This window comes from Mustela putorius, unplaced genomic scaffold (genome assembly GCF_011764305.1).
Source record: "Mustela putorius furo isolate JIRA1106 unplaced genomic scaffold, ASM1176430v1.1 tig00003845_pilon_pilon_pilon, whole genome shotgun sequence".
NCBI classification, from domain to species: domain Eukaryota; kingdom Metazoa; phylum Chordata; class Mammalia; order Carnivora; family Mustelidae; genus Mustela; species Mustela putorius.
The window spans coordinates 11,611,894-12,092,857 of record NW_025421998.1 but is presented as its reverse complement, the minus strand read 5'-3'; the positions used below and the strand labels follow the sequence as shown (position 1 = coordinate 12,092,857).

Sequence of the window (480,964 nt, the reverse complement as noted above, 5' to 3'; positions counted from 1 at the left end):
CCCCTAGGAATTCATATTCAGGATTTCAGGATTTTTTAGTACAAGATCACAGGAACAGCTTTGATTATAATTTCTGTAAAAATTCCTATAATCAAAAATATTGGGTTGAAGGGCACGCAAGCCTTTCAGGGCTTCCCAACATAGTCAATAATCGACCGGACCCCAGGGTGTCTGTGGGGTTAATGCCCCCCTCATCTCCGGACAGAGACTGCTCGCCTCCTGGCTCAAGGACGATACCGAGAAGCTAAAAAATGCCAGGGGCTGAGGCTTTCTTTCCGACCCCGCGCTGGACTCCAGAGTCAAGGACACGACTGTGTCTCTTCAAATGCAGCTCTGCCCACTGGACGGGGTATCCACGGATAACACGAGAGCCACTCCGTGCCTCCGCTGCCTGGACAGAGCCACGCTTCCCACCCAGGAAAATGCAGACTGAGTGGGTCCTCTGCCAGGCCCAGGGGCACCTGCGAGGAGGATGATGAGGCACCGGAGAGTCACAAGCTGCGGGGTCGAGGATTCTTAAACATACCTGAGCCCGAGCACCAGGGAAGCCCCACACAGCTGCAGCCAGCAGAACGTGTCCCCGAAGTGCAGGACGCGGGTGAGAGACCTCGGCACTGGGGGTGTCAGTCTGGAAACACGCTGCCTGTTCAAACCATACGCACGTTCCTCGTGTTCCTCCGCTGAGTCGGCAGAACTCCCCGTGGCGCACTGCTCAGTAAAGCAGCTCGGTGGGTCTCTAAGCCCACGGGAGCCATCCTTGGCCAAGGCTCCGAGAGGCTGAGGCCCAGCCAGTGCGAAGCAGGGAGTGCTGCCAAGAAGCAGGAAGAGCGCCTAGGGACAGCCTAGCCCCCCTAGGGACAGCCTGCAGGGCCACACGCACAGACTCGGGCAATCGCTAAAACCATCACAATCCGGGAGCGCTTAAACCAACGCTGTAGAAACCCGAGGGCAGTTACACATGGTTGCAGCACACTGTAGAAACTGCACGTGAAGCCGCTTTACCACAGGAGCTACCCGAACATCCTCTTCCCAGACGAAGGAAGCCACGGGTGGACCCCGACTGCCATGCAGGACTCAGGCTCTGGCTGCGCGGTGGCGCCCTGAGTAGAGGGTTACTGACCCCAAGTCAGATGTGCGGGTCCTAGTCCCACCCCACCCCCAGCCGTGTGACCACGGGCAGGCCACACAATCCACTCTGGCAAATAAAGGATCCATGGTGCAGAACCCCACGTGTCTGGGCAGCTCTGACATGGACGGGCCCTGCCCGTGACAACAGACGCCCAAGGGCGGGATGCCCGCAGACGTGCGCTCCACGCCAGGGCAGAGACCCGAGGCACGCTGAGCCCGACAGGCGAGGAGATGCGCCGTCTTACCACTAACTTATCCTAGGACCTGTATTTTTTTACTTCATTACATGTTAAACATCATTTAAATATTCAGAAAAAAACAATTTCCTCATCTAGTAACTGACTATGCCCTTTCTTTAACAAGAACAAAAAAAGTTTTATCAACTATCTTCAGACATTGCTTTGTTGAACATCAGGAATTTCTAAGTTTTACCGCTGGCCAGAGCTGAAGGAGGAGAGAGGCTTGAAAAGCAAAATGAGGAGCTGGCTTTAAAGCGTTACGTGACCAAGTATTAGGCACCACGTGAACTCCCACTGATAATATTAGCATCCAGAGAGGCTCTCAAATACTGGCTTTCACCCCAGACTCAGAAAAGGCCGCAGTAGAGTTTTTCACTTGTGCAGATGTCCCCCTTCCTCCTCTACCCCAGGCCATGGCCTCACTGCTCGGCTGTCGCGGGAGTTAAGACACTGCTCACATCCCGTCCACAGGGCAGAGGGAACTCCCCCACCATGGGATGCGATGGGGCAGGCCCTGGCAGATGAGAAAGCAGACCCTGCCGGGCCCAGGCCGGCTCGCCTGTGTAGAGACAACCAGACATGGTCTCAGCCCTGAACACAGGCCCCCGGAGCTCCTCTTTGTCCAAATACCCGTGTGCTTTCCAGACGGCCAAGTGCTGCACATGAAGACAGGATGGTGAGGACTGTCATCGAGGATCCCCGTGGGCCTCAGGGGCCCTGGAGGACCAGCAGCTGAGACCAGGGACTTGGCCTTCATGGGCGTGGACCCCAGGCTCCACAAGCTGCAGCCGGACACCCCGCGACACCCCTGTTGCCCTGTGTGACCTCTGCGTGCCCCAGTTATCAGGCTCCAAGGAGCAGAGTCAGAGCTGGGCAGCATCTGGGAGCCCCACATACCTGAAGTTTGGATAAGCACGTGCTTTTGTTCCCATATCCCATGTCTTAACGACAAAACAGACACGAGATCAAAACGTCACATAAAGAAGTATGTTTATCCAGCTGTCTTCCATGAACTCAGTTTTTAGCTAGACTATCACGGTGGGGCAGACACGCGTGGCCGGAGGTGGGCTACGAGAAGGCCGGGATGAAGTACTGCAGGGACACATCTTCATGGAGCAAATCAAAATGGACGAGCTTGTTGCTGACAATGTCTGCGGAGAGAGGAAACCTGTCACCACAAAGACCCTGCCCAGCGAGCCACTATGTCTTCTCTTGGAGCCTGGCCTCCTTATGCTCCATCCCCCACTGTGGGACCGGCCCACAGGACTGTGGCAAAGAGCCCCCGTTGACCAAAATCACGGTTCTTCCAGGAAAATGCATGACCTAAGTGCATGAAGGCCCACTGCTGCGGCCCACCTCCCCCCAGGGACAGGCTATGGTGCGCGCAGGGACAGGCTGTGGTGCGCACCAGGGCGCAGGAGGGCCGCACATTGCACCGAGGCCCAGGTTGGGCACCGCATGGAGTGGAGGGCAAACTCTATGGGAGGCCTGCTCGGTTCAGCAGCAGTGAGGCACAGGACAACAGCAGTGGCCAGGGCCCATGGCCACCAAGGGTAAAGAGGGGGGAGCAGTGCAGGGGAGCCAAGGGCAGGTCGCTTGCTCTCCAGACCTCTGAGGCCAGCAGCAGAGACCACGTGGAGCCCATCAGGGTGGCTCTGGCCAAGTGCCAGGCTGAAGAGGGACTGGTCCCAGGGGACAGGGGTGGGGAAGGGGCACAGCACCAGCAAAAATACCCTACAGGAGAGGTGGCGGGTGGAGACAGAGGGCATGGGGCAGAGTGCGCCGGGGCGGGGGGGAGGTAGCATGGGGCAGTAGATTGGACACTTGGAGGACACCACCCCAGAGGCAAAAATTACAGGCAGAAGAGCTGGTTTGAAGCATGAAGGAGAGGGTAGGAGAAATCCACATTTTGTCACAATCTCCTGGTACATCTCTGACACTCCTGGGGACCCCAAAGTCCCGTTTCCGAGGGCACCAGCAGCTCAGCTGGCTGCCTGGCCCAGAACCAACGTGGCCCAAGAGGGCGCACTCAAGGGCAATGCCACCCCACCGCTGGGCTTCCGCTCTGCACCCGGCACAGCTGGGTTACACTGGAGCCACCTGCCGGCTTGCCAGGACCACAGCAGCACAGCCAGCAGCCTGTCCGGGTTCGTCAGCACATGGGAGGCCGTCTTAAGCCCACACAGACCCCATGCTAAGGCACATCTCCCACAGTCCTCAGACCCAGGAACACACAACAGGCCACCCCAGGGGTTCTCAGGATGCAGCGCACAGGGACACTGGCACCTGCCCCAGGACCCAGCCATTCTATAGTCTCCGTCCCTAACCCAGGCCCTCTGTCCTCTGCACACCACCTCCTGTACCCCATCACCCCATCTAGTGCCTTCCACATGTGCTAACTGCCCTGTCGTGATCTGCTTCACTGCATGTCTCTCCTTCTGGAGGGCTGTCGTCCTTGGCACAGGCCCCCAGAGTTCTCTATTCCTCATCTAGAGCACTGGCAATGTGCCAGCTGCCAGGTTCATTCCTGGACCGTCCTCAGCTCCGCCCCCGGGGCTCAACTCTTCCACGAGAGGTGGTGCTCCCTCTCCACTGCCGTGTCAGCACAGTGGCAAGGAGACAGAAAAGTCCTTGAAAAATTCGGGGTGGGTAAGCCCTTCGTCATGTGCAGCCAGTAACTGATGGGAGCTGAGAGGCAGGTGCACAGAGGAAGGCAGGGCTGACCCCGACCAAGGTACCACTGTGGAAAACCGGGAGTTAAGAGGAAGCCAGATGCCCAGATACGGGACGACTACAGGAACAAGAGCAGAGGACCTTCAGCCCAAGCCCAGTTTATGGGGTCAGAGCATCCTCGCATCAGTTCAGACGAACATGGCAAGACGGGACGATCAGCACCCATCCTCTGGAAGCTTCTCCCCAGGACACGAGCGAGCCTACGTGACGGCCAGGTGAGGTGGCCACAGCCCCTGCCAAGCCAGCACGGCTGAGTACAGGAAAACCCAAGCTCCCACCCACCCTAGAGCACGGGGCCCCTGTGGCTGTGCTGTGTCTGCGTTCCAGGGCTGCGCACTGCCGCGAGCCGGCCTCTGGTTACGGGATCGGAGACGCGCACGAGGCCCCCGCACACTCACTGCACACGGCCCGCGTGGGATTCACTTGCTGCCCAGCGAGGAACTGCAGGAGCTTCCGGATGTCTATGCGCACTTCAGCCATCTGCTCTGGGTCTCGATCCTGGGAGGCGTCCTCAGAGGCTGCAAAGACAGGAACAGCTCGTGATGAAACAGGGAAGCCAGGCCGGCGTGATGACAGCTGAAATCAATGATTTACGGTTGCACTGGCTGGCGCAGCCAGGAGACGCCATCGAGGTGCACACGCTGTAGCCGGCTGAGCGAGCAGGTGCCAAGCGCTTCTCTCAATACTGCAAATTCCCAGTGAATCTTCCTTTACGGTGACCTGAGATACGACCCGCTCTCCCCATTCTGGTCCAAGGAAACGATCCCTATTAGTCCCCAGACATGTAGTGAGGAGCAGACCACACAGAGCTTGCGCAAGACCGCCCCTTCCAAAGGGGAATGAAAAGAAAGAAAAGGTCCTTTCGACTCTGAGCAAGCATCAGAGACAAGATCCTTACTATAATTTACCAAAATAAAGAGCACAGTATCACCGAAGGCAGGCACTTCACAGAACAGCTAGCAAAGCCTCGGTTGTGTGGACTGCACCTGGCTGGAGTGGGATATGCTTCTCTACAAGGTAAAAAGCCTTTCTGGCCACACTGACGGGACTTCCATACGCCAGCTGGAAACTTGCACATTTTTACTATAAAGGCGACGGGCCTCTCAGGTGGGAAAGAACATGTGTGGGGGCGCCTGGGTGGCTCAGTTGGTTAAGCCCCTGACTTCAGCTCCGGTCATGATCACAGGGTCCTGGGTTCGAGCCCTCCATTGTTAGGCTCTGCACTCAGCGGGGAGTCTGCTTCTCCCACTCCCTCTGCCCTTCCCCCGACTCTATAATATATAAATGAAATATTGGGGAGGGGGGAGAACATGTGTGGGACTTATCCAGCTTCCACGTCATGTGTGGAGTTCCCCGGGCCCTGCCTGCTGCCTACCCCAGCACTTAGCACCCACTAAGTGCATGGTCCATGGCCACGAGCTCTGTGGGCACCACTCCGGTCCCCCCGCTCCCCTATCCAGTCAGTTACCCTGTCATTCACCGCTACTAAACTGGTCCCATGGTCTTTGCTGCTGTGTAAGGAATGAAAAATCTGGTCAGGTGAGGAAAGCTGCCATCTGCTAGTCTAATTTCATAAATACGAGGGACTAAAGTGGGAGGAAACAAAACCTTGTCTACCTTGTGACGCCATTCCAGGTGAGAAATGGGCAGAAACAGGTCACCAGGGGCCCTCAGGGGACCAGTGGGGCAGGCGCCACTCCTTAGGCCGGGGAGGCCAACCTTCCCTGCTTGGACCTCAGCTGCCTGTTCCCTCCCCAAGTGTGAAACTGAGATCTCTCCCGTGTTCCAGGTAGAGATCTCAGCAAGATGTGACACCTCCAACAATGTATTACATACAGAACGCAAAGCACTGGAACACTTACCCAGTGGAGGGTTCCCCAGGTCTTTAAAGTGAGTCGTAACACACACGAGTTCTGTTTCTATTTTCAAGTTCAAGTCTCCACTTAGGTTTGCTTCGATAATCTGCAAATTGAGTATTTTATAGTCTTAAGAAAAGGAAAGCAAAAGGGGGCAGCTTCTGCCAAACCAGGTGACAAGGTAGCCCCACAGCCCCAGACCACTCCCGACGGCAGCGAGACCCACCCAGCATCCCCGACAGGGGGTACTTGGAAATCCCTAGAGAAGAGGCCCCTCAGAGTGAAGACCCCACTCCAGCGTGACTATCTCTTACAGGTCTAAGACCTTAGCTCTACCCATGGTTTCCTTAGCGATCATCACCGATCACTTCTGAAGACTGACCCAGAGTGCTGGAAAACCAACAGGAAGTGCCTCCCCACGCCCAGAGCACAGCAAGCTCTGGTGAAGGCGCGCGCCACCCTGCCCGCTTCCAGTGACACCTGGCACAGGCCACACGTGCTACCCAGTGTAGCTGGGAGGGGCCCCAGGTCTGTGTGGCCAAGGACTCCCCCTCTGCCACCATGTCACGATAGTCACTACTGCATTAACCAAGAAGCTCATGTGTACAGGTATGCAAAGGTGCTAGGCTAAAAGGTGAGGCAGAGCAGGACAGAGCTCCCACCACCACCACCAACGAGGCACCTGGACATGCAGCCGGACTGGGTCCCAGACCCAGCCCACGACTCTGGAACCAGAACCCCAGCTGGCCTCACAAGACCCTGGGGCTGGAGCGGGAGGGGAGCCACAGGAAACCTGGTGTGGACTCCTGGCTATCGGCGCCGGTCTCCCTTGCTCCTGCACAGGACCCCCCCTACTGCCGCATCCCTCCCTGCAGGAGGTGGGGGAAGGGCGGGAGTCTCAGCGAGGGTGTCCGGGGGTCTCAGCGAGGGTGTCCGAGCAACTCCAGGGTAACCCCCCTTCTTTCCGCTCTCTTTCCTACGACCCTCAGAGGCAGAACTCTGGTCACCAAGCCACGCTCCCTGTGCACCTGGCCCCTCCGGAAGCTTTCCACCAAGTACTCTAGACCCTAGCAGCTATGCCATGACATCTCTCTATACACATTCCAGAGGAGAGAAAAACACCCCTGATGACTCTGTCTAGGCCACTTTGCTGAGTCATTTCCACTGGACCGCAAGAACAAACAAGCAGAGCCTGGGATTAATTTGCCCTGCCTACCCACACCCCCGCCCCGGCGCTGCTCTGAGCGTCTCCGAGGTACCGGAGTGGGCCCAGAGGGAGCTCCCAGCATGACGACTGGATCAACAGGAGAGCAGCCACTGGAGATCACGACGTTCTGGGGCAGCCTTGTCCCAGGCTAAGCGGACAGGACACTCAACCCCCAGCCAACTCCAGTGATTCACTCAAGAGATACTGTTAGATGAAATACGGAATGTGCTCTCCGAGACATAAGGAAACAAGGCCTGACCCTTGAACACACTCTTAATGGGCCACAGAGATAAATGCGAGGGGTGAGGGCAAACACGAAACTCCCCGTTCCGGGGAGGCAGAGGAGAAGCACCGAGAACAGGGCTTCCACAGGCGGCCGTGGATTGGTGAACTCTCCACACAGGCCGGGTCCCCAGGCCCCCCGGGACACCGCGGCGGTGAGCATGAAGGCACCCATGCCTCCACCCAGCCGGGCCTCCTCCCAGGGCCCAGGACCCGAATCGAACAGTCCTGAAAGTCGCAGACTATTGCTCTCCGAAGAAGTGATCACTTACAAGGTGATTGCTGAGGTTCCTCATTTTTTCCACGATGCTCTTCATGGTCTTCAAGACCGGAAGATAAATGCTGACCTACAAAACCAACGACACACGTCGGGAGGACTGAAAACACGAGCACAGCCAAGTGCTGACGGGCTTGCCACCTGGGCTCGGACTGTGTGTCGGCTGAACAGTTCTGAAAGCCTGTCGTAAAGTTGTCTCAATAAGCTCCTCTCAAAATATAAAAAGAAAACAACTTTATAACCTGCCAGCCTCTGGTTACTGGGGCGACTGTGTCCCCATGGACACCCAGGGGTGGCACTCAGCACCCCGGGGCCCATCTTCTGTGGGCCCAGAGCCACGTGCTGGGCCTCCTCCCACCCTGACAGGCGCCGCAAGCCAGTCTGGCTCCGGAGCTTGAATCCTAACAATGCCCGAGATGGGGTTGTCAGCACAGGTGCCCTCGGCAGGAGTCAATAAGGTCTCTCCAATCTCCCTGCAGCGTGTCTTCCAGAATGTGGGAGAGAGAGGCAGGGCACCCTTTGGGATGGGCGATCCTCTCAGGGGCTCTGGGACTCCTGCCAGCAGGACTGGAGGAGCCCCCCTCTTGGCTCTTGCCCGTGTTCCGGGCACCACTCCTGCCCCCCAAGTGCTAAGTTAGGTTAATTAATCAAGCACAATGATCCAAGCACTTTGCTCTCCCGTGTGCGGAGTGTGGCTTTTCTACTACACGCAGTGCTGTTTTAAGATGTTTTACGTAATTAACGAAAGGCAAATACTGCAAGCTTCTTCCTTCTTTAAAAACAACTAGCATTTCCTCTCAAGTTTCTAAACGATTTCTAAATGAGGTATGCCGTGAGCCCAGAACTGACAGCAGGGAATTCTCATCACTCCACACAACACGTCATGAGCAGAAGACGACGGGCATCACTCACGTCGGAGTCCGGGACTGTAGGTTCTTGCAAATCCTTCCACAATTTTCTAGGAATAACCTTAACGGGGATGTCGTGTGTCACAATGCGGCTACTGCTCGACACAGATAACTGCCAAGAGAAAAATTGGAACATATTTTCAGTGTTGATGTTAAAAAAGCAAACAGAGTCGCCGAAGGACAAACAGAAACTGATACCAAATCTATCTGGAATGTTCTGTGTTCATCGAAGCCCATTCACCAAGCACTTATGGCGGGCCTGTCCTGCTCGAGTCCCGTAAGGAGTTGGAAGTGTGGTGAATAAGACATGTCCCTGCTCTCCAGGGCCCACATGGTTCAATAAGCAAGAAACCAACACACAGGGGCATCTGCCTTCAGCTCAGGTCAGGATTTCAGGGTCCTGTTATCGACCTGCTTGGCAAGAAGCCTGCTTCTCCCTCTCCCTCTGCTGCTCCCCATGCTTGGGCACACGTTCTCTCTCTCTCTCCCAAATAAATAATCTTTTTAAAAAGTGGGGGAAGGCTCCAGTGTGAGGGCAGGTAGGGAGAAGAGGCACCAGGGTGCAGGTTTCAGGGAGCCAGAAGGGGAGACATTCCAAGCAGGATCCCTAGGGTCTCCAAAGTCTGGGAGCTGGGCAAGAAGGGGACACTGTGGGAACCATTTGGATGGTGGCAGTTGGTGATCTGGCTCCAAGACAGGTGTGGCCAGAAGTGCAGGGCTCTGGCCATCATGGTAAGACATATGAGCCAGGAGAGCCCCGTGGGGTGTGTGTCTCAAGGAAAGCTGGGCAATAGAGCCTTCTGGAAGCAGCACGAAAAATGTGTGCATTCTGGGAGAATCAGAGGTCACGGGAAAGTGTCACAGAGGAGGGGGGGAACCCTTCCACGGCGGAACTGGACGGAAAGCGTGATTCCATGTGGGGGTATGCAGATAGGAAAGGACACGGGAGTGCTCTGGCCCGGGAAAAGGCAGGGCCCTGGCCGAATGCAGTGTGAGCACAGTAGCACTGAGGCGCGAGAAGGCCTGACTAACAGAAAGCAGGCATTTGTAGGCACGTCCCTCCTTTTTATAAAACCAACCGGCCTTCTCCAGGCCGCTGGAAAGCCTATATTTGCAGGCACTGGCCTCGCTCCCCAGAAGCGTCTGGAATGCCCGCTCCTGCTCACCAGCTCTATGGACACGGTGAGGCAGGGGAAGTGTTTGTTCGTCAGCTTGACCTTCAGGGCTCTGGCATTCTGGGCTGTCTTCAACGCCCGAGACAGATTTTCTGAGGTCAGCTCTAGGTAGATGGCGTTGTTTTCTGCAGAGACACCCTCCATCTGGAATTCACTGAAGAAGTTCTCCTGTGGGAAGGAAGACACGGGGCCAGTGGGGCCTCTGGAGACCTCGGGGTGCGGCTCCGGCCTCGGGCTGCCCGCGGGCGCACCTGCTCCAGCTCACACCACATGCTCACACCCCCGCCAGCCACTTTGTCGGAGAGGATGAAGTTCATCGTCTGCGGGCTGATGCGCAGCGCACAGATCTTGGCGAGCTTGGCTACCATGGCACTGACCCCTGCGGGGGAGCAAAGCCGGGAATCAGCAGGAGGCACACGGAGGGTAGGAGCATAACCTGGCTGGGCCCTCGCTGCAACCTGAGGACGCTGCCCGCGGGGAAGAGGCCCTGTCTGTCCCCTCCCCGCAGGAAAGCACTCTGACCTCCTGAGGCCCCGCCAGGTGTGGCAGGATGAGGACAGCCAGCTGGGGGGCTACTGGCCCCTAGCTGGGGGGTCCCCCACTCATCCTGCACCGAGGCCCGCAGGGGGCTACAGCCCCGAGGCCAGTGCAAGGCTCGGCACCCACATGGCGCAGGGACCCCTGCGGCCCCGCTTCCAAGGCAGGTGTGCGCAGGCAGAAGCCACCTGGTCCCAGTCAAGTGGGGGACATCAGCCTGGGTACCTCGGCACCCGCTCTGCCGCCTGCCAGTGCCCACCCCTGACTACCCCTGCCACCCCGGGGAGGCCCCGTGCACCTCCGCGCCCTATCCTGAGCCGCAGCAACGCCCTCTGGTCCCCCACCCCCATGCCCACCTCCGCGCCCCCTGACCCTCCCGGGCCCCATTTCCGGCGCCCCAGGCCCGCGCCCCCCGACCCTCCCGCGCCCCCATCCTCTATCCTCGCCCAGCGGGCGGCCGCACACGCCCCCACAGGGGCCCGGCCGCGCGCGCTGCCTCTTCCGGCCCGCCCGCCCCTCTCCCGCCCCTCTCCCGCCCCTCTCCCGCCCTCGCGGCCGGCGCGGCCCCCGCTCACGCGTGAAGTGGTTCAGACACGCCGCGTCCACGATCTTGGCCCGAAACTTCATGGCCGGACGCGGGCCCGCGCGGGGCGTCCGTGGCGGTGACTCGGGTCCCCTTCTCAGCTTCCCGCCGGAAACGCCGCCGCGCGCGCATTGGTTCCGCCGCCCGGCCCGCCCCGGGGGAGGCGGGGCCCCATGGTCACGCCCCCGTGGAGGCGGGGCCTGGGGCCAGGAGTCCGGGAGAGGGCTTCCGGGGTCACCCTCGACGCGGGTCACCGGGGAGGCGAGTCCGGGTCACAGTCGGGGGTCGCACCCCGGGGAAGGCGAGGTCCGGGGCCACGTCCTCGGGTGCGGTCGGGCTCCAGGTCGCATCCCGAGGCGTCGGGGCCGGGGCCGTGACCGCGGGAGGGGGCGTACGCGGGACCCGTTCCGGTCCCCTCTGTGGGGACCTGGGGTCTCCGGTCCTCTCCCGGCGCGCTGGCGTCGGACATGCCCGGGGCGGCCTCTGCTCGTGGTGACGTGCGGGCCGGCCCCCGGGAGCGGGCGCTGCCTCGGCGGGTTCGCGGTCGGGGAGAGCGCGGGGCCGCCGCCCTCGGCTGCCGGGACGCGCCCCCCGGGACCCGCAGCTGCTCCCCGGGACCGAGCGACGCGGTCGCCGAGCGCACCCCTCGGGCCGCGGGCGCTCCGCACCCTCCCGCTCGGACGGCCGCACCGAGGCTCGCGTCCGACCCGGGAGCTTGGACCGTCGGCGTCCGGTGAAAGCGGGCTGCGCACCCACAGACGTGGGGGCCGCGGGCGGCGCAGGAGCCGCTTTGCTGGGGGGCCGGGAGGGTCCGTCCGCGCGACCGTGGGCGGCGAGGGTCCCGGAGGCCCCGGTGCGGGCAGCTGCGGGTCTGTGCTGGGGACGCAGACCGCACCCCCGCCCCCCACACCCGGCCCGGGCCTGCAGGTGTCCGCGTGGACGGCTCTGCGCCCCGGGTCGGTCCCGGCGGGTATCCTGGAGCCAAGGACCGCACCCCTGCGCCTCCCCGCCCCCGCCCCCCGCCTCGCTGAGACGCTCCCCTTACTCTGCGGCCTGGAGACCTAAGGGGTGACTGGGTGAGCTCCTCTCCAGACGAACTCCGCCGATCCGAGTGAAATTCTGACGGCGCAGATGATGTACACGACGTCGCAGAATTTCAAAGAACAAAACAGGAAATGGAGCATCCGCCGAATTGATTTGGGGGCACTGGGGTGGTTCCGCCGGCGGCTCTTGATGGAGGGTCGTCAGTACCATCCCCACGATGGGCATAGAGCCTACTTTTAAAAAATTGTAAAATAAAAAGTGTTCATTTTAATATGCTTCACAAATAAGGACCCACAAACGTGCTTTTAACTTGACAGGTAGAATCAAGATGTGAATACGAATACAAAGTATTCGAAAGGCGTAAAATACAAAAATTACAAACAATTCTCCCTATTTTAAGACTATAATGTGAAACTAAATTGCAGTCTACATTGTAATATAGAAGTGTTTACCAAACCAAATGTGATTTAATGTCACTTTTCATTTTTTTGTGAATAAAACATGCTTTCTTTATGATGACATAGATTACGTTTTTTAAGATTTTATTGATTTGCGAGAGAGAGAGAGAGAGAGAGAGAGCAGGAAAGGGGGGAGGGTCAGAGGGAGAAGCAGACTCCCCACCAAGCCTGATGGGGGACTCGATTCAGGGACTCCAGGATCTGACCCGAGCTGAAGGCAGTCACCCAACCAGCTGAGCCACCTGGGCACCCCAGCATAAATTAATTTTAAAATAGATAAGTTACTACATGAGGCAGTTGCTTTGGAGATCACATAAATATAAAGAATGTCTCTAAATAAACTTTGTAAACAATGTTTCACAGAATATTGAACTTCGTTTTTATTTTTTTAAAGATTTTATTTTTAAGCAACCTCTACATCCAATGTGAGGCTCAAACTCACGACTCCCAAGACCAAGAGTTACCTGCTCCAGCGTCTAAGCCACCCAAGCACCCCTGATCTTCACTTTATGTGACTTAATTTTATGCCATAAAAAATAACTTTTTAAACTTGCTAAGAAGACTTCCATGATAATGCACTCTGTGTAGACAAAGGCCCAAATAATATTGGGAATTTTGACCCAACAGTTAAAAAATGAGGCTGTAATGATCTTTTCCTGAAAGAGAAAAAGGATCTTACTTATGAAGTCTTGCAGTTTCCTTAAACTAAATTAAATAGGTTTAGCAACCTGATAATTTCAGTTCTGATAATTAAATATACTGCACTACTTCCCTACATTCTCTCCCCAAATGATCGTGCAGTAAGGAACGAGATCACCAGAGATCTCTAGAAACATGTGTGTGCCACTGAGTTTTCTTTTCTTTTTCTTTCTTTCTTTCTTTTTTTTTTTTTTTTAGAGATTTTATTTATTTACTTGCCAGAGACGTCACAGGGAGAGAGGGAAGACAAGCAGGGGGAGTGGGAGAGGGAGAAGCAGGCTTCCTGCTAGGCAGGGAGCCCGATGCAAGGCTTGATCCCAGGACCCTGGAACCCATGAGCCAAAGGCAGATGATTAATGACAGAACCACCCAGGTGCCCCAGGTTTTCTAACAGCATGTAGATTCATGTTGCTGTCAGTCCAGCTGGTAAACAGCCTTCTGATGTAAAACATGGCCACACTTCAGGGTTAGGAAATGAGACACGGAATGATCTAGGGACAGGTGTTGATGGTGTTTATTATGTCTGTGTCCTGTTCGAGGAAATGCCCTAATTTTGTCCTCAAATGGAAATACAACCAGAGGGTAGCGGATGAAAGTGTTTGCTGGCTGTTGCCCGGTGGGTCAGGTGCTCGCTCATCTCCTCTAGCCCCTAGGGGAGGACTGACTTCAATCCCAGTGCTACCACTTAGTGTCAGAAATCTTACCCCAGAGGAAAGAGACTGGCACGGCTCAGAGCTTCTGCATTGGATTTCACAGGCAGTATTTATCTTTCTTTTTTTTTTTTTTTACATGAAAACACATAAAATGAAGGAAAGCGTACTGTAGAGGCAGTGTGAGGGCATGTCTTTTGAGAATTGTCCCGGTTTTAAGGCATGGTTTTTGCTTAAACGGCTTTTCAGAGACTTCTCATCTTTTAGATGCTGACAGAAAAATACTTCCATAAATTTCATAAACATTTTTAGAATTAACGTTCACGGAGCCCATGGTAACTGTCAGGCACAGTGCTCAGAGTTGGGGTTCTATTTTTTTTTTTAAGATTTTATTTAATTAATTTATTTGTTTATTATTTATATTTATTTATTTTTTATTAAATTTATTTATTTATTTATTTATTTATTTATTTATTTGACAGAGAGAGAGGGAGAGCACAAGCAGGGGAAGCAGCCAAGGCAGAGGGAGAAGCAGACCCCATACTGAGCAGGGAGCCTGATACAGGGCTCCATCCCAGGACCCTGAGATCACGACCTGAGCCGAAGGCAGATGCTTCATGACTGAGCCCCCCAGGCACCCCAGGGTTGGCGTTTGAAGAAGGGGACCCCACCTCCCAGGACAAGGGAGACCAGCATTTGTTGGCTCTCTCCTGTCTTTCAGGCATGGGCACGGTTAAATATGATCCCAGCAGGCTGAGTTAGGGACCCATCACTTACGTATCACTTTGATGACAAACCCCAGAAGTCAGTTGCTGATTCCCCTAGTTGAAAGGTGGGGAACTACGGAGAAGAGCAACAGGAGCCATGGCATCAGGGTAGGTGGGTAGGTGGGTACGTGGATTGGCTTCCTGGCCGGTTTCCCTGGGCTGGTTGCTGCAGATCGTGGGTCAGAGTTCTGCCCCGCGTGTGTGCTCTGGCCATCGTCTGTGTGTGTATCCAGCCTCTCGTTACATTGCCAGCACCAACGAACATAGGGAGCTCTGCCATTCTGAAGTCTTCCTACAGGAACTGGGACCGGGATCCCCAGAAATGAGAACAGGCAGGAAATGGGCAGTGTCTTGGTCACTGATAGATGTGTAAGGAACTCTCCCCAAACTGGTGGCTTTGACAACAAGGGTCTGTGGTGTCTTCATGAGTCTGGCCTCTTCCACTTATACCTGCACGTCCCTATGAGGCCGCATTCAGCTGGGGGCTGGTCTAGGGGGTCTCCCCTACACACTGGGTACTGGGTATGGTCCCGGGGCACCTCCTTCTGCTCCTTGCGGTCCCCCATCCTCCTGGCAGGGTGATTCTGGACGGTGGCCCAAGGAGCCGGCAGAAGCAGCAGGGTCTCCAGAATTCCTACAACATCCCTTCTGTCTCCTTCCATCAGTCCGTGCAAGTCCCGGGCCAGCCTAGAGACGAGGAGGCCAAGGAACCGACTGCCGCTCTGGTTAGGAGGATCGGCCAGGTGGAACAGTCAAGGGGCATGCATAGGGGATGCAGAGAGAGGACTCTGGGCCCCTAGAACAGCCCCCGACCCAGCCACAGCCAAAGGTGAGGCTTGAAAGGGGGCGGGGTGTACATGTTTCCTATCCTCATGTTCCGAGAGCTCCAGGTAACTCCATAAGAGCTCCCTTCACTCATACTGGGCTTGCCACAGGGCATTTCTCTGACAACGGAAACCACCTGTCCTAGAATGCTACCCAAGGTCACAGTCCTTGTTAGCTTTGAAACTGATCAGGACCCTGCATCTCCACATTCATGCCACCCCAGATAGTCATGCTCACCGGCTGAAATAGAGTTCTATCCTCAATTCCCCAACCTGAGGAGGGTCTCGGGGCACCAAGGTATGCCGTGGAGACGGGCGTCATTCCCACCCAGTGAGGGTGCGTGCCTGGCTAACTGTTGGCTCACCTGCCCTAGGATGCCCTGGTGAACCAACTCCCATGCTGGTCTCTGGGAAGTGATTGTATCATTCACTACTGAGAGGAGTGGCCGCTTGGGGACCAACCCCGCCCCCGCCCCGGGGCTTGAGGGACCAACTTAGCCCTTCCTCCGAGGCTTCAGTTCCCCTGACTCCCCCTCCATCCCCCCACCTCCCTCCGTCACACTGTTCCCACCGGACAATTGCCACAACTCCCTGTCTGGCTTCCGTGTATCCACTGTTGGGCCGACTCCTCCATTCTCCAGCAGCAGCTAGGCGGACACGTCTATACTCACGTTTATCCCTGGTGGCCACAAAAGCATCACTCCTCAGTTAGAACCAAAATCTGTACTCTCTGGCCCATCCTCATCACATGTCACTTTTGCAAAGCTCTTCGACTTCTTTTGAAACAAAACACTACACACGGGGTGCCTGGGTGGTCAGTGGGTTAAGCCTCTGCCTTCGGCTCAGGTCATGATCTCAGGGTCCTGGGATGGAGCCCTGCATCAGGCTCTCTGCTCAGCGGGGAGCCCGCTCCCCCCCCCCTCTGCCTGCCTCTCTGCCTACTTGTGATCTCTCTCTCTGTCAAATAAATAATCTTAAAAACAAAACACCACACATGTATGTCTCCTTAGAGCAACACGACTAACTACCCCATATGCTGTCCCCCTCGCCGCAAGTCCCTATGCGGCGGGTCCTGTGTGGCTTTGTGGTTTCACTGAAGAGCCACCTTCTCCAAGGAAGCCCTGTGTGTCTGGTGGGGCACCTAATGGCTGGCGGGAAGCGCACATCCTTAGGGCTTTGTCCCCTGGAGTAGACCGAAGCTTCCCATGGCCCTGAGGCTTGCTTAGTGGCCCCTGTGCTCAGGGGAGGCTCCAAAAGGGCTGAAGGTCTGAATCACGTGCTGCAGCCTTCCTCTCCTGTGACACAGTGGAGGGCACCCTGCCACCATGCCATGTCTGTGTCCCCACACTCAGGAATGTCTGGGCCAGCATCCTGGCAGCAGCCTTCTGTATTTCCTCCTGGGGGCCTCCCGGCTTTCAGAACAGCCGAGGACTTCCCTCGGTGCCCGGGCTGTGTGGAGATGGGTCAGCCTGTGGACCCCTGGCCTGGGTCTCTCATTTGCCAGGAGCTGCCCCACTTTGCATTTCCGCATTTCCTTCTTGTTCAAATTCCTTCCTTCCATTTCTGTTGCTCATTCTCCCTCCACAGGGCATCCACCTGTAGATCTCAGCTCAGGTCGGATCTCAGGGCCCTGAGATCAAGCCCCGGGTTGGGCTCCACGCTCAGTTTAAGATCTCATCTCCCTCTCTCCCTCTTCCCTGTCCTGCTAAGGCACGTGCACGCTCTCTCTCTCTTAAATAAATCTTCTTAAAAATAATAAATAAAAGATAACTCAGAAACAGCCAGAAGGAAGAGCCCCGCGGGGTGAGTCTGGGGAAAGGGTATGCAGCTTCTACGCCTGCCCAGGGCACCACTTAACCCCCAAATCTCCGCATTCACCAACTTGGCTGCTCTTTGAACCCCATCTTTTTGGGTTTTTACACAAGCTTCATCATGTAAGTGTGACTGATGTAATCATTCCACAGATGAATGAACTCCATCTCCAGACTCTGTCTCTGAAGGTCAGGGGTGGGGGCTGGAAGTTCCAAACCTTCAATCCCAAATCCTGGTGTTCCCTGGAGTGGTCCCAAGGTCCTCTCATTAGCATAACAAGAGGCACCCTTCTGCTCCTGTCACTTAGTAAATTACTAGGGTTTTAGGAGCTCAAGCCAGGAAGGGGACAAAGGCCAGATATACTCCTTGTATTATAAATCACAGTATCATAGCACTATTTCTGTAGATTCTCTTCCTTTGGAAGGTTTCCTGGCTTCCTACCAAGTTTCTGTTTTCATATGAACTTGTTCAAAACACAATTCTTTTACTTTCTTGGGTATATATGTGTTTTAATCTTTTTAAAAAATATTTTCTTTGGGGCGCCTGGGTGGCTCAGTGGTTTAAGGCCTCTGCCTTCGACTCAGGTCATGATCCCAGGGTCCTGGGATCATGGGGCTCTCTCTCAGCAGGGAGCCTGCTTCCTCCTCTCTCTCTGCCTGCCTCTCTGCCTACTTGTGATCTCTCTGTCAAATAAATAAATAAATCTTTTTAAAAAAATGATTTTATTTATTTGCGAGAGAGAGAGAGAGAGAGAACAAGCAGAGGAGCGGCAGGCAGAGAGAGAGGAGGAAGCAGGCTCCCTGCCGAGCAGAGAGCCAGATGTAGGGCTCCATCCCAGGACCCTGGGATCATGACCTGAGCCGAAGGCAGAGGCTTTAACCCACCGAGCCAGCCAGGCACCCCTGAAATACCATTTTTTTTTTAAAGATTTTATTTATTTATTTGACAGACAGAGATCACAAGTAGGCAGAGAGGCAGGCAGAGAGAGAGAGGAGGAAGCAGGCTCCCTGCTGAGCAGAGAGCCTGATGCGGGACTTGATCCCAGGACCCTGAGATCATGACCTGAGCCGAAGGCAGCGGCTTAACCCACTGAGCCACCCAGGCGCCCTGAAATACCATTTTAAACAATCATCCCAAATAATCCTCTCACAAGTACTGTGAATTTTTTTCAGGCTTTTAATTTACATCTTTTTCAGGATTTTAAATGGGATCAAATTCACTGTGTAGATTAGCGTGCAGAGAACTGACATCTAGATAGCGGAGTTTCCACATCCACAGAGTAAGCAGGTCTCCCCAGTTCCTGGAGTTTTAGTTTAATGATCCACCAGTGTTTGTGGGGTCTTCATGGCAGGCTCCCCCGACCCACAATTCCAGGTCCTCATGGTCAACTGTGGTCGCAAAGCAGGTGACCCCGTTATGATCTACTTTCACGAGGTCAGTACAATCCAACCCTAGGTCACAAGCCTGGGTCACTCGCCCCCATCATCTCCTCGCCTGGCTTCCTCCTCCTCAATCTTCCCAGGAAGGTAAGTGCAGGACAGTAAGGAGGTATGAGAGACAGAGCACATGCACGTAACTTTTATCACCGTATATTGTTACACTTGTTCTGTTTTATTGTTATTGTTAATCTCTTCCTGTCCTAATTTGTAAATTAGACCTTATGATATGTGTATGTGTATAGGGGAAAACGTGGTATATACACGGTTCCCTACTATCCACGGATTTAGGCACGCACGTATCCCCCCAAGGCAAAGGGGGACAACTGTACGGGTAGCTTAACTGTTTATTTTAAGATTTATTTCTTTATTTGAGGGGGGAAGGAGGAGGGGCAGAGGGAGAGATGGAGACTCTCAAGACGACCCCCACTGACTGGGGCTCCATCCCCTGACCCTGACATCATGACCTGAGCGGAAATCAAGAGTCAGATGCTTAACAGACAGGACCACGAGGCGCTTCTTTTTCTTTCAATCGTGGTGGTCGAAGCTTTTGTAAATTGCATCCCCCCCACTGGCCGTTATTCATATGAATGAATGAAATCGATTTCTGTGTAAGGATTTTGTATCCGCTAACTGCCTACAGTTTCTCCTTGTCCGTATCTCTTCATTGACTTTCCTGAAGTACAAGGAATTCACCAAGCCATCTGCAGGTAGTCAGGGGCCGGCGGGCTGACGTCCCTTCCAATTTTTACATCGAAGTTCTTTGGCTTACCTGCTCACATTGACCGGTGAAAGCAATCACATCACTGTGATATATAGGTATACGTCATTGCGGTAACAGGAGCGGGGGCATCTGAGCCCAGTGTGGTTAGGGCTACGTGAGTAATGAAGGCAGATACTAGTAGGAGAGACTAGAATAAAAGCCACTTCTTCCAAATACGTACATTTCAGCCTTCCACAGATTCATCCTCAAGAGCTAAACCACCACCAGACCACTGCACCTATTTTCATATATTTTTACTAGGAAAAGTCATTCACTTTTGATTGACTGGGACACTTGGACACTTGGAGATTTCCCTCTCACTCCCCCGTCTGGATTCCTCCGGGTGCAGTGATATCTAAGCGAATGAGCGTGGTCCCATATTCTGGATCTGTGGTCGCGGCCATGTGCTTGGGTCCATCTCTAGCGTTACTCTCCTGGAGTTCCGTGGACCCTGAATCTATATAAACACGTGTACTTCGGGTGTCCCCAGTTGCTGAGAATTTTCAGTTTCACACATAGTAAGGATTCAGAAACGTTACGCTGAAAATAAAGAAAAGATACAAATGAATGCCTTATACAGAAATCCATCTCCAAGTGTCCCAAGGGATGCTGATATAATGGGAAATCAGAACTCTCTTTCCTTCCTAACCAGTATTTTATTAGACGTCCAGTCTCAGGGATGGGAAAACAGGTCCTGACAAGCACAGGTCTTCCCAGTCCTTCATGAGAAGGACTGTGGCTCCAGTGGGTAAATGATCACAGGTGAGAAGCTTCACAGGTTCATTCATTTCTAACACACATATTGTTTCCAGCTCAGATGATCTCAGCATTGGCCAGGAAGGATCATCTACAACACATTTCTTTTTACATGGTAGGCAACACCTTCTAAGTCTTCCTGTATCTAATGACAAATAACGAAAATATATTTATTTCATCTACCTTAATGGCTTTCAGGGGTTTTTATGTTACCAGTTGGTATTTTTTTCCATTTCCTCTTCCTAACACTCCTCAGTGTCAGGAAGAGAGGTTTGAGTCACATTGTCTGGCCTTTACTTTCTGTTCCCGAGTTCCTGTCTGCCTGCAGCCATCTCTGTAGGAGACAACACAGTGACCGCCAAACCTAACAGCATCAAGGGAACCCAACAGGTAAGAGAAGGACCGAGAAAATGAATATAGTAAAAATATATATATTTTACTATAGTTTTAATATAGTTTATTTTATTTATATTATACTTATAATATAGTATTATATATAGTATTATGTATGTATTATAATATAATACAGGTTGCTATAGTTTACTATATTTAAAATATAGTAAATATATTTACTAAAGTTTACTATATTCGTTTATATATGTGTATGTATATACATATATATATATGAGAAATGCGAAAATGAAAAAGAATCTGGCTTAGAACCTGCTCTGGTATTTGTTTTTTGGGGACATTAAAATTCATGTTGCTCTTGGAGCTAAAAATGGAAGTCGCACTTAGCCTTCTGTAGCTCACACTTTTGTCAAAATTATCCTCACACAACACGGTATCAGCAACACCCACAGACCCCCAACCCGGGGATGGAGTTCCTCATACCCCACGTTTTCTGGGCCCTCGGTACCTGGAGCTCGAATGTTTGAACAGTGCTTCCCGTTTTGTCATAGATGAACTGACCTAGGAAAATTTCTTCCCCATCACACTGTTTGGAGATGCCCTGTGAAGGAGAGCGACAGACAAGGGGGTTTTCATGAATAGATGCTCGGCTACATAAATGGAGAAGTTTGTCCATCCACGTAGCAACAACTCTCAAGACATCTTTGGCCGCCCGCCAGGAGCAAGGTGCTGCCCCGTACACCCAAGAGGTGTTTAGCTCAGCTTGTGAGGCAAGAGGAGGCTGACCGCAGGTCTGACTGGATAGACAGACGATAGGGAGATAGATAGAGCAATCGATCAATAGATACACAGACAGACAGACAGACAGACAGATAGAGACAGGGAACTAGAACATATCCCAGCACAGACCCTGGTTCAGTAACTGAATTACAGTTGGCATACTTTGAATAAAATAAGCACAAAGTGAGGGGCGCCTGGGTGGCTCCGTCGGTGAAGCATCCCTCTCTCGATTTGGGCTCAGGGTCACACTCTGTGCTCAGCACGGAATTTGCCTGTCCCTCTCCCTCCACCGCTCCCCACCCCACTCACGCCCTCAAATAAATAAATAAATAAATAAATAGAATCTTTAAAACATGCACACACAAAATGCATCCCCATGCTGACCCATAGTTTTTCAAAATGATGTAAGTGTAATCCAATCGCCAGACTTCAAGAACACAAATAACTCTATCCAAAAAGTAAGGTTTTTGACTGAAAGAACTTCATGATATTTGTATGCTCTTTCTCTTGGGCTCCTTCCTTCTCTACCTTCAAAATGGAAGATTTTTGAGAGGGGACAGACCTGGAAATGAATTTATTTTGTGACTCTGAACTTTATCATTAGCTTCCTTGAATCATGGCAACACAATAAACAAAGAGTTCATTGGTTCAACTGTTTGATAATGAAAATATTAACATGTAACCTTTATCATAAGGTTTTTTTTTTTTTTTTTTAAGTAAGCTCTATGCCCAACTTAGGGCTTGAACTCATGACCCTAAGATCAAGAGTTGTAAGCTCTACCTACTGAGCCAGCCAGGTGCCCCCATTACAAATTTATTAAAAGAACTGGCTGCAACATGATTACATAATGCGGCCATAATTATAGATACAACATACAGCTCAGACCTCATACACAGCAGACCCTTGAACAACCTGGCTTCAACTGTGTGCGTGGGTCTGCAAAAATGTGGATTTTTTTGGATAAACACATGCTTTTCTTTCCTTTTTAAAAAACATTTTATTTATTTGAGAGAGAGAATGAGTTAGAGCGAGCATGGGGGTAGGGGGTCAGAGGAAGAAAGAGACTCCGTGCTGAGCAGGGAGCCTGATGTAGGACTCGATCCTGGAACTCCAGGATCATGACTTGAGCCAAAGGCAGACACTTAACTGACTGAGCCACCCAGGTGCCCTTCCTCCAGCTTACTTTAAGAATACAGCATCTAATATATATGACATGCAAAATATTATCAGTAAGATTTAGGGGTCAACAGTAAGATGTTGGTAGTTAAGTTTTTGGGGGGTCAAGTGTAGGGGAGGGGTTTCAACGGAATAGGAGGGAGTGACTGCTCTAATTCCTCTAACTTCAATTTTACTAGTTCATGAATTTGCTAATATAAGAGAAAAATGATGAGAATGGTTTTTATTGCCTGAAGGGTGACCCATAATTCCCCTATAATGAGCAACTGATACGTCTCTCTGAGATGGGGTTCAAGTGGCTCAAATCCAACTTTGTCTGTCTGTCAGCAGACACCCACTGTGTCTCAAAGGTTTGCCTCAAAGGGTAGGCGGTTCCTTTCTGTCTTGTGACCCAGGATCATGCCATTTACAGGCACTCGAAGGGTGCACAAAGCAGACGGAATGCTCATGCTTTAACCCCAAACCCCCCTCCAGATCAGGCCACCAAGGCAGAGAGCAATAGGGAACACCCGGGAACAAACACTAAGACGAAAAGGTCCGGAGAGAGCCGGTCGGTGACTGGTAGAGTGGCCTGGAGCAAGAATAGATTATCCTGGTTGTAGGGGGACCAGCAGCATGCTGACACTGTCATTGCAAGTCCCAGAAGGGCAGACACGGGGCCACAGGCTGGGGGCTGGGCTTGGGGTTGCCAGGGGAGCCCATGTACCTATTTTCTCCGCAGATGGTCGACCAAGCTAAAATCTGGGCACAAGTTTGCAGGATTCCTCAAGAGTCAACCTGCCCCCATTACACTCTGAGGGTTCCGGAGGAATCTGCCCAACCAGACCACCCACCTAGTGGCCACCACCTTGCACGCACAGAGTTTGGCTGGCTTTCTACCCTTTGGCTCTTAAATGCAACAGATGAGCATCACCAGACACCAGAGAAAAGCACCTTTCCACAAACAGGAGAAGTGGTCTTTGGGAATAGGACACGGGAGGGAGCTGGAGAACATGCAGCACAGCTCTCATTAGTGTCCATTACCATCTTCGAAATCTTGAGAGAAGATACTGCATCCATGGAGGAAGAAATTCAGACTCTAAAAAGAGGAGTTATTTGCAGAAAAAAATAAATCTTAGAATAATCATGACAGCAGAAATGAAAAATTCAACATATGGGTCAGGATATAAGTTGGTAAAAATCTTTCAGAAGGTGGAACAAACAAAGAAGGAAGATTAGAGAGAAAAAGGTTGTTTAAATCATAGATTAGGTGGTTAAGTCGCATCCTCAGGGTGAGGATGTGAAGTCCGGCCAGAGCGGAGCACGAGGGCAGAGTGGGCCGGAGCGGACGTTTTAAAAAATAAAATCAAGGAGAAACTTGGAAATGACCTGACAGGAAGGAACACAATGGCAGGACTTTAACCCTCCCGAAAACGAGGTGGGGGATGGTTTTGGGCTAGGAATGTAGAAAAGTAAGCAAATTCAATTGAAATGAGGCATTCGTTTTAACAAGAGGAACATCAATGTCTCACCCAAAGAAAATATTATTCCCGTTTGCCGCAGGGTTCGATGAGAACCCCTCCATGCACACAGTGACCGTGAAAACACGCATATTGACCGAGAGGAAGATACGCTGTCCAGCAGTGTCCCAAACGTGACACTGGATTTACCCCATGACTTCATAATTCCACTCCAGGTATAGATCCAAGAGAAATGAGCATCAGGGTCCGCACAAAGACACGTACATGAATGTTCCCGGCAGCATTATTCCTAATAGTTAAGAAAGGAGAAACAGCTCAAACGCCCGTCTGCTGATAAGTGGGCATAGAAGACGTATTCTAGCCACACCATGAAATTTTTATTATTCAGCAATTTCTTTAAATGTTTAAGACTTTAAAAAAGATTACTTGAGAGAATGAGAGACGGGGGGAGGGAGAGGCAGAGCGTCGTAAGCAGACTCAATGCTGAACCCAGAGCCCGACGTGGGTCTCGATCTCATGACCCTGAGATGACGACGTGAGCCGAAACCAAGAGCAGACGCTCAACGGACAGAGCCACACAGGTGCCCCCATTAGTCAGCAATTTAAAAATAAAGTACAGAGCCATGTTATAGAGCACAGAGGAACCTCAAAGACATGATGCTAAGTGGAAGGAGCCTTGCACAGAAGGCCACATATATGATTCCACTTAAATGACATGTCTGGAGTAGGCAGCATTGCAGAGACAAAATAGGTCAGTGGTGTGTGTCGGGGGGCGTGTGGGGCAGGCAGCAGGCTTGGTGATGAGAGCTGACAGCTCAGGAGGGCAAGTCTTCTTTGGGGAGCAACACAAACGTCCTAAGGTCGATCGTGGTAACGGATACACAACTCTGTGAATATACTAAGAGCCATGGATGGGAACACTTTAAGCGAATTGCTGGTGTGTGAGTAATAGCTCAGTAAACTCGTCTTTTAAAGACCTAACCCTGGGGGAGGATGGGAGAGCCGTGGACGAGGACTCCTCTTCATTTTTCATCAGAGGATGTCAGTAGACGATAAGCAAAACTGAAAAAAAAATTCAGGAAATAAATATAGGGACACTTGGTTAGCTTAGGTGGTAGAGCACATGACTCACGATTTTGGGGATAATGAGTTCGAGTCCCACATCTGGCACGGAGATTATTTTCAAAAGAAGAAGTAACAGTAAAAGCAAATATGAAGGGAAGTGTACCCAAATGAGCAGCTAAAACTGGCGAGCAGAAGCTTCCAGAGAGTAGAAACCTGGGTGGGAGCCCTGGCACAAGAAAAAAGTGTTTAGTTATAAGCATATGAGAATGCTGATTTTTAAATTGTGCACCAAAAAAAAAAAAAAGTAAGTCATAGAAATCCTCCGGTCCAACCCTCTCTCTTTTGTAGATGACAAAGCAGAGGTCCCGGAAAGAAGGAAATTTCTTGCAGTGATAAAAATGGTTAGCTGCCCAGTGGTGGTGCCAGCCCAGCATCTGATTCCTAGCCAACCCCCTCCTAGCCTAATCCACTCTGAGGTGATTCCAACTCCCTCTCACATGGACGGAAAACTCCTTGGGTGCGCTGGAGATGTTTCCTGATGGAGACACCTTCTCCGAGATGTGCTCCATGGTGATAGCAGTTGGCATGATCCTCCCGGCAAGCTTGATTAGGACGTGGCCCTGGGAACCCGGGAAGGCCCAGCACTTCCCAGGGTGGACATCCGGCTGGAGAGAAAACACCGAGTTCACCATTACCACAGATCTTGCTTATGCCTGTAATACGAAAGCATTGAGTGGGGTACATACCACATGGGAAAACTGCCAAGGTACCCAGGGGTTTGGTTGTTCTCCCAGAGCACATTATGCTTCTATCACTCAAAGCCCTTCCTAATAGGATTATCTATTATAGGATTATATGATTTATTTACTATGCATCTTCTTTTATCATTCTACTTAGACTGTATGTTGCTACTTAGCCGGTTGGCATGAGTGTTGATGGTGTGTTGGTGATAAAGACAGTGATGGAGGTGATGATAGTGATGATGGTGGTGGTGGAGATGGTGGTGGTAATGATGGTGGTGGTGGTGGAGGTATTGGTAGCAGTGATGGTGGTGATGGTGGAGGTGATGGTGGTGATGATGATGATGGGGGAGGTGATGGTGGTGATAGAGGTGGTGATGATGGTAGTGAAGGTGATGGTGGTTGTGATGGTGGTGGTGGTGGAGATGGTGGTGATGATGATGGTGGTTGTCATGATGGTGGTGGAGATGATGGTGGTGGTGGTGGTGACGACAGTGGTGGTGGTCAAAGCAATGGTGGTGGTAAGGAAGAAAATGTACCATGTTCTAGATCTAGAGTCTGCAATGAGATCTGCACGATTGTTCCTGAAGGTATTCCTCCCTTGGAAAAGGACATCAGGTTTGTAGACGGTAGTTAAGAGCAGCCCTACCATCTGCTGGTGTCTACTTAGAGTCTTCTGAATTGCACTCACATGTTGGTGGAAATCTCCTGTTACACTTGGACTTTGGAGGAATGTGTCGGTCTGGAAAGAGTGGGGCACAGTGCTGACACTTAGGGGTGAGGATCTGGAACTAATATTTGCTGAAAGACTGAAGTTTTCAAAAGAAAAGGGGCAGGGCACAGGCCCAGCTTCAGGAAGAGATATGGAACACAAATGTCCTATTTAAGAAATAAACTAGCTTACTGATTTTAAAATAATAAAAACAATCAATAATTCATCAATTGTAGTTTACTGCTCATAAAATAAGAGATAATTTATATAGTTTGATGACTATTAAAATGCAAGTACAGGGGAGCCTGGGTGGCTCAGCTGGTTAAGCATCTGACTCTTGATTTCAGCTCAGGTCAGGATCTCAGGGTCGTGAGATTGATCCCGTCGGGCTCTGTCCTCAGCATGGAGTCTGCTTGGGATTCTCAATCTCTCTCTGTCTCTCCCTTCCCCTCCCCGCAAAATGAAATAATAAAATAAAATAAAATGCAAGGTGAGGGTTTAAATTCAGATGGTGCTGTGATAAATTCAGATGGTCTCGATTTTGAGTGTTAGTATCTTCATGATAAATAGGAACAGAATCCTCTGATACAAACGGATTCCTCTGAGTCTCACTTTTACCTGGAGAATAATATCTGGGGGCATTTCATAAGTTAAGAACCCGATCCTATGCCAGTAAAGTTTCGCTTTATTATTTTTGTAACTTTCCGACGTCCCAGCTTCAATGACAGAGGCCCCTGCAAAGACAAAAGAATTTGAAAAATAAAGAAGTACACGTCTCAAAACGCATCACTTCTGTTTTCACAGTGCTGTTGGACAAGCATTCCCAGGTGAACTGCAAATGAGGTGAGACTCACACTCGGGACTCGGCCGGGAGAGCACGGTGTCCCGCTCTCCCTGCGGCAGAGGATTTATCACTTCGGGACAACATTCTTGCTCCGTGTGGTTTCACAGCATTTCTGAAACCGGCATGGAGTGAATTCCAGAACTGATTCAGGGGTGCAAATAGGATGTGGGCTGTTTACTACCTAAACAGATGCACGGACGCCCACTTCTTAACAGCCCAACCTACTTAAAAGCAAAACAAAAAAAGCATAAAAAACACTATCAAGGGCGCCTGAGTGTCTCGGGCAGTGAAGCAGCCGACTGTTGGTTTTGGCTCAGGTCCCGATCTCTGCTTTTTGTATTTTGTCCAAATCTTTCAGCTGCGTGTACGCGGTGGGGCTCTCTCCATCTTGGCTCAGCCAGAAGATGGCCCCATGTTTCATGCTCACATTTATTGAGAAACCATCACGTATCCTGCTCGTCCTTGTTCTACACAATCTCTGGATTTACCTTCGTCATCATGGATTTTTCGAGATGGAAGCCGCACGTGCATTCAATACAGAAGAGGAAAGAAAGCACAAGAAGGGTGTGTCCGAATGCCAGTACTTAAAAAGGAAAGAAAGAAAGAAAGAAAGAAAGAAAGAAAGAAAGAAAGAAAAAAGAAGATTCTCTGGTTCACTTCCCCATGTCATTTTTACTTAGATTTTGTTTATTTATCTGAGAGAGAGAGAGAGACAGCATGAGTGGGAGGGAAAAAGGAAGAGGGAGAAAGAGAATCTCCAGCAGGCTCCCCACTGAGCAGGGAGCCTGACGTCAGACTCGATCTCAGGACCCTGGGATCATGATCTGAGCTGAAGGCAGACGCTTTACTGGCTGAGCCACCCAGGTGCCGCAATAAGTATGTTTTCTGAATACTAAATAAATAAATAAATAGAAAGAGGGCCATCTGGCCGGCTCAGTCAGTCGAACATGCAACTCTTGATGTCTAGGTTGCGAGTTTAAGCCCCCCATTGGGTGTAGAGATGACTTAAAAATTAAATCTTAAAAAAAAAAAAAACTTTAAAAAATAGAAAATAAAATAAAGAGGCATGGACGGTTTAGAAGCATGAACTCTTCAGTTTGTACTCACCTGCTGATTTAAGGGCATAGTCGGCCATCTGTACTTGGTCCTCTCTCAACTTTTTAAGGACATAGTTGACCAAGTTTGACATTTCCTGTGCAAATATCAAAAACAGTTCTGCGTTAACAGTCTCCCCCAACTGCTCAAGTTCTGACCATTCACTGTGTTACCTGGACCTGAAGGCCGTAATCTGCAAATTACCGACGGTGAACATTGAGGGAGCTGCGCTGAGCCAGTTGCTGAAGGAGGATTTCTAGTGCCCTCCATGGCGCTGCGGCATTGCCGATCTCCGGAACGCTGCAATGTGTCAGACACCCCCCAACCCAAGTCCCAGCAAGGTTGGACACAAGGCCCCTTCGGAATCCCTAACAACCTCCCGTCATGCTCTGCAGCGAGGCAGTCACACAGGGTTCTGTGTGCCACCTGCTGGGTCCCCCCTTCATTCGCGACTGGATCATTCTGTAGGTAGTTGGGCATCAGGCCGTTTACATGGACTTCACCACTGCTTGTTCGGAATGCCTGAGGGGCTCAGTCGATGAAGTGTCTGCCTTCGGCTCTGGTCATGATCCTGGGGTCCTGGGATCCAGCAGGCTCCCTGCTCAGTGGGAGGCCTGCTTCCTCCTCTCCCACTCCCCCTGCTTGTGTTCCCTCTCTCACTGTGTGTGTGTGTCTCTCTCTCTGACAAATGAATGAATAAATAAAAGTCTTAGAAAAAAAAAAAGGGGGGGAAGGGGAGAAGAAGAGGAGTGCGGGAGACGGGCAAGTGCAGCCAAGCTGACTGAATTCCAGCATCACCTTCCCTAATCGGGAGCTGATGAGGTCAAGGGCACTAGCTTCGGCTCCGTGAATAAAACTATTCTGCTCCGTAAGTATTTACAGGCTGCATTTCTGAATGTTTGTTTTACTGGAAAGTAAGATGGAATTGGCTATTGACTTGGGGGAGAGGGGACATCCATCATACAGCAATGGTCATCTGTGTGACACTGCAGTGATAGAGAAGGGGTTCCCAGGCAAGCCTTGTCAAGGTAAGCTCCTGTCGGGGAGAATGGTCAGGAGGACACAGACACACAGCTGCCAGGACCTGAGTTTTCTGCTCCCAGAGCCGTGTGGTGCAACCCTTCCAGGCGACCTTACCTCGTCCGTGGCCTCCGGGGGCTCCTGGTCCCAGTCTCCATCCACGTTCCAGCTGTGGCTGTGTAGACCATCCTGCGTATCTCTAAGCAATGCCTTCAGAACATCTATTTGTTCAATTAAAAATAGAATTTCACGGAAGTTGTTCTCCAAAGTCTGGCTTTCCTTCCTGTAAAAGGAGACCCCCGATGTGAAGGGAGGGGAGTGGGCATCCTGCCATGCCCTGGGCTTCAGGAGTGGAGGAGGAAGAGGGAAGGGGCTTTATGCTGGAGCAGAGAGATAGGGAGCTCAGAAAAGCCCCCTTGTCCAAAGAATCGCCTTTCACTCCCCCTGAAAAGCAAGGACATTCAGGGAAAGGAGCTTCCAGACAGTGTCCCAACTCTAGGGGTGCGTTCTAGGCAGGGAAGTAGGGATCCTCTGACCTTACACGTCCCTCATCCTTCCCTGGGGGCTCTGCTACCCTGACCAGAGGCTGCATGACTTCACAGCGTGAAGCCTAAATCTCTAAGGGCCACCTTGTTCTCTTGCTTGGATTGGGGAACACCCTATATTTCCAGTGGGGTATGGAGCAGGGGTTTCTTCCTGAGCCCTGAGGTCTTAACGGATGAGGCTCAGGAAGGAGGGTGACTGCAGGCGGTGTGGCTGGAGATTACAGATGGGGACCGTCATCTGTCATGCTGACAGCAGGAGGGTGACAGCTGACTGCAGAACAGGTTGAAAATTACTGGTGGACCCAATGAGAAGATGTCAAGTCAGCAGGTGTTTCTTTAGGTTGAAAAATGGTCGCACTATGCATCTAGTACTCCCCCCTGCTGCCCAATTTGTAAAACAGTACATGTTCAAGGTTTGGTGAATACAAAAATCCTCAGGAGATAAACACTGTTGCATTTCAGTGTGTTTGTAACAGTTTTTATCCCATGTGAAAAATGAGTAACAAAATAGAGATCCTGTTTGTGATCTGGTGTCCTGCTCTGCTTCCCAGGCACTAGATACATGTTATTATATATTAAATCATTAAATACATGCATTAGTCATATTATAGTTACTTTGAAGGCTCCCTAATTCCCCATTACACGGATATTTTCCAATGTATTTAGCCATTGGTTTGTTTTTCTTCTCTAGGCAGTTTTCATTTTTTTAATTGTAACTAACCTTGAAAGCAGTGTGTATTTCCTTAAGGAAGTGGGAGTGGTTTTCATTTTATGGTTTTTAGAGAAGGATTCTGTTGCTGGAGTCCCAGCAGCAGCGCCCCACAGATCAGAGCGTGTCACTCACTTTAGAAGTTCTAGCTGCTCCTTGGGCATCCGGAGTCTGGCCTGGAAGAAACCAAGGGACTCAAATCATCCCGCATCCTGCCTGTCAAGCAGAGTTAGCGTTCTTATTTGTAGAGGGGAAAGAAATCCCGTTTGCTCCCTGACAGACATGCATGACGGGGGAAGCCAAGCATCCTCTAAGACACCTGTACGTTTGTCCTGGTTAGTTTGTGGGGACTGAGCCACCCCCAAAGGTGAAACTGACAGCTGGAGCATAAGAGGGGCTGCTTCTCGAGGTAGTGCAAGTGCTCAGTGCCCCTGAGACACAGAGGTGGTGGGGGTTTAGGTGGGAGAGAGGGAGGGAAGGGACAGAGCCAGGAGGAGAAGGGAGAGTGGGGGGGGAGATGATAGGGGGATTGTGGGGGAGGGGACAGAGGGGATGAGGAGGAGGGAGGGAGGGGCCAGAGGGCCTTGCTGAGGCCTTAGGCTGTCCTTGTAAATACGGAGGACCATCCTCTTTCTGCTTAACTGATGCATCTATGGCGGGATTCCATTAGCAGAAGAGCAGACACTGACCTAGGCTGACAGGTGTCTGACCTTGACCATCTCCGTGGGCAGGGGTGGTGCCCCGACCAGGCCCAGAATGAGCAGGGGATGAGGCTGCTGCTGAGGGTGGAGGTGTCAGCGCAGAGGGGGTTAACAGGGACCGGGACGGCAGGCTTGGATTCGGGCTGCAGCCCACGCGGCCTCTCTGCCTGGGCGCCAGCTCCTCTGCGTCCCCAGGTCCTCGGCCACGTGGCCTCCAGGCTCTCCCACAAATGTCTACAACGGGAGAAAGGTACCCCCTTGGTCTCGGAGGCTGTGCTTTCCTCTGAAGCTGGGAGAGAGGGACCTTGTGCCTCCTGTTTCTTCTGGCGTCTGGTGGCTCCTGGCTCCCCACGAGGGGCTGCCTGTGCCTGGCCTCCAGGCCTTTCTCTCTGGGCCCTTCAGGGACCCCTGTCACTGGCTCTGGGGCCCACCTGGGACATGCAGGACGATCTCCTCTCAGGACCCCTCATTGCATCTGATGAGACTCTCTTTCCACATCAAGGTGACATGGGTTCTCAGGCAGGGACCTGGCTAGCTTTGGGGGGTCCCCTTCCAAACCAGTGACCATCCAAGTGCTGCCTGAGAAACAGTTTGCTGTCCTCCTCTGCTGACCAGTCTGCCCTTCTGTTTCAAAGACCTGCTCTCCTCCCTGTTTGTCCCGCGGAAATTAGCTCTGTGCTTGCCTGAGGACCTTGGGCCTTAAGGAGCACAGTGTGGTGTGCAGTGAAGTGACACTGCTGGGCTTTTTTCTTTTCTTTTCTTTTCTTTTCTTTTCTTTTCTTTTTTTTTTAAAAAAGAGAGACAGTGGGTGTGTGTGAGTTGCGGGAGTAGAGAGGAAGAGAATCTCAAGCAGGCTCCCCTCTGAGTAGGGAGCCCAACATGGGGCTCAATCCCAGGACCCTGAGATCATGACCTGAGCTGAAGGCAGACACTTCACCGACAGCCACCCCGGCATCCCTAAAAATCTCAGGATGTAAAAAAATTATATTTTCTTCTGGCTTCTCCCGAATGGGTTTCAGGGGGCTTCCACCATTGGAACAAAGATAGCACGAAAAGACCTAGGACAATACACCGGCAAGGAAATAAAAGGGAGAAGATAAAGGGGATTGGGAGGTGAGATTGCCCTGCAGGTCGGGAGTCTTCCCTGCCGGGAGCTGTCAGCTGTGGACCCCATGCTGGGTTCCAGCACCAGAGCCACGGAAGTGGGGGTTGACATGGGAAGCGGGGGTGACCAAAACTCACACCACGCACAGTGCCAAAAAAGCCAAAAATCAAAGGTGTAGGAGAAGCTGCATCGCACCACGCCTGTTGACGCCACTGGCACGGGGTCTCCTGAGAACTTTCTAGAGTCCCTCCCTGCAGGCGGTGTCCTCCCCAAGAGCTCTCAGGGGCTAATCTTCTTGGGCTGGTCCCAAGTTTCGAGCACAGGCTTTGAGCCCAAGTGGGCACACTGTGCTCTGCTTTTTCAGGCAACGTGGATGAGGTCCGGGGTTTCATGCCCTGCAACGTGGCTCCAGGAAGGTGCACCGGGACCAACCGATGCCCATGTTCACATGCACTGTGCGCAGTTGTGACTTCTTTTTTCCCTTAACAAAGCTCCTGGTAGACGTCCTTGTCCTGTGTCCTTGTCCTGTGTCTTGCCCTGTGTCCCTGTACACACCCCGCAAGAGGATGGTTGAAGGTGTACTAGTTGCCGACTGTGTTCCGGGTTAGTAATCAAGCTCGCTGCTTCCTAGAGGGGCTCGATGTCAACCAACTGAGTGTTTGGAGCAGCTACTTTGCAGTCACTGGCCCAATGCTCTTGACAGTGACCATATGGGGGGTGGGGCCGTGTGGCGCGGGTCTGTAAACCCGCGTCCCCAGCAGTGGCCAGAGTAGTTCAGATGGGCAGGCCCAGTCTCGGCACAACTTGGCACAACCCAGGTTTGAACTCAAGCCCCAGGCATATGAGTAATCTCTCTAATTGTCCTAAGCAGCTTCCTAGGATTTATTAAGTAGGATTTAGTAATACTCTTGTGAAATCCTCATTTTGAGGAGAAACTGAAATGTGTATTTAATGTGCTTTGGATGTGGGGTGATTGCCCCATCCCCCCCACCCACAGTGAGGTGGAGGAGGCACAGCTAACTTCTTGAAAAGCAGGATTAACTTATTAAGGTTCAATATACAAAGGTCACCTAAAATCTGGGGATTGTTAATCTTTCTTGTAGGAGTTTATCCTAAGCAAAAAATATGGTTTCTTCTAGAAGGGGACTCCACTCATCCCAGGCACGAGGTTCCATCCCGTGACCTCATCACTTCCCAAAACCCCTCCTCCACACCCCGGGAACGATTTCCACTGCGAGGACACCAACACTCAGTCTGTGGCATTCTGACCCTAGCCCCCCAAACTAAGGTCCTCTGCAAAATGCACTCATTCTATCCCAATAGCCTCCGAAGTCTTGGCTCATTCCAGCACGAACTGAAAACTCTAAAGTCCAGGGCCTCGGCTAAATAGCACCAAAGTCCATATGGGTTAAGATCCCAGATAAAATTCATCCCAAAGCAAATTCCCCCCCAGCTGTGAGGCTAGGAAATCAAACAGGTGATGTGCTAAGTACAAGCATGACCTCCTCACTGCAAAAGAAAGAAAGAAACAGAGAAGACGAAAGTTTACCAAACGTTCAGTCTATGGCAGGAGCTTGCCGGGATCAGAGGCTGGAGAGAGTTTGTAGGTCAAATTGTCGCTTCATCATAAATCCACTTAACAGGACTCTGGTCCCTGAACTATTTCTGTCAGACATTCACATGCAAAACGAAGGTAACACACTACAAGTTGGAGCATATTAAATCTTAAACAAGTGACATACAAAACGGTTTAACAAAAGCCACCTGGTAATTATAAAGCCTCGAACCGTATTCTGCAATTAGAGCGTAAAATTGTCTGGATTTGTGAGGAAACTCTGTTTCTTGAAGCCACATGTGATTGCCAAGTCCTGTGAAAGAAAAGGCCAACTCTGATGAGAGATTCTGTCTGCAAACATCTGTGATTTCCTACTCGTATTTCTTCTAAAGACTTTTAAGTCATCTCTACACCCAGTGTGGGCTCGAACTCACAACACCGAGAGCAAGAGTTGCGAGCTCCACTGATGAAGCCAGCCGCCTGCCCTGACGTGCTACACGCACTGGTAAGAATTTCTCTAAGCACGAAGGATACATATCCGCTTTAGAAGGATATCAGACCATTGGACGACAAGATGGAAAATGGCAATATTGGGTGCTTAACAAAATCAGTTCTCCGTTGAAATGTTCATATGCTGGCAAAGACCAGTAGGATCTACCTTCATTGGACTCTTAAATCTAATCCCAACCTTACAGCAACCAGAGGACTGAAGGACTGAAGGAAAGAGCAGATTATTGTTGTTAAGATTGTGATATTCCTGCTCCCTGCTTGCCATCCCTCCACAATCCCACCATGGGGAGCATGGGGGGATGGGAGTGCACAGTGTTGGTGTAACTTGCTGGCTCCAGGGGGCTAATGCAGACTTGTTCTTAATCTACAGGACCTGGGAGTTTTGACCTGCCCGGCGTTCCCACTCCTTTGGGCTAGAAGGGTTTTCTGGGAGGCTGTGATATCTGTTGAAAGATTTAAGGACAGGGGTGCCTGGGTGGCTCCGTGGGTTAAGCGGCTGCCTTTGGCTCAGGTCATGATCTCAGGGTCCCTGGGATAGAGCTCAGCAGAAGTCTGCTTCTCCTCTCCCTCTGCTCCTTGCTCTGCTCTCTCTCTCTCTCTGTGTGTCAAATAAGTAAATAAAGCCCTTAAAAAAAAGATTTAAGGACATATATTGGCCTTCCTGACCTGGGCAAGGAATAGTAAACAGGGCAAGTGGCAGACTGCCCCACAGCATGGGAAGGAGAAGTCAGAAGAAGTCCTTTGTGGGAACAGGGCTTGGAAGGGAAAGGGGGGTGCATCATGCATGGCAGGAGCTGGGTGCATGCTCAGAAGAGATCACAGAGAAGATCCTGGGCTTGGTCTCAGGTGGCTCTTCGGGGTCTGTGTGAGCCAGGGGTGAAGGTTAAGGCAGAATCAAGACTCGGAGAGTCCTCATTCTCTCTCTCTCGATGACTCCAGGAAATCTGTCTGGTCCATAGCAGACCACTTAGAGAGCAAACAGTGATCATCAGTAAAAAATGACTACAGCCCTCAACAAGGAGGAACAGCGATCCCTGAGAAAGGGGAAAAAACCTGATTTCCTGAGTTACCATATTAAAATATTGAAATGCCCCATTTCCAACACAAAATTATAAGACACACAAAGAAACAAGCAAATATGACCCATTTAAAGAAAAACAAATGGATCAAAACCATCCTTGGGGAAGTCCAAACAATGGACAATGGACATAACAGACAGAATCTTCTTTTTTTTTTTTTTTAAGTTTTATTTATTTATTGAGAGAAAGCATGCGTGTATGCATGCAGGGAGAGGGGAGAGGGAGGGGAGAAGCAGGCTCTCCATGAGCACAGAGCCCAATGTGGAGCACCATCCCATGACCCTGAGATCATGACCTGAGCCAAAGCCAAGAGTCGGATGCTTAACGGACTGAGCGCCCCAAGTTGGAGCCTTGATTTTGCTGGGCACTCTGTGCTTCAAGTCATTAATATATTAGAGCAATTTACCATGTGCTAGGGGGTGCGATGTGGGATGTTGGCAGTCAGAGGCCTGCAAACGGCACGTTGAGCCATTTCTCCAGCCCCCTGGGGACAAGTGAGTCTTTCTTGCCATCTCCCTGTGACATTTTTGACTTCTAGAGTTTGCTCAGGAATTTCATCCCACGGAGATCCCCCTCCCCACACAGAAATGTCCTGCGACATGGCTTTGAGGACCTTACCTATAAGAAGAAGAGTCAGTATAGACACTGCACTTATGACAATCTTCCAAGACTGGGTTAACCTACAGAGAAGAAAAGCAAAAACAACGTAAGGGTCCAGCGCCAAGAACCTGTACTTTGGACGTGAAACTGACCGCCTCAACCAAGTCCACAAACATGCTCCTTCTGGGCTGAGTGTGAGAATAAATTCACTTCCCAAGGGAGCTTTGGAATTGAGAGAAAACACTTTTGGGGGTGGTGTATTTACACACTCAAATGTCCTGTCCCTGTCACACATGTTACATGGTTATGCTGGTGTTTATGTCTTGTGTATGCACTGGTGTTTTCATGTGTGCATAGATGCTTACGAAGGATAAAATGGAAAGGGTTATCTTTGGAGGTAGAAAGAGAAGAGGTTAGAGTCTGATTTTTGTGGAAATTAGGTATTAAAGGGCACCTGGGGGGCTCGGTTAAGTGTCCAACTCTTGGTTTTGGCTCAGGTCTTACTATTTTTTTTAAGATTTTATTTATTACACACACACACACACACAGAGCACAAGCAGGGGGAGGGGCAGAGGGAGACAGAGAAGCAGGCTCCTCGCTGAGCAGGGAGCCGGATTGGAGGCTCCATCCCAGACCCTGAGATCATGACCTGAGCTGGAGGCAGACAATGGACTGAGCCATCTGGGAGCCCCATGGCTTAGGTCTTCATCTCAGGGTCGTGAGATTAAGTCCTGCGATGGTTAAGTCCCTCGTAGAAAGAAACAAAGAAAGAAAGAAAGAAAGATATTCAGCCAAGGAACTAAGGATGATTGACAACTATCTGATGAAGTTCTTTAAAAAATCCTAACGCTTCCCTTCACCCTTTCCTTGCTGTCTACCATCGACACAGAAAAGGACACAAATTCTACCGCCAGATTCCGCGACCTTCGTCGCAGGATGAACTTCACAGGATGAACACACCCGCGTCAGCTCCGCAGGAATGAGCAAAAGCCCCGCGCAGCCACTCTTGTGCCCCCATCAGACTGTTTCCTTTCCACCCCAAAGGTCACCTCTGTCCTGACCCAAAAGTTTTTCTTGATTCTTTGCCCTCAGAGGGAGGTGTATCTTGAAGCCACATCCTCTGCAAATACTATTTAGGATCATGTGGGGGGTCCACTGCCTAAAGAGAATTGTTGGAGGCGGATCTACAGCGCAGGTGAGCCCTCGCCACGGGCTGCAGGAACTGAAAATGACCACATGCCCGTGTCAGGCAAAGGTTACATCTGTTTTTCCGGAAAACCCTGGCTGTCAGCCTCTGCTTTTCCAAGCCCCTTGGATGCCTTTGCCCTGCCTGTGGGCCCCTGTCTTCAGCGGGGACCACCCTTTGCTACTTCTGCTCTGTCAGTCCAAAACCGTCTTCCTGTATCATGACAAATGACACAAAATGTTGTAGCCCTCGCTCCTTTGGGCAGTTTTGTTTCTGTGCAAGGGCTGTGCTGTCACTCCCATGGCTCTTCCGTGACTTTTCATTTCTGCTTTCCCAGCAGGCAGCAGGGGTGGGGTAAGGGGGGGCTGGGGTCTTTGCCCTGCCCCCTCTCTGGATGGGGGGGTGGCTGCCCTGCCACCTCCTTGAAGCCAGTCCACACCCACTCAGACCACAGGACGCAGTTATTGGCTCCAAATGGGTGCCTACAAACCATGCATCATTTGTCCCTCAAGGATGCCCTCAGCACTCCGTGTCCAGGCTCCTAGACCAGGTAAGTCACAGAGAACCGACAGCTGGTCACAACGGGAATGATCTATAAACCCAGAGGGCACAGCAGTCACCTTGCCACTGCTGTGGTTCTGGTTCACCGTCCTTGTGGACCCTGGGCTGGAAGGAATCAAAGTGCCCCCCCCACCCCCCACCACTGCGTGGAAGGGAGACCCCGTGCCCTGTGGTCAAGAGACACCTGCCAGGAGACTGTTAGGAAATGACTTTGTCTTCAAAAGGAAAAAGCGTTCACTGGGTCCGTTCCCAAGTGAGCATCGCACCTCTGGCTCGCGGCACTGCGAGGTGCACGGCCGTCCCTCCCCGGAGCGGCGTACCGGCTGGCCTCGCGGCTCCCGTCCTCCGCCAGCGGGATGTGAAGACTGGCGCTGCCGCCGGCTTCCTCCGAATGACCTGTCAAAGTCCTGGCGCCCCTCCTCGGCTTCGGCCTCCCGCTCATGTTCCCACACAAGGTAGCACAGAGCTGGAAGGAGGAAGAAGGGCGTCGCTGCGCTCTTCGCTATTTTAGGAAAAGCATGACGCCCTCCGCAGAGGGCCTGCGTTGGCTTCTTGTCTTCTCCCGTGCTCCTCCTTAGAGGGGGGAACTATCTGTGGGCGAGCAGATCTGGACCTGCTGAGGACCCTTCTGTTGCATCACCCGCTGTGACACATCATAATGGGACCCCCCCGCCCGCCCCGGGTCAGGCGGTGCACCTGTGGCCGCCTCTCCGCCCCCACAAACTCATCCCGAGCACGTGTTCAAGCTTTACCCTAACCCGTCTGAGGTCCCCTGTACCTAGCTCCCCGCCGTCACCAGCCGGGGGGTTGCTAAAACACCACGGAGACCACGGGAGACCCCAAACCATCGCTCCCCAATGTCCCTTCCTTCCCACAGGGAACTATGATCCGGAAACCGACGGAATTCCCACGAATTTTTGAATGTTCGATCACGATACATGTGCCCTTACAGAACACAACAGTGTGTGTTTGCTTTCCACCGAGATGCCTTCCTCCGTTTTCTCGCGTCGTCTTGGGCCGTCTTCACTTGGGCGCGATCGCTTTCATGCCCACGCAGTCTCCGATGCTCGATTCCGTCACGTACACGTCGCGGTCGTCCACCTGCTCCCGCACGGATGCGTGCTCAGGCTGCTTTCAGGTCTCCAGCAACAGATGATAGCCGGCGCCCGTCCTTGTGCGTGTCTGGGGTCCACCCTTCGCCAGCCCACACCTGTCTACGTCCCGGGTGACAGCTTCGGAGCACGACCTCAGGGTGCTTGGAGCAGGCGCCTGCCGGCGGGGTGATGCGGTTTCCTCCTTGTTGGTTCCTCTTCATTCCTGCACGTAGGCGTGCACATGTCTGCGAGTGTCTGTGCGCACACGTCCCTCTGTGTGTGTCTGTGTGTATGCATATGTGTGTCTTCGTGTGTGTCCCTCTGTGTGCGTGTCTGTGTGCATGTGTGTCTGTGTGTCCGCACACGTGTGTCTGTGCACGTGGGTGTGGTGGTTTGATCATTTTCCTCTTAGGGTCTTTAACATTTTCTCTCTCTCTTTGCTGTTCTTCAGTTTCTCTTTGATACACCGAAGTGGGACATTAGTTCCCATTGTTCCGATAGATGCGGCTACTTTAAAGGTCCATGTGGGTGCTCGTGGATCGCCTCATTTCTGGAATATTTCTCCCCCATCCGCTCTTCAAATGCTGCTTCTCTGCAGTCCCTCTGGTTTCTGGTGATGCTCACTTAGCGACACTGTGAATTCCTTTGGCTCCACTCTCCCCACAGCTCACAGCCCTGTCATAGTTAGGATTTTCATGTTTTATTTCCCTCTTTTTTATCTACGCTGGTTTCAGGGTGGTTCATAAGTGCTACTTTACAGTTCGTTGATCTACTCTTTGACCCTGTGAGGTCTTGGGATTTCCTCCCAAGAAATCCCAGCATGTCTCCTTCTCTGCCTTGCTGTCCCAAGCTCAACAGGGACAGAATGCAGCAGAGGGACAGGCTATCTCTCTGCCATGCTCTGACCCCCGCTGCGGGCTGTCCTTCCTCAAACTTTCTTGTTTTTGTTCAAGGATATGAATGTGCATACAATGACATATTTATGTAAAATGTGATTAGGAACAAATACCTGTGTATGTGTGTATCTATAGATACATGCATTGCTTCACACTGTGGAATTGTGAGCTGACCGTAACCCATGTTCTGCATTTTGCATTTCTTCCTTTAAAATGTCTATATTTAAGTCTTCCCAACTCACTTGGAGGTGACCTTCCCCAGTGTTTCACGGCTGCAGGCAGTTTTCTGAGCGCCAAAGTCCATCCAACCTGTCCCATACTGACGGGAGGATTTTACATTTGTTATTGTTTTTTATTTTTTAAAAGATGTTATTTATTTATTTGTCAGAGAGAGAGAGAGAGAGAGCATGCAAATAGGGGGAGCAGCAGAGGAAGAGGGAGAAGCAGGCTCCCCGCTGAGCAAGAAGTCAGATGTGGGACTGGATCCCAGGACCCTGAGATCATGACCTGAGCCAAAGTCAGACTCTTAATGGTCTGAGCCACCCAGGCATCTCAGTGAGCATTAAAAATTTTTTTAAATTTATTTGTTTTTAAATTTATTTATTTAGAGTGATTGGGGGAGGGGCAGAGGGAGAGAGAATCGGAGCCAACTCCATGCTGAGCATAGAGCGCCACGCTGGGCTCGATCTCACGACTGACCTGAGCTGAGATCAAGAGTCACACTTAACCAATTGAGCCACCCAGGCATCCCTCCAAAATGACATCCTTATCAAACCATTTTTTAACAGCAATGTTGTGACAAGGACCACTCGGCCTCCTACCTGCAATTGTGTTTCGTGTCTTCTAATTCCTGTCTTCTAATTCTAATTCTGATCGACACCATCTTTACTAATGATTCCCTTCCCCGCTGTGCAACACCCCCCCGCCCACCAGTACTTTGAGACCCTTCCTCTGCAGGGCCTTCCCAGCCCCGTGATCACCTCTTCCCGGCAGAGCCAGGAACAAGAGAAGTATGTCCTGGGCTGGGTCACTGCAAGACTCCAGTGCAACCTGCCTCTTTTCTCGCATTTTCCGGCAAGCAGTCAGGAGGAGTCAGGCTGTGTCTTCAACACTTTGCTTGGAAATAGTTGCAGCTGAGTATTCAAGGTCATGACTCTCAAGCCCACCTTTCCTAAAACACCAGGTCACAAACACAATGCAGCCAGGATCTTTGCCACTTTTTAGCTGGGGTGGCCTTTGCCCGTGTCCTGTAAGGTGCTCCCCATTTCCATCCAGGACCTTGTCACCATGGCCTTTGCCAGTGTACTGATAGTCTGTCTGTGAGTACGCTGGCCTTCCCCAGGCTTTCTCTGGAACCCCTTTCTCTGGAACAAGGCTTTCTCTGGAACCCCTCTTTGCTTCCTGAGCTGTTGCCAGAATCGTCCTGGGTTGTCTGTGCACGGCAATGTGGTCTGTTTCTAGTTCCTTAGAACTGCTCCAGCCTCTACCTGCTACCCACATCCAATGCCGCTTCCACATTTTCACATATTTGTTATAGCAACACCCCACTTCCGGTACCCATTCCTGTTGTAATCTGTTCAGGGGATGCTTTACCAAGAACTACAGACAGGGTGGGCTTGTGAGCAAGAGAAATTCATTTCTCGCAGTCTGGAGCTGGGAGTCGGAGATCCGGGTGCTGGCAGAATCGGTGTCTGGCGAGGGCTCACTCCTGGTTCACAGATGGCCTTCCGGCTGTGTCCTCACAGAGGGAAAGGGACAAGTGCCTCTGTGGGGCTCTTTCATAAGGGCACTAATCCCATCATGACCCAATCTCCTCCCATGGGCCCCACCTCCAAATACCATTACACTGGGGGTTAGACTTCAACCTATGCACTGGGGATGGGGGTGTGGGGGGGACACACCTCTCCCATCTATAGCCGTCTTCACTGTCATCTTCATGGATGACATTATCCTTCTCATCCTCAGTTATGACCCTTCCCAACTGGGAACTACCTACCAGGCAGGTCCCTCGAAAAGCTTGCATGCAAAGAAGGCAGACTGATGTATTTTTAAAAAAATGACCAGGACCCATTCTACCTCTAGGAATGAAGAAAGGCAGCAGAATACTATATATATATAATATATATATTATATATATTATATATAATATATATATATATATAATCATCATCTCAGGGCGCCTAGGTGGCTCAGTTGGTTAGGTGTCTACTTTCAGCTCAGGTCATGATCTCGGAGTCCTGAGATGGAGTCCCGCATTGGGCTCCCTGCTCAGTGGGGAGTCTGCTTTTCCCTCTGCCTCTGCTTTTCCCCCTGCTCTCTCTCTCTCTGTCAGATAAATAAATAAAATCTTTAAAAACAACGCATCACATTTTGGTATATAAAACAAAAATCCTACAACTCTGTTCTAAGCAGTGGTTTCTGATAGAGTGTATAACAATAAACTTACAATAATAAATCATGGATTATTATTTCTCAAATATAAGTTTTGACTTTGTATTTCTCCCAAACAATACAATTACCTTGGCCTTGTATAGAAATTATTGCATTACAGGGATTTAATTGAACTGATCTAAACCCTCTGTCCCTTAAGTATATTTTGTGTTCACTCTGTTACTTTTCCAAAATTTTTCCTGTTTCATCTCAATCTTGAGCAAGGGGTCTTGCTTAAATCCATTTTAAAATGTGAAATTTGTCTATCGATAAAAGAAAGAAAGAAAGAGCGGGCCATTATCACTTTAACACATACTACAGGGCACAGTAGGAGGTGTTGATGGGGACGCAAGGTAATCCTGTGTCCCTCTGTGGCGGCAGAGAGGATGGTCTTGTTTTCCCAACTAGACTGAAAGCCCAAACTGCTATGTAATATTGAGATACTGAAATCTTTGTCACAAAGGAAGAGCTTGTCATTAAATCATTTTATATTATTTTAAAAATATATTTATTTATCTTTTGGGGGGGGGATGCAGAAGGAGAGGGAGAGATTTCCAAGGAGACTCCAAGCTGGGCATGGAGCCTGACCTAGGGCTGGATCCCAGGACCCTGAGTTCATGACCTGAGCATGACCCCTGATGGAGAGGGGACAGATGGAGTCCCGGGGCAGGATGTCTAGGGAAGGGAATTGTCCAGACCTTTTAGCTGCTCTGGGTTGGATACATAACAAGGATGGGCAAAAGCAGAAGTGAACCTGTGTCCTGGGAGTCGAAATAAACAGCTTCAGTCAATCACAGGGGTAAACTAGGAGAGAGGAAAAATAGGACAGGTTCAAGGGCTTTGAGAAATCAGAGTTTGTACTCAAATGCATTTTTTTCCTTTTCTCAAAATGCTGCTGAGCAGGAGCTCTCTACATAAGATGTATGTAGAATAAGATGTCTGTATACATGATATAGAGTATATAAAATCATATATAATGGGATATATGTAATAAATAAGGATATCAATGTATAGATAGGCAGATAAGATATGTGTAGGAAGGGCACCTGGGTGGCTCAGTCAGTGAAGCGTCTGCCTTCGACTCAGGTCACTGCTCTCAGGGTCCTGGGATGGAGCCCCATGTGCGGCTCCCTGCTCACTGGGGAGGCTGCTTCTCCCTCTCTCTGCCTCTCCCCCTGCTCATGCACTCGCTTGCTCTGTCTCTCTCAAATGAATAAATTAAAAAATATATATTTTGAAAAAAGATGTAGGTGCGATCTACATTTCATCCAAACATCTGCAAATAAAATCACATAACGTGCAGTGGGATTGGGTGTTTGGACATCTGGATCCCTCTAAGCGCTGGGGACTGTTAGGGCACCGAGTCCTCCGTGCGGAAGGGTGAGAAACGAGATCTGCTCGTCCTTCTCGGGCCCTACCCAGATTCTTACTCGACCCGAGACTGCCAACTCTGCTTTCCAGCTCCAGAAGCGGCCCCTGTCTCCCGGGGGACCGAGCGGTCCTCGGGGCTGGGATCGGAGCCAGAGGCACCCAGTTTCGGAGCGAGGACCGCGGGTGTAAGGAGGGTCGCGCCCGGTGTCGGGGGACGTCTGGGCGCCGCTCCCGTGCAGGCCGGGTCCGCCCGGAGTCAGGCGCTCCCCGGAAACCCTCGCAGCCGCGTCTGTCCGTTCGCGATCCCGGAAACACCCCGAGAGCGCAGGGTCTGAGGAGGCCCTTTGCGGGACCGGTCCACCGCCGGACATCGTTGGCAGACCCGCTTTGGCTGTGCTACCTCCTCTGTCTATTTTCAAAGTTGATTTATTCTCAAGATTTTTTTTTCTTTTTTCTTTTTTTTTTAGTAACCTCGGACACCCGGTGTGGGGCTCAAGCTCGCCACCCACACCGAGCCTCAGGCTCCTCCCCGAGAGTCGGGAGCCCCCATTCGTCCTCTTTAAAAAATGCATGAATTAAACGGGAGACGGACAGGCCAAGCCATCTAATTTGTTGTCCTTTGTGGAAACTCCCCGGGGTGGAGCACCCGAGGGAGCCCGAGGCCGGCCCCGCCCCGCCGATCGCGCGGGCCAGGCCCCTGCCCCGCCCCGCCCCGCCCCCTGCCGTTGACGGGTGCTATCGCTCCGCCCCTGGCTCTGTGATTGGTCTGCCGCTTCCCCGCAAGCTTTCCCAACTGGCTGGGGGCGCTCCCGCCCCGCCCACTGGACGGCCGTTGCCCGGGCGACGCAGGCTGCGGCGTTTCCGCATCCACTGGGAGTGCGAGGTGGGCTTGGGCCCTAGCCGCGGCGAGTGAAGTCTTCTCGGGCCGTGCGGGTCGCACTCAACGGAGACCCTCGGCGGGCGGGTGAGCTGGGCAGGGGGCGGCAGGGGGCGCCAGCGGGCGGCAGGGGGCGGGGCCGAGGGGGAGGGCGGGGCCATCTGTCACCACGGACCCGGAGGGGCCCCCGCGCCCCGCCGTGATCCCGCGTGGACGTGCCCCTGCGGTGGACCTGGTGTGGACGGGCGCCCGCGGTATACCGGGTGCAGGCGTCCCCGCTGTGTCCCCGCGGACTCCGCTGCCCCGCAGCGTGCGCGCGTGTCGTGCCCCGTCTGTGCACTGGCGAGCGTGCGCCCCCCGTGCCCCGCCGCACACCAGCTCGCACGCGCCCGGCTGCGATCCCGCGCGGTCGGGGACGCTCTTGCTGAACGACGGGACGCCTGCGCGCCTGCAGGTGGAGGAGGCCTGGACAGGAGGTCCCGGCACTTATCCTCGGCTGCGTGGCCCCGTGGCGTCCCCGGCCCACCCGACAGCACCCGGTCCGCGTGGCGCCCCCGGCATGAGGAACACGAGCAAGGAGTTGCAGGGCGCGGCCGGCCGCCACGCCCCCTGCGGTGAGTGACCCGCAGCCTCCGCCCCGCTGAGCCCCGCTCTGCTCCGGGGCAGGGGCCCGCAGGTAGTGCTGCTCCTGCGCCTCAGGGTCAAAGCAGCTTAAAGGGAAACAGGGAGAGTAAAGTGGGAGGGGCACCCAGAACCCAGCTAGTCTCCATGTTCCCCGCAAGAACGCCGGCCTCCTACTGTTGCCTCCGCTGGTGGAGGGTGGAGGGTCTCCGTCCTGTGATGGTCGGACCCGGGGTGAGCCTCAACTGTCTCCGGGAATGTAAGCACTTCCATTTACATCCCATTTCCTGGATGCTCTGCATCCCAGAGCATCTCGTGAACTCTCTTCTGCTGGTGATTTATGCCCCCGCCCAGTTAACCACGTCTTGGGATTTTCGTGGCTGGGCGCAGAGAAGGATTGGGTGGAGGGTTCTGGGGGCCAGCTGGGCAGAAGGGAGGGAAGGAGAGCTGGGTGCTGTGGTCTGTCTGTGCCTCTTGTCTTGATTCCTCCCCTTCTTGGAAAGGTGGAAAGAAAGGCTGGAGAAGGGGGGCTCAGGTGCCCTCCGGGGAGCCTCGGGGTGGGAGCTGGTGGGCACCTGCAGTGCCCGCATCTGCTCAGAAGTGGCCTTCTCATTCCTAAAGGAGCTGGTGACCTAGTCCAGAGCTCTGTCATTGCCATTGGTGACACCGTGGGTGTGCTGGGGGCTGGGTGTGTAGTGGGTGGGGGTGGGGCAGCTGACCGGGTCTCCTTCTCCACTGTGGGCTCTCAGCCTCTTTGTGACTTCCCCCAGCCTTAGTGGACTCTTCTGTATACAGGACATCAGAGGACACTGACAAGGGCCAGGCACTTCTGTACACTAACATTTAACCTCAAAACAACTCGACATTGTATCATTAACCCCGGTTTTTAGACGTGGGCACTAAAGCACAGAGAGTTTTAGGAAGCTGTCCAAGGTCACACATCTCATGGGGGCTCCTCTGTCCAGGCCTTGCAAGGCTGCAGCTGTCCAAAGGCAGGAGAATGGCCATCAGCCACCAGAGCTCCAGCGTAAGTGGGCATTAAACACTGCCTTGGACTAGAGTTCCGGGTGGCTCACTTGGTTAAGCCTCCAGCTGCTGGTTTCTGCTTGGGGCATGATCTCAAAGTCCTGGGATCGAGTCCTACACCTGCTCCTGTGTTCAGCCGGGAGTCTGCTTGACATTCTCTCTCACTCTCCCTGCCCCGCTCCTCCACCCAACACCCTGCTCTCTCTTTCTCTGTCAAATAAATACACAGATCTTTAAAAAGGAAATCTACATGATACCCAGCACTGCTGGTAAAAATAAAACAAACAAAAAGAAATCTACACGGGTGGTAATTGATCACAGTAGTACTGGTAGTAATTGCTGTACAAGTACCAGTAATTTCTAAGTGATAGAAGCTACCAGACAGTTCTCATTCCTTTCACCGCGTGTGTGTGTGTGTGTGTGTGTGTGTGTGTGCATGCGCGCAAGCATGCCTGTGTGTGAACTCCTTTGCATGCAGTTATGAATGCCTGGAGTAGAGCTCAGTGCCTGCCCAAAGCTTCCAGTAATGAGAAGTGCAAGATACACCATTCTCTGTGGATTAATTAGTAATGAAAACACAGAGGACAAATAAAGCAAGAAGTGCATGCCTTCCCTCTAAAAGGGAAAATATTTGATGAGAGTAGGAAGCTGCTTAGTTCTTTCTCCTAAGTCTTAAATTACCTGTGAGCTTCTGCTCCATTCTTAAACCTTTCTTAATGCTTTTTTTCATTCTCAATAGTAAGATGTTGATTCAGCTAATTGCTGTCCTTTGATATTCAAATATTTTGTTATGTTAATTATATTCGTTTTCAGGCAGTGAACACAGTTTTTAGTTAGAGGTAGAAACTGGTTGTTTAAGCTTTACCTTTAGAGAACAGATGTTCATGAGATACCTGTGTGTTACATAAATTAATTTTTTAAAAATATTTTGTTTATTTATTTGAGAGAGAGAGTGAGCAAAGGGAGGGGCAAAGAGAGAGAATTTCAAGCAAACTCTGAGCTGAGTGCAGAGCCAGATGCGGGGCTCGATCCCAGGACCCCAAGATCAGGACCTGAGCAGAAACCAAGAGTCAGACACTTAACCAACTGAGCCAGCCAGGGGCCCTCTACATAATTTAATTTATTCAGCACAGTTTTCCTGTGATCCTACCGTATTAGAGTTCTCCAGATCAATGGATCCAACAGTGCATCTCTCTGTCATTAATCGGCTATCTATCATCTGTCTATGGACCATCTATCTATCTAAAGGTTTATTTTAAGGACCCGGCTCACACAGTCGTGTGGCTGGAGGCTGAGCCCAGAGAAGAGCTTATGTTGCATTTGGAGTCTAAAAGCTGCTTAGAGGCAGAACTGCACCCCTACCCCGGGAACCTCAGTCTTTTTCTCGCAAGACCTTCAACTGATTTGATGAGGCCCACCACATGATGGAGGGTGATCTGCTTTAATCAGAGTCCACTGCTGTAAATGTTAATTTCACCTAAAAATGCCTTCAGAGAAGTCTGCGTGTCCCCGATCTCTTTCTTCTGTGGGATCACAGTGGGCACCGATAACTGCAGGTCTGGGGTTCTGTTTTCACCTCTCCCTCCCAGCAGGGGCAGGTGTTCCCAAAGCAGCCTGTAGGGCTGTTTCCTGGATGCCCCTACCTCCTGTGCCCACTTCGGGGCTCCATGGCTCTGCTGATGCCATGTTCACTGCACTGCCCGTGGCCCCCCTGTCCGTGGGGCACAGAGCAGGAGGGGAAGAAGGACAGACAGCAGGCTGCCTTCCTCTCCCTTCCTTCTTCCTTCCCATGTTGCCCCTCCTCCTGCTCATGGCCCCCACCCACAGGAGTGGCACCCCTTCCGTCTATGCTCATCATGCTGCTGCTCTGTGGGACTCACTTGACGTTCCCGGGGAGCCAGACTCAGCCTTGTCCCCTGCCTGGGACCTGCGGTGGCTTTCTGTTACACCTGGCTGCCAGGCTGAGGTCTTGGCCTCCTTCGGTCTCCTTGCTCTTGGGACCTCTCACTCGGTCCCACTGTGGCCTCTGGCATAGGCCTTGGGAGCAGCGCGGTGGGCCAATGGAGGTGTGGGGGCATCACGTAGGGAGGTCCCCAGAGGAGGCTTCCCCGAGGGCCGGCCTGCCTCTTCCTGCCCGGGTCAGATCTGGGCAGTGCCACTTCTGGCCTGGGCTATGTGTCTCAGCGTCATTCATCTGCTGAGCTCAGCAGATCTGGCCCAGCCTTGGTCCCATGCCCCCCACGCTAACCTGTGGTGTTGTGTCTTAGGATTCTTCGAGAATGTGCACTCTCCAATATATCCAGAAATGCCGGTTACTCCCAGTTCCCCGGAGGAGAGAGACCCAGGACGCACAGACACAGGGGGATTGGGACACATTGGAGGAGGCCCTCGTACCACTGCTTTGGAGCAGAGGTGCAGCCTGGGGCAGAGGAACACAGGGTCTCATATAAGGAACTCTTCCTTCTGGCGGGACCAACAGCTGGCATGCCAGTGGGCTCCGGAGACTGGTGCCTACAAGCTCACTGCAGGTGTTCCCAAGGGGGTGGTGATGTCTCACATGCTGATGTGCCATGCCGTGGGAGTTTCTCCTGTGCTAATGTCCTGTGGTGATGTCTCTTATGCTTATGTCCTGTGGAGGCTGAGATGCTCTCCATGGCGTGGCTGTGTTGTAGGCAGTGCAGCAAGCCAACCTGAACTTGGTGTAATTAATTGGCCCTCGGCCACCTCTTTTCTAGACTGGTATTACCACCTTCCCGTGAAGCGGTCTGACAAGCCCGTGGATGTCCCACCGGCCTCCCAGATCCCGGGCCTCAGTGATCTGAAGGAGCCTCCCAATGGACACCTGCCTGGGCCCCGGAGGTACTGGGTAAAAGAAACAGACTCCGAGTACGTAAAGCTTGCGAAGCAAGGCGGCCGGCCCGGTAAGCAGCCCACGCGCGCCCCAGGGTCTCCGCTGCGTGGGCCAAGATTATTGGCTAGTTTTGGTCCTCATGGTTCCATGTGAAAATACCTGTAATGTCTCTGAGTTCTGCCCCAGGCCAGTGGACATTGAGGGTCAGGCCACAGCCTGGGGTGGGTGTGGCCCGTAGGATGTCTCCTCTTTAAAGGTAAAGACTAAAAAGACCGAAATTGCGGAATTGGCTTGCGAGCGACCCTGTGTTAGAGTCTCCGCCCCCATCCTGGTGGTCCAGGTGTAGAGGGTCCCCAGAAGCAGTCCACCTCCCCAGAGAGCCTCTGCCTGCAGTTCTGTAGCCTTGCTGGGGAAACCAGTTCTCGAGCTGCTGGAGCGTGGGCTCCTGTGGTTTATGATCACAGCCCTTACCCGGTGTGTTGGTGCATCTCAACACCAAGGTCACAGATGCGTTTCAGCGGCGGTGCTGGTGAGCATCCACCTCGGTCTTCGGTTTAGCTGAGAACATGCTGCCTATTGAGCTCATACAGATCGCTAGTGAGGGGCAGGGCTCAGGCCCTGTGGTAAGGGATGCTAAGAGTCACCGCCTTTCCTGTCCTGTTTCCTGGCCACCATACTTCCCCAGGAGGTTGTCACAGGTGGTGGGAAACAGCCCTGCAACACCCAGGCTTGGATGTTCAGGAACCCAAAACTCACCATCCCGCATCCGTCCAAGTCAGGCCAGGCCAGGACAGGACCTGCAGTGCTCCTCTACCCTCTTTCCCACTCCCCGGCCTCGGGGTAAGAGAAAGTTCCAGGGATAGCCGGAAAAATCTAGATGGGACCTCCGAGTTAGATGACAGGACGGCATCAGCACTGACTTCCCAGTGCAGATCTGGGTGCTGTCATTATATAACACCAGTCTTCCAGAACCTTCCACCCAAGTTCATGGGGGCAGAGGAGGCCACAGGTCTGCGAGGGGCTTCCAAATTGCTCCCCAAACAGCAGTGATGGTGATGACACTAATGAAGGAGGGGAGGGGGAGAAATGCAGCAGATGTGAGCCTCTGGGGAGGCTGGGAAAAGGGTTGGGGGTTCCGGCTGTTCTGGCAACTTTATGGGAAGCTGCCTGCTACTCGTGTGACATGCTCACCCCCGCGGCTTTTTGGCTTTGAGATTTGTTGAAGCACTTCGTCCCCGGGACCAGGAAAGGCTCCCCGGTGGCCTACTCCTTGCCAGACTGGTACATCCACCACAGCAAGCCACCCACGGCCGAGCAGAGACAGTGAGTATCACGGGCTGCCTCCCTCGTCGTTACAGGGAAACTAGCCTGCTCTGCATTTTAGAGATTCTATTTATTTATTTGTCAGAGAGAGTGCGAGCGCATAAGCAGTGGGGGCAGCAGGCAGTGGGAGAAGCAGATTCCCTGCCGAGCAAGGAGCCAGAAACAGGACTCGATCCCAGGACCCTGGGATCATGACCCGAGCTGAAGGCAGATGCTGAACTGAGCCCCCCAGGCGCCCCATTAAGCCAACAGGTCTTGAGTAGGGGCACTGAGAGTGTGAAATGACAGCCCCAGGTGGTACAGCAGCCAGGATGGAATGGGTCAGGGTGCCGCAAAATGGATGACTGCGCAGGGGTCCCAGGGCTGGACCTCCGGGGCTGCTTAGGGGACACGGCTTCAGACCTTGCCTTGTTCCCAGGGCCGGTGACAGTGGCTGGTGAAGCGTTCTTCACACTGAAGGACGCTGGTGCCCTGCGAGGCCAGAAATGCAGACAGTCCCAACCCATGGTGGTCACAGAGCTGTGGGGAGCCCTGTCCCCCAGAGTGTCTGCAGTGTCTACAGAATTCCTGTGTGTGGGCGTGCACACTGTAGCCTCCATGCCCCCTCTCTTGGACTGGGAGGCTCTGGGAGAAACCACTTCCCTTGGCTTTCCTGTGGGGCTTGGGACACAGGAGTACAGATGGCCTAAGTTGTCATCCCATGTCCCTGGAAGGCTCTGCCTGTGGTCACATGCACTTTCATCTTGGGGGCTCCTGTCCCCCGTAATTTAAAGCTCACCCTTGGCCAACGCAGCTGAGCTCTGATTGGAGCAAAGCAGAGAGGAGAGAGAAGGAGGCAGGAGAGGGCCTGACCCCACTGCCAGGGAGTGACCGGTGGGGCTGGGTTTCTGCACTGTCCATCCATCCTGTGACCTGTCCCTTGTTTGGACACGTGACCAAGGGGGCACCTAGCTGTCCCGTGGCTGTGAGGAAACTGAGCATCCTTGAGGCCTTCTGCAGCCCAGGGGGCAGCTGCTCTAGCTGGGGCCCGAGCCCACGGACGGGGTGTTCTGGGAGGGTAGCAGGCAGGTCCTCCTCCCTTCTCCTGGGCCACGTGCACTGCCCCTGCCACTGTATTCCTGGCTGTCCTCGTCCCAGGTGGGGAAGCAGGAAGCATGGCTGTCCCTCCCATCCTGTGTGCCCTTGCCAATCTTCCAAGCTTCCTAATGGCATTCCCAGCCTGTAGGGGTGAGAGGTAGAGAGGAGAAAGGTTGGAAGCCCAGGAACTGCAGTGGAAATTGTCCCTTTCTCGGACATTCCAGCGCTCCCTTCTGGGCCCTGGGGCTTCTCCTTGTCTGCAGAGAGCCCTAAACATGGGAGGGCTCGCTCTGCCATCCCTGCAGTGAAGCAGGGGGTGCCACACCTGTGGGCTTCTCTTCCTGGGAATTGGGGTCCTGTCTGTAGCCTGCATTCCCAGCCTCTGCCCTCTGCTCCCTGCCCTCTGTACCAGCTTTCCTGGGGGCCTCCAGCCTGCCTCCTTCCTCCCTTTGTGTCAGGGGCAGCGGGAACCCCTTTTTCTCTGTACTTCTTGGTGCTCTGCTGACTTTGTCTGTGTCCCTCCATTCCCCTGCTCGGAGCAGCCCGGGCTCAGCCAGGCGATGCATCCTGGAGGACCGGCCCTCCCCTCCATTCTCCCTTTTCTCCCCTCCTTTCCTCCCCCAGCTGCCGTCCCTGCCCTCTCCATGCCCCTCACTGCTGCCAGGATAAAGTCCCAGCCCTTAGCCCTTAGCCCCCAGCAGTGTGTGGGGGGTGATGACAGAGGACAGTGCTGGCAGGTGCATGTCCCACCCCCCAGCCTCCAGCCGGCCTGAGTGCTGGCCAGTGGAGACAGCACACCAGGCTGGGAGTTTAAGTACTACATTACAAACGACCATGGGGGCGCCTGGGGGCTCAGTCGGTTGAGCTTCCGACTCTTGGATTCAGCTCAGGTCAGGGTCCTCGGATCGAGTCCCGTGTCGGGCTCTGCAATCATTGCAGAGTCTGCTTGGGATTCTCTCTCTCCATCTGCCCCTTCCCCTGCTGGCGTGCTCCCCCCACCTCATCTCTCTCTCTCTCTCAATATAAATAAATAAGGTCTTTTTAAAAATGACCATCAAACAGAAAAATGATATTATTGTTGTGAAATGGCAGATATTGAAGGGGGTCTAGAGAGTTTGAGTGGACAAAGTAGTAGATGATACCGTAACAGAAATAATTAGTTTCTAATTCATCTACTTCAAGAATTCTTAATGTAAGATGCTCTCATTTTGCTTATTATGTCACCTTGTGACCTCTGACTTGGCCTCCGATTCTGGGAAGTAGCCCTGGAAGCGTTAGTCATTCCTTCAGTGGAACCGGGAGGGATGGTCTGCGTGAGCTGGTGTGGGAGGAGGGAAAGGGGTGGTGTTTGCTGTGTGACCCCAGAGAGGGAGGGGGAGGGGAGCAGGGAGGAAAATAGGAAGGATGGAGGAGGGGGAAGTGGTGGAGGGGAAGGAGGGAGGAGGGAGGGGAAGAAGGGTGAAGGAGGGGTGGCCGGGTGGGGAGGAGGGGGAGATGAGGGGGGCCTCAGGTCAGAGCTCTTGTCGCTGCAGGATCCCCACCATCTCCATGCCCGATTACATGGTTTACGAAGAGTTTAACCCCCAGCAGAGCAACGGAAGCTATGAGTCCAGGAGGGGGCCTTTCGACTTCGACGTGAAAACGGTTTGGCAGAGGGAAGCCGAGGACCGTGAGAAAGAGAAGAAAAAGGTGAGGGCCAGGCGCCCGCGGGGCTGTGTCATTGCGCTTGCCGCTCCCTGAAGAAGCTGACACTGGGTCTCTTGTCGCCACAACACTGATAGCTCTGTGTTTCCTTGTTTAAAAGACTTACTTATTTTAGAGAGGGAACGTGTGTGGGAGGGGAGGGGCAGAGACAGAGTCTCAGGCAGACTCTCTGCTGAGCGGGACCCTGACACGGGCTGGATCCCAGGACGCTGAGATCAGGACCTGAGCCGAAAGCAGGAATCGGCGCTCAAACCACTGAGCCACCCCCGCTCGCCCTCCGTTTTGTATTTTAAATTTGAATTGACTAAAAGACAAGAGGCCATGGTAATTTTTTTTTCTTTTTATGAATATTGACTCTATGGGGTAAGATTACCTTGTACCAGGTGAGTTTTAATTAGCGAATGCTTGTCTGGGTGGCCTCGACATGCCTCTTCCCATTTAGCGTGTATAAAAATGACATTTTGTATTTATTCGTATCCAGTCTCTAAAGGTGTCTATTGTGTTCAAGTCGTTAAGTGAAGATTTTCCTGGAATGCTCTTTTTTTTTTAATTAAGTTCTTTTTTATTTTTATTTTTTAAAGAGTTTATTTATTTATACATTAAAAGAGCAGCTACAAAGTCAAGGGCCATCTCTGGTTTGTGGCGTTGTGGTTGGGGTGTCTCAATTCAGAGGCCTTCTGACCCCCAGGCTGGAGCCCCACTGTCAGGACCAAGCACTGGCCACCGATGCTCCAGCACCAAGGTCTTGATTCTCGGTACATGGGGTAGGGAGAGTGGGGTTCCTGGCCTGGACCATCTGTGCCTGACTCCCAGGCTTGGCTTCTCCATGTCCTGATTTGAGGAGAACTGCTGACTTTGGGGACTCAAGCAGTTGAACCCCGCATAGAATGTCAGGTGTCTGCCATGGGCTGTCTGGTCCTCCTCAGAACACCCCCACCCTCCGGCCATGGTTCTGGCTTCTGCTCTGCTGCACAATCAATGAAGCGGACAGTTTTTAGGACCAGGTCCATGTCTTGGTGATACACAAGCAGCTACACCGTTGATTGATAAAGGACATCTTTGGGAGTTAACCACAGCCACCGTGTGCATCTAGAGGACCTTGAAATGCTAAATGCTGTACTGGCCCCAAATCCCGTAGGGTTTCCAAGCCATGGACCAAAGCCATGTGGGGCTGAACCCAGGGCAGGAAGCAAGCCCGTGTGGGCCGCCATACTTAAGGAGGCGGGGTGCCTGTGGGCTGTGGTTGAAGACACCAACATGGCAGACCAACATGGTGGACAGTTGGGTTCCAGAAAGGAGGTGTGGGGTGCCAGCTGGGGGTATGGGCGCCCTGTCAGGGGGCTTAGAGAGCCCAGATGTATCTTCATCACCCATTTCTGTGCATAGCAGACTGCACGGAACCAGGGGACTTCTTGTGTTTTTTTTCTCCCTGTGTCCCACTGGACCTTTGGCACAGCTAGAGTGTGACCTTGAATGTAGATGGAAGTGTGCGCCATATTAAGCTAGGATTTGATGGGTGTCCATCCCCAGCCTCTCTTGAGGGCCTGGCTGTCCTGCCCCTTGTACCCCAGACCCCCCATGACTGGGCCTCAGGGAGTGAGCTGGGACATGGAGCTTTCCCGGCTGTGGCCCCTAACTTGCTACATGGCAGACCCAGGAGCATATTTAGGGTAAAATGCTCCCCATGGGCGACCAGCATTGTGGGGTCTCACTTACCTCTGGGGTAATTGGGCTAGAGCAGGTCTCCCTTTCTGAAAGGCCCCCTTCTCCCCTGTAAATGCTGGCGGTACCTTTGTAGGCTCTGTTTTTTGCTTTTTGTTGTTTTTCTTTTGTTTTCCTATAGCATTTCCCCCTATTTTGTGATGCTGTAATTGAGATGCAGGAAATCCACACTCTTCCCGGGTACTGTTCTGTGGGTTCAATAAGCATGTAGCCACCACAGCTAGGAAGGCACTGAGCTCTTCCGTCACCCCCAAAGGTCCCAGCCCCTTCACAGCCAGGCTGAGCTGCTGCCGTGGAATCGTGGGTCCTGGCTGAGGTGTGACTGTCACATGGGACGCTTGCTGAGCTGTGTTTTCCTGGGGTTTTGGCCTGAGGAGTCATGACCTCACCCCAGGATTGTACTATCCTGTGTGTCCTCTTGCCTTTCTGGAACTGTCCTCCTTCAGTGTCTGAGCATCTGTCCTGCAACCATGGTTCTGTGTGTTTCTTCACACAGGTGAGGCTCCCAGCCATTAACTCAAAGTACCCGAGCAAAGTGGGGACCCCGCTCGGCCCCAGAGACCCTGCAGGAGGCAAACTCTCCTTTCCTCCCATGTAAGTGCACGGGCAGTGCCGACGCGTCTGGGGCAGGCTCGGGTTTGGGCTCTTTGGTCCTCCATCTAGAGGACAAAGGGACAGTAATGACAACAAGGCACTGGGCAGTCGGTGGCCTGACGATGCCCACTTCCTGGGAACACCTTTCAGTGATACGGCTTTGATGTCACATCCCCATGGACTGGCCTCATCCCCTGGCATCTGTCAGGCCCTTGTGGAGTGCAGCTGCCCTCCTCCATGTCTGGACCGTGTGGGTGCCCAACTTTTCCAACCAGCTGCTTTGCCTCCATGAGCCCGTGTCCTACCCAAGGCACCCCCCAGGGACCCTGTCCTCACTGAGGCTTGCCATTTATTTATTTAGTTTTATTTTTAAATTTTTTAAAAAAGATCTTATCCATTTATTTTTTGAGAGGGGGTTGGAGAGGGAGCACAAGCAGGGGGAGGGGCAGAAGGAGAGGGAGAAGCAGACTCCACACTGAGCAGGGAGCCCAATGTGGGACTCATCCCCAGACCCAGGATCATGACCTGTGCCAAAGGCAGATGCTTAATGACTGAGCCACCCAGGTGCCCCAGATAACCTTCTTTCAAAAATTTACTTATTGAAGTCATCTCTACACCCAGCATCGGGCTCGAACTTGACCCTGAGATCAAGAGTCATGTGCTCCACTGACTGAGCCCACTGGACGCCCCCACAGTGCATCATCTTTAAGGTCAAGGAAGAGCTGATGCAGAAAGTGACAGTTTGGTAAAGAAATGGTAGAGTCCAAGCATCGATTAGCCCCTGGGGGAGGCTGGTGTTTGTGAGGGTGATGTCCCTGAGAAACGTGGCATCATCCTCTAATTGGCTGTCATGGGTACAGGTTTTAGAAATGACTAAGCAAGAGTTGACTGGAAGTATGTTTCTGTGCCAGATGGCTCTGTCTGCGACTCTTGATCTTGGGGTTGTGAGTTCAAGTCCCACCTTGGGTGCAGGGATGATTTCAAAACATAAATGAATAAAATAGACTTGTAAAAATGGAGAGAGGGAAATCAAGATAGAGAGAGGAGTATCTGTGTTATGGTTTAAGGGGCAGTAACGCATCTCATTATCCACACGCCCACTGAGACCTGACCTTGACCATTATGACCCTTTGTGCGGAGGTTTGACATTCATTTCTCTCTTTTTGAGGCCTGGTCAAAAAGCCAGTTCACCCACAAACTTTTCCAAACTTATCAGCAATGGCTATAAGGATGAGTGGCTACAGCGAGCTGACTCAGAGAAGAGGAGCCCGCAGACTCCCAGGGCGGTGCCCCCATCTCCATCCACGCAAGAGCCTGAAGGGAGCCAGGATGCAGGGTCGGAGCCGGACCCGGAGGTGCCCGGGGACGCGGAGGACGTCCAAGGTGAGCGCGCCCTGCAGCCCATGTTTGCGGAGGCCTCTGTTCCTTGAGATTTCTTCTCATTGGGTCTTTCACACAGAGTGATTTAAAGACCATGGAAGATCCTACAGAAGGGTGGTGCTCACAGACACACAGGAGGGTCGTATATGTCTCACGCTTCTCTTTATTCCCAGGAACAGCAAAAGTCATGATATCTGTGCCCTTCCATTTTCTTTCAGTTGTCAAAACCTACAGGATCCTCGCCCCACACGTGCACTTCTGGAACCAAAACTCACGGTTCACCCTTGAAATTCCTCCATCTCCCATGTCCCTTACGTTTTGTTATTAAACTCTGAATAGTTTGGAGTAAGTGTCCCTGTCATTAGGTGGTCCAAATCCTGTATTCATTCTGATTTTTCCTGGTCCTGGTAACAGGCAGACTTAATCTTATTTTTGGCCACATCCATTGTAAAGCCCGTCAACCCTGGTGTTGACTTTCCGTGGCTCAGTGATCATTGACCTTTTGTCTGTAGGCAACTAGTTTTTTCTCTCCAGGCTTCATGTCCTTGGTTAAGGAGGAAGGAGCTGTCCAGAGTGCTGCACGTTGACGTCTGTCAGCAGAGTCTCTGCCCACCGTCCCGCCCAGCCCCCGAATGACCCCCATGAGGGCAACGGTGCCTGTGCACCTGCTCAGTGCCCACCCCACGCTCAGCGGCCTGGCTGCCCTGTCAGTGACGTGTCCTGTCTCCACTGTCCTGCTGGATGTGTGACAAGGTCATGCTCAGTGTCGCTAGGAAGTGAACTTGTGAACATTTCCACACTAGCTGTGTTCTGCGGCTTCTTGTTTTAAGTGATGCAGCCTTTTAGTCATTGTAAGTAATTGTTAAAAGTATGATTCTTCTAGGACCAACTCTGTTTTATTAAACTGAACAACTCGCATGCTTGTTCCATATTATAGATGCTCCTTCTCCGAGTGAGTGTTTGCGGAGAAACTGGCTGCATCTGAGTATGAAAAGTGTCTCACACGCACCATTGTTGATGAACATAGTGAAATATGAAGCCGAAGGTGCTGGGCGGCCCTAGATGTTCTTCCCCAGCTGCATGTGCTCCAGCCGCAGCCGAGCCCGCTGTGGCTGTGCTCAGTCGCTTGAGCATCTGAGTCTTGGTTTCGACTCTGGTCGTGATCTCAGGGTTGTGGGATCAAGTCCTGAATTGAGCTCCACGCTCAGTGCGGAGTCTGCCTGACATTCTCTCTCTCCTTCTCCCTCTGTCCCTTCCCTTGCTCTCTCTCTTTCTAAAATAAAGAAATCTTTGAAAATAAATAAATGAGCGAAACCGGCATGACCTGAGAGCGCCAGGAAGGCTGGGGAAGCAGCAGCGCCCCATAACCCAGTGGGATCTGCACGGGGCTGGGTGCACCTGCTTCCACGCTCTGGGTACCTGAGGGTCCCCATGGAGGCTCCTGGCTCCCGCCCTCCCCGGGATTTCTCAGAGGCCACATGTTCTTCCCTTCTGTTTCCTGTTCCTTCTCCTCCCTGTCTTGGCTTTTAACTTGATCCACGACGACAGCCACCCAGAGCTTGCCTTCCCCTTCCGGCTGCCCCTTTCTCAGCCAGGCTGTGGGTTGCTGTTTCCCTCCTTGAGATACAGGACTGTGCTTTTCTTTCTTCCCCTCACTGCAAGTTTTGCTGCCTGTCTCCACGTTTCTGGTGATCTGGGAAGCTGGCCTGTGGCCACTGGCCCAGATTTCTAGTTTGCAAGAGCCAATATGGAGGATGGTGCCCAGGACCTGGTGCAGAGCCAGTAGCCATGCCTTGTCCCCTGGGGCTGGGGAAGCGCCCCCTCCCCCTCCCGCTCAGCGCATCCTTAAGGGGTAGGGAAGCTTGCCAGCAGGTGTAGGCAGAGCGCAGAATGTGGTCAGGGCCCCCGCCTTGTCTAGCCACGCTCAGGGTGGAGATGGAGGTTTCCCAGGTAAGCACTGGGCAGGCAGGTAGGACCCTGCATTTCATTTTCATGTAGACTTCTGGAGTAGTCCTGAAAAATCAGGACTGACACCGGCACTTTTCCGTTCCTTAAAATTAATAGGTTAAAATTCTTAATTCGTAAAAAAATGTCATCTTCACGTCTCTTTCCCCATCAACCATCTTTTCCCTTTGCGTTACAGGAGGAGCCCCACCTCCATCGGCGTCCACGCCTGGAGAGCTCAAGTAAACCCCCACCTGCTCCGCTCCCAGGATCTCCTTCTGATGGCGGATGGGTCTAACTGCATGCCGGCTCTGTTTCTGAGGCTCCTGCTTTATTTGGTGAACATAGGTTCTTAGGAGATCGGCTCTTAGAGCCAACTTGACACCACTGTCGAGACGGTGCAAGTGTTGGGCGCTGCTTCCTGCATCTCTCCAGGATGTGAAGCAGCACACCTCGCTGGCCTGGGATGTTCCAGTGTCTTGGAATCAGCCACTTCCTCCCCGGCCCACCATCATCTGACCTCACCCACTCCCGTGCGAGTTTCCGCTGGCGACATTTCTATTCAAATCAACCATTTAGACTCTACCTAGAAGAAACCCAAAGTCTTTTCCTTTCTTTGGTCCTGCAATATTTGTAGAAATAATTTTTTTCCATTTCAGAAAAATTTAACTCCAGAATATTATGACATAGTTTATACTAAGAAAAGGATTGATTTATTATGCCTTAAGGGTGTAAGCATTTAATGTAGAAGCATGGTAGCATTTGCTGGTTTAAAATGTTTGCTAATATTTTTTGCATAAACTGAAATTTGTAACATTCCACATTTACTATTTTGTATCATTTAGGTAAAACTATGTTTAATTTTAACATTTAATTTAGTAGTCTTAACAAAAATTTTTAAATAATCAGACTGAATTTTCTTATTTTGTAAATTTTGCTACTGTTTATATGCAGGCAATTAGCACGACAGTGTAGTTTTATATTTTGTACATTTAATTCATGAATAAAATAATTTTTCTGGAAGATTTTCAGAAAGCCAAATAATGTCTCAAGCATTTTTTTTTTTTTTTTTTGAGAGAGAGGGAGAGAAAGAGACAGAGTGAGCAGGAACAGGGGGAGGGACAGAGAGAGAGTCTCCAGCAGACTCCCCACTGAGTGCAGAGCCCAAACACGGGGCTTGATCCCATGACCCTGAGATCCTGACTGAAGTGGAAACCAGGAGTCAATACTGAACAGACTGAGCCACCCAGGCACCCCAAGTTCTCAGGTATTTTAACATCTCTCCCAGAATAAACTTGGGATGCACTTACCAACACTTGAAGGAGGGGGAATCCTGCTTCCTACTGGGGCAGCAAACCAGTAGCTAAAGTAGCATCTGGTGCCAGTGCCAGTGCCTCTCCTCCCACTGGGTGGGTGATGATAACCAGCGGTGGGGTGTGAGAGCTCCCCCTGCTGGGCATCTCTCTCCATGCAGAATGATGTTTCCTTTCACCGGTCTTCACAGAACCGACTCCGGATTCTCTCTCTCTCTCTCTCTATCTATATTTATATCTACAATCAAAACTATATCTATGTGGACGAATGTCCAGGGAATTCTGTTGAATAGTAAAAGCCAGTTTGGAAAGGTAAGAGACTCTGTGTGTGTGTGTGTGTGTGTGTGTGTATTTTAATGACACATTTTAGAAATTGAGGACCAATGAGTGGATGCTAGGGTTTAGGGGATGAGGGGTAGGCGCGTGGATAGGGCACCATGGGGGTTCTTTTGGTAAAGAACCCAGGCCCCCGTCAACTTCTGCTACTCTAGTTCTGCAAAATGTTCGCATTGGGGGAAACGGGGTAAAGGGCACAAGACATCCTTCTGTTTTACTCCTTACAGCTCTATCTTAGTCATTCGAGCTGCTGTAGCAAAAACATCACAGCCTAAGAGACTAATACGCAACAGAAACTTGTTGGGGGTATCATTCCCAACTGATAGACCTAGATCGAGCTCAGGTGGGCTCCAGTGACTTACAGAAAGCCAGGGGCTGGCAGGCGTCATGGCCCCAACAGTGGAGTGATTTTCCAGGAGGCAAAGGTCACTATGGGCTGGGCACCAGTTAATAAAGGAAATTTCGGGATTCCTGGATGGACTGGGGGAGAATTCCTAGGTGAGGTAACCGCTCAGAGCCAAACAGTCAGGTGGGAGGGTGTGTGGAACACTGAGACCCTGCAGAGCTGTGTGACAGCAGAGGGGCAGGCGACAGTGTGGGCATGTGGTTATATCTGCCTCTGGGGCCCCAGGCGGGACAATTCCCAGACGTCCTGGCTTTCCTGCCGAGAAGGTCCCTTCCCAGCGTGAGAGACTGCAGATGCTTTTCCTTCTCCATTCCTCCTCACCGACAACCTAAACAACGGCTGTGACCCACGACACAGTTTCACGGCCTGCTGGCAGTCTGGAAACCACCGTTCTCCGATCTTTGACATTTCTGCCTGCTGTCTGAATGCAGGAGAGCAGCTGAGATGGAAAGGGAGAGGTGGCTGGCCCCTAGCCAGGGGTGTGGCCAAGCCAGGAGGAGCCTCAGTTAACAGCTCCGCACTACTCTCAGCTCCTTCTGGGAGCGTTTGAATCAAGCGAACTTAGTCCTCCGTGCTGGTCAGCCAGACAGGAGTGGTCATCCTTCTCCAGTGGCTCTCGTGGCGTCACTTGCTTGTGTGTGAGGCCACTCGGAGCACTTGTCCGCAGATGTCCCAGGCCCTTGGGGCTGGCCCTGCGGGGGTGAGGGCCTGTGTGTCCTTGGCATCTCCGCCTGGAGCCGTGCCTGGAGCGGTTCCTGGAGGTGGCCCGCTGGTGGGCGGGGCTTTCAGGTAGGGTTTAGAAATGGCCACAGTGGCCTTTCCAGTCTGTCCCATTCCTGAGGGGTCAGTTTGACAAACATGTCTTTGGTATTCGATTTGCCAGTTCATGGGCTGCCTCTTAGAAATGGAAGGCAAAGTCCTGAGTGCAGGAGGTCATGGGGTCCCGGGTGGGCACATCTCAGGAGGTGCTCAGGTGCCAAGCTCCCGGGTGGGGTGCTGGGTGCCTGTCCCAGGCACCTGCCCAGTGGCGCGGGTTCGCCTGCAGTATTGGCCTGCTGCCAGGTCCTGCAGTCTCAGCCGGCGACTGACTGACTGAGTCATTTCCCTCTCTGCGCCAGCATCTCCTGGCTTTCTCGTTACTAGCGAGCTCCCGGTATCCAGAGGGTCCCAGAAAAAAGCCCCAGAGAAGGGGCTGGAGAGATCAAGGGACCGCAGCAGACATGGCCCAGCCCCCTTTCCCTGACACCCCCGCTCCCCACCTGGCCCAGGGCTGGTTCCACCTGTTTTTTCTTTCCAGTGGCTCTGGAGCTGGGGGTGCGGCCCCCGCAGGCCCTCAAAACCACCTGCTGCATCCCCCTCTAGTCCAGCGGTGGGGGGGGGGCTACTTGGCACCAGCCTGCATCCAATGGGAGGCCACCTCCGTCTCCGTCTCCCTCACCTGCAGCCAATGAGAGGCCACCTCCACCATCACCTGCGGCCAATGAGAGACCACCTCCGGCTCATTTTTCCTCCAAAGAACATTCGTTCAAAGCTCCTCCCGACCCCCCCCCCTTCCTCCCGGAGAGGGTACTCTCTACTCTGTTCGCGCCGCAGTTTGCCTATGGTGCGCAGACTTGGCTTGCCACGATGGCAGTTTGCCTGCGCTTTCCAGGAGAAGCCCATCCGCGGCTGGATAACCTCGGCTGTTTACTGTATTAAGGCTGACAAGAGGTTTTCTGCGTGGTGGAGCGGCTTAATGAGTAACAGGGATGTCTCCGCTGACGCACCACCCCACCCGCCACAAGAGGAAGGAACTTTGGGCGGAGTTGGGGTCAGCCTTCCCGGAACGGGGCAGGGAGGGGACAGCAGCGGGCCGGACTCAGAGCGCAGACCCAGATCCGAAATTGACCTCGCGGGTACCTAGCGCAGGTGAGTGGTCCACGCCGGGCTTGGGGTTCCGCTTTCGGGAACCATGCTTTCGTGTCACCTGCTGGGGAGGTGACTCAGCCTTTGGCTGGGAAGGACGTGCGGGTAGCAGGGTGCGCGGGGAGTTCCAGCAGGGTGCGGGGAGGATGAACAGGGTGCGGGGAGAGGTAGGGAAAAGATGGGACGAGGGGAATATACCGCGAAGGCGCGCGCGGAGGGTGCCGCCGAAGCACCGCGCGCGGGGAGGATGAGCAGGGCGCGCAAGAGGACGAGCCGAGCGCAGGGAGGACGAGCAGCGTGCGGGGAGGGTGGGGGGGTGGTGCAGGGAGGGGAGTATAAGGCGAGGCGGTTCGGGGAAGGTGCGCCGGGAGCAGCGCGCGCGGGGAGAGGAGTACAGGGAGAGGGTGCGCAGGACGTATGAGCTGGGCGCTTGTGGAGCTGGGTGCGGGGTTGGTGAAGAGCAGATTCAAGGAGCGGCGTACTTGGAGAGGGCTGGGGGGGGGGGGGGGATGCGCCGGGAGCAGGGCGCCCAGAGGGTGCGTGGGGAGAATGTTCTGGGAGAGGGATGGGGGTGCGTTTGGGATTAGCGCAGGGAGAGCGCTTACGGTGTGCTGCGCGGGGCCGAGAAAGATGCGCTTCCTGACCCCACCACAGCCGTCCGGCTCCCGGACCGCCAGCCTGCGCAGAGCGCAGCCGATGTAGCCTCTGGTGGTGGTGGACAGAGTGGGGACTGGCTTCTCCGAAGACCAAACCAGAGAACACCTAGAACTACCCCCTTTTCTTTGGGGGTGGTAAGTAAAGTTACTATTTGGAGAATGGTTTTTGCTCTTTAAAATTTTTTTTTAAATTTTGGGGTAGGTTTGAGGAGCCCATTGGCTTTATTTGGTCACTCACCAGTGCGGCCGTGTCCCGTCCAGCAAGCAGAAAGGAGGTGCGGGGAGCTGGGAAGGGAAGACTTTTACAGGCAGCACGGGGAGGAGTTGGGGGCCTGAGGGTGGGGGCAGAGGGACCTGACCAGACCAGATGAAAGGGTTTTTAGGCAAGGTCATCTTTCTCTGGGGGAGGGGCAGGAGTCTGTCACTGTTGTGACCAGGTGATCGCAGGTGGACTGGTTAAAGGTCACATTTCTGAGAGGCGGATGGGTTAAAACTGTCAAAAGTTCAGGAAGAACAGCGTGAAGCCGCTGATTCACCAGAGTAGCAGTTAGTAAGTTTATCCTGCGCGCCAGGAGGAGACAGTCTGCAAATGGGGGCGCTCAAAGGAGCAGGGACCCCGGGGGGCTTAAAGGTAGGTTGGGTTCTAGCGCAGCTGGGAGTCAGCCGCTTTTCTTCACGGGGCGTCGCGGCAAAGTTAGCATCTTAACCCGTAGGGAATTGGTCCCGGTTACATCACTGAGGACCAGTCATCATCAGTCATCTCTGGGGAAGCTCACTTTCCCTCTCGATTTCCAGAGGCTTAAGGAAGAAGTGGTTGGGGTCGAGGGTCAAGCTAGTCTTGCAAAAGAAAACTTGGTATGACTAACCCTTTCTTCTGCTTGGATTTTTTTTTTTTTTTTTTTTTTTTTTTTTTTTTTTTGAGGCTGGTCTCCCATTTGGTTTCAATTTAACCGATATTAGGTCTTGGTTTGCTGCCCTGGGGCAAGTGAGTTCATTTTGGACTCCTTTTCTTCCCTCTCCTCTCTTCTCCTCTCCCCTCCCCTCCCCTCCCCTCCTCCCTCCCTTTCCCTCTTGGTCTCTCCTTCCTCTCCCCTCCCTCTCTCCCTCCCTTCCTTTCCTCTTTCTTTTCTTTCTTTCCCAAACCTGGGGAGCACCAGTGGATGGCAGCACGCATTGGGCCAGCGCTGAACCAGTGTTAGAGTATGACACTGTGATCCGTCTGTCCGGCAGGTGTGAAGAGAAACCACAGTCAAAAATGACAGGGTAGAGATGGAACTGGCACAGGGAGTGTGTCCTTTCACAGTTTGTATCTCTGATAAACCGTCCAGTGGCCTGGGAGCGCCCATTGGAGAGACATTGCGCAGCCTCACAGGCTGTCCATAGATCTGTCTCCCTTCCAGGGCAGGGCTTGGCTGGGTGACCTGCCTGATGACTCAGGTCTCTGGCAGCAGTCTCCCTGGCTGGCTTGGAACGGGCATCCAGGCCAGAGCTCAGCCCGGCACCCGCACCCTGCACCCTGAACCCCTCACCCAGCTGCCCTCTTCAATGGGGAGTGACCTAGAAATGCAAAAATCTGGAGAGCTGGGCTGCTTGGAAGGCCACTGAGGGAAGCAGTCTTCAGGTTGCCAGATCCTCCCCCTCCTAGCACTCCCGCTCCTCCTCTACCCTGCCCAGCCCTGCTCAGCTAGGCTCAGCCAATCTGCCCTTTTCCTCCCGCTTTTGGAGGCCAGGTTTCTAGCTCTTTCCACATAAACTTCATGATCCCACAAATCACATTCTTAGCTCCAGGGCTTTCCACACCTCTGGGCACTGCATAATGTTTTAGTTATAAATAATAATAAATTAGCTTTTTACCTGGGCTTTTGTCCAAGAGGACTTTGTTTTCTTTGGTGATCATAAAATTAATACAAACTCATTATTAAGAAAATGAAACTAGGGGTGTCTGGCTGGTTCTGTCCATGGACAGTGTGACTTTTTTTTTTTTTTTAAGATTTTATTTATTTATTTGCCAGAGAGAAACACAGCGAGAGAGGGAACACAAGCAGGGGCAGAGGGAGAGGGAGAAGCAGGCTCCTCGCCAAACAGGCAGCCAGATGTGGGTCTCTATTCCACTGGCGTCATGACCTGAGCTGAAGGCAGACACTTAATGAATGAGTCGCCCAGATGCCCCGAGAGTGTGACTCTTGATCGGCCCTGTGTGTGAGCCCTGAGCTGGGTGTAGAGATTACTTAAATAAAAACTTAATAAAAAGATATAACAGATTTATATATAAGATATGTATATTTTATATATATGATATATATAAATCTTATATATAAGATATATAAGAATATATATAAGAAATACATATTTATATATATAAGCACAAATATAAAACAGGAAGTGAAACTTTCAGCTTTTCCTACTCTTAAAGATAAACACTGACCGTTTTCCCCCCTCTCTCACTCCCATATGTACAGACGGACATACTCATTTGCTTTTGAACTGTGTTCATTCAAAAACGTTTTATAGGGGCGCCTGGGTGGCTTAGTCGGTTAAGCATCTGCCTTGGGCTCAGGTCAGGGTCCCAGCATGCTGCGATCGAACCCATGTCGAGGTCCCCAGCTCCCTGGTCAAGGGGGAGTGTGCTCCTCCCCCTGCTCCTTGCTCTCTTTCTCTCTCAAATAAATAAAATCTTTAAAAAAATGTTTTATAAACATTTATATACACTGAGTGTTTTTTACACCGAGTGTAAACTATCTGATTTTTAGTTTTATGGGTTACAACTTAAAACAACCCCAAGGAAACCAACATCAGCTACAGGGTTTGTATTTTTACAAGTTGTATGGGGCAGCAGTTGGATGGGGAACCCCAGAGGCTCACAGCGGAGGCTCTTCCCCAGGGACCCTGAGAGCCAGACCCAAGTCTGGATTTCTCTGAGCGGCTGCACCCCCATGGCAGGTTGTAGGGACACCTTCCCATTGTGTAGAGAAGCACATGGGGTCCTGGGGAGGAAGGAGGGGACTGTTCTTGGGGAAGTGGATGCGTTCTGCCCTGGGGGAGAAGGTGGAGAACCCCGGGGCAGTGTTGGAAGCAGTGCTGCCTCTACTGGCCTCTGGGCTGGTACCATCCTGGTGTGCCGGTCCCATGTCACTCACGCTGGGCTGTGGAAGAGCTGTCTGCTCTCCATGGAAGCTCCCTCCCTCAGGACAGAGGGACACCAGGGACAGCCCTCATCTAGGGCCGATGATGCTCAAAGATTAGACTTTTGAAACACAGCTTTGGGTCAGTGTGTCCTTCTGCACTGACGGGATATTTCCCTGGTCACCCTCTTGCTCCCTTGCTTGCTGGCCCTCTCATGTCCTTGGCTCCCCTCAATTGTTGGTTCTGGCAATTTGCCTTTGACCCTGAATTCCCACCCACCCTGTTTCTCCCCAGCGAACTTTATCTCTCACTTTTCAAACCTGCTTCTTGAAGACATGTCAAGCTTTATTTCCCCCATGGGGTGACTCCCACAACTGCCTTGTGCTAAACCATGGTGTCTCGAGTGAAACAGCCTGCCTTAGCCCCATGCCTAGTCGGGGACAGTGTCATCTCGGCTAGACACAGGCATCCCCGCCAACCTCATCCCAGTACCACCTTCCAGTCAATCCTTCAGATTTCATCTTTGGGATCCAGAATGTACCCCACTTTTCTGTTCTTAGCACATCTCTGCTCAGGCTCTGTGTCCCTCCAGCTGTCCTGGAATCATGTGTTGAGGAGAAAAACTTCTATCCTCTTAGATGAAGTTCTTGGGGGCTGCAAATTAAAATGACAAAAGTCAGAGTAGCAAGAGAAAAGATGGATTTTTATTTGTGTCTACAAAGGGAGTTAAAAAAATTGTGGCTTGGTGAGATGGTTAGAATGTGGGGGCTTCTTTACCATCTGAATAGGGCGTGGGGGGTGCAGAGGGACACTTCTGGGAGAACAAATGGCTTCTAGGGGAGTGCAGAAAAGCAACTTAGGGAAACAAAGTACTTTGGAAAGATTTTTTTTTTTTTCCTCAGGAAAATAGGATAGTGACAGTGTCTGTTCAGGTTTTTCTCAGAGAAGAGATTATGGTTGCTCTCTGGGAGCTAATTCTTAACAATTGTGTTCTTTCAGGAGGCTCTACCTGTAGGAAGATAAGGGATTTCAGGAGCTCAAATCTCTGTCCTTCCCCAGCTCTTACCTTTCAGAGCCACCCCCCTGCCCCCACCTTGGGACATACTGTCTGAGCACTTCGCCTTTGACCTTTCCCCAAGGTCAGTGACTGAGTCACTCACTGACTCAGGTCAGTGTCAGGCCAAGCTTAGCCCTTTCTGGCATCTTAGGGAGAGTTAATGCCTTTTCTAGGGATGTTGGTAAATGCATGAAGCTTATCCCCAGTGAGCTAAAAGCACCGTGTAGTGTAAGCACGTCTGTCTATGCACCTTGCTTTGCACTAGCAGCCTTGTTGGTGGGGGATGAGGAGGGAGCAGGTCACCCAAGCCTTTCACGGACGGACAGTGTGGCAGCGGACTAACTCAGGGACTGCGTTTTGCCAAGTTGGCATCTCTGGGCTGCACGGGAAACAGGAAGTGGAATGGGCACCAGGGTTCTTTCTGAGATGCCCAGACTGGAAGTCCTGTTTTCTACCAATGTTTTCTACCAAGCACATATTGTTGGGGAAGGCGTTATTTGTATCATCTGTGCAAGGGGAAATGTCTGGGGTGTGTGATAATTTTAAATCAGCTGAACCATTGAAACAAATCTGCCCTAAATCCTACCCATGACCTCTCTTGGTTAGATTGCCCTGGAGGGGTGTTTGGAAGCCCCCATCACCCATTTCCTCTGAGCACCTGGCCCTCCCACAGAAGCTCCCTCCTCTGGCCCAACACCTTTTGTCTGTGATCTAAGTTGTAAGGGGGAGCTAAGTGGGCCTTGGCTGATGCTGGGGGCAGTGGATCCTGCAAACGGGGCTCCTCCTCTTTTTCTACACTAAACCCCAGCGGGGCAAACAGGACTACAGGGCTGACAAGCCGAGTTCCTGAATCCTCTGAAGGTTGGAAGAACACAATGTAACTTTGCTCATTTTTTGCCAAGCCGGAAACCTGTTTGGAAATACATTATTACCTCTTTTCCAAGAACCAACACCTGCTTCACCACTGCCAGTTCACCCGTGGCTGCTGGAAGACGCTAGGTGAGTGGGCAGCTACCCACAAGGGCCGATGGGCTCCGAGTTTCCACCCCTGCTCATCCTGAAAAGTGAGGCACCTCCTTTACCTCCTAGCTTCGACCTTTCTGCAGGTGGGGGTGGTGGGGGGCACTGGTAGAATGTGCCCCTTGGAGAGGGAAATGCATCTTTGGTCCTTAAGCCCGGACTGGCCATGCCGGCATTGTCTGTGCATTAGCAGGGATCTTTCTGTTTATAACATTGCTGAAGTCTGGGGTTTTCTCAGTCCCAAGCTGGTTCAATCTTTTACTGAGTGCAGGACGGGGTCAGTTTTGGGGAGGCTCACAGCCTAGAAGGGATGCCAAGGGAAGCAGGCCAGGCAGACTCAGGAAGCACTGAGCCCGGGGGCTGTGCAGGGCAGGGACTGGGCAGGGAGATGTTTCCTCTGCTTTAGAGACAAGAAGAGCAAGCACGTGTGGGCTGCGGCACTTTCTCCCCATGCCAGACAGGATGCTTTCTCTGAAGCTTCGTTTACTTTTTTGGATTCTGTCTGCTGCCCCCTGGGAAGGCACGGTCTAATTTGGTCTAACTCTTCCTCTTTCGCTCCCGGTGCCCTGCAGAAGAAAAATTAGCCTCCTGGAGGGTACTCGTTGTTTAGGAGGAAGGGGCTTCTGTGAGCAGTACTGCTCTCACGGGGGCGTGCTGCTTGCCGGCCAGCTGTGGCCCTGCTGATGCTGCTGTGACACCCCAAGGCCCCCTCAGATCTCTTTGGAGAGGTGAGAGCCCACGGAGAGGGATGGCAGGAGGGGTGGGCCCCAGTGGGCAGCCCAGGGCCAGTCCCTGCAGGGCCCTGCTGACGGTTGTACTTCCTGGAAGCCAGACTTGGACAGAAGCCTGGCTGTCTGTGTGAATTTGTGTGATGAGTGCTGTGCTTGCTTGCCTGGAATCAGGGCCCAAGATTCTGATCACCCATGACAATTTGGACACACATCTGGGTTTCCTACTGCTAATTCTGCAACGTCCCAGTGCAGCTCATGTTGGACACCATTTGCCTGGAGGCACAGTCAGACCCACAGGTCCTGGGCCGGTCCCCCAGCACAGCCCTCCCTGATGCCAGCTCCATGTCCAGGCTGTCACCTGGGTTCTGAGTAACCAGCCACAGACCAGACGTTCCCACGGCTCCTCCCTGTCTTGATGAAGTTGTTGGAGTGGCTCACAGAACTCAGGGACACAGTTTACTCCCTGCATCATTGGTTTGTTATCAAAGAACAGAAGAGCTGCCCTGACAGGGTCTGGGAAGAGGGCTCGGGGCTCCCATGTCCCCCCAGGGCCCACGGTCCCCTCATCTCCAGCTGCTCACCAACCAGGGAGATCTCCAGACCCTGTCCTTTTGGGTTTTCATGGGGGTTTTGTTACATGGGCGTGTTTGATGAGTCATTGGTCATTAGTGATTGATTCAATCTGCAGCCCACCCCAGAGGGGGGGTGTGGGGCTGAAACTGCCAACCTCCAACCACATGATCTTCGGTTTCCCTGGCAACCAGCCCCCATCCTTAGGCAGTTTCTCACTATCACATCATTAACAAGAGACATCTTCCAGCTCTCAACTCCTAGGAAATGCCAAAGGTGTTAGGAGCTCCAGGCAGGAGAGAGGATGGGGACCCAGAGCTGTTGACCCTGGAACAGCCAGGATCTGAGCTGGGCAGATCCGCTCATATGCAGATTTCTTTTGATAAATACACAAAGTGCTATCGATGTATTTTCTCTTGCTTATGATACTTTAACATTTTCTTTTCTCCAGCTGCGTCGTAAGAGTATGGTATAAAATATATATAACAGGGTGCCTGGGTGGCTCAGTGGGTTAAGCCTCTGCCTTCAGCTCAGATCATGATTTCAGGGTCCTGGGATCGAGTCCCGCATCGGGCTCTCTGCTCAATGGGGAGCCTGCTTCCTCCTCTCTCTCTCTCTCTGCCTGCCTCTCTGCCTCCTTGTGATCTCTCTCTGTCAAATAAATAAATAAAATCTTTAAAAAAAAATAAAATACATATAACATACAAAATAATTCACTCACCATGCGCTTCTGTTTCCCGGAAGGCTTTCCGTCAGCGACATGCTGTTAGTAGTAGTCACGTTTTTGAGGAGTCAAACGTCAGAAGCACCAGGCGGATTCCCACTGGAGGGGGGTGTCCGCTCTCCCAACCCTCCGACTCTTGGCTTCAGCTTGGTCATGATCTTAGGGTCCTGAGATCCAGCCCCGTGTGGGACTCCACGCTCAGCAGGGAGTCTGTTTGACTCCTCCTTCTGCCCCTCCTCCCCCTCAGATAAATTAATGAATACATCTAAAAAAAAAAAAAAAAAAAAGAAGAAGAAGGTAAACCTGACAGTTACTTTACCAGTAACAGGTGGAGGTGTATTAGGGAGCAAAAGAAAATTAGTACCCTGGGCCAGTCCCCGAGGACAGAGGACAAGCATGCCTTTCAGGGAGAACAGGGTCAGGGGATGAGGAAAGCTTCTCTTTCTCAGGCTGGGGCAGTAGAGCAGCGTCACAGGCAAGGTCATGTCCATGTCAGCTCCCATCTGCCTTGTCCTGCTGGGTCTTCAATGGATCTCGAGCGTTGCGCTTCCCAGGACCATCTCAGAGAGAGAGTCCGGGGGTTCCCAAGCAGGCAGATCTGAGATGCAGAACGAGTAAGGACTGTGCCTTTGACAGATGTGTTTGCAGGGTCTCCGCACAAGTTGCCACTTGTCTCCATAACACCCTTAGTGTGTTGGAGCGCCTCTGAGGTTTGAGGGTGGTGTGCACAGCAGAAGTGTTGTAAAACCAGCCAGACTTGCTGAAGCACCTGACTGGTAAGATGGTCTTCCCCGGGCACAGTGTAGGCTCGTCTGTCCTCACAGCGTCGTAGCCACAGAAGAGGTGTTGGCCTGTCCACAGTGCAAGGCTTCGATCCAGTAGGGAAACGTACAAACCATGACTGAAACAGGTTTGTATCCGTGACATGGAGGGATCTGGGTGCAGTCAGTTGGCAAAACCTCATGTGGTCCATTAGGCAGGACGGGTATGTTTCCCGGGATTGTATTTTGGAGAAGTGGGATAAACAGGGTCCCCGTCAATATTGGTTCATGAACACTGTCCTTTTCACAGTAAACCAGTGCTTTAACATGTATGGTTGTAAGTACTGGGAATTTAAAATTTCTGGTAAGTCCTGCTTGTTACTTGGTCTAAACCCCAGTTCTCTGTTTTATCAAACCAATAGTTATTAGATTTCCAATACTGATTTAACATTTCTGGGGCCAATTGTTGGGGATCTCTGGTCCATTTTTCCTAATTGTCATTTGGAAAAGCATCTCTTTGGAATATGACAGAGGTCTGGCTGTTGGACTCCTTCTGGGCAACATTGGGGTGGAAATATCAATGGGGTGGTGTCCTTGGGCCTCCAGGGAGTTGACTCTAGAATGCCCCAAAACCTTAGCAGTAGCTCGAGCCTCAGCAAAAACATGGCGCCTAATAAATGTTGGACCTAGGAGTCATTTTTAATCTTATCCCCAATGAAGGTAAGAAAACCTGTTGCCCCATTACCAAGTCCAGAGCTTCCTTCCCAAAAGGCATAGTGACTGTCAGCATGAATGTTTGTGGTTTTGCCCATGACTAAAACACAGCTCAGGTAAGGGCGTATAAGTCACCGTTTGGGTGGGAGAAGCCAGAGTTAAAGGTCCTGCCTCAGCGACTCCCAGGGATTTGCAACAGCAAACCCAGCACGATATCTCATCCCTTAAATAAGAAACCATCAGGAAACCGTGAAAAGTCTGCACTGGTTAGAGCAGGTCCCTGGAAATGGTTATCAGGAGTCACCAGGTGATCTGACCACGTGAAGCTGTCCTGGTGGGGGGCGGGGGGTAATCCTGGAAGGAGGGGAGAAAGACGAGACTCCCGGGACCAGAAAGAGTTATTGTAAGAAGAATGGTTACCAGGAGGGTGTCGTAGGAGGTGAGGTGACTGGCTGAAAAGTCTTTAAAAAAAATAGATAAAAGATTTTATTTATTTGAGAGAGAGAAAGAGAGATGAGATAGTGACAGCATGAGTGAGGATGAGAGGGAGAGGGAGAAACAGACTCCCCACTGAGCAGGGAGCCTGACGCGGAGCTCCATCCCAGGGCCTTGGATCATGACCTGAGCCCCCCCAGGAGTGCCCTGGCTAAAAAGGCTTGAATGTCAGGAGAATTTATCAGGGCTTCTGTGTGGGGTACAGGTAGGGTGATGATTTCTGCAGTGGCCTTAACTAAGAGGGCAGTAACAGGAATGGCCGTGAGGCCAGGGGTATGGCCCCTACCCACAGGGCCTAATTTTTGGCTTTGGTGCCATGGTGGCCCCTTTGTTTTTGGAGGTGAGCACTCCAAGGGTACCCCCTTCCTGGAGGGAAAAAGGCTGTTGATAAACAGGATGTCTGAGGGCAGAGCATTTGGTTAGACTTTCTTTAAAGTCTCCAAGACCATGTCGTCTACCTCTTTCCAAATAATAGGGTCAAGTCTGTCCTTTTTTTAGTAAAGATTATGCAGACTGAGCCATGAGGGACAAGTGTGGAATCCAGTGTGGAAAATAGCCAGCCAGCCCTGGGAAGCCTCCTGATTGGCGCTTGGTTTTCGGTTTTGGGAAATTCAGGAAGCCTTCGAGTCTGCCTGGGTCCCCATCAAGTCATCTTTCGGAGACCAGGTACCATAAATACTGAGCCTGGCTTGGTGGAAACTGCAACTTTTCTTTGGAGACCGTAGGTCCCTTTCAGGTCAGAAGTTTGACGGGATACACCGCCTCCCTGTGAACATGTCTGGGAAGGGAGCGGAAGAGCAAATTCTCTACACATTGTAACCAAGTCCAGCCTGTCGAAAACTTTGTGTCATCCAAGTCAGCCTTTGAAGGACCCTCGGGGTCACCCTGGGTCATGGCTACCGGGGTGTCCTGCTGTTCTTCCCAAGTGAAGGCAGAAAGACATGGGCTATCCTTACCGACTGGAGTTCTAACCAAGCACACACCAGGCCAGTTACCGTGGAAACTTTGTTTGCAGTGGGAGTGGGTGCCAGCAGCACGTAGGGGTTAGGAATAGCAGGGGCCTGAGGGGTCCCGCTGAGGGTCCTGGACAAAGGTCCGTCCCTGGCCATTGGGTTTCCTCCCAGGTAAAGTGGGGTTGTGACAGGGACTGGTACAGGGGATCGTGAGGCCCTGAGCCTCGAAATTCTCTGTTACGGGCTTGAGGCCCTGAAGGACTTCTGTATTTTTAGGGCATTGATAATTCTAGGGAGAGGTTTTGAGCGATCTAGCTGAATCTTGGGAGCTGCGCTGTGGATTTTACCAATATCAGCTGAGGATTTTGCCCAAAAAGAGGGTGTTAGTTGATCCAGTATAAATAAATGATGGGTATTCCCAGACTCTGCGATGGTCCCACCAGAGGCAGAGCAGATAAAAGACATCAGAGCATCATCTAACCCCCTGGTTGGTTACTTTGATCGCTGCTGTCAGATTCTAGAATTATCTTCCCCTTCAGCGAGAAAGGAAATCTGGCATGACACTTTTGTAAGGAATCCCAGCCTAGGGAGTAGAGGCGGAGGGACTGAGGAGAAAAGAGTGGGTACCCCTCCGAGGGAGTGGGTTCAGAGGCGGGAACCTGCTGAGGTCGGTGGGAGATCCCCACCGTTTGAAGCATTTGTCCCTCGGAGGGGCTGCTCTGCTGCGGTGGGGCTGGGCATTGAGCATGTAGGTCCTGAGTCACTAAGGAGGGAGATGCATTCTGAATCTGGAGAGTGGTTTCCCTGAGTTCCTTAAAGAGCCCCAGCCCTGGGGATGAATCGGAGGTTGAAGAGCTTAAATCTTGAAGGGTCCTTCCTCCGTTGTCCCCGTCCCAGGCAAGTGACAGCAGAAACCAGGCTTTTTGCCAGGGGCCTTCTCCGGATGGATGTGAACATTGGGCATTTCGTGGCCTTTCCTGCAGGTGACTCAGCTAGGGTGTGAGCAAGCTGGCTTGCCAGGGTCATCGAATCTGTTTCCCATCTATCCTGGGCCTTTTAACGAAAAGTAAAAGATCCCACATCAGCCCACTCATGAACACAGAGTTAAAAGGAAGACCGGAATTTTCGTTAAAATCAGTTTGGAGTTGGTCGTAACTTCGGGAACGGATCCTTCGGGCGTCTGTGTGCAAGCCTGAGGTCTGCGCCAAGCCATTGTGAGGGCTCGGGGATGATGTCCAGCGAGCGTTCCAGCATCTCGCCAAGATTCGCGGTCTGTTTGTCTAAAATCCCACTCAGGATGTTCCCACTGGGCTGGTTTCATCCAAGGCTTGGGCTGGCCCTCAGCCAGAAGCCAGTGGACCATGTGCTACCAAGCCCAGAAACCCGGTGGGTCAGGCTGAGTTGCTGTTAAAATTTTCAGCCAACCCATGGGGGGCCTCGGGCACTTCAGGGAACCTCTTTACCTCAAAGAGGTTCAGCCTTAGTCCAGGGAACTTAGAAAAGTGGGGGGTATGTGTACATCCCCAGAAGACCTAGCTTCGAAGGAACGGGGGTTTTGATAGGTTCGGGAGAGGAGGGACCAGAGGGAGTGTCAGAGGAAAAGAGGGTTTGACAGAAGGATGACAAGGCTAGGGCGAAGGTAGGGCAGAAGGCTCCAGGGCCTGAGGGCAGGACGGCGGCCTTGCCTCTGTGGACAGAGAAATGGGGGAGGGACAGGTCTCAGAAGACCCCCCTTTCTCCTTTTTATTTTTATTATTTTTTTTTATATTTTAAGATTTATTTGAGAGAGAGAGAGAGAGACACTAGGGGCAGGAACAGAGGGACAAGCAGATTCCAGGCTGAGTGCAGAGCCCGACTTCGGGGCTCGATCTCACGACCCTGAGATCATGACCTGAGCCGAAATCAAGAGTCAGTCCCTCAACTAACCCAGCTACCCAGGCGTCCCCCTTTCCCCCTTTTTAATTGTTTGTTTGCCTCATTTAGTTTACAGACTGTATTTTAGAGAGAGGCAATTCTAGATTCTGATAGCTCTTGGAAGCTTCAAAGTACAAATTGTAGAAGGAATCTCATTTCGTTTTGTCAATTTTAGGACCGTGGTTGTCCAATTCAGCTTTGAGAAAATTAAACTTGGGGAGATGGGAACTTCTCCATGGTGGCCATTGGGAGTCTGAATTACTACTGGTTAAGGCAGTCTGATTTTTAATAAAACTGTGTGCTGAGGGACCATCATTTCTAAACCTAATGCTGGCCGCAGTTCCAGTGGTGGGGGGAAGGGGGAGCCTCCGCAAAGCATTTTGATGACTGGGATCCCATTTCTTTGAGGCTTTTCAGGAACAGCCTGGTTCCAGAAGCAACAGCCGCACCGTTTCAAGGAAGGGCGGCCCAATCCCAAACAGAACTCAGACCCAAGGTCAATGTGCTTCCATCAGACACTGTCAGAATCAGACTGAAGGCCAAATGAATGTTCTCAGACCTGCTTAAAAAAACAAAACAAAACAAAACAAAAAAAAAACAATGCCAAGGCCTTGGTAAATCCGGAACAGAGCCTGAAGGGCTTGAGCACAAAGCATGGGGCTCCAAATGCAGGAGAACACTCATCTCCAACCCCAGCGTCGGTGAGAAAGCAGTGGGCCCAGCAGCCCCGTGGCTCAGGGACCTGTCTGCTCACCAGTCCCCAAGTCTCCTCCAGCTCCCACCTCTGATCACCAAGTCACATTAACCCTAGAAAGAGCCGCGGCCACATACTTTACCAGCAGCTGATGGCTTTATTGGGAATGAAAGCGAATTCTAATTCAGGACACAGCGGCCGTTGAAACCAAGGAGAGGCATGATTTGTAAGGAGGAGAAGGGGTCCGTTGGGAGGCTGTTAGGGACTGAAGCCCATCAGAGTAAGCTGGGGGTTGGAAGCGTTGCGGCTTCTCATTTTCTCTGGGTTTCAGAATTTGCTAAAAATGGTCAGTGACCACCTGTGGGGCACCAGGGGGGCTCAGTCGGTGAAGCATCTGCCTTGGGCTCAGGTCACCATCCCGGAGTCCTGGGATCGAGTCCCGCATCAGGCTCCCTGCTCAGCGGGGAGCCTGCTTGTCCGTCTGCCTCTCTCCACTGTGCACTCTCTCTCTCTCTTACATATATAAATAAAATCTTGAACAAATAAAAGGAAAAGTCTCTCCAGATCCTGAAGATGCATTCCTACTTTCAGTTCGACGCTGCCCCGTTCCAGTAGTTTTGCCAAAGGAACTGTGAGATTTGTATGTGCCTGGGTGTATTCTGAAATAGTACTCCGTGTTGTTTTCTCCTAGGCTCCTGCCTCCGTTGAGACAATGGCTTCCTCGGGGTCCCAGACAAAGAAAGGCAACAATCACAGGTGAGGCTCTAGCCGGCAGTGGACCAGGTTGCATTTTGGGGGTTATTGCAATTACTTGGTGACACACATTTTCCCAGGGGGAACCATACAGGAACATACTTGATTCTCCAGATGGTGACTGGGGCCCAGCAGGAGAGGTCCTGAGGCCCCGACACTGCGAGGTCTCTACGGGGCAGGACTCTCTTGTGCAACACAGCCCTGCTGTCTCCCAGCTCTGTCGGGGTTCTGAATCTTAAATTCTTTCTTCGCGGTTTTCCAGAACTCCGCCCCTGGATGCTGCGGCCCAGCTCACAGGTGTACCTGTGGTATTTGTGCGAGGTGGGCCACGGGAGAATTCCTGCCTTCATTCTGATTCCAACATGGGTTTTGAATCCAGTGAAATTTTGGTTCCCTCACTCCCCACCCCTCGTGTCCCCCACCTGTGCTGCAGGGGATTGGCTGGCCCTGTTGGCTTCCTCCTCGACAACCCCGGGGTTGTATGTGGCCCTCACGGAACCCTGGGCTCCTGGGCCGTCTCTTGGGGAAGGATGTTCAGGCATTCCCCATGTCCTCCTTGGGCCTCCCTGGACTCCCACGTGGTGGAGATCCCGCACGGACCCCTATCCCTCCCTGGAGGCTGGGACGGCCATTCTCACATTTCGGGCTGCCCGGGCTGCCCCGTGGACCGGGCAATGGAGAGTTTTAACCGTTCACTGCAACCCAAACTTCCCTGTCCCCTTTCCAGGCCCCTCGGATGCTGGTAGAGGGGTGGGGTTGAAATGAGGCTGAGAAGGGAGGGTGAAGCATCAGGGGCATGGACGGGACTCAGCTGCACTCCCCCTGCCCTGCGCTCCCTCACCGCTGCCATCACCAACCCCTGGCTTCTTGCCGTCCCCCCTGGCTAAGAGGCAGGTGTGGTGTTGGGAGCTCAAAGGCCAGCTCAGGGGTGCAGCCTCTTGTGAAAAAGTCTAAGTTTTTCAAGATTTCATTTAATTTTAGAAAGAGAAAGTGTTGGGGGAGGGGCAGAGAGAGAATGAATCTTGGGCTGACTCCCTGCTGAACGTGGAGCCTAACCCAGGGCTCTGCCGCCCAACCCTGAGATCATGACCAGAGCAGAACCCAAGAGTCAGACACTCAACCGACTGAGCCCCCAGGAACCCCTCCTTTTTTCTTTTTGGAAAGATACTAATCTTGAAAGTGAGCCTCTAGGGTGGGGATAGTGCCAGCTCCCAGCTTCTGGCTGCTTGTGACCTTTCAGTGCAGAAGTACTCGCTGGCCCGGAATTAGTAACATTGTGTCTGTGGCGAGGTCAGCGCCTCCTGCCCCCCCAGGTGCCACTCTGTCCTCCTTGTGCCCAGCGCAGGGCCCCCTGTGGGTCCCTGCCTCCCTCCCTGCCCCAGACTCCCGCCCTCCTCTCTTCCAGTCCTGGAGCTCCTGTTCCCATCCTGCACCAATTGTCATTTCCTTTCCAAAGTAGGTATTCCAGGAGTATTTGTGAAATGAATACAGTGACAGCATCAAGCAAGCTAAAGTCACTGGAAACTGTATCTAGAATAGAGAACCAGGTTTTCAAATAAGGTCTTTGATGTGTTACTTTAGAACCTTTCCAGAAGTCCACTGAAAGCTGTTCTGGTTCCTTGGGCTATGTGCCCAGTTACTGTGTTTGAAAACCAGTGCTGTTCATCAGTTCGAGCCTGTTTGCTTCCCCTTCTCTACCTGGAATCAGAGAGCGAAAGGAAGTTGAAATATGTTGAAATACGTGGCAGAGTTGTCGCAATCATGTCCTGTTTTGTCAGCTCTGACTCCTGCCTGTCCACCCGCGCTCAGTCCCCGCTGTGCTCACGACATCCGGAAAGGGTGTAGGACCCACCCATGTCAGCAATACTGTCACTAGAGGATCTTACAACATAAGGTGTGAGGTCAGAGCTTTCCTTGCAGCTGCGGGGAGTATGGGAGTGGATGAAGAGGCTGAGAGCCACCAAGACCCCAAACCCAAAACCCCAGACCGACTCTGGGCTGCTGGTGAGCAAGCCAGATCCTGTCCTTCCCCGGCCCCCTAGCTTGCAGAAGTCACCGGTGCTCACTTGGGTGGCATGTATACTGCTCTGACTACAGCTTACTGCTGTTTTCCCTGCCACAACTCCAGCACCTCGGAGCAGACCTGGTCTTGAGGGTCTGGGGCAGGGCTGGTACTCTCAGTGGGTGGGGACTCGTGACTGACTTGCCAGCAGTTTACTGGGAAATCACCCCTGTTGTCGCCTCTGTGGCAAAAATTAAAAAGAAAGAAAGAAAGAAAGAAAGAAAGAAAGAAAGAAAAGGAAAGGAAATTGGTATTATGGCTATCCAGAGCACCTGTTTGGTTGGGGAATATGTGTTTCCAGTTAGATTTTGAAATATTAGACATACCTGCTGAACACTCCCCCAACTCCCCCCTGCAAAGGAAGTGGTTGCTGCCCTGGGGGCCTGAGTCACAGGAACGTCATGCCGAGGAGGCCTGCCGTGTCCTTGCTTCCAAGTCACAGGCAGCTGCGAGCTGCTTCTCTTGTATCTTTTCTTTCTTTTTGTACAGAGTTAGATCGAGGAGAAAACAGATCCATGGGTTCTGGACAGAAAGTCAGGCTCAGAAAGAAGAACGAGAAGGTCCAGAGTACCCTGACTCAGGGATCCATGTGTGTCGCTGCACCCCTGGGGCCCGGCGGGCCAGGGTTTTGGGGAGCACTGCTGCCCATGGGAGTCAGGCAGGCGTAGATGTCAAAGGAGGTGTGTGTAAGGTTGGCAAGCTGGGTATGCAGTGTAGACCAGTACACCTGCTTGTGCAAATAACGTTTTATTGGAACACAACCCCACTTGCTCTCATGTGAAAACAGCTGCGTTGAATCATGACAAGACCCCTTGTGACCTGCAAAACTAAAAATATTTACTATCTGGCATTTTATAAAAAATGTTTGCTGACCCCTGTTCTAGGCCAGCAGTGTGCTGTCCGGTAGAAATAATAACAGGAGTCGCACACCTTTTCAAGTGGAAAGTAAAAACCACTGAAAAGATAACCAAAGTGGAAAGATGTCTTATCTCATTTTGCATTTCCTTTCTAAAGTAGGTGCTTCACTAGACATCACTCAGAAGCACTGGCTAATGCAATAAGGCAAGAAAAATTAAATACAAGGTGTACAGATAGGAAACGTTATCTCTGGAAGGGAAAACTAGAGGCACTTCTTTTTCCATCCGTATTTCCTATGTGAATGTATTATTTTCAAAATAAAGCCAGGGTCATGTGTTGAATGAACTGAGGTTGAGCAGCAACTGGCTGTACTCTTTCTCTGGGGTGATTTAACATCTTGATCTTTGTACTTTCCTGTGCTCTTTTGAGCTCTTTCTGATGAGCCTCCAAGCAGGGGCCCCGGGTGTGAGGGAAGGGATATGGGGGAGGAGGAGGGGGCAGAATGGAGACAGGGAAGGGAGAGCATTTGTGGTTCATGGCAGCCCAGCTCACCCCACTACATGCTACATGCGTCTCGCTGACACAGGGCACTTCTGTTATGGTAGCCGCTGGGCGCTTGTGCTCCATCAACCTTTCACCTTCCTGTTTTATATAGTGACCACCTCGTACAGCCCACCAACCCAAATATAGCAGCAATGAAAGAAGACGTCCTCTACCATTTCAGTCTCAGCACCAGCACACATGACTTCCCCGCAATGTTCGGAGATGTGAAGGTAAAAAGCAAGGCTTTGATCTTGGGGTTTGCCTGAAGGTCAGCCTCCTCGTGGATGACATGGGTGGACTTGGTGACAGAGGACTGGATCATCAAGTTATACCTTCACCAAGGGGTCCCTTGGCTGGCTTGTGACTCTTGATCTCAGGGTCATGAGTTCGAGCCCCAGGTTGGGTGTGGAAATAATGTAAAAATAAAATCTTAAAAAAAAAAAAAGTTTTATCTTCACCAGATTTTTGCAAATTGTTACTTTTAAAATATATAAACTCATGAGTGAAAGGTAGAAGTTCTGCATATTGGTCCCTAAGTAATATCTTACAAGTTCAGTGTATAATGGAAACCACACACAACACATTTCCTAATGCTCCACTGAGAGAAGAGGGAAAAGGGGACACAGAACATTCTGTAGAGGAGCAAGGGATATTGAGTATTACATGTGTCTTCTTGTGATTTGCTGTGCACACTTATCCTTCTAGTCCTTCCCCTGCCCCTTCCCCAGAGTCCTGAGTTCCTCGGGGCTGGTTTATCCTGGCCCAGGATGTTTGGAATGTCTGATCCCTGTGGGTACAGATGGACTCATGTTTAGATTCAAAATCAAAACAACCGATGGCTCAGAAATTCCTTGCTGCTCCTTGGGGTCTGTCCCAGCAGCGGCCGTGTTCATTTCAAACCATGAGACAACTCCCCATGTGTTCTTCTTTTATAAGAAGGATTTGATCTGATGACTTATGCTAGTAGTATTCTGCAAATTGAAGTATTAATATACAGTCTGATATTAGATTCAGGCCCATAATATAGCGATTCAGCAGTTGTGTGCTCCTTTCTTACTAGGATAATGTGATCATCTGTGACCAAACAATGTTATCACCGTCCTGTTGAGCACCTTCCCTACACTGTACTTTTATCTTCTTTTGCAACTGAAAATTTATGTCTCTTAATCCCCTTATCTCTTTCACTTTTCCACAGACCCTTTCCCCTTTCCCCTCGGGCAACCACCGGTTTGGTGGGGGGAGGGAGAAAGAGAGAGCAGGACTAAATCCCAGGACCCTGAGATCAGGACTCGAGTGGAAGGCAGATTCTGCTTAAGGTCTGAGCGACCCAGGCAGCCCTGCATATAACTTCCTGTTTAGTGTTTTCATTTTCCTTGGGTAAATGCCCAGTAGTAGAATTACTAGATCATATGGTATTTCTAGTTTTAATTTTTTCAGGATCCTCCATAGTGTTTTCCAGAACGACTGCACTAGTGTGCATTCCCAGCAACAGTACGCGGGCTCCCTTTCTCCCCATCCTCACCAACACCTGCTGTTTCATCTGTTGTTGATTTTGGCCATTCTGACGGGTGTGAGGTGGCATCTAACTGTGATGTGTTTGTAGTTCCCCAATTCCAAGTCATGTGGAGCATCTTTTCATGTGCCTGTTCCCATTGGAATGTCTTCTTTGGAGAAATGTCTCTTCAGGTCATTTTAAAAAATCAGATTATTTGGTTTATTTTGCTGTTGAGTTGTGTAGGTCTGTTGTACATTTTGGATAGTGACTTGCACATGTCATATGCAGACATCGTCTCCCACTCAGTAGCTTTGTCATTATGTCGATGGTTTCCTTGGCTGTGATTGTGGTCTTAATTTATATGATTTCCATGCATTAGAATTTAACCTATAATTTTTTCTAGGCTATGGAAACATTGTTTGTCATGTTTAGAGATGAGTCATTCTTTCATCATCAAACTCCTTGAAACTGGCTTATATACCTTTCCCCCGTGGGCAAAACACAATGAAAAATAAGTTTTTGTACGTAGTGCTTTGCATAAGAAAGGTTTTCTGTCCCTGAGAGCCGACCACCCATGTGAGAGCTCCCAATTCCCCAGCCCCCACCGGGCTCCTGGCTGTTTCTATGCCATAGCTGTCTGGTTCTTGGATGGCTGGGGAGGTGTTGGTTAGAAGCCCATTTTGCAGAGGGGCTGTAGGGTCCTGATCGCACAGTGAGGAGCCTGCGTCATTTTATTCCAGACCTAGGCTTCCTCCAGGATGCCGACCGAGCTGTGCACAGGATGGACAGGGACTGGGCACGCATGGGTCTGGTTTTCCTGGATTGTGTGGGACGGATTCCACAGGGGGTTGTGCATGGAGCCGTGATCCCATGAGCCGGTCAGTACCTCTCAGACTGGGTGAACATCGAAATCACCAGCGTCTGAGTCACTCACAGAAGCACCCACCATGGGGATCTCCAGACACGGTAGCTCTGGCCTGGGGCCAGGGACCTTCCTTTCCAGCAACATCTAGGTGACATTGATGTTAGCCGGGGGCCCTTGTTGGAGGGAGCCCTGCTTTGAAGACGTGCACTGTGCCTGGACTAATGGGGCTCTGTTTTCTGGCTGCAGTTCGTGTGTATTGGGGGAAGCCCTACCCGGATGGAGGCCTTCGCCAAATACATGGCCAAGGAGCTGGGCCTCGACCACCCAGGTGCAGAGTATCCCAACATCTGCGGGGGGACGGACCGCTATGCCATGTTCAAAGTGGGCCCTGTGCTGTCTGTCAGCGTGAGTACCTGACCTGGTGCGGGGCTTGGGCCTCAGGCTTGGCCAGCCCCCCCACTGCCCTCTGCACCCATGGGCCGGGTCCCCTCAACGTCTGTGTCCTCTGTCAGAGTGGGCACAGCAAGCAGCCGTCCAGAGCACTCCGGGGTGCAGAGACGGTGTTCGGTTCCAGGTGACGGGAGCAGGCTGTTGCTTCCCCACTGAGCCTTACCGGGCGGCGGCCTGAGTCACCACCATGTGACCTGTGTGCAGGCTTTGGCATGTCCCAAAGTCACATTTGGAAGTCTGTCTTCTCTGACTGCCAGTTGGACGGGCCAAGAGGCGCCCCTACCCTGATGTAACATGGCGTCTCTCCCCGGTTCCAGCACGGTATCGGCATCCCGTCCACCTCCGTCATGCTGCACGAGCTCATCAAGCTGCTGTACCACGCCCGCTGCTCCAACGTCACCATCATCCGCATCGGCACATCTGGCGGCATCGGTAAGTGTGCCGAGGGCCTCCCCCTGGGGCCAGCATCCCGCACGCACGCGAGGAACCGAAACCCTCCTGCGGGAGGCCCCATGCAGGGCGGGCTTAGGGACTCGGCGTACGATCAGGAAGCAGGAAAAGAAGCTTGTTCTGTTATTTTCGCCCAGCCGCTTCTCCCAACCCTCCCCCAGAAACAGGTCACGGAATGTTGCTGGGCCCACCTTGCAGGGCCTCGTCCTCCTGGGGTGATGTGCTCGGAGCCTCCTTGTCTGCCTGCCTCGCTCCCTTCTAACCGCTTCTCTGCCTTTCTCCTGTCCTCTGCGCTTCCCTATTCCTGCAAGGATTCGAACCACCGTAGGAGAAAACCAGCAGGAAAATCACAGAGAGAGATGGAACACAAAGTTAAGTGTCCTTCAGTTGCCTAAAGGGTCCCCAGGCTGATCTCTGAGCATGCTTTGTTTGTCACTGAAAGCCACAGAGAGAGGTACAGAGGACGGGATGTGGGGCACGTTTGCTTTCAGTAAGCTGCGGGCTCTCTGACTTTGACATTCCCGCCCTGGGGTTGGAGCTGCCCGAGAGAGGAGCCTGCAGTAGCCTCCCTGTCACCCGTTCCCCCTTGGAGGGGCTCGCACGCCCCAGCTTGAGGGCGATGCAGACAGCAGAAGGGGCGAGAACTCCCCGGGCTTATGAGGGAAGGAGGGCCAGCAGCCGAGCGCTTTGCAGGGTCAGCCTCGGGGTGGGAGCAGAACACTGACCAGAACAGGGATCAGAACAGCACAGGAAAGAAAGTCCAGATAAATACTCAGGGAGCACAACATGCTTTGTAACATTTCATGGAAACAGCCGAGGTGGGGGCTCCAGAATGATCCCCCGGCTTCCTCCTCCCTCCTTCCTCCGTGTTGAAGAAACCCAACTTCCCATTCAGGTAAGTATCCAGAAAGCCTCACAGTCAATCCCAAACAACGGTATCACAGGATCAAAGACTAGGAGTAGAGCGATGTCCCTACAAACGCGAAAATGCCCTGGGAGGGGCATTTGCCCGGCAAACTTGGGAAGCGGAACCCTAGCATGGCCGGGATCAGAGAGAGAGGGGATGGGCTGGAGTCAGGAGGTGCTGGAGCTGGGTTTGGGGTGCACAGGGGTTCCTTTTCTAAAAAAAAAAAATATTTTATTTATTTACTTGGCAGAGAGAAAGAACAGGAGCAGGAGGGTGAGGGACAGAGAGAGGGGGAGAAGCAGATTTCCCACTGAGCAGGGAGCCTGACACAGGATTCAATCCCAGGACCCTGGGATCAGGACCTGAACCCAAGGCAGACACTTAACCACAGAGCCACGCAGGTGCCCCTGGACAGGGTTTCCTTGGACTATTCGACCTCTGTAGTTATTTGAAATCTTAAATAATGAAAAAACACTAAGCGGGGACCAGGTGAGGGCACGGCGGTCAGCTGAGTGGTGGCGTGCCAGTTACAATCCGCAAGGACTGGAGGACTCGGAACATGTAACGGGGACGGGCCCCGGCAGTCTCGTTCTCGCCCTTTTCTCTTCCGTATTCTCCACGGCCCTCACGCGTGACTTCCATCATCAGAAAACAAGAATTTGATATAGAATGTGCATCCCGAGCGGTTTCCTTTTACAACCTGACTGGGTGTCCCGCGTTGTGGGGTATAGACGGGTCATTTTCCTTTCTGCGCGCTCTGCCGTGCCCTCCCCGTCTGCTCTGTGTGCCCACGACACTGCTTCTCTCTTCAGGTCTGAAGCCTGGCTCCGTGGTCATCACCCAGCAGGCGTTGGACGCCTCCTTCAAGCCGGTGTTCGAGCAGATGGTGCTGGGGAAGCCTGTGGTTCAGAGGACGCGTCTGGACGAGAAGGTGGCACAGGAGCTCATGCAGTGCGCTTTAGAACTGCTTACGTTCCCCACGGTCCTGGGGAACACCATGTGCACCTCAGATTTCTATGAAGGTGAGGGGGGGTGGTCTCCGTCCTGCCCAGGGCTCCCGTCTCTTCCGCGTTTCCTCGGTGCCTAGAGGGCGCTGTGTAGGAGTGTGCAGGGCCGGGAGGGGTCCGAAGTGGGTAGCACCATCTTGGCATGCAGTAGGTGCATACTACGTGCCAGTGGTGAGCATTGGCGCATCTCCACATGTCTTCAGGGCAAGGCCGTCTGGACGGCGCTCTCTGCTCCTACACGGAGCAGGACAAGCAGAAGTACTTGAAGGAGGCCCAGGCGGCGGGCGTCTGCAACATCGAGATGGAGTCCTCGGTCGTGGCCGCCATATGTGGCGCGTGTAACATCCCAGGTAGGCCAGCGTGCTGTCACCGGGGTCCCTCGTGCATGGCGCAGCCCCCAGGCCCCCGTCCAAGTCCTCCTCCCACCCCCTCACCCACCGCCCCCCGCCCGACGGCAGCACCTGCTTTCCTTGAGGCAAAAGAAAGACCCACCTGGGCTCCGGTCAGGGACGTGGCCGTGAACCTGCTCTCAGAGCGCCTGAAGTTTCTGACTTGGGGTTAGTCCGCCCCCACATTCCCGGGCTCCCCTGCAGCATCCAGCACGGCCTTCCAGAATTCCAGGACGCTGGGCTTTCGAGGGCCTTGCTTGGGAGCTGCTTTAGGAGGTGGCGGCTGGGAGGGATTGGGGCGGGGGGGGGGCAGCAGGGCAGACATGCGGGACGGCCGAGCGGACACCGCGTCTGCCCTAGGGAATGGGGTGAGGAAGCCGGAGCTTGGCCATGACGCGGGGTTTGCTTCTGCAGTGGCCGTGGTGTGTGTCACTCTGCTCGACCGCCTGGAGGGCGACCAGGTCAGCAGCCCCCACGAGGTGCTGGTTGAGTACCAGGAGCGACCACAACGCCTGGTGAGCCACTTCATCAAGAAGCGCCTGGCCGCCGCCCAGAGCCCCTGAGGCTCGGAAGGTGCAGGTCGTCGTGGCCGCAAACAGTCACCATCGAGCACCGGGCTGGCTCAGTCCTGAGAGCCGGGGACATGGGAGAGCTGCGGGGTCCCGAGTTTGAGCCCTGCACTGGGCCTAGATGTTACTTAAATAAATAAACTTAAAAAGAAATCACCATTGAAATCTCCTTTTGTGGGGCACCTGGGTGGCTCAGTGGGTTAAAGTTCTGCCTTCAGCTCAGATCATGATCCCAGGATCCTGGGATCGAGCCCCATATCGGGCTCTCTGCTCAGTGGGGAGCCGGCTTCCCTTCCTCTCTCTGTCTGCCTCTCTGCCTACTTGTGATCTCTGTCAAATAAATAAATCTTAAAAAAAAAAAAGGAAATCTCCTTTTGCATATCTTTGTGCATACTTGACACAAGGATGTGGGAACTGGGTTGCATTTCAGAGGCAAAGAATCCTGCATTAGCAGCACAGATTTTTCTAAAAGCTTCCTTGGGCTGTTTTTGACCACATCAGCTTCGGGTGGGTTTTGTTTAAGGACGTTCCTCTGAATATTTAAAATAGTTCTGGAGAAGATTTTCAGAGTCTTGAAACCTCGTGGTTGTCAGATGCCCTTATGCATATGACTTTCTGGAATATTCTGTGCCTGCGTCATCACACGGTGATGGTGCCCTCTCTGTTTCCACACTGCTGGGGAGATGGGTCTGGGTCCAAGTCCCTGCGGATGGGAAGGACACGTCCTGGCTCTGAGACCCCTTGCTCTGCATGTCCTCGCCGGTGTGTTGGGCTCAGACTTTCCTGCAAGGTCAGCAACAGCCTCCGCATTCCTTAGCATCCTTCTGGAGTCGGTCACAGAGTGGTCCTGACTGGAAGGCTGAGGGTACCGGGTGGGAGAACCCCAGGTGTCCTCTCCTGTCCCAGGTGAGTGGCAGCACCCACTTCTGGGGTATCCCAGGGATGCTTGGGTCTTGGGACATCCCTGGCTTCTGTTTGTCCTAGGTGACTTCTCCACACTTTTGAATCAATGTGGCTAATCTTTCTTTCTTTTCTTTTTTTTTAAAAGAGAGATTTATTTATTTGAGAGGCAGAGGGAGTGGGAAAATCAGGCTCCCTACTGAGCAGGGAGCCCAAAACCACACGGGACTCGATCCCAGGACCCCGAGATCATGATGTGACTGAAGGCAGAGGCTTAACCCTCTGAGCCACCCAGGAGCCCCTCAATGTTGCAAATTGCTGGTTTTCGGTTCTGTTGTAAATACTCGAGGTTTGGAGTGCACGAACTCCCGTGGGCAGCACAGGTCCCTGCAGTCCACAGCTGGTATGGACTTGTCCAGGTGCCACGGGACATCGGTTCAACAAATCCGCCGGGACCCTTCACGGAAGCTACTGCCGTTCCAGCCCACGGATGCCCCGAGCACTCCACCTAGGAGGAGCAGACATTTCATTGGTAAACTGAGGACAACCAGAAACCCAGGCTTTGGAGGCGCGGAAGACATTTCCCAAACTCAGCTCCCTGAACCGGCATCTCTCCGTGCCAGGATGACACAGCACCCGCCCCCCAGGAAAACTCCCTCTCATAGGTTCCTGCCAAATCCCCTTCCACATGTAACAAAGACAAGAAGTCCCAAACCCCAGGGGCCCTGGGGGGCTTGGTCAGTGAAGCCAGAAATCTCAGGCTTTTGTCCAGGAAGCCCCGCCCACGCCCCCTCTCCCACCCTGCCCAGAGGGCGGCACCCTCTTTGTACGCCAGGCCGTGACGAAGAGAATTTTCAGAAAAACAGAAAATCATGACTCTCCCACAAGCATAAAAATAAGCCTGTGGTACAGAGAGCATTTCACTCATGTGAGGGAACAGGTCAGATATTCTCAAGGGTTCAGAGAATGGGGGCGTCCAGCTGGCTCTGTTGGTGTAGCTCGTGACTCTGGATCTCGGGGTCATGAGTTCGAGCCCCACGTTGGGTGTAGAGATCACTTAAATAAATTAATTTAAAAAAATAAATAGAGGGTTCAGAGAATGGGAAAAGCACTCTCCATACCAGGAGAGCCCAGGGAGTGTTGAAACAGGTGCACTGCAGGCTGGGGAGTGGCTGTCCTCCAGGAGCCCCAGGGGGAGAATTCACTCAGATCTCTCCCAGGGGCCAGGCTGTGGATCCCGGCTGGGTCGCAGAGCAGATGGTCGGGAAGGGTGTCTGCAGACAACACACAGTTTTCTACGGAAACACAGTTTATTATTTTTTTTCCTGAAGAAGGAAATCTGTTTACTGCTCATCAAGTAAGAAACGTGGCAGAGAGAGAAGGTGGCTCTGGATTGGGACAAGGGTTTGGGATTTTGCTCTTCTCGCCTCTTCCTTGTGATGGGATCTCGGCTGTCGGGTCCCTCTGACCCCTGTCAGGGGCGGGACATGGGGGTTCAGAGGGCAGGTGCACGTCCGTGCTCTGGACTGGCTTTTTTTCTTTTCCTTTCTTTTTTATTGCGCTGAAATACACCTCAGGTAGTAGCTGCCATTGCAGTCGTCCGTACGCATATTTCAGTGCCTTAGTTTCGCAACGCTGAGCATCATCCGTGCATCAACAAGAACGTGTCGTATACAACTTAGAAATAGTAACAAAATGCACAACGATCTCTGCTATAAATTTCTGGTTCTCACAGAGCGCTGTCTGGTGGTCTTAGCCAGCGCTGCGGGTTTCGGATGTGGCCCTGGCTTGACAGACAGAGAGGGGTCCCACCTGTGAACTCCTTAACACATTTACTATTGTTGACTCTAACGGGCACCCTGCTGGCAAGCGATTTCGAATCCTGACTTCCACGGATTAAGCGGAAACCTCCGTCATCTTAATGTATCAAACACTTGATCGTCCTCGAAGACCCCAGGGGCATTTTCTCAAGTTTTTCTGTAATTGGTGCGTTAGTTCAGCTTTTCAGAACATGGTGAACGGCGGGCTGGTAAAATTCTCGACAATGTCACCATCAGCTCCCTAGACCCGGCACAGACTGCCCGGCACATCCTTACAGGAGGGCTGGCGGGGAGCTGGAGCAGGAGAGTGGCCCGGAGGAGGGAACGAGGGCTCAGGCAGGTGCGAGGCCAGGGTGGGGGCAGTGGGAGAGCAGGGGAGGGCAGAGACCTGGCTCACCGGTATGATCTGTTGAGATTTGCAGGTGAGGACCAGACGGGGCAGAGCTTGCCCAAACACGGAGCCCTCTGTGGGTACCAGACAGGTGAGGAGTCAGGAGGACCCCCTAGCTCTCCAGAAGCACCATGAGAATAGCCAGGAGACTGGGAGGCCGCTGCACGGGCCCCAGTCTTCTATCGAACCTCCCCAAGTTAGGTACCGCTATGAAACATCATGCGGATCATGGAAAGGAGGTCCCAAGGTGGGTGCTGTGACCTGTCCACGTCACTGAGGGTACAGGCGACACAAGGTCTGTCAAGGGAAGGGGCTGGGTTGACTCAGGGTTATTCTGAGGTAGGTGTCCCAGACGTGGTGAAGCCCCAGGCTCACCGGGGAACGGTTTCTGGTAGAGCTGCAAAGCGTTTCTGTCCGGGGGAGAGCTGCCACGGAACGTGGGCCCGCTAGGACACCAGCCGGGAACCCTGACCTCCTGAAAGCTCTCTGGAGCTGATGCGACCCTTTGCCCTTTCCTCCTGAATTATTGGATTCAGGTCCTTGACATGTGTCCGCTCTACGTATGCAGGAGAGTCAGGACGTTACCTTCTTGATGGGAAAGTATTCTGGGACGACATGCTTTGGAGTGGAGCCATGGTTGCATTTTGGAAAGATCACATGGTAGGTACACAGCAGACACGGCGAGGTCTGGGGCAGCAAACCCTACGACAGGGATGAATCAAGACCACGCAGCCTCGTGTAACTCGGGTCAGCGCTGCGGGCAGGTTGTCATAGGTTTTTTTGTTAGAAACTTGTTTTTCAGGGCGCCTGGGTGGCTCAGTCATTGAAGCGTCTGTCTTCGGCTCAGGTCGTGATCTCGGGGTCCTGGGATCGAGCCCCGCATCGGGCTCTCTGCTCGGTGGGGAGCCTGCTTCTCCCTGAGCCTGCTGCTCCCCTTGTTTGAGCTCTCTCTCCCATAAATAAATAAATAAACCCTTAAAAAACCACCAACAACTTGTTTTTCCTCGATGTGACTTTCCGAATTTTACATAGTAACAGCGCTTCCGTACCTATTCTGGGATTCTAAGAGTGCCTGGCGCAGAGGCAGTCCCTGCTCTCACGTAACTCTGCCACCAGCAGGGGTGGGGGGTGGGGGGGACCAGGGGGTGTCCTACGATTCGCCTCGAATCCAACATGAACTACCTGGAGTCAGGTCAGAGCCCACGAGTTCAAGGATAAGGTCTTGACTTGACAACGTGGTCCTTATTTAGGATGCCAGCGGCAAGGCGGGGGGGGGGCGGTTCTGGGATGTCTACACTTCACATCTGGGGCTTCCTACAACCCCTTTCAGGTTTGCTGATTTGTTAGAATGACTCGCACAACTCGGGGAAAGACTACACCTCTGGATACCGTCTTGTTAGAAAGGATACAAGAGAACAGCCGGAAAGGCAGGTGCACAGGCTGAGCCGAACGGTCCCAGGTGGAGGAACTTCTGTACATGGGGCCAGTGTGAGCCTCCCTCCGGGCATGTTCACCGCACAGATGATATATTCCCTCGAATCTGGCTGTTCCGAGTTTTTTTTTAATCCAGTTTTCATCAGCTAGATGTGGCGGAATAGACCACTGGCCCTACGATTGAGTGTCTGCAGCTCCCCGGCCCTTCCCGGAGGTCAGTATCGGGGAGCTGAGTGTCCAGACCTCTAATCACGTGGTTGGTTTCCCCAAACAACAGGAATTTACTTCTGGAAGTTCTGGAGGGCAGACGTTCATGATCAGGACGCCTGCGGATCTGGTGCCGGTGAGGACCCTCTTCCTAGCTTAGAGCCCGCTGCCTTCCCCTGTGTCCTGGCGGGGGGGTGGGGGCCCTGGTCTGCCCATGGTACAAGGGCACTAACCCCGTCACGAGCCCCGCCCTCATGACCTCATCTACCCCTGATCGCCTTCCAGGGGCCCCACCTCCTAAACCATCCCATGGTGGGTGGGTTTCAATGTACAGATTTGGGAGGGACACAAACGTTCAGTCCCCAAAGGGGGTAAACAGCAGGAACCCGTGCTGTCGCTCAGCACTTTTGGGGGCTCTGTGCAGAGCCGGCCTGAGATACAGACCAGATAAGAGGGCTAGAGTACCACATCGGTTCATAATGTTGCTATGGCGGGAATCTCCTTAAGGCAGCGGCCTGTGAATTTTTGGCATGCATTTCTGAGAATAATTTTGAAAATCTGCATACCCCTGGTGAAATTTTAAAGTTATGTCAACTTTTATCATAAGTTTAACAGAGGCAAAGGATGAAATTTCAGGGATTCTTTTTTTTTTTTTTTTGGTACCTTTGCCTAATTTCCTTTTTTTACTATTATTTTTTATATTTCTGTTTAAAAAATTTTATTGTGTTAACTTAGTCACCATACAATACATCATTAGTTTTTGATGTAGCATTCCTTTTTTTTTTTTTTTAAGTAATCTCTACACCCAATGTGGGGCTCGAACTCATGACTCCAAGATCAACCTCCACCGACTGAGCTGGCCAGGAGCCCCTACTGTAACATTGCTTCATTTTTAAGTTTTTTAAAAAGATTTATTTATTTATTTTAGAGAAAGAGAGAGTGAGTGTGCAAGCAGGGGGAGGGCCAGAGGGGGAGAGAGAGAGAGTCTCAAGCAGACTCCTAGCGGAGCAGGGAGCCTCACGCAGGGCTCGATCCCACAACCCTGAGATCAGTACCTGAGCTGAAGCCAAGAGCCAGAGGCCCAACCAACTGAGCCAACCAGGAGGCCCTATTGTACCTTTGCTTTGAAGCCTCAGAGCTGAAGACACAGTCCAGTCAGTTTCAGGCACGTGTCACGTACTTTGAATGAAAAAACAGCCTTATTGCCGGTCAGTCACCATAGACTTCCTGTCAGAAAAAAAGAAGACTCTTTCCAAATCTACTCACACTTCTACACGGGTAGAAATCTATTGGGAATCCGATTCCCATAACCGGTTGATGTCACTGGCACGGAATCCCTCCCTTCTGAAGACCTCCGTGGGGTGGCGTGGGCAGACGGCCAGACAGGCCAGTGCGTGGGGCACCGAGGCTTGCCAGCCTTCGTCACCCCGAGAGAACGACATGGTCAGCTTCCCATTTCCCACTCAGACCCTCTTGACTTGGATGTCTCTGGATTGTCCCCAGGAGCTGTCATGCCTCCTCACGACGCCACCAGGTTTGGGTCTGGAAGCTTTTACACCAAAGGACCGGCCACCGTATAACCCTGGGACTGCTGGGCGGCGTGCTTTCCCCTCCAGCTGAGTGACAAAAGCGTCATCGTCTTCCTGAGCCCCAGAGACACATGCCCCCGGGGGTGGATGATCAGGGCTCTGAGGGCGTGGGCCCCACATGATGTCGTCAGACCTGCTGCCCTCTCTCTTGTTCTTAGTGGATGGCTGTGGCTCCCATGGCCCCAGGGATGGCAGGGAAGGTGTGTGGTGCCGCCACAGACTTGTAGCTCCCAGTCCTCTCTGCAGAGAGGCTACCCTTATCTGCAGGGAAAGGAGCCTAGGCTCATGCTGCAGGTCTACCATCCTAGCACAGGTCAGGGGCCGGGTATAACCCACCACCTGAGAGGAGCCCAGGGACGCTCCCTGGTGCAGGTGGGAGAGCTCATGCGTGCGTCTGAGAGCACGAAGACACCTGCCTTCCCTGTTCTGCTGCTTTGCTACCTAATGGCTGTGTTGTCCCTCTTTCTTTCCTTCCCTCCCCTCCCCCTCCCCTCCCCCTCCCTCCCCTCCCCCTCCTTCCCTCCCCCTTTTCACCCCCCCTTCCTTTCCTCCCTCCTCCCTTCCTGCCTCCCTTCATTTTCCTACTGGACCGTAACGTACCTCTGTGACGTACATTTAAAAGTTACGAATGAATAAGCTGTGCGTGTAAAATGCCTCTGGAATGAGTCGCCTGTCTGAAGAGTGTCTAAAAATCCTTTAGCACGCAGTCTAGCACACGTTTGCAAAGCCGGAAGGGCTCCTCTCATTGTGTACTAGAAAGCAAAGCCGGAAGAATTCACGTTGCATCTAACGAGCAGACAGGTTACGACGTACTGCACAGCCAGAGCACGGAACGGGATATTTTCGCAGTCTGCTTGCTGAGCTGTGGAGACAACTGTCCCTGACCAAGCCACCTTTAGGGACCCAGTGTGAAGGTGGGAAAGTGCCCCTAGTTTCTCCTTTGACAACTGAGGAAATCAAGGAAAATCTTGCTTTAAGAGACAGTGAGCCTAATCTGTGCCTTCAGAGATGGGCTCCAGCCTTCCTTGTTGTATCGGAAAGTCAGGGCACCTGGGGTGGGGTCGGGGGGCTCAGTCAGTTGAGCTTCCAACTCTTGGTTTTGGCTCAGGTCACGATCTCAGGGTCCTGGGGTCGAGTCCCGCATCGGGCTTCACACTCTGCGCCCCGTCTGCTTGAAGATTCTCTCTCTCTCCTCTCTCTCTGCTCCTCCCGGCTCTCTCTCTAAAAAGTCAAACAAAAATCTTTAAAAAATAATAAAACCTCTGAAAGAAAATCAGAAAACCACCCTGGAAACTCAGGTTGGGGGTTAATCTGCTGTTCCCCCAGGATAGCTCGTGGGGTTGACTCCACCAACCCTCCGTGACTGCGAGCCAGTCCCTGCCTGTCCCTTGATGTCTGCTTCCATCCTTGGCCATGGGAGTGACCTGGGGTGTGGGGGTCCTGAGTTCCAAGGGCTTGCCCGGAGTGACTGGGGTGAGCTGGGCAATGTCCAGGTCACGTTACTGTCTTCCCCTCTCTGGAGAGCAGGCGCAGAGCTGGGGCTCCCCTGACCTCTCGTGTACTGAGCCGCACATGGCCCCACTCTCTGAGCGGCGGGACACACTAAAGTGACAGGGGCACCTGGGCAGTCTGGAGCTGGCTGGAGGGGAGGCTTCCCCCGGCTTCCGTGGAGGGGTACTAGCTGGCTCCCTGCTCCTCCATCGGGGACGGCCACATTGCTCTGTCATTGTTTAGATCCCCTCTCAAAGGGGCCCAACACCCCTTCATAATCAGTGTTCAACAGAGCTCGTGGGCTTTCCCAAGTGGCAGCACGCAATCCCTGGGGTTCAGCTGTAGGACGCAAAGTGAATTCAGTTACTGCTACTCCCTAGATCACCCCACGTGGATGGCGTGCTCAGTGACCACCGTCTGTCTAAGACCTGTTTATTGTTCTGCACCCAGGGAGGGCGTTGTCCTGGGGGAAGTCCAGTCCCCTGAGGACTTGGGTAAGTTCCCTTCCAGCAGCACCAGCAGCCTGACAGGTGAGCTCAGAGCAGATTAGGAAACAGTAAACAGCGGCTCTCCACGGGAGGTCCTCAACTACCAACAGTAGCCACACTTAAAAATGTGTTAAAAATGCAAATCCTCAATGGGGCGACTGGGTGGTTTAGTGGGCTAAAGCCTCTGCCTTAGGCTCCAGTCATGATCCCCACATCCGATCTCTGCTCAGCGGGAAGCCTGCTTCCTCCTGGCTCTCTCTGCCTAATTGTGATCTCTGTTTGTCAAATAAATAAATAAAATCTTAAAAAAAATGCAAATCCTCAGGCCTTGGACTTCCTGAATTAAAAAAGTCTGTGTGTGAGACCCACAGTCTACATCTAACAGCCCCATGGCCACTGGGACACTCACTCAAGGGTCAGAACAACGTGTCTCTGACGTCCCTAACCAAGGAAGATCCAGCTGGTTCCCTGCTCAGGAAGAGACCCTTGTCTCTCCCTGCAGATGCCACAGAACAGCCCTCCCTAAATATCTCCTCTGTGAGCCCGGAGTCACAGGAGACCCCCTCCCAATCCTGTCCCAGTCCCTGGGCTGCACAGACAGCCCTTTGCTTTTGAAGGCAGAGGACAGGTTCCTCTCTTCCAGTCCCAGTGGGCAGGATTGGGGCCACCCAAGCAATCAGACCACAGCCCTGCCAGCTGGTGGCTGTTCTGGTGTCTTTTGTTTGGCATACAGTGCCATGAAATTTAGAAGATAGATGCTTCCATGACTTTTTTTTTTTTTTTTTACCATTTTCTCTTTCTTTCTTTCTCTCATTTTTAGGATTTTATTTATTCATTTGAGACACAGAGAGAGCATGAGTAGGGGGGAAAGGCAGAGGGAGAAGGAGAACACCCTGCTGAGCAGGGAGCCCCATTCCGGGCTTGATCCCAGGACCTTGAGATCCTAACCTGAGCTGCAGCAGACGCTTCACCGGCTGAGTTCCCCAGGTGCCCCTGTTTTGTTTCAGCAGACTGCCAGCCTAGCTAGCTTCACTCTGTAGGTCCCGACCCATCTTCTGTGAGCTCTGCATCCAATGTTAATTCAACTTCCAGAGCCTTTGCTGGGCTATTCTGGTCCGCCTCATATCCGTGCCCCCAGGGACTAATCAGGGTACTGGGTAGTGTCTGCTTCATGGGTTAGTTCTTAAAGTCTCTGCTATGAGGGTTCTGTTCATTCCCTGCATGCACAGCCCAGCGGGACCCCCGGATTTCTCACACAGAGCCAAAGGATCTTCTCTGGCCCCATCTGCTCTGGGATGTTGCCCACAAAGCAGTTCCCAGCTCACCGGTTCTTGGTGTGCCCTCCCTGCCCCCCCCACCGGCCCCACCAGGAAGAAGGAAGCTGGGCTGTGGTGTGTCCCGAGCAAGTACACACTTTTTGCAGCAGACAACCAAGCCTTGGGGGTGTTGCCACCCCCACTAACCTTCGGGAACCCCAAAGTGGGGTGTGGAGAGGGAGCCGAACATCTCTTTGCATGTTCTCTGGCTAGAGGCCCCCCTTTTTGGAGTTCTGCCGGTCTGTGTTTGCCCACACTTCCAGGATTTGGGCTTCCCTAAACTCTTAGTCAGGCAACATGGAAGGAAGCACCCTGCACCCCAGCAAAAAAGAAACTCACCACCATACGTTGTTGTTGGCGTGTGAGGTCTCTACCCATCCATCTGTTCTTATTTACTTTTCAGAGTTCTCCAAGAGCTGGTGTTTTTAGTCTGTCCCAAGATTTTAGTTGCAATCAGTGGAAGAGAGGATGAACGTGCTTAATCCATCCTAATTAGAGCCAGAACCCTAAGTCCTGCCTGGAGGCTGAAAGCTTCCAGAGTACGGGTGAGGGTAGCAGAGACCACAGCCGGGCCCTGGGGCAGCGAACCCAAGGAGTAACCCAGGGGGGCCCACCCTGCTGAGAGCAGAGGCGGTCCCTGCACTCCTGGAAGGAGCGTGGCAGCGAGGGACAGAGGGGCCCGGGGCCAGAACGTGAGGACACAGCCCCCAAGGGGCAACAGAGGTCGTGGGGGTGGGCACCAGAAGTCCCGTGGGGATGCAGGCACCATGGCAGAGTGTGATAGAGTCGCAGGGGTGCTGAGGCCTGCGGGCAGTCCTCATCGGGAATGCGGTGGGGGAAGAGAGCGCTGCGGAGCCCGGGTCCGGGAGGTACCGAGGCTCGAGGCGGGGCCGGGATCGCCCAGAGAGCAGGTGCACCCGCACAGGTGGAGCGCAGCGAGCAGGTGCATCGCACAGGCGGAGCGCAGGGAGCCGGCGCGGGGCACCCGGACGTCCAGGACCGGCGAGACGAGCGGGACGGGCTGGGAAGGACGGCCAGGGCGGCGCGAGGAGAGGAGAAGGAGCGCGGGGCCGCTAGGCAGGGCCTGGCTCCGTGTGGCCTTAGATCCGGAAGAGCGCGGGCTTGCGGGGGACTGTGGTTGGAGTGTGAGGACCCGGCCCGACCGCTGGGGGTCTGGCACCGAAGCGGGCGGAGCTGAGAGGCTGTGGGAAACCTTTGCAAGGGTCTGAACCCCCTCAAACAAAGTCCTGCGCCGTGGCTGAGGCCTTCGTGGTGGCGGCAGCTACGCTCGCTCGGCCAGTGCGCGCGTGTGCGCGCTCATGTACGTGTGCGCGCTCCCGGTACGACCCCTTCGCGGGCGGCGGGACCGGGAGGCGCGGGGGGCACGCGGGAGTCCGAACAGAGCCGGGGGGCGGGGAGGGGGAGCTGCGCGCGAGCTGCCCTCCGGCTGCCCCACCCTCCCGGGCCAGCGCCGAGCCTCAGCGCGCACACTGGGAAATGACACCCGTCGCCAGCCTGTTACCGCCCTCACCCGGACACCTCGAGGACGGCGATCCTGAGTCCGCCGCTACCCTGGGGTTTGGATTTTGCTCCCGAGTTAGAGTTAGACTCTCTGGCCTCGGTGTAAACGGAACTTAGCTTTCCTGGTTTCACCCGGAGAAATGCAGCTGCTGGCAACGGGCAGGTGCCAGGGGCTGATGGAGGTGGGTACCCCCCCGCCCCGAGGACACCGAGAAGAGCTCTACTCACTGCCCGGAGAGTCCGCAGCAGGTCTGTGGATATTTCTTCTCAATATCTTCTCGATTTCGGAGTTCTGGTTAATTTTCTTAGCTCAGTGGGCACCAGATTACACTAGAAGGTGAAAACCATGTTTTCCAATGAACTTCTTTTGAACCAGCATCCTTCAGAGACAAGTTGGAAAGATGGTTTTCTATCACAACAAGAAGAGAAACTACTTCAGATTCATGAGAAATAATTGAAATTAGCAAGATAGCATTTTAGGACCAGAGAAAAGTAAATCACCGGCAAGTTGTTTTGTTTTCTTTTTTAAAGAGACAATTGGGTGACTGAAGTTCTTTAAACGATGGAACTTTTAATCTCCAATCGTCTGTAATTTTAATAAAACTTTTTAATGGAGACAAAGAGGCGATTTTGCCTGAATATCCGGAATAATTTACATTCTAACTCAACCTGCATTACCATAACCTTTCAAAGGGTCCAGCAGAGTGTGTGTCTCATAATCTCCCACATTCAATTTCAGGCATGTTTATTTGAGGCTGTGGTTGGCTCTTTGGGGGGGGACCGCTGGCCCCCGCTAGAGGAAACCACGCTGGAAAGGGTTCATTCAAGCAGCGCTGGCCTGGGCAAGAGGTGGGGCTGGTTTTCAGCCCTCGGAGTGCCTTGTTCTTCTTGCCCTGCTGTTTTGGATTCAGTCCCCTTCCCTGCTGTATGTGTGCCGTGTTCCCAATCCACCTCTCCAGGAAAGCAAACCTCAGTGCACAGGAGCACGGGGTGGGGTGAAGGTAGGACAAGGGTGGCAAAGAGCAGGCAGTGGGGCAAGTCTAACAACCAGAAGGCCAAGCATCATTTCCAGAAGCCAGTAGGAGACACGTCACAACAAAGGGCCGGTAGCTACTGCGTTGGGGTCTGCAGTGGCCGTGTGTCCTGTGCACATCATTCTGCACAGGGCGTCTGAGAGGGGACCAGGCAGTTTCCTTGTCAGGATGCTGTTACACTGAGAGCTTTCTGGCAATTCTGTGGCTTCCTGTGTGTCCTCCAGAGTCAAAGAATCTCCCCAATCCAGGTCATGGGCAAGCATGGGCCGTGAAGGGCTCGGCCAGCCTCACCAGCAGGTACACAGGTGAATTCAGCCCTCAGCCCCCAATTGCACCTGCTTTTGTAAACCCTCCATAGGAGCTTCCTGCCGTGGGCCGGACAGCTTAGCAACACACTCCTTCTGTGTCACAGTGGGGGAGGCTGGGAGTCCGAGATCAAGGTGTGGGCAGGTCAGGTTCTTCCCGGCTTGTACATGGCTGCCTTCTCGCTGTGTCCACACTCACTTTCCTCTGGGCACACATGGAAAGAGACCCTCCTGGGTGTCCCTGCCTCTCCTGAGGACATCAGTCCTATGGATTAGGGGCCCTCTGAGGACCGTATTTCAACCAATTCAGTCACAGGGCAGGGGGTGGGGGTTAGGGCTTCAACATGGGAATTTTGAGGGCACGATTCAGTCCAAGACTCCCTCTTTTCTTCCTCCACTTTCCTTATGATGTGGCTTTCTTTCTTTCTTTCTTTCATTCTTTCTTTCTTTCTTTCTTATTTGAGAGAGGGAGGCAGAGAGGGAGAGAGCACAAGCGGGGGAATGGGCAGAGGGAGAGGGAGAAGCAGACTCCCCACTGAGCAGGGAGCCTGATACGGGGCTCAATCCCAGGACCCTGGGATCATGACCTGAGCTGAAATCAGACACTTAACTGACTGAGCTACCCGGGCGCCCCATTATGTAGGTTTCATGGGAAAGTTTCCATTTCCTAATTCCTGTTGGAGCAGTTTTTGTGTGTTATATAATGAGGTGAAGGTGACTGTAGGTCATTCCAGAGGGGACTCAGGGTAGTGCGAGTCAGGATGGTCCAGGGCGGGGGTGAGGGAGGGGGTCTCATCAGGTTTGGGTTTTCCTTGGCCCGAGTTAGGAGGAAAGCCGGAAAGAAGAGCTTGGGGGGAGACGTAAGACAGAGGTGGGCGGTCAAGGCCAGCTCCTGGGGTCAAGCAGGTGACATCCTTATACGTCTTCCCTCACCAGGCGTGGCTTCTCCCCCTTCTCTCTTTCTGTAAGGATGTTGCCATTCCTTCCTTTCTGGCCTGGTGGCAGCAGGAGGCCACCATGATCCAGGCTGCTAGAGTGCCGCGGACAGGGGTCATCGAAGGGACCTGTGGCCCCAGCAGGGGATGGGGAGGCAGGAAGGGAAGGAGGGGGAGCATGCTTCCAGAGAGAATGCCGCACACCGACCACTTAACTAGCAGAAGTCCCACCTCCATGGCTCGGCTCAGGGACATTTGGGTCCCGATCATGGAGCATCCATGGAATGGTCCTTGCTCAGGGGGCTTCATCACATGTGGGGATCCCAGGATCCAGGCTCCTTCCATCTTTTTGTCCCACTGTCCCCTAGGGCCCCGGCTGGAGAGTGGGGAGGTGCACCTGCTTTGGGGAACCTGGACTGGAACAGAGAAACGCCTAGCACCCCACTGTGGAAGTGCCATGGGGTGCCCACCTCTCAGTGGTGCTCTGTCTGTCCCTGCCTCACGGGGCCCCAGAAGCCTGACTGTCTCACTCACCCCGCTACAGCCCACTCTGTCTCCCTTTCATCCCCCAAGCAGCCCTCTTTTATTGTTCAAAAGGGCTCCTGGGGATCCTAGGGAAAGGGGAAGGGGTCAGGAGGGGACAGAGGTGGTGACAGGCAGAGCTGTGCTAGTTCACAGCCTCAGGCTTCGGGGGTGAGAGCTGACACCTGCTCGCGGAGCTCAGCGCCAGGCAGCACTGCAGAAGGGTGGGCGCGGGTGTCCACAACATGGAGAACAAAGGCAAAAGAAAAAAAAAATTAAACTTCCTTGTAACTTAGAGCCCATTGACAAATTTTCAGGACAGGCAGAGTGACCTTCCTCCAGAAGCTCAGCTGCCTCGATGTTAATACTCTGCTAGAGGCAAAAGGCAGCCTTTGCCTGACCTCAGCCCAATCTCCAAGATCCTGTAAAAATCCCTTTGGAAACTTCCTTTATCTCTACGAAACATGTTAACAATCCTCCCCCACCAAGCATATGGCCCCCGATATACATCTGAAGGTTCTGATGACTTAGGGTTTACTGGACTGTAGTAAATGACTTTGTCCTAGCCACAGGTAGCCCCTCCAGGTCCTGGAAATCTTGCTTCCAAATCCCTTAGAGACTTACACTCATTCCAAACCCCTCCCAAGTTGAAAGTATAGAATCGGTCACCCCTCATGCTCCCCGGGGAGCTCTTTCTGCCCACAGGTCCTGTCCCGTGCTTGAATAAAAACATCTTTCTTGGATTGAAGATGCCTCCAGAATTCTTTCTTGACCCTTTGCTCCCGAGCCCAGCACTTCACATCGTAAGGAGCAGGGGAACTTACACTCGAGGCTTGTTCTGGGCTCCCCAAGATGAGATCTCCACCCCACCCCCAAACCTTAGAGTTTCTAAAGCAGCCTTGATGGGGTTCAGTCATGTGTATTCTATGGATGGTCTCAACACCCTGTCCCTCTCCCAGGGCCGTGTCCTTGGGGCAACCTCTGAGAGCAGGGGAGGCATATGGGATACATATTCCCAAATAGGGAGGGAGTCAGGAGTCTCCCATGGCCGGGGTCCCTCTGATCCGTCAGCTGGCGGTCACGTCCTCCAGATGACCTCCTCCAGTCAGTGGTGCTCAGGTCGTAACCTCTGAGCACCTGGAGTGCCAGTCCTGTGTGTGGGGTTGAGGGGGCACCTTCGATGCTGTGGTGAGAGCAGGAATGGGCCGGGGCCCAGAGTCCATGGAGTGGACCATGTCCGCCTCCCCCAGAAGATACGCTCAGCAGTGGCCACTGGGGAGGAGACCTTGGCTTTGACTCCTCCAAGGAGGGCTTGAGCAGCCACTGCCTGAAGTCACGCTGTGACAGTTTACAAAGCGGGGGGCACACATGAAGAAGGAGCGTGGTCAGGAGCCAGGCTCATGGTGCAGACCCGTCCAGGGTACCCTGTGTTTAGGGGAGCCTGGCTCGTGGCTGGGAAGAGATGGGTGGTGAAATGCACTTTAGAAAATCATGTATTGAGGAGAAAGTCACCTAACTCAGAATCTGCCCTTTGGAGCGAACAATCAGTACATTCCCATCGTTGTGCAACCCTCCCTTCTCCCTCGTTCCCAAAACACTGTCTTCACCCCGCAGGCAAACTCGCAGGGCGCCTGGCTGGCGTGCGACTCCTGATCTCTGGGTCACGAGTTCCAGCCCCACGTTGGGTGCAGAGATGACTAAAAGTAATTATCTTTGAAGGGGCCCACACCTACTTACAGTTCTTCCTCGGGTCTCTCCCTCCTCAGGCCCTGGCACCTGCCGTCTGCTTTCTGCGCATGGATTTATCTATCCTGGACGTTTCCATCCCTGGGTAGCACCTAGTGCCGGTGGTTTCCAACGTTTGGCTGTTGTGAATAGTGTTGTGCACGTGCTCTCGTTTGAGTCCCTGCTTTCAACGATTTGGGGTACATACCTAGAGTAGAGATGCTCAAGTGTCCTTTTTGAGGGGCAGCTGAGGGCTCAGTCAGTTAAGTATCTGACTCTTAGTTTCAGCTCAGGTGTGATCTCAGGGTCATGGGATCGAGCCCCACGTCAGGCGCGTCTCTCAGCACAGAGTCTGCTTGGGATTCTCACTCCTTCCCCCTAGCCTCCGCACCCCACTCCACGCACACACGCGCTCTCTCCCTCTAAAATGAAATGAAATGAAACAAAATGAAACATATTTCTGGTATCATGGGAAACTGTTATGTGTCGCAGCCCATCCTCATGGGAACAATGGTGCTGGGAAGACTATGGTCACGGCATATTCCCCCACCAGAGCAGGGCACAGAGTCGTGCAGGTCTGTGGAAAAAAAAAAAAAAAAAAAAAGAAAAGAAAAAAAAAAGGCTGTTGCAAACATAAAATGGAAAACGAAAACAAAAACAAAAACCATAGTTAGGGCTTTTCATTGTCCTGGAGTTTTAAAAACAAGTGGCGACGGTCCTGGTGCTGTGAAGTGTGTTGTCTGCAGAGGGAGCCTGGGTATCCACCCGTGGGGAACAGGACGTGGCTGGAGGGGTGAGAGCCAAGGGCGGCGTGGTGCGCGGGCTTCCTGCGCTGGGCCCCACGCGGCCAGTCCGGCCCTCCCTCTGGTGCTGCGAAATACAGAACCGATAACAGAATGCAATTTTTAAACTGTGTTCTTTTAAAAAATGTGATGGGGTCGTTGAGTCAATCCCTTTGCTGAAGCCTGTGCCCCTGTTTCCTGTTGCCAAAGCCACTGATGGAGCGTTTTTGGCTTGTGGAAATTGCTTTATGGCATGGAAGACCACAGGGTTCTGGTTGCCTGACATCCCTCTGACCACAGCTGGGGGAAACAGGAACCTGGGAGCCTCGGCCTCTGGGCGGGTGGAGCAAGCCCTTCCCAGCTCACTCCCGCAGGCTGGCTGAGGAGGTGGCGTGTGCAAGACTCAGCCGGGGGAGGGACCCTCAGGCCTGCTGAGTCCTGCCCGCTCCGGGAAGGTGCCAGAGAGCCCCCTCCGCCGGGATCAGGGGCAGACGGGAGAGTGGCTGACCGCTCCTGTCTCAGCCAGTCATCTGAGGTTTGCTCGTAGGCCCCCAGCAAAGGCTGATGGGACCCTCCTTGCGGAGCCTCCTCCTGGAAGCACGGACCCTGGGGGGACAGGGGTGCGAGTGTGCACGCGCTGGGCTGTCCTTGACCTGAGCCATCCTGCCCTGTTGCCGGGGACACCCACGGGGCTTCCATCTCTTTTCCCTCTGATTGGTTCCCTGCCGGGGGCCTCCGAAATGGAAAAGGCTCTGGTTGACGGCTCCTGTGATAGCTGAAAAGTCACGGGAGGAGAGGAAGATTCCAGGCAATTCACATCAGGACCGAGGGGTCGGCGCGACGGTGGGCGCCGGGGTTTCCCGCCCCTCGCCCCCAGCGGTGTGCGCTCTTGGAAACGCGCGCACGACGGAAATGGCCCCTGGGGCTGCCCCCAGTAACCCAACCCTCCCAACAGCGGCGGGCAGCCCGTGAAAAGGCAAGATTTCTCAACAGAACAAGAGGGACATTCGATGCCCGCCGCGCTCAGCCACCAGTAATCTGTCTTGCATCACTCACTTTTGTTGGGATTGACTAATGCGCGCCCGGCCTTCTCCCGGATCTGAAGATATAAGCCCGCGCTTCTCTGGCTTCCTGACCCAGCGCAGGAGGGCGGGCATGGGGCCGGTGAGGCGCCAGTTCGTAGCCCTGCTCTGGAAGAACTGGCTCTGCAGACTCAGGCACCCGGTGAGTGCAGCTTGCCTGCCTGGGGTCCGGGAGGTGAGGAATAGGGGTGGGGGCAGGATCGGAGGAGATGAGGGGGTGCTGGTCTGGCCTGTCTGCCCCACCCTGCGGGGATCTGGGGGGAGGCTGGGTCATCCAGGGCCCAAGTAGCCAAACTGTCACAACCAGGCTGCCGCCTTGTCAGAAAGGGGCTAGATGAGAAAAACTCTTAAAAAAAAAAAAATGAATGTGGATTTTGAACCACAGCCCGTGTTTTCTGAGCCTCTGCAGATCCCTCCAGTGGAAGGTATGATTCCTAATAGTAGGTTACAGGTCCCCACACTGCAGCCCCAGGACAGGAGGCTGTGGTGGCTGTCTCCAGAGCTGGCGCGAGCCGTCCCCTCCTGTTAATTCTCAGCTTTTTGGAGCTGTATCCAAAGGACAGGGAGGCGCTCCAGAGTGGATGGGAATGGCTCAGACCAGCCTTGTGCTAACTGTTACATAAACACCTGTAAGTTCACATTTTAAGATGCAGAAATCGCCTGCCTATCTGGCCAGCGACCTCTCCTTTACTTCTCATTCCGCCAGACTGACACGGACGCGTGTCCCCGTCACTCCAGCAGGGACAGGTCCTTCTCGAACTCTAAGGTCCACACAGCCTATGGGGTTGCCCTGCTGACCCACTCTGCTGTTGGAAGATGTTCAGTAACCGACCCTGGGTTTCATTCTGCCAACTTCTCATTATCTAGAACGTTCTTGCCCCCAAATAAGGCGAATGTCAGGAAAGGTGTTTTCTTTCTTCAGCGTTCGCACAACTTGGGTGGGGAATTTGCACAAAAGTTTGAGGATCAGGAACCAACAAGAGAGCGTTCTGTCCTTTATTGCTCCTGGCTTGGGGTCTGTGTAGGTGTTTTTCAGTTAATGAATCTGTTCTACGGACATAGGTTTTGAGGGCTGAGCCTCTCGTTTCTACTATAGAACGTGTTGGATGAAATTAACTGGCCAGGTACCACAATTTCTGCTTTCTGTGTATTAGCCCGAGGGGGTGGGTATGGGTGCAGAGGGACCATCTACCTCGCAGCCTCAGGTGCTTTGGGGGTTAAACACAGTCTTGGTTTGATGCTGCCGAGATGAGTGTGCGCATCAGATAGAAACACTCAACGCGTTGATTATCCAACCATGCGTCCATCCTCTCCTTTGCCATGTTTCTCTCTGTAGTATTTTTCCCCTTACGGCATAGCACCGGCTCACTTACTTGTTACCCTGCGATGGAGACCTCCTCGTATCTCAGATCCCCGGGAGTGGGGTGTTTCATTCTGATGTGTTCGCCAGGGTAGTCCCTAGTGCCCAGACGGTGCCTGGAGCACAACAGGTGTTTAGTAGATATTGGCTGAGAGAGGGAAGAAGAAAGCGGTGTGGGACTTCTGGCATCTCTGCTGGGTGCTCGGTGCTTGGTGAAGCAGACGAAGGTGTGCCCTGCCTAGAGCTCGGGACCCAGGAAAGCAGTGGGGAAAATTACCTATTTGATGAGCTCCTTCTGGGGATAGATCCCACAGATGTCCCTGCGCAAATGGGAAATGACACTTGCACAAAGTTGTTCAGACGTTGACCAAGACGGGCAACGTCACAGGGTCTGGAGACAATGTTCCCGTAGTGAATAAGGAGCGGGCCCTGTGTGCAGGACAAACACACCGGAAGGAACCATGATCAGGGAAATGCAGATCAGAACCTCGGGTGGCTTTGACACTTTCTGTAAAAACTTGAATTTTTTTTTATACACATGAATTTATAGAGGCGCTTTTACATTTCATCTTCATTTCGTTATGTTTTATTATTGTAGTCTTTTATTTTTGATTTTTAAAAAAGATTTTATTTATTTATTTGAGAGAGAGAGGGACAGAGAGAGCAAGAGAGAGCAAGAGTCGGGAGCAGAGGGAGAAGCCGGCACGACGCTGAACAGGGAGCCCGATGCGGACTCGATCTCAGGACCCTGCTATCAGGACCTGGGCCCGAGGCAGACGCTTACCCGACCAAGCCACCAGGCGTCCCTATTATAGTTCTTTTAGAAAGCACCTTATTACGGACATTTGAGGCCAGGAAAAGTAGAATAGTGTAGAACGCATGAATAATAGCCTCCTCTCTGTCTTCACACTTCGCTTCAGAGATTGCTGATTTCCTACTCTTCTTGCGAAAGAAAATGCCTTGAAAAAGATGACTGTTTCTGTAATTATTTTAATATCACTTATTTTTTCTCTCCTGATTTTTATCTATTGCACAAAGGACGCTGTAGCAATAAGAAACACTTTGAAAACCCTCTAAAAATGTCATTATCCGAATGCGCCTGCTACTACTTTTGCCTTTTCTTGTCATTAGGCGTCGGTAGTGTGATATTTTTAAATAATGAAAATCACAGCCTTTTGCTTTTTGCTTTCACTTCGCATGGAAACCCAACAGTTCCAAAGTTTCTGTTTGGTCTTCATATTTATTGCATTTATTGAAAGATAGTTCACCAGTTGGATACACCTGATTTTTAAAAAAGATTTTATTTATTTGACAGAGAGAGAGAGAGAGAGAGAGTGCACAAGCAGGGGTTGCTGCAGAAGGAGAGGGAGAAGCAGACTCCGTGCTGAGCAGGGAGCCCGATGTGGGACTCGATCCCAGGACCCCGGGATCATGACCTGATCTGAAGGCAGACACTGAGTTCACTGAGCCACCCAGGTGCCCAGAATACACATAATTTATTCAAGCGTTTCCTTACTCTGGGCAGTAAGGTTCCTCCTGGTTCCTACTGTTGGGGCTGACATCTTCATTCTGCATGACAGACACATCTTTGTTAGGGTATTTCCCTTGAATGAATTTCTTGCAGCTGGTTTCCGGGTCAGAGGCAAAGGCACTGGGCTGGACACGTCCAGAACAGGGACCCTCAGGAGCACCCACCTGGGCCGTTTCCAAGCAACCTGGGCAACACTGGCAGACAGCCACTGGCCACTGGCCGGGAGCCTTGCCCTGTGACTTTATAGGTGTACTTTTGCATTTCGTATTAATGTAAATGAGTCTGATGCTTTGCTTCTCACTTTAACAATTTAATAACAACCGTGAAAAGAAAGAACAGGATGTATCCTTGTTCTGCAGCTTCTGGGGGGGTTTCCTGTGTTTTATTAAGAGGGGGTCTGACCCTTCACTTGTGCAAGTGGATGGCACAGCTTCCCCAGTCTGCCCCTCAGTCACAGAGTGGGGATGGTTCTCGGAGTCTCCCGTATGTCTTAAAGTCATACTCTGCTCTGCGTTTCTGGTTCCCCCCTCCTTTAATGAAAACTGCGAAGCTTGGTTTGGTGAACTTTTGCTGAGGACTTGGGCTAGTGGAGGGGGGACCGGAGTATACTTTGATGCAAGGACAGCATTGTCCTAAAACAGTGTGGTCCACCCCCCACTGGGGGTGAGAGGGAGATGATGGAAATCACGAAACTCCCCGTACCACCTAGTCAAACAGGAGCCACTTTCCCCTGCGGAGAGACCCGCCCCCACCCCAGAACCCTCCGTGCCCACGAAGCCCTGTACTCTTGCTTTCAAGGACCAAGTATCTGGCAGAAAACACACTCGCTCTTAGACACAGAAAAGGGTGATGGGGTCTTCACCAGAGCTGCTCCTTCTGGCCCGGCCCCCAGGAAGCCCCGAGGCTGGGTTGGCTGCATACGGGCAGGCTCCCCACTCAGCACAAAGCCAGGCTCCAACTCCTTCCTCCCTGCTCCCATGGGAGAGCTCCTAGTGAGCCCACCCAACGGGGTCAAGTCTGTTAGGGCAGGTCCTTGAAACCACCGGCCATTTGGGAAACCACTGTTTTGGTTCCACATATGAAGAACCAATTCTCCAGCCAAGTTTCAGCGACTGTAGACCTCCGAACTGTTGTGTGTGTGTGTGTGTGTGTGTCTTCCTTTCCTGAGATCTTTGAGTTTTGTCCACCCCAACAAGTGCTACCAACCTAACCTAGTGTCCCAACACAATTTCACTTTGGAAACAGCATGCTAGCTGTGAGTCTGTATTTTTCTGACTTTGGAGGAAGTCACAGCCGTAAAGTCCTTGGAGTAAAGTAGCTCTTACTTCTTTTGCAGACTGTTCAGGTCTTAGAGATGGATGCTGGCTGGTTTTTGTGTAATTATAGTGTACCGGTTACTTGTTGTCAGGTTCGCTATAAAGGCCTATAAGAGTGTTTGTTGGAACCGGAGGCCCAAAGGGTAAGAGCTGACCTCTTTGCTAGGCAGGTTGGAAAAAAGACTGAAGGCTGGCTCCTGATAACATGCCACAGTCATATATTTAAAAAAAAAAAAAAATAGCAGAAAGGCGCCCTTGGCTGGCTTGGTTGGTGGGACACATGACTCTTGATCTTGGGTTCTGAGTCCAAGCCTGTTGGGTGTAGAGATTATGTAAAGATAAAATCTTTTACAAAATAGGATAGATTTATATTAGGGGAGATGAGACAGTTCAAAAGTGTTCTTCTGCTTTGCATCGAGGTCCAAGTTTAAAAACCCAAAGATATCCAGTCTGTCTGTCTGTCTTTCTTTTTTTTTTTTTTAAGATTTTATTTATGTATTTGACACACACACACACACACACACACACACAGAGTGAGCGAGCAGGGGAAGGAACAGAGGGAAAATGACAAACTTCTTGAGTGCAGATCTTATGACCCTGAGATCATGACTTGAGTAGAAATCAACAGTGGGAAGCTTAAACGACTGAGGCACGCAGGCGCCTGAGAAAACCCAGACTTTCAAATGTGTAGAAAACAAACTGGGTTTCAGGAAAAAGGCATGCGATTTCTTTCTTCCCAATGTGGTTGTTTGTCAGGGTGGAGAGGAAAAAAAAACTCTGTTTCTATTGCTTTTCTGCTGAAAATATGACCTACATAAGGGCAGGAAAATGGCGAGATCCTCAAAAAGCTAGTTCTGGAAGATTTTTTTTTTTTTTTTAAGATTTTATTGATTTATTTGAGAGAGGGAGAGAGCGAGCACAAGCAGGGGGAGCAGCAGAGGGAGCTGTGGAGGGAGAGAGAGAAGCAGGCTCCCTGCTAATCAGGGAGCCCAATGTGGGGCTCGATCGCAGGACTCTGGGATCACAACCCCAGCAGAAGGCAGACACTTAATGGGCCGAGCCAGCCAGGGGCCCCTAGATTTTGTTTAGAATGGGGGTCTGTGTGACTTCCACGAAAAACAAAAACAAAACAAAAGCAGCTACAAGCAAATGACCGAAACTCCAAAACCAGGGTCCTCCTCCTTTCCACACAGGGGTTTCCTCCTTACCCAGGAATGTCGGTCTTGGTTGGGAAACCTGGAGTTTCCCTGCTTTATTCTCTTTGATCTCAGATAAGCCCAGGTTTTCAGTTACAAGAAAGGTTCACAAACACGAGCCAAACCAACTTCCTGATAACAATCCCTCCAGAGACCAGGGCCAAGGGCACCTCAGCTTGTTATGAGAGACTGTACTGGAGGCCCAGGTAGTATCCTGGGAAGCATGTTCGTTTTATCACCCTGGGCCTCCGAGGTCAGCTCTGCATTTGCCACTCAGCTGTGCCTACCTACCCCCCAACCCACCACCTCTTCCCCTGGGCTGAATCAGCCAACACGCACCCGAGGGAGGGACCCCACTGTGCCCAGCCCTACCCTGGTCACTGGTGGCCTGGACCAGGCAGCCAGGGCTTGTCTCAGGTGGCCCTCACAGGTTCCTCTCACCCTGCGGGCTCGAAGCTGGACCTTCTGGCAGAGTCTAACCTGTGCACCCGAGAGCTTCCGTTTGGAAAACACTCCTTAGGGACGAGGGGAAAGAGGCAGGGAGGTGTGTCCCCGCCACCCATCCTGTCCTCTGTCCCAGACTTAGGGATCCTGGCTGTGTGTGGGACACGAGGCTGCTAGGAGGGACCCACATGGAAGGTCAGACAGTGCTGTGTATGCCCTCAGGGGGCTTCTGAGTTCGGGGCCTTTCTTTGGCCCCAAACACAGTGACGTTAGAATAAATTCCACACAATGATACGTCTGAGCCAAAAGCCCTCACACTACCTTCCATCGCTGTGGGTCATGCTACCCGCCGACCGACTTCCTCTCAGAAGGGATGTGCAGGTCACATGGTGCCAGCTGGTGTGTCCGGTGCTGTGTCCTGCCGGCCCGCGGTGGCCCTACGACGTAGGTACCTGTGGTCTCTGCCGGCCCACTTCATCCATGTCCAGGGGCATATGAAGGTTTTTTTTTTTTTAATCCAATCTTCTCTTTTGAAAGGTTACTGTAAGAAGGAACATATTTTCTGTATTTTCTCTTATATAAAATGGCCAAGGGGCACCCGGCTGGCTCAGTCGGTGGATCGTGTGGCTCTTGATCTCGGGGTGGTGAGTTCAAGCCCCACGTAGGGTGTAGAGATGACTTAAAAATAAAATATTAAAGAAAATAATAAATTGCTCATCCAATTCTTTTCCAATTCCATAATTGGGAGGAGGTCGTGGAGACCTCGCTGCCTTTCTCGTTGGTTGGTTTCTGTATTTCCATCGCTCAGATTCCGTTTGTGTATCTTGCCACCTCACCTTTCCTTTTTCCTTCAAACACGTCTTTTAGAGTTTCAAAACTGCAGGAAGTACTTTTTGAAATTTTAACAGATTTTACTTATTTATTTGAGAAAGAACGAGTGAGGAGGGGTGGAGGCAGAGGGAGAAGCAGACTCCTCACTGAGCAGGGGGCCCACGCAGGACTCGATCCCAGGACCCTGGGGTCATGACCTGAGCTGAAGGCAGCCCCTTAACGACGGAGCCCCCCAGGCGCCCCTGCAAGAAGCATGTTTTATTCACCCACAGGTCGGATCGACAGTCCCCTCGCTACTGGTTTCATTAGATTTGAGTTTTCTCTGTTTTGGACTTCTACCTACTTAAGGTACACTTGGGGGTATTCTGCAAAGCTTTAGTTTATCTTTATAAAAATTACATCCTAGAATTCAGGTGGCCAGACTCCCCCCCCCCCGCCCCGCCACCGCCATGCAATGGTCTTCTCTGCCTCAGGTTACTTTGTCATATATTTAAAACGTGGTCAAGTCTGTTTTTGGACAGCCATGGTAGGCACCATATGAATGTTTGATGCAAGAGTGTGAAAGGAAAAGCAAGTGTTTTTCAGTATAAAGCTTAAAAAGCCATAACAGTAAAAAGCAAAGCAAAACAAACAGACAAAACCCCCAAACAAGGGAAGTGAGAGAGAGGGCGCATCTTGTTCCGTCCTGGCTAACTCAGTGGCTAGCTCAAAGATTTGCAGGGACTCCCTTAGGGGGGGATTTTGGACACCGACGGAGAGGTCTGGGGAGTCACAGCTCCCAGTGGCAATGGGCTGCTCTTGTGACACTGTTTTATAGCTGGGACCTCATAATACCTCTGGGAAAGTCTCCTCTCCTGAAAGGCTGGCATCCGGAGGCCCTCCGTGCACCCCAAAGAGACACAATAGAATTTCACGCTCTCTGCAAAGCCCTTTGTCTGCACAGACCAGGGAGCAGACTAATTACACGCTTTGCTCCAGCTTCCGTGATATTCTAAACTTGTGATGCCTCCTCCTTGCCCGGCCAGTAGGTCTCGTGACCACGTTCTCCTTCTGGAAAGCCCTCTTTCCTCCTTGATTCACTGCTAATTCTCATTTTTGTACTGGGGGTGTTTTATTTTTTGTGGCTTTCGGTTAGAAACGATACCCCTTGCTGCCGGAGCAACCAGGAGGATTTAAGGATGAGCTTCATGGAACCGCACCTGCCAGATGTTCCATTCCTGGAAGACGGAGGAGCATCTATTTCATGCTGAGGCCTGCGGTTCAGTCCACCATCTACTTCAGACTAGGTCCAGGATGTAGGGCAAAATACTGATGATTTCAATCTCCGATGCGGAAAACTGGCAAAAAATTACCTACCTCACTGGCTGTTGTATGGCTGAAATAATGGAAGAGCACAAGCTTGTAGACGGTACAGGGCTCTGGATAGGATAGGAGGGCAGGGCCTGGTCATCCTGATGCATGTGTCCCCAGAAGAGTCCCACGCACGGGATGAGCACACTTCCTGATGAATGAATGCATGAACAAACGGACAAATGAATGAATGAAAAATACACTCACTTTAAGGGCGCCTACGTGGCTCATTCGGTGAAGCATCTGCCTTCGGCTCAGGTCATGATTCCAAGTTCCTGGGATCGTGTCCTGCATCCGTCTCCCTGCTCAGAGGGGAGCTTGCTTCCTCCCTCCACCCCACCTCCACTCCCAGTAGTGCTCTCTCTCTCTCTCTCTCTCAAATAAATAAAATCTTTGAAAAAAATACACTGACTTTTATTCCTCCAGTGCACAGCAACTTAATGATCCATCGTCCTGTTTATTTTTTGCATAACTTAGGTTTTTTCTATTCACAGATAAGAGAAGCGTTGTTGAGCACACCTCTCTCTCTTTTTTAAATTGTGTTGTGTCGGTCACCTCACAGTACATCATTAGCTTTTGATGCAGTGTTCCCGACTCATTGGTTATGCACAACCCCCAGTTGAGCACACCTCTTGACTCATGTATGTAATTATCTTCTCAAAAACAATTAGCCTGAACGTTTTCGAAAATTATTTATTTATTTATTTAGATTTTATTTATTTATTTGAGAGAGGGAGAGAATGTGCACAAGAGAACTAAAGTAAGAGAGAGTCAGAGAGAGAGGGTGAAGCAGGTTCCCCACTAAGCAGGAAGTCCAATGCGGGACTCAATCTCAGGACCCTGGGATCTAGACCCGAGCCGAAGGCAGATGCTTAATGGACTAAGCCAACCAGGCACCCCCATTTTTATTTTTATTTAAAGATTTTATTTATTTTAAACGGAAAGAGACAATGTGCACACAAATGGGGGAGAGGGAGAGAGAGAATCCCAAGCAGACTCCCCGATCGGCACGGAGCCGACACGGGGCTCGATCCCACAACTCTGAGATCATGACCTGAGCTGAAATCAAGAGTTGGACAGTCCACTGACAAGAGCCAGCCAGGTGCCCCTGTAATTCTCTCTCTGTATTTCTATCACTTGTTTTTCGTATTTCTTGAGGATACTTAATAGGCTTATAAATGCTTACAATTATTTCATCTTCCTATTCTAAAACTTCCATTATTATATAGTGATTTTTTCTAGACCTAAGAACATTGTCTTAAAGCCTCCTGTATGATTTCACCAGCCAGTTTTAATATTTACCTTGCATGTCTTTTTCATCTCTTGCTTTTTTAAAAAAGAAATAGTTCTATTTATTTATTTATTTAATTTACTTTCTAACTGGGCTCCACCCCCAACACAGGGCTCAAACTCATGGCCCTGTGACAAGAGTCAGTGAAGAGCCACATGCTGCACTGAATGAGCCGGGCAAACACCCCTCTTTTTTGTCTTTGTAGTTCAACCGGTCGGTGTCCTTATAGTCTAATTTTATTTGTTCCGAATAACAGATAGTTTTAAAAAAATGAAACCTGAAAATACTTGTCTTTCAAACAGTGAGCTTAATCCAAGCATTTTTTGAAATCTAAGCCTATTATTTGCAAAGCTCTTTAGCGTTGGTCTCTGGTTGGATAACTCGGTTTCTAATTCACTGAAAATTTTCTTTTACCGTCACTCTTGAGAGGTCATTTCTCTGGGTACGTAATTCTAAATTGATCGAGTTTCTCTAAGCCACCTACAGATATTTAACTTCTTCTCGTTTCTTGCTATTGATGAGTTCTTGGCAAGTCCAACCATTTCTCTGAGGTAGTGTGGCTTTATATCTTGAATTGCTATTGAAATCTTTCCTCGGACTTAGGCGTGGTGAATTTTACAGTGGGTTTGTGTTTCCTGGCAAGTGTTATGTTTCCTTTACCAATGGATTTGTGTCTTTTGTATGTTCTGGAAAGTTCTCAGCCATCTGTTATTTGAATATCGCCTTGCCTGCCTCCCCTCCATTCCCCTTGAAGGGACTCTCCTCTCTCACTATATCTTAACACTTAAAGATTCAAGTAAGGACTTCAATCTTCTTCTTCTTTTATTTTTTTACCAAAGATTTTATTTATTTACTTGACAGACAGAGATCACAAGTAGGCAGAGAGGCAGGCAGAGAAAGGGGGAAGCAAACTCCCCACTGAGCAGAGAGCCCGATGCGGGGCTCGATCCCAGGACCCTGAGATCATGACCTGAGCTGAAGGCAGAGGCTTTAACCCACTGAGCTGCCCAGGCGCCCCTTCAATCTTCTTTTTTATTTATTTATTTATTTATTTATTTATGGTCCCTCTCCTTGTCCCTGTTCTCTGGAGATCACTCTGGAAGACCAACAATGCGACAAAAACCGTGTTCTCGTGGCAGGAGTCCTGATGTTTCTAGTCAGTGTGCTTTTGGAAACAGAAGTGACATTATTGGATTTTAATATTTGTCCCACTTTTATTTTGGTTGGGTGTCATTGCCAAGATTTTCCCCCGTGGGGTTCATGATTAATGAATGATCGGTGTTTTTTCTTTTTATGATAGAGAATATATGTATGTTGGTTCACACTTAAGGGCCAATTTCGTTGGTTATCATATTTTTATCACACTTTCTCTTTGAACTTTGCCCATTTTGATGCGCTGGCATCTACCACTGAATGCTATTGGGATGTATTTGAGGCTGGACTGATTTTTTCCCTACTTGTTAATGAGTTGTTTGTTTTTTTTTTTTTTTCTCCCCCTCTGGATTCCTGTGGTATCCTTCTTTTGTCTTTGGAGTTCAAGAGCCATGGTTCAGTTATCGCTTCAATTTCCCCCCCGAAATACAGCATAGTCTTCTCGTCTTCAGATAAACTCTTCTCTATTTCCAAAAAGTTCTCCTGTATTCTATCTCTGGGAGTATTTTTTGTCACATTTTGCTGGATTCTCTACTTCAGGGATGCTCTTCTGTGTTTACAGTCCTACCTTTAAAAATGATTTAAAGAAAATCACTGTTGCTATCTCAAACTGATCCTCTAATGCAGAAATCAAAATTTAACCGGCGTCTCTTCTTTTTGTGTGGTTTCTGAATCATTTAGAATTACGCAGCGATGATTCAGTCATTGTTATGTGTTCATTAGCTCTGCAACCTCTCTTTTCATTTACTGTCTTTTTATTTTTTTTTTTTGGAGCTCTTGTTTTCTGAATGTTCTTATTAAATTGTTTTTCTTTATGAAGTGGTTGTAAAGAACTTCTTCATTTTCTTTGCATTGTTTACTTCCCGGTCATGCTTTATGACTTTGGTTTGCTTATTTGTTTCTTTCTCTCCGGAATATTTAGACAGCTGTTTCGTTCTTCCTTTTAATCTGTTTCATTCTTGGAGAGCTCAGCCGGGTGTTATATCTGTTCTCAACTCTCTTTTCCGTAAATCTGAGGCTGGTTTGATTTCTCCCTCAAACTCTAGCGCAGTCTCTGAAGACACCCTATATGGGCCGATTTTCTGTGCAGGAGGGATGGTTGGGATGAGAGTGGAGACGGGCAGGAGGCCAGGCTGCCAGTGAGAGGATATGCAGACACTATTGCACCAGATGGGCTCTGTGCTCTGGTTTGGGATTTTGTCCAGTGTTTTAGCCACGTTCATTGCATCCAGTTGGGGAAATGGTTCTCCAGCTCTGGATTCTTTCCACCTGATTATGTGAAGCCGTGGAAGCTTCTCCAATGGAGTCAAGCTCGTTGCTCATTTCTCTTTTGCATTTCTCGTGCCCAGCCACATTTCCCTGACTCCTGCCAGAGGGAGAGAGGCGACGCCTTGAGAGTGCTCACCCCACAGATGCGGGTGTCGGGGCCGGGGTCCTGGGATTGCAGGTTGCAACATTACAGCTTTGGAGGTGTGGGGCTGAGTCAGGACTGACCTGTCATGGGCTTGCTTGATCTGCTCCAGACTTGTTCCTTGGCATTTTTGTACTTTTTGTATTATGGAAAGACATGTCATCTGTCTTTCTCCTCTACCTTCTTTTCTTTTTCTCCCCTCCTTTTGTCTGGGAGGAGAGAACGTTTGTAAGGAAGTGTCCATATTTTATGCATACGTGTCTGTGTATGGAATGCTAAGGTCTCAGCAAATGCCACTGCCCTTCAGCCGTGCTTTTAGGAACCAAGGAGGGCCATCCATGGAAGTCGTGGTAAGGGCCACTTCGGATGTGGAGGTCGGGGCACAGAACCGGGCACTTCTTCTATCTCCTGGTGGGAGTTTCTGGCCCAGGACTCTAATGTGAGGTTACGTGACTGGGGGGCTGCTGGTTTACGAGCATAGACGGGTTCCCCATCTGATTGCTCTTGAGAGCCTTGGACAACACGAATGTGCTCTGTTCTCGGCCCTTCCTAGTGCAGGGAAACCACTCCTGGTGGACCTGAGGTGTGGGCCACGGTGGGAAGCCTTCCCATTTAGCAGGAATGGGATGAGAAATGTCAGACAAGGGGCGCCAGTGTGGCTCAGTGGGTTAAAGACTGCCTTCAACTCAGGTCATGATCTCAGGGTCCTGGGATCGAGCCCCGCATCGGGCTCTCTCTCAGCAGGGAGCCTGCTTCTCCCTCTCTCTCTGCCTGCCTCTCTGCCTGCTTGTGATCTCTGTCTGTCAAATAAATAAATAAAATCTTAAAAAAAAAAAGAAAAAGAAATGTCAGACAAGACTCCGGGATGATGAGGACAGACCAGATGAAGAGCGTGATACAAAGCTGTGATGAGCGAGAGCAGGCAGCCTCTGCAAGCTTTCAGAGAAACAGTCTCATGAAAGGCGGCGATTCACGCGCTCACAATGGGCAGTGACACAGCAGAACCCGCTGTTCAGAGACTTTGCTTCTGAGCGGAGTTATTTCAAATTCCGAACAATGGGAGGTTTTTTCCACCTGGGCTTTTCCGAGCAGCCGGGGATGGGCTTGTAATCAGAGACCCAATACAGTTTTTTGAAGTTAACCAGGGTTCTGTTTTATTTCAAGATCGCCAAGAAACTTCTCAAGTATACGATGTGGAGTTTTATATTTTTTGACAATGTTATTTCCATTTGAAACTGGAGATCCCCCTTTGACTTGAGCGTGGGAGGGGTAAGTAGCTTCATGGCTGCTTACCGCCTATTTTAATTCTTCTGTGACAAGGCCCCTTAAATGATGGTGGTCTTCCCGTGTAGGAGAAAGAAAATCCAGGTGCTAGAAATGAAAAGATTGATACATGGATTGCATCAGAGATTTTGATAATAAGAAGGCAAATAAGACACTGGAGAAAATATTTGCAATACTTTAAGCCAACAAAGGACCAATTAAGGAATTCTTCAATTCAAAAAGAAAATAGGGAAAAAAAAAGAAGAAGAAACAATGATGCACAAATGAGTTTAAAAAAAAAAAAGGCCGGGAGTGCCAGGGTGGCTCAGCCGGTTAAGCATCTGCCTTTGTCTCAGGCCATGATCCAGGGTGCTGGGATCCAGCCCCAAATTCGGCTCCCTGCTCAGTGGGAAGCCTGCTTCTTCCTCTCCCTCTGTCGCTCCCCCTGCTTGTGTTCTCTCTCTGTCAAATACATAAATAAAATCTTAAAAAAAAGGCAGAAAGAAAAAATGCATTGAATGGGCTCTGAAACAGTAAGACTCTCTCTTTAGTGTTAGACTGAGTGTCCTCAAGTTCTTGACCTGTATAGAGTCCTGTTCGTGCGTTACTGACTGTCTAGCCTGTTTTGTGTCTGACTGTAAACTTTCGTTCTATATAGGTGTGTGTGTGTGTGTGTGTGTGTGTGTATGAATATAATAGAAACATGGATACAGGGAAGAATGAGAATTAATGGACAAGGAATTATTATATACTAATCCATGAAATGCTTGACCTAAATACTTAAAGAAAAATTCTTTTTGCATCTTGGTTTGATAAAACATGGACAGACATTTAAAAGCCTGTTAATCTCGGGTGCTACTGAGTGTGGGATCAGAGGAAAGGTGGCTGGTTTAGCTTTTACTGAGGGCATGTTGGTTGTGGCTATGCAAATTAAACATCATACACACTTTGACTCAGTGGTCTCACTTGGTAGTGGTACTCCATAAAGAGACTTACAGAAGTCAGCCAAACGTGTGCAGAAATTCATGACAGTGATGTCCCCACACAGAAGACTGTGTAAGTTTCCATAAATAGGTGGTAGGTTGAATAAGTTAAATTCTATAGTAGGTTATTGGGCACTTTTTAAAAACAATGAGGTGGGGACACCTGGGTGGCTCAGTCAATTAAGTGCGTTGACTTGGGTCGTGATCCTGAGGTCCTGGGATTGAGCCCTGAGTCAGGCTCCCTGCTCAGTGGGGGACCTGCTTCTCCCTCTGCCTGCTGCTCCCCCCGTTTGTGCACACACTTTCTCTCTCTGACAAATAATTAAATAAAATCTTAAAAAAATAAATGAGTAAAGTAAAAACAATGAGGTAGATCTATAAGGGCTGATATGAAAAATTGTTCCCCAAAACATTACCTATGTGTATGCATTTTTAAAGATGCGTTTATTTATTTGAGAGGGAGAGCATGCAAGGGGGAGGGGCAGAGGGAGACGGAGAGAGAATCCCAAGCAGACTCTGCACTGAGTGTGGAGCCCGATGTGGGGCTCGATCTCACCACCCCACAATCACCACCTGAGCCAAAAACCAAGAGTTGGATGGTTAGATGACTGCACCCCCAGGTGTGCCCTGCTGATATAGGTTTTTAAAAAAGAATTCAGGAAACTGTTCAGAGAATTTATCCTTTGGGAGAATGGTTGTATTCTCTCTGTACTTTTTGAATTTCCTAACCAAGCATGTATGTAATTATGTATAACATCAGAAGTTATTATATGGATGTTGGGTCCAAACCATTTTGTTTTCTTTCTACCTCTCTGTCTAAAAAAAATGGCTGCCATATGTCATTTAAAAATTTTTAACTACCCCCCCCCCAAATTCATTATGTATTTATCCTTCTTAATTCTGTCCAGTCATTGTTGAATTTGGGGACGTTTTCTGCTTTGCACACCTGTGTTCAGAATTAATCAGGAAATCCCCCCCACTACAGCTCTACTCCCAGACTTCAGGAAAGGATTATTTGTTAGCAGAGAATGAACAAGGTGACCTTAACGATCTGGTGTCTTCTGAATGCTCTGACCTCTCTTCTGGTGTAATTACCATCCTTTGAGTCAGAGGGTGGCCTCCTGCAGACGATTTCCCTCTTCTTGGGACTATGATACTGAAATCAGTAATTGGTCAGAAACTTTGCGTAATGACACACTTGCTGGCATGAGGAGTATTACTCCAGGAACTGTTTCAAAGACGGTGATCTCTTTTCTTCTTTTTCATTTATTTATTTTTTATTTTAAAGATTTTATTTAGTTATTTGAGAGAGTGAGTGAGAGTGAGGGAGCACAAGTAGGGGGGAGGGGCAAAGAGGTGGGGAGAAGCAGACTCTGTGCTCAGCAGGGAGCCCGATGTGGGACTCGATCCCAGGACATTGGGATCATGACCTGAGCCAAAGTCAAGACGCCTAACCAACTGAGCTAAGCAGGGAGCCTGATGCGGGACTCGATCTCAGGTCTCCAGGATCATGACCTGAGCCGAAGGCAGTTGCTTAACCAACTGAGCCACCCAGGCAGCCTGAGGATTTTCTCTTAATTAGTTTTTCACTGGTTTATACCTTGGGTGTTTCTTTCTTAAATAAATTCCATGTATCCTTGTGTGGGTTTTTGTTGTTGTTGTTGTTTGTTTGTTTTTTGTTTTTTGTTTCTTTTTTACTTTAAAGATTCAAGGCTATGCAAGTTATTGCAATCCTTTTCCGTAGCTCCTTTTTTTTTTTTTTTAAAGACTTTATTTATTTACTAGACAGAGAAAGAGAGTACAAGCAGGGGGAATGGCAGGTGGTGGGAGAGGGAGAAGCAGACTTTTTCTCTGAGCAGGGAGCCCAACACAGAACTTGATCCTAGGACCCTGGGATCATGACCTGAACCAAAGGCAGATGCCCAACTGACTGAGCCACCCAGGTGGCCCCTTATCTATAGATCTTTTGTTATCTATGTGAAAAGATTTGACTCCAATTATCTGAATTTTAGGAATTTGTTCCAATCTTGAGAAAACAATTCAAAAGAAAAATTACTGATAAAAAATATTCACTGGTGGGAGAATGTGACTTACAGTATGCCCATTTGGTAAGAAGGTTACGCAACCAGTAAAATGTTAGTTATGAACCTTGTGTGGCAACACTAGAAAACACTCAGAAGGGGCACCTGAGTGGCACAGTAGGTTGGTGTCTGACTCTTTATTTCGGCTCAGGTAATGATCTTGGGGTCATGAGATTGAGTCCTGTGCTGGGCTCCCTGCTCAGGGTGGAGTCTGCTTCTCCCTCTCCTGCTGCTCCTCCCTCTGCTTGTGCTTTTTCTGTCTCTCTTTCAAATAAATAAATGAACAAGAATCTTAAAAAAAAAAAAAGGAAAATACTTAGACAATGTGTGTGCCACTGCCATCTTTAGGAAAATGTCTATTGGATGGAAAAGTCAGGAATGTTCAAGAAATTAGAAAAATGTTGAGTACTTCAGTGGCTCAGTCAGTTGTGTGTCTGCTTCTTGATCTCAGTTCAGGTCTTGATCTCAAGGTTGTGAGCTCAAGCCCCATGTTGGGCCCAGCGTGGAGCCCACTTAAAAAAAAAAAAAGAAAAGAAAAAAAGTAAATTTGTTGGAATATGAGTAGTATGATTGAAGTTACTTATTTAATTTCTTTAATGCCATGAGATCTTGTCATAAAATAGGAATGTAGAGAAAGAAGAAAGACTTGGAAGACGTGCTTTTTGGGAGAACTCTAAGGAGGTCACTGTCATGGGGCTGGATGTGGTGATGAATGAACTGGGCCTCTTCAGTGGGCTCCTGTCTCAAATGACTGTTCTCAGAGATGCACCGTTGGGATGATGATGGCCTCCTTTAAAGGAGGCCTGACCTGGCCAGCGTGCCGTCCTGCAGGAACGGAGGATACCACCATAATTAGGAATTTACTCAAGCTCTGATTTTTTTTTTTAAATATCTTCTGCAGGTCCTTTCTCTTGCTGAATTCTTTTGGCCATGTATCCTGTTCATGATTCTGACAGTGCTACGCTTTCAAGAACCTCCCAGACACAGAGACAACTGTAAGTCTCACGTTCGCTGTGCTTTTTGAACTATGGAGCTCTGGAGAAAAGAAGTGCAGCTCTCTTTCTCTGTTCTTTATAGACTCTGAAGAGTTTATAGACTTTATAGACTCAGAAGAGTGGAATGAGTGAATATTCATTGTAATGTCATCATAGCTGTATCTCTGGGGTCATGCCAGTTTACCATCATTTTATTTATTTTTTCTCTTAAGAATAAAATTCACACATGTCTGCTTCATCTGGCAGAGAGATTTATTCCTCTAACTAAACTGCCTTTTGGGCCATAGGTTTCTATGCTCTCATGAACATGCAAAGAGGAGAAGACACCGTAAAAGTGGGAGATACAGGGGTGCCTGCGTGGCTCAGTCAGTTTGTGTCTGCCTTCAGCTCAGGTTGTGATCCTGGAGTCCTGGGTTCGAGCCCTACATTGGGCTCCCTGCTTGGTGGGAAATCTGCTTCTCCCTACATCCCTCCCCCTGCTCATGCTCTCTCTCCCTCTCAAACAAATAAAATCTCTTTGAAAAGTGGGAGATACATTTCATAGTTTGCCAGCATGATACTGATGGCAATGGTGATTATATGGAGGTGGGGATGATAGTGATGACGAAGATGACGGAGATGATAAAGATGATGGTGATGATGGTGATGATGGTGATGATGATGGTGATAATGGTGGTGGATGATGTGTGATGGTGATGATGTGATGGTGGTGATGATGGTGATGATGATGGTGATGGCAATAATAGTGATGATGTGTGATGATACTGGTGATGATGAAGACAGTGATGGTGATGATGATGATGGTGATGGATGATGTGTGATGGTGATGATGGTGATGGTGGTGATGATGATGATGATGGTGATGGCGATAATAGTGATGATGTGTGATGATACTGGTGATGATGATGACGGTGATGGTGATGATGATGATAGTGATGGTGATGCAGGTGATGATGATGGTGATGATGGTGGTGGATGATGTGTGATGGTGATGATGATGGTGATGGTGATGGTGATAATAGTGATGATGTGTGATGATGATGATGGTGACGGTGATGATGATGACGGTGATGGTGATGGTGAGATGGTGGTGATGGTGATGGTGATGGTTATGATGGTGATGGTGATGATGATGATGGTGTTGAAGGTGTTGATGGTGATGAAGGTGTTGATGGTGATGAAGGTGGTGATGATGGAGGTGAAAATGATGGTGGTGACACACTGATAACCCATTACTGACTAACTTCCTCTGATTCAGGAACTTTATCAAAAAGACCCTTTGTTTGTCTGGTTTGAAATCTTAACAGCATTGCCGCTTGAGAAATGACGGCCTGTTTTCTTTCTACTGGATTTATGCCACTGGAAATATGGATATTGTGGTTAATTCTGAAAATGTTACAGGAACTGGCTTGGCTGGTTTAGCGTCTGCCTTTAGCTCAGGTCATGATCCCGGGGTCCTGGGACCGAGCCCCAAGTCGGGCTCCCTGCTCAGCTGGATGCTGCTTCTGCCGGCTTCTCTGCCTCCTTGTGTTCTCTCTCTCTGTCAAAGAAATAAAATATTGAAAAAAAAAAAAAAAGGAATGGGCTTTATGTAAAATAGCATGTCACTATCCAAAATAATTTATTTACTCATTGGGCAACCACGCGTTGCGGCCCGGTCATGTCCAAGGCCTTGCTGAGGATAGCGTAGTGGACAAGCCATTCTCCCTGTCCTTCTGGAACTTGCTTTTGGGCCAGACGAGTACAGTACAGTGGCAAAAGTGTCACGTGAGTCCAGAGGGCGGGTGGCCAAGCCATGTGGGGAAAGGCTACCGGGGAACTGGCCCGTGAAACTTTGCTGGACTAAGGTGTGCAGGAGAGGAAAGAGCCAGGCAGGGCAAGCAGCCTGGGGAGAAGTGGGACTAAAAGGAGTCCCAACGCCCAAGAAGCAGGACGGGGCTGGAGGAGTACACATGCAGGTCACATCCTTCAAAGGCTTTGTTTGCTGCCGAGGATGGTCAACCCCTAAGGGCATGTGGGAGCCCGAGACCCTGGAGCGTGAAGACCTGAGGGATGGGCCTGAGGAAACAGTGGAAAAATGTTTTTGAGTGTTTTAATGTCAGTAACAGCACTGAAAGGACAGTACAACGTCCGCTAGTCAGTCCCGGTGGCCCCACGGGAGGAGCCGCCTGTGATGTTCCTTATCTGACTACTCGCTGACACCCGGTCCGGCCGTGGTCATCAGGAACACTGTCCCTGCCAGAAAGTGGCGAGGAGACCCCTGAAGATGCTTCTGAGACGTGGGTGCCGGTGAGCGACGGCAGGGAGGAGAAGGCTTTGTCAGAGCCTCGAGGGGGCCCGGGAGCCACAGTCCCGGAAGGACCACGCCTGGAAGCCTCACCTTGCCACCCCCAGGCTGTGCGGACGTGGGCACGTGAGCTCGCTTCGGGGAGTCTCTTCTCCGTGACAAGAAGCGAATTTTACCGGCTTCCGGAACTGTCCGGAGGACTCAGTGAGAAAGCCAGTTGTGAGGGTCCCAGCACAGGGCTTGACCTACAAGAGGGGACCGACATATTCGTAACCCCTCCCCCACTCTTCCCACAGTCCCCACGCCAGGTTGCTAGTCTTGGAGACAAAGTACGTCCAGGACTAGAGTCGTCTATCGCTGACCCGCTGAGCACCCGCTGTGGGGGCCACCGTTCCTGACACATGTCCCTGAGGCAGGGAGGACCCAGAAATCACAGTCGGGAAACATGCTTCTTCCTACTAGCTGGGGCTGTGACCCCACATCTCTGTCTGGTCTCCTTAGCGCACTGAGCCTTGTGTTAGCTAAGATCTCCATTTGCCTGTCTAGCTTAAAAGCCTGATCATTCATTTTTGTTCATTCATTCATTCGTTTGCTTGTTCATTCGTTCATGGATTCACACATCCAATGATTACTGACTGTCCTCTGCACGTCAAACATCATGTTGAGTGAACCCTGGGCATCGTGCGTCTCCCTGTCTTGGAGAGCATGATCCTTTCCCGGACCAAACTGGATTCACGGTGAAAGCCTTCCCCCGGTTCTACGAGCTGCTCCTGTTAGATCAGGAACTTCCAAGCTGCCCGCACTCCTCAGCATCCCCACCATTGCCGTCCAACCATCGGGGGCCTGGAGGGTGGGCAGGGCGGGGGGACACGGATGGCCCACGCATGATCAAGCCAGGTGCCTTGTGGCAGCATTTGTCCCGAAAACCCTTGCATCCTATCCACTTTTCTTAAACTTCTTTGCGTTATATGATCTTTAACAACTAGATATGATCTTTAACAACCTCCGTCCCGTGCGTGTCTAGGGAGCACTGTATCTGGAGGCAGGGCTGGAGAGGGGGCAGAGCAGGGAATACAGCGACCTGATGAATCTTGGTGTTCTAAGGCCACGGCCTTGCAGCGTGAGCGCGGACCCCGGGAGAGCTGCTCCGTAGGAAGGCTTCCTTCCTTTCCTGTCTCCCTCCCTCTCACTTCTTTGAGCTCTCTGACTTTTATTTTTGTATTTTCTTAAAGATTTAATGTCTTTGTTTGAGAGAGAGCAAGAGAGAGCATGAACGGGGCAGGGAAAGGACAGAGGGAGAGGGAGAAGCAGGCTCCCCACTGAGCAGGGAGCCTGATGCGGGACTCGATCTCAGGAACCCAGGATCATGATCTGAGCCCAAGGCAGACGCTTCACGGAGGGAGCCATGCAGGCATCCCCAATCCTTTAAATTAATTACAAGATTAATAACAGAATAACACTGTCTAAGACACTACCCTTCTGACGAATGCGCATTGATGTCTGGTCCCGGTTGTGTGAACTAGTTTCTTCCTTGCCTCGACTCTCAGGTTTTTTGCAAGCCCGGGACCTGCCCAGCCGAGGCGTGTTCCCCTTTGTTCAGGCCCTTCTCTGCAACACAGGCTCAGCCTGCAGGAACAAGAGCTATGTGGGCCCGACGGAGCGCCATTTGCGGTAAGAGAAACACACGCGCCGCCTTTGGAACTCACGGGAGCGGGCGGGATGCTTTGCGGAAAGCCTCATGGTTCGGGGGAGGTCGGAGAGCCTGCACAGGCCATGGTTCGGGGGAGGTCAGAGAGCCCGCACAGGCCATGGTTCGGGGGAGGTCGGAGAGCCCGCACAGGCCAGGATTCACGGTTACAAGATGATCAGTGGTGGTAAGTGCAGATTCCCATGAGAACGTCTGCGGTAACGACTGGTTTCGGGAGGTCTTCTCACGGCTGTCGCTGGGACCACAAAGCGACCGCTGATTCACAAATGTCACTTGCGGGTAAGTTTGTTTTCTGTAGCTGAGACATCCGGCTTCGGAATTACTCTTTTGGCCAACAGTGCATTTTGGTGCCGGATGCCGTCAAGCCAGCATCTGTGAGGGGTTCCCACTGGGGTTTTCCTGCTGTGCTCTTTCGGACTTGGCTCCTGTGTGGCTATGATCAGGTGAACACAGTGGTGTTTACCGCCTTCTAGTTGACCTACCTGGGACAGGTGGCAATTCCTCGAGCCAAGGCACCCTGTGGCAGCCTGGCGGGGGGGGGGGTCTTTTGGCATCAAAGACCATATAGAGAAAGGGCTTATGTGTGTCCTGGGAGAAGAGTCAGGAAAAGGGGGGTTTGGCTTTGAGGATCCTGAGTGCTCTCGAAGCTTCTTTCAGCAGAGGTAGAGACCAAGGGAAGGGGCTGATGGGTCGACTGGGCCAGGCATGAAATCTGGGTTTGGTTTCGTCTGCGCTTCCCGGCGTTGGCTGCTCTACCACCTCTCCCATCTTCATCTCTCCACTTGCAGTTACAAGCAGAAAAAGGGAAGTTTCCAGGTCATTTTGGACACATCTGGTACGGTGTTTATCCGGGGTGCTTAGAGATGTTTTTGCGACAGGTGATCTAAAAGTATGACAGAGAGAAAATCATTCAGGAGCCGTCTGAAGTCTTAACCCCGGAGCAGTGAGGCGTCTTCTTGCGTGCGAAGCGAGGGTAGGAGTATACAAGTGTAAAGGCCTCTTGCTGGTTTAGGTTTAGGAGGCCTCGAGCTTGCCGGCCTCTCTGCCCCAGGGCCCCGCATCGCTTCCTCCCTCAGAATGGACACCGAGGTGCTGTTGAAGTAGGAGACGTGGGCTTTGCCCCCAAACAATGGCCCCGTTCTTGCTTACTTCTGGGCATCTGTGCACGTTCCTCGACCTCTCTGAATCTCGGGTCTCGCTTCCCTGCCTCCAGCGCCATGAGTTTGGAGGACAAAGTCCAAGAGACCCCTGGCACCATGCGTGGCCCGGTAGTGATAGCGAGTTCTTGTTGCTCGGCTGTAACCGTGAGAGACTGTGGGTCCTCACCACGAAAGAGCTACCCTCTTTCCCCCACCGTGCTCACCACTTCCCTACCCCCTCCTTCACTTCCCTGAAATGCAGGGACTGTCCCAAACCTGCTGCCAGGGTTTCGCACCTCATCCAGGGGGCCCCCTGTGCCTGGAGGGGGCAGCAGGGAGCAGGAATGAAATGCCTCTGGGCATCTACAGGTGCCTGAGGCAGTGGTCTGACAGGTGCAAGATGAGGCAGAAAAAGACACCCGCAGACAGTGCTGGGGACAGACGCAGGGGAGTGAGAACACCGCCTCTTGCAGCTCCCAGCTGGGACCTGCCACCTGGCCGTACTGCGGGCTTGTCCCCCTCTTGGTTCAGCTGTGAACGGCCTTGACCTCCAAAGCTGTGCCAAGACTCCCTTCCGATCGCCCTGCGGTGGGAACTGGCTCAGCTTCCACGTGTCAGAGAGCCCAAGTGTCCGTTTCAAGTCTCTTTAAACGTTATCACGGTGAGTTTTGTGTGTGGATTTTCACGCCCTTTGTCATGCCCCTGGGAAAGTTCATCCTGGGCACAAGTCCCCTGTTTCACCTGCTGGAGGAAGTGAGTATGAAAATCGACTTCTGCATTTGTGACTTTGTGGGGAGCTTGGCCTTGGCCCTGACAGGAGGGTCCCAGGGCTCCCGCGTGAGTCATCCCGGGATGCAGGTTAAGCGGACGTTCTCACTCGGTGTCCAGCATCATTCCTGTGCTTTTAAGGCAAAGCCATGGCACAAAAGCACATCTCATGCCCACATACCCATCGCCCCCTTTCTATGTGGTCAGCTCCGTGGCAGACAGCACGCACCCCGGGACTGTCTTCTCTCTAGTGTGGGGCGCCCTGCTCTCCCGCGGTCCTCATGCCCTCCTGTTGGCTCTGTCCTGTTTCTTCCTTCTCAGGTCCACCCCGAGCCCTGGAGGATCCCCTCCAGTCCCTCCTGCCCTGCGGTCTGACTCCTGCCGCTCCTCCCGGTTTCTGGGCTTCCTGAGCACGCTTTGCACCCTGCCCTGCGTGTCGGCCCCGTTTCTGCCTTTCCACTTCTGTCCATTCCAGGCTCCTTTACAACGAGCCGAAGCCTCGATCTCCTTCCAAGGCAGCTAAGAGTTCCATCCTTGTCCCTTCAAAGGATGGAGGATGCGGGGGACGTCCAGGAGTCCAGGTGCTTAGTGGGAGTCCAGGAGGATTCTGTCCATGCTCATGGCCCCGTCGGTCCTTCTGCGATTACACATTTCTGTCCCCTCCCCGTTACGTTCTCCCTCCTCTAGCCCTCACACTGTCAGGCTTTACCCCTCCGTGGTCACAGGTCCCCTTCCACAGGAAACCCTGGCCCTGGAGTAGTTTTCTTTGTGGCCTCTCTGTGGCATCGTTGTTAGGAGTGTTTCCTTCCGGACTCTGTACCCCTGGACTTGTTCCACCAGACCAGAGGCCCCTGGGGTTGATCTTGTTCCAGACGTTTTGGGTCCCCTCTCCATTCGTGACCTCGGAAATGAAGGGGAATCATCAGGGTGTTGGGAGACGGGAACATCAGGATGCCCTTGTCTGTGACACTGACGGACCTGCATGGTTTCTATGGGGCTGCAACCATGGAACTAATTTCAACTTCTTTGTCGCCTTCAGGCCCTTTCCTTCTCCTTTACAGTTTCCTCTCTAAGGAGCCACAGAGGAAAGTCAAGTTCACAGCATCCTGGGGGTTATGTCCAGGCCCCTTCCCGGAGCTTAGCCAAGAGCCCGCCCAGCACCAGTACTGGCTCAGCCCCTCGGCTCTGCTGGTCCTCTGCTCTGGGGGTGTCATCGGCTGGATCGGGCCAGGGCCTTGTCTCATGGCTGCTGGCGCCATGGTTCAGTGCAAGGGTCTCTATCTTGCTCTCTCCACGCTGCACGGTGTAGAGGCCCTCCATCGTGTTGATCTGTTCCTTGCTCAAGGATGGGTGTGCCGCTCATCTCCCCTGGGATGGGGGTTTCATGGGCGTTTAGTTGCATAACACACCCCTGCACTGGTTCCTAGAGCACGTGTACAATGTTCTGCTCCTCACGGCCGTGTAAGAGGGGCCCAGACGCCCCACTTCTTGCTGTTACTTTCAGCCATTCTCAGGGTCAACTTGCATTATCCGAGTGTAGTTTTGACATTTTTCTAATCATGAACGATGCAGTCATACCGTGATTTCTAAGAAACAGGTCTGTGGTCATCTGACTGATGGTTTTCATCCCTGATTTCTGGCTCTGGACCCCCAGTCTGGGGGGATTTCCTAAATTTAGCTCAGGATTTGTCTTTGTTTTGCTAATCATGGTGATTTGGGGTCCCTCCTCGGGTGGGGGTAGGGTGGGGGTGGGTACTGGTTGCCGGGGGAGCCAACCTGGTGATTAGAGGGATGGATCTTTCAGGCTCCACTCCCCACCCCTCCCCCTCCCTTCCCAGGAGGGGTGAGGGGTTGAAGGTTCAATCTGCCAATGGCCCATGATTTAATCAATCCTGTGCATGTAAGGGGGCCCTCATGAAAACCCAAAAGGACAAAGTTCGGAGAGCTTCTGTGTTGGTGACCACAGGGAGTTTGGGGATAGTGCTTCCTGGGGAGGCAGGGGAGCCCTGCACCACCTCCCCAGACCTCTTCTGGGGCAGCTGTTCCCTCTGACTGTTGGCTGGTATCTTTCGTTATATCCTTTAATAAACTGGTAAACCTAAGTGTTTCCCTGGTTCTATGAGTCATCCCAGCAAATTAATCAAGCCTTTGGAGGGGACCGTTGGAGCCTCCAGTGTGTAGCAGGTGGTGAGAAGCACCATTGACAACAATGACAACGGCTGGCGTCTGGAGAGGAGTTGGGACGGTGCTAGGGAACCGAGCCCTTCACCTGTGGGGTCTGATGCTGTCTCTGGGTAGATGGTGTCAGAAGTGCACGGAATCCTTGGACACTCTGCTGGTGTCTGACGATTGTTTGGTGTTGTGAAGAGGGCGGGGACCCTCCACATGTTGGATTTGGGTCTGGGAGCCATAAGAGAGATGGTGAATTCTCTTTTCATGTATTTACTGGCCATGTGAACTTTGTATGTGTGAAGTGTTTGGTCAAATCTTTTTACAATTAATCGCTGCATTTTAGTCTTGGTTTTTATTGAATCCTTAGGGTTCTTTACATATTGTGGATACAAGTCATTGATGTGAAAGATGTATCATGACTATTTTGTTCCCAGCTGTGACCCGTCTTTTGAAGAGCAGCAGATTTCTTGTTTGTTTTGGTGCTTTTTGTGTTGCTTCCTAACGGGATAATTTACCTCAGTTAAGGTCTTGAAGATGTCCTCCTAGAGGAAAGAGGATTTTTCTCTTTCTTTTAGAGGTTTTACAGTTTTAACTTTTTGTTTAGGTGCACGATCCATTTGGAGTTAATTTTTATCTACGAGGTGGAGCACGTGTTGGACTTTACCTTGTATTTTAACTTATGGGAGCTCAGCTGTGCTAGTACCATTCTTCGAAAAGGCTATCCTCTGCCCACTAAACCATGTTGGTGCTTTGGTTAAGAGCTGGCTAATCCAATAATAATATGGTAGTTGTGTTGCTGCACTCTCCTATTTTAGTGATCCTATGACAAATATTCTTAGTAACCATCACTGTAGTGAAGGTCTCGAAATGAGGTCTCAAAATAAGACCTTCATCTTCATTATGTTTTTCAAAATTATTTTAGTTCTTCTAGCTCTTGAATTTCCATGTAAACTTTATTTTATTTTTAAATATTTTATTTATTTATTTATCAGACAGAGAGAGAGCGAGAGCAAGAGCAAAAGCAGGGGGAGCAGCAGACAGAGGGAGAAGCAGGCTCCCAGCCGATCCGGGAGCCTGATGCAGGGACTCGATCCCAGGACTCCAGGATCATGACCCGAGCTGAAGGCAGCTGCTTAACCAACTGGGCCACCCAGGCATCCCCATGTAAACTTTAAAATCCTCTTGTTTATTCTTACAAAAAAGCCTGCTGGGATTTTTATTGGAATTACATTGAAAATAAATAAAGCCTTATAGAGAATTAATTCACATACCATAACATTGACCCTTAATTAAGGTGTGGAAGTTGATAGTTTGTGGTGTATTCACAGAGCTGTGCCTCCACCACCATAATTTTAGGACATTTTTCATCACTCCCCCCAACCAAAATAAATCCAAAGCACTTGTATTCATTAGCATTTCCTCCCCAACTCCCCAGCTCCTAGCCTACCCATCCACTCACCTGTTTTCTGGGGCTAGAGATTGGACTGCTCTGGAAGTCTCAGAGACGGAAAGACACCACTTACGGGTATTTTTGTAATTGGCTTCTTCCACTTAGCGGGACGTCTCGAAGGTTCCTCGCAGTGGGAAGTGTCGGCCCCTTCATTCCCTTTCATTGCTGCCAAGTTCTGTTGTGCAGCTGACTGAGGGGTTCCTACGTTTTGGCTATTGTGAATTACACTGCTCTGACTATGCATTTTAAGTTAGTGTAAGTATGAACTTAGGTTTTCGTTTGTCTTGGGTGTATGGGAGGTCAGATGACGACACTGTGTTTAATGTTTCAAGAAACTCATTGTTTACAGGATGGCTCTCTCCCTCTCCCCTTCCCAGCTGCGGTGCATAAGGGCTCAGTTGATCCATACCCTGCCCTGTCCTTCGGGTGTTGCCATCCGGGTCTCTTTGTGGTTTTGATTTACATTTCCCCGATGATTTATGATCTTGATGAACTTGGGCATCTTTTTTTTTTTTTAAAGTAGGCTCCATGCCCAACAAGGGGCTTGAACTCACAACCCTGAGCTCAAGACTCGCAAGCTTCACTGACTGAGCCACCCATGTGACCCTGTTCGAAAAACTCATAATGTGGACACTAACTGCTAGTGCCTTTGTAATATATCCCTTAGGACTTTCTGCATCCACGTGTTCTCGTTTACCCACTTTCTCTTCTGGGCACTGTGTTAAACCATCATAAATTCTGACATGATGTCTTTTCATTGGCAGTAAGTTCAAAATATTAACTGAATGCCACTTGTGGGTTATTTGTAGATCAGATGCTTTCTTTCTAAACATTTGAAGATTTTCCTTAAGTCTTTTTGTTACAAATTTATATGTAATTCCACTGTGGTCAGAGAACACTATGTGATTTCAGTCTTCTTAACTTTGTGAGGTTTTTGTTTTATTTTTTAACCGTCCTAGCCTATGCGCTCCTTTGATGAATATTTAATGTGAACCTGAACAAACAATTTGCCTTCCGCTGGTGGGTAGGATGTTGTGCAAGTCTTCAAGTCTTTAGTGATTTTCTGTCCACTTGTTCTATAAATTAACAAGAAAGGAACCGAAATCACAATTGTAGATTTTTCTTTTTCTTTTCAGTGCTTTTGGTTCTTGCTCTGTTTCCTTCAAAGCTCTGGTGTTAGCAGACACACATTCAAATTGTTAGGTTTTCCTCAAGGACTCATTTCATGTGACCGAGGGATGCTGTACTACTTATATGATGCACAGAATGTGGTTTCTTATGTATGCAACAAATAACATGCCTACTACACGATGTATCATAGAAGGATACGTAATCTCTTTCTCCCTGGTTATAGCCCGTGTTTTGAAGACGGCTTTGTTGGATATTTATGTAGATGTTGTAGTTTTCTTTGGCTTAGTGTCTCATGATAGATCTTTTCCCATCTCTTAACCTTTTGGCTGTCTGTGTCTTTACAGATTTGCAGTTTAGACAGCATATAGTTAATTCTCTTTATTATCCACTCTGACAGTCTTTGCCGTTTAATGTATGGACTATTTATACTTGATATATTGGATTTGTGTATTGGCACTTGCTTTCTCCTTTTATTGTCTCTACTATACTCTGGTTTTCCTCTTTGTTGCTTTTCTATGTAAATGGTGTAATTTTTATTTCACTTTCTACACTATTGACTTACTAACTCCAGTGTTTTGCTGTATTTTCCTAATGGACTTGGCCGCTTCATACTTGCGTATGTGTATCTGTAGGAGTGATTTCTAGAAGCAGAATTGTAAGTGAAGGGATGAATAAATTTTTAATTTTGATGGTGTTTTCCAAAGGCTCCTTTATGGAGATTGTAATATTCTGCATTCTGTCTCCCAAGATGTGAGGATAGTTTTGTTCCCCCTGTGGTGAAACCAGGAAAGATGTGGTTGAACTTCTACATTTCTGTCAGGAAACTGATGAGAAATGAGACATCAGTGCCGTTTTATTTGCTTTTTTCTTATTATGGGAATGTTGAACCTATTTCTGTATCTCCATGTACAGCTTCTACTTATTTTCCTAGGAAATATTTATTCATGTCCTTTGTCCATTTTTTCTCTTGATTCACGATTTTTTTCTTCTTTACATATTAAGGAGGTAAACCTTTTGTCGTATAAGTTGTAAATTTTGTTGCCTGAGTTTGACACTTATTTTTGACTTTATTTTTTAATCCATCTTAAAGTGATTATAGATATAAAGAGTTGTAAAACAGTTCATTGAGTTCGGTTTCCTCATATAGTGACATCCTCTGTAACTCTAGTATGATATCAAAACCAGGAAGTTGACATGGGTACCACACTGTTAAGTAGACTATGGGTCTTATTCTATTCTCATCACTTTTACATCCACTCATTTGTGTGTGTGTGTGTGTGTGTGTTGCTATACAATTTGATCTCTCATATAGGTTCATGTAACCACCATCACAATCAATATCTTGTATTGGTTTGATCAATGCATAGAAAATCCCCATGTTCTTCCTGTATAGCCGTGCTCACCCCCTATCCTCATCTTGTCCCCAGCAAGTGCTAGCATGTTCTGTGCCTCCCTACTCTTCTCCTTTGAGATATAATTACATATAAATTATATTATGTATCATACAGAATTTAGATACATTTATATAAGGTTACATAAGTTGAATTATATAGATTATATCTTCAGGAGATTGCTTTATCCTTTTCTGAAGATCATAATGCTCTTAAGGTCTGTTGTCTTATTGGGTGTGCCAACTGTTTATTCTTTTTTTTTGTTTGTTTCCAAAGATTTCATTTATTTGAGAGATTGAGAGAGAGAGATCATGAGTCAGGGGGAGGGCAGAGAGAGAAGCAGGCTCCCTGCTGAGTGAGAAGTCCGATGTGGGACTCGATCCCAAGACCCTGAATTCATGACCTGAGTTGAAGACAGAGGCTTTAACCCACTGAGCCACCCAGGCGCCCTTGACTCTGATGTCTTAAGAAATCATTCTAATTCTGTAGGAAATGGTCTTGTCCTAACTAACAGGGAAAAATAGCAGAGATGGTGAAAGAAAAATTTATTGCTTTATCTTGCTTGCTTGTCCCTGCAGCTCTTAGGCTAAAAATGAGTCCTATCCCGGGGTCAGGGGTGTTAGCTTTGCCCATCATTCTTATTTACAGACAGCTGGGTGCTGGATTCTGGGCTGAGGTCTTACGCACCTTCCCTCTGCTGACCCTCCACCAACCCTGTTAGGTACGTAATATTAGGGTCCTGTTTCAAAGAAGATTTTCTGGGGCTCCTGCATGGCTCAGTCGGTCGAGCATCTCACTTTTGACCTCAGCTCAGGTCTTGATCTCAGGGTTGTGAGTTCAAGCCCCACGTTCCACACTGGATGTGGACCCTACTATGTAATTCAGAGGACTTTTCAAGGGACACACCATTTGAGAAACACTATGACCCCACGGGAACCTTTCGTTGGGAACCTGAGGGGTGGACCTGAGCAATTTTCCTGCTTCTGAGATCCTTAGACCGTTTTCCGGAAACGTGTGAGTGAGTGTTGCTAGAGCTGATCCTTGGCTCCTGGTCCTCTGAAAGGATGGTTTCATTAGTGGTCTGAGGGTGGAGAAGGAAGTTCCGTCACCTGGCAAGTGACTTTTCCTTTTCCTTTTCTTCCTGATTCTTTTGCAAGTGGCCTTTTTACGGGTCCTGATCCCACCACCCCCTACAGCGTTCTATACCTTGCGAGATATTCCTTGGTAACAGACCAAAGACACATCTGGACTCAGGAACGTGGAAATTGCTATCCACCCCAATCCTATTACAGTTCTGGGATTTCCCCGGAGCACCATGAGCACACACACACACCAATATTTAATCTGGGATTTTCTTTGTATTTTTTTCTGCTATAAACATTTCTCATGTTAGTAATAGTTCGTAATCTGGTTTTCCAGACAATCGAGGTAGTTTTGAAATAACAATTAGAAAAAAAAGTATGGGATGCCTGGCCAGCTCAGTCGGTGGAGCGTGTGACTCTTGACCTTGGGGTTGTGCGTTTGAGCCCCATGTTGGGTGCAGAGATTACTCAGAAATAAAATCTTAGGGGTACCTGGGTGGCTCAGTGGGTTAAGCCTCTGTCTTTGGCTCAGGTCATGATCTCAGGGTCCTGGGATCAAGTCCCACATCGGGCTCTCTGCTCAGCGAGGAGTCTGCTTCTCCCTCTCCCTCTGCCCCTCCCCTGCTTGTGCTCCCTTGCGTTCTCCAATAAATGAATAAAATATTTTTAAAAAATCTTTAAAAAAAGAAAGAAAGGAAAAAAAAACCCCACACAACCAGTTATTCACAGGGAAATTTGTCTTGAATTACAGTATTTTCTATTGTGTGCTAATTCTCTGGGTTCCCAGGAGAGCTTCCTTTTAATCCTTTATTCAGGAATGATAAGTGTTTTCTTGGGCTTTTAGAATTCTGACCCACTGGAGGTGAAGTGCGCCCTTTAACAGGTGAGGTTCCTGTGGGGTGTCAGTGATAGGTGACAGGTGACGGCGAGTGCATGGCTGGGAGGGTCTGGTCCTGGCTCAGCTGTGTCACTGTGCTCGCTTTCAGCAAACCCACTTTGACTCTCTGGGCCTCATTTCTTTGTGTCTAAGTGGACCTTGACCCTAAAGACCTTGAATTGGTTTTATCCACCGGTCAGTGTTGGTTGGATCTGTTCTGACCTTATTAAGGTTACATGACCGTGGCTGGGGTCATGCAAGCCCAGTCATGATCTAACGAGCTCTGCCACTTCCTGGTCAGGAAACATGTCCCCCAGTTTTAATTTTTCTTTGCCTTGGACACACTGCCTGTGATTGGACACCTGGTCACAACACACACCTAGCAGTTTGTGAAATGATTTCTTATTTTAAATCTGCTGTGTCTTATTGATTAAAAATAAGTTTCCACTGAATTGGAGACTCTCTGTAGACCGGATGGTCAGTGCAGATTCCAAAGATGGTGAGAAGAATTCTCTTTTATTTACTAGTTAATAAGTTAGTCAGAAAACCCTCTTTCCTGCCGTAGGTGAGATACGTAAGGTTAAGAAGAGGATAGGATAGCAATTTGCTCTCATTTTCCAAGAAGAATTGCATGGTGTGCGTTTTCCCAGCACGACATTAGTCCATGCACATCTGTGTCTGGAACTTCTGGGGGCCTCCACTCTGACCGTCCCCGCGGGACTCGCCTTCCAGGGCCCCGCTGTTGAGGTCAAGGGGACCCTCCTTCAAAGCACGTGTGGTTATGCGTGTGACTCTTCTGAGATGTGTCCTGGCGTTTTCCGCTGAGGTCACTGCTCTGACGGATGGTATTGCTTATGTATTTTACGTCTGTTGTCTGCTAGCGGTGAGATTACTCAAAGCGAAAATAAACTCAGAGGTAACTAAAAACACCCAAGGGCTTATTTCTCCCAAATGTGACAAAGGGAAGTGATACTGTGTTTAAAACCTCAGGAGAGAAGACTGTGAACATCCTAACCGAAAATGGGTCAGAGGCTTAAATATCCAGCTCCCTGCAGACCTCCTCCTCACGGCAGACCATTACCCCCTCCCCCAACACCACCCCCTGGGGAAAGGGTTCTCTGGCCTCGGTCCTGGTGTCCACGGGGCCTCAGAGACACCCCATGTCCCTGCACAGGTGTCTTGCTGTCCTGGGTGGAGACCCCCTTCCCACTGCTACCGTAGATGTCTTGCATTATTCCCTCGCCCCAAAGCTCCTGTCTTCACACCTGAGATTTGTCCTATCAGGTGTGCAAGATGTGCCGACGTGGAAATCCCTCCCTGGTGAGCCCTTTGCTGTCTCTAAGAATTGGGTCACCCTTGGAGGGAGTTGGCAGCAGTCAGCAAGGCCCCGGGGGTCAATGCCTCAGAGATACAGAGAATAAAAGGGGTGTGGCATCGCACTCCCCAGGGGGTTCTTTCCATATCCTCTCAGTCCCCTTCCAGGGGGATGTGCGTCTCCACCTCTCTATCTCCAAAGCCTGGTAGTCCGCTTCCACTCCATGCTCCTGAACCCCGCCTACACCCCACAGCCATTCTTCTGGAATTGAAAAGAGGCTCTGTCATCCCCAGCGATGCTTGTCCCAGGATGTGCTGGTTTACGTGGCAAGTGCCACGTAAACCAGACACGGGGAACCGCTAATATACAGACACAGGGTTGAGCATCACGGATGATGGACTGTCTCATCTCCTGCTGCTGGAGATTTTTGTAAAATGATCATTTCCCTTTGGGACGAAGGTCTCGGAGAGAGAGCTCTGCAGGGTAGGTGGTGGAGGCCTAAACGCGTGCCAGGTTGGTCAAGAGCGCATTTGTGCTAGGTCTCAAGAATCTGAAAAATGCCCAAGAATTGGGACCGTGTGTGAAGCAATCTTGTGATATTCATTCCACTTATTTAAAGTTCGTCTAGGTTCCAGGCTGCAAATGGCCATCGCGAGAAGGTCAACGACCTGGCCTTCCTGGAGGAGATACAGGACCTTGCCGAGGAAATTTGTGAAATCCTGGACAAGGCAAAAACCCTACAGGAACTGTGGGCAGGAAGATCCAAGTCTCCAGGCAAGTCAGTCTCTACCCAGACACGGGCTCACGGAGGCCGAGCACCCAGAAGGTCCTTCACGTCCTGTTTACGCCTGAGTTTGCCTCATGGCATCAGGTTGTGGGGTTGTGGGAAAGAGGTCCGCTCTCTGTGTGGGAGGCCCAGCCCCCGGGGCTCGTTGAGAGGCCACGTGTCTACCACTTCCTGCCTGGGAAGGCGCCCTGAGCGGGTGCAACCTTTGGAGAGGTTACAAGCCGTCCTTGCTGTGCTGTCTCCCTGCATGTCCCCTGCACACAAGCACGCGCGCACGTTCTCCAGATTCATCCCCTCCCCCGGGCTGAGCTGGATGGGTCTTCAACACAGTGATGCTTTAAGGTCCTGGAGGGTTATCTTGCTTGACAGATCTTTCGGGTTATGGGGCCAGATAGGTCTGTGCCTTATGAAGTGTGTCTACATCCTAGGAGGCCCTGACTCTTATTTATGAATCAGTGACAGAGACGGAGAATCAGATACAGAGCCGCTGGAGCCTGGATCACCAGCAGGGAGGTGTGGGCCGTGAGAGGCCACCCGTCTCCTGGCCCTAAGCCCGCCGTGGTTGTCAGCTTGAACAGCAAGCTGGAGCCCCAGCCCACCTACCCAACCCCGCTCCCTTAAATAGTATCCCGCCCTCCGCTATTAAATTTTAGCTAAACTAAATTTGAATTTCAGGGAAACCATGAACAGGTTTTTAGGATAAGCCTGTCTCCAAGATTATGTACTTAGAGTGAAAAGTATCCGTTGTTTACCTGAAATTCAAGTTGACCACTTCCCCCACCCGGGGTTTTCCCTGGTGAAGTCTGGAGACCCTCAGAACCCGCCTCCAGGGCTTCTCTTTATAGAGTTGGTGTCTTCTCACGGATTATATACAAGGGGGCAGGATCAAGAGCATGACTGGAAAACGGACAGCGAGGTGACACCAGGTGCTATTTCTGAGAGAGAAAGCAGCCCTCGTCCAGGGCCGGGCAAGGCCAGGCTGGTTTCACAACGGACCCAAACGCGTCAGCAGGAGACCAGAGCCCTTCAGAGACCAAGCGTTCTTCTATTAGGAACTGTCGCGAGATCATTCTGCTTTTATAAAATGTGGTGTTCAAATGAGGTTTTCTGTATTCTGGAAACAGAGAACTGTCTTTTTGTTTTGTTTTGTTTTTGTTTTTTTAAAGTAGGCTCCACGCCCAGCGTGGAACCCAGTGCAGGCCTTGAACTCACCACCCCCTGAGCTCAAGACCTGAGGCAAGATCAAGAGTCCGATGCTCGACCGACTGAGCCACCCAAGCGCCCCAAGAACTAGTTTTTTCTTTTTAACAAGAATTTCTATCTCCACTTTGTTTCCAGTTCCTTGCTGTTTGAGCCACTTTTCATAAAGGCCGACGCACCCGCCAGAGAAAACCTGTGTCTTCATAGGTGATACTTCCCGACACGGGCGTATGGGCCTGTCACTCCAGGGGGATTCCAGGGGCATCCTATCATTTAATTCAGTTCTGACACAACCACCTGGCGTGACTCATACCCCACGGGTAGGGGCTCCGTCCGCCAACCGCCCCACTTCAGACCCCCAATTCCAAGTCGTGGGTCCCAGGTACCCAGTTTTGTTCGATGTGACTACAAACCCCTTCTGGGGTTTGATTCATTTGCTAGAACAGCCCATAGAACTCTAGCTGGTTTACTACTTTTTTCTTTTCTTTTTTTTTTTTAAAGATTTTATTTATTTGTCAGAGAGAGGGAGAGAGCACAAGTGGGAAGTGGGGGTACAAACAGACTCCCCACTGAGCAGGGAGCCTGATGCAGGACTCGATCCCAGGACCCTGGGATCATAACTTGAGCCAAAGGCAGAGACTTTACCGGCTGAGCCACCCAGGTGCCCCTTTACTGTTTTTTTATATTATACAGGGTTCAGAGGGACCCCTGAATTAAGTATATAGGCAGAGACCCAGAAGGGTCTTCTGTCCCCGTTGAACTGGGCCGGGCCACCTCCCAGCCTGTCAATATGTTTACGAACCAGAAGCATTCCGAACCCCATCTTTCGGGGTTTTTTGGTGGTTCTGGTGGTACATCAGGTTGGTGTACCTGACGAATTCAGTGGTCATTGGTGATTAGCTCAGCCTCCAGCCCTCTTCCCACCCTGGATGTCAAGGGAGTGGGGCCCAAAAAGTCTCAGCTCTCGAATCATGGTCTTTCTCGGGGGATCTGCCCCTCTCCTGGCCCTATGCCGGGGGGGGGGGGTGGCGGTGGGCAGCCCCCAGGCATCTCATTAGCACACAAAGACACTCTTATCATTCCAGAAATTCCCAAAGTCTTACAGGTTCTCCTGTCAAGGGCTGGGGACCAAGACCCGGTATAACAAAGGATGTCCTGTCACTGTGTCACTCCAGAAATGCTGGAGCAGAGACCGGTCTGTGCCTCTCTGACCATGTCCCACTGTGACTCCACAGAGAATCTGAAAAAAACATAACTATGTTCTTCTTGGTCTCTTCGAGGTTTTTTCTTTATCTTTCTTGTCCTGCCCAAGTACTTGTCCTGAGTACTCAAAATGCCTGACATCATTAATGTCAGTGTCACTTGGTAGAGACCATGATATGTCTTAAAACTCTGCCAAAGCATCTCATTGAGAATTCTGATGGTATTAAAAAACAAAAAAAGGAACAGTGTCATCTACCGCAGTCTATTTAAAGATGACTTTTGGTGAAAACTCTTTTCCCCCTTAAAAATATTTTAAGTAATTTTTTTTGTGTGTGTGTGTTAAAAATTTGTAAAAATCATTATTTGTTCAAAAAGTATTGGGACGCCTGGGTGGCTCAGTGGGTTAAGCCACTGTCTTCGGCTTGGGTCATGATCCCAGGGTCCTGGGATCGAGCCCCAGGTTGGGCTCTCTGCTCAGCAGGGAGCCTGCTTCCTCCTCTCTCTCTGCCTGCCTCTCTGCCTGCTTGTCATCTCTCTCTGTCAAATAAATAAATAAAATCTTAAAAAAAAAAAAAGTATGTATGTCCCACCCTCAGAGATATGCACTTTTAAGTGAGGAAAATTATATTGCTAGCGGCTTATTTAAAACTTGGGGTCCTTTTTAAATAAAAAAATATAAATTTTAGAAGTTATTTCATAAAGCTAAATGGTATTGACCTATTTTTAAAGTAGTCAATGAGTATTTTTGAATTTTTTTTTTTTTTGAGAGTTATTCTGGAAATGTGTTATAAGCTAGGAGAATCCCTTTGGACAGTCTTTATTTTTCTTCTTAAAAATTTGTATGATTCAAAACCATTTCTTCAGGTTAAATTGAGGCATTTTAATCTGCACAGTTTATCTTGACATCTGCCAAAAGCAAAATTTAAATATTTCCTTTGTATACTTGTTCATCTGGACTGCCAGTGAAAGAAATGTGTATTCAACAAAATAAAAAATAAAATAGTAATACTTTAAAAAAAATCGATAGAGTAATCAATTGATAGAAATTGATAGAGTAATCAATACTTTGTTGGCCCATGACTGAGGTTTGCTTGACCCGTTGAGTCATTTCCTGGGTACCCAATCAATTCTCTCTTGCTTTGCAAATCCACAGTGACCATGTCCTTCAGACTTGCTCCCCTGTGTGGGTGTCCTCAAGGTTGGGGCCAGGATTCATGATAGCCGCCTTGGTTTTAGAACTAAAGCAGGGCTGGCCAATGCTTGACTGCTCTCTGAACTAACACCTGAAATCTCTTTTATTGCAGATTCTTCTCCAAGCTCCAGTTTCTTAGCCGTAAGTATCTTAAACATTTGAAGCTTAGTCTCCAGAGACCTGGTGGTTAAGTTCAAAGCACTGGTTTTTATTTTATTTTTCAAATACTTTTCCTTTTATGTCATCCCCACGACCAACATGGGGCTTGAACTCATGACCCTAAGATCAAGAGCTGCATGTTCCATTGGCTGAACCGGCCAGAGGTCCCCAAACTCTTCTTTCCAATGGTGTGTTTTCAGCAGCACTGTATTTGAGACAGCCAGAGTCCCTCAAGACATGGGTTGCAAGGCGCAGTTTGATTTTCTCAAGCGAGACTCTGGGCTGGGCCTGCTGAGCCCAGACCTGGGCCTGTTTTCCCAGAGATGCCACTGGGGGTTGGGGTGTGACTCCCCTGGGGGAGCACGCTGGCTCAGGAATGTTCTGGAGGCCCACCTGCTCGGTGTTCGCTTTGCCATAGCTAGTTTGTGGTATGGAAAGCTCAGGCATCTAGAATGTTCCAGAGTCTCTGCACTACATGCTGGCGCAGATGGGTGCCTTCTGACCAAGCCGGCCATGCTGTTGGAAGATGCATTTTCTTCCCCTTTTTCCCACACACCCATCTCAGTCCTGCCTGGCACCCGACCTTCCCTGCCCTGCTTACAGGCTTGTGTTTAAAGTAGCTGGTTTACGGCTTCAGTGAGATGGAGCCAGTCCCCCCTTCCCCACACACCTTTCCCCGGGAGGAAGCCCTTCCCACATCTACCCACTGAAACACACACTTTAAATTCTTAACCTGCAGTCTCACTTTTTAAATTTATTTTATTTTTTAAAAATTAAAAAAAAATTATTTGTTTGAGCAAGCATGAACAGAGGGCAGAGGGAGAAGCAGATTCCCCACAGAGCAGGGAGCCCAAGGCAGGACTCAATCCCAAGACCCTGGGATCATGGCCTGAGCTGAAGGCAGACGCTTAACAAACAAGCCCCCCAGGCGCCCCCAGTCTCATTTTTTGTAAAAGTTGAAGTTAGTTTATTTGCCTGTTTATTTATTTATTTCTAATCTCTATGCCTGGGGCTTGAACTCATGACCCCTGAGATCAGGAGTTGCCTGGTCTTCCAACTGAGCCAGCCTGGTGCCCCTCATTTTTTTTTTTTAAATCCTGGAGAAAGAAATCTGGTCTGTAGTTTCTTATTCCCTGGCTGTATTGCTGGGATGTTCTTTTAGCTGTGATTTTTTATTTTCCTTCCTCCAGACCAAGGCTGTAAGGTGGGGCCATGACACACAGTGGTGGGGGAAGGCGGGATGGGGATCTCGTGCAGACGGAGTCTGGGATTTAATTGTTCACGCTGCGCTTCCATTAGGGTTGTGTTCTGCTGCGGGGGAGCAGCAGGGGGTCCATTTCCGTTTCTGTCTGAACAACTAATCATATATTTCCAAGTCTCAAGATCATAGACGATGACATAGCTTGTGACAAAAACAGACCCGTACCTCTCTGTCTCTGTGAAGTCCACAGCCTCCCAATATTTAAAATCCCAACCCAAAGGGATGATCCTCAAACCTTGTCTGTTCAAAGCGGTGGTGCGCCAGGCCCGCGTCTCCGTCTGCTGAGGTTCTGGAAGCCAACCCAGCCCCACTGCTTCTTCAGTTGTGAACGACACCGAAGGGGGAACTCTCGGTGCTTTTTCCTCACAGATGGATCTCAATAAGACCGAGGAGGTGATCTCGAAACTGGAAAAGCTCCACCAGCAGCCCCACATCTGGAAGTTTCTACTTCTTCTGCCAAGATTGTACACAAACAACATCTGCCTGGAAGACCGTCTCCGTGGCGGGGCACACCTCCTCCAGGCGGCTTTGAAGTAAGTGCAAAAGAGGAATCTACCCCATGATAGGTGTGCTGGCTTTCTTCTCCTCGCTCTTTTATGGGGACATCTGTGTGTCTGGCTGATCTCTTGTTCCATTCAAGAAAGTGATTGGGAATCCCGGCACCCTGAGATGGCTCTCTGTGTCCGTTCTTGGTCTACTGGTGCAGATATTTTATACAAGGGCAGTCATGTTGTCCAGATTTTGGCAACTTAACATTTCATCATGAACTTTTCATACGTTCCCATTATCTTCAAGCGATCATTTTTATTATGGTGATTGTTTTTAAATATTTTCATTTTAAGTAACCTCTGCCCATGGTGGGGCTTGAACTTACAGTGCTGTGGGCAGTGCTCCCTCGATTGGGCCAGCCAGGGGCCTCTTCAAATGATCATTTTTAATGGTTGCTATTTGATTTTTGAGATTTTTCTTATTTACTTGAGAGAGAGCAAGAGTGAATGAAAGAGAGAGAGAGAGAGAGATCGAGCATGAGTTGGGGAGGGGCAGGGGCAGAGGGGGGAAGCAGGCTCCCCACCGAGCAGAGAGCCCAGTGTGGGCCTCAATCCCAGGACCCTGAGACCATGACCTGAGTGGAAGGCAGAGGCTCTACAGGCTGAGCCCCCCAGGTGCCCCGAGTTCAGAAAATTCTAAATTTGAACATGACTTTCCACGTTCTTATGAAGGCCTATCAGTCAACAGAGGACAATGGGGCATGTTTTGACAGTCTGTGGGTCTGACTGACAAGTCATATATTTGAATATAGTGGGTGCGTTTTCGCAGTTGTCCTTGCTCTCTGGGCCTTGAATGTGTTAGCGTGGGCGGTGACTGGGCCCTCCGGAGAGAGACAGAGTTTGAGATCAGAGCGTATCGCTGACGCTTGCTGAGCCATGTCAGCTCCAGCGTTAATCTTATTTCTGTATTCCGCTTCGGTGACGCAAGGTCAGGAAAGTCCTCATGCAGTCACCTCTACTTCAACTAAAAACACACAAAAAACAACTATCATCCTTTAAAAAAAAAAGAAAATTGGCATTCGATTTAGAAATAAGTATTTGCAGCGTGCCTGGGTGGCTCAGTGGGTTAAGCCTCTGCCTTTGGCTCAGGTCATGATCTCAGGGTCCTGGGATGGAGCCCTGCATCAGGCTCTCTGCTCAGCAGGGAGTCTGCTTCTCCCTTTCCCTCTGCTGCTCCCCTTGTTTGTGCGCTCGCTCTTCCTCTGTCAAATAAATAAGTAAAGCCTTACAAAGAAGAAAGGATGTGGTATCGGGCAGGCTGATCATTTATTAACAGTCTGTCTTGTCATCATGAGACCCTTCATCACACGGGGACACCGTGCGAGACGTTCCTGAAGGGGAAGCTGCAGGGAAGTGTCCTGTCTGATGCACAGCTTATATGTTGCTGGTCTCTTGCTGCTAAGATTTAGACATATGGATTTTCTAGTTTACAGGCTTACTATTTATAATTAGACTTAATATAGTTACTTATAAAATACAACGTTTCGGTATTTAAAGAATAACATGAACGCAATATATATGCGGTCTCCCCAGAGCCCCTTGTTCTGTGAAACCGGTTGCTGACCCTTGATGGTGCCCCTGACATCCTGAGATGCATGGGTTCAGACAGTGGGGGGTTGGGGGGCTCGCTATTCTAGAAGGGGACCTCCAGAGTTCAGACTGATGACCTGAGCTCAAAGCAGTGAGGGTGTCTGACCACGTGCTTTGTAGAGGTGATGATACCTTGCACCCCGGCTGGCCTTGCTGGCTGTCAGAATCATCGGTCCCTAGTCTAGGGAGTCAGGGCCACATTTGAAGCCACGCTGAGAGCTGGTAAGTCCATGGTCTGTCCACATCCTGCAAAGGGCTGGGACCTGGCTGCCGGGTCACAAGTAATTCTGGGTCCATTGCCCTCAGTTTGCAAAGCCCACTCACTTTACTTTGGTTTTCTTTTGGTTCCAGTTCCTTGGCAGCTTTGGAAGATTTAGAATGGCTGCCCCTCAACCACACTTTCTCCACGGTTTCTGAAATCGTGCTGAACGTGACCATTTCGACGCTGACATTTCTGCAGGAGCACGGGATGGCCGCCGCTGGTATGTGTACTCGAGAGCTCGTGTGGGATTCCATGTGTTTCCCTGGTCACATTCGTCAATAGCCACCGCAGAGCTCCAAAACTGTTCAAAAAACGATTTAATCAAAATGTCAAACGCCGAAAGGAAACCATGGTTCCTATTTCTAAAAGGTGGAAGTAGACTGAAAATTTGGAATTCAAACCAGAATTTGACTTTCTATTGTTGTTGAAACTCTGTGGCCACTGCTCATAAATGGGTTATTTTTAAGTAAAAAATGATTGATTTTTAAAATTCTTTTATTTGATGTCCTTGAAGGTTAGACCTGTCATTGGTTCTGTGATTTGAATCTTTCCTCTCTCCTCTGCTCCTATTTGGAAAAAAAAATATTTGAAAAATAGAAAGTCAGATGGATGTAGACTTGGAAAGCCCAAACAGACAAACCCCGTTAATATGTTTTTTAGAGTTTTATTTATGTAAGTAACCTCTACACCCAACATGGGGCTTGAACTCACAACCCCGAGATCAAGAGTCCCACATTCTTCCACTGAGCCAGCCAGGCATCTTTAAAATGGCATTGGTTTAAAGTGTACAATGTAGCTTTGCGCAGTGGCAGTATCATAGCCAATGAGGTTTATCCGAGGCACGATTATTGCTAATTAAAGTGTACAATGTGATGGTTTGAGACATCATGCGTACGTTGTTGCAGTTATCACAGTGGAGTTAATGAGCCCATTTCTCTCCTCCCACAGTGAGTTACCTCCCCTTTGGTGAGAGCACTGAAGACATCTTAGCAAATCTCAAGCATATGATACAGTATTAGTAACTGTAGTCACCATGCTGTATATTAGATCTCTAAAACTTACTTACCTTATGACTAAGTCTGTATCCTTTGACCAGTATCTCCCACTTTCCCAACTCTCAGGTCCCCCTTAGCCACTCCTCTACTCTCCGTTCAGGGTATTATTTCTTCAATTGCCAACTGGACCTGAATGTTTTAATTTTCTCTTTCTATTTCTCTATTTCTATCTCTTTCTGTAAGGGAAATTCAAGGGAACGGACAGTGGAGTTAGGATTCATACACTCAGCTATCCATCATTCAACCACGTAATCATCCATCCACCACCACTCACCCATCTGTCCGTCCATCGATCCATCCATCCATCTCAACATCCATTCATTTGCTCATCCATCCACCTGCCCACCCATCCACACATCCATCCTTTCATCTATCTGCCCATACACCCACCCAGCCATCTATCTACATATCCATCTATCTATCCATTCATACATCCATATATCCATTCATTCATCAATCTATCCATCTACTCACCCATCCACACACCCCCATCCATTCATCTATCCACCCACCCACCCACTCATCCATCCACACATCCATTCCCACCGATCCACCAATCCATCCATCCACACCTTCAATAAACATGTACTGAGTACTTCCTATGAACCAAACATTGTCCTAGGAGAGGGAATAAGAAACGGAGTAATACATGGTTCTTGCTCTCAGGGAGGTCCTGCTTAGTACAGGAGAGAGATGCTTCAATAAAGAAAAAACAAAGCCCACAGAGTAGGGATCTGGCCTCTTAGGAAAAGCGTTGAGGAGAGGTTCTGAAAGATGAGTTCTAGTTCATCAAAGACACAAGGGAGCACTACCAGGAAGAACTGTGCATGAAGTTCCTGGCTTTGGCAAGAGCTGTGTGTGTTTTATGCCCATTGTGTTTGGGGCAGTGGGCAATGGCAGGGGGTAATCCAGAAAGTATCCTGAGCCAGATCACAGAAGAATGCTGGGGCAGCTTTTGGACCAGCATTGTGGACAGACGTTCCTGGCACAGATGTGAGGGCCAGACTGGGGGGCAGGCAGGCAGACCTGGGGCCAGGAGCCCAGGATCATGTTCTCTGCCTGCTGCTAACTCTTGAAGTCTGTCTCCTGACCTATGTCAAGAGGTGGTTATCCACAGATTTCTACCTCTCCCAGACTTTTCTGGTTCCTTGGAACAACCTGATATGACACCCTCTCTCCCCCCCAGTCACACTCAGGTTCTTCTTGTTTCTGGTGGCTTAGCATAGGGAGGAGTTCATCCTGAGAAGGAGAGCCCCTGTCCTCTGGGATCTACAAGAGGAAAGACTAGTTATTAATGTCGAATGTGCTTCTTCTCCAGTGGGAACCAGCAGTCCTTACCCTCAGAATGGAACCTCCCTGGTGATGTCTGTGGTGACAAGACTCATTAGGAAGCTCAAGTATTCGTACATGATCCAAATTACAACAATCTATTCACCTTATAACTGGAACTATAAGTACAGCTAAGAATGTAATTAAAATAAGCTATTTTTTCAGTTGCCAGGGAGTCAGAGCTGAGAAACATTATGACGAAGCATCTCAAGGCAACTAAAAATTATCCTCTTTCTCTTGTGTCCAAGAAAAGTACCTTTGGCTAATGAGCAGATCACGGTGTGGGAAGGGGAGGAATGCGCCCTGTCAGTGACTTGGGGTCAAGGTCCCAGGCACGTGCTTCACTAAACTTGTGAATTCCTGTGATCTGAGCTCTGCTGTCCAGCAGCGAGTGTCAAGCCCTATGTTTCTCATTGTTCTAGAATGATGATGATTACTATTATTTAATTTAATTTTATTTTTTTCAGTGTTCCAAGGTTCATTGATTTTTTAAAAAAGATTTTATTTATTTGACAGAGAGAGGGACAATGAGAGAGGGAACACAAGCAGGGGGAGCAGCAGACAGAGGAAGAAGGAGAAGCAGACTCCCCGCGGAGCAGGGAGCCTGATGCCGGGCTTGATCCCAGGACTCTGGGATCATGACCTGAGCTGAAGGCAGACGCTTAACGACTGAGCCACCCAGGTGCCCCTAGAATGATTTTATAGTTTGATACCCCTCAGTGACTGGTGTCACTATTTTCCCCTCCCTTCTGGAATTCTGTGCATAACCCTAATACATTCTGAGAGCAGCAGAGTTTAATGGTTACCACGCAGGGTCAGGGCTAAGATCTGGATTTGAGTCATGACTAAAGCCAGAGGTGTGAGATCATATGACTCCCAGTCTGCTTCCTTCTCCCCCAGAAGAGGGTAGTTATTACACCTACCTGGTGTGTTATGGGGAACTTAGCAAGACTTGTCCAGGAAAAGTCCTAGCCTAGGGACTGCCTCTTTGACACACAATAAATGCCAGTTTAAAATCTCAGAACCAGGAGCCCTGGGTTGGCCCAGTCTGTTGAGTTTCCGACTCTTGGTTTTGGCTTAGGTGTTGATCTCGAGGTCTTGCAATCGAGCCCTACGTTGGACTCTGCATTCAGTGCTAGGTCTGCTTAGGATTGTCTCTCCCTCTGCCCCTCCCCCTCAGTAAATAAATAAATGTTAAAATTAAAATAAAACCATAGAACCAGACCTTGTCCCCTTTATGCATAGACAGCTAGACTAATAGCAAGGGGTCTCAGATTTCTGGGATCTGCCCCATCTTCGATGCCTTCCTAAAGTCCCCCAGGGCTGGGCCTTTTGTAAGTGGCAGAACTATGTCCTTCCTGGAGAACCACAGTATTAATTTAGGGGTACTGAGAGAGGGAGCCTGGGGAGCTTAGTCGATGAAGCACCTGCCTTTGGCTCAGGTCATGATCCTGGGGTCCTGGGATTGAGCCCCATGTTGGGTTTCCTGCTCGGTGAGGAGCCTGCTTCTCCTTTTCCCTCTGCCGGCTGCTCCCCCCTGCTTGTGTTTTTTCTGTCTCTCTCTCTCAAGTAAATAAATAAGAACTTAGAAAAAAATAAGGGTACCAAGAGGTCACACAAGTGAGAATGGTTTTGTGGTCCTTTGCATGTGTGGATGCCTAGGAGAGGCTTGTGGTTCACAATCTGAACACTGTCTCACTGCTGGGATTTCAGAGGAAGTCTCACCTTGGAATTTATAAGCTTTTAGGTTTGCAATCGACAGGCCACAGTCACAGAGATTATGTCAAAACTGGGAGGGGGGGATTTGGAATTATATTCTGTATGTGCTATTTTCAGGGAGTGTTGCTGGGTTCTTTGGGTCCCAATGAGTTTTATACCTTGATTAATTCTTTTAAGGGAAATTTTATCTGTGGCCTTAAGTAGTTTTCAGGAATGCGGTTTTATTTTTATTTTTTTAAAAAGTATTTAATTTAATTTATTTATTTGAGAGAGAGGTAGAGCAGGGGAGGAGCAGAGGGAGCGGGGACTAGCAAACTCTTCGCAGAGCACGGAGGTGACTCAGGGCTCGATCCCATGGCCCTGAGACCATGGCCTGAGCTGAAATCAAGAGCCAGATGCTCAACTGACCGAGCGCCCCAGGCGCCCCAGAAATGTGGTTTTAAAGGGGGCGGTATTTTCTGCTGTGAATTTACTGCCATTTATCCTTTTCCCCCTTGCTAGACGCTTCGCAGGTTTTAGTACTGACTCAGTGTAAGACCAGTGCCATAGCGTTGTGTTGTACATTACTTCTTCATGCATCTGGTTAGGCTTCTCGAGAAGGATTTTTTGAAAGTGTAATTATTGGGCTCGGTGATTGGAATTTCATAAAGCTCTTGAAATACGTTGTCATATTCCTTCTGGAAACTCTGCGGTCACGAATACGAGGGCCGTGGACCACCCTACCAAGCTGCGAGGCATCCCGTGGTCGCTTCTGTTTGCTTCTCCAACCTGAGTGCCTGGAGAGCATCTGGTCTCCACTTGCTTTTCCTGGTGGAGTGAACGAGGCGTCACGCTCTGAATCGTGTGTCCCACTGTTTCCGCCTCAACTGACTCACTATTGTCACCTTAACTTAATTACACACATTACACATTATCGTCACTCTTTGGTTGCCTTGCAGGGTCCAGATACAACCTGTCCCTGCGGGAGCTGGTGTGGGACCCACAGAAGGTCCAGGCTGACCTCAGATCCCGATTTGGCTTCGATGACCTTCACGCAGAGCAAATCCTGAATTACTCCGCGGAATTTCAGGAGGTACTCTCGCTTGAGGCTTCTCACTCTGTGGGGTTCTGAGGGTGCTCCCAGGGAGGGTGCGCGAAGGGGTGGAGGACGCAGCAGGACAGGGAGTCCTCTGCGAGCCTCGGAGCCGCCTGGATCGGTCTGGCCCTTCTAGAAGTCTCCCTTCCTCTTACCTGGTCATTGTATCCCAGCCCCAGAGGTGGTTTGGAAGTAACAGAATAATTAGTCACAGTCATTCTCTCTCTCGGTCCCTATAAGGGGTCAGGGCGGGAGCGAGGGGCAGGAGCTGGGGGGGCTCACCAGATAGGAGCCTCCCTTTTCAAACTGAATAAACTAAAGGAGTTGGAAGAGCTGACCCCTGGAGACCCAGCTCGCCGCTGCTACTCCTGAGGTTCTAGAAGGTTCTTTCTGCGCCTTTCCTTCGTCACTCCCGTGTGTTTGCCAGCACTCCTGCTTTGCATGGGGTAGGGTCCGGAAACCGTGCATCTGTCTCTGTTGGCTGCATGGATCCCTCCAGGGTGAGAGCCTTGCCGGTCGGGGTTGAGGGGTCGGACGTTTGGGCAAGACCCACACTCTTTGGCTTGGGTCTTGTTCTGTGCCCAGGGTGTGGGTTTCGCTCACTTCTCCGAGGTCCAGCACCTGGCGCTTCCCAGCTGGCCCTTCTCACATTCTCATAGCCACTATGTGCGTGTGCACAGTTGCTCTTCACTTCTGGGTTACCAGTTGGTGCTGTGAGTTTGGGGGTCAGCCGCTGGCCTCCGCCGGATGCTGCTGCTAACAGCTGTCTGTCTGGAAAATTCCTTCTGCCAGTGGGTCTCAGGCTTGGCCAGGAGGGGTGGGTTCCTGGGCTCCTCCTGCACCTGGCACCAGTTCATTAACCGCTGACCTCCCGTGGGACTTGGAATTGGGCCCCGTGGCACCTGTCGTGGGCACGGGGGAAAGCCAGGGGGCTGATGCTACTTGGCTTTCTCTAGACTTAGGACCTGCTTTCTCATTATTTTGGAATATAGTTTGCATCACATTACACAGAACCTTTACTTTAGAATGGTAAGTATTTCAAGATTAGAATTCCAGGGAGGCCTGGGTGGCTCAGTGGGTTAAGCGTCTGCCTTCGGCTCCGGTCATGATCCCAGGGTTTGGGGATCGAGTCCCACATTGGACTCCCTGCTCAGTGGGGAGCTTGATTCTCCCTCTCCCTCTGCTGCTCCCCCTGCTTCTGCACATGCTCTGCCTCTAGCTCCCTCTGTCAAATACGTAAATAAAATCTTAAAAAAGATTAGAATTATGAGGGCGATGGTTGGGTAGGGCGCAGAGCACATGTCACAGGTCCGAGGCTCCCCTGGCTGCTGGGACACATCTCTGCCAGCCTGGTGGTCCCACACAACACACAGTTGCGATGGCATAGCTCTGGAAGTCGGACGTCCCAAACGGGTGTCCGGGGGCTCAAATCAGGGTGTCTGTGTTCCTCTGTAGGCTCCAGGGCGTGCATTCTCCTTCCCTTCTTAGCTTCTAGAAGCCGCTGCACGCCCTGGCTCCGGGCCCCTCTCCCCTCAGGGCAGTGGTGATGGGGTATTTTCTCACACAGCGTTTGCCTTCCCCTCCCACGTGTAAGGAGCCCTGTGATTTCGGTGGGCTCAGTTCATAATCCAGGGTGGTCTCCCCCTCTCAGAGTCTGCTGGTCAGCAACTATAATTCCACCTGCTGAGGGAACACCTACTCATAGGCTCTGGGGATTCGGAGGTGAGCACCTCGGGGCACCATCACCCTGCCCCCCACCATCGGGACGCAGAGAAGTGCGTCCCCCCACCATCACCCTGCCCCCCACCCACGTGAGGCTCCTCACATTCCAGCATTCGCAGAGCCTTCCAGGGCCTCCCCTGGTCCCATCTGACTGTGGGCGCTGCCGCTCTGGGCCTTTGCATGTGCTGCCCCTGGAAGAGAGGAATCTCTCCCGCTTCTGTTCTCCACTGCCCGCCGAGAAGACTGATACATCACGGCTCATGTCCCTGTGGGACCCCCATGTACTCTCTCCCCCATGACCCCTCACGAGGCCATTGCAGGGAGCCTGAGCGGTGTCCATGTCTCAGGGACCGTGTGAATCCTGTGGGAAGGGAAGGGGCCATGTTTCCCTCACGGGATACCGTGGCTTTGTGATAGTCACCAGTGAGTGTCATTTCTCTGCGTCCCGAAGGAAGCTTCCAGGGAGGCTGTGGGACATTAATGACTTTTGGCTGTCATCATCCGTAGAGGTTCTGGAACGTGGTGTGCAGTTACTGTAAATCCACGTAACAGGAGCGTGGCTCGTTCCCACGCACACGCAAGTATTTTTACAGAACTACAGGAGAAGAACTGTGTGTAGAAGTTCATGTACAGAAATAAGGGAGATTTGGGTCCAAAATGTCAAACCGTTTCTGACCCACAAGTCCAGTGTGACTTGTCCTGACTTTGTCCACCTTTGGTAACTGGAAGAGAAAATGTTTCTGGCAAAGCTGCTTCGGGGGTGCCCCGTGCCAGGTGAACGGGGCTGGCCCGCTGTCTGCTTTTGGCCAGAGACTGAAAAAAGCTGTATTTGATTCATCCCATGTCCTCGACCCGGAGAAACTGCTGTTTCCACTGCTTGCGGACGATCCTGAAACAGGTCATTCCAGAAGGTGTCCCTCCACTGACCACACAAGCGACCCTTTATCAGCCTGTTCCTTCTCCTGTCAAGCAAAGCCCTGAGCTCTTCCTTTGCCAAGGTTGTGGTATTATTCTCAGAGGGGAACATTCTGGAAAAAAGCAGACTTGTAACGATGTTCCCTTTCTTTGGCAGATTCCCACAGAAGCAGCTTTGGAGCAGATGGTATGTTCCATCTTGTCCCGGACTTCCGAGGACGAAGCTGTCCTGGAGGGTCACCCCGCAGACTGTCCCCCACGCTGGTCTGAGGCCACAGACTACCTGGTGCATGCGGTCAACTGGCTGCAAGCGTCCAAGCAGGTGCCCTCCGCAGAGACCCGCTCAGTGTGTCTGCACCCATCTCTCTCCTCTCCGTCTCTCAGACTCTGATTTTATTGATTTTTATAGCATTTGATTTCTTTTTGGGAACACAGGTAACACAGGGCATAAATGTGGCCCGTGGTGTTGGACGAGGGTTCTGTGCAGCTACAAAGCTGAGAACCTGTTCCCTTTCCCTGCACTCTGTTCCCTGTTTCCTTGCTGTCCTTTCCAGAGACGAGCCCTGGGAGCCCCACATCCTGCCCACTAAGTGCCCTTCTCCTGCGTGTGTCCACTGGCCTCGACTCGCTGGGGCCTCACCGCACATGTCCCCAGAAAGCCTGTCTTACTCTGAGACACACACGTGGCCGTGACAAGAGCCATAGTGTGTTTTTGGCATGTGGGGTTTCCACAGGGCTCCTTGGATGACCACCTAGGACATTCGGAAGCAGGGGTCCAGTCCCCTGGGGCTCTAGAGGTGGGGGGCACCACTCAGCCTATCCTTTCACTCTGGCTTTGACGAGAAGCATCGTACTCAAACCATAACCATTTTAAGGGAAACAGAGAAAGGTGCTGTTACCTACTTTCATGGGCGAGTGTGGAGCCCGACATGGGGCCTGATCTCACAACCCCGAGATCACGACGTGAACCAACACCGAAAGTCGGATGCTCCACTGACCGAGCCCCCCAGGTGCCCCCGCCTTCTCTTTTGCACGTGGCCCTGGGGCAAAGGGAAGAGAAAAGGGAGCCCAATGGAGACGCTGCATGCAGCCGTTGATGCCATTTCTAATCTTTAGTTTCTGAGTAGAAATTAAAACCTACGGCACGTGACAGACCTTTCAATCTGGCAACATCGTAAACACGGGCCATCCATCCTCTAGAAGACTCTGTTACTATATCCCATGCACACGCTCTCCTGTCTACTGGTTATGGTTCATAACACTGTTTCCTTTTCTACGTGTACAGGTGCTCCCTGGCGTTCTCCAGCAGGTGCTCGCTGGGGTCACCCACAGCCTGGAGGCTCTCCGAGGTCCGACTGTGGAAGGGCAGGAGCCACAGCAGGTGGTGAAGGTTCTGCAGGCTCTGCTTCCCCTCCTGAGTGACAGCGTGGCGGCAGATGGCCCCACCGGCAGCCGCCCATCTCCCAAGATGTAAGGCGTGCTTTCCTGTTTGATTACTGGTTAGGCTCGTGAGCCTGAATGTTAAGGACGCGTGATAAGACAGCGAGAGGAGAATTCATAGGACCACAGCTAGACAGTGGCTTCCTAGTCAGTAGCTGGGAGATGACTCCAGGATGGTGTCGTGGGGACCGTCCCAAATCGTTTGCCCCAAACTCATGTCTGTATTTGTTTTTTAAAGATTTTACCCATTTGTTTGTCAGAGAGAGAGAGAGAGAGAATGAGAGCAGGAGCACAAGCAGGGGGAGAGGCAGGATCCCTGCCGAGCAGAGAGCCTAATGCAGGACTCAAACCCAGGACCCTGAGATCATGACCTGAGCCAAGGGCAGACACATAACCCACTGGAACACCCCTCACCCTACCCCAGGCGTCCCCCTATGTCTGTTCAGAGGAGGGCAACAACCCAGTGGGGGAGCATATCCAAGAAGGGGGTCAGCCTTCTGGATTTCAGATCTAAAATGAACAAAAGCATTGTGGAGGCACTCGCATGGAAGAAACTGTTTTTACGGTTGTTTTGAAGTTTTGCACCATTGAATTGTTTGCAGAAGGTCTGGAAACACTTCAAAAATGGGGAAATGTAGACCCTCTTCATTTTTGAGATAAGCTGAATGGATTCCCGACGGGTGGTTCTATTGCAGTATTCAGCTGTCTTTTTCAGCGGGTCCTGCCCTTGGCAGGAACTTGGCCCCATTACATGCCTCAGGTGTAGGCTTTCCTTGGAAGCGAGCAGAGAATGTCTCAGTATTGTCTCCGAAGGGGCCATTTCAAGCCACGGGCCTCAGATCGCCTGCTGTTACACAGCACGAGAGAGAATTGCATCGTTAGAATCGCACGGGGTCGGGGCGTGTTCTCAGGGCACACATGATGTACATACAGGTGTGTTCATAACTGGACACATTTCCAACTCCCTCGAGTTTTCTGGAACCTGGTAAGGAAGGAGGATCTTGCTTTTGAAGGTTCTAGTTTCCTGTTTTATCTTAGAGATCTCCTGGGTGCTAGCGATAGAGTAGGTCACCTTCCTGACCTTACAAACCTCCCATGCCCCTGCCACTTCTGCCCGGGCGACAGAGAGCCCTGGGGCACTCTGGATCTCAGATCCTCCAGGGAGCAGGGATGTGAGAGACTCCCTTGGAGGACCAGGTGTGGCTGGCCCGGGCTTCTCTTTCCGCCCACACTCAGGATGGGAAGGTGGGGGGTCTTCCCGCAGCTACTGTGTGCACCCGGCCAGCCGTGGGGCCCTGGAGCCTCCCTTTCTCCCCACACCCACCTCTGTTTGGGGATACAGATGGCCTCCACTTGGCCGTCTGGGTAACAAGCAAGTCTGTGGCCTGTGCACTTCTCTGGTCCCTGGGTTTCCACCTCCCCATGCTGATGGCATTTCTTGGTTTTCTTGGTGGCCCCCGAGTCCCTTACCAGTTATGAAGCCCTTGGTCTGCTGCTGGCTCCATGCGGGACACCCCCCCACCCCCCAGTGGCCTCATGTCTTCCCCTCTAAGGAAGGAAGGACCCACCCCCTCCCTTGTTATGGCCAGCAGGGAGACCCCGGGGTTGAGGACACCCCACACTTAGTGGCGGCTCACAAGTGCTACCCAGTCTCTCACGACTCCCACGTCTCACGCCTCCCACGGCATCTACCTCTCTCTCCTCAACTCACCCCCAGGCTCACCGAGGTTCCTCCTCCGACGTCCCCTGGCACAGACCCTCCCGATCCAGTCTTGTCTTGTGAATCCCGTGTTTTCGCAGCAGCTTGTTTCCTGCGTTCGGTGTGGGGGCGGCCGTGGCTCGGGTCCCAGCGCCGTCCTCTGTGTGCACACCTGCTTCGGCCCCTGGGCTCGCGTCCCCTCCCGGCATCCCTCAGGGTGTCCCACTGAGCGCTTGCTGTCGTCATGATTTTAGACGCCGCCTGCCCGTCCTGAGGTTAGTCCTCGTTTGCCGGCGGCGCCCCTGGATCCTCCTACCATCCACACTGCCCTTGGTGGGAAACTGTTGGCCGGAGCACCACAGCTCCTTACTTCTACCCTGTTCTTGCCGAATGCTCACACCTTCTCTCCTCCAAGTCCCAACTTCCAACCGGACGACCCACCAAGCCTTCCTTTGGGACCGAGCACACACGTCATCGGAGGCAGGGGGTGCTCATGGTGCGCCTGTTCCTGCCTGGACCTCCTGCACCGGGGTGATGAGATGCAGGAGAGGCGGGCCGGTGTGGGCACGGGGCCAGGTAGGGCCAGATGAGGACCGGGTGCCACCCATCGCTGGCCCAGCCTCGGGCACCTTGCACGGGTGCCCCTAGAGCGTCTCCTGGGTCTCACCTTCCAGCTCACTTTCTCTTCCTGGGCAGGAGATTCCCTGTGCTTGCAGGGATACCCGAGGATCTGCCTTCTCCCGCTGGGCACTTGCTCCCACAGGGTGACCCCCACCTGGTTCTTCACTCGAACATTCTGTTCCAGCGTCAGCTTCTCTCGCTGCAGAGTCCCTGTCTTTCCAGCTGCTTGTCTGGGTGGCTCCTTCCCTCTTCCTGAGTCGGGCACCCTCTTAGGGCAACAGAGAGCCTCTGGGGTGGGGGGGAGCTTTGGCTGTCTGGGACAGCTGGACAAGTGTTCCCCACTCCCCCAGCCCTGTGACTGCCTGCCTTCCCGGGGAGCGTGGTCTCTGCAGCGGTCAGCTGGGGAGCGCCTGTGTCTGCACCAGGGGCCTCTGTTTCCCTCCACTCCCTGCCCAGGGGCTGCAGGTGTCCAGCTGTCCTGCCGGGAGTCCTTCTTGGCCCTGGAGACTCTTATAGCTGCTGTTAATTCACCTTCGATGGGTCCCGCGCCCACCACGCAGAGTGCGGCATTCTGACACTCTTCTTAAAATAGTTTCCTGTGCCCTCAGATTACTGCATCTGCAGCAGCTGGAGAATGTCCTTCGAGGCCTGCCCCCATGGCCAGCCCTGAAGAGACTGCTTCTGCTCCTTGGGGCGCTCAGGAACGCGGTAGCCCAGAATTTGCGTTTTGTCCAAGGTAAACTGGCTGGGTCTTACTTGTCGCCCGCTCGCTAGGAGGCCACATGAGACTGATTGAAAAGCAGACTTGAAACTGCCTGATGCCTTTGTTGGGCTCAGACACAGTTGTCACGGTGCATTTTATGCTCTGCAGGGTGGCTGGGGAGGCTGGGGAGTGGGGCGGGGGCCTCTTCCCTCTCCATGGTGGAGAGGGAAGAAGTGAGGATGGATGTCGCTTTTGGAGTGAAGCTCTCCCCTCCCCTGATGCCGTCCTCACGCGTCTTGAGGACGTATGAAAGGACAGTGCAATGACTTTTCTGTTTTCCTCTCTCAGGGAGATCATAAAATGTCTGATAATAGGTGCAGTTTGCTGAGCTGCTGGTTTTCTGAATTCCCTGTGCTCGTCGCGGCCTCGTGGAGGAGGCGAGTGGGGAGTAGTGTGCTTGAGGGGAAGTAGTCATGCGTCCGTTTGTCGACCTTACAGCAGTGCTCACGTGCCCGGAGAGACCGGCTTACAGCGCCACACTGGGCGGACCCGAGCAACTGCACCCAGAAAGGGACGCGTTCCTTCGGTGGAAGCAGGTAAAGCACAGCACAGGGTTCCAAATCAACGAGTTTGAGAAAACGTTCAAGCCGCTCGTGCTCTCTTCTGTTTTGCCCCTGCTGTGAGCTGTGCTGGCAACATGTGCCAGCAAAGAGGACGATTCTTGAAGAGCTTTGTCTTAATTTTGGAATTCGGACGGCTGCTGGTGTCTGGTTGTTGCTCTCTAACCCTTGGGGGGCAAGCACAAGCCTCTCGGAGTCACCCCCTCCTGCTCCCCTTCGTTGTTCAGGTCTTGGTGAAGAAGGCTATGGACAGGTGCCTAAATGCCAGCTTGTCTGGGAAGGAGGCTCTCCGGTGTGGTGGGAACCCTGGTGCCTGGGAGCGCCTCCGGGCACTGTCGTGTCCCCACGACTCCACCAAGAGCAGCGTTTTCAACGAGCTACTGCAGTCAGCGGAGGACGCGGTAAGTAGCCGCCTTCTGATCTCGTCCGCTGATGCCAGTGGGCTGATTTTGCAGGTTAGACACCCACCTCCCCCCGCCATGGAAATCCAGCCACCCCTGCTCCATCTCTCCTCCGGCCCCACTCAGGAGGCTGCCCGTCACCCATCTGGCCCAAATCTCCTTGACAGCGGTCTTCCCCAAGAGCACCCTAAACTCTCAGACCGCGCCTCCCCGCCCGCCTGATTTCCGGGCTCCCCGTCCGCTCCATCCCTGGCTGCAGACGTCAAGAGGCCGGACACATAACTTCAGGCATCGGCCAGCTTGGAGCACAGAGCCGCGGCCAGCCCTGCTTCTCCATGTCCCCGCCCCTTGCTGAGAGCTTGAGAGAGTGGGGAGCCGTTTGTTAGTAAAATTCATGATGTCCCCTTCGACCCATATTTTTCTCGCCGAGCACTACAAGTGATAGTACCATTCCCTTTTCTGCTGTTCATTTTTTTCCCTCTGTATGGCGTGTTTCATTTCTTATTTTCTCATGCTGCCTGGTAGGGTTGGGCTGGAAGGAGCACCTGTGCCGCTTCTGGTGTGTGTGTGTGTGTGTGTGGTTTTTTGTTTTTTTTTTTTGTTTGTTTGTTTTGTTTTGTTGTTTTGTTTTGTTTTGTTTTGGTTGGAGGATGTGGGCTATTAACTGTGGAACAGAATCACAGGAGCGTGACTCCGAGAAGGCTGGGTCCTGTGGGGCGACTGGGGGACTAGCCAGCACAGATGGGCTTCACATCTGTGTCCCTTCGGACACAGCCTTGATTTGGGGGTAAAGAGGCAAGTCCAGGACGGTCCCTCAGGTTACAAAAGCAGGTCTGCAGGGCACGGTCTTGGAGTCACAGTTCAAGAGAGCCCTTGGTATGGGAGACGGGACATGCGCTGCTTCCCGGGGCCACCCTGTCCTTACGTGCTCTTCCCCTGTCAAGGATCGCCTTTTGCAAGAAGTCGTCACTGGGCGGACAGATGTGGCAGATTCAGGATTCGAAGGACTTCTGGGCTGGCAGGAAGTAGAAGCGCAGCTGGAGGACGTGGGCCTTTCCTGCAGGCGGCTCTCCCAGCGGCTGGCAGCGGCTGCCTCACCCGGGGACCGCGACCTTGCCGGTGACTGTAAGGACCAGCTTGCAGCAGCAGTGTGAGTCTGTGTGTGATGGGAAACTGGTGAACAGTTGGGAAACATCTACCGAAACATGGATCCACATTGTATAGCCTATTTCTAGTATATATTCTGTTTCTAGTATATTCTATTTCTGGGGGAAGGCATAATTTTTCTTTTTTTTTTTTAATTTTTTTATTTCTTTTCAGCATAACAGTATTCATTGTTTTTGCACCACACCCAGTGCTCCATGCAATCTGTGCCCTCTCTAATGACCACCACCTTATTCTCCCACGCCCCACCCCCCGCCCCTTCAAACCCTTCAGATTGTTTTTCAGAGTCCAAAGTCTCTCATGGTTCACCTCCCCTTCCAATTTCCCTCAACTCCCTTCTCCTCTCCATCTCCCCATGTCCTCCATGCTATTTGTTATGCCCCACAAATAAGTGAAACCATATGATCATTGACTCTCTCTGCTTGACTTATTTCACTCAGCATAATCTCTTCTAGTCCCGCCCATGTTGCTACAAAAGTTGGGTATTCATCCTTTCTGGTGGAGGCATAGTTTTTCTTTTAATCTTTAAAAAAAGACTTACCTATTTGGTACTATTGGAAAGCATTTAAAAATGCAAAATATTAGGGGTAGATAAATAATCTCAGGTAGATAAATAAAATCTTTTGAAAAAAGTAAAAATATAAGATATTAAACAAGCCCTTTAAAGGTTTACCATTGACTTAACCTTCTGCAACAGTCTTGGCTGCAAAGTTATAGTAAGTTATATTAAGTCCTATTTTCCTCTTTCTGTTCTCTTGACATGCTGTGTCTTATGTTTCATATATTCCCATGCATCACTTTTGCTCTTCAAATTGAGTGGGGGCATTTGTAAGTAATCAAATACTAGTAAGGAGACCATTGAGAAGGTTCTTATTTCTGACGCAGGTGACTGCCAGGTGCCCGTGACTGTTGGCCTGTAGAGGAATCTGTCATGTTCTGAAAACTGTGACCAAAGGCGAGCTTTCTCTGGCTTCTCTGATTGTAGGATCTTCCGCGCACTAGGAACAGTTCAGTCATCCTTGGAGGAAACACCCTACTGGAAAGGCTTCACCGGATTTATCAGGAAGACCTGTGAACTGGTCCATTCTGCGAATGTGCAAGGAAGTGTCCAGAATGGTCTCTCTGGTAGGTCAGCCGTCTTCGCTGTGGGAACCTGGGCGCTGCTTCCCCTTCCCCACGTTGCTGCTGAGAGACGCCCTATTTATGAAGGGGGCCGGAGGAGAGGCTCGCCGAGGATTTGCCACTGGGATGCCCACTGTGCATTGTCACCATGTGTTATGGCGAGACTGACCAGGGCCCTGGCTTGACTGGTTGTCGCTGCTCATTCTACCAGTGACCTCTTTTCCTCTCAACCTGTCCTGGTTTTGCTGATAAACACAGACGGGGTGGACCAGGCATGACGGACTCTGAGAAGTCCAGAGCTGCTGCCTGTGGGGCCTCATCACTCCTGTGCTGTTAGACTCACCCCGCCCTCCCGGCGCAGCACCCCCATGTCGAGCCCGCTCCCCTCTTTCCGTACTATCTTCAAAACCCCAAATCCCCTCAAATATGAATTATACAGATTTGCAATGGCCTGACCCCCAGGCAGACATTCCCTCGTCCCAAGGGCCCTCTTTCTGAGAAGACGCTGGCAGGGTGGGACCTGTGTTTCTGACTCGTCCCAGGGGAGAGCTGGTGGTCTGGGTCCAGCTCTCCCTGGGGACCGCGATCCCTCTGGCTGTGCCGTGTGTGCTCCAGCCCCGTGGGGGTTACTAGCTTGCCCTTGGAGCACCTCTGCTTCGACTCGGGGTTCCTGCTCTGTGGCCACAGCCACCGAATCTCACTCCCTTCCTTCCTCCTCAAACTGCTGGGGTTTTCATTTTTGTTTATTAGTTTTTAATCTAAGTTCCAGATAGTTAGCATACGGTGTAATATTAGTCTCGGGTGTACAATACAGGGACCCAGGACTTCCCTGCGTCACCCGGTGCTTGTCCTGGCAGGTGCCCTCCTTCCTCCCACCACCTGCTTCCCCATCCCCCCCAGGACCCCCCTCCCCCACCCGCCATGACCAGCAACGTGTTCCCTGCAATGAAGAGTCTGTTTCTTTGTTTCTCTCTCTCTTTTTCCCCTTTGCTCAGTAGTTTTGTTTCTTAAATTCCACGTATGACTGAAAGCATATGGTATTTGTCTTTCTCTGGCTGACGTGTCTCGATGAGCACAATGTGCTCTAGCTCCATCCCTGTTGTTGCAAATGGCAGGATCTTATTCTTTTTGACAGCAGAGTGATACTCCCTTGTGTATATGAACCATGTCTTCATCCATTCGTCTCTCCATGGACACTTGGGCTGCTTCCATGGTTTGGCTCTGGTTGATAATGCTGCTGTCAACCCCAGGGTGCATGGGTCCCTTTGAATCTGTACTTTTGTACCCTTCGGGCAAATACCTCATAGTGCAATTGCTGGATGGTAGTGTAGTTCCATTTTTAACTTTTCCCGGACTCTCCATACTCCAACCGCTGCTTTTAGAGGCTGCCAGAGAAACCCTTCTCTGTGGCGGTCAGTGTCAAACCCACGAGCTGCCCATTGGGTCTCTGCCTCGGCTGCAGGCGGGCCACACTGAGCTCTGCCCTTGGCGGCGGCAAAGCTGGGCTGTCAGCCGTGCCTCCTTGGTTGCATGTTCCTCCAGTGCTAGAGCTTGGCTGGCTCCTGACCATTTCCAGAAATATAGGCGACAAGAGTGACATTTGGCATCCGTGAGAAGCCCGAGTTCAGAATTCTCAATAACATTGACAGTCACAACGTTTGTTGTGTTTTGTATGAATTATTTCATCCAATCCCCATGTCAACCCTTGAGCTGGGTTCCATTTTGACTTGATTTTCAGTTGGGAATACTGAGGCTCGTGGAGATTAAATTCTGATATAGACCACCGAGCTCCAAGTATCAAAGCCGAGACACTGTTGTAGGAGGTTTCTCTCCGGAGCCGGTGAACTTCCCTTCTATTTGGACAATCCTCACTGGGCACATCATGCTGCCTCAAGGCTTGCTCTGTTATGGAAATAGAGCTTGTCCGAGAACGGAGTTTTCTTGATTCTCTGTTCTGTGAATTTGTGTCCTCTTTCACAGATTTTCTGATTTGTTTCCTGTTTCATGAATTTCCTTTTTTAATCTGTATTATTTCCTCCCTTCCTTCTACTAAATTCAGTTTGATGTTCTTTTTCTAGCTTCTTGATTTTCATATTTTCTTCTTTTCTTTTTAAAAAAGTTTTTATTTATTTATCTGACAGTGAGAGAGAGAGAGAGAGAGAGAGAGAAAAGAGAGAAAGCACAAGCAGGGGGAGTGGGCAGAGGGAGAACCAGACATCCCCAAGAAGAGAATGTGACACGGGACTTGATCCCAGGATTCTGGGATCATTACCTGAGCTGAAGGCAGATGCTTAATGACTGAGCTACCCAGATGCCCCAATTTTCTTTTCTAATAATATACTTTTAAAGCTATAATATTTATTCTATGCAGAACCCTAGTATAGGGCACACAGTTTGATAGGTCACAGTCTTCGTTAACATTCTGTTCAAAATTTCCTGATATTTATTATGATTTCAGGATATTTTTAAATTTTTACTGACATTTGAGGACATTTCAAGTGATTTTTAAAGAAGACTCTAAATTTCTCATCTGTTTTAATGAGAGAACATTCTCAATGGTCAGTCTTTGGAATTTGTTGAGATGTGTTTGTGGCGCACATGGTCCGTTTTGGTAAATGTGTGAGTTCTTCAAAACCATGTCACTTCTGTCCTTGTTGGCTGTAGTAATTATATATAATAAGTAGGTCAAGTTTGTTAATCATCCACATCTTACCTATTTCTCATCTACCTCTTTATTTTTTTTAATTAATTAATTTTTTCATGGGGGGCTTTTTCACGTGGGGTTTGATCCCACAACCCTGAGACCATAACCTGAGCTGAAACCAACAGTCCGACTCTTAGCTGACTGAGCCACCCAAGCGTCCCGAGAATGACTCGCATGTTTAAGAGGTCGTGCCAGATGTTGGCAAGAATGCGTAAGGACTGGGGCCATCATAGGGTGTTGTGGGAATGTAAAACAGGATGACGACTTTGAAAAACAGCATCAGCATCTCCAAAACTCATATATGCAGACACTGTGTAATCCAGCCATTTTGCATCTAAAGAAAAGAGAGCATGTTTCTATCTGAGACTTGTGCATGGACAGTCAGAGTTGCTGTGTACTTGCAACATCCGCAACCAGGGAGCCAGCCAAGTGTGACCGTGGGACCAAGTGTGACTGTGGGTGGATCTTTCTCTGGTCTCAGGGGGTTTCTTCACCAGCGTGCACTGATTTACCCTCAGCTGAATACTTGAAGGAGGCATCAGCAAGTGCTCTGTCTGTGCAGCTCTCTCCTTGGAGTCTGTTCTGCGTGTCTGTGCAGTCTTTTGTACTCCAACCTTCATCCCATCTACTCAAGGTGCCTACCAGTTCCACTTGGTTTACTTCCTGGGGCAGTCCTGCGATACTTTCCTTAAGGCAACAGATGGGATAATCATGGGTTTCACCTTATTTACCTTCTGTTTTCTGTGGATCACTGTCTATACTGCTTGATGGCCAGTGGTAGTTGAACTTGGCCAGACGCAGAAGCCAAATCATAAGGATTTCTAATCTTTCTTTTATTATTTTCAACCAGATTAAGAACACTAAAGCGTTCTTCACTTTGGTAGATTTGACTGTTGTATCCAACTTGAAATCAATACATGACATGCCTTTCTGTTTAGGTTTCTCTGAGGAATCTCCTTGTTATGAAGAAAACATAGATTGGGAAGCCATCACTGATAATTATTTCACATTTTTGGGTAACTTACTCAAGTCTCCAGCTGCTTCCATCTCCAGGTAAATTTTCAAAATTCAATTTTCAGGTTTTGATTTAACTATTATCTAAGACAAGCAAAACCCATTTATAGGAAATGCCTGCTTTATTTATTTATGTAATTATTATTATTTTTAAAGAGAGTTTGAGAGGCAGGGTGAGCGGGGGTTTGGGGGGAAGGGAGAGGGAGAGAGAGAATCTCAAGCAGAGTCCATGTCCTGTGTGAAACCCCCAGTGGGGCTCGATCTCACAACCCTGAGATCATGACCCGAGCCGAAATCAAGAGTGGGACGTTTAACCAACTGAGCCACCCAGGCGCCTCAGGAAACGCTTGCTTTAAAATATGAACTCATGATGTGACTGTGGATGCAGTATTTCATATTAGGCATTCGATAATATTTACCCCATAGCATTTATGACTCCTGTTTCCATGGATTTTGAAAAGAAACACAAATGATAGTTTTAAGATTTTCCTTTAAAAGCATGATTTATAATAGATGCTCCAAAAATGGAATGGTTGGATTATAGTCTCATCCAGTTGCATACTTTAGACATGGGATTCGTGACTAAAGATTCTAGGAGCTCTGGGGACTTTTGGGAGAGAACTGATCTTTGGAACTAAATCGCCAGATTATATGCTGCTCATGCATTCAGACAGAAATTCTCATGTATAATTATGGAGATGGTACACAGCTTCTTTCTTTAATTTTTTAATAGATGAACTTCTCACTTTATTTATTTATTATTATCTTTGAAGGCAAGCTCTACACCTAGTGTGGGGGTTGAACTCACAAGCCTGAGATCCAGAGTCGTATGCTCCCCTGACTGCGCCAGCCAGGCACCCTGGATATGGCGTGTAGTTTAATATTTATTTATTTATTTATTTCAGAGAGTTGGGGGGTGAAGGGAGAGGGACAGAGAGCCTTAAGGAGACTTTGCAGTGAGCGCGGAGCCTGACATGGGGCTCAGTCCCACGATCTTGAGATCATGACCTGAGCAGAAACCAAGAGTTAGATGGGTAACCGACTGGGCCATGCAGGTCCCCTGTATGTGGTTTAAAGGACACTTTATTTATTGCTTGTGGGGTGTGTTGACAGAAGCTTTATGTTAGGACATAGCTTTTACATTTGGGAACGGATCAAATTTATCTGTGAAGTTTGTTAAGAATACAAATTCCTGGAGCCTGCCTAAATGCTAAACCTTGGCTGTGTGGAGGACCAGGCTTTCTGTAGATTTAAGGAATTCTTCCCGTGGTTCTGGTGCACACCAAAGTTCCAAAAGCTATTTGGCAAAAGAAAAACTCTGGGCCATGTCCTGTTCCAGCCATATAATAGCTGCCTGAATCTGCTCATTAAAAAAAAAAAATTCTATATATTAAAATTGTATTTCTATATATTATAGAAAATTTTCTATATATTAAAATTGTATATATATTAAATTCCTATGTATTAAAATTTATATATGTATATTTATATATTTATATATGTGTATATATGTATATATATATATACATATACATATATATACATATGAAATATTTCTTTTTCTGTGACTTGGAGATACTGGTGTATATCCCAACAGGCTTCTGTAGGAGCAAACTACAACTGTATTTAGAAAAGTGCCTTATAAACTGTAAAGTGATGTAACAACACAGAGCCGTACTTCTACCAGTGGTTCCAGTTACTTCTACTGCAGCCCTTGCTCACACTGCTCTTTTTTTTTTTTTTTTTAATTTTATTTACTTGAGAGAGAGAGGAGATTGAGAAAACGAGTGGGAGGAGGAGCAGAGTGGGAAGCAGGCTCCCCACAGCTGAGAGCCCAACACAGGGCTCCATCCCAGGACCCTGAGATCATGACCTGAGCTGAAGGCAGAGGTTTAACCCACTGAGCCACCCAGGCGCCCCAGCTGTGCATGTATTTCTATGCAAGGCTGGACTTGAACAAGATCCGTACGGAATTCCTAATAGCACAGCTTTCTCGTTCTTGCTGGAGAAGTTCCTTGGAGAATGTTCTCAGTGTTCCCTGGTTCAAAGTCGCTACTCTCTTGCAAATAAGAGTAAATTAAATGATGGCGTGCCCCTCCCTTGAGCGTGTGCTTTCTCTCTCTCTCTCTTGCTTAAATAAATAAAATCTTAAAAGAAAGAAAGTAAACTAAATGAAGACTGTACCTTCTGCTCCCAGATCCCAGCTATTAGATGGGAGAAAGCAACATTCATCATTTCATCTCTTTTGTGTCTGTCCTCTCTCAAGACTGTGCCTTAGCCGACAGGATTATAGAGTGAAAGAGGTTTAGGAAGGAAATCAGCCTTGAAGGTATTAGCAGCCAATACCGGTCAAAATCCTTATCCACAATTTTTCAATGTGTCTTTCGAAGTCTGGACATGAAGGCTTTTCTTACGGGGGCCTCACAGCTCCTTCCACAGAGACCCCAACACAGTGCAGCCATCTCAGGTCTCACTGCCGGGAGTGTTCATGAGTTGGGGGTCTGCCCCAGTCCCCACAGGTGGAGGGGGCATTAATACATACCTGATACATGAACCATGTCATCTTTTTACATTTTTTGAAATATTTTACTTCTTTTTACTTAGAGCAAGAGAGCGAGCATGAGCGGGAGAGGGGCAGAGGGAGAAGGAGAGAGAGACTCTCTGGCAGACTCCAGGGTGAGTGTGGAGCCCCACGTGGGGCTTGGTCTCACGACCCTGAGATCGTGACCAGGGACAAAATCAAGAGTGAGACTCTCAACCGACAGAGCCACCCAGGTGCCTCCCCCGCTCTTGTTGTCTTTCTAAACTCAAGCACATAGGGCCCCAAGGATTTAAAGAGTGGACTGGTGACTCCCGAGTTAGTGGAAGTTAGTAGACTTCTCCACGTATGGACCTCCATTATGGGTGTGGACTTGTCGGAACCCCTGAGGTGCTCTTTTGAGAACTGTGTGCATTTTACAAGTAGTCACCTGGAGAGAAAGTACACTATCTAAAATCATGAGTTTCTGGGCACTTGAGGGGCTCAGTCAGTTAAGCATCTGCCTTCCGCTCAGGTCATGATCTCAGGGTCCTGGGATGGAGCCCCACATTGGGCTCTCTGCTCAGCGGGGTGTCTGCTTCTCCCTCTCCCTATACCCCTCTTCCTGCTCTAGCCAAGACATTCTGAGACACAACAAGGAATCAAATCCTCAGATTCTTCTGGCATATGTAGCAAACTTACCTTTAATGATCCTTCATATGAAATCATGGAATAAAATAATTTAAAATGCATTGTTTTTGGTGCAGGAGGCAGATTTTAAGCTACATATAGGCATCTGCATTGTAACTTTCTACTTTGGAATACTCACAACAATTCAATTCCAGTTGTGAAATGTACTGTGTAGCAAACAGTCCATTTATGTTTTCCTCTAAATACATGTATTACTTTGAAAATTTGATACATTGAATTTGTCTTGAATTTATTTATCTATTTATTTGGATACTAAGACAATTCCATTAATATTGTAGAGTCTTGAATTCCACAAAGGAACTTCTCATGATGGAAAAGAAGTTGCATTCCCTTGAGGATGAGGAAATAAACTTTTTTTTATCTTTTGTGAGATTTTTGGAGGAATTATTGCCTGATGCTTTCGACTCGCCCAGCGTGCCCAAATTCCATGACCTCCCATCTCTCAGTGAGACTCTTCTGAACACAAGCCACTTGTGGGTCAACCATTCAAGAAGTTTAGAGAGCGACACATCTGCTATTGCTACTCAGAAACTTTTGGAATTTGGCAAAGCGGTGATTGACAAAATAGGAATTCTTGAAAGTCTCTGGATAAAGAACGAATCAGATAATATTTTGAGGTTCATGGAATTAGTACTTTTTGAAATTGATCCCAAGCTCCTGGAATTGTGGATGTATGGCATTTCAAAAGAAGAAAGAGTCAGGCTGGAAACCGTGTCTACACTTCTTAATTTTTCTGTCCCAGAAGATGAGAGGGTCCTTATCAAGAGCCTTAACTTTTCCCAGTTGTTCCAGTCAGACTGGCTGCAATCGCAAGCTATGGAAATGGACTTTGTACATTTGAGTGAAACTGTGATAAGCAGTCTCTATGAGCTCGGATTTCTGAAGGAAGGACAAGTCTTTGAAGCTCTAGACACAGTCTATGCTATAAGGAATGCGTCTGAACTTTTCTCAGCCCTTTCTGAGCCCGAAAGACGAGCCGTGGACACGGTCTTGACTAAGATATATCTAGACATCTTCCAGGACAATGATTCAGCTTTGCTTCTGAAGATTTATGCTTCATGTTTTGAATATATTTATAAACTCTTGAGCATTCCAAGTACAGAGGCTTTGCTATCTTTCCTTGCACAAACCTCAGAGCGCATCTTGGATATCATAAAGCAATTTGATTTTCAAAACGTCAGTAAAGCATTTGAATTTTTGTATGAGACAACAGGAGTTCTTGAGGGACTTTCTGAGGGGTCTCATTGTCAGCAGTTGCTTTCAATTTTTAACTACTTGGAGCTTCAGGCCCAATCCCTGATGTCTATTGAGGGCCCAGAACTGGAAGTGATTCCTGCTACTTTGACAGGCCTCAAACAGCTGCTCCTCGTAGACAAAGATTTCCGTATTTCCTTCTTTCAATACATGAGCCAACTCTTCAACGAATCAGTCAAAGCCCCATTGGGCAATGAATGCTTTGCCTTGGATGATAAGAACATCTTTTCTGTGAACTACTCAAAAGATAGAGGGTCTTTATTTATTCTTCCATGGACACAAATTCTTTCCAACCTCTCAGAAGACGGCAGGACGTTCAATGAGTTCATGGCTGTCCACTGTACAGTCTCATGGCTTCAGATGTGGACTGAAATCTGGGGAGGCATATCTCATCTCTTCCAGCTTGACATGAATGTTTTCACTCCTCTCCATGTTGGTCTCACTCAGCTTCTGGATGAATTGGAAAGTGATGTGAGAATTTCTGGAAGCTGTCCGGGAATGTTTCCCACCCATCGTCCTGCCAGACTCATATTGGATTTGTTTAAAAATGTAACTCAAGCTGAAGGCTTTCATGATTGGGATGATTTTTTGGCTCTCAGAGACCTCTGGGTAGTATTAGGTGATGCATTAGTTAGGGTAAAGTCACTTAGCCCCGAGCAGGTAAGGAAGTCCCTTCTTACCATGGAAACTGCCCTGCATCAGCTAAACACATTTCCATTAAACACAAATGCAAGCAGAGAGTTTTTCTATTCTCTGCTTGACGTTTTCATGGAATTGAGCAACACCTCAGCATACATCGACAGAAAGGTACAACTGATAAATCACTTTCTTACAAATAACATTACAAATTATGGAGTGAGGCTGGACAGTATCATCACGGAGTTAAGAGAAACAATGTTATTGCTTCGAAATGTGTCACATGACCAAGACTTATTGTCCTGTGCTGGGATTTTCCAAAATGTTACCGAGTTTATTTTGGAAGATGGTTTATACGTAAACATGTCACAGAAGACATTACGTATTCTGGCCATGTTAAATTCCACATTTTCCTCCGAGGACACGATTAGCAAACTGAAGGGATGTGTTACATGGATAGACATCATGAACCATCTGTACGTGATATACAACTCCAGCGTTGCACACAACTATCCTCAGGGTAACTGGAGGAGTTTCAGAGATGTGGGAGACAAAATTAATTCTACACTGAAACTTGCTACTTGGATTCTCAGTATGAAGGGACCTCACTGCACAATGAATAAGTCAGATACAAACTGTGTGAATATTGTATTGAAAAATATAACCAACTTTCTGAATGCCATACTCACCGAAGTCTTTGAAAGGGAAAAGGTACCCAAATTTGAGATCTTGCTAACCCTTTTCAATGATTCCACAAACCAAGTAAGGATGATTATCAACAACCTGACGAGAGACTTTGATTTTGTATCTCAATCCAACTGGACGCATCTTACTGAATTAATTCTAAGACCCCTAGAGTTGTCCGATGACATACCTAGCCAGTTTACACATCTTTGGCGGCATTTAGTAGCTCTGGGGAAGGAAATTCAGAAACTTATGAAAGGTATTTCCACTCACCTCCTAGAAAATGACTCCTCTTCTACATCTGAAAAGTATCTAAACCTATTTGCTACCAGTTCAAAAGAAAAGGATGTCAACAGGTTAGGCCGTTCATTTTATCATCTAGCCAGCTACCTTCTCTTCAACCTGTCTCATGATCTCCAAAATCCACCACCAGTAATGTCCCACAAAATCATGAACGCTGTAGGTCTTACCATCCAACTGATTCGGGATGTGTTCAACTCCCTGGCTCCCTCAGTTCTTCACAATGTTCCACAAGATCTGGGTGATATTCAAGTTTTCAAGAAGGTAGCATCTCTCCTGCGCACTCTCAAGAAGACAGACATAGACCTGCTGGTTGACCAACTTGAACAAATTAGCGAAAGCCTAACAGATTTCTTTAAGAATATCAGTAGCTTAGGTACCCACAATCTGGGGACCAACCTGCTTGTAGGCTTGGTGGAGAAATTTGTAGACAGCTCACATTCTTGGAATGTCAATCATCTGCTGAAGTTCTCACGCTTGTTCCCTAAGGACGATGTGAATGTCGTGGTAGATGTGTACTACATGCTTCCTCATGCTGTAAGGCTCCTGCAGAGGGGAGTTGACAAAAACATCACAGAACTCCTCAAGGATGTCTATAACTTCACGCTCCTTCATGGCATAAGCATTTCCAATGTCACCAAAGAAGACTTTGCTAACGTGATAAAAACTCTTTTGGACACAATTGAATTAATAGCGGAGAAACCAGGAATTCTTTCTGAGGCTTTCATTTGCCTTCCTGTGGTTTGGTGCTGGAATCACACAACTTCTGGGTTTCAGCAGAATCCGAAGTTAGAAGGCTGTAAATCCCAAGAGCTCATGTCATCTTCCTTTTATACCAAAGTGGCCAGCCTGCTCGACTACCTCCATGTCTCTCCCCCAGGTGAAGGTTTACAATGTTTGGACGAAGGTTCACAGAAGGCGATTACGAGGAAGATGGTCTGTGTAATTCGTGAACTAGTGGACTGGAATTCCATTCTTCTGGAGCTTTCAGAAGTCTTCCATGTTAAAATTTCGCTTGTGAAGACCATGAAGGAATTTTGGCATAAAGTGTTACCATTTGTCCCATCTTTTGAAAATCAAAGCAACAGTAGCATCTCTGAACTTTGTCCCAGTGGCCCCATAAGGCAAATTGTTTCACAAATCATAGCAAAATTTAAAAATGTCAACTTTACAAAAATTCCATTAGATGAACACATTCTTGATACACTAGCTAGTTTAAACAAGATCCTTAACATCAGTGAAGGCACAGAGGCATCTGCTCGAAATAAGATTTCCTTAAATTTTGAAAAGATCATGAAGTTGCCTTCTAGGGATCAGCACCTAGAAAAGAGTACCCATTCTCTAGACCCTCCATTTGAGACATTTCTAGATGCGAACCTGACAGGCAGTAGTTTAGAAGCACCATCAAGTTTTACTAAAAAAAGAGAGAAAACTTTCAACTCTTCTTACTTTGAGGATCTAGGGATTGAGCTTGAAGAAATCATGGCCAATCTAAGCCACAACTTTCCTATCAAACCCCGGCTTTCTGAAATTATCAAAGAAATTCAGATGCTTAATTCAGAGACTCTTCAAAATGTAACTTTGCAACTTGCCCATTTTTTCGAAAGTCTGGGCTCATCGTCATTGAGGATATCAGAAGTCATTGAAGATTTTCTGCTGGTCATAAAAAAATGGCTTCGTAAATGGGCAAAGGAAGATGATTCTGGAATGATTCAAACATTATTTTTGCTTATGGCCAATGAGAGCTCAATTGATGATCTAGCTTTTTTGACCAAGGATATTGCTACCTTTTGGGGGCTTCTTAAAACCATTTCTAGGGAAGGTAATTCTGATGTTGCCCATCTTACGCAATTGCTAAGCCAAGAACAGCTAACTAATTTCTCACTTGTTCAATTCCTTTTTGAACGTTTCCTAATTAATTCAATCAGTAATTTAACTGGGAAGTCTCCAGAGGCAGCCTCAAATTCAAGTGATAGTGACCTTCACATAATGAATTTCATTAAGCTCACCTTGAACAGGACACAGTCAGAAAATGGTGAGAGAATAGTCCTTCCTCCGAGAAGCATACTGGATTTCATGGAACAGGTTTTGGAAACATTCTTCTCATTTTTGCTAGAGGAAAATTCGGAGAATAGAATATCTCTTCTGCTAAAGGCCTTCCACAAAGACATCGTTGCAGAGTTGAGGTAAGTCTTCTTTTTTTTTCTTAAGATTTATTTCTTTCTTTGAGAGAGGGAGAGAGAGAAAATGCTTGGGGTGGTGGAGAAGGGGCAGATGGAGAGGGAGAGAGATTCCAACAGATTCTGTGCAGAGCACATAAAGTGGCTCGATCCCACAACCCTGAGATCATGACCTGAGCCGAAATCAAGAGTGGGACACTAAACAGACTGTGCCAGCCAGGTGCCCTGAGACTTTTCTTTTCTTTTCCTTTCCTTTCCTTTCTTTTTTCTTTCTTTCTTTCTTTCCTTTTCTTTCTTTCTTTTCTTTCTTTCTTTCTTTCTTTCTTTCTTTCTTTCTTTCTTTCTTTCTTTTGTATAGTAAATGAGGCTGTTATATGTTAAAATTGATTTTTATTTCCTGGAGCGTATAAACATCAGTAACAGCACTTCTGTACCCATCACATTTGGATGATCTTTGAAGGGAATTTTGTCTTAATGGACATTTCATTAAAATATCATGGTGAAGGGCGCCTGGGTGGCTCAGTGGGTTAAGCCTCTGCCTTCAGCTCAGGTCATGATCTCAGGGTCCTGGGATAGAGTCCTGCATCGGGCTCTCTGCTCATCGGAGAGCCTGCTTCCCCTTCTCTCTCTGCCTGCATCTCTGACTACTTGTGGTTCTCTCTCTGTGTATCAAATAAATAAATAAAATCTTTAAAAAAAATCATGGTGAAATAATTTTGATGATTGTCATCTAAGTAGTAAACACGTACAGAAACCTAGCCCCTGGTGATTAATCACTTATGCTCTCTTACATTCTTGGGTTATGCAATTCTATTTTATATGGAATTTAAACATTAGTTAGTTGGGGTTTTTTTTTTTTTGAGATTATTTATTTACTTATTTGACAGAGAGAGAGAGAGGAAGGGAGACGGAGAGAGTAAGCACAAGCTGGGGGAATGGCAAGCTAGGGGAGAAGCAGACTCCCCGCTGAGCAAGGACCCAGACACAGGACTTGATCCCAGGACACCAGAATCAAGAGCTGAGCCAAAGGCAGACGCTTCACTGCCTAAGCCGCCCAGGCACTCCCAGCATTAGTTTTTATATATGTATATGCATACACTTAGTCATTATTTGAAGTGATGTAGTCACTGTCTCATCACCAGTGGGGCATTTAAATATTTTTATTCCAGTTAATCTAACATTTTATAACTGGTGGTCACATTATGTTTCTCTCATATTTATTGTTTTTCCTTATATTGGAAGCTTGCTGGTGAGAAGGCAGGAGGGATACTTCAATTCACCCTGGCATGTCTGTATCAGTTAGGGCCTGGCCCCTGAAGTAGAACGAGAACAGGGATTTAATTCAAAGAACTGGTTTGTCCGCTTGTGAGCACTGGCTAAGCAGGTGCCAAGGCAGTAGTGCAGGCTGTGTGGAGGGAGACACAGGAGAGTTGTGGGGGGCAGGGTGATTGGAGAGAAGAGCAGTTGCTGTTTGGGGTTGCGAGGTCAGGGAAGTTCGAAGCCTTCGACTGATGAAGTCTGGCCCACCCAGGACAAAATCCCGTCTTCTTATGTCCGAGTTTACTCATCAGGGGCATTAATCACACCTGCACAATCGTTTCCCAGTAGCACCTGGGTTAGTGTTTATGTTGCACACTGGCTATTGACTTCCCTTCATCCTCCACTCTCCTGAGGGAATCCACTGAGACTAACATTAGTTAGTTAGTTAGTTAGGGGGTGGGCTGTCACCCAGCCTCGCCTCGCTAACGTGGTACAGAGCCATCACTCATCTGAGCGAGTTGCTGGGACTTCAAACTTTCAGAAGGGTGTTACCTCTTGCAGTGAGAAACAATTTATATGGACTTCACCTTCCTGGCTTTTCTAAAACTGGAAGTCTGTGGCTTTTGAAGCAGCTAGGTTGGAGGCATAGCGATGGGGTTCTCTGTGAAATTCCTCCATGCTTCTCATTATTTGGCACCAAAATATTAATTTTCATCTGGAATGTGTGTTAGCGTGTCATCTTGTAGTCAGTGTGATTCCCCCATAGTGCTACTGTGACACAAACATAGGCCTCTCAGTTCTGATCCTTCCACTGATAAACATGAAATTCAAAAATGTTTATTTGCAGTTTCGTCCCAAGGGATAAAATCCTAGAAATTCTGACACTGGATCAATTTCTTACCGCCTCAAAAAAAGACAGACTGATGAGCATTTTCTCAAGTTTAAAGGAGATTCTAAATCATCTAGTCAAAAGTTCATTTATTTTAGACAATGGACAATTTCATTTTGATCATCATCGAGGACTGAAGTTCATGAGAGATTTATTTAATGATCTTCTAAGGGAAACCCCAGGGAAAAATAAGACTGAAAATAATTCGGAGTTTCTTGCGGCCGTGAGTCAGTTGCTTTTCCACACGAACAGCTCTGAGGATCTCCTCCATCTCAGTCACAATCTTAGGTCAGCTCTCCAACTTGTGAGAGAAAGTTCTACAGAGGTAGCACATCTCCTGGACGTGCTTGTACACTCTCCTCACGAGGGCTTCCGTGACTTGTATCCTACACTCCGAGAAGTTATACTTTCCAATCTAACTAGTTTGCTTTCCTTCATAAATAATTCATTCCCTCTAAGAAACAGGGCAACATTAGACATTACCAAGAGATTGCTTGGTGTTATCTCAAGAGCTGGTGGAGAAAGTGACGCCCCAGAACCTCTCTTGGAGATGTCTGATACCCTGACCATGCTGGTGAGAGACATTGCTGAGATGAGAGACCTTGCCACCTCAGTGACCTCCGCTGTGGAGCTTCTGGGGCTAGCCACAAGAGTTGCCCGGAAGGTGGCCACCATATTTGAAACTCATTCCATCCCCAATACCACTGATGCTATGAAATTCTTTGACACTCTCTATACTGTTTTGCGACAAAGTATTCGAAATGTTGTGAGAGAAATAGGTACTTTGAAGAACGTAGACCATTTCATATCAGAAAATATAAGCAACTTGTTGACACCATTTCTTGACTTGGCTTTTGGGATGATTGGGGTCAAACCTAATATTTTGCAAGACTCTGATGTTAATGTGTCCACAAGCACATTCTCATATATGAACCAGTCCAAAGACTTTTCTGATATTTTGAAAGAAATCACTGAATTTTTAACTTCTCTGAAAAGCAGTTTGGGAGACATGGAGCATCTTGTGGTAGCTTTTAATAATGGGACCCAAATATTTGCGATGGATTCAGTCAGCATATGGGAAGAAGTTTTGGATTACTTAGTTCCTATAAATAATGTCATCAACCAGATAGACTTCTTACGTCCACTTCCCAATGATAGTTACCCTCAAGATACAATGTGGGAAAGAATCCAGGAAGTGATCCTGGTTTTGGATGAAATGCTATCAAAAGACATCATGGAAATTGGGACTTACTTGAGAAGGGTGATTGATCTCACCTTGGAAGTTCTCTGGAGTGACTTAGAGAAGGATGACTGGCGTGTCTTTAATCTGTGGCTGGCATTTGCTGAGCATCCAGATAACCTTTTGAAAGCCATAGAAACAGCTGGGGAGGTCTCCCGTGGAAGAGATGGCCCGAGTGGACCTTTGTTTTCCAACATGTCTTTGATTCAGAATGTAACTCATCAACAGCTTGAAGAAGCAGTCCAGATCGTGTTAAAGAGAATGGCTCTCTTGAGGAAGGAGCTTCCCCTAAATAACTCTCAGTGGATAAATGCCGCAAGAACTTTGTTCCAGCCCATTTTTGAGAGTCTTGTTCATGTAGCCACTGGAAAGAAGATACCATTGGAAAAAGGAGGGAGGACCAAAAAGGTGACGGCTGGTTTTCCTTCCATCCTCCAGCTGTCATCAAGTTTCGAGCAATTCCTGAAGGGATTAATCGCATTGATTGAGTACTGGCAAGAGGTCCCATTGATGGATCAAAGGTAATGAAGCCCCGATTCACTTCCTTTTTCCCCCCTTACAGTAACTGCAAAACAGGACTCTCCAGGAATGGCCTGGAACCAGGTAAGGTATGGTTCTGGACTTCATCTCGATTGCAAGCTAGAGTCAGTTCCAACATCCAGTGACTCGAGTCTGGTGTCTTCGTGACTTGACTTGTGATTTGGCATTCTGATATGTTTTGGATTTATCCAGAGGTGTTTGACAGTCCATTATTCTATTTTCAAAAGTAAAAACTTCTTGTTCTCTTCACTTGTCCCGCGTTAGGTGCATACACAGTTTTTCTGTTTCTATCCTCTGGCTGCCAAAGATCCCTCTGTTTGGTAGATAGGTAAGAGTGTAAGACTCTGCGGTCCATGCAGACAACTGCGCTTTCAGCTGTAACCACCATTGGAGAGGGACGGGCAGCTCTTGGCTTCTTTTCTCTTTAAAGATTTTATGTTATCTCTGCACCCAACATGGGGCTCAAACTTACAACCCCGTGATCCAGAGTCATGTACTCTACCGACAGCCACCCTGGCTTTCTCCCTCTTTAGGTTCAACCCAATGCTGTGGTTGATCCAGCTCCAAACTCTGCCCCATGTCTGAGAGACAGGTGAGGGGAGCCCTGCTCTGATCCTGTCATTCATCGTGTTCTAGAAGTTTCTACTACTTCAGGTTGGAGGATTTGTGTCCTGGGTGTGCAGAATCTCTGAGACACTGCTCTGTCCCAATCCTTCCTTTTTGTGTGTGACAGTACCTTTGGATGGCTTGTGGTCCCTGCCTGCTCCTACCTTTCTCTTCATCCCATGGGAGACTGGAGGTGCCACCAAACCCTCACTCGTCTGCCAGAATTTGATCTGTTTTCTGCTGGTTCTGTTGCAATAGGGCAGTGCCTCGATCCAGCCGTTTTTTATAACTTGGCAGGATTTCCTTGGTTAGTGAGACGAGGGTCTCCTGGCTTGAAGAACTATCACTCCTCTGACATTTGCACACTGCCTTCCAGAGCTTTTCGCTTCGCCTCTGCACTGCCTCTGATCCCACTCCCCACTGTGTGGGATAGTACACTCTGCTCTGAGTTTCCAAGTGAGCTGGAGGCAGTCTTGGCAACACGTATACTCCACCAACACCAGTTTTCACTGGATGTTTCCGGTTCTCCAGGGAGGGCATTTATACCATCCACCAAGGGTAGGAACAAATGGGCTGTGCACTGGCTGTGTGGCCGACACCTGGTCACTAAGCTCACAAGGCTACGTTCCCTGTGTCCTCCGCTTAGCGATTACTTGCTTTCCTTCTCTCCCTGTTTTCACTCTTCTTATCATCGACTTCTTCCATGGGGATGATACAGAATGTTCCCAAGAGGCCATCAGATTGCTCATGGGTTTGAGGTCTGATGGAGCCCTTCTCTCTGTGGTGGGAGCTTGTGGGGCCAGCAGCTCACCTGAGAGCAGGTGCTCCTACCTGCCTACTGAGGGCCCACGGTCTACCAAGATGCCCAGGTGATTTGTGAGCATGCTCTAGTCTTTCAAACGCCACATTCCTCATATTGGGGGCTGGGAAGCCCAGATTTGGAGCAGTTCAATACAACACACCCACATCACAAGGAAGATAGTGGCCTTTGGTGTCTGTATAGAAAATGAAATCATGTTCCTTTTGCTTCCAGGTCCATCATCTTTTAGGCACAACTAAAATGTAATAATTTAAATCCCACAATTTACCAAAGTATGCACTACCAGATGGTGACAATTACACAGCTCTACACACCATCATGTTTGATTTGGCCCAGAAATGACAATGATAAATGTTTGTCTTTCTGTGGCACTAAAACCCAATTCAGGAGTAACTATTTTCTGCCCCCCAAATATCCTCCAATTCCCCTGTATTTTTATTATACCTAAAAATAAAACCTCTCCATTTTGTTCTCTATTTTAGAGAAACCCACTGCCCTTGAATCTGGCTTCCCGAGAGGATTTTGTATTATTTTGTCTTACCTTCAAAAGCATCAAACAATGTCAGATCTTCTTGAATCTGCAATTAGCTGGTATAACTATAAAGAAACTCTACTTTTTTTTTTTTTTAAGATTTATTCATTTATTTGAAAGAGAGTGCACAGGAGAGAGGGGTGGGGGATGGAGAGAAAATCTTAAGCAGGCTCCACACTGGTCATGGAGCCTGATGCAGGGCTCGATCTCGAGGCCCTGAGATCCTGACCTGAGCTGAAACCAAGAATCTGAGGCTCAACCAACTGAGTCACCCAGGCGCCCCAAAACTGCAGTTTTTAATCACCTCAAGGATGCCCACACCCCAAGCAAAAGTGCACAGAATCAGTAAACTCATTCTCATCCTGATAAATACACACACACCACCCCCATGCTGAACCTTCCACATTAACATGCGATAACTGTGTTCTCTAAGGACTGGGGGGATTCCCAACCATGGACAAACAATACCCCGTCTGGAGAATATCCACATTTGCCAGGACAGGTGGCGGTCCCCGGTCCCATTAGGTGTGTTGAAGCAAGTGGCTCTTTGGAGTCAGCTCCAAAAAGCAGGATGGATTTTAAACTTATTATTTTTTCCAGAAGGTTTCACTCCTTGGGGAAAGTAAATTTAAAACAGCACGCTGTAGGAGCATTGCCTTGCATTTAAACAAGCACTGACCACTGTTCTGGTGGTCACAGTGTTCTGGAGAATTCCGAGTGAGGCATGGATTCAGGCTTGTGATGTCGCCATGTCGGTCCCCTCGGCGTGCACGCACTTGACTCAACCTGGTTGACTCAACACTGAGTTTCTAGAAGCTGAGAGGCTTGTCGATCTCCAGGCCTCAGCAAGGATGTGCCTTTTCAAGGAATTTTGGGGAATTTCCATGGGCAGTTGTACCCTTCATCGGTCGATGGGACCCAGTGTCAAAAAAAAAAAAAAAAAAAAAAAAAAAGAAAAGAAAAGAAAAAGAATATACACACACTTGGATAAACTCCTTGGCAGGTGCTTCACAGGTCTCGTTACTTACATACTCAGTTCTGTCAGACGTTGAGGATAATTTTGAGTTTTGGAAACAGTGTTGGCTCATTTAAGTGTGACGCAAAACCCATTCAGGGTTCAAGAAAAAATTCCTGAGCCCTTTTGGCCAGTGGCATGATGGCAGAGCTGAGCAGGAGCCCTGCTGTGTGGGGGGTCTCAGCCCGTCCAGAACCGCTGCCGTGGTGGGCCAGCCCTCAGTAGCCACCTCCGTGACCCTCTGCAAACAGTAACGGGCTGTGACTGACGAGTTCTGGGAACTACATGGCATAGCTGGGGCCACAAAGTGAGGCCACAGATGGGAAAGAGTGCCGGCTGGGTGCTCTGCCTTCCTTGGGGCGGAGGGTGGAAACCTAAGGTTTTCTAGGCTCTTTCTCTCTATTGGTGAGTTTAAAGCCTAAGAGAAGGCACATAAGTGCAGGAAGAGGAGAAGTGATGGGTGGGAACGGGCAGTTACCAAAGTCAACCTAGATCTTTCAAACAGAGGCTCCTGTGTGGGGTGTGTCTGGTAATGTGCGGCTTTGAGATACCTTTGCATACATTTGCCACTAAAGTTTGCACTGGGCACTTGCATTACAAAAGGAAAAACCAGCCTTTAGGACTTTACAGCATTACTGCTTAGTAAAAAACAGTGGTGTGGACGCTGTTATCCCAACACCACCACTGGACCCCATGAAGACCCCCCCCACACACAAACACACGCACACACACACATGCACACACACACCCACACACATGCACGCTACACCTATTTTGCTGAAAGATAAGAAACTTACATACGAATTCATCCACTGCTGTGAGTTCTCTGCACATAAATAGTAAACCGTCAGATTTCTCTCCACCGGCTTCCCCTGCTCCCTTTCTCCCACCCGTGGCCCCAAGGAAGGCAGAACCTTTGCATTTGAGAATGGATCAAGGCAAGGAAAGGGCAGATAGCCGGCTTCCTAGCCCCGGAATCGATGCTTCCAGAATGGGGGCCCCAGTGTTGCTGAGAGGTCTGGGTGGCCACCTGTGTGGCTGGGGTCTGTCGTGGAGGGGGGACAGTGACAACTTTCTGTGTACAGCAGGGATGCACACGGCTTGCCAATTTTCTCCCTTTCATGCCATTGTCTGTTTTTTCCCTTAGCATGGAAATGTGTCAAATTTTCCAGCAGCTTCAGAAGCCCCCGGAAGCCATCGTGATCCTGCAGAAAGTGACGGTGCTGGTTCTCCGTGTGTTCAGCATCTTTGCAGGTGGGCTGTGCATGTGACAAGGGCCACACGTTGTCCCGTGCAGGCTTTCAGGGACCTGTTGTCCCAGGGATGGGAAGATTACCCCTGACTTTCTCTTAGAGGCCCGCGCGGCCTTCTTAGCCCCTGAGCTGGGCTTTGGTCTGCATCTTTGCTCCTGGCACGCGCGTCCCTGTCTCCCCAACCTGAACTCCAGCTGGACTCTGACTCAGAGAGGAGGGCAGCTCTTCTAGAAGGACGACCTCCCTCTTTCTCCGCTGGCAGGGATGCTGAGCAGACCTCTGTTGAACGCAACTGTAATGCCCTAGCTTCCACATCTCCCTCTCCTAGAGGCGATGCTGTTAGGCCGGAGGGTCTCTGCAGAGACAGTGGGTGCAGAGACAGTGGGGTGGGTGACAGTGGGTGTGGGGACAGTGGGTGCAGGGCAGTGGATGTGGGGACAGGACCAGAGTCCAGGAGTGGAGGATCTGAGCCTCCCCTTCTGCAGGGCTGCCTCTCCCCCTCCCCCAGGTGGCTGCCCAGGTAATCACTCTAAGGCATCCCAGGTGAGGCAAAACCCAGCTCCATGCCCACAGGAAGGGGAATCAACCCAGGTAGGGCGGGGGCTTCAGGATCAAACAGGCTGAGCCCTGGTCCTGCCCAGCAGCTTCCTGCTCAGCCCTCCAGAGTGAGAGCCATGCCTCATTCAAAGCACAGATAGGAGGAGGTACATAAAAGCAGATGGGAGCTCAGGTTGTCTCCCTGGGCTTGTGTGCTGTGGGTGCCCCCTCCCCCCACACTCAGCCGCCCCGCACAGTGCCAGCTGAGGATGAGAAATAGTAATTTAGGGACCAGCACAGGGATTGTTTAGGCTAAGAAACAGGGAAAGGGGATGCATGCATGCATGCGTGCACACATGCATGCCTGTGCGTGTATGTATGTGTGTGCATGTGTGCGTGTACACGCGTGTATGCGTGCGTGTGCATGTGCCACAGAGGTAGGGACACATCTGTTGATGTAAATGAAACCCCAGCTGGCATGTAGATCTTTCTCCTTTTTTAAAAAAGAAATTCTCTACTTCTGATTCGAGATGCTGTGAATGATGGCAAAATTCTGTTGACTTACCAAGCGTTGAATATCTGAGCACACCCTAGGACAGGCCACACATGTTTTCACGCTCAGGTCAATTGCAAATCGCATCTTTCTCCTGCGTCCCCAGGGCTCACCTGACATTGGGTCTAGCTGCCTTCAGACGCAGAATGATTCAGACATTTCTCAGTCAAGACGTAATGGCTGAAGTCTAATGTGATGACTTTTAAATGAATTCGATGTTCACTATCAGCTGGGTTTATGTTTCCTCTGCCATTCTGCAGTGCAGCCCCTAAAGGAAGGTTGCAGACTTGACATTAGGTTTTGTTGGCAACAGAATTAATTTTGGATTTGTCTGTTTCATTTCAAGAAAACTCGGGCATGCCTGGGTCTCCTTCAGACCGTCGTCCACTTTCCTCATTAAACCGTCATGCATTTCTAGAATAGGAGGGGGCCGTGACAGGCGGGGACAGGTGTCAGCACCAGCCAGCGACGATTGGGGGGTGGGGGTCCAGAAGGGGCGCTGGCTCTTGTCCAGTGACACAAAAGGAGTAGCACTCAGACCGGTGACGGCTACTCTTGGAAATGGAGTATTTTCAGGACCCGAGTCAAATTCGGTGTCCTCGTGAGGACAGCTGTCGTTTTTGTCCTCCAGATCTGATATCTGAAATCTGCGAGGATGTCTGCACAAGGGTGGGGGTGAGGCCTGGGGGGCTCCCTGAACCAGAGGACTTGTCTTCTTCAACCTTCTGGTGTCCCCAGTGGGTACACTGAGGCCCAGACAGTGGCAGTGGGTTGCCCGGGACCTGGAAGTGAAGAAGTCAGGGCGTCTGGTGGAGAAGCCTGTGGGACTGGGGGAGGCGCGGTGGGGGGGGGGTCTGGAGAGGGGGTGGGACTGCCAAGCCAGAGGGGGGCTCTGACGTGTCCCAGAGCCCAGAGGCGCCCCTGCAGGTGGGTGGGAAGAGCCGGGGCTTGGAGCTGGGTCTGTAGAAGCAGCTTGAGGTGCAGCAGGCATGGACGGGAGTGTGGAGGGAGACGCTCTGGCGGGCTTGCAGGTTCCCGGCCTCAAGGGTGGTCCCTTCAAGGGTGTGCTAGAAGCAGGGGCAGATCTGACAGACCCACACATCCTCCCTGACCAACCTTCCAGCAACGCCAGGCCCCGGTCCCCACCTCTCCCCCTTCCTTGGTTTACCAGGAAAGCGGAGGGAGGACCCGGTCGTTGCCTAAATCCATGCGGTCAGGGAGTCCCTTCCTGGAGCGTCTGGCCCCATTAGGTCTGGGTGACATAGCTCCCAAACACGTTGTCCTGTCTTCTCCAAAGCAGAGGCTCCTTTTGTCCCCAAAGGCGGATGCTGGCGCCTTACATAGCACGTTGCTCCTTTTGTTTGTGTTTTCATAGGCGATTGCTTAAGAGACACATTTTGCATTTTTTACTGTAAAGAGATCTGTTTTCAAAGTCAGAGCAATAGTGACATTAATAAGAAACTAAACCAATGAGGAGGGTTGCTTCTGAAATGCATGACTTTGGGTGTATCTTGTGCGGTCGGCATCCTGTGGGCAGTTGACCCCCTTGCGATGTGGGCTTTGGGACCGCCACCCCCTTGTGCAGTCAGATATTCTCGTATAATTTCTGATGCACCAAAACTTAACTACTAACAGTCTGCTGTTGACCGTATCCATAATATAGACAGTCAGTTAGCATGTGTTTTGTATGTTCTATGTATTATACACTCTATTCTTTTTAAAGTTTATTTATATAATCTCTACATCCAACGTGGGGCTTGAACTCGACCTTGAGATCAAGAGTCCCAGATCCACTGACTGAACGAGCCAGACCCCTCCCCCCACCATACACTGTATTCTTACGCTAAAGTAAGCTAGAGAGAAGAAAGTGCTACTAAGAAAATTGCCAGGAGGAGAAAATGCATTTGTAGGCTGTCCTGTAAAAAATCCATGCATATTGTAGACTCATGTGGCTCAAAACTGTGTTTTTCAAGTGTCTTCAGGAGTTCAAAACAGTTTTTAAAAAATTACTTTGGAGAAATAATATAATAATGTTAAGAAGCAGAACTGAGTTTTTTTTTTTTTTTTTCCAAACTGAAAAAAAATTATTTTAAAGTTTTTGCTACTCCTGGCAATACATTTCATTTTGTATAGAGCAAGGCAGCAATGTTTACCAGGCATCTACTAGGTGAAGAGGTGTGTGCTAGGAGCAGACAGTGACCTGGGACAAGACTCGAGCAGAGGCCCTGGATGGGTGGGGGCAGCATGCATTTACCTGCTGGGGTGCGGTGGGGCGGGCTCAGCGCTGGCGGGAGGCAGGTTTCCTGAGGCAGATCTCTGAAAGACAGGGTCAGGAGAGGAGCTCTGGGCAGGGCAGGATGTGCAGGTGGCTTTGGGGAGTGGGAAGGAGTCCCGGGAATGAGCAGGGGTGGGGTGTGACTGGTGGCTGCACAACATTGTGGATACTGCCCCATCCTTTGAGCAGATTCCTATTTTCAACACAAAATGAACAAATCTTTTAGAAATTATGCAAAAAGGAAGACAGTTTTATTCGAACCCAAGTGAAGGCAGTTGCCCGGATACACAGTCTGCCCAAGGAAAAGGGTGCTCCCAGGAAGGAAGGTGTGGTGTAGGTGTTACAGGATTTGTGTCCTCTCGGTGCCCATGGCTCTTGGTTGCTCTGCTTCAAAGAAGGAAGAGGTAGACCAGAGCGAGAGTGATGGACAGCAAAGCACAGTTTACTGAGCAAGAGCATAAAGCTCCCGGAGAGGGAGGGGGGCTCTGAGAGGCCCCTGGAGTTTCTAAATTTAGGGACTTTTATGAGCTCTTTTGGGGAACTTTCTTAAGCAATTTGGGCATGCTGAGTCGTGCCAACCAGGACTTTGGTCACGTAATTTGTCTAGCTGTTAGGTTCATGCCCACGTGCTGATGCTCTTTTTCTGCTGACATCTGCAGGCTAGGTCTTAACTGCCCCTCGCCCGTGATACTGACAATGTTTTTGTGGTTGCCTTATTTTAGGATGTTTTGCAGAATTCATTTCTGCAAAGGCTGCAGAGCAGAATGTCAGTGTGGTCTTATGTACACTGCAGAACAGATGCTAGTGCTGTTTGATCTCAGCTGTCCTGATTCCCTATTTCCTTGTTGTGGACCCTGGCCCTGATCACCTGACTGTCCAACTCACTCCTAACCCAGGGTTGTATGTTTCTTATTACGTCAGTTCCAAAGCATCATGAAGAAGGATGTTCCAGAAAATTACAAACTCAACCTTCAGCTATTAGTATGTGTAAGGCTGTGAGATTTGTAGGTATGGGTACCTGGGGAGATTTTTATCATGTCTTTAGTTTTAAATGTTTCTTTTTGGTTATTTGCTAAGGAAGCAGGTGTACCATGTGTGCCAGGGGAGAAATAGAGCTCCCTCTCTGAGGTCTGGTGAAGTCCTTGGTGAAGTCACTTGGACCTTGGTGAACGTTGAGTTACAGCTTCCCTGGGAGCCTGGGAGCAGGGCTCACCAGTGGGAAAGGTTGGGAATTTCCTTTGTCATTAGAATCAGCCATGTCCCATTAGGAGGAGCCCTGTGACTCAGAGGTGAAGATGAATTGGGGCTGGGACAGGGCATCGAGAGCCGTGGGAGGTGTTAGGAGCAGGTGGAGAGGTGGGCTGGGAGGTGTGAGGTAGGGGACAGTCATGGGGAGGGCCTCAAACTGACCATGTGAGGAATGCACCCCTCGAGCTGGGGCACTTTGGGGAATCAAAGAGGGCACTGGTCACAGCTACTCCCAGGCCACTGAGGAAGCCAGGGCCATCCTGGGCAGACCTGGTGAACGAGGTCCCTTCCCAAAGGGCTATAGAAGGATGGGCCACCACGGGGGAGGTGGAGGGTGTTAATTTCTGTACATTCAGTTACTTCCAGACAAACACCAAATGCCAGGAGCTCAAAACCACAGCTTCCCCTTCATATTCTGAAAGTGGATTTTGAGGATTTAAGAAATGTTCATGAATTTGTCATCCTTTTGGGTCTTTCAGAAATGACTTGGGGAGAGCCCCTCAGCCGGGGAGAGGACCATTGACCGATGACGTGTCCCTGTGCTTCCTCTGACAGAAAACCCTTCCTTGACCAAGGACATGCTGTGCGCTGCTCTGAGCTGCAAGCAGGGTGTGACTCGGCGGCTGATCATACCTGCTCTCCAGGGCGCCGCCCTGATGCACGACCACTACCAGGTTTGTCTTCTGCCACTGTCTTCCTCATGCCTGGCCACGTGAGGCAGTCTGCTCACACCCAGCGTGCTGGCTGTGTCCCTGTAACCACACAGCTGTGTTGGCTTGGCCACGCCGGAGGTTAGCCCATGGCCTTCCTCCCCTGGCTTCTGCCAAGTGAGACCGGCATGTTCTGTGTTCAGGACTCCAGCAAGCGGGTTCTTAGCCTCAGCGTCGTTGATAAGCCAATGATACGAACATCTGTGAGAGTCAGTTGTGTGCAGAATGAAGGTTCATCAATATCTAATTATTTTAGTGCGGTTTTTAAAAAAGATTTTATTTATTTGAGAGAGAGCGAGTACAAGCAGGGGAAGCAGCAGGGGAGAGGGAGAAGCAGGCTCCCTGAGCAGGGAGCCGGATGTGGGGCTTGATCCCAGGACCCTGAGACCATGACCTGCTCTGAAGGCAGATGCCCAGCCGACTGAGCCGCCCGGGTGTCCTGTGGGGGTTTTGCTGCTGACTGTGTCCTTGAGATGGCTCCCATCTCCTGCTCCTGTATGATGGCAGCACCTTACATGCCGCTGTGCCTCTCTAACCAATTTTGTATTCAGGGATGTCGCCTTAGTGGCTCAAGCAAGGTCACGGTGACACCATTTATACCGTGGAAATTGGCAAATTTTACAAATAAGATCTTTCTCCCCGGAGAGCTAGTTATTAAACACTGACCAGCCCACCTTGGGTTTTGACTCTTAGCACACATGGGTGAGCACCAAGAGCCCTTCGCTGTATGGGGACCAGCCTTAAAGCTTCCTTTTATGGACTTGGATGGGAGCCGAGTGAGCAGCCGCATGGGGCCTTGAGCTGGAGCTGAGCCCGCAGTCATGCCTTTCGCCCACGGCTGACTCCCTTCCCCTGGGAGCCAAGGCCACGGGGCCCACCAGCAGGCCTGACCTGCTGGGGAAGGGTGGAGGACAGTGACGTCAGTCTGGTGACAGACTGAGCGCCTTCCTATCTACAAGCGCCTGACCTGTATGTTGTTAATGGTTTTTGTGTTCCAGCAACGCCACCTGAACGCGTGTCTGGGGAAGGCTGCATGGTCACAACAGCCAGGAGAAGGGTGCTGCTGAGGGAGGCGGGAGGTGGTCAGGCTACGCCCCCGGACATGGTGCGGGGAAAGTGTGAGCGGGTGGTCCCTGCATTGGACTTGGGAAGAGTCGTGACCCAGCACTCTTCCCTAAGGACATTGATTTATGAGACCATCCAAATCTTATCTCCGGGATGCGCAGATCTCGTCCTGTATTAAATGCAGACCCATAAAAAACCCCGACAGACGCCTCCTTGAGTGCCGAGTGGTGTTTGCAGTCATAAAGGAAGGCAAACGCGCCTGCTTTCAAAGCTGCCTCGAAGGCTGCCTTCGTGCTTCCAATTACTAGTGGCTGTCAACAGCTCGGGCTGCCAACAGTTAGGTCCGTCTGGAAAGCGAGCAGGAGTTCTTGTCTTTGATGACAAAAATAGGACTGGGCTGATCTCAGGGTGCAAAGCCTCTAGGACAGCTCAAGGTTTTCCAGAGTGCGAGGCTTTTAGAAACAGAAATGCTCCCAGGCTCTGGGGTGTGAAGTGCTCCGTGCCCCGCAGGGGTGAGCCAAAGGCACAGCTGTTTTTAGTTTTCTAGTGTCTGACAGAACGTTCTGACAGAGGGTTGCATTGGTGCCAACAAGGCATTGCCCCGGAAGGGAGCGCCCTGGCTCTCGGTGGTGGAAAACAGCAGCAAGGAGATGCGTGTGCCCAGTGAGTCGAGACGTGGAGCATGTGGCTGGAACCCAGGTTGGGTTTCCAACCCTCTACCCAAGTCTAGCCCTTTGGACCCACCTTTGGATTGTATTGCCTCTGCACAGCAAGCTGGGTGCACCTCCCTGAGCGGTTCCTATAGACCTCTGGTGGTCAGACCCTAACTTGTGCACTTGGTGGCCTGATCCTGTCCCCAAAGTCCAGCCTTGTGGATGTCAGCCTCGGCCTTTGCACCCGACACTCCTTGCACGGAGCGCAGTGCGTCTGTGACAAAGGAAGCCAGAACTCACCTTCCAGTGTCCTTGCTGCTGGGACGGGACGTCCACTGTCCTTCTCCACAACCCCACATATTTCAAAATCCTTGTGTGGCTAAAATTAAGAATAAATCCACAGTGGGAATATTATAAATGAGTAGAATTACATAAAACTGGCATAAAATTACTGAATTCTGAACTAAAGGCTCTTTTCTAGGAAGGAAGGCATTTTGGGGCAGAGCCCCGGGGCAGTGGGCTTCGTTCATCCTCTGTTCTCAGAAGGGAGTTGTACCCTTCATTCTGACTCAGGGGAATCCGTGCACCTGTGTGCTAGGCAAAGGGGCCTCCGCAAAGGGGGAATATTGACATGGGACTGGATGTCCCCCCGCCAGTCCAATGGCTTTCTGTTGGCAGGCGTCCTCCCCGGGATGCAAGCCTCTGGGAGGCAGGTGATGAATGAATGGATGATTGGATGGACAGCTCTGTAGGATTTCTGTTCAAGCTTCACCCCCACCCCCAATGACTGGGAAAATGTGAACTTGGAAAGGGACTCATAATCCTGGGCAAGTTAGTGGGCACCCAGTGTGTGGTGGTCTGCTGGCTGGGTGGGCTCCCCCGTGACACGGTTCTGAGGTACTGCTGGGTGCCCTGGTCCCGTGTCACTGCTCCCCGTGAGTGCTCCCCTGTTACCCTGGCAACTCCTGGGTCCCCAGGCGGGTTCCGCTCGGCTGTGTCCGGTGACTCCAGGGCTTGGGTACCATTCAGTATCTTCCACGATTCACTTTCCTTGGGAAATCGATGTCTTAGGTCTCTCTGACCAGCAAAATGATTCATGGTTTCGTTTGTAAGAGAAACTGATGGTGGTTTTGAGGGACATTTTTACACGTTCTGTTGAGCAGAAATGCTATGTAAGGGTGGACTTACATTTGATTCCTTCCTCACCTTCATTGGCAGAAGCTGGGGCCAGGCTTCTGCCCTCAGGAAGAGTTGGGGGATGTCAATAAAATAAGATGACATGACAAAATTCTGGCGATGTGCCTCCGTTCTGTGCAGCAGAATTTCTGTGTCCAGGGAAGGCACTGGGACGCGTGTCTGTACGCACGCTGACACGTGGGCTGTTTTTCCTGTTCTTTTCAATTTACGTTACTGTGTTCATCACTCGATTTTACATACGATGAATGTTTTGCATTTTATAGGTATTTCATGTAGGTATTACTCTATTTTGTGTGTGTGTGAGAGAGAGAAATGATTGGTATTTCATAAGGCTGGATCATGCTTCAAAGAAGATGCTAAGACAGGGGCACCTGGGTGGCTCAGTGGGTTAAGTGTCTGCCTTCAGCTCAGGTCATGATCTCAGAGCCCTGGGAGGGAGCCCCAAATTGGGATCCCTGCTCAGTGGGGACCCTGCTTCTCCTTCTCTCTCTGCCCCTCCCCCCTGCTTGTGCTCTCTCTTTCTCAAATAGATAAGTAAAATCTTAAAAAAGAAAAGAGGATGCTAAGGTAGCCAAGGACCCTAGAATTGGGCCTAGACCGGGGGTCTCACTGTGCTCCTCACCGAGGGAGTGGGCAGGGGCCTTCAGGGCAGGGGAGACCCAGGATTTCCCCACGTTACCTATGGACAGCCACATACAATTTCTTCTCAGAAGTGGCCTCTGTGGCTGGGAACACTGCAAAGGTTCAGTTTTCAAACGAAGAATGAATGAACTCGGGTCACCAGCTGGACGGTGTTCCTTCTCTGGCAGGCCTTGGAGAGCACGCCACCCTGCCTGGACCATGCGAGGCCAAGCCAGGACTAAGAGGCGGGATCTCCCGGCGCCCAGCCAAGGGCTCCTTCTGCCGCTCTGCAAGGGGCAGACGCTATTAGACCTGCTGGGATGTCCTCAGTCTCCAACACTGTGTTTTCCCAGGCGGAGGAGGCAAGCAGAATGCTTGCATCATATGGAGTCCTCGGGGTGGGCTGGGGGGCACACGTTTACCCAGAAATCAGGCACGAGCCTCCATGAACAAGTGTGTGTCTTTCTAACTGGATCTCTGCTGTTTTCTAGGAAATGCAGAAGATGTGGTCCTCATCCCTTCAGCTCAATTGTGAAGGTCTCAGCAGGAACCTTTCTAGCTCCTTGGAGAGCCTCAGGAGCAGCCTGGAGCACGCCACTGACCGGGACTGTGAATGCCGGCCACTGCTGGACTTGGCTCGGCAGCGTGTGCGCAAGTACGTATGTCCCGGGGCCCCCTGCCCGCCCCCGTGTTTTCCTTCATAAGGAGGATGTCTTGAGTTTCTAAATCTCGGTTTGTCCATCCTGGACCATGATGGTTGTCACCTACAGTGTCTAGACAGCAGCAGAGTTTTCCACGGCTGGAAGATTTCAGTGGTGAAATCTACGGGCGGCATTCACGGGCAGGCTCGCTTTACTGATGGGCAAGGTGTGAGATCCAAGATCTGACGCTGTAACACGGTGTTCAGTATGTTTTGTCAGAGCGGGCAAAGATTCTTCAAATTCCCTTCTTACTGGGTTAATTGTGTCCTGTGTCCTCCATGTGCAAACCAGTGGAAGAGGAGATCACACACTCTGCATTCTGCAAAAAGACTTATGCACAGAAAGAAGGGTTGTCGACTCTGTAATATCCCAACTTCTCACGCATTCCCTGATCTAGTCTCTCCGTTTTTTCCACATTTATGAGAAGCCACTGACACTTCTTTGTCCTCCTAACTCATCTGGCCTGGCCGGGGCCCCAAGGAAACCGTGCTGGGGTTGTGACAGTCACGGGCATCCCTGTGTGGAGAGCGTCAGGAGATGTGGTGTGTCTGATTATCTGAAGAACTTTCTGGGAATGTGATGTTATCCAGCTCATCTCCTGGAAACAGAGGCCGGATGGTTCACTCCAGTCTTGTTTCTGGTGTTTATCTTGCCTACGTTTGCTTTGATTTTCTGCCGTTTTAGGTTGGCCCAAAGCCTCGAGAAGACCTGGTTGTCTGGGAATCCCGTGCTGACCCTTCTCAGCAATTTCACAGTGACGGAGGGTAAGATGTGTTTCCTCCAGCTCAGCTCACTTACGAAGGAAGTGTGCTTTCTCCCACAAATACGTTACTGAAGTAGAACGTACAAGGGGAAGGTTGCACTGTATGTGACAAACTATTCAGAACTTGGCTGCTCTCATGTATTTGGGGTTAAGAAGGAAAGTTCTGGAATCCTGCATCCCCAAACCAGAACCGGGGTAGAAGAGAAGCTTTTGTGTCATCCTGTCCCTGCCTCCCTGGACAAGCCATGTGGTGTCCGTATGTCTCTGCTTTCCATCCGCTCTATCTGTACAATTCATAGCACCAACATGCCACTTGTGGAGAGTTCTGGAAGCTCCTTATGTGATCCTCCTCTTGGTTAAAAAAAAAAAAAAAGTGGGATAAGGAAAGACATAGAACGAGTCTTTCCAGGAGGCGGTCACTTCCCTATGAAAAAGGTCTTTGTAGAGTAAATCCTAAAATACACTAATCTTAGAGTGGTCAGGAGAGCAGGAAAGACCACATACCCTGGGTCTGTTTTATTTCGGTGTGAATGACCTCAGCTTCTCTAGGGTAGGGGACATGGTGTCCTCCAGTGTGTGCTTTGGACCGGACGATCCTTGCCAGGGTTTAGCATGGATTTGTGTTTTCACAGTCAATATTAGCCAGACGTTTATGATTACAGGATTTCCTTTTGACGATTTTTCAGATGTAAAAGTGAAAGATTTGGTGCAGAACATCTCCAAGCTAACTCATGAGCTTCAGTCTTCCATCCACATCTCCAACGAGACTATCCACAGCCTTCTAGAAGCCAGCATCTCCCGTTCACAGGTGCGGAGCTGATGCGCCCCTGTCCCCCCGCCCCCTGCTATCCTGGGGCCAGCCTGGCTCTGTGGTCTCTTGTCACCTGCCTCTCCATCCTGTGCCAAGGGGCTAGTCGCAGGCAGAAAGGACATGGGAGGGCAAGCCAAGAGTGAGAGTATGTCTCTCTTGCATCCGAAACTTGGGATCTTTAATTTCATAACATTGTCTTATTAGGGTTAGAAAGCGTAAAATTGGCGATGATATTTATTCCCGTTATTTCTAGCCTTGATGCACGACACCCCCGGAGGGTCCTGCTTGTTTAGGTAGGGGTTGCAGAATTCTCAAAAATATGCGAAAACAGAAACACATAGAAAGCTCTAAACGTCAGCCGTGCTAGTCTTTAAGTCAAGAATACCTGTGTGCTGTCTGTGTGCAGAGCGGGCGGCTTATCACACAAGCAGGTGAGCGATGAGCTGTGTGTGTCCTGTCCACGATGGCCAGGACACAGGGTCAGCACACCGAGAGAGGGAGGAGAGGCATGTGTGCTGGCTGGTGGTGGGTGCGGTTTGTGCACAGAGGTGGAGAGAGTGAATCCATGCCCCCCGCAGCTGGTATCACCGGATCCTTGGCTGTTGGTGAGATAGCTTTCCAAGCACTTCTAGTTGGCATCTACTCTCTCCACTGAGAAGATTCCGGAAGCAGTAACCGTGAAGATGGCTCCCAAGTGGATGTTTTTTATTGACAATCTATGGGGCCCCAGGAGACACTTAATTTCCTGCTGATTTTGGTTAACTGGGGCCCTGTGCAAGCTCTGGTAGGTAGATCAGTTACGGGCACACCTCACTTTAGTGTGCGTGGCAGAGCCTCACAGATTTTAGGTTTCTGGCACCCCTGCATCGAGCAAGTCTATCCATGCCAGAGTTTCAGCAGCATCTGTTCACATCATGTTTCTGTCGCATTTTGGTCATTCTTGTGATGTTTCAACCTTTTTCATCATTATCATGTTTGTTACCAAGACCTGGGAGCCATAGTTGGGATTTGCCGAAAGCTCAGATGGCAGTGAGCTGTTTTGAGCAATAAAGCATTTTTTTAACCCCCAAATGTACTTTTAAAAGACACTGTGCTATTGCACACTTAGTAGACGACAGCACAGAGCAAACCTATGTTTTAAGTGCACCGGGAAACCAAAAAGTTCATTTGATTCTCATTATTGCGATACTCGCCATACTGGAGCAGTCTGGGAGTGAACCGCAGGGTCCCAGAGGTGCACATAGTGTTCAGTAGTAACTGCATCAAGAAAGACATCAGTAAGAAGCCAGGAACCCCGACTTCAAATTATAGTATCACCAAGTTATTTATGGTGAGTCACACAGTGTCTGTCTTCAAGGAAAAATCCTGCCGGTGGCTACTGAGCACCACATACAGATTGGGGTGGGGGTTGGGGATAAGGTAGGTCAGAGAGCATGTCCTTGTATGTAAGCAGTGATCAGATTCGGTTTGGAATCCTCAGTTACTGGAACTTCTAGTGGGGGCGGGGAGTCCCTCCTAGGGTCCCTTGCCAAGCTTATAGGACTTGGGCTTAGGCTCAATGATTAAATACTTTTTAATTGCAGTGTAGCTGACCTGTAATATGAAGTTAGTTCTGCGTGTCCAGCATGGCAGTTCAGCAGTCACACGCATTACGAGACACTCATCCTGACACGTCTGTCACAGTGTCATTGATTGTATCCTCCAGGCTGTACTTTTCATTCCCGAGTTATTCCTCTTGCAACTGGACGTTTGTACTGTGATCTTAATCCCTGTCACGCGGTTTGCCCGTCTCTCCACCCATCTCCCCCTTGGCAAATGAACAAACAAGAGGAGACCCCAGAAAAGAGAGGAACTTACTCCTACATACAGAGGAGGGAAGGTGGGTTCCACTCTGGGGATGGTGGCCGCCCGAGGCAGCAGGCGGCCAGCAGGTGTCACTGGCGCTCTATCCTGAGAGGGGCCGGGCGCACTGGCTCCCCGGAGGCTTCACATTCCCGGGTTTCGCTTTGCCTCATTGACGGTGTAAACCACTGTGGTCCCTTGAAGAGCTGGGCCAGTGGGTAATTGGGAGGTTGCGTGGCTCTTGCAAGCCTGCATTTCTGCCCTTCAACGAGATACCGAAAGCTATCTGCTTTGCTTGCGAAATGTATCCCTGGACCCACCTGTGTCTACAAGGTCCTAGGGAAGGAATTTGTGTTCGGGGAGGGGACTGCGCTGTGGGGTCTGGTTTTTTCTGGACTGCCAGGTTGACGGCAGCACCGTGTTTTTGATGGTAAGCTCGACGGCTTCCTCTCTGGGCTTGTCTATCCTACTTTCCGTCAGTTTGCGAATCTGTCACATTTTGGCAGAGGACCAGAACCCGCATTCGTTCGTTCATTCATGGAAAAGCTCCCTTTCCACGAGGGGTCCTTCCTCAAGTGCTAAGGGAGCAAATGTTCCAGAACCTTCTATGGCAGTGGCACACAAAGACATAAATGTGCTGTATGGGGAAGACCCCACGTGCGGGTGACACGTCAGCAGTGGAGACAGGTCACGCAGGGGCTCAGGCAGCCATGACCAGAAGCCATGGGCTGTGAAGAGCCACATGGGAGAGGCCCAGGCTTGGACACCCAGGACACAGGGCTGGAGGCAGGGAGGCACCGCCACTGATCTCAGGCCTCGGTTCTGGCTCTGGGCGCCTCAGGAAGTTCCCTCCCCGGCAGTGCTGCATTCTTCACCATGAAACCAGAATCACAGACTCGGGCATGTGGCATCCGCCCTGCCTGCCTGCGTCCTGGGCGACCCCTCCACCCGCCCTGTGAGGAGAGCAGGCATTTCATGCTGCGATGCCCTGTCATGGGCCTTAAATCAGCGGTCACTTCCTTCCTTGTATTTGGCTACATTTTGATTCTTTAAAATTGCAACGAGGTCTGAGTCAGGACCCAGAAAGACTGGGAGTCTGTCTCCTATCCCGTTATTTTCTTCTCCAAACAATGGAGTGTATGGGCCCTGTCTGGGAAGAGGGTCGCTGTCCATGGTCCTGAATGGGTTCGTTCCTCCTATGGGGGTTCTTGTGGAGGAAGAGGGGGAGGGGGCCCCCAGAGAGCCCTCCCTGGGAAGGTGTTCTGAGACTTTCTCTTATTTCGCTTGGGCAGAGAGGCATGCACCTCTCGTTTGAGGCTGGTTCTGTGGGCGTCATGAGCAGCTGGCTGGTGTGGTTTGGGAGCAGAGAGATGCCGGATGGGGATTTACCCAACAGCTCACATCCCATTTGTTGCAGCACATGGAGTTTGTCCCCTGAAAAGCTGCAAAACATTGTTCTTGGTGTGGCTCCCTCCGGGGTAGACAGGCAAAATCAGCATTTTCCAGCAACCACCCTTTGCAGGTCCCAGCTCCACCCCAGAGAGAAGACAATAATTAGTGTGTGAGTGGTGTTGATGGTCTCTGGCCCACGTGGAGGATCCTGGTCAGGCGTCCCCTGGAAGACACGGCCAGCTCTGTGGGGCATGTGATCCTGGAAGCTAAGTTTCCCCCATTTCCCGCAAGGGGCCCCATCTCTGGGCTTCAGCCTGGATGTGTGGTCCTTTTAATCCAGACCTCTCTGCCACTCTGCCACCTCTGAAAGCAGAACCATCCCTCCCTGCTCCCAAGGGGGTGCATCTCTCCCTGCTCGCACCGATGCAAATAGCTTTGAACCTGTTTTATAGGATTTGCGCTGATCTCTGCCCAAGTACCTCTTGCTAGTTGCAGTCAATTATTCCTCACTTCTGTGAATCTTTCATCCTGGCTCGACTTGGCAAAGTGTCATGCATCTCTCTCAGCCTTGCTCTCCCCAAGGAGGGGGGCACACCGAGTGTGTGTTTGTTCAGGTCAGGAGTGCAGAGGGTTGGCCGTGGTCTGGGCAGGTGCAGGAGCACCTGCTTGTAAGTTTGTCTCTTAAATCAGCCACTGTGTGTAACCTGGGTCCTGGCAATGTCCTAGCCTTTGGACGCCCTAGTGTGCTGTCTGAAATAGAGACATTGGTATCAATGTGGCTTGTTGACGGTGGCTCTTCTAACATGGTTTGTGGCCATTGCAGCTCTCCAGGAGCTCGTGCATGACCCACAGTCAGGATTGAGCCAGGTGCTTGCCCTGCTGTGTGCTGCCAATCCCTAGGATCCACTTTAAGAAATAAAGCTGAGGTTGGGACACCGGGGTGGCTCAGTCGGGTAAGCATCTGACTCTTGATTTTGGCTCAAGTAATGGCCTCAGGGTCATGAGGTCAAGCCCCGTGTCAGGCTCTGTGCTGTCCCATACTCTCACTCTCTCTCTCTCAAAAATAAAAGAAAGAAAACTAAGGTAGATTTCATTTCCTCCATGACTTTCTTTCTTCTTTCTTTCTTTCTTTTTTTAAGATTTTATTTACTTACTTGACAGAGAGAGACACAGAGAGAGGGGGAACACAAGCAGGAGGTGCAGGAGAGGGAGAAGCAGACTCCCTGCTGAGCAGAAAGCCCAATGCGGGGCTCCATCTTGGGACCCTGGGATCATGCATGACCTTAGCTGAAGGCAGATGCTTAAGAACTGAGCCACCCAGATGCCTCCTCCATGACTTCCTAAAAATTGTAGATAATATCCCCATTATCTTGTCTGGAGTCTGGAGAGGAGAAAATGTTCTGGAAGTGGAGACAGAGAGCCAGGTGGGAGCTGTGTCCCCTACCACCCCCCACCCCCGGTCCTGAACTGCTGCAAAGCTGGGATCTGCCTCAGTGGACAAGGAGGGATGTGACTGCTGCCCCAGGGGTCAGCCTGCAGCTCGGTGTGGGCAGAGGGGGCCTTGTAGACACAGGGAGAGCCATGGTCAGCACCCAGGTGCCCTCGGCCTTCCTCTAGAGCCCTTCTGTCTGGTCTGCTGTCCTTCCCGACAGGTCCTCATAGTTCCCTCCCACCCCTGATGCTGGCACTTGTCTGTGCTTGGAGCTCGTCATGGAGGGAGCAGGTCTGAGAGCCCAATGGGACATGGGGGGCAGAGAGCCCCAGGCCCCTCTCTGCTGGTGCTGGGTGGAGTGCTTCCCCTCTGCTCTCATCTTGCTGACTCTCTCAGCACCACTGAGACACGGCTGACTTGCTTTCCCTGTTCCCAGTCCTTCTGCATTACTGGCCATGTTTCCCGCCTGGTCATAATTAGGCAGAGAGTGGCCATCCATTTCCATGCTTCCTCGCACCTCCGCATTGCAAACTGTCAGCTGCACAGAGCAGGGGCCGTCCCCTAGGCGCGCCAGGATCTCAGTGCAGGGAGCTGCCCTCCTGGACCCCAAACACAGATGTGCGAGCCAAGTGTCAACACTTCGGCCTCTCTGCTTCTGATCTAAGTGAAGCCACAGGTCACAGAAGTGTGGTTCGGCATCTCCAACCCGACAAAACGGAGTGTTATTTCTGTTTCTTTCCTCCCTACCTGTTTCCACCTGCTTCAGGTGGCTTCTGTGCTGGAGAAATGGACGTCGTGAAATTCAGGGAGGATGAAGAATAAGGTTTGGAAGACAACAGAAGAGTGGAGGCAGATATGCTCACATATGACGTGCTCACACGGTGTGCCCTCAGTTTCCATATGTTGGGGTGGGACCCTCGCTTTTGGTTTAAATAGGTGTACACAAGTTTTTAAGACATGTTTTTGCCCTGGGACAAATTTTAGGAGAGATATTGACCGTGACCCTCCCTGACGGCCACCGGGTGATGCTCTAGATGGCAGCTAAGACCGGGCTGCGGGGGGAAATGCAAATGAGCTGTCATTGGCTCATTCTGGTTGGTACTCACTCGAAGGCAGGGACGAGCCTCTGGAGTTGCAGACTTGGGTGGATCCCGTTTTCAAGGAAAATTTCATACAGAAGCCCACTTCGTGGAACTGACCAAACACAGGCTGCCCCAGTCAAAGCAAATGTTGGATGTTCGGACTCCGCCCATCACGCCCATCGTCCCACGGCCCCAGGCGTGTACACTGCCCCGCTCCATGGCAACTGCACTCCACCCCCAGGAGAACACATTTGAAAACAGTGGCATTAAGAAAATCTTCCCCAAGTTGTGTCTGCACCCTACACGTCCCATATGGAAAAGGGTTTCTTGGTTAATTAGGTGTGAAAACACTAAATATATCTCTCACAAAGGTTCAAAAGGTACATGAGCATAAGAGAGTGTCCTAGCCATTTGTGATAGTTGGTTTTGTATGTCAGGTTGGTTAGCCGTGGCACCCAGGTGTTTGGTCAAACGCCAGTCTCACTGCTGCCATGAAGGTAATTTTGGAGGAGATTAACTTTTATATCAGTAGATGGTTGCATAAAGACCATGATGCCGGTGGGCCTGGTCCAATCAGTTGAAGGCTGTACATGAAAAGACTTTAGGTCCCCAGGCAGGGAGGGAGTTCTGCCTTCAGACTCCCAACTGCAGCTCCTCCCTGGGTCTCCAGCCTGCTGGCTCACCCTGAGGATTTTGGACTTGCACCTGCACAATCACTCCAGCCAGTTCCTTAAAATATCCATAAATGTGCACCTTATTGGCTTTGACAGATAGACCTGATTAATACTGTCTTCTATTTCTTAATGGCTTTCCTGCACCCTCTTTGGTGTTATAGGAAGGCATCTGGTGAGTCCTGTGTGCTCGGGAGGCTCCTAATAAAAACAGTAGCTTTGGTTCACAAAGGGTCTTGCTTGGTCTGGATGATTCACACCAGTGATACGCATCACAGTGTAGACAGACATTGGAGGTGCAGTTGTGAAATTTTGCTTTATGCCTTGTCCATTTTGAAGGCCATTAGCTGAAAGCCATCCCCAAATGGAGACGTGTCCCAGATCCCTTCCCTGTGACATGTAACGGTTGTACTGGATGTCCCCATCCCTCCTCTGAGTGGGCGCACTTTTTCTTTTCGAAACGGTAACAGGCGTGGAGAAATGGTCTTCATTTCGGTTGTGGAAGAGAATAGTTTCACACTGACAGCTGAGAAGTGAAGGTTGAGACCTCATGTCGGGGGAAGAGTCAGAGGCTGTGTGTGGGGCCCACGGGGTCGAGGGTGGAGGGTCCTGTGGTCCTGCTCCCGTGTCCTTAGAAAGGGCAGATCCCTTCAAAATTGGAGAATTATGTGCACATTTTTAGAAACGTTTCCACTAGGAATGTTAGGAACCACACAGAGGTTTGGATTCCATGTGTTTTTATGGGTAAATCCTCAGCCTGTTGGGAAAACGTGCTTTCGGGGTGGGGGTCCCTCACTGAGGAAGCGCTTTGCTGGGGCCGCAGGTGCCAGCTGGGCTCACCTCTGGTTCTCCTGCTTCCACCCACACAGGTGCTCTCGGGGGCCCTCACGATGGCCCTGTCCGGGAGGTGCGATGCAGATGCTCTCCGGCTGCTGCTGGAGCTTCCCGAGGCCCGCGGGTCCCGGGCTGCAGCAGAGGAACTGTGCAGCCTGCCCGGGCCCCACGTGTATGCTTTGATCGTGTCCATGAGCCAGAACCTGAATCTGCGCAATGTCATTTACAAAGTAAGGGGGTGACCCTGGGGGCAGCCTGACTGCGGCCGTGTGCCATCTGCAGAGGGGCGGTGGGGAGGGGTGGGCAGGTGCCTTAGCCAACTTCCCTGTCTCATGTGTGCTGACTCTGGGGTGGGGTTTGGAATCTGGGGGTGCTCAGGAGACCTTCCAGGGGGTCCCTGGGGTCAGGCCTGTGGGGACACTTGGCACGGCATTGCTGGCTGTCAGCGTGGTCAGCACAGGAGAACCCACTAGGAAAAGCCCTCCTAACTTCAGGGCTGGGTTCCACTCCTCCTTAAGAACACTTCCTGGGGTACCTCTGGGGAAGCTGGGTTCCTCGGGCCATGCCCCCTCCCCTCGGAGTCAGGAGCTGCTCCCACCCCTCCTTGGCTGTGGCTTCTCTGCCCCATTGTGTCCTGAGACCCACAGCCTCTGTCTTGTGAGGGTTACATGCCCGCCTCTGCCAGGACCTTCCAGGAGAAGGTGTGCCGGTGGGAGGGAACACGGGCCAGGCTCTGGTCACTTTGGGAACCAGCTCATTACCTGCCCTACACACTCCTGCACGCAGTGGGATGAGGGTGAGAAGGGTCTGGCAAATCCAAAGATGACAATGTGTGCTAGAGAGAGTTGACCGTGGACAGTGAGCGCAGCTGCCCTGGGACACCCCTGGTTAACCCCCACTGACCGCCCGTGTGGAGGGTGAGCACAGCTGACCTGGGGACACCCCTGATTACTTCTCCATTGACCGCTCTCTGGACTCTACCTCTTCGAGAAGTTCCTCATCTGTCCTCCACTGTTCGGGTCTTAGTTATGCTCTCAGAGACTTAGCTCTTACCCTTAGGGACCAGTCTTGTTCCCCGTTACTTCCTGGGGTGGATTTGTCGACCTCTGGGCTAATCAGAGATGCCACAGGTGTTGCCAATCCGGCAAGGGCGCTCTCGGTGCCTCCCACCAGGAGAAGAGCATTGGGGTCAGGAAAAGGAGAGGTTTGCCATCCTGACCCTCTTTCCTCTGTGGTCTCCCTCCCATGGTTAAGTATCGGGTTACACACACGCACACCCATTCTGAGCACAAGTGCTAACTTTCAGATCCAGTACCCCGTCCCAATTCCCCCCGTGTCCCCTGGGACACGGACGCAGCCTAACGGCGAGCCAGGGTTTTAGTGCCATTCTGTTATGCATGCAGAACCCCCACCCCCTCCCCCGCCCCCAGTGAAATTAGTGCTTCCAAGTAAGTCCTCTGTGGAGGGGCGTGAGGATGACATGTGGGTTGGGGTCAGTCTCCCAGATGGAAGCAGAAGGACACCACCACTCACCACACACACTATGATGCATCGGGAGCCTTCTAGGAGCACGGCTGTAGGAAAGCCAATGGACAGCATACTCCTGGAGATGGTGCAGTGGCCCCCAAACTGCAGGGCGAGTGGCATTGACACCGGGCTCCCAGGTCCACCCACTTTCTGTTGCCCTGATGGTGAATCCATGAGCTGCTTGCAGACCATGGCTTGCCGTGTGGATCTGCGGTTTCCTCTGTCTGTCAGCACTGTGGTCCCTTCCTGGTCATCTCCACCATGCATGTGGTGCGCTGGGCACCCCTCCTGGGGCGCAGACCCATGATAAAGGCAGGCAGAGACAGACACAGAGCCCGCACCCACGTCCGCTGCCCGCGTGTTGACTGATTGTGTGCAGTGGCATCCTTATTTGCAGAGCCCAGCTGGGAAGAGAGAGCTGTGATCTCGGGGCCTGCAGGTCAGCCACAGAGCCCATGGCTAAGTGGCAGGTACAGGACGCTAACGAGGAGGAATAAGAAGTTGTGACAGTCAGGGCCTCAGCCTGAGTCCAAAAGCCTGAAAATTCAGTGTACAGATGAGCGCAGAGAGAGGAGGCTCGCCGTGACTCCTCCCTTCCTGTGGGAAGAGGCAGTTTCTGCTCGTTTGTCCGTGTATCCAGAAGACTCTGAGCCATCATACCGCCCATGCTCTCCTGCTGCTGTACCTAAGGGATGGGACAGGCACGCATCCCCGCCCACGAGGAATCTACAGCCCAGGACAGACAAGATGTGAACGATAAGTAAAGTACTTAGCAGGTCAGGGTCACAGCACAAGTAGGTTTCAAGGGCACTGCTGTTTCTCAAGTCCCAGGTTAAATGCCCAGCCCCGTCGTTCTGACTGTGAGACTCCTGGATGTCCTGGGGTCTTCCAGCCCCTGTCCCTTTGTCCACAAAATGAACATTAGCATGGCCTAGAGGGATGAGAAGGATCAATGGAAATGGTTCACGGCGGGGAAATGGAAATCATTTCCCATATAAGAATCGTTCTGTTTTGACCTCTTAAGTGTCCACTTTAGGCACCTCCAACATAAAGAGAAATATTTTGAAAATGATCAATTTTTAACAACAGAGTATATCTATCCCTGGTGTACGTTTGAACACTGTGGGTGCTCTGTGTGCCAAAATGCTGAGCAAGGGGTACTCTGATACAGGGAACTTTTATATGGCATGAAGTTGTCTCAAGAGAGAAGAAAATCGAATAACCAGGTTTTCATGGCTCAAGCATGCTCATGAGAGTCGCAAGTCCAATGGTGATTTCTCGTGCTGTGTTTCTTCCTTTGAGACTCTGATGCCCTCAGAAGCCCACGATGCACTCAGCTCCCTGTTGAATGTGGTCTCCAGGCTCAACCACCTGCTTGCTAAAGCCGGCCACGTTCTGGAATACCTCCCCGAATTTCTCCACACGTATAAGATCACCACCTTGCTGGACATGCCCGACTTCCAACAGGTGTGTGTTTGCTCTTGGCCCCTGGGGAAAAGTTCAGGGTTGCTGTGTCTTGGTGTTTGCTGCTTTTGTCTGTATTTCTCTTTCTTCTAATGTCTAAAGTCTGCGTGTGAGAACAAAATATAGGAAAAAGACTACCTTTTCTGGTCTGGTGGCAACAGGACGGCAGTAAGGCCAGCCGTCTCCCTAAGAACAGGGGGACAGGGACTTCTTTGAGCAACACGCACTCACGTGGTACGTGGGGATAGCTCACAGATCATCTGTGAAGTCAGAAATCACTAAACCGAGTATCAGCACAAACGAGATTCCAAGGGCCAGTTTAACTTAATTCCGAGAGTGAACTGCTCTCACAAACCTTTACTTACATATAAATATAAATAATTGGCTTACAAAGTACAGATAATTTGCTGCACACGCAAATACAGACTCGAATGCGGTCGGTGGTGTGATGCTAGCTTTTGCCCAGATGCCATCTACCAGGAGGGGCTGCGTGGTGAGAGCAGATGTGTGGGGACACACAGAGGCCCAGGTCTGGGTGGTGGCAGACAGCAAGGTGGCCTTGGGCAGGACAGTGCTCCGCCAGCAAGCTGATGCGTGATGTAGACAGCTGTCAAGTATCTGGGTAACCGGGCAGTAGGGACGCACTTGAAGACCGTTAATTAGTTGGAGTGAGTGATATCTTATAGATCGATCACTTATCACCAGACAGATGAGGGTTTGCTGGTGCACGCATGTGTGTGTGTGTGTGTGTGTGTGTGTGTGTGAGAGAGAGAGAGAGAGAGAGAGAGACTTTTGTATCTGTGACAGGTTTATAGGCCAGGAAAATCACCGCCTGATCTACTGAGTGTTTCAAGGTCAGAGACGTCCAAAGCAGAGACTGTGTGCTTAGACTTGTGGAACAGCTTGGGTGTTGAGGTGGAGAATGGGTTCCCTTTCAGAAATCTCCACCACGTGTTGAAATGCTACTCTTTTTCTCATGTTCTCAGGCTCCACAGCGTGGCCTGTCCAGAAGCTCAGCCTTTGGTTCTTTCCAGTTCGTCATGAAGAAGGTTTGCAAGGATCAAGCATCGTTCTTCAGTGGCTCTAACTCATTCATTAACTTGCCCAGAATTAACGAGCTCCTGGGAGGGGACAAAGAAAAATTCAACATTCCTGAAGATTCAAGTAAGATGACAGTAATTTATTGCACGCATTGAGATTGGTTTTTGTCTTGGCTTTTAGCCCTGGTCTGTACGGAACATTCTGTGTGAAGGTGGGTGCACACTGGCAAAGAATTGTCTCTGTCCTTTTAGCTCTACCCCTCACTTTCCATAAGGCCACCATACACTGCCCCAGCAGGTGGCTTTGGAAGCCCCCAGCGCCTGTGTGCATGGGCCCATCCTCTCCATGTGTTGGCGGGTAAGTGATACCGGTATTCTTTCCACATCATGGATGGGACCGCCGTGATCAGAGATGAAATCACATGGCCAAAGAGGCATAACTTGCCGGGAGTGGGAAACACTGACCTGTCCACACGCCAAACCCTTGCCAGCATGTTCCGTCTGCCTTCCTAATTAGAGCATGTCCACCTAGAGTGGCCAGGAGATCGCTTATCAATCCATGGTCCTTGGCCACTGAGCCTCATAGAAGACAGATTTGGAGGAGACCATATATATTTCTCCTTGTTGTAGGGTGTAGGGGGTTTGCAGGGCCAAAATGGTGGTGCTGGTCTCTGTGCATGGACCCCTCACCAGTCCAGGTCAGCCAGGGGTCCCAAGTGCACTGGGCTTCAGGGGTGTCTGACTCTCAGGCATAATCTTTTTGATGAATTCCGAGTCAGTTGATTGGGGACCTTATTAACATCTTCAGAATTCCTTCACAGTGCCTGTGTAACCTACTGAGGGGGGTGACATCTGTCATTCACAGGTCCTGTCTGCAAGTCAAGGTGTGAAGTCCATCTGAGGGCTGTATTAACATTCTGCCTACCACCTGCCCCCCAAATATACATATATATATAGTCAGTTACAAATTACATATTATATACTGATATATATTTATTTAATGTAAAAAATAGGTATTTAAATTTGTGTTTATGTATGGCATGCCCAGGATGGATAGAGTGTTGGTGGGACTGGGGAAGGGAGGAGTGTGGCTGTTTGCAGAGCTGGAGATGCAGGATAGAGCCACGTAGCAACGACCTCGTAGCCACGTCAGAGACAGTGTGTCAGTGTGCTCATCAGCTAATGGATAATTTGTGTAGCTGCCAAATATAACACAATTTGGCAGTATAAACACATCAATATTATTAATATTTGATAATTTTTGTTGTCTACTTCTCTAATTCCCATTCTTTTTTTTTCTTGCATTTGAGTTTCTTGAGGATTTTTTATTTGCTCATCAAATTTGATCCTCCAGTCATCCATCCATTCCTCCACCCACCCATCAACTGACCCATCCATGGGTCCATCTATCCATCCACCCATCTGTCCTTCTTTCCACCCATCCAATGATTCATCCATTCATCTGTCGATATACCCAACAATTGATCCATCCATCCATCCATCCTTCCCCACCCATCCCTACATCCATCCCACCCACCCATCCATTGATCCATGCATCCATCCTTCCATCCATCCTTCCGTCCATCCATCTACCCATGCATCCATCCTTCCATCCATCCATCTACCCATGCATCCATCCTTCCATCCATCCTTCTGTCCATCCATCTACCCATGCATCCATCCTTCCATCCTCCATCCGTCTTCCATCTATCCATCCACTCAACCATTCCTCCATCTAGTCATTTGGCTACCATGGAGGACCAGTCCTCCTTGGTCTTTTCATACATTGTATTTCAAATGATTGTCATTCTGAGCATAGACAATATTAGTACCCTCCTTTTCCACATGACGTACTGGAGGCTCAGAGAAGGTTAAGTGACTTAAGCAAGTTCACACAGCTCTCAAGTGGCAGAGGTCCGGATGCCTGGTTTCAGATTTCTTGCTCTGTACCTATATATGGTTATGTCTTTTCTGAAATGAAAATCATGATTGTTTAAATTATTCTTACAAAGTGTAACTTTAAAGAATATCAGTAAGAGCAATCTTTGTAAGTATGCTTTAAAAACTTATTATGTTGTCATGCTCTTAATTATATCTCAGGGGATTCTTTCTATCAGTTTTATTATACTTGTTGAATAAAAAGAACTGGTTTTTCCTTTTCAAATGGAGAATTTGGGAAGATGAAATTAATAATGGAGATAATCACAACTGCACTTTTCATAGCTTGGGTGTCAAGAATTATGCTATTAAAACTAAGGTATTTCCACCTTAAATGTCTGCTGCAAGGTAAAAGAACAAGCTGAAGTATTCATCACTAACTTAAAACCTTACAATATTTTGGAGCTCTGGGTAACTCAGTCAGTTGAGTGTCTGACTCTTGATCTCAGCTCTGGTCTTGATCTCGGGGTCATGAATTTAAGCTCCGTGTTGGGCTCCACACTAGGCATGGGGCTGCTTAAAAAACAACAACAACAAAAAAAAAACAAAGACAAACCATACACTGTTTGGTTACTACTAATCCTCATGGTGGTGAAGGCTCTACCCTCACTGGGTACCTATTCAGTTAGATCAGTCGAGTCAACCTTTGATTAAAACCAATTATCATCCAGCAATGTAGATCCCCCACCTTGAGGGAACAAGGGTTTGGGTGAAAACAAGGTGATTTGATATATTAAAAGCAGTAAGGTCAACACTGCTGTGTAGACGCAGGGAAGAAAATTCAGTAGCAATATTTAAAGCTAATTTCATAGGAGGAATCTAATTCTTCTCCCAATCCTGTAAGTGTTGATGATTTTCTACATTAGAGATCAGATGCATTTCTCTCTATTACTATTGGCAGGTGTCTTTGTCACAGTTAGTGCTCTTCTTGATGGCTTAGTTTGCATATGTGAAGGTCACGCTTCCCTTTCTTTGCAATTACTGAAATGAACATGTTATCTTGAAATTTCTCATGAGGTGAGAGGTGCTAAGGATAGCAACAAGAACACTTATTCTTGAATTTACTGCCCAAATTCAACTGTGGCATGAAAAACATATCCACATCACCCGTTGGAAAGTGAGCCATCATGGGTATGTAGACGAGTGTCACTATTAGCCAGGGCATCCCGTATTGTGAGTAATTTTTTTTTCCTTGTAATTGTGACAGCACCATTTTGCTTGGACCTCTATCAAGAAATTCTGCAGTCTCCAAATGGTGCTTTGGTGTGGTCCTTCCTAAAACCAATATTACATGGAAAAATATTGTACACACCAAACACTCCAGAGATTAATGAGGTCATCCAAAAGGTGAGTCTGGGGGTGCCTGGGTGGTGCAGTGGGTTGAGTATCCGACTCGTGGTTTCGACTCAGGTCATGATCTCACAGTCATGATATCGAGCCCCGCATCAGGTTCTACGTCCAGCAGGGAGTCTGCTTGATTCTTTCTCCCCCTCCCTCTCTAAAATAAATAAAACAAAAATAGTGGAGTCCAAATGAGTGAGATCTTATTGAGCACACAGGCACAGAAGAAAGAAGAGATCTTTAAAGATAGCGCAGCGTTCTCCAGATTGGACTGCATAATGTTTTGTGTGGGGATTACGGTTCACCTTGGCCTCTTCAGGCTCCTATTGTCCCCCAGGGTCACTGTCCTAGAGGACACAGTGGGGCAGGAGGTGTTCTTCGGAGGACAACTAGACAGAAGGGCAGGCTGTTCCCTGGAGCGGGAGGAGAACATGGGGGACAGAAGCTGGTCGGTTTGGCGTGGGGCATCTGGCGGTTAAGGACGAGTCGGACCCGATGTGTTTGTGGTCATGGCCTGGGCCAGTTTGATTGTGAGGCTCTGTCAGTCTTACTCTATGGAGGAGAAGCCCGGGTAGAGGCACAACCAGCTTCCCTGGGAGCAGACATCATGGGGTTCTGCTTGGTTTTCCCTCTGGACCTCACGTAGTGCCATGCACCCATGTGCTCTTGGGTGTGGGGTTCTTCCTATCAGTGCTTTCTTTTCCAAGGATGTGCTGTGGTTTGCGTTTTGTTTTTGTGCCTGATGGTGGCTTGTAAGGAAGTCTGCAGGCTCCTTTCAGGGACTTCACAGAGGACAGACATGTGGGTGATCTGATCCGACTTTCCCACCCAGGAGAGGAGATCCTGAGTTCCCTCAATGATCCACGTTCAAGCTCCAAGTGGCACTAACTTGAAAGTGCAGCAGTCGGCGCTGGCGTGTGGTCACAGGAATCGTGGTGTTTATCTGGGTCTGTCTGGCTTTTGCGCACCCTGGGGCCATCCTGTGGGATCACAGTGGAGGGAGACCCGTGGCTCCATACCCCCGTGAGAGCTCTGGGGCTGCAGTTACCCCCTGCACTCCGAATGTCGCCAATAGTTTCTGTTTTGGTCTTGAAAATATCACTTGGCGGGGTTATTTACAGAAATCCTCACTCTCACAGTGAAATGGTGTTAATCTAAATAAGCACCAGGAGTTCGTCTCTCCAGAGAGACGCTCCAACAGGCCTGGGGCAAATGGATTCCCTTCCTGGTTAGGCTTCTTTGAAGAACTTCATAGGAAACGACTCTATATCACAGCTCTCTTGTGAATTTCAATTTATATTTTATTATTTTTAAAGGGATTTTATTTATTTATTTGACAGAGAGGACACAAGCAAGGGAAGGGGCAGAGGAAGAAGGAGAAGTAGACGCCCCACTGCACAGGGAGCCCAATGCAGGACTAGATCCCAGGACCCTGAGATTATGACCTGAGCTGTAGGCAGATGCTTCACCAACTGAGCCACTCAGGAGTCCCTGTAAATTTTAATTTTCAGAAACAAGGGGGGTGCCTGGCTGGCTCAGTTGGAAGAGCATGTGACCCTTGATCTCGGGGTCCTGAGTTCAGACCCCACGTCAGGCGTTGAGATTACTTAAACAAGTAAAACTTAAAAAAAAAAAAAAAAGAAAGAAATGTGAAGGATTTTTTCTCTTAAAAAAAAAGAATAAATAAGCCCTGAGTTTCTTAATTGATTATATATTATCCATTAGTGTTATTAATAATTTGTATATGATAGTGTTATGTCTTGTGCTGTGTTCTGTGATACAACGGTTAGTACGACCCCCTCTGATGCTGGAGAGCCCACGCTGCCGTGGGGAAGAGAAGACAAGCAAAGAAGTGATTTATTTGTAAGAGGAGGAACTCACTCAGCATGAGGGGTGGGCAGCTCTCGCACGGAGAGGCATCTGGAGGGCAGGGCATGCGCCGGGCCTCCGTCAGCAGGTGGAGGCCAAAGGTTGGCCAGGACACAGGTGCGGGGAGGGGTCAAGCCCCGTGCAGCCTGAAGATGATGAAGATTCTAGAGAAACCAGAGATTTCCCGGATTCTGGCTTACCCCGTTTCAGATTTCATAGGCACTAACAGGAGCTGGTCTTTCTCATGCATCCCACGCGGCTTGTGACCTGGCCGGTGGGTACCCTTGTTTTGGACTGATATAAGTCTAACTTCACTTTGGCAGTCAGCCTCGGCTGCTTGGTTTCATGAAAGCTGGATCTGGTCATGAGACCCTTGGTGTAAAGTCCCACGTGGGTGGGAGACCCTGGAAACTTTGCCACTTGGGCAAAGTAAAGCTACATCATCTGTAGGGTACAGGGCTCGATGTTGCAAATTACTTAGTCCTCTGCGTTATGTTCTGTTACGTGGAACCACCTACAGTGGACACGTGTGTAGGAAAAAGTGTAAGTTTGGGGGGTTCAACTTCTGACATGGAGGGCATCACCAAGAAGCATGGTGGTGGTAAGGACAGGTGTGCCCATGGGCAAGGCTGGGGATCACCCTCCCTGTCCCAACCTTCTGTGTGACCTTGGGCTTATCCTATAGAGAACTCTTCCTCCACCTGCAAAAGAGAGGCATGAGGGAGATCAAGGATTTCCCGTGGGAGATCACTCTTCACGGGTTACACCACAGTCCCCGGCGCCCTTCCCATGCCCTTGCCTACCTGGGCTCCCCGGGGGTTGTTCCCCTCCACTGAGCACTTCCCTGAACCCAACAAAGCAACGGCTACAATTTCAAGGGAGTACTCAGCTCCTACTAAAGGCATTTAGGCAAGAATCCACAGTCTTTCCGTGTTTTTATCCAAGCGGTGCCAGTGCATCAGTACCCTCTTCTAATTTTGTGGTCAGCATTGTGTTTGGTCTTGGCCCTGGGCTGATGTCAAATTAAAGAACAGCATGAAGACGCCATGTGAGCTTTAAGGGAGGTTAGAAAGGTAGAAAGCACAGATAAAAGAACTAGAGTGGGTTTCCAAGAATCAGAAGCATGCCAGGAACAGCGTCAGAAGCAAAACGTCAGTCCCGGGAACGTTGTCTGACGGCTTGTGCTCAGTTTCCTTGTCCCACGCGCTAAGGGTGGCTTTCTCACAGTGCGTGCGGTCTGGAGGACTGGAGAAAGAGTAAGTATCAGAAAGGATATTTAGAAAAGAGGCAACTAATGTAGGTCTGGGTCTTCTCTATGAATGCGATCTCCTAAGGATGCTCCGCCATTGTTTGCCAGAGGCCTGGGGAGGGCAGATGTCCCCTGAGGAAGGAGGCAGACATGGTTGGGGGGCCCGGGGGTTCTCAGCTGGGGTGGGGCCTGATGATATTGTGCCCAGAGGACCGGAAGCAACGTCTAGAGACATCTCTGGTGTCCCAACCGGGGTGGAGGTGGGGGAGGGGAGCTACGGGCACCCAGTGGGTGGAGGCCGGGATGCTGTTAGGCTCCCCCAAATGCACAGGACAGCCCCCACTGTCCTGGGGAGGTTTTTCTGGTGCAGAATGTCATGGGTGCTGAGGCAGAAAAGTGTATCTAGAGAGGGCGGGAGCCCAAGGAGAGAGAGGGACAGAGGAGGGGCTGCCTGTCCAGCACCTGGCGATGGGGCTGAGTGAGAGGAGCTGTGGGCTGAGGGGAAGCCAAGAGCAGAGAGCACTTGGCCTTCACCCGTGTGTGTCTCAGAACCGTGGTGGCCCGAGCAGAGGGGTCAGGCGGGGGACAGACCTGAATTAGTCTCTTCTAGCATCAGGGGAAGGAAGCCAGGCTTTATGGATGTCTGTGTCCTGAGCCGACGTTGGTGACCTGCCAAGCACCTGCTCCTCCAAGGGGCAAGGGGGCCTTAGTGCCAGGATGGCCTCAGCCCAGCTATATCTGGACAGCCTGGGCCAAGTGCCTGGGAACAGGAGCTGAGAGAAGTGTGTATATTCAAATATGCCAGGGACAGATTACACTCTGCCCTCCCCGCGTCCCCGGGTGCCCTGTCCCTCATGATGGCACTTGTGCTCAGGTGCCCGTCCGCCGTCATCTTGCCTGAGGGATGAGCGCAGTCAGGGAGTGTGCCCTGCTGCGGTCCTCACTGTTCCTTATCCACACTTGGCCAGGCCCCTGCCACGGACCATCTCATTTACCCCTCCAACAACGTTGGAGGGAGGTACTAATTATCCCCATTTTACAGACAGGAACACAAAGGCTTGGAGCAGACTCGAGACACAGCTGGTAAGAGGTGGAACTGGAAATTGACACCTCTGTCACTTTCAAGTCTGTGATACGCTGCCTGTCCTCGCTGACCCATACGCAGACTCTGTTAAACAACAGAGACTGATTCTGTCCCGGTCGTGGAGGCTGGGAGTCCACGGTCACAGTGTGGGCAGGGTCCGTTCTCCGGGGTGTGCAGATGGTCGTCTGCTGTGTGTCTGCATCCTGATGTCCTCTTCCTATAAGGACCCCGCTCATTAGGGCCCAACCTGTGATATCACGTTAACTATCACCCATCTCAAGACCTGATCTCCAAACACCGTCACAAATTCTGAGGTCCTGGGGGTTATGGCTTTGGGAAGACATGATCCCGCGCAGAACATTGCCCCTTTCTTTTGCCGCTTGAACATGGAAATGTGTGGGGCCGTCGAGGACACGTTCAAGCTCTGTCCTTCAGGTTCTGCAGCCGGTTCTGGAATTGCATGGAAGATAGGAACCCAAGGGGGGCTGGTTTGCTGATGACTATGTGAACAAGGGGCTCGATTCTGCAAAACAGGCAGGAGTCCCCCAGAGACCAGCCCCAGGGCCACTTGTCTGCGTCACCTGGCCCTGGGCTCTCACAGGAGCTCTCCCCTGACCCTCATGGCCCATGAATTTGCTCCCCAGGGCAGGGTCCCACTGACATCTCTGTGTCACCTGCAGAGCCCAGCACAGCGTGATAACCAGGCGTTGCCTGGTAGGAAGTCTGCACGAAGTTTGCAGATCTCCCTTTTCAGGGCCTGTCGGAGGAGGAGAAGATATGGTTCAAACTGTTTTCGTAATTAAAATACTTCGCCCAAATGTCGGAGCTAGTGCTCTTCCATGTCCCTGGGGTCCCCAGAGACCTCTGTCAGAGGACCAAGAACGCCATTTTGATTGTGACAGTACTTTGCTCCAAAGTTGCTGAAGCAGACACGAGGCGCGTCTATCCTATGGGTCCCACTTATTTGAGCCTCAGTGAGTTTCTGGAGCCCAAGGGCAGACTGCGACGGCTGGTGTGGCTGGCATGGCTGGTGTGGGTGCCGGCTGCACTGGGATGGAGAGCCAGACCTAGCGCTGCAGGTGTCCCGGGTGTGAGCACTTAGTGGCAGGGCTCTGGGAGCCCGAGACAGGGAGCCAGCCCACCTGCTGACCGTGCCCGCTCTGTGGTCCTCATGGGGACGGGCTCTTAGACATCTACTGGGCAGCGGGAAGGAGGGTCCCGGGGACATCACTTGCTCTCATCCGGGCACTGGCGGACGTGTGCCGACTGGGAGGTTCCCCTATGCCTCATCCTCCCAGGGGAACGCACCATGGTCTGACTCATTTCCTTGTTGAGACTTTCGGCTGTGTAGTTTGTTTCAAGACAGTTTGTAGTAACTTGTTGAAGCACTGGACAGCTGCTTTCAAATACTTTGCTGGATCATTCTAGCCTCTGGTTTATCTCAATATCGCCATCAGTTAATTACCCTTCTTAATCAAACTGTGCATTTTGTTTGTTTGTTTATTTTTTTTTTTTGTGGGGTGGGTGATCTTCTTTCTCTCCCTTCCTCCTCCTCCTTCTTCTTCCTCTTCTTCTTTAAGTTATTTATTTACATAATCTCTGTACCCACCATTGGGCTTGAATTCACGACCCCAAGATCAAGTGCTCATCAGACTGAGCTGGCCAGGTGCCCTTGAAGTCATTTCTTCTCACAGTTTATTTCTATCAGTCTCTTGCTGCTTTCCTCAGATTTGTTGTGTTATTGTGATATGTTGACTAAGTTTCACTTTTTAATTAATAACAAATGTATTTGAGTCTGAATTTTGGTTTTGTCTGGTATGCTGTTATAGCTAACATTTGTACAATTTCTTGGATGAATATGTCCTAAATAATGTCTGTAAGTCAGGAGTTATTTGTGATAACTAAACTTTTTAACCTGTTACTTCTAAACAACCTTGGCTGAGAACTTGACACCAACTTTGGCTAAGAAATTCTAAATTCATAATATGCACCTAAATGATTCCTATAGTTTGGGATTTTACTGCATATCAGTTTCAGTACAGTTTTCTTGGATGTTTGAAAAGTGAGGGTATATATGCATACAGATGATAAATTAGGATATTTGAACTAATTTAAACTGCAGTAAGACACATATAGATGTTTATACATATATAAAACACATTACATATGTAAATATATGTCTGCATTTGGGGTGTGTGTGCGTTCTTTATTTGTAGGTTTAAGATTTTTAGATCTTCCCCTCACGCCACCCAACATCTGTGTACGTGTGTGGGGACTGACAGTGTGGGACATGTGTACTGAGCACCTGCTATGGGCCAGGCCTGGCCGCAAGACACCAGAAGGTCCATTTATTTTAATACCACCACATCCACTACCCCCACTTTTCTCAAAGCTTGAAGCTGACAGTTTAAATAATTTGGGTAAGAGCATGCAGCTGATAAGCAGCAGAGACAAGGTCTTAACCCGAAACAGGGGTCCATCTGCTCGATTTGATTTTTCAAGGACTCTCGGCCTGGTCTTACAAAGGCTTAACGCCATCCACTGTTTGGTCTTATCAAATTCCTTCCTTACTTCTAGTCCTTTTGACTTCATGTATTTTGGTGATATGCTCTCGAGTCCATAAATTTCCTTTTTTTTTTTTTTTTCATAATAAGACAAGCTTTGTTCTGTTTATTCACGAGTTTTATCTTGGTGGCTGTTACCATTTCTAGCTTTTTTGGTTTTGCTTGATATTTAAATCTTTTGTTTTCAGTGCAGTGTAACAACCCAGCTGGCCTTTCATAGCATTGTCTGTGCAGTAGATCGTAATCTTAAATGAGAAAGGAGTTTTTTGGGGCTCCTGGGTGCTCAGCCAGTTGAGCGTCTGACCCTTGGTTTTGGCTCAGGTCTTGATCTCAGGTTGTGAGATCAAGCCCCGAGTCAGGCTCTGTGCTTAGTGCAGAGTCTGTGTGAGATTCTCTCTCTCCCTCTGCCCCTCCGCCTCTAAACACACATGCTCTCTCTCTCTCAAATAAAAAGAACACAGTTTTGTGTATTTTGTGCATAGCTATATTTTTAGCACCTATACCTGGACCTGGCTTACAGACACACCATAAATATAGATATTTACTGACTAACTTAATTAACTGGGTCTGAAACCCTTTGAACTGGATGTTTGGACCTATTCAAAGTTATTGTTGTGAGTGGCAAGTTTAGAGTTATTGTTTAATTCTCTGTTACAGTTTTAAAATTTACTTTTGTTCTTGTGGTTACCTTTTTCCACTCTTCTTCTTTTTTTTTTTTAATAGTTTTTATTTTTAGGGACACCTGTGTGGCCCAGTTGATGAAGTGTCTGCCTTCAGCTTGGGTCATGACTGCAGAGTCCTGGGGTCAAGTCGCATACTGGGCTTCTTGCTCAGAGGGAACCTGCTTCTCCTTCTCCCTTTGCTGCTGCCTCTGCTTCTGTGCACACACACTCTCTCTCTGTCAAATAAATAAATAAATCTTAAAAAAAAAGATTTTATTTTTAAGTCTTCTCTATACCCAATGTGGGTTCGAACCCACAATCCCAAGATCAAGAGTTGCACACTTTGTGCCAGTGTCCCTCCCTTCTGTGTTTCAATGCTGAGCTTCCCTCTTACAGTGAATGCCTCTCACTGAGGTGGGAGGTCCTGCCTCCATGCCCATCTCCATGCCCACCCTTCGCCCCTTCTGTAGCTGATGGGGCCTACCGTTCTAAAGATTATCATCCTATTAACTGGCATCATAATCATCAGACATTGGGACTTCTAATTTCAGTTATAACCTTCCCATTATAAACTTCTAATGTTCACAGTTCTTTTTAAGAATTATCACGGACATATGGATTCAACTTAGGACTTTGTTAGCTATTATTGAAAAATCAATTTTGGGGCTGCTGGAAGGCTCTGTTGGAAGAGCGCATGACTCTTCATCTCTGGGTCATGAGGTTGAGCCCCATGTTGGGTGTGGAGATGACTTAAAATAAATAAACTTTAAAATCAGTTCTCTATTTGAATGGTTTCATGGCTCAGCACCATCTTGATGGTATCAGAGATGTATCACATTCTTTTTTTTTTTTTTAAAGATTTTATTTATTTTCTCTCCTACACGGTTGTTGGAAATGCAAGCTGGTGCAGCCACTCTGAAAAGCAGCCTGGAGGTTCCTCAAAAAGTTGAAAATAGAGCTACCCTACGACCCAGCAATCACACTGTGTATTTACCCTAAAGATACAAATGTACGGACCCAAAGGTGTACATGCACCCGAATGTTTATAGCAGCACTGTCCACAATAGTCAAACTATGGAGAGAACCTAGATGTCCAGCAACAGGTGAATGGATAAAGAAGATGTGACTTTATATATATATGCATGCACACACACTAACATGCATGCGTGTGCGCATGCACACACACACACACAGGAATACTATGCAGCCATCAAAAGATGAAATCTTGCCATTTGCAATGATGTGGATGGAACTAGAGGGTGTTATGCTGAGCGAAATAAGTTAGTCAGAGAAAGACAATTATGATATGACCTCCTTGATACAAGGAATTTGAGAGACAAGACAGAGAGTCTTAGGAGAAGGGAGAGAAAAATGAAACAAGACAAAACCAGAGAAGGAGGTAAACCATAAGAGACTCTTAATCTCAGGAAACAAACTGAGAGTTGCTGGAGGGGAGAGGGTGGGAGGGATGGGGTCCCCTTGGGGAGGTGCCCTATGAGATGTATTGTATTCTTACACTGAGTTAACTCTTCCTCAGGTTGGGTTCCAGGAACTTATTTTAGGAGCGTTCACAGGTAGCCTGGGTTCTTTCTGCTTGGACATCTGAAGATGGCCTGCGCGCAGGAGTTCTGGGTTTGTCCTCTTTCCTCTTAGAGCCAGAGTTTGTGGTTCACCAACACGGACCTTTAATTTTGCAGAGAAACTATCTGAAGCTACATTAATTTTTTTTTCCATCTTAAGAAGCTTCTTGTGTTGGGGCGCCTGGGTGACTCAGTCGGTTAGGTGTCTGCCTTCACCTCGGGTCATGATCCCAGCGTCCTGGGATGGAGCCTGGAGTTGGGCTTCCTGCTCACGGAGGAGCCTGCCTCTCCCTCTACCCTTCATCCCTGCTCATGTTTTCTCTCTCTCTCTCTTTCTCTCTCAAAAACATAAACAAAATCTTTAAAAAGGAGAGAAGCTTCTTGTGAACTCTTGGATGTGTATTCCACTTTCAATTGGAATTCCAGATTTTATGAGATCTGTTAGATACTTGTCTGCTTGAATGGTTGCGCCTGTTCTAAGAAAGGCTCTGAAACACACAGACTCAGGGGTTCTTGTGAGCAATAGGGAGTTTTCTTCCTTCTGTGGTTCCTGACTCTGCTCTGGCCCCTTTCCTCCCCTGGGTCTGGAGTCCTCCTAGGCTTGGCTCTCCCACATCTGTCCTGGATTGTCTCATTTTCCTTGTGTCTCGTGGTTGTCCTCTGGGGGATGGGATGCATCCTAGGTTGGTTCTGCATGGAGATTTGTCCTATTGCCATTTCCGGGGATGCTGCCCATCTGCCGTTGGCTGACGGTAGGGTCAGCGGCTTAGAGGTCAGTCTTCAGCCCAGATTGCAGCTTCTAATTACTCCTTTCTTGACCCTCCTGGACTCGTTATGAAAATACAAGGCCGAGATGGTCTATGTTTTCTCCTCTCGTTCATGTAATCAGCTCAGATGAAGAGCTTCCTCTCTCCTGTTCACGCGTTGGCCTCATCACTTGACCACAAGGGTCACGATGCAAGCCTTAGACATAGTGGATCGCGCTTAGCCCATGCAGGCAAACAATGGCAAGGGTATGAGTGCGAATGGACTGAGGGAGGAGAGGCGCCAGGCCTTGCTGGGGTTGGAGGGCACTGTTCAAGTGTGCTCCAGCCATGGCCCAGGAGGACCCTGCCCTGTCTTTGGGCTGGCAGCAAACCATGACTTTGCAGAGCATCTTCTCTCTTCTGGGGCAGCTGTTTTTGGCTCCTGTGCTGGTGTGGCCTGGGACATGAGGAGAGTCTCCTGGTGACCCCAGGGACGTGTGGTTGACCTCCCAGACCCTCTTTACTCAGCCTTGTCTTTATGGCATGTAGACCATTTCAGGATTAAAAATAGAGTAATGTTGCCTTAGTCACTTTTCTGGATATCATTTTCTATTTCACTTAAATCATTTCTGAGGATAGAGTTGTTTTATCTTTAGAAAAAAGGCATGGGATTTTTGTGTGTGGGGTTCACTGACTAAGAATATGTTTATGATACCAGATTGTTTTACAGAAGTCTGGTGCTCATTTGTCCTGCCAGCGGCAATAAAGGATCAAATATAGGTGGTTGTCCTCTATCTTCAGCAAGTCTTGGGTATCGTAGAACAAATACATGGTATTACCCAAGAACATATATATTTTTAATTTATTTATTTGAGAGAGAGAGTGAATTTGAGAGAGAGCATAAGCAGGGGGAGGAGCAGAGGGAGAGGGAGACACAGACTGTCTGCTGAGTGGGGAGCCTGATTCGGGACTTGATCCCAAGACCCTAGGATCCTGACCTGAGCCAAGGCCAGCCGCTAATCCAACTGAGCCCCCACCCGAGTGCCCCCAGAGAGTATATTTTGGAGGAGGAAATGTGGACAATCATGATTTTATGTTTTATGTAGCTGGCGTGTACTGGGGACATCTGCTGTTCCTACAATGAGCTCAGTTCTGGGGCCCCCGTGCTGGATGGTGGACGGCGTTTGCAGGGAGAGTCCATGAGAGTGTTCTCAGGGCTCACCTCTGAGATGAGGATGCGAGAGCCAGTCACCTGGCCTGGGGAGGCATCGGCGTCCTGCTGGTGACCTCGGTGGATCTTTCCTCTGGTGGCCGGTCGTGTCTCTAAGGCTTCTCCCCCTCTTGTCCCCACACAACCCCTAAGAATCTTCCTAAGGCAGCATGACAGAGTGGGAGACACCCACGTGTGCTGTTTTGCAGGCAAATCATACGTTCCGTTTCGTGGACAAGCTAAAGACGTTAACAGGAATGCTGCTGAAAATGTCCAGCATGTTTCAGAATGGAGGAAGTGACCAGATGCTCAACCAGATGCAGGTGAGTGACAGCGGCCTTCACACCAGGGGTAGAGGCAGTGGGAGCAACTGCAAGGGTGCACCTTGAACTCGGAGTGGCCCCTCAGAGGAGCCCACAGAGCCCCTCGGGTGTGGTTGTCTGCTGACTAATAATATTGATCTAGAGTTGAATGTGTAAATCAGCTTTGTGAATTGTCAAGGGCTTGATTCGTGCCAGATGTCATTATTATGAGCACGATGAATAATTTATTTGCCTGTTCTTTAAATTCCATAAATGGAGGGGCTCCCGGGTGGCTCAGTCAGGGAAGCATCTGCCTTTGAGTCAGGTCATAGCTCAGGGTCCCGGGATCAAGTCCCGCATCGGGCTCTCTGGTCAGTGGGAAGTCTACTTCTCCCTCTCCTGCTGCCCCTACCCCTACTTATGCTCGCTCTCTGTCAAATAAATAAATAAATAAATAAATAAAATCTTTTTAAAAAAAAATTCCGTAAACAGAGGCACAGTTCTGTACCTTAATGCTCTTCTGAGTGGTTTGCGTACTTTTCCAATTGTGGGTCTACTTAAAGGGCCAGTCATCACTCCCTGACATGCTGTATCTACAACCTAACATATTCCAAAATTCTGGGGGCTGTGGTTTAAGATGGCCAACTCCTGCCCGAAGGCTGTGAACTTCAGAACTTCACAGGAGGTAGGCCCCATCATAACCTGGGGACGTTTGTGTAACCAGAAGTCCCCTAAATCTGACCGCAGGAGAAATCAGGGTTACCTTTTTATTCTGTTTGGTCTGTTTCTTATGCACCAGACAAGTAGTCCAAGCGATTCATAGCTCAGGAGCCTGCCCGGCTGGCTTTGATTCCTGGTCTAGCCCAGCAGTGGAGTGAACTGTCCCAGAGATGCGGGCAGTTTCCCCTGGGGGGTCCCATGCCAGGGGTCCCTTGGCTTCTGGCAGTAGGCCTGGCAGGGAGCTGCTGGCCTGGGGCAAACCCAGGTGGTTTCAGAGCCCAGAAACAGCCATGAGTCCCATCCTGGTGTTTGACAGTCTGTGATGCTGGTTCTCAGCAGCCCCCTCTGTGTGAATGCAAGGGCTATTGTCATCTTCTTGAACTTGTTTGCTCACAGATTAATTTGTTAATACTGGGATCAGCAGGCTTTTTCTCTAACGGGTCAGATCATAGATAGCTTAGGCTTTGAGAGAGTCTATGCTGCCATTGGAAGTAATTACATGGAACATCGTGAACAACAAACGGAGAGTTTCCGAAGTCATGTGAGCACCTAACTCCCCACCACCCCCAACCCCGGGATCCACGTGGCTCCGGGGAGAGGTCCTCCCATGAGCCAGCACCGTGTGCCAAGCAGCCGTGTTAGAAACACAACTCCTTCTTCCATTGCCTGAGGTTCTCGTCTTTGAGGACAAAGCGTGGTGAGTGGCTCCCCATCTCCCAGTGTGGCAATCATGATCGGGGAGTGTGAAGAGCCCTTGGGGGTATACCGTCTGACGCCTGTATTCCATGCCTGGCTCTTGCCACCAGACCAGACCCTTTCTGCTCAGTGAAAAGCAAACGATCCCCTCTCAGAGATGTGGACGAGCACAGATGATTAATACACAGGAAGTGCTCACCCTGGTCTGGCCTGCGGCAGATGCCCAACAAAATTCCAGTAAAAATAAAAGTAAAATAAAAGTGCGCCCCAGTGTTTCATAAGGAAATCCTGTCATCCGTATGCAAGGGTCATAGAATCCTCACATCCAGGAGGCAGAGGCTGAGGAATCACAGACCTGAATTTAGAGGGTGGACACTGAGAATTCCTTCCTGGAAGTCCTAAGTTTCGAGGCTGTGTGCTCACACAGAGTCAGGTCATGTGTCAGTATTCTCTAGGGAATGGACAAGTTCCAGAATCAGTCCCCGTTCTGCCAGCCCCCTCCTTGCTAAGTCCTGGCTCTGGCCTCACGATCTCAGAGTGTCCCCCTCGGTCTCAGTGGGCTGTTGGCCGTTGCCAGGGGCATTGATCAGGAGGCAGGCTTTCATTCCAAGCTCCTTGGGGAGCCCTCCTTAGTGAAAACATTGGCGAAGAAGATTTGGAGCCATCAGTATGAAAGAGGGATCACGTGGATCATGATCTGTGAGTTTCTTCCGAAGATGACATTTGATGGCCAAAAAAGGTTCAGGAAATACAGAAAGCCTTCCACAGTGGTTTCTTGTGAGGGACCCTGTCTCTACAACTGGCATGTGGAAAACACACTGGAAAAGAGCTTTTAAAAAAGCTATCTCTTTAGTTTAATATTTGTTTGTTTGTTTTTAGAGAGAGAGCGTGTGCGTGCCCATGGGTGTGTGAGCAGGAGGGAGGGACAGAGAGAGCCTTAAGGATTATTTTATTTCATTTAAAGTAGGCTCCATGCCCAACATGGGGCTTGAACTCATGACCAGAAGAGCAACAGTCATATGCTCTACTGACGGAGCCAGCTAGGTAGGCACCCTGTAAATGAGCTTCTATAAAGAATCACCCTCTCCTCTTGTTAGAAAATTCTCCTGAAAAGTCAACTCTTACTTCATTCTTTGTTTTCAGTGGCCGTGCATAATTTTGATGACAGTCTGAATTGTCAGGGTCAATACTCTTGTTTTTCATGGTGGGGTCCTAATCAACAGTTATCCTGTCATTTACCATGATTTTTGGAACCTCTTTGACCAAGATTCATTTTACGTGTCTTTTTCTTGTATGATGAAACTTCAAATAAATCTAAGAAGAATCATTTAGTAAGAGGAAATGAGATTATTTTTATTTACGCTGTGTTATTTTCCTTAGGAAGCCCTGAGGAACAAGTTTATAAGAAACTTTATAGAGAGCCAATTGCACATTGATGTTGATAAACTGACGGAAAAGCTCCAGATTTATGGTAAGTAGGTGGGGTGTGTGAGTATAAGTGGTGGGCGTGTCCATGGGTGTGTCCTTTAGGTGAGTGGGTGTGTCTTGTATGTGGGCGTATCCATGTAAATTAGCGGGCGTGTCCACTACATGGGTGGGCGTGGCACAGTCCACTTACCCAATGGCCCGCCACTGGCGCCCTCATCCTCATCCTTCCACCTCCAAGGTTCTGGGTGACACTGACAGGTTGCTCTTCCTCCGAGGTTCCTCCTACCTGAAGTTTTCTGATTTATGGAGTCAGGGCTTGAGTAGCAAGGAAAGTGGTCAAAAAGGAAGGCCTCTGATGTGAATGCAAGAATTAATGAGACTTAAAACAATTAATGAGTTTTTGAAACAAATGAGTGTTTCTGAGTTAATAGTTGGTTGAAAGCAGATACATTGACTTGAAAATTTGGAGCTCAGGTTAAAAAGTTCTATCAGCCCACCAGTGGTTGTATTGCGTCTCCCTAGTTAATGCATGAGTTCATTTAGATATTGAACAACCATTCACTAAGAGAGCTGGGTCCTGTGTCAGGATCTGGAGCCCCTGCTCACTACAGCCCAGGGCACAGATGGCCATGTTAGGAACAGTGATGCGGTGGCAACATTGGGTTTTGTCAGGAGCATCCCAGGCAGGATCTCAGGAGCCCTGCTCTGCTGGGTGGTCCCCTGAGGGAAGGGAGGGAGTCTCTGGCTTCTGGTGCTGCCTGTGCCCGGGAAGGGGCTGGTGGCCACCTGTGGTGTGGGGCAGAGGGCTAGGCATTGCGAGAGGCACCATACTTCCCTCTTCTGAAAAACACAGACATGGTGAATTTACTCCCATAGAAAAGGTAATGAATTTAAATTATTTCCCTTTTATTTTATTTCTTAAGCAGGCTACATGCCCAGTGCAGAACCCAATGTGGGTCTAGAACTCACAACACTGAGATCAAGACCTGAGTGCATCCCTTAACTGACTGATCCAGCAGGGTACCCCAGGTTAATGATACTTGAAAATAAATGTCACTGCCTTAAGTCATTTTTCAAGTAATTAAAAGTACTTCTGTATGTTTTACAAAGATTCTTTCTGTAACTCTGTAGGTAGAGAATTTGATCACCTTACTCCATGCATCCTTTTAAAATCACAGGCTGGATCCATTGGAAGAGCTTGCCAGTCTTGATCTTGGGGTCATGAGTTCGAGTCCTACGTTGGGTGTGGAGATTGCATAAAAAATGAATAAATAAAACAACAAAAAAATAAAATTGTTAGAGAGATCATCTATTTCTCTGCATTAGAACCAGCATCTGGAGCCTGTGGCCAAAAAAAGAGCATTTGCAAGTAATTTGTAGCAATTTCACAGAAGGTTTGTCCAGTCAGGCTCTTGATTTTATTCCTTAACTTTTTAAAGGTAACTGTTGGATTGTTACAAAAGCAATTTATGCCTGTTGTAGAAATATTAGGAATACAAAGAAACCAAAAAAAAAAAAAAAAAATCTATGCATAATCTCATCATCAGAGGCAGCCTGGGGCTAATTTTTCAGACAGATTTGCACGGCTCATGCGAGCGCGGGTATGTGTATTTTCACAAAAATGATCACACTGTTTACAGTATTCTGCAAACAGCTCATAAATGGATGCTGGCGGTTCCTGCGTGGTACAGTTGGTTAAGCATCTGACTCTTGGTTTTGTCTCAGGTCATGACCTCAGGGGTTTTGGATGGAGCCCTGCATTGGGTTCCTTGCTCAGCGGGGGTTCTGCTTGGGCTTCTCTCTCTCCCTCTGACCCTCCTGGTGGTGCTGTTTCTCTCTTTCTCTAAAAATAAAATAAATAACATCTTTAAAAAAATAAAGAATTGGATTCTGTTGCAAAGATTCTTCATGTCTTTCAGGACTTCTTGTTCCTAAAAGTCTCCTGTCCAGCCCCCTACCACATCCAGCCCCTAGCACAACCTACTTTAAACTTATTTAGCTGTTTCTGTGGATTGTATCTTTGTATCATGGCCTGATACATTACGTATAGTTCTATCTTTACATAGCAGTTAATCCATTTCCCCCGCTGGGAGAGATACAGCCTTGCTTCTTCCTCCTGGCCCCATCGCTCCCCTGCGGTGATGTGATCGTTTTCCTTATAGCCACATCACGACCAGATGAATACAGTTCTGTGCAGAATTAGGCTGCAGGTTATAATGATGTTTCCTTTCTCACAATGTTTCCCTCTTCCTAGGCTTTCTGTTCTTTGGCTCCCCAAGTCCCCTGCCCTCCATGCCAATGTGCCACCCTTCTGGAGGGCGGGGGGACGGGTTCCCTCCATCTGTGTGGACAGACACCTGCTGGCTTGCCTTCCTGCCCCTGGGGCTGGCGGGTGCCCCTGAGTGCTCCCAGGAATTGCCTGCTCTGTTCTCCCAGGTGGGAGACCGAGTCTCCTGGACTCTTCAGCCTCCCCACTCTTGTTTTATGATCCTGTTTTGCTGGTTGATATCTTAAAATGTCAGTCTGCAAGAGGGTGCATGGGAGAAGCATTTCCTGAGCAATTTTACTGTATAAATTCACTGTTACATCTGAAGGGTATGTGGGAATATTCCCAATTTCACAGATACATTTTGATTTGTGTTCCTCTCTCTCTCTCCCTCTTCATACTTTTATTTTTTTGATCAGTCTTGTCAGAGGGTAATAAATGTTGTTAGTTTTGTTTTTTTTTTTAATAAAACAAATGTTTGGCTTTAGTGATAATTGTGTTTATTTTCTATTTCATTGACTTCTGGGTTTTTTTGCATGTTTTTGTGTTTTGTTTCTGGTTCTGTCCTTTCACATTCTTTGGTTTGTCACCTTTTTTCTTTTTTTTCTTTTGGTAACTTCCTGAGAGAGAGAGATTTAGATCTGTGATTTCCACCTTCTTTTTCTTTCTTTGTGTGTGTGTGTACACACATACTTATGATGACACGCTTGCCTCTAGACATTGCCTCATTGCCTCTCATAGGTTTTGATGTGTTCTGTTTTCATTAGCATTCACTGTAGTGTGCTTTTCTGATCCTTGGGTTGTTTGAAAGTTTATAGCTTATTTTCTAAATATCTGTGATTTTCCATTTATTTATTTACTTTTTAAGATTTTATTTATTTGTTTGTTAGGAACATGGTGGAGAGAGCACAAGCAGAGGGGGCAGCAGGCAGGGGGAGAAGCAGGCTCCCTGCCAAGCAAGGGGCATGACACAGGGCTGGATGCCAGGACCCTGAGATCATGACCTGAGCTGGTGCTTAACTGACTGAGCTCCCCAGGTGCCCCCTTACTGTTTTTTTGTAGAATCATTCTATCTGTTATTCACAGGTGTGTGTGAAACTTCCCATTCGGAATGTGGACTTGTCTGTTTGTCCTTATGTTCTGTCAATGTAGGGTTTATACAGTTTGAGGCTGTGTTTTGTCTTTTATTGCTAACATGTTAGATATTTATATTTTCTTCCGTCGGCTTAGTTTGGGGCTGCTGGGTGAGTCTGCTGGTAGTGTCCGTGGCGGGTGAGGCCTGCTATTATGTTCTGTTTTCAGGTAAAACAGCGTTTCCTCTCTGGGATTGGGGTGCAGGAGTTTGCCGGCTCAGTTCCCTGCCCACCTGAAGCTTTCGAAAGGGCTCCTCCTTGTCTGAGTCCCTGGCCTGGCTTCCTGGGTGGTCGAGACAGCATATTTTATTCCCTAGGAGATGGGGCTATGAACCAGGCCATCAGGACAGGACCAGAGCCTGCACAGCTCATGGTGTGGGGAACTGAATGGGGCAGAGTGTGCGCTGAGCCCCCTGCTCTGCCGACGGGAGAAGCCATGGGCTCTGCCTTCTGCTCAGCTGCCTGCAGGGCTGTGAGTGCGCTCTGATTAGGGTCCCTGGAGACAGAGGCTGGAGGCTGTGTTCAGCCACGGCAGGACTTCAAACAGATTCTTGGCTGGGGCATGGTGGGACAAGCAGCCCTAAAGCTCTAAGGCCCTTTGTCTTTTTAGATTTGTTTTAAAAAAGTATTTATTTGAGAGAGAGTGAGAGCAGGAACAGCGGAGAGGGGGAGAGGGAGTGGGGGAAGCAGACACCCTGCTGAGCAGGGAGCCCGATGCGGGGCTTGACCCCAGGACCCCGGGATCACACCGTGAACTGAAGGCAGACACATAACCATCTGAGCCCCCCAAGCACCCCTTGTTTGTCTTAACTCGAGGCAACCTGCATGCACCCCAAGGTCCCTGATGGGACGAGGCCATTGTTCATCGTTCTGAGAACTGGCCTGCGGGCTCCATCTACTGTGTCGGCTTGAGTGTTGATGGGCTGCCTGACTCCAGTCATGTGGGGCCAGAAGACCATGTCAGTGACAGGTGGGGCCGAGTCTCCATTCCCCTGCCTGGGCAGGAGCAGGACTGGCCACTCCGGATTATACTCCCGGTTTCCTAAACACGCTCTCTGGTGGGAAAGGCCCGGGAGCTGTCCTCAGCCATGGCTCTGAATTAAACCCCAGTGGGTGAGCTTACAGAGCACATGTTCTGAGATGCGTCATTCACAATGTAAACACGCCCTTGGTTTGAACCGTCCTGTAAAATTCCATACTCTGCGGGTGTCCCTCCAACACAAGAGAGCGAGCAGTAGGCATACCAGGAGCCCCTCACAATGCATGCTTTGGTCTCCCTCTTTCTAGTTGTTCTGTCTGCCGTCATCTTGAAGGGTTAAATGGAGACCACTGGGCCTGGCTCTCTTCTCCAGCAGTTCTTAATGTCAGCGTGAGCACTTCTTACATGGGCACTGAACAAACTTTACTTCTTAGAACAACAACACAGGCAAGATGGTTTTCCTCCCGTGGAAGACGAAGATGATGAAACTTTGCAGATCAAAATCACTTTCCAACACAAGGGGTGCCTGGGTGGCTCAGTCCGTTAAGCATCTGACTTGATTTTGGCTCAGGTCATGATCTTAGGGTCGTGGGTTCGAGCCCTGTATCAAACTCCTATATATGCTTGTCCTCCCTCAGTTCCCCCTCCCCTGCTCATGTGCACGTCCTCTCTCTTCTTCTATTTCTCAAGTATACAAATAAAATCTTAAAAAAAAAAAATCACTTTCCAATGCAAAACATGGAATCTGCTCCAGGTGCAGAGCCGTGTGCTGCTGACGTCCCTGCTACCATTCTTGGGCTCCCTGTAGCAGTTACTACGTGGGTATGGTGTCACTCTTCCTGTGCCCCAAGCTGCCCCCACCCAGCCCATGTGTCTCATGCTGTGGCTTTTGATGGCTGTGTGTGTCCCTGCACACGGAAACCTCTGACCTCAGCCCCCACCCACCGTGCTAGAATGAACCCCCCCACAGAGCAGACGGCACAGCTGCTGCACACGCATGGGCGCCTGCCCTCACAGCAACATTTCACAGTGTAAATGACGTCTCCAGAATGTGGTGCGTGGATGCTTCTTACACGGCATCCCAGGTCCCGGGGAGTCACGGAGTCAACATGGTGCCTCGCCCAGAAGCCTTTGCTGAAGCAGAGTCACGTGATGCTTTTGCACAGTTTCTGGCCTCGGCTCTGTCCCTGCATCGGCCGAACTGAGCCAGCTGTGCAGAGCCTGGCATCTGTGTTTCTGCAGCTGTGCAGAGCCTGGCATCTGTGTTTCTGCAGCTGTGCAGAGCCTGGCATCTGTGTTTCTGCAGCAGACAAACCGGGGCTTAGCGCTCTTTCTCGGTTGGGGTGGAGCTGGAGGTTGGTGATCTGGAAGTCTGCTCCCCAGGCTGGGCATCGCTCTGATCCTGTGCTATCCTCTGAACCAGCGTCTGATAAGCTGATATCTGATCGGATCAAGGATGCATATTCTGTCTGTGCCTCTGGCAGGGATCGATCTTCTCTAATATATTCCTAACTGTGGTATCAGGACGCACGGATCGCGTGCTTGGCCTGCTCTGGACACCGGCAGTGCCCGAAGGCTTACCGGCATTATTTCATGTAATCTTTAGCAAGATATCACCAGGCAGATTATCATCATCCCTGTTCCCTAAGCAAGAAATGTAGGGTGTCAGGGCTGAGCAGACACAGCTGCCTCTCAGGGAGCAGGGGGTGTGTACCCTATCTGACCCTTGGCCGTGAGGCCCCAAACATTTTTCCCCAATAGTAGGCCTGCTGTGTCTCCGTCTCCGCAGCAGATGTGGTCCAAACTGAGAGGCTCTCCTTCAACCAAACCCCTGTGGGCTCCCATTTAGCAGAGAATGTCTGGCCCCGTGGAAGTTGGCCTGGTGTCTCGGCCTAGGATCCCGAAAATCTGCTCAGGGATGGTCCTTATGGAAGTGGGTCCAGTGGCTGAGGGAAGGGCCACTACGGTGTTTAAGAGCTGCCCCTTGACTGTCTTATGTCTACGTGGTTCTATGATTCATTGTGTTTGTGTGTGTCGTAGGTGTGTAAAAACATGTCAGTGTGTTTCCATGTGCATTTACCCCTTCTTCCTTATGAAGTCTGAAGCAACTTAGTCTCTGGGGGTCTCTTAAGGAAGGAGGCCCAGAGGGATGGGGTGGCCTGCCCCAGTGGACTGCAGACACTTTGCCCCAGCCCACGGTGATACTGTGACATCGTCGACCAGCCCACGGTGATACTGTGACATCACCGACCCACGATCATCCCTATCCACTCCCTGTCATCATGCTGAACACCTCTGGAATCGTGTCCCTCCCCGGGCAGGGTTCTCGTGTTCTTCTGCGTCGTTTGGCTTTCCCACATCTCTCTGACCTGTGGTCCAGCTCTTCCCTGAAGCCAGAGCTCACATACCGCATCCTCCTCCACATTCCGTGCTGAAGAATGGGCCCGCTTTACTCCCCGGGTCTATTTCCATTTCAAAGGCACAAACCTGGGCAGAGTGCACTAGGATCGGATTTTCGTGGTGACAATGCCCCTTGATCCTGGGTCACTGTCTCTGCAAAGTTAATATGACAAAGCGAGTGACTTTCACAAAATGCCCAGTGTGATGGTGAAGGCATGTTTTCTGGAATTTCTCAGTGCCAGGTTGGAACAGTAACGTGTTTTTTTGCCGGGTTCTGTGAGCAAGGCCTTCCGTGCTGCTCGCAAGACTGCCTCCGATCGGCGGCTTCTGTGTGTCACCCACCGCCCAGCATCCCTGGGTCATAGGCTCACCCGCTGAGCTTCCACGGCTTTTCATTCTCATGTAAGGAACGGCGTCACAGGACTGTGCTCAGAGAGCACAGTTGGGACTCCTGGCTGGCTCAGTCAGTGGAGCCCGAGACTCTTGCTCTCAGGGTCACGAATCTGAGCCCCACCTTCTCGGAGCCTATTAAAAACAAAAACAAAAACAAACAAACAAACAAACAAAAAACCCAAACAAACCCCAAACCAAAACCCAAAAGGCAGAATTGATAGCCAGCCAATAGGTAGCATATCTTGCATACGAACAGAGTGTGACTCAAGAAGGGATTTTTTCCTCCCCGGGACTGAGTGAACTTGTAACATCCTGTCCTGCTTACTGTCCTCAGGAGGGAAGTTGGACAAGATGTTTGCCCATGGAGGTGCCGGACACATCCGTGTCCTCGGCCGCATCTTGGTGAACCTCTCCTCCTGCGTGGTGCTGGACCGTTTCCAGGCACTGGAGTCTGTTGCCAGCCTGGAGGCGAAAGCCCGTGAGCTTATGCGACAGAACAGCTTCTTGGCTAGTAAGTATTCTGTGAGAAAATGCACTCCTGCTGGCACCGGCTCCCCGGGGGCTTGCCATTTTGCGTATTTCCCCCAAACGTGTGGGCCAGTAACTCAGAAAAAGACCTCCTTTCCCGACAGAACGAAACCAGGCAGAAACTCACCTTGAGTCAATGAGTTGTGTCTGTCTGTGTCTCAGATCCTTGGCCCCACACCATTCCCGGCACCTGTTTTTACTAGTTTATGGTGTCATTTTACCATTAAATCTCACACGATAAAATTATATCTTTCCTGGTTAAAGTTATGCTCACATCACTTTGACTCTTTTCTTAGTATCTTGACGTTCTGAGTGCGCAGGGAGCGGGGAGACAACAGCCAGTCCGACTTCATCCATTGATGCCCATTGGTTCAGGATGCACGATGTGTTCTCGAATCCTGAATGGACATTGCATTATTTTTTTTAAATCTGGGTTTGTATGAGTTTGCTGAGGGCCGCCATGACAGGACCACAGACCACATGGCTTCGACGACAGAAATCTCTATTCTCTTGGGTCTGGCCAGAAGTCTGAGATCCAGGTGTCAGCAGTGTGGGCCCCTTCTGAGACCATGAGGGGAGCACGCTCTAGCCTCACCTCAGCCTGTCAGTGGCTGCCTTCTCCTGGGTCTCTTACCATGTCGGCTTTGTGCGTGTTTGGGTCCACATTTCCCCTGATGGAGGACACCAGTCCTTGGGTGAGAGCCCACCCTAAGGACCTCCTTCTCAGTTGACCATCTCTGTGAAGACACGCTTTCCAAGGGAGCTCACCTTCTGACCTGCTGGGGGTTAGGACTTGCACATGTGAACCTCAGGACTGTCCCGTCCCACCCCCAACAGGCACTGTGTATGAAATTCAGAGAATTCATGTGCCAGAATCGAGTCCCTATGTTCACATTTTGAATGATCTTTATATGCAACAGATGAATCATTGGACATTATTTCCAAAAACAATGATGTACTCTATGTTGGCTAATTGAATTTTTTTTAAAAAGATTTTATTTATTTATTTGACAGACAGAGATCACAAGTTTGCAGAGAGGCAGGCAGAGAGAGAGGGGGAAGCAGACTCCCCACTGAGCAGAAAGCCCGATGTGGGGCTCGATCCCAGGACTCTAAGATCATGACCTGAGCTAAAGGCAGAGGCTTTAACCCACTGAGCCACCCAGGTGCCCCTGAATTTAAATTAAAAAAAAAAAAAAGGAATGATTGATAACCCCAAAGACATTGGTTCCTTTTCGGAAATCGAAATCTAGCTGACACACATGACATCAGTACAGTGTAACAACTCTACGTCCTGCCTTGCTCACCACAGGCAACGCGAGACCTCCTGTAACCATAATGTTGACCACAGTCCCTGTGCTGTTCCTTCCATCCCTAATCTTCTCCTTCTACAACCCAAGACTGCACCTTCCGCGCCTCATTCTCACGCATGCATCTCTATCCCAGAAAAGCAAAGTCTGATTATCTGAGCAGCCTGCTGTCATGTTTCAAGTTCTGGAAAGATGCAAAAGAAATCATTTTGTTACATTAGTAGGCTATTTTGTTGCAAATAACCGGGACACACAGCAGGTGTTTATATAGATAGCATTGCCTGCCTGCCTGACAGCGAGACTCAGCGATGCCTCTCCAGGGCGTGGTCGGTTCCCCAAGAGGGGGTTGAGTCTCACGGCTCATCCACCTTCCCTCGACTCCTGCCCTTAGGGTGTGATGACCCCTGTTTTCCCTTTTCTGCCGACAGGTGTCATATTCAACACTTCCCTGGCGGACAGGAACTTGGGGGCCCCGTCCCTGCGGCTGGCACCCCACGTCACCTACACTATCCGGACCAGCATCTTATACAGCATGAGGACAGACTTGGTGAAAAACCCTTCCTGGAAGTTTCATCCTCAGAGCCTACCAGCCGATGGGTTCAAGTACAACTACATCTTTGTCCCTTTGCAAGACATGATCGAAAGAGCCATCATCCTGGTGCATACCGGGCGGGAGGATGTGGAACCAGCTGTGCAGGCACAGGCCATGCCGTACCCATGCCACACCAGGGACCTGTGAGTAGACACCACACATCTACCTCACCCACACCCCCATTTTATGGAGGGATACGCTTTGCGTTTGGACCCCTGCCTAGAGGAAGTCTTGGAGCTTCTCTGTAGTCGCTCCAAAGAACATTTTTTTTTTCAAGATTTTATTTATTTATTTGACAGAGATCACAGTAGATAGAGAGGCAGGCAGAGAGAGAGAGGGAAGCAGGCTCCCTGCTGAGCAGAGAGCCCGATGTGGGACTCGATCCCAGGACCCCGAGATCATGACCTGAGCCGAAGGCTTAACCCACTGAGCCACCCAGGTGCCCTCCAAAGAACATTTAAAGAAAGTCCATTTCCCCTTCTAATTCCTTCCAATTGACTTAATGATGCCCAGGGCCATCCAGACACAGAAGTGATTGTTGAGATGACGGGATCCTGTGGGACTTTGAATTTGACACCAGGCATCTGTAGCTCTAAAGACCCTTCAGAGTGAGTCTGGACAGTAGTCACAAGGGTTTCGCGTGTCGGACTCCAGATGTCCCCCATCTGAGCTAGGGAAACAGACAAGGTCACGTCCTCTCCTGTGCCAATCCAGAAAAATTCGGCCTACTTGCGGGGAAGAGCGAGATCCCCAGAGGCTGGGGACTGTGCCTTGGGGATGTGTGGGACAGTCTGCGAACACATAGGAGTTCATTGGTGACCTGGCAGGTGCCGTCCCTGCGGGAGAGAAGCGGTGGTCAGTTACAGGCTAGCGCAGCTGGACCACAGCACTTGAAGGTGGGGGGCAGGCCAGGCAGGGCTCACAAAGTGGAGTGGGGGGCCGTGTCTGACTGGGATGTGGACCCCTGGGTGCAATCGGGTGGTCAGCGCCCTGACAGCCACGTGGCTGAGGTCAGTGGGGGGACTCAGTGTTGCGCGATACTCTTCCTCTAACCTCTTGCCCCAGGCCCAGACGAGGCTGGGGAGCACAGGAGGAAAGGGCCGGAGGGGAGGTCATCAGGGGGACCACCTGGGATCTGTTTGTTAGGAGAGCAGGCAGCAGATGCTGTCCTTTAGTGGGACACCTGCCACACAGAAGCAGGGGCACTGGGGTCACGCTGGCAGGATGGGCGTCTTGATGTCTTATGCCCTCCTTGTCTGGGCACGTGCTCTCCACACTATAACTCACTAGTGCATTTTCGTGAAACCAAAGGTGGTGCCACAGGGGAGCCTGTGTCGTCCTGACAGTGACTCTCTTGGGGGACTAGAGTGTGGCAGACAGACCAGAGGGTCAGAAAGACAGAGACCAGGGTGTCATTTTAACCCAGGGGCCGCCTCACTGTGCAGATCACTGCGAAGCCCCTTCACCTCCTTCTTCATAAAATAAAAGCATTTCTTTCCTTTCCAAATGACGATCGTTTTGGCTTTGAACATTTTCAGCCACTGCTTCTCTGCTCCTACATTATTTTTCTTGGCGGCAGCTGCTTCATGAGTAGAATTTGAGAAAAAGCCTTTTTCTGGCAAAGCGTCAGGTGCCAAACATCACAGCAGCCTATGTGCCAGGGTGTTGTGGGGATGAATGACCTGCTTCCAGGTACTGGGAGAAATCGACTTTTTATGATGCTGTCTTCTCAGTTGGATCCCGGGAAGACGGCCCTCTGTAAGCCCTGTCCAGCTAGTGACCTCCACCGTGGGAGAGGAGCCCTGGGCCTGCAGGGGGGAGAGGAGGTTCCCTTGGGTCTGTCGCACAGAGGAGGCTGGGGTTACCTCGCCCGCCCCCACGCAGGGTGGCTCCCCGGGGGTATGCTGGGCAGAACGGAACAGCACCCAACCCTGCCAACGGCTTCATGGCGAGTCTAAGGTGGCCCATGTGGTCCGCTTTCCTTTCCTGCTGACCGTGGTGCTCGGTGAGCGGACTTTGGGGGAGGAGAGGGACGTTAACGTGTGCCTCTTCACCACTTGATGGTAGGTAAGCTCTTGGACTGAGGCCCATTCGGGCCTCGGGCTGGAGTGAGCTGAGTGCCCTGGCGGGATTCCGGGGTCACAGGCTTCCTTGATCCCGTCTGTTGTTGAAGCATGGCTGACGTGCGTGGGTGTTCCGCAGCTGTGTGTGGCTCCCCACGTTCTGTGTCGCCGTCTGTCACCGTCTACTGGACCATGTTATGGACCAAGCCATGCGTGGCATCTCCCGGACTTACTTAATTTACAGCAGGGAGTGCGTCGGTCTCCAGCCCATCACCTGTTTCGCCCATCCCCCTCCCCTCTCCTGCCAGTTTTTCTCTGTAGTTACAAATTGCTTTCTGTTTTTTTTTCTTGCTAGTGTTGTTTGTTTATTTTATTTATTCATTTATTTGTTGTTGTTGTTGTTTTAGATTCCACATATAAGCACAATCATTTGGTATTTGTTGTTTTTTTGTCTGACTTATTTCGCTTAGCCGAATACCCTTGAGATCCATCCATGTTGTTGCAAATGGCAAGATCTCATCCTTTTTTATGGCTGAGTAACACACACACACACACACATCTGTATAAATATCTGTGTATAATGTATCCTAATACATATATGAATATATGACATAGAGTACATATACACAGCGGGACACTTTCCAATGGGTGGAAACATTTCTGTCTTGAGCTGCCTGACCGGTGTGTCCTGCTACCATCCTGGGTCATGGACTCATTTTTACTCATCTCCTCCCTGGGCTCCCACGGTGCTATTTCTCAGAAGTCTTATTCTACTCCTTTGAAGGAGGTGAAAACCTACTGTCCTTTTCTGAAAGAGTCGAGCTTTGGAGGCTCTCATGGCCTTATATCCTTCTTTCATTAATAGTTTCCAAAGGTGCCTGTCTCTTGAGGGCTGGGTGTACCAGCAGGAGCCTGAGGCTCCGTGGAGATCCTATAAGATCCTGACACTCAGCCATCTGAGGGATGGTCCTGAAGTCCGGCTTCTACCACAGAGCACACTCCTGTGAAATTTTCAGTAGCTCCCTACTACTCGTGGATTACATGGTCCGCATATAATCACTAGCTAGACAGAGGCTTACAGAGTACCGTCTTCCCGAGATCCAACTGAGAAGATAGCATCATAAAAAGTCGATTTCTCCAAGTACCTGGAAACAGGTCATTCATCCATCCCCACAACACCCTGACACATAGGCTGCTGTGATGTTTGGTGCCTGACGAATTATGTGGTCGTTAATTGACTTATTTGTTCAACTCTATTTCTATACCGTTTATCGGTCTCGAGACCTGGGTGAGTCAGTGAAGGGACAGGCTGAATCCCTGCTCTTGAGCCCGAGCTCAGGGACGCGGTCCACGCATACAGGAAGCAGCTTGAGTTGAATACAGGGAGGAGGTAAGCCCCGGCCAGTAGGAATGAGGGTGGCCAGGAGTGCCCGGAAAATTATTAATGTGGTTAAGGTCAGCCTTGCCAGGAAGGTGACGTTCAATCTGTTAAAAAAGAAAGATTCCACTGAGTAAATTTAAAGATCAAATGGACTTTGTTCAGGGATTCATGAATCAGGCGTTAGGCATCGTCCCTTTCAGCAAACACGAAGGCGTGCCCGTAGCTGTAGAAAGGGGAAGGCTTTTAAAGGCAAAGCAAGAATGTTTTAAAGAAATTATTAGCCAAGAACACATTGTTTCAGGCAAGGTTGCCCTCCCAAGGGGAGCCTAAGGGGTCTTTCCGGGGCTCGCTCTCCTGCTGACCAGATAATCCCGGGTTGACCGGTTAAAGCTTATGTACATTCCTAGTGGGCTGGAACTTAGGCTAAGTATGACCTCTTGGTTCGCTGACCTGGGTTCAGCCCAAGTGACTCTTACAGGCCTGTTCTCTCTCTCTCTCTCTCTCAATCTTTAAAAATATATATATATATTTATTTGAGAGAGAGAGAGTGGAGAGACAGAGGAAGAAGGATAGAGAAAATCCCAAGCAGCTCCTGGCTAAGGCTGGAGCCCAACCCCACAACATTGAGATCATGACCTGAGCTGGATTCAAGAGTTAGATGTTCAGCCGACTGAGCCACCCAGGGCCTTCCCTACTCCCCCCCACATTGCCTCTCTCCCAGAAACACAGGGAGTGCCCTAAACCAGAGGAGCAGCCAGTGCAAGGGCCCTGGGGCAAGGGCGGCCTGCAGTAGAGAGCACAAGAGCGAGAGGGTGGGAGTGGAACTCTAAAGCTACCCACAGAAATCCCGGCTGCCGGTGGGCTGAGGGGTGTGTATGGCCGCTGGACGGTTTTGAGCTGGAGTGATGCCATCTGACTCATGGCATGAAGGCTGGCACGGGCCTTCATCATTAGCAGGCTGACGTGTTTCCCCACGTGACTGTGGCCTGGTCTAACCCAGGGACAGATTCTGGTTGCTTTCAGAAGGGAGGTGACAGATTTGAGGAGGGTGTGATGGAGAGACATCGAGTTGGACTACTGTCTGAGGGTTGAGATAGGCTTTGGCAGTGGTCTGGGGCCAGTGGGTGAGGCTCCCATGTGGGGCAGATGGGTCCCCAGGGCCCTCTCCAGGAGCTGCCTCCGTGGAGGGGAGGGTAGCCAGTGTGGGGGGGGGGCGGGCAGGAGAGGCTGGAGATAGGGACAGCACACCTGGAGAATTGAGTGTGGACCTCCCAGGAGCCCACTGTATGCGGGGGGAGGGGGAGAAGCGGGTGGGAATCGGGCAGCAGAAGAGAGGGTTTTGTCTCGTTTTAAATTATTTTATGTTATTTGTTTTTGGTATAGGGTCTGATCTGTTGGGAATAGTTGAGCAGGAGGGAAGAGATAATAATAATGAATATCTCCTCCTTCTTCCTTCTTCTCTCCTACTCTCCTCCCCCGCCTCCCCCGCCTCCCCCCCCCCGCCTCCCTCCCTCTCTCTTCGCCTCCTCCATCTCTACCACCCCACTCTCTCCTCCCTCCTCCAAGCCTCCCCCTTCCATCTTCCCTCCTCCCTCCTGGATCCTACCCCCTCTTCTCCATGCCTCCCTCCTTACACTCCCCCCTCCTCCTCCTCTTCCTCCCTCCATCTGTCTCTTTCCTTTATAATCTGCCAGCAGCCCCTGGAGCTGATGTTTGGAGGGGCAGACACGGGGAAACGCTCCTCTGGGGTGGCAGACTTGGGTGGGAGCAGGACGTGCAATACAATTTAAGGTTCCTTCCAGCCCCGAGATTCCCGGGTGGTTAGAGAGTAAGACAACTTCCTAAAAAGGTTTTCAGCAAAATGAGAACCCTAACAGAGGGAGAAACAGGCTCCCTGCTGAGCAAGGAGCAGGACATGGGGCTCCATCCCAGGACCTCGGGATCATGACCTGAGCCGAAGGCAGACTCTCAACCGACGGAACCTCCCAGGCACCCCCAGAAATGCAGTTTTATATCCTTTCTCGTGCCCCTCAAAGCTCCCATGGATCCATCTCCCTGCTGGCCACAGAGCTGTTTTGTTCAAACCCCAGGTCATGGTGTGTCCCATTTCCCCCAGTCTTCCCCATCACCAGTAGCCACAGTCATGCTCCTCTGAACACTGGGTCACATTTTCCCACACATCTCGTTCAGCCATCGAGAGCCTGGTAAGGCTCACACGGGTCCTGTTATTCCCCACAAGGTCTCCTGCTCTCTGAATGCCCTTCACGCCCTCAGGGAACTAGTCATCGCCACTCAGTGCTTACAAACATTTTGTGTGGGAGCATGCGTACCCCCTTGGTCACTCCGCTACCCTTTCACTCTGTCATCTGTGAACATCTGACTTATATTTTCTTCCATTTTCTGAAGAGCTCTGGGACCAGCGGGAGGGTATGGGTGTCCTGAAGCCTGGGTCTGTTTTGTGCCTGGGGACAGCAATGCAAATTGTCTCCTAAGCAGATTGAATCAATCACCGATGACCGATGACTTAGTCCAACCTTGCCCGTCTCGTGAAGCTGCCATAAGATCTCCAAGGGACGGGGGCTGGAGAGTTCCAGGTTGGGGAGCAGGTGGAGATGCAGGGACTGTGGGCTGTGGATTGGGGGAGCCCGGCGCTGCCTCCCCAGACCTCATCCCAGGCTGCTCTTCAGTGCGTTCCTGAGTTAACTCTCTTACAAAAAATTCAGCTGAGTATATTGGAAGATCTAGTTGGCTCTATGAAGTGATTCTTGTTCTGGCATCATTCCCTCAGGCAAACAGAGGGGAACTCCGGGGCAGCACCAAATAGAAGGTTTTTCTAGGAAGGAACGTGGGGTAAAGCAGTTAGGAGCCAAGACAAGAAAGGATTGTTTCAGGCAAAGTGGCCTTCCCTGTGGGGAAGGCTGGGGGCGTAGTATGTGGATCACCTCATCTTCCTCTGGGAGGAGAAGACCTCTTTGACACCTTACCTCATCAACGTAGATTAGAACATTCTAGATTGATGGACTTAAGATCTCACTCCTGGAGAAATTGAAATTATAGTGAAGTCTTGGTTTGCTGTACTGGGAAGCAAGTGACTCCAGCTGGGGTCTGTGGCTTTCTTTCTCACCGCAGGTCGTCAGAGTCTCTGGTAACAATCTGGGTTTCAGAAGGGCATCAGGAGACTATGTGTGCTCTTGTGTGATGAGCCCCTAACTGTGGGACATGGGGCTACCTCAGGTTGTGTGTGATGGGATTGAGTTGTATTGTAGGACCCCAGCTAGCACATGAGGATTCTTGGTGGTCGGGGAGCCCCTGACCTCCAAGCTGGGCTTGGGGCTCAGACCTTTTAATAGGTGAGCTTGATGAAGAGGGAGTTTTGTACCCATAGTCTGAGCTAACAGTTTCCAAAGTCTGTTTCTTCGACATGCTAGGTCCTGGCAGCCAGTCCTGCCTTCTGATGCTGCACGGCCTTCAAGCATTTGAGATCCCCTTCCAAATCCCAGATGTGGAATCATGAGATGCTGGCATCAAAAGTTGCATTTGGGGGTTCCTGGGGGGCTCAGTCTCTTAGACTTCTGCCTTCGGCTCAGGTCATGATCCCAGGGTTCTGGAATGGAGTCCTGCATTGGGCTCCCAGCTCAGCAGGAGGACTGCTTCTCCCTCTGCCCCAGTTTGTACTCTCTCTCAAATGAATAAATAAAATCTTTTAAAAAGGGTGGGGGACACCTGGGTGGCTCAGTGGGTTAAAGCTTCTGTCTTCTGCTCAGGTCATGATCCCAGGGTCCTGGGATCAAGCCCCACATTGAGCTCTGTGTTCAGCAGGGAGCCTGCTTCCTTCCTCTCTCTGCCTGCCTCTCTGACTACTTGTGATCTCTGTCTGTCAAATAAATAGATAGATAGATAGATAGATAGATAGATAGATAAAAAAGAAAGAAAAGTTGCCCCTGGAGTCCAGGTCCGGTTCTTGCTGGTCACAGAGCTGGGGCCAGGGATCTGTCACTGACGCTGGCCGGGGTCCTCTTGGTAAAGAGGATGCCGTTGCCCATCGCTCCTCCTCACTGGCCTATGGGGCTCTGCACAGAGGTGCTTGTGAAGACCAGACCTGGAAAGGGGGCAGGACCGGCCTGTGAGAGCCCACGTGCTCCTGGGTGGTACTCACTGCTGGGATGTTCTTCTGGGGTCCGGGGTCAGATCCAAGGTTGGAGGTGTGCAGGCAAGGAGGCTTCTTCCCTTCCCCCTGACGTTCCCAGGAGTTAGCAAACTTGGAACAAGAAAACGAAAGAATGGACATCCAATCTCCTGTCACTCACAGACACCCTGTGTAGGTCCCTCTGGAGCAGGCTGGGTGGGAGGGCAGCTCAGAAGCCCCCCTTCCCGGCCACCCTCCCCTCCCAGGCACCAGTCACAGGGGTCAAAGCCGCTGGTGAAGGCAGGGGGCCGTGGGTGGGTAGGCATGGGATCTCAGCCTGCTGGCCCGGCTCTGCCAGAGGGAATAGAGAGGGGACAGGAAGGTAAGAAGGTGGTGGTCCTTCTACCCAGCAGCTGCCTGGCTGGGTTTTTGTCCCGCATTCCTCTGTGATGCAGTCCAGGGGCTCTGGACTGTGTGCAGTGTGCAGAGGCTGGGCTGATGGGGACAAAACCAAAGCCGATGTCTCTGTGGTCCTTCCCCACTGTGTGACTCCCATGCAATGCCTTTATCACTTGCCAGTCTTTGAACTCACTGGATGGTGCTAATAGAGGCTGGCCACAGAGAGCCCACTCCTAGTGAGGGGTCATTGGAATGTAAATCGAGCATTTGCCACCTTCAGAAAAAGAGCTGGTGACAATGAATGTTTATGAAGATCAGACTGTCCTTTTAAAGAGGCTTACATCAATGAGAGCGTTTGATTTCCTGTTGGCAGACCTTTCTTATTTTTTTTTAAAGATTTTATTTATTTATTTGTCAGACAGTGAGCAAGAGAGAGCACCCCCAGGGGGAACGGCAGGCCGAGGGAGAAGCAGGGTCCCCCCATGAGCGGAGTCCAATCTGGGACTGGATCCCAGGACCCACGGATCATGATCTGAGCCGAAGGCAGGACTTAAAGGGCTGAGCCACCCAGGAACCCCATGTTTTCAGACTTTTATTGGTAGTGCTCTTGCTTGGGATCCAGAGCAGGGATGAATACACGGAAGAATCTGGAACATGCTCGTGTCGTTTATGCTGTCTGGACAGTAGGGAGCGTGTGGACATCCTGTTCTGACTTCCTGGATTTTAATACGTTTCTTTTTTTATTGTTAGTGTTACAAGCAAATGATTATCTATCAAGAGTCGAGACTCTAATGGAAAAAAAATCCTACTTCATACTGTCTTTTTACACATTGGTCGTATTTTGTTTTGTTTTGTTTGGGGACTGTTCCTTCATGTGTTGTGGTAATGTGCCTTTTATATGCCTGACATCATGCATCTTGCTAGGAGTCGAGTGTCTGTGCTCATCCTTCTTTGGAAAACTGTGTGTCCAGCACTTGCCTTATGTCGGCTATGGTAGTTGCCTGTCATTCGTGGCCATGAGAAAAAATGTTCTCTTGTCTGCAGGAGGCTTGTAGGTTGGGGGACAGGAGGACCCTAGGGAGGCCAATAGCAGTGTCCCCTCCTTTGTGGAGGTCCTGAAGGAAAGCGCCAAAGGGCCTCGTCAGACCGTCACCCAATATGGAGGTTGGTGGAGGCTGGGAGCTTTCCTGCCAACCTCCCCCTGCCGCTAAGGTGTTGGAAAGGAGAAGCCAGGCAATGGTTCCTGTCTTCCCCTTTCTCCCTCCTTTTGTGGGTATCCCTCCTATGACATGCTTCCCCCATGCCCAGGTGGATGAATGGTTTGATTGATTTTAAGTACATGCTATGCCTGACATGGGGCTTGAACTCACAACGCCATTATCAAGAGTCACATGCTCCACCGACTGAGCCCGTCAGGGGCTGCAATTTTAAAATTCAGACCTGTGACAAGTGCCCTCAGTATATTCTGGTTCTATTTTTTCCATTTTCATGGAACTATTTTTAGAGTTTGTGGATTCTGTCTGCATTCTTGCAGTACGGGTGTCGATGGTCTTTTCCCAGGAGCTGTTTGAGTGAAGTTTCTTTTAATTTCCAAGTGGAATTTCTCAGGAATTTCTGAAGTTACTCAGTGCACTTATAATAAGAAAAAAGAATAGATTGAAATTGCACAGGGGCGCCTGGGTGGCTCAGTCATTAAGCCTCTGCCTTTGGCTCAGGTCATGATCCCAGGGTCCTAGGATCGAGCCCGACATCGGGCTCCCTGGTTGGTGAGGAGCCTGCTTCTCCCTTTCTCACTCCACTGCTTGTGTTCCCTCTCTTGCTGTGTCTCTTTTTTTAAGATTTAAATAAAATCTTTAAAAAAAAAAACTGCTCCATATTAACATTTCTTTTTCAATCAAATTGACCAAAGCTGAAAACTGAATTGTACACTAACTCCCGGTTCCTGTGGCTACGTGAGAATTTTTACATTGCCTCCAGGAAACATCTTGATCACATCCACATTTTGAATTAATAGCATTTCTCTCTGTCAACTAATATATAATCTACTCTGGTGAATGATTTATGGGCACTTGGAAAGAATTTCTAATTTCCTATCTTGGGAATACAGAATCAGATCTATATTCATTTTGTTCTTTAGGAATTCTCTTTCCTTAAAGTTCAACCTTGCATTTGTCTTTGACTAAGGCAGATAAATCATGGTCCCCCTCCTACTTGGTTGTCTCTCTCCCTTTTCCTGTGCTGGTGGCATTTGAATGTTGTGTACAGAGGCTAATAAATGTCTTCTGAGTCCTCCTTTTACACATAAATCTACCTTGTATGAAAGTAACTTGATGATCCCTGCTTTTTTCCCTTCCTTTCTCCCTCCTGTTCTCTCTCCCCCTACATCTCTGTATTCCTATTTGTTTGATGTGCCTTTGCCCTTAGACTTTTTCCAAAATGTTTTGTTTCAGGTGTGTGTCTTGTACGTTTCATATACCTTCTTATTTAGGCAAGGTTAGGTCTATAAAGCATGAAATAAAGTTCCATGGATATATGTTCTTAGCTAAGTATTTTCCTATACTTATGATTTTACTTTTAAATTCATATTTAGGGGCACCTGGGCGGCTCAGTCAGTTAAGCCTCTGCCTTTGGCTCAGATCCTCATGAGTCAGGCTCCCTGCGGGGTGGAGAACCTGCTGCTTCCTCTCCCACTGTCTCTCCCTCCACTCATTCTCTCTCTCGCAAATAAATAAAATCTTAAAAAAATAAACTTATATTTAATAATGCTTTATCATGCTGGTGGTTATCTTATAATTGGAACTTCATATAAATAATAATAAAATAACACTAACCATATATATAAAATATATAAATATAAAATAATATATAATATATTTATTATATATATAATAATATTAACCATATATGTGTGTGTGTATATATTTTTTTTACCATGCAAAATAAAAATTCCTCTTCTTCTGTCATTAAATTTTCCTCTCCACCATGTCATTTTGGTTGATATTATGTCAATGTCTTCTCTTATACCATGAAAGATGCCTATGCTTATATTCTACATTTGTGAATCCTGAACAAGTAGCCTCTGATTTTGATAGTCATCAATTTATTCTTTCTTTCTGATTCATTTCTGCTAACCTTCCAATTTTTGTTTGTCATATCACTTCTACATTTCAGGGAACATAACATTTCCAGTCTGTCTTGTCATCTGAATTTCCATTTTTTGTTTTAGTCTTACTTTTACCAGAACACATGTTCATTGCTTATTATTATCCTTACCCTGTAATTTACTGGTCATCCTTGGGTGGGCTAAAATTTGTCTTCTAGTAATTTCCTTAAGATGATCATATGAGATAATGTAACCTGGGTTCTTACGTACTTAGAATTCTTTGCAGCATTTATATTTGAAAGGCAGCCCGGCTAGATATGAAATCCTTGACTTAGTATTTCCTCAAGTATTTTGTAGAAATAACTCCATTATCATTGGCCTTGGATGTGATTATGGAACAATCTGAGGCCATTCTGATATTTTCCTGCTTTTATCTGACCTGGTAATTTTGCCAAGTTGCTAGTGACTTGAAAATTCAATAAATTTAGTGGGATACATTTCACTGTAGACCATTCTAGAATAATTGTCCATGGCACAGGATAAGACCTTTCAATGTGTAGATTTCAGTTTTCTTGCCTGGAAACTTTTGATGGGTTCCAGCATTACCGATTTATTATCTTCCAGCCCTGGATTTTCTTCTTCAAGGTCTCCAATTGCATAGATTTCTTTTCCCCATATTTTTTATCCATAACATTTCCTTAATTAAAAAAAAATACCTTTTTCTTTATTTCTGTTTCTTTCAGTTGTGTTTCTTATGTCAGTTTTTTATGTCCCATACCACGTTTTGTGCGGCATTAATTTGACCAGTGCGTCTTCTAACTATATCTTGTTTGATGGCTACTCTCTCTCTTCTGTTTCTTTCAAGGTTCTCCCAGTTCCGATTTCCTATCTTCTTATTATCTTATCACCTCATCACCCAATTGTAACAGTTCTGCTGGGTGTGTTTTTCAATATGCGGAATTGCCTCATTAACTATTTTTCCATCGATGGCAAGTAATACATTCACTATTTTCATCTGCCTCGTGTGACCTTGTCTTTTTGGGCACGTGTTTTTCATTTGTTGGTAATGGTGGGACTCAACCACCTTTATTCTTTGTACGGATGTGCTGGATTTTGTTCTGGTTGTTATTGGTTCTGAATGAATCGGGTTTTCCTGCCCAGTCATTTGCCAGGGGGTCCCGTCAGTGGTGAGGACCAGGTGACTTTAATAGCCACAAGGACCGAGCGCTTCCACTAGATACATGTGCTCCTCACATAACGTTCCTCTTCTCTTTCCCTGGCAAAAGGGTCTGGGTGCAAGAGTGGTTTCTGACACCACCCACCTTAACATGCAGCTTGGCACCCACTTAACACATACTGTCCTATACCCTCAGGTCATGCCCCTAGACCTTCAAAGGTGCAGTTTTGATGGCATCTTCTACACTTGCAGGGGGCGGGGTTTCGCGGCTGACATCTTTCATCCGCGTTCCTGTGTGCTGCCTCCTTTTTTTTTTTTTTTTTTTTTTTTAAGATTCTGTGTATTTATTTGACAGAGAAGGAGATCACAAGTCAGGCAGAGAGAGAGGGAGAAGCAGGCTCTCTGCCAAGCAAAGAGCCCGATACTGCGGGGCTCCATCCCAGGACCCGAAATCATGACCTGAGCCGAAAGCAGTGGTTCAATCCACTGAGCCACCCAGGCGCCCCGCGTGCCGCCTTCTTGACCTTGATTGTTTCCAGTACTTCCAGGCATTTGTCAAAACTGAAATGGACGTTTTTCCCAACTCTTGTTGATTTGGGACTGGTGTTCAGGAGTGGAGTAGGAAAGGGTGAGGCACACAAGCCACGTATTCCAATTTCTCATTCCGTCCGCTTCTCCCAAGTAGCCTCACTCAGCCAGGTACGTGCAGAATGACTGGATGTTCCCTGGAATCTGCGGTTGTGGCTGTAAGGGCTCCAGAGCTGGGTTTACTCACAAGCCTGACACAACAACTTTGTCATTACGAAGATGTGGGTAGGTGGATGGGGGTTTCATAGGACGCGTACATCATAGCCCCAGGCTCAATAGAATCCTGACCTAGTGTGACTTCTGGGCAGTAACTCAGATGAATTTTTTTTTTTTTTTAAGATTTTCATTTATTTATTTGACAGAGATCACAAGTAGGCAGAGAGGCAAACAGAGAGAGAAGGGGAAGCAGGCTGCCCGCTGAGCAGAGAGCCCAATGTGGGGCTCAATCCAGGACCCTGAGATCATGACCTGAGCTGAAGGCAGAGGCTTTAATCCACTGAGCCACCCACGCACCCCACTCAGATGGAATCTTAATATTTGTGTGGGATACTTATGGGCTCTTTTGTAAGGCTCAAGGTGCTAGAAGAACAGAGGTCAATAGCTATCAATTCCAGTGCCCTTTTTTTTTTTTTTAAAGATTTTATTTATTTATTTGAGAGAGACAAGGAGCATGAGCAAGGGGGTGGGGTGGGAAAGGAAGAGGGAGAATCAGGCCTCCTGCTGAGCAGGGAGCCCAACCTGGGGGGACCCTGAGATCATGACCTGAGCCGAAGGGAGATGCCTAACCGACGGAGCCCTCCAGGTCCCCAGGTCCAGTGTTTTTAAGTAGAAAAGATAAAGTTCATGAACATCGACAAGCTCTTTTCAAATACCTCCCATCCCCCAAGTAAGCTCTGTATTCATTGTTTTTTAGCTTTACAAGTGATCCAAGTGTCATTTTTTTTTTCCTGTAACTTGGGTTAATCTGGGAGAAGAGATGTCACTTGTGGGATGTGCAGGTGTATATAGGATATGGTGCTTCCTCTTCCTAGCCTTCTACGTGCACTGGACACTAAAAAAAACAAGGACTAAAAAGCCTCAGAAAAATTGCCAAGCTGAGCGGCATGGGAGCTAACTTTCTAGTGTCTCTGGATCATGTTGGAGTCAGCTGATGCTTAGCTTTAAAATGCGATTCACCAAATTGATGGTCATTATAATCATCTCAGGCAGGGAAATGAATAAAAACAAAGACGTCAATCCGACCCCCCTTCTTTTTTTACTTAGTCACAGTTTCCCTAACAAATATTTTCGCATTTACTACGTGGACAGCCTTTGCCAAGCAGAGGAGATGCAGGGGGAGGCCTTACCGTCCAGTGGGAAGGACAGATGGTCCACACTGGGGCCAGCACTCTGAAGGGGAGGTCTGGGCAGGGGTGCCCTTGCAGGCTGTTGCAACAGGGACCAGAGAGCTGGTTCTGTCTCCGGTCAGCATCTTTGCCCGCCCCCTTGTCTTGTCTACATGGCTGCACATTTGCTGTGGCTTTCCCCCTCCCTCTTCATGGACTTTCTCTGTCTACACTGCATTCAGTCTTTCTAAAAAGCTTACACCTAATGGGTCCCCTCCCTATTTCCCTCTTCCCTTCTAAAACCCTTTTGCGGAATTCCCTTGTTCTTTGAGTAAATCTGCTGTCACCCGGGTATAGAAAATCCTTGCGGGATCTGGCCCCAGCTGACGCGCCACACCATCTCCCAACCCATGCGGTCCTTGGCCGCTCCAGAGCTGTGCCTCGGTGCTCCCGCCTCCAGGCCTTCCCTTGCTGCCTCTCTGCCTGGAGCCATCTTCCTTCAGATCCCTGACATTCTGGGGGACTCATTTCCTTACTTCATCCGCTCTCTGCTCTGACACTTCTCCCACAAACACCTTGCCCAGCTACCTGTTTGAGATAGCATCCCTACCCACGGAAGCTGTACTTCCTCATACTTGATGCCATACTGTGTATCTCCTTGTCCTGGTTTACATCAGGTGCACCCCCCGCCCCCACCTGGCCGTCAGAATGCAGAATGTTTCAGAACAGGACCTTTCTCTCTTCGGTTCATTCACGGACCACACGCCCAGTCACATGGCTTGCCCCTCTGGGCGGCCTCCTTGATGAAGCAAATAATGGATATGTGGGTCTAGAGCTCAGGGGGCATGAGGTGAGGAGGCAGAGCCCAGGGCTGGGCTGAGAAGTCACAGTAAGGGAGACCGAGGAGAAATGGAGAAAGCCAGGAGTGGTATAAAAGGTACAGAAGGAGGAAAGAAGGAGAGAGCTGTCACTGGCACCAAACACAGCCAAGAAGTGAAGACGGATAACAATGGAGAATGTCCCGTTGGGTTTGAGGAGTGGCTGTCATGGGCGTTCTAGGTAAGGGCCATGTCAAGTGTGTGTTAGAGAAGCCGGAGAGCGGGAGTGGGAAGTGAGTGGTTGAAGAAGAGATATGGAGACTTCTTTTCTTTCTTTTTTAAAAAATATTTTATTTATGAAAGAGAGAGAGAGAGAAAGAGCACGAGAGCAGGGGAGGGGGGAGGGGCAGAAGGAGAGGGACAAGCAGACTCTTTGATGGAGTCTGACTCGGGGCTCGATCTCACAACCCTGAGATCATGACCTCAGCTGAAACCAAGAGTCAGACACCAACTGAGCCACCCAGGTGGTTGGCCACAGGGAGAATTCCAACGATCAGTTTTCACATATCTTGTAAGGCCATAATCTATGGTCAACTGAGATTTTCGATTGAAGACACACAGGAGTCCCAACTAAGTAGGGGAGGTTGTAGTCATGAATGAGTGACCTGTGTCCTTCCCACGAGCTCTGCTTAGGAAGGCGTCAGAGGGCAGCAATTGGGGCTGGGGGACAGTGGCTGTGTGAGGGACCTCCAGCCAGTGTTTCTCCTTTGTGAGTTTCACACGCCTCCTAAATCAGGACGCCAGCCAGCCATCCCGTTGAAATGGCCAGACGAGATGTTGCCCCTTGAAAGGGCTTGGTCGCGCGTAAGGACAACGTGAAAACGTGTATGCAGGAGCCCTACCCTGGAGCCGCTTCCTTCGTCCTTGGGTGCTGACGGGATTACTTCCTTGCAGATTCTTGAACAACGTCGGCTTCTTCTTCCCTCTGATAATGATGCTGACGTGGATGGTGTCTGTGAGCAGCATGGTCCGAAAGCTGGTTTACGAGCGAGAGATCCAGATAGAAGAGGTAATCGGCCGAGCGCCTGCTCGGGGGACCAGCGGGGGCGGCGGGGGCTTTGGAGCCGAATCCTGTCCCATGACTAACCCCCGTACTCTGTTTCACCTGCCCTCCCCTCTGTTGGGGCCCCTGTGCGCAGCCGGGAGGGGGCCCCGGGAAGAGCGTTTCACATCGGAGCTGACGCTCTGCCAGGCTAACAGGTGTTTTCTGCGGGGATAGAAGGAAGCCCAAGGACAGGCAGGCCAGGTTCAAAGAAAGGAGCCAGCATCGCCCATTCAGCAAGTTTTAAACGACCCGGAAAGACGTAAGGGCAGACTCCCCACCTTGATTTAGGATTAAATCCCTTCATGACAGCCTTGATGTTCTTGTTTTACTACCGTTAAAACTTGAAACTATCACATCTGTGGTTAAGAAGGAACGTTCCTGAAAGTACCCAGTGAAGGCTGGCCTTTGTGGGGGATGGGCGCATGCACCCCCTTGCTTGCGTTATTAAGGTGAAGGAGCAGCGAGGTCAAGGTCTCAGTTCGCATTCAGTCTGACTGGGACGGGCACTGCTGTTTCCCACGTTGTTCACCTACTCAGAATGGAATTTTCCTGCATTTCTGTGTTTCCTCCTCACCCACCCAGCAAGGACCCTGGGCATGGGGACTGAGGACTGGGGGTCAGTCATGCTGACTTGGTCGCCTTTTACCAGGGAGCAGCCCCACCACCCTCCAAGATACCCCGAAGTTACAGATGGAAAATGAGCAGCTTACCAGAGACCTTCATCTCGTTATTACTTCAGGCTCAGTTGTTCTTGCAAAATGCCCTCTAACAGTCATGCAAGAGACCCCTCCCCAACCTGAACAGCTTAGGGTCCAGTATCCCCCTCCCTTCATTGTTCTGTTTGTCTTCCTTAAACCAAACCAACACCACTGAAATAAGGGAAAAAAAAAAAAAAAAAAAGATGGAAAACAACCAAAAACCAAACAAAGCAAAAAACTGAAAAAACAACATTGGGGAGGGTATGTGCTTTGGTGAGTGCTGTGAAGTGTGTAAACCTGGTGATTCACAGACCTGTACCCCTGGGGATAAAAATATATGTTTATAAAAAATAAAAAATTAAAAAAAATAAATAAATTAAAAGGGCAAGTAACAAAAAAAAAAAAAAAAACTGAAAAAACAAAAAAAGGAAAAAGAAGCAAAGCTGGCAAAGTCCGATTGGATAAGGAGGCGCAAGGCATGATGGCCATCGCTGGAGCCTGGGAGCTGGGGGCTGGTCCTGCCCCTCTGCGGTGTGGGCTCATGGCTGTGACCTCCCCGGGGAGCGTTCCCTACAAGGGGTGTTGGGCTCCAGGTTCTGCGCGGGGCTGATGGCCAGGCTGGCCCCAGCATGGGAATTTCTAGTGCCACCTGCCTCCCCTGACAAGATCTGTTCTTTCTCAAGGATCCCGGTGATAACCCTGCGTTTCCTTCTTTTGACAGTACACGAGAATGATGGGCGTGCATCCCACCGTCTTCTTCCTGGCCTGGTTCCTGGAGAACATGGCCGTGTTGGCCTTGAGCAGTGTTGCCCTGGCCGTCATTCTCAAAGCGAGCGGCATCTTTGTGCACAGCAACGCCTGTATCATTTTCCTCTTTCTCCTGGATTTTGGGGTGTCGGTCGTCATGCTGAGTTACTTCCTGAGTGTGTTTTTCAGCCGAGCGAACACAGCTGCCCTCTGTACCAGCCTGGTGTACATGATCAGCTTTCTGCCCTACATAGTGCTGTTGGTTCTCCATAACCAACTCAGTGTTGTCGTGCAGACGTTTCTGGTAAGTTTCTTCTTTTTTTTAATTGCTGCGTCTACTCGACAAATCAGTCATGACTTTACTCCATCGGTCTGTCATTTCTAGATCTGGGTGGGCTCCCGGTTAGTTCCTTCTCTTTATTTGGTCCCTGGAGGCCAACCCTGCAGCCTCCGTGCACTGGCATTGTAGTGATTTTCCTGGAAGGGAGCCCATGACGAATTGGCACTTCCCACGTAACGGGGTCTCTCCTCTGGGGGCGTTTTGGAAATCGGCCACGCCCCAAAGGCAGCGTAGGACCTCCGTGTCTGTGTTTCACGGATGGAAAGACATAGATTTCCAAAGCTATTTTAGCAGCAAAAAATAAGTGTTTTTCTCAAAACATCAGGAATGACATCACACTGAGGGGAACCATCCCTCTGTTAGCGACGTCAGAATCATTCACCGTTTAAAGTGTGCCTGCCTGAATGGGTAGGATCATTCTGTTGGGTGTGTGACACAAAATACACAGAAGAGACACACCCATTCCTTCTTGGGTGAGAAGTGCTCGGCGGGCGCTGGGAGCTCTGTCCATGGGGAAGGGACGCATGCATGACCGTGAGGACGGTCGGCTGCAGAGAGCCAGCCCCAGATCTCTCCTCCCCACACAGGTCAGGCCAGGTTCCCCAAATACAGTCTGACTGGAGGTGTGACTGGAGACACTGAGGGAGAATTTGGGAGGTGCCCAGGAGGGCTAGGAGCTCAGGGCTCCTACAGGACCCTTGAAGGCCATGGGAGGTCACCTGTCCCACAAGGCACCATGACAGCTGATGGACCCTTGCTTGTAGGGACAGCGTCACTTCTTCTGCTCCCTTAGAGACTCAGGGAGAATACCTCTGTGAGAGCCCCATTATTTTTCTCCAGCATCTGTGAACCTCCGCCTTTCCTACTGGCCATGGATACGCATTCCGTTGAAGAAATGCCGTCTTTACGTGTTTATTTATCTAAGATTCTATTTATTTATTTATTTACTTACTTATTTACCTGAGAGCGAGTAAGCGAGAGAGGGAGAGAGAGCACGAGAGCACAAGCAGGGAGGGGCAGCAGGCAGAGGGAGAAGCAGGCTTCTTGCTGAGCAGGGAGCCCAATGTGGGACTCGATCGCAGGACCCCAGGATCATGACCTGAGCCGGAGGCAGACGCTTCACCAACAGCCACGCAGGTGTCCCGAAATGCCACTTTTAATCAGCATTTATCCATTGATGGGTGTTCACCCGTTCTAAATAGCGGAACCAGTAATTTTGGGTTAGTGTTTGTTAGCTGTTTTGAGAATCCTGAAAATGACTGGGACCCTTTACCCAACCCCACTCTCCGCTACTCCTTACATGGCCCGAATTTCAAATACTGCGGTGCCTTTACTTCAATGCCTTTGTTTAAACGTTCCAGCATACAATGTTTGAGTTCCTCTTCCCATGTTCAAACGTTTCCTTGCCAAAAAACACAAAAAACATAACTAAACAAAACAAAACAAAAACAAAAACAAAAACCCCTAACTCTGGTGTCTGATGTTTTTAAGTGTGAAATACGGTTCAGCAGGTTCTTTCGTGGATGTAGGACCTGCCCAGTGGAAACAAAGCAGCGCTTTCCTCCAGGGCGCTCTCTCTCTAGCGCAGAATAGCGGGGATGATCTGTAGGTCTGCCTGTGGCACGCTCCAGGCCATCCACTTAATAATGAAAAACAAGAAATCGCTGCGTTCCCTTCTCCACTGTTTCCTGTTACACGTTTCTGTACGCGCGGTGCTCGGGTCTCTGGCACTTTAGGGAATTCCCTTCCCCATTAAAAACTAGCTTGTTATCAGCGTACCAGAGTGGGCTGACATTTGGCTCGGCCTCCCAGGGTCCAATGTCGAAATCACTGCCTGGTGTGATGCTTTGCCATCGCCGGGGGGCAGGGGTGCGCGTGCGGCTTCTGCGTTTGCATGTAGCGCCGTGGGTTTTCTGGGGTCTCAGGGCATTGCTAATGTGCTGTTTCTCTCTCCGTTCCCTGTGGGCAGTGCCTGCTCTCCACCACGGCCTTTGGACAAGGAGTGTTTTTCGTCACCTTCCTAGAAGGGCAAGAAGCAGGTAAGGAAGGGGAGAAGCCTTGGTCAGAAGAGACCAGGGATTCAGGCTTCTAGGTGTTTCCAAGTGTCCTGTTACAAGGGCAGAGGACAAGGTCTTCATTCCAAAGCAGTATGTCTGGAACAAGGCGCTGGGGCTTGCCTCAGGGTGTGTGATTACCCCCCACGGCCCAGTGGCCCCAATAGATGCGTTTTGGTGAGACAAGAAACGAGGTAGAAGTAAAACAACACTAAAATAAAACAACAACAACAAAATGTTGGATATTTGAAAGTGGGTAAAGCCAGTCCACCTGGTTTCCTTGAAATCACGGGAGACTGGGCAGGCTCCCAGCTCCTCTGAGGAGCCGTGATCCGTGGGAGGGCCTGCCTTTGTCTCTGCTGCGTTCAGCTCTGCTCTGAGCTTCCAGAATGCACGGACTTACTCACCCAGATCTGCCCCGAGAGAGGCTGTGAGGCTCTGACTCTGCCTTTCCCTTCCTTCCAGGGGTCCAGTGGAGTAACATGTACCAGCCTCCGGAACCGTCGGGCATGACATTCGGCTGGGTTTGCTGGATGATGGCCTTCGATTCAGGCCTTTATTTCTTATGTGGTTGGTACTTGAACAACTTGATTCCCGGTAAGAATTCTGTGTCATCAAAGTTGCCCCAAAGAAGCTAAAAACCGGTTTAAATCATGCATTTATATCTAATCATCTCATCTGATAGAATTTAAATCTAATATGCATGGATATTAGAATGATAATTATCTAAATTTAAATGAGAACTCAGAGGGGGTTTTGTAGGATGTGTTTGAGAGGGAGCTGTGAAGGCTTGAGAAACAGGTGGGCTGCCCAGGTCCTGAAGGAACGGTAAAGGCCACATGAGGATAGGACACAAGTGCCTGGAGGCTGACGGAGCGTCCCTGTCCCGCCTCCCCTCCCCGGGCCACCAAGCGGCTCCCTGGGTGGGCTTCTGTCAATGAATAGGATCAGGGTTCTCTGGATCAGGGATGTGGGGAGTGAGGACAGGAGAGTCTGGGGGCATGTGTGTCCTTGGCCCCACAGGGACCAGGTTGGGCAGAAGTCAGAGACAGTGTGGAGCAGGAGTGGAGGGACCCTGCTCTCTGCCAGGGCAGGGGGCTAGAACCTGGTGGGAAATCAGGCTGAGGATGAGGGGCTGTGCTGGGGGCTGGGGTCAGGTGTCACCTCCAAACTCAGAGTGTCAGCAGTGTCAAGTGTGAGATTTCTTCCGTGGAACAGCAGGTGCATCCTGGAGGCCATGGGGAGCCAGGCCACCAATAGTAATGGTTTTCCCTGCCATGTTCGTGGGGAAGAAGGTACCCTTACCACACACCTGGGTCAGGATGAAAAGAGCAGAAACAGCTTTTAAAGTCTCTTTATTTATTTATTTTTTAAATTAGTTATTTATTTGACAGGCAGAGATCACAAGTAAGCAGAGAGGCAGGCAGAGAGAGAGGAAGGGAAGCAGGCTCCTGTCACTGAGCAGAGAGCCTGATGCGGTACTCGATTCCAGGACCCTGGGATCATAACCTGAGCCAAAGGCAGAGGCTTTAACCCACTGAGCCACCCAGGTGCCCCAAAGTCTCTTTATTTTATATTTTTAGCAGTGGTATTTTGATGATAGTCTATGCCCTTGCTGAAATGACTTGTGATTTTGTCTCTAATTTCCAAAGCATCTGGATATTTGAAGTGAAGTCTAATCTTTAAAAGTTAAGAACTATGAGAGACAGAGATAGAGATAGACAGAGACACACACAGAGAGATTCTAATCATACACACATGGACTATGAAGGGATACAAAGACAAGCTGTTCTGACAGGTGTGACATGGTACCTCATTGTGGTTTTCGTTTGCATTTCCTTGACGGTGAGTGATGTTGAACAACTTTTCATGTGTCTGTTGGCTATCTGATGTCTTTTTTGGAGAAATGTCTGTTCATGTCTTCTGCCCATATTTTAATTGGATTATTTGTTTTATTGGGTATTGAGTTTTATAGCTTCTTTTTTAAAATATGATTTTATTTATTGGAGAGAGAGAGCAAGAGAGCATGACTGGGTGGGAGAGGCAGAGGGAGAGGAAGAAGCAGACTCCCCGGTGAGCAGAGAGCCCCATGTGGACTTGATCCCAGGACCCTGAGATCATGACCTGAGCTGAAGGCAGAGGCTTAACTGACTGAGCCACCCAGGTGCCCTGAAAACATATCTAAAAATAAAAAGACATGGAGTTGGCCAAAGATGACAATAGATTTGTCTTCCTTTTTTAAATCATGTCATTAAATTGCCCTGTATATAGCTTACATATCCTTAAGTGGCACTGTTTACATTACATTTCAATAATGTATATACTGTACAAATTACACTATTTATTTTTAACTCCCACCCAGTCTGACAATCATAACAAAAAATGAAATTACCAGAAAATACAGATGGGCTTTCAGATTCATAAGCGGGATTGCAATTTTGAGGAGCTCGCTGACCTAATGTGTTCTTTTTAAGACAAATATTTTGTAATGCTCCTTTACTCTCCTGAAATAGAATTCACAGATAATAAGGCCTGTTTACCTACCTGATTCAAGAAGTTAATGTACTGTCTTCTCTGTAATATAAAAGAGATAAAAAGAAAGTAATTTTAACAATGCCCAGGCATAACGTTATTACAAGAAGGAGGGAAGTACTCAGATGTTTTTCTTACTTCTGAGGAGTAAGTTTGGATTTAAGGGAAGGAAAAAGACCTAACCGCATTTGGTACTGGAAGCAAGAAATATATATGACAGAGTTAATGGTATAAAAACTCTTATAAAAACTAACGTTGAGGTCATTCAGAGCAACCAGAATTATTTCTATACGTCAAGAAATGTGGGAGTAATTTTAATTAGAGTAGGAATAATGTGGGATGAAACAGAGCCAAGGGAAGTGGATAAAATAATGACATTTTTGTAAATAATCTGGGTCTTATTTGAAAGTGTGGGGTCAGGTAACTTTTCATGATAAGACATGGGTCGGGGCACCTGGGTGACTCAGTCTGTTAAGCATCTGACTTTTGATTTCGGCTCTGGTCTTGATCTCAGGATCATGGGATTGAGCCCCATGTCAGGCTCCACGCTCAGCACGGAATCTCCTTGTCCCTCTCTCTTCGCTCCTCCCCACCAATCACATACTCATATACTCCCTCTCTAAAAAATAAAATCTTAAAAAACGAAAGAAAACAAAAAAACATGGGGCAGGTAATGATGAAGCATAACCAAGGATACATCCCCTGTCTCATAATTCACCCATGCCAGTGCCTACATTTCGTCCCTAGTGTTTTGAAGGCTCTGGCGATCATATCCTTGGGCAGACGGCAGGACGGAGGGTGGATAGGGCCAGGGAACAGTAACATGATTCAGATTTCAGAGAGCCACGGGGTAGATACTTGGTGACAGCATCAGAGTAAGATCGAACATAATGGGAGGCTTCCCTAGTAATCATTTCAGTGTGTGATTTTACAAAGTAGATGTTTTATTATTTTGCTATACAGCTTAAAAAATATGGAGAATGATGTGAACATGACATAGCTTAAAAAAAAAACCCTTTATTAATAAAATGTAGTGCACGTCACAAAACTCTGCTGATTTTGACAATACTTGGTTCTAAGTTTGTTAAAAGCCATCTCAGATGTTTTGTCCTGAATTTGCGTGTCACAAGCCACATGAGCTGCTATAGACGTGCGGCCTTGAGTTTTCAAAAACGTCCAGCTGGCATTGCACCCCCGATGCAATTTTCTGAAATTCTGATGCTTCTGTACCAGACTATAATTTTTCAGTGGTTTGTAAGGTGGTTGCTTTTCTGGAAAATTCAGCGTGTATTAGAACTAGCCACGAGCTTTGGGTTCAGAGGTCCTAGGCTCGACTTGCTAGAAGGGGCTTCTCTTTTTCATTTTTTTTTCTTTTAAGTGTTTTATTTATTTATTTATTTGACAGAGAGAGAGGGAGAGAGAGAGAGAGAGAGCATGAGCATGGGGCAGAGGCAGAGGGAGAAGCAGACTCCCTGCTGAGCAGGGAGCCCAAAGTGGACTTGACCCCAGAAACCTGGCATCATGACCTGAGCCGAAGGCAGGTGCTTAACCCACTGAGCCCCCCAGGTACCCATAGAAGGGGCTTTTCACTTGCATGGCTGTGTGGGAGGAGCCTCACGAAAGGCAGGTCAAGGGCAATTGTTTGTTGAGCTGGATTGTTCAGGCCTTTGAAGGACACCCACCACCCCAGATGCCAGCACCCTAAAGGCCACCTGTGCTACCCTTCCCCCCATTTATCAACCTTCCTTTTCATTTTTTGTATATCTGAGAATCTGACAACTTGGAGCCTCAGGGACTCCGGAGGGACTGTCCCCCAAGGGGTAGCAATTCCTAGAGATAGTAAAGGATTTGCTTGTGAGCTTCCTTTTCATCTGCAAAGCCAGCAATCCAGAGCTATAGCCTGCCACCCCGTCTATAGGTTCTCCTGTCCCCTGCCCTCATGGCCCCAGGGCCAGGGACCCAGTAACTGGGACAGTTCCTGTGCCCCAGAGCCTGCTGACCCTGCTTCAGCTGCTCCTTCCCCAGAAAGTACAGTAAAGGGTCTAGCCTTCACTGCCCTCTCCCTGCGCCTTTTGACGGACCTGGTGCTTCCCTGAGTGCCCCCCTACCCCGGTGCCCTCTCCTCCTGGGACCTGAATAGCAAACCATCCTTTCAAAGGCTGGTTTCCTGATTTCTCGGACTCCACATACCTGAATAATAATAAAACCTACAACTGAAAACACCTGTTCGCTCTGCCAGCCCAAAGTCCCCCCTCCCTCCCACATTTCCAGAACCCCTCTATGAGGTCTCAGCAAGCTGAGAGTCGCTGTTTGCAAGTCTGCTGTTGCTCTCTGTGTCCTTCTGTCTGTCCTGTCCGTGGAGTGATGGGGTGGGTCCAGACCCCTGCATGTCTCACCCTGGTGTCTGAGCGGGAGGCCTGGTCTCCTGGCCCGCCAGGTTCAAGGTCAGGTGCCGATCTCCGTGCCTGTGCAGAGCTCCCCGGCTGACATCGGGTCCTCTCCAAGTCTTTTCGTTTCACAAACTCTTCTTTATGTGCTTCCAATTAAATTTGATTTCACTCGATCTGTCTAGTTTCATTGACTTCTGCTTTTATCACTGTCAGGTTTTGGGGGGCAATGCTAATGAGTTTCCTGCCCTGCGCGAGCCAGCAGGCAGCTTCCCTGGGTGGAGAAGAGCTCTGGAGAAGCGCAGGGCCTTTGCATATATTACTGTGCCCGGCTACATATGGTGATGTGAGTGGGAAGCCCGTGCTCATGGAGTGCTCATAAAACACGTTTGGATTTACAAGCAACAGCAAAGAGCAGAGGATAGCGTCAGAGCTGAGTGGCCTCCCTGCTAGCGGAGTTGGCAACCTTCCCCCCCCACCCCCTTCTATTTACATTAATAGATTAATTAGCAGGACTTTAAAAGTGCAAACAGATTAGAGCTGGATGGCTTAATTAGCAAACTGGCCGTTAATATTCAATTTGTTTCCAATTTCAAAAGGTCCCTCCCGTGTCTCTCGTCCTTCCCGTCCCTGCAGCCATGACCCCAAATCAGGTCTCCGTGGACCTCCTGGGGATGGTTTGAGGGTCCTTGAACTCCTGTCCATGTGTCCCGGTGCTGCCGTTGCCCCTGCTCACGCAGACTCTGATCTGCCCCCACCGAGGGCATGTGGATCTGTCGCCCACTTGCCCATCCAGCAGGTGGCGCCCGTTCACAGGATTGCTGTCAAGGACAGTGACTGAAGGTCATGGAACAGGGTCCCTCAGCAGAAGACGGCAGCTTGATGCGGGGGCTGGAGTAGCAGCCACCAGCTCTGGTGAAAGAGTCTCCTGCTTCCTCTGTTGGCTTCTCTTCTTTTATTTCTGCAAACTCAGCATGCACGCCCCGGGCAGGAGCTCTGCCCTCCATTCCCGTGCCATGTCTTGTTTGGATCGAGGGCGACGGAGTATTGTCACTGCTGCGTTCAGAGAGGCTTGTATCGCGGGGCTGCTGCATATAGTTCAGCCGCCTGTGTCCTTCCCCCTGGGAGGGAGAGGTGGTCATAGACCCCCACACGGCGTGGTCGCAGGCCCATGTGAATGAACACAGTGGGGCTCCTGGGCAGGGTCAGAAGGGAGAGCATGTGGAGGATATCATTATCCGTGGGCTGCTCATCTCTTACTGGGTAGGGGTAGTTAGTGGTTTGCTAGAGTCTTGGAGAACATTCTGCCTGCGTGTTGCACATTTTCTAGGGCGGGTGTGATGACTCAGGCTGCATGGCTTAACCAAGAGAAATCCAGTCTCTCCTGCCCTGGAGTCTGGAGGGGTCCAAGATCCAGGCATGTACAAGGCTGGTTCTTCTGAGGTCTCCTCCTTCTCCTCGTGTCCTGTTGGTCTGTCTGTGCTCCCTGTTTGTGTCCTAATCTCTTCCCATTAGGGCACCAGATTGGATGAGGGCTGACCCAGCAACTTCACTGAACCTTAATTATCTCTTGAAAGCTTTCCTCCAAATACTGCCCCATTCTGAGTTCCTGGGGGTTCAGATTGCAACATGAATTTGGGGCCACTCAGCTCAACTTGTACCAGAAGTGACCGTTAGACAGGATACCAGCCCCGCACCCTCCTTCACTTGCCCGTTCTGCTTTGTGATCACATCTCTGAATCTTTGGCTTGGACAGGATGAGGTCAGCCACCTCCCCTCGGTGGGAGGGTCCAAGTGTCAAAACAGTCCTCGCGTAGGCCTTTATCTCTTCAATCGCTTGGAGGATTTGGAACACGCATCGAATTTAGGCTAGAATGGATGTGTTAAAGAAAATTGAGAGGTGTTAATAATTAAATCCACTTTCATTTCAACATATAATGAGGGCAAAATGACTATTAAGTAAGTGGGCTGGAATGAATTTGGAGAGTACGTTTGAAGAATGTCGATGTTTCATATGGAAATGTTGCATTATGTGTTCTTCTTTGTCGATGTTCTAATGGATTAATTCCTTCACGCTGTTAATCTGTGTCTAGGAACCATGCAAACATCAAAGACGGGACAAGAGAGTGACAGCTCCGTAACGGGGCAGTGGGGCTAGGCGAGCTTTCCTCTGGGGAACATTCAGCAATCGTTCAATGTTACTTTTATTCTTAATAAATACCTGCCCGTTCACGGAGCACTTGGGGGAGGGGGGCGTGGGTCAGGCTGAAGATGGAGCGTGGGGGCTCCCCACACGGCTAACACCTCATCCCCCGGATTGTCCCTGGGTCACATGTGGGATGTGCCTTCAACAATTTAACATGGAATAACATTGCGTACTAATTAGTGAAGACATTCTCGTACAGAATCTTCCAAATAGAAAACAAGAAGTCTACTGATTTTAACTGTGTCTTGTTTTTTAGGAAATTTTGGCTTAAGGAAACCATGGTATTTTCCCTTTACTGCATCATATTGGAAGAGTTTGTGGGGTTTCATGGCAAAAACACCGCAGGTGACTGGTTCTGACCTGTCCTTCATCAACGAGCACTTTGATAACAAAGGTCTGTGAGCGGTAGCGGTATTAGATATGTGTCTTCCCTTCTGGCAGGTTTTGCTTCTGCTTTTCATCTGGGTCAAGGCACTGTAACTGGGTGCACCTTCTGTGGCTGTCGCCTGGCCGGGGCTGGTCTTGGGCTCAGAAGCACAGCTGGGGGCCAAGTGGCCAGAGAGAATTCCCTGATGATGCTGAGCCTGGGGGCCAGAGCCCTGGGGTGTTACCCCCCCCAACTGCTGTTTGCAGCCTTTCTGTGTGCTGGGTGCAGCATGAATGTGTGTGAGGAGCTAAAGCAAAGGGGACAGCTTCCCGGGGCTGTGGGCTGACGACCTCGCCAGTGCTAGTGTCTCCAACATGGTCATGTAAGCAAGACCATTGCTGCCCCTTACAAGCAAGGAGCGTGCGGCCAGGGAGACAGGGCACACCCCCGTCCCTGTGGCCCTCTGTGTGTCACTTACACCTGCTGGTCCATGAAATGAAGACTTTGGGGACAGTCTGTAGATACACAAGCTCCCATCATGATAGTTGATACCACAGTCAACATTGCAATTTTTTGTTTGTTTGTTTGTTTGTTTTTAAGATTTTTATTTATTAATTTGAGAGACAGAGTGAGCTCAAGCAGGGGGAGCGGCAGGCAGAGGCAGAGGGAGAAGAAAGCTCCCCGATGAACGGGGAGCCTGATCCCAGGACCCTGGGATCATGACCTGAGCTGAAGGCAGCCGCTTCACTGACTGAGCCCCCCAGGCACCCCTGCCACCAGCCACTTCATTTAAGTTTTCCGTTAATCTAATTTCTCCCTTTGCTTTTGGTAAGGAAGGGTTTTGAGTTGCTGTGTGTTTCCCAGAGCTGCAGCTCAAGTCCACGGCAGGCCCTGCACGGGTGCTCAGGAGCATTACCCTGGGGGCTTGCGGGGTCCACCAGGAAGAGCCTGCATCTTCTCTTCTCAGGGTCCGCGCTGCAGAACGGGGAGGGAAAGCCTGGAGGAGACCCCCCGGGCGTCGCCCTGGTGTCCGTGACCAAGGAGTACGAGCCACACAAGGCAGCCGTGCGGGACCTGACCCTCACCTTCCACAGAGACCAGATCACTGCCCTGCTGGGGACTAACGGTGCCGGGAAAACCACCGTCATGTGAGTCTCATTTCATCCTCGTCCCACATGGACTTCGAAGAACAGTCTCAGCTCACGTGAGATCACACTTGTTTTCCTTCATTTCTGTTTGGAGACAGAGGACCGAGCCCTCGCCCGAGCTGCTCCGTGCTCTGGGTACACAGTTTCGTGGTGGTGGTGGTGGTGGGGGTTGTCTTTTCCCTAATTCTTTTATTCGCAGCAAGTAATGTGCCATGGTTTTACTTCTTTGAGAGCCCAAGGACACTTCTCACTGTCCTACGCTACGCTGAATTTTGCTTTCTTATCTGGGAAGATGAAATTTGGCACGATGTCTGCAAATGTTTTAATCGTCTCAGTAATCTTTTTTTCATGTTCTGCTTTTTGTGTGGTTATAGTTTTTTGGTTTTTTTTTTTTTTTTTTTTTTTTTTTTTTTTTTGTTCTTTGGTTTTTTTGTGAAGGCTTGATTTTTCGTTTGGGGTCCACTGGCTCCACATTTGATTAAAGAATCCGATCACGAGATCCCAGAGGAATAAAGAGCTTGAAAGTGGAGGGTTCGCAAAGCAGCCCGAGGCCATTTAGGTTAGACCATGGACATTGTCAAACTTGTCCTGCGAATAAACCCGTTTCTCTGTTCTTTTTCAGTAGGACTCAAGCATGCTTAGTTAAACAATGAAAAGGACTATATGCGCCAAACTTCTTTTTTTTTTTTTTTTTAAGATTTTATTTATTTGAGAGAGAGAGAGAGAGTGCAAGCAAGGGGAGCAGAGGGAGAGGGAGAAGCAGGCTCCCCGCTGAGCAGGGAGCCCAGTGTGGGGCTGGATCCCAGGACCCTGAGACCATGACCTGAGCCAAAATCAAGAGTCAGAGGCTCAACTCACTGAGCCACTCAGGCACCCCAAGTTTGAGCTTCTTTAAAAAAAAAATTATTGTATTTTATTTAAATTCAATCAATTAACATAGAGTGCATTATTGGTTTCAGAGGTAGAGGTCAGCGATTCATCAGTTGCATTTAACACCCCGTGCTCATTCTGTCGCGTGGCCGCCTTCATGCCTGCCACTCAGTTTCTGCACCCCTCCCCCACTTCCCCTCCAGCAGCCCTCAGCGTGTTCCCTACAGTTATGGTTCTCTTATAGTCAGCCTCCCTCTCGGACGTCCGCTTATTTTATTTGTGTTCCCCTTCCTCTGTGTTCATCAGTCTCGTTTCTCAAATTCCACATAGGAGTGAGATCATGTAATCATTGTCTTTCTGTGATTGAGTTACTCTCCTTTGAACTTCTTGAGAAAAGTAGCAAATTAACATGCAGAAAGCTTCAGAAATCTCAACTAGGAGGGAAATCAAAAGAGAAAAAAAAAAAGAAAGTTTTCTCTTGGCGTCGATGCTGAATGGAGCCGGAGAGGCCACTGAGTATGCTTGCTGTGTTTTCGGGTGGGAGTAAGCATTCCGTGGCACGACGGCTCTGAAAGTCGGCCTTCCACATCGTGCTCTGGCGAGCTCGCGTTTCTTAACCAACTGAGCCACCCAGGCGTCCCGAGCTCGCGTTTCTTAAAGCAAAACCTGGTGTTTGCATTCAGCAGAACAATTAGACTTAAATTTGGAGTTTCTCCAAGTTTCGAGGTCCCTGCATGCGTTCCTTTGGGAACACGTCTAGGACGTGTCTGAGTCCCTCTGGACGGTTTGCTGAGCTCCAAACCTGGTTTGGCTCATGCACCAGTGACCATCATGGTGGTGAAACAGAGCACGTTCCCCCTCTTGGTGCTTTCCTGTGCCCCCTGACGCTGACCCCCAAGTGACCACAGATCGGAGGTTTGTCGCTGTAAAGGAGGCTGCCTTTTCTAGAATGTCATGTAAATGGAATCCAGTCTGGCTTATTTCATTGTGCTGATGCCTGGGGGTTTCCTGGTAGCGGTAATGCCTCCACGGCTGACCGCCCGGCCCTGGGCTCTGTATAGCCTACAGGGTGCTTGTCCTTGCTCCTGGTGTGGGTGGCAATGAGTGCATTTCCAGTGGCTGCGACCATCTGTAGACACACGTTTCCCCATCTCTTACATAAGTACTTAGGGATTTGCTACGTGCTGTGATGGGGGTATGTATAATTTCTTAGAAACGTGAAAACAGTCTCAAAACAGTAAATGTCCTGAGATGACGGGGTCCCCCGGCTTCCTTAGGTCAGTTCGGACCAGCGAGCTTCCAAAGAGGGTCATTTGAGGGAGAAGCAGACTCTCTGCCGAGCAGGGAGCCGGATGCAGGACTCGATCCCAGGACCCTGGGATCGTGATCTGAGCTGAAGGCAGACGCTTAACGACTGAGTCCCCCGAATGCCCCAAACATGCCTTTCTTGAGCTGGTTTCCTTATCTGTAAAACGGAGCTATATTTATAATTTTAAACTCCCACGCACTGGAATGGTCTCTGATCAGCATATTGAGGGGAGTGTAAACATTGCCATAAGCCCACATTTCCAAGATGAAACCAGCCAACGTCCCGAGGAGTGGGAAACAGGCCCGGGGGAGGCCTGGGTTGCCCACCTTGGAAGCAGCCACTGCCTCCGTCCTCTGCTGATTTCTTTTCTCTGGCAGATCTATGCTGACGGGACTCTACGCTCCCACCTCTGGAACCATCATCATCAATGGCAGGAACCTGCAGACAGACTTGTCCTCCATCAGAAAGGAGCTGGGCGTGTGTCCACAGCAGGGGGTCCTGTTCGACAACCTCACTGTCCGCGAGCACCTGCTGCTCTTTGCCTCTGTAAAGGCTCCACAGTGGACCTGGAAGGAACTGAGTCAGCAAGTCAATAGGTCAGTGCCTGCCGTGTCTTCTTCCTCCTGCCCTCTGCCCCATAAGATAGTGGTGGGTGTAGGAAGAGAGTCTTTAAAAATATCTCTGATGTCTTTATTTATGAGAAGAAACCCCTAGCAAATTTTTTTTTTTTTTAAGAGAGAGAGGGAGCACAGGCAGGGTGGGGCAGGAATAGTGGCAGAAAGAGACAGAATCCCAAGCAGGTTTCATGCTGAGTAGGGAGCCTGACACGGGGCTTGGTTCCATAACCCTGAGATCACAAGCTGAGCTGAAAGCAGGAGTCGGTTGCTTAACCGGCTGAGCCACATAGGCTCTCCCCGAACTAGCAAATAGCTCTTACCTGTGGAGTCAGGACAGCGCTGCCAGCGCTGGATTTCCAGTGAAGGTTCTCAGGGAAGACTCTGAACGGGACTTGGTCTGTTCTCCGGGGGGAGCTGGGGAGCACAACTGGGAATGTGTGGCCCGGGCTGCATGTGGAAAGTTTGTGTCTGGGGCTCGGGAGATGACAGAATGGGGGGTGGGCTGAGAACTGGCTGCCGGGAGTCCAAGTGGTCCTGAGGAGGGGGTTGAACTTCCTCACACAAGTAGGTGCTCGTGGGCGGGGCCGTTGGGGGGGTGATCAGCTGCGGTGATCAGGCACAGACTTATCCTGTGACCCCAGCGCTGGGAGAGACTGGGGGCAGAGACCACTGTGAACAGGGCCCATGAGAACCCACATGGTAGTTTATGACCTTTGGTGGTATTACTGGAAACCGAGCCTGGCAGGTGAAATGACTTGCCGTCCAGTCACTCCGTGCGCACAGCCGCCGTGTCCCCCTGCCTGGCCCTCCCTCCCTGTAAGCTCACAGCTGTGCAGTGCTGCTGCAAGGATGCGGGGGTCCAGCCGCCTTCCTGCAGCCACACTGGGTCCCACCAAACTCTGTGACTGCGCTTAAGGCTTCATCTTTTTCTTTTTTTTTTTTTTTTTTGGATGTAGGCCACCGTAATAGTTACCAGTGTGCTGTGTGTTACTTAGCAAAGAAGCCAGTTTGCACAAAAGCAATCAGAGAGAGATCATGTTTTAGGACAGCGCTTCTCAGTGAGAGGGGCGGAAGCTGAAAGCCAGGGATTTGGAGCCAGCACAGTCCGAAGTGGGTCCAGGACAGGCCTTAGATTTTGTAGATCTGTTAGCCTGTGCTCCAAGGGAGGTGGGATCCCTGGAAGAATCTTTAGAGAGAGCATCTGTCAGGAGGGCGGGTCGTTCCAGTTTTGCCCTTAAATTGGCCTAGAGGGGATAAGAGAAGTCTGAAGAGGAACTTTATCAGGACTTTAGTTGAGATGTCGTTACGCGGTCTCATTGGCTCTTGGGCATGTGGGGCGTGCTGGGGGACTCCAGCATGACGCTGGTAGGTCATTGGTGATAGTTACTGAGGTCCCGAGAGTGGGTAGACAAGGGAAGGCAGAGGGTTGAGTGCTGGGCAGTTGGATGTGAAGACAATGCAGGGGATGAGTGGGACCAGCCAGGGATGAGAAGGAGAGACCGGGGGGAAGGAAAAGAAAGACAGGTCCATGAAGGATGGTGGTCAAGCACATCAGATGCTATTCGGGGTCAAGGGCCATGAAGACTGAGGAACCGCGTGTGGATTTAGGACATGGAGGTCCTTGGTGAGCAGCGGGAAATGGAAGCAGTTTTAGGAACATGATGGGGAGGAAGATGTTCTTGGAGCCCATTAAAGAGACAGTGAAGAGAGAGGGAGCAGAGGGGGACCGTAACAAGATGGGAATGTGACGTGGGGAGAGGACGGGTGTTTCACATACAGAGCAAGTGACCTGAAATACAGAGGACGACCTGCCCGGGAGCTGCCCTCTGTGCTGGGGAGAGGGGGGCCGAGGGGCTCGGGGCCCGCTCAGGGCAGATGGGCGGAGGTGAGCAGAGCGTGGAGACATCACACTCGCAGAGGAAGGGAGGGAGGGCCTGGGGTGAGTGGAGGACAGTGAGCAGCTGCGTGTGGTGGGGTTGAGTGATGCCGGGAGCCACGAGGAGCTGGCGTCGACCTCTGGGGGCGGGGGCGGGTCACAAAACCACAAGGTCCAGGGTGCTGCTGGCTGTGAGTGAGTGTGATGGGGTTCAGGCCTTGCCAGAGATGGGAGGGGTTTGGGGCTTGCCACAGAGATGTTCTTAGGATGCACATGCTTGAGGTCACCTGATCTCTTACTGGCTCGGTTTCTGTTTGTCTTCTTGGCCGACTGATCTCTGGTTGGGGTGGGTGAGGTGGTTTTAGGAGTCATGAACTCTGCTCTAGTGCGGTCACCAGGTGGGGGTGGTGGCCTCATCGCCGTGGGAATGGAGGGTCTAGACTAGAGGTTGTCTAATGAAAACAAACCATCTGTCCCCTCCCCCCAACCGGGGTGCTGTCTCCAATGGGAACACCTGACAAGCAGGCTCCTAAGTGACTGGTATAAATTTTGGTTGAGATTCACCCAATGGAAAATGCCGAGTCACACTTGCTCCAAACACAAGGAGGGTCAGGCCCTGGGAAGTCCCATGAGCTCGTCCTGGGCCAGGACGGAAAGTGTGTGACTAATGAAATGGACAGGACACATTTAATTAGGGATTTGGGCGAAATCTTTGCCTAGGATTCTGGAACTTTCTGGAACCAGATGGTTCTTGATGCTCAGCTCTGTGGAAGCCTTATGATTTGTCTCCCATCCAGCCTCGTGTCTGACTGGCTGTTGGCGATCTGGGAGTGAGAAGGATGACCGCAGCTCGGTGGGGGCGGAAATCAACTTTGGTCTGAGTGCCCTGGGCAAGGCTTGGGGAGGCCGCTGCGGGCGGGGGCCATGTCAGAGGGGCAAGACAGGGATGAGGATCTGTGGAGTCGACAGTGGACAGTGGGATGCTTATTTGTGAGCAAAGAGTCGGCCACAGGAGCGAGGCCTGGCTGGGGAGGCTTTCTTGGCACAGGTGTCTGAGACTAGGAGCTCTCGCTCGGACGTTCCCTGGGAGGGAGCCGGCAGCTGACTTCCACAAGAACGGCCCCTGATGAACTGTGCATTGCTGGTGGCATCTCCCAGGAAGTTCTCCATCAGGAAGGCGGGTGGCTGCCAGCGTAGAACATGTGGGCTGGACGCTCTGGGATTCTGCAGACCGTCCCTCGGTGGGAGCTGGAGTTGGGCCTCTGCCTCGCTCCCTCTGACCCTCCTCCCCCCCAACCAGCCCACTTGCTCTCAGCATCCTGAGGAAATGTAGGGCCCTTGAGAATATTCTCCACCAGGGAGGAGAGGAGCATTTTCCAGAAACAGCCCTTGGTGAATGCTGCTGTCCAGCCCTCACTCAGGGCCCGTGGGCAAGATTCCACCTGAACCTGAAGAAGGTCCACACCATTGTGCCAGGACTCATGAGCGTCAGGACTCAGGAGGCTTCTAGGCCTCCTCCGGGTGTCTGTGGCTCACACGTTCTTGGCCATTAGTGGTCCTTTTTGGTGGGCCGAAATCTGCAGCAAGGCTTTCTGGCGTTCAGGGGGAAGAATGAGGGCTTTGTTTTTCTTCCAGGACTCTCCAGGACGTGGAGTTAACGCAGCATCAGCACAAACAGACACGCGTCCTGTCCGGAGGCATGAAGAGGAAGCTGTCCATCGGCATTGCCTTCATCGGCACTTCGAGGACCGTGGTTCTGGACGAGCCGACCAGCGGGGTGGACCCTTGCTCGCGCCGTGGCATCTGGGACATTCTCCTCAAGTACCGTGAAGGTAGGAACGGGGTGTCCTTCCACTGTGCCTCCTGTCGATATTGTGGAAGGAGCCAGGTTGAGCCCCGTAAGGACACATTGCCTTTTACAGAAGAAGGAATTGTCACAAGAAGGTATAGAGATCTATCTGTTAATTTTCATTATTTATTTAGTTATTTAAAGATTTTGTTTATTCATTTGAGAGAGAGACAGAGAGAGCACAGCAAGGGAAGAGGCAGGCAGACGGAGAAGCAGAGTCCCCACGGAGCTGGGAGCCCGATGCGGGCTCGATCCCAGGACCCTGAGATCATGACCTGAGCTGAAGGCAGAGGCTTAACCATCTGAGCTATCCAGGTGCCCCTGTTTTTTTATTTTTAAAAAGACTTGTATTTATTTATCTCAGAAAGAGGCATGTTCTCAAGCTGGTGGAGGGGCAGAGGGAGAGGGAGAGAGAGAATTTCGAGCAGATTCTGTGCTGAGTGTGGACCCTGACTCAGGGCTCGATCCCACGACCTCAAGGTCATGACCTGAGCTGAAACCAAGAGTCGGAGCTTAACACACGGAGCCACCGGGGGCCCCGAGGTGCATCTGTTCCATAACGTCTCTGGTCTGCGAGGATTTCGCCACTTTGTGTCTCATCTCCTAAACCGACCATGACCAATGCTCAGTAGATGTGATTTCAGTAGAAATCATGTTCATCCAAACTGGGTGCCGTTCTGGAACCCCAGGTTGTTAGAGCAGGTGTTCTAGCTGGTGTGTGGCACAAGCCTCCTCTCCTTTGGTAAGGGAAGCAGGGCACAGAGAGGTGGGTGTGTGGATGGCTCAAGGCTCCAGCAGAAGCTCGCTAAGCCCCTGGTGGCTGGGGGTGCTGGGCTAGGCCTTCCGGGTCCCATGTATCCAGGTGAGGCTTTGGGCTGGCAGTTACTGACCCCATCTATGGCTCTTTCTCTGATCTTGACAGCTAAGAAGACCTGGTGTAGGTATTTCATGTAGAAACACCCAAATTTGGAAGGAAGCGGCAGGAGGAGGGACACCGGGCTTGGGTATAGGAGTGTAATGGAATAGTCACCACCAACTCTTGAGAAACTGCTCTGCTTTTTCTCTCTAATCTTTGCATGTGGAACCTTCTAACCCCACCTAGAGCCTCTGTGTCCCCGGGGAGATGAGGACTTGCCACGGGAGACCCACAAAGACAAACAACCAGAAAGACACCCCATGTTTCTGAGCATTCAGAGGGCCGCGCCCAGAGGACGCAGGCCATCATCTCTGTCCTGAGGAAGAAGAGATGCCTCGTCTGTCCCTTATGCATTGTCATAAGGCTGGGATCAGGGAGGAGGACGACACTGAGGAAACATGAAAAAGCCATCGTGTTCCTTTCTGTCCCAGGAACATGGGGGCTGCAGGCCGGGAAGACAGCAGGGGAGCAGGAAAATGGAACAAGCTGATGTGACGTTCTGTTCCTTTCTGGGTATTGGCCTGAGTGGGGGGAGCAGTTGCACCAGCAAAGCAAGGCTGTGTCCATGGCATGGGCTCATGTGACGTCACCATGAGTCACATGCAACCTCACAATGGTCTTTGAGGCCAAGCAGGGCGCCAGAGCCCAGGCAGGCACCCACAGTTGGTGTCCCACACATTCGTGGGCCCTGGGCATAGGCACAGAGCAGGGCACGGAAGCCAGGATGAAGGCTCAAGGCCAGCCGCCAGCCAGACCCAGGTGAGGCCCAAGGAGCAGGGGTGCTCCATGCTATGACCTGATCCTTTTGGGGCTCTGCCTAAACTAGTGCATTGCCCCAAGATCACAGGATGCTGACCAAAGTGCCAGATATCCTGGTCCTCACTCATTGCTGTGAGAAGTCACAGAATGGGGACCCCCGAGCCTTCTGTGCATGGGACCCCGAGCCCCACTGGAGGGATAGAGGAAACAGAGACGAAGCTAATTTAGTCTGCACTGAATGGTTTCTCCGCCTTCCCGAGGGGGGCTGATAAAGAAGACAGGCGGGAAGCAGAGCAGCACATGCTTCCATTGTCTCTGAGCCCGCGGTCTCCGCACGCATTCCATACCCAGCCTGCTGCTCTCGTTGGTTTTAAAAATCAGAGATGGAGTCTTCCAGGCTCAGTGGTCAGAACACTGAGTCGTGAGTGTGACCATGTCTTCCCACAGCAAACCCGACATGATGTAATTCTCGGAAACAGACCGCTGTCTTCAGATTCTGTTGTTACACTTCCTTGTTTTCTCCCTGTCCTTGGTGGGTGAGTAGTGATTTTGGCGTTTGGAGGGCCAGTGAGTGAGACGTGAGCCGATGACACAGGCGGGACCACAAGGAAATCAATTCTCAAGAGTCAGGATGTGTGGCTGGTCCTGGACAGAGCCCTAGAACCCCCGGTGTCTGGGATGCAGATCTGCGGGCTGGACACACTCTCTCCCTGCTGGGCGGGACCCCCATGGGGGCACAGCCGTGCGCCCGGGGCTCGGGGTACTGGGATCTGATCCGCCGTTCCCTCCCTCCTGCGATGCGCGGCGCTGAGCCCTTGAGTGGGATGGGGCTCCCTTGGAAGAAGTCAGGAAGGGGAAGATGCTGGAACAAACTAGCGCATGATGAGTGATTCTGCTCACGCTCCTGCTGTCCACGCCTGCCCAACCCTGGAGAAATGATCCTATTCCTCAGGCATCAGGGTTCTCGCTTGTGGGATTTTGGGAGGAGGAGATGTACTGTCTACAGAAGGGCGTGGCTCAGTACGGGCAGCTGGGGGTTCGGTCAATGACACTTTATTGTTACTGTTACTAAAATAGACAAGAGGGGCGCCTGGGGGGCTCAGTCCGTTAAGCATCTGCCTTTGGCTCAGGTCATGATCTCAGGGTCCTGGGATCCAGCCCCGCATGAGGCTCCCTGCTCAGGGGGAAGTCTGCTTCCCCCCTCCTTCTGCCTGCTTCTCCCCTGCTTGTGCTCACTTTCTTTCTATCAAGTAAATAAATATAAAGTAAAAGACCAAAAACAACAATTGTTTCCGCAAAAGGTGGCCCCTGGGCTCTGTGAGGTCTGCTCCTGGCATGTCCCCTGGATCGCATCCCCACCTGCCCTCAGGCGGCCCCCTGCCCATGTCCCAAGCCCACTGTCTGCAGTCAGAGTGGCTGCTTCTCTCCTGTCACGTGTGATGGGTGACTGTGCGTGGTCACATCATCCCAGACCCCGGAGGAAATCAGTGCAGACCGTGGCCACTTGCCCCACCTTAATCAAAATAGTGGCCACTTTGGTGGAATAAATATAGCCTTCCCCATTAGTGGCTGCGAGATTATCCTCTGAAGACCCATGATGGGGCCTGAGTATCAGAGGAGAGACAGAGAGGCCCTCCCAGACTTTTTTTTTTTAAATTTTCGGCATAACAGTATTCATTATTTTTTCACCACACTCAGTGCTCTATGCAATCCGTGCACAAAAATTTCTCCTCCACGGCCTTGCAGGGCTGTGCCTTTGAGTGCAGCAGGGGTGGCCAGACATGGGCCCCTCTGTGTCACCCTCTGTGCATGTCCCTGGCCCCTGTGACTCACCAGGGGATGGAGCATTTGTAAAAATAGCATCAAAACCCCAGGGACCCGCAGAGGAAGAAGCATCCCCTCCAGTCTGTGGCCAAGTCACTTCTGCGCGTCTCTACTTTCTCGGACGTAAAAATTAGCGGTGGTCTTTGAATCGTCTCTGGGCCCTGCTCCCCCCCCCCGCCCCAAGGCAATCATGGTGCCGGCTCTGACCCATCTCTATCGGGACTCAGGTCGGACGATCATCTTCACGACCCACCACCTGGACGAGGCGGAGGCGCTCAGTGACCGTGTGGCCTTCTTGGAGCAGGGCCGGCTGCGCTGCTGTGCGCCCCCCTTCTGCCTGACTGAGGCCTATGGCCAGGGGCTCAGCCTGACCCTCAACAAACAGGTAGGAAGCTGAAGTAAACCGGCAAGTGCTGATTCTGTGTCCACTCTGGTCCTCGATGCTCCCAGAATCCAAAAGGAGGCCTGGGACAGGTGCAGGGATGGGGAACCGGAGCAGGAGGGAGCCAGGATGTGGTGACGTTGGTGTCTGTGCAGTGGGATCGGCGGCTGGCAACGTGGGGCTGGGGGAGGGCAGCCACGGGGCTCCCGGTGGGTTGGGACAGGGGAGGCTGAGCTACGGGCAGAGTCACTGGTGGCCCGGACAGAGTCACTGGTGAGGGGTGGGCTAGAAAGGGAGTCTGCAATTGAGTCAGAGCCTCTGGGCACAGCAGCTGGGATGCGGAATGAATATCCCTGGGCTGAGCAGGGCCGTGAGCCCCTGTGACCACAGTGCATTGTGACGGAGAGGAGCCAGATGGCGGTCAGAAGTCCTTGATGGGTACTAGCCCATCCCGTGTCTGGCCAGGCAGCACCATGGGCCAGATGCTCCAGAAGTACTTTTCTGACAGCAAGGGTCCATCTAGGAGGCTAAAGCTTTGCTCGAAAGCAGCAAGGGATGAGTAGGGTAACAGGCACATGTCAGAGGCCCCATCAGCACGGGGTGGGCAGGGGTGGCTCTGGGCTTGGGGTCCAGGGGGTGTGGGCCCTGAGTCAAGCTTCCTCTCTGACTTGGGATGAGTATCTCACTACCCTGCGGTGGTTCCTTCCCTCTGTGGGTGGGAGACCCTTGTCCCCCTTTAAGAACACCTGACCCTGTGTCCTGTACCCAGAAGGGATTCTCCCCAGGAGCGGGATGTGTGTGTGAGCACAGCCCTCCCCAGGCCTGCCCGACGCACCTGGGAACCAACACCAAGGTGGACGTGGAAGGCTCCCCTCTGTCAGAAATGTTCAACGTATCCTTACAATGCTTGGGGCTCAAGTGATATCGCTCCCTCTCGCTGCTTCGCACTGGAATTTCGCGCGTGACATTAGATGATGGAAACTTGGTGTATTGGGACTAAGGCTCCCCTTTCCTTTTTGGGACAGCCTTCTGTTCTGGAGGCTGATGACCCGAAGGACATTGCCCGAGCCACGTCTCTGATCCAGACTTACATCCCGCAAGCTTTCCTCAAAGACAGCAGCGGCGGGGAGCTAGTCTACGGCCTTCCCCAGGACGCGGACAGGGCCTGCTTCAAAGGGCTCTTCCAGGCCCTGGAGCAGAACCTGCACAGTCTGCACGTGACAGGCTTCGGGATCTCGGACACCACGCTGGAGGAGGTAGGCTCAAGCGCGCCTTAAGAACTGCTCGGTGCCCAGATGCGGGGGAGGCCATGGGGAGGCCATGAGGGAGAACTCGGCCATTTTTACTATTTCCAGGTTGCGATGGCAGCCAACAGGCAGGGTTAGCTCACCCCGTGCATCCCTATCGCTCTTTAAGGGAAAGGCGCGTTTTTAGATTTGAGAACTGTGATATTTTGAGGAACTTGCGGGAATGGCGGGCCATGTCTCCTCACCTGGAGGCGCCCTTGTCTTCCTCCGTGGACCTGCTTCTGCCCGGCGCCCACGGCCCCACACTGACAGGAGGAGGGGGTGTGCAGGTCAAGCTCGTGAACTCCTCTGGTTCACGGCGAGCCCCACACTGCTCCCCAGTTCCACTTCCCTGTCCCTTGGCACTGAGCTGGGTGACATCGCCATCTCAGTGTGGTTTCTCAGCAGCAAGCGGCCAGTGGGAGGCAGGGCCGGGCATTCCCTCCCAGAAGAGTGGTCACGGGTGTAACTGAAACAAAGGCAAACCTTGTTTGGGGGCCTCGGGGTCAGCTGAGCTTGAGTCGAGTTCTAAGTTCACACTGTTATTGTAGGAAGTGCTGCAGATTTAGAATAAAAATCCAGTGACGCTGGGCTGCCTGGTGGCTCAGTTGGTTAAGGGTCCGATTCTTGATTTCAGCTCAGGTCATGATCTCAGGGTCGTGGGATCGAGCCTCGGGTTGGACTCCACGCAGTGTGTGGAGCCTGCTTAGGACTTTCTCTCTCTCTGTCTCCCTCACCCAAACTCTCTCTCTCTAAACAAAACATAAAGATCCAGTGACACAGCCTAAGATTTAAGGATCTGGAAGGAATCTTGGACCCTGTCTCTATGAGTCCAGACTAGTTTCAGTGGCGGTGAGCTTTGTAATTCATGGTTGGCACAGAATCTGAACAAATATTAGAAACCTTACATGAGAATTAAAATATCACGACTTTCAGAGTGTCAGAGTCTGAACTTTGGGTTGTATTTGACGGATTTGGGGGCTGGAGGTGCATCCCTGGTTTAGCCTTGTGAGAGGAGAAACAGCCATGTGTGTGTGAATCAGTATCGTTCCAAGTAGACACCGCCCACGGCAGCTTTGGTCTGGAATAAAGTGGTCATGAAAGGTTGTAAAACATAATAAGATTTGCTATATTCTGAACTATTTAAATGCAAATGCTGTCCCTTATTATTTTTCCCATATTAAGGGTGAGGCTCAGAGAGGCTGGCTTCTTTACCCTAAATCCACAGCTCATCAGCGGCCACGAGGTGGGGTCCCCGAATGCGCCCATGACTTTGCAGGAGGTGCCGTGTGTCTGTTTGACTCTTCTGCACCCCACGGTGCCCAGTGCCATGCCCCACACCAGCGTTTGCCTAATAAATACTTTCTCAATGAACCGTGAGCAGGACAGTTCAAAAGATATGTCCAGCCTCTGGGAGAGAGCTTTGTAGTGGAAAAGACATGAGCATTGCCCTAGCCGGTGCTAATCCAAATCCGTGTCCTTCCAGTGCCTAGGGACTTGGATAAATCACTCAACTCATGAGAGCCTTGGGTTTTTGATCTTTGAAATGAAGTAATTAGAATGGTTTACTTGGTTATTCCGTGCACTGACAATAACACATAATATATCCTAATGTTTGCAACGAGCCCGCCAGAAGTGGTAAAAGATTCTTCCTGCCCAAGGAAACACAGGGTATGAAATTGTCGTCATGGCTTTGGAGTGACAGTGGAGGAAAGTCGCATCTTTTCCAGGGACTTGGGGCAGACGCCAGGGCCTCCGTGGAGTAGCAGAAGGCGGGAGAGTTTCCCAAGCCCCTGTCCCCTGATGGCGGTGAGGCAGGGTGCGTCTGGTGTGCCCAACGGACGTGAATGCAAAGGACCGTAAGGCAGCTCAGTAATCAGGGACTCAGACGGGGCGATGCCACACCCCGGGTGTCACCATCTTTTGGACCCTGAATGACAAGCCAGCGACCGTACCAACCAGCTAGCAACCGTGATGAGCAGGGACTTGGGAATCACCATTTCCCTGCAGACAGAGAGACGCCGACTTTGAGAGCTATGGTGCCATTTTGGGTTATTTGAAAAGGAAAAAGAAATAATTTTTTTTTTGTCTTTTCTAATTGCTTTTATTTTCTTAGTAAAATAGGAAAGGAAGATATCAGCTGTGCATGAGAAAGGGGAGATTTATAGAAAATAACTTCCTTTGCACTGTGAGGCGAGGCTATTGCCGGTGAAGCCCAGACTGGCTACGTGGCGGCATCTGTCCGTGTCCGCAGGCGCTCCCGGTTCTGTACGCGCTCACACCAGCTGAGCGCGCCCATGGCCCGTGTGGGTCGCCACCCATGAAGAGGGCAGGGCTGCCTGGGGGAATAGGGGACAATTTGGACCAAACACACTTATTGATAAAATAGTGAGCATCCACCTGCGGCATTTTACACTTGCTTCCTCACCGACACACACGCGTGGCAGGAAGAACGCGTGTGCGCTCCGTGGACGCGACGTCTTGTCTGTTGCTGATGCAGTAGGCAAGCTGAGGGGTCCTTGCGATGGTTGTCCTTAGGTAGAGCAGAATTTTGTGGCGTGCTGGGCTTAACTGGTGTGTGAATTAAGCATGAATTTAAGCACAGTCAAACATGGCGAGGGGGTCTTTGCGATCCGCGTGGGTGCTTAGCGTTTAGATCCTTTGATAATCATTATGCAATGGATAGTTCAGGGCAGATGGACGGTGATGGAGAGGCATATTAATCATTGCAGGGTATATAAGATGCCTGCATATGCTTAGTATTTCTTTCCCTCCCTCCTTCCTCCCTCCCTTGCTCCCTCCCCTCCTCACCCCTCCATCTCCCCTCCCTGCCCCTCCCTCTTAGTTCTCCCTCCCTCTCTTCCCTTCTTCTCTCCCCTCACCCCTCCCTCCTCCTCTCTTCCCTCCTCCCCCTTACCCCTCCCTCTCTCCCCTTCTTCCCTCTCTCCTTCCTCCTTCCTCTTACCACTCCTCCCTTCACCCCTCCCTCCCGGTCTTATCCCTCCCTTCCTCTCTTCACACCCCTCCTCCTCTCCCCTCCTCCCTCTCCCTCTTAACCCTCCCTTCTTCTCACCCCTCCCCCCTCACCTCCCTCCCTCTCTCTTTCCTCCTCTCATCCCTCCCTTCTTCCCCCCACCCCTTCCTCTCTCCCTTCCCACCCCTCCCTCCTCCCGCCCTGCCTTCTTCCCCTCCCTCCCTCTCACCCACACTCCCCCCTTCCTTTCTGCCAGGTCTGGTTGGATTCCCAGCCACAGGCTGGATCAGGTCTGGTTGGATTCCCAGCCACAGGCTGGATCAGGTCTGGTTGGATTCCCAGCCACAGGCTGGATCAGGTCTGGTTGGATTCCCAGCCACAGGCTGGATCAGGTCTGGTTGGATTCCCAGCCACAGGCTGGATCAGGTCTGGTTGGATTCCCAGCCACAGGCTGGATCAGGTCTGGTTGGATTCCCAGCCACAGGCTGGATCAGGTCTGGTTGGATTCCCAGCCACAGGCTGGATCAGGTCTGGTTGGATTCCCAGCCACAGGCTGGATCAGGTCTGGTTGGATTCCCAGCCACAGCCTTGGATTAAATCAAAGAAACCTCTGGGCCAGGAAAGGTGTCAGCATTGCTTTCTACTCATTTTTGTATGCTTTTTATCGCTCCTTTTATCGGTCAGAATCTTTTTTAAGCCACTCGTCTCCTTTACAGGTGTTATTTTAGTAAAAGCCAGACAAAGCAATGGGACATTGACTCACAGGGGCCACCGCAAGCTGCTGTTGCGAGCCTGAGGGCCAGCGAGGTGACCTCTGTCAGGGGCGACCGTGGCCAGCCTGGCCGATGCAGGACACCGCAGGTCACCCACACCTTCAACATCAGGAATTTTTAGTTTCTGATAGGGTTTAGTGGAAGCAGAAACGAGAGCTTTGTGGTTGCTGTTCCCAGGGTGGTGAGGACTACCCCGCGGGGAAGGCTTCAGGGGTTCTGGCTGAACAGGGGTCCCGGTGCCCAGGTGCAGAGCCCCTGGGTTGGAATCCTAACTCCAGACCATTGGCCGAGTGTGTCCCTGGGAGCTACCAGGAGCCACAGGTGAGGCTGATGGGGTGGGCTTCTGGTGCAGCCTGAAATGATGCCACGAAATGTCCAGGAGCTGCCCCGGAAGGGCCCTGGGCTGGGTGCTGCCCCTGCGTCCCTTCCAGGCGGGGGCTCCCTTGGGTCCTCCGTGCTGTGGGCAGCTCTGGGTCTGGGAGCTGGCTTTGTGTGTGGGGCCCCTCCTCCCTGGAGAGAGGATCCTTTTGCAGTGATGTGCTGGGCGACCAGGGTCATGATCTTCAGTCTGATTGGAAACGTCTCTGCATTTGCCATTGTTTAATAGGAGCTGCCGGATTAAGATATTGATCTTAAGCCGTGTCGGTTTTTCCCATAACCACTCCTCCAGCGGCCACCTGCCTTCCGCTGTGACCGGTTTCCAGCATCGAGGTTCTCCTGCAGGGGCTGAGTGCAGTGGGGGCCGCCGGGGCTGGGGGAGTGGCCCAGATGTGGGTGGGCTGAGATCTACAGTCAGGGTGAAGCCGGACGGTCCCTTGGGCTACAGCGCCACTCTTTCTCATCGAGGACATAGAAATTCCTCCTAACTTTCCCACACTGTGTGTGTTGGGATCTGATAACACGATAATTCTGACGGATCACAAACAGCAAGGAATCATGCAAACATGAGGACTTCTCAGTATCACTGAGTACTGCTCTTTTAATTCAGAATACACATGCGCTGGTATATTCAGAAATTAAGCATTTTTGTATTTTAGTCCTTCTATATTTTTAATGTTATGGCAATGCGTCATCATGGCATAAGTTCTGAAAATTCTTTTGTTGTTGTTGTTTAGATTTTGTTTACTTATTTTTTCCAGAAAGAGAGAGAGAAAGTGAGTGCGTGCATATGGTATCATGACAGGGGCGGGGAGGGGCAGAGGGAAAGCGGAGTCTTTGCTGAGCTGGGAGCCCAGTGTGGGATTGCATCCCAGGACCCTGGGATCATGACGTGAGCTGAAGGCAGACGCTTCACGGACTGAGCCACCGAGGCATCCAGAAAATTCTTTTTTTAAAAAGATTTTATTTTTAAATCATCTCTACACCCAGCGTGGGGCTTGAACTCACAACCTTGAGATCAGGAGTCATAGGCTCTACCTATTGAACCGGTCAGGTGCCCCCTGGAAATTCTTTTGATGCTAATTCCTTAAATATCCCTATTTCTTATTTGTATTTGCCTTTCTTCTCCAAAATATTCTTACTTATACCCATTGATGCCCCTTTGGTCAATTTCTTAATCATCCTCATCTTTGCCCCCTTTAAGGAAAAAAAAAATCCTTTATTGATGTAATTGTGGTACCATGAAATCCACTCAGTAGATTTTAGCAGAGGCATGGTGTCATGTGACCATCAACACCAACAAAATACGGAGAGATTCCGTCCTTACCCCTTCTTCAGGGAATAATCCCTCCCTTCAACTTGGTTCTCGGCAACCTGCTTTTTCTTTTCTTTCTCCAGATTCCCCCGTCTTTTGTCCTTGGTGCTAATTACCCCAAAACAAGCCCAATAAGAAGCAAAGAACCTCCTGCTAATCCCTTGGGAGATTTCCGATGCGCTTCTCCGTTTCTTGCGGTCATTCCTGCCTGCTACATTCCATACATGCTTTGTGCAGGAGAGATACTGAACAGGGGCTGGCTGGCCCACGCTCACGTAGCTTGCTTTTCTCTCGTGCACGTGCAGACAGTCATAAAGACGCTCTCCATCTTAAGGGCAACCATAAACAAAGATATTAAATACAGACTTAATAAAATATAATATTAGAGTCTTCAGACTTCTCTGACAAAGGTATCTTAAACTGGAAACATGATTAAGCCATTTAAAAATGTTCTTTTGTTTGATGGAGTCTATAACGTATCTATCTCAGCCAATTTTGTCTTTTTACACCGGCCAGGATTGACTTTCTTGTCTTGTGTCTGTGATCGATCCGCAGTGAGCATAGCTGTGGGCGTGTGGCCCGTGCTCCCACTTTGTCCTCCTGTGTGTTTCCTGACGACACTCCAGCAGGTGCACAGGGCCTGCCGGGGACACCCCTGCCTCTGCAGTTAGAGCTCGGGTTTCTTTTTAAACCCCAGTAAATGTCCTTGTGATTCAGGGCCCCTAGACGGGCTTCCAAGCCAGGGAGGCTGAGAAGTAAAAACCTGATGTTGTGATCACCATGTGTGTCCTAGTGCATGGAGCAAACCTTCCTTGGTGTGGTTAGGGGGCCAGGGAGATCTGGAGACCCCCCCCCGCCCACCAGCTGTGCACCAGAAGTACATGCGGAGCCAGCTCTGAAGCTGGGGCAAAATCTTTCGATGTCATGCAAATGGAGTGAATTTTAGATTTTTAGTGGTATATATATATATATATATATATATATATATATATATATATATATATATGTATGTGTATATATACACACCCCACGCCACGACCCCACGCCTTTGCTACACACACACATATATATATATATATATACATATCAACTACTTTTTAAAGCAGTTTTAGGTTCACTGCAATACGGAGGAGAAGGTACAAAGATTTCCCATGTGTCTCCTGCCCACCCCAATTATCCAGAGCCTTCCCAATTATAAACATTGAAGTACATTTTTAACAACTGTGACGTGTTCGGTAATCTAGAAAGCAGAGCCTGCCTGTGTGAGACGGGCCGTTTCTTCCCATCCAGCCTGGTACGTGCTGTGTAGTGGGTTCCCTTTGTGCCTCCGTCAAGAAAGTTCTGGATGTCAGTCCCTCGGGTTCATGAGCTCAGATGCCCGCATCCCACAGAGGGGACGGCAATTTCTAGGAACCAAGGATTTCTGTAGAGTCTTCGCCTTCCGGTTTCCTTTGTGCATCTCGTGTCCCAAGGAGCAGAAGCATCGGATCTGGGGTCACGACTGAGGCGCATCAGGTGTCTCCTTACTCTCTGTCACTCTGCAAGAACGCCTACTTCCGGGAGGTTGGTGACCTCAGTGTCTGCAGATTCCAGAACAGCCCTTCTGCACCGTGAGCTCCCATGTGGGTTTGTCCTCCTCACAGACCAGGTTCTGCATTTTGGAGGCTGCCCTGTGACAGGAGTGGCATGGTGGCTTCTTGCTTCTGACTGCCTGAGATGCATGAGGCAGTCTGCTCCGTGGGGCGGCGAGAACGTGGCTCAGCCAGGTCCACGGCACCTACTAGGCATTTCCACTGTACAGTGAATTTTCCTTTTCTCTTCATTTCTCATTGTTTTTTGAGGACGCGCCTTGAGACTCATTCAGTTCCCATTCCTCATGGTGCTGGTTCGAGTCCCCTGCCCTGTCCCCGGCTTGAGTGCATTAGGACCCTGACATTTGCCAGCTGGTAGGTTCTCTCATTCTGTGACTCCTTCTGCATTTCTTGGTTGGCACTGCACAGAAACGGAGCACATTCCCTTCACCCCATTTACTTGTCTGTATCCATAAGGAGTTGTGGCTTCTTACCCTATGCACCGAGCCACGGTCTGCCACGATCCTGTTCACTTGGATGCTGGAATCCTACTGCATGTAGCCAACCTGGGTTTGCATCTTTAATGTGTCCCCATGACATCTGCATGTCTTCTTGCTCTCTGACCTAAGGGGGTGCTCTGGGCACACCGGGTGCATTCCTGCACCTGCAAGGGGGCCTGGCTGTCAGGTGCAGGCCTGAACCTGGGGTGCCACAGCTCCCTGCTCCCGTCCTGGCTGTGGCCTGGGAAGTCCCTGTTGCATGGCTCTTTTGTCTCCACACATTGAAAACCGGGAGCTCACCTCCACGTGGTCCCTCCAAGGCCCAGCCAGTCACACTGGGTTCATCCGGCGTCCCCTCTTCGTATGTGTCCCTCGCGCTCTGACTGGGCCACACACACCTTCCATTTCTCAGGGTCTTCCCTTGTTTGCTCCCATCCACCTGCACATGGTTGATCTCCAGAAGCTGCTCAAGCACCACCGCTCAATGACCCGCCTTTGGAACCTGGTCCCTCCCCTCCAGGGGCCATGGGTCCCTGTTTCAGAGTTGCCCTGGAGGCATGGGGTCTGGTGCTGGGAAGGATGATGGCCCCGAGAGTGTCTGTGTCCTTAATCCCCAGACCAGAACTCATCCGCCGCACAGATCTCGTGCCAGGAAGGCGAAGGTCATCCTGGGTGGGGCGGTGTCATCAGAAGCCTGCCTGTCGGAAGGACATAGGAAGGTGTCGGATGGGAGGTGACCTCTTCGCAGAGGCCAGGATTGGGGTGGTGAGCTTTGAGCATGGAGTGCAGGGGCCAGAACACGGGCACCAGAGCCTGTAGGCGCCACCAGGACCTGCGAAAGGCAAGAGGTGCATTCCCTCTTGGGGTTCACAGAAGGAACCAGCCCAGGACGTCCACAGTAGACTTTCGACTTCCAGAGCTAACCGAGGATAAATCGGCACTGCTTGATGACCCCGTGTTTGCAGACATTTGTTACCACAGCCGTCGGGAACGGACACGAGGTCCTCCAGATTGACAAAATCCCTCTGTGTGCTCCATGAGCTGCATCAGGGGACAGATCTGCCCGGACTGGCCAGTGACCCTCACGGTCCTTAGCACCAGAGCTCTCTCCATGGGTTTTACCATCTTAAAAGACTTTCTTCTGGGGAGCTGATAAAACACACAGATGAGGTCAGGCTGTGGCTGAAGTTTGGGAATTCTTCCCGTGCCCTCATCGGTGGGACGATGCCGTCCCTGTCCCGCAGAGTGGGCTAGCCTCACGGATGCCGCCAGCGCTGCGCATCTCCCGGACGAAGTCCATCAAACTGACACTTTAAATGCAGTGAGTCCGGGGGCTGAGACAATGTGACGAGGGGGTGGGCCTCACCCCGCGGCCTGAGGGATTGACGGCATACTCCGTGTGGAGCTGACCTCGGGCTGCCGTCAGGGCTCGCACCCCACAGCGCTCCTCAACTGGTAAAGCATCAGCCCCCAGACGAAGATTCCGGAAACTTTGCCTGTGCCACTTCTTGAGAAAAAAGAGCAGAAATGCTACAGGCTGGGCCCTTCAGTCGTGCTCCTGCTGCAGTGTAAGTCACTTCCACACCGGCCAGGGCCCTTGAGATTTTGTTTCTTCCCCCCGTTTTAGTGACACGCACTGTGGTGTGCAGTTAGGGCGTGCGACGTAATGATTTAGTGTGTGTCTGTGTTGTCCGGAAGGCTGTTGGCAGCCCCGCCCACGTCCTCACCTAGCACGGTCCCGCCCACATCCTCACCCCCAACGGTCCCGCCCACATCCTCCCCTCCCCTGGTCCCGCCCACGTCCTCCCCTCGCATGGTCCCGCCCACATCCTCACCCCCAACGGTCCCGCCCACGTCCTCCCCTGGCCTGGTTCTTCTCTTCTGGAAAGAGCTTCCGTAATCTACTCTCTCGGCAGCGTTCAGCTGCAAAGCCCGGTGCTGCCACCAGAGTCTCCACACCATGCATCAACTCCCTGGGACTGATTCATAACCGCGCGTTTGTATCTTTTGACTCCCTGGACCCACGTCGGCCCCTGCGCTCCCCCAGCAACCAAGGGGTCTGTTCTCTGTTTCTTTGTTTCTTTTCTTCTTTTTAATATTCTACCTATAGCTGAGGTCATGGGGTATTTTTCTTTCTCTGTCTGACTTAGCACAACGCTCCACACAGTTTATCCACGTTATTGCAAATGACAAAAGTCCCTTCCTTTTTATGGTTGCATAATATTTCATTGCACGCACGTGTGTGTGCATGTATGTGCACGCGTGTGTGCACATGCACGTGTGTGTGTGCACAGGCATATACCGCCTCTTCCATATCCGCTCATCCATGGATGGACCCTCAGTCCTCCGGCTCGCTCCGCGTCTTGGCTGCTGAAACACGGGGAGCGGCTGTCTTTTCAATGCGGTGTTTTCACTTCCATCGGATAAACACCCAGACATGGAATTGCTGGGTCACAGGGTAATTCTGTTTTTCACTGTTTGAGGTCCCTCTGTACTGTTTTCCCGAGACTCTGCACTGGTCCGCGTTCCCACCCACAGTGCACGTAGGGCTTCCTCTTCCCCACATCCTTGCGGACAGCTGTCATTTCTTGTCATTTGGGTGATAGCCATTCTGACGGGTCAGCTGGCTTCCCGTGGTAGATTTGGTTTGCATTTTCCTGATGCTGAGAGATGGTGAGAGTGTTTTCATGTGTCTGTTGGCTGTCTGCATGTCTTTTTAGGTCAGCTGCCCATTTTTTTAAAGATTTTTTTATTTGTTGGGAGAGAGAGCAAGGTTGAGCACGGGGACGGGCAGAGAGGGAGAGACTCAAGCAGACTCAATACTCAGCATGAAGGCTGACACAAGGCTTGATCCCATGACCTTGACATGGTGACCTGAGCCAAAATCAAATCAGATGCTCCACACAACTGAGCCATGCCATCACCCCGAAATAAAAATCTTTATAAATGCCCTGGCAGAACACTTCTCACTTGAGGCCTCAGGGCCCTCCTTGCAAGTGGGGGTAACAGTCCTGGTGTCACTGGTTGGCCTGCGAATTAATTGGGGTAACACATCATGGGCTTGCCCCTTCATACTTCCTCCTCCTCCTCCCACTTGGCTCTTCCCAAGACCAGGCGTCCGGAAGCTTCCCTTGGGCGAGCATGTTCTTTCTGCTCTAAAACACACTCCCTGCTTGCCACAGTTCTGTCCCATATCTTATTATTAACATTTATTCTAAGGGGAAACTAAGTCAGAGAGGCAGAATCGCTTTCCCCAGGGGACACCCTGGCACCGTGCTGCGATTAGTTATTAATCAGTATTATTATTATTGGTGGTGGTGGTTCCCGTCGTGGCCTTGAGGCTTGTCTCTTTTCCTTGGGGTCTTACTGGGAATCCACGAGGTTAGGTTATCTTACAAATACAAGTGAGCACACCAGATCTCATGAAACCTGCTGGGCCTTGACCTGGGCAGGGCTCGGGATCTCTGTCAGCAGGATTCTGTCCCGAACGGAGTATGCGTCTCTCCCTTCAGCCCTACTCGCTTGCTTCTTCTCTCCACAGCCCTCTCCCCGTCTTCCCTGCAGGCTGGAGGGTCCTCCGGGCACCCAGGGACAGTCAGTGCCTTGTACTTATTTCCTCAAATAAGCCATTGGCGCAGTCAGAGGGGTGCTGTTTACAGACACCACAGTGCAGGATGGGTGCCGGCCATCATCCGCCGAACCTCAGCCACTAGTTGTCGCCACCCCTGCTCCGGAGGCTGTGCAGGTGACGCTCTAGGCACTGGGTCCCCAGCCTGTGGGTGCGGAGCTGGTCCTACCTGCCGCAAGGAGCCTGGCGATGGTCGCTGCAGGGTTTTCATGCAGGAAATGCCCACCTCTCACTCGCACCTGTTGAGGTCATGTTAGGGACGCCCTCTCGCGCCTCCAAGGACCCCGTCGAACCTCCAGGTGTGGCTCTGGGGCTTGGATAGGCGTTCTGGCTCAGAGGGCGTCTCACTGCTCTCGCTGATGTGGGCCCAGTCCTCGGATCTGAACACACTGAAGCTGGGCTTGGGTTTCCAGCACCAGCTGAATAGGGGCCTCAAGCCATTACCTACAAGCCAAACAGACTGCTCTGGGCAACATGGCACACCATGGGAAAGACACGTCTGGTGGGGGTTCTCACGCATGGCATCCCACATGCTGAATAAGCTGGGTCACCCAGTGTCTAGGATGCTGGTGCAGCCAGCCCCAAATTCACATTGTGCTGGGCACACATTCTCGGAACCTGCTGTGCTCTGCCTTCTCCTGCCCTTGGGTTGGACCGGCCTCTGCCCGTAAGTGCCCTGAGGTCCATGGTCAGCTTTCCTCCCCTGTGCCCTGTGAGTAGCCTTACGAACAGTTTGCCACAAGCTGAGTGGCCTTGGCTCCAGGCCAGCACCACGAAAAGTAAACGATGTGTGTGAGAGCGTGGGGTATATTGTCATCATGACCTCGTCGGGTGACTGAAGCCAGGAAAAGCAATGTGTTGTGGAAATGAATATGAATAATATGAAGCTCTCTTTTTAATGTTCCAAAAGGTGTTCCTGATGCTTTTGCAAGGTTCCAAGAAGCAGCCGGGGGCCGAGTTGGAGCTGCAGGACCAGAAGCCTCCAGAGCCTGCTCCTGGCTACTGTAAGTACGCGGAATTGTTTGCATTTCTGCTGCGGGGAGAATGTCAGCATCCTTCTCTCGAAAGCCCTCGTGTGAAGGTCTGATAGAAAGGCCTGGAGAGGGTGACTGGAGAGACAGGGTATCGTTCAGGGGCAGAAAACTGAGGGTTTCATCTTACCTTGTGTAAAACAATGGTGGGTTTACCGTGCGGCTTTCTCTCTTCTTCAGAACCCAATGTGTTACATTAGCAATTTCTTAACATGCAAAATCAGTCCCGAAAGGCGTGCATCTTTCCTCCCTTTGTTCCCCGAATCCAACCAATCCAGCCTGCATTCTTGGGGTGCATAGGATGTGCAGGCACGTTGCCAGGAGTGGGTTTACATGGAGAAAACCCCCATGAGAAAACTCCATTTGAGCCTCGCCTTCCTGGAGCTTCTCTCCATGCTGGAGCTCCGTGCAGACCAAGATGCTGAGGACCAGGTCTCCTGGCAAGCGCGTTCATGGACACTGCAGACTGGACTGATTCGGGTTTGGTTTCTGGGTGTGTGCCTCCAGTTCCAATGAATCCAGGGCTGCTTGTGAGCAGGCAGCGGGACACATGTCTTCCTTGGGGGACTCCAGTCCACCAGCCACCCAGGGCTAGGGAGAAGCAACAAAAATTATATACATTAGGGGCATTGTGTCTGGGGTGTGTCGTGTCACACACTTCCCAGCAGCATGGGACAGGTCCGTTTGCCCTGTGTTCCCTAGAGCTTGGTATTCCCGGGTTCAAAAAACAAAACTAAACAACCCAAAACAACGCTATTTTAAGCATTGTAACTGGTTTGCAGGTTTCTCATTGTGTTTTTAAATTTTTTTAAAAAGTTATTTATCTGTTTATTTGACAGAGAGAGAGAGGGAGCACACGCGTATGCACACAAGCTGGGGGGTGGAGGGTTAGAGGGGCAGAGGGAGAGGGAGAAGCAGGCTCCCCGCTAAGCAGGAAGCCTGATGCAGAACTCAATCCCAAGACTGAGATCATGAGCTGAGCCAAAATCAAGAGATGGCCTCTTAACCGACTGAGCCACTCAGACACCTCTGTGTGCAAGCCTTTTGTGGGCATATATTTTTAGGGTGTAGGTGCCAAGGAGCCTTATTGCTGGATCGTATGTTTACCCGCGTGATGGATGGGGCTGCGGCACTGTTCTCTCCAGGGGCTGCACGCTTGACATGCCCCTAGCAGGACGCGCCTCCTGTGTCTGTCCTTGTACACCAGCTCTTGTGATCACCTGTGCTCTGGACCGCAGACAGCTCTGTGGGGTGGGGTGCTGACTCGCTGTGGTTGGACTTGCACTCTCCTCATGGCAAAGGATGTCGACTCTCCTTCCGTGAGCTGGTGTTTGCACATCTTCTTGGGAGAAATGTCTCTTTATATCTTTTATCCATTTTTAAGATTGGGCTAATTTGATTTCTGGAGTTGCAAGAGTCTTTTATGATGAAATTGTAATAACTGTGATGTGAACTGTGGGTTTTTCATAGACGCCTTTTATGAAGTTGTGGATGTTCCTATTTATTTCGGTTTGATGAGAGGTTTTATCATGCGAGGGTGGTGAGAATTGCCAAATGCCTTTTCTGCATCCGTTGAGATGATTGTGGGTTTTTTGGCCTTCTTTATTGACGTGATATATTAGAAGAATTGAGTTTTAGATGGTAAAGCAGCATTCCATTCACCAATTCAGACCAGTTCCACTTGGTTTCATAGTACATAATTCTTTTAATAGACTGATAGATTTGATTCATTAGTACTTTGTTGAGGTTTTTGAGTCTGTATTTGTAAGAAGTATTGGTGTATAATTTTGTTGGTTTTGTTTTTCTGTTGATGTCTTTGCCTAGCATTGCTATTATGGTATAACTCACCCCCAAAATGAACTGAGAAGTCTTTCCTTCTCTTATATTTTTTGCAAGTGTTTGTGAAGAATTCATTCTTTAAATGTTTGGTAGAATTCACCAGTGAAGACATCTGGGCCTGAATTCTCTTTGTGGGTAGTTTATTTAAAAGTTAATATTTTGGGGTATCTGGGTGGCAGAGTTGGTTAAGTGGCTGGCTCTTGGTTTGGGCTCAGGTCATGATCTCAGGGTTGTGAAATCAAGCCCCATGATGGGTTCTGTGCTCAGTGAGGAGTCTGCTTGAGATTCTCTCCACCCTTCTCCCTCTGTTCCTCCCCAACCCCCAAACTTTTTCTCTTTCTCTCTCATGGATAAATAAATCTTTAAAAAATTAATATTTTAGTTTCTTTACTTATTATACATCTATTCAGGTTATGTATTTGTTCCTGAATCGGTTTCTATGTTTTGTGTCTTTCTAGGAAAGCATCCATGTCATGTAAGGTGCCTGATTTATTGACCTATACCTGTCTATAACATTATTGCTAGTATTGATAATTATTAATAATATAATATATTGTGTTAAAATAAATATTATTAATATAATATTATCATTATTAATAGCATTATTGATACCATTGATGATCCTTTTATTTAGCTGGGGTCAGTAGGAACAATCCTCTTTCATTTCTGAGTGTAAAAATATACACCTTCTCTCTTTTTCTTGGTTCATATAGCTAACCTGTGGTCAGTATTGTTTATCTTCTCAGGCAATCAGCTTCTATTTTCAGTGAGACTCTATTGGTTTTCTAGTTTCTAGGTCCCTGATTTCAGCTGTGATTTTTATTATTTCATTCCTTTGGCTCCCTTTAGATTTGGTTTACTCTTTTTCTCCTGATTAGAGATATTTCTTCTTTTATACCAGTATTTACATCTATAAGTTCCCTTCTGCACACCGCTTCCATGGGTCCCATAGTTTTGGGATCTCATATCTTCACTTTCATTTATCTACAAGTATTTACTAAATTTCCCTTTGGTTTCTTTTTTGGTTCATTGGTTTTTTTAAGATTATGTTTTTATTTTTTAACATTAAAAAAATAGTTATTTGTTTAAGTCATGTTCACACCCAACGTGGGGCTCAAACTCATGACCCTGAGATCAAGAGTCTCCAGCTCTTCCAACTGAGCCAGTCAAGCACTCCTGGGATTATGTTTTTAAATTTCCACATATTTATGAGTTTCCCAAATTACTTTTTGTCATTAAAGTCTAATAGCATTCTACTGGACTAGCGGAAAAAATGTCATATCATTTTGAACCTTTTTTTTTAATTTATTAAGGCTTGCGTTATGGGCTAGAATAATGGTCTATCTAGAGAGAGCTCCTTATACTCTTGAGAGGAATGTGTGTCTGTTGTGAAGGATGGTGTGATCTGTTGATGACCCTTGTGTCCACCTTGTCTACAAGGCTATTCAAACAGAAGAGCTCTGTCCTTGTTGATATTCTGGTTGCTTATCTTATCCATTAATGAAAGCTGCGTGATGTTGTTTCTGACTCATTGCTGGATTGCCTGTTCTGCCCGTTACTTCTGTCAGATTTTGTCTCATGTGTTTTTGGGTTCCTCAGTTGCACAAATATTACTTTTAATCTCTTCCTGATGGAAAGCTTTTTCATCTTTTTTGTAGTCATTTTCCTTGTTGTATTCTTCTTGACCCTTTTAGTCCATGCTCACACTGTATCTGATGAACCAGTTTCTCAAGAACTTCATGGAACTTCCTTGGATTCTGATAGTATTCCTCCATTAGCTCAATTCCAGACCATTTTGAGATCATTTCTTCTCTGTTTGTGGTTCTGCAGAGATGGTGGGGGGCAGAGGTGACCACACCATGAAACTTTCTAGAAGCCTTCTGCTTTGGTTGAATAGGTCTCTGAGAAACAGTCATAGTTTTTATTCTATTTCTTTTGTAGAGAGTTTATTAGCAGAGGAGAATGTCAAATGTTGGGTAAATAAATTAGTGAATTGTTCATATTTATTTATTTATTTATTTACTCCTGTATTTACTGGGGTACGATATACCTGATATGGATTTCAGCATGTTCAGGTGTACAGTTCTGCGGCATCAGGTACGTTCACACTATTTTGCACCCATGACCACTATCTATCTCCAGAGCTCTTTCCCCTCCTCCAACTGAAATTGTACACAGTAATGACTAGCTCCCCCTCCCCCTCCTAACTGCGGGCCGCCACAATTCTACTTCTGGTCTGTATGAATTCCACTGCTCTAGATACCTCATACTAGAGGAATTGGACAATACTTTCTCTCTTGTGGTTGGCTTATTTCAACCAACGTAATGGCTTTAAGGTTCATCCACAGTATAGCTCATGTCTGAATTTATCAGATGGAGAAGATGGCATACGTGGGAAGGGTCCCAGAGTTTCCAGCCTCTCTGGGAGCCATTCTCCCTAAATTGCCAAGTGTTCATCAACCTGGAAGCTCTCTGAACACCATCCTTTGGGGGTTTATGGAAGATTCATTACACAGGCATGACTGATGAAATCACAGGCCTTTGGTGATTGATCCAGCCCCTCTCCAGTCCCTGGAGGTCAAGAGAAAGGGAATGAAATTTCCAACCCTGTAATTAGGTTGTGGTTCCCTGGTCCTTAGTTTGGTGAATTCCAGAAGTCACCTCATTAAGCCCATTGACATAACAACAGCACCCTGTTTCTTTAATCTCTTAGGAAAATCCAAAGGTCCTAGGAGTTCTGCAAGAAACAAGATGGACAAAGACCAAATACACACTTCATATTATAAATCACAGTATCACAATACCACCAACCCTTATCAGGGCTCTCTCCGGGCTCATTCATCTCTTTGGCAGAATTTAGTTCCTGGTGGTTTTAGGACTGAGGTCTGCATGTGTTCTTTGGCTGGCTGTTGGATTTGCTCTCAAGTTCCTAAAAGTCATCCTGGAATCATAGCCACATGGTCCCTCAGAACAGAACATGCCTCTTTAAGGTCAGAGGGGGAATCTCTGTTTTGATTAACCTAAAGTCAACAGATTAGAGAGTGAATAGATTTGCCAAAACTTTTCATCTTCTTCTGTACACTGTAATCATAGGAGTAAGAGCCACACATTCAAGGTCTTATCCACACTCAAAGGGAGGGGATTGGAACCTTCTATGAGGTAGGTATGATTGGGGGACCAATCATAGGCTTTTCCCTACTAAAACCATTATTACAATATGCTACACTGAATTCCCCTACATGCTTATTAGCCATTGAAATTTCTCATTTTATGACACAATTGCTGCTTACTTTTGCTCATAAATTTTATATTTTTTGAAAAACAGTGTCTTAAATTTGGTTTGCTAGCTTCTAATGCTTACATCTTATCACAAATGGTGTATTTCTTGATAGCACAATTTGATGAATTTTTCCACGGTACACACCTGTGTCATCACCACCAGGTCAAGGTAGAGCATTCCCAGCACCTGACTGGGCCCCTCTGCCCTTTCCTAGTCAGACCCTATCCCCCAAACATGATGCTCTTACCTTCTGATAATCATGTGTTGCATTGGGCATCATGTGAATGGCATCACCGTGAATCCGTGGGAGTCTGTTTTTCTTCGTATTTTATCTCTCAGATCCATTTATGTTCGTGCTTGTGTCATTTCTTCATAGTCACATTCTACTGTACATATCGTAATTTGTTTCTCTCTCTCCCTGTGTTAACAAATTTTACTTCAAATGGGCATACACGTTATTTTCTTTTTTTATTATTAGTGTTTTATCTAAAGGGTTTCACTTCTGAACATTCATTTATTTTAAGGTACATTAGTTAGTGACTTTCTTATGTAAGAACGAATTTAAGGAAAATATGATTATGTTCTCATAAACATTTTGTCATCATTGAGAACTCAGGGTGATTTACATTGGAAATGTATTGGCTGCATACATTCTCTTCATTATGCTTATGCACTTGGTTCGAAAAAAAAATGATAATTTCATGTTCTGAATTTGGAGAACATTATGAAAATCCATGCAAATATGTTAGAAATAAAGCATGTGTCAAAAAAGCTAACATTAGGTGAAAAAGGGTGGTATTTTAAATGTAAAGAAGAACCCCGGAGGAAGGAATGTTATAGTGTTTTCTATTACCATTGTAAAATATGATCTAAAAATGAGATTTTATTTGTCATTCAAATTACAAATTATGGAACTGGAAAATACATCATTAAGAAATCTATTTAAGTGTTTCATTACTAAAAAAGACACTAGACCGGGATGCATTAACACAAAATTGGTATGACATTGCCTGCATTTGCCAATTTTATTGTATTCTGCAAATCTTCCTGTGAAACGCAACAGGAGATATCTACTTAAGTGAAATTCACATTATTTTGCAGATAGGACTTCATCAAAATGCTCGATCAGGGTTTTTGGAGACAGTGTTCATTAATGTCTTCTGGGTACAGTACTTTCGTCAATCTTTGGCGACGGCAACACAACACGATCCACACTAGAGAGAGGAAGTTTCTAGAATCATCACATACAAAACCTTTCTCCTCCTGTTGGTGCCCTCAGAAATTCCTTTTTTGCTATGATTCCTGTTCCAGGCTGCCCCTGCCTGTGGGTACTGCGGTCCTCTACGCTCGCCATATGTCTTCAGAAACAGTCTTCTTTGGGGCTAGCTCTCAGATAACTCACTTCTGGCTCCTCTGAGAGATTGATGAAGGCCAAAAAAAAAAAAAAAAAGAAAAGAAAATATATATTTGTTAAACGTTGGGGGGGGCCCTAATAGTGCCATAGAAGTGAGTTATATAGACCCATGCCTGGAATGGCATGGTTGTCCTTGGGCATGCCACGTGGGCTGCGGAACTCACTCCTTGGAGCATGGGGCCGTCTGTTAGCTGCCCGCAGCACGCTGGACCCTATGACCTGCACTCTCTGTGCATTTTCTCACTCAATCTTCCTTCTCAGCTTGGAAATAGGCTTTCTGCAGCTGTTATTTGGGTGTGGACACCAAGCTGTAGAGAACTTGCCTGATTTGCCCAGACTCTGGTAGGTCCAACACGAAAAAAAACTCCCACCCAGCCAGAGAACCTGCTCCTTGCATCTCTTTGAGTCTGTCCCTTTTCCTGAAAAGCCTTTTCCAAGCCCCCCAACTAGTATCTCTCACAGTGTTTGAAAGAGGCATGGGTGACCAGATTAACTCCTTGACTTCCCAAAAGATGTAGTGATCTCACAGCAAAATGCTGACCTACAGAATTTGTTATTTGTGCACAGACTGACTTTCTGTTTCTGTGGCTCTTGGGTGGGACCTGAGAACTTGCATTTCTCGTGGGCTCCCAGGCGATACTGTGGGTCGAGGCACTACCCCTTGACACCCGCTGCTTCGGTGTGTTAGCTAAAGGAAAATTCTTAGAATCACAAATTCTGGGTCTGTTCCTTTCTCCTGATTCCCAGCGATGTGCTGGTGTTGTGGACTGAACTGTGCCCCCCAGATTTGTACATGGAGCCCCTAGTACCTCAGCATGTGACTGTATTTGGAGATACAGGATCTTGGAAGGGTAATCGAGTTAAAATGAGGAAATATGAGTAGGTCCTAACCCAGTCTGACTGGTGTCCTTATAAGAAGGGGAGATTTGGCCACAGAGATAGCAGGGCTGGGTGTCCACAGCGGGAAGGCCCTGTGGGGACCATCTGCCAGCCAAGGGGGAGGCCTCCCAGGAAGCCAACCAGGCAGGCACCTTGAACTTGGACGTCTAACCTCCCGACTGAGATGTAAATGTCTGCAGATCTTCCTTTGGAAAAAGCAACAGAAGAGAACCCCGGTGTGCAGTATAGCAGGGCTCTGGAGCTGATTCATCAGGGAGCAACGACTCCTGTGTCCCCCGCCCCAGCCCCTGGTGACTGCTCTGCTCTGTGTGTAAGACTTTGACTATTTCAGATTCTTCCGATAAGTGGCATCAAGCAGTATTTGTGCTGCTGTGAGTGGCTTATATCACTTGGAATAATGTCCTCCTGGCTCATCGAGGCGGCAGCAGGTGTCAGCTTCCGTCCTACTTAAGGCTTCACTATATTTTACGTGTGAGTGTGCACACACTCACACGCCACATTGTCTTCATCTGTTCATCTGCTGATGGACTTTGCTGTTGTGTATAATGTATAGCACATTTAGAATGACAGCATTGAATGGTTTCTTTGAGATCCTGTTTTTATGGGTATCCGTGAAGTGAGACTTCTGGATCATATGGTAGTTTTTGTTTGTTTGTTTTTAACATTTATTTATTTTGGAGAGAGAGAGACAGAGAGAGAGCACACATGCATCAGTGTTGGCGGGGGAGAACGGAGGAAGGAGCAGAGAAAAAGAGGGAGAGACAGGCACAGAGCCTGACACAGAGCTTGATCCCAGGACCCAGAGATCATGACCTGGGCAGAAGTAAAGAGCTGGACGCTCAACCGACGGAGCCACCCAGGTGCCCTCCAGTAGTTCTGTTTTTGACTTGTTGAGGACCCTCCATGCTACTTTCCGCAGTAACTGCACGAGTTTGCATTCCCACCCACAGTACACAGGGTTCCAGTTTCTCCTCATTCCCGACAAAATCTTCTGCAGAGCAAAGGATTTGGTAGAATGAAAACGAAATCCACTGACTGGGAAAAAGTATTTGCAAACCACATACCCAATATTGGGTTAATGTGAGAAGTGTATCGGGAACTCCTATAACTTAATGGCAAAAAGGCAAGTAGCCCAGTTAAAAAATGGGTGAAGTGCTTGAACAGACATTTCCCCAAAGAGAACATAAAAGCCGACAACAGGTGCATGGAAGGTGCTCCGCATCAGTCATCATCAGGGAACCGGTCCAAACCTTGTGCCTGGTAGGATGGCAGTCATCCAAAAAAAAAGAAAAGAAAACGGAAAAAGAAAACATGGATGCTTATTGAAATGCCTTAGGCCCAACTTCCATAAATTTTAGTTCTGAGACCTAGACATTTACAGGTTTTAACAAGCAGGCCGGCGTCCTTTGATTCAGGTGGGCTGTGGCCACCACCGTGAGAAACACCTGGTTAGAGTCTTGTCAAGCGCCAAGTTCAGGTGAACAGTCGCATACCCTTCTGATACAGAGTGAATCTGGGAAAGGTGGTTTTCTCTTCGCAAGGCTTTGCCATGGCTTTCTCTTCTCCTTTCTCCCTTCCCTCTTCCCTCCCTGTTCCTTTCCTCCCTCCCAATCCCCCTCTCTCCCTCCCTCTCCCCTCTCTCCCCTCCCTCCCCTTTCCCCTTCCCCCCACCTCTCTCCCTCCCTCTCCCCTCAGTCCTGAAGCCTGACTCCCTAGGTGAAGTCCGAGGTTGCGGTGAATTTCTCAGCCTTGCTTCTTCAGTACCACTTGACCTAAAAGTTTCTCCTTTCCTCCCACAATGTAATCCTGCGTGTTTCATTCCTAATTGCTGCTTCTTGTGGTGATGGAAAGCAATTTAGCAGTGATTTATCTGACGGGTCCGCAACCTCTCGTTTGCTTCTCCAGACCATCCTGTTTGAACAGCCTCTCCCATGCGGGAGCCGGTAATTCTGGGCCTGTCCAAAGTGCTGTTCCAGATTCTGCCTGGGTCTTGTGGGCTGAGCTGCGGGGTTCAACCCCGAGCGCTGTCTTTTCTGCTTTGCCCACCTTTCCTCAAACTTCAAAAAATGCCCTCCCCACAAGCAAGGTGGGGAGGAAACGTGCCTGCTGCCAATTACACCTGCCGAGGAAGGCTGGTGTTCCAGGTTCACTGAAATCAGCAGAGAGTTCACGGCAGGGTGCTTCGCAATGAACGGTCTGCCGGAATAAAGCCGAGATCGAAACACACCCGGCAGCATGACGGCCGGTAGCAGGTGCCAGGAATCAGCGGCTTGGCTTCCGTCAGGGGCTGTGAGGAGTTGGAGTCCGGGACTCCAGGGAGAGGCAGTGAGGCTTGCCTCTCAGAGCTGCCCGAGAAAGCCCCGGAGGCTGGTGGGGGAGGCTGCCCAGCCTCACCCCCAGAATTGAAATCTCACCTTCCTGTGGAATATTCGACAAAGAACTTTCCTCTTCCCGTGTGGTCCTCACCTTCGATGTTCTGGTGGAGACACTGGGCCAGTCGAGGCGGGAGTAGCTCTGGGGAACCTTTATTGGCACCTCTGTTGTAGGGGTCAAGGATGGGCCTCCTGAATTGGGCCATTTCGGTGTATTGAATTTTTTTTATTTTATTTTATGTATTTGAGAGAGAGAGAGAGCATGACTGGGTGGGCGGGGGGGGGGGGGAGGAACAGAGGGAGAGGGAGAAGCAGGCTTCCTGCTGAGCGGGGAGACCGATGCGGGGTTTGAACCGAGGACCCCGGGATCATGACCTGAGCCGAAGGTAGATGCTTCACCGACTGAGCCACCCAGGTGCCCCACCATATTGAATGTTTTAAATAAGTGTTACTTAGGGGAAAGCCTGTGCCACAGGGACACTCAGATCCTCTTGTCCGCCCGCCTTGGAAAGCAGGAAATGAATGTCCCCTGTGAAAGGGGAGGCGGGGGGATGTCCTCATCACCGGGCACCGGGACTTGAGAGCTAAGGAAGCCGTAGAAACAAACCTTGCTATTTCTTCCTAATCTAACACCTTAGCTTTGATTCTGCCCAGAACTCCTTAAAGCCCCCAAATGCTTGTTTGCTTGGCTCTGCCGAGTCCTCACAAATATGTTGTCTCCTTGTCTAAAATAGATCAAAACTGCCGGCCTTGGTCCTGTCTTCAGGTTGCAGTTTTATTATTGAGTGCACATCATAAAACTCCCTTGCTGGGATCAGAGCTGGAGAACAGGGCTGGGGGCGGAATGCCCACCGAGTGCAGGAGAAAGTAGCCCTGCTTTTATTACCTGCCATCCAGTGGAACTTCAGAGGGACTTTCTTTTTTCAGGTTTGAAAACCCATTGGTGGGACCATAGAGGGGCTTTGGAAGGACCTGCTTTTGGTGCCTTGAAAAGAAAAAAATCCCAAATCTGTCATGATGCCTATAAATGTCATATAATATGTGTTTTCACCGGAATGAGGACTGAGGATGACCTGGGCAAAACCTTTGTTTTATAGATGAGAATCTCAGAGACCTCGGCCTGTCTGCAGGGTGAGAGGTCGTCCTGGGAGGCAGGGCTGGGACTCCTGGGTGCTGGTGTTTGGTGGTGGTCTCCCCCAGAGAATGTCCACCCAAGGCCTCTACTCATTCACAGGCACACTTCACATTATCAGGGTCTGCAAACTCTGCCTTTTTATTTTTTAAACAAATGGAAGGTTTGGTCAAGCACATCTGTGGGCACTGTTTTTCCAAGAACATTGGCTCATTTTGGGTCTCTCTGTGTCACACTTTGGTAATTCTCGGAGCATTTCAATATGTGAAAATTTTCATTATTATGGAATTTTTTAGGGTGATCTGTGATCAGTGATCTTGGAGGTGACTCTTATGATTGTCTTGGGGCACCACAACCCGTGCCCTCATAGTACCACAATGAACTTAACTGGCAAATGCTCCCTGACAGCTGGTCCCCCATCCCATCCCTCTTCCACTCCTCGGGCCTCCCAATTCCCTAACACACAACAAGATTGAAATCAGGTCTGTTAAAATCCCTGCAAGGGCCTGCGAGTGTTTAAGGGACAGAAGGAGTCACACATCTCTCACTTTAAGTCAGAAGCGAGGAATGATTAAGCTTAGCAAGGAGGGCATGTTGAAAGCCAGCATCGTTCAAAGGCACCAATGAACCACATGGTGAACACAAATAAGTTCTTGAAGGAAATTCAAGGGCTACTCCAGCAAACTCATGAATGGTCAGAAAGCACAGCAGCCTTGTTGCTGACGAGGAGGAGGTTTTGACGGTCTGGGCAGAAGACGGAAGCAGCCATAGCATTCCCTTCTGCCAAAGCCCCACGCAGAGCAAGGCCCTGACTCTCCAGTTCTGTGAAGGCTGAGAGACGGGGAAGCTGCCAACGAAAAGTCTGAGTTTAGCAGAGGCAGGTTCATGCGGTTTAAGGAAAGAAACCTCTCACGGGGGAGCAGCGGGGGCTTATGGAGAAGCAGCAGCAAGTCAGCAGCAGATCTGGCTGAGGGAATTCAGGAAGGTGGCTATGTCCAGCAACAGACGCTCAGTGTAGATGGAACAGCCTTCTTCCAGGAGCAGATGCTGACTAGGATTTTCATAGCCGGAGAGGAGAAGTCCGTGTCTGGCTGACTTGGGGGAGGGGCTCATACAGCTGGTGACTTGTAGTTGAAGCTGATGCTCATTGACCATTCCAAAAATCCTTGAGTCATTAAGAATTATGCTGAGTCGACTCTCCCTGTACTCTAGAAATAAAATCGCAGAGCCTGGATGGTGGCACATCTGTTTATCCCATGGTTCACTGGCTCCTTTAAGCCCACTGTTGAGACCTGATGCTCGGAAAGAAAATACTCCTTTCCAAACATGACTGACTGATCACAGACGATGCTCCTGGTTGCCTGAGGGCTCTGATGGAGACATGCAGCAAGATGAATGCCATATTCATGCCTGATGATGCTGCATCCGTTCTGCAGCCCATGAGATAGGGAGTAATTTTGACGTTCATGTTGTATTGTTCAAGGAATACATTTCACAAAGCTGTCGTTGTCACAGAGGATGACTCCTCTGGCAGATCCGTGCAAAACATTGGAAAGCCTTCTGGAGAGCCTTCACCATTCTAGAGGAACCATTGCACGAGGAACACTTGGGGCTCATAGGAAGACATCAGAATATCCACACAAGCAGGAGTTTAGCAAAAGGTTCACTCCAGCCCACACGGGTGACTTTGAGGGGCTCAGGACGTCAGTGAGGAAGGCCACAGCAGGTGTGGTGGAAACAGCAAGAGACCAAGAATCAGGAGTGGATCTGGAAGGTGGGACTGTTTGGCTGCCTCTCACACTCCAACTTGAATGGATGAGGACTTCCTTCTTAGGGGTGAGCAAATAAAGTGTCTCTTGAGATGGAATCACTCCTGGTGAAGATGCTGTGAAGACTGTTGAAATGACAGCAAAGGATTTAGGATCTTCCATGTACCTAGTTGATAAAACAGTGGCAGTCTGAGATAACAGACTTCAGTTTGGAAAGAAGTTCTGTAGGTAAAGTGTCATCCATCCGCATCGTGTGAGCTATCAAAAAGGCATTCGAGAGATGAAGAGTCCATCAGTGGAGCAACGTTCCCCGTTGTCTTATTTTAAGAAATGTCGTGGCCGCCCTCCCCTTCAGCCACCACCACCCCGATCAGCCAGCACCCACCAACATCGAGGCATGACCCTCCACGAACAAAAATACCGTGATGGCCTGAAAGCTCAGAGGCTGGTTAGCATTTTTTCAGCAATAAAGTACTTCTAAATTAAGGGAAGTGTATTTTTTTAGACCTGATACTACTGCATATTTCATAGTGTAAATATATCTTTATATGCACTGGAAAACAACAACAAAAAAGCTATTTGACTCACTTTATTTCAATATTCACTGTATCGTGGGGGTCTGGAACTGAACCCACAATGTGTCTCGTGCCTATAATTAAAACCCATTCCCAAGGAACCGTATCATTATGCTTTCTGGACAGCTCACCTGATTCTATCTCGCTGGGTTGGTGAGAAGAGATGAAATGATTTCAGCCTTTTTCTGTGTGCTAATGATTTAGAAATCCCAGATCATGACTGGGGTGCTGTGGAAAAATATCTGTAATGCCCTGTCCTCAACCAGCTTACCATATTTCTGTCTTAGAATCTCCGTGCATTAAGATTTCTTTTGTTCTTGGAACACCCTCTACCCCCCACCCCCCACCCACACACATACTGGCTACCCTCCCTTCCTGGCAGCCAATATTTTTTCTACTTTGGGAACTCCTGGCATGGCTGACTCCTTGAAGAAACCTCCCTCCCACCATTATATATGTTACCCTGTGTTGTTCAGGTTGAATGGACATGTTTTGTGACATGTTTGACTCTTTTACGAGTTTAAGAGCCTCCTTTGAGAACGGTATTCGAAGAGATAACTTAAGGACCCAGGATAGAGTTTATACATAGTAAACACTCATTGTGTATTAGTCTCCAAATTTAACTTAGTTCAGAAGCTCTCCTGAACTGGGTGTATTTATAAATAAGTGAAATGTTTCAATTATATTGTTACTATTTTTTCAATTACATGATTCTTAAGAGTTGTTTTATCTCTAAAATTCTGTAACTCAGTAAACAGAAAATGATACCTTAAAAAAAAAAAGATTTTATTTATTTATTTGAGACAGGGAGAAAACACGACAGGGGGAGGGCAGAGGGAGAAGAAGAAGCAGACTCCCCCCCACTGAGTAGGGAGCCTGATGTGGGGCTCGATCCCAGGACCCTGAGATCATCACTTGAGCTAAAGGCCAATGCTTAATGGACTGAGCCACCCAGGAGCCCCAGAAAATGAGAGTTTCTATTTCATAAAGCTGTGCTTCATTTCCTGAATATGTATACAGTCTTGGCAAAAACAATTATTGACTACAAAATGTATAAATATTTATTGTTGAAAAAAACAGTGAAGAAAATTAAAGTAGCCATGTTCTTAGCACACAAAGAAATACAAATTATAAACTTTTAAGAAGGTTGAGATGCCTGTACTACTTTAACTTTCTGAATTAAAACACATCCCCCCACACACACTTTATCAAATAGTATATAGAGTACAGAAAGCTTTCCATAAAAGAACTTCCCACTATGGGGCACCTGGGTGGCTCAGTCTATTGTATTCAACTCTTGGTTTCTGCTCAGGTCATGATCTCAGGGTTGTGGGATTGAGTCCCTCACGAGGTTCTATGCTGCGTGTGAAACCTACTTGAGATTCTCTCCCTCTCCCTCTGCACCTCTCCCCACTTGCATGGATGCATGTGCTCTCTCTCTCAAATAAAGAAATCTTTTTTTTTTTTCAAAAAGAACTTTCCACTCTAAGCACATTTACCAAAATACTAACTTTTACAGCTTAATATTAGTATATTTAGTAAGTTCTATTAATTCTATGCATTATCTTGTAACAGTTTTTTATTTGGCATATTATGAATATTTTCCTACAAGTATATATTTAATGCTTTAACCCTATCTCTTTTTGGCTAATAAGTGCTGTTAATATTTTGGGTCATACTTCTCCATCCACCAGCACCCCCGCCCCATTTTATTGAGCCATATTTGTGTATAGACATTTTTTTTTCAAAAGATGATATAAGCCTATCTTAATTGCTTTACTCACTGACTCTGTGTAATAAACATTCTTCCCATCAGTGAGATGTCATCTGTATTATAGTAGATTAATATAGTAGTAGAGCTGTGTTGTAACATCTTGCTACTATATTCTGCAAGATGTAACAACCACCTTATTTGATACATTTGATGAATTTCCATTTTTTATATTTTTTTATTTTTTTAAAGATGTGTTTATTATTTTAGAGAGAGAAAGCATGCGTGTGTGCAGGGGAGTGGGGTGCGTGTAGGGGCAGAGAGAGAGGGGGAGAGAGAATCTCAAGTGCACTCCATACTTAGTGTGGAATCTGACAGGTCCTGATCCTAGGACCCTGAGATCACAACCCGAGCTGAAACCAAGACTAAGATGCTTGACCAACTGAACCATTGAGGCACCCCATTCTTTTTTTTAATAATACCACTGTTGGATTGGGAGTCATTGATCAAAGATGGTTCATATTTGTTTCCCACAGAAAGTCCATACTCATCTGTTTTGTTAGCATGGAATAAAAAAGCCCATTTCTTTAAAAAGGCAATAATTTTTGTCATTCATGTTATTTTTGATCTTTACTGTATTACAGATCTGAAAACTTCATTGTTGCCCTATTTTCTAATATAAACTGGCTCTCCTGTAGATTTTTAAAAATTTTTTTTAAATTAACATATAATGTATTATTTGCTCCAGGGCTACAGGTCTGGGAATCGTCAGGCTTACACACTTCACAGCACTCACCATAGCAATACCCTCCCTAGGGTCCATAACACCAGCCCCTCTCCCTCCCCCCCTTCCCCCACAACCCTCAGTTCATTTTGTGAGATTAAGAGTCTCTTATGGTTGGTCTCCCTCCTGATCCCATATGTTTCCCGTAGATTTTTTAGTGAATTACATATTCATGCATGCTATTTGCCCACTTTTTGTTTGGAATATTCATTTTTTAAAAATTGACTTGAAGGTATTACATTTGTGATACTTTGTTTTAAACGCTTTGAGAATATTTGGAGGAATCTAGTAATGTGAAGATCAGATTCTGGGGTGTACACTGAGTCCTTGAGAATTTAAGGTATCCCCCACAAGGTATTAATGTTTAAACAATTGAAGCCACCAGACCAAAAAGAGAGAGAGAGAGAGAGAGAGAGAGAGAGAGAGAATCTTTGGCCATTTTTCCTAACTAATTTGATGGTCGGGGTAAATTGGAATACCTAATTATAGGTGTCACTAGATTCTTTATATAGAATTACACTCATAAGTCAAATAAGACAATTCATAACAATTTGGTCCAGCATTTTAATTTTGTCTGTTAAATTATTCATGTGAATACTTTAGGAGTTTAGCCATAAATATTTGATTGGTGGTTCCTTCATGACCATAAACTATTTTAGTCCTTCATTTTTCTCATTTATGTTCAGTGAACATACGGGAAGGTGGGGAGAATTTATTTTTCTTAATAACGAGAAACGTCTTTCCCCACAGAGTTATTGAGCCTGTCTGATGAGCATTTACGATGGCTGGAGTTCCCCATCATACCTGTTCTGATCGTTTCACCAGGGTGGTGATAAGAGTCCTCATTACCTAGGGAGACACTATAACTCTCTATCTTCTGGCTGAGGGAACTGACATTTGGAGAGGTGGGGAATTTTCCAGAAGTTGTACAACACGTTGGTTGGTGGCTGAGTCTGGATTCCGATCTGGGTCAATATAGACTTTGCCGTCTCCCAGTGACTGTCATGACTGGTCCTCTCTGATCCAAGCCTGTGGGCATATAGATGGCCATTCTCTGAGTGTGCTCCTCCATTGGCAGGCAAATGTATGAGGTAGACTCCAACATCTAGAAAGTTGTGTTCTGCTTCTGTTTTCTAAGCATCTGGCTGCATAGACGAAACCTTCCCTGGTATAAACAGGTGTCTGTAAGCACCTCCCAATGTAGGCATGTTTGAGCAGGTGCAAGGACTGGCAGGCAGGTGAGTGTGGGCAACTAGATGGGGATGTCACAAGATGCTTCTTATAGGTGACTTCACAGAGTGTGGCTTTTGATATACGATGCCCGGTGGCGTAGTGGGGTCATAAGTCCTCTTATATCATTCTATCCCTCTTGACCCTAAACAGGGTAAGGCGTGCTTCTGTGCAGAGAAAGGGAAGAGTATTAGAAGCATTGCTTGTTCCAATGAGGAGACACTGGGTGGGTGCCTGGATAGGGCTGCTCACCAGAAACACCAAGCCATCATTAGAAGCTTGGGGTTTTCAGCCACATCTCTATCCTTCAGGGAGGGGAGAGGGGCTGGACATGGAGTTCAGGGTGGATCATGTCTGTGTGATGAAACCTCCATAAAATCCAAATAATAAGGGCTCCCAGAGAGCTGCCGGGATGTGCTGGAAATGTACTGGAAGAGTGCTGGAAACCCCGCAACCCTTCCCACATACCTCACCCTACACATCGCCTCCACCTGGCTGTTCGTCTGTGTCCTCTATCCCAGCCCTTTGTAAGCTGGCAAATAGAAGTACCCATGTCCCTGAGTCTGTGAACACTCTGGCCCATTAGTCAGACCCAAGGCAAGGGTCATGGGAGACTCTGATGGACGCTTCGTCACTCAGAAGGCCCAGGTAACAAGCTGGGCCTGTGGTGGGTGTCCCACGTTGGGAATGGGCCCTTCTGTATGACTGAACCTTTCCCTGTGGGGTCTCACACTCTCCAGGGAGATGGAGTGAGCTGGTTGTGGGACATCCAGGTGGTGTCATGGAGAATCGCTTGATGTGTGGGGAAAGGCCCCACATTTGGTGACCAGAAATGTCAAAAGTGAAGGGTTCTCTGTGAAGGTAAGGGACGCCTGGTGGCTCAGTTGGTGAGGTCTCTGCCTTTGGCTCAGGTCACGAGCCCGGGTTCCTGGGTTCGAGTCCCACATCGGGCTCCCCGCTCAGCAGGAAGTCTGCTTCTCATGCTCCATCTGTCTCTCTGCCTCTTTATCAAATAAATAAATAAAATCTTAAGAAAAAAAAAAAAAAAGAGAGAGAGAGAGAGAGAGACTCACAAGGAGGACGGAGTAAGAAGGGTCTGCGCATTAATGTGCTCAGGAGGGACAGTGACCTGACTTCCTGTACAGGTCTCAGCGGGTCTGTCTGTACATGCCCCATACTCGTTCTCACCTTCTCCAGGCTTTCTTGGTACCAGCCCTTTCGGCTCTGCCCATGCTGATTGCAGCACTCAATTACCCTGGGTTGGGTCATTTTTAAATAATTTTCTCTCAGCCCCTAGGTCATGTCTTTTTTGAGGGCAAAGCCAGAATAGCCCGGAACCTGCCGCAGGACATTGACTCACTCCATGCATATGCGACAAAGGAAGGACTTGGTCCACAGACGTGTTTTTGTCCCCAGCTGCTCCTCTCCAGCTTTGTGCTCACTGCTGTTATAAATAATTTATCTTCCAAAATGATTGCTCTGGGGGACTTGAACCGTATCCACTGTGCTTTAGTAACTGCCTTTCCGCTGAATATTTGTAAGCAGGGCCATCAAGTTAGCACACCTGACCTCTTAGAAGGCCACCCTTCCCATTCAAGTACTTCCTGTTGGGTTTTCTGGAAGGCTTTGGAAGGGATTGCTGGGGGGAGCCAGGGCATGGCTGCGTCCCTCCTGTGGACAGGGATCGGGGCTGCAGACCTCGGTCCGCCTCTCACTTTCCCCTGTTTTTGTCATCTTCACACTGGATGTGAGAGTTTTCGGTACCAGCTGCTTGGCCCACCCTGGGACAGGTCTACTGCAGCCTCTTCTGTGTGGGCCCCAGATGGCCCCTCCGATAGGGACCCAGCAAGGGGAGCAGGACAGCCTCAATGTGTGCTCAGGCCCTGCTGTCCAGCCTCCCCTTCTGAGCATGGCTCGGTGAGCGTGGAGCTGGTGGTGGAAGGAGAGGAGGGCCCGGTGGCTGAAGCCTGGAGGGTTGGGGGACTCACTTGGAGCTGGACATGCGCTCCTGGAGACCACGCTGGCCTCTTCTCCACCAGGGATGCCCCCACCCGGCAGGGGGAATAGGCTCCAGGGCTGGGGGATGGTGCTTTCTGGGCCTGACCTGGACGTCACCTGAGCATCTTCAGGAACGACTGGGCCATGAGAACAAGAGATGTAGCAGGAGAAGGGAGGCAGGGAGGGGGCTGCCCCCCTTGACACCCCCTCCCCCGCCCCCCAGCATGCACCTGGGGACATGGTTGAGTCCACACTGAGGAGCACGCTGCATTTTCACCAACAGGAGAACTCCGTCTGTGCCCTGCCAGGTCACAAGACATCCTGTGTATGTAAATTTCCAGTGTCCCCCTCAGTGTGGGGAGTGAGAACGGGGGTGCTCCTGCACCATGAGCTGCCAGAGCCCTGGAGGGATCCCCAGAACCCAGAGAGTGTGTGTGTGCATATGTGTGTGCGTGCGTGAGGGGGGGTCCCCTGGCCTCAGGCTGGCTGCATGTCCCTGTCTCTGCAGGTGATGCCCCAGCAAGGACCCCGCCCGTGTGGGGCAGCCCTCGGCCTCTGGATCAGGCCACCGCCCTCCTGGTTAAGCGGCTCCGCCACACACGCCGGGCCTGGAAAGGCGCCCTTTCCGACCTGCTGCTGCCCGTCCTCTTCGTGGCCTTGGCCATGGCCTTGTTCATGGTGAGGCCTCTGGCCATCGACTACCCTCCCCTCAAACTGACACCAGGCCATTACGACAGGGCTGAAGCTTCCTTTTTCAGGTAAGAACCTTATTTTTTCCCCTCTTTTACTTCCAAGTTATGTCAGGATTATGAATAACAGTAACTTTGATCCTTTTTTTTTTTTTAATGTTTTATTTATTTATTTGAGAGAGAGAGAGCACAGCAGAGGGAGCAGCAGAGGGAGAAGGGGAAGCAGACTCTCTGCTGAGCAGGGAGCCTGATGCAGGGCTGCCTCCCAGGACCCCGGGATCATGACCTGAGCCAAAGGGAGATGCTTACGTGACTGAGGTTCCCTAGGTGTCCCAGTAGCTTTGATACTTTTAAGAATCTCAAATATATGTGAGGTTTCATGATTTTGGAGCACTGGGTTCAATAGGGTAAGCCCATGGACTGGAGATACTGAGTTTTTTCCTACTCATGCCTACAGACCAACGATATAGCTTCACCCCTAAATCAGGCGCAGGCAGAGCCTGACAACAGCAATAACAGAGCACTCTGAACAACAGATAGTCTACAGTGACGTGAATGTGGGCTCTCCCCGGTACTCACCTAGTTCTAGTGCCGACGTGATGAGTTCAGGATGAATGACTTGAAGGTCTGCCTGGAGGAAAGCCTCTTACAACTGTAGGTGATCCACAACCAGAGCTGTGGATAAGAGGGACTATTGGGTTTCACAGAACCCGCCTGGTTGGCTCTGGGACAACAGCCAGGAGCTGCACGCCTGTCTTTGCAGAGACACATCTGACTTTTCTCTCAGGGTGGGAATGAACCCATATGCGTCTCCAGGCTGGAGGAAGTCCAGGTTTGCTGCCTGTAATTTTGGAGTTTTATAGGAGATGAATTTGCAAAGTGTGTTTCTAGTGGGTTAGTTTTACTGCTGGGGGCCAGATGGAGGGACCTGAGATGGTTCCCTGGCTCCCCAGAATGAGGCAAGCTTTTGTCCCCTGAGCTCTGCCCCGTGCTGAGAGCATCACCAACCTGAATGACCAGGTACAGCTCTCCTTCTGGAAGGTGATGCTCAGACATCTGGGGACCGGGTGCGGCGCATATGACCCAGGGGGCGCATGGTGTGGAGGGCACGATGAGCTCTGCCTTTGTCAACTACTTATTCTTACTGAAAAAAACAAGCTTAATTAGCCAGACTCTTGGTGCTTCCCAGTATTAGTTGCTTTTACAACGATGTGTAATTTGGAATTAGATTTAGACAAATATAGGCAGAGAAGGTGAAATTGATGACAAACTGTCCAGTTCATGTCTGGGTCCTTCGGTTAATTGTGCTCTTCCTCTGTGTGTCCTTGTGATCCATGGAGCCTGAGATTAACTCACAAAGAGTTCTGCTCTGTTTCGGGAAATGTGGGCCGGCCCCGTGGGTTCCCTCTGCAAGTGGGCTCCTTTTCCTTCTGCCTAGATATTTTATGTTCCTGCCCTCATCTTCTTCTAACTGTTTTAAAGGAACAGACCAGAAGGACAGCGTCCACTAAGGCGTTCTGGCCCAATGTTCTCATCTCTGCCACACTCCCCAAGTGGGAAGGAGCTGCAACTATCCTGAGTTGTTTAATTATAAAGTGTGTTTCTTGGAAAATGATAGGCATAGATACACAGTGTGGGGTTGTGACAAAGTGGACAGGGTGTGGTGCTCTGTCTGTGGGTGTCCAGGAAAGCCTTTGAAAGGCTATCGCGCCTGAACTGAGTCTCCTCAATGATAGCTTGGTGCTCCCCAGGCAGGTAGAAGAAGTTTCTCCAGATAGAGGAAGAAGTATGAGTCACATGAAGGGTAACGAGGTAATCCGGCAAAAGTCTTTCTCCTGGCAGGTGCGGAAGGCATTCCAGGCAGAGGCCACATCCTTCAAGGACAATGAGCAGCAGCATTAAGAGGCTGCGAAATGTGGGCCGTGATCTAATCCGGTTTAGTTTACAATGGCATCTCTTAAATGGTTGTTTCACCGAGAGCTAGAGCTGTTCCTTTGGGTATCCATTCTGAATGCCGCTGAAGAGATCCCTCTTCCTGTTGGGACTGATTGAGTTGCAAAACAAAGTTAAATAGGTTTCTTTTCTATAAACTTCTCAGAGCTTTTAGTATGTTGAACTGGCCACACAGAGCCAGATTTCCTCTGTTTGCTGACTTCTAGTCAGTCCTGCAATGAGCATGTCTCTGAAGCCTTTGGAGGCTACGACTGAACGCATGTTCCATACCCCATTATCCCAGCCCTCTGCCTCTGTCTAAACACACCCCGATTCTGTATCTGTTGTGAAGTGTACAAAAGAACCCCATGCATCTGAGAATGACCTTTTTCACTTCATAGTGCATGACTATGCACTTCCATATTGTTCCATGTTTCTGCGTATCATTTGTTTTGAATATTGGACAGTATTTCGTGGTGTGAATATACCACAACTTATTAATCTTTTCTCTTAATGATGGGCATTAGGAGCTCTTTCCAGGTTTTGTTTGTTTGCTGTTTGTTTGTTTTTGGCTTGTTCGTTTGTTTTTGCCATTGTGAACAGTGCTGCATGAACATTCTAGTATATTCTAATAAATGTCTAATAATAGTTATACCCATATAAGAGCCTCTCATGGCTGGTCCAAGAAACATAATTGCTGATCACTTGCAGAGCATGTAAATATCCTACTTTAGGAGATAATGCCAAACTTTTTCCAAAGCAGTTACAATCTTGCATATCCTCTTCAGTGCTTTTATGTATCTCTTAAAAATAGCCACCTTAGGAAAATGTTTATGCCAAAGAGGTGTATTTTGGGGAGCCATAGTCTACCTTGGTTTGCAATCAGAGTTTCTGGATGCTTTGTCCTTTTCAGAGTTATCAGGAGATGGTAGATAGCGCCTTTCCCTCCCCCACCCCCCATGCCACCCCCCCACTCCACTCACCCCACCACCACCCTCCCACAGTCCCCACCACCCCTGCAGCTGCCTGTTTGCCTGGTTCTCTTTTCTTCTTAGATAATATTTTCTGTCTGTAAGCTTGTAGGATTTCTTCTTTGTTTTTAGAGTGTTGGATCTTTTGTTTTTGTTTTTTTTTAATCTTTTTCTCAAGGGATCTGCGGATTTCAGTCCAGGGGGCTCCATTAGCAACAGGAAGCCCCTTTGGGGTGATGTTTAGAAATATGTATTTGTTCTGTACCAGCAAGCTCCCTGGGTCTCTCTGATGCTTGTGAGTAACAGGGAGAGAGAAACAGTATCCCGTAAGGTACTGCCTCCAGAATCAGGATTAGGCACTGATTTTCACTTTCTAGAGTCTGGTAATGACAGATTTCACTTGGTTCTAACAGCACTTTAAAATATAGCTGAGGATTTGAAGACAAGCACAAAGTAATAGTTTTAGGAACAAGCATTTGAATCTTCAGACCACAAGGGACAACTTAAAGCCAGTCTCTCTCTCTCTCTTTTTTTTAAAGCAGTGATCTCTAGACCTAAGCAAAAATCTAGTAGAAAGCAAACCATAACTTTTAAACTTGCACTTAGTAAGTCTAGTAAGTAAGCTCCAAGCAAACCACTTTGTAGGTCAGTATGTTTTTCAGAAAAAAGGATTTTAAACTTTCATATTTGTTCTTAGATTAATGGGTCAAAAGAAAGCAATCCAGAGTATTTCTACAGATGCCACAAATAATGTTTTCTTTTTATGGGCAACATTTTAGTAAAAAATATGTCCCTTTCCTTGTAAACGTGTTTTCTCATTTGTCGGAAACGGGGAGCCTGTTTATGTAGAGGTCATAACACCAACTTAGGAGACTTTACTTTGGTGTAAATTTCAGTGTTTCATCACTGTCCTTTCTGTCCACTGCTGTATGGAATCCTATTAGGTCAACTGTAAACCATCCGAATATTTAAAAACCTTTGTTGTGTTTTATGCAGTCGGGAAGATGGTGTTTTCCTATAAATAATTACTTTGTGCTGGATGCTACAGCCATGTTCCTATCCTAAGCTTATACACAGGTATGGAGCTGAAAAGAGTTGTCCTCAGCAAACACAAAACTAATTTGTTGTCATGATTGGTCTTTCTTTTCTATTAAAATTTTTCCTCTCTGAAAGTTAAGAGGTCGAGGAAGACTATATTTAAGGAGGTAAAATATTTGGATAGTGATGAAGGATTAGCCCAGTCATAAGATCACAGTTTGCTTCATGAATTATTTTTGAGAATCTACTGTGTTCCAACTGCAGTCCTAAGCCTGGTGTCCTTTCTCCCCTGGGTCGTATTCTCCTGTGATGAGAGGAGATCATCAGTTAAAAACTAGTGGTTTTTAAAACCACTGGTGATGTCAAAAGCCAGTGGTGAAGGTCTCCAGGCCACTGGGCAGGAACAGGAGAGAAGAGAGAGGAGGCAGAGGAGGGCTTACAGGAGAAGGAACTCAGAGCACAAATGCTGAAGATGACTTAGAAGCAAGTGCAGGGAGAGGGGATGCACTTTTGGGGAAGCTGCAGGGCAGGGGAGGAGCTGCCCAATCAAGGTGGTTTAGTGGGACTGGGCGGGGCCAGGCAGGGCAAGCCTGGATAGGCGGGGCAAGATGGGGTTGGGCGGGGGAGGGGTCAGGGGCGGGGCCACCTGGGGTCAGGTGGAGTTGAGATTGGCTGGGAGGGGCGAGGCGGGGCCAGGTGAGGTTCTGTTGGGCTGAGGTGGGTCTGGCCGGGTGGGATGGGGTGGGGTGGGGTGAGGTTGGACTGGGCGGGGCAGGGGAGGAGTGGGGCGGCCGTGCAGCCTTCTGGAAGACAGTGCTGGGCAGCTTTTGCCCAGAGATGGCAAGGTCGGAGGAGTGCTGGGGGGGCTTAGTTCCCTTCTCAAGGCGTGTAGGTAACGAGGAAGGTCACGGGGGTGGCAGCTGGTCAATGTGAAGCTGAGGAAACATTATTTGGTGTGTTGGAGGCTCACTGAGGGGATTAGGAAAATTTGAAATCTCTGTCAAATCTGATCTGGGCATAAGGTTGCACTGTGGGAAACAATGAGGTTCCTTTTCATTTTGGGCTTTTATTGGTGCTTCTGGGTCGTGGAGGTTCAGTAAGACTGAGCATCTCGACCCCCCTGTATTTGATTGCTGGGGCGATTCAGAACCCTGTTCGGGAATCAGAACCCTGTCCGTGTTTGGACATGACACCGGGGTCTTACATTCCTTACGGAAAGCTTCTGTTTTAAGTTGTTTAAAATGAACCTTTGTTCATTCTTTGCGCATTTGTTAATGAACCTGCTGCTTTCCAAAGAGATTAGAGGCCACCCTCTACATGTAAGTAACCGCTCATGCTAGTAGTACATCATTTTTCTTTATGCGGGAAGTGTTCCCTACCATGTCTATTCAGAAGCATTTTGAATAAATGATATAAGTTCTGGAAGTAATAAACCTCCTTTCTTTTGGAAATGCAGTAGTAATTCAGAGTTTTAATTACTTCAAAGAGGCCACTCCCAATGAGTACAATTTAGACAGATGTAAATGCTCTTTTCCTCTCCATTTTCTCAAGTCAAGGTATCTCTTTCACTCCATGTATGGAATGTAATAGAGTTTGTTTCCACACCTCCCCAGGTTAGAGGAATAGTGTGTCTTAACGCCCGCGGTATCTTCAGCAAGGAAATTAAGTCTTGGGTATTCCTCAGCAACTATCACCTGACTTCTGATGCTTGTGCCAGTAAAATAAATATGATAATCGTTGTCTACTTAAAGCACACACAGGATTTACCAAGAAAATGGTTGTTCCGTATAGCTCACATATAGAAAAAAAAAACAAAAACATAAAAATACAAACTTCTATTGCAGAGTGGCCAATAGAATATTCAAAAAACCAGAGTTCCAACATTAAGAGAATTTTAAAAATAGATTTTAATATATTAATGTGATGAAACCTTTTGCAGCCTTTAAAATTTGTTTTAAAAAGCCATGCAAAAATGCCAAAGATGACAATGTTGCAGAAGTGAGAAGATGAGGACAAGAATACAGTGTGAGCATTAATATGTAACAATTAATATGTAACAATGGTTTCGCTTTACTATACTAACTCAACAGAAAGCGTTATCTGCGATCACAGATCTAAGAGTCCATTGCCCGGATCAGCTCAGCTAGGACGTGCTGTCCTGTGATCTCTGCCAACAAGTACTAACATGGCCACCTTATTTTGTCTTCCGATAAAGCAGCAGCGGGAGCGGGAGCGAGGGCCAGGAGCTCACCCATGTGCTTCTGAGGAAGTTTGGAGATCAGGATCCACTCTGTGCTGATTTGAACCCAAACCTGTAAGTATTGGTTGCCTTTCTGAGAGTGTGCCCTCCACCCACAACTCTGCAGACCTTGAGAACCATCTCCCTGCCTGACTGGTCTTTCCCCTTCCAGGTTCATTTTATTTTCTTTTTAAAAGACTGTAATTATATATTTTAGAGATGGGGGAGAAGGCACAGAGGGAGAGGGACAAGTAGACTCCATGGTGAGCACAGAACCCATCTGAGGCTCCACCCCGTTACCCTGAGCTCATGACCAGAGCTGAAATCAAGAGTGTTTGGGGTGCCTGGGTGGCTCAGTTGGTTGAACGACCGCCTTCAGCTCAGGCCATGATCTTGGAGTCCTAGGATCGAGCCCTGAATCGGGTTTCCTGATCAGGGAATCTGCTTCTCCCTCTGACCTTCCCCCTCTCATGCTTTCTCTCTCATCTCTCTCTCTCAAATAAATAAAATCTTAAAAAAAAAAAAAAAAAGAGTGGGTGGATTAACCCACTGAGCCACTCAGCTCTCCCACCCAGCCCCCTTGCAATGTTAAGTGACATACATTAGCCTAAGGAGTCAGTTAGGCTACATAGTTGTCCCTTCTTTTCTTGGTAAACACAAACACAAGCTTTATATTATAGCTAAAAAATTAATAACTAATAGTATTCAATTTGTCTGATAAAACCCAAAGATAAAAAGCATGAAGTAGTAAGTAAATATGAAATGTGTGGTAATTTACTTTTAGGAAAAACTTGTACTTATGGAAAGACTGTATTTTTTATTTTTAACCAAAGGAACTTAAAATGGTTCACCTGTTGGAGGTGAATTACGTTGAAGATTTTTTTCCTTCTAAGATTTGAAAGTGATAACATCGAGACAACTTTTTAATGAAACTTGTGAAAGCCTGCCTTTCTTTGTAAAGAATTTCCTCTCTCAGTTTGCTTGACTATTACTTATTGAGCATCTACTGTAAGAGCAGTGCTGTGGGAGGAACCAGGGTTGATGTCCGACCTGGCCCTGCTCCAGGAATGGACAGTTCTGGGAAGAGCACGTGGGGAACATGATAAAACCACAAGGATGTGTTAAGTACCAAAGTGTACGCTTTGGAGTCATAAATATAAAAATCTAGACAATAATGCAATTTTTTCTAATGGGCAAGGACACATCGGTGCATTAGTCAAGTCATCAATCAGGAGGGAATAACTATTAGGGGCTTGGTATGAACGAATTAATGGGAAATTAATTATGTCGCCTCACTGTAGTCTGGTGTTGAAAAACAAAGTAATTCCATTTACTAAGCAGGAGCTTCCATGGCAATACGTTTGTGTCCGTCCCTTTGCTGTGTCCAGGCGGGGGTGGGGGGCAGTGTGGGATGTAAAACAGGCTTGGAGAAACTGACCAGCAGCCCAGGGCCTGCGGAGAACTGGGCTGGCCCTGCCTGTGGAGTGTGGCTGACTGATCAAAGGACTTTTTTTTTTTTTTAAGATTTTATTTATCTATTTGAGAGCGAGAGAGAGATCGCACACAAGTGGGGGTGCTGCAGAGGGAAAGGGAGAAGCAGGCTTCCTGCTGAGCTGGGAGCCTGATGCAGGGTTCCACCCCAGGACCATGAGATCATGACCTCAGTCGAAGGTGGACGCTTAAGGACTGAGCCACCCAGGTGCCCCCAAAGGACATCTCTTTATCAAATTTCTCCAGAGAGGGAAAAAGTAGATTCAGTGCTAAGAACAGCAGAACATATTTAGCATTGCAGTTCCTTTCCTGGCACTCTGGATGGCTCCCCATCCTCACCCCTCCCCAGGCTCCGAACCCCCTCCTTCAGCTGCCCTCCCCACCCCCCTGCAGCTAGCTCACCCTCCTTGGTTTTTCTCTTCAGCCTTTCTTTTCCTTCCAGAATCTATGTGTTGGTTTTCTCCTTTTTTTTCTGGGGAAATGCACAGGGTCTCTTCTTAACCATTCCTATTTTGTAACCTTTCCTGCCCCTTTGTCTTGGTCACCAGGACAAAAGGCCAGGGGTGGGGGAGGGGAGGCTGCCTCACTCAAGAATGTTATTTTAGGGGCTGAAGGCTTTTCCTTTCTTCCCTTCTAGGTTCTTTAGCAGGTCTAATAATTAAATTGATGTAAGACAAATGAACGGGAGAAAAACAAATTTAATTAGTATGTATGGGAGCTCAAAGAAGTGACCAAAGCAATTGGCTGGACACCTTTTAGACTAAGAGACAATACATTTGTAAAGAACCTACAAAACAAAGAGGTTTGGGTTTGGGGTAGGCAATTGGTAAAGAAGATACAAGGTTTGCTTATACAGGATTCTCCAGAAAAGAAGAGAGGTTACCTTCCTCAGGGAGACATTTCTCCTGCTTTCAGGACAAAGGGTCTGAGTGTCTGGCCTCCACCAGCAAGAGCTCTTCTGTAAATTTAATCCAAAATAATCAATATATCACGGTTGCATATTTTGGGGCAGACAGCCCTGGGCCCCTCACTATGAATAATTAATAATATATTAATAATTTCTGCCCATGTGACAAAAATAGGCTTGATTTCCTAAGATCCCAGATGAAAGCAAAATGTTTTCCTTAAGACAAGTAAATTTCCTTCTGTAAGTGAAAGCTAGTCTTGAATTTAGGGATATCTATATTTTCCTTTCCTGGCATACCTGACCAATCATTTGATTATTAAATTAGAGGAATCTTTAAGATACTAAGTGGGATTCTGCTTACGGGTTATTTTTCTGTTGAGCTCCTCTGAGTCTCCTATGTAAGGGTATGATGATGAATGCCTGACTTTTACCTCTTTTTGTACAGAAGGTAATAAAGAGCTCCAAAAAAATTAATTGTGGTATAAGCCTGACCTAAAATACAAGTTTTCCCATCATAATACATGATGTGTTATTTAAATTTTAAAATGTGCTTAAAGTTACCAGTTTTTGAAAGGCAACCTGTAGCTTTCAGTATTTAATTTCATTTTACCAGGTTTGTAATTTGGTGACATTTTCCCCTCCGTCTCTGAGACAAAATGGTCCCTTCGCCCACCCGTGCTTGTTGATGCTTTACAGAGAACAAGAGTGGAAGGAAGCAGATTTTTTAATTTTCACTCAACTGTGAAAGCCAGGTGGGGAGAGGTGGAAGGTCATTTCCATGATTCGACGGTCAGTAGCAGTATGATGAACCGTCTCATTGTCCTCTGACTCCCAGGGCTCCTGAAGTTGGGTCCGCAGCTAGGAGCAGTCAGTACACATTGCTTCGGGGGAGACTCAGGATGTTGAGGTGAAGCCCTGAGATCCCGAGGAGTGCGCAGATCTGCCCTGGTGGGGCAGGGGCAGAGAGCCCGGATTCAGGCACGCTGCCTGAGCCCACATCTCAGCTCTACCCTGTCTTTGCTGTGTGTCGTGGGCTCTGTTTCTGCATCCCGGGCTCCCGGTTCTCTAGAAAGAGTAGCGCTCAGCTCACGTGCTATGGTGGTCTTGTTACTGGACCGGGTACCTGTTCTGAACTCAGGTTCCATGGCTCGCCCCTGGAAACCTGATACTTGAGGGACGAGGAATCGTGGGTGAGGAAAGTCTGCTTCATTCAGGAAGCTGGCCATCTGGGAAGATAAGGTGGGCTATGGTCCCAAAGGCCATCCTCCAGGCCAAGCGGGAGAATTTTAGAGGGGAGGGTGCTGGAAAAGCAGGGGGAGGGTCTCCGTGCCAGAGAAGTGAGTGCTTGGTGCTGAGTCACCTGTCCACAGGACCCTGAACAGACTTGCTGGCATTGGCAGGTGTTCTCAAGTGCAGTCAGGGCTGGTCTTCTGGGAAATTCTGGTCCTTCGCTCTCCAGGCCAGTGGTCTGCAGATCTCAAGGCGAGTGAGTGAGGTTTGCTATAGACCGAGGGACTTAGGCCACGAGCAAGGCAGTGTTAGCTTGAAGCCAGCCTTGAGACGGGCTGGGGTGCCCTTGCTGCCCCCGTGGGAAAGGCTGTTGTTCCTTTAGGCAAGTTTGTGTCTCAGGGCCCTTTCCTCCTGAGATCAGGCCCTTAGGGCAGCTCCCTCATTCCAAGATTCAAAATGCATACCAGACAGGAATCTCAGCTTCCCTGCATTCCGGAGACCGGAAACCCAGCATTCCTGAATGCCACATCCCAGACCGGAAGAAGCCAGGCTCTCGTTGACCTGCTTCTGTGGACACAGCAAGGGTCTTCTTGTCGTCGCCTGGAGCTCTGCACCTTGGTGGGAGCACCTGGGAGCAGCACAGCCCAGAGCCAGGAGCTCAGGGCACCAAAGACCTGTCCTACTCAGTGTGACCTTGGACGAGCTCTCTCTGAGAGCCTCCATTTCCCCTTCTGAAAAGCGGGGCCAGCGGGACGTTTTGGCAAAAATCCCCAGCAGCGTGTCTGTTGTTCGGGAAATGTTCATTTCCTCCCTTCTTGACCAAGTTTTGAGGAGAGAGGGATGATTATTACTAAAGCAACTTCTGATTTATGAGCATCAGGAAAAAAGAGACGGAGACTCCAAGGGTGAGAGCACCCGGGAAACTTCGGAATGAAAGGTTTGGAGCCACTCCACGAGGTCCTTTCCTCACCGCTTCTGTCCAGCGGCCTTTCTTCATACTGGAAAATTAATCCTTGTTTGTCTTTAAATGCTGATTAAATCGCTGTGTCGCTCCACGAAGCCGAATTAGCAGCTCCTATGCTTATCGCTGGCTGGCGTGGTGCACAGAGCAGAGTGCCTGAGAGCAGGTGTCTGCGCAGGCAGATGAGCCCCGGGCCCCGGCGCACGTTCCTGGGAGCCTTGGCAGCACTTTCCGTACAGCCAACCAAGTGAGCATCATTTAATAGAATGGAAATACTGTCATTGTAATGAAACGTTGTCATCAGATTAGCAGCTCAAGCTGTGAAAACAAATGTAAGAGCTCTGCCTTCTGCAGCAGGAGATAACTATCTCCTGAGCGGCTCTGGGCTGGTGCAACTCACTTTTATGGAAATCAAGGAGCTCTGTTATCAGAAAGATCATCCTGAGTCTCTCCTTTGTTTGCTAGGAGGAATTCTTCATGCTGGCGCGCGGATCCCCTGTCTCAGGCCCGAACGCCCGACTCCTGTGGCTGCCTGGTAGGTTTCTATGGTGTGTTATATCTTTTGTAGGTTTCAAACCTCAAGTCACAAAAATGAGCGTACTCTGTTTACGACGTCTACGTCTTCATCACCGTTAACTCAGGGAGCTTCTGTGACTCTCTGCTTGACCTGATTAGCTGGTTCTGGGAAAAGTTACAGTACACAGAGTGGACATTTACATGATATGATGTTCTGTGGGCTCTACAGTGACCTGGGATATTCTGTGGACTCCCCAGTGACCTGGCATGTTCTGTGGGCTCTACAGTGACCTGGGATGTTCTGTGGGCTCCCCAGTGACCTGGCATGTTCTGTGGGCTCTACAGTGACCCTACTACTCATTTTCTGCTGTTCATGACCATTGACATCTCTGACAGCATTTAGTGAGCAAATTAATCTTCGATTCATGAGAAAGAAGCTAGAATTGCCTTTTGGGGAGACATTTCCCCCAATTTTAAGGCAGGATGACCTCCAGCGTCCTGTCTTATACGTGCTGGAGTGTGGAGAGAGCTACATATTAGAAGCTAAGGTACCACCCGTCTTGTTGGATTACGGCTGTCCTATAGAAACAGATGGGGGTACGGATTCCACTGTTAAAGCGGGGCTCTAAGCTCTCCACTCTGCGCCAGGGTGGGAATTGGAACTTATTTGGAAAGCTGACTGGAACTCATCTCAAAGCAAATCTCAAAAGGTAATTAATAAGAAAGCCTGTTAGCCACACTCACCAAGCTAATGTGCAATCCTCATTTCCAGAAAGGAAAAGCAGTTGAAATGGACCAAGGGTCTGTTAGGAAAACATGGTCCCATGAAGCCCATGTTTTCAGGGATTTTCTGTTTAGTGGAACATGGGATATATTTCTTTTACTAGCTTAGTGACTTGAGGAGGTTTTTGTCTGGATGGATCTGGCCTGTTTTCTTCTCTGACGCAGAGTGTGGCACGTGAGTGAGAGCAGTGGCACAGCCCCGTGGCAGAGGCATGGTTGGTGGCTGACCTGAGAGTTTGCTGAGACTCCACCCATGTCCCCGGGACCTGGCTATCTGGCTGCTCAGCCCTCTTGCGTGCTTCTTTGCAGGGAGAGCCCAGCTACCTCTGGCTCCCGGTTTTCTGGATGCAATGATGGATTCCTCCCTCTCTTGTTTATTCCCTTCTGTTATGAAACCACTAATTTTTCATTCTGTGCCCTTATTCCTGGCCTTGACTTAATCATTCTGTTCAATCAGCACCTTTTCCTATGAGCTGCCTTAGCTCTGTTGTCACTAGACTGGGTGTCCATGGCAAAGGAACAGAGATGTTCCTAAATTCACGCCAACTTGCGTGAACCATAACATTGCAGTATTATGCACGGAGGGAAGAAAGGCTCCTGTGACATAGCCAGACAAGCCTCGGACATGCAGATAAAGAGGAACCAAATGGGTCCCCTTGCTGCAGCCCATCCTGATGCCAGCTCGTGCTGGCGCCGATGGTGGGTTAGAACAGACACAGGATTCCCTGCTGATTACTCGACCAATGACTCCTTCCTGTCTGTGGACCTGGGTTCCTTGAGACGCACTTTGAGAAATGCTGCTCCACACTTTGGGAGGCAGAGGACTCTGGTCCAGGAGACAGGACGTCCGGGTGGAGTTCAGAACCGCCGCACGGAATGGTGCCGCCTTACAGGCTGGCCCAGAGGGGCCGCACACGGTGTGCGGGAGGATGGCCAGAACCCAGCGCTGGGTCTCCACTCTCCAGAGATCATGCTGAGCCCAGTTACTGGAAGGCAAAGTATTTCTCTCCCCTTAAATTCACATGTATCATCCAGAGGCCCCGGTGTGCATGAATACGCCCATTCCCTGGGGTTTTCATTGATTGTGTGAGTCTTTCCGAACCTACAGCAGTGTTCCAGGGCAATCCTGCTTCTGAGGGGGACATGTTGCTTGGTAGACAACGCCACTGCAAGGGCACTGGAATCGAGCTGGCCCCGGAGAACCAGGGGTTGTTTCAGGCTTCACTGTCCCGGGAGAACCCCAAGATATGACTCAAAGCCTACCATCGACAAAGAGCGTGGCTTCCCACAGACTGAGTGAAGGGGGAACTCGCCTCCTGTCTCTGCTGTAATGACTTGTCATAGATAGGGTGCCTTCAAGCAACAAGTCCATCCTATCACTGCCTGGAGTCAGTCGTCTGAAAACCGGTGTACAGGGATGAAATCAGGGCGCTCTGCCTGGAGGCGGTGACAGAGTCTGTTCCTATTCCTTCCAGCATCTGCTGCCTCCTTCCTTCCTGTTCTTTGTCCTCCTCCTCTCTCTCTGCCTCTCCCTCTTCCAAGGGTGCATGTGCCTGCTTTAGGACTTACCCTGACAATCCAGGAGAGTCTCCCCTTTCCATGCTTACTTGAATAACGTCTGCAAAGTTTGCCATTGAAGCCCTTTCAGCCCTTTCAAGTACTTTCCCAAGTTTCAGACCTGACACCTTCGCAGGCCAGTATTCAGCTTACAGAGGGCATGTTGGGGTGGAACCAAACAGATAAGGTTAGAAACAGAAACTGAGGACATGTTCTAGTGCCCCTGACTTCTTGATTGGAATTTGATTTTTTCTGCAAGGCGGGCACCTGGGTGAACCCGGCTGCTCTAGAGAGATGTGTCCATCTAATCCAGATGGATTAGAAAGGAAGCCGGAGGTAGGGAAACTAGACAGGGTGTTGCATTCCCCTGGACTGAGGTCACTGACATTGGCAGAAATTGATAATGACTCTCATTCCTTTCCCTGCCTTTCCTGTCCGTTTGATCACAAACCTGGAAGCCTTATCTGGAATTATCTATGACCCTTACTTTGCCGTCCTTTTATGGGTGTCCGATCCCTAGAAAGCCTAGGAGCTGGGGGAGGCTGGGTTCACTTACAGCATGCGGATGGGAAAGCTTTAGAAGCTGAAGGGAGTCCTGGTGGTGTAGCTGCCTGAGAGGGTTGTCTTTTCTGGACTGTTCTGGGAAACAAGAGTCTGGATCCTGACGGTGCTGGGGCGAGCCTCTCTGAGCAGCGAGGAGTCCGTGGCTCTGGGCAGGTGTCAGCCCTCCCAGTGAGTGCTGGACCAGAGCCGTTTGGCTTCTACTTATGGGACTTCTGTGAGAGACACTGTCCCTTGAGTTCTCCTGCGTAGTGGCCCTCAACTCAGTGCCTCAATTTCATCAGATGCCAGATTTCCCCGTGGAAATATTGTTCCCTTTTGAGTTCTTGCAAATTCACCCAAACTTGCTTGCAGAGAAGGATGTGAAGTTCCTGGTCAAAACTGCAGGCAAAGGTCACGGTGGGATTCTGGTATAATTCTCAAACGCAGGGGACTCTCAAGGAGCTTAGCAAACCAGAGCACGGAAAAGCCACAGAGAAGTTATGAGAAAAGGAAAAGGAAACTGGCAAAAGTCATGTTGAAAGTGATTTCAGAGAGGCTGTGTGTGGGTTATAACAAAGTTTCTATTTTCCCTCTTTGGAAACAATTACAGAAGTGTCCAAACACAAGCGCTGGGGCTCCCTACCTGACCAGCCGCCAGGGGCACATTCTGCTGGACCTGTCAGCCTTCCACCTGGAGGAGTACTTGCTGGTGCCGTCGGAGAGACCCAGGTGGGTCCAGATTGTCCCTGGGTCTTTTCTGTTCTTCAGGTCACTATGGAAAGCCTATTGTTTCAACTGCCAACATTCTTTTTCTTTCCTTTCCTTTTCTTTTCTTTTCCTTTCTTTTTTCTTTCCTTTCCTTTCCTTTTCCTTTCTTTTCTCTATTCTCTTTTTTTCTTCTTCCTTTCTTTCTTTCTTCTTTTCCTTTTTTAAAGATTTTATCTATTTGAGAGAGAGAGAGAGAGAGAACACAAGCAGGGGGAACAGGAGAGGGAGAAGCAGGCTCCTGGCTGAGCAGGGAGCCTGATGTGGGACTTGATCCCAAGACCCTGGGGTCACAATGTGAGCCGAAGGCAGATGCTTCACCAACTCAGCCACCCAGGCACCCCCTCAAATGCCAACATTCTTAAAAACTCAAAAAAGTCAAATGTTTAACGTTGATGCTCATAAAAATTCCAAAGAAATGCTGCCGACCTTAACAAGGTTGCTCACTGCTGGTTTTCGCTCTCCCACTTGGTGGGTAGGGGTGAGGTGGGGGTCCTATCAATGGAGATTCCCTCACTGGAGCCGAGAGGTGGTTTACCTGTTTGGAGGTTAAGGGCAGCTAACATCCCAGCACAATGAAATGGCCTCCTTTGAGATCTCCCTCTCCGCGCAGCATCTGACATGTGGACGTGGGGCCGACTGCCATCCTAGGCAGTTTCTGGGAAGGCTCTTGTTTGGTGCTGAATCTCCTTGAGCCTGGTGGGGGTGGGGATCTGGACGAGGAGTGTGGGGATAGGCGCTGCTCATCACTTTCGACGGAGGCCACGTTTGCCACGCCAGCAGATTTCCTGGGACCTCAAGTGCATCCTGTTTCTTCAATACAGAAGCCTCCCTGGGCCCTTCTGCAGGGCCTGGGACACCCTGTGACTTTTCCTTCGCTGCCCCAGCAGCGCTCCCTCCCCCGACACCTCCCAGTGTGCTTCCGCTGCCACTCCTGCTGCCCCTCTCTTAGATCTTTTTATTTTTTATTTTTATTTATTTATTTATTTATTTATTTTTTAAGATTTATTTATTTGAGAGAGAGAGAGGGAGAGAGAGCCCAAGCTGCACACAGATCCTGATGCAGGGCTCGATCCATTGACCCTGAAATCACAACCTGAGCCGAAATCAAGAGTCAGAAGCTCAACTGACTGAACCACCCAGATGCCCCCAAGATCACCTCTTGTGTTTTTACACATGTCCCAGGCAAAGGCGGGACTTATATGTCTGGGGCACAACATAATATCTGGCACCTAGAAGGTGCCCATTCATTGTCTCTCAAGTGAATTCACCCTGGAATGAATGAATGAATGAATGAGTGAGTGAATGAATGAATGCACTGAGCCCAGTGGGAATGTATCCTTATTCCTTTGCCTCAGTTCTGCTCAGGGAAGCGGGACTGTCCACGGAAGGCTGTTCTTCAGTCTTACTCTATCCAAAATTAAATAGGAGCCTTCCTTTTTAATGCCCCACAGTTTTGGGAGCTCTGCAGGTTCCAGATACTGCAGAGCACAGCCCGTGGGATACGGAGGGAAAAGGTGTTGTCCCCACCCAGGGAAACTCACAGAGTTTATCGCGTGAGCGATAAACCAGCAGACAGACCGTGGAAACCTGGGCTGACAGGTGAATTAATGCTTGGGGATGTTGGGTGTTGTGAGAGCCCAAAGAGGAGGAAGTTGACCCCAGCTGAAGTCCTCTGGACACCTTCCTGGATGGGGTGATTCACAGGACAGAAGCCAGAGAAGGGAAGCAAAACAGTGCAAAGTGGGGTAGCTTGAAAGAGTGATGGATTATGTGAATTATGTAAATTATGCAAATTATGTAAACTATGTAAATTATGATTATGTAAATCAGAATAGTCAATCTGCAGGAGGAGTGACTTTTAATTAAAATAGTTAGCTTGCTGGTGATCACCCCCTCCTGGACATGACAGGCATTTCCTAACCAAGTATCAGTCCCCGTAGGACACTTTCCAGTACAGCAAGTCTTAGCCACACTTGCTGAATACACAAGGTCCACCATGGACGTCTGATCCAGGAGCCCCACCAAGCCCGTCTGTACCCTGAGCCCCTGCGCAGTCGTATCACCAAAGGTGGATGATTAGGGGGCTACTGTTCTCAGGCCATCCTAACTACTTAGTGGTGATGGAGTGTCCTGTGCTTGGATGTCCTGGCTCAATGGTTAGAGCACTAACTCCTGGGGCACTTCGGGGGCTCAGTTAAGCGTCTGCCTTTGGCTCAGGTCATGATCCCAGAGTCCTGGTATCAAGACTTGCATCAGGCTCCCTGCTCAGTGGGGAGCCTGCTTTTTCCTCTCCCTCTGCCTGTCTCTCCCTGCCCCTTGTGTGTGCTCACCCTTTCTCTCTCTCTCTCTGTCAAATAAACAAAATCTTAAAAAAGTAAACAAAATAGAAAATAAAGCACTAACACCTGTTCCTGTTATCAGGCTTGGGGGCTGGTCTTTCGGGGTGCAGATCCCTGATCAAGGTCAAGATGCAAATCCAAATACATCGCAACCAGACACTCTGGCGAAGGTAAGAGTTTCCCTCTTTTTCCTTCCTGTGTTAGAGAGTATCTGGGGAAACTTGGCATGTAGATATACTCACGGGCATGAGGGGAACCGAAACAGACCCTAGCATTTTTTACTATGAAGGCTGGGTGGACTGAAAGCCAGCACAGAGAAGACGTTTTTACTCAGAATTGCTAGTATGGATCTGGTTTTCAAGCCCTGCTGGGACGATCCCAGTGAATTAGAAATGTTTCCCTCGGTATCGCTGAGAATATGTGGGAGGGCTCTTCAGTTGTGTGGAATGGGAGTGGATCCAAGGAAACATGCCTTGGTCCACCAATGATAACTCAGAGGTGGTGACTCACAGCAGAAATTCTCCAAGGAAGGAAGGACACTGTTTTCAGATGGGGAAAGACCAGAGATTCAAAGCTTTCATTGCCAGGGATGGGTGAACTAGTCTGGTGTCGGTGCCTATTGGGAGAGAAATCTAGAAAGGATAGAGTGTGGTGGTGGGGGTTCCTGCGTGGTGGGGGGGTCCTGCATTGTGGTCGGACTTTCGTGGACCACGGCAAGGGCGAGTGACTGCCGGGGCTCCCCTTGGTGGAACCAAGTATCTTCACAAGTATTTCAGAGTGTAATCCCTGAGCAAGTTTTCATATTCATGATTCACAGTATAATCCCCTATGGTAGTTTTAACCGTCGTATTTCACTAGGTAATCGCGGACAAAGAATGACCATCACCATGTACCCCTGGTCACAAATTTCTCCTTTAGCTGAGGACTCTTCCTGTCTCTCTTCCTCTGCGGGCAGCACCCAAGAGAAGATTGATTGCTCACGAGGAAAATATCAGAATTCATAGCTTGGGAGAAAAATAATCTAAAATACCTTCGCTGGCTTCTTGAATGTCTGATACAGCTAGTACTAAAATGTGCCAAATTGGTATAAGGAATCTGTTCTTTTCCTTTGAGAATATTTTACCTTTTCAATCTATACCAGTCCAAAACAATCTTCAGAGCGTGTAGGTGTACAGACATGTGGGACTGGCAGTCTGGGCTTCCTGGAACCTGCTCCTTTTTCTCTTTCTTTTTCTTTCTTTCTTTTTTTTTTTTTTTTCTGTCAGAGAGCGAGAGAGAGCGCATGCACTAGCAGGGGGAAGTGGCAGGCAGAGGGAGAGGGAGAAGTAGCCTCCCAGCTGAGCAGGGAGTCCCATGTGGGGTCTTGATCCCAGGACTCTGAGATCATGACCCAAGCCAAAGGCAGATGCTTTACTGACAGAGCCCCCCAGATGCCCCACTTCTGCAGTTTCTAATGTCATTTTCCAGACACAGGCCAGCATGTGCATTGTATTGGGATGTCTGGGGAACAATCCCCTTTGTAAGGAGCTAGGGAGTTAGGGTGCCTCAGTGGCTGTGAAGGCATTGGCTGTCTGAAGGTCCCCAGGAGCTCTTGGTGGCTGATGTCAGACTAAATCACTGCATTCCCTTTTCAGGAATTACCACTGGCCTTGGCTTTGGCCTTTAGGGTATGATTGTAAGAGGCTGTCTGATTTCCATAGCCTCTTTGTAGAGAAAATGGGAAATTTGCATAGAAACAGACCAGGGTGAATGAAAGTATTATGTTGTAGAATGGCTGTCCTGGGGCCTTTGTTATTTGTACACATCTGGAGTGTTCAGCTTGTTTAATCCAAACACCTTCCAGAATGTAGGCACTTCAGATAAGGCCACCGCTCCCTGCCCAGGGTTTGACACACAGTCTTCCATGCTCAGAGGGATTTGAGACGTTTGAACGTCCAGGGAGGGATCTTTTTCCCTCCTTGCAGCTACTTAGTTGCTTTTCTAAAACACAGTTACTCGTGCTCTGAGAGGAAAGGTCTGTTTTGAGGTGTCATAATGTGTTCTTGAAAGCAGATTAATGTCCTCCGTCGGTGACCAGATTTTCCTGTGTCCTGACTTCCAGGCTGGCGGGGAAGGAAATCCCACATCTTATTTGCAGAACATAGCCTCGTGTTTTAGAAAATCCTTCTTCAGGGAAGAAAAAGAAGGGAAGGAGGGGGGCAGGGAGCCGGGGGGACGGGGAGGAAGGGAGGAAGGAAAAAAAGCTCTTCCTTTGGACTCTGCTAAGTCTGAAATGTTAATTTTCAGATCACCCTAAAGTATATATAACTTACCTAAAGAATTTAAAATTCATCCCAAGGAAGGGCCAGTTAACAGAACTGAAACAGAAGGTCAAGAATGCTCCCCCTCTGTGAATTACTCGTTCCCTGGCAAGGTGATTCTGTATGGCAAAGAACCCCAGGCCGTCACCAGCATCAACAAGGGACGGTCGGTTGTTGAGCTCACTGGTCCGAGGGGCCCGTGCTCAGCAAGTGTTCCGGCGTCCCTCCCCAGGCTGAGGCCCCTTCACCTGGTGCTGGTCCTGCTCCCTGGGTGTGGTCTCGCTCTACCTTCTCCACGGCCACTGGTTGCTCTCTGTCCCTTGCTTCTTTGTCATCTTCGATGGCCACCTATGAGGGGACATTTGGAAATATACCTTTTGGGCAACAGGCTGCTTCTTGCCTATAGAGAACTGGACTCAGACCCCTTTTCCCTTGGTGTCCTCTGCTGGCAGGACCCTCCTGACCTCGCTCCCTGGGAGGTCCTGTGGGTTGTTTATCCGCCTGAGGTCCGTGGCTACACACGGTTCTTGCTGAGACACGCTGCTCCTGCAAAATGGATGCCCTGGTGTTTTGGGACTGTCAGGGTACAATGGGGCGTCTCCCTTAGGTTCCCAGATGACCTTCTGTCCCCCTGAGAGGGTCACTTAGCACCACCCTTGCAGCTTCCAGCTGCCACACCCCTGACTTGGTCTCCATTCTGCGGCCATCTCCTGGCATTTTGTCTCCAGACCTGCAGACCCCAGCCAAGGAGTGCATTGGGCACAATTTCTATCTTTGAAGTTACCACAGGTGATGCTTTACCAGATGTTTTGAACTGCATCTCTTCTGTTATCGATATCTATTTTCTTGCCATTCCCCCCTTGCACTTCTAAAGTTTTTCTCCCATAATCTCCAGATTTTTCTAAATGTTTCTTTGTCACCCACATGTTGATCTTAAAATCAATGCCATCTGTTTTTTGTGTTAGTGACTGTAATGAGGTTCCTGTGAGTACGGTACCAATGTGTGTATCAGCCACCCGCTGCCACGACAGTGCTGCCCTGGATCCCCATGGCTGCCATAGTACGTCTTTATCAGGTCCGGAGTCCAGGGATCCTCCTGCTGGAGGCTCAGTGGCATGGACCTGGTCACTCATGCCCACGTGTGGGGGGTTGGCTGTGGCCTCTTCAGCATGATGTGGGGGACTCCACTCATCAGAGGCATAGAGGGGCTGCAGGCACAGGGGAGCCGTTTTCAAACCCATCCTGTGCCACATTCTGTTGGCCAGAGAGAGCCACGTGACCGAGCCACGCAACTGAGCCCATGTTCAGAGGGGGGAGGCATAGGGCTGCACGGAGGGTGTGGAGGACGCGGGTCATAAATGCAATCAGACACAGGTGTTTCTGAGCCTCCGGAGAGTGGGATGGGGAGTGAGTGAGCTCCCAGCCACGCTGCCACCGACTACAGCAATGACACTTCAGTCTCCATACCCATGTTCCCTGTCCTTCCTCAGTCAAAAAGAACCCCACCCTGCTTTTAAATAAATTAGATTAAAACAAACAAATGAAACACAATGAAAACAGAAAACCCTGACCTAGGGAAAAGGCCACTATAGTCTCTCCTCTTGCCCTCTGGTGAAGCAGTCAGGGAGTCACGGCGTGGGGCAGAGCCAGGTCCTAGACATCCATGCCAGGAGTTCCAGTGTCTACTGGCAGGGTTTTTTCTACTGTATTCACCTGTCCCTTGACTTCAGCAGGATCCCAGCTGAAGGATTCCAGAAATATGGCAGTACCTGGGTTGAGAGACCAGGCGTGGCAGGATGGGTCTGTATGGGAGGAATCCTTGTTGGATGCACAAGGTGGCCCTGGTCTGTGACATGAGCCCCCAGTTTAGTGCCAACCCCCCCATCACAGAAACTGTGCCTTCCCATGCTTTTCAGAACGAAGTGTGTGAATTCCACACATCTGTAAGTTTGCAAACACACATTTGTGTCTTTAAAGTTTGCGGGCATCTGGGCGGCTCAGTCAGTGGAGTTGGCAGTGCTTGATCGGGGTCACAAGTTGAAGCCCACATTAGGCGTAGAGCTTACTTAAAAAATACAAACATATGGGGCGCCTGGGTAGCTCAGCGGGTTAAGCCGCTGCCTTCTGCTCAGGTCATGATCTCAGGGTCCTGGGATTGAATCCCGCATCGGGCTCTCTGCTCAGCAGGGAGCCTGTTTCCCTCTCTCTCTCTGCCTGCCTCTCCATCTACTTGTGATTTCTCTCTGTCAAATAAATAAATAAAATCTTTAAAAGAAAAAAAAATACAAACATAAAAAAATAAAAATAAATAAAAAAAATTGTTACACAATCTTAGATCTGCTCAGACTCACCCTAGAAGACCGTACGATGTCCTAGGTCCCATGGTTAGTCCTGCCCAAATGGGACGCCTTCCTCTTTGGAGTTTAAAAAAAAAAAAATTCACAAAAATATCTCTGTGACCTTAAACTATTCCAAGAGGAGGGTGAGTAGCTGGCATGACAGAGAAAGGGGTCTGTTTTCTGAATTGCTTAAGGAAGTGAGCTATGGGAGAAAGACTCGGGGAACCTTGTCTGGTAGGGAGTTGTTTTTTCGAAAGTAATGAGAGATAGTGTGTCCCTCAGCCATTCCCATGAACACACAGCTGCCCCCGGGATCCTGGTGGGAAGACAACAGGTTCTAGTGGCATGAAGTGGAAAAGAATGTAGTTGAGAGCCAGGGACTTGAGGTGTGGCCCTCACTTTGCAAACGGTGTGGGCCTGGATAGGTTCTTCGGAGCAGGTTCTGACTTCATGGGGATCAGATCTGCTTCTGCAGAGAGTGGTTTTGGGTCAGAAAAGACAGCGCTAGAGAAGCGAGCTGTCCAGTCAATGGAGTCAAGACCAGAAGTGGACGGTGATGTCCTCAGATCTCTCCAAGACAGCTCCCCAGCTTTACACAGTGAGTGTACTTCAAAAAAAAAAAAAAAAAAGAAAGAAAAAAAAAAGTTCATTAAAATGTTGATATCTCGAAATACAGATACTAATGGTTCAATTAGTCCTTTTCCCTGCTCCGTATTATCTCGGCTGTAATAGCACTGTCTGTCTCCTCTTCTCTCTCACGTCTTCTGCCTGTCCCACGGACGCGCGACTTTATTCTCCACGCTCAGCAAATGCTCAGTTCCATTTATTTTGAGAAATAATGTTCCACATTCAGTTATTAATTTGAAAGTAATCATTTTTTTCTGATCATTTCCTCAGCTTTTAATTTGCAGGTCAAATTTTATTAGATTACCAACAGGGAAAGAAAAAAAAAATGATGGGTTTAGGTTCTTTTTTCGCTGTGAGAATATAATTATAGAGCAACATTCACATTTGTTCTGGGGAAAATTCATCTATTTTTAGCTGGAAATTATATGCTTGAGATAAATATAAAATTAGCGGACAGAGAATTTCACTGCTCTCTGCCAGCCATGCGGGGACACGGTGCTGGGCCCGACATTCAGGTGCTGTTGAACCTAACGGACACGTGTCCTTCTTGTCCAGGAGTTACTGACGAAGACTGAGGAACTAATTTCACGAGAGCCATTATGTCACCTCTCTCTCGTAGGTGTGGTACAATCAGAAGGGCTTCCATTCCCTACCTTCCTACTTGAATCATCTGAACAACCTGATACTGTGGAGACACTTACCACCCGACCGGGACTGGAGACAATACGGTAATGTCGTTTTTCATGCATTATCAATTGCTGCTCTCAAAACACAATGTCTTTAAAGGTGGAGGAGGTAGAAAAGATCAAGCCTATGAATGTGAAGCGTGGTGGGAAGGTTTTCCTAGGGCAGCCTGTTCCCATATAAATACATGCAAAGTGGTAGGCCCTATGGGCTTCTGTTTGGGATCATTAACTGGTCTTAGCTTCTCGCACTTATGGCCAAATCTGCACAATGAGGGGGTAAGAGATGATGGAGAGTCCCCCCTTGTGACTTTAATCTTACAGAACCAAAAATGATTTCTTTTTAGGACGTTTTTATATGGAGTAATCTTGTAGATAGTAGAGATCACCCATCTTGTAGGGAATGCAAACATCATCGTCTGTTCTGAGCTGGGCCCTCAACTCATCAATTATCTAAGCTGATCGAGGACTCATGGCCTGTGCTTTCCTATACTGAAATAATGACATTATTTGATATTTAGTTGAAGAAGACTTATTTTGAAAAAATTGACACAAGTTCATTTCTGGAATCCAGAGTGAAGCTATTGATTTAAGGGGATGTTATTGTTTCCTGCGGTGGCATACATTGTAATTTATCAAATTCTTCCAGATTCCTTAAAAAAAAAAATAAAGTCATAAAGTCATCAAGTGTGTAAGCACCAGCAGGCCACACATATCATAATATATTCACAAGATGTACTTGTTGAAGCGTCAGTCTTCCTGGGCATAAACGTGGAGCGATTACCCTAATGTTCTTGCTCTACCCTAGCCCTATCTTTTACTTCCATATTTGTTTTCCTTTATCCACCAAGTTTTTTTTTCTAAGATTTTATTTATTTATTTGACAGAGAGAGATCACAAGTAGGCAGAGGCAGGCAGAGAGAGAAGGGGAAGCAGGCTCCCTGCTGAGCAGAGAGCCCGATGCAGGGCTTGATCCCAGAACCCTGGGATCATGACCTGAGCCAAAGGCAGAGGCATTAACCCACTGAGCCACCCAGGCCCCCCCGTTATCCACCAAGTTTTTAATAAAATAAGATTAAATTATTTTGTGACACTTTAATTATGTTGGAACAATAGTAGGTAATATACAAAAGTGAAAATATGCATGCCTAAGAAAAATAGGAAAAACACGGAGGTCCCTCAGATGACAGACAGCAGAGCCCTATCAGTAAGTGCCTTGAGTGTACGGGGGTCTCTAGTAGAGATGTAACACCCGTGGTGTCATTTCATTTTTCACAGCGGTTTTGTAAGATGGCCAGTATTAACCTACTTCACTGATTAGAAAACCAAGGTTAAGAGAAATTGCCTACTGGCGATGGCTCTGGGCAGGGTAGGCCGTGGGGCCGTGCTGTGGCTCTAGGTCTGGTTGACAGCAGAGCCTTCCTTCTACTGCTGCAGGAAGTGAGGGGTCACTTCTGAAGGGCACAAGCGGAACCGCTTCCTGGGCAGGTGTCGCGAACCACGGATCTTGGATCTTGAAGGATGGGCATAAGTTTGATTGAAAGCTACTGTATTATTAGCACGGGAGAATCATAGTGTCCTTTCAAGTTCAGTGGCAGAGTCCACTTTGACCTTGTTGTAAAGGTGAGTGTAGAGAGACAACTGCGGTTGGTTGAGGCCAAATTCTGTTTGACCTTGTCTAACAGAGTGAGGACTATACACTTTCCTTATAGACAGCCTTTACCTCTAATGGAGAAAGAGAATGTTGTGATCAAAGTGATGTATTAGACTAAATAACCGGGAAGCCGTGGGCTAAAGGGCAGAGGTCGGTGGCAGTCAAGTGACCTGTTGGAAGTTGGTTGCTCACATGTAAGACTAGCATGATTCTGGAGGGAAAAAAATGAAATTATAACATGCAGACAGGTGAGAGAAAAGGTTGAGGCATTAGTCGTGGGGAAAGGAGAGAATTTAAAGAACTTGACAAGTAAGGAAATGTAAAGAAAGGTTTAAAGGATATAGATCAGAAATCTGAGGTTTTAAGAACAAAGGATGGTCCTGGTCGGTCCAGACGGGATTATAAAGATCTAAGTCAGGAGAAATGCATGTTCAGTGAAGGGGTAAAATGGTGCGTACAGGCGCAGAGATGCCTGGTTTGAGTCACACGTTGAATGAACATGTGCCGTAGGATTCAGAAAAGGAGAGGGACACAAGCTCAGTACAAGGAGGGTGAGCGAAACCCTCCAGCCTTCCCCTTGATAAAGATGGTGGTCAAGCCCGTCAGGGAGCCATCCTGCATGGGGCTTTAGGAGGTGGGAGAAGGCAGGGCTTAGGCTGGTCACCCCCGGAGAGCTGGTCCCGTGGAAGTGTAGGGATGGAGATCCCATGGGTGGAAAGACGCTGAGAGAGGCTATGGGTTGTAGGAGACTGAACACTTGTCCCTGTTCTGTGGAAGTTTGCTGAAAATGAGTGAGAACAGAAACTGTGTGTGTGCACACGTGCGTGTGCAAAACAAGGAGTGACTGGAAGTTTGGGAAGGAGGAGAGAGTGAAAGGGAACATTTGGTTTTTAACTTTACATTTTACTCTTATACAAGGTATAAAGGTAAAAGCATCAAATACTACAGATCTGAGTTAGTGGGAACGGGGCATACGAAGTGTAATTGTGTGACATCAGTAACAGTGTGTGTGTGTGGGGGGGGGGACCATAAAGGAGTAGAGATTTTGGGTACGGTGGAGATCCGATGTTGCCATGAGATCCTAAGGGGCTCGTGGCTTGACTGGGCATGCTGTCTAGATAGCTCTGAGATGAGAGGAGGAATCAGGCAGGGGCTGAAACCTGTGTCCCAGGAGATAAAAACCATGATCGCAACTAAAATTTCCATGCCCAAGGAACAGAGTGCTGTCGTTACAAAAGGAACCTTAACTTGTAAGAGCTTGAGTTAAACACGTAAGTGTTAAATTGGGTTCCAGCTGTGAGCCACAGTCTTGAGTCCAGCGTTTGGTCAAGTCCTTGTGTCCTGGGTCACTGGCTGGGGTCACGGGAACAATGGTGTCCTGAGGTGGGGGTCAGTCTACTTGTGTGCCGTGGGGCTGGCTTCCCAGGTGAGATGACATGCATCCCGGGAACGTCTCTTCTAAGGAGTGGAATCCTTGTTGGTTGAAAAGTCATGCTGACCTGAAAAATACATTTATCCTCTGTTATTGGAAACTTTAGAGATATTTTATTTGTTTCTGTCAGAATTTCAATTCTCATGTGCCTTGTTGAGGTGGTGGTTGTGCAAAAGGAAGGTTTGGGCCGCGAAGAGGGGACATACCAATCAGAGCGCCCAGGAGAAGGTTTGCACATTAGTAGCCAAGGGTTGATTAGGAACCCTGTGCGGAGGGCTGGGAACAGGAGTGTCCTGGGTTCCCCTGGGTGCTGGTCTCAGCAGCTGGGAATGGGTAGAGCTAGACTCCCTGCTTCATTGTTACACTGAAACAAAAGCTGCCGACTTACAGCTTGGATGAGCCCCGAGAGCAGAGCCTGTGCCCTGCTCCTCATTGGGCCCCAGCAGCTCCCCAGAACCGGGCTACAAGGGGCACCCTGGTGACACCAGCTGTATGACCACTGTACCACACAGCACAGCCTGCTCTCATCACGGTGGGCCTGTGACAGCGTCTTCAAGACATGGACATCCCTGCGTTAGAGATGCAGGAACTTCCTGCATCTCTAAGGCAGACCTTAGAGACCTTAGAGACTCAGACCCCCGAAAGGAGTCTCCAGAGCCTGGGGTGGGCCCCCTTGCTGTGTCCCAACACGTGGGCAGCTTCTCGGGGCCCCTCGTAAGCACAAGCTCAACGTAACGCAGGTGTGTGGTATAATCCATTTAAATGGAGTCGTCTTCTCAGTCCCGGGAGGCCGGCGCTGGCTTACCAAGAGCAGATGCGGTTTGCACAGTGAATTCTCCAGGTAGACTCCTTCCTCCTGCACTGGTGTCCTGCTCCGTGACTGTGCAGATGGCTGGGACACACTTGGGTGCTGGGACGGGTGGTCTGCTGGTGCTCCCCGAGGCCTGGGGGATGCAGGTGCGGCCATGGGAGTTTGTCCATAGAGGAGAAGACCACGGCGTGGAGGGCACATCTGTGGCTTTATTCCTTCCCGCATTTCCTATTGGGAGTTGGGATACTTGCGAGGAGTTGGGATACTTGCCATGTAATACTTCTCAGGATTCCAGGGGAGATGGGGTCGGTGGAGAGGCCCAATCCCAAATCGTAACCGTGCCTTTCCATGCACGTCCCATGGTTAGCAGCAAATCTTGTCCCTTCTGCACATGAAGTGCAATGTCTGTCTTTTCACCAACATACTTCCCTGGCCCAAGGCACCGCCTGCTCTTACCCTGGTGCCAGGACTGAGGTCTTGGGGGCACCCCCTGTGCTCCCCTGGCCCCCGGCCCACGTCTTGGGTCTCTGGAAGTGTCCACAGTCACCCATGGAACATGTTCCTCAGATCACACATCCCTCTGGCTTCGTCATACTAATCATCACTAATAATAAAAAACAAACCCTCCCCCGTGACCTACGGGTCCTCCCACGTCTGGCCCGGTGGCTCCTCAGCTTCTCTCCACCTGCCCGGCCCACCCCTGGGGGTCTCCCCGGAACCTCCCCTAGATCCCCACCTCAGGTGTTCCCGGTCACTATGACCGCAGCTCCTCTGTGCGTCCGCCCCTCTGTGCGCCAACCCCGTACACCTGTCATCCTGTGTACCTGCTTGTCTCTGTCAACATGGTCTGTCCCTCTTTCTATACCGTTTTCTGCTCAACCTTGTGCATTCTTTTTAAAAATATTTTATTCATTTATTTCAGATAGAGCAAGAAAGAGAGCGTGAATATTTGGTGGGGAGGGGCTGACGGAGAGGGAGAAGCAGGCTCCCTGCTGAGCAGAGAGCCCGATGCGGGACTCGATCCCAGGACCTGAGCCGAAGGCAATAGCTTTACCCACTGAGCCACCCAGGCGCCCTAAATAAACATATCTTAAGAAAAAAAAAATGTCCATTCAGGTCCCCTGCCCATTTTTTTAATTCAGGTTATTGTTTTGATACTGAGTTACAGGAGTTCCTTATATATTTTGGATATCAACTTTCTATATATTTGGTTTGCAAATATCTTCTCCCATCACATAGGTTATCTTTTCATTTTGTTTGATTGTTTCCGTGAATTGAGCTAGACACAGAAGAACAAAAACTACAGGATCCCACTTGTCCGGGAGATCTAAGAGGGCTACAGTCACAGGAGCAGAGAGGAGTGGGATGGCAGATACCAAGGGTCACTGGGGAGGAAGAAATGGGGAGAGGCTGGTCAAAGGGTATGAAGTTTCAGTTATACAGGTAATGAGTGTTAGAGATGTAATGTGCGGCCTATAGCCTAGAGTTTAAAGTACTGAATTGTGTTCTTAAAAATTTGCTAAAAGAGTAGATCTTAGATTGCTTTATTATCACAAAAATAAAGACAAGGTAGGTAGGTAGAGAGACACCGAGATTCGGATAGGGTAGGAGGAAATGTCTGGGGAGCAAAGGGTGTGCTTATGGAAATGACGGTGGTGGTGGCTTCACAGGTGTATACTTAGCTCTGAACTCATCAGGTTGTGTACATTAAATATCTGCCGCTTTTTAAAAAAGATTTTATTCATTTATTTGACAGAGAGAGAGACACACAAGAGAGAAGGAGCACAAGCAGGGGGAGTGGGAGAGGGAGAAGGAGAAGCAGGCTTCCCGCCGAGCAGGGAGCCCCATGGTCCTCAATCCCAGGACCCTGGGACCACAACCTGAGCCAAAGGCAGACACTTAACGAGTGGGCCACCCAGGCTCCTGTATCTGCTGCTTTTTATATGTCCATCACTCATAGTCCATAAAGTGTCTTAAGAAAAAGAATGAGTGGGAGCCCCTGGGTGGCTCAGTTGGTTGGGCGTCTGCCTTCGGCTCAGGTCATGATCTCAGAGTCCTGGGATGGAGTCCTATGTCGGGCTCCCTCCTCTGCTTTAGGGGTCTGGAGAGACTTGGGAGCACTGGGGTGAAGCGTAGGGGACACTCTGGGAGTGAGGGTCTGAGCACTGAGATGGGATCTCAGTGAGGGATCTCGGAGGAACAGCAACCAAGGGATGCGCCAGCCGTCACATCCAGTGTGGTCCCAGAGCTGCCCCACACCTTGGAGTCACAACATGTTGTGAGTTCACACTCACGCAAGTACAGGGAAATGTGTGAACTCTGGGAACCGAAGACAGAGCAGTGGGAAAGGCCAGGCTGAGGTTCAGAGTGGGGTAAGCGGAAGCTGGCTGGGACCTGCTACATGGCGATCCCATCACAGTATAAAAATGCAGTGGATCTGCACATCCTATGCTTTCAGTGTACGCAATGTTCAGTGTCAGATACATTTCAGTGAGAAAGGAGCTGGCTGAAGCCCCTTTCAGTGAGAAAGGGGCTGGTAATACACATTTTCGCTAGATACAGAGAATCACCTTATTGATTGCAGCTCTCTCCCTTACTCAGAATTTTTGATTAAAAGGATAAGCACAAAATATCCCCTAAGAACCCAGAGGAAAAGATGATATAAAAACTGACAACAGAAGAGCCAGAGGAATTAGGTGGAGCAGGAAAGCGGACGAACAGTGACTAAGGAAACAAAGCCATGATGTCGGAAGGAAAGTAGCAGCAAGAACAAACAAATCTGGGCCACTGTGAGAGTTAGACTGCTCTCGGCAGTTCCCAGGCAACCTTCCTGAGCTGGGAGCCGGGAGTTATGGAAATAGCCATCATCGATGAGCAATTCTGCTGAATTCTCAAAAATTCAAGGATAAAGAAAAAAATGTTTTTTTGTTGTTGTTTTCTGTTTTTTTTTTTTTTTTAAACAAAGCTATAAGTATCAAGAACAGATTACTTTGAAAGTAATACAAATAAGACCAACTTCTGACTCTGGAAAATTTGCCTTGAGATGTCCCCTTTGATGCAGGCATGATTTTGAAGCGTGTTGTGCAAATTCTAGGTTTTGAGATTCACCTGTTGTCTTTGGTCAGAGCATGCATTTTGCTATCTTCACCATCTTCTATTTGATGGGGGCTTGTTTTGTGGTCTGTGCGTGGTCTGTGTGGGTGCAGCTTCCATGGATGATTAAAAACATGTCTTTGGGGGCGCCTGGATGACTCAGTGGTTCAACGTCTGCCTTCTGCTCAGCTCATGATCCCGGGGTCCTGGGATCAAGTCCCATGTCAGGCTCCCTGCTCAGCAGGAAGCCTGCTTCTCCCTCTCCCTCTGCCCTGGCTTGTGTTCCCTCTCTCGCTGTCTGTCAAATAAATAAATAAAATCTTAAAAAAAAAATGTGTCTCTGGCTGCCCTTGGTAGCACCACTCCATATATGTCAGTCAGGCTCTGTCCTTTGGTTGTAAGGCTCACTTCCTCTCTGTCTTCACTGGTTTTCTGTCCGACGGGACCATTGTCTCATGAAGGATTGAAATGCCCCAGTATAATTGTGGATTTATCCGTTTCTCCGCTCAGCTGTATTGGTTCTCGATTCCTGTATTTTGAGGCCTCAGACGGTTGGTGCGTACACTCTATCAGTCTTCGCCTTTTGACTGGTGTATTTGCGATCGATGGGCTTCAGGCACCAGTGATCTCAAGTCTGGTACTTCATTACCTGTTTTGTTTCCTCTGGTTCTTTTCTTGTTCTCCTGTGAGTGACTCCCGTGTGCTCTCCTGTCATTGACTTGGACAGCTTTTCCATTTTGGTTTATTTACAGAGTGTTTGGTATATCCCTTCATCCACTTTCCTTGGTGGTAGTGTGAGGAATACAGGGGTGACTCCCAGGGTCCCTTGCTCTCGGCAGTCCCCATCCTGCAGGCTTCTGCAGTGGCTCATCTGGGGTTGTGAGAGGCACGAAGGACACCAGGAAGTTCACTGCCACACGCCACACTCTTCCTCACATCCTGTCCCCTACCTGTCAGCTTCTGTGCTTGCTGCTGTGTGATATCCAGGTCCTCGTGAGGGACAGGACCTGGCAGGGTTGGATCTCCTCCAGCTTGGAGGAACCAGCATCTGGTCTCTGACTTTTTAATCACAACATCACAAGCTGGTGGGTCAGGGAACACTGCCTACAGAATATGGAAAGAAAAAAAATTACACCCCAAATTTGGTCCCAAATGAAGATGTTGCCATCAATTAAACAAGCCATAGAGATGACTTATGTTGGATGTGTCTCAGAAACCCACCATAGACATATCCTAATAAAAAAGAATACCCAAGGATGTCACTTGAGAGGTTAATCAAAAATAAGATCACAACCATATTGAATCCACAGAATGAATAAAAGAACTTGATGAACATTGGTCCTAGGGAAACATATGGATGTGAACGTTTGCACGTGTGTGACGGAAACATTAGTTGAAGGTCAAGAATGATTGATGCGGTAGAAGATAAAGAAAGTGAAGCATAATTCAATAATGACATGCATGTGCCGAGAAGACCTTGGACATTTTGAAGTAATTGATATCAAAGTGCAAACAATGATTACCTCTGGTTGGTTTTGAATTAGATTAGGACTTATTTTGACTCTTTCTTTCAAAGCTTTTTACAGTTGACGTCTATTATTCAATAAGACTAATATCCTTAACACTGCGGGGAAAACAGTCTTTAATCCAGGAGAGAATATGAGGAGGGAAACAGAGGGGCATCTGGGTGGAGCAGTCCATTGAGCGTCCGACTCTTGCTTTCAGCTTAGGTCGTGGTCTCAGGGTCGTGGGATTGAGCCCCACGTAGGGCTCCATGCTCAGCCCAGAGTCTGCTGGAGATCTTCTCTCTTTCTCCCTCGGCCTGTGCTGCCTGCCCGAGTGTGCACGTGCTCTTTCTCTCTCCAAATGAATAAATTAATCTTTAAAAATGCAAAAACTTAAAAAAGAAGAGAGGAAGACAGAAAGAAAGCCATTGGTATACCTCTTGAAAAGTTCATAGATTTCTCTTAATACTCTATTGGACCAAAAGAACATTTTCGTCCTTCGGATCACACCGATGACTCACAGTGAATTAATCAAAAGAAAACAATGGTTGGTGCGTAGACGGAGGCAGGTCTGTTCATTTGGTGGAGATGCCTACACACATCTGGGCCTTGATACTTGCAGAGATGTACATTTTATAAGAGGAATGGACCCAAAAATGACTGTTGGATCAGAGACAAGTTAAGTATCTTCTATCATAATGGAGATCAGACAAAAGCACAGATGTGCATTTTTACAAATGACAGATATACAGAGTCTGGAAACCATGATGAGAATAGTAGATGAGGAGCTAATGTTACACATTTATACATTGCTGTGGGCCAATCCTTAGAAAAGCCAGAATATAAATGAGGAGAGTAATCAAACAAAGATCATTCAAGTGTATGCAGAATTTGCATGTTGAAACATCATTTCTGAAGACCTGTGACATTGCCGCCCCAGAGCCCCTTCCTTTCCTCGAGGGCTGAAACCGCAGCGGCTCCCGGGAGGGACCTGGACCCCTTGCTAACATTGTCAGCCCCAGATGCCCTCACAATGCCGTTGTCACCTAAATACAGTTCTGAGCACACACAGTACAAAGGGACTAACAGCCCAGTTACGGAGATTGTGCATTGCAAGAATGTGGTTTTCACAGAGAGGACGTCAAAGGCTATACATTATTTTGATTGTTTGACAAAAAAAGGATAAACTGGGATCCAGAAAGTCAGGGTTGTGGTCTCACTCTGCTGCGTTCGGCCCTAGAGAAGTCGACAGAACTTCCCTGTGCCTCGGTTTCCCTCCCCGTGTTTCCCGCCCCACCACCCCTTGCCGCTGCCCCGTCTCTAAGTTGAGGGCTGTCCCAGGACAAGCACGTGGCAGGGCGCCGATCTGTGAGAAGGGTCGTGTGCCCCCTCCGTCTCCGTGCATCTGTGCCAGGAGCTGTGATTTCTGAAGTTCCTCTTTTAAGGAGCAGCCGGCAGGAATGCGAAGGGTGTGAGGTCGCGTGTGGACTCCCGTGCTCTCCCTGCCGCCTCTCCTCGGAGGGTCGAGGGAAACTCGGGGCTCCCAGGGAAGAAGAGGGTCGTCTCCTCTGTGCTTTCTCCTGTCGCTCTGTCACTGTTGAGAAAACAGGCCCGCACGGCGCTGACTCTCAGTTCCCCCACCCCTTCTTGCAAAATACAAAATCTCAGCACCTGTGTAGGGAGGTGTCATTTGGATGTTGACATACATATGTTCATTCCTGCAGAGCTGCTTCTAGGGAACGTAGGGATAGCAAATTGCAGTGTGGAAATGAGCAGCTTGGGCAGCTTTGGTAACCCTAGCAGCAGCCCGCGCCAGGGTTCCTGGTGAGCCCCTGCCTGCCTCTTGTCTGCTTTCAGGTCAAGGGGCTGCCTGCCAGCCCAGCACTGGGCACCGCGTGTTGTCATCGGCGCCCAGTCCTTCCCCGGGGTCCTTCCCCACCCACTCCCTTCTTGGTGCCGCCTCCTCTGTGTCCTCCCGTGAGTGGACTGAGTCCCACTGGGGAACGGGAGCTCTGCAGGTGCGAGGGGAGAGGCTGCCTGTCTGCACCCATCTGCAGGGGCCCGACGGGGGGAGCCTGTTGAAAGGGCACATCAAATCGCTACAAAACCCGGAGGAGACGTCGTCATTGTCGTCTGGAGCCCAGATTTCTCTTGCTCAGAGCAGAGCACGATCAGGATGTTGTTGATGCAGCTCTGACGCTGATGCGAGGCCGGCTGACCAAATCCGGTGGTAAATGCCCAGTGGGACTCGAGACTCTGAATGCAGGTGGAAGGGTTTTCCTGCTTATCCGATGGCTTCCTTCTTAAGCACTGTGCTGTACGGCCCTGCCTTTCTCCATATCTTATTCTTCAAAGAGCATTTGTCACTTTCACCACAGCCATCAAGATCTGGTGGGATGGTGGCCTTTTAAGCAGAGACCCAGGACCCTTCTGCAGCCTTGAGCCCTGAGCTGGAGGGCTGCCCTCCAGGGCCATGAGGACCCCCCCACCAGCCCAGGAGACAGCCACGGAGCATGCAGGCTTCTTCCAAAGAATGTATTTAAATATTTACTGTGTGTAGAATATGTAAATCGGAGGAGTCTTGAAAGTCAGCCCTGGATGGAGAGCTGTGTCCCCCCGAGATATGGAGGCACGGAGGCCCCGGGAGGGGAGGGCCAGCCGCGGTACTTGGTGGGGTTCACCAGCTTTGTCCTTCTCACACCCAGTGTAGGCAGACCCCAGAGCCAAAAAAAGAGCGGGATGGCTGGTGCGGCTGCTTCTCTCTGGCGGCCGGTTCTGTGCCGTGCGTCATCTCCTCTCCCTGCTGCTCTAGGGAGATGCTCACGGTTGTGCTTGCGTGTTTTTGCCACCACCGTGTCACGTGTGGAGGGAGGGTTCTTGCTGCCTTGTGTGCTGGCAGGTGAGTTGAAGATACCCACAGGCCTGGTACCCTGCAAGTGTGGGTCCTGCCCGTGTCCTGCCCGTGTCACCGGCTCAGGACAGTTGTCACCATTCTGCACTGCTGTTGTGGCTTCTGGAAGACCCGGGTGTGTCCAAGCTGGAACTCTTCACAGGGTCCCGTTTGCCCCAGTTCCTGAATGCTACCGGCTGACTAACAAAGATAGTCACGCAGCATTATGCCACCTTCTGTATCATGGAAGTCATCATCTGGTGACCGAGTCAGAAAAACGCAGAGGGGTGGCACCTGCCGCTGGGAGTCTGGAACCCTAGCTACAGGCTGCCAGATGTGGGAGGCTTTCTCGGTGTCTGCTCTTGAGATCTGGCTTCTGCAGATGGGGGAGCTCGCATGGATGAGACAGAGCTGCTCTGTAGGAATTTGCGCACGTGCCTGACGTCCTGCACCACAGACAACACGTGACCATACGTGGCTCCTCACCGACACCGGGATACTGGCACCTGGCCTCTGCTCACTAGTCTGTAAGGGCTCAGGACCCGAGGACCGTCTTTCCCTTCCCTTCATGGTGTTCGGAAAAGGACATCATCACCGAGCAGCCGTGAGGAGGGAGTGGGCTGGACAAAGAAGCAAGGATCTTCCTCGACGTACGACAGGCTTTTGTTTTGATAAACCCATCTTTACTTGGAAATATCGTAAATCAAAAATGCACTGAACACAGCAGCCTCCCGAACACCGAGCTTAGCCCAGCCTATGATATGCGTGCTCAGAACACTTCATGAGCCGACACCGGGCAAAACCCTTGGGTACAAAGCTGATTCTGTAATAAAGCGCCGACTGTCTGCTATGAGTGACTGGATGCGGTACTGAGGGTGAGAAACAGAGAGGCCGTGTGGGCTCAGGAGGGCGGTCGGGGCATCGGCTGTCCACCCGTGGGACCATGCACCTCCCGGGTAGCGAGCTGCCCCCAGCATCCCGGGAGAGGACGTGGCGCATGTCACCAGCCCGGGAAGAGACGCCGTTCAGAATTCCAAGTACAGTCGCTACTGCACGTGTATCCCTTTGTACTTAGTACCTGTACTTGTGCACAGTACTTGTACTGTGAACTCAAAAAGTGCTAAGTGGAATCATGTTAAGGCGGGGATGTCTGTATAGGAAGAGGCAGGGCAGGCCCCCAGGGGGAGAAGAGAGACACAGTAGTGACCTGGTTTTCCAGGGGCAACAGTGGGGCCATCGGATGACATGAGAGTTTGGACGTCGTCCTACAGGCGTCTTATATCCGGGTGAAAAATATGGGCTCTGTGTTTCTTTCTGTTTCTCTGCGGGAGTTCTCTGGAAGGACTGGAGGGGTTTGGGGATACTGAGGAGAGGCGAGCTGAGAGACAGGCATGTCCCCCTTGTCCGGGGCAGGGTGTGGTGTGCGGGATGGGGTCTGGCACTAGGGCATGGAGGTGGTGGGAAGCAGCAGAGCCTGACCTCTTCTTGGATGTGTGTGGAGGGGACGAAGGGGAGGGAGGCTGATGTAGGTTTGAGTCTGATGACTCGGAAGATGACGGGGACATGAATGGTCCTTCCAAGCAGGTGGTGGGAAGCGTAGGAGCAGGCTGAGTGAGCCCAGGTTCTGTTTGGGATTTGACGCTCCTGTCAGGTGCATAAGAAACACCTGGGACCCTCAGGGAGGCCTGAGGAGACCCAGGGAGCTCTTGAAACTGCAGGGTACAGAGAGCTCGGGACTCTCAGAGGAGGAGGAAAATCCAGCTCCAGAGGGAATCCTGCTTCACCCCAGTTTTGTGATCCCAGCTCAGTCCTGGCGCTGTCTGGAGGATATGCAGACCCCACAGGGCCGCACCCTCACTTCCAAGCTAGTGACAGTCCCAGGAGCCCAGGCCACCCCCAATTCTGACCAGTTGGGTGTAGTGACCCACCTGGCTCGAGGGTGCACCAGCATGCCTCACGAGACCAGAAAGCCCTATGCTTACAGTTAGTGGGGCTGCCAGCCACCTGATCCGGGGGAAACCCACACTCCCACATCCTCTTTCCATGAAGTCCCAGAGCTCAGCAGGCCTGACGCTCCAACCCTCAAGTCAGGTGATAGCCTTTGTTTTTTGAACTTGACTCCTTCGACCAACTTTACCTTCCCAGACAGCCTGAGTCTGTGTCCTGGGCTCCATCGCCTTCCTTCAGCTGTCAGAAAGCATCTGCACACTGCCTCTTGCCCCATGTGTGTACGTGTGTGTGCTTGCACGTACGTGTGCACACACACGCGCGCGTGCACACACACACACACAGGTTAGACAATTCCAAGATGCATCCACTTTCCTAAAAGAATCCAGTTCCTGAGCCCTCGTCTGCTCCCCACACGTCCTGGACGTTTTCTCATCTGGAAAGTTCTCATTGCCCTGATCAGCCAGGAGCCACGCACAGCACTGCACCTACACTTCGGCTGTTTCCAGATCCCAGCGGGACACTTGACGCATTCCTGCAGGATCCCGCGGTTCTGCAAGCTCCCTCGACAGTCTGTGAGCTTCTGCACAGCCCCCGACAGAGCTGGTGGCTGCAGGTCACATGCCGGGCTGCCCAAGAAGCTGCCCCACGACTCTTCTGCCCAGGAAGAGTGAGAGCTGGCGTGTGCTGGAGGGACGGGGGTGGAGGGGTAGAGATCAAGCTCAAGGGAAGAAAGAAGGATGGGAGAAAAACAGGTGGGGGTTACTGGTCCAGACAGGCAGAGGGTCAGGACCGTGCAACTCGGCTCAGGACAAATGTATAATCTTGCCCAGGGTCTAGGGAAGCAGCCGGCCGGCTTTCCGCACACATGGCGGGAGCCCGCGGCAGAACATCAGGACAATATTAATTTAAAGCCAAACAAATTGTTCTGGAAAACTGGACAGTGGGGTTGCTGAACCAATGGCTTCCCCTGTCCTTTCCACTGGGAGGGAACTTGCATCAGGGAGTGGCGGAGCCCAGGATGGAAGGGGAGAGGCTGGCAGAGCGAGAGAGGGGAGCAGCTGGTGCAAGGCTGAGCGACAAGGCTCTCAGGGCAGGACGAGATTTGGAGGACTCCGCTCTGTTCTGGGTCCGTGCCTCTTCCTTTATTTATATTCACTCGTAGCCCGCGGCGCTTCGGTAAAAATTTAATATGACTTCGTAAGAGAATGCAAACCACAGGTGGCAGGCTGCACTAAGTGAGTGGAAGCGGAAGGGGAACGCAAGAGTGGCCCGTGGCGTGGGGCTAGGATGTGCTCCCCTGCGGCCACACACTTAGCTCTGCAATAGCCCATCCGAGAGGGCCGCGCCGCCGGTCTGACGTCTGGCGATAACCTGAAACTAGCTGTCGTTTGCTCGGGGTTATGGAGTCCATGGTGCAGTGTGGACCAGCCTTGGCTGGGGTGAGGTTGGGGGGACGGCATGCCATGTGAGGTCATGCACCGCCTTTGTGACAAAACCATTATAATCGATAAGTTGGCGGCGATTTCTCCATACTGGCTGATGTCCTACGTGGAGGCCAAGCCCCCGAGAGGCAAGCAGAGTGAATGCAGACAGGCAGCTCCGCACACCAGGCTGGACCATCGAGATGGTTCACTCTCCTATAGGCCTAGACTTGGCTTTGGCGAGAGGGGGTGTTTGCGTTTTGCCCCGCGTTGCATCCAATGATCCCCTCGCATACCATTTTGTCGTCTTGCTGAGTCTGTGTCTCCCTGCAAAACATGGCTAATGACAGACTTATGCCCAGGGATGTTTCTGAGGATCAGATCATAAAAGGTCAGACCAGCACCTGCCCCTCCAGGCACGTGTGAGACCTCCCGGCTGTTCCTGTCACAAGCCTGCCAGGTGCCTGCACAAGCCAGTAGAGAAGAATGGTGGCGTGTGCCCTTCTTGGCACCTGCGGGCCTGGACAGAGCAGCCCAAAGCCGCTGTGTGGGCACTGTGCGTCCACCTGCCGTGCCAGGAGAGGGCTCGGGGGCTCACGTCCAGCATTTGTCTTCCGCAGGAATAACGCTGTACAGCCAGCCGTACGGAGGGGCCTTGCTGAACGAGGACAAGATGTGAGTTGAAGGACCTCTGGGTGAGGACGGCCCTGTTGATGGGACAGAGTCTTTGGGTTGTTTAGGGGGGCTTGGGATCACCTTCTTCCTTTGCCCCGGTTTGGGTGTTTCTTTACCAAGTGTGAAGACTGGGTGATTGCAGAATGCGTCTTCACTGAGCCCGTCACAGGCTCCACTGTGTTTCTAAGTAAACTTGTTCTACAGGCATGATCTCCCTGGAGCTCAGGGACCCCGTGTCTTCCAGATGCTTTCTGGGGACACAGTCTTCTTTGAAGATTTTATTTATTAAGAGAGAAAGAGAGAGAGAGCGAGAGAGAGTGTGCACGTGCATAAGCATGGATGGGGGAAGGGGCAGAGGGAGAGAGCATCTCAAGCTGACTCCATACTGAGCTTAGAGCCCGATGTGGGGCTCGATTCCAGTACCCTAAAGTCCTGACCTGAGCTGAAGGCAGATGCTTAACTGACTGAGCCACCCAGGTGCCCCTAGAGAATTTTTTATTTAATTTTGTTTGTTTGTTTGAGAGAGAGAATGAGAGAGAAAGAGAGCATGAGAAGGGAGAGGAGGGAGGATCAGACTCCCTGCTGAGTAGGAAGCAGGAGGCAGGACCCAGTCCTGGGACTCCAAGGTCATGACCTGAGCTGAAGGCAGTTGCTTAGCCAACTGAGCCACCCAGGTGTCCCTAGACAATTTTTAAAAGCAATCTCTGTACTCCATGTGGGGCTTGAACTCACAACCCTGGGATCAAGAGTCACTCACCCCACCAACAGCCCACGGAAGGTGGAGGGCACTTCTGCCTGTCTCCTCCTTTTCCCACCTCCCTTTCCTGTGCACTGATGACTAAGCTTTGGTCAGACATCGATAGTAGGCAGAATTAGTGCAGTGCACCCTTGAACAACTGTGTTGGGGCGCTGACCCTCTGCACAGTAGAAAATCTGTGTATAACTTGACCCCCCCCAGGACCTACCAAACTGAGCTGGAGATGCAGATCTGGTCGACAGGTGTCCTCTCCCAGAGGTGTCAGGGAGGCAGGAAGCACGAGGTGGTGTTGCCTCCCCTCCCTGCACTCATTCTCAGCTTCCCCCTTTAGCGGTCTCTGACACCGCCCACAGCTCTGGCCGTGGGCTCACTGACGAAAAGAGGGTGCCAGGCAGTGGACAGTTGGTGATGAGCCCCTTCTCTCCATGGGCCAGCTGAGATGCTGTGTGTGCACTGGGCACTGCTAAGGAGGGGTAATGGGGTAGTGTTCTGATGAAGATGTGACCAGGAAGGTGCACAGTGTGTGTCATTACAATTACTGGTGCACCTCCCCCTGGTACGAAATCATTCCGGTATTTGGAGAGAGGAAATTCAGAGATGAGCCAGCCACCTGCGGAGCTGCAGCTATGCCCCTTCCAAGTCCCGACAGGGGTCCCGACATGGGTGGGGCCTGGATGTGGGCGGGGGTCCCATGTCACAGGGGTCCCCACAGGGGTAGGGGTCCGGATGTGGGTGGAGGCCGCAGCTTGCTATGGACCCCACGCTGAAGATGTCTTTCATTTTAACTGGGGAGTCGGGCTCAGTGGTCAAGAGTAAACCTTGGAGAAGTTTCTAGAAGCTGGCAGAGCTAATCCATGCCGGAAAAGTCGCCAATGGCATTTAGGACAGACTTGTCAGCATGTCCTGCCCATCATCGGCTCCCCACAGGGGTTTCCTCGGCTCTTCTCCTTGTCGCCGGTTGTTCCCGAGGGAAAGAAGATCTGTGTCCTTCGTGCGCCACCTGACGCACTGTTCTGTCTTGCCCGCAGCCTGGAGAGCATCCGCCAGTGTGGCGTTGCGCTCTGCATCGTGCTGGGGTTCTCCATCCTGTCTGCATCCATCGCGAGCTCCGTGGTGAGGGACAGGGTGATCGGAGCCAAGAGGCTGCAGCACCTCAGCGGCCTGGGCTACAGGACGTACTGGCTCACCAACTTCCTGTATGACATGGTAGGCCTGGAGAGACGACATCCCGGGGGCCTGCGTGCCGCCAATCTGTGTGTGTGAGCGTGCGTGTGTGCGTGTAGGAAGCGGCGCCTCCTGCTGTCCACAGGAGAAGGTATCACTTCACTGCTAAGAACTGGTCTGGCTGAGTCTCCGTCTATCATTAAGGTTGACTTTGTAAGACAAAGGATGGACAGCCATGCCCTCCCTGGAGCTCTGGGAGCTCAGGGACCTGCCCAGACATGCAGAGTTTCTCCTCGGGAAGGTGACACGGTGATCACATTAACTACACTGTTCACAGGGGTGGGACGGGAGAGGGTGAAGGCCCTCCTAGCTGACCTGCCGGCCCCCTCCAGGGTGACCGCAGCCTGGCCTGTTCTGCAGGGGTGCCGCTTTCCAGGGGACGCCCTGCGGGCTATAGTCTTCTGTTTTCGGAGGACAATAGCAGTGGCCTCTATTCCCTGCACTTGTAGACATTTAACAGGGATCAAGTTCAACGGCTACTTCCGTGGCTGCTTTGAGTTGTCGCATTGTAGGAAAGCAATCGTCTGTCCTCATCAGTACGTCGGTGTCCTGCGCCGCCACACCTTCTGTGTTATGGTGTAGGGACCCAGCTTGCCCTGGGGAGGGAAAAAGGGGGCTTCAAGATAGTAAGAGGTGGGGGCCGGTTTCTAGGACCCCCAGGTAGGGGGGACCCAGAGTCTCCCAGGCCCCAGCCAGTCTCCCTTTTTTTAGCAGTCCAGACTTTATGATCCTTTCATCCCTGTGATTCCTGCCTGAGGTTATGAGGGGGGGAGGGGAGGATTATCTCTTTCCTGGTTGACCGTGTTTTCATCTTCGTCCAATCATTTCTGGATGACCACTCATTTAAGAGAAAGGTTTGAGGGTCTGCTCGGGGCAAGGTGTGTCCGCGGTGCAGGGACTAAAACAGGGAGCAAGGCGGAGACGTTCTCTGCCCCTGGAACTTGTATTCTCACAAGAGGAAGCAGGACTTAAACCAGGGGTTCAGGAAAGGGCTCCCATGGAGTCTACATGAGGAGGGGCTCCGAGAGAGACCCCAGGGGGAGGGTGGCGGGGGTGTGGGAGCCCTGGGGAGGGCACCCAGCGAGGGTCAGAAGGCAGGTGAGGAGCCTGTCCTTGAGTACAGGTGTGCCCAGAGGCCTCGTCTCCTGGACGATGGGAAGGTGGGGAACGGTGGTCAGCGTGGTTTCCCCTCAGGACACATGGCAGACGGGCAGCTTGAACCGCTGACGTCTATCCCTCCCAGTGCCAGGGGACTGGATATCCCAGATCCTGGCGTGGTGGAACCACTTCCTCCCCAGGCCTCTGCCCTGGGCGTGTGGCTGGCGTGTCTCCCCGTGTCCTCGCGCGTGTCTGTGTCCTGCTGTCCTCTTATCACAAGGATGCCGGGCCTGTTGAATCAGGGCTGCTCTGGCGACCTCGCTTACCCTCCTTGACCCCTTTAGAGGTGCGTCTTCAGACCCAGTCCCATTCTGAGGTCTGGCGGTTCAGCGGATGCGTGGGGGACAGGGGCACAGCCCAGGCAGAGCTGGGCCTCCACTGCTGCCTGTGTTTCATCTGCAAACTAGCCGAAGTGGATGTGGGATGCCATCCCCTGTTCCTTGTCCCCCAGGTCTTCTACTTGGTTTCCGTGAGCCTGTGTGTCACCATCATCGTCGCCTTCCAGTTAACAGCGTTTACTTTCCGAGAGAACTTGGCAGCCACGGCCCTCCTGCTGGTGCTTTTCGGGTATGTGATGAGAAACACGGCTGCAGAATTACGGTTTGTTTTCCGGAAGAGAACCCCCCCCCCCCGGGATGGCTTTGAACCTGCCGCTGGCTGCATGATTTTTTCTCTCTGCAAGCAATTATGTTGCTTGTGCGAGAGCCGTGCTGCGGAGAGCGCCCCGCCTAGGAGGGTGGGCGGTGGGGTGGGGACGGAGGTGGTGCGGGCTGGTGCCTCGAGGAATCAACCCCTCCCCACCCCGCTCCACCCCGGGCGCGGGTGAGGACAAGCAGGTTCTGGGCTGTCCTCACAAGGGCTTCATCTGGAGCTCAAACATGCAATCCCGTTAGCTCCAAAATTGCCTTTCAGAAGAGAGTCCTTTGTCTGGCGTGTCTCTGCTCTCCTGTGACCGTGGTGGTCCAGAAGGCTGCCGTATGGTTGCTGCTGTCGCTTTTCTCCGGGGAAAAAACAGCAAAGGCTGAGAAGTCGCTGTGCACACTTCTCATTTTCAAACACACTGAGCAGGCTCATTGCCAGTGGTCCCCAATTGTATACACTTAGTATCAAAAATATGTCTCTATCTAGGCTGAGCATGGGAGAGAGACTTGCCAGGAGGAGAGAAGATAATGAACTACTTATTTATTATAATGCGAGGTGGATAATTTTTGAAAACCCACATTTTGCTTTATTGAGGCCAAAGGGGACAAGTTAAATGATTTTTACGCAGCTCCCGGTGATGTCAGTGAACCCAAACATTTAACTAGGGAACAGGATTTAATACGAAGGCGCATGTGTTATTATTAGATGGCTGATGGCTGGGTGGAGGGGGATAGACAGACAGGACAGACAGACCTTTGTGGGAACCGTGATATGGCCATTCACAAACTCTGTGGCCTTGGGAAGAGTCATGACCCCCTCCACACCCCACCGTGTTCTGTGTGGAGTTTCAGCTCTGTTCAGTTTGGTAGTTCGTACAAACCTCACAGTGCGTGGTGACAGGTCCCGTTTAATGACTCTCGGCCACATTGTTGCTACGAGAGCTGTGCTGCTGTGCAGAGGATATTATGTCTGAAGCTATGAATGCTTGTGTTTGCACCAGTCTATCGTGCTCAGTTGGAAATTTAGTTTCCCGGGTATAAAGGGCCGCGTGCATGGGTTCCTGCTTCTCAGGAAACGGTCTGGTTTCCGTGCGTGAATCCAGCTGAGCGGGTGGCGTTGAACCACTACTGCTGATGGTGTTGTTGAACAGACTCGCTGTGCCCCATCCGTGAACTCATGAAAGCACAGCTCTTTGAGTCTGACGGAACAGAGCAGACAAAATCTAATGGATAAGACGTGTTTTGAGGAGGAGACGTGTTTTGTCCTGAAGGTTGTTTGGCTCGTGAACACCTTTGGGAGTCCGGGTGAAGCCACGTGTGCGGCCATGGCGTGTTCCGAAGAAAGCGGGAGATTCACAGATCCCTTGACTGACAGCCTGGGCCAGCCTGAGGTTTTATCTCCAGGCAAGAATCCTTCTGTCAGATGGACTGAGGGGTCTGAAAACAGCGGATGGTGCCACAGTGTCCCAGTGAAGAAGGGCCCCAGGGTGGCCGGCTGGAATCACAGAGCCACAGCCCAGGGACCACGTGTTGTTCCCATTGACACGGTGGTTCTCCCCTCACTGGGCCCTGCCTCGCACCCGACACTGCATGGCCATTGCTGTCCCCTGTGCCCAGGGAGGCAGGTACATCTGCTGACCCCTCCATCCCCAAGGAGGGAGGTGCAGGGACCCCGAGGACAGTCTCGGGAAGGCAGCCCCCAGAGTGCCCTGCAACCTGAAGACGTTACAGGCATGAAAAGGGACTTGCAATTAAATGGGATTTGGAATCCAAAGAAATTAGGGTTTGGACAAGGGCGTAGAGTCTGAAAGAGATGATAGAAAAAAAATGCCCCAGTGACAATTGTCTTTTTTTTTTTTTCTTCTGAATATTCCTGCTCTCTCTAGCCAAGAAAACTTGATATTTTAGCTAGAAAGTGAGGAGAATTAGCATCAAAAAGGGGAAAGGAATGTCAGAAAGAAAAGAGAAGCTAGCATCTGTAATCATTGAAGCAGGGATTATTTGGTGCTTAAGGCTTGTAAGGGCTAGGCTGCAGAGTCCTGATCCAGGTCCTAGAAAATTCACTCACGGGGGGAGGGGCCAGCTTTCAAAAGGAGGAAACCCACACAAATTCTGGAAGGATGGTGAACAGGGTGCCACTAGCCAGTAAGTAAGTAAATATTACATTGCATTTTAATGAAAGTAGAGAGTGTTAGAAACCACTGTAGATATCACTAAAAGATAAATTATGCCCTAGGAGCATACTTTTTTTTTTCTTTTTTAAAGATTTTATGTATTTGAGAAAGAGAGAGAATGGGAGAGAGCATGAGCCGGGGGAGGGGCAAAGAAAGAAGCAGGTTCCCTGCTGAACGTGGAGCCCAATGTGGGACTCAATCCTAGGACCCTGAGATCAGGACCTGAGCTGAAACTAAAAGTCGGACGCTGACTGGACTAAGCCACCCAAGTGCCCCCCGCCACCCCTGCCCCATTTAACTTGTTACTTAAAAAAAAGGTAGGGATCGTGGAGCTGTTAATATGTTGATTTGAACCAAGTATTTGAAAGGTGACTAATGAATATATAGGAAAAAAGAACAAAAACCAAAAAAACAAAAAACGGCTGCACAGCTATCAGAGAACCGCGCGCGAAGACTGTCCCCTGATGCGGCAGGTGTGGCTGGTGGCAGGTCTGGTCAGTCTGTGGCCCTGTTGCTGATTCCTCCTTTGCTTAAAGACGTGACGCTCCGATCCCCTGGTCCAGCGTCTCAGCAACAGGACCTTGCGTGGGAGCTCTCCCTACTGAGTAACAAAACACCAACCGTGAACAGAGTGCAGTGGGGCTGGACGGGTCTTCTTTGGTGGGTCCCTCTCGTTCCAACGGGGGATGGGGCTTCCGAGTGGGACAGGGAGCTGCCCCGTTCCTGGATGGCCCTCCTGACTGTGAGTCAACATCCCTCTGTGCTTGGTGCCCACCTCACTGCATCACACGCCTGGTCAGGTGTCCTTACTCCCAAACACCTGAGCCCCCCATCGTGAGGTTTAAGCGAGAGACTTTGTTGGACACTGTGTCCTGTACGGAAGCAAGGGACACCTGGTCTTTTGTGCTGGAGACCTAAGAGGACCGTGGTGTTTACTGTCAGCCAACTCAAGAGCTGTCCTATGGAAAGAAAAGTGACTGGTCACAGGCTGCTCCAGAAGATAGAGTTAGGATCGGTGGTGTTGAGATTTTGGGGTCATTCTGAGAGGGCGTTTCATGGCAGGGATAGCTGCCCCAAGCCCTTTCTCACAGACTGCTGGCATTTACATTTCTGTTTCAAGGACCACTTGGAATGCTGTTGCTTCAGCCGGTTGTCCTGGCAGGTGCGTGAGAGAGGACGCACTGGACTTCTGCCCCAGAAGGGACAGTAAAGGTGTGGGGTCTGATTTCTCCCTGCAGGGCTTTTCTTCAGGTGCGGGCTGGACCTTTCAAAGCACCAAGGAGTCATGACCTACCTCTTGGGTAATTGATTTAATTATTTAATGACAATTAGATTCTTTGGTACAGTGGGTATTTAAGAATAATTGCTTCCAAGCTCTCCCCTCAACTTTGTATGCTCTAAAATAATTTCCATCGTGCTCACGTGACCAGGCAGATTTTTGTTGAGGCGAGTCTCCAAAACAGCGTATGATTTTATGTGTGATAGTTCTACGTACGGTGTTTTTGGAACTCTGAGGATGAATCCTTTGACCCAAGGACTCATTCTGATGCCACGGGTTCAGATAGAAGAAGGAACTAGAGGAAGATAGCAGCCCACCTCGAGGGCCAGGCCCGTGTCCCACCGCTTGGAGTCCCGTACGTTGTGGAACCAGCGAACACAGAAGGGAACCCGGGCTTTCAGGAGATGCTGAGGGATTTCAGGTGCAGCTGCCGAGTCATGCTAGGAACGCAGTAGCACGTCTGCCTCCAAGCTGCACATGAGGACGTGGGACAAAGGCTGCGGTTTACAGTGAGTGACTTGTCCGCTGATTCTTGGAGCCATGACTCCCAGACCTGTGCCCTTGAACGGGGCGCGTGCTTCTGTGACAGACATCGTGGGAGGTGAGCCAGGGATGCAGCTCAGCTCCAGGGTATGGAGGAAGAGAGATGTGCGGGTGTGTTTCTTAGAACCTAGTGCCATCAGACATGGGTATGGGCTGCCTTGAATGTCAGACCCCTTTCTCCCCAGCTTTGCAGCCACACGCAAATGAATCCCGTGGTCAGCTTCACCTGCTGTCAGTGGCAGAGCCTCCATCTGGGTCTCCTGACTTTGTGACCCCTTCCCCATCTGTATCATGGGACCACACACCTGTCTCCCAGGCTGCTGGAGAGGGAGGAGGACACAGTCTCATCGTGGAGTCCCACAGCACAGTGCCCAACATGGAGAGGACACTGAGAAGGAAGCTTTCCAGTTTTACCTCCAAGCCTTCTTTTTTCCTTTTCTTTTCTTTTTTTTTTTTTTAAATTTATTTATTTGAGAGAGAGAGAAAGCAAGCATGGAGGAAGGACAGAAGGAATCTCAAGCAGACTCCATGCTGAGAGCAGAACCTGACCCAGGGCTCCATCCCATGACCCTGAGGTCATGACCTGAGCCTGAGTCAAGAGGTGGACGCTTAACCGACTGAGCCACCCAGGAGCACTTCATGCCTACTTTTTCTACAGAGCTCTGCTGATTTCCCTTCTTGACAGCTTTGGATTCTCCTTCTACACCTAGGAACTCTGTGCAAAGAAGCAAAGAAGCAAAGAAGCCAGAGCCAGGCTTGACCCTTGGGGGAGGGGCGGTGGGGACGTCCACGACTTCCTCCAGCTCACAGAGCTCCAGGGGCAGGTACCCTGTGGCCTGGCAGTTGACCCTCTCCAGGGCTGCTGCCTTGGTCCCCAGGGCTCCCTGGAGCTCCCCAAAAGTACTCTGTTTTCAGGAAACACTGTGGGATTTGTTATAAAAGTGGGATTCTGTTCCCTGTGGGAGGGAAGAGGACCCAGCCAACGAGACTCATCTGTGCTTCCGTCCTTGTCCCAAGACACATGACAGGAAGACAAACGTGACTCTTCCCTTTACTCTGTAGATATGCAACCCTCCCGTGGATGTATCTGATGTCCCGGATCTTCCCCAGTTCGGACGTGGCTTTCATCTCCTACGTGTCCCTGAACTTCATCTTCGGGCTCTGCACCATGCTGATGACCACCATGCCCCGGCTGCTGGCCATCGTCTCCAAGGCTCAGGTCAGTGGGCTCCAGCCACCACTCTCAGGGCAGCGGGGAGTGCTGCCTCGTGCCCTTTCTGCTGCTCCTCCAGCTGGAGGTAAAGGGGAATGAGCCGCTGTCCATGGTCTCTAGCCCCCAGATAGAGAAGCCACCCCTGAGGCACGCAAACACTGGGACTGTTCTGAGAGCTGAGCTCAGACCTCCTTGTTTGTTAATGGGTTCCTGATCCACGGTCGGAAGGACAGATGGGTGTCCAGGTGTCACAGGAGTAAGGGTCCGATCCCTCTGTCTGGGATCCTGTGCTGCAGGGTGGGATTGGCTGCTGGGGCCGAGCACGCTCTCCGACCCCTGGAACATACCCAGATCTGCTACGTTCAGAGTGTCGCAGCAGAGGGCTGCCCCGAGAAGGGGCTCCCTCTCCCCCGGGGAGGGTGAGGGAACCCCTCTCCAGGAACCCTGTCTCCAACGGGTGTTCACACTGGCGAGTCACTTTTGGGAGGCGACCCCCCCGCAGGCATCTCTGTCAAGCCGGATACAGCTGTGTCCCTGCCGTGCTCCTCCCACCTCCCTCCTCCCTCCTCCCCCTGAAGCCCCCCTGGGTCTTGTCTGTTTTACCCTCCTCAGCCTCCCCTGCGCTACCTCTGGGGACAGACGTTGGAGTTTTGCGTTGCCCTCTGTCCTCTGCTTTCTGTCCTTTTCATCCCTGCTCTCTGCTCTCAGCTCAGACCACTGTCCCTCCTGACTCCCTGCTGTCTGCCTGAACCCCAGTCCCTCTGTCGTCCTGGTGTTTGATTGACTCACGGGTGGAGAAGGTGGCCTGAGAAAGGGCCGGCCCTCCCGGTTCCGGAGGCGGTGCTCCTGGCCTGTCACAGGTGAGTCGGGGATGGGTGGATGCCTGCTCATGGGGCAGGCTCTCTTGCTCTGCCCTGGGCTTGTGCAGACCGTCCACTCTCCAGCATGGCTCATACTGTTTTTGGGGGGTCGTGGCCCACATTGGCATGGAGGCATTAAGTACGGAAATATTCATTATGCATTCAGGGAAGGAAGAAATCTGTTCTGGTGATTTTTGCAGAGCTAGTGTTGTCACTAGTCTGTGTTAACGTGTCTGGCTGATAAGTAGGAAACCCCGATACAGTTACGGGGCGTTCGCTTGAGGAGGACACGGAGGTAGCCGAGACTGCGCAAGTGTTCCCTCCCAGCCCCACGGATCCCCGAGAGGGCATGGGTCACGCAGGGTGTCCCCGTGACCTAAGCTGAGAAGAGGGGGCAGACTAGGGCAGATGGACACTCCCTCCAGTGCGAAAGACAAAGCTCGAGGGTACAGGATCACAGGACAAGAGCAAAAGGAGGAATCAATGGGACCAGGAGAGGAGACCAGCCCGGAGGCTCTGTGCCATGACAGTCCAGCTCTGACGTCCGCGTCCGGTTACAAAAAGGGTCAGGCTTAGTTGTTCACAAATAAAAAGAGACATTTTATCATTTGCTAAGGTCTCTCTTTTCCTTTGCCCTTTATTTTGGTGGTGTTTGCTGAAGAAACCCAGTGTCGCAATGGGTAATTTCAGATCTTCAGTGTAAGCTGTGGACCGATAAATATATTCTTATAGAATCAGTCAAGGGTGACTAGGTTCTCAGATCAGCTACGTGAGCCAGGAGACCAGGGTTAACCATTGTGTGTCCAAACTGTGCTGTTCATCAGGGCAATTTAATTTTTACCAAATCACAATTTTTTAAGCTAACGTCTATAGAAAATGCATTTTGGGTTCTAACCCGCCATCTCGAACACCTTCGTTTCCCACCGGTGAGGATCTCCTGGTTGGCAGGGGTGGGGTGGGGCGTGGCTGGGTAGAGGAATGTCCGGAGGGCAGTAGCTCATAGTTCCAGTAATTTCTTTTTTTGCACCCTTCATCAGTTCGCAGTTATCCTAGATTGGACACTTATGGAGTGTTATTTCCTGAATTTGTGCAGTCACGTCCTGTCGTATGCTACCTTTGTGTTCAGGTGTCGTGGACGGCTCTGTTCTCATTGCAGTAGGGACAGCTGTGATTCCCTTAAGGCAGATTTAAAGTCCTCGTCATGATTATGTCTGTTCCTTAGGTCCCAGCTCCTGAGTCGGAAGCTGTCCTGTTCTACTGTTGCTACGTTATAACCAGGGAGAGAAGCTGCTGTCACGTGGCACATTATTTGACTCAGGGATGGGCACAGTTTTGTAAAAGCTGGGATTGATAAGCCCCTCTAAGACTGGTTGCAATCCTTAAAGATGGTAGACAGGAGAAGAGCTAAGGGAAGAATCAAAGGAAGCGTACGTGTTTTCTCCGTGTCTGTATACCAAAGACAATCAGCCATAATAGAACAATTCATGCCCCTTTGTTGAATCTTTGTTGCTCCCACATCATGTTATTTAAGACTGCATTTACACAAGTCAAGCTGTCCCTTTGCATCATAAGGGAAAACTGGACGTTGTCTAGGATGAAATATATAATCGATGATTTTGTGAATTTTTCCTTAGTATTTGTGATATGGCACATCCCGTGTCATGTTTTATAATGTATTCCTCATGATGCCTTTGCTCCTTATAAATACTACTCTTCAGATGAACTTTTTGGAACAGAGAGAGAATGACTGTAAAACAGTGAGTCTCATTATTTTTTAAAAAATTTTATTTATTTATTTGACAGAGAGTGAGTGAGAGAGAGCACCAGCAGGGGGAAAGGTAGAGGAAGAGGGACAAGCAGGCTCCCCGCTGAGCAGGGAACCCAATGCAGGGCTCCATCCCAGGACCTGAGCCGAAGGCAGACATTTAACTGACTGAGCCCCTGGGCGCCCTGAGGCTAATTCTTGATATTTCTATGGACTTGCCAAGCAGCTGCGGTTCCACGCTTAGCTACACCCTGTCTAAAAGTCAGCTCAAAGGACCCCTTTGCCATGAATTTTCTTCACAGGCTGTGTTCCTGGGTGGAGGGATTTTATTCCTTGGGCCAGAAAGATCAGGGTTGTGTCCCTGTCCTACCACTAAGTAACCTGAACACATTTATCAGCTGCTTGAGGCTGTTTCTTGCATGGTCGCTGGGTTCACCTCTCAACACTCTGCATGTTTATTGGGGGAGTAAAATGCAGTGACGCTCCATCAAGGTACAAACACATGATACTTTCCAGAAAGTTCTGGCAGATGATGATTAACATGGGAACAATTCTCATCTCCTTGTAAAATAAAGCGAACATTCCTAAAACACCAGATGGTTAAAAAAAAAAAAAAAGCAAATTCTATGGGAGATGTTGAATTTTTATATACATTTAAATTAAAAATGATATTGCCCAAACATATGCAGGCTGTCTTGTATATGTTTATTTTCTGTGCATGCTCTTTCCATCTGCTCCCTTATTCGTCCTTGTCCTTGTCATAACACTCGATTGTAACATGTTTCACGGAGACAGCTACATACATTCAACATTTACTATATGCTAATTTCATACTAGGCACCTTCCATGGTATTTACCTGCTCTCAGTGACAGCTCCCAGTACTGTCTGCTTGTTTGAACACTCTTCGGCCCGTGACTTGGGATGTTCCCTGTATGTCTTACCTGGGCTGTTGTAACACCTGCCACAGGCTGGGGGGCCTGACAAGCTGATGCTGTGCATCTGAGATCTCAAGGTGCCTGTAGAATCAGCTCCTCCGTAGGACCTGCTTCCTGGCTTGGAGATGACTTCCAAGTCATCTCCAAGCAGCAGAGAGGGCAAGCTCTTGTGTCTCTAACTCTTCCCAGGAGGGCATTGATCCCATGGTGGGGGCTCTGTTTTCCTGACCTCAATCATCTCCCTAAGGTCCCACCTCCGAATACCATCGCACTGGGGGTCAGGGCTGCACCTGTGAATCTGGGAGCCATAAACATTCAGTCCATAACATTTCATTACGCACTACCCCAAACGCGTGTCCTTCTTGCAGGAAAATACATGCAGTCCATTCCAACAGCCCCAGAAGTCTTGCCTTATCCTAGCTTCAACTTGAAAGTCTTTACCGAGGTCTCACCTGAATCAGGTGCAGGAGAGGCTTTGGGTGTGATGCATCAGGAGACAGAATTCCCCTCCATGTGTGAGCCTGGGAGGAGCACTAGTTATGCGTCTCCAAAGCACAGCACAGCTGTGGGACAGGCTCGGGATAGGCATGCCCGGCCAATAGCCGAACTCAGAAGGAAGAAGCAGATGAGGGCTCCCAAGCACGTCCATCACCCAGAAGGCAAAACCACCAGACCTGAGTCTTGACACCGATCCTCTTAGGTTTGATGGCCATCTGTGCCTGTCACTGAGTGGCTGTGACGGGGGGACAGCAGGGGAGAGAGATTTCAGGTTGATTTATTTCCCCTTTCTCTCACTGTACAGAATTTACAGAACATCTATGACGTCCTCAAGTGGGTCTTCACCATTTTCCCTCAGTTCTGCCTGGGGCAGGGACTCATAGAACTCTGTTACAATCAGATCAAATACGACCTGACCCACAACTTCGGCATTGACTCCTACGTGAGCCCCTTTGAGATGAACTTCCTGGGCTGGATCTTCGTACAGTTGGCCTCGCAAGGCACGGTGCTTCTCCTCCTGAGGATTGTGCTGCACTGGGACCTTCTGCAGCGGCCACGGTATGTCCTGCAGGGCTCAGCCTAGGAGGGCACCAGCTGCTCCACAAAGAAGGAGAGAAAGCTCCGTCCCAGAGAGCACAAGACAACAAATGTGTCTGATCTGTGTGATATGCCATGCGGATGAGTGATGATCTTGATTCTATGTTGCTTTTGTTTCTCTTTCCTTTCTTTTTTCCTTTTTTTATTGACATGAGTCACCCACTCTGTGAAGGAGAATATCAAAAAAGATGAAGTGTTGACCTGTGATATAATTGCTCTAATTATTAATTTTCCCCTGTGATTAAATCCCCTCTTACTTTGATTGTAGCATCTAGGGCAAGTTTAGTTGATACCATAACAAAGCTAATTAATTAATTAATTAATTAATTAATTTTTTGAAGATTTTAGTTATTTATTTGAGAGAGAGAGCATGAGCAGAGTGAGGGGCAGAGAGAGAAGCAGCCTCCCCGCGAAGCAGGGACCCCGATGTGGGACTTGATCCCAAGACTCCGGGATCATTACCTGAGCTGAGGGCCTATGCTTAACCGACAGAGCCACCCAGGCGCCCCTCACATAATTTATTTTTATGGCTAAATGACTTAAACTTGTAACATCAGGAATGGACGGAAGGTCAGCACTGATAAGAACTTGCCCTTTGCCAGATCCTGTCTGTTGTCATTAATGCTGTGTTCTCTTTGTTCGGTGATGAACTTCAAGTAGCACAGGGAGATGTGTGTGTGTGTGTGTATATATATATATATACACACATATGTATTTTTAGTTAATATTAACATTTATATATATCTCACATATAAGTACATAATTGCATATAACATATATATATATATTATTTATGTTTATGTTACTGTGTATATATTTGTAGGTCCATAATGTGGCCCATCTACACACACACACACACACATACACACAATCTCTGTCATCCTAAGTGGGATTTAAGGCGACTTTGTGCAGGTGTCTCGAGCATTGTCACGTAATGTCAGGACAGACACACAGGGAGGAAATGTGTTTTGCTGTGTCCCCTCACAGTGTGTGTGTTTTCCTGTGACCCACCAGGCCCCCATCCGTTGCTTTGGTCTTTCCAAGAGCCGCATGTGTCTCTAAATTCATCTCTGAGACGGACCCTTCATGAAGAAATTACTAATTAGGACCGTGTCATTGGAGAAGCTGTTAAGGACTGTGGCCACATTGTGACTATTTGGTGGCGATGTCTTTGTAGAATTGTTTCCGTCCGTCATTTCACGACATGCTTCCTGCAGAATTCCTTTCAATCTGCTAGAGCCGCGAGCTGCCTTGACTATCCATCCCAAAGCTCTCTTGAATTGGCCCTGATCTCTCCGGCCCCAGATTTCCAGTGTCTGAATGAACGTGGAAGAGAATTCTGAGTGCCTTTCAAGCATAATTGGTTCCGTGATTGCCCCTCATGAGTTTAATCTGTTTTGAAACCTAAACCATAGAACCACCTTGGGTGGATTTCAGGGTGCCCCGTTCTCGCCAGGACCATCAGAGGACTTCTTTTTGAAAGAGCAAACTCCCTTTCTTACTTGGCAGAGCCTGCGTTCTATGGTATTTTAGAGTAATGCCTTTGCTCTCCACAGGGGGTCATTAATATTTATTGTTACTTGTCAGCGAGGAGGCTTGCATGGAGGTGCGGGTGATCTGATTGGGACGCTTGCTGCCTGCCGCCTCCTTACTGGGGACCATACAGCGACCACCTCGCTAAATTAATTTGTTTTTTTAAGTCCTCATCTGGGGGTCTCTGGGGGGCTCTGTAGGTGAACCGTCTGCCTTCGGCTCAGGTCGTGGTCCTGGGGTGTTGGGATCGAGTCCCGCGTTGGGCTCCCTGTTCAGTAGGGAGCCTGCTTCTCCTTCTCCCTCGGTTGCTCCCCCTGTTTGTGCTCTTTCTCTCTCTCTCTCAAATAAACAGAAAATCTTAAAAAAGAAAAAAATAAAGTCCACGTCTGACCACGTGACTAATCATTGCCTAAACAAGAAACCCCAAGGTTCTTAGCCAGGCCCCCTTGAGTCGGGCATGTGATGCCCTGTGAAGCTCTCCATGACCACCCCCTCGACCCCCAAGGGTGACATTTGCTTCTGGTGGTCTGCTCAATCGGGGCCTCTGGCGGGACTGATCTCCTGCCCTCCAGCACCCACCTCGTGCTGCTCCCCACCTCCCAGGGCCCCCCCCCCATGCCTTCTCAGCCTTCCTGTCGTGGCCTTTCTCTCTCTGCTCCAGTGTGGCTTTCTAGTGTTCATGTGTCACTCTGTTGTGCCTGACCATCCGCTCCGTTGCATGTGGAGTACCGTGCACTGGTGTTGAATCGTGCGTGGATGGGAAGACGCCGCCCCCAGCACCTGGGAGAGTTAGTGTCTGTCGCCCCCCGTTCCCCCACCATCCCCCACCCCGACCTGGGCCAGCAGTGTCCATGAGCAGGTGCAGCCACCTCCTCCTGGCTGTCTGCTGGGCTTGCTGAGGTCCTGAACTGCGTCCGCTGCTGGCCTTTGGTTGTCTGCTGAGAAGCCACATCTCCATGAGAACCTGAGCCCTGGCTGAATACCAGGCAGCCCGGGGGCATTTGGGACCGTTTCCCCCTCTTCTCTCCAGTCTGGAGCTCACCTGACCTTGTGCGTCCAAGGTGCTGCCAGGTGCGAGCAGGCAGGTGGCCCGGGAGAACTTCTCTGCTGCTGCTGGGCATTTGGACTCTCTGGAGCCTGGGCGTCTCCTTCCTCTGTCATGGAGAGGCTGGTTTTGTGCTAGTCAGCTGGAAGGGGGTGCAGTGGCGCATTTCGGAGCCCTGTGTGTTGGGCTGTGAGGTGGCCAGCGAGAAGCGACCTGGGGCCACTGTCCCATACTCACTGTAAACAGATACACTTTCCTGCCTCCTCCCCACCTGGAACCCTGAGATCAGAAACTCTGGGGATGAGCCTGAGGGGGGACCCGTAAAGCTCCCCAGGTGCTCCCAGTGAGGACAGGGTCAGAGCTGCTGAAGGGGGGACTTGGGCATGGGTCTCGGAGACAGGGAGGAAGAAGGACTCTCCACTCTTTAAGTCAGAAAAGGACAGCGGAAGGCCAGGCCAGCAGAAGGGTCCAGGGACACGCCTGCAGCCAGAAAAGGGGTAAGAGACCACCACGCTGAAAAGTGCGAATTTGGATGACTTTTCACAAACTGAAGGGAGAGCAAACACGTCACTGCCTTCGCGGCCCGTTCCATTAGCCACTCTGGACATAACCACTGTTCTTGTTTTCTTTTCTTTTTTTTTTTTTTAAAACACATTAAAAGCCATTCTGTTTTATTCACTAAACTACATTAAGTTCAGAGGCGCCTTGATGGCTCAGTCAGTTTAGCGGCCAACTCTTGGTTTCGGCTCAGGTCGTGATCTCGGGGTCATGGGATCGAGCCCCATGTTGGGCTCTGAGCTCAGCGGGACATCTGCTTGAGACTCTCTCTCCTTCTCCTGCTTCCCCTCCCCCCACATAAATCAATCAATCAATCTTTCTATACAATACATGAAGTTCACATTTGGCCTAGGTTACACAATTCCAATCCACCGTATAATCCTTGTTCCCAATACAGAATATAAATATGACAGAGCACTCTCATGCTGATATAATGATCTTGGAGTACCGACTTCTGTAATTTCCCACAGATCTTGTTTTTATCTCCAGTGATGTGTTTCTCATGCTTTTGAATGTTGTGTGAATGGTTCCAGGTAATACATACTTCCAAGTAGCTAGCTGTATTCTCTTGTCTCCTAGGTTGTGTGTTCAGTAGATTTTGTATTTGTTCAAAGATGATTTTAGGCACAGAAAAAACAAACAACACAGGGAGAGGACCTAGGACTCTGGGAGCCAACAGTGGATATTTTATTTTAAATGCCCTTTGATTTCAAAATAGTTTAAGACTCATAAGAAATTGCAGAATTCATACAGAGTCCCTGTGCAGCCTTCCCTCAGCTTCTCCCAAGGATACCATGATAATTTGGTTGCATATTACACGACAAGATCACCTGGGCAAAACCAGGAAGTTGATTTTGGTACAGCCTTAACTCAGTGGTCTGTACCCATTTAATGATTAAAATGGTGGTATGTTACAGCTTAAGGGGGGAATTGAAATTGCTTTAAGGTCAAAATGTGCTAGGTTGAAAATCATAATGAAGATTAAAAAGGGAGCTGCTCAGATTTAGAGCAAATAAATTTGAATCGAAAATTAAATTGGTATTCACCTGGCAAACACTTACTAAGTCTCTCATGCACCGTGTTGTGCAAAGTACTTGCTATACAATCCAATGTGTTCTATGTAACCATAATGTTTGTTACAGTTAATCTTGTGATACATTCTTTTTCTACCTCACATAGAACTCTGACAGATTTTATTATTTATAAAATTGAAAAGTACCTCTAGTTGGGCATCTGTCCACTTCAGTGTCTTTTTAAAAAATTTTTTATTTTTTATTTTTTTAAAAGATTTTATTTATTTATTTGACAGAGAGAGAGAGAGAGATCTCAAGTAGACAGAGAGACAGGCAGAGAGAGAGGGGAAGCAGGCTTCCCCACCGAGCCGAGAGCTGGATGCGGGACTTGATCCCAGGACCCTGAGATCATGACCTGAGCTGAAGCCAGAGGCTTTAACCTACTGAGCCACCCAGGCGCCCTTTTGCTGTCTTTCCCTTCACATTTGGGGATGAATGTGGTCCTTTGCTTGTTATTTTTTTCTTAAATATATTATTTATTTATTTGCGAGAGAAAGTACAAATCCAAGGGAGAAGGAGAGAGAAAATCTGAAGCAGACCCTGCCCTGAACACAGAACCTGACACAGGGCTCAAACTCACAACCACAAGAGCATGACCCGAACTCAAATCAAGAGTCATCTGCTTCACCAACTGACCTACCCAGGCACCCTGGACTCTCGCTCATGATTAATCACAGTGGCAGAAGTAGGGTGTGTAGACCAGAGCTGACAGTGTGGCTCAAAGCCACCCACGTCTGTTTCAACGAGTCTCTGAACTTTCTGTCTGTCTTGACTCTTCCCCTTCCAGGTCGCAGTTGTGAATTAACTCTGACTTCATCTTTCCAGGGGTCCGTCTGCCATTCAAGGCACAGTCACATCTTCCAAGGACATAGACGTGGAAAAAGAGCAAATAAGAGTGTTGAAAGGAAGAACCAGTGAAGACCTTCTTGTGCTATACAACCTTAGTAAAAGCTACGGAAGCTTCTTCAAGAGGACCACTGCTGTGCGAGATATTAGCTTGGGCATACAGAGAGGAGAGGTAAGGAAGGACCTTCTGTTTGTGATCCTCTCTGTTACGAACCCGTGTATCTCTAACTGTGCACCTGCTTGTGGTAGGCTCACAGTATCTGCGATTAGAGCCAAGAGCTTTCCGATTTCTGACGTTTCTGCAAAAATCACTAGACACAGAATCTGAGTAGAGAGTCTATTGACTCCTCCCGTGGGGAAAACTTTGACTGATGGATGGGAGTTTATCATTTCACAGTTTTCAATATTTCATGCGTTTGAAGAGTTTTAGTCATTGCTTGGGCTATGGGATGACATTTTATTGAGGGAAATATTTTATCAATCCAATTAATTTAGGGAACCTCTTCTAACTCTTACTTGGACATCCACACTTTTTAACTGGCCAGTTAAGCCCATCTAGTAAAATGCTCCCTGGGGAGGAAAAGAGCACTGGCACCAAAGCCAGAGTTTAGAATTTTTTTTGGGGGGGGGGGGAATATGGCATCAATTCTTATAGAAATGTTTAATCAGAACTGATGGAAGCCATGCAAATTGTTCCTGATTTGTGCTTAATTGCCTCAAGAGAAATCAACTCTGAAAGTGATTACCATTAATTAACTGTGAAAAATAAGAGGTTCCTTGCATTGCTGTTGTGCCCAGCTCCTGAGAACCTCGAGGCAGGTTACCGGCTTATGGGATGGCCAAGCATGCTGTGCTGTGGCAGAGAGCAGGTGTTTCAGAGAGGAGAATTCTGAGGGCAAGAGAAGCCTGGGGACCCATCCAAGTTGATCCAGGAGTATCCTCATGTGCTGTCTGTCCTGTGGTTTGTGGCTGACAAGGACAGTATGCTAAGGAGGGTGTTTTGGCAGCTACTGTTGGCCACTCAACCCAAAGACTAACTCTGCAACCTTCGACATCATACTGAACTATTTGTTTTACTTCCACTTCAAAAATCATTTTTTAGTTTTGCTGCTACCTGTTGGGGTACTTTTAAGCTGAAGAGTAAGAGGAAACCTTGGAATGCTTCATAAAGGAGTTGCTCCAGGGATCTGAAAGGGAAGGCCATGATCACATAGCATGTTAGGTACCCTCATGTGTGCTGCCCCAAATCACGTGGGTGGTACTGCCTTGGAGCCATCTGTCCGGAAATGGCAGCTGGGTCCATGCGTGAGATGGTGGGAGGGATCAGTGGAGTTCAGGGGGAAGCATGGCTATGAAAGCAGGTGGGAATTCAAGGAAGCACCTCTCATCCAGAGATCCCAAATAGGGCCCTGTGGTTTCTAGGGAGGGCCAGTGCCAGGAAAGCCAGAATAGGCACTTTCCTGAGATTCAAGGGGCAGGGAAGTCACCTGAGGTCAGTCGACAGAAAGCCAGCTGAAAACGGAGGTCTTCGAGGAGATTTTAAGAACCACACAGACTCAGGCTCTGCCACAGAACCTGTAGCTATGGACATACTGAGAGATAAAGCCTAGGTCTAGAAAAGATGGCAAGAAAGCCATTTGTCCCATGGGATATAAGACAACATTGAACCAACCCCTCCCGCCCCCCCGCCCAATGCTGTCTTGATGCTGATGTCAGAGTTTAGAACTGATAATTCTCTTCTTAACTCCTGTCGGAGCAGCCTAGAGTCTGACTTGGGGGTGCGGAGGAGGATATTTTAACATACTTTATGTTTTGAAGATTTTATTTGCTTATTTATTGGAGAGAGAGAGAGTGAGTGCGGGGTGGGGGAAGTTAGAGAAAGAGAGAGAGAATCGTAAGCAGACTCTGCACTGAGCGTGGAGTCTGATTGAGGACTCACTCTCACAACTCGAGATCAGGACCTGAGCCGAAACCAAGATCCAGACGTTTAACTGACTGAGCTCCCTAACCGTGCCCCTGGATGTATTTCAGGGGATAATGAGTACAATGAAGTGAGTTTCAAAAACTCGTCCTCCACACAGGGACACAGTCAGGACCTTGTTGGAACGACCCCGCAGGGACGGTTAATCTCAGCACTATCCTGGGGGCAGGCACTAACCCGTGACCCTCTGCAGTGCTCCTTACGCAGATTCACTCTTCCTGGGCGATTGTCGATACGGTCACCTTGCTCAGATCCCACGGTCTTCTGCAAAGTGCTTTGTGCAGTCGTGTGCATTTGAAGGTCTACGAGTAGAAGAAGCCGGAAATGTGGGGTCCGAGCCATCTGGAAGTCAAAGCTGTCTGTGGTGATTTAGCTGTTCCTCACCTGTGTCTTTTCTCTATGTAGTGCTTTGGGCTCCTGGGGCCCAATGGGGCCGGGAAGAGCACCACATTCAAGATGCTGAACGGGGACGCCCCTCCGACCTCAGGACATGCTGTCGCCAGGACTGCCACAGGGTAAATCCAAGACAGTTGCTCTTGCTGCCTAGGGACAGCCCTCATCCCCTCAGTCCTGTGCCAGGAGTCTGAGACACACTTCTCTCAAGATTTACCCTCCGGTTAGCTGCCAGGAGCCTCTCCTCAGATAGGGAGGAACTTCCGGGGCCAATGAGATAAGTTGCCCACATCTGGCCACAGGGTCAAGGACATGTCTGCAGAAAGCAGGCAGGGCTGACCTCTTTGGTGACCCCCCCCGTGGGCTTGAGGTGTCTGGCTGCTGATGTGGGTGAGTGGGAAATGGCCAGAGGGTGGCCATTCTTGTTTCACCAACAGATCCAGCTTCAGACACCCCTACCTATGGGACATTGGCCCCAGGGAGTGGCATTGATTCTCTCGTTGGCCACCCAGACCCCTCTTTCAGGTGGTTGACAGCCTTGGGTCAGAGTGAGTATCCACATGAGAATCGAGATGGTGGCATCTGGGGGAGCAGGGAAGACATGTATTTTCCCTGCTGCAAAGACCATGCAAGATGCTGGGTGTTGCGCACGCCACAGGCTGCCCGAGGCCACTGGGTCCCATGGGGGCTCTATGGGCAACCCCCCAGAGAGAGTTTTACCTCCAAGCATCCTCTGATTCCTTCTTAACTGCATTGTGACTTGGGGACTGTCCCCAGGGGTGGGCGCCATCAGAGGCGAGATCGTCCAGTCAGATAAAAGGCCCACTTCTCTATCTCTGCCTGGTCTGGACCGTTAGAAGTTCTCGTCTCTCTTAAGAAGGAGATTCCTGGTTCTAAGCCTCTCTGGAGGCAGGATGGGCTGCTTGATTCTTGCTCTGAATTTGCCCGAGGAGCCAACTTGTCCTGATCACACTAATTAAAATGTCCACTTGCAAGCTTAGGGCTCTTTCCGGACGAGCCCTTCACATGCTGTCACATGTGTCCCAATACAAACGTTTCCATGGCCCCATCTCTGCACACTTTTTCCCTTCCATACCAATTACAAGGCCCCTGGCATATATCTTTTTTTTCTACTGCAGCAAATTGATTGCTAATTGACAATGATTATAATAGATTTCACACGTCTGTTGCTCAACTTATATAAGGAAAACCACGTCCTCCGATGGTCCTTCTATAAGCAGCTCCCGTCTGAGTACCCTGGTTGATTTCACAGTCTGTCTGCTGGGGTCGCAGAGTCTCTCCTAAGCACGCTTGGAAATCATGCACCTGAGATTTGTATATATGGGTTTAAATAGAATAATTGAAAAAAAAGTTGTTCAAAAATATGAAAATCACCCATGAATTGGCTAATTCTTTGCATCAACAAATACTTCTTGTCCTTCTATGATGTGCCTGGCACTGGGAGGTTTTCTTGGACTCCTAAGGCACAGTGTTAACATTTACACGTCTCCTGCTAGTGTAATTTAGACATGCATTCATCTCTATGTGTATGTATCTATTTTTGGAAAGAGTTTATTTATTTGAGAGAGAGAGAGTGGAAGCAGGGGGAGCAGCAGAGAGAGAAGAAGACTCCCCACTGAGCAAGGAGCCCGACCAGGAACTCGATCCCAGAACCCAGGGCTCATGACGTGAGCCAAAGGCTGATGCTTAACTGACTGAGCCACCCAGGTGCCCCTATATCTAATTTTATCTATTATCCCTACGTGAAGTATGGGTGGTTAAATGTATTTATGTGGAGAGATTCACATGTTAAAATCAGACAAGCATATAAAGATCATTTACTTGGTATTCCTCCTTTATATTATTCCATAAGCATCTCCCAATCCCCTTCAATAATAGTTCTTGTTTTTCTTTTTTACAAATCGGGCAGGCATGAAATCTCATTGTTCAATTGGTTTGCACTTCCTTGATTATTCATGAACTCGAGTGTTTTCCCACAGTTATTTGTTTGGTAGGTTTCTTTCCTGCCAATTGCCTGTCATGCCCTTTGCCCTTTTCTCTATAAGGTTGTCTGTCTTTTTGTTCTGCTTTAATGTAAGAGTTTTCATACCTGTAACCAGAAACGAATCTTTTTTTAATTTTAATTTTTATTATTTTTAAAATTTTTATTTTTAAAATTTCATTTACATCCAAGTCAGTTAACATGCAGTGTAATATTGGTTTCAGGAGTAGAATTTAGGGATCATCACTTACATGCAACACCCAGTGCTCATCCCAACAGGTGCCCTCCTTAATACCCATCCCCAGTGACCCCCTCCCTCCAGCAACCCTCAGTTTGTTCTCCGTGCTTAAGAGTGTCTTATGGGTTGCCTCCCTCTGTTTTCATCTTAGTTTAGTTCTCCTCTCCTTCCCCTATGTTCACATGTTTTGTCTCTTAACTTCCCCATATGAGTGAAATGATTTTTGATTTTCTCTGACTTATTCCACTTCATATATTACCTTCTAGTTCTATCCTTGTCATTGGAAGTGGCAAGATTTCATTTTTTCTGATGGCTGAGCCACATTTCACTGTGTGTGTGTGTGTGCATGTGTGTGTACATCACACATCTACACTGTGTGCACATACACACACCCCATCTTTATCCATTCACCACTTGATAGACATAGTTTGGCTGTTGTGGACATTGCTGCTGTAAACATTAAGGTACATGTGCCCCTTCAGATCAGTATTTCTGTATCCTTTGGGTAAATACCTCATAGTGCAATTGCTGGATGGTAGGGTATCTCTGTAGCTGTTTAAGGAACATCCTAACTGTTTTCCAGAGTGGCTGCACCAACTGGCATCCCTACCAACTGGAAACTAATCTTTTGCATGTTTTATGTGTTTTAAGAATTATCTTTCTTTGGTACCTTGAATTTTAACTTTGTTTTATAAGTTTGTATGTGTTGATGTTTGCAGTTTTGACGAAGCCAATTTAGTGTTTTTTTTTTTCCTTTGTATTTCTTATTCTTAGAATCTTAACAAATTCTTCTCTTTCTGAGGTCAAAAACTTTAAAATTGTCTTTAATTAATAGTTAGAGTCACCATGTGGTAGAAATAGAATTTGATGTTTTTTAAAATATGTGTTTATTTATTTTGTTATTTTTAGAGACAGAGTGGGGGGGCGGGGAGGAGTAGAGGGAGAGAGAGAATCTCAAGCAGACTCCATGCTCACCTCAGCACTGAGCCCCGCGTGGGGCTCTATCCCACAACCCTGAGATCAGGGCCTGAGCCGAAATCAAGAGTCTGAAGCTCTGCTGATGGAAACACCCAGGCACCCCTTGATATTTTTTCTGTTCTGAGTTCTAGTTTGCTTAATGCCACTTCCTCACCAAGGTGTCTTTGTGTCCATCAAAAGGCACTTCTGTAATAGTGAGTCCTCGGACAGGCTGGGCTCTCAGCTCTGGTTTCTCCTGCTTCGCATTTCCTCCCAGGCGGCTACATTGCCTGCCTGTCCTCCGGGTTCTTAATTTTCAGTATTGTTTGAACTCTTGTGCACCTTTATGATGTATTACTTTTAGGATCCTTTTACCACTCTCTATAAAAATGTCACAATATTTACATCTTTCTTGGGATTGCATCACATTTTTATACTATAATTTGAGGAAATTGAGGTCTTGATGAAATTCTGTTTGCCTTTTCCATGACTGTGGTATATATAGACATTTAGGTCATTGAAAAAATAGCATTCATTTATTTTTAAAAGATTTTATGTATTTATTTATTAGAATTTATTTGGGTGGGCCATGAGTGGGGAGGGGCAGAGGAGGAGGGAGAAGCAGGCTTCCTACTGAGCAGGGAGCCTGATGCGGGGCTCGATCCCAGGACCCTGAGATCATGACCTGAGCCGAAGGCAGACACTTCACCGACTGAGACACCCAGGTGTCCCTAAAAAATATCACTTAGTCACATTTTGGACTTTTCCTTATACATTCCTTGCATATTTTTTTTAGATTTATTCATCCAGATGAATCTGTCTCCATCAAGAAACATTTAATCTCGTTTGTTTGTTTTCATTTTTTCTTCAATTTTCTCATGGCTTGGGACTCGGCCACACTCACAGGGAGTGTGTTTGTGTGTTTGCCGTTTGCTCTCTCTTTTCCTGTGTGACACCTTCTGTCAGCTGGGTGGTTCCTTCTTGTGATTCTCTGACTCTCCCGTGCAGAACCAGGTCTTGTGTTGAAGACTTTAGGGTTCCTGCTTGCAGCCATAGGGAAACCATCCCATTTCCAGTCACGGCACGGCTTTGCCTGGTGCTGACCTGCTGAGAGGCCTGGAGGATGAGCAGCCTTCTTGTACCCCGAGTTCCCAGCCCGCTTCTCTCAGCCTCTTTCAGGAGGAGTGAGGCTGTGCTGTAGACCCAGTTACCACACTGGACCTGATTCTGGTCCCTTGTCATCACACAGAGGTGTGTTCAGTCCCCGTTACGTCCCCCTTACGAGTGTGTTCAGTCTTGCAGGGGCCAGACCTCCAGATGCTTTATGTAACTTGGAGCCAAAACCCAGCAGGCAGTGGCTTGAGATCCTGGTCTCCCTTCCTCCTTGTTTCTGATGCCCGGAGATGTTCGAGATGTTTTTCTTTTCTAGACACTAATTACATAACAAGAATGAAGCAAATAAAATCTAGTCATCATTTTTTGCGTGTACAGAAAGACTTGCAAAGCATTGTGCCCGCAATTTCCACTGAGATTTTAATTGATTTTATGTTGCATTTATAGATTAATTTGGAAAGCACTGAGATTTTTATTCTGTGCAAACCTTTTTATTCTTCCTCAAACCTTGCACTATCCAAGAGCTCTCAAAGTACTATGAAATGGTAGTGTATCTATTGTTCACTCCAGTAGTAGTAGTTCTGTTTTGTTAAATGTGGTGGTTTGAAACCCATGTGCATAGTATGTGTCTTGTTAGTGTTATTCTGCAATTTTATTTAAAGTTCTTCAAGGCAAACATTAAATTTATCATTTTAACACTCATACAGATGAACCCGTTGTAGTTCTTTTTCTTTTGACATATTTATGTCATTAAGGAAAGATTTTTGATTACTGAGCTCTTCCTACCTTTCTGCAGTAAACTGAATTTTATCACAGATGTACATCTCCTTTTGTTTACTTAAACAAAAGTAGTTTGTTGTTGAAAACTTTCATTTTCTAACCCTCCTGTTAAATTATTCTGATTTTTAATCTTTGTTGTAATTTTGACTATACTGTGTGAAAGACCCATTTACTTAATTTAATAATTTTAACTCTTTCAGTGCCCCTGGGTGGCTCAGTCAGTTAAGCATCTGCCTTGGGCTCAGGTCATGATCTCAGAGTCCTGGGATCGAGTCCCGCATCAGGCTCCCTGCTCAGCGGGGAGTCAGCTTGGGACCCTTTCTCCTTTTTCCCTCAGCCCCCTGCCCTTCCACTCTCTCTCTCTTTCTCAAGCTCTCTCAAATAAATAAATAAATAAATAAAAATTGTGTGGGACATAATAAAAAATAAATATATACAATAATTTTAGACTTGCCAAAAAATAATATTTTTTAAGTACTTTTAATTTCTAACTGATTCTAACTTCTTGATTTGAGTGGTTTTTAAAGTCTTCTTCCCCTAAATAAATGATCAAATCATTAAGTGTACAAACATACTTCTTTGTACAGCTCTATCTTGATCCTGAAAATGTAAAAAGTATTATTACTGTCACTGTCTTTTAAATGACATATATAATTCTGCGTTAATCTTTTAGAAAGTTTGATGGAAGAGCATTTCTGAGATTCAAAAACTTGTGTTTCTTGGTTTAATATTTTAAAAAATTTCATTTCAAGAACCTTTCCATATATACACACATGCGCACAGAGTAAGTTATAAATAGAAAAATAGTTATAAATAGAAATGTTACAAATAGAAGTTATTTATAATTTATAAAAGATATATAAATAAGTCATAAATAGAAAGGAAGATCTCAGTGAATTTTTACAAAGCAGATATACTTTTATAGTCTGTATGTAGCGCAGAAAGAGAACAAGACCAATACCCTTTAAACCCTTCAGATCCTAGACTAACACCTAACCTGATATTTTTTTTGAGAGGGAGGGAAAGTGGGGGAGGTGTAGAAGGAGAGAGAGAGCCCCAAGCAGACTCCCCTCTGAGTGCAGAGCCCGATGTGGGGTTCGATCTTACAGCCCTGAAATCGTGACTTGAGCCGAAACCAAGAGTCAGATGCTCAATTGACTAAGCCGCCCAGATGTCCCTGTCTGTGTTGGCTCTTTACTGTTGTAATTGCTGTGTCGGTGGGCAAAGATACAATTATGCTTTGATTGGTCTGCGTTAGTTGATAAAACGTCAATATTTCGAACTATCCTGTTCAACAGCAGACAGCAGAACCAATGGGCTGGGGAGTGTTTGAGTTACATGTGATCCTGTTGCAGACTCTGGAAGGGAATTGCGTCTATAGAAAGGAAGCTGTCTCAGGTTACTATGCTGTTGATTTTCCCTGCAACTGTAGAAGGAAGAGGTGTGTTTTTGTTTCTTCGGTGCGTGTGTTGTGTGTGTGTGTGCATGGTGTGTTTCCGTAACGTCTCTATGAGTACAGATGGACAAAAGAATCTGAATTTCCAAAGCCAAAAAAAAAATATATGGTCTATTTTCCTCATCCCTGGAAGCCTGACTCCTGTTCATAATCGCATCCCATCATTTGTAAACTAATTGGAAAATGAAATTCAAATAGCTGTTCTTGAAAAAAAGAATACATTTACATCTCCTTCATGGCCTGCAAGTCCCTTATTATGCTACATATCTGCGTAATTAGTTTAATTATAACTAAATCACACTTGCATTAATTATATTTTTAACCTTGATTATTTGTAATGTTAATTGCACGTTGGTATTCAAGGAATTAAATGGGTAATTAGAACACAATGGAATCTTTAACTACATAGAGAGCCACTATGTATCTTCCTGCCCATGAAGCTCATAACTTACTGACAGCTAATTGGAATACATCGGCACCGTCGTACATCATTTTGAGGTCCCCTTTGTGTCTTTTCTGAGGTTCTATTATCAGGAACAGAGCTGTTTTCTTTTTGTTTAATTTATTAATGTCTATGAATGCATGTCCTCCAATTGGAGAATAGGTCTAGAATTTCATAACTGACCATTATAATTTGGTTTAAATTATCTGTAGCTCCTGGTCCAAGGCCAGTGGTCACAGATGGAAAGACCGCAGGCCAACGATCGCATATGCATGTTGGAACTGGACGGCACTTGGTCAGAATGGGCTTCCTAGTTTGTCACAGTCCCCGGCCCTCCCCATTGCCTAGTTTGTGACACCATTGGATGTGTAGGTAGATTGTTTGTGGCCTCTCTAGACAGAATAAATGCTAATCACAGTAATTACAAAGTACTGTGACTCTAGTGTTCACCAAGCATCCCACTACATGAGGGGCTTGGCGTTTGTGATCTCATCTGATGGTTGTGACAGCCTGGGGAGGGGGACCTCATCCTGACCAAACTACCCCCAGGTGCAGAAGTCAGGACTTCTGGAAAGGGGCAGAGGATGTGAATCCAAGTTTTCAACGTAGAAGTTGCCAGATCGCTTGCTATTGGAATTCAGGTCACTGATTGTCACTAGAGTAGCCAGAGGACTCAGGCACTGCCTCAGAGCCAACCAATGCCGGCCTGTCCCTTTCTGGAAGCAGATCAGACTCTGGAATTTTCCAGAGGGATAAGTTGCGTAGCCTCACAATAGGGCAGTCACTCCTCAGTCCTGGCTGGCTGCGAGGGACGGACAGTCTGCGTGAGGCTCGGGTGTGGTTCTGTTAGCTCTTGGATCAGCCAGCCCTTCGCACTCCGTGTGTCACATGAGTTCATCAATGTCGAGTTGCTAGCAGCCTTGTGTCTGTCAGTCTGTGCCAGCTTTGTGCTGGTCCTGCTGACTGAGGATTACCCACAGGTAGCTATCTACAGGGTGACAGAAATCTGAGCAAACTCCAAACCCTGTTAGCTTGTTTCCTTTCAGTTCACCTCTCTTATCTGCTCTTGATCTGTTTTTTTTTTTTTTTTTAAGATTTTATTTGTTTATTTGACAGACAGAGATCACAGTAGACGGAGAGGTAGGCAGAGAGAGAGAGAGGGAAGCAGGCTCCCTGCTGAACAGAAAGCCCGATGCGGGACTCGATCCCAGGACCCTGAGATCATGACCTGAGCCGAAGGCAGTGGCTTAACCCACTGAGCCACCCTGGCGCCCTTGATCTGTTTTTTTAAAAGATTTTTCTATTTATCTTAGAGAGCATGAGCAGGGGGCCGGGCAGAGGAAGAGGGAGACAAGCCGACTCCCCAGGACCCTGGGGTGAGCTGAAACCAAGAGTCGGATACTCAATGGAATGAGCCCACCCGGGTGCCCCTGCCTGTTCTTGATCCTGCTTCTTACTTCCCGTAATCGGTAAGACTTTCACTCTGATCAGCAACATGATTGTGTATATATAACACACACACACATATATATGATATATACACACACATATATATATATACATGTATATATATACATGTATATATATATACACACACACACACATATATATATATACGTGTATGTATAAAGTATTTCTTTCAAAAAGAGCTTTTATATGGCAAAATTTTAGCTTTCTCAGACATATATACACTCACATTATAGTATTTCTCTGAATTTGTATTGGCCATATATGTGTATGTGTATATATATATATGTGTATGCATGTGTATTGTTATATATTATATTACATTTATACATACACATATAGTACATATGTACATATATAAAATTATATGTAATCTTTTTGGTGAAACACCATCACTTTAATTTGCACTTTAGAAAGCAAACAAGCTGCCCACAAGGAATGGTCAGAGATCTCGAAGTATAGCTCCTCGATTTTCCAGGCCACTGTAGGGAACTTTTAACTTCCCTTTCAGAAACTTCACAACTTCATGTATTTCAAGATGCTTCTAACTTAGTAATGATGTTACTAAATTTCCCTGAGGCCATTACGTAATAGTTCTCATAGAAAACCACGATGCTTCTCAAGCAGAACTATTAAGAAGATACTCATACCTGGACATTTTATAGGACAACTGCAGAATCCAAACATACAGATAAGATCTTAAGGAAAGAAGAGAGAAAAAGACCATAAAGAAGTAAAATTAGGCTTGTGTTTGTTCAAAGCAGCAGTCACTCACCATGTGTGCCTTCGAAGCTTCATAATTTTTTTTTAAGTTTATCTGAGGGGGAGGAGCAGGGGGAGAGGGGATTCCAAGCGGACTCCGTGCTGAGCCTGGAACCCGACACGGGGCTCGATCCCAGGACCCTGAGATCCTGACTTGAGCTGTAATCAAGAGTCAGATGCTGAATTGACTGAGCCCCCCGGGTGCCTTCAAGCTTCCACTTAAATACATTCACTTATAAATCCAAGTCAGTGGCGCGAGCAGGGCAGTATATGAGTTTAACAGTGTCTGTTTCAGTCAGATACAGAACATTTCCACGGTTACAGGAGGTTCCCTTGAGCTTGTGCTGAGTTAAACCAAAGACCACCTTCTCAGCAGCAAGAATATAAACAGAAAGGACAGAACGGCAGCGTGCAGGAAGGAGCTGGAAGAAAGCCTCAGCAGGTGGTCAGTAGCTGTACACCTGAGTAAGGATTATGGATAATTTTTATTTCTTCCTTGTTTGCTCCTTTCCTTTCCATATCTTGTATTATGATCATGTGTTAAATTGTCAGGCAATCAAATACTAAATACTAGAAAAACTCTTTTAAGGCATAGGCATTCTCGGGGTCCCTGCGTGGTTCAGTTGGTTGATTGTCTGACTTCGTCTCAGGTCAGCATCTCAGGGTTCTGCATTGGGGTCCCTGCTCAGCGGGGAGTCTGCTTCTCCCTCTCACTCTGCTGCTCCCCCTGCTTGTGCTCACTCTTTCTCTCTCTCTCAAAGAAATCAAATTTTTAAAAAGACAGGCATTCTTGTCACACGTCAGACCAACATTTTTGGAGTCTGTTACATTTTAATGCATCCAGTTGGGACAGACCTTTCTTCTCTGTCCTCCCCCGTTGGCTTCCTTCTGTCTTGATTGATCACTATCAGAGAATTCTTGGGAGCAATAACCATTAGGCACTAATATAACCATCACATTGCCAGGTGTTCTGGGTATCACACTTAGGAACTTGTACACACATTACTGTGCTTCATTTAAACCACTGTAATACCAATATTACAAAAAAGGCATAGCACTCATTGTTGCTTATAAAAGCCAGATTTTTCTTTAGACTAACATGAGTCCCAGATCAGGGTAATTTAAACCTCACCAACTAGGAATTACTTGAAAATTTGTTTCTCTCCCATCTTAAATTAAATGGTGATTTACAATACCAATGTCAGCTTAGAAAAACAATGAAGGGAAAACATCTATAATCTTACATGAAGTGATTTTTATTCTTGAAGTCCCAGTTTTGAAAAAAATAAGTTCTATCATCTATCCATACCTATCATCTATCATGTGCGTATGCATTATATATATATTTATCAATAAGTTATATGTACCCATCTATCATGTATGTATTATGCATGTGTGTATCTATCATGTCTCTCATGTATCTATCATGTCTCCATCATCTCTGACTTACCTGTCCTGCACACAGACATACACACACACACATAAAGACACATTGTTGCTATAATCGTATTAACTGTTCACTCGTTTCATCCGGCTTTCCAGTTTTCACATCCTATCACGGGAGTTTATCATTCGTGTTCCGCACTTTCCATACTGATGCCCTCCTCCTGTTTCACTGGATTTCTACATCTGCACGTACTGAGCCATTTCTGTATCATACAATTATATTCTTTTTTTTTAACTCTAATCTCATTTTTTAAAAAAAGATTTATTTATTTATTTGAGAGAGAGAGAGAGAGAGAGAGAAACACAGGGAGGAGGGGTAGAGGGAAAGAGAGAATCTTAATCAGGCTCCATGCCCAGCTCAGAGCCCAATGCAGGGCTTGATCTCATGACCCTGAGATCATGACCTGAGCTGAAACAGAGTCAGACACTTAACTGACTGAGCCACCCAGGCACCTCAACACAATTGTATTCTTGAATTTTCCTTTCTTGGAGCAAAGTGTCTCTTGGATCCAACCTTCCTATTCTGTAAGAGACAGTGGTGTCTGTTGTGTGGAGAGCCTAGACATGGCGGGGGGCACAGACCAGCCATCAACACTGATGTCACTGGGGCAGGCCAGATTGTCACTGTTCACTGATGGTTTCCAGGAGATACGTGGTGCCTTCTGCCTCAGGCTTCCCAGGGGAAGGGGATACCCTGAGTTCAGAGTGTAGAAGCTTGGTTCTGTGCACATTACCTGCCCACATTTACTGCACATCTGCTAACATATTACCTTAGATGGGGTCTACGCTATTCGGGGTGTCATTCTGACCCATGACCAACAGAGCTGTTGCACCACTAGAGCTGAGAGTTTCATTCATTCATTTGTTCATTCATTCAATCATTCATTCATTTGTTTTTGAGAGAGAGAGAGTTTGAGGATGGAGGGAGGGGCATAGGGAGAAGAGAGAGAGAATCCTAAGCAGGCTCCATGATCGGCTCAGCAGAGAGCCCCATGCAGGGCTCAGTCCTATGGCCCTGGGATCATGACCTGAGCTGAAACCAAGAGTCGGACGCTTAACTGACTGAGCCACCCAGGCCCCTGTCCCCCTATCATTTCCTTTGTTCATGGAAAATTCCTTCAGTATGTGGAGAACTGCTGACCTCTCACATGTAGTGTGGGGCGTAATTTATTATTCCCGCACTGGGGCTGTATCCTACGCTAACATACATCTTTCTGGGTTTCTATACTGACCTACCACTGGAATGAAATCATCTTGGGTTATCTGTTTCATTACAAAGGGATATTAGAAAAACTCTGAAAACCTCTGGCAGAGAATGTCCCTCAGCATTTTGTTCATTAAAGGATAATGTTCACTGAAGACGAATATCGGGGCTATTGCTTCCTTTTGTAGACATTTAAACACAAAAGCTAGATTGAAGTCTTCATCAATTTACAATCCTTTTTTCCCTGAGGTTATTCTAACATGGGACCCTATTTTCTTTAACGAATAAAATAGGCTGCTGGGGGTCAGGCTTGGTAAGAATACCAACTTGATACATTTGATTTCCTTTGTCCAAAGATTGTCAGAAGCAATCTCAAACTTAGAGGTTATCTATCAAGCTGTGTGAAAGTTTTAACACGAGATTTTAATGTTAAAATCTGTTTGTAGGAGTGCCTGGGCAGCTCAATGGGTTAAGCCACTGCCTTCGGCTCAGGTCATGGTCTCAGGGTCCTGGGGTTGAGCCCTGCTTTGGGCTTTCTGCTTAGCGGGAAGCCTGCTTTCCCCACTCTCTCTGCCTGATGCTCTGCCGACTTGTGATCTCTCTCTGTCAAATAAAAAAAATCAGTTTGTATATTTTCTAAGTTCATTAGCTCTCCATAAAAGTCCCCTGTATACACCGTTCTCCTGTGGGTGCCCTCCCTGCCTGGGAGCCAAGCCTTCCTCAGCATTGCATAAGATTTCTGATGCCCATCATGTTCTCTGTGTTCCTTCTTTGACCCTCTTTCTATATTCCCCGTGTACCTCTTATATCTGGTGAGCTCCAGCTGTCCATCAGAGTCAAGCACAAACAAGTCTATGGCCACCCTTTGGGAAGATAGAATTATTCTCACTCCATCCCAAGCAACACTTGACCATATTACCATTAACATATCCTGTCACATTGTGTTTCATATTTCATAGGTAAGTTTGCTGGATCACGAGCTATCTGAATCGATACCTAGTAGTTCCTCAATAAATGCTCAACCCCTTCCTCTTATGGGTGAAGAGCTGAAGGCCAGGCCGGTGAAACCCTTGCCTTGGTCACAGAGTGTGGAGTTAGTGGTGACTGTCTTCTCAGTCCCAGCACTCATTCCCTTCCTCCTTCTCTCTAACATCTGTGGGAGGAAGCAAAAGGAACATGCCAGATGTGGTAGGGCTGATGGTCCGACTCACTCAGGTATGGCTTTGGCAGGATGATGCTAAGATTGGATGAGAGAGTGGTCATTGACCTGGCGTACCTATGGCTGAACAACTGGAAACTGTGTGGACATCAGTATCTATTTCTTAGGCTGGTTGGAAAGACTTGGTTTCTCACAGGAATGATACCTCTAAATATGGTTGATATCTTGAATTTCCCATATCGCTTATGAGTATAGATGGTAAAATCTGCAGTGTGTGTGTGTGTGTAGGTTTAAACCCAGGGAATGGACTTATTCTAGCCTTTAGAAGATGAGGTAAAAACATCTTACTGACCCATGTTTAGGAAAGAAAACAATATGGAGGCATGATATTCTTTCTGAAATGACGTGCAGCCAGCGTGGAGGGTGCAGATCCAGTTACTGCCTTTGTTCATGGGCTCAGAAGCTTCTCCCAACACATGGCTCCTGTCCAAGAGCCAATGAACAGCTCATGGACAGTCCAGTTACTCAGGAACCAGTTGTAAAAACAGCCCTGAATTCACCTGGTGAAGGCTCTGGGGGATACTAGTGAGTAGACTCTGGGATGATGTGTGCACAGTGGCCATAAAGCATCAAGCAGTTTGAAGGCAGACAGGTTTAAAAATCTGACTCGGAAGGAAAGCTGTTCTGTGTTGGCTCTTTTTATAACTCACTCTGACGGCTTAAAGACTGCTGATAATATAAAGGGAATTAAATGCGTGAAGTGAGAGGTAGAACCCAGGCAAAGTCTTCCTGAATATTGAAACACTGGCTTGGCAGAGACCTCTCAGAAGACTCAAAACATTCTATTTAATTTTCAGAATTCCTTGCTGGGTTACATCATTAAATAAAGAAAGCAGGGGAAAAAGCTGGTCAGGTCACATCCTGATAAAAGCCACTTGGAGTTCATTTTTATGTCAGATCCTTACTTGAAAAATGTCTTGCCTTTCCAAGAGGTGCGGAAGCATAAAGCGTACAGAACATTGTGACCTCCTTTATCGGGTGCGGATAACCAACATGCGGGGGTGTGCAAACCATGAGATAGGGCAGGGCGTTTTCTAATAACATAAGTGATTGATAGTGGGCTTGATGTACACAATGGTTCGTAGCATCACTCCCAGATAGGCTGAGATTTTAACCACAGGCTCATCTTCTAGGTCAGGTGGGATGAACTCTGGCTTAGATGTTAGACTCTGGCCTCATCCCATAGCGTCATTGTCATGTGACCTTTTCTGTGCAGATTTCCACAAGGCTGTGCCCACTTGGTGTCTCCATCTGGTTTATAACAAAGCACCACTGAAATGGGTCCTGTTCACCTAAACTCTGAGGTATCGATCGATCTCTCTAGACAATTCTTTTCTCCTACATGTTGATAAAGTATTTTAGCTACTCACAGAACAGCAGGTATTTGGGCTAACAAAACAGACCTAGAGAGGCCACAGGATGCTTTGACTTAATGTGTCTTTAATGCTACTTAAAGACCTAGCCCCACTTTGGTTCAGGAGCCTCGGCTCCTTTCTGCAGACAATCTGCCAAACTACCCACAGCAGTGGATACCATTCATAATAAATGCCAGATCTCTTATGTGTAAGATTTGAGCGGGGCAGTGTCCATTAACTGAGAGCAAATGCAAACGTTTTTACTTGCAGGGCCAACAGAAGATGTTCTGCTCTGACAGTAGAGGAAAGGGCTCTTCATTCCATTCCAGTGTGAAATCTTGTCCTTAATTTAAAAATGTCACTCCCAGGGGCACCTGAGTGGTTCAGGTCATGATCCCAGGGTCCTGAGATCGAGCCCCGCATCAGGCTCCTGCTCAGTGGGAAGCCTGCTTCTCCCTCTTCCACTCCCCTGGCTTGTGTTCCCACTCTTGCTGTGTCTCTCTCTGTCAAATAAATAAATAAAATCTTAAAATAAAATAAAAATATCACTCCCCTGTCACTCAAATTTAGGCAGCCATTAGGGTCCTGGGTGATGAGTAGTTCTGAAGACAGAAGGACGATCGTACTCTTTCTGTTGTTAAATTCCCACATCCCCAGCTGCCATTACTAACCTGTTCTGCATCTCAGAGACCCCAACGGGGAAGGAATAAACATGGGTGTGAGCATTGCGGAGGCAGGAGAGGCCTTGGGGCCACTGAGCAGTGAGAAGAAACATTTAAATAGATCTCCCACATCTTTAAATGGCTTGTACTGTTTACACAGAAGTTTCGGGGCACCTGGGTGACTCAGTCTGTTAATCATCCGTCTTTGGCTTAGGACGTGAACCCAGGGTCCTGGGATCAAGCCCTGGTTCAGGCTTCCTGTTCAGCAGGGAGTCTGTTTCTCCCTCTGCTGCTCCCCCTGCCCTACTCATGTGCTCTCTCCCTCTTTCTCTCTCTCTCAAATAATTAAAATCCTTAAAAATAAATAAATAAATCTAAATCGCATAGAGCTAGTTAGCTGATTGGGGCAGGGCTGTTAAGAGACCAGGAAAACTCATTCCAGCAGAACCCAGATAAACGTATTTCCATGCTGAAGCCGGTGCAAGGAGTTTTATAAGTTAACACGTGCAGATGAACCATTTTTAAAATGTGAACTTTACATGGAGATGTAGAACAGCTAAAAATCATAAGTACGGGGCTGGATGAATTTTTATTGTGATAGTCCATGCACATGGTCTTCCCCCAGGACAGAGGCCATGCCGGGACCCAGAAGCCCCCATCATGGACTGTCTCAGTCGAGAAGCATCCACACGGCAGGGCTCAGTGGGTTAAGTGTCTGCCTTCGGCTCAGGTCATGATCTCAGGGTCCTGGGATTGAGCCCCGCATCGAGCCCCGCACCGGGCTCTCTGCTCGGCAGGGAGCCTGCTTCCTCCTCTCTGCCTGCCTCTCTGCCTGCCTCTCTGCCTACTTGTGATCTCTGTCTGTCAAATAAATAAATAAAATCTTTAAAAAAAAATGGACTCGTACAACCCGATTTGTGTTTCTCTTCTTTTGTTTGGCGTATTGTTTTCAAAGTTTATCTGTGTTGTAGCATGTGTTAGTATTTTGTTTCCATGACTGAACAATGTTCAGTTGAATGAATGTCTCAAATTTTCTCCATCTGTTCCTCAACGGAGGAACATTAGGGCGTTTCTGCTATTTCACTACTCTGGGTCATGCTGTCACAAACGCGGAATGTGTGAGTTTTTTTGTGGCTGTATGTTTTCAGACCTTTTGAGTGGCTAGCTGAGAGTCATCCTGGGTCACATACAGCAGATAATCAGCGGAGCAGCTGAGAACACAAGCTGCTTTTTAAAGCAGCTGCACTATTTTATATCCCTACCGGTAGTGCACTAAGGTTAGAATGTTTCCACGCCCTCCCAATCATGTATTCTGTCCCTTCACACCTAGTAGGTGTGAAGCGGTACTTCACTGTGGGTTTGACTTGCATTTTCCCAATGGCTAGTGGTGCCAATCATATTTTTTTTCTATGCTTATTGACAATTTGTGCATCTTTGGAGGAATCTATATTCAGATACTTTGCCCATTTAAAAAGTTGGGTTACTTGCAATTTTGTTCGTAAGTTGTAGGCATTACTTATGTATTCCAGAACAAGGACATTATTAGATATATGATTTACCAAAAAATCCACCACTTGTATAAGCTGCATTTTTATATTTTGGGGGAGGGTTTAAATTTTTTAAAATTTATTATTACTTTTTGTAGCCTCAATTTTTTATTTATTCCACTAAACATACGAAACATACTCGTTTTGGAGTGGAAGTTAGAGATTCATCTTTTTTTTTTTTAAGATTTTATTTATTTACTTGACAGAGACAGAGAGATCACGAGTAGTCAGAGAGGCAGGCAGAGAGAGAGGAAGAAGTAGGCTCCCCGTTGAGCAGAGAGCCCGATGCGGGGCTCGAACCCAGGACCCTGAGATCATGACCTGAGTCAAAGGCAGAGGCTTTAACCCACTGAGCCACCCAGGCACCCCTAGAGATTCATCTTTTGCGTACAACACCCAGTGCTCATTGCAACATGCGGCTCCTTAACGCTCATCCCCCACTCCCCTCCCCTCCAGCAACCCTCAGTTTGTTCTCTATTGTTAAGAGTCTATTTCCTGGTTTTTCTCTCTCTTTTTTCTCTCGATATTCATCTGTTTTGTTTCTTAAATTCCGCATAAGAGTGAAATCAACTGGTTTTTGTCTTTTTCTGACTTTACTTACCATAATACACTCTAGCTCCATCCGTATCATTGTAAATGGCGAGATTTCATTCTTTTCCGCGACTGGGCATACCCCCCACATCTTCTTCACCCATTCATCAGTCCACGGACATTTGGGCTCTGTCCATAGTTTGGCTATTGTGGACATCGCTGCTATAAATATAGGAGCACAGGAGCCCCTTCAAATCAGTATTTCTATATCCTTTGGGTGAAAACCCAGTAGTGAGATGCTGGGTCGTAGGGTAGCTCTATTTTCAACTTCTTGGGGAACCTCCATGCTGTTTCCAGAGCGGCTGTACCAGCTTGCACTCCCACCCAAAGGGAGAAAGGCTTTCCATTTCTCTGCATCCTTGTCAACACCTGTTATTCTTGTGTTGTTGATTTTAGCCGTTCTGACAGGTGTGAGGTGGATTCTCATGGTGCTTTTGTTTTGCATTTCCCTGATGATGAGTGACATTGAGCATCTATTCATGGGTCTGCTGGCCATCTGAGGGTCTTATTTGAAATAGAAAGTCTACTCAGGTCCTCTGCCAATTCTCAGTTGGATTATTTGGATTTTCTGGTATTGAGTTCTAAAAATTCTTTATATATTTTGGATCCTAACCCTTTATTGGATATGTCATTTGCAAGTAGCTTTTCCTATTCACTAGGTTACTTTTTGTTTTGTTCATTGTTTCCTTTGTTGTTGAAAAGCTTTTTATTTTGCTGTAGTCCCAGTAGTTTGGTTTTGCCTTTGTTTCCTTTCCTGTATGTGTCACAGTTTCTTTACTTCTCAAGGACGATATATATGTTTTGTTTATCAAATCATTCATCAGTGAACACTGTTCTATCCGCCATTTGTTGTGAGTAATCAATCCTTCTGTGGGCACAGATGCATGAATTGATGTATGAGTGTATTTGTATTACTGCTTTCAGTTCTTTTGAGTATATACTCAGAAGTAGAATCACTGAATCATATGGTCGATGTTTATTGTTTTTTAGTTTTCTTGTAGAAATGCCATATTGTTTTCCATAGCACCTGCACTATTTGATATTCTAAACAAAAGTGTGCAAGGGCTTCAGTCTTTCTGTATCCTACCAATACTTCTTACTTTTTGTGTCTTTTTTTCATAACCAATTCTTGCCTTGTACAAGAATGAGTGAACAGCTAAACAGGTACAACACGACTGTTATTGTTCAAAAACTGATTGGAACAGAGAAGAAGGAGTAGAACTGTGAAAATAATGTATGGACTTATGAAATTTTAAGAAACTACTAAAACAATATACTTAGGATTTGAAAAGGGAAAGTTCTATAACATGAAGGGGGAAATGTTTCATGACAGAATCCCCCATTGAACTTTAAAGAGAAAAGAATATGGACCTGATATGGACTGTATAAAGGAATAAAAGTACACAGTGGGACACCTGGGTGGCTCGGTTGGGTAAGTGTCTAGCTCTTGGTCTGGCTCAGCTTGTGATCTCAGGGTGGTGAAATCGGGCCCCGTGTCAGAGTCTGCCTGAGATTCTCCCTCCCTCTCTGCCCCTCCTACTTGTGCTCACTCTCTCTAAAAATAAGTAAATAAATCTTTAAAATAGTACACAGTAGGTCATAGCAGCAGTTTTCTGGTATATTTGTCATTTATAAGAACAGGCTTAAAAGTATCAAATATTAAATTAACAGTGTCATAGATGTACCTTTTCCAAGTATAGATTAAAAGTTAATTGAAGGGGCGCCTGAGTGGCTCAGTTAGTGAAGCCTCTGCCTTCAGCTCAGGTCATGGTCCCAGGGTCCTAGGATTGAGCCCCGTGTTGGGCTCTCTGTTCAGCAGGGAGCCTGCTTCCTCCTCCTCTCTCTCTGCCGATCTCCTCTGCTCATGTTCTCTCTCTCTGTTTCTCTAATAAATAAATGAAATCTTAAAAAAAAAATACAAGTAAAATAAAAATTCATTGAATTGATGAGTAAGTGAGAGGTAGATAACATAGGGAATGGAGAGAGATATTTAATATGTGGTTCTTCGTGTGTCAGAGGCAGACAGCCTAGGAACAACGAAACACAACTCTAGTGGAAGAGTTACTGATGCTGAACTGTGGTCCAGCAGGTCAAGGGTTTGGAAATCCTCCTTCACATCTTTGCAACAGGAAAATAACTGAATAAACCAAAAATAAGCAACTCTTCTTAGATTCGTCAGACCATTGAGGTCACAGAGCACTCTTTAGCCTGCCCACTCGAAGAGGCTGACCAGTAGAGTCACAGCGTCCCAACTCACCAGGGGAACTAGCATCAGTAGGAACCCTTAAGCTCTAACTGATGAGTTGTTACAAGTTCAGTGTGGGCTCCCTTGAGAGATGAAGACACCCAGTGGGCCTGGTCTCGGGCCCGTGCACTTTTGTGAGTTTTATTTCCCAGAGCCTCATGAGGTTGCCACTCTGTTGTAGAAAAATCTCTTGGTGCTTCTCTGGGGGAGAAGAGTAATCATTTTGAAAAATGCCCAAAGACTTCTGTTCTTCCTAATAGGAAATATTTTTACTAGGCCGTAACCAGTGGGTGTTTTAGCAGTGCGTAACCAGCCTGGGGGAAGGGCAACACCCCACACCAGTCCCCGTGAGCCCTTGATGTGGGGGAAGGAAAAGCCCAGCTCAGGTTCGCTAAAATACTGATTTCTTTTCTTTTCCTTTTAAAAAAAATTAAGTTAAAATTTTTTTCAGTGTTCCAAGATTCATTGTTTATGCACCACACCCAGTGCCCCATGCAATCTGTGCCCTCCACAATACCCACCACCAGACTCACCCATCCCCCCACCCCCTCCCCTCCAAAACCCTTAGTTTGTTTCTCAGAGTCCACAGTCTTTCATGGTTCATCTCCCCCTCCGATTTCCCCAACTCCCTTCTCCTCTCCATCTCCCTATGTCCTCCGTATTATTCCTTATGCTCCACAAGTAAGTGAAACCATATGATAACTGACTCTCTCTGCTTGACTTATTTCACTCAGCATAATCTCCTCCAGTCCCATCCATGTTGATACAAAAGTATTCATCTCAAAACCACATTGAGAGACCACCTTACACCAGTTAGAAGGGCCAAAATCAACAAGACAGTAAACACCGTGTGTTGGAGAGGATGTGGAGAAAGGGGCACCCTCTTACACTGTTGGTGGGAATGCAAGTTGGTGCTGCCACTCTGGAAAACAGTGTGAAGATTCCTTAAGACATTAAAATAAAATACTGATTTGTAAAGATAGGTTTATAGACACTTCCCTTCCACACACCTCTCCCCACCTCTTCAGTAAGTCTTCTGTGTGGTAACAGGGAATCACAGCTAAAAGAAGTGACCTCCAGACCCTGTTTATGATGAAGTCTGCAGGAAGCTCAAAGACAACAGGCGAGATAAAAATAGGACACCTGAGGAGATTTGCCCTCTGATACTTCATCTACAGAAAATGATAATTACAAATTAACTCCAAGCTGGATAAATGTACCTTCACAAGAAAGACACATCTACCTACATTTCTTTTCTTTTCTTTTTTTTTTTAAGACTTACCTATTTATTTCAGAGAGAGAGCATGTGAGTGAGGGGAGGGGCAGACAGAGAGGGAGACAAGCAGATGCCCTGCTGAGTGGGGAGCCCGATGTGGAGCTTCATCCCAGGACACTGAGATCATGACCTGAGTTGACATCAAGAATCAGAAGCTTAACTGACTGAGTCACCCAGGCACCCTGTACCTAAATTTCTTTTTATCTGATAAATAATGTCCAATTTTCCACCAAAAGATTACAAGGCACACTGAAAGACAAAAAACACATTCCATAGAGACAAAATGAGAGTTAAAACCAGACTCTGATATGGCAGATGGTGCAGTATCAGATTGGGAATTTAAAATAACTCTGATTGATGTACTAAGGACTGTAAAAGTAGACATTGTGAAAGAACAAATGGGTAATGTTAGCACAAAGATGGACACTGTTTAAGAAGAAAAATGCTAGGGGCACCTGGGTGGCTCAGTCGTTAAGCTTCTGCCTTCAGCTCAGGTCATGATCCCAGCATCCTGGGATTGAACCCCGCACTGGGCTTCCTGCTTGATGGGAAGCCTGCTTCTCCCTCTCCCACTTCCCCTGCTGTGTTCTCTCTCTGTCAAATAAATAAATAAAATCTTAAAAAAAAAAGAAGAAAAATGCGAGAAATCAAAAGAAACACGGTCAGAGAGAAGAATGAGAATAAAAAGAATGAGAGAAGGAAGAACGCCCCTGATGAGCTCATCCGTTGACTCGACATGGTGGAGGAAAGAATCAGTGAACTTGCAGATACATTAAGAGAAATAAAAAGAAAAGATGGAACAGAATATCAGGGAATTGTGATAGTTACAACACCTGACGTGCATACATAATGGTGATACCAGCAGGAGTACAAGAGAAAGGGACAGAAGAAATATTTGAATAATGATGGCGTTTTTTCCCCTAAAATGTATGATGGATCACAAAGTGCAGATAAGCATGTTGACAAAACACCAAATAAGAAGAATACCCAAAACCTACACTTAATCATATGATATTCAAGCTGTAAAAAGTCAAAGACTGATTCTTTTTTTTTTTTTTAAGATTTTATTTATTAATTTGACAGATAGGTCACAAGTAGGCAGAGACGCAGACAGAGAGAGAGGAAGGGAAGCAGGCTCCCCGCTGAGCAGAGAGCCCAATTGGGGGCTGGATCCCAGGACGCTAAGATCATGACCTGAGCTGAAGGCAGAGGCTTTAACCCACAGAGACACCCAGATGCCCCTCGAAGACTGATTCTTGAAGGAAGCTGGCATGGGGGAACGATAACTTTACCTACAGAGATAGAGATAAATACGACATTGGATTCTCAGAAACCATGAAAGAAGGAAGACGGGAAGGAATATTAAAGCTTTCAGATGAAAATAACCACACACGAGAATTCTGAATTCAATGAAATTATCTTTCAAAGGTGAAGGAGAAATGAAAACAGAAGGCCTGTGTCACCAGCAGACCTGTCTTGCAAGAAATGTTGAAAGAAGGAAAATAATAGAGGTTGCAAAGTCAGATTTGCATAAAGAATGGATGAGCATTAGAGAAAGCATAATTGAAGACCTTTTACATTTATCATCTCTAATCGATCATGCAAGTAATAGTTTGTTTAAAATAACAGCAACACTGTATTCAGTTCTCGTAGCTTCGGGCTAAGTGACAGGAGTGGTGGTAATCCTGTGTGGGAAGAGAAGGAGGGATTGAGAACACTCTGTTATTACGATATTTGCACTTTATTAATATTACTTTTTTGCAAGTGGATTTGGAATGGTTGTGAATGTATATTATGAACTCTGGAACAACCGCAAAAAAATTTAAAAAGAAGTATAATGGATATTCTAAGAGAGGAGAGGAAATGAAATCGCATAGAATGTTCAACTTAAACCAGACAAGGCAGAAAAAGAAAGGGAAGAGAAGCAAGTGGCCCGAATAGAAAGGTGTTTCAAACATAGCAGATGGGGTACCTGAGTGGCTCAGTCAGTTAAGGGTCCAACTCTTGGTCTCGGCTCAGGTCTTGATCTCAGGGTCATGAGAGTGAGCCCCATGTCGGGGTCCACACTCAACACCAAGTATGTCTGGGATTCTTTCCATCCCTCCGCCCTGCCCCCTACTCTCCCACTGCAAATAAGAATAAATAACTAAATAAATAACTAAATGAAATCTTTAAGAAATCCAAATGGCACCTGGCTGGTTCAGTGGGTTAAGCCTCTGCCTTTGGCTCAGGTCATGATCTCAGGGTCCTGGGATCGAGCGCCACATCGGGTTCTCTGCTCAGCAGGGAGCCTGCTTCCTCCTCTCTCTCTGCCTGCCTCTCTGCCTACTTGTGATCTCTGTCTATCAAGTAAATAAATAAAATACTTTTAAAAAGGTTACAAATATCCAAATATGTAATGGGGAAAAGAAAGATCCATCGTGCTAACATTAATTAAAAGAAATTTCGAGGTGCCACATTAATTTGAGATAGAGCAGACTTTAGGGCAAAAAAAAAAAAAAAAAAAAAGAAAGAAAGAAAATGGTCAGGAGCAAAGGGGGATATTACTGAAGGACAAAGAAGCCAGTTCTCTGCAGGATGTAAGGGCCCCACCATGTCAGAATCTGGGAAGACAGGTGACGGAGCCAAGGGAGAAGAGGTCGCATCTCGCACCAGCGGGGAGACATCAGCATCCCCCTTTCGGTAACTGACAGATCCCACAGGCTGAAAATGGGGTCAGGGTAGAGTTTAACCAAGCAGCCCATTAATCAAATGGACCTGATTGACATTTCTAGAGTATTTTACTCAAGAACGGCAGCATGCCCTTTCTTCTCCAGCTCACATGGAAGATCATCAGGATGGACGGCATTCTGGGCGGTAAATCACACCTGAACATTTTTAAAGTAGATGTCGTATAAAATATGCTTTCAGAGGACGATAGAATTAAGTCAGGAATAACAGAGAGACAGCTGGAAAGTCCCCAAATTTTCAGGGATTAAATAATACACTTCTAATTCACATACGGATCAAAGAGTAAGTTGGGCTCTGTTAAAATAAACAGAAAGTCTACTCTTGAAGAGCCCTTTGAGGGGACAGAACACATGAGCCATAGATGGGGAGAAAATATTTTCAGAAGGTGTATCTGATAAAAAGCTTGTGGCTCCAAAAGATACAAAGAACCCAACAGGAAGAAAATAAATAACCCAAATAGAATATGGTCAGAACGACTGAAGGGATACTTCACCAAAGCAGATGTACAGATCACCCAGGAGAGGACAGGGAACATCGTACGTTGTTACGGAATTGCACACGCATATGGTGAGTATATATACACCCACTGGAATGACTAAAATCCCAAATGCTGACAGTACCAAACGCTGGTGAGGATGGGGAGGAATATGAGCTCTTGTTCACTGGAAATGAATGTGGTAGGGCCACTCCCGAGGACAGTCTGTGACTTTCTTACAAAATGAACCATGACCTTACGATATCATGCAGCCGTCCTGCTCCTGGGTATTCGTACAGATGATCTGAGAACTTCCATGTACAACCGCCCCACCCTCCCTGTAGACTAATGCTTGCAGCAGCGTTATCATCAAATTACGGCAGTGAAATGGTCAAGATTCAGTAGACAAATGAATAAATGCACCGGGGTGCGTCTGAAGTATGGAATATTATTCATCAGTGAGGAATGACTGTCAAGCTATGAGAGGACAGGGAGGAACCTTAAATGCGTTTCACTAATGGAAGAAGGCTCTCCGAAGACCTGTGTGCTGCATGATTCCAGCTCTGCGACCTTCTGGAAAACGCGAAGATACGTGGACAGTATCCATGTATCCAGTGGTTGCCGAGGAGGGGGAGGGCGGGGTGCATGGGGTAGAGCACAGAGGATCTCTAAGGCAATGGAGAGTTCTCTGTGATACTGTTGATACGGGGTTCTGTGAGTGGGACAGAGCAGACAGAAATGCACAGCACCCAGAGTGAGCTCGAATATCAAGTAAGGACCTCAATGAGTAAGTGTCTCACTCTGGGTTCATGCACTGAAACAACAGCACCAGAGCAAAGCGAGAGGGTCACGATGGGGGCGAGATTCTGGGTGAGAGGTGAGGCAGGGTGTGGGAACTTCACGCACTTTCTGTGCAACTTTCCTGTAGACCGAGGCTGCTCTAACAGCCAGAGAACTCTATTCATTACCAAGACGATTACCCCCTTTTCCTTTTTTTAAAATCTTGTTTCTCCCCCTCCTCCTTTTTTAAATTTTTATTTATTTATTTTTTAGTCTTATTTTCCCCCTCTTCCTTCTTTATGTGCTTCTTTTCTCTTGTGCTTCATGGTCACGGAATGAAAAAACGCGGTAGACTTCCAGGTGCGGGACGGAGTTATCGGAACTGGTCCGTTCGTTAATGCGGGCACCGCCGTAACACGCGGACTTCTGTTTTATAAAACGGCAGTGGGACTTAAAAAAAAAAAAATAATAACGGCTGTGTGCATGTCTACCATAAAAGGAAAGAGACATGCTGAGTGACAGAAGCCGCTCGTAGCAGTCAGGCCCTATGTTGTTCAGTTTCTGCAAACTGCCCAGAATAGAAAAATCCACAGACACAGAAGCCATTGAGTGGTTGCCAGAGGCTGGGGGGACGGTGGCCATTTTCTGGGTGTGGGGTTTTCTTTTGTGGGGTCAAAAGTGTCACGGACCTGGATGGTGGTGATGGGCCCCAACATCCTGAATGCCCTTTGTACTGCTGACTTTTATACCTTATGATTGCTAAAATGATAAATTTTATATGATGTATATTTTAGCACAATGGAAGATAAAAGATGGTATAGAAAAAAGAAAACAAAACAAAAAACTAATGGAGTAAAATTTTTCCAGAGGCAGTGGTTCAAAACAAAGCCTGACGCTTGTACAGGCCATCCTTGAACAGCTAGGGTCTGATGGTTGCGGGTTCCTGTGTCATGACCTGAGCCGAAGGCAGAGGCTTCACCAGCTGAGCCCCCCAGGCGCCCCAGTTCACTTTATTTTAAGGATACAGCATATACTACCTATAACATACAAAATGTGTGTTTGTTATTGATAACACTTTCTGCCAATATAGGCTGTCAGTAGTTCGGTTTTGGGGAGTCACAAGTTATATGTGGATTTTCTCCAGCCTGGCGGTCAGTGCCCCCAACTCCCTGTGTTGTTCAAGGGTCAGAATCTTAACCAAGATGCCCCTGCATATGTTTTCCTTTTACATAAAAACCAATGGTGAACTTCGCATGGATGAACCGGGTCAAAGAAATGGGTGTTTGTCTGGGGAACCGGATTTTCTGGGCTGTACTGTTGTTTCTCTTTGCAGAGAGGTTGTGGATCTGGCTTCAGCGGGTGCCGCCGGCGTTCGCATTGGCTACTGTCCGCAGCAGGACGCCCTGGACGAGCTCCTCACCGGCTGGGAACACCTTCAGTATTACTGCTGCCTCCGGGGGATTCCCAAGCCGAGCATCCCTCACGTAAGACTCCCTGGACTCTTCCAGAAGAGGGTCCCGCTAAGGAACCCTTGGTTAACTCCTCCAGTCCCAACAGAGCTCTCTGACCCCTTGGGAAGGAACCACGATAAACCACATAATGTACCCGAAAGATGTTTCCAATCTGATTACACGGAAGGAAACACAGTAACGGTGTTAATGTGGCATTTAGTCCCTTATTTAAAATAGATGTGAGAGGGGAAGTCGCTTGGGGTTAAAGCTAACATTGTTTGCAACTTTGTCTCCTCTCCAAGCCCGTTTTGCATTTACCAGGCTGTTACTTTTATTTAGGAGAGAACATCCTAGACCCTCCCTGTGGTTTTCAGGGAAGGGCTCAGGCTGCCTGCGGAATGGGGTGGGTTGCTGGAAGGATTTCCCGGTGAGTGGGCTGACCCCTGCCCACCCAGCTCCTTCCCCGGGTGGCCTCTGGAGGATGGTGAGGTGGCAGACTGCGCCCCTCCTCTGTCTCTGTGGGGCTGGGGGTGGGCACAGTCATGAAAAAGCCAGAGGCAGCTGCCATCCGCCTGCTATGAGCGGGGGTCAGCCAAGCAGAGCTGACAGCCTTGACCGACAGCTCAGAGGACGTGCCAAGGGCTAGCCACTGGAAGGGCAGGTGCTGGGGGCACAGCTTTACCTTTTCTGCCTCTTGTAGAGATTCTGGAATGCTCTTTGCATTTCTGGATTCTGTACAAGGAACAGGAAAAGTGGCTTATGTGGTGCATTTTCAATGAGATTCTGCAGGAAAGGGAGCATCTCAGAATTCACGGGAGACAAAACTAACAGCCTCACTTTCACTGGCCCATGAAAATTCATTCCATGAGCTGGTGTGTAATGTTTCTTCAGCCTTCATTTCTTATTGATGCTCTGTAACTTAAGCACAAGTAAAACCGAAACCCTCCTCATCCTCGGAGGGCCCCACTTCCTTCCCTGACCTCCCGTCTTCATCAAGCCAAGACAACTGTCCACCTCTAGAGGTCTGCTCATCGTGGTGAAGCAGCCGTTGAAACCCAGGACTGATCAGGAGCTCTGTCTTCAAAAGATGTTTATTTCTGTCAGCTCCCCCGGCTCGTTTCTGATGAAAGAGGCAGATGCTTGGCGTCCACCTTCTGCTGGCCCCTTCGCCAGCCCCCGGGGGAGAAGTTCTGCTTAATAGAGTAGGGCTGCACACTCTGTCACCGGGGCGATCACCTCCTGATTCTCGGCGCACTCACCGGCTCATTTCTCAGAGCTCCTCCATGAAGGAACGTTGTTTTCCTGGTGCCAGATTCGGAGCTGGCCTCGCTTCTTGCATAGAGCCACAACCATTCTGCAGATGAAACTGCTACATGCTGGGAGCCTTCTGATGGCCACACATGTGTCCCCAGGTGGGGTAGCTCCCTTGACGGCCAGGAGATGCCCATCCCTTTTAGGGAAATAGAGAGCAGGTGTGTCTGTTCGAACGTGCTTATCACTGGCAGCCCAGAAGGGATTATGACAGGCTAACAGGAAAAAATCCTTTTGGCCAACATGTCAGTATTTGCTCTGGGCTAGACGCTATTCTAAGTATTTTACAGAACCACAAGAGGTTGATAAGATGCTCGTTCCCTACTTTGCCAGTGGGGAAGCTGAGACACAGTTGGGCTGGGAAAACTACCTAAGCCCCAGGGTCAGAAGGTGGCAGGGGTTCCTTGGAGATCCGAGTAGCTGTTCTTGATGAAGGCAGAATCTGGATGTGTGCCGCTCCTCGAGTACTGTTCAATTTCTAGTGCCCCAAGGGGCTTGGTCTTCCTCTCTGTGCCCCTTTGGTGGCTACGGGAATAGAAGCTATGTGGAGTTGTCTTGTGGCCCCTGGGCTGGGGTGTCCCATTCCACATCTTCCTCAGGGCTGGAACTGTCCCAGCTGAGCCCCGCACCTGCGTTCTCCCAGGACTTGGAGCTGGGGTCTTTTCCTGGCTTATCTTCTGCTCACCCCGGTTCTCTCCTCCAGCTGACCTCTGCCTCTACTCACCTGGGCAGCCCCAGTTGTGTCCTCCATGGTTCTAGAGGAAGCCCCCCCTTGTTCCAGCAGGTAGCCCCTCCTGACAGCCCCTCTGCACCCCTCTCTCCCTTCCTCCTTCCCTCCCTCCCTCAGCACCCAGGCTTCTCTGCGTCCCAGGGTCCCAGCTCATGCACAGCCCAGTCTCTGGTATTTTGCGTATAGTTTTCTTCCTCCTCACAGCCACACACCACCACCACCCCCCTGCCCCGGCCCCAGCCCCTAGCCCTCTGAAGGCCCAGTAAGGTGGAAAAGAGAGGCTGTGTTCATTTGGCCTGAATTCAGGCTTGGCAGGCTGATATAATGGTTTTCAATTATCCCCTGTTGTCCACACTAGATAGTTTTGTGGTGTCCATATTTGAGCTTGAATTCAGTAAACCTTATTTTTTTTTTTTTTTTCTGAAGTTACATCAAGTTATTCCAAAATGATTCAGGAGGCAGGGGTGGCATGGTCTGTGATGCTGGAGAAATGGGTAGAGTAATTTAAGGGTTTGTGTCATGCTGGAATCACCGACCCACCGTGCTGCTGGGGATGAGGACTGGGGTTTCTAGAGTGTGGTCTTGCTGGGATAGAAGAAGCCATTCCGCCCCGTGTTCACCTACCAGGGAGAGCCCCCCTCTCCCCACTCCCCACCCCATGTCTCACTACCTCCTGCTTTCTCCACAGACATGCCTCTTACCCTGCAAGTTTTTTCGGTTCACAGACGGTTTTGCTAGAAGGAGCTCAAAGTGATGGCAAAAGGAATGGGGGGCAGAAGGAAAATCAGGGGAGGGGGCTGGAAGAAAGGCTTTCTGTATTAAATCCTGGGCCCCCTTTATCCTTCTCATTTTGATCTTTAATCTCCTGGGGAGCTTGGACATGGCTGTCAGCATGGTGTGGCCGGAATTTGGCTTTGTAAGCAAACTAATCCATGTGTGGACCTCTGGGAGGGTTATACTGTTTCAGGCGAGGCTTACAGAAGTCCTACTAAGTGTGGGTCATGATTACGCAGGGGGGATGGAAGGAGGAGTGAATCCTAAACTCTTGCCTTGAGTGTAGAAAGACTGGGAACTTTACGGGAGTAAAACACCCAATAGCAGAGAGAGGTTCCTTAAGCAGAACACAGTTGGGAGTTGGCATGGTGTTCTGCCGACCATTGCTAGGGCCGCACATTTGCTGTAATCTTGACAGGAGTCCCAAGTGCAGAAATGCAGCCGAAAGAGCTTATCAGGCTGTTTTCTGTGATTTTCTGAAAATAGCGACTTTTAGGAAGCGTGGGATTGAACCAATGCATTTGTTTCTCTGTGTTCTGGACCCTTCCCTATGGCCATCCAACCCAGGATGGGTAGGCTGCCACACTGACTTTTTTTTAAATTAAATATTTTATTTATTTATTTGAGAGAGAGAGCACAAGCAGGGAGAAAAGCAGAGGGAGAAGCGGCCTCCCCGCTGAGCCAGGAGCACAGTGTGGGCTCCATCCCCGGACCCTGAGATCATGACCTGAGTTTAAAGCAGATCCTTAAACGACTGAACCCTTCTGGGCATCTAACATTGACCTTTTGTGGAACTGGGAAAACAGGACCTATAAACATCAGCAGTCATAGTTTGGCGAGTTTATTCCAAAGTTCTCTGTGTCCCCTTGACTTACACTCTCTGATATCTAGTTCTGTCCTCAAGATTCTTAATTCTTCTGTGTTATTTTGAGGAGGCGCAAAAAATGCTTTGAGTGCTTCTGTCGGGGGGTTTTCTCGGGAGGCATACATATCATGCTGGTATTTTCCGACGTTCTTGGGATGTCATCATTACTATTAGGATTATCCCAACTGGTATGCATTTGTCCAAAAAAATCACGAACATGAGTCCCTGTATCTTATTTAAATATGTATTTTAATCAGTTATTTTACTTTTAAATTTTCTTGTTTATCTTAGATTTTCTTCATTACTCAGGACACAGAGCCTTCCCCACCTCTCCTAAATCTGAATTAAGACACGATCGCAGCCAGTTTGATCATGTGATGATGTCTAAACCAACCCACAGAACAGAACACAGCAATGCCTCTGTGGTCATGAGAGTCACGTAGAATGCTTTTGTCAAAGTTTTAAGTTGTGTCTGTCACTCGGTGTCAGCCCCAGAGGAAGCTACACCGCGCCGGCACGGAAAGCAGACGAGATGCGGGATGGTGGGAATTGTGCTGGGCACTGGAGCAGAAGGACTGTACGGACACTTGCTGCCCGCTGGGGATGGGGAGAGAGGACAGGAGTGGGGTCCCGGGGTGTATGAAGGAGGGCAGGTGGAGGTGGGAGCGGGGAGAGGAGTAGAGGGGGCCCGACGTGCTGTGTGTGCTCAAGGTAGAGACCCCTGTCCTGTGGCGTCATGCACAGTCACCGTCCTCCCGGCTTCGTGCAGCGTGTCCCAGCAGTCGCCGGTGAAAAATGCTCCATCTTTGCTCCCCATCTCCCTGAGTGCTCATCTCTGGTAGCAGCTCCTTGGTAGAAAGGGAGCATTTTTGGCCTGGGGGAAATTAAAAGCTCTCTTCTCCGTACTCTGCTCTCTGAAGCTCCGTCCTGCCCTCCCCCTCCCTGGCTGATTCCCTTACTTCCTCCTGGGTCTCGGCCCCCATGTGGCTGTGCGTCTGCACCCTGGCTGGACGGGGTTTCGGAGCTCCAGCGCTGAGTGGTCCCGAGTTCCCACCTGCTCATCCTCTGCCAGCCTGGATGGGGCTGTGCGTGTGGGGTGAGCAGGGGCAACGAGAGGGAGGAAGGCACGAAGGGCCGAGCGCGCGGTCTGGGGGCCTTCGCTGCATGGCGATGCACTCAGGGTCTGCGCCTGTCTTGCAGGTGGCCAGGGACCTTGTGAGGCGTCTACACTTGGAGGCCCATGTGGACAAACTGGTGGCCACCTACAGTGGGGGAACCAAGCGGAAGCTCTCTACAGCCTTGGCCCTGCTGGGCAAACCTGACCTGCTGCTGCTGGTGAGTCGCGGACAGATCCGTGGTCTCTGGGTGTCTTCAACCAGGATGCCCCTCCAGGGAGGAAAGTCACACCTGCAGTGTGAGTTCTCCGAACAAATAAACATTTTGCCCTAAGACAACTTTTCCCAAACTGAGAGTCCCTGTTATCTATTTCATTGAGGATGCAGTGAAAATTTACCATTAATAGCAGTATTGTAGAATAACACCAGAACCTGAGTACAATTTGAAAACCATGCGCTTGACATCTAGCATGTTGTTTTTGAGTCTTTTCTATGTACAGGTAAGTGTTGTCACAGCAGCTGTGACATGAGTCCGTGGGGAGTCCTGTCAGTGGCTATCAGGTGCAGGACAGATATGGCAGGGAGAGCGGGTCGTTCGGCAGGAAGCGGGGTGTGAACCTATGGCTTTGAGATGAGACTGTCCGTAGTCTGTCTGGGAATTGGAATGAGTCCAGTTCAGCCTGATGAAAGCATGAACCGGTGGTGGGGCATCAAGAAACAGAGCCAATGGTCTTGCATTTCCAAAGAGCTCAAAGTCCTATCCTGCAAACAATATACAACAGGCACAATTTGGGTGCCATGGACAAGATACGAGTCCTTGGAGGGCATCCCATGGCTTCCCACGTGTATGAAGTCAGAGGGGCTGCAAAATGGGTGGGAAACAGATTCTTTTCTGTTCTCGTTCATTCAATGGAAACGATTTTAAAGGGGACACAAGAGGCCTGTGTTGGAAGAGGGACCTCTCATTATTTAGTGGGGTATCTTCTGGACTCGCAGGGGAGTTTCCTTATTTGCTCTAAGCGTGTTTCTTTGCACGGTCCCAAGGCAAGGACAGCGGCAGCATGCCATCTCCTGACATTCGGGAGTGAATGCAAACACTTGTCCCGTTCTGCAGGTTTTAAACTAGGTTTTCCGTACAAGAGGAGGCCGACATCGAAGGGCTCATGGGGCATGGTGTCTGTTACCTTCTTAGAACTTTCCCCAGGCTCAGTCTCACCCAGCATGTGTCCCGAATCAGGACAGAGACACCAAACAGGAGTGCATCCCTCGCCTGCTTCTTGCAGCCTTACTCTCGGCTCCCTTGGTGGCCCTAGACTTGGGCTTAGAGGTCAGACTTGAGTCAGCTGCCAGGGTCCAGGTTCTGCTTCTAGAAGCACCTCCCTGCACACATGCGGCCTGGCTAATAGAACACAGGTTTCCTCCTCCTTGTCATCGGCAAGTGGCTGGGATCCACTCCTGTGTATTGGGGATGCTGAAAGCAGGCCAGGGAATGATCGCCATGGCACGTGGTGCCCTATGGGCTTTAGTGACCGTGGGGAAGGGGACTTGTTTTGGAATTTTTGTTCAAGACATGCCTTGCAGGACCTTCCACATTCTCCCCCAAGGAAAGACAAATGGTTCCCATGTCTGACAGCGGCGTGGGGTCAGGAAAATGCAGAGCTCCCCGTCAGCTTTCTTGCCGAGCAGTGCGTGACCACCGCTGCTATTTGCTTACTCTTCTAACTACACACATATGTCATCCAGTTTGCAGAAAAGTGCAGGTGTTGGTTTTTCTGCGCGGTGCCGTTTTTTTGGTCCACTTTCCATCTGTTTTTCTTTTGGAGAAGTTGATGACCCTAAGCTCTTAAGTAAAATGTGTTTAGTCCTCCCTGACTGCAAAAAGCCCAGAAATGTATCATGCGGTCCCGGACCATTTCTCTCAAAAGTGGTTCAGTAAGTGCTCTGGTGTTTACTGAAGGGGAAGGCTCCGGGTTCCAAGAGAGCCCACGCTACCTGGTGGTGCTCCTTGAGGCGGCTTCCTTTTGCCTGTCTTTCTTTGGAAGTTCTGTGGAGGTGGACGGTGCAGCAAGGTGGGCTGTCCTCTTGGACCACCAGCTGTTGTGAAGCCGTGCTTGTCCGTAGAACCAGCGTGGGGTCGCTCCCCGCCCCGCACTGGGCTCGGCCTCACGCAGCCTGTGTGTCCCAGTGTGCACCCGCAACAGCCACCATCGTGTGCTCTCTCCTTCAGGACGAGCCCAGCTCCGGGATGGATCCCTGCTCCAAGCGGCACCTGTGGAGTATGATACTGCAGGAGGCCCGGGGAGGCTGTGCGGTGGTGCTGACCTCCCACAGGTGAGCCCCTGACCTCGCGGCCAGTCTGGGGGCCAGGCTGGGGGTGCTGGCAAGAGCCGTGGAGCGGCCGGGGTCAGGCCCATACGGCCCCTGTGCTCCTGTGTCCAGACAGCCTTGCTGCCATGGGGACGTAGCCGTGAGCCCCCCCACACAGGTTAGGGCTCTGAAGTGGAGATGGGTCAGGCAACAGAACTAAGGCCACATAGGCGGCAAGTGGCCTAGAGCTAGAGTCTGAGCCCAGCAGTCTGTCACAGGCACACACTTGCCCATCTGTCATTCCTGTGGGGCTGGATTCCTCCCCCAGTCCTCCTGATGCTAGGTGTCAGTGTCTTTCTACCCAACATATATATATATATATATATATATATATATATATATATATATATATAAGGATTTATTTATTATAGGGGTGCCTGGAAAGCTCAGTGAGTTAAGCCTCTGCCTTCAGCTCAGGTGATGATCTCAGCGTCCTGGGATTGAGCCCCGAGTGGGGCTCTCTGCTCAGCAGGGAGCCTGCTTCTCTCTCTCTGCCTGCCTCTCTGCCTCCTTGTGATCTCTCTCTCTGTGTCAAATAAATAAAAATAATCTTAAAAAAAAGAGATTTATTTATTTTATTTAAGAGAGAGCACAAGCACATGGGTTGGGGGAGGGGCAGAGGGACAGAAGCTGACTCCCTGCTGGGCAAAGCATCCTGAGATCTTGACCTGAGCCAAAGTCAGTCTCCCAACGGACTGAGCCACCCAGGGGCCCCAGAAGTGTGGTCTTTTGTGTCTGACTTCTCATCTGTGTGGTGGTGTGTGTCAGCCATGGACTGGTTTTTGGTGCGGAACGGTGCTCCCTGAGACCGGTTTCATGCATTCTTCCCTAATCCATGGCCCTTGGGACTGATTCCAATATGAGGTGCTGTGAACGGTCTATGACTGTCTTTGTGTGGGTATATCTTTTTATTTGTCTGGGATGGTTTTTAGGAGCCGAATTGCTGGATGGTGTGGTAAACTTGTGTTTAATCCTTTAAGCCAGAGTAGGGCTTTTGCTTTCTGACACAGCTTCATCATTTCATGTTCCCAGGACCAAAGATGAAGTTCCCGGTTTCCGCAGACTGTTGTCAACACTCTGTCTTTCTGATTGCAGCCATCCTGGCAAAGTGTGATTTTAATTCACGTTGTCCAGATGAGTGTGCTCTCTCTTTCTTCTCAGCTGCATTGTTTCCTATAGGAAGCCGGCCAGTGCTAATTCTCATGTTGCCCAGAACATCATGGGTCATTTCTGCTTTTCAGCTCATAGGGTTTCCCTTGGACTTTCACGTTTCACAGTTAAACTTCAGTGTGTCCAGAGGTGGATCTCTTTGATTATCCTACCTTGGGTTCATTGTGCTTCTTGAAACCATGGGTTAATAATGTTTTTCAGTAAATGTGGGGATATTTTGGCCGTTACTTACTCCAGTGTTTTTTTTCTGGATATTTCTTTGTATTTTTTTGATGCATTGGTACTTTCTGTGTATGTATGATGATGTCCCATGGATCTTTGGGTTTCTGTCCATTTCTTTTTAGCATTTTTTTCTCTTTCAGATTGAATAAGCTTTATTGATCTTTCTTCAAGTTCACTGATGTTTTCTTCTGCTACTCAAACTTTACTCTTGGCCCCATGATGAAATTTTCGTTCTTTTTATCATATCTTCAACCAAAAAAATTCCATTTGGTCTTTTTTTTTTTTTAATGTTTGTTTATTTTTGGAGAGAGAGAGAGCACGGGTGGGAAGGGCAGAGAGAGAAGGAGAGAACTCACAAGCAGACCTCCCACTGAGCATGGACCCCAGTGCAGGCTTCCATCTCATGAATTGGAGACCATCACCTGAGCTGAAACCAACAGTTGGAGGACCAACTGGCTGAGCCACCCAAGTGTCCCATTTGGTCCTTTAAAAAAAAAAATTCCAATCTACCTTCAGAACCTCTATTTATTGATCACTATTGTCACTAAAAAAAAAAAAAAATCTTGAAACATTGTTTCCTTTAGTGCTTTAAACATACATAGAATAGTTTCACTGAAGATTCTTTTCTACTAACTATAGCATTAAGGGACACTTAGGAACAGTTTCTGCTGACTGTTTTCCCCTAAGGATGAGTGACAGTTTCTGGTTTCTTCTGCAGGTTTTAATTTTTTGTCAAAAGATGGATGTTTCACAATACTTAATAAACTGTAGTATCTCTGGTTTGATTTCTCTGCATGCCCCAAAGTTGCTGTTATTGCCAGGTTTTTTTCGGGTTTTATTGTTTTTGTTTTGTTTTGTTTTGTTTCTGGTTTATTCCTTTTCTGTGTCTGCGTGTTAGTGTTTCTTCGCCAGGGATGCATCTATGAGATCTCTCTCTCCTGCAGCGAGTACTCCCGATGCCTGCCTTCAGTTTGTGTTTTAAATTTTGTGCTCGTGTTTTAATGCCCGGCTTCCTTGGAGCCACACTGATGGTACACGGGCAGAGGCAGCCCTCAGCCATCTCAAGGCACCAAAGATTCTGTCCTCTGCCAATGGATCTGTGTGTGCACAGGAGAGAATATTCCAAGCTCAGGCCTCTTATCGATAGCCCAGTTTTGCTTTCTCCTGGGTTCTGCTGGTCTCTGGGCTGTGCACGTGGGTGGCCCCTGGATTCAGGTGCAGCTTGCAGTTGGCATGGCCCTGCTCTGACCTCTCCTACATATACATGCAGCCCCAGTGAGCTATATCCATACAGTATTAGCCTAGTGGAGCCCACCTTGGGCCAGATGCCAGAGCTATTGCCCCTTCCTGTTTGCCGGACTCTACAGAACTCACTTACACTGATGATGTCACTGGGTACAAGCATTTCCCAGCGGTCCACACTGAGAGCCAATACTCTGCTAATCCCCGAGGTCTGCCCTGCCTGCTAGCAGGTACATGTTTGTGAAGCCAATCCTGGATTACCTGTCTTCTTACCCTCATTCATCTGTTTGTCACCTGTGTTTCTCAGATGGTTGCACACCTTCGGTCAATTTCCAGAATTCTGAAATGGGTGTTTGGGTTCATTTGGTCCAGCTTTATAGCTATTTCTGGGGGAAAAGGCTTGCCAATTTTTTTACTTGGCCACAGCCAAAAGCCGTCCTCCAGCTTTTTTGTCTTGGTTCTGTTTTTCTTCCGAAAATAAAATTTTACATCCAAGTAAATTGGGTACAGCCTCTACCTGATACTATATACACATTTTACCTGAAAACAATCTTTTGGCCATGCCAAGTTCAGAAGCTCTGCTCCTTATGTTGGCATTTGGTAAGTCCTCACGTTCATAGGTAGGTTCTAGGATTGGATAAACTGGTGTCACATTAAAAATGCCTCTTAAATTCCGTAGAGCAGGTAATTATTGCCGACAGTTCTCAGAAAGACCACACGTCACTGTAATTTCTGTTTTATGTCCTCCTGTTCATACAGCTTCACATTAACGATGTATCTTCATTTCTATAAATCTGTCCGTTTTCATGCAATACAAAGGTCTAAATGACTCACGATTAATGAAGAGTTGGGCAGCTGGTGATTGATTCTGTGATTCTAAAACAGCTGTCTTCAGCTGAAAAGTTTCCAAATCACACAGTTTCCTCTTAATTTAGAGTTCTTGTCTCTGTTTCTTTCTTTTCTTTTCTTTTCTTTTTAATTCTTTACCTAGAGGACCATGATAGAAACATGAGGTGGGAAGAGGAATTAAAATGAATCCATTCACGGCACCCTGGGTGGTTGTTCAAGCATTTGACTCTTGATTTTGGCTCAGGTCATGAGCTCAGGGTGGTAGGATCGAGCCTGGCATCAGGGTCCGTGCTCAGCCTGGAGTCTGCTAGTCCCTATCCCTCTGCCCTTTCTCCTGCTTCTCTCTCTTTCTCTCTCAAATAAATAAAATCTTAAAAAAAAAAAAAAAGAGTCTATCCAAGAATGACCTGGAGTGTTTTTTGCTTGCCCATCAAACCCTGACTTATACATTCCATTATAAACCCTTAAATCTTTGTGCCTGTCCCCTTCCCCCACCCCCTGCCCTGACCAGAGTTCTGTTCCAGTCAGCTTAGCCACCCTGAGGAAATACAGTGTTCATTTTCTGAGTAAATGGTCAGAGATTGCTTTCATTGATGTTGAACCCCTAGCATTGTATATGCTGATTGATGCTGAAAATCACCAAAATCCCGCTGTTCCCCCTAAGCCGAGATGCTGTGATTTCCCACCTGTTGTTTGGACCTTATCTGTCTGACCGCTAATGACAGTTCACTTGAAACAACCAAGTCATTCCTCCGACATCTGTTGTTACGTGGATCTCCACTCATCTGAACGAATACAGAAAAGGCTTCCTATTCTGCCCATTTAATTACAGCACCTACTACATGCTCATAAAAATGGAATTAGATTGTTTCAAATTGGGATTAAAGAAACAGAGAAAGATATGTTTGCATAGAAAGATAGATAAAGCACATGTAGAAGGTGGATAGCATATATCCCGCAGACTTCATGTTAAGCTACTATAACAAAGACCCCAAGTCACAGTGGCTCCGAGTAGACCTGTGTTCCTTTTCCCCATTGACAGGTCATGTCGGTGGGTTGTGCTGGAGTCCAAGGTCATCCAAGGACTCAGGGTCTTGCCACCATGCCACTTGGTCACCTGTAAATTTGTCCTCATCTTCATGTTTGAAATCAGCTTTCTAGTTCCCCTCATGGAAAGTGGAAAGAACCAATATCCAGGACAAGTGGCTTGTCTTATTTTGACACGACCCAGATATCATACTTCACATTGATGTCTGCCTCTAGCTGCACAGAAGGCTGGCCCAGTATGGCCTTGATCTGAACGTGCCATGTCCTAATGAGCAGACTGCTTAATGTCCATTTCCTAACAGTAAAAACAATACATGTTCCCATAGGTGGCTTGGATGGTGCATTGAGTTCTAAGAAGGAAAGACATTCCACCATTAACCTTTTAAAGTGCAATCCCAATCATACCTTTTTGTGTTTTTCCTTTCCAGTTTTTTTTTTTTTTTCCACATACAGGTACAATGTTCCTAACATGCATTGTCATTTTATCATTACTTTTTCCCTGTGCAATTAATTGAGTGTAGAAAACCTCACTTTAATGGCTGATTAACGCGTGGGTGCACTCGCATTTGTGTGAGTGCTATATTATTCTATTGTAGAACTGATTTCTGGATATTTACTCTGGGAAACAACTTGGTTGCATTCATATTTTCTGAGTTTCCTAAGGTGAATTCCTAGAGAAGGGATTATTGCCAGATGTGGGTTTTGGAAACTTATACCAGTTTTTCACTCCCACCAGTAGTATGGGGGGGTGCTGCTTAGGATCATAGAGAAGATGTTTTTAGCTTTTTTGAGATTTTTTTTTATCTGAGAAATCATTGTTTTTATTTGCCCTGGAGATGGGGGGAAATGTGTTTTCCTGTTTAACGTACAAAAGTATACATGGCAAATGCCTTCCAGCTGGAAAATGATGTTAAGATCCCACATCTGGTAGCTGAGTTTCTGATTTGTGGGTATGTGTATTACCAGCGAGCAGTTCTTTGAAAAGGCTATAGGTTTGCCCTTTTCCCTGGATTGCATTTTCACTTTTCTCTTTTTACCCTAACATGTATCGATTCTTTATACTGAATGTATCAACCCTTACGTATTGCATTCGTTGTCATTATTTTTAATGTTAGTTTTCTGTGTTGACACATTTATTAGAAGTTTGTAGTTTTGCATTGTCAACTGCCAAACATTTCTTTCAGAGTTTCTTTTGTTGTTGTTATGCTTAGATGCGGTGTTCCATCCTCTGATGTTTAAGGTGTGAAGGTCTCCTTCTGCACTGTCTCTACTGGTTCCAGGGACCTGCCTTCTAATTCTTTAGCGTATTGCTTTATTTAAATTATTTGAACTTTATCACTACTCAGCAGGAAGTCTGCTTCCTCTCTTCCTCTGCCTCCCCCCTGTCATATTCTCTCTCTCTCTCAACTAAATAAAAATCTTAAAAAAATAAATTATTTGAGCCTTAAAGCAAATATTAATAGTTTCTGGGGCTTATTTCTCTTCCTACTGACAGTTTTTCTGCCTCTCACTAAATAACTTTGAAGATAGGCTTTGTAACTGACTGGCATTATACTATATCCTTGTTATAACTTGTTATTTTCTATATAATTATAATAATACTTTTACAAGTTACAAGCCTTTATTACATATTTTATATGAAGATATTATACAATATTACAAACTAAATTATAGTTGCAAATTAAAATGTCATTTGTTGTATTTTATATTATGTATGATAATAAAATAGAATTCATATTTGTATTTTATATAAAATTCTCTTATTACATTTTATATTTGTATGTACATATTTCATAAAATAATTTTCTTAAAAGTAATTTTCATATGATAATTTCCTTTTTCTGAAATATATTCTCTGTTTTCCTTTTCTTGACATGTCTTTTTATTGATTTAGGATTTCATTTAGGTTCATAGTAGATCTTATTGCTTTTATTTCTCATAACACATCCACATTTTCCGTGAAGGTCACTCATCTCTCGTTCATGTTTTTGTACTGTCGCTAAAAGGTTCTGTCCTTGTAGCTGTTGCTCCTCAGATATTGAAATGCTGCTAAGTCTTTGGACACGTGTGTCATGGGCTGTCTAAATAAAAGATCCACTTAAAAAGTGTTTTGGGGGGTTCTGTAAGATTTGCATAGAGAAAGTTGTTGAATTTACCACAGTAGGGTTTTTTTTTTTTTTAATATTTTGTTTTTTTATGTGATAGAGAATGCCAGACACAGAGCATGAGCAGCGGGAGGGGTTAGGGGAGGGGCAGAGGGAGAAACAGACTCCCCACTGAGCAGAGAGCTCGATGCAGGGGGCTCAGTCTCAGGACCCTGAGATCATGACCTGAGCCGAAAGCAGATGCTTCACCGACTGAGCCCCCCAGCTGCCCCAACAATAATAGTGTCTTTATCTACGTGTTGGTTTGACTGTGTGGTCCAAGCCTGGCGTCTCTAGGACAGGGCTTACTCATGGGCTTCTTGTCTTTCCCCGCAGCATGGAGGAGTGTGAGGCTCTTTGCACGAGACTTGCCATAATGGTCAAGGGCAGCTTCAGGTGCCTCGGCTCCCCACAGCACATTAAGGACAGGTATGTTGCATGAACGCTGTGTGTTGTTTGTATACATGTTTGCTGTGCATGTGCTGCACATGTATTTCTCGTCCCATTGAACTGTTTGCCCTAAGTCAGCAGCGTGATGCACCTGTTGCCGATGATGCTCTGGAGCCGGCACGATCCAACCCCCTTGCCGCCTGGGAAGGGAGACAAGGGCTGAGGAGGTGAGGGTGGGCGGGATGCACACGGACCCAGCCATTCCCCGCCACGTTCATGGCTTCCTCCGGGAGGACAGGCACTCTTTTTGTGACAGTCAAGATGGAGAGAGGACAAAAACATCCTTGCTGATACAGAATATCTTCCACACCATTGTCCAACCCTCGTCCAGGGTAGATCGGGGGGGGCCTGTGTTATCTGCCGCTGCCGTGCCGTGGAACAGGTCTGCTCTGAGTCAGGAGGGAACACGGGGCTGTTGTGGTTGATTTTCATTTGGACTCGTAAGGACTGAAGATTTTTCCTGTGTACCCCTTAGATTTCTTCCTTGCCGATTGTCTTTTCATGTCTTTTCTGTTGACTTTTTGGGATCGTCATGATTTTGCTGTCAATCTCTACAAGCATGTTTCTGTACCAGTATTAAAGTCTTCGAAACTTCGGGTCACCTAAACTATTTTCACAGTTTCTGGTTTCCTTTTAACTTGCTGTTTAACTTTTGTTTCTGATACAGAATAATTTATTAATATACGTTGATGAATTTTTTTCATTTAACCAGTGTTTTTGAAGTTGGAATTTGCAGGCAGAGGTTTGTTAAACATATCTATATATTAAGTTGAAATGTGTTTATTTCACAGAGCAAATATCACAGGATGCTTGTTGTCCTGTCCCGGGGAGCGAGTATCCACTTTCCAGTGGCTCGGAGCTGGGTGCTGCCTGGACAGCCGACCCTGCTCCTGCTTCCATGTGGGGTCGGTCACTTATCAGATCAACCTGCTGGAAACTGTTCTCAATATGTACTCCGCTCACCTTTAATAAGTGTCATCAAAAGAAAAATAATATTTCACACTCCCTAACCTTTATGAATGCTTACATAAAGTTTTATAGCCCATGCCTGATTGTTAGCTGATTTATGTCTTAGCTTAGCTACCTTCCTCTCTCCAGCTTTTTGCAAGTTGGCTGGAGGAGGCAGCCCGGGGAAGCATAGGGGAACCGAACTCCTCCAGCGGGGTGGTTTGTGTCTCACCTGCTCCTGGTTTTAGTTCTGATAATGCGTCCTGTGGCTGAAGGTGGAATGTTAGTAATGTGTGAGCCCTACAGTGACCAAGCAGGAACTGGCTCGTGGGGGATTTGCCCTAACTCATTGCAAAACGTGATTTGTGAAACTAGTATTTTCCTGCAGCAAATAAACTGATGACATCTGTTTTTGTAATATGAGATGGAAGATGAAGGGTTAATCCTGATGTGGACCCAGGAGTCCCCAGCATCTGTGCCTGCTGAGGTCCCTGTGGCTGAGGGGCTTCCTGCATGGGGAGTGTGGGCTCCTTCCCCACTCCTCTGCGCTCATAGCCCATGGGCACGTCACCCTCCTCGGTGGGCTTTAAGCAGATGTGACACGCCCACATTGGCTTTCAGCCCTGCTGTCCCCCACATGGGTGTCCTGCTGTCTGATGGCATCTCCATGTGTTGTGACCCGGAGAGGTGGTTACCCTAGAATTTTGGTCTATTCTTATGTTGTGCTGAGCCCCAGGGCTGTGTGAGAGGGGCCACTGGGCACCTGCAGGGGGGCCCTGTCTACTGCCCCTGTAGGCATCACACAGCCTGTCTGTCCAGCGTCCCTGGCTGGGGACGGGTCACCGTGAGGCCAGGCGAGTGTGCAACATGTAGAGGAGGACCTAGCTCAGGCCACGTGCGATATGCAGAGAGGCTGATGCTTTAGAGGCGCTGGGGGGGGGGGGGGAGGTGGGAGGAGCTTCTGTGGCAGTTGCCCTGGAGAAACCTGAAAGTCACAGCTCAGCCCCGGCAAGTCTGAGTCTCAGAGCAGCCGCAAAGCTGGCCCCCACTATGGACAGGAGGGGTCAAGATCAACCTGGGACTCACATGAAGAGGGAGGAGACAGTGAGGGTGGAGCAGGGGTGAGGGAGGCGTGCTGACACAGCGTTTGGAAGAGACCCTCCTGAGCTCAGATGAGGGGTTTCCCTGTGGAGATGCAGGGGTGGGTGCGCTGGGCCTGTCTTTGGCTCCGAGGCATCTGCCTCATGGGGTAGCTGATGCCAGGAGCTGTAGGAGCTGGATGGAGAGGACTCACGGAGCCAAGTGGAGGGTAGGGCAGGGCAGGGAAGGGGCTCTCTGGGCTGGAGACACCCGCCCCAGCCTCCCACAGGCACTCCTTCCTGCTGCGCCCCTGGCCCTGACCATCCTCACCCTGCTGCCCTGCCCCCCACCTGGAGGCTTCCTTCTTCCACGCTCCCCTCCCCTGGCTTCCCGGTGCTCAGCATTTTTGTCCCTCTGCGCTCCCATTCCCAGCCACGAGCAGCTTCTCTTCTGTGGCATCTAAGTGTGTTCTCCCTGCCCTGGGGTCGGTCTGTGCACAGCTCCATTTCCTCAAACCTGCTTCATTCCAGCTGGACACTGCGCCCTGGGATAGCACAACCACGGTCTCCCATCGTCCAGCATCGTTGGGACCTCCTCACTCTTTCAGAGATGCCCTCTGAGAGCACTGAGAGCCGGTGCTGGAGGCCTTGTCCGGGGAAATGCAGGAGAGCCACCCTGCAGAGGACAGTCACAGTCCTGAGATGTCTAGGCTTTCACTCCCTGGAGGAGGAACATTGCCAGGCTCTAATTCACTCCTTTACTGACTTGGTGTCCCAAGTTCTGGACCTTGTTAGAACTTCTTAGAGCATCTTGTGCATTATTTCTGCAGCAGTACACACTGTATCTAACTGTACAATTCCAACATACCACTAAAATGCTGTTTGCTCATAAGAACCAAGTCCAAGGTTAGCGACCGTGGTCATCCTCTGGTATTTCTATGAAGAAGCCAATCACAGACTTCTAGTTGGACAACCTATGGGGTTCTCCTGACTCTGGCCTGGGTTTTCCTGTTCCCTGCAGCTTCTCCTGAGCTAGCAACCTCCTATCTCACTTCGAGGCCAGGTGGGAAGTTTATCTGACATTGGGAGCTGCTTGGCCCGAAGGACAGGTGGGGTCCAGAGAACAGGAGGTCAGGACCTAGGCCTCTCTGGGTAAAGTGGCCTTCTCCCCAACCCCATCACACACCCTGACCTCGTCCCTATGCCTCCCTGCCTCCCTCCCACCACTGTGACCTCCGGCCTCTTAGACTTGAGAAGTTGTGTCCCTACCCCGTGTCAGCCGCGTGCCTCTTGCTGGCCATGAGGTCCTCAAAGACGGCTCAGATGCTGCCTCAGCCTCCCTCCTTCCCCAGCGCCTTCACCACACCCACCCTGGATGTCTTCACTCTTCCTGGGGGGCCTCCCCCCCCCAGTAAACATCCCCCCCACACCAGTTTGTCCTCAGTGGCCACAGAGCCTGGACGAGACCTCTGGCTTTCCTCTGCCCTGTTCCAGTGCTCTGGATGGTCTCCTTTCAGGCTCAGGAAACCGGGCCACATGCCCTTCTCCCCTTTTGGCCTCTTCCCTTTGCTCTCTGGCCACGGACAGTCATCATTTCTGACATTAGCATCCATGAGCTGCAGTGCTGGAGCAGCTCTCCATGAGGTCTGGCCCCTTCTCGGGGACCACCTTTGTTTTCTGTTCTCCGGTGTCCGGCCATCCCCCTCTCCTACTGTCCCAGTTCTCTCCTTCCGTCTGGTGGCCGTTCAGTACATGTGATCCCTTCCATACCGGCCAGAGCTCTGGGCACAGCTCTTCTGGCATCCGGGGGTGATGTCAGGAGCCATGGCAGCTGCGGGCCTTAATCTGCGCCTGTTCTCGGTGCTCTGTGCACGAACTAGTTGGCTCCTCCTCGCACCCCTGTGAGCTGGCTCTCGGTATTACCTGCCTCTGCAAGTACAGAACATGAGTCAGAGAAACGTGGAGCCTGTTCCTGGCTGGTGGGCGGAGGAGCTGGGATTGGAACTTGGGCTTCTGATTGCGCTTTGTTCTGTGGTGTATGTTCTCAGGACAACCCCCACTAGGTAACCACAGAGAGGGGCTGGTGGGGCTGGGGCTCCGATCTCTCCTGCAACCCAACTCTGGACGGTGTTCCCACGCCCCCATTCTGGCCAAGGCCCTGATGCCCATTCATTTAACAAGTGCTCTCTAATATCCTGAGATGGTAGAAGCCGCTTGTCCGTCCACCCCTCAGGGTGGGCTCACTAACTGCCATTCACCCTTCTCTGCCTTTGTTTCTATTTCTGAGAAGGATATTTGCCTCTTTATCAACTGTTTGTCTTCTTCCTGTGTGACCATCCCACGATCTCCTTTCCTTTTGAGACCTTCGTTTGGGGGATTTTCTCTTCTCTCCTATCTTTGATCTTCTGTTTCAGTTATGAACTATGTCCATCTCTTAGTAACAGAACATCAGACACGCTGATGTAAGTGTATCCATTGACTGAGGCATGTTCACTTTTTACATGCAATAAAAGTCCAGAAGTACCTGGTTTTGGCACTGGTTCAGTGGCTTAAGTCTTTACAGTCTTCTTGGTCCCAGAATGGCTGCTGAAGCTCCACCCATCACATCCTTGTTCTAGGCAACAAACAAGAGGGAGCGGGAAAGACAAGCTGTCTGTAAGCCCTACCCACCCACTTGTGCTTTTGTTTTGTCAGTTGCCCTGGTTACTAGGAAGCCCAAGAAATGTAGAATTTAGCTGGGCATTTTGCCACTTAAATAAAGTTTCTGCTGAGGGATAAGACAAGGGACAAGATGTTGGGGGGCTGTCTACAGTCTATCATGCTCCTGATTGGATTCTTTCCTCAGATGGGCATAGCTCATTAGGTTGAAAAGTGTATGCTCTTATGGGAGCCATTACTGTGTGTGTGCACGCATGGATGGACGTGTGTGTGTGTGTGTGTGTGTGTGTGTGTGTGTACAAAGAGGAGCTGGAATGCAGGGGAGGCCTCCTGATGGCCAGGAAGGGCTCTGGGGATGCCCCATGCTCTGGGGCACTGACACTTCGGTCCCCAGGAACTGGGGATGCATCCCCAGATTCTCTCCAGGGCTAACTGGAGGGCGTCCTGAGACCCAGGAACTGGGGATGCATCCCCAGATTCTCTCCAGGGCTACCCGGAGGGCGTCCTGAGACCCAGCGGGCTGTGAGCATGTTCACGACCCACCTGGCGGGAACCAGCCACATCGGCCTATGGCACCTGTTTGCTTTCCCCTACCCTGGGACTGACTAAAGCAGAAAATCAGGTCTGAGTGTAAAAGAAGTCCTCCCTAGTGTGGGGGAAATCAATCATGCTTCTGAAGCCTTGAGGTTGGAAGTTTGCCAGGCCGATTTCTTAGTGGGGAAGGAGGATGAGGCTATTGACGTATTCAAAACAAAACAAAACAAAAGCTTTAGAAATAAAATCCTCAAGATTATGGGAACTTTTCTTTGTATTTTTTGAGACTTTATTTGAGAGGGACAGTGAGCAAAAGAGAGAGCATGAGTGGGGTGAGGGGCAGAGGGAGAAGCAGGCTCCCCACTGAGCAGGGAGCCCGATGTGGGGCTCGAGCCCAGGACCCTGAGATCGTGACCTGAGCTAAAGGCAGAGGCTTAACCAACTGAACCACTCAGTCACCCTGAGATCTTTTATTTTCTTGAGTCATCCAAGTTGAAGACTTCAGGAATCAAAAGTAATAAGGGAATCAATTTTGAAGGAGGCTGCCATCAATAAGGTATATAGCCGTTTTACTCAGAATGTAGAGGGTACTCCGGAAATTTTGTTTGTAGGTTTTTCTCTAAGAAATGGAAGAAGGCATTGTGATGGTGGAGGTCTAAAGCTACCGCCATCTGACTGGCTGAAAATTAACACGTCACCTTCAATGACACCATATGCTCAGTGTGGCAGCTTTGACTTAATGCTTCTAGAAAACATTGCTACGACTATCAAAGCTTAGATTAAGATGACACCACCCAATAATAAACTGGTTTAAAAATTTAAAAATGAAACAGATAATTGAATACGCTTATGTCACTGTCATAAATGGGGAGGGAAGTTTGCACACACTCCCGTGTGATGATTTCTGCCATGGCGTGCAGCTGTGGGATGACGGGCCGCTGAATTCTATCCTGCATTTTGCTTTGTGTTCAGGCATCATTGAATTCAGCTGCTTCTGCCCACCCCTGAATTAACTGCCTTTACCATACAGGGCTCTTTTCAGAGAAAGGCACTTGCTGGCTTTTACTCCCTCGGCATGTGTCCTCACGATGATGCACAGCATTGTCTTTCCATTTGCTTTCATAGCATCACGTCACAAGAATACAATCCACATTGCTCTGATGTGGTTCCCCAGGAAGGGTTTCTGGGCCACCTGACGTTCTCGTGCTGGACATCTCAGCTGGATGCCTCTGGTCTTGGAAATTCGGGTCATGACCAATGTCATCCAGAGTGGTCACTTCACCAAAGGGGACACTCCACTTTCCCTTTCTAATACAACCTGATAAGAACACTCAGGTAGAGAAGGTGGGAAGTAGAAGTGTTTGAGACATTGTTTCACGGGTTCAGGTTCAGGTTCACATTGTGATTCTGCTCGTGGGTACACATGGGGTGAATGCTGGTCTTAGGAGAGACAACAATGGCATGGTCTCTTCCCCACCAGATGTCAAGACCCTCGTGCTTCAGAAAAACCCGGTAGTGTTAGATGACGTCATTCAACTGTGCCGCCAATATCTTTTTCCCCAGGCTTAGGACAATTTCCATAGTGGGCTGCATTGACCTTTATGTGTGTGGGTCACTGGCCCTGACCGAGTGCACCAAGAGAGAGACCATGCCCATTTGTAGAAGTGTAAGTCACCCCAGATATTAGCTGGGCATTTGGCCATGCATTTCCCAGCTGTGAGGACCTGCTGCAGAGGGGCCGAAGAGATAAAACAGGAGAGGGGCCTGCAGCTTCAAGGGTATGGATTCATAGGGAGCGACATCGCTTTCTGTGCCACTTCCTCCCTCCCTTCTTGATTACAGATGTGATGGTTAGAGACGAAGCAGCCATCTTGGAGCATGAGGCAGCCTCCATGATGGAGGCCAGTGAGCAGAGGAGTAGGGACAGAAGGAGCCAGATGAGTGACTTACCCTTTCTGAGCTGTCTGACATCAGACTTTCAGCTTGCTAATGTCCCTCCTCCTCAGAGTTTTCTGTCACTCATACACGAATCTGAACAGATGGATACACCTTGGCACATATTGCAGTGTTAATTTGTTTACTGGATTGTTTTCAGCTTCTTCCCAGTGGAATGGAAGCTCTCTTGGGAGGAGGCCTTTCTGTTTGTTTATTTCTGGGTTCCTGATATTTGGGACAGTGCCTGGTCTGTGATAGATGCTCAACGTGTTTGTTGAACAAAGAGTAAGGGAACGAGTGAATGAAGGTCGAGTTTCTGCACATGGCAGTCTGTCCCGTCAGGTGGGCACAGCTGGACGTGAAAAAGGAATCTGACTATGACAGCCCTTGGGTTCTGTCTAACTGAACAAACAACCAGTACTAACAATAATAATCAACACTTTTGGTTGACTTTCATTCAGTTCCCACTTAGCTCCAGACAGGGTGAAGCCTGCTTTTTCTAAAAACACTCTGCATCACCCACACTTGGTTTGCTGCCTTAGAGACTGGGCTCTGTCTGTACTCAGCGTCTCTCTACTAGCAGGAACTTCCAGGTGTGTGATTTGGGCCTAATTGCAGCCATGGCCCTGGTAATAGTCCCTGTCACCTTCTCTGCTGGATGGCTACATTCAGCACCAATGCCCGCTGGTCTGCTGACAATTAATGTGCAACCCAGAAAGCAAAAACGTGCCTTTCTAATGCTCCACCATAAACAACGGGATCATGAATTCTGATCGCAAATGCAGCCTGGGCTTGAGAAGACAGCCTCACCAGGGGATGGACTCCTGTTAGGTCGGAACCATATTTGGAATATTTCTCCAAAGAAGGTATCCGGGTGGCCGACAGACACATGAGAAAATGATCCACATCATCATCATCAGGGAAATGCAACTCAAATGCACAATGAGATACCACCTCACACCTGTCAGAAGGGCTGAAATCAACAGCACAGGAAACAGCAGGTGTTGGCGAGGAGGAGAAAGGGGACCTTCGTGCACCACTGGTGGGAATGCAAGCTGGGGTGGCCACTCTGGAAAATAGTATGGAGGTTCCTCAAAAAGTTATGATCTGGCAGTCTCACTGCTGGGTATCTCCCCAAAGGAAATAAAATCACTACTTGAACATACCTGCACCCATGTTCACTGCAGCACTGTTTATAGCAGCCGAGGCATGGAAGCAGCCCACCTGTCCACTGGTGTATGAGTGGATGATGAAGATGTGGTCTGCATGCACACACTCATGCACACATACAAAACCACACTAGAATATTACTCAGCCATAAAAAGAACAAAGTCTTTCATTTGTGACAACAGAGATGGACCACAAGAGCATTATGCTGAGTGAAATAAGTCAGACAGGAGTGGTGCCTACTTGGCTCAGTCGGTTCAGCATCTGCCCTTGGCTCAGGTCATGATCTCAGGGTCCTGGGGTAAAGGACTTGGCAGGTTCTCCACTTGGTGGTGAATCTGCTTCTCCTTCTCCCTCTGTGATCTCTCTTGCTTTTGCTCTTTCTAAATAAATAAATAAAACATTTTTTCTTTAAGAATTAAGTCACACAGAGAAAGATAAAAACTATATGATATCACTAATATGTGGAATCTTAAAGGAAGAAAGGGAGGAAAGAAGGAAAGAAAATTCCTTTCCTAATTTCCTTATTTTATTTTCTGTGGATACAGAAAATAAACTGGTGGTTGCCAGAGGTGGGCCAGGATTTGGGAGATTTATTTACCGGTTCGTATGATACATCTTTTTCTGTTCTTTTACTTCCAGTCTCTCTGCATCTAAGAATTCGAAGTGTATCTCCCATATGTCATATGTGGCATATTTTGGGGTCTTTTCTGGTCTCACGATCTCTGCTTTTTATTTGGATCATTTAATCCATTCACATTTAATATTATTATTGGTTATGGATTATAGATAGAATTGGATTACTGTCATTAGCTAGGTTTGCACTTTCACCTTTGCTTTCTGTAAGTCTTCTGTTGCTTTCCTTTAGCTGTTTCTCCTTTATTGCTTTTTTTTTTTTTTTTGCATGAAGTGAGTATTTCCTGGTATTTTCTAACAGAGTCTTAATTTCTTAATGATTTTTCCCGTATAGTTATATTTTTTGTTATATCCTTAATGGATGCCCCAGGGCTTGCCAGATACATCCTGACTCGTCACAATAAACTTCATGTTTAAGATAACCTAGTTCCAGTGAGATGTGAAAATGTTCAAGATCACTTGCCTGCCTCTCGGTGTTATGTGAGAGACGTAGCATTTATCAGTGTTACCAACTAAGAATAGGTTGCTGTCATTATGACTCATTTAATTTTTATGTCTTTTAAAGGAGAGCAAGTATATATTTACAGCCTTTGTTTTATTAACTTCCTTATGTAACATTTCTGGTTCTCGTCCTTTTTTCCTGTGGATCGAAGTTACCATCTGGAGCCCTTTTCTTCCTCGGACACAGCTTTGCCTTCTCTCACCTCCTTTGGGCTGTTACTGGCAAGTTTATTACATTTCTGTATGTCATAGGCCCAATAATACAGCTGTGTATCATTACTATGATTGCTTCTACACTCACCTAAGAGCGGAAAGGAGAAAAGATGTGCATTTGTACTGTCTGTTGTAATTGGATCGTTACCTTTACTCATACTGTCTGTTTTCTCATGTGGGTTTGAATTACTGTCTGGAGGCTGAAATGAGTGTTTAGTATTTCTTGGACGGTGGGTCTTCCAGTTCTCTCTGTTTTTATCACAAAATATTTTCATTTTGCCTTCATTTTGAAAAATAACATTTCTGGACATAAGATTCTTGGTTGGCAATGTTTTGGGGGGTGTGTGTGTGTGTTTTAGAAGTTTAGATGCTTAAATATTACTAAATGGTAACAGTTAAATGGATTCTGGTCCCCAGTATTTCTGATGAGAAGTCAACTGTTAATCTTGTTTATGGCGTCCTACACTTCTGTGAGGCTCTGCTCATTTTTCTTGTTGGGTCACATCTCCATCAATCTATCTTCAAGCTTACTAATTCTTCCCTTTGCAGAGTCAAACTCTTGAGCTTCTTTATTTCAGTTGTATTATTTAACCCAGAATCTCCATGTGGGCCTTTTTCATCATTTCTGCCTCTGGTCCATGGGACACTAGCATCATACCTTCTTTTGGCTTCTTTAATCATGGTTTCTTTGGATTCTTTGGATACATTTATCATTGCTACTTTGTCGTCTTTGTTAATCCAACATCTGGCTGCTTTCACAAGCAGTTCCTGTTTTACTTTCTTTCCTGGCATATGGGTCATTCTTTCCTGTTTCCGTATATGTGTCATCATTTTTTATTGGAAACTGGGAGTTTTGAGGATGTATTGCTGCAATTCTGGACTCGGGCCTCCCGCCACTGGGGCTTGTTGTGGTTTTCTGCTTGATTCTGTGTTTAGTGACTGCTTGGATAGTTTTAGTGGACCTGTTTCTGCCGCACTACAAGGTGAATTTTCCACTCTGCTCCTCAGCGGGCAGCCTGGGGTGTGCCCACGGTCCCCCGGAGTGTGGGTGGTGGCGCCTTGGGCAGAGCTCTCCACCTCACCTCTTGCCCACACGCCCACACTCAGCTGTTAGCATCACTGATTGTGGACCGACTATTCTATTGGTTTCGACTATGTCTTAGGACACAGATTGGTCCACAGTCTAATCCAATCAAATAAGGGCTTTTTTTTTGGATCCTATTTATTTATTTTGGAGAAAAAGGGTGATCAGGGGGAGGGACAGAGGGAGAGAGAGAGAGAGAGAGAATCTCAAGCAGTTTCTGTGCTGAGTGCATGACCTGAGATCATGAACTGAGCTGAAACCAAGCGTCAGATGTTTGACTGATGGAGCCACCCAGGCGTCCCCTCGTCTTTTTAAATGTATCTTCTTTGACTTCCTGTATGCCCTAATGACCATTTCCAGAGATTTTAAATGCTGCCTTTGATAGTTATTATCGTTTTTGCTAGGGAACAGGTTTGTGGAACTTTTCACACCATCCTGCCTGAAGTCTGGCCATCTGTTTTCAGAAGCATCTGCTTACATCCACTTCCTGCTGGTCTTACACCGATACCCAGAACGACTGTGACCTTACAATGGAGTGTTCACGCTAATTGTTCTGAGGCTTTCGTGAACATCTGGTTTCCTAATGCCCCTGCTTCCCTCCCGCTCGTGTACCTGTTTATAGTTTAATGTACTTGCTTATAAAAGCACATTTGAGTGATTAAATGACACTCCCTGAGGGGAGGTACCAGTGTTTGGATGAGGGTCCGTCTAGGAAATCCCTGCAACAGGTTGTTTACAGGGTATCCGGGGAGTTGCCTTGCGTACCGACTTCCTCACGCTGCGTCATGAGAAGCCGGCCCCCGCTGGCATGCGCTTTGTTATAGACCATCTGGGTTTCGATCTGTCATTCTAGGGATCCAGAGAAATACTAGGAAAATAGTGTTTTGATGCTTCCTCCCTGGAGTCTTCCCTGCTCATGATAGACTTAGGAAGACTTGTCTGCTTTGATGCCCTCGGGGGTTCTGTTGATTCCTGGCACATTAGGTCATCCCTGTGCCCTTTGCCCCTGGAGAGTCCTACCCAAGCACCTGCTGCCTGGTGTGGGAGCCAGGTCAGTCCTGCGGTGGCCCCTCTATTGTCCGCAGCACCCCCGGCATCGTTCTCGGAAGTATTCTCTGACCTCAGTCACTTTCCTGATGTCCGTGGAATGTGAAGCTGGGAGGGGGGGGTGCCGCAGAACTTTCAGTCCACCTAGCCCACCCTGTACCATCGACTGCTGGCTCTCCTGCCTCTCCAGGCTACTGACATGGGCCCGCCCTGGGGTCCCACGCGGAAGTCCCAGCCATATTTTGGCACCAGGGACTTTTGCCCAGAATCTGTCTGCCTGAGAGGTCTTCTCAGCAAAGAGAGGGAGGCTGCTCCTGAGAGCCGTTCCTCTCTGCTAAGAAAGACATTCATCTTTCTGATCCTTCTGTTATTGTTTTAGAGGCTGTGCTACATGGGGTAGCTGGAATCAGTAGGGACTGTTTGGGAATCCTCTGAAACTGAATGTGGAGAAGCATTCCCAGAGGGCCGCTCCCCCCCCCCCCCAAATCACAGCCCCACAGAGAAGTGCGTTTGCTGGTGTGTCTGCAGTGGAACCATCCCCTCCTCGGCCGTGCTCTCTGTGTGGGGGCCCAGCAGGGCAGGGGTCTGGCTGGGAAGGCTCCCCCTGCTAATGGTGGTGTGGTCCTCCTCCCCCACGTCTCGCCTGGCACGGCCTCGGGGCCCAAACCAGCCCGGTTGTTTCCCTGGAGCGTTTGCTTAATTCCGTTGCTGAGCTCACGGAGACAAACCGGGAGGAACATGGCTGCATCTGTCCCCACTGCCTTTCCAGGTGCCTGTGGGTGTGACACCAGCTGGGTGGCCTCTTACAGCAGCGAGAGCTCCAGTGGTGGCCACAGTACGACACTGGATGTGGCAGGACATCGGTTTAGCTGCTAGAAACCTCCCTTACCCTTCCAGTATTTATGTCACCCCAGATGGACGGACACCCGACCCACAGAAATTTCATTCTCTTTGATAATCAGCATTGGATTTTATTTCCTTTAGGACAATGTGCCACTTCGTAAGATTTTCTTCTTTCTTTCTTTCTTTCCTCTTTCTTTTTTTTTTAATTTGAGGATTTTATCAATTGGCTTGAGAGAGAGAAAGCACAAGGAAGGGGAACAGCAGAGGGAGAGGGAGAAGCAGACTCCCCGCTGAGTAAGGAGCCCGATTCAGGACTTGATCCCAGGACCCTGGGACCATGAGCTGAGCCAAAGGCAGACACTTGATTACTGAGACCCCTAGGTGCCCCAATAGGATTTTCATTTTAGGATCTTTGTTCTCTTATGGAGATTTAATGGGGCCGTGCTTGGAGCCTTGAAGAGCGGTAAGACCACATGAATTCCTTTCTGTCTATTCTCTGTTTGTTTGTGGCTTTTGGAACCACAGAAAGAAAATACAAATTGGAAACTGACCCACCCTGCTCACTGAAATAATGTTGGTGGCTGTCTTAGAGACGCTTGCTTTTCTTGCCTGTTGGAGGATTTCTGTAACTCTGTTGATCAGAATCACACACATAACTCATTTCAACAATGAAGACATTTTTCAGATCCTTCTGCTTCAAGCAGACATCGTCTTCCATTACTCAACATGGAAACCATGGTGTGGGGATTTCAGCTTGGTGGATAATGGCTCCATTTACAGTCCAACTTTCTCTTTAGAAATGATAAGGGAAATAAGGAAGAAATGCCTATTTGTCAGGATGGAGAAATGTAGACAATCTCTCATACCATTGTCAGCTTGACAAAAGGCATGGTTTATCTACCTAGATTCTGGAGTCTTTCTGAAATGAAGGAAGGCATTCAGAGATCATGAAAACACATGGGAGACCGAATGAGAGAGTCAGTCTTACAGCTGTGACCTCACTGCACACTACCCACCCCCACCCGCTGAAAACAAAACGTTGCATGGTTCTTGATTGTCGGGTAAAATGCTATCGTGTCGGAGATGAGGCCACTTCTCTCCCTCCTGCCAATGTGGCTGTTGCTGCACGCCTCCAATGGTCCCTTTCATTATTCTAAGAAGAAAGGAAAAAGCGATAGAAATGTAAGTCCATTTTTGCTAATGGGAGAAGAGAGCAATCCTGTTGTTAGGTCATCAGATTCTAACAAGGGACTTAATGCACCGGTGATTCATCAAATGGGGGCTCTGCTGTGGCATCCAGTGGGCGAGAGGGCTGCTCTGTACCCCTGCGTGCACAAGGGAAGGGCACCCTGATCCCCAGGAGCTCAGTGGGGTCTTCACCCGGCAGAATCAATTTGGAAAGTGACACTCTGGCCGTAGAGGGGAGCTTCATGGACAGAGGTGTGTCAACGCGGGCCAAGCTTCTCTTTACTGTGAGGCTGTGTCTCTGACCCACTGAGATGCTGCTTGTAAACTCAGAAGGCTGTGGAGGGTCTTTGCCAGGACCATTTGTCCCCCAGGAGAAGCTCGGGCACAAGCTGCTGAGATAACTTCGGCCCGCTCTCCTTGCAACCATTCTGATCAGCGCAGGCAGGGATGAGAATGTTTTCTGGACCAAACTTGACTGGGGCTGAAGTAAGAAAGGCAGCCGTGATGAAGGGACTGGTTTTGGAGTAAGGCAGCCTGCTGTGTTGCACCTCTGCCAGAAGGAGCGGCGTGACAGTGACCAGTCTCCAGACTCTTTGCGTCTCCCAGTTCCACCTTTTATGAAGAGGCAGTGCCATCTGTCATGTTCTGTGGACACAGGATACTTGGCGAGAAGGTGGAGGTCGGAAGAAGGCAAGTGTGTGGACCATGACACAGGACCCCGCCCTGTGCCGTGTTGGCACTCCGCTGACCACAGTTGGGCCATGCTGTCCTCTGTTCCTTGGCCGCTGTGTCAATTGAGCATGTCACCCAACCTCCAGGCTATCTCATTTCACTTTTGTAAAAGAGGGACCGACATAGCAGCCTCGAGGTCCTTGGGGACAGAACAGGGCATCTGTGCTCAGTGCTTCACGATGGAACCCGTGTGCCCCATGCTCGCGACTTCTGTGGACAGGATCATCTCTCGGACCCTGACGAGGAGACGCGGCAGTGTCCGGCTCAGTCGGGTGCTCTCACAGCCAGCCGCCTGCCTCCCACTCTTCTCGCTTGCTCCCCGCTCGCTGACATCTGATGTGTTAATGAGCAAAACTGACACAAACTTCTGTCATCATGATGTGTTTATGTCTTTGTTTTTATTCTCATGTGTGTCTCCCACTGACACACTGCTTGTCCTTGCTTGAACACTAGTGACGCAGATGACTTTCAGTGTATGTGGACCAAACTCTATCCTGGACAGCGGCCAAATGAAGGTTACAGGCACTTCTGTGAGCAGATAACGCTGTTCATTTCTCTTTCCGTGATTGCCGGCTGTGCGCATGGCGGGGGCACGGTGGTGAGCCGTGTCAGTGTGGTGACCGCACGCATAGACGAAGGATCTTTGGCTGCTTTGAAAGCTTTTAGACTGGAAAGTGCACGAATCAAAGAAATCCCTGACGGAAGTTAGATCATGGCTTGAGTGTACAGGTGACAGGCAGAAAGGAGAAAGCAAAGCTGCCGTAAATTAGATTCCTGCATTATGCACGAATTCACTGACCTGCAGAGATTCTCCCAGTCATGACCTGGTTTTGTAACTCTCTGTCCAGGGGTCTCGTTGACTACTCCAGAGACGTCCTGACACACAAGCCAGCCTCTCTCAGGAATGTTTTCCTGCACGTGTTCTCCTTTCCTCGAAGAGCTTCATAATTCAAGTTGTCTAGAGCAAAGCCTGACGTCGCTTAGTGCCAATGAAACTTCATTCTGAGAGAATTTTAAAAAATTAGTATGTATATGCTCATAGTAGACTTCATTAGATAGTGATTGGAATTTAGCGTGAATTTTTAAAAATGGATAAGCAAAGTATGCCAACGGGGCTGCACCCTGCGCAGCGGTGCGTGGGGACCTCCCATGCGTAGGAAGTGAGGTCGTCCGTGCACGCTGTCCCTCCCACCTTGGTGCCTCCTGTCGTGCGTGCTCTGACCCCCGCTCTCGTTGGCTCACCTGCTTTCATCTGTTTGCTGAAGAAATGTGAGCTGCTTCACGCCAGAGCAAAGGGTTCTTTCATTTGGATCGTAGCCTGCGCAGAAAACAAATTGGCCTGGGTATCTGTTCACTGCCTCGCTTAGTGCCAGACATGGCCCCAGAGAAGTTCCAAGGAAATCATGCCGTCGCCTAGCATCCTTATCAGACAGTAGTGACTCCTGAGTCCCACGTCTGGTACGTGGAGGGAGGGGAAGCTTTCCAACCCGGCCGGCCAGCCAGGCCCAGCACCGGCAGCACACGCTGTCAGACGTCATGACCATCAGACCAGAAACACGCTCCGTGCTCTCCTGTGCCCCCAGGATACAGCTTCACATGGCAGACGGAACCCACGGCTCTGCAGACCCATGTGCCTGCAGCCGTCCAGACCTCAGGGCCTCCCCACCTGAGACGTGGAAACACACACCGACGTGGGAGGCCGTGGTGAAGGTGGGGTTGGATGGGCCAGGTTGGTGGGCAGCTCAGTGTGGAGGTCCTGCGGCTGAGCAGAGGAGTGGCCAAGACACACACCTCCGTCAGAGACTCCTCCACGCAGTGCAGGAGAAGCCCCAGGAGGCTTCTCTGCCTGTTTCCATCCATATTTTGTCAACCTCATCAACAACCTCTCGGCCACGAATGGATTTGAGACCATCAGCCCTGAATGACGGGAGAGGTTGGGGCCACACTCACATCTGGAGGAAATTTGAAATCGGGGGAGGAGCAAAAATCAGAACCCGGACTAGGATCTCGGGGTGCTTCGAGTCAGTGAGCAAAGTCACGTTATCTTGGGCCTCCTCCTGCACCAGATGGATTCCCGTGTCCATGTGTGGAATGCTGAAGTAAATGAGGGTGCTTGTAAAGGTCTGGGAATGGGATCCGTTCTTTTCATTCACTGGATCATTTGACTCATAGTTATTAGCTCTAGGTACCTGGGGTAGATGTGTTAATGAGCAAAACTGACACAAACTTCTGTCATCATGATGTGTTTATGTCTTTGTTTTTATTCTCACGGGTCTTTACTGAGATGCTATTATGTGCTCCGCACCAAGCTAGGCACCTGGGACAGGCAGTAGAATAACAGTTTTTGGAAGCCCCTTAAGTTCTTGCAGGTGGCCCTGAGATCGCTCTGCGGTGTGACTATCACCTCACACGTGGTCATTTGTCCACAGCTCCACAATGGGGGGGGACCGCACCCCTCAGACCAGCTTCCCCCATTGTCCCTGCACCTGCTGGGTCTGGGTCCAGGCGGGAGATCCGCTTTATATGCTGCTCATTCCTTCTGCACCCCTGTCCCCTCTCCGCTGCCACACGTAATCCTCAGGGACCTGGGAGCCGCTATGCTTCTCAGGGGTCGGTCCCGGCCCGGGTTCCGCTTCTTGAACTCAGCGCGTTGCTTTTGGTGTGCATTCAGCCTCCGTCTTTTACTGACAGAGATTGAAGCCAGGATCTGCTGATTTTGTGTTTTAAAGATAAATCCGTATCTGTGTCGGTGGGTTACAGAAAACTGCGTAACTGAGTTCTGACGTCTGAGTATTGCATTTTTTTTTTTTTTGCTTTTTCTCTGTAGAGTTTTTTTTTTTTTTATAAACATATATTTTTATCCCCAGGGGTACAGGTCTGTGAATCACCAGGTTTACAGACTTCACAGCACTCACCAAAGCACATACCCTCCCCAATGTCCATAACCCCACCCCCTTCTCCCAACCCCCCTCCCCCCAGCAACCCTCAGTTTGTTTTGTGAGATTAAGAGTCACTTATGGTTTGTCTCCCTCCCAATCCCATCTTGTTTCATTGATTCTTCTTGTACCCACTTAAGCCCCCATGTTGCATCTCCACTTCCTCATATCAGGGAGATCATATGATAGTTGTCTTTCTCTGCTTGACTTATTTCGCTAAGCATTGTTGAAAGTCCAGACTCTCCCATCGGTTTGGAATACTTGCTTTCCTTTACCGTTTCCTTACGGGACATGGACTCAGAATTTCCCCTCTTAGGTCCGAACAGCTGTGACCGTGTTTCAATTTCATCTGACTTCCAGGTTTGGTGATGGGTATTCAGTGAAGATTTGGCTCGGTCAGGAAACAAATCGGCACAACGCGATTTCGGACTGCTTGAAGCTCCATTTTCCAGGGATCCAGTTTAAGGTAGCACTAAAATCCTGCATTCCTCCTTTGTTTTCAGCCTGAGAAATCAGTTGAGTGTGTTTGTCCTTTTCCCTGTTTTAATTCTGCGTGGTTAAGAGATAGTGCCTGCTGTGTGGCCTGTCTGCAAAGCACAGGCCACACGTCCCCACTCACAATAGCATGGCCAGTGGATATCGCGTGGCTGCCGTGAGTCTGGACACCATGCCTGTCTGACTGCTTTGTTGGGAGTCCCCGAGTGGACCGTGATTACATACCCCCACGACCTGTGGGCACAGCCCTCTTGCATGGCTTGATTTGTTCAGGAAGGAAGATTGCAGAAGGTAATGCCTTCCAGGTGTTGGCTCTTGGGTTTCTAGACTTGCTGATTTCAGCTTTACTTTACAACGAATGCCCTGCGCTTGGGACCCTAATCCTCTACTAGATGCAAAGTGTGATGCCTGGAGTAGCAGCATCTCCTTCCCCGGGGAGCTGCTTCAACCTACAAGATCTCAGGCCCCAACCTCCTGAATCCAAACCTGCCTTTAAGAAGGGGACCAGGGGACACCTACGCACATTAACATTTTAGAAGCACCACCCGTCCACAGGATCTTGGATAACTATGCGATTCCAGTGGGTCATACATAGGGTGTATCACCTATCACCTATCACCTGTGAATTCCAACGAGAGTCACGGAGTAACCCCCCGCCTTGGTAAGAAGCATGCTGTACGAGACCAGGCATTCATGCTCAGGGTCTCTTCCAGACTTCCAGTAACACCCCTGCTGAGAGTCCCTTGCACATGTGAAAAGAGGGTGGAAGATTTCCTCTCTTACCAAGAGCTGCTTGCTAGCTCACGGGGAGGACAGCAGGGAGCTCTGCTTAAAACCCGAGTGAGGGTCAGGGGCGACCATGCCTCCACCGTAAATTCCTCCTTCTTTCTCAGTAGGGCAAGGCACCTTCTTACCCCCAGGGAGGGCTTCCACATGCTGTGGCAGGGTGGGGATGTACGAGGGATGACAGAGCCATGCAGGCATGAGGAGGACCACGTACCAGCTGTGTCACCATCTCCACGTGTGCAACGGAGACCCTCAGACCCGACCCACCCTCCCGCTGCTATGGAGACGTGTGGTTTGAAGAAATGATAATTTATTTATCACTTAAGTGCAGTGTGGTCCATCTTACTGATTGCTCATCATGTGATGCAATTTACAATTTGTTTTTGGTTTTTAGGGGCAGCGTCTGAATTTGTTGGAATACCATGTTCCGAAACAGTGGGAATGCTTAGCAGACCTGTTCCGCGTTCTAGAGAACAACAAGACCTTGCTGCATATCAAACACTACTCCATCAACCCAACCACTTTGGAACAGGTATGGTACTGGGAATGCTTTGGCCGTCTGCATTTCAGTGTGGGCTCGAGGCCTCCCACAGCCAATTTTAAAATGAGCCAGATGACTTCTTGAGGTTGTCTTTTCCTTAAATTAATCACTGGCTTTACTGAATAAGACAGTTAGAGTGAGGAGGTCTGTTTCCTGTCTGCTGTCCACTCAAGGTATGTGGTCGGCAGGGCTCCCATCTGTCCACACTTACACTGGGCATTCACTGGGCAAGCCATGCCCCATTAGCCTTCCCTTCTTCGTTTGGCTCCCCCGCCCCAATGTCTAAGGGGACTGCACCATAGCTGAGCCATTGCTCACTTTGGGAAGCAAAGTGAACTGAGTGCCAGAAGATAGAATTAAATGCCACCTTCATTCTTAAGCCATATGCTCAAGGCATCCTGATTTCCAGGTGGCTTAGTGACCATCCCTACATTGAGCTGCATCCTCAAAGGATTTTCCTGTTTATGGAGGTTTCCAAATGGGTGGTATGAATGAAAGCTTTGTGGGTTTTTTTTTGAAAAGTTGGGCAGCACTTGGAGGAGATGTCCCTTTGTGCAATAGTTGAGAAGAGAAGGCTGGTGTCCTCACAGGTTCATAATGATTTTCATCATTTCTTTCAGGTATTTATTAATTTTGCTACTGAGCTACCGAAATCTTCACCATCTAGCGCGGCTGCCCCCACTGGCTCTTACCAGCCCCCTCACCTGCCTGTCTAAGGACCTAAGGGGATGTTTCTAAGAGGAATAATACCTTGTCTTTTATTCCAATTTATCACCTCGGAGGACCTGGGAGTCAGGCTCCATGTGGTCGGACCCCTTCTCTCTTCCTTTCCTCTTTGAAGCTGTTGGTTAACTCATAACCTGCCGGCTGGAAGATTGTTTCTGTAGACTTTTGGAAAGTTCCTCTCACATGGCTAATCCCTCTGACAACTGGGGTGGGGGGGACATGACAGATCCTTCATGACATGGGTGCAAGTGAACCCAGAGTCCAACCTGAGACATTTGGAGCTGTCAAAGGCTGGCCATTCCCGAACACTCCACTGTACTTTTAAGGAAACCGAGGTGGCCAGGGCTGGTAACTTTCCTAACTGGTTTATTTAGGAAATAGTACCACATACTGTTTCCTGTTTCTGTCCTCTTTCATCATCAGATAAGAGATCAAGAGGTTTTTTGTAATACTGGATATTATATGGGAAGACATATAAAAATTGCCACTTCTTTCACACAAAAGATGTTTCTTTAAAAAATTGGAATGCGGAGCTTTTTAGCAAACGCTTTAGCAAAATTAAGTCAGTTGAACTGGATACTCTATGTTGTATATAAAACTTATGCCAGATTTTCGTAGATTTTAAATATAGGCAGGGATGGAAAGAAAAAGAATGTGGATGTGTTTTCTCTTTTTAATTCATTTCTCAGTTTCCTTAATGCCTCCTGGTATTCTGAAGCATATTCTAGTTTCAAAACCAATGATGTATGATGACTAACATCATAATTCTAAAAAAAAAGAACAGTGCTGTAAACTGTCTAGTTACTTGAAATTGTACCTGCAAAATTAGTACCATATGTAGGAAATAAACATTAACTTTAAAATTTTCTAACAATTCTGCCATTCTCAGAATGACTTTTCTAGCATTTTTAGAGATAAAGTGCTATGCTGTGGCACTTGACATTGGCCAGAGACACTTCACATTCTGCACCTGAGAGCGAAATGTGTCAAGTCCTTTTGACCACCACTGAAAACAGTTTCTAGCTGGACATTTCTGAGCCACGAGATACTTCTCAACCTTCTCTGAATAACGCTTTTCTCAAATCACCATGGAGCGCTGCGTTAATTTCATTTTAAAATTTGACCTTATCTAGTTAAATTTTTGAGTGATAGTAGCTTGTGGCCAAAGGAGCCGCTTTGCCAGCACATTACTTTACTACGCAGGATTTCACCGGAAATCTGTCTTTCCTGATATCATTCGATACTGGAGATCTTTTTAACCTGTCAGGATTCAGCCAATCACAGAGACTTTTGCTGAATGATTTGATCCACGTAAATCCCATGAATTATGCTTTCTTAAGGTTTAGGGTTTAGGATTTCTTACAGTTTAAGGTTTAGGAATCCCGCCACCCCCCCCCCCCAGTTCTAACAGTCTCACTGTCAAAATGGGAGATGTACTCCTTCGTGATGATTGTTGTCGAATCCATCCATAAAAATCTGTGACCCAGGAACGTGTTTTCACTGCGGTGAATAAATGAGATGTGCTTTGATTGAACCTGATTCTTGGAATAAACTTGTGTATTTTCTGGCATCGTTAGGGATCCCGTTTAACCAAGCTAGGGAGGTAATATACCTACTCAAGATCTTTTAAAGTTTGAAAAGGTTATAATTTGATTGAGCTTCCGACTGTGATGTTCTGCTCGTAGGGATTCTTTCCCGCCCTTTGAGCCGCTGTAGTCTTCGAGGTTGTGCTTTCAGGTAAGCCTTTGAAGAATAAACAGAAAGAAAAAAGAAACTCAGTATGTGAAAGCACCATACCCCAGAAGACTGGACAGGAAAGGTCAAATCTTATGTTAGTGTTGAAAATGTCATTGCATTTTTAAGTCATGCAGATGTTTTATGCCTGTAGAGTTAAACATTTGTCTTAAGACCTTTGGGCTTATGGCCATACAATGGAGACTTTTAAATAAGCAGCCTTCTTCTGAAAGCACTCGGAGTCGAGTCCTTCATAAGGCCGAGATCATCATGATTATTCCTGTCCCAGGAACCCAGCTTTATTATAGGGTTTATCTTTACCCGGATATTTAAACAGAGGATGTATGAAAGCCCACACGCAAAAGCAGGACTGGAGAAAGCAAACACGAAGTGTATTTTTAGAACAATAAACAGTGGAGGACTTAAGGTTATAGTTAGCTTGGTTCAGTGAATGTTGAATGTTGAACCGAGAAATAGCCCAACACGACCTCTCCACACCTTTTCACGGAATATACCTCCTCCACACCCTCCATTGCTGTTTGGTGTTTGTGAGTGTGATGTGAATGCTTGAGCTTAATCACAAATTTCCACCCCCCCCCCCCCCAAATGTGGGATATAGACATTTAAAATGTTCAGACTGGTTTGAGCATGTTACCGTCTTTGACTTTGCTGTGGTGTGTTGGAGTAGTGCAGGTCTGTGATGATTTTGGTGTGGTACGCCGGTGGCCTTACCACCCAGTTTCACATCCTCGAGTAACGCCCTCACTCGTACACATGCACACACATGTTCCTCTGTTTCGTCCATACTGTTGAGCCCATTCTGTGTACACAAGTAGGCAGTTGGTACGTAAACATGAGGGTGGGAAGGACCCCCTGTCTGTGTCCTTGAGAAGCGGGCAGGTAGGTGGGGAAGGCCAGGTGGGACTTGCAGGCAACAAGCCCTGCCTGCTCAGGGGCCATGTAGTGGTTCCTCTTAACTCAGGGTGCAGGAACCAGCTTCATAGAATAGTTACCTCCTGGGTGGACCGTCACAGAGGGGGAAACGTGAACAAAGGGTATATCAGAGCAAATCAACAGTTCTCGATGGGCAATGGATATTTGCCTGCTATTCTGTTAGAAGCTCATACAGTGGCTCCACAGACATCAAAAACCCAGCTCTGCCATCTTTAGAATTCCTCTTATATGCCAAAGTGGCTGCTGGAGCACCAGCTTTCACAATATTCAAAGCAGAAAACAAACTGAATTAAGGGGGGGAAAAACACACTATTTAGAGGTTTTCTGGGGGGTGCCTGGGTGGCTCAGTGGGTGAAGTCTCTGCTTTCAGCTCAGGTCATGATCTTGGGGTCCTCGGATCAAGCCCCGCATCGGGCTCTCTGCTCAGCAGGGAGCCTGCTTCTCTCTCTCTCTCTCTCTCTCTCTGCCTGCCTCTCTGCCTACTTGTGATCTCCGTCTGTCAAATAAATAAATAAATAAATAAATAAATGTGGCGGTCTGTTCCACATCCTCAGGTGTAGGGGACATTGTCATACAGTTTTAGTTGAATCCCAAATGTGAAAAGAGAGTTCTGATTCTATGTAAGATCAAAATGGGTGCTGGATAGACAGCCCGCAATCTCTACTGTAGGAACACAGACCAAGTGGTGTGCCATTTGCATGAGAATGGAATAAAATCAATTTGGGGGCATGTTGAGTAAACCAACTAATGGCAAATGAGGACTATCTTTGGTCAGTCCATGTTCTGAAGATTTCTTCTTCTTTTTAAAAATATTTTATTTATTTATTTGACAGAGAGAGAGATCACAAGTAGGCAGAGAGGCAGGCAGAGAAAGGGGAGAAGCAGGCTCCCCGCTGAGCAAAGAACCCGATGTGGGGCTTGATCCCAGGACCCTGAGATCATGACCTGAGCCAAAGGCAGAGGCTTACATGTTCTGAAGATTTCTGTTTTCAGAGTTAAAGTAGTATGTTAAGATCTAGGGGTCAGATGCCATCTGTATTTATAAAGATATTGTCAAGTAGAATGTAGTAGCTAAGGGGAGAAAGAAGCTTATGGGTATTTTCTGTTTGGACTTAATAAATAGCCCTGTCACTTACTCACAGTGGGATTTCCTTATAAGAGTATTAATAGATAATTTTTCCTCCTGCTGGAAAGGGTTTCAAATTGCTGAAAGAATTCAGAAGCATTTTTTCTTACTTACTTGCTTTTCTTTATCATTGCAAAAGAAACATTTCACCACCTTATCAGTGAATCCATCACATTTGTCCTTACATGTGAGTGTTTTAAGGAAAAATGGGGTCCACTGAGTGAAATTTACATCTGAAACTGAGCAAGATTCATTGCTTAAAATATACATCTAAGAAAGCCTGGAGTATATCTTCCTTTTAAACAGAAGGGAATGTTGTGACCACTGTGTTGGGCATGGCATTTACATCTCATTCTTGTGGTTCGTCTTGTGAATTTCACCTATTACCAAACTGTGGTGGTATGTTACCTGGTTTGTGGTTTTGTCCTTGAGAAACTGGGAACAAGACTTCAGATCAACCTTCCTGAGACGCCCTAGTGGTGATGGGTCCGTGGGTACCATGTTTGTCACTCGCTTGCACACGGGGCATGTTCTGCCCAAATGTAGTCATGAAAAGACTTCTTTTGCCCCAGCATGAATTTAATTGAATTAGGATCTCAGACGAGGGCAAGACAGCCGTCCGGGGAGTCCACTGGCTGGGCATCAGGAGATCAGGCTTGATTTCCGGCTCGAGTGGCATCTGTTCCACTGAAACCCTGATTTTCTATTTTCTTCACTTTTATGATTAGGATGAGATCTCTAAACAGCCTAGTGAAATCAGCAAACCTCCACAGGAAGTGCACGAATATACGCCATTAGCAAAGAGAATGGAGCAGATCTACTCATAGAAATGGGATATAAGAGAATAATATGGCAAACTTTATGCAGATTATTTCAAGACAGATGAAATAGATGAGATTTTTTTGAAAACCATTAATGATCAAGGTATGTCAAGAAAACACTAGCCACATGAGAACATGAATTGGTAGCCATGGGTAATCACCCTGCCTTTAATTTACCCTAAGACAGGAGACCCAGATGGTTTTATGAGTCATACCAAAGGAGATAAACTCTATGTTATACAGCTATTTTAGGAAATAAGGAAAAAATTGCTATCAATCTCACTTTCTGAAACCAGTATAAACTTGGCACAAAAAGTTTTCCAAGAATAAAGGTAAAGCAAGTATAGAGCAACTTCAAACACTGATATAGAAATATTGGTAAGTGGACCTCAGCAGTGGGTGGAATACGGCTTATAATCAGTATGATTTATCTAAGGTTTGCAACAGTGGTTCAAAATGACAAAGGTAGGTGCCTGGGTGGCTCAGTCCATTAGGTATCTGCCTTCAGCTCGGGTGATGATCCCAGGATCACGAGCCCAGAGTTGGGCTCCCTGCTCGGTGGGGAACCAGCATCTCCTTCTGCCTGCCACTCCCCCTGCTTGTGCGCTCTCTCTCTTCGTCCAATAAATAGATAGAAATCTTTTTTTTTTTTTAAATGAGAAACTTAATGCAATCCACTGCATTCAAAGGTAAGAATGTGAATTGTCTGAAATGCAGACCAAATATTTCATGAAACAAATAAACTATATTAGGATACTAATATTTGTTAAAATTAACATTGCAAGTGAATTTCCACAATCTGATAAAATATATCTGATCCTGTACGTGAAATGTTACAAGCTGACCTGTGTTGCTCTGTGTAAATACACAGTTCCTCTCTTGGGGACTTTTCCCTACTGAGTCTTTCTTTCTTCTTTATCTCTCTTGGCCCTGCGTCTTCTTCTTCAACATTCAAAAGGCCCTTGAATGTCTGTCTAATTTTAGGAAATAGCCTGTCAGTGGCTCCAGTCCCCCAACTCCCTCTTTCTTGGCCTAAGGGCCAGAGTTTCTGCTGCCTTTGCTGCCCTCCAGACCTACGCTGCCCACTTTCCCTCTGCCCCCACCTACTGCGCTTGGGACACGGCTATTCATGCCACCAGAACACCTGGCTGAGACCAGCAAGGGCTTCCATTTAGGGGTGGACTGACATCTTCCCCACCTGGTCATTCACCATCCTGAGGAAGGGTGACGGGACATCCCACTGGACTGCAGTCATGCTATGGTACTCTTACCTGACCACATGCCCCACCACGCCCTGCCTGCCAGCCTCCTGCTTTCTAATCTGTGGAGGCTGGTAGGGTGGAAACTCACTGCTGTCAGAGTAAACCAGAGGATCAGTAGTGAGGTTTGGACGCCCCGACTTGCTGCCCTGCACACACTTCTCCCCCCGTCACTCGAACTGCCTTAGCCTTCTTTACACAGTTGGAAGGAATCCCCAGCTGCCACAGGAGTGTACACAGAAGTCAGTCCACTGTGCTAACTTGTCCCCTCCAGGTGTCAGCTTGAGCGCTGTCCTTTCTGGATGCTTCTTTGCTCCCTGCCCAGGTTCCTCCTTCCACAATCGCTGCCATTGCAACTGTGTACATCATCTCCTTCCCAACACGCACCATGGGGACAGTGTCACCTGTGAGCAGTTATCTGACCAAGTTTATCTTCCCCACTCAATTGTGGTTGCCACCAGACCAGTGACGTGACATGTGTATGTGTACATGGGTGTGTTTCCTTTTTCCATCGGATTCCCGTATGCCTGGCCCCAGTTCGGTGACCCCGGACGGTTGGGGGGCTGAGGATTCCATGAATGAGTGAACGGCCATTGATTTGCTCTCAGGATAACCAGGCTGCTGCCTGATAACCTCCAGGGCTACGTCTGGTGGGGACGCGAAGCTGGCAGAGAAGGACACGCAGAGCAGAGCTGACGTGGAAGATGATTGTGGCCAACAGCCATAACCTGAGCAGGGGCCTCCGTGCTGCCAAGAAAGGCATAGAGGTCTGATGGCACCCAGCCTGCACAAGAGGAAGCAGGTGCAACAGGAGGGGAGGGTGGTGAGCTAGGGTCTGGGCAGCCGCTCTGCAGGTGGGCACCCGGCATGCCCCCCACGCTTCCAGGCGTCTTTAAAAAAATCATTTCTAACTCAGACGTGCTGTGGTAGTCCTAGTGCTGGAGCCTGATGTTGGATCCAGAATGAATGTTCTTGCACACATTTGAGTGAACAGACAGAGAAGGAGGAGGACGTAAGCAGGACACACATTACTCTTAGAACCGCATGTTTCCTGTTAGGGGACCCCGCAGGAAATCCTGCCGTGACTGCTCCATCTTTCTGAGCCCAGCACACCTTAGCCTCAGGTTAGGCTCCACGGGTGCTCGGCTGTGTCTGCTGCCCTGGCCGCCAGGAAGCGCCCTTGCTGGTTGTAAATACCTGTGCATGAACCGGCAATCGTCCCCGACGCCAGAGTCCCTCTCTGGAGTGTCTTGGTCTTCTAGAGTGAGCAAGACCTGCGTTACCCCGGGAAACCTTCCCTCACTCACTGGCTTCTTAGAGGCAGGAGACGTGGAGACGTCTTCTTTCAAGTTATTCAAAGTGAAAAATGTAGAATTACCCTCCCTCCTCCCCATGTAACCATAATGTCCACAGGGAAAAGAGAATGGCCAGGTTCTAGGTTCCAGGTGTGCAGCTTATAAATGGGATGGCCAAGACACATTAACCGCACACTAACTAAACTGAATCACCTTCAAGCAAGTTGGTAATAACTGCCCCCTTTCCTCCTCCTCCTCCTCCTCCTCCTCCTCCTTCCTCTTCCTCTTCTTTTAAAGAATGAAGAGAGAGAGAGAGAGAGAGAGAGCAAGCAAGGGAGGGAGGAAGGGGAGAGAGAGAGATCCTTTTTTTTTTTTTAAGATTTTATTTATTTGACAGAGATCACAAGCAGGCAGAAAGTAAAGGGGAGAAGCAGGCCCCCTACTGAGCAGAGAGCCTGATGCAGGGCTCGATCCCAAGACCCTGAGACCATGACCTAAGCCGAAGGCAGAAGCTGAATCCACTGAACCACCCAGGCGTCCCGAGAGAGAGATCCTTAAACAGACTCCTTGCCCAGTGCAGAGCCCAACTTAGGTCTCTATCCCAGGACCACCCCAAGATCATGACTTGAGCCGAAATCAAGAGGCAGACACTTAAGTGACTGAGCCACCCAGGTGCCCAGTAACAAAGATCTTAACAGGAATTTGATGTGTCTGAAAAAGGGAGTGCATTGTCCATCAGATACAAACAGAAAACGCCACTATTAGCCATGATAATATGTGTCTCATGCTTGTGGAAAGCAGACATGCAGTGCCAACATTTTAAGGATGATTATCACACAGACACACAAGATGTGGATGGACCTGGGACCAGGCATAGTGCATAGTGCATCCTGGGAGAGGTGTCCTCCAGGCTCAGAGAGCGGGAGCTGGGGCAGGGCAGTCCTTGTCTGCATGGCCAGAGGTCCACATGGGGATGATGAGGGCAATGATGGGACCCTGGCAGCCTCAGGGGACTCAGTGGTGTACAAGAGCCCCACTACATCTCGCCTCTCACCCTGGAATCACCTGGCTGGTGCTGGTGTCCATTCTGGGGTGGAAGGAACCAGGGCCTGGATATCAGGAGAACCTCCGAGAGCATGGGATTTATGACAGTGGAAGAACAGAAACATATGCGTTGAGCACCTGCTGGGCCTTTCTAAGACAGGTTTTGTTTCTGGATCTTTCTTCTTAGGTCTCAATTTTTACTTTTTCTCCATCCTTCTATTGCCCTCCAGATGCTGGCAGGTCTCCCGTCCCGTTTTCCAGCTCACCCTTATCTTCCTTCTGGTCTTCAACATAGAAAACACGATTAACAATTCCCCCTGTGGTTCTCATTTTAGGCTGCGGGCGAACACTGAAGCACCATGACCTGAAATAATGAGTGCTTCTCAGTGTGGTGTGAGCAGCCTCCGCTTCCCAACAGGGGCCAGAGGCCGCCTCTAGACAGCTTGCCTGTTGTCCTTGGGCATTGGAAAGACCTTTAGTGAGGGCAGGAGGCCTTTACTGGTAGCAGCCATCCAAACCGATGTACAGAAACATACCACCAGAACACCTTGCTCAGAAGTGGAAAGGCATAGTAGAAAAATGGGGTCTTTGGACAGACATGTAAAAGAATGAAACTGAGTCACTTTCTTTCACTACACACAAAAATAAACTCAAAATGGATTAAGGAAATAAATATGAGACCCAGAACCATAAAAGTCCCAGAAGAGAGCATAGGCAGTAATTTCTCTGGCATTGGCTGTAGAAATTTCATTCTAGATATGTCTCCTGCGGCGAGGGAAACAAGAGCAAACACAACCTATGGGACAAGCTTCCACACAGGGGAGCCTGGGGGGCTCAGTTGGTTAAAAATCTGGCTCTTGATTTTGCCTCAGGTCATGATTCCAGGGATGTGAGATCGAGCCCCACGTCAGGGTCTTCACTCAGTATGGAGTCTGCTTGAGGATTCTCTCTCTCTTTCTCCCTCTCCCCCTCTCCCCACTCTCTCTCTCTAAAATAAATAAATCTTCCCTTGCATTGCAAGGTAAACAATCAATGAAACTGAAAGGCAACCTATAGAATGGGCAAAGAGCTTTGCAAATGAGGTATCTGATAAAAAGTTAGTATCCCAGGAGCACCTGGGTGGCTCAGTGGGTTAAAGCCTCTGCCTTCAACTCAGGTCATGATCTCAGGGTCCTGGGATTGAGCCCCACACCAGGCTCTCTGCTCTGCAGGGAGCCTGCTTCCTCCCCTTTCTCTCTCTGCCTCTCTACCTACTTGTGATCTCTGTCTGTCCAATAAGTAAATAAAATCTTAAAAAAAAAAAAGTTAGTATCCCAAATCTATAACAAATTTGTAGAAGTCAACACCCCAAACTAAACAATTCAATTTAAAAAATGAGTGGGGAGTTCCTTGGTGACTCAGTGGGTTAGGTCCTCTGCCTTCTGCTCAGGTCATGATCTCAGGGTCCTGGGATCGAGCCCCGCATCGGGCTCCCTGCTGACCAGGGAGCTTGCTTTCTCCTCTCTCTCTGTTTGCCTCTCTGCCTACTTGTGATATCTGTCTGTCCAATAAATAAATAAGATCTTAAAAAAAAATGGGCGGAAGACATTTCTCTGAAGAAGACATCCAGATGGCCAACAGACACATGAAAAGATGCTCCACATCACTCATCATCAGGGAAATGCAAATCAAAACACAATGAGATACCACTTCATACCTGTCAGATGGCTAAACTCAACAACACAAGACACAAGTTTTGGCAAGGATGCAGAGAAAGGGGAAATTTCTTACAGTGTTGGTGGGAATGCTAATGGGGCAGAGCCGCTCTTAGAAATAGTATGGAGGTTCATCAAAAACTTACAAATAGAACTACCATATGATCTGGTAATTCTACTCTTGGGTATTCACCCAAAGAATACAGAAACACTAATTCAAAGGGATACATGCAGCCCTATGTTTATAACATTATTTACTTCAGCCAAGATGTGGAAGCCGCCCAAGTGTCCATCGACTGATGAATGGGTAAAGAAGTGAGATACACACACACTGGGATATTATTCAACCATGGAAAGAATGAAATCTTGCCATCTACAATGACGTGCATGGAGCTACAAGGTATTATGCTGAGTGAAATAAGTCAGAGAAAGACAAATACCATATGATTTCACTCATATGTGGAATTTAAGAAAAAAACACATAAATATAAGGGGAAGAAAAGATGGGGAAAGAGAGACAAACCAAGCAATAGAGTCTGAACTCTAAAGAACAGACTGAGGGTCACCAGAGGGGCTATAAGGAGGGCGTTAGGGGACACAAGTGATGGGGATTAAAGAGTACATGTATCAGGATGATATAAAATAAAATAAATAATTTAAAAATTAATCATGGTCAGTGAAAGTTTCCCTGAGGACTGACATTGTAAGCCTCACCCTGAAGCAGGGAAAAAAAAAAAAAGTGTTTTAGAGCTGGTCAGGGCCATATGTCTTGGTCTTAGGGCTTCTGTAACAAAGTCCCTACAAATGAAATGGTTTAAAAGAACAGAAATTTCCTGTGGACCTTGATGGTGTTATGTTAAGTGAAGTCAGTCTGACGGAGACAAACACCACAGGACCTCACTCACATGTGGGATCTAACAAACACGACAATCACATGAGCAAAAAGCGGAAACAGACCCATAAACAGAGAGAACAATCTGATGGGTGCCGGGGGAAGGGGGGAGAGGGGAGAGGGATGCACAAAATGGGTGAGGGGAGGGGCCCTGAGTGGCACAGTCAGTGACCACCCCACCCTTGATGTTGGCTGAGATCAGGATCTGAGGGCTATGGGATTGAGCCCCACATGGGTCTCTGCACTCAGCAGGGAATCTGCTTGAGATGGTCTCTTCTTCTCCCTCTGCCCCTCCCCCACCCCATGCTTGCTCTGTCTCTCAAAATAAATAAATAAATCTTTTTAAAAAATGGCTGAAGGGGAGTGGGAGGCACAGGCTTCCAGTTAGGGAAGAACCCCCAGCCCACAAAGAGAGCATCGGTGCCTCTGCATCTCTCCTTCCTGCTGTCAGGGCACCGCGGACAGCAGCTTGAATAACCCACAGCTGAAACTTACCTCGTGAGCAAACTCCTTGTGAGTCTTAGATTGGTCAGTGCAGGTAACCGCAGGAGATCCCCTCGGAACGGCCCCAAGGTCTTCAGTCTCGATATCTAATTAATCAACTTTTTGGCCAAACCCTGTTCACCGTGTCTGCTCCCTGGGGAGGCTCCAGGAGAGAACCCGTTTCCTTATCCCTTCCAGCTTCTGGACGTGACCAGCATCCCCGGCTCATGGCCCCTCCCTCTGCTTTCCCAGCCCATCAGTCCCACACACCTGCTCTCGGCATGGGGGGCTTACCTCTTTCCCTCATACAGAGGGAAAGATTGTTTTGAGTCTGCCTGGAGAAGCCAGGATGATCTCGCCATCTCAAGGTCCTCAATCTATTCCATCCACAAAGTCCACGTAAGGGGACACATTCCCAGGTCCCAGAGTATAGGGCACGTACACGGTATTCTGTTGACTGTAGGTATCCACGTAGAAAGGTGAGGGTGTGCAGCCAGGTGAGACAGGTGGAGACTGACATAAAGAGGAGGTTGAGAGAGGTATCTCCAAGGCCAGTGGACAGGGTTTCCAGCTGTGTGGGGCATGGTGGGCTTAAAGGATGGAGGCAACAGAGCGGGTTCTCTCATCGCCCACCTGCGTTAGGATCCGAGTCAGCGGGCACAGTGCAGGCTCTGCTGTGTGGACTGGACCTGCAATAGCAGGTCAATGGCAGCCCAGGAGGACCCCAGCAATGATGCCCAGCCTGAGCGGGTCACGTTGCTCCCACACCACGATGGCTTCTGCAGCTGGTGACCTAGCAGACTCTACAAATGACTCCACATCCATGAGATTTCTACCTTCCCGGGATGAAAGTGCCAAGCTGTGCAGCGTCATATCTTGAGTTAAGGTAGGGACCTCTTCCCTAGCGATCGCCACCTCTGTGGCCAAGGCATTTTGAGGAGGTGACATCGTTGACGATTCAAGTCAGGAACCAAGAGTGTTAGCGTTTCATTATGTTTTTATCTGGAGCCGTACATTCTCGAAGCCATGTTCCACTCAGGAAAAGCAAATTAAGACAGATAAATAGAGCCAGAAAGAATCAAAGAGAACAGAGTAAGTTCTAATCAGATGCAAGTAACAGCATAAAGTAATCCTTAATTCTCTCCCCCTGTGCTGAGTTAGAAGACAAAGGAGATATCAGCCACCGGGGAAGAGGAAAGAGAAGGTCCGAAGCGATTTGTCTTCTCAAAAACAGGAGCTTGCTGAAAAGGTTCGTGGATCTTACAACTCCTCAGAAATTCCCATCCTTGTGCCTCACAGGTGTGCAGGGCAGCGCTTTCTCTTATGATAATAAGCCTGCTTCAGGCCCTCCTGTGGAAGGCTCTCCCGTGGAGAACCTGGACCCACGACGCCCCTTAGTCCTGACCCAGGAATGAGGGCAGCCGGTGGGCATGCCTTCCAGAAGTTGGGCTCCCCAGGTGGAAAGATCTACTGGGCCTTGGGTGTGTCAGGGGTGCTGGTTAGGGTAGGGAGGCTTCCCATATAGAGTTAGAGCCAAGCCTACAGGCTAAGGGGCACCAGAAAGAGCAGTCACCATGATGGAGATGGAGGGCTTCCTGGAGGAAGGGCTCCCGTGGATGGCAGATATGAGAGAAGGAGGAAGCATGTGGTATGGGACACTTCGCTGAGTCACAACCTCAACTTTATGCAGAGGACAACCAGCCTGAGGGGACCCACCAGTGCCTGCAGGAATCAAGCCAGGCACTGGTTTCTGGGCACCTTCCTTTGAACCCAACAGACAGCCTGGGGCTTTGCCCTGGAGGGGAGGGGAACACACACCAGCCTGGAATCATCATGTGTTGTTGACACAGTGGTGCTTCTGCTCCTTTCCATTCTGTAAACAGAGCCAGCAGGTTCTAGTGGAAACAGGGCACTGCTGAAGCTAAAATGTGAGTTGTCTTAAGTAAGTGGGCTGACAGCTCATTATCACCAAGTGCTTGTGTCAGACTTAAAAAGAGGCCACACTCCAGGCATCTCTGCAGTCGAGAAGCAGGAGGCTACACTTTTCTGTGCTTCTGGGGAGAAATCATACATTGTTAAGGCTGTCCAAAGAGGTTGGCGTAAATAGTCAGAAACATCACTTATTCTTGCACACGACCAATGTACGTCAAGGAACAAATTAAATTAATTAATCAAAAATTAATAACTCACGATAAAATGTAGTTGCAAACACATGTATCATCAAACGTATGGAGCAGATCATTAAAAATGACCTCGGTATCCAACAGTAAGGGGTTAGTTGCTTAAATTAATCTCACTGTGGCTTCATAATAAAAAGTATCCGAACAGTAAAGTATAAAGTGTCATAGAGAAGTTATTCCCTGGTGGTGTGAGGAAGTCCTGTCCACAAGTCGAATTAAAGGAGTCACAGAATGATATTCACAATGCAATCTTATCTTGGTAAATGTAGGAAGTAAAATTATAATAAGGATAACTATATTTGTTTGGCACTTCTATCATCTATCTATCTATCATCTACCTATCTATCAATCATCTTTGGATATATTCTCCCTCTGGCCGAGATGAGCAGGCTTGGCTTTGGGACCCTGTGGAGGCGCTCCGACCAGGGTCAGATCATGCAGCAGGATTCACGGGGCAATCTGCCAAACAGAAAGTATTCCTGGTGAGCGACCAGGAAAGCCAGACTCTCCCCTGGGATCCTGAGCTCCCACGCCTGGACCACTGCTCTGAGCATCAGTGCGGCCCCGTGGGGCAGGTGGGACTGGGGATAGCTCCTACTCAGCATTCCATAGCCTGAGGCCACGGGGCCGGGGAAGGAGGCTTGGAAAGTGGAGGGAGGGGAGGGTGATTATTTTTGTGGGTGTTTGAGCTTTGGCCCAGCCTGCCTGAACTGCTAAGAGCCATAATTTCCACAGCAATTAAAAAAAATAAAAAGTGCTATGAACTTTGCTCTAGACAGTGGCTGCTAACCTACTAAAGTTACAAGTCAAATGGAGTGTGAACTCCACACTGTCACCTGAATGTGCACAATCGTTTCCTTGTTGTTAGTTCTATTTCATGTTCTGTATCATTTGAACCCAAACTTGTATCTGCTGCTCAGTCATTCACTCATCTGCAAATTTTGCTATCACTCACGTGCAAGGCACCACTTGTAAATATAAAGACGCCCCAGGAGCTCGCCGTCCGGTCCAGTGGGTACACGGCCTAAGGACTCCACGCCCACAGCGGCTGCGCTGTGACAGGAAGGCCCCTCGTGAAGAGCATGTGGCTCTTGAGCAGGAAGTCAGGGAATGCGTCACAGAAGAAAATCTTTTTTCCTATCCTCAGGGAGATGGGTGTTTGCTAGATAGACCAGGTTGGCCAGCCAGGGCACAGGAAGAGAGTGAGAAGGTGGAGGTGGGCACCTGCCCAGTAAGTTCTGAGAACAGCAGACATGTGCCGGTGTTGCTGGAGCACAGACAGGCACAGGCATGGGGAAGGTTTGGGGCTGGGTGTGCTGGTGGGCAGAATCTCGAAGGACCAGACTTCAGAGTCTGAGCTTGACTCCAACAGTGAACCACATGGGAGCCTCTCTGGGAGGTTTCTTTCATGGTTCCTGAGCAAGTGCATTTTGCACAATGTCTCTGGGACATTCTGGGACACCCCGGTGTTGCGGAGTCACCGCTGGACATGGGACTCACTGAGGAGGGTCACGAATGGAGGATAGAAGCAGCACGTAGGAGAGACAGCTCTGGAGTCCATCGGGTTTGTTTGGAAATCAGGATGAGCCCAGAGCGGCTTGGCCGCTGCCGGAGCCTGAGTGGTAATGCTGGGAGAGCGTGGCCGGCTGGGGCTGGCTGGGAGGGAGTCCAGAAGCGGCTTTGAAACAGGCCTGGCAGACAATTGCTTCTGCCCCTGGGTACTCAGCAGAGTGGGAGTCATGGGAGCCGAGCCACCGACTGGTGAACACTGACAAGGAGCAAGCGGGGGAGGGGAGGACACACACACAAACCCAGAGGAGCCAAAGTCTGCCAAAAGAACAAAGGGAAAGGAGCCCCTCTGGACAACTGAGGGAGGAGAGGGGAAGGGAACCAGGCAACAGTAAGAACCCTAAAAGTGAAGGAAGGGAGCATGTTAGTGGCAGGTGCACTGGGAGGAGCCGGAAGGAGCAGCCAGCACCCCCACCATCGAAGCTATGCCCCCCTCCCCCTCCAAGCCCTCGGGCTGGGGGTTCTTGGTTCTTGCCGTGGATTTCTTCTGTGGAATATTCTGCCTCTAACCTTTGTCACCTCGGTTCTTCCCAGTGGGATTGGCCACACCCGCTCCCAGGGGTAACGTTTTGGGTAAGCGTCTGTATTTCAGTTCCCAGGGGTCGCCGAATCCCACCTCCTTCCTTCCACTTTGCCGTCGAGAGCTAGCGTGGATCAAACCTATGGTTTTCAGAACACTTACGACTCATGCTCATGGGGTCTGGTCTCAGCCATTTATTCTCCGTGTCTGAAACATACCTCACCCAGAAGGAAACACAGCTTCTGATGGCGAGGGCGTGGCAGCGGTAAGTCCAGAGCACCTCCAGCAGCTGATGCTATAGGAGCTGTGATGGACTGTCTCGGTCCCTTTGGGCTATTTCAACAAAACACCCGGGACTGGTGGCTTATAAACAACACACATTCATTTCTCACAGTTCTGGAGGCTGGAAGTCCCAGATCAGGTGCCGGCATGGCTGGATGGGGGACTTCTTCTGGGTCAAAGACTTCTTGTTGTGTTCCCACAGGGTGGAAGAGAGAAAGAGGCTCTCTGGGGTCTCTTTTCTAAGGGTATTCATCTTATTCATGTGGTTTCTCCCAAGGATCCCATGTCCTAATACCATCATCGCATTGAGCACCAGGATTTCAGCGTACGAATTTGGGAGAGGGCACAAACATTCAGACCACAGGATGGACCAATGAAAACAGAATCATGAGACTCTATGCTTCACCCCCACCCCGGGAATTCTCTGGAATGCCCCCCAGGCCTTCCAGTGAATGAACCTAGGAAATTCCTATGGGGGACTCTTTTGGGTTCTGGTGTCCCTTGTGATGGCAGCCCTTCCATCTGGCAGGTCATACAGCACTTGGCCCAGAGTGCTGTGAAGCACAATGGGACTGACAGTTTCAGACCTCTCCTCTGCCTCTGCCACTCTCAGAGCTGTTCATTGGCTTGCCACCAGACCCTAGACTCAAGACCGCGGGCTCCCTTCCCAGTGTCACCTTGCCTTAAGGATCTGCCACCCTCTGGGCCCCATGATGTGGGATTGTTGGCTCAGGGTCATCAGCTTTGCTCTTGTGCCTGGTGGGCTACCTGGTCTTCTAGATTCAAGTGTGCGTGTGTGTGTGTGTGTGTGTGTGTGTGTGTGTGTGTCGTGTAGGATTTCCTTAAACCAAAGAAGTAGTGTTGGTATCCTCTGAGAGCCAGGAGGTAGGATATGTTCTTTCCAGGTCAGGGAAATGCTTGTGGAGAAAGAACCACCTGGCTTGGCGATAGAACGGGAAGATGCTGGGCTGTCCCAGCAACCATGGGAGGTCCAGAAGTAGTTTGCTCAGGGGCATCATGAGAGAGGGTGTGAAGTTCGGTTTAGACACAAAACATGCATAGGCACTGCTGACTGCTGAATTAGCAAATTGTACTTTTCTAAAAAGGGTACATCTGGTTTCTGCTGCTTTTTCTTTTCGGAACTGCTTCTCTGTTCCCTAAACTCCATTGTGAGTCACCGCTTTGAAAGCTCAGTGCTATGCAGGGAAACCTGTGCCTGTCACCATCCCAACCCTCATTTCTTCCTTAACAAACCCATCGTGCGGTTTCTCCAGTCAACGGGTCAGGACAGCAGGTCTGTATTCTGTTTCTCCTGGATCACTTTGAATTATTCTCCAGGCGACTTCTTCAAAGTTCAGGAGTCTCTTCTCCCTGTTATTTTCATGTATCTTTGGAAGCAGCAGACAAGTAATGATTTTGTGATCTCTGGGCCATAGACACTCACCCTTTCCATATTCCTTCTCATTATACCTTGTTTTGTAGGAGGGATGCCAGTAAATAAATCAAAGAAATCTGATTGTTCTTTGGAGTCTCACTACTGTCCAGCACTCCTTAAAGAGTATGTCCTGCTGTTTATTTGTCCAAGTGTCCTTGATGATTCTCAGAGAATTCCTTGTTCATTATCACATTAGAACACTGCACCATTCAACATCTATCAGTGAGAGACATCAACTCATCTGGGAGAGTTCCTTTGTCTGCTTTTCTCATTAGTTTTGAACTTCCCAGAAGCTGCCTCAGAGAAGGCTTTAAGTGCTCTTCATTTAAACTCTAAGTATATAGTAGTTATTCCATTTTGTCAAAGAATTCCCAGTCGTTGCTGAAAGGATCGTCTGTGCCATAAGAAAGAAGAGTGGAAGAGATCGATCAGAAAATTGGGGACTGCAGAATTCAGTGCATGTATTTGAACATAATGGATAGAATTAAAAAGGATTTGGCCATAAAGCTAACAATTTTTACGCTATTTAGAAGCATTTTCTTTCTTGAATGATTTGGTCCAGCAACTTACTTTTCATCGCATGATTTTTTGATAAATATTTAACACACGCTAATTGAGTGTCTACACAGTGCCAGATATAAACATAAACACAAGTAAAACAAAATCTCTTGCTTTGAGGGTTTGCAAGTGATTGTGGAAGAGCAGGATTTAGGTAAATGGCCTCGATAATGTGCCAAATCAAGATACATGTGTGCATGTTTCCATCACCTGGGAGCTCTCCATGCCTCCTTGCTTGGGATTGGCCTGCTTATTGCAGAAGCATCGATTACTGGAAGCAGCACCGAGATGGCTGGAAATAGGCAGCCAAAGGTGGTCAAATCTAATGAAATGAGGGTGCGAGGTGTGGGCCAGGCAAGCTGGGGACTATATGAGTTGACATTGAAGTGTTGCCAAATGACATCTGTGACTATGCAAAGGGAGAGATTCAGGTCCCACAGCTTTTCTCCTCCTATTCCTTCCTTCTATTTACATGTCCTGGAAACAATTAGAAAAGCAATTGCAGTTGGTTAATATGTCAGGAATCCCAAGGGAAGGATGGAAGATTAGCCTAGCCCTGTCTGGAAGCCGTGAAAGCACCATGTGATAAGTTGAATCCTGAAAGATGAGTCAGAGATGGGGCTGTCACCAAAAAACATACTAGAGATTTTTCTTTCTCTCTGGAAAAATACAAGCATAGGCTACATTGACATGATTTTGGTTCAGATGGTGAAAATATTCACCACGAAGTATACAGTGGATTGGAGAATATTTTGTTCTGCTTTGTACAATCAGATGACAATAACCTTCTGTTTCTGGAGGTATCATTTGGTTCCTTACAGAAAAGAGAAAGGATCCCATGGGGCACTGGGTGGGTCAGTCCGTTGAGTGTCCGACACTTGATTTCAGTTCAGGTTGTGATCTCAAGGGTTCCCTGCCCAGCAGGGAGTCTGCTTGGGATTCTCTCCCTCTGCCCCTCCCCCCACTCATGCTCTCTCTCAGTGAACAAACAAACAAATAAAGAAAAGAGAACTCACCCCCTAGGGCTCAAATAGGACTTCAATAAGGACACTTAATAGAGGTGAGGCTGGTGAGTCAGGATCCCCAGAGTCTAAGAAACGGGGACAGTCGTGGTCAGGGGGGCAGTGGGGCACAGATGCTTACAGAGGTGTGGTGCTACAGCAGAGAGAAGCAAGGAAGTACCCTGACCTTTCTTTCACCCCACTGTCTGCTTTCTGTAGGGTTTCCCAGTAGCTGAATCCAACCAGAAGCCAGCTGTCAGATTGTGTTTGGATGGTGCAGTTTGCAAGGACCAGCCTCCAGGGCAAAGACCAAGATGGGATGCGGTGGTGGAGAATGAATGGTGGGAGATCGCGGCTGAAACTGGTTTACCGAATACTAACAGCCTGGTTCAGCAGAGGAAGGGGTTGCCCCAGAAATGATTCGGTGCCTACACAATGGAGGGGCACAGAGGTCATTCATATAATTTCTCTTCTTTTTAATGATTTATTTATTTATTTGAGGGAACGGGGAAGGGCAGAGGGAGACAGAAAGAGAGAACCCCAGGCAGGCTCCACGCCCAGCATGGAGCTTGATGTGGGGTTTGATCTCATCACCCTGAGATCATGACCTGAGTCAAAATCAAGAGTTGAATGCTTAATGGACCGAGCCACCCAGGTGCCCCTCATCCACATAATTTCTTCTGCCAACTGTATCCATGCTGTGAGAGAAGGGCTGACCAGGAGAACTTCCTACCCCGGGGACGAGAGTTTGAAGCCAGACGGAAGCACAACTGAAATGCCCCAACACCTCTGTTTGCTACACTCCCTCCTCCCACAGCTCATGTTTAGTGCCCGAGTTTACAGAGGGATTAATTTCGCAGAAATTTTGGAGAATATCCAAATATGCATCCTCTCGATACATTTGAGAAAGGCGATCTCTAATTTGTTAGTCTCCATAAATTCTGTAACAGCAGAAAAAGGCATTGTGTTCAGGGTGAAGTGCGTCGGACGGCAAGGAGAGAAGGAAGCGCACTGTGTGCCAGAAGTGGGCTGGGGTGGAGACGTGCTGAGCCAAGACAGCTCGTCTGAAGGGAAGGAGCTGGGAAGACTGAAGACCTTGGCCCCAGGCCTGGGTGATCTGTTTGCTTTCCACCAGCACTGGGAGCCCAGAAGGGCTTTATGTGGGGTGTGGCACTAGCCCAATATCATTTGCATTTTGACTTGTGCTCCATCCACCTCTTTCCAAGAGTCAATGTCAAAAGCCAAAATGTCTAAAGAGCAAAAGAGCCAGAAAGTCCTTGCAATGACTTGGGAAGTGCTCTGCTGGCCGTGCTCTGTGATTTCCTCGGAGCAGGTGAAGCAGCAGAACGCTGAGGTTAATAACGGGGGCTGTGGTATCAGCCGAGCCTTGGCTTGGACCTTCATCAAGTATTAACCTGTGCTTGGTCTTGCCTCAGGTGAGATATTTAACTTTTCCTGAACAACATTCCCTCAATAAGGAGAGGTGGTCTCTGTCTATGCTCTAGGAGTCTCTGCAAGGCAAACACATATTGTGATGTGCTTGAAGACAGTGCCCAGATGATAAAAAGTGATTCCTCGATGCTGACACCGATGGATGCTTGTACTTCAGCCACACGTATATTGACACAAGTGTGACTACGTAGGTGTCTTCCTCGGCAAACACCTCCTTGTGGCTGTGTGTACGGAATGTGCAGGGAGCACCAGCCTTCACTCTCGTACACCTCCAGGGAGTCTCCAAATTGGATGCAAGACTCTGTCAAAGCCACGTCCACGGAGCCTCTGATTCTCTTTCCAGGAAATGGAAACTGAATCTACAGCTTCAAGAATGACGTTCATATCACCATCTCCCTGGCCTGTTTCGAGGATCCTTTGAAGAATTCAGTATTTCTTGAATCCTACTGTGTGTTAGGCAATGGGGTATATATATATAAAATCTGGTTTCACCCTGGAGTGAGATAGATACACAGGAAAGAGATTTGAAGAAGAATAGGGAGAAACACAGATAGAGCCCCTACCCTCAGGGACTTTAGTGTCCAGAAAAGGAAAATGTCCTTTTTTTTTTTTTTTAAATACAGTTTACTATATGAAACCAACAGAAATTATTCTGACATTAAGAAGAATCTTGCGATAACCCTTTTTTTTCCCCTGATTTTACTCAAAGCAGTAACTTATTAAAAAGACATATTTTGCATGTAAGTAATAGACTGGCTATTTTTTCTTTCAGTTTTAGGAAATACAATGGACATATAAGGTTGTATCCATTTAAGGAGTAGGCACATGACTGTTTTAAAGGATAAGTGGTAGGTGCCATGGGGGGAGGGACTAAAGGAGGTTGAGTAGATGGAGAGGCAAGCTGCCTGGAGAAAGAGGGGGCTGCTGATACTCAAAGCCCGAGGCTTTATCAGCAGCTCCATCACCCAAGAGGGGACTGTTTCGAGCAAGGGCTGGTGCAGGAAGTTTAAACATCATTGTGTTTAAAGCAATGCCTGCAAAAGGAAGCCTGTGTTTGCCCCATGCAGGATCAGATTGGGCATGTGTTCCAAGGCACACCGAAGCTGGGGAAGGTTCTTTTTGATGCCAAGGTGGTTGGCATAAGTCCAGAACCACGTTCTACCCACAGTGCTGTGAGAGGCATATAACAGCTAGCAGCTGCATGAGGACATTGTGATTTTGTTCAGGCTGTTCCTTCTGGCATACTTCTCCTGGCCACTGACATGAAAATGTGATGCAGTCAAAGCTCATGAATATCACTAGCACTTGGATCTGACACCACTGGTAGAACCTGAGCAGAAGGCGTAAGTCCTGCTAAGCCCGACACACCACCGAGGGCAGTGCTGCATTGGCCCAATACAGGTGACTGGGCTGATACTCACCCAAGCTTCTTCTATTTTCAACAGGTATTAATTGGCTACTTGCCCCATGCCAGGTTCATGCTCAGAACCAGGTTTCTAAGTCCCAGATCCCAAGGTGCTGATAGTCTACTGGGGAAGCAGAGAGAGACTATGTGGGTGATAACACCCTGTGATGATTCCTGACTTAGGAGATTACAGTACCCTCAGGAAGAGGAGACTTCCTTACTCTTCCCACAGACTAGCTCCCTTTTCAGATGAGGAATCTGAGAAAGTCCATTCAAGCCAGTGTTAAAGAAGAATAGACTTATAAAAGTGAAAGGCGATGACTGAAATTTCAACTTGCCTGGCAGCTTGAGTTATAGTCAAAGGCAATATTTATGTCACCACCACGACCACAACCACCAACAATAGAATATCTTCTAAAAAGTTACTGGAATCTTTTATTTCTAAGATTATGTTTATAGTAGGATATAAAAATTTGATCAAGTACAAATATATCATTGATGGTTGAGTCTTCAAGACTTCAAGAAGGTGGGGTTAGGATAATTGAAGAAATAGTGGAGGAAACATGTCAAGCTCATCATTGCTAACTGTATTCATGCTAGAGAGATGAGCAAGGGATGGTGACCCAGTGTTTTCCTGGGTACTGGAAACTCATTAGGTCCTCCATCAAAGAGAAGACTAAATGCACCAGGGGTATTTGCTAGCATCTCTGCATTTTTCAGTAGTTTGGTAGATTCCAATATTTCCCCAGAAAGATTATATTGGTCTCATCAGAGGCTGTGCTGGAGAAGCCATTAGCCAGGGAGATTCTGACCTTTCTTGGTTGCATGAATGAGTGCTATTAAGGATTAGGAGAATGTTGAATTCTAGATTTTCTGGTTGCTAAGACACACAACAGCAAACTCTCCCATCATAAATACATTAAAAGACAATTCAAAGTGTACACTGACAACCCCCAAACAATCCTTCTGTGTGAGGAGACCAAGATGCATAGCCTCAGTGTGACAAATGAGGGAGAGCTCTCTGAGCAGATGCTAATCTCTAGCTGAGATACATTAGGAGACCCATTCAGAAGTACACGTTGACCTGAGCTATCCATGAAACTTTGTCCTTCCTCCAGTCTGTGATATTGCCAGTTTTATGTTGCCGTGCAGTGGCTGATCCCTTGCAGGAAGTAAAACAACAGCAGCAGGTGCACACTCGGCATTTAGCTCCTTACCTACTCAAGAGAACAAGAAACCTCGTTAAAGCCTTTTCTCTTCCCCTCTCTTCCCTTTCTTCCTAACAATTCAGACCTAAAGTCAGAAGGCAGGTATGAGCAATATTGAATTCTGCACAGTGATAGATGGGAAGCAGAGGTCTGGCTAGGACATCAGAGACCTAGAGGGGTCATATGAGGGAGGGGAAGACAGCACCATCAATTAGGCCAAGCAATACATTTGAGGGGAAAGAGGGACATGCAATGGTAGCAAGAAGTCAATTACATACAGGGGGATGGATCAAGTAGAAAATCACATGAGGATATGGACAACCCATCTTCTCAAGGAGGGTATTTGGAAGGGGAAAAATTGGAATGAACCTTATTGTATTAGGTTGGAATTAGAGATATCTATATGAAGTAAGTTTTGAAATATGTATCATATATATAAAATAAATATAGATTAAATTCCTATATATAAATACATACATATGCATCTATATTCCCTAGTGTGGCTCAGCAAAGAAGCCTATGGGTCAGTGACACACAGGTGTTGTGTTCAGATGACATTTAACATCTCTGGAAGTGACTGGAGCTCCTTGAAGAATCAGCTGATCCTGGAGTAGAAACAGAAATTACAAGATGAGCATGACAAATCTTTTTTTTTTTTTCCCCACCAAAAAAGAGCAAAAGCACAAAGAAACATGATAAGCAGTCCAAGGACCTCTTTCTGGCCAAATATGTGACAATTAGACCATGCAATCATTATCATAATGACAGAGAATTATGATCCACTGAACACAATGTGAGTCTATACTGACAGAAATCTAACAAAAGAATGACAGAATTACTGGTGCCTGAGTGGCACAGTTGGTTTAGCATCTGACCCTTGGTTTTAGGTCAGGTCATGATCTCAGGGTTCTGGGATTGAGCCGCACATAGGGTTCCACACTGAGCGTGGAGTCTGCCTGTGGTTCTCTCTCTCCCTACCTTCCTGCCCCTCCTGCCAAAACTCTCTCTCTCTCAAATAACAAATAAAATCTTAAAAAAAAAAAAAGAAAGATTAAATTCAAAGTTAAGTGAGGAAGGAGAGATCCAGGTAGCTTTAGAGTACTTCCCAGTAAAACAAGCACCAATTATAAAAGGGACAGTAGAAACTTTCTAGTGGACAGGATTGACTGACACCATCTTAGTCAAGCTATCAAAGCGAATGTTTGTCATCAGTGAAGGGACAAACTGACACCGCATGTCACCTGGTAAGGTGCAATGAGAAGAACCTGTATCTAATCCTTAGGAAATGTCAGGAAAACACAAATGGAATGACATTCCACAAAATAACTGTCTTTTATCTTTCAAAAGGGTCAACAGTATAAAAGACCAGGCAAGTCTGAGGAACTGTGACTACTTGAAGCCATGTGTGGTTCTTCTCTAGATTCTTTGTTCATTCTATTTTGGGACAGTTGGTGGAATGTGAAGGGGATCTGGTGGTGTTGATGTATTAATGTAAGTCTCCGACTGTGATGGCTATCTTGGGGTTATATACGAACATATTTAGGGGTCATTCCGAAGTTGCTCAGGAAAATATTATTTGTACTGTTTTTGGAATTTTTATGGAATTTTGCAATTATCACAAGATATAAATTTTTAAAATTAAATCAGTGTAGACCTCCATATAAATTCCTGAATATTCTCAAATTTTCATGTGTTCAAAGAGAAGGAAGTAACCTTCATTAAATATCCATAACTCAGAAGACTGGCAATGCAATGATCTTATTGTAGAACAAAATCAGTGATTGTGGTACTGTGAAACAAAGACAATTTTCATCATTTTTGGCTTCCCAAAGTTCAGAGGAAAGGTGGATACTGTGTCTAAACTGGGAAGGTGGCCTGCCTGTGGATGGCTGGATTAAAGGAACCAAGGGTCTTTAGTGTCTCTGAAGGGTGGGATGGTTGCCAGGAGAGAGAGATTTGAGGGGCAGACAGTCTGTCTAGAAGATGCTGCTGTTTTAATTTCGGGAAGGGTGAAAAGGAGCTTGAACTGTCTTCAGACTAGAAAAGATTAACTCAGACATGAGCAGGAAGAAGTAGGTGTGTTATGAAACACATAAAACACAGTTATTCCTCATAGTTCCGGAGGCAGGACGTCTGCGGTCCAGGTGCTGGAGATCCTGGGATCTCTTCCCCTGCCTCGAGGGGGCCGCCATCTTGCTATGTGCTCACATGGCCCTTTCTTCATGGGTATTCTCTGGGAGAGGGAGAGAATGGAGTTTGATGGTGTCTCTTCTCATAAGGGCATGAATCTCTTCAGACCAGGATCCTACTCTATGGCCTCATGTAACTTTAATTACTTCTGTGATGGTCCTGTCTCCAAATACAGTCACACTGGGGATTAGGGCTTCAGTGCATGAATTTTGACACACCCACTTACTTTACTTTTACAGTACTTTACTCTGACACAAACATTCAGTCCAAAGCACTATGATTATTCCTACATTATTATGTCCCACATGGATGTCATGGATGCCATTTTTCAACCTTTCTTCTCTTCCTAGAAGTGCTGTCCTCTCTGTATTTGCTGATCAGCATGTTAATTATGCACATATGTGTATTTCCTACCAGAAAGATTAAATTATTTGCATCTTCATGCCCCTGACGTCAGTCATGTTACTGGAAAGACCTAAGCTCTGCAGAGAGCCCATGTCTGCTCCTGGCACTCAGCTGCTTTCAGTCTGCATGGGCTTGGCTCTGGATATTGGCCTCTGTGTCTTCATGTTCACTAATCTGTTTCTCTCTGTGTTACATCTGCTGCCACTCCCCTCCAGATATTTTTCATCTTAGATGTAGTTTTCAACTCTAGAAACGCAATTTGGGGCTTTTTTTCTTTTTTCTTTTTAATCTTCTGTGTCTTGCACTCACACTGGGCTCTCCTTCCTTGAATACATCAAATACAGTTGTGATAAGCATACAAAGGTCCCTTACATTATGATTCTGTCATTGGCACCATGCTCTGATCGGAGCTGATTGATTTTCTTCTGTGTGCTTCTTTTCCTGTCAGGATTTTTCTTTTCTTTTCATTTTTGTTTTTTTAAAGATTTTATTTATTTATTTGAGAGAGTTCATGAGTGGGGGGAGGACAGCAGAGGCAGAGGGAGAGAGAGAATCTCAGGCAGATTCTGGACTGAGTACAGAGCCCAAAGTAGGGCTCGATCTCATGGCCCTGAGATCATGACCTGAGCCAAATTCAAGAACTGGATGCTTAACCAACTGAGCTACCCAGGCCTCCCCTGTCCGGAAATTTTTAATTAGGTCCCTGAGGATGCTATGACGTTACTGTTTTGGGTTTTGTATCTCCTTTTACTTTGGGCAATTCTTTCTTTTCTCTCAGTTAAATTACTTTTCAACAGTGCAGTAATATTTTTGAGACGTGTTTTTAAGCTTTATTAAACTGAACCAGACCACCATTTAGTGGGGGATGTACTTTCCCCACTATTGAAGCAAAACTGTCCCATAGATTCACCCTTCCAAATTCTCTGTGTATTATGATTGTTTTCTACTTTGTTCAGCAGAAACACAAACCGTCCCAGCCTTGTGTGAGCTCTGATGATGCTTCCACCTGTTCCTTCCAGGTGGTTCTCTCCCAGGCTCTGGGTATTTTCCTCACATGTGCACACACATGGGCCAGTACTCTACCGCTGCTTGAGGGGTCTCCCTGCAGACTATGGGGATCAGGCCCATGCCACTCTCCTCTCCGTGGAACCCTCCCTGCAATTCCCAAATCTTGTTCTCTTGGAGCTCCCACTCCCTGTCTTGGTGGCAGGCTGTCATTGGGCTCCACCTGCATCCCTCCTCCAGTTGCCATGACCCTGAATCTCCTTCAGGCAGGATGCAGGGACTCTAACCACATGCTTTGCCTCTCTCAGGATCTCTAATGTCTAGAAACCATCAGTTCATATGTTCTCCTTCTCCGCCCCCCAAATTTCTTTAATTGTTTGAAGTGGGAAGGCAAATCTGGTTCCTGGTTATTCCAACTTATCAGAAACAAAAGCCTTTCTGTAAATACCATTCTGACTGAGGACAGTGAAAACCAGATAGTAAGAACTTTCCAAATTAAGAGGTACAGTAAATCCCATTTTGTAGTTCCATTGGGATATCTCAGAGTAAACAAAACTATCTGAAGTAAGCCACTAATATTGGAATTACCTCTTAACTGAGTAGCACCACTTATGTCCAAGTGTCCAAGCTAGTGTTTGCTCTGGATGGATGACTCTGATATTGTGGTAGGGGGCAATGGTGATATTCTCCAGTTCTGTATATTTCCTTCCATTGAATTCTGTTCGTCCTTCTGAACCAACAATTGTTCTGGAGATGCTAATCATGCAGTCACAGAGACTTCAAATGATACTTAACTTGAGCTCTGAGTAGTCTTTTTCTTTGTCTAGGGGAAACAGTCTTAAGATCAGAATTCTGTTATGAAACAGAATGTTGATATAACTAGCTCCAGTACAATATTTATGAATCTGAAATCAATATCAAAACACAGGTTATTTGCAGTATGTAGGTATTTCCAAAATATATTTCCAAGATCTAAAGAGTTAAGCGTCCTTTTGCAGGAAGGTTCTTGGAAGAACACTCCTCAAGTAGATTCCCACCACCGCCTCTTTATACTGCTTTTAAATAATGAAGCAATGCAAATTTGTTTTTCATGCATATGGATTAGAACATTCAATTAGCTTTCAATTATGTACCTGACTGCTTTTAAGAAATTCCCAGTTTGTACTGTGCTAACACCAACTCCTTTTTCTTTTTAAACCTTAACCAATTTTAAGAAATTGTCTAGCAGTATTACAGCATCTCATGAACTGAGAAAGGGAGAGTTCATGAGGCTTTGAAGTAAGTCTAGCAGAGCTCAGGCTCTTGTCTTGTCTACTAGATTAAATTCAATTAGTGGGACTATTAACAATGAAGTATAAAGAACATCTCAAGGTGTTCACATTCTGGTGCAGAAGAGAGACAACTAGTTGGAGAGGTGAGTAGAAGTTCCTAGGAGAGCACAGAGAAAGGACATCCTAAACAGACTGTACACTAGGAGACACATTGACAGATTTGTTCATTCACTCATTCATTCACTGGCTCTATCACTCCTTCCTTCAATGACGTTTGTACTGTGATGACATGTGCCTTCAATGATGTTTGTACTGTGATGACAAGAGCTAAGGAAAGAAAGGAAGCAAGCGTGAAGGTGAATCACGCACAAATTCCACCTGCAGGAGTCTACATAGGGAGACACCACTGATCATCCTGAACGATCACGATGGAAGTTCTCTTTTGTCACGCCCTTGCTCCATGACTGCCCTTTTCCATGCCTTCCCTGGTCTATTCTTCCCCACAACACTGTCTGGGGGGTGTCATTGTGGCCATTTTACCGAGGTTGTAATGGAAAAGAAAATGATACTCAGTGTGTTACCATGGAAATAGCAGAGCTGTGGCTCAAGTCAAGATTGTTTTGACACTAACTTGGTCCCTTTCCTCAAGATTTTCTTCCTAAATTAGTACCTTAAAAGGACGTGAAGAAGAAAGCAAAGTGCACAAATGAAAAGGGCCATATCTGCTGTCCTTGGCATCTCCTTGCCTAGGGTGCCCCATGCCAACCTGCTCACCTGCTCACTGCTCACCTGCTCTCTGCCCACTACTCACCTGTTATCTGCTCATCTACTCCCTTCTCACTGCTAACCTGCCACCTGATCTCTGCTCACCTGCTAATTGCTCACCTGCACTCTACTCACCTGTTCACTGCCCACAACTCACCTGCTCACCTGCTCTCTGCTCACCTGTTCTCTGCTCACTGCTCACCTGTTCTCTGCTCACTGCTCACCTGCTCTCTGCTCACCTGTTCACTGCCCACCTGCTCGCTGCTGCCCTGCTCTCTGCTCCCCTGCTCACACAGGCTTCCTTCAGTGTTCTACTATTCTAGGCATAGTCTTACCTTGGGCACTTTGCTTCGTTGCCTTCTCTCCCTGAAGTTCTTTTCACAGACACCTGCATGGCCACCATTCTTGCCTGGCACGAATCATTGTTGAAATGACACTTCCTTGATAACCACCCCGCAAGACCACACTTCAAAGTTATGTGTGTGCATTTGTTTCCTAGGTTTGTGGTAACAAGTTGCCCCAAACTAGATGGCTTAAAAAAAACCAGATATTCTGTTCCTTACTGATGTCCAAAGTGAAGGTTTAAACAATGCCATGATCTCTCTGAAGGCGCTAGGGTAGGATTCTTTCTCGTCTCTTCTAGCTTCTGGTGGGTTCTGGAAATCCTCAGTGTTCCTTGGTCTGTAGCTACAATCAGTCCAACCTCTGCCTTCATGGTGGCGCGGCGTTTCCCTCGTGTGTCTGTACCCGTGTGTCCTCTCCCATTCCTATAGGGACGTCAGCCACTTCATTTAGGACCCACTAATCCAGTATATCCTCATCTTAACTAATTACAACTGTGAAGTGTGACAGCAAGTACATCTGAGGTCCCAGGTGAACACAAATTTGAGAGGGGACATTTATTCAAACGACTGCAAGGTAACAAACAGGTACTAATCACCTGTTGTGTTAAAGACTGCTGCTCTGGGATGTGTGTGTCCTGAGTTCCTCATCCTGCGGCATCCTGGAGCTCTGACCGTGGCCACTTGACTGAAGAAACGAATGAGCCTGATTTGTTCTGATCTTACTGTGTCCAAGCCTTCTATTCTGAACTTGGCTGTGTAGCTCATCTTAGGGGCTGACACATTTGCAAACAGGGTGCACAGATTTGGAAGTGCCTGTGTTTCTTCTTCTAAAGATTTTATTTATTTATTTGACAAACACAGATCACAAGTAGGCAGAGAGACAGGCAGAGAGAGAGGAAGGGAAGCGGGCTCCATGCCGAGCAGAGAGCCCAATGTGGGTCTCGATCCCAGGATCCTGGGATCATGACCTGAGCTGAAGGCAGAGCCTTTAACCCACAGGTGCCCCAGTGCCTATGTTTCAAGGCCTGATTGTCTTCACGTGAGCTCTCCCTACAAACGTCTTCTGGAAGATGAGCAACCTGTATGAATCTTGAAGGGTCATCATACATTTTAAAGAATATATGTCCATGTCTCTATACACAGCTGTTTCTATATCTACAGCCTACGGATTCAGTAATTAACCTTCTTTTAATTTTACTAAAGTCTGGCAGGTAGAGACATCTAATTTCAGGTACATGACCCATCTAAGGTTTAATTATCCTGATTTGCAAATGCGCCGCACATAATTTCTAAGGTGGAAGATTTTAATAGAGTTACCATTTTGAGATTCCTTAGCTTTGAATAATTTTGAGATGTATTCGTTTTCTTGCCAAAGGGATTGTCACACACAAAAGAGGAAATTTACATTGGTGTCTTCAGATAGCCAGTAATTCTGTGTATATGTGCATTCATTCGGGTCTCATAATCTCAGGGATAATTACTTGCTCTAAGAATTACATTGCATATGAATGCAATTGCTAATTCAAATTTCATCATATAGAACTTTCTACATTGCTTTTGGGTAGGAAAATTTCCCTGAAAGATAATAATGTCCTTGCTGACAAAAATTGTGTCTGCAAAAAGTCTAATATAATCAATAGTGTTAGAAAAATGCACAGCATTAATAAGGTGCTACTATTCTTAGTGAAATGCATTCCAGGGGCTTAGTCCTTTTCCTGGGATTTTTTTTTTTTTTTAAAGACAAAAGTCAAGAGGCCTTGTTTTAACCTGAATACCATTTGGTTCCTAATTGGTAACCATAAATCAGCTCTCTCCACTTGCTGGAATGGAAAATGTGTCAGAGAAGAAACATGTTTAGGGAGAAAAGTTGTTTCAAGGAGTCAGATGGGGCCAGACTTTCTGGAGGGATTGGGGTTCGAGCAGTCTCGTGCCCATCTCTGGGAAGGCCTGGGTGTGGGGACCGCTGGTCTTGGAGGGGTCTGAGTCTGGCAAGAGCACTGCCAAGGATCAGCTTGCCTGGAACCCTTCTGGCTTGTGAACATCAGCTCTTAATGAGTAAGAAATAATTGTCACAGACATTTAATACATTTGCCTCTACTGTAATTAACAGTCTGTCAACGTGTATATATGTAGGAGTTTGTTTAAGGAAGGTTTTTTTTTCTTCCCTCCCATATTGAGATACCACTTTATACCAGTTAGAACAGCAAAAATTAACAAGTCAGGAAACAACAGGTGTTGGCAAAGATGCGGAGAAAGCAGAATGCAAGCTGGTGCAGCCACTCTGGAAAATGGTGTGGATATTCCTTAAGAAATTAACAGGAGAGCTTCCCTTTAACCCTGCAATAGCACTACTGGGTATTTACCCCAAAGATACAGTTGTAGTGAAAAGAAGGACCATCTGTACCCCAACGTTCATAGCCGCAATGGCCACGGTCGCCAAACTGTGGAAAGAACCAAGACGCTCTTCAATGGATGAATGGATAAAGATATGGTCCATTAACACTATGGAGTATTATGCCTCCATCAGAAAGGATGAATACCCAACTTTTGTAGCAACATGGACAGGGACTGGAAGAGATTATGCTGAGTGAAATAAGTCAAGCAGAGGAGTCAATTATCATACGGTTTCACTTCCTTGTGGAGCATAAGGAATAACACGGAGGACATGGGGAGATGGAGAGGAGAAGGGTGTTGGGGGAAATCGGAGGGGGAGACGAACCATGAGAGACTGTGGACTCTGAGGAACTAACTGAGGGTTTTGGAGGGGAGGGGTTAGGGGGATGGGTGATCCTGGTGGTGGGTATTGAGGAGGGCACGTATTGCATGGAGCACTGGGTGTGGTGCATAAACAATGAATCAGGGAACACTACATCAAAAGCTAAGGAGGTACTGTATGGTGACTAACATAACACAATTAAAGAAAAGCTGGTTTTTTGGTCGTTGTTGCATAGTTTCAGCAGAAAGCTGATGACTCCTGCATAATAAGATCACTGAAAGTTATTTTTCTATCAACCTTTTCTCCCTTGTATGTGAAAGAGGCAGGAAAGCACACGGTGGGCTTTGTTTCTTTGTGCTGGGTTTCCATCAGCAGAGTTCTGCCTGGATGTTTGATGTGGTGTCCGCGGCGTCTCTACCAGGGCCTGTCGTCGCGCTGGGATGTATACTTTCCGATTTAAAGAATCCCATCTGTTCATAAAGATTAATCATTTTTTTTTTCTCCTGGTGTTTGGCTGGGGACAGGGTTGGGACAAAACCTCAGAATATGCGGACATCGTAGCCTCTTCCTGAATTCTAAACTCCTGCTCACTGCTGTGGGGGCCTCACACAACTTCCTTCTGCTTCCAGGCCTGGTGGTCCAGAGGGTGGCTAGACCCAGTTACACGATGAGGTTGGGGAGACCTTGCAGGTGGGTACTCAGCAGGTCTGACACGATATAGCCAGTAACAAGGGCACGCGCATCCCCACAGCAGGTGCAGGGCAGCGTGGCAGGCAGGGGGAGGGTCCTAAACCCAACAGGATGCAGCTCCTTCCTCCAGGCCATGATAAAAATAAATCAATACCTATATAAAACTTACTGTGCAAAAGTTGAGATATGGATGTCTACGTTAGAAAAGAGATGCTTTTCTCTGGAAGCAAGAATGATTCCAAAATGCTGCAAACCAATGTTTTATCATAATCATAAGAATTTTATGAAAACTTCTATGAGCCTCATGTGTGCTGTGCTGTTCACATATTATACTTTCCAGGTTATAACACACCGGCTGGACAGGGAAGAATGAGCCCCTTTTACCGATGAGAAAACAGAAGACCAGGCAGGAAGCATTTCAAGGGTCACGAAGCTGGGAGCTCATAGTGTCCATGTGGACATGGCAATGGGTTTCCTAATTTCATTCCCTTAACTTCTGTGCTATTTTGTTTTACTTTGAGGCAGACATTTCAGTATCCATTTTATGTTAAATATTCATTTTTAAATTTTGGTGGGTTTTTTTTTCCCTTTAATGATTCACAATAAGCAGAAGTTGTAAATCATGACGGCAACACTGAACTTCAGAGAAGCTAGCAAATTTCTGGGATTCATGCTGGTCCCTGGGAAGGAATTTGACTTGAGTTCCCTAGGACCACAAACTTTGTCGTGCCTGTCACCGCGTTCCCAAGGAAGCCTGGTCTAGAACGAAGTTATGTTGTTCATAGTTTACAGAGTTCACGGTTCACTGGACCTTACGGGAAGATGATGAATCACACTGCCTGGTTGTGTTGTGCAATTTTCCTTCCGTTTCTTCAGTAAGAGGAGCGCTGAGGGGTGTCTTTCAGGCGAGGAGGACAGAAGGAGGCAGAGGTGGTGACGTGCTGACGCTTGGACAGTGACCTCCCTCACGTGCGGTCCTCAGCTAATTAATTAAGTTCTCTGATCTCCAGCTCCCCCCTGCCCCACCTCCTTTCAGAAGAAGACCAGCAAGCACCGTCCTGGGCGACTTTGAAGGAGAACTAACGTCCTCGATAATACATTCGTTTGAGGAGACTGGAGAGATGACAAAAATCAAATAACATGACACTGTGGATCATTCAGAAATCCAACAAGATAGGAACATGGCAAAAATATTCTTAGGTAAAAAGACATTATGTGATAGTGGAAGTTAGCAACATGCATGTGTATCGTAGAGTTGTCGGCCTGTGTGGTGGTTTTGCTCGCTGCTTGCTTGTATTTCTTTTCACTAATTTAAAAAAAAGAACTTCAAGCCTCACGTGTTCAGATGCTTGTAGATCAAGGGGAAAAACCCAGAACAATCCCCAAAACATTAAAAAAAAAAAAAAAACAGATGACCAGATTTTATTGAAGAAAGCATCATGCATGATTTCACATTCTAGAAACATAATAGCATCTGATGAATGTCCACATCTGTCCCCAGAAACAATGACTGCTTCGACTCCTCTGTTTTTTGTGCTGTCCCGGAGATTGCAAGAGCAGGTGCACGTGTGGAAGAAAATGCCGCTGACAATGCCCATCTCTGCGTCCTCACGCATTCAAGGTGTCACACAGCCCCACAAAGATACCCGCCTGACTTCGAATTCTGAAAGGTTCCCAGTTACAATTTAATAGGGGAGGTGTCGTACTGTGAGCACATAGTGTCGTGGGCCACAAACCATCCCTCCACTCAGGGTATAACAAGGACTCTTGGATCACTGCCCAGATGCCACCCCAATACACTCAGCTCATAAAAAAAAAAAAAAAAAAAAAGATATGCATCGGCCCAATGTCTCTATAAATTGCCCTGGACCAAAAAGCTCTCTAAAGCACCTAACTCTGAGCTTTTTAAAGATAATTTATACTCAGGGGTAAAATAGTTGCATTTAGCACAGTTCTGGTTGGTTTTTAACCCGCCTGGATCGATGGTGATTTGCTGAGCATCCGTCTTCCTTAGACGTAGAATGTTTCCTGGGTTTCAAGCACGTGCAAAAATGGCATCCAGTCATTCCACAGCTGCCGTGCTGGTCCCTCCTCGGTCCCAGCCAGTGCACTGCATCAGGCAGGTGCAGGCCTGCATCAGGACAGCAAAAAAGCACCAATCATGGTCACAGCCCTGTGTCCACTTGGTCACAGCAGAGACACCTTGCATTTTAATGGTCTCTTTATACCTTTGTTGGGAATGATCAGAAAAATCGGTGTTTTCCTCATCTGCTCTCTAGCAGAGGGTCTGATACGTGGTGCATGGGCCGTATAATTTCCTGAACAGAATTTAACTGCCGATTATTGCAGTTTGAATATCCAGTGTCCCATGAGCTAGTGGGACAGGTGGCAGAACCACTCTGGCCCAAATTGTCTTTTCTTTTCCCCAGTCTCGTTTTTTTTTGAAGGCCAATAGCAGTGTTTTTCGGTTATGGGGAGAAGCTATGACTTAAAGCAAGTTCCTGTGTTGGGGTCACAGATTAGAAATTCCCTCCCCAGATAAACAAAATTTAGAAAGTCAGTTTTAGGGGACTGTGTTGAACTTGCCTGGGCAACTGAGACCTTCTCATATTTGGACAAGTAGCAATAGTGAATATTGTTTATCAAATTGCTATAGAATTTTTTTTTTTTCAGCAAATCCTAAGAAGAAAAGTCATTCAAATTTGCATAGCTTGGGTCTGCAAATGTACTTAAAGAAATGTAAGAATCTGGTCAACCACATACTGCCACCAGTATGTGGCAATGCAAGACAGGGAGGTGTTCTAGGGACCACCTTGGTCAGGTCAGGGGCTCCACAGGTCGTCTTGGTTCAGGCTCTCCCCAAGGCAGAGGCAAGGTGAGTAATTCTGAGACAAGTATTTGACTGAAAGTAGCTCCTTTGACGATGAGCCTGGGAGGGTGTGAGGGAGAGGAGGAGGGAGCCAAGGAGGGAGGAAGCCAGCAGGATGGGGAGCCTCGCACTCGCAGTGACAGGGAAGACACCCCAGGCCAACAGCATGAGCTGTGTCTGCCTCCTCTCAGTCAATCTGGTAACAGTCTTTAGACAAAGGTCATTTTGCTTCATTATTATAGCTGAGAAGAAGTCGGGAGGGCTCACTAATTTGTCCAAGTCCACTGGTACCACCGTGGAATGAGAGAGCAAAGCTTTGAACCCTACTGTGAAGAGGTCCGTCCCTCTGTCTCCTTGCTGGGCTGTATCTCCTGTACATGGATGAAATAGAGAGTTCTAGAATCCTTTCTCCAAGTTCGATCACGTAACAAATGCTTCACTCAGAGCCTGAAACAGAAGGAATGTGGTATTCCGTTATCCCGCCCAGTGACTGACATCTTTCTACGGTAACTGTTAATAGTTTCGTTCGTAAGATTTGTAAGATACTAACAGACCTTTTGCAAAGAAAGCAAATGAGAGGACGTTAACCAGAAGAACTGGAGTTTATACAAGAAGAATTATTTTTAAAAGCATGTGTTGATTCATCATAGGGTTTGAAGATTTTGTCATCATTTTTCATTGCTAATTTCTTTTAAGTACCCAGCACGGGGCTTGAACTCACAATCCTGAGATCAAGACCTGAGACCAAGAGTCAGATGTTCTACTGACTGGGAAAAAAAAAAAAAGTGCAGGAACCACTTTACTTTGGTAATTTTTTAGAAGAAATTCTGGGCTCTTTAAAAGACAGAACCTTATGATTCTTCCCACGTAATTCTTTGAGGTGCGATGGTAGCAGGAGAAGGAACGTTACCTTCCGTCTTGTGGTTACTAAGATAATCCATCCCTAAGGCTGTCTTCCTTAAGTGATTTATTTTATCCTTGCTACTTTATGCACTGCCTATTAAGTCCACGTAGAGGTATTAGCTGTGGTCCAGGCACAGTGACGGAGCCACACCGATGCCCAGAGAACCTGTCACACGGGCATGATGAAGGGGAAGACCTCACCTTCGTAAGTGGCCGGTTTGCCTTTTCCTAGTGGTTGTCATGACGTACACCTTGGAGGTGTAATACCTCTTCTTGCCAGGACTTTTTATAGCTTGTCATTGAGACCGCTGGTAACTGAGATGCTGAGTGGGGAGTTGGTGACAGAAAGGTGGAAGTGTGAGGAAGTCCTGAGCCCAGTTGCTAATAATAACTGACCACAGCTCGAGAAGCTGGGGGATCCTGTTATGTGTGGTGTGGGAAGCAACCAGTGCCTCTTGCAGACCAGCCTAGGAGCCTGGGACACTGCAGGACAGGACTGGGTGCATTACATGATGGTACCGGGGCCGTATTTATCGAGGAAGTTGTAACAGTCTTCAGTAACCACAAGACCTGTGCACCTGCTTTATCTTGGCAATGAGACTAGGAATTTTACTTGGGGGGACTCCTCTCCTGTCTCTGGCTCTTGAGAGGCCCCTACCTGTGTCTGTGCTCCAGAGTTAGCACAGGTAGAAGATCCCACAGGATACATTTCACAACCAATCTTTCTCTTGGATGAAACTTAATTTCTTACCTTTGTTCCTTCATCCTTTAAAATTAATTAATTGATTTATTGATATGTGTACTTGTTTAAAATTGTCTAAAATTCTTCAATTTGTGTGGGATGTATATGGATCTGCTGATTATATTTTAATGAAAAGAGCCAGCTGATAGGGCAAACGAGACTGTGAACCCCATCATCAAAGTGGTGTTATCCTCAACTCTGTTTATGAATCAGGATAAGATATCAGGAACAAGGGCTGTTTTTCCCTCTGAATAATCATTTTTATTTAGTAATCTCTTTGTTGTGTTTATACATAAATCAGAGGTTACATTCAGCTGGGGAAAATATTTGGTTTCAGGCAAACAACTATTTTTTTTTCCCCCTATAAGCAGTCAGGGCTTTGGTAAATATTTACCTTACGATTATTGCTCTGAACCTGTGTTTGGTCACCCATGAAGCTCTGGGGTGCTGAGCCCCATTTCCAGCGAGGCTGAGAGGCTGTGTACTAGGTCACGGTTGGTGGCATTCGCTGTGGTGTTCTAAAGCCCCTGACTCTGAGGCGGGAGTTTGGTGCCATCTGTATTATTCCTCAAGAATGGGGGAGGGAGGGGTGTGCGGTTCACCTTCCCCCCAGCTCCCCATCTCCTATCCGTGTTGCCCACTCCAACGTGCATGCATTTTCTCAGGTCAGATATCTCTTATGTTCATTTAATTGACTCCCCTTTTCATTTGGGAAGAGAAAAGCCTTCAAAGACCCTGGATTCTTCTTGAGAAATGTATTTTGCCACAAATCTCTGCATCCTATCCCTTTATTCCATGTCCTATAATCTTCATCTGTGTAGCCTTACCAGATTGTCCGCCATATCCTAAATAACTGTGGGGCTAGTCTCCAGCCATCCTCTCCTCCCTATCCTGGGACTTGTCCAAACCATTTCTGAGTTCAGTCACCTCCCCGGGGAATCGCCCCCGCCCCTTACTGTTCCGCACCTCCTTCTTGGGCACCCGGCACCCTCCACCCTGGGTCCGCATCCCATCTCCTCCATCTGTCACCGATTCCTTATCCGTCGTGGCCTCCACAAGGTGTGTTTGCTGGTGGGATGCAGGTTCTAGCTTTTTTTAAACACACAGTTGTTGCCGCCCCTTCTCAAATGCGCACGAGATTCTGCCTTCCACATCAGTGGGTTCTCCACCTCCTGCCCCGAGACTTTCTGTGCTGGTCTGGGGGTGTGATTTTTCAGCTCTGCAGCTGACTCTGAAACAAAGAGGGAGGGATGTCTGTGAGCCATTTTGTTTTACTTGTGAAATAAAAGATGGATGAGGGCCAATTAGGAACTTAACAATCGGATGGGAACACCAAGCTCAAAATCTGGATTCTTCCTCCCCGCATTATACCATGTGTCACTCAGATGAAGGTCAGAGCTTTCCCGGGTCTGTCTTCAATTCTCTTTTCTTCACTTCTGGGGCCACATTAATCATTCCCAGCTTCAGGTGTCACTGGTGTGTCCCAGTCCATGAGCTCCTCTTGCTTCAATTTCTCTGCTGGCATCTTGTCCTCACTCTACCTGGATGCCCCCCAAAATGCTCACAAAGCTTGAAATCATTATTGTTTGGCCACATTGGATTCACCTCCAAAATTTCCTTTCATCTATTTTTACAGAGAGAGAGAAAGAGAGTGTATGAACCAGGGGGTGGAGCAAAGGGAAGAGAGAATGTCAAGCAGACCCCCCCACAGAACACAGAGCCCATGTGGGGCTTGGTCTCAGGACCCTGAGATCATGACCTGAGCCCAAAACAAGAGTTGAACACTTAACTGATGAGGCCACCCAGACGTCCTGGGCATCTGACTCTTGATTTCAGCTCAGGTCATGACCTCGGGATCCTGGGATGGTGCTCCCTGCTCAGCGTGGAGCCTGCTTCTCCGTCTGTCTGACGCTCCCCCTGCTTGTGTGTGCTCTCTCTCAAATAAATAAAATCTTAAAAATAAGAAGTGTAAAAAATAAAAATAAAGAAATAAAATCATAAGACATATACAATTCTAAATAACTGCATCGAAACAAAATCACCTAAAGACTGAAACACTCAGAGCTAAGAGATGATGAAAATATTATGTACGGAAATTTAGGGGATGCAGAGGGAAGATCTAAAGGAAGATTTAGAGGAACATCCACCACCACCACCACCAACAACAACAACAAATAAGAGGTTGGAAACTAAGCAGCTATATTCCACTGTAGCAAAAGTGCAGTAACTAACCTCAAAGGAAATAGGGGGAGGGAAATAGTAATCGAGATGATAGCAACAAGTAATGAATAGAAAACACTCTAGAACGGCCAATAACGCTAAATGTGTGTTGTTAGAAAAAATAAAGCTAATGGAATACATAAATATCTGGGGGAATTAATAAACCATAAGAAAATAAACCACAAATACAAGTATTGGGAGCCTAAAGAAACACAGCTCTACAGAGAAAAGTTATTAACCACATTCTAGAACTCACTTTAAACTACTGAGCTTCTTTCCATTGAATAGCGGAAGTTTCCTCTGATTCCTAAACCAGTTTCTGGTTCTGGTTTTGTTGAGGTAATTGAAGAAAACGCAGCCATAGAGAGTGAACGTCACTTTGGAGACAGTGATGATGTCTCACAGGAGTCTTGTGGGTACAGGACGGGGAAGCAGGCAGCGGTGCACACCAGTGGGGTCCCAGACTCTGCTCAGCCTTCACCCCGAGTACCCACTCTCCTGTGCATGTGCGAGCAGCTCTGTGAACGAAATAAGCTCTGTAACCCTCCAGAGGAGAGAAACAAACCCATACATTCTTCAGAGGTGTGAGTATATCATAAACTGTGCACTATGAAGGGAAGGTAACAGGTGGTGTTGGGGTGGGTATGCACACTGTTAGAAGCTGGGGTGGAAATGTTTCTAGTTATCATTTTTTAAAAGATTTATTTATTTATTTGAGGGAGAGAGAGAGAGAGGGAGGGATCAGGGGAGCGGCAGGGGTAGAGTATGAAGGAAACTCCCTGCTGAGTGCAGAGCCCTACATGGGGCTCAATCTCATAACCCTGAGAACATGAGCCCAGATAATACCTCTGACTTTAAAAGTTTAGGATCCAATGGGGGAACAAACGAGTGGAGGAACAATTTAAGGGGGTCTAACATAAGGAACATATTGCTGGGTATGGGTTACAAATAAATGAGACCATCTCCCAATTAAAAAAAAAAAAAACCCACAATACAAACATCACTGATCATGATGGGCATTATTTCTGAGCTCTGAGCACCAGATTTAAATTGGGTACATCCCCATATCCTTTCAACAAGGATGTCCTTATTTTATTTTGGTGACTGCTAACTGACCACAAAGTGGACAGGAGCCAGGTCTGAGCTTTCATCCAGCTCCGCCCAGGACACACTCAGACACTCTACTAGCTTTTGAAGAAGAGTGTTATGGTTATGAAAAGAAACAGCAGGCGGGGTCCGGGCATGACAGCGAGCTGTGGCGTTTCATCACAGGGAGTGGGCAGCCCACTGCTGCGGTGAAGTCAGGTCGCTGCATTAAGTTCCCCCGCAGGCTTCTGTCCCATGGCTTCTCCCCTCCGGAAGGACCCTGGCCAGTGCCCCAACCCCTGCCAGCCAGGCAAACTCGACCACATGCTGCCATCAACAGAAAAACCCTCTGGGAGGTTTTTAACTTTCTTCCCCCTCAGCTTGGGTTGGAGCCTGATGCATTGGATCATGGGTCCGGCTCTCCCTGTGTTGTTCTTTTCCACAGAAACCAACGGCCAGATTCCAGCAGCATCTGAAACCGACAGCCACGCTTCCTGTTTTGGCTCATCCTGAGACCTTCTCCTCAACCTCTCAGGGCAATTTAGTCTTCAATGGCAAAAGCATCTGCTTTGCACACAAAAGCGTGTGGATTTCCACATCAGAAAGCGGCAGCCAGATTGAGCCCGAGAGGATGGTGCAGCGCAAGGCGGCTCCCTTTCAGAGAGGGCCGTGGCTCTGCCTGGAAGCAGAGAGAGAGAGCTGCTCCCCACAGATGTTCACTGAATAGCGCTTGTGACAAGAATGGAGGCTTGAGCAGCACGTGCTGGCTAAGGCGAATGAAAGTCTTGGGGAAATGAATAACCCAACTTTTAAAATTAGAAGGGGAAAGGAGCTATTTATTGAATTTTTCAAAATCCGTTATTCATGTGGTTTTCTTTAAAACTGTTCCCTGGAAAAAAAAAATGTTCCCTGCATTTGTCATTTATTTGCTATTTCCAAGTTGACCCCTTTGCTTTGAAGCCTCCTGGCACATTTATATACCTCTCAGTGCATAAATCACCAGCGTTTGTTTTCAGAAGGGATAGGTAAGCAGCGAATATGGATGCAGGTGTGTCTTCTATCCTGGGTCATTCAAGTATCATTCAAATACGACTGGTGCATACACACCAGCTGCTGATGGGAAACCGCTTGGGTCCCATGCATGGCAGCGAGTCCCTGTGCCAGTCCCGCTCTGTGCTCCAAAGGTCCCCCAAAGTTTATCTTCCAAGGTAGGGTCCCTGCAAAGGACCCCGCAAAGGGCCCCCAGAGGCTGATCTTTCCATGCAGATGCTTCCTGCCCCTTGAACGTTAGTCAAAGTGGCTCTCGTTGCAACAAGGGACTACTTCAGGGATGAGGACTTGGAAATGAAGCCTGGGAGAAGTCAATTGTAGTGAGGGGGAACGAACCCACTCTTAGGACTGGACCCCCAGGTCCAGCAAAGTTTCCCAGTTGAGCCCTGGTTGTCCTGCTTGTCCAGATGGAACGTCAGAAAGGGGATCACAGTCGTGGACTCAGTCGGCCAAGGGAGCCCAGCCAGTGGGCGAGTTTTCCAGCAGCCTGGCTTCTGACCCTGACGCTCTCCTAGACTCAAGCGAACTCTTATTTTGACCCTCTGGGTGTGAGGGTCTTTAGTTGTAAAGACAGACTTCAGCCAGAAGCTGTGGCCACGGGCAGCACCTTCGGCCACCCCGGACCTAGGACAGGAACTCAGAGACCCAGCAGAAGAGAGTCCAGTGCAGAGCGGACAGCAAGCTCTTAGAAAGGGGAAAGAGTCAGAAAAAGGCAGTTAGGTTACCTCGTTCAATCCCTATTAACCCCTAGGAAGTACGGTTATCATGCCAGATTGTACAAGAACAAAGAGGGAGTTTGTAGTGGTAAAGACTTGCCCAAAGTCACGTGCCTAGAAAACATCAGGGGAGGGGGGGTTTGAGGTGGAAATCCCTTCCAAGCCTTCCGCTTTATGCTGTACTCTCCTTTCAGCCGAGGTGACACTGTAGGGCAAGTCTTCAGGGGTGGGTGTGAGGCTCTCCCACCAGGTGACCGGATGCCAAGCACCCAGTACCACATCTTAGAATCTGAAACCACTGGGAACGTGGTTAGGACCAGCTGAGATCTGAGGTTCAGCCTCTGGACTGCAGTGCTGGTGACAGCAGGTGGGGGCAGGCTGAGTTTTCAAGCAGGTGAGCCCGAACACACAGGGTGATCTCTAGCCACCTGCTTATACCAGCGGGGGTTTCCCATCAGCCCAATCCTACTACACAAGTGGATCTGGGGGGCACAGAATGATCCAGGACATGGCCTCACTGAAGACGGGGACTCTCTCTCAGCATCTCTGGGTACAGCATTGAAATGAACCCTCAGCCAGGCTGCCTTGTGCATGGTCTTACTGCTATAAACTAGCATTTGGCAGATGAATTCATCAGTGGTTTTCCCTGATCTCGAAGACAATTTCTAAGAGAATCCTAGTGCTTCTGTCCCACAGGCATGGAGTTCCGATCCATCCGCCCTCTCGGGAGGTGATGGAGAGAGTTTACCGTGAGTGTGTGGTGTCTGTGCCTGCTGCTCTTCCAACCTGCTGTGAGCGAGGAAAGAAGCTAATTCTCTCTTGTTTAGACAGGTTGGGAAATAGTTCCAGGTGACCATGGGGCTCTGGGAACCTAAGAAAACCTGACATTTAATTAATCTGCCTGCAAACATTGATTCCTCCATCAGTCACCTGAAGAGATTGGGCCCGTGAATGTCTGGAGCTCCTTGGCAGAAATGTGGAGGGTGATAGCTGTACGGAGGAATGTGGTATTCTGTGTTCTCGGGCAGAATGGGGCTGTTTCTTCCAGAAATGCCTCAGGGAAGAGCCACTTTACAGGATGTAAGCTCTGGTCAATGACGGAGTGATCCAAGATGCTGGAAGTGCGAGTAATGTGTAAAAATTCATTGAGAATATGTAGCAGATGCTCAAAAAACTTGCTGATGGAGGGGTGCCTGGGTGGCTCAGTGGATTAAGCCTTTGGCTCAGGTCACCATCTCAGGGTCCTGGGATGGAGCCCTTGGGCTCCCTGCTCAGCGGGTAATCTGCTCCCTCTGCCCCTCCCCCCCTTCTCATATGCTCTCTCTCTCTCTTTTTCTCAAATAAATAAATAAAATCTTTTTAAAAACCCTTGTTGACTTCTGGTGAGGGCAGCCATTCTAAGAGACCCACTGTTTCTTATTTTTCCTGCATCTGAGATCCAGGAGCACCATATTGATACTGAACTCTGTAGTCATCAAAGTTCATTCAGATTCATTATAAGGGTCTCCCACTGCATGAATAAAGTTACCAAGCCTGGAGAATAAAGGAGGAAAAACAACGTTGGGAATGCGTGAAGGTACAAAAGGAAGTGGTACTTGGCAGTCGAATGCATTTGTGAGTGTTTTTTTATAACAGACTCTATGCTACACGCCGAGTTTGGGTATCACCTTCGCTTCTGCAGCACCCAGTCTGGGTGTGGCTCTTCAACCAGTGATGTCAGGGCTGTGGACCACATCCTGGCTTTTCCTAATCTGTGGATTCTCCACTTCAGGAGAGTCTGCACGCACCCCCCCCCCAAGTGGCCATTGGCAATGTTTGCGGGCATTTTGTGTCATCACAACTGTGGAGGGAGGAGGCAAGTGGCATCTACTGGTTAGTAAATAGGGATGCTCTGTGCATATCCTATAATGCATATACTATGATGCATAGGATAGAACTATCCAGTCCATAATGTCAATACTGCCAATGGGGAAAGCTCTGCCCTCACTAGTATCCCGTACTTAGCGAGTAAAAATACAGGATGCCCAATTACCTTTGGACTTCAGATAAACAACAAAAAGTTTTTAGCAGATGTAAGTCCAAGCAATATGCTTGATATATTGCAAATATTGCTTGAGGGCACACTGTGTATCTGAAATTCAAATGTAACTAGGAGTCCAGCCTTTTGTCTGGGAACCCCAGCTCTAAGCCTTGACCAGTAGCGTGTTCTATACTTTGAATTCCAAGCTTTTCTCCAACAGGATGGAACTTCTGTCAGTGTGGGGCAATTGTTAGAAGGAAGACAGTGTTGTGGAATGCCACAGGTTTTGGAATAAAGCATGTGTCATTCATATTTATTTCTGACCAGCTGCGTATGCCTGGAGGGGCTATTTATTTAAGATTACGGGCCCCCACATGTGTTAAGGAAGTAGTTATATATTGCAGTATCTTCTAGGATTATCGCACGAAGCAAATAAAATAATGTCTGCAAAATGGTATTCGTTAAGGAGAATTATCATTTTTAGTATGGATTTATCCTTCTTCCCCTCAGTGGCATCCCGCAGTTCCCGCTAAGCCCGGATTTTGTCAAGATAACTCTTCCTCTGATAGGTTCAGGAGGGTTATGGCATCTCCGTGAACCGAACCAAGAGTGAGCTGTCTTACTTTCTCTTTTTAATGTCCATTAAACATATATGTGATCAGGTTAGCAAATCTTGATTATACACCCCCTTAATCCATTCTGCAGGTGGAAACACCCAGGTAACTGGGAGCCGGCTCAAAGCACAGACTACCGTCAGCGGCCAGATGGTGTGTACGGGCACAGTTCCAAGACTGTCACGACAAGGTCGCCTTCTCGGGCGCATTGTGGATTACCCATCGCACTGTAATCTAAAGCACACACGTTCTGAAAAAGATCATTGCTGTTTTGATAACGATCGCTACAAATTGGATTTTTTCCATTTTGGGATTTACTATAAATGGAATTAGGGGGTAAAGACTTCTTTGCCTCTGGATTCTCTTTTTCCCTCAGCGCTGCATCTGTGGAATTTCTCATGCGCCATGCTGACCGACAGTTTCATCTTGTCTTTGCCGCGTGGCCTTCCACCGTGCAAAGGGACTGTGCTATACTTATCCCTTCAACCGCCGATGGGCATCTGGTTCGTTTGTGTGGCTTCAGTATTCTCAGTGGTATTCCTGCAGTGTTTGCTAATGACCATGGTCACTGGACAGCCGCATGCACCTTGGGTGGCCCTGTGGGGCCACGGTCGCTCCACACACTTAACGCCCGGTCTACAGTTACACGGTTTTGCAGGGAGATGGTGCCAGCTTATCCCCCACCAGCCATGCCTGAGAGTTTCAGTCCTTCACACTTTTCTCCACACTCGATCCTGCCAAGTTTTACAGATGCTAGACCTCAGAGTGGCTGAGTGGCACCTTCGCACACATTGTGGTTGGAATCCTGTCCTGATGGATAACGACACCGATTACCTTTACAAATGTGTACTGACACTTGAACGTAGATTTTAAAAAGTTCTGTTTAGACCCAGTTATGAGTCCCCAGCTAGACGCGGGTCAGTTCCCCTTTCTGAACACCCCAACAGCTCCTCTTCTGGCAAACTCTAAACCATGATGTACCTGGCCTGTTAGCCCCAGGGCCCGGCACCAGCCCACCAGACATAGCCCTTCTGCCCTGAGGCTGCTGAAATTATCCAAATTAGCCAACCTTAAACATGTTTACCTTGCCCAGCCCTGTCATTCCTATAGAAACCACACTCTCCCTGAAGCAACCTGGCTCCCCGTGACTATTTCTGTGTGGCGAGGCATGCTGAATTCTCCCCCAGGACTGTGAGCTTAACAAAGTTTCTGTCTCCTGACGTGTGTCTGGTCCCCTGATACCTCACCCAGCATAATTTGGTTAAGACAGACTTCCGGTAATCTCTGTTCCATGGTTTTGTCCCCCTCCCCATTTTGATTTGCCTCTCTCTCTTTTCTTTATTGGCTTGTCGGAGTACGTTGTGTATTTTGGATCTGAGTCCTCTGTGAGATACACGCATTTCCACACCTTCTACTGCTGTGTGGCTTGCGTGTTTGCTCTACCGGTGGTATCTTCTGATGATAGAGGGACCACCAAAGTCCAGGGTATCAGCTGCCTGCTGTGCTTCGTGAGCTGTGTGAGAAATTCTCCCTCCCTCCGAGGCCATGGGGCTATGCTGCATTACTCTCTGGAAGTTCATTGGCTTAATGTTCTCATGTAGTCCGTGGTGTACCCAGAACAGACTGGTGTGTGTACAAGTGGTGAGAAATGCCTGGTGTGTGTCTGGTGAGGTCAATGCCAAAGGTCAGACTTTTTCCAGAGGGACAGCCAGCTGGAGCAGCGCTGTCATGGACAAAGACTAACCACGCCTCACTGAGTTAAAACATCACCGTTTCCAGAACTTGGTCCTTCACAGAGATGCGTGTGTGGGACCTCAGGTCTCGGATTTTCATTTTTCTGCTTTTAAATAGATTCACTGGATCGAGATCCAGTCTATGATTTTTGATGTCCTAGCCTCAATTTTCATTGAGCTTAAGACAGATGCTTTTGTCACCATTTCTTCTTTGACCCTTGGGACATTTAGTAGCATATTGGTTAAATTCCAAGCTTCTGGGATTTCTTTAGATATTTTATTAATAAGTTTACCTCATTTATCATTAATATCATTAAAATGTTAATTGGCTTAAATCATATTTTAATTTCCCTGTGATCAGACGAAACCTCTGAATTTTCTGGGACTTTCCTTATGACATGGTATTTGATAAATTTTAGTCAATGTGCACATGGTTTGTGTACAAGTTTTAGGTATATTAATTATATCAACTTACTAATCTTGTTCCAAACTTTTATATTCTTTCTACTATTTGCTCGTCCTTTCACTTACTAAGAATTCTATGTATGTATGTATGTATGTATGTATGTATGTATTTAGTTAGTTAGTTAGTTATAGAGCGAGTGGGAGGAGGAGCAGATGGAGAGAGAAAGTCCCAACCAGGCTCCACACCTAGTACAGACTCTGAGAAGAGGTTCCATCTCGCAACCCTGACATCACAACCGGAACCCAAATCTTACCTGACTGAGCCACCTAGGGCCCCTGAGAATGCTTTTTATTTACTTATTTTATTTTATTTATTATTAATTAATTAATTTATTTAAAGATTGTATTTATTATTTATTGGACAGACGGAGATCACAAGTAGGCAGAGAGGCAGGCAGAGAGAGAGGAGGAAGCAGGCTCCCCGCTGAGCAGAGAGCCCGCTGCGGGACTCGATCCCAGGACCTGAGATCATGACCTGAGCCGAAGGCAGCGGCTTAACCCACTGAGCCACCCAGGTGCTCCTATTTACTTATTTTAAAGACTTATTTATTTGTCTTGGTGGGGCGAGGAGAGAGGGACAGGGAGAAAAAAATCTGAAACAGGCTCCATGCCTAGCAGGAAACCAGAGGCAGGACTCAATGTCACAGCTTTGAGAACGTGACCTGAGCTGAAATGAAAAGTCAGCTGCTTACCCAGCTAGGTCACCCAGGCACCTAACCATCCTTTTATACCTGCAGTTATGGTCAGAGATTTCTCTATTCTGCCTTTATTTTGTCAGCATTTTTCCCCCAATCAAAAATAATGTAGTCAGTGAGGAAAATGTGTTTCTTTCACATTGTTATTTTTCTTTCTGAGGCCATCAAACCTCAGGATTCTTCTTTAAAGTCTGGTCATCTCCGTCCATGTCTTTCTGCAGCACACAGCACTGAAAATTGTAAACTCACCCCTAGAAGCCTGAGAAAGCTTCAGTATTTTCTGGGACTGCCCTCCACATAATTTTCAGCACCTTTAAACTTAACAAAGTTGGTTGAGTTAGTAGTGTATAATTTTCTCCACCTCTAAATAGCTCCAGGAAAGGCAGAGGGCTGGCCTTTTTAAGTCCGTTACTGCAGACACTAGTCTGTGCTCTACAACCTTTAGAACACATTCAAATTATATACACCACAGAGGGACACCAATGTCCAAACATTCAGCGGTGCCTTGGTGGCTCAGTCGGTTAAACGTCTGCCTTTGGCTCAGGTCATGATCCCAGGGTCCTGGGATGGAGTCCTGATTTGGGGGGTCCCTGCTCAGTGGGGAGTCTTCATCTCTTTCTCCCTCTGCCCCTCCACCTGCCTGTGCTCTCTCTCTCTCTCTGTCAAATAAATAAAATATTTTCTAAAAATGTTAAAAAGTTCAAATATAATTAAGACAACTGGTATTTTTGGGATTATGTTTGTATGGGGTATATTTTCCCATTTTTGCACTTTCTGTCTCTGTCTTGAATTGGAAGGGAATCTCTTATAAATAGCCAATAGTTGCAGGTTGTGTATGCCATCGGAAAATCTTCGTCTAAACTGGTGTATCCAGATCATTTACCTTTAAATTGATGTTTGCTACAGTAAAGCGTAAATCAGCCATTTTATTACTGGATGTTTGTTGGTTCCCTCTGTCTCTGATCTCTTTGCTTCCCTTTTCCTGCGCCCTGTCAATTTCCTCGAGCATTATTCTTTTATTCCATCCTGATTTATTTATAGTGCTTTGGAGTGTATCTCTTTTATAGTCTTCTTAGACTTGTTCTAAATATTACATATTCCACATGGGACTCACCACAATCCACTGGTGTCGGTCTTGTACTGCTCTGAATGGCGGAAGCCTCACTGCTAGGCAGGTCCCTTTCGCTCCTTCCCTGGTAAAAGTCATCATCTGGAGCACCAGCCAGTCTTGTGATTTCCATTTCAATCATCCAGTCTATTCTACAAAACTCAAAAGAAGGATGATCTATTGCAAGTACCCATGTTTTTGCTCTTTTGGTTCTTTCTTCTTTCCAAGATTTTTTTTTTTTTTTTTTTAAATATTCTCTTTCTGTTTAAAGAAATTCCTTTAGCCCAGTCTCTCAGGGTAGGTCAGTGAGTGGCAAGTTTTTTTGTTTTCTTTCATCCGAAAGGGTTTTTATTTCTTCCTTATTCCCCAAGGATCATTCCACTGGATACAGAATTCATGGTTTCTGGTCCTTTTTGTGTCACTGGAAAATGTTGAGTGCTGGGTGATGTAGGGAAGTGTTGGTGTAGTTATTGTGCATCTGAAAGTAAACTAATCAATCATGTGTTGACTAGCCTGGGATTAAAATAAAAAACTTATGTGAAAAAATGTCACGTCTCTTTCCTCCAGTTTCTGTGGCTTCAGTTGGGCGATCTACTGTCATAAGGCTGGTGTTCTCTGAGAGGTAATACGTCAGCTCTCTCTGGCTACTTGCAAGTTTTGTCTTTGTCTTTAGTTTTCATATTAAGTATGATGTGTCTTGGTGTAGATTTCTTCAGGTTTGTCCAAATTTTCATTGGGATTCACCAGATATTTTGACACTGTGGGTGGGAATGCAAACTGGTGCAGCCACTGTGGAAAACAGCAAGGAGTTTCCTCAAAAAGTTAAAAATAGAACTACCCTACAAACCAGTAATTGCACTACTGGGTATTTACCTATAGAACACAAAAATAGTAATTCAAAGGAGACATGCCCCCCGATGTTTATTACAACATTATTTATAATGACAAAGACGTGGAAGCAGCCCAAGTGTCCACTGATAGGTGAATGGGTAAAGAAGATATGACTTATATACACAATAGAATATTAATGTCTGGCTAATGTCAGCCATAAAATGTAATGAACCCTTGCTAATTGCAACACCATGGATGGAGCTAGAGAGTATTATGCTAAGTGAAAGAAGTCAGTCAGAGAAAGACAGATACCATATGATTTCACTCATATGTGGAAGTTAAGAAATGAAACAAATGAACAAAGGGAAAAAGAGAGAGAGAGAGAAACCAAGAAACAGATTCTTAACTAAAAGTCAGCTCGGAGCTCTTGTCTCTCAAGTTTTGTTCCTGGGTGGAGTGCAGGTCTAGTTCGATCATTTTGAATCTCTTTAAAATTTGTGAGCAAGTAGTACCCTTTATTCTCAGTTAGGGCTTCAGGTGAAGTTTTAATACCTGAAAATGTGCTCTTTAAAGTCATCCAAGCCCTGTGACTGGAGTGCAGGAGCACTGTGGAAAAGAGAGATGTTATATATGGAAGCCTAAGGAACTTGGCTCTTATCCTAGAAAGTTAAGAGTGATTATATGATGGGTGTCTCAGTAGCTCAGTCTGTTAAGCATCTGCCTTCGGCTCAGGTCATGATCCTGGGATCCAGGATCCCATGATCCTGGGGTCCTAGGATCCAGCCCCACATCAAGTTCCCTGCTCAGCAGGGAGTCTACTTCCCCTTCTCCCTCTGGCTCTCCCCCTGCTCATTCTCTCTCTCTTTCTCTCTCTCTCTCTCTCTCTCTCCTGGTCAAGTAAATAAATAAATAAATAAATAAAATAAATCTTTTTTTAAAAAAAAAGGTACTTATATAAACATAATAATAATCATTATAATTAGTTTTATATTACAATATTCCAAGAATGTTCTAGGCATTATTGTAAGTACATATTATGTGTTCACTTCTAGAACTCACAACAGTTTTTAATGAACTCATCATTACTTGTCATTTTTATAAATGAGATACTCGGGACCAGAGAGGTTTTGGATGCTATTCAAGGACACACAGCGTTACACTGTGAGGGAGCAGCAAAGCCAGGGAAAAAGATCAGAGCAGAGATTTTTAGTGAACTGGAAAGACAATGCATGTTTATGACCAGCATTTTGTTTTATTGTTTCTAGTTGCTCCTGTTGATCTGCCTCCACTAAGGTTAAGATATTTCTTGCTTCCCATCAAGGTACAAACTATAAGAGAGAGGGCAGAAGTTCTACAGAGCAGACGTAGCTCATACTGTTGGTCTATCCCTGGAGCGGAGCCTGGGGATTCTGTGAGCTTGGGAAACCCCGCTCTTCAGAGCACTGCGCTGTCTTTCCTAGGAGTAGGGATGATGGCTTAGGAAGGTGGTCTTGCGAGGTCAACCCGACAAAGGTGTAGGGACCAAATTGGCTTCACGGTAGGTCAAAGCAAGATGTTGAGAGTTCCCAGCAGGATGTTCCAAGGGCTCAGAGGACCACTCCGGGACTGAGCAAGGGCCAAACCTTGTGTGCCCTGGAACAATGTGACCAGCCCCTCATGCTTCTGTACTTCAGGGGGAGAAACTGCAAAATTACATGGCATGAGGGGGAGTGCCCAGGGGAGTGCCACATGGGGAGAATAGCACAGTCTATCACAGTGAAAATACTGGGGTTGTGTTTAGGCATCCTGAAAAAGGACAAGAGGAGAAAACATAATGAAGGGCTATCTCTCTGTGCCAAAGGGACCACTTTGTAAGGTAGCGTGACTGTGATAATATTGTTGGAATTCAACGGATGATCCCAGGAATGGAACTGAGTGCACAGACGTATATTATATTTATTTGAAGATGCAGAAAATATCGTTTTGATGAGAGGCTACTGACCTCTGAATTATGTAGCATCAGAGATGTGGAGGAGCGGAGAGAGATCAGATCAGGATGCTATGAAGCCGTGGATGGGCGTCTGAACAAGGAACGGTGGAAGACGGTGCTGTTTTCCAATTGGGGACTGGGATCCTAGGAGGGAGATAAAACAACAACAAAACAAAACAAAACAATACAAAAAAAAACAATCAAAAAACAACCAACCAACAAACAAACAAACAAAAACTAGGAAAGAAAGAACACTTTTGGAGAGAAGGATGAGCTCAGCTGGAGGCTCTCGCACAACTCGATTTCTGTAATTTCTCACATGTGACCAAGCCCTTTGCACAAGCCCTCCAGCTGCCCAAATATTCAGGCTGACCGACATCTTCTGGGAGGACCTGCTCGTCCAGCAAGTGTCCATGGGACACCATGTCTGAATCCCTAATTGGATGAAACGTTCCACTTTCACCCAACCTTCTTCATTTACAAGGTTCTCCTTTTGTTTGCAATGACTTTTACTCTTTCACAGCTCTTCCTTCGCTCAGTTGTAATATCCGAGAAGGGGAGCATTAAGTCTGTCTAGCTCACTGTGTGTTCCCAGTGTTGAGCACACTGTCTCATAGTTGGCACTTTCTTTATAACGTCGGGTGAATAAGTAGATGAAAGCGTTGATAAATGATGCTTTCTCTTCCTCTGACTGGGCATCTGTACTGACCTTGCTTTTCCCAGAGGTCGGGTTCACAGCAGCCTTTCATCCGCAGGCACCGTGGAGCCCTCTTCACTCTTGTTTCAGAATATCGCATGCATATTAGCGCTCTTACTAATATTTTTCCTTGGGTTTTGATGGTACAGGGAATCTGAGAGTAACGTTGGAACAGTAGTGCTCTATTCATCAGAAACCAGCACACAACCAGGCAGGAGGCAAACGTCTCAGACTTAGACAAGATCCATCCTGTTTCCCCCTGCTAGACATCGCTGGTCAATAGCACTCAGACATGCTTCAGTGGGAGAAAAAAAAATGTTTACTTTGCAAATGTCTTCCAGAGAACACTTGCCAATGCATTGAATTTTGGTGAGCTGTAAAGGAAACAAGTGAGGAAATCTCTGTATTAAGGAGTGATCTCTGGGATCCACTACTTGCTTGCATTTGCAGAAAGAAAACTAGATATGTGCAAAGAAAAAACTAAAAACTGATACAAAAATATACTGTGTAGGGAGGGCGGATTTGGATGGGAGATGTAGGCAAGAAAGCAAGGCTCACAAAGTGTATCTTTTAATTTAATTTGGACTTCTGAACTAAGCAAATATTTTGCATGTTCAAAAAACAAAATTTAATTAAAAAGCACACCCTGAGGCTGAAGACCAACAGAAACAAATGAACCCATATATTAATATAACCACAAAAATAAAATTATTATAATTAATCATTCAAATGTGATAATGTGATGATGCATTCCTTAGTTGATTTTAATCTATGGGTTAAAAAAATTGCAAATAACTTTACGATTTTATTAATTATATTATTAGAAACAGTAATATTGATCATTTAAAAACTTTTGATGAAGGAAATTCAAGCTTTGCTTCAAAAAATAATGCTAGCTCAGAAATATAGAAAGAATGATAGAATCAGGAAAAATCACCATTTTCCACACTCTAGAAATAGTGAACTCAGAGATGTGTAGGGGTGGCTGAATCATGGAGGTTGCTTGTGAATAGAATTCTCACAGTGCAAAAAGCAAACTGTCATCTCCCAGATAACTCACGTGGCAAGAGAAAATGGAGCTTTCACTGCAAATACAAAAGTTCCCAGCCCGAGGCCTCCTGAATAGCACATGCCCACTGATGGCAGGTCAGGAAAGCCACGGCATCCCCTAAAAGTTACTCTTGCCACAAATGCTTAATCCAATCTCATCGAATCTTTGGACCCAAACTTCATTCAGGAAAGGTAAGGAAGGAGCCCTGCCTCTCAACCTTGGCTGTGCGGTGAGATCACCTTTGACCTTGAGAAGGTGCTGATGTCTGCGTTCTACCTCGGACTCTGCGGAACCGGGAAATCTCAATGTGGACTGAGCATGAGGGAATTATTCTTTCATTAGCTCTGATAATGTCACAGTGATTCTGCACGACTGTTTAAATCGGCCTCAAGGCCAAAGACATGGAGATGCATAGTAGCTTTGAAATCTATATTCGATTTTTTTTTTGGAATGATTGAAAATAGCACTTGATTTTTTTAAAGGTCTTATTTATTTATTTATTTGAGAGAGAGAGAGAGAGAGAGAGAGAGCGGGGTGGAGGGGAGGAGCAGAGTGAGAGGGGGAGGGAGGGGGAAAGAACCTCAAGCAGACCCCCCACTGAGTGTGGAGCCCGACACGGGGCTCAATCCCCCAGCCCCAAGATCATGACCTGAGCGGACATCAAGAGTCGGATGCTTAACCCACAGAGCCACCCAGCCACTCCGGAAGACAACATTTTAAAACATTAAGCTTAAGAAAGAAAAATTAAGCTTAATTAAGAAATAGGGGCTTTGTTACACCCAGAGTTATTGTTTCTGCTGAAGTATTACAGATTTCATAACACCCCTCACCATCTGCAATGATGTCACTCATTTTCCTGGGTTATATGTTTGTACATCTAGTGGTTTCCTCTTGCCTCTGCCTACAAAACCAGGAAACCATAAACACTACTGCGTTCCTAGAAAGAGGGCAGATAGTAGGGCCACCACTGAGGTTTTTAAAAAGACAGGGACGGTCGTTCTTTCCGCATCCACGGTCAGCTGACTTAGCACGTGCTGAAGACAGACGGAGCTCGGGGACAGATGCGGTCGGGTGGTGGGGCCAGTGGCAGCTGCTCTTCCCGTTGGGGTGGGTGGTGCTAGCAGGTCAGTGAGCCTCTGGTACCTGGCCTACGGCTACCAATCCAGTGAATGCTTTTTCTCTACACCTGCTAGAAAAGACCACTGAGATTTCTTCCTCATCTCAATGTGAATATGTCCGTTAATATATAATACGAGTATTACATTTACTGTAATATAAGTATGATTATGTATATTCATGTTATGTGTTTTCCTGTGGTCTTAGTCAGTTTGGGCCACTCGGACAGAATACCATCGACTGTGTGACTTAACAGAAGTTTGTCTCTCAGCGTTGTGGATAATGGGAGTTCCCAGGTCAGAGCTCCTAGAGATCCAGTGTCTGGTGGCACTGGCTTTGTGGCTCACAGGTGGCCAACCACGCCATGTCCTTACACGGTGGTGAACCCCGCTGAGAAAGCAGCGATCTCTCCCATCTCTCTTACAGGAACACTAATCCCTGTGGGGGGGGGGCCCTGCCATCATGACCTAATTACTGTCCAAAGGCCCAGCTGCTAATACTGTCACCTTGGGGATTAGATTTCGACATACGAATTTTAGGAGAATGTGATACACTTTTGCATTCAGTGTTCATGCTTTCCTTCTCCTGCCCTCTGTCAGCCAACACCATGTGTGTTCCTCATCGCTGACTTGCTTGTCAGGATGTGAGTTGTGAGCCACCCCAGGAGAAGTGTGAATGTCCCTCGAGGACCCCACACTCTTTCTGAGGAGGGGTTCACCCACGTCAGTGGTGCACAGGGGTCCCTATCATGTGAGTCGGTGAGTGCATTCAGAGGGCACGTGGGGTTTCAGGAGTTATGTGTGTGTGAGTGTTCTGTTCAGAAGCATTGGGCAGTGATGGCAGTGGTGGTCAGCTCCCCAGGCTTGACGACATCCCCCAGAACTGCCTTTCTGGTGTGTCTCAGGGAGGGGACAGGAGATGTGCTCCCGTCAGAGGTGGAGGATGGAGGGAAGCAGCAGCTGTTTTGAGGTTCATGCCCTGGTCACCCAAGGCATTCAACTGAATCCTGCCCCAGGTGCTGGTGTGAAAGGACTTGTCGTTGTGATGGAACTCTTAATCAGTTGATTTTTTAAGAAAAATATTTATTTATTTGAAAGAGAAAGAGAGAGAGAGAGAGAGAGAGAGCGAGCATGCTGGGGTGGGGAAGGGGCAGAGAGAAAGGGAGAAGCAGGCTTCCCACTGAGCAAGGAGCCCAATGTGGGGGTCCATCTCAGTACCCTGGGATCATGACCTGAATCAAAGGCAGATGCTTAACCCACTAAGCCTCCCCAGAAGCCCCCTAATCAGTTGTTTGTAAATGGTAGAGATTATACTGGTGGGACTTGGCTTAACTACTCAGAAGGCCTTAAAAATGGGATTAGACCCTCTCCGGGGAGAAAGGAGGACTCCTGCCTGGCCTGCCTGGGGACAAGTTTGACCTGTGGCCTTGGAATGCCATGGGCTTGTGATCCTCTCTTTCTGTTTGCTCAACCTGTGGATTTTGCCCTCATGGCCAGTCTCAGAATGTCACAGTTCCAAAAATCAGGTCCTAATACTAAACCAGCATGTGTGAGTATATGTCCATAAGCATGTGTGTGCATGTGTGTATATGTACATATGCAGCTGTCTGTATGTGTGTGTGTGTTTGTATTTGTGTGTGTGCATGTGTGTGTGTGTGTGTGTGTGTGTGTGTGTGCGCACATTCATTGGCACTGGGCCTTTGTAAGAGAGGCCTGGGTCAGAAGTCTGCTGTCTTCCGACCTCCCCCCCTGTTCTCTCATTCTCACCAAGGACGGATGGGGGGTATCTCTGGAGTCCGTGTATCAGCATTTAGCCACAGACTCAAAGTCCTGCCTAAGTCCTGGCATGGCTCTTCACCCCCCGAGCACTGTCACCCTGGGCCCTGGTTGTACGTCACCTTGAGGAAAGCACAGAGGACACGTACGTTGTATTTATGACATTCCACAGGGACAACTCTTCTCCGCTTGCGTCAAGGAGCCCGGGTTTGTCCACTGACTTAGGTCTCAGGCTTGGGAAGGACACGGAGTTCTCCATTGTGGTGATAGGATGCTCCTTGCTTACCAAAAATGGAGCTCTTCTTGTCTACTTAGTTGTAGATGCCCAGTGAAACTGGAAGCCCATGCATTTAGGTATCAGGATGCCAGTGAGCAGAGGAGGACCAGCCCAGAGCCTGTGATCCAAACCACATCTACTGCTTCTTCATTCCTGCTGCTTATTCCGGAAACCCTGCCCACCTTGTCTAAGCGGCTAAACACTGCCACCTGGCCTTGCCAGGCTGATATTTTACTGTTAGCTTTAAGTCAAAGCCTTGATACCCCGATAACCTCACTGTTTTCCTGTAGTGCCTGAAAATAGCCTCTGCGTTACAGGAAGGCCAGCAGATCAGGAGGCAATCCCTGTTACGAACACAGATAATGACTCATGGTTCCCAAGAGGAGGAAGCATGCGTGCCATGGTTGGGAGCACCGGGAAACGCTGGGATCTGGCAGGAGGCAGAAGGAGTGGTGAACTGTGGACAAGGGCCTTTACTGTGGTTTTCACTAGGAGGAACAGGAGAGGCAGGGGAAGCAGGCTTACTGTTGGCTAGTTTAAACAAATTCAGTGAGCTCTGGGGCATTGGGCTGTCTATAGTTGTCTGGTACAGGGCTCTAGGGTGATTAGGACAGGTGTATCGTGGTCTGGAGTGTTTATCTCTGGGAAGTCGCTAACTCTGGGAGGGGTGGTCCCTCCAAGGTGAGTAAGGCCTTAGAGGTCAAAGCACCCTGATGCAGAAGTTAAAAGAAGCAGTTAATTATCTCCTACTGTCACTCCTACTCAGTACATCCATTGCAGGGGGCAGAAGCGTGCAGCGTAGCCTCAGCAGTGGGTCTCATAATGCCTCTGCAAAGGGCATGTCCTGGGCCCTCCGAGGACATAGGCAATGTTCATGCTTCATACACCCTGACATTCTGGTATCCTCAGACCTTTGGGAGCCTTCCTGTAGATAGTCGCATAGAATGTTTGATGTCTCTACTTTATTGAACGTACTCTCTTATTATGTCAAGTTTTCAGTGAACTAACCAAGCCAACTTTTAGAAATATTTCTTCTTTTAAATTAAAAGAATTTTTTTTTTTTTTGAGAGAGAGAGAGAGAGAGAAAGAGAGAGAAAGTATGTGCTGGAGTGGAGAAAGAGGCAGAGGGACAGGAAGAAAGAATCTCAAGCTGACTTCAAGCTGAACTGAGCCGGGAGCTCGACTCGGGGCTTGATCCCATGGCCCTGAGGTCATGACCTGAGCTGGAATCAAGAGTCAGGTGCTTGCTTAACCCATGGAACCACGGGGGTGCCCCTAGAGAATTTCAGAACTCTCCTGACCACAGGTATCCTTTGTATGGTATTTACCTGTTTTCTCTCTATATAAGCAATCCTTCAGTGTCTCTGAAGAATTTCAGAATTTCAGAATTTCAGAATTCTGCTGACCACAGGTATCCTTTGTATGGTATTTACCTGTTTTCTCTCTCTATAAGCAATCCTTCAGTGTCTCTGAATGTCTCCCCTGTCTTATCAGCTGGTCCTGCTGCCTATTTCCTATGGCAACTTCCAGCCCCCAGGTCTTAGAGTTGATGAGTACGGACCCGGTACACAGTGAACACATGGTCTAAATTTATTCTAAGTTTCTGGGTGATTAATAAAATTGCCAGACTCTAAGAAATATGTCCTGGGGGTATGCCACCCTGGGGGAGTTTCCCAGGATTAACGAGTGAGTTCAACAAAATGAGTTTGACTAGAGGGTGTCTTTACGGAGTTGATGGTGGATGTATTTATCACCGAATTCGCAAGCAAGCCTTGGGAAGGCGGGTAGGAGTCCCGATGTGGGGGAGGTCATGTGGTTTAATAGATACTGTGAAAGGTCGTGTGTCTGGCCATGACTCTGCCATCATGTCTGGGTGCCTTCGAGCAATTTCTTTGATCTCCTTGGGTCAACAGCTTCCTCAGTGAGTGAACCCCAAAGTCTGAAGTCCCAACATCCACTGTCCCTAAGAATGTCACAGAAATGCTGTTTGGTGACTTAGAATTCAGAGTCCATAGCTTTTTTTTGTTTGTTTTTTTTTTTTTTTAAAGAGGGAATTTCTTAAGAAATTAAAAATAGAGCTACACTATGACCCTGCAATTGCACTACTGGGTATTTACCTCAACGATACAGATGTAGCGGGGCGCTTGGGTGGCTCAGTGGGGTAAGGCCTCGGCCTTCGGCTCAGGTCATGGTGCCAGGGTCCTGGGATCGAGCCCACATAGGGCTCTCTGCTCAGCAGGGGGCCTGCTTCCCCTGCTTTCTCTGCCTACCTCTCTGCCTGCTTGTGATCTCTCTCTGTCAAATAAATAAAATCTTAAAAAAAAAAAGATACAGATGTAGTAAAAAGAAGGGCCATCTGTACCCCAATGTATATAG

At 48.9% G+C, this 480,964-nt stretch overlaps 5 protein-coding genes and 1 pseudogene across 12 annotated transcripts; 4 read left to right on the top strand and 2 right to left on the bottom strand.

The window, feature by feature from the left end:
- Positions 1-2,340: 2,340 nt before the first annotated feature.
- On the bottom strand, positions 2,341-11,069 carry HUS1 (HUS1 checkpoint clamp component). The gene is made up of 8 exons (XM_004739422.3): positions 10,918-11,069; positions 10,057-10,184; positions 9,797-9,973; positions 8,635-8,742; positions 7,718-7,792; positions 5,963-6,062; positions 4,499-4,618; positions 2,341-2,518 (listed from the first exon to the last, which is right to left on the bottom strand). Exons 1-8 carry the CDS (start codon positions 10,967-10,969, stop codon positions 2,436-2,438), a joined length of 843 nt encoding a protein of 280 aa, XP_004739479.1. The 5' UTR covers positions 10,970-11,069; the 3' UTR covers positions 2,341-2,435.
- Positions 11,070-19,367: 8,298 nt separating this feature from the next.
- SUN3 (Sad1 and UNC84 domain containing 3) lies at positions 19,368-38,533 on the bottom strand. 2 transcript variants are annotated; one of them, XM_004739417.3, is made up of 10 exons: positions 38,196-38,533; positions 36,201-36,262; positions 34,203-34,306; positions 30,768-30,808; positions 29,496-29,661; positions 28,371-28,455; positions 27,038-27,153; positions 25,465-25,632; positions 20,994-21,086; positions 19,368-19,918 (listed from the first exon to the last, which is right to left on the bottom strand). In XM_004739417.3, exons 1-10 carry the CDS (start codon positions 38,369-38,371, stop codon positions 19,805-19,807), a joined length of 1,125 nt encoding a protein of 374 aa, XP_004739474.1. In that variant the 5' UTR covers positions 38,372-38,533; the 3' UTR covers positions 19,368-19,804. The 2 variants fall into 2 exon arrangements, with proteins under 2 accessions (XP_004739474.1, XP_004739475.1); XM_004739418.3 differs by having other exon boundaries at positions 38,250-38,533.
- A 6,021-nt stretch (positions 38,534-44,554) lies between these two features.
- CUNH7orf57 (chromosome unknown C7orf57 homolog) lies at positions 44,555-59,880 on the top strand. Of its 2 annotated transcripts, none has more exons than XM_004739414.3 (8): positions 44,555-44,684; positions 45,052-45,211; positions 48,980-49,165; positions 50,310-50,418; positions 53,028-53,184; positions 55,418-55,515; positions 56,732-56,898; positions 59,039-59,880. In XM_004739414.3, exons 2-8 carry the CDS (start codon positions 45,157-45,159, stop codon positions 59,083-59,085), a joined length of 819 nt encoding a protein of 272 aa, XP_004739471.2. In that variant the 5' UTR covers positions 44,555-44,684; positions 45,052-45,156; the 3' UTR covers positions 59,086-59,880. The 2 variants fall into 2 exon arrangements, with proteins under 2 accessions (XP_004739471.2, XP_004739472.1); XM_004739415.3 differs by having other exon boundaries at positions 56,684-56,898.
- Positions 59,881-62,667: 2,787 nt separating this feature from the next.
- Positions 62,668-86,712, top strand: UPP1 (uridine phosphorylase 1). Of its 6 annotated transcripts, XM_004739408.3 has the most exons (10): positions 62,700-62,802; positions 68,538-68,634; positions 69,228-69,383; positions 76,903-76,967; positions 80,540-80,657; positions 83,034-83,192; positions 83,555-83,669; positions 85,407-85,616; positions 85,805-85,951; positions 86,405-86,712. In XM_004739408.3, the coding sequence occupies exons 4-10, from the start codon at positions 76,924-76,926 to the stop codon at positions 86,551-86,553; spliced, it is 942 nt and encodes a 313-aa protein (XP_004739465.2). In that variant the 5' UTR covers positions 62,700-62,802; positions 68,538-68,634; positions 69,228-69,383; positions 76,903-76,923; the 3' UTR covers positions 86,554-86,712. The 6 variants fall into 6 exon arrangements, with proteins under 6 accessions (XP_004739468.1, XP_004739465.2, XP_012915017.1 ...); XM_013059563.2 differs by lacking the exon at positions 69,228-69,383; XM_045089571.1 differs by lacking the exon at positions 69,228-69,383 and having other exon boundaries at positions 62,712-62,802; positions 68,444-68,634.
- A 16,709-nt stretch (positions 86,713-103,421) lies between these two features.
- On the top strand, positions 103,422-423,886 carry ABCA13 (ATP binding cassette subfamily A member 13). The gene is made up of 63 exons (XM_045089507.1): positions 103,422-104,243; positions 121,212-121,305; positions 125,140-125,263; positions 137,245-137,399; positions 141,120-141,148; positions 142,797-142,960; positions 144,917-145,047; positions 147,133-147,139; positions 149,876-150,002; positions 152,800-152,964; positions 153,928-154,112; positions 157,011-157,138; positions 157,604-157,745; positions 157,790-158,126; positions 159,071-159,276; positions 160,276-160,415; positions 164,055-164,169; positions 167,638-172,419; positions 174,521-176,323; positions 180,463-180,569; positions 185,737-185,855; positions 189,919-190,082; positions 190,813-190,892; positions 191,578-191,699; positions 198,991-199,185; positions 201,785-201,949; positions 202,933-203,110; positions 206,132-206,271; positions 217,439-217,552; positions 220,328-220,418; positions 227,881-228,057; positions 229,813-230,119; positions 245,911-246,025; positions 247,481-247,810; positions 249,816-249,885; positions 250,366-250,497; positions 257,282-257,419; positions 258,360-258,540; positions 261,097-261,315; positions 264,848-265,044; positions 268,788-268,945; positions 269,968-270,198; positions 282,278-282,371; positions 301,911-302,160; positions 308,248-308,346; positions 313,326-313,395; positions 316,870-316,988; positions 319,449-319,536; positions 325,252-325,360; positions 340,692-340,746; positions 342,532-342,709; positions 344,337-344,452; positions 349,585-349,741; positions 354,099-354,352; positions 359,426-359,618; positions 361,833-361,942; positions 387,901-388,051; positions 392,899-393,033; positions 395,041-395,144; positions 402,191-402,283; positions 420,166-420,271; positions 421,481-421,618; positions 422,248-423,886. The coding sequence occupies exons 1-63, from the start codon at positions 104,094-104,096 to the stop codon at positions 422,341-422,343; spliced, it is 15,429 nt and encodes a 5,142-aa protein (XP_044945442.1). The 5' UTR covers positions 103,422-104,093; the 3' UTR covers positions 422,344-423,886.
- LOC123387064 lies at positions 145,622-145,705 on the top strand (annotated as a pseudogene).
- Positions 423,887-480,964: the final 57,078 nt, after the last annotated feature.

What these genes read in the sequence shown, in the direction of transcription:
- CUNH7orf57 (XM_004739415.3), top strand. Translation starts at nt 45,157, where the DNA reads ATGAGGAACACGAGCAAGGAGTTGCAGGGCGCGGCCGGCCGCCACGCC. An exon ending in GAAGCAAGGCGGCCGGCCCG is followed by an intron (nt 49,166 to 50,309) that starts GTAAGCAGCCCA and finishes TTTGGCTTTGAG; the next exon opens with ATTTGTTGAAGCACTTCGTC. An exon ending in GGACGCGGAGGACGTCCAAG is followed by an intron (nt 56,899 to 59,038) that starts GTGAGCGCGCCC and finishes TTTGCGTTACAG; the next exon opens with GAGGAGCCCCACCTCCATCG.
- HUS1 (XM_004739422.3), bottom strand. Translation starts at nt 10,969, where the DNA reads ATGAAGTTTCGGGCCAAGATCGTGGACGCGGCGTGTCTGAACCACTTC. An exon ending in TGTGGTGTGAGCTGGAGCAG is followed by an intron (nt 9,974 to 10,056) that starts GTGCGCCCGCGG and finishes TCCTTCCCACAG; the next exon opens with GAGAACTTCTTCAGTGAATT. An exon ending in TCACCGTGTCCATAGAGCTG is followed by an intron (nt 8,743 to 9,796) that starts GTGAGCAGGAGC and finishes TTCTCTTGGCAG; the next exon opens with TTATCTGTGTCGAGCAGTAG.
- SUN3 (XM_004739417.3), bottom strand. Translation starts at nt 38,371, where the DNA reads ATGAGCGGGAGGCCGAAGCCGAGGAGGGGCGCCAGGACTTTGACAGGT. An exon ending in CGCAGTGCCGCGAGCCAGAG is followed by an intron (nt 36,263 to 38,195) that starts GTGCGATGCTCA and finishes TCTTCTCTGTAG; the next exon opens with GTTAACCCAGTCTTGGAAGA. An exon ending in GAGCAGCTAGAACTTCTAAA is followed by an intron (nt 29,662 to 30,767) that starts GTGAGTGACACG and finishes CTCCTTTTACAG; the next exon opens with GAAGGAAAGCCAGACTTTGG.
- UPP1 (XM_004739411.3), top strand. Translation starts at nt 76,924, where the DNA reads ATGGCTTCCTCGGGGTCCCAGACAAAGAAAGGCAACAATCACAG. An exon ending in AAGAAAGGCAACAATCACAG is followed by an intron (nt 76,968 to 80,539) that starts GTGAGGCTCTAG and finishes TGTTTTATATAG; the next exon opens with TGACCACCTCGTACAGCCCA. An exon ending in GCCCTGTGCTGTCTGTCAGC is followed by an intron (nt 83,193 to 83,554) that starts GTGAGTACCTGA and finishes CCCCGGTTCCAG; the next exon opens with CACGGTATCGGCATCCCGTC.
- ABCA13 (XM_045089507.1), top strand. Translation starts at nt 104,094, where the DNA reads ATGCGCGCCCGGCCTTCTCCCGGATCTGAAGATATAAGCCCGCGCTTC. An exon ending in GAATTTGCGTTTTGTCCAAG is followed by an intron (nt 157,139 to 157,603) that starts GTAAACTGGCTG and finishes TCGACCTTACAG; the next exon opens with CAGTGCTCACGTGCCCGGAG. An exon ending in TCTCCTCAAGTACCGTGAAG is followed by an intron (nt 265,045 to 268,787) that starts GTAGGAACGGGG and finishes ATCGGGACTCAG; the next exon opens with GTCGGACGATCATCTTCACG.